The following is a 551197-nucleotide window of genomic DNA, read 5'->3' as shown; positions in this document are numbered from 1 at the left end:
CTGAAAGAAGTCATTTATACTAACAGGCAATCAATTTAAAAATACTTTCCCTGCGGAGCCCTGATGTTTTCAGAGTAAGTGGTTAAAGATTGAAATGTTACACAGTAGAAAACGGAGATCTATCAATAGACTACATTCTCCTTGGACCTTCTTACCATAGTTACTTCTCATCAATATTTGAAGATGCATTCGGAGTTGTGCATGCATTTAACTTTCGGTGTAACTGCATACAAATATTTCAAGTCCTACTTGAGAAGAATTCAGGTAACTTGCCTTCACACCATCTCCGAAATCCAGCTTTCAGAGCCATTTTAATTGTCAGATGATCTTCCCTGATCTTTCTGGGTTGGTTCCTGTCAAACACTGAGACCCCTGCATCAGATAACTAGTCATGGAAGATGGGTGGAATGTGTTTTGGTCATAGGCGTATTAAGTCAAACAGTGTCATATGACATTAGAAGTCATTGGTGGGTCAATGTATGAATGATTCTGTATATCACACCTTCATGACACCCAAATGGAGCTGCATGTTAAGTTGACAGGGTGCTGCCTATGGTCAGACTGGCACAGTTGACCACTGCTATAGTGTTTTACTGCAGCACCTCATTTGACTTTTTATAGATCAGATATGTATAATTTAATCTAACAGCTTACCATTAATGCACTGCTTGTCTCGTACTGCCTCTGCTGAAACAGCATGAGCCTATTTGCTATCAGGCACTATGCTAACACCTATGATCCGTGGTGGGCTGTAGGTGGACCCACCAATGATTATACCCATAATTCCCCCTGTCTACCCAATGTCCATGGCACAGTGCATGAACGGTCGGGTGTTTCTTACCAGTTAGTCTTATGTCACCCTTGGATATTTCAAGGTTCTCTTTGGGTTACATGCGTTGGCTGCTCCCAAACTACATTTGCATTCATCTTGGCTTCTTCATCCTTCCTAAGTATTCCCTTCCCCCCCAAGTCACGGTCTGTTCACCATCCACATTCTAACCACTTGTTAGCATCTGTTAGCGCCCTCTCTCCCGCTCCCCATTACAACAAACCATTCTCTTTGCTGGGACCTCACGCATAAGACCAAAATGGAATGATTTCCATAGAGGCAATTATCTTCGCTGCGTTCCAATATAGATGATGGTCCGTATGTTGTCATTGAGGGGGCCTCTGAGCAGGGGATTATTGGACTGGGACCGGGAGGCTGTGAGCTGGAGAGACAAGCCTTTGGGAGCTGAATGACACAGAGGAAGGTTCCCTGCCGTAGACATATGTCTTAAACAAGCGTAAAGCAAAGGGGAGCTAATAGGCAAGTCATACAGATCTGGCCTAAAAATGAACCAAGTGTCTTGACCAAATTATCCACCTTCTTCTGAGTCCCACTTCTCCCTTATACATCTCCTCCCCCCCTTCCCCCTTTCAAAGAGGAATTCTATTAATAGCTCAGAAGAGCAAAGCGCCACAGTTGTTCAAGTCAGAGCTGTCAGCATTTGACGTCGACGCGATCGGTTCACAGCCTTCTGCTCTGCCGCCCTGAAGACACATGTTCCGACCGCTTTCTGGAGGAGCTGTCGTGGCGAAGACTCAAGTTGAAAGACCTGTTTAGCTCATTCTCTGTCACAAAATATTTTTCACAGACATTATTTCATCTATAAATAATGAGAGGGGCAGTAAGACCCACAGGCCACTTTGTATATCCTGAGTTATGTTTTGCCAGGGCTGACGCACTGAGAAATAACAAACACATAAATTAAGACAATGGAGATGTAAGGAGGTACAAATTACCCCAGACAGGGTAGAAAACAGCTACTTGTTTCCCTTAGCACTGGATTAACTCAAGCGTAGCCTTGTGTTATGGACTTTGCTTCTGTACTGTTGCTTGGTTTCCTGGTTGGTTTCTGATTGGCCGCCGTGGCGATGTCATAGGCCACAGCAGTATGTCATACAGAGTGGTAGCCGTGGCAGGTGGGTCTGGAGAAGGACTCTCTTTAAGTGACAGTGCATGTCAAATTTACTGGGAGGCTGGAAAAAGGCCTCAGCTGCAGGGAGAAGAGAAGGCCAACTGGAAACCACCCATGATTCTTGGCACCCACACAAACAGAGCTATTTAACATGTGTGCCGCGTTATTGGATTAGCAAAACAATATGTAAGTAATTTCTCTCTATATATCTGCACAAAAGAACTATAAAATTAATATACTGACAATAATAAGAACCACAGTGATTTAATGGTTGGTCTGAATTTCATTCTTTCTACCTGGGTCCTGTGTGTGTACACTGCTTTGAAGCACTTGAATCGTACTGTACTGTTTCACACTGTCCATACACTGTCCATAACTATTATTATGCACTAGGTATAGTAATTCATTGAATGACAGCTCCCCTACTGGTGGGAAGTAAGTGTTGCAAGTACATAATAGAAAGCAAGGTCTGGAGTGTGTTCCTCCTCTGATGCAGCACAGCTCAGCATGCGCCCCTCTCTCCCCACTGCTGTAATCCCTCTGGTGCCAGACAGGGTGGCAGAGAGGAGCATGTTGGGGGTGGGTGAATGGGAGAGGCCAGTGGGGTGATGAGACTGGGGAGATGAATCTGACTGTGACTCCCACGACTTGAGCAGGCTCTGCTAATAAGGCAAGCCCACATGAAAGAATGCTGTCAACTCTCTGGAGGTTTTTTGAAGGCGTACATGGCTAGGGTTTGCGTGATTGTGTGCGACTGGGCGGCCACGTCACTCTTTCCCCTCTCCTCTGTGAAGCCCCAGGGGATCTGGGATGTGATGTGATCACCCCTTACCCTGTCAGTGAAAATCAGTCCCACGTTACCAAAGAAACTCCTTATACTTTGATTCCCTGTGGTCAAAAAGACACGACTCATCTGTCACGCTGAGGTATGATGGGAGTTTATTGCCAAAAAGAATCTTTAAAAAAAAATGCATGTCTCAGTGAAAATTGCTGAGTGTGTCTATGGCTAAAATAATGACATAGCACCCAATATGTTAAGTGTTATGCAAATAGTTTATCTATAAAACCACTGAAGCAAAATGAGATTTTCGTGTTGCAGTTCTGCTGTTGGTGTTGATGTACACCTGCAGTCCAAGCCATAATGAGAATCACTTACGGATTGTCTCTTCAAACCTATAATTACTGTGGCAATCCAGTGGGAGGAATTTTGTCAAAGCGCTTTTTAAATATGTGGATTTGGCGCCATCTTTCTGTGGATGTGATACTGCAAAAATAGCTGAAATACAAACACTGAACATTCAGTTTATATTTTTTCCATTTCCCAGAAAATGATTTCAGATATCCTTCCTGTTTAATTTTGCTTCTTTAAAAAAAATGCAGGTGTATATTTAGAAGTCAACGCAACTGTAAAGTATTCATTCAGTAGACGGTGCACGGAAATCTGAACTGGCATGGAATTAAAAAAACCTATTTCTTCTTCAGCATAACTTCAAATATGCCAAGCTATAGTAATTTTTAAGACACATACAGGGATGTGACTAGCAAAACAAAGTAAAATCTTATGTGTGGTTTAGTATTTTTATTGATTCATCAACATATAATGTTTTTAGACCAAGAAGAACGTGCTTTGCATTTATATACATAAAATGCATCCTTAATACATTATAGCACAGGCTGTCTGTGGGGGGGGGGGGCAATGGGAGCCAATGCCAGCCAATAGGAGCTTCAGGGGAACGCGGGGAGCAGGCTATGCCATGTTGTTCAGCTTAGTCCATTCAAAGATGTCCTGCTCGCAGACGATGTCCGAGTTGATGAGCAGGTAGCGGTCGCCCACGCAGAAGTGCTTCTGGCAGGCAGCACACTTGAAGCACTCCAGGTGGTATACCTTATCACGCACCCGCATCGTCATCTCGAAGGCCCTGATCCGCTTCTCGCAGGACGCACACAGGCCGTCCTGACCGAATAGCCTGAATGGGTGTAACGGGGGTGGGGTGGAGAGACAATTATATCTGATCTGCAGGGGAGCATTGGGGGGGGGTTCTTTGTCACAGACGGCAGTAATTATCATTCAGTTCTAAGATAACACATGCCAAGAAGTGTTTTGCCTTCCAGACAATCTGGATCAATGGTGGTTTGTGAGGTTTGTGTAAAAGATTCACAATTTGGCAATTTAGACTTTATTTTGTGCTCTGTATCGCCTGAAATAGGCTTAAAGTTCCCAATGACCCTGTACTAGGCAAGTAGCTGGAAAATGGAGGGATTCATGCAGTATGTGCACACACATGCACACACACACATGCACAGATATAAACAGATATTCATCACGTGAGGTACATTTGGCACGTTTGGTCCCCATAAGGTAAGGTGTATCCAGACCACACACACAAACACAAACCTACATCAGTTCCAACCCCATAACATTTGTGTAGCACAGTGACACCTGTGCTAGGGGTCCCACCTGAGGTAGTCCCTGCGGCACAGCTTCCTGCCAAGCTTGTAGTAGAGCCTGCGGCCCACCTCCCCCAGTCGGCAGCCACACAGGTCGCAGCTCAGGCAGTCCTCGTGCCAGTACTGCTCGATGGCCTTTAGGAAGAATCGGTCGCCAATGCTCTGCTGGCACCCACCGCACGTCAGCAAGGAGGGCGGCATCTGCAGGACCTCGTCCACAGGCTCCCTGCCAGAATAAATAATTGCATATTTTAGGGGGTAGGCCATGCATATAGCTCATTTGGCCGCTAGTTGACTTTATACTCGCTAAAGCTTATGTTTAAGGGCAACACCTCTGGTAATGACTGAACATTAACGCAGTGTATATCTCCGGCGCGCATTTACACCAAATTCACCGCAAGAGGGAGCCATTTCCTATCAAACAACTTCAACGAGAAAGCAGACCAGGTTTAGTACTGAACTGCAAAAATATTACTCTTAGCAGTGATGGATTAACTTATCTGCGTGCCCTAGGCTCACATCAGCCTGGACACTCATGTATTGCCTATTTAACTATCCGGTCTATCAGACGAGGCACTGTTTTTTGTTATGGCCCTAAGATAGTCATTAGTCCGCCCCTAACTGTTACAGAGAGAATAAATCTACTATATCCTTTAACCTCATACAGCCAACAGTCGTCTATTTTAAAGTTTCACACAAGACTTCAGCAGATGCTATTCAACATCACACTAGTTAAAACAGCCTCTCCCAAACTCGTAAACGAATCGTCTTAATGTATTAGATGAAGACACCCAATAAATGTTCGTATCTCTGAAAACATATCAGATATTAAAGTGAAACTACTGATAGTTAAGAGCGGCAGATGGGGTGTCCATTCAAGACATAATAAATTACAGTTTTATTTACGTCGCTGTTCCTACTTTTCCTGTCATACTTTCACGCCTCTCAATGATGAAGGCATTTTGAAAGTTTGTGGTGAACGGCACCATTAGCGACTTGGCCGAAACTTTCTTCAGCAGGGTCCAGTAATACATACGTGCATAATTTAATGATCTGACACATGGTTCTGAGAGCACTTAGGGTAATCAAGAACGCAAAATAAATAGTAAAATTGTATTATTATGTAATTGATTCTAATATCTACTAAGGGAAAAATATCGGTAATGCTTTTTAATGGGTATTACTTACTCAGTAGCCTCCAGGCTCTTCCTCTCAATAGCAGATGACATTTCCAGCAAGACGCTCCTCTCCAGCAGCAAGTGGGATGGCACCAAACAGAGGAACCAGCGGTGCCCCGTCTCACACTTCAACTCTCACTCTCCTCACTTTCGCTTGACATTAAACGCCGGGTTCAAATCCTGCCCGAATCGGACCCATACACGGCAGAGTCCGGTAAAACGCTCGCTGCACCTGTTTCAGCGGCTTATAATGCACATGGCCGCTGCGTGAACATTACACTCATTCGCCTACCATCAGTTGCGGAGTTCCCGAGAAATATATAGGCTGCGCGATTTAGCGCAGGTCCAGTGGAAAATGCGCTGTTCTTTCAGTGCCGGCTATTTCCTGGTGGTTTGTGGATGTCGCATTTAGTGACAGAATGATTTTTCAGAGGTCCGAAATAGAGGCGGCATTAATTATTTATAACGCGTGTCGCCCGGCAGAGTTACAAAGGATGCCGACTCCTTGCGCACTGAGTCGCTCCCTCCTTGCGCCGTTTAATTTGAGGTGTGCTGCTGCCCTTAGTGCCGTGCAGTGGGTATTTTTAAAGAGCTGCCCCCTCCCTCCCCAGCCCCGATCGACCCCCCCTACCCCCCGGGTTTCTTGTTTCGTTTCCTCTTTCCTGCTCACGACTCCCCAGCGAAGTGGCGTTTAAAGCGACAGCGACAGCTTGACTAACGGCCCCCCTGAGATACCCAAATCGTGACGGGTTATTCCGCGCCATATGTAAAGCTCCCTCATTTTGAATTTCCATGTGTGTTGTCAGTCGTTTTATGGCCTTTTTATGCGTATAGGTCAGTGCATCTAAAAGTGGTTGCATATGTAATTTTTACAGATGAATAAATGGTGTTGAGCAGATGCTTTGATACTCATTGAGTGTATCACATTCAACATAAAATATACATTGCATTTAATTTACCTCTATCGTTTAAAATTGCTATGATCTGTTATTAAAGCGCCTAAAGCAAATTAATTCTGTTGGACAAGTATATGGAAATTCACAACTAGAAGTAGTTCAATATCAGTACTCTCGTTACACTACACTACTTTTATTTATTTAACGAACATGATTACTTTATGTTTACAAGTGAGGGTCCCTCAAGAATGTAAAGTAAAGGGCCTTGCTGAAAGTCCCCACGGTGAAATAACGCAGCCAGCCATGAGATTTGAACTAATGACCTTCCAACTGCAGGGACAGACTCCTGACCCACAGAGGTTATAAAAAAGCTGATTTCAATATAATACAAAATACAATGGCCTTTTAGCTCACTGGTTCTTAACAACCTTAGCCTTCGGCTGAAGAGTTTGATCCACTGAATCAGACATTCATTTTCAATTTGAACTTTAGTGTCATTGAATGGATACGAATACAGGTCTCTCTCTCTGTATGTGCGTGTGTGTGTGTGTGTGTGTGTGTGTGTGTGTGCACTTCACTATCACTTGAATGGAATTTTATCGTACTTGTTATTATTGAAATTATGCATCAAGTGTTATCTATTTACTTACCCAACATCAAATTTAAATAATATTTTTGTCCGATTCATGTCTAAAAAAAATTACGTTAATTTTCTACTGGCGCTCGTGTATTATTGTCCTAGTGCAGTCGACAATCGTTCAAACTTGGAAAAAAATGAAAGCAAACAACAAAGACACCAATTTGTTTGCATTAAATTAGTTTCACTTAGAAACTCCTTCTGTTAGAATGGACAGCTGTGTCACAGAGGAGCCAAGGCTTGGTTTGTATTTGCATCTTATCACTAAGATGCAGTGGTTAGCATGGGTGCCTCACACCTCTGGTGCCAGGATTCTAGTCTCCACTCTGGCTCCATGTGTGCGAAATGCGCATGTTCTCCCCGTGTCGTCATGGGGTTTCCTCCAGGTACTTTGGCTCTCCCCCCCCCCCCCCCACACTCCAAAAACATGATAAGGTGAATTGGATGAGTTGGCACCCCATTCAGGGTTGTTCCTTGCCTTGCACCATTAGCTTCTGGGATAGGCTCCGGACCCCCATGACCCTGAATGAGACCCGTGGGTGCAGAAAATGGGGGGATGTCTAGACAGACATTATCACTAGAAAGTATGTATTTTCAGATAGCACTTAACCGTCTTCTGCATTGGGTAATCCTGACTTTCAAAGGCTTGTACCTACAGCCATGTACCAGATATTTATTTATTTATTTATTGGATTTATTAAACAAGGACAGCACAAAAGACAATGTTACATGTAAAAAAACAATGCAACCGTTGTTTTGTACAGAGGTTTTCTAGCCAGAGGCTAATTTGCAAACCTAGTCCTTGGTTGGACTTTTAAAAACAGACAATAATGGCAACTATTGATTCACACAGACACATACTCAAGAAATGAATATCCATCCATCCATTTTCCGGAGCCTATCCCGGAAGCAATGGGCACGAGGCAGGGAACAACCCAGGATGGGGGGGCCAGCCCATCACAGGGCACACTCACACACCATTCACTCACACATGCACACGTATGGGCAATTTAGCAACTCCAATTAGCCTCAGCATGTTTTTTGGACTGTGGGGGGAAACCGGAGTACCCGGAGGAAACCCCACAACGACATGGGGAGAACATGCAAACTCCACACACATGTGACCCAATTAATATGACTAATATAAAACATCAGTGTTCACAGGTTTGTTTTTGTTTCAGCCAATTTTTCACCTGGGAGCTAAAGATCCTGACATTTGATAACAGTTTTATTGCTGATGGTAACTTATTCCAAATCTCAGGTCCTGTAAATGACAATGAGGTTTGACCAAATGATGTTTTATATTTTGCTGCTTTACAGTCTCCATTAGCTGCTCCTCTTCTTGGGGCTCCTGTGCTGCTGCTCATTCTGCTCACCAACTCTGGGACAAGGCCACTGAGGCATTTAAATGTCAGTTTTATAAAAAGAAATTTATAAAATTGTCAAAATTTAGGAGATTGTACTTTTCCTGTATTTTACAGTGGTGCCACTTCATTGGTTTTTGGTCCAAGACTTTTAGGGCTCGTTTGTATAGACACATCGTATGTTTTAAAGCAGATTGAGATATACGGTAGCTGGTTTCAGGAAAGACCCTTTTGCTGTTCCACTTTGTACCTCCACACAGTTAAGTCAGACACTATTGCAAGCTATCTGGCCTCTTATAGTTTTGACTGATCACTGCAGCACCCGGTTAGAGGGTTGTTCTACATCTTCATCGTATTTAACAGTTCTCTCAGGTGGATCGTGAGAAATGTAAGACTAGAGAGAACTGTGAAGCAACCAGCTACATGATCTTGGTCATTTTTTGGTTGAAATTTTCCTTAAAATCTGTGAAGTTTGTTGTCGACAATTTTCTATGCGCTACACGCCTGAAATAAAAAGCCAGATGGATTGGGTGACCCATCATAGTGGTGAAGAGTTCTTTATGAGAAAGTGGATTTAGTTGTAACCTAGAAGCCAAGGGTGAGACTCTTCCTATTGCACTTGATCCCCCTCCTTGTATACCACCCGGACTGTCGTTCCCGGATAGGGAGACATTCTCTTATCACTGGCCAGAGCTGCTGTGTTCCCTGATCTACTCAGTGTCACACAGCCTGCAGTTGGACTGGGCAGCAAGATAAACCCCCCAAGGCTATGAAGGCAGGCTGTGCAGGCCCCAGGGTCTGGCTCACACCACTGGGAGTCACACGCATGGCAAACAGAGGCAAAAACCCTTTATCTGCCTTTGCTAGAAAAACGACAGCAAGTAACTGGGCTGTTCAGTGTAACCACTGCAGAAAGACGACAGGCACATCTCTTTGTTTTATTAGTCACCCCCAAATGTTTTTTGAACAATAGTGAGGTGGATATGTATGAACACAGAATAAATGTTTATGCAAAAGCAGTGTCTTTTTAAATTAACTAGAATTGTGATGCTAGCTCAGATTGAGGTTGCAGTTTAATTTTTAGTGTGAGCTTAACAACTAAAAATTTTGGGCAAATGTATTTTTAGAAGCCTAATGATTGTCTAGAAAGGCACAAGTCTAGATGGCAGAAGTGTGTTGTTTTTGCTGCATTTGACTGCCAGAAACTGCAAACATTTGAAATGTTAATATGCGGAGGAACAACTAGTTTATCAGTGTCTCATGGCATTGCCCTGAAGAGAAATGTGTCACTTTCACTGTCCACAGTTTCCTGAGGATTGGACAGGACCAGGACTACAGATGAACAGGAAATAAACTGATGAAGCTGGCAAAAGGTTCAACTGCCGCTGTGCCTTCCTGTCTTCCTGCCTGCTGAACTACGCCATCCTGCTGGGTTGCTGATTGGCTGACTGGTTCCAGATGGCTCCAGCTGATAGGAGCAGGGGAGCATGGTGAAGAGAGCTCAAGGCCTTCCATTACAGTCTGCTGGGCTCACAGAGAGGAGGCACGCCCCTCCCCCTTTCCATATCCAAAACAAGAACTGTATGATTTGAAAAGCCAATTTCGGCAAGACAAGCAGTGAATAGAAACAGATACTTAATTCTAGTGTATTAAATTGTAATTTATTGCAGTCAGATTTTATTATAGCCTATTTTACCATCCATAATGACATTGTTATTCAGAGACATGCCTATAGTCTCAATGATAGAGCAAAGTAACCATTATGCCATAGAGCTGCATATACAAGGTTAAATTATACGCTGGTGTGCCACACTTCCGCCAGTAACCTAGGAGACAAGTGATGATAAACTTATTTATTTAACAGATGCTTTCATCTAAAGAGACATACATTTGATGACATACATCACAGACCAAACAATGAAATCACTCCAACCAGAGGATTTGAAGAGGCAACTTTCCAATCGTAGGCGCAAGAATCTTGACCCACTGAACCACACACCACCTTGACGTATTTATGCCTGTGATGAATCTTATATGTTTTTCCCCACTTACCGAAGCAAATCTTTCCCGTCCTGGTTATATGGAAGGCAGAGGGTAAAAGGTCTTGTGGAAAATAGCTGAAGTTAAAAAAACACAAGGGTCAGTACTCTCCCATCTCTATTGTCAACCCAGACGGCTGTTTCCTCCTCTTCCTGTGAGTTGTGCATTTACAAATTCAAGTCAAGGTTTCTTCCCACTTCTGCTTTGCCTATAAAAGTTTAATTTCATCCATTTTACCAAGGGCAGTTTCCCACATCTTTGTTTATTAACTTTAGCCAGCTTATTGTTTGCCATGCCGCGGAATGTCCGGCCACGTGTTTCCGCAAACAAGAATGAAAGTACAGGCCCCATAGTGAGAACTACATTGCATTCACTAAGATGCACCAGATGGATATCGTTTTCTCTAATAAGAGCTGTATGGTCCCATGCCACATTAGCGCAATCATTCGTCAATGGCAGACTTTGCCCGTAGATCCATTTCCTGCTGGGAGAGGACCTGAATGCTCTTTCAGCTTACTGACAGAGGACTTTCTGGGACAGCATTAGCGAAATGGCTGCTTCCTGTATAATCAGTACTGAAATAGCAATTGGCTCTGTTTTCAAGGTAGTATGCCTGAGCATATTTGCAGCACAAAAGTAATTGATTCCCTGGAGATCCAGCATTTTTTATTATAGGCCTATTTGCAGAGACTATAGAAAAGATGCAATCTTAAGTCACAAGGACACATGAGCATGAATTCTTTCAAATTTGATTTAGCTCCAAAAGAATGATTAAAGGAAAACAGGACTCTCCAGGACTGTTTTGAGATGGAGACCAGCTCTGTTGACTAATGGAAATAAAAGGGTTGCGGAAATGAGTCACTTGTTGAAAGGGAACTTCACTCCCTTACAGGGCCTTAATCAGTATTATCCCATTAGGAAAACATATTTTCAATAGCAGAGAGCAATCAAAGATTTGGGGTGCCATGTTAAATGCTTCCTGCATTTGCCAAGTCAGGTTTTTCATAAGACAATTGTGTGAGAGTGATCTACATTCACTTGGAACATTGTTTTCTTTTTCACACCAAATGTGGCTCTGGTCTGCAACACACAACCAACTGACCTCCTTCCTTCATTTAGCCTGTATATAGTTTAGGGATTTAGGTTATTTTCATAAACATGTAATTACAATTCTCCCTGTATATCTTTACATGGGTGGATTTTACGGTGCATATAAGAAACACTTAATTCTGTTTTCTGTTTATTCCTTTTTGGATAATGTTATACAAATTAACGTGTACTCATTTTCTCCCGAAGGTAAAATGCAAATTCTAATTCCACACTCCAAATAAAAAAATTTAAAACTATTAATATCGTCTTGTTACACACGCGTGTAAATAAATTTACGATTTTACATTTGTCGGTTTTGGATTGATAAATAAGTTCGAAATTTTCCTCGTCGTATTTTATTTAACACCATTCTGGATCGTCATGGGTTTCAAAACACTTCTGCGTTCCCATTACCAGACTTAAGGCTTCGAATCAAGCCAATTAAGCAGACGCTTACTGCCACCTTCTGGGGTAAATGTTAAGCCACTCTAGTGCAGTTTATGTTTTATGTAGTGATGAAGTTTTGCATAGCCTTAAGCGATGATGTGCAGTCTCAGAAACCACCACGATAAATGCAAAAATGTTGAACCGTAAGACTAAGATGGCCTTTCAATTTTTTTTAAAAGAGCTCAGGCTAAATGCTACTTTTCCCACGACCGTAGCTACATAACTTTGTAATTATTGAACTGTTTTACAACATTGTTGCAGGTAGCGCAGAAATTAGTATTCTGTCCTTAAATGAAATATTACTAGTGTTTACTAATATTGCTTTTCAGGGTTCTCGAACGAGTTTGTCCAAACCAGAGGGTACTTTATAAAGGTAGATCGAAACGTATCATGCAGAATGCATAAGCCAATTTTTCTTCATCTACACAAATAAAGGAAATGTAATTACCATAACAAACATTTCCTTTATACACAGTCAATGGCATCGAATCCATTCATTTCTCTCCACATGTTATTCGTTGCTAGGCGTCATTAAAGCTTCATGTGCATTACGTGCAAGTAAAACGAAACGTGCGGACTTCTGCGCAACATCGTCAAATAGCACTCATGTATAATTTATCCAGCAATAACGACTGGGAACTAATTGCTCTACATTTATAACATTCGCTTCCTCTCAAGTTTGTACAGGTTTCAAATCTATTACAATGCAACATCTACCAGAAAATAACAATAAAACTCCAGCTTTGTGCCCGAGCCAGTCAGCTGGCTAAAATAGAAAATCATATCAAAGCGAATCATTGTGATGTTCACTGCATTTCCAGTTTTGTAAGTTCGTGTCCTTTGGCATGAAACCTTATTTTTAGATAGCTTATTAGTTTGCAGTCTTATCTGTTGTTTTTTTAAAGACACAAATAAATCTCAGCTCCTCTCGTGTAAGATTTGATAAGTTGCGTTTTCTCTCCTGTGCATAGGCAAATCTGAGACAGCTATGAAGAGGTCCTTCCTCCATATAAAGTGTTACTTCTGCTGTTAGTCTCTCTCAGTTGTCGGTGAGGCCGGCGGGGCGGATCCCACATAAATTTAGGAAACGAGAACATAAAGCGACACAAAAGCTTAGGCAAATTTTAATTAAATACTACCAGTCTTCTCCCCTGTGGACATACATAGTTTAAAAGGTAAGCGAATACGCTGAACTCACCACGAGTACTACACAGGTAGGCTGAGGTAACGTTAGCTAATTAGTTCGATAGCTAATTAGCTACCGAGCCACTGCAGTGAAACCAAAACCCCCATTTTGATGTCGCGACTTTTCATCTTAAACGAAAGGATATAATTAACAATTAAACTAATATTTAACTTTCAGAAGGACACACATCCGACTAATCTTCCGTTTACAGACGGTTAGCATGCTGCAAAAGTGGGTAGGTAATGCTAACAGTGAAAGTAAGCAGACGAATGAACTAGAATAAGTGGGTCTTAAGTGAACGGGGGTTGGGGAAGCTTTATTAAGTGAGTTTTCTCACAATGCCTGATACTTGGCGAGCAGGAGATGGGGGAAACGTTTAAGAAAAAATTCAGGGTTATTTCACTTGTTCTCTATGAACTTATTAGCTAAATAGCTAACTAATATTTTCGCCATCGGAGCGGCCCACTCATACTTACTGGTTACCCCTTTGATGTCATTTTATTTTATTGGTTACCATAGTTTATATTATTATCCAGAAAACATTGGCCTTTCTTTTTGAATGCAAGGATTTTACTGGGGAAACTCGAGCGGAATATTGCATCATGATGGGTTTGGTAGATCCTGGTTCACACGTTCAAGAAGAGTAATCGTGGTACAGAAAAGGAATTGATCTTTTTGCCTTGTTTCCGACCTGGTTGCGGCATTGCTGCTCAAGGGGTTCTTTGTTATGTTTCCAGTGCCTTGGTCGTCTGTGGAGCGCGGTGGTTCTGTCTGCAGCTGTCACTGTCATAGGCCCTCTTTCATTCAACTATATCAGGCTTGTAAAGAAAGCCCAACCTGAATAATCATTAATGTTCGGGATTTATGAAGAACAACATGCATAAGACGAGAACTTGTTATAGTTGTTTGGTAAGCTATACCTGGTAAGACGTTTAGCGACCTCCGTGATGTCCTGCCGGACGGGCCTCTGAGCTTTCTAGAACGTGTGCATCGGTGCCCAGTGCTGCATCTGCTTTAATGTGCATTGTCGATGCCAGAAGTTTCCGACACAATTGCTCATGATGACAATCTGTTTTCACGCTGACCTAAACCACAGATGCCCTCAGCGACTATTGGCAACCGGGCTGTACAGTCCTCCAGTCCAGAGGTGGGGTCCGCTCCTGGATCGATGGGCCAGCTCACCGTGACCGCTCAGTATTCCGAAGCCACAGAGGCTATGAAGCAAGTGCTGGGTGTCATCGACAAGAAAGTCCGCAACATGGAAAAGAAGAAGGTAACAGGCCTTTCGGGTCTTAACGTTACTACATGAATTGTCCTTTTTAGAGCTGGTAATTTGTGGAAATCTGGGGAATTAAAAACTTTGCTAGCCATCTGTGCTGTGAGGATATTAATATTAAATGTAAGGATGATCCCGGATTGCTGATCATTTTTGGGGCGTAGTTGCTTATCCTCCTCTTGGCACAATGAATTCTTCACGGTCAGTTTTAAATGCTGTAATCCTTCTGACTGTGTGGTAAGCAGAAGTCAGTCTGAAGAGAGTGTTAATTTTGGGAAGTTTGTTTCCTTTCCAAGCGACGTTGTGAAATACACAAGGCTGTCTGATATATAAGCCTTCTTATCAGGGAAATGGAGATTTCACCTCCGAGCCGGATGTCTGACAAGGAAAGTTGACTATTTAAAGTGCAAGTTGAAGGATAAATTGCCTTTATTTAGATCTTCGCTACAATTTTGTATATGCAAGAGAAATATTGTGGGTTGTGAAATAACAGATCATTGGTAATTAGATCCACAAATTGTTTAATTTGTAAATATTTGGTATTTTCTAATGGAAATAACGAGGCCTCTGAAGAGGAAGGCTAGGCTTGCAGATGAGTAATATGTTTATCGAGAGATGAAGTGGTAATGAGATATTTGTAAAATTACGGGACGTTTGGCAGGCCAGTAATGCTGTTTATTGTTATGGCTGTCAGGTTGCGCTCGTAAAAACCCACTTTAAACGAGTTGGGTCAAAGTTTTATCACTTCAGGCCACCTTTAGTATTAGGCTTCCAAGTTTATTTTTTCAAAATGACTTGAATTCATCTGCATTTGAACAAGTTTGTTTGTCGAGTTTTCGTTAGCATTGAGTCAGTTCTATCAACACGATTTGTGTATGCATTTGACGAAGTGATCTTTGCTCCGTTTCATGCGTATTGTTTAAGAAAGGCCGAATTTCCACTATTATTGCAGTATTTCTGCATCTCCCCGTGGAATATTTGGGCTAAGCATTGTCGCGACTCGTGGACGGCAGACATGGTTTGCAGCTAATATGGCGGCCATGGCGAATATCAGCTCGGGACTGAAGTCGGCCTGTCTGGTTCAGAGCACATTGCGGAACACCGACGCGTAGCTGACCGCCGTCCTCGGTCCCGTCGCTTTCTCCGGTTTTGCCGAACTTGTTGCAGAATGATTATCCGTTTTGGACAAATGTTGTCCTGTAACGAGCAATGGCAGCTTTGCGCCAGGATTTTCTTGGAAATGTGGATCACCACGCGTTTCCTTGTTACCTCAAAATAGAGCGCAAAAGTCTGCCCGCTGCTCGTATAAACTTAGGTGTATTTGGGGCATAAATTAAAGCATCGGGTGGAACTTGCTCTGGATGTCATTTTGTTGCGATTGCCTGACGCCGGATTTAAAACCATGTACAATGCGGTCTCTGAAGAGTAGACACACTTGCAAAACCGTTTTCTTGTGTCATTTCTTGTGCGGTGATCTGTTCCGGTTTTTAAGCGCAGTGTCTTACGTTTTCCTAAGTGCCGCAGTTTTTCAGGGGAGTTGTATTGCGTTAACATTGACTCTGTGGCGCGCTCCTTGCATGCTTTGCAGATGTTTTTCCTCCGAGGTGCATGAAGGCAGGCTTGCATTTGATTTCGCAGTCCTCTTACTTTTTTTATGTTAAGTAATTGTGTAGTAAACTTCATGGTCATATTGTGGTTTTGGATGAGGCTGCTTGGTCTTGAGTTTGCGAGATGTTGACAAGGATCCTTTGAAAAGTGAGTGCTGAGATACCTTCAGGGTACACAGTGAACATGGTGACTTCAACCATGTTGTCCTTGGCTACCTGTTGCTGTTTAGTCCCCGATTCTCTAATAGACTGCATACATTCAGACGTTTGAATTTTGGGGCAGTTTGGCGGTTTGATTTTGGCTAATAAGCTAAGACTTGACATTGGGGCTTCTAGAAAAAGGAAACATTTTGCAAAAGACAAGTTTTATGTAGGTTAAACTGGGCATGTTGCAGGTTTGCTAAAGAGATTTACGATTTTTACCGCAGGGCAAACTGGACGACTATCAAGCAAAGAAGAACAAGGGAGAACGTCTGAACCACGATCAGTTGGTATGTATGTGCTGTGTTATGGTTTTACGCTTTTGGGAATGCAGGTTAATTATCTAGTGTGGCCTTCACTACAGACCAGGCAGACTTGCAATAATACTGTATGTACCGCTCCATGTTCTTTTGAAGGAAGCCTTGTCAAAGTTCCAGGAAGTGGTGAATAACCTAGAGTTTGCTCGGGAATTGCAGAAGAGCTTCCTAACACTTGGTCAAGATGTAAGTAAATATGTTCTGAAGGGATTTTTTCTGCTTTTTCTCTGTGTGTAACGTTATGTTGCTGAATCAGTTTCCCCCTTAGTATACTGATGAAGTGGATCCTGATTTTTATTTTTTTTTAATTTCAGCTTCTCTAAATCTACTTCACTCTTTGGGGATGATGTGGTAGCTTAATTTCAGAGCCTTGCTTTATGGCTGGACCTTTTACTGCCTTGTAAGGATGACTCATTTGGCACAGTGGTGTGTCCTCTTGCCCCATGGCTGTAACTTGACCCACGCAGATCCAGAAAGCGGTGAAGAAGGCCGCACGCCGGGAACAGCTGCAGCGCGAGGAGGCTGAACAGAAGAGGCTCAAGACCCTTCTGGAGCTGCAGTTCATTCTGGACAAGCTGGGCGACGAAAGCGTGCGGCAGGAGCTGAAGCAGGTTTCCCTGCTCGTGGATGAGGACCTCGCCGCCATAGACGAGTTCTACAAGCTAGTGGGGCCAGAACGAAACCAAAATGTCCGGTGAGGCTCGTGTCGGCATGGAAGCAGTTGGCGAACATTACTTAGGGTCGGGTGTCCTTATATTTCCGATAAATATTTCTGCAGTCGGCTCAATCTGAAGATTAAGCTGCAGGAATTTTTCTTAAGATGTAAATCTGCTCTGCACTGATTTCTGGGTATATTCTTATGTAGTCTGTTGCGTAACTTGAACCAAGTCTGATTTAAACAGAAGTGGTGCGTTCAGTTTGCAGGAGGAGCCAGTCAGTACCAAAGGTAGCCCAGATAAAATATCAATTAGCTGGTGAACCATAGAACAGCTCTCGTAACTTGACGTGCAGATTTAGTTTGCCATTTATGTGCAAGTATTGCATGCTTGAACTCTGGCTGGCTAGTTAGCCTCTTATCTGTACTTTCTGCCAAGGAATTGTAAGTCCTTGTATAGAGGTTGAGTAATAAGGGCTAGAGGCTGGTCTGAGACTTCAAGTGATATATTGTAAGTTCTGCTCATCGATAATGATGCAACATTTAATAAAGTAATGTGGTGTCATAAAGGCCCAATAACACTCTGGTCTTGAATGTTCATGATGTGATGTTTTTGCTGACTGGTCACCCATCTCTTCCCCCCCCCCCCCACAACTGCCAGTCAGAATTCAATGTTTTTTGTTTTTTCTTTCTTTGGGAGGTTGTGACTTTGCAGGAAGGAGAGACAAACCACTCAAGCATGTCATGTCTTCTTGCAGGCTGATGGACCAGTATGAACAGGCATCTCAGCACTTCTGGGAACTGCTGGAGGGCAGAGACAAGGCAGTGGTTGGTACCACATGTAAGTCGTCATTTTGTCATTGTCTTGCATATATTGATTCTGTTTTTCCCTGGAATGTTCTGAAGTTTGAACCTTATTGCTCTGCCTGTGAAGGGTGGCCTTGTACAGTATGGTGACTTCCCGTTGTGATCGCCATACTAGGAGATTTACTGGAGGTATTTGACGCGCAGTACAGCAGACAGCTTGTGACCGAACGACCATAAAAACCTTCAGTAAAACCCCCTGCTAAGCTTGTCGAGCTATGTGGCATACAGTGGCAGGACTTCAGTCCGTCAGTTCGCCCTCGGCCCCTTCCAAAAAAGCAGGCCTGTCGGCCATCTTTGGAGGGCCTTCTCAGAGGCTGTATAGTTGAAATGGGGATTGGTGTGGTGAATCCCCGAGTTTGGGGGACAGTGTACTGCTGCGATCTGCCGCTGGGCTGAATGCTGACGGGCCTCTTCCTGACTCAGCAGCAGGGCAGTCTGCCAGTTTCCTGCCTTAGGTGGCCAGCCCAGAGAGCCTGTTCTCTGGGGACTGCCAGTCCAGCACTCTGGAATGTTGTGGGCGACAGCAGCCAGGCTGGGAGCTGCCAGCTGGGCCCCGGCTGCGTGCCCTCTTCCCAGCCCACATGGTGTATACCTATTCACATTCCAGAGGTGCCTTGGCAGGTGCTCGTGTGACAAGATGGCCCAGTCAGAATATAAATATGTACTGTCAAACTGGTTCTGGTGGCGGAGCAGTCTGACACTTGGGCAGCTCTTGTAGGTGTTGCTTGTTGGCCCACAAACGTGAATACAGAAATACTCTGGATTTGAAGCATTATACCTGTTCCTGCGTTTCACAGAACTGAGGGCCACTTGTGATTAACTGGATTCCTGTCAATTTCCGTTTTGTCATTTGCGTTGTCAGGGAATTATCGGGGAACCTATACAAACCCAGGAAAAGGGAAGGGGAGCCCACTGACATTCGTGAATAGCAGTGTCAGTGTTAAAGCTAAATACAAGTGAATTTTACAATCCATAGACCTCAATCAGATGATATCTTCTGGTGACGAAGATCTTTCCAAAAACATGCGTGGTACTTCAAGCCACCAGTCCAGAAAATGTTGAGTCTTGTTGATTGCATGTTTGGCTGTGGAGTTGCGCTTCGGGCTGTCTTTGGTAATGCCTGCGCAGACCTCATGGTTTATACCGGTCTGTTTGCAGACAAAGCACTGAAGGATACCCTTGACAAGCTTCTGCTGAGCGGCTACTTCGACAAAGCTCATGACCACCAGAATGGCCTATGCGAAGAGGGCGAGGAGCAGCTGCCTGCACCAGAGTCTTCGGAGGGGGAGGAACCGCATACAGAGCCAGGTAACGTCGCCCCTGTCCGCCTTTAATAGGAACTTGTTTACTACAGTATGTGACTGAGTCATCAATTGTGTTTATATAAACCTCTTTCCAGAAGGTGAGGTTGTGGAAGATTACGCAGAGCCAATTGAAGTGGAAGCGACAGAGGTGAGTTTCAGATTTTTCTTTTTGGCCTTTTGCTTCTTTGAAATTAATATTTTTGTACATCTTGGTGTGGGTCATGCTTACAACTTTGTTTTGTAGTTTGTAAACAGACAGTTCATTCCAGAAGCCACCTACAGCAACACTGACAAAGAGCAAGGAGAGGAGTGGAATACAGAATCAGAAGTATGTATCAATAAAATAACTGGTATGACAGCAGTTTAATGCTGTTTCCCAACCTGATCCTCGGGGACTCGCAGCCGGTCCACGTTTTTGCTCCCTCCCAGCTCCCCGCCAGACAGTCCACACTTTGCTACAGGGAGCTGGGCTGTAACAAAAACGTGGACTGTCTATAGGTTCCCGAGGCCTGGATTGGGAAACACTGGTTAATGTATCAAACTATATGATTTTGTCGTATGCGACTGCTATGTAAATGGGTCATTTTCCATAGATCAGGGGTGTCTAATCTTATCGGCAAAGGGCCGGTGTTTATGCGGGTTTTCACTGCAACTTCCTAATTAGACTACTAATTAGAGGACTGACTGGCTGAAGTGTCCTCACACTTGGGTTTGAACAGCTGACCTACAGGTTACCCCAAAAACCTGCGGACACACCGACCCTTTGTGGATAAGGTTGGACACCCCTGCCATAGATGCAAGAATTATCACACATGGTTGTGAATGCATTTTTTTTTTTTTTCTTTAAATCCTTTGTTCTGCAGGCAGTCAGTGCTCTGCAGCAGCCCCCCCCAGTGCCCACAACCCCTTCCCCTGCCATACCCGACGCACACACCCTCGCCACAGTGACTCCTGTGGCCCCCATGCCCTCAGCTGACCCTGTGGTCAGGAAGCAGGCTGTGCAAGACCTCATGGCACAGATGCAAGGGCCCTACAACTTCATGCAGGTGAGAGGTTGCTCCTGAACCTACGACCACCCGATCCCATCTGCGTCCCTTGTGAAGTCACCCTAATAGTGCTCTGTGGATTCAAATCCCTCAGGACTCAATGCTGGAGTTTGATAGTCAGACCATAGATCCTGCCATTGTGTCGGCACAGCCCTTAAAGCCCAGTATGGACCTGCCTCAGATGGTGTGTCCGCCTGGTAAGTGCCGTTTCATCTGACATCCTCGGCAGCATGTTGGAAGTGCTGTGCGTATTTAGGACTCTTGCATTGCATTGTGTTTAATGGAATGTTCATTTAATGTGAGCCACCCCCTCACCAATGTTTTACAGTACATCAAGACTCCCGACTTGCACAACCCAACACAGTTCCTGTACAGCCAGAGCCAACGCAAGTAAGTCTTCACTGTTCTTCAGTTATGAAGGATCCAGTTCTTTTCTGTATGTAGTGACATCCACTGGCATGAAAGCTTTTATCTGAGTTAGGTGTCTTGGATTTGACCCCCCCCCACCCCCACCCAGGTCCCAATGGTTTCCCCCACACCTGAAGCATTTTCCACAACACCACCCCTCTACCAATCCACACATCCAACAGATCCCAGACCACCAACAGATGCTATTGACCCCCTCCAGGTACCGTGTGTGTGTGCGCGTCCTGCTGCTCCCTCCAGATCCATGTTTCCTCTCCAACTGATCAGTTTTGTCCTCCGCATGTCCGTGTGACTCGCTTTGACTGCCTGCTGACCCTGCCCCACCTGCGCTCCCGTTCCACCAGGCCTCCATGTCTCTCTCGTCCGAGCCATCGCCCCCCTCGTCCCTTCCGGCCGCCTCGCAGCCCCAGGTGTTCCAGCCAGTCTCGAAACCCCTCCACAGCAGCGGCATCAACGTCAATGCAGCCCCATTCCAGTCTATGCAGACAGTAGGCGTCCTGACCCGACCCCAGTCATGTGATCATGATTGACTTTGCTGTCCATGCACCCCGCTTTTGATCTCAATGTGCTTTAAAGGGGAATTCCACCCAAAAATTAGTTTTTTGCTTCATTGAGCTTTATTTAAAGTATGCTGCGCATGCCTTGAGCTAGTAACTTTCATTATGACATCACCATAGATTTTGCTGTTGAAATTGTATAATGTGCATGCTTGGGCAGGTGATCCATCAAGTATCGCATTGACTTGGGCCTTTTTGTTTTCTGTCACCAAGAGAAAGTAGTGGTGCTGTGGTGTATATGGATAACTGTGTGGAATGTATGTATCTAACAAAAGGATTTGTGGGTTTGAAATCTGTGTGGAATATACCCCCTTTACAACATTTAACTAGATCTTGTATGGTGTGCGCATGGTGTACCCTTTGCAAGTTGTCTTAGTCATAAATATCTTAAACCTGCTTGGTCAGCAATATTTTTCAAAAGTTCCTTGTCCTTCCCTGAAGGTGTTCAACCTCAACGCCCCCGTGCCCCCAACCAATGAGACGGAGGCGCTGAAACAACCAAGTCAGTACCCAAGTGGCTACAGCCCCGGCTTCAGTGGGCCGGTCCAGCATGCTGTGGAGCAGTCGGAGATGCAGCCGGAGTCTTTGCAGTCCGGTAAGGAAACGGGCCGACGACTCTGAAGGTGCTGGTCGGGAGAGGCAGGGTGGCCGCCTCTGTGTGGGGCCCTATGATCGGCAGATCGCCACTTCGAGCCCCCACTTTAGCAGAATAGTCACCTGTCCACTTGGTCCATGACCAAGCTCCTTGTCCCCCAGCTCCAGGGGTGCTGTATGCTGGCTGAGCTTGTGCCTTGTCCCCTGAGCACGTTCTATCCTGTCTGTGTCTCATGGAGGCCAGGATGATGTAGGCAATGAGAATTTCCCCCCACAGGGATTAGTATGGTGAAGTATCACTATCGTATTCTATAGACTGGTTTGGGAAATGTTCCATGTGGTTTGTGATGGGTTCACATGGCTGGTGCTGGTATCAAATGGCCGGCGTTACCGGGAAGGCTGGTAAGGGTCCACTGCAGAGCTGGGAAGCCTGTTCTCTGGGGAGTGACACTGCTGCAGTGTCGGTGGAACCAGTGGCCTGTGCAGGGCTGCCTTGGGGCTGTCGCTGCGTCAGCATGGGCTTGGGGAGTCCGGATCTGTTCGGCTGCCTCTCCTTGTGCCGAGAGGCGGCTCTTCCTTGTTACTTTGTCCTAATAATGTATCATTTTGTAAAAATTGTCTTATTTGAGGATACATTTGGAAGCAAACATTTGAAATTTGTCCACCCCTGCTCTACCAGGATAATCTTATCCAGAAAGGGCTATTATGTATACTGGTTTTCACTGCAACTCCTTAGATTTCTACTTAGAGGACTGATTGGCTGAAGAGTCCTCACACATGGGTTTGAACAGCTGGCCTAAAGATTATTCTAAAAACCTGCACACCCTTTGCGGATAACATTACCCACCCCTGTAGTAAAACATTTTATACCAGGTTCATATGGCTTATCCACTGTAATGGTGATTTGCAGTTGGTATGTAGGCATGTTCTATGTAATATCCATCTGTGACAACTTATCCTAATCAGGGTCTCTGCTGCTTGGAGTCCAGCCCAGGCACAGGGCACAAGGCTGGAATGCACCCTGGATGGGATGCCAATCCAGTCTGTGCACACAGTCCTACAATATGTGCAATTTAGAGATGCCAGTTAACCTAACTGCAGGTGTCCGGACTGTGGGAGGAAACTGTAGTGTGAACACAACACATACAACCCATCTGAATTAGTTTGCTTTATGCAGATGGCTTTAATTGGCATTAAAGGATCTTGCTGGATAGATGGAACACAGGAATACAGTTACACTTTTCAGTCCAGTTTGTCGCATTACTAAGTTGGATTAATTCTAAATGCAGGCTCAGCTCGGCACTGGAGTCCTTTAATTCATGCTGAAAGCATTTTCCAGGATTTAATTGTGTAGTAACTCTGCTGAGCTTCAATGCAAATGCTGCCCACACACACACTCGTAATAAAAATCTTGTGTAATTCTTACAGTAATATTGTAGAAATGATTATGCTTACATTGTAACTTTGCTGCTGTCCCTTTGACTCTCCCAACCTACCCAGTTGTTGGTGCCTTCCACACCCAAGACCAAACCCTTTCCAGCGTGGGAGGCCACCAGCCCCCGCAGCAGGGGACAGGCTTCAGCAGGACAGGACAGTCCTTCTATAACAGCCGGGCCATACCTCGTGGTGTGCCCAGGAACTCCCGGGGGATGCTCAATGGCTACAGGGGGCCATCTAATGGCTTCAGAGGTATGGAGGCCGGACTCTCCGCTGCACCTTGTGCTGTCATTTGGATCTTTGCCATTGATGCTTGGGATTAAATTTTTTATTTTTTTTTTGCCAGGTGGATATGACGGGTACAGGCCTCCTTTCTCCAACACTCCCAGCAGCGGATACGGACAGCCGCAGTTCAGCACGCCGCGCGATTACTCCAGCAGCAGCTATCAGCGGGTAACACCTGTGCGTCGCGGCGCTAACGCTACCTAATGTCGGTCTGATTGTAGTTCATCGTCTTGAGCTGTGCAATATACACTACCAGTCAAATCTGTGCACATTTTCTACATGTGCATGTTCCTCACTTATTTACTAAAAATACTCGGTATTCTTTGCCATCAAATGAATTTACAGTACGTTAACCATTTCAGTTCCTTTATTAGCAAGAAACTGTCATCTTTGATTCATCAAAATAACCTCTAGCGATTATGACAGCAGAGTGAATTCGATGCATTCTTTCTACAAGGGACATTAAAAATTGTTCTGTTCCATGGAATGATAGTTAACAAGTGCATTTAAAGTTAAAGGACAGCGAAGAATTTGACACCATCCCCACACAAACAGTGCCAGACACGCACTGTTGCATGCTCCCATGTTATAAGGGAAACTGATTTGTATTACCAACTTTAAATAAAACCACTTTCTATATTTGGAGTTTTCAGAATTCGATTAGCATTTTGACTTGTCTGTTCTTCCTGGTTTTACCAAAAACTTGAGCACAATGTAAGCTGTGTTCAGCACAGTGCTGCTTGTTTACTGCGTGTCATTCTGCCTATGGGCTCAGTGTCAGTGAAATGGTTTCCGGTCATATCTCTTACTCTGACAGTGTTCCGCTCGCTGACTTGATGTGTCCGTTTCCTCAGGATGGATACCAGCAGAACTACAAGCGTGGTGCCGGACAGGGACCTCGAGGTTGTTCTCGAGGTAATGCCCAAGTGATGCGTTCCTAAGCGGCTTGCAGTCTGACATCTTAGGCCACCCGATTTTATATTTTCGAAATATAAAAATGCATTTGCCCCTTGCTCACATTTTGACCTTTTTGTTTTTCATCAATCCCCCTCCCCCTGGATTTTGAGAAGAGCCTAGTTTTGATGATATTAATCTTAAGTTTTAATGAGTCAAAACACATGCCAAGCTGAAATGATCAGCGTTGTGATTTTAAGCAAGCCTGTGTTTGGGAGGGGTATTCCTGTGAACTTGAAAGATTTTCATTAATTTATTTTTTTGTATAAAATGAACCAACCTGCCACTGCTGGTCCGATCCTGGGAGCACTTTTTTCCCCCCTCTTCCTCTGATCGCCCAGTTTATTTTGGTTATTCAGCGTTTAATTTTGGCTCTTAAAAGCATTTTTGTTACATTTTTAATCTCCCAGTTCAGTTTGTAAATTGATGTTGCTTCTTGAGAGAACGTTTCAATAAAGATGTGTTGCATTACCTGCTGTCTGCTGCTAGTTTCTTTTCATTGTCCTTGTTTCTCACTTTGGGGACCCCCCCCCCCCCCCCCACCATGTCTTGCTGTTTGCTGCTTTGTTTAGAGGGTGGGGGAGGCCAAGGCTTTGCTAGAGCAGGAGTCGTCTGCTTTCACGTTGCTGCTTTCTTGCCCTTTACTCCAGCAGGGTGTGAAGCTGTTACTCTTGCCCAAGGATCATGTCCCATTTTTGGGAAACCTTAGGACTTGGCATTAGCAGAGTTCTTTTAGGGGGGGCAGGATTTGAATTCCTTGGGCAACAGAACAGTACATGCCTACTCCCCAACCCGCCCCCATCTTTGTTCTGTGATGTGCACAGTTTTACGCTACTTTTCCTGCTTGAACCTAAACTTGATGCTCTAGCTGTTCAAAATGCAGACCCATACAAAAATGTTGTCTGTTTTGCTACCTGAGGTACAAATGCATCTTTAATATGAACCTCCACCCAACTCCCCAAACTCTTGACTTGGAGGTGTGTTCTTACTCACCAATACACCCTAATGCTCACGGTCAGGATTCTACCACGTTGTTGTGTTCAAAATAAGTCGATGTAATGGTATAACTAGATTCCTAAAGTTCTAATTGCACATGTGCTCAGGTTTATACTGATATTGCATGCTTGCTTTCTCGGCTTTAATGTATGGGCACAGTAGCAGTTTAATTTTTTATTTTAAGTTGACCTGTAAACTAGCTTTGCAGCAAAACCATAAAGTGCACCCCCACCCCAAGAGATATGGCTCTAGAATAGGCTGCCTAACACTGGTCCTAAGTTTCATAGGGTTAAGTAATGAAGCCCAACCATTCAACTGCAACCTACATAGATTACAGTGGTATGTATCCATGGTTCACTACAAATGAGTATGGATACTTGAACCCTTATACGAAAAAAATCAGTACAGTGGACTAAACAGCAGTCTACAACCAACCTTGCGGTTGAGTACTTTTGTGGATTTTTCACCAGTAATGCTGGGCCTGGCATTGATGTCGTGTCTGTGTTTGGGTTCCAGGTCGGGGGACACCATTCAAACCTGGCAGAGGGGTACCTCATGTGACTGCGCAACAGGCCAACTAACCCGGACTCCAGCACGAACCCCAGAGATGTCTGAATACCCCCCCCCCATCCCCAACAATATTCCCACCTCTGACACGTGTGTCTTCCTCAGCAAACCCTGCCCTTCTGGTCTTTACACATCGCTTTTGGAAGCTGAAATCGTGCTTGACTGGAGAGGAAATCGACCTACGATAGACATTTTCAAGGAAGGAGGGGCGGTTTAGTCTTTGAAGCCAAATCACCCTTAGTTTTCCTTCAATCCAAACCTTTATTGCTGTCCTGTGGTATTAGCCTTAAACACACCAATCAAGCAGGAGAATGTGCTTTTGCTGATGACTTGTAATTTCGGGGATTGCCTGGACCAGAGAATGAAGATCATCATAGGTGTGATGTAATTAGGGTTTTGAGGCCAAAGGTCACTTTAGGCCAGCATGCCACCCACTCTCTGATTTTGCTGCTTTCTCAGATGGAAGTATTTCTGTCAGGTCTCTCCGTCCCTTCTAACTCTGATGTGCTGATCCTGTGGACAAACGTTTACTGCACCCAAAAATTTGATTTGCTTGTACTAATACAGGAACTTGTACTGTGAAGAATCTCTACCAATTACAGCTCAATGAGTCACAATATGAAAGACTGTAGCGCAGTTTTGTTTTTCCCCCGGCACACTGCAGGTCGTATGCTCTATGATACAGGAAGTGAGGCACTTTAAAAGAAGATCACATCTTTCAACAAAATTCACCATTAGGCGAACTCTAGCACATAATTTTACAGACTTTTGCACTGAAGAAACCCTCTGTGTAGTAATTTGTGGTCTCCTGCTATAGAATGAAAATGGGGCCTGTAGGTTTTCTGTCCAGGAGGGACTGGTGGTTTTCTTGGTGTAACTTCATGTACGCCATCCCCATGGCTATACTCTGCTGGTTTGGAGAACTGCTACAGGTTGCATTGAGGTCCTTTCTACTTCACTGTCGACGACAAACATTTCTTTTTTGTTATACATCAAAAGAAAGGAGTAATATTTGGCATTTTATTTCTACTGAGGTGTCTACTCTGTTTTTAAAGTAGAATCAATTAACAGGGTCTGAATGATTCAACCACTATGAATATTGGCCTAGTTTATCCAAAAATAAACGAACAGTTTCCCCCTAACATGTAAAAGTCACTCTCCAATGACATGCGATTAATAAAAAATTTTAAGTAGTTGAGGGGAAAATGGAGAAATTGGAGCAGAACTGGAATTTCTTTGCTCTGTGTTTCCCCACGTGTCTCCATCACTGTGTCTTTGATGAAAAGGGAACAATGAACTGTAATTACTTCATCTGTGCCTGCTTAACTTTTTGGCTTTAATTGTGTATCAAGGTCTATCTGTGGTCCTTCAAATAACTGGGAAACATTTAAATATACGATACTGTATTTTCTTTTTATTTTGATGTAAACAACAGGTGACATTTTTTCTTTCCCATGACAGAAAGTGCCGAGCTCAAAGTAAAATTACACTGAAAACGGAAACACGGGAAGCTCTTGAATTCACAACATGATTGCTACAAGTGTCTTGACCTGGTTCTAATAGCACAAATGCCAGATAATGTATTATTATCACAGAACTGAGGAGATTGTTACCCAGTTACATATATGTGTGTGTGCTTCGGGTTGTGCGTTGTAGGGTAATCCTTAACTGGTGATTCCACCTTTGATTACCTCACAGTTTCCACTTCTGTAACTCCTGTTCGCTCTGTTTGGGGAATCCTTATGAATGCTGGTGTTTGGAGAGGACAAATAGATTTAATCTGTCTTCTGGTGTTAACAAAAATAAAAGTGTTTTGTACAATACATGCTATGTACCACAAAACATTAAATATAAAGCACCCCTTAGTGAGGAATTCTACAACATGAAATCTAGGAAGCTGAGGAGGCAGACATCACCATTTATTTTATATTTTACTATTTAAATTCATGATTTCAGGTATTTAAGTAAAGTATCAATTGGAGAGAGAAAGCTCAGGCTAGCCAAATTTATAACTACAGCCATGGCCATAAGTTTTGAGAATGACACATATTCATTTTCACGGTCTGCTGCCTCAGTTTTTATTATGGCAATTTGCAAAAACTCCAGAATGTTATGAAGAGTGATCAGATGAATTGCAATTAATTGCAAAGTCCCTCTTTGCCATGAAAATGAACTTAATCCCAAAAATCAATTTCCACTGCATTTCAGCCCTGCCACAAAAAAAACCTCATTTCAGTGATTCTCTCATTAACACAGGTGAGAATGGAGATCCCTCTGTCACGATGATTGAGTTAGAATAGCAGACTGGATGCTTTAAAAGGAAGGTGGTCCTTCAAATCATTGTTCTTCCTCTGTAACCATGGTTACCTGCAAGGAAACACTTGCAATCAACATTGCAGCGCACAAAAAGGTCTTCATGGCCAAGGATGTTGCTGCTAGTAAGATGGCATCTAAATCAACCATTTATTAGCTCATCAAGAACTTAAAGGAGAGAGGTTTACTTGTTGGAAAGAAGGCTTCAGGGTGCCTAAGGAAGTCCAGCAAGTGCCAGGACCTTCTCCTAAAGTTGATTCAGCTGTGGGATCGGGGCACCACCAGTGCAGAGCTCGCTCAGGAATGGCAGCAGGCAGGTGTGAGTGCATCTGCACGCACAGTGAGGCGAAGGCTTTTGGAGGATGGCCTAATGTCAAGAGGGGCAGCAAAGAAGCCACTTCTCTCCAGGGGAAACATCAGGGACAGACTGATATTCTGCAGATGATACTGGGATTGGACTGCTGAGGATTGGGGTAAAGTAATTTTCTCTGATAAATCTCCTTTCTGGTTGTTTGGGGCATCCAGAGAAAAAAAAATAGGCTGGCTGGAGAAGAAAAGGTAAGCACTACCATCACTCCTGTGTCATGGCAACAGTAAGGCATCCTGAGGACATTCATGTGTGGGGATGCTTCTCAGCCAAGGCAGTGGGCTCACTCAGAATTTTGCCTCCGCACACAGCCATGAAAAAAGAATGGTACCAAACCGTCCTCCAAGAGCGACTTCTCCCAACCATCCAAGAACAGTTTGTCACCAAACAATGTCTTTGCCAGCATGATGGAGCACCGTGCTACAAGGCATGAGTGATAACTAAGTGGCTCAGGGGAATAAAACATCGACATCTTAGGTCCGTGTTCAGGAAATTCCCCAGACCTTAACTTGTGGTCAATCCTCAAGAGACGGGAGGACACAAAAACTCACACATTCTGATAAACTCCAAGCATTGATTATCCAAGAATGGGCTGCCATAAGTCAGAATTTGACCCAGAAGTTGATTGACAGCATGCCAGGGTGAATTGCAGAGGTCTTGAAAAAGAAAAGCCAACACTTCAAATATTGACTGTTTGCATGAACTTAATGTAATTGTCAATAAATGCCTTTAACATTTATGAAATGCTTGTAATTATACTGCAATAAACAATAGAAACATCTTACAAAATGATCTATATACACAGAAGCAGCAGAGTTTGTGAAAATCAATATTGGCGTCATTCTCAAAACTTTTGACCACAACTGTACATTACCAGACATCGGCTCATATACATCCCAGAAAATAAGATTATAATGTTGCTCATTTTTGCTACAAATCAACCGAGCTGTTTTTTTTTTTTTTAATGTAGATGGACATGCTATCTTTCTAGTTAGCGGGCTAGTGTATTATTTTTTTTTTCCAGCCCTGTTAATTCGAAGACAAACTTTTCGGCGCACTACCTCTCTGATAATCCACGCCTATCCACAACACATAGATTAAAATTAGTGAACAGAATGAGGACGTTTGTAAAACAAACGTAAAATAGGTCCGTGTGTGATTTTTTAAAGTAGTCTAATTAGTAATTCTAAAATAAATTAGAATTTATTTCGAAGAATACGTGAAAGACATGGTCGCTTTTAGTCAGGCATTCGCTCAGGGCAGGCCGCTTGGGTCCTTTCCATTTTGGGGTCCTGTTAGTGACTTCGTTCCACGTGAATCTCAGTCCGAATGCCTTGCTATAATACAGTAAAGTAGAGTACTGTTGTGAAGTTGATCAGAACTGTTTGTAATCTGACAACCTTCAGAGTAGATTATTTAAGCATTCCTTCGTAGATGAAACTCGCATAGTAAGATTTATTCGTCTTTGCAGGGTAAGTACCATATAGTGCGTTTTCTCGTTATAGAGTATCGAGCGAAGGTGAATGTACTATAGTAATGTAAGGTAGTCCAGCTCCTCGTAACATTAACTGGTTAATTAGTTGCAAACTTTGTGTGGAGCTCCTATTATCGTTTTCTTTGGTGATGACTGCGTACCATCTATCACTGCTAAAATCTAGATCACTGTGTTGTTGGAGAATACTGCTAGTAAGTGTTCTTTGCGGCTTACCAGTTTTCCATGTGCCCCGATGTTAGGTACCATGTCAATGTTCCGGAAAAAAGTAGACAATCGGATCCGTGTTCAGATCGAGAATGGCATGTTGCAGCAGCATCGTACCTTATATGTTGTAGTGGGAGATCATGGAAGAGATCAGGTAAAGTATACATAACGAAAACACCTGCCTCATGTCATTTAATTAAAACATCTATTGGTAAAATTTCCTTGTCAAATAGAATTTAACAGTTCAGCGTTGGACAGTCATTTTGGAAAACTGGTGCCACCATGCTGAGGTTATTCTTGTGTGTTTTTTTCTGCTCAGGTGGTCATTCTTCATCACATGCTCTCCAAAGCCACAGTAAAAGCCAGACCATCCGTGCTGTGGTGCTACAAAAAAGAACTGGGATTCAGCAGGTTGGTTAACTTGGTGCTAGAACATTTAGGAATGTCATTCCATTTGCTGTGTTTTGGTTGAACGGTTTGTTTAAGATTTTAGATAAGCCTTGTTTGGCTGTGTGATGTAATTCCCCCCCCTTGATTGCTCTGAAGAGCACAACATGCACTTTTCATGATGTTTATTTGTACCAAATGTGATTCTCTGCTCATTTTAATTGAATAACATATTATTATTTGTGTAATCATTTAATGATGTATTTTCTTGCCCGTGATCAGTCATCGTAAGAAACGGATGCGTCAGCTGCAGAAGAAGATTAAGACGGGAACTCTGAACCTGAAGGAAGACGACCCCTTTGAGTTGTTCATCGCCGCCACAAATATCCGCTACTGCTACTACAATGAGACCCACAAGATCCTGGGAAACACGTATGGCATGTGTATCCTCCAGGTGACTGTATATATGGCGTATTTTTTGTAACGTCCATAGGGTCTTAGAGGTTGAGCCCCTTTTGAAATGTTCATTTTCTGTTTGTGTGGATTTCTTCATAAAGGACTTTGAAGCCCTGACTCCGAATCTCCTGGCACGTACTATTGAAACCGTTGAAGGGGGGGGACTCGTTGTCATCCTGCTCCGGACCATGAACTCCCTCAAACAGCTTTACGCTATGACAATGGTAAGCCTGCGGTCTTGTTTGGTGGTGCAGAACTCATAGGTGGAACATCTAGTCTGAAGTCCCACTTCCTCTATTGTTTCTCCTGTCTGTCAGGATGTACACTCTCGATATAGGACTGAAGCACACCAAGACGTGGTTGGAAGGTTCAACGAAAGGTGAGATGGTCTTGTATAGTGTAAGCTTATGAAATCTGCTAAATAACCTGGCATTTAAATAACTGGTATAAAAACATCCATCCATCCATTTTGCATACCTGTTTCTGCTATGCTGGATCACAGTATCAAGTGCAAATGCTTTATCCTGTTCAAGAGTGTGTACCTGAACGCATTCTTCTAGATGCTGCTCTTTAATCAGAAATGTATCTGTTTTTAGCTCCACTGAGATGTTAAGGAACTTAAGTTGTCCTTGACGTAATGGTGCATGTCAGTACAATACAGTGGAAGTTTGTGTGTCAGGTACAGTTCTCCTGTATGTTCATACGCAGGACGGTGATACACACTCAGGGTGTTTTTCTAGCACCCTTGGTACCGTACTTTTGGTACTTTGCTTTTTCCATTAGCTTCCGGTCGAGTAGCAGTACAAAACGTTCCCGTGTCAAAGGAACTGGGGTTCCTGTTTGGTATTTCAGTTCTTTGGCGACTTACAAACACTTTCTTTGTCGATTTTGATTGTGCAAGTGGCCTGCATCTAAACATAATACAAATGCCGCCTTGGAAACAAGTTGCAAAATCAGAAATCAATCTAGGAGCCCAACAACAATTCATTCAAAATCTCATTGATGAGGCAACTTAGCCATTCAAATGCTAAGTTTAAAAGTCAGTGGACTTCTTGACCTTGCCTGCATGTTGTATGCATTCAGAAGCAGTTACAGTTGGCTGTTATGATGGGTAAGGGGCCAGCAAAATTCACCCCACCCCCCCAGTTTGACAGAAATACACCAGGCAGAACCCCAAAGTCCAGGGTCAAGATACATATACTTTTTTTTTTTTTTTTTTTTTTTAAATCTCCAGCCTTAATGTACGCTGAGAGGAATCTACAATGTGGGCGTACATTGCGTTCAGAAATTTGGCGATGTGGACAGCATAGTGTCAAATATTCAGTGATTAAACCTCAAATGACATTAAGAGTTAAGTAATTGTGGATATTTAGGTGTAAACAGTGGAATAATATGTATGTGTTACAATACGTTTGCAGTATATTTGCATATATCCCATATTTACATAAATGGATGTGTGTGTATAAATATGAATGTGCATATGCATTGTGGGTAAATGGGTGAGAGGCAGTGCTGAGCAGATGCGAGTATAAATAAGTAGGTTTGCATACTGCTGAGTGCTGGAAACTGCTTTTGAAAGTCGTGAAGTGCAGTGAGGTTGTTTTGGAAAGACGGGCTTTGAGGTGCAGTGGTGCAGTGACATTTTAAAGCAGTGTTTCCTAACACTTTTCCTTTGCCCCGGGCCCACCTGCCCCCCCCCCAACTTTGCACTCTTTTCACTCTCACCAGGTTCATCTTGTCCTTGGCTTCCTGTCAAAATTGTGTCGTCATTGATGACCAACTCAACATCCTGCCCATCTCTAGCCACATGGCCAACATCAAACCCATCCCTCCAAAGACTCAGGTAGGGTGACCAAGGTCCTGCAGCTGTGGCTGTATCTGTACCATCGAACACAGGGAGTTTAGCTGGACAGTAAACTGTTCTATAGCTTTCATACCTTTTTACTTGAATCTTTTACTGTGATTTACCAGCGGTTTGTATCCAAATTCTGTTCATTTCAAAGTCACAAAGTCATTGATTGTTCCCAATCGTGACGTGATTGTTTTACATGAATGCAATCCTGTGTGTTGTCTGCCCAGGAGGAGAGTTTGTCTCCTCGGGAGCTGGAGTTAAAGGAACTTAAGGAGTCTCTACAAGACACCCAGCCTGTGGGAGTCCTAGTGGACAACTGTAAGACCCTGGACCAGGTTAGTAGGCTGTGCAACATGCAGCATTTTGGGTGTGAGTATGTGCTTCTGCCTGTTTGTGTATGGCCGGCCTCGGTATGAAACGGCGTTTCCGTGACGTGACTGTGCTTGTGGCCCAGGCCAAGGCCGTGCTGAAGTTCATAGAGGCGATTTCGGAGAAGACGCTGCGGAGCACAGTGGCCCTGACAGCTGCCAGGGGCCGGGGCAAGTCTGCCGCACTGGGGCTGGCCATTGCTGGCGCTGTGGCATTTGGGTAAAGTACCTCTGCGCTTTTTCCTGGAACATAAGATATATGTTATTGATCCCAGGGGGAAATTTTGTTTTTAAAAAAGTGGTGCCGCTGAAATTCAGACCCAGGCTGTTCTGTTTACTAGGCAGATTCTTTAACCAATTAAGCCACGACACCAACAGATGTAACCGGCAACACATTGCTGGCTCGTTTTAATGGGATTTTACATCTTCGCTCTCAACAGCTACTCCAACATCTTTGTGACTTCCCCGAGTCCGGACAACCTGAACACCCTATTCGAGTTTATCTTCAAAGGCTTCGACGCTCTTCAGTACCAGGTAGTGTTTCCACGTCTGTGTCTGTCCAGCTCTCGGCACTCTGTTCCCACAGCAAAGGAGCTCGCTAAACGTATGAGCCATTGCATTCCAGGAGCACCTAGACTATGAAATCATCCAGTCCCTGAATCCGGAGTTTAATAAAGCCGTCGTCCGAGTCAACATCTTCAAAGAGCATCGGCAGACTATTCAGGTAAGAAGTTTGAATAACGATGGACAGATGATCCATGTTTTCACTGGGGTTTCTGGCCTTTGCGTTCAGTTATTTATCGTCTAGCTTTTGATGTGTTAGATGAATAAAGGAACATTTCATTAGATGCTGAAGAGATGTTTTCACAGCCTGACTTTCTCTCTTGAAACTGACCTCTTAGTACATCCACCCTGGTGACGCTGTGAAGCTCGGCCAGGCGGAGCTGCTGGTGATTGACGAGGCTGCTGCTATTCCTCTGCCTCTGGTGAAGAAGCTGCTGGGGCCATATCTGGTGTTCATGGCTTCTACCATCAATGGGTTCGTCTCTGTTCTGTCTGCTCCGGGCTGGATGGGTTCCTCTTTGTCGCCGTTAATGGTTCCTGTCATGCCAGGGATCATGTTTATGCGAGTGCCCTGCCCATCTTTTACAGGTATGAGGGAACCGGCCGCTCCCTCTCCCTGAAGCTCATCCAGCAGCTCCGGACACAGAGTGTGGACAGCCAGCAGAGCCATTCTGCCGAGAACAAAAACACCAGCATGACCCGGCTGGCCGCCGGTACGCAGAACCGCTCTCTGAGCCCCCATGTGTGCATGAAAGTTCATGATCTTTGAGAATGAGGCAGCATGAGCTTGTCTGAAAGCCTCTCTGCACCACAGCCCGCACCCTTCACGAGGTCTCCCTCCATGAATCAATCCGCTACGCGCCAGGGGACCCGGTGGAAAAGTGGCTCAACGACCTTCTGTGCCTGGACTGCTTGAACATCCCGCGAATCATCTCTGGCTGCCCCCTGCCTCAGACCTGCGAGCTGTATCCTACCAGGATTGAGGCTGGCATCTCATGTTCCACCATGTTTATCTTACCTTCTTGACTCCTGTTACATGTACATGAATGCTGTGCTACTGGGAGTTTCACTTGCACAAACATGTTCTGAGGGCAGAAAGACAAATGATTGGTTCAGAGAGATAACCAATCAGATTGTAAAGGAGATGGGTCCAAGCAGCTACAGGAGGCGGGACCAAGATATGATTGGTTGGTCCTGCTTGCTCTGGTTGCTTGGACTCACCTTCTCTACAGTCTAATTGGTTCAGAGAGAAAACCAATCATTTTCCTTTCTTCCCCCAGGACATTTTTGTGTAAGTAAAATTCCCATGAGTGAATGCTGCCTGTTTGTGAACTGCGGTTATAAAGCTTAACCTCTCTATGTATAGCTACTATGTAAACAGGGACACGCTGTTCTGCTACCACAAGGCCTCTGAGGCCTTCCTTCAGAGGCTCATGGCTCTTTATGTGGCATCACACTACAAGGTGAGGTTTGGCTTTGGAAACGCAGGGGCGACTCGTGTAGAGGGTGGCACTGGGGCATGGAAGTGCTGAAGGTTTCCTGCTTGTTTTGATGTTTATGAAACATTCTGACTGGACAAAAAAGAAGCTAAAGTATTTTTACTTTTATCTTTGTTACTCCTAATTTTGATTAGCACAGTCCATTAAGTCCATTAAGTAGAATTTATGTTTTTCACTCTCTCTCTCTCTACTCGTTTCAGAACTCACCTAATGACCTCCAGATGCTCTCTGATGCACCTGCACACCATCTGTTTTGTCTCTTGCCTCCGGTTCCCCCTACCCAGAATTCTTTGCCAGAAGTACTGGCAGTGGTACAGGTAGGTGCACGTTAAGCTCTGTGTCATTGTGGATTTGATGCTCAGAATGCTGGGTGTTCACTATTGCCTTTTGATTTGTCTTAGGTCTGTCTTGAGGGGGAAATTTCACGCCAGTCCATCCTAAATAGCCTGTCCAGAGGGAAGAAAGCTTCAGGGGATCTCATACCCTGGACCGTCTCAGAACAGGTACAATACAGATTGTTGGGATCAGTCTGAGAATATCCAAGCCTAAATACTGGTTTAACCTAGTACTGGAGATTCAGTAGGCTTGTTTTCCCTCTGCAGTTCCAAGATCCTGAGTTTGGCAGCCTTTCTGGAGCAAGGGTGGTACGCATTGCTGTGAATCCAGATTACCAAGGGGTAAGACCTTTTAATCATTGCTTGTACAGTAGGAAGTGTCTTCAACCTCTGGTGTGCTAACAGCCTGCTGGTTTTTGCTGCAGATGGGCTATGGGTCTCGTGCCATGCAGTTACTGCAGATGTACTACGAGGGTCAGTTCCCAGTCTTGGATGACACCGTGCAACCTGTTTCCAGTGAAATCACTTTGGTTAGCAGTGAGGTAAGCTAACCCCAGTGGAATTTGATGTAGTTTTAGTACCTTATTACTTATCTTACTTCAAATGTAGGCCTTGTTTGTGTCTCTGAAATGGATCAGTGCTCTGATTTGAGTTGCAGGAAGTTCACTTTTGTTGGGTAGATCTGTTGAGAAAGTTAAAGCTTCCTATTTTTCCAATTTGTGCTGAAAATGTGCACATGTGTGGATGGGCAGGCGGTCGGCCTCCTTGAAGAAGTGGTGAAGCCGCGGAAGGATCTGCCCCCACTGCTGCTCAAACTGAGCGAGAGGCGAGCAGAGAGGCTGCACTATCTGGGAGTGTCCTATGGGCTTACAGCCCAGCTACTCAAGTGAGTCCGTTTGGGGTTCTGGTGCTGCTTCTGGGTTTATCCCCGGAATCTTCGGCACAGCTCAACGTTCTAAATAAAACCCCTTTGAATTTTGCAGGTTCTGGAAACGAGCTGGATTTGTTCCTGTTTATTTAAGACAAACCCCTGTAAGTTAGCGTTTCATGTTCATATTAATCACGGCACTTAAGAAACCAAAACAGCGAAATAGTTGTATAGTCTTTGAAGAATGAAAACTGAGGTCTATTTCTTCTCCAATAAAAAAAAGCATGAAGCTTGTATGCTGACTGTTGGATTTCCGTTTCCAGAATGACCTGACAGGAGAGCATTCATGTGTGATGCTGAAGGAGCTCAGTACAGAGGAGGGTCAGGAGCAAGGCCAGTGGCTCCATGCCTTCTGGACTGGTGAGTCTCCTCCATTACCCCATTTAATAACTTCTTATTAACCAAATTTATTTTACCTAACTTGACACCTCAATGTGGCCACCCTCCCCCCAGACTTCCGCAGACGCTTCCTGTCTCTGCTGTCCTATCAGTTCAGTAGCTTCCCCCCAAGCTCGGCTCTTAACATACTGCAGAACAAGAACCTCAAGGAGGAAGCCCTGCCAGGTCAGTATCCATGATACCCACTGACTGGTCTTGATATATTAGCTACCACTTCTCAGTTGAGTCTAACTGCTGCTCTTCAAATCTCCCATTAGGACTCAGCAGCTCAGAGTTGGCCACACAGTTCACTCCCTATGACCTGAAGAGGCTTGAGATGTATTCCAGAAACATGGTGGACTACCACCTCATCATGGACATGATCCCGGCTCTGTCCAGAATGTTCTTTCTCAAGCAACTGGGCGACGTCTCTCTCTCTGCAGCCCAGTGTGTAAGCAAACGGCTCAGCACTCCGAAATGTTTTACTTGTGCCGTGATGCTTTGAAGGGGGTCCATGGTGTGAGCTTGCCTAGGTTAACGCATCATGTTCTTTGCCACAGGCTCTGTTACTAGGTGTTGGGCTGCAACACAAAACGGTGGATCAGCTAGAACATGAGATCGGCCTTCCCAGCAGTCAGCTCATGGGCCTCTTCAACCGCCTCATCCGCAAGGTGGTGCAGGTGAGGCCTGGAACTTGAGAATGGGTCCTCTCACTCTATCCATAGTCATGCGGCTGCCAAACTGTTCCTGGACTTTGGTGGGATCTTGCAGTATTTGTGGGAAAAACATTGCAAGTCATTTTTAATGCAGTGCGCAACAGGGACAAATTGGCACTTGGCAGGAAATGTTTGCGGCATGAAACGGCCAGTATCTTTAGTCACTACTCTTTTACTATCTTAGTGGTCGGCTTCACAGATGGTCACCCTCAGTAACTGGCAGAGTAAGAAATGTCACAGGGACAACCTGTCACTAGAGCCCTGGAGGACAGGGGAAGAATCCCCAGCTACCTCGAGCCTTGGCCCTGCTTTGGTCACTGTAATCGGTCACTGTAATCGGTCACTGTAATCGGTCACTGTAATCGGTCACTGTGTCCATATGAAAAGATGCAGTTCAAGTCCTCAGATTACCATGCAGCTTTGCTGTGAGACAGATGCGGTCTCCATAGACCTTTTTGATATGCTGGGTGTTAAGTAACCAAGCACAGTTTCATTGCGAGTCAAGTTGATAGATGGTCACATGCTCATTCCATTTGTGTGTATTTACCTCCAGATATAGTATCTGCTGTGTCAGGCTTTACTTCTTAAGTCTTTCCTTGTGCAAATCACGTTGCCTTGTGGTGTCACGTCATTTCAAATCTGTCCCATTGTAGTACTTCAACAGAATCCAGGAAAAAGCAGTAGAAGCAGACATGGTCACATCAAAAGAGGTCACCATGGAACCAACTGTGCGATCGCTCAGTGAGGACCTGGTATGTATTAATTTTGGGGGGGGGGGGGGGGCAAAGATTGTAGGCCAAAGATGAGAAAAGACTCCTAAGCAGCTATCAGATTATAACCACCAACATGATAAATGGATGTAATGATCTTATCCTGATCTTTTCTTTAGGAAGAGGCAGCTAAGGAGTTCAAGGAGAAGCACAAGAAGGAGATGGAGCAGATCAAGGAGATGAATCTTACAGAGTGAGTCTGTCCACTCCAAGTGAAACTGTTCGTTCGTTTGGAACAGGAAAATAAGATGCCTGTAATTTCTGTTAATTTGTAAAATTATACGCTTTAATTAACTTGATAATCATGTGATTTATTTCATAAGATATATGGCTCTGCTGGGTGCAAATCTATCATTTGCCTGGCAGTAGATTTTTTTGCTAATTAAACCTTTAAAGCTTCTGAAAAGCAAATTCTAGTGAGTTATATTTACAGAAGTTCCTCCAACAATGAGCCATGTGACATTTGTGTATGTATCACACAGAATAGTGCCTGAGGAGACAAATCTATTTGGTCTCATATTTTAGCTATAAGTATGAATGCATGAGTTAATGTCCGTAGATTAAATTATCATTAACCTTTACATACGGAGAAAAAAAAACGGTGTCAAAATCTAGAAACCTTTCTCCTGTGGCCAACTTGCAGTCTTCATTCAGAGACAAATAAGGTGGATGGATATTGTTGTTGTTATTGTTGTTGTTGTTGTCGTCATCTACTTTAAGGTGGAAGCACTTAATGAAATGCATAATTTCTTTGTCTGAAAATTAGAATGTTACAACAATCCCGTGTTCCAGCTAACTCCGCCCTCCCCTATAATCCTCTGCTCCTTAGGGCGCAAATATGGTTTTACATGTAATACATTCTTGCTGGTTAAACTTTTACAGCTTCTGAAAAGCAAATTTTTAATGACAACTGTACTTCTAGAAGGTCCTCCTACAGCTCGGTCTGACAGTCGATCCTCTCCTCACTATTACTGCAGGTACATGATCCGAGGAGATGATGAGGAGTGGGACCAGGTGTTGAAGAAAGCAGGAGACAGTGCTATCATCAGCATAAAGAGGTATGAGGAGAAGCGGCAGTGTTTTCATGGAGTCCTGGTACAGAATGATTTGACGAGGTGTTTTTTTTTTTATTTTATTAAAATCCTCGTTATTTACTCTTTGTACAGTAACAAGAAGAGAAAACTGGATGGTGGAAACAAGCAAGAGCAGAAGCCACACAAGAAACTGAAGAAGGGCAAAGATAAAAGGGGGAAATTCTCCAAGTAACCTTCCATTGTTGCCATGATCTTCATGGTACAGACTTAACTACAGCCTGTGTGTTCACATCAGAACTGGCTTATCTTCTGCAGAGAAGCTTTTCTTTGTGATAAATGCTGAAGTTAAGCCTAAGAACACCAAGACCGTAGGAGCTAGTCATTTAAGTCCCTTGGAAGGACGGCCTAGATTTGTATCATATGAAGAAACTCTTTTTTTTAATCAGTTTTTTGTTTAAAATATCAACCAGTCTTGCATGTAGTTCTGTTTAAATGTGCCAGGCTGAATAATTGGTTTTATTTGTCACTTTCGGTCCATTTTTGTTGTGTTCCATGAGTAAGTGGGAGGGAGGTTAAGTGATTAAGTATTTTATTTATGTTCAGTAGGCTGGCCAACCAGGAGGCATGGAAATGTTTTAAGATGCTTCGGGGAATCCCTCTTTCCCGACTCAAACTGCAACTCCTGCTCGATTTTCAGCATGCATGCACACCACCTTAGCAGGCAGAGATTTCAGTATTCCTTCATGTCCGGTTCTAGTCAGCGGTAAATCAGGTCAAAAGCAGCAAAACATGTGTTTGGGTATTGCGTAAGAGGAGCAAAAGAAATAAGAACCACAGTAACCCTAGAACCAACAATTATCATGGTTTAAGAGGCCCCACAGGCAAGGTTATTGCGGGCTACATTTGCGTCAAGCTTACTGGGCCATCATCCAGTGCCTTGAAAATGGCGGAATTGATGGATCTTTTCACTACTTCAGAAAAAATAAGGATTATTATCGACACCTGATATAATTTTGGGACATATTGCCCCAAAAGTGAAGCCGCAGTGCAGTATGGCAGCATTGTTAGATTTTCACGTCTCTAGAATTAACTCGGAATGGTACAAGAAATGAAAACATCCAGGAGGTGACATTTCTGTGGACAGAGATGCCTTGTTGCTGGGAGAGGTTAGAGGAGAACGGCCAAACTGGTTCAAGTTGACAGAATGGCTACGGTAACTCAGGTAACCACTCTGTACAATTATGGTGAGTAGGGAAAGATCTCAAACACAACATGAGGAGGTGGATGGGCTACAACCACTGAAAACCATGTCAGGTTCCACTCCTGTCAAAAACAAAGCACCATGTCGCAAAGCAAAAGTAACCTCAAAATAGTTTCAGGAACATGACTGAATTTAGTGGTCTTCAACGCCCTACCCATCACCAGATCTAAACCCAATAGAACACATTTAAGATGTGGTAGAACAGGACATTCTCAGCATGGATGTACAGCTGACAAATCTGCAGAAACTGTAATGCAATAATGTCAACATGGATCAAAATCTCAAAGGAAGGCTTCCAACATTTTATGGAGTCCATTCCATTTTGTGAGACCAACGGGAGGCTTTACTAATGAAACGTTCCTAATGAACTGCTCAGTGAGTGTCTTTTGTGATGCGTCGGGGGTGGTCAGCAAAGACACTGTGGGTCCTAATGATCTATGGGTTACCGGTGTACCACACATATACGCCGTTCAATTTTTTTTAAATGTGTGCAGCCATCTATTTTACGTTGCAAATAAGTGTTGTACTCGTGTGCCATTTGATCGTAGAGTGCATGTCTTTTTCTTAGTGTCTGTTCCATCATCAAAACTTTATGCCATTTGTGCCAAAATAGCCCTTCTGTTAGTTTGTACCAGACGGGATAGCTTTCGTTAATATACCGCATCGATTTCATTATAAGCTCATTGAAGAAAAAGTGTTTTTCCTAAGACACATGAAAAGACATACTTGAATTAACTCATAGTGATTTGGGTGTAATTATGGTCTGCCATAACTACTTGTCTATCACAACTACGAAGAAAAAGATTATGAATGAAAATCTCAAAATGCTCTGGTCCACTGTTACTCGTGAAACAAATATTGAAGCGTGATATTTTTTTAAATGGACATAACCCTAGCAAAGTTACAAGATCACAAATATTAGCCAATGAAAACGAGTGCTAGATTTACGCTATCATTTCGTTACACAACTGAGATCATGGATTACTGGAACTGAGTTGGAAATTGCATACTCGCACTGTAGCACGGGCGGACACATACAGTTGTGGTCAAAAGTTTACATACACTTGTAAAGAACATAATATCATGGCTCTCTTGAGTTTCCCGTTATTTCTACAACTCTGATTTTTCTCAGATAGAGTGATTGGAACAGATACTTCTTTGTCACAAAAAACATTCATGAAGTGTGGTTCTTTCATGACTTTATTATGGGTTAACAGAAAAAAGTGATCATATCTGCTGGGTCAAAAATATACATACAACAATGCTAATATTTGGTTACATGTCCCTTAGCCATTTTCACTTCAATTAGGCGCTTTTGGTAGCCATCCACAAGCTTCTGGAAAGCTTCTGGTTGAATCTTTGACCACTCCTCTTGACAGAATTGGTGCAGTTCAGTTAAATTTGATGGCTTTCTGACATGGACTTGTTTCTTCAGCATTGTCCACATGTTTTCAATGGGGTTTAAGTCAGGACCCTAATTCTAGCCTGATTTAGCCATTCCTTTACCACTTTTGATGTGTGTTTGGGGTCATTGTCCTGTTGGAACACCCATCTGCGCCCAAGACCCAACCTTCGGGCTGATGATTTTAGGTTATGTTGAAGAATTTGAAGGTAATCCTCCTTCTTCATTATCCCATTTACTCTCTGTAAAGCACCAGTTCCATTGGCAGCAAAACAGCCCCACAGCATAATACTACCACCACCGTGCTTGATGGTAGGCATGGTGTTCTTGGGGTTAAAGGCCTCACCTTTTCTCCTCCAAACATATTGCTGGGCATTGTGGCCAAAAAGCTCGATTTTTGTTTCGTCTGACCACAGAACTTTCCTCCAGAAGGTCTCATCTTTGTCCATGTGATCAGCAGCAAACTTCAGTCGAGCCTTAAGGTGCCGCTTATGGAGCAAGGGCTTCCTTCTTGCACGGCAGCCTCTCAGTCCATGGAGATGCAAAACGCTTGACTGTGGACAATGACACCTGTGTTCCAGCAGCTTCTAATTCTTGGCAGAGATGCTTTTTGGTGGTTCTCGGTTGACTCTTTACCCTCCTGACCAATTTTCTCTCAGCAGCAGGTGATAGCTTGCGTTTTCTTCCTGAACGTGGTAGTGATGAAATAGTGCCATGCACTTTATACTTACAAACAATTGTTTGCACTGTTGCTCTTGGGACCTGCAGCTGCTTTGAAATGGCTCCAAGTGACTTTCCTGACTTGTTCAAGTCAATAATTCGCTTTTTCAGATCCATACTGAGCTCCTTTGACTTTCCCATTGTAGCGTTTGTGGACGTTTGTATCCAATGAGCCCTATTTAAATGGCCTCAGAGAAGTCACCAGCTGTAGTCACTCATAATCACTCACAAGAAGTTAAGAGGCCATGCTATGAAGCTCATTTCACTGACACAACTTTCTAAGTCACCAAAATTGCGAATTTATGTTGCTGTATGTATATTTTTGACCCAGCAGATATGATCACTTTTTTCTGTTAACCCATAATAAAGTCATGAAAGAACCAAACTTCATGAATGTTTTTTGTGACAAAGAAGTATCTGTTCCAATCACTCTATCAGAGAAAAATCAGAGTTGTGGATATAACGGGAAACTCAAGAGAGCCATGATATTATGTTCTTTACAAGTGTATGTAAACTTTTGACCATAACTGTACGTGGCTTATGACGTTTAGGAGTTGCAAATCGAAAACTGCTGTAAAATATGGCGTGTGGTTTTTTTTAAATATATTTAATAAAAAAAAAACTTTAGAGTAGAGATGCTCCTCTACTTACGAATGAGATATGTTCCGAACGGCCTTTCGTAACTTGAAATGCTTGTAAGTCATTATTCATCATCATTTTAAGGGCATACGCGAGTACAAAGAACTAGGATGCTGGGAGTACGCACGCTACCCTGCTGCGCGGCGGGAGTAGCGGCCAGGAGTCGTACTAGGCGGAACTGGTACGCAGAAAAAAAATTGATGCGGACAGGAAACGGGAGCCTGAGGAACACAATTTGAGCTTACAGTCTTCTTCCTTCGTATGTCTGAAAGTTCGTAAGTAGAGGAGTGCCTGTATATACAAACAACAAGGCAACAATATATAAGTAGCAGTATCACAAAATCCTGAGCATATAAAAGGGGAGAAGTAAGGAAAGACAAACGATGATGAATATACAAAATAGAACATGGGGAAGTTTTTTTTTTATATATAAAAAATGAATAAAAAAATACAGGAATTAGGGGTCTTCAAAATTTACATCTTATAAGACAACATCTTTTTTTGAAGCAGTTCCGAGCAGAAGAAAAAAGGGGGGTGGTAAGATGACGGCCTGAGCATGCAATCTTATTTTTTTGCACTCCTACAATTTAGTCCCAAAACTCTTATTTGGTGTTTAATCCTCCTATACAAACCTTAATAACAAATACAGGTTTGTACTTTTCCTTTCAACATTTATGGTTCCTGTAATGTGCTGTTTTGTCCTTTTCAACACAACGTAAACAATCTCACCGTGAAGGTGGATGCAGCCTATGACCCCTCCAAAGGTCTTTCTGGCCCAGCCCTGGATAAAATGAGGGAAACCAGCTCCCTCAGGAAGCTGGAGCCTCTGTCTACCTGGCAAACAGCAACCTCGCCCCCCTCAGGCAGCCAGATCCAGCTTTGCAGCACTAGCAGCTATGGCAAGAAGGAGGCAGGCCGGGGCCAGAGTCCAGCTCCGGGTGGACAGCAGGTGGCTCGACAGCCATGGAGGAAGCACTCCTTTGCAGCTGTCGCAGCAAAGAACCGTCCGCCCCACCCCGGGAAGAAGTGGGCCGCCTGATGCCTAGCCACCCCCACCCACCCCCTCCTTCAAAGAGGATGAGGTTGGGGGCAGATAACCCTTGTGTTCTGCTTTTAAAGGCTCCTCTTGTTCAGGGGGTCTGCAGTGTAAGGTCTCCTCAAGTTCAGGAGAGAGAGTTCTGTGACAGAGTCACCAAGCACTTTTCAGTTTGGGGGGAAACAAAAATAAAGTTTGCATTGTCACAGCCAGCTGAAAGCCGAGGGCGACTTGCTCCCCATTGTTATATATTTTATAAAATATAAAATAAAGGATATAAAAAATCTTTCCCGAACTCCATCTCCAGGGGGAGCTCATGCTCCTCAGTCTGGAGTTTCTGTTCCCCCCGGGGTGGAGTGACGTCATCACCAGGCGCCACAGATGCAGGACTTTTCAAGGGGCCGCTGTCTGCTCAGGTAATGAAGTGGTGCTCATGTGTGGTGCACCCATCGGTTTTGTCCACAATTTCTCGAGGTTACAGGCTACAGTTTGCTACGAGGCCACCCAGGTTCAACGGTGTGTTTCTGTAGCCCTCGGCGATTCGGCTCAGGTCCTAGATGATGAGATCGGGTCTTTGCTACCTAAGCGAGCAATGAGGGTTGTTGGCAGGGTTTTTATCCCGTTACTTTGTCATTCCAAAAAAAAGAGTGTTTTTCCCCTCGCCCTGTTGTGGATCTCCGTGTGTTGAACGCTTTCAGGATGTTGACGCACAAAACCCTCTGTCAGTCGATTCGGCCAGGCGATTGGTTCGTGACGATCGATCTGTCAGATGCCTATTTTCACATAGACATCTATCCCACACACAGGAAGTTCCTCAGGTTCGCATAGCGAGGCACAGCCTACAGTCCAAACCGGGTTGTGTGCTACGCCCCCTCATTACCTCATGTGGAATCCCCGATTGATGAGCTGTTTCGAGTTGCTGTCGTTCCCTGTGTACGACCCTGAATAAACCCCATGTTCCTTAACTTCCAGGATTCCAGCTCGTGTTTCACTGCTCCGTGCCTCATGACATGCGTATTGTTTGTTTACAGTACAAAGAAGTTCATCGCCATACAACGCGTCGCATCATGAAATGTACATAAAAATTTTAGGCATAATTTAAAAAAAAAGCACATTTTCGAAATTACAGTAGTGTTTTTGACTGTTAGTCAATTAATTGTTAATTGTTTTGTTTTTTTTTGGTGGGGGGGGGGGTTGTAGTTCTTCCGCGTTTCGGTGTCTTTCGAGCGACCAGCCCGCCAACAAGCGTATGCTCAGTTGCACTGTTTTATTTAATCAAACATTATTTGTGTATAATTAAGATTACTTTAAGTCTATATTCTTGGTCACAGAAAACATTTAAAAATGTAAAACTTCAGTGCTTCTGAATTCCATTTCTTTATGGATGTGACTGTTTGGTGTGCTGTCCTGTAGGCGATTTGCTTCCCTCCAGATCCTGTACTACTGGACCACCCTGCTCTCGTGTATTAGGTGAAGAGCAGGTCTGGGGAGTACACAGATGCACCTACCATTCCTGGTACAGTTCTGATCAGCATCCCAGACTTGATGCAGAGATGGACAAGCGACGTTTTCATATCAGCGGTGAGACTGACCCACACACACACACACTGACACCTGTCCATCCATCCATCCATTTTCCAAACCGCTTATCCTATTGGGTCGCGGGGGGTCCGGAGCCTATCCCGGTAGCAATGGGCATGAGGCAGGGAACAACCCAGGATGGGGGGCCAGCCCATCGCAGGGCACACTCACACACCATTCACTCACACATGCACACCTATGGGCAATTTAGCGACTCCAATTAGCCTCAGCATGTTTTTGGACTGTGGGGGGAAACCGGAGTACCCGGAGGAAACCCCACGACGACATGGGGAGAACATGCAAACTCCACACACATGTGACCCAGGCGGAGACTCGAACCCGGGTCCCAGAGGTGTGAGGCAACAGTGCTAACCACTGCACCACCATGCCGCCCCTCCTATGGGCAACTTAGTAACTCTATATCGTCTACATATAATCTTTAAATTGTATGTCGTAACAACGTTGTGATTTTCATTTGACAGTCATTATTAAATATAATTTCACATAATGCAAGTGTGATTTCACAGTAAGGTTCAACTTTTCACGTTGTAGGCATGCATTTTTATACCACGTCAACACGACGTGTTAAAAAGCTCTTTGAGTACTTAGTTGAATACTTTTCTATGGCAAATTGTTCATTGACTGAATTTCTGACCGGGTGTTCAAGTCCCCGCACAGCCCAATATAAAACTATATAAACATTTACACTATTATTATATGTTTCTATTAACATATCCATCATCTAAGCAATTCTAGGCAACACACATTCTAACCTACACTCTTTAATTTTGCGTTCACGTACCAGCACGTTTCACCAATATTAATAAAGCAGTTTTGATATTAATAAGGAAGCTTCATCAAAGTGTACGTTAAATATACGATCTGTGCAAATTTCAAAACATCTTTTATAATTACTTCTTACAGAGGAGGATTTAAATTGTGGAAGTGAAACATTTCGAAACAGTATGACCGATTTTCTTTTCGGAGTAGATCACATGTAGTCTAATTTTGTTAAGGACTTTAGGTTAAAGTTGAAACGCCGTTTCAAGTTTGCCATTAGGCTATTACTACGCATACGAAGACGGTGAGTTCTGTTTTTCCTAAAGAAATAATACTAATCGCTCTTTTATCATCCCCGTGGAGAAATTCTCTTTGTAGAGTAAGTTATCTGTGAAGGGCAACCACGCGTAATAGCGCCCAGGGAGTTGGCAGTTAAGGACTTTCCTCTGGTCATGCGGAGGCTGGGTTTGATCTTGTGATTATAGGCACGCAGGCTTAGCCCACTGAGCTACACGCTGTGGTCGACACTTAGATGCAAGACGGAATTCTCTCATTTCTCAACATAACAATTAATATTAATAAACCTAAAAGCATTTATCATTCTCCTTCATTGTATTAAATGTATACTTGTTTATGTGTGCGCCGTTATTCGATTTGGCTGCGTCAATCATAAAAGTGCTTTTCTCCCATGCAAGCACATTCTCCTACGGGAGCAGGGTCAAAACTGCAGTGGATGTTAGATCCGGAAGGAGTGGGGGGGGGGGGGGGGGGGGGGTCATCATTTGGGTGTCACGTGGTTAGTTCTCCCCAGAAGGTCATGCTAGTTACACAGGTATAGTGTTAGACTGAATTATTGTCTTTATACCGTTTATATGAATTCTTTGATCTGTTTGCCTTATCAGTACATCATTGGATTTACTTACACCAGGTTCCGCTTATAGGAACAAAAACAGCAGCCATAGTTAGACATAACATATATCACTTCTCTTTTTGCTGGTACGATGGTGCCCTGGTTAGCATTGTTGCCTTTGGAACCAGGCTTCAAGTCTCCGCCGTGGTGTGTGGAGTTGCATGTTCTTCCCGTGTCGTCGTGGGGTTTCCTCCGGGTACTTTTTGTTTCCCCCCACAGTCCAAAAAATGTGCTAAGATGAATTGGATTTACCAACTTCAGTATACCCTGCGATGGGTTGGTGCCCCATCCTGAGTTGTTACCTGCCTTGTGTCTGTAAGCGTATAAAACTGAATAAGCAAAAAAAGATGGTATTGATCTGAATCGAGTTGCTGTCCTTTCTGTGTATTACAGGATCCTCATGTACTGAAAGAACGATACTGTGTTTCTTTCTGAACTGTCCTAATACGGGATGCAGTTTGTCACGTATTATCCGAACGGCCGATTGATCCCCAACTTTTGTCGGCTAACCCCCCTTAAGCCCTTTCTTTAATGACAGGCTATATGAGCGCTTAAGCACCATGGGACCCTAATTACTGTATATGCTACTTCTGCGGATTTTTTGTTTCATTTCAAATAAACATCCAATACTGCCAATAAATAACTAGGACTGTAACAGATTTTTACGCATTTGTCATCCCATGAAGGTATGATTAGGGCAGCAGTGGTATAGTGCATGGTATTTGTGATTAAATACTAATGTATCAGATTAAAGGATTTCAAGCGTAAATAAAATCTAACTTTTAATTACTAGCAAGAGTGATGATAATTTAGTATAATTAGGCTAAAACCATGGCCTCGACATGATATTTTCCGCCCTCCATTACTGTTTCCTTCTGCTCGTTTGTAATGTGTACTTTTTTTTTTACACGTGAGGCCCCAAATATGATTTTGATCCTATCCTATTAATGTTTATTTTAAAGGATTCCGGCATGGAGATCCCCGTGCTTGATTTCGAAGTGTATCGTCTCGGTGAAAATGTGACGGATGAGAAGCTGACGGAGCTGAGCCGGGACCTGCGCACGGCTTTCACTGATGTTGGGTTTGTGTACCTGAAGAACACTGGCATAGCCCAAGACGAGGCACGTGATCGCTAAGCATGACGTCATTTACATTCGAATTAGTTTCCTTAGATGCCAAAGAAGGGCCCAGCGGTAAAATCACTCTCCTAACTACGGTGCTGATCACGGGCACAGTATCCTAACCCGCTGAGTCGCACCCCGCCCCAAAGAGCTAGCGAGCTGCATGCTTGAAAATGGGTCCTTCGACATCACTACTTATTACTAATTATTGACTATTCAGTTCGCTGTTTTGGCTCCTCACAGTTGTGATTTATGCTCACATGATTGATCTCCGTCCAGATCGATGATATCATGAAAATATCGAAAAATTTCTTTCTCCTCCCGGAAGACGTTAAAATCCCTCTCAGCAGAACCAGCGACACTTATAACCACGGTTGGGTCGGACTCGAGACTGAGCGGTGTGTATTCGTGTTTTTGTCTTCGGGTTGTTTAATGTTCACATCAAAATGTGTATTTTTAATTGTCCCCATTTTTTTCAATTGACAGGTTAAATCCTAGTAGACCGGGAGACTTAAAGGAGGCTTTCAACATCACCTGTCTGCACCCTGACGCTGTAAATGCACCAGTTTAGAACAAACCTTTTTTTTCTTCAATGAGTGCAAATATCTATCCAGCTGCTCGAACTTCTCATTAAGTACATGGTGACAGTGAATCTGCTAGTCTGCGTGCAAGGCGGAGGACACACACAATCAAACACTATGGGCAATTTAGAAACACCAGTTCTCCTAATTTATATTTTTTGGCTATGGGAAGAAACCCATGCCAAAGTTAGGAGAACATACAGGCCCCTTACAGACAGAGCTGGAGGCGTGTGGCCATAGAGCTGCCTGCTGTGCTCTCAGGAGCTGGTGTCTTGGAGCCATTGCTGCTTACAAGCTTGGCGCCCCCCAGCGAGTGGCAGCCTGTTACTGCAGCTCTGCTCATTTCTGAGCTTCTTTCTCATTTTCCCATTTTTATTCTCTATTTCTTAATTGTAAACTTCTGACTTGTGGGACTCATAAATCATTATTTTGTCTTATCTAAATAATTAATTTCACTGTTGGCACAGGGCAGTAAAAGGGAGAAAAAAATTAAGAGCAATTCCTGAGGGGGACACAAAAGATGCTATCAAAAGTACTGTTATATTTTTATTAAATCCTCTGTATCCTACTATTATATATTTATATACTAGAAAATTGATTGCTAAATAAGTTAAGCATGTTCAAATCTTCTAAATACATTATAAAGTCATTACATTTATTCTTTTATGCAGGTTTTATCATATTGCCTTTGATATCACTGGGGACTATTTCACTTTTGGTGCACTAAAAATGATCCTATGGCCATTTTCCCTTTTGCCATTTTACCACAGCATGCAGGTGATTTACAGTAGGAGTGTAAATCACTAGCTCATTTCCCATGGTGTGCTAAGTGCTGTCGGGGATCCTTCCTACTATGGTAGAAATTTATGACAGTCAGTGCTTCAAGGTATGACGTCGCTTTATTTCTGAATTCAGGTAGCAACCACTTTGCTGTTATTGCCGTGGTAATGCTCGAAGGACTTTAAGTTAACATACCTTTTATAGTGGTACACACATAGCACGCGCTCCCGCCTCAGAGCCGAATCAAACCGATTAGGTTTGGGCACATGCACTTTAACACATATACTTTATGCAGTCTGTATCGAGCTTGGAGCATATGTACTTTATACACCCTTTGTTTCATGGTTCTGGCCACCTGCACGCTCCCCCCGCTCATGTAGCCTCTTTGTGGTTTCCCTGCTCTGTCTGATAACTGCGCTCCAAACTTATGTTTCTGTTCTCTAGCTTGCATTTCTGCGAAATCTGAAGAGCAGAAAGCTCAAGTACATATTGCTACCCTAAGGTTAACTCTTAATTCTCTTAAGCTTATATTCTGGAGTGTTAGCTGCCTAATACATAGGTATTGTTACATTAATATAAAAATATATTCCAAAGCTGTATACAAAAATATCTCTCTAGTCAATTTTTCTCTCACACTACCTGCTGTCATCAGGTACTGCAATGCCTCCTGCCAATGTGCCGCCGCCCTCCTCGAGTCATAATGTCAGGAAAGAGTCACTTCTTTGACATAGTAACAGTCCAGTGCTGTTGGTGTTTAACTGCTCAGACACCATCTGTTACTTTGTATTTATTCCTTTGTTTTCTGATTTCACGATATTCTGTTTGTTCACGTTAGTTTGCATTATGGTTACTTGCCTGCACTGTGTGTGTCTCTGCACAGGATAAATAAACCTACAATTAACATCTTAGATATTAGACTTAACCACTGATAGTTGAATGTTGCTTTATGTTTGTGTATTAAAGTGTAATTCTGTCAATTTCCAGGCCTGGCCTGCAGAGGAGGTGGTACCAGGTTTCCGTAAGACCTTTGAGTCATTCTTCATGCGGTGTAAAGATCTGTCCCTCCACGTGCTCAGAGTCATGGCCTTGAGTCTGGACATTGACGTGGACATCTTTGTCAACTCGCACAAGAGCATAGGGAGTGAGTACAGGCTGCAGTCGCTTAGCTTACTAGAGACATACATGGGAGAACTATCTTGTGCAAAATAGGATGTTGTTTGATCCAACCACATCATTTATAAAAAATAAATGTAATTTACTGCATCAGCTCCAGTGTAATCATGTATTTTAAACATGTCCATAGACACAAGTTTGGCGTTTTGTGTGCTTATTTTGAGCAACATACTACAGTAAAATCCCATTATAGTGGACTCGCTCATAACGAAATATCGTCTATAACGGATGAGGTCCGCTGGTCCCGGCCGTGTGCCTTTAAGAACATGCAGAAAAAGCATTGGATATAGCGGACTGGCATATAACGGAATTTCACTTATAACGGACAATTTGGTCCCCAGGGCGGCATTTAGCTGTAGTTTTGTTCGACTATAACGGACATGCAGGCTCCGCCCACAAGGGGCTTGGCATGCCAGTGTAATCCAGCGCAGATACCTAGTCGGGGTTATTAATAGTCACACATCTGGTCTGGTAAAGATGAATTACTACATGTACAATATAATAATCTCTGGATATAACGGACTTTGGATATAATGGACTGTTTAGCCAGGTCCCTTGAATTCCGTTATAACTGGATCTTATTTGTGAAAAAAAATGAAGAAGGTGTAACATTTTTTTATTTATATTTATTTACATTGTGCATTGCTTTGTACAATAGAGAGAAGCAGGGTTAGACAGTGTCTAGAGCATTTGGGGTTAAGCACCGTGCTTAAGGCCTAACAGTGAAATTGCTTTGTTGGCCACAGAATTTGAACCTTCCTGTCATGCATTCAGGGTCTTAATCTGCAGTCACACGCTGCCTCCATGCTAATCTGGAATTTAACAGTAATATACAAATGTAATGTAGATGGTTATGTAATTTACTTCATGCTGCAGATGGATTATTGAACTTTATTGTCTTTATTTTGTTTTTTTAATTGCTTTTGTTTAAAATACATGCTTTTTCTGGATTTATTAGCATGAACTTCAGACAGGCATTAATTGTCAACAGTGGTGGTAATACACAGTTATATAGAAAATTATTAGCTCCCTTTCTGAAATTGAACAAAAGTTAGCTCTTCCAAGGAAATGATTAATATGAAAAGTGTTTACAAGATAATTATTTCCCATAGAATAAAGGTGGGTCCTTGTTGACATCTCTGTCCAAAATCTGTGACATATTGCACTTTCGGCCACCTCCGGGTTTGTTTTTTTACAAAATATGTCCCTTTTACTTTGTGATGATTCAACGTGTTTTGGACATGGTGAAATGCTTGAAAATGGCAGGATATGTCCATATCTTTATGGATGTGACTGGTTGATATGCTGTCCTGTAGGCAGTACGAATGGGAGTACCCTGCGGGTCCTGTACTACCCCCAGGTGAGAGGTGAGATGGTGAAAGAGAGGCAGCTGCGGTGTGGGGAGCACTCTGACTACGGCAGCATCTCCCTGGTCTTTCAGGACAGCAAAGGAGGCCTGCAGGTACAGTCCCCCCCCCCCCATAACTGCGTTTTGTTATCCCCAGTGTACCTCAGTCCAAACAAAATGTAAAATGTATGATTTCTAATTGCTCTGTCATCCCTTGATACATGAAACACATGATTCAGGGAGTCTACTGTAATGGTGCTGGACTATACAGGAGGAGCAATGGCCCAGTCCAGGTGGGGGCGCTGTTCTCTTTATGCCATGGAGCTGACATTCTCTCGTGTATTAGGTGAAGAGCAGGTCTGGGGAGTACATAGATGCACCTGCCATTCCTGGCACAGTTCTGATCAACATCGCAGACTTGATGCAGAGATGGACAAGCGACGTTTTCATATCAGCGGTGAGACTGACACACACACACACTGACACCTGTCATTTTACCACATTTGTAAATACTCCCTTTGATGAATCTCATTGTGATATTTCAGAAACATTTGAGAAATACACACATTTTCCTTTCTTCTCATATGAAAAATATTATATTTGGAACTTGAAGACTCAGGGATGCATGTTGTTTGCCTTTTTGCAGAAGCACAGGGTTATGCTGCCCCCTCCTGGTGATACAAGTACAAGACAGTCTCTGGTTTTCTTCGCCCAGCCTGGTGATGACATCATAATAACTTGCTGTGACGGATCAAAAAAATATCCTCCAGTAAAGACAGGGGACTACTTTTTGGAGCGCTTTAACGAAACGTATGGACAAAAGTAGTAGTCTTTATAATGCACTTTCATTTTTTCTATTAAAGTTTTTCTAGCAATATGTTGATTGTTTTTAAGAACGTTACCTGGAGCATTTTTGTATTGCTTTGTAAAATTAAGCTTTAGTTAACTTTGATGAATAATGATTAAATCAATCTTCTGATGACAAGCATTATTACTTTGAGTACCACATCTAAAAACTCTGAATACCACATTCTAGATCAGAGATACCAATATATTTTCTTAAAAGAATAATCCACATAGTTCACTTCGGGTGTCTTGATTAACTTCACACCTATTTTAATGGAAAGAGATGAAAAAAATGATACCTCATTTGTCAATATAGCTTTAATAGAACCAGAGATATTGAAGATTTTATATGCCTGAAATCGGCCTTTTGTTGTAATGTAATTACAATTAGAACTGTAGAAAAAACTGACTACTTAGAGCAACTTCGCTCTGCATAGGCGGAGGGCCGCCTGCGCCTCGTTCAATAAATGTAAGAAATTGTAAATAGGGTATGGTGCACTTAAACAACCATAACTTCGCCAATATCTAACCAATCTTAGTGATTTTTTGCAACATGTTGTTTAATGTTGAAATTAAAATTTACTTGAGGGTATCCACATTAGCTGGCATGATGTCCAACCAATCAGGAGCCAGATCGGTGGTCACGTGACATTGATCCATCCTCCGTACAGCACATAAAATCCCTTCAATCTTCAATCATCCTGAAGTGAGCACACGATTGTACAGTGTGGGCATGCATCAATCGTCATCATAGTTGGAATTTTCACATTTAGGGTGCAATTAAATATGCCTGTGCACAAATAATTGATGCCCTATGATTCTTTCGATTTTTATTTAGTGCGTGAAAGTTACCTTGTTTTCAAATTGTTGTTGCTCCGCGAATACTGAACCGATTTTGATCCGGTAAAAAGTAAGAAAATCAAGGATAAATTATTCAAAACGGCGGATATCTCATAAGTTGAATGCAGAGCTAGCCACGAAAACCGCATTTTCGCACCCAACCCGTAGCAGCCGCTGAAAAAATTTATGACGTCATCACACGGAATAGTAGAGTGAGCGACCATTGCAGGATTTCCAAGTACCTAGTTTAGTGCACGTTTGCGCTCGATCTTTCTTCAGCTTCTGTGGAGAGGGAAGAAGATGGCGTACAGCACTTTACGTTTGTGTGAGTTTGCCCGTGTATATATTGGTAACGCTTGGAGCTCCGGATTAGTACATGCTTCTTTTCGTATGAAATATCACGCCACCCGACTGTATGATCAGAGTAGTGCAGCCTTTAAATGGCATTCTTGTATGAGCACCGTCAAAGTGCGTATGCGCTGCTCTCTGCTGTTCCTTCCCTGATCCCGATGTGTCCTAGCCAATGTGCAATAGTAATGGGAATTCTGGCTCTTTTGGCTCGGCTCACTTAAAAGAGCGGGTTCTTTCGACGCCCAAGTGGCTCTTCAGATGTTTTTGGTGCTTAAATGAATTTATTACCAAAAACAATGTAAAATTATTAGTGACATGAATTACTATGGTTGGGAATCACGTCGGCATGGTGGTGCATTGGTTAGCACTGTCGCCTCACACCTCTGGGACCCGGTTCGAGTTTGCATGTACTTCTGTATTACTGGAGTCATAGGTTTTTGCACAAACTGTCTCATAGAGCTCTAGGTTGTAGGTCTAGCTGGTTGTGGTGCTGTGCTGGATGACGGTGTAGACTTTGACAAACTGGCACTTTCAACAGTTGCAGTAGACAAACTTTCACTTTCCTTAGTAGCAGGTTCACTTGCTTGCCTTTTTCCTTCCCACTGCACTGATAGATGTACAGTTCTCATGTACCAGTGCAGGTTATTTGTAGAGCCTGTTCGATATGAGATTTTAACCTTGCACGCTCTACACTCTGCCTTTGTGTTATCAAAGTAATTGGAATGTATCCAAATTTTACTCCGTTTCCTGCAGTCATTCATTTTGTCGCGCGCGTCTCCTTCCCTCCTGTTTCTCTGTCTGTGCCTGCGATTGCTGTATTTGTCTATGGGTGCGTTCGACTTCACGCAGCTGTTTGCAGCGCTGGCATAAAGCAATACATCATGGTTAGATTTTGCATATTGGAGTTACCAAATTGTAAGGGTGCCCTGCGGTTAGTTGTTTTTCATTTCAAGTAAATAGCAAGTATGACCAATACAAAGTAGGACTGTAATACAAAAAAAAATTCAATTTAGTTTTCCCCGACATCCACCTGCAGATTTGTTTCACGACTGAGCCTTTTCTTAACAAATGAGGCCCCAAATGTTATTTTGATCCTATCCTATTAATGTTTATTTTAAAGGATTCCGGCATGGAGATCCCCGTGATTGATTTCGAAGTGTATCGTCTTGGTGAAAACGTGACGGATGAGAAGCTGACGGAGCTGAGCCGGGACCTGCGCACAGCTTTCACTGATGTTGGGTTTGTGTACCTGAAGAACACGGGCATAGCCCAAGACGAGGCACGTGATCGCTAAGCATTACGTCACTCACTCACGCTTTTATTCATGCAACGTTTGACAGAGAAAACGTCACTATACCTACCATGGAATTTGAACCAGAAACCCCCTCAGAAAATGCTCGCGAACCCCAGACTTGAACTTGGATCCTTCAACATGATCTTTTTATGTTATTAGGCCTTAAAAATATTTTTTTTATATTAGCCTAAATTAACTTTAGGTAGTTTTAGGTGTGGTTTAGTTTTTTATTAGTTGGTATTTTAAAGATATATTTCCATTTAGTTTTCTATATATTTTTGTTTAGCTTTTAATAATTTAATATTTATGGATACGCTGAAGGTTTCATGAGTCTGATCTTTGGAGAATCCTACATAAATGCACAGCACACATTATATAGGCCTATTGATGTCCTCAGAATGGGCAAGTGAGCATCTTCCAGGTATTATTAATGCTGATTGAAGATAATCATTAATTTCAAGAATACATATGGTTTATTTTTTGGCATTTGTTTGTTTTGTTTTTTTTGCTTTTATTTGCTCTAATTATTTAGATGTATTCCATTTCTGTAGTTTCATTGACCTGTTGCTTCTCTGTTTTTATTTAATCTCGTATGTGAAGCACTTTGAGCTGCATGCCATGTATGAAAAGTACTATATAAAGATTATTATTCTTATTGTTATCGATATATAGTATTAAAAAGGTAACAGAAAATTATTTTATTTCGGTTGTGAAGCAATACACCTTTCATTTGTAGGCCTGGTTTTTGTTGTCATAGCCTTATTTCAGGTTAAGAAAACGTTTTCTTTTAGTTTTAATTAATGATAATAACCTTGTCTACAATCACGTGAGCATGCAGCTGGCGAATCAGCTCCATAAAGTTGCAGTTTATGATTGATCACTGTCCAGGTCAATGAAATCATGGAAATATCGAAAAAATTCTTTCATCTCCCGGAAGAAGTTAAAATCCCTCTCAGCAGAAAGAGCAACACTAATAACCACGGTTGGGTTGCCTCTGAGATTGAGAGGTATGTATTTGTGTTTTCGCCTCCGTTTTGTTTAATATGCACATCAAAGTATGTATTTAAAATTTTGTCCCCTTTTTTTCAATTGACAGGTTAAATCCTAGTGGACCGGGAGACTTAAAGGAGGCTTTCAACATCACCTGTCTGCACCCTGACGCTGTAAATGCACCAGTTTTGAACAAACCTTTTTTTTCTTCAATGAGTGCGAATATCTATCCAGCTGCTCGAACTTGTCATTAAGTACATGGTGACAGTGAATCTGCTAGTCTGCGTGCAAGGCGGAGGACACATACAATCAAACACTATGGGCAATTTAGAAACACCAGTTCTCCTAATTTATATTTTTTGGCTATGGGAAGAAACCCAAGCCAAAGTTAGGAGAACATACAGGCCCCTTACAGACAGATCTGGAGGCGTGTGGCCATAGAGCTGCCTGCTGTGCTCTCTGGAGCTGGTGTCTTGGAGCACCGTTAGAAAGCAGCTCATCCCACCATGGTGTGCTAAGATGTGCTGTTGGGGATCCATCCTACCTGCTGCCATCAGGCACTGCAGTGCCTCCTGCCAACGTGCCGCCGCCCATCTTGAGGCATAACATGTCAGGAAAGAGTCACATCTTTGACATAATAACAGTTAACTTACACAGGATAAGTAGACCTGTGATTATTAACATTAGACATTAGTCTTAACCACTGCTGTGCCCTGACAGTTTAACGTTGCTTTATGTTTGTGTATTATAGTGCAATTCTTTTAATTTCCAGGGCTGGCCTACAGAAGAGGTGTTGCCAGGTTTCCGCCAGACTATTGAGTCATTCTTCATGCGGTGTAAAGATCTGTCCCTCCGCGTGCTCAGAGTCATGGCCTTGAGTCTGGACATTGACGTGGACATCTTTGTCAACTCGCACAAGAGCATAGGCAGTGAGTACAGGCTACAGTCGCTTAGCTTACTAGAGACATACATGGGAGAACTGTCTTATGCACAACAGAACAGATTAGTTTATATCATCTACACACTAATCTGCATTTTAACAAATAGATCACTGAATGTTATGTAAATGTTTGTGTAATTTATTTGATACCACAAAGAAATATTGACCTCTGCTTATTTTTCTCACTGACATTCTTTTTTTCATTTCCTGTTCTCGTTTCCTGTATTTATCTGCATGAACTTTAGTCAGAGGTAAATTAACTGTCATGACCTGCTCGTCCAGTCCTCGTGTGTGCCACGCCCCCTGATTGCCCTCGTGTGTGCCACGCCCCCTGATTGCCCTCGTGTGTGCCACGCCCCCTGATTGCCCTCGTGTGTGCCACGCCCCCTGATTGCCCTCGTGTGTGCCACGCCCCCTGCTCATGCACGTGTGCTTCCCCGATCGTGCCCAGCTGTTTCCTCTTATTTCGGCTTTCTCTTGTGTATTTAGTCCACGTCTGAGTCCGTGTTCCCCAGACTCAGCACGTCTCGCCGGTTCGCCGCGACCGGGATGTGACATCGACAGTAATGCTGATTATATATTATACAGAATCTGAACTCGTGTTGCAACAAGACCGGTCTCTGGTTTATCAAGATTCAGTTTGAGGGTCTTTTTCTAATGTGTCAGAGGTTGGCCTGCTGGTTTTTATGTTAACCATGTATGAATAGTGTTTTATTACAGATGTTACTGGCATTTATATGGTCGGTGTGCTGTCCTGTAGGCGATTTGAATAAGACTTCGCTCCGCATCCTGTACTATCCCCCGGTGAGACATGAGATGGTGAAAGAGAGGCAGCTGCGGTGTGGGGAGCACTCTGACTACGGCAGCATCACCCTGCTGTTCCAGGACAGCAAAGGAGGCCTGCAGGTAACCGTGCAGGACTGTGTAGGAGGAGCAAAGACACAGTCCGTGGGGGGGGGGCGCTGTTATCTTTATTGCAATGGACTGACATGTGGAGTGACTGGCTCCCATTGCTCTCATGTATTAGGTGAAGAGCAGGTGTGGGGAGTACATAGATGCACCTGCCATTCCTGGTACAGTTCTGATCAACATCGCAGACTTGATGCAGAGATGGACAAGCGACGTTTTCATATCAGCGGTGAGACTGACACACGCACACTGTCAAACACATAGATTAGGTATCCATATATTTGTGGGCTCTCTCCAATGATTGAATTATCCAATGATTTTTATAAAATTCAGCTTTCTCTTGTGGGGATTGAAAAAAGGGCCCCCCACAAAGACCAAATACGGATTTTATCATGTATATGATCATACACACAGTATGATCATTGACAGTATTTGAATTTGCACACTCGAGAATGTATTGTTTACCTTTTTGTAGAAGCACAGGGTTTTGCTGCCCCCTCCTGGTGATATGAGTACCAGACAGTCCCTGGCTTTCTTTGGGCATCCAGATGACGACTTCACCATAACTTGTTGTGATGGATCCAACAAATATCCTCCAGTAAACTCACTGGCCTACCTTTTGAAACGCTTTAATGAATCATATGGGGAAATGGAGACAACTTCTTGAAGTGCTGAGTATGAAATTTCAAGTTATTTGATTAGTATTTTGATTATTTTTCCTGTAAGAAGCACTTCAAGGACTGTGTCATATGACCAAAATCTCATATCCCAATAATGATATATATCAAGGCTGCACCTTATATTTATACATCTTTTCTACAGATCAGCTGCAGTAGGAATTGGACAAAAATCTGCAAATAAAAAGGTGTGAGGTCACAAATGTAATGCGATCCACAAATGTGTAAATTCCATTTCAGGTGTACAAATTTCTCTATTTTTGTGGATATGATTTTACACAACAAATAAAAATCCATATTTGTGGATAATGGGGCGGCATGGTGATGTAGTAATTAGCACTGTTGCCTCACACCTCTGGGACCCGGGTTCAAGTCTCTAGCTGGTTACATTTGTGAGTTTGCATGTTCTCCCCATGTCATTGTGGGGTTTCCTTCAGGTACTCCGGTTTTCCCCCACAGTCAAAGGACATGCTTAGGCTGATTGGAGTTACTAAGTTGCCCGTAGGAGTGCATGTGTGAATGACTGGTGTGTGAGTGTGCCTTGAGATGTGCTGGCCCCCTGTCCTGGGTTGTTCCCTGCCTCGTGCCCATAGCTTCCCAGATAGGCTCCAGACCCCCCGTGACCCAGAAGGATAAGCAGTTTGGAAAATGGATGGATTTCTGGATAATGCTGTGGGCCTGTTTGTGACTTTTTTTCTAAAGATCAGATGCGGTATATGGTGTCTCTAAGAGGTCTGGGTGGAAAGATATTTTTTGAAATTGTTTTAAATTCCCTCGCAATCATTTTGCGTTCCATCTCAATATACTTTTCAATTACTAATAATAACTGTACTGTGTCCATTTAACCTCACAATACTTTTCCTTTACTAATAACTGTACTGTGTCCGTATACAAGATACAAAACATAAAATTAATGGACTAATAAGTATAAACCTAGATGATACGGACATGTCCAGTTAATTAAGTGTGCTTTAAGCATTAAACTATGGCGGACAATGCACATCACATAACTTTCAGATGTTTTTTCTTTTATACGTATTTAATAATAATTGTACTGTGTCCATTTTGAGGGGTGTCCTCCTGACTGTGGCCACAGTTCGTGATTTTAAGCAAGACAGCAGAGCTATTGACGGTGAACTGCACACACAAACACTGAAATATTAACTAAAATTCGCTAATAAAAAAAAAATCTGGAAAACCAACTGAAAGGTATTACAGCCGGAAAACTGAATATAAAACTAACTTTACAGCAGTCTCACAGTTAAGGTTTAAACCCGAAACCATTTTCAGGAATACCTCCCTGGTATTCTCGCTTAATGGGAATATGCCGATCTATGCTGAAATATTCTAGAAAGCGAGTTTAAACCTTACCTCCAATACCGCGGTAAAGTTAGCTTTATATGCAGTTTTCTGGCCGTAAAATCTTTCAGTGCTTGTGATGTGTTTCCGTGTGTTTATGTGTGCACTTCATGTTCAGTATTCCACCTGTCTTACTTAGTCACTGGCGATGAATGGACACAATGCAGTTATTAATAAATACATATAACACATAATATTAAAATTGCATGAGGTACTTTGTCCCCCATAGTTTAATGCTTAAAGCACATATTACAGGACATGTCTGTATTATTTTGGTTTATCCATGCCTTCACATTGCAGCAAATTTATAGCAGGTGGGCAATTGCAGTGGGATTACAGATTCCTCTTCTTTTAATCACTCTTGCAGAAACTTCTACATGGGTCTTTGACTAAATTCCTGTCTTTATATACCAAGCATGGAGCATGATCTGTTATTACAAGATCATCAGATGAGCATTCCTTAACTTTTGACTGTAACCCTGCAGAGAGTAAAAAATAATCAATAAGTGAAAACACTTCATGGACTCCCAACTAACTAGAAAACACTCTAGAATTTGGATTAATTTCCTTCCAGATGTCAACAAGGTTAAGTTCTTTCATAACGTTCTGAATAACTGATCTGCATATTTTGTGTGATTGATCTATGCCAGTGGATCTATCCATACTGGGGTCTAAAGTACAACTAAAATCAGCCGCTATTACGTATTCACCAGTAAGTGTTGAGAGGGTAAGGAATAATTCTGTAAAAAAATTGCGCACTTCTATATTAGGTCCATACACGTTCACTAAATTTAACTTTTCTAATAATAATGAGCCCAGTATGATCAAATACCTCCCTATTCTATCCTTAATTCCTTTTGTAAAATGAAATGGGACAGACCTATGGATAAGTGTCATCACTCCTCTAGCCTGGGATGTAAATGATGCCATATTTGCCTCCCCCTGCCTAATCGTCCTGTCTTCCCCATCTAAAAGATCATTTTCTTGCACGAAAACTGTTTTAGATCCATATCCATAATTCTGTTCCTATAATGAACTTTAAGACACCTGGCAAAACAGTCCATTATATCTAAAGTCCATTATATCCAGAGTTGCTGTATGCCCAGAACACAACTACAGGACACCACTTACTCATGCCACACCCCAGCAGACACACTTGTGGTATAGATTATTATATTGTACATGTAGTAATCCATCTTTACCAGACTAGATGTGTGACTATTAATAATCCCGACTACGTATCTGCGCTGGATTACACTGGCATGCCAAGCCCCTTGTGGGCGGAGCCTGCATGTCCGTTATAGTCGAACAAAACTACAGCTAAATGCCGCCCTGGGGACCAAATTGTTTGTCCGTTATAAGTGAAATTCCGTTATATGCCAGTCCGCTATATCCGATGCTTTTTCTGCATGTTCTTAAAGGCGCACGGCCGGGACCAATGGACCTCGTCCGTTATAGACGATATTCCGTTATAAGCAAGTCCGCTATAGTGGGATTTTACTGTATGTCATAATTCCAGATTAAACACAAGCATAATGAGAACATGGGAAAGTGAAGTACAAGAATATACTTCAAACTGGTAGAAATTGGCATGTAACTATTTAAAGAATTGTTGACATAAAAAAACATATATATACACACACACACACAGTAAGTGAGTACACCCCTCACATTTTTATAAATATTTTATTATATCTTTTCATGGGACAAAACTGAAGATATGACACTTTGATACAATGTAAAGAAGTCAGTGTACAGCTTGTATAACAGTGTAAATTTGCTGTCCCCTCAAAATAACTAAACACACAGTCATTAATGTCTAAATCTCTGGCACTGTATATATATTCATATACAGTCACCCAAGGCAAACAGGTCCTGGATGGGGAACCAGAAAAGTGCGGCTCATTAGACCCCTTATGAGGGGGTCACCGGGCGGAGCCAGGCCCCAAGGGTGGGGCTTCATGGCGAACGCCTGGTGGCCAGGCCTTCACCCATGGGGCTTAGTTGGGCCCAGCCTGAAGAAAGCATGTGGGTCCCCCCTCCAATGGGCTCACTACCTGTAGGAGGGGCCAGACGGGTCGGGTGCAATGCGAGTTGGCCATTGCTGAAAGTGGGGACCTTGGCAGTCCGATCCTCGGCAGCAGAAGCTCTAGGGACATGAAATGTCACCTCTCTGATGGGGAAGGAGCCTCAGCTGGTGCTGACCTCAGTTGGAGGTTTCGACTAGATATAGTCGGGCTCACCGCGACACACAGCTTGGGCTCTGGAACCAGTCTCCTTGAGGGAGGTTGGACCCTCCTCCACTCTGGAGTTGCTCACGGGGAGAGACGCCGAGCAGGGGTGGGAATACTTATTGCCCCCTGGCTGGGCGCCTGTACATTGGGGTTTGCTACAGTGGACGAGAGCGTGGCCTCCCTTCGCCTTCGGGTGGGGTGATGGGTCCTGACTGTTGTTTGCGCTTATGCAATACCCACCCTTTTTGGAGTCTTGGAAGGGGTGTCCTCCTGGGGACTCTCTTGTTCTGCTGGGGGACTTCAACGCTCATGTGGGCAATGACAGTGAGACCTGGGGTGGTGAGATTGGGAGGAATGCCCCCCCCCCCCCCCGATCTGAACCTGAACGGTGTTTTGTTATTGGACTTCTGTGTCCATAGTGAACACCATGTTCAAACATAAGGGTGTCCATATGTGCACTTGGCACCAGGACACCCTAGGCCGCAGTTCGATGATCGACTTTGTGGTCGTGTCATCGGACTTGCGGCCGCATGTATTGGACCCTCAGGTGAGGAGAGGGGCAGAGCTGTCAGTTGATCACTACCTGGTGGTTTGGCTCCGCTGGAGGGGGAGGAAGCCAGTCAAGCCTGGCAGGTCCAAGTGTATAGTGCGGGTGTGATGGGAACAGCTGGCGGAATCCCCTGTCAGGAGGAGCTTCAGCTCCTACCTCCAGCAAGACTTCTCCTATGTCCCAAGGGAGACGGGGGACATTGAGTCCCCATGTTCCGTGCCTCTATTGTGGAGGCGGCTGACCGGAGCTGTAAGGTAGTCAGTGCCTGTTGCGGTGGCAATACGCGAACCCACTGGTAGACACCGGTGGTGAGGGATGCCGTCAAGCTGAAGAAGGAGTCCTATCAGGCCTTTTTAGCTTCCAGAGGCAGCTGTGAGGTATCGGCAGGCCAAGCGGAATGCCTCCTCAATCCCACTGACACGCCTTCCAAAGAGGAAGCAGAGGTTGGGGACTTAGGGGTGGACTCCCCTATCTCTGGGTGGCTCCTCAGTGGCCGGGCCCTGTTGGTGGATGAAATCCGCCTGGAGTTCCTTAAGGCTCTGGATGCTGCGGGGCTGTCCTGGTTGACACTCATCTGCAGCATCGCGTGGACATCAGGGGTTCTGTACTGGCATACCAGGTTGGTGGTCCCCCTCTTTAAGAAGGGGGACCGGAGGGTGTGCTCCAACTATAGGGGGATCACACTCCGCAGCCTCCCTGGTAAGGTCTATTTGTGGGTCCTGGAGAGGAGGGTCCGTCAGATTGTCGAACCTCTGATTCAGGAGGAGCAGTGTGGTTTTTGCCCAGGCCATGGTACAGTGGACCAACTCTATACTCTCAGCATGGTGGAATGCTCTCTCTGGGTTGGGGAGGGGGTCCTCCCCCAAGTGAAGGAGTTTAAGTATCTCAGGGTCTTGTTCACAAGTGAGGGAAGGATGGAGCAGGAGATTGACAGGCAGATTGGTGCGGCGTCAGCAGTGATGCGGGCGCTGCATTGGTCTGTCATGGTGAAGAAAGAGCTGAGCCAAAAGGCAAGGCTCTCTATTTACCAGTCGATCTACATTCCTATCCTCACCTATGGTCACGAGCTATGGGTAGTGAACGAAAGAACTAGATCGTGAGTACAAGCGGCCGAAATGACTTTCCTCTGTAGGGTGGCTGGGCTCTCCCTTAGAGATAGGGTGAGGAGCTCGGTCATTCAAGAGGGACTCAGAGTAGAGCTGCTGCTCCTCTGCATCAAGAGGAGCCAGATGAAGTGGCTCGGGCATCTGGTCCCACTGGGAGGAGGCCCCAGGGAAGACCCAGGACACGCTGGAAAGACTACGTTTCTCGGCTGGCCTGGGAACACCTCGGGATTCCCCCAGAGTAGTTGGATGAAGTGGCCGGGGAGAGGGAAGTCTGGGTTTCCCTGCTTAGACTGCTGCCCCTGCGACCTGACCTCAGATAAGCGGTGGATGATGGATGGTTGGATATATATCCTTTTTCATTTCTTAAATCCAAAAAATTTCATTTTTGTTTTTTTTTATCAACTATTTTTAACTATCTAAATAATAAATAATTTTCTAAAAAACATATATATTCACTACATATACACACACATACACAGTGTACATGTGTCTGTATAGTAAATATATATATATTACATATAAAAAAACTAATAAAAAGGATGGATTTAAGAAATAAAAAAGGACGCTCAAATCAGGTCATTGAGAAAAGATAAGTAGTTTAAAAACAAATACACAGAAAGAACTTTAACTAAATAAACATAATGCATGTGTCCATATAATTTATTTTAACTGTTTAAATACAGTGATGGTACAAACATATACATATATTGCACAGACAAAATTTATTTGTATATATATGACTGCCTTTACACGCTATCAAACATTATATATATTCCGTTATAGTTTCGCTGTAAAACGTCTGTTATGTGCGGATTCGGAAACGCACTGTCTGCCGTAAAGCGTTTCTTGGGACCGATCGTGCAGCAACTTGGCGGCGCATGCGGGGAACCGATCGTGCAGCCTGCTGGCAAGGGCACTAACCGAGCCTACCAAAAATATTACTTCTGCTGCTACGCATGCGCACGCTAACTTCTGCGAGAAAGCGTGTTATTTTTACGGCATTTGACATTTCATCGTCTGTTGATTTTTGATAATGTCGACAGCGAGAGGAAAGAGAAGATTTAACCGAATAATAATGGAGACCTTCGACTTTTACTCCATTTTGAAAGATTTTATTTCGCACAGGGCATTAATACCCAATGTGCCTCAGAAAGAGCGGCGTAATATAAATCGATGAACTACAAGTAATAAGGAAGTGCCGGAATTATGGCTTCGTGGACGCATGCGTAGTAGCGGAAGTGACGTTTTCGGTACGTATAACATTTTTCTTTATTTTTGTTGCCAGCGGTATAGAAGGGAAGGTAGGTATAATTCAGTCAAAATTAAAAAATGGCAATGCAAAGGTTGTTACTATATTTCTTAATTCTGCTGAAGGATCAACTACCGAATAACACAAGTGAAATAGTGATCTAATTAATGAATCGTGACCCATGTTTCGTCTCAGGTATATTTCTTCATGATTTGTTCGTAATTTCTAGTGCCGTAGTAATTGAGTTTTTACTCATTTGTGATCTGGCAAGTAAAGTGTTACCAACATTTTTTTAATTATTGTTAGGTGGTTGAAACGCACTTGCATACCTTTCACATCTGTGACCTCAAATATTATTTTGATCCTAGCCGATTAATGTTTATTTTTAAAGGCTCCGGCATGGAGATCCCCGTGCTTGATTTCGAAGTGTATCGTCTCGGTGAAAATGTGACGGATGAGAAGCTGACGGAGCTGAGCCGAGACCTGCGCACAGCTTTCACTGATGTTGGGTTTGTGTACCTGAAGAACACTGGCATAGCCCAAGACGAGGCACGTGATCGCTAAACATTACGTCATTTACATTCGAAATTGTTTCCTTAGACGCCAAAGAAGGGCCCAGCCAGTGTTGCCAACTTACCCAGCAAACTGCATGATGTCCTTAGGACGTCCTCTTTTTGTCCCGATCTCGTCCTCAAAGGACGTCCTTAGGAAATCTTAATGGAAAGTTTTTTTTACGTCCTTAGGATGACTTTTAGGGACGTCCTAAGGACGTCTAGAGGACCAGTTATGGACCTTTTAAGGACATTTTCAGGACATTCTGTGAACATATGGGTATTAAACCCACGTAAATCCCCTTTTCTAAATTATTAATATTTGACATTTTACCAGTAATGCTAGGGACATAAACAAGGGACAGCCTGAGGATGTCCTTTGGAGGGCCAGCTCAATGTCCTTTATTGGGTACATTCTTAGGATGACCATGTTACTGACGTGCTGCTGTGGCCAATATTTTACCCCATACTGTGGTCTGTGTGGATCCCAATGTCTCAGTGCAATGATGGGGACACTGTACCGTAAAGTGTTGCCGTCCTTCACATAGACATAAAACCGAGGTCCTGACTCTCTTTCCAAAGAGTAGGGCTGACTAAAATTGCCCACTGTTGCCTTATCAAATCTGACCTAAGGTGACTTATCAAATCTGTCCTCCTAATCATCCCCAGTATCTAACTGGTAAATTCTCTCCTGCCCCTTCACCACCTTAGCTACTGTGTGGTGAGCGTAATGGGGCAGAATGGTTGATGTCGCATCATCCAGGTGCTACACAGTGGAGGTGGCTGAAGTGGCCTATAAATTGCATTTATAAAGCACTTTGTGTGTCTTAAAAAGTTCTGTATAAATGTAACTTTCATTCATTTTTTCATGAAAAATAATGAAATCCTTCAAAAACAATTCATTATGACAACTTGCTGGAATAACATTTAAATAGATATAATTTTGTCTTAAGTATTTCTTTATTTATTAATGTTCCATTAGCATACATTAGCAATTTTCTTTAAGTTTCTAATTTAACAACTGTCTTTAATAAAAATACAACATAAATATTAAGACATCACATTTTAAAGGTCTTTTTGTGAAAATTTCATTCTGAGTCATCAGTATCAATGGCCAGATAATTCTTCCTTACTTCAGAACCTGTGCCCTGTAACAAAAACATTTATGAAATGTTTGATCCCAGTCCATTGATTACTTTATTACTGCTAATTAAAACTAAATAATTATGTGGCAACTATCTTTACAAGTTTGTACAATTATACAATTTGTATGCAAACAGAAAATTCACTGAAAAAGTAATAGTAATACTGTAGGTTGACATGCAATGGTAATGGCATTGAGTATTAAATGTCAGTTAAACATTTACCTTGTGTTTATCTCCACCTTTTCTGTGTGGTGTGTGCCATAACAAGTCTAGCTGCAGACGCCTGTAGAGTGGAGCTCCACTGGAAATACGTCACCTCCACAGGAAATACATGATCTTTAAGGACATACAGTGGAGCTCCGGTTAGGGGTAGGGTTAAGATTAAGGTTAGGGTCTATTCGCTATAACACGGAGTTGAGATCACCCTTCTTGAACAAGTCAGCAATAGCATCTTCAATTACAGAGGCCGTGACCTTCGCATTGTGCCTCTGGTGGGCTCCTGAAGTAGGAAACTTCTAAATATATGAAACACTAAATTGCCTCTCATTATAATAAGGCTTTTACATGTTTAAATAAAGTATACAAGTTTTACATATTTTATTTTTAACACTCAAGGTCGCTTCACAAAGAACAAAACAAAATTAATGACAATAAAAGTACTGAAAGCAGTAAAATCAAATGACAAAACAAATTAGAATATGACAATTTATAGTAATTTACGTTTCCTTCCATTGTAAGTACCTTCATTATTGTTAACTATGAACTGGACCCACGTCATCTCGTCTCACTGTATACATGTTTATAGCTGAGATAATACCGTTTACTTTGACTTCGATGTGCCAGCAGCAAAACTTTCCGATCGAGGTGGAATATGTACCACATGGGACTGCTGTTGGTAAAATTTGCCGATCAGGGGGAGGAGGCTATTTTAAAGAACATTTTAACCAAATGTTATATAAATGGATTATGGTGGACAGCAATATACAGCAATATTTTCCTATACACATAAATAATATAAACAATTAACACATACTTTGATACTGTGTGATAAACTGACAATTTTAGTGAACATACCTGAGTGTCGGCACAGGCGATAAACTCCTCAGCTCTTCCTAGAAATTACATAGCGATACCGTTAGCTCGTTCTGACAGGAATTTAAAATGTTTATTTAATCGGTTTAATACCAATGACATAAAAAAATAATGTGGGATTACGCCTAAATGTGTTTCAACCCATCGTATTTTATCACTTTATACCCATTAATAAGATACTTAGAGGATTTTATTAATGTTTTATGCACAAAGAAAAGTGTTGCGTCTCACCCGTGACAGTGCTTTGAACTGCGCGTGAGGGTGAACGAGGGAGCGGGAGCCGCACAAAGCGTCTCCATGGCAACAAGTACAGAAACACCGCTGGCCTAAGTTTGAATCTGACGGCAAGTTTTTGTTACTCTATTTTTCATAGTAATACGGACTTCCTTGGGTCATCCTTAGGACGTCCTCAAAGGACGAGTTCTGGACATCCTGATGGACCATTAATAAAAAGAAGTACTTCAGACACAATTATTTATTTAAAATGCTATTCCTGGAAGCTGTCAGGACAACATGCTTTTGAAGGATTTCTTTATTGTTCATAGTAACACGGTCGTCTTAAGGACGTCCTTAGGACGTCCCCAAAAAAGGGACGTGTTGCGGACGACCTGAGGACGTCCTCTGGATGTCCCTTGTTTGCTGGGTAGCGACTTTGTCGCTAGATTTAGCGACTTTTCAGACCCCCTTGACGACTTTTTTTCAAAAAAGCGCCTAGCGACAAATCTAGCGACTTTTGGACAAACCTTAGCAACTTTCCAAATGTTGCCTGTACTGTCCTGTAAGCGCGAGGTCTTGCTTTCCCGGTACAGTTACTCATCTCCCAGTGTCTGCTCTGATGAGCGCTAGCTCCGGCTGAAAGGAGCAGCATATTCCCGTGACGCACGGCAGCTGACATAGATGTGAATGAGCTGCGCATGTGCAAAGGGTGTTGCCACGGACCAATCACTTACCTGCTTCTCTTTTGCTTGAGATAAAACTATTTAATTTGACCGTTTCTTCTTATTTTTTCTTATTTATTAATTTTTTCTTATTTCTTTGCAGAAGATGTAACTGCTGGTTAAAGTTGTGTTGTCTGACAGAAAATATGTAACGTAATTGATAACAGTTTTATATTGGACACGTGAGGAAGGATTAGGGAAAACACGGAGAATGCAAATACGACGTAATTACGTCATCAATATGCAAATATACGCATGACGTCATCTAGCGACATTTGGCGACTTTTCGAGCAGATTTTAGATACTTTCCATTGAAAATAGTTGGCAACACTGGGCCCTGCAGTAAAATCACTCTCCTAAGTACGGTGCTGATCACGGGCACAGTATCCTAACCCGCTGAGTCATAGCCCACCCCAAAGAGCTAGTGAGCTGCAGGTTTGAAACTGGGTCCTTCGACATCACTACTTATTACTAATTATTGACTATTCAGTTCGCTGTTTTGGCTCCTCACAGTTGTGATTTATGCTCACATGATTGATCTCTGTCCAGATCGATGATATCATGAAAATATCGAAAAAATTCTTTCTCCTCCCGGAAGAAGTTAAAATCCGTTTCAGCAGAACCAGCGACACTTATAACCATGGTTGGGTCGGACTCGAGACTGAGCGGTGTGTATTCGTGTTTTTGTCTTCGGGTTGTTTAATGTTCACATCAAAATGTGTATTTTAAATTGTCCCCATTTTTTTTCAATTGACAGGTTAAATCCTAGTAGACCGGGAGACTTAAAGGAGGCTTTCAACATCACCTGTCTGCACCCTGATGCTGTAAATGCACCAGTTTTGAACAAACCTTTTTTTCTTCAATGAGTGCAAATATCTATCCAGCTGCTCGAACTTCTCATTAAGTACATGGTGACAGTGAATCTGCTAGTCTGCGTGCAAGGCGGAGGACACACACAATCAAACACTATGGGCAATTTAGAAACACCAGTTCTCCTAATTTATATTTTTTGGCTATGGGAAGAAACCCAAGCCAAAGTTAGGAGAACATACAGGCCCCTTACAGACAGATCTGGAGGCGTGTGGCCATAGAGCTACCTGCTGTGCTCTCAGGAGCTGGTGTCTTGGAGCACCGTTAGAAAGCAGCTCATCCCACCATGGTGTGCTAAGATGTGCTGTTGGGGATCCATCCTACCTGCTGCCATCAGGCACTGCAGTGCCTCCTGCCAACGTGCCCCCGCCCACCTCGAGTCATAACATGTCAGGAAAGAGTCACATCTCTGACATAATAACAGTTAACTTGCATAGGATAAGTAGACCTGTGATTATTAACATTAGACATTAGTCTTAACCACTGCTGTGCCCTGACAGTTTAACGTTGCTTTATGTTTGTGTATTAAAGTGTAATTCTGTCAATTTCCAGGCCTGGCCTACAGAGGAGGTGGTACCAGGTTTCCGTAAGACCTTTGAGTCATTCTTCATGCGGTGTAAAGATCTGTCCCTCCACGTGCTCAGAGTCATGGCCTTGAGTCTGGACATTGACGTGGACATCTTTGTCAACTCGCACAAGAACATAGGGAGTGAGTACAGGTTGCGATTGCTTAATAAACAATCATTTACTAGAAAAAGATACGGGGATACTGTCTTGTGCACAGTAGGATGTACATTCTTGATGTACTCATTTGATCCACCCACATCATTAATATAAATAAATGTATTTTACTGTATTCCAGTATAATTATGTATTTTAAACGTGTCCATAGACACAAGCATGGCGTTTTGTCTGCTTATGTTGAGCAACATACTATTAAAACGATCGTATTTGTTCAAAAGAATGAAAAAGGTGTAACTTTTTATATTTATTTACATTGTGCATTGCTTTGTACAATAGAGAGAAGCAGGGTTAGACAGTGTCTAGAGCATTTGGGGTTAAGCACCGTGCTTAAGGCCTAACAGTGAAATTGCTTTGCTGGCCACAGGTTAATTTGAACCTTCCAGTCATGCATACAGGGTCTTAATCTGCAGTCACACGCTGCCTCCATGCTAATCTGGAATTTAACAGTAATATACAAATGTAATGTAAATGGTTATGTAATTTACTTCCTGCTGCAGATGGATTATTGAACTTTATTGTCTTTATTTTGTTTGTTTAATTGCTTTTGTTTAAAATACATACTATTTATGGATTTATTAGCATGAACTTCAGACAGGCATTAATTGTCAACAGTGGTGGTAATACACAGTTATGGAGAAAATTATTAGCTCCCTTTCTGAAATTGAACAAAAGTTAGCTCTTCCAAGGAAATGATTAATATGAAAAGTATAATAGTAATAAGATAATTATTTCCCAAAGAATAAAGACGCAATCTCCAAGAATTTTGATGTGTCATGGTGTGAGGACTGGAGTTTTCCTTGGGCAATGACAACCACTAGTACAGAAGCGGCCAGTTAAGCGGCAGTTATATTCAGGGGTCCTTTTTGACATCTCTTTGGGTTTTTCTATCCAAAATCTGTGACATATTGCACTTGCGACCACCTCCGGGTTTGTTTCTTACAGAATGTGTCCCTTATACTTTGTGATTCAACGTACAGCTGTTCCAGTGAAATGCTTGGAAATGGCAGGATAGCTGGCCCCTTAAGATGGGCATCCATTACTTTCTTTCTGAGGTCCAGACTTGTTTCCTTGGTTTTTGGCCTGATGAAATTGCTTTTTGCAAAGAATGTTCCTTTTTTTGTGGACGGCTAATAATTTTGATCTTTAACTGATCATCTGTGGCCAGTGCAGATTATGTATTGTGCAAACTTTGAACTAGTGATGGACAAAATGATGCTTTGTGAACCATTTACTGTATTATTTGACCCCACTAGATGGTGCTCTCTGTCCAAAAAAGGGACACAAAGCATCCCCCAACGCAAGCCAAGAGCACCATCTACTCGGGTAAAAAATACAGTAAATGGTTCATGAAATGTCAGTTTGTCCATCACTACTTTGAATTCATGTTGCAAATAGACCGATTTCCAATTTATCAAGATTCAGCTTGAGAATCTTTTTTAATATGTCCATATCTTTATGGATGTGACTGGTTGATATGCTGTCCTGTAGGCAGTACGAATGGGAGTACCCTGCGGGTCCTGTACTACCCCCAGGTGAGAGGTGAGATGGTGAAAGAGAGGCAGCTGCGGTGTGGGGAGCACTCTGACTACGGCAGCATCACCCTGGTCTTTCAGGACAGCAAAGGAGGCCTGCAGGTACAGTCCCCCCCCCCATAGCTGCGCTTTGTTATCCCCAGTGTACCTCAGTCCAAACAAAATGTAAAATGTATGATTTCTAATTGCTCTGTCATCCCTTGATACATGAAACACATGATTCAGGGAGTCTACTGTAATGGTGCTGGACTATACAGGAGGAGCAATGGCTCAGTCCAGGTGGGGGCGCTGTTCTCTTTATGCCATGGAGCTGACATTCTCTCGTGTATTAGGTGAAGAGCAGGTCTGGGGAGTATACAGATGCACCTGCCATTCCTGGCACAGTTCTGATCAACATCGCAGACTTGATGCAGAGATGGACAAGCGACGTTTTCATATCAGCGGTGAGACTGACACACACACCCTGACACCCAGGGCTGGACTGGTAATCTGGCATACCGGGCAAATGCCCGGTGGGCCGACGCACTTGGGGGCTGGTCGATTTAATATGAATTTTTTTTTTTTTTTTTATTGGCCAACGACCGGCCCATAAAGCAGGGACATCGGCCCATTGGTTCATTTTCTATACTGACACTGGGCTGGCCTAATCATCTCTTAACAGGCTCCACCCCTCCCCCTCTGTTTCTTGTGTCAGATGCAGTCAGTGGCTCAGAGCCAGAAATCAGTGGATTTAGGATGGAGAAGCAAAAGCGCAAGGGGGGGGGGGGGGGGGGGCAGAGAAGTTGCGGGCCAAAAAAAATAAAAAATCTAGAGGTTGATGCCTCAACATGTGCAAAAATAATTGACATGTTTAGTGCTGTAGCTTCGGTTTCCAAGCCAACAGTAACGTTACCTGACGACACTAAACAGGTGAACATAGCACATGGAGGAGAGGTGACTAGTCATGGCGGCACCCAGGCAGAGGAGCAGGTGTCTGACAGTGAAGTCAAGGAGGGACAGAGACAGAGTGAGCAGGAGGAGTGTAGTTGAAACGGTAAGCATGGTAGCTACATGATTTAACAGGGAGGGAGTCTTAAACAGGGCGGATGCAGCAGGATAGCGTGTGTGGGCCTGGCTGGGCCACGAGGAAGATGATGATTTACCTAAATTAATGAATATTATAATTAATGGTGGGCCGTTATCGGCGTTAACGTGCTGTGTTAATGCGAGACTCTTATTGCGCGATAAAAAAAATATTGCCGTTAATCTATTCACAAAGTTGGGAGCTGGGTCTTAACTATGCAAGCTATGATGAAAGAATGAAAAAGTATATCAAAGACATCGCATTCGGAAATTATCACAGAGGTTGTGAGAGAAAAACACAGACATAGCAGATTCGGAGGGGATTAAAATCACCAAGTACGTCTGTGAAATAAAACATTCTCTAACGACCCCCTGAAACACTAGTTACTTTTAATAATTATTTAGGTAGCACAGATATTCTGAATGTCTTTGGCAGAATTCAAATGATTAATTTCTAAATTAATCTAGATTAAAAAAAATCCATGCCCACCCCTAATTATAATAAAACAAACTAATCGTTGTCACTATTATAAAGTCTGTCATATTATCAGTCTGTTACTGCATTAGCGACTCAGTCAGCTAATGTCAAATTACACAGCATAAGCTATTTTGCATTGTTTTTGTAGCTAGGTTAGCAGAGTTAACTTATTCAATTGCAACTTCTGCTGACTATTCTAATGGTAACCCTTTAAAACACATAACGGCCGTCGACAGCCCTTCTCTAGAAAAACTTATATGATGCTATTTGATTATTTTAATTATTCAATCATTTTTCTCTGTCCTTATGTATAGTCAATTTTTGGGAATGGAACAGTAGATATGCATATCTACAGGGACCGCAACGATGGTGTACTTGTTGGTTGTGTCCGACCGATTGTGGTGGACCGGTCTAAGTGAAAATGCCAGGGCCCTTTTTTTGTCCCAGTCCAGCCCTGCTGACACCTGTCATTTTACCACATTTGTAAATACTCCCTTTGATGAATCCCATTGTGATATTTCAGAAACATTTGAGAAATACACACATTTTCCTTTCTTCTCATATGAAAAATATTATATTTGGAACTTGAAGACTCAGGGATGCATGTTGTTTGCTTTTTTGCAGAAGCACAGGGTTATGCTGCCCCCTCCTGGTGATACAAGTACAAGACAGTCTCTGGTTTTCTTTGCGCAGCCCAGTGATGACATCATCATAACTTGCTGTGATGGATCAAATAAATATCCTCCAATAAAGACAGGGGACTACCTTTTGGAGCGCTTTAACGAAACGTATGGATTTTATTTTTTTCCTATTAGTACTTAGATTTTTTTTGTTTTCCTGTAAGAAAAAATGCACACACATGAGAGATGTTACCTGGTACCTTGGGCAGAGCTTAATTTGGCTCCGCTTCTGATGTCATAAGCAGGGGGGGCGTATCCCTTATTCCGATTGGTCGAGGGGTTATGTGCATATATGGTATTCTACATGCTTATGCCACGTGTTGCCGATGGGAGGCCATATGGCTTAGGAGATGAGCGTTGCCGTTAAACTTTAATAGAATAAAAACACATTACATGTATTTATGTGTTACTTTTGATTACATTAAGGAATAATGAAACATATAGCGGGATGAATGCAAGCTAGCGCATAAACGTTAGGCGGGGGTCCGTCCGGCCGTAGCCACGGGTTGTTAGGAGTAGGCACAAGCGCCACGGCGCATTTTAAAAGAAGAAAGCACCAAAATGTTTTAATGAAAATCTTTAGCGTTATTTTTTTTAAAAAGAAAGAAAAGCAGGTGGAATTTAAACAACGTGACACACTGAGCGACCGTGCCTGCGGTTGAGGAGGTCCCCGGTTCAAGCCTCGGCAGAGTAGTGTCTTTTATTGCCGTCACGTCACCTGGCAGATCATTATCTAGATGCCTTAAGGATGGTCAGTCATAGGATGGAGGGTGGCGTGACACACTGAACGACTGTGCCTGCAATCGAGGAGGTCTGTGGTTTGAGCCTCGGCAGAGTAGCGTCTTTTATTGCCGTCGTGTCACCCGGCAGATCATTATCTTGAAGCCTTAAGGGTGATCAGTCAGAGGATGGAGGGTGGCACGTCTCATTGAGCGACCGTGCCTGCAATCCATGAGGTCCCTGGTTCGAGGCTCAGTAGCGTAGCGGCATTTATTGCCATCGCGTCACCCTGCAGATCATTATCTTGAAGACTTAAGGGCGGTTGGTCCGAGGATGGAGGGTGGTGTAACACACTGAACGACTGTGCCTGCGGTCGAGGAGGTCCCCGGTTCAAAGCTCGGGCAGAGTAGTATCTGTTTTTGCATCACGTCACCCGTCAGATCATCATCATGAACCCTTAAAGGTGCTGGGTTGGAGGATGGATGGTGGTGTGATGCACTGCGTGATGTGTCTGGGGTGGAGAAGGTCCCTGGTTCAAGCCTCAGCAGAGTAGCATCTGTTGTTCCGCCTTAGCAGAATAGTCACAGCGCAGACCCTAGAGCAACAGCCTTAACTCAAGCGCATAGAGATAGGTGGTACATGTGTGTGAATCTATTTGTCAAGTTAGGGGAAAAAAAAAAAACATATACGAAAAACAGCATTGAAGCAGGAGTGGTGAGTGGCGCTGCAGGCTAAGCCTCTGTATCTGTGATCAGAAGGTTGCTGGTTCGAATCCAGCCTCAGCAGAATAGCTGCAGAGACTGAGGAGGGGCCATGGAGATGGAGGATGGGAGATGGAGGAGGGGCCACAGAGAGACAAGTGGGACATGAGTGTGAATCACAAAAAAAAAAACTTTTCTTTTTTTTCAGCGGAATAGTTACAGGGCAGGCCCTTGAGCACACTGACTGATCCTGCTCTCTCTCTCTCTCCTCTCCTCTCTCTCTCACATACACTCACTCCACACTGCAGGGTCAGCCAGCGCATCCAAGGACCCATCCTGTAACCATCCTGCTGAGGGCGGGTTTGAACCACCAACCTCAACTTTCTGATCACAAGCACAGCGACTTAGCCTACTGTGCCACTCACCAGTCCCATTCAGAGCTCATCTTTTCGTAATTTTGACTCTCAAACACGTACGGGTCAGAGCAGATCCGGTTTACCTGCCTTTACACACACATGAACTTTAATGACATCCCATTCTTAATACATAGGGTTTAATATGGAGTTAGCCCACCCTTTGCAGATATAACAGCTTCAAATCTTCTGGGAAGGCTGTTCACAAGGTGTGTTTATGGGAATTTTTGACCATCCTTCCAGGAGAGCATTTGTGAGGTCAAGCACTGATGTTGGACGAGAAGGCCTGGCTCGGGGTCTCCGCACTGATTCATCCCAAAGGTGTTCTGTGCAGGCCAGTCAAGTTCCTCCACACCAGACTCGCTCATCCATGTCCTTATGGACCTTGCTTTGTGCACTGGTGCGCAGTCAATGTTGGATTAGGAAGGGGCCATCCCCAAACTGCTCTCACAATGTTGGGAGCATGAAATTGTCCAGAATGGCTTTGAATGCTGCAGCATAAAGAGTTCCTATCACTGGAACTAAGGGGCCAAGCCCAACCTCTGAGAAACAACCACGTAGCAGCGTGTTTTCCATCACTGTATCCAACGCTTTGCGTTGCACTTGGTGATGTAAGGCTTGGATGCAGCTGCTTGGCCATGGACGTCCATTCGATGAAGTTCTCTACGCACTGTTCTTGAGCTAATCTGAAGCCCACATGAAGTTTGGAGGTCTGCAGCTACTGACTCTGCAGACAGTTGACGACTTCTGCACACTGTGTGCCTCAGCATATGTTGTCCCCGCTCTGTGATTTTACATGGCCTACCACTGAGTTGCTGTCATTATTCCACTTTGTTATAATGCCACTAACAGTTCACCATGAAATACTTAGTAGCAAAATTTCACAAATGGACTTATTGCACTGGTGGTATCACGGTACCATGCTTGAATTCACTGAGCTCCTGTTTGACATTCGACCATCCGATACCATGCCCCCCCCCCCTTACTGGCTAGGCACCTCATCCTTTTAAAATGGATACACGCCAGCCGCTCCAACACATGATGGGTGTATACAAGAAGTTTTACGATCTATACTTCTATTCTTCATCTACATCTAACAACGAAATAAAACACTGGTAAATACCGCTAAAGGTTTTCTTCTTTTAACATGTTGGTTAAATATAATGAGTTTAAATGCTTTCTTTTTAAAACGACGTGCTGTATGTAAATTTGGTTTCGCTTGTGCTTGTTTAAACTCAGCATTTGCTCTTCCGACAGTGTTTCGTTCGGCATGTTTGTATTTGATTAAATTCCGCCTGCTTTTCTTTCTTTTTTAAAAAAATAACGCTAAAGTTTTTCTTTAAAACATTTTGGTGCTTTCTTCTTTTAAAATACGTCGTGGCGCTTGTGCCTACTCCTAACAACCCGTGGCTACGGCCGGAATAAATAAATAAATGTAATGTGTTTTTATTCTATTAAAGTTTAACGGCAACCCTTATTTCCCAGGCCATATGGCCCCCTATCGGCAACACTTGGCATAAGCATGTATGATACCATATATGGACATAATGCCTCGAACAATCAGAATAAGGGATACAACCCCCGCTTATGACATCAGAAGTGGAGCCAAATTAAGCTCTGCCCAAGGTACCAGGTAACATCTCTCACATGCATAGCGTATTCACATAGCAAATTCTGGAACTGTACAGCCCTAGCCTGTAATTTCTGTGTTACCTTGTAAAATGATCAAGTTAACTTAAGCTTATAGCAATCTATTTATTTCCTAATACATAAATTGTACTGCTCTATAGTGTGCAAATGTATTGTCACCTTTTATCACATAATAGATTTTTGCTAGTTAAATCTTAAAGCTTCGGAGAAGCAAGTTTTAGTAACAACTGTACTTCTAGAAGGTCCTCCAACACGATTTGACAGTTGTTGCTCTCCTCACTGTTACTGCAGGTACCGGACGCAGGGACATGATGAAGAGCATAACCAGGTGTCGGAGAAAGCAGGAACCAGGTGCGAGGGGCTGCAGCAGTGTTTTGAAGGCATTCAAATATTTAACAGAATGACTTGGAAAGCAAGTCTTTTTCATTTTGGTAAAATCGTCATTATTTATGACTCCCTTTTTTCTACAGTAAGAAGAGAAAACTGGACAGTGAAAATAAACCTAAGCAGAAGTTACACAAGAAACTGCAGAAGGGCAAATTCTCTAAGTAACCCTGTATGATGAATACAAACATAGATTCACGTTTTCCCTCGCCCGGATGCGGGTCACCGGCCCCCCCCGGAGCCAGGTCTGGGGGTGGGACCCGATGGCGAATGCCTGGTGGCCAGGCCTGCACCTATGGGGCCTGGTCAAGTACAGCCCGAAGGAAGCACATACGTCCCCCCTCCAATGAGCTCACCACCTGTAAAAGGTTCAGGTGCAGTGTGAGTTGGACAGTGGCTGAAGGTTGAGGACCTTGGCAGCCCGATCCTTGGCTGCAGAAGCTCTAGGGACATGGAATGTCACCTCTCTGATAGGGAAGGAGCCTCAGCTGGTGCGCGAGGTTGTAAGGTTCCAACTAGATATAGTCGGGCTGACCGCGACACACGGCTTGGGCTCTGGAACCAGTCTCCTTGAGGGGGGTTGGACCCTCTTTCACTCTGGAGTTGCTCATGGGGAGAGGCGCTGAACAGGGGTGGGAATACTTATTGCCCCCTGGCTGGGTGCCTGTACATTGGGATTTACCGTGGTGGACGAGAGGGTAGCCTCCCTTTGCCTTTGGGTAGGGGGACGGGTCCTGACTGTTGTTTGGCGCTTATGCGCCAAACAGCCGTTCAGAACACCCACCCTTTTTGGAGTCCTTGGAAGGGGTGCTGGGGTGCTCCTCCCAGGGACTCCCTTGTTCTACTGGGGGACTTCAATGCTCACGTGGGCAATGACAGTGAGACCTGGAGGTAGGGCTGCACGATTTGGGGAAAATATCTAATCGCGATTTTTCTGGCAGACATTGCGATTACGATTTCATTTGTGATTTAATTTTTTTATGTCAAGCTTCAGTTCAATATTCAGCGTGTAGTAATTTTAAAACATATAATGCAGTATGAGATACCATCAATATTAACTGGTCTATATTCTAATGCAAGGATGAGAATTTACAGATGTGGTGTGTCAAGTTAAATAAAGTAACAATGAAAACATGTCATGTCACAAATCACTAATTATAGACATGTTGGGAGTTGGTACTCTGAGACCTAAGTGGTGAATGAGCTGAGAAAATTCCTCGTCCTCCATGACGGAAAATGGGTTATCATCCAGTGCCCAGTCTCCATTATTTTAGTAGTTGTCTTAACTCTGGTACTGCTAACTTTCAGTATTGAAGTTCAATTCAATTCAATTCAATTTTATTTATATAGCGCTTTTAACAACAGTCATTAATGAAGTAAATTAAATTAAAGTTTAAATATTGCCCGGCAATGTCGGCCAAGACTGACACATCGGACTGGTACTGATATGTAAAGATAACAATATCTCTAAAGATAACGTAATTTTTGACTTGACTAGCTAAGTAAACTAGTGTTGCTACCTCAGAGTCTTGATTATTGGTATAGTAGCAGGTAAAAAGAATTACTTTTTTGCATAGAAGTAGAGGAGCATTTCCCAAAACCATCATAATGTAAAGATTATTGCAACCATTAAAGTGAGCATTTTGCACTACAAAATAAGAGAGTTTCCCAAAAAGAATTGTAGTGCAAAGATCATCAGGTAGCACTTCCTTTATGAATATTAATGAACCTTCCTATAATTTGGAAATTCGACTGCTGGTTCTGCTACTTCGTGCCTCTATCTGAAGTACATGAATGCAGGAGTACACAGCTGGGCATGGAAATGTTAGAGGTCCCTCTTTCCCGACCCAATCGGCAACTCCTGCTCGATTTGCAGCATGCATGCACACCACCTTAGCAGCTGTTATCAGGTAGAGATCACAGTATTGTTCAGTGTCTTAAAGTTAACAGTAAAATATCTCATGTTCAGTTCAGGTAGATAATTGTTTTATACCAGTCTAAATCAACAATTCACGCATTTTGGCATTATTGCAGAGGAAGAAAAGAGATCAGGGGGCTGTTTTACAAAGCAGGATTTCTTAGCCAGACAACAAATTTAAAATGACTATTTTCATCGACTTTTACATTTAGTCCAGACTGCTTTTAATCAGACAAGTTATCCAGATAAGCAAGAAACAATGCTTTGTGAAACAGGTCTAAGGATTAATGGAATACTTCAATAACCCAGGAACCAGCAACTATCATGGTGTAAGAGGCACCAGAACTAGAGGTAGTATTATTACACATTATGTTTGGATAGAGTTATGAAAGACTTACTTTGTAGGCACTTTTTTTACAGCATAAATTTGTTAATTTTCTTTTAATACTTTTCTGTTACTATTAATAACTGCATTGTGTCTGTTTAAAGCACAAAAGATAGATTTAATGAGAGCATAATATCAGAAAGAGTGCATGAAATTAGTAGGTATAAATTATGATACATTGATATTATGCTCTCAACATGTATTCATGTGGTTGCCATTAAGCACTTTAACAGTTATACATTTTTTAGAATTCTTCTTATGATTATGTAGTTATCAATGATCAGTAACAGCCATCAGCTGGGAAAAGGATCAAGCAAAATACCTTGCAAGTTTTGAAGACTCATGTTGAATCAACCTTTAAATACAGTGGAAGGCCAGCCAGGAATGCTGTACGATCCGCACTGATGCTCTTGTCCTGATGGAAAAACAAAAATACACATAGGGGGTGTTAGGCTTGTTCAATCATGTTCAATCATTCATGTCATGCATAAAATATTACCTGTTCCTCATAAGCCATTAAAAGTTCTTCCATCTTCTCACCAAAATTTCAAGTTCTCTTTTTTGTAAGGCTTAAGCAGCTGTGGTATATGTGGTATAAGTGCAGCAAAGAAGCAAAGAGGAAGATTCTGATTGGTGATCCTGTGGTTCTGCATGGAGAACATAAAATGCAGGTTATAAAGATGAACAAAATTATGCATGTTCACTATAAGCCAATGGAAACTGTGAAAGAGAAGACTACTGAATTATATGCTCTTTATTCAGATCAAGTAGTAATATAATGGTAACTTTGTAATGTGTATGTTTCTTGTGCACAATTTAAGATTTTACCCACCTGGGTAAGCCATCTTTGTTTTATTTTGGCAATGGACTGAATTCTCAATTTCTTCATGCCTGAGTGCAAAGGTGTGCTGCATGTGTTGTTGAATGAGAATCATGTCTCTTTCTGTCTTCTTGAACTGCTCCACCATCTCAAACCTTTGTGTCTCCTGTGTGTCCTTAGTCATTCCCAGGGGATAACTGGGAAGAAAGTTAACCTCCCCTCTTCTGGGTCTTTTGATGTTGAACCTAGATGCTGCAGCATCTGGATTGGCCCTGCTCCTCTTTCCTGAATTCACAGCAGCATCTTTTTGCCTGCCCTGCTCAGTTTTGTTCTGTAGTTGCCCATTTTGAATCGCAAGATGTTCTTCCACCCTTCATATTCTGTTTTGGAACCATTTTCTTTGAGATATGGGTATTTTTTTCCTCAAGAGTTTCTGCAGCGTTTCCAATCTCTGTGTGGCTAGAATATGCTGTAACCTTATATATTTCAGCAGCCATTGCATCCAGTTTGTTGTGTTTTTGATCCCTGGTTAACTTGACAGTTTTCCCCTCTTTGAAATATTCAGAATTGCCCACTCTTAGAGCATACTCCACCTCGTATGAGAATGTTGGAACAATGAAGACCTCTGGTGAATCAATGTTATCAGAGAGTAACACTGTTTCATCTGTAGAAGTTGAACTCAAATCTAAATCAGTTAATCTAACAAATTAAATGGTTGCCTTGGATGGTAGGTCCTCCTCAAGTCAGCAGGACAAGGACAGCTGCTTTATGAAGTATTAGTCTTTTACTCCAACACTGGGATGAAACGTTTAATTGTGAGAATTGTCCCCTTAGATGATCAAGCATGTCCTTCTCAGCAAATGGCTGCTTAAAAGTGCATACTGGGCGATTAAATAACAATAAAATTGGGACCTACAGTTCTTTTATTAGAATGTTCTCTGAACAAATGTATCTTTAGGGAATTGAAAGTGCTAAATGTACGCATGCAGTCGTTATATAAAGGCAAGGTAATGGTGAAATTGTAGAATACTGCCCATGGTGGAGCCTATAATGTCTCAGTAACCGTAATTGTGTGGCACTAGAGAAGCCACAAAGCTTACATTTCCAGAAGAGAATACCTTAGTTTCTCTTGTTAGTTAACGGTAACGTTAGTGACTAATAACGAATGCCAACTTCACCCGGCAACAAACTGGTTAACAAGTTTAACCGTCACTGTCAAAGCGCCAATATAATTTTTCTGAGGCGTAGAAAAGTCATTCGACATGTCTGCAATTAAATATTTGAGCAGCGTGTGTGGGTACTTTCCAGTGTTCTCCCAATACGATTACTTGCCGTTTCACAGCACTGCGCGCCGCCTACACCTTGAACAGCCTGGACTCAGAACCTGCACGCAGGTGGCTAATGAAAGAACGGCCACAAAACGTCACATCCGGTTTCTGGCACACAGCAACTTTGAGTGGCTGAGTGCCTTTCTGCACTCCTAATAAACTAAAAAGTAAAAATAAAAATGTTACATTTCTTATATTTACTTTTCTTTCACCGTCCAATACAGAGTAATTGCTAGATATAAGGTTGTACTAGGGCACAGCCCCCCATATGATTAAAAGAGAACTTTTAACCAGCTTCAATCGCTTTGCGCATTATTATTGCCATTGCTACTGATTAGTGGTATAAGACTCGTATAAATTTGCTCGCGTAGCGTCACTGTACCTTCCTCCTCCAGTTTCCTCTTCGGTTTGGATGAATGCGCATTGTCTACGTTAAGATTCACTGCACAGACACGCAGAACGTGCGCCATATGTTTAGAACGTGCCCCAGTAAAATAAGTCTGGCCACGCCGATGATCCAGCATGGCTTAATTCACATCAGACCGAAATACATAACTGTCTGAATTTTTGCACAATTTTTCACAACATTGCAGTTTGCTTTCCCCCATGCAGATTCTGCCCACGTTACGCAACGTGCACGTCGACTGTATGTTGATTAATTATATGTGGGTTGACTAATCAGTTAAATGATTACAGACAAGAAATTTAACTAATGTAATTTTAAAGGAACATAATTATTTGGACTGATTAATTGTTTTTGTAGTGATCATGAAGTCAACTAACAGGAAATGAATTACTGCAACAAACTGGAATTATATATCACCACAACTTAAAATGCTTCAAAAATCTAAGTACACTCAAAACAACTGAGTTACTACTCCAACAATTACTTTTTGTCAAATTAAATGTAAATTTAAAGTCAAATTTGTGGAAATGAGTGAATCCAGTTTTTAGGCAAAATTATAAGTTATATGAACTTACTTCTATTAAGAAATACTGTTAGGTTTTACAGTGCATGTATAGTCTAATCTTGATAAGGACTTATCAAGTCCAGAAGTACTGGTCAAAGTTCATTTAAACGGTATCGCAAAGGTTTTGAAACACTTTTTCGAGTTCGCCATTAGGTTATTACTACGCAGACAAAGACGGTGGATTCTGTTTTTCGTAAATGTACGGGAAAAACCATAAAGGTAAGTAATTCGGCATTGGCTTCCTGTGTTGTACTAGTCCAGGCCGGTCTTGGTTTCGAGACCAGCATTTCTATTCGGTCTTGAATCAGTCTCGAACTACAGCATCAGTGGTTCAGACGCAAGACCGAGTTTTCTCGTTTCTCCTACTGTTCGATTCACATAAATAGAATACAATTAATAAAAAAAAATTAATGCATCTGTGATTCACATTCATTGTATTAGTTGTAGGCATATACTCATTTGTTAATTTGTTTTCTAAAAATACAGTCACAGAGTGTAGAGCTACCTCGAAACCCCCTTCAGAACACACAAGATGGCGTTATTCGATTTGGTTTCATTAATCATAAAAATGCTTTTCTCTCATTAAAGCTCATTCTCCTACGGAGCAGGGTCTAAACTGCTCAGTCTAATGGATGTTAGATCCGGAATGAGTGGGGTCATCATTTGGGTGTCACATGGTTAGTTCTCCTGAGATTTAGACCCGACTGCTGTTTTTATGCCGTACGTTTGAATTCTTTGATTTGTTTGCCTTATAAGTACATATTTACCTTTACTTGTATCAGGTAGGCCTATCGCTTATAGAAATAAACAAAAACAGCAGGCATAACCAGACATATCACAAATCATTTCTCTATGTGGTGGCACGATGGTGCCCTGCTTAGCACTGTTACCTTTGGGACCAGGCTTCAAGTCTCTGCCATGGTGTGGCATGTTCTTCCCGTGTCGTCATGGGTTCCGTCCCCACACTTTAGAAATGTGCTAAAGTGAATTAGAGTTATTGGATTAGTTGTTTTTCATTTCAAATAAATAGCCAGTATAACCAATAAAACTAGTATTGTAATACAAAAAAAAACAATTTAGTTTTCTCCAGCTTCCACCTGCGGATTTGTTTCACGACTTTGCTTTTTTTTAACATTTGAGGCCCAAAATGTTATTTTGATCCTATCCTATTAATGTTTATTTTTAAAGGCTCCGACATGGAGATCCCCGTGCTTGATTTCGAAGTGTATCGTCTCGGTGAAAATGTGACGGATGAGAAGCTGACGGAGCTGAGCCGGGACCTGTGCACGGCTTTCACTGATGTTGGGTTTGTGTACCTGAAGAACACTGGCATAGCCCAAGACGAGGCACGTGATCGCTAAGCATGACGTCACTTTACTCATGCCACTTACAACATCGCCAATAATAATTGCCTACAATCACTTGACAACCCTTCATTTGGCCTTATGAAGTCACGGTTTGTGCTCAAATTATTTATCACTGTCTAGGTCGATGCAGTTATGGAAATATCAAAAAAATTCTTCGTTCTGCCGGAAGAAGTTAAAATCCCTCTCAGCAGGACAAGCAACACTTCCAACAACGGTTGGATCGCCTCCGAGACTGAGAAGTATGTATTTGTATTTTTGCTTTCAGGTTATTTAGTATTTACCTCAAAGTATGTATTTTGAATTGTGTCCCCATTTTTTTCAATTGACAGGTTAAATCCTAGTAGACCGGGAGACTTAAAGGAGGCTTTCAACATCACCTGTCTCCACCCTGACGCTGTAAATGCACCAGTTTCGAACAAACCTTTTTTTTCTTCAATGAGTGCAAATATCTATCCAGGTGCTCGAACTTCTCATTAAATACATGGTGACAGTGAATCTGCTAGTCTGCGTGCAAGGCGGAGGACACACACAATCAAACACTACGGGCAGTTTATGATTAGGAGGATTGGTGTTTCTCTGTTTTTTGACTGGGAGGAAATCCATGAAATATCTAGGAGAACATACAGGCCCCTTACAGGCAGATCTGGAGGCGTGTGGCCATAGAGCTGCCTGCTGTGCTCTCTGGAGCTGGTGTCTTGGAGCACCGTTAGAAAGCAGCTCATCCCACCATGGTGTGCTAAGATGTGCTGTTGGGGATCCATCCTACCTGCTGCCATCAGACACTGCAGTGCCTCCTGCCAATGTGCCGCCGCCCACCTTGAGGCATAACATGTCAGGAAAGAGTCACATGTTTGACATAGTAACAGTCCAGTGTTATTGGGCTTTAACTGCTCAGACGCCATCTGTTACTTTGTATTTATTCCTTTTATTTTCTGATTTCAGGATATTCTGTTTGTTCACATTAGTTTGCATTATGGTTACTGACCTGCACTGTGTGTGTGTCTCTGCACAGGATAAATAGACCTATAATTATTAACATCTTAGACATTAGTCTTAACCACTGCTGTGCCCTGATAGTTAAATAATGCTTTATGTTTGTGTATTATAGTGTAATTCTGTCAATTTCCAGGGCTGGTCTGCAGAGGAGGTGGTACCAGGTTTCCGCCAGACTATTGAGTCATTCTTCATGCGGTGTAAAGATCTGTCCCTCCGCGTGCTCAGAGTCATGGCCTTGAGTTTGGACATTGACGTGGACATCTTTGTCAACTCACACAAGAGCATAGGGAGTGAGTACAGGCTGCAGTCGCTTAGCTTACTAGAGACATACATGGGAGAACTGTCTCATGCACAACAGAACAGATTAGTTTACATCATCTACACACTAATCTGGATTTTAACAAAGAGATCTCTGAATGTTATGTAAATGTTTATGCAATTTACTTAAATTATTTACCTTTCCTTATTTTTCTCAGACATTCTTTTTTTCATTTCCTGTTCTTGTTTCCTGTATTTATCTGCATGAACTTTAGTCAGAGGTAAATTGTCAACAGTAATGCTGATTATATTTTATACAGAATCTGAACTCGTGTTGCAACAAGACGGGTCTCTGGTTTATCAAGATTCAGTTTGAGGGTCTTTTTCTAATGTGTCAGAGGTTGGCCTGCTGGTTTTTATGTTAACCTTGTATAAATAGTGTTTTATTACAGATGTTATTGGCATTTATATGGTCGGTGTGTTGTCCTGTAGGCAATTTGAATAAGAGTACCCTGCGGATCCTGTACTACCCCCCGGTGAGACATGAGATGGTGAAAGAGAGGCAGCTGCGGTGTGGGGAGCACTCTGACTACGGCAGCATCACCCTGCTGTTCCAGGACAGCAAAGGAGTCCTGCAGGTAACCGTGCAGGACTGTGTAGGAGGAGCGATGGCCCGGTCTGGGGAGGGGAGGGGGTGCTGTTCTCTTTATGGCAGGGGACTGACATGTGGAGTGACTGGACCCTCCTGCCCTCATGTATTAGGTGAAGAGCAGGTCTGAGGAGTACGTAGATGCACCTGCCATTCCTGGTACAGTTCTGATCAACATCGCAGACTTGATGCAGAGATGGACAAGCGACGTTTTCATATCAGCGGTGAGACTGACACCCGCACACTGTCAAACACATAGATTAGGTATCCATATATTTGTGGGCTCTCTCCAATGATTGAATTATCCAATGATTTTTATAAAATTCAGCTTTCCCTTGTGGGGATTGAAAAAAGGCCCCCCACAAAGCCCAAATACGGATTTTATCACGTATATGATTATACACACCTATTGACAGTATTTGAACTTGCACACTCAAGAATGTATTGTTTACCTTTTTGTAGAAGCACAGGGTTTTGCTGCCCCCTCCTGGTGATATGAGTACCAGACAGTCCCTGGCTTTCTTTGGGCATCCAGATGACGACTTCACCATAACTTGTTGTGATGGATCCAACAAATATCCTCCAGTAAACTCACTGGCCTACCTTTTGGAACGCTTTAATGAATCATTTGGGGAAATGGAGACAACTTCTTGAAGTGCTGAGCTTGAAATTTCAAGTGTTCCTATTAGTATTTGATTTTTATTCTATATGAATCATTTAAGTCTGGAACATAGTACCCAATAAAACAAAAAAGAGAGCCTTAAATAATTTTTAAATGGATAAAGTAAAGCATTTTCACTTTACCTAAGTGTAATCAAATTAGAATAGAGAGAAAAGGGAGAATTAAGCAAAAAAATCTGCCGTCTGTACAAATGGTTTGGCACACTCCACCAGATGCCTTTGGGTTGAATAATGCAAAGGGGCAAAGGGCAGTTTGCTCAGACAATGCAACTTGGTGGGAAACTTACAGAGAGAAAGAGGTAGAGGAGTTACGTCCAGCATTGTATGCACAACTGAGCTGTGGCTGGGGACCTTCTCAGAGGAAGCGAAGGAAAACCTCACAGGATGGGACTATGCAGAAAGGCGGGACACTAAGTCTCACTGCTTCATCGTGGTGGAAATGGTGTCGGACATGAGATACCATTGTGGAGATACGACTCTTAGAATTGATCACATTTATATTATGTTTACATATGGGTGGCATGGGGGCGGCATGGTGGTGCAGTGGTTAGCACTGTTGCCTCGCGCCTCTGGGACTAAGGTTCGAGTTTGCCATGGCTCTGAGTGTGGAGTTTGTATATTCTCCCCATGTCATTGCGGGGTTTCCTCTGCATATTCCAGTTTACCCCCACCGGCCAAAACCATGCTAAGGCGAATTGGTATTTCTAAATTGTGCATGTGTGACTGACTGGTGTGAGGTGTGCCCTGTGATGGGATGGGATGCACTATGCCCATGGTGTGTGGAATAGGATCTTGTCCCCCTTCAACCCTGAATAGGATGAGCTGTTATAGTATATTACTAATTCTATAAAAATAATGTTATATTCTGTTCAAGACGACAGATCAATCCATAGGAACTTGCATCAACTTTGCCTAACCGAAAGAGCACACTCCAGGTTTTGAACAAACAATTTCCAAATGCAAGAAATACTAAACGTAAAACTTAATCCTCATCTGCTCTTAATTTTGATGCCTTGGAATAAATGTTTTTACTACAGATTCATTGTGTTAATACGTTTCATTGTTCTTGCTCTCAAAGCATTTTCTTTCACCTTGTCACAAATTACATTTATTCTCAGATCTCCTGTGTAGTTTGTCTCGTGATGTAACGCAGTCCTGTCATATGTTGAAACAGCTTACGGAGAAAAAGGAAGAGCTTGGTTTGATGCAACGGATCTCCACTCTAATGCGATCACTGCAGAATCGTTAGTCATAAGAATGAGATTGCACAGGGGTATGAATCAAGGTAGCGATTAAAAACGGTTAATCGTGCATCCCTAATAGAGTGAGGTACTTCAGATAAATGATGATGCCAGCAGAAAGCTGTGGGTCAGAAGAGAAGAAAAGATACAGTCCAAATTGGTTATATTACAACTCCTGTCTCTGCAAAGTACTCGGTGTCAGGGTTGCCGACAGGCAGGTGAGCGGGCAAAGAGCAGGCAGGCGGAATTGGGGAAAATGGGGATTTATTGGAAGGACTAGGGACAAGAACCATCAGACGATAACTAACATCAATGACCCACCACCTACTGAGGCAAGACAGGGACTGAAATAGACAAGACGGAGCAAAATAACGAGACACAGCCGGGTACGATCGGGGAAGCCCACATGGATAATCAGAGGGGCGTGGCACACACGAGGATCGGACGAGCCGGGCATGACACTCGGACAGATGTGTGATAATTTAAATACAAAATAACAAAAAATTCCACCTCAGCGTAAATATGAATCTTTGAAACTATGGTTATTTTTTATGATAAAATAGGCTTTTCTGTTTCTCTGGGGACTCATTTAGTGTAGCAGGGAACTTTAAACAAGGACCTCATTTGTAAGCAATAACTACAGCTCCTGTTCAACAACATAACCATCTCCATTGGTGTCTGGAAAAGCACGCACACAAAAATCTCAGTTACAAATTAAATACAAAATGTTTCTCTCTTTAAAACGGAAAAACTCAAATTGATATTGCAACTCTGATGCCAGTGCTATCATGGAAGTTGAGGAAAGTTTTTGAAACAATGTCCTTGGTGTCCAAACCGGCACCCTCTTGCCAGACCTCCTTCAGCTGGTCCTGACTGGCCTGCAGCACCACACAATCTGAAAGAGGCACCGCATGTAGAGGCAGCATTATTGTGCATTATGTTTGGATAAAGAGTTATGAAATAGCAGGGTCCACCAGTCCCTTAAGGGTTAAGGATCTTATGTAAGGGTTCAATGGTAAAATCACTCTAACAAACACAGCATAACAAACATAGTATTTGAACCAGAAACATTCCAATCACTGCTACAGAGACCAAACCCACAAACTTAATTCTGAATAAGTTCTAAGGACGCTCTCTCTTGTAGCGTGTAATATTTGTTAATTTTGTTTCAAAATGTGGTTTTGGTTTGACTTAAAGATACCAAATAATTATCTGACAATAACGAGAATGACAGTTTCTTGCAAGTTACCATACATCTCTGTAGAGATGACATGTTTTTCATGTCCAGGCCATCATACAGATCAGTTTCTCCTTTGCATATTCATGACACAATATTCAGTCTTACATTGATGACACTTTACTTCTTTTTTTTCCATTCATTCTTTAAACATTACATTACACCTATGATCATACATGAGTTATCAAGGCTTTTCGCCATATAGCAGTATGCAATAAAAATGGTTCTGTTTCACTTATCTATTGCGTCCTGATGACACTTTATTTCGTAGTTGCCGAAGATGGCACTTATCTTATGAATGAAATGATTTATGCAATTAATGAATAGTTATTGCTGTATTTTAAGTGAGAAACTTCATATGTGGTGGTGGTTGAAGTAGCTCCTCATTGGTTCTGTAAAGTGCTTTGGGTGTCTTGAAAGGCGCCATATAAATGTAACATTCATTCATTCATTTGTGAAAAAACAGAAAGTTCTTTAGAGGGGCTGAGAAGTCGCTCTCATCAGTATTTAGGGGCTGTATTTTTTTGGTATAGAAATCATTCCTGATGAGGGCAAAGAGATCAGCAATAAGGTGCTATTAAAAGGAATCCTTTTCCTTATTTTAGATTGTCTGGATCAATCTCCACAAAAATTCCACCTCACATGAGAGATGTGATTGCATAGAAGGCAGCCAAGAAGACGCTGGTAAATTTCCCTCTAGAGGAGCACAGCAGCATTCCATAGTATGCAATTTAAATATTAGCAATGCCTAAGTTTTTTGTGTTATTACATGTTACTACATTCCAAATACAAAGTGATATAGCATAATGTAGAGGGTGGGAGTCCACACCTCACACTAGATAGATGTTTGTCTAAACTTGGGGCTCTTAGTTTCCAGTAGAGGTTCATGGCCGGTATTCCAGTGGTTCATGGAACACTGGGGGTTTAGTGATGCGGGTCAGTTAATTTCCAAAAATAATCAATATTTTCAATGTCTTACGTATCCTGAGGTTTGCGACTTCTGTTTGCGCCTGAAAAAAATGCCAACAGTTAAATTTATGAATTGATTTGCTGCTGCACCGCCCCCCCCGTTCACTTTACCGGTTCGTGAAATTTTTGTACAACGTTAACTGGTCCACAGGCATCAAAAGGTTGGGAACCCTTACTCTAAACCATCAATAAATGTGTCTGTGTGCTTGGAGTCTGACACACAATTGGACTCCATTTCTGCCACTTTGGAAGCTTCCTGGAAACTGCACTGACATCGGTATTTATCGGAGATTGAGTGGAATTCTTCTTTGATGCGTTATTTCCAAGGCAAGACAAGTGTTGTAATTTGTTGATAATTTCCACACAATCCATTTGGAACTGTTCATGCACATGGCACCGGCAGTAACAAAACCAAGCTGCAAAATGTCTGTTTCCTTAAGGTGGTTCGCTTTGTTGTTGACTATTAAACGAACCAGAGTTTAGTTAAATGCAAAATCCCTTTACTACTCTTAAAAAGTGTACAAAAAAAGTTTACATATTGCTCAAACATAACAGACATTGTGGTACAGCTTGTTGTGTGTGTGTGTGTGTGTGTGTGTGTGTGTGTGTGTGTGTGTGTGTGTGTTTGTGGTGCATTCAGACCAAGGTTCCTGAGCTTGGAGAACAGTGTAAGACACAACTATATTGTTAGTAGCACCATTCGCATCAATGAGAGCGAAAAAGTCATGGTTAAATTCGAGGTTAATTTTAGTATCCGGAGAGCAAAGTCCAAAACAAAAGCATACAATGTTAGGAAGGCTAACTTTAATGGTATGAGACTGAAACTTGAAACTGTAAACTGGATGGAGTTAAACAGCAAAACGGTTGAAGAGGCATTGGAATTTTTGAAAGCACATTGTATGCAAGTGCAAGAGGACTTCATACCTGTTTTCAGCAAAACTAAATCTAGGAAACTACAACCAAGGTGGTTTACTAAGGAAATTAAGAATAAAGTCAGGAGGAAAAGGGCTTTCTTCCACAACTAATTATTTCAAAATAAAGTCTACAGGTTGAGTTAAAAAACAACATTAGACTCTCCAAGAGGAATGTAGAAAGAAAGATTGCATTGGAGGCTAAGGATGACAATAAAAGTTTCTTCCAATATTTTAACTCCAAAAGAGCTATAAAAGCTGAAATCATTCATTTGCAGGGAGCAGAAATATAAAGTACAGATACTTTATGGGTTCCACTGAAATAAAGGTAGCTGATTATGAGAAAGACCTTGGTGTGTATGTTGATGCTTCCAAGTCCCACTCTCGCCAGTGTGGGGAAACAATAAAAAAGGCCAATAGGATGTTGGGTTACATCTCTAGGTGTGTGGAGTTTAAGTCAAGGGAGGTGATGCTACGATTATATAATTCCTTGGTAAGACCCCAGCTAGAATATCGTATGCAGGTTTGGTCACCATACCTTAAGAAGGACATTGCTGCCAAGGAAAATTTGCAACATAGGGCTACGAGAATGATTCCTGGTCTTAGAGGAATGTCTTATGAGGAGGGGTTAGCTGAGCTGAATCTGTTTAGCCTTGAGCAAAGGAGACTAAGGGGGGACATGATCCAGGTATATAAGATTCTAACAGGTCGGGATGCTGTTCAGCCAAATGGCTACTTCAATATTAATTTAAATACTAGAACTCGTGGCCATAAGTGGAAATTAGCGGTAGAACATTTTAAAAGGAATTTGAGGAAGCACTTTTTTACACAGCGTGTAGTTAAAATATGGAATAGTCTTCCTACTATAGTGTAGCGCAAACTAAAACACTGGGTTCCTGTAAATCAGAACTAGATAAGATTTTAACAACTCCGACCTATTAGTTAAGTTCTCCCCAAACGAGCTTGATGTCCCGAATGGCCTCCTCTCGTTTATAAATGTCTTATGTTCTTATGTAAGGTATTGAAATTGTCTTCTGCCATGGTACCTACTGTTCACAAAGCGGAAGTGAAACATTTCGAAACCATATTACGCAATGAATTCCAGTTCAGAATAGACCACCTGTAGTCTGATTTCGATAAGGACTTTAGGTTAAAGTTCCTTTAAACAGTAAGGTTTTTAAACGCTGTTTCGAGTTTGCCATTAGGCTATTACTACGCATACGAAGACGGTTGGTGCTGTTTTTCGTAAAAGTACGGGAAAGACCATAAAGGTAAGTAATTCTGCAGTGGCTTCCAGGGTTGTAGTATTTCAGTCCTGTCTTGGTCGAGACAACTTTTTCACTTAAACTTGTTTTTCTCATTTCTCTTATTCTTTTCGAAATAACGATTCAGATTAATAAAATAGCCTACGATGATAACATAAAAAATTAAATGCATCTATTATTCACCTTCATTGTATTAGCTGTATACTTGTTTGTTTATGTGTTAAAAATACAGTCACAGAGTGCAGGGCTACACAAAGCGTAATCAAAGGTGATCACGTCCCCATCACGATTAGCTTCTACTCGTTTGTAGACGTGATAATCAAATTGGTTCAGTTGCGAAAACTTCAACTAACTAATTTATTTAGTTTTCTCCAACTTAAAACCGGCAGATTTGTTTCACGACTTTTTTTTGTTTGTTTTACATCTGAGGCCCCAAATAGCGTATTATTTTCATCCTGTCCTATTAATGTTTATTTTAAAGGACACCGACATGGAGATCCCCGTGCTTGATTTCGAAGTGTGTCGTCTCGGTGAAAATGTGACGGATGAGAAGCTGACGGAGCTGAGCCGGGACCTGCGCACAGCTTTCACTGATGTTGGGTTTGTGTACCTGAAGAACACTGGCATAGCCCAAGACGAGGCACGTGATCGCTAAGCATAACGTCACTCGCTCACGCTTTTATTCATGCGACTTACAACGTCACTATACTCACCATACAACGTGAACCAGCTTCACGGGTACAGCGTCCTAACCCGCTAAGCCATGAACCCCTTTGAAAAATATGCTGGCTAACCCCAGACTTGAATCTGCATCCTTCAACATCATAGCGTAATCTCCAGTCAGTCTGGTTATAGTCGATTTTTAAATTTAGTTTTTAATTGACTGACTCTGCTTGGACCTAAAAACCCCATCTTTTAACTCTGCAGACCAATGTGTAATGTATCATATATTTTTAGTAATATACATCGAAGTCTTTTGACCTAACTTAGGATGTTAATGCTTGTATGCTGTCCTGCAGGATAAGGTGATAATATTTTGCAAGCAAATTCATGCAAACTGTACAGGATGAACTTGAACTTGAGCACTTATTTGTAGAGATGAAACGGTATGAAAATTTTGGTCACTATAATCGTGATATTAAATTATCATGGTTATCAGTATTATTGCAATATATTTAAAATGTGCTGCAAATGTTCAAAAACTACTGACCACCCAGTTCTATGATTCAACTCCATGAAGTCACAATTATTTACTATTTATCACTGTCCAGGTCGATGAGATTATGGAAATATCGAAAAAATTCTTTCTCCTCCCGACTGAAGCTAAAGCCCCTTTTAGCAGAACGAAGAACACCGATGTCCACGGCTGGATGGGCCCCGGGATTGAGAGGTATATATTTGCGTTTTTGCCTTCAGGTTGTTTAGTGTTCACATTGAAGTACGTATTTGTCAATTGTCTCCATTTTTTTTCAATTAACAGGTTAAATCCTAGTAGACCGGGAGGCTTAAAGGAGTCCTTCAACATCACCTTTCTGCAGCCTGATGCTGTAAATGCACCAGTTTTGAATGGACAAAATGTTTGAGGGCAAATATCTATCCATTAGCCCTATTCTGTTTGTTCACATTTGTTTGCATTATGGTTACTGACCTGCACTGTGTGTGTGTGTCTCTGCACAGGATAAATATACCTATAATTATTAACATCTTAGACATTAGTCTTAACCACTGCTGTGCCCTGATAGTTAAATAATGCTTTATGTTTGTGTATTATAGTGTAATTCTGTCAATTTCCAGGGCTGGCCTGCAGAGGAGGTGGTACCAGGTTTCCGCCAGACTATTGAGTCATTCTTCATGCGGTGTAAAGATCTGTCCCTCCGCGTGCTCAGAGTCATGGCCTTGAGTCTGGACATTGACGTGGACATCTTTGTCAACTCGCACAAGAGCATAGGGAGTGAGTACAGGCTGCAGTCGCTTAGCTTACTAGAGACATACATGGGAGAACTGTCTCATGCACAACAGAACAGATTAGTGTACATCATCTACACACTAATCTGGATCTTAAGTAGATCACTGAATGTTATGTAAATGTTTGTGTAATTTATTTGATACCACAGAAAAAATATTGAACTCTGCTTATTTTTCTCAGACATTCTTTTTTTCTGTTCTTGTTTCCTGTATTTATCTGCATGAACTTTAGTCAGAGGTAAATTGTCAAAAGTAATGCTGATTATATTTTATACAGAATCTGAACTCGTGTTGCAACAAGACCGGTCTCTGGTTTATCAAGATTCAGTTTGAGGGTCTTTTTCTAATGTGTCAGAGGTTGGCCTGCTGGTTTTTATGTTAACCTTGCATGAATAGTGTTTTATTACAGATGTTATTGGCATTTATATGGTCGGTGTGTTGTCCTGTAGGCGATTTGAATAAGAGTACCCTGCGGATCCTGTACTACCCCCCAGTGAGACATGAGATGGTGAAAGAGAGGCAGCTGCGGTGTGGGGAGCACTCTGACTACGGCAGCATCTCCATGCTGTTCCAGGACAGCAAAGGAGGCCTGCAGGTAACCGTGAAGGACTGTGTAGGAGGAGCAAAGACCCAGTCTGGGGAGGGGAGGGGGTGCTGTTCTCTTTATGGCAGGGGACTGACATGTGGAGTGACTGGATCCCATTGCTCTCATGTATTAGGTGATGAATAGGTCTGGGGAGTACGTAGATGCACCTGCCATTCCTGGCACAGTTCTGATCAACATCGCAGACTTGATGCAGAGATGGACAAGCGACGTTTTCATATCAGTGGTGAGACTGACACACGCACACAGATGAACATATAGATTAGGCATCTATATCTTTGTGGAGATTCTATATTCATTTCTTTGGACATAACTTTAATTCCAACTGAGATCCTTAACTCTTAACCAGCCCTAACCTTAACCATAAGTTTAGTTTCCCCTTGTGGGGAAAAAAAATTACCCCACAAGATCAAAATAATAGTTTTTTTGTCACATTGTGGGGACATTATACATGACCACACCTTTACACATAATTGGACCATATTTGTAAATACTGAAATTGACGAACCCCGTTATTTCTGAAATACATATTAAAATATTTGGAACTTGCGGAAATGAGAATGTTTTATTTGCCTTTTCTTGTAGAATCACAGGGTTTTGCTGCCCCCTCCTGGTGATATGAGTATCAGACAGTCTGTGGCTTTCTTTGCGCATCCAGATGATGACGTCACCATAACTTGTTGCGATGGATCAAACAAATATCCTCCAGTGAAGTCGTGGGCCTACAGTTTGGAACGCGTTAATGACTCATATGGGAAAATGGAGACAACTTCTTGAAGTGCTCTGTTTAAAAATTCAAGTGTTCCTATTAGTACTTTTTCCTTGTAAGAATCACTTTGATTTAAGAATGCGAATACATTAAACATACGCGAAGTGAATTCTGGAACACAATAAACAAATAAAAAAAAACAAGAAGAAAGCCTTAAATTACTTTATTTTCAAGTGGTAAAGTAAAGCATTTTGACTTTGTAGGTAAGGGTAATCAAAGAGGGAGAATTAAAAAAAAATGTAAAAAAAAACAACAAAATCTGCCGTCTGTACAAATGGTTTGGCACACTCCACCAGATGCCTTTGGGTTGAATAATGCAAAGGGGCAAAGGGCAGTTTGCTCAGACAATGCAACTTGGTGGGAAACTTACAGAGAGAAAGAGGTAGAGGAGTTACGTCCAGCATTGTGTGCACAACTGAGCTGTGGCTGGGGACCTTCTCAGAGGAAGCGAAGGAAAACCTCACGGGATGGGACTATGCAGAAAGGCGGGACAGTAAGTCTCACTGCTTCATCGTGGTGGAAATGGTGTCGGACATGAGATACCATTGTGGAGATACAAACAACTCTTAGAATTGATCACATTTATATTACGTTTGCTTCTGAAATAATTCCACAGTTTTAATACTCATTATATTGTTATCTTTTAGAGAAACGTTTTACCCCTCGTTTCCCATAATGGTGAAACGATGTTGCTCTATTTTTTAAGGTGTTTTACAGCGATTAGGGCTGCATGATTCAGGGTTAAACGTGCATAACAATTTTCTTCCACTCTTCAAATGCGATTTTCTTTCATGATTCTTCAGTATCAGCATCATCATCATAATGTATAGCCTTTATGAAGACAATATAATCATTACTGAAATGGGACTGCAGCATCGTCTTTGCGTAACCGAAACATCTGCAAGAAATCCTAAACAAAACTTATACCTCATCTGCTCTTAACCGCAACACATTCAAATAAATGTTTTACCAGAAATTCATTGTGTTAATAGAAAAAAAATCCACATGTGAATGTGACCTCTTTTTCGGTACGAACACAATGTTATTGCACAAAACTAGGGTTGTAAAATTTTCTTTTCTCTTCCTCACCAGAAGGGTCTTCTTGAGTTGGAAACATTTTGTTCTTGTTTTAAAACCTTTTTCTTTCACCTTGTCACAAATTAGATTTATTCTCAGATCTCCTGTATAGTTTGTCTTGTGATGTAACGCAGTCCTGTCATATGCTGAAACAGTTTACGGAGAAAAAGGGAGAGCTTGGTTTGATGCAACGGATCTCCACGCTAATGCGAACATTGCAGAATCGTTAGAATGAGATTGCACAGGGGTATGAATCAAGGTAGCGATTAAAAACGATTAATCGTGCATCCCTAATAGAGTGAGGTACTTCAGATAAATGATGATGAGGCCAGCTGAAAGCTGTTGGGCAGAACAGAAGAAAAGATACAGTCCAAATTGGGTACGTTACAACTCCTGTGTCCGCAAAGTACTCGGGCAGATGTGTGATAATTTAAATACAAAATAACTAAAAATCCCACCTCAGTGTAGATATTAATCTTTGAAACTATGGTTATTTCTTACGATAAAATTGAGTTTTCTGTTTCTCTGGGGACTCTGCAGTTTAGAGAATGCCTTGAAGTAAAGAAAAGAAGTAAAGAAAGATCATGGATTTTCAGCTAATCGAGATTAGCATCTCAGATACTAAAGTTTCAGATATATGGCATATTCAGACCTTTCACAGACGTAGACTGAAACTGAGGGTGCCTTCAAAAGCCACCATCATGCACTGGAATGATAGAGTCTGTTTTATAAATCAGCCAATACCATAGCAAACCATGAGAGCAGAGTCGCTGCAGAGAGGAGAATGGAAATTCCCGATACTGTGAAACACAAAATGATTGGAATGCCACTTTAAGGTGCCAAAATTCTAATCACATCAGCTGTAGAGGAGAATTCTGGTCCCATGTACCTGTGGCTGCTGGTGTGAGCTGGGGCAGAATTGAATGATTCGTCCGAAATGCTGGACACTTTCATGGGTGTTTCAGATCCAGCTAGGAGTGCAAGGGCGTGTCGTGCTGCTGACCTGGAGGCAGAGGCTCTCTGTTTAAACCCAGTGTTGGATTGGCATTCTCAGCTTCTGAAACAGGAGCATAAACCATCAAGCAAGGGCTCTTAAATTACATACTTTTCATTTATACACACCTGTATTCTACACCTTTATTCTTGTAGCCATAGGTGGAAATTAACAGGAGAACATTGTAAACTGGATTTGAGGAAGCACTTCTTTACAAAGCGTGCAGTCAGAGAATGGAATAGTCTTCCTGTTAGTGTAGCGCAAACTTAAAATCTTGGATTCCTTTTAATCAAAGCTAGATAACTTTACAATTTTAAGTATGTGGGCAGTGGTGGCTTAATGGTTAGAGAAGCGCACTTGTAATCAAAATATTACAGGTTCGAGTCCCCGACCAGCAAGGCACCACTGAGGTACCCTAAGCAATGTACCACTCTCTGGGTGCTGAATTAGTTGCCCCCTCCTATGTCACATTGTCACATATGGGTTAAATGTAGAGGATGCATTTCATTCTTGTGCTGCGGTGTATCAACAATGGCAATTGATCACTAAATTCTAATTCTATTAGTTGAATTCTCCCCGGATAAGCTTTATGGGCCAAATAGCTGCCTCTCATTTGTAAATGTCTTATGTTCCAATGTTCCAAAAGTCAAAAGCATACGATAAAGGGCACTTCACCATGGGACTGTATGACTGTTTAATCGTGAGCCCAGAACACTTCCTTTGGACAGTTTCTATCCTCAGCGTCTATGCTCACCTTTAACATCCACAGGAGGTTCAGCTCTCTGGCTTTTCAGTCTCTCCATGTGTTCCACTGCCTGCAGTGACAGAAGGGGGGTAAACAGAGGCGAAATTAGAGCTTATCGTCAGATGTCCAATGAGCGGTGAGTTTTGTATTACCAAGTAGACCCGACTGAAGGTCAGAGGATTATGAACTTGCTTTCTGCTGAAGTAGCCATAACAGCACACAATGGAGGAAGAGATGCTACACGAGCCCTGGCTAGATCTAGTCCAGTGAGAGGCTTGGCCCCACATGGACCACAAGCATTCCTCACTGATATCCCTCAGTTTTGCTTTTTGTAACCGAATGAAGGCTCTTGACTGCATGTCTAATGGGTGTAAAATTTCCCAACATAAAACCTTTCTGCTGAAAGTTCTATCGGCCTTACATAGTACAGTATAGTGGATGTGTAAGTGCATTGACTTTTGCATTAATCATGATATGCCTCAATTATTCATATCAATTCAGGGGGTATTTCCCTGGGTGCTAGATAATCGTGTCAGTTATATTTCAGCATTTACACACAGTTGCTTGGATGACACTTTTATCCAAAGCATCATTTATTCATTTAGACAGATGATGACATGTGACAGTGCAGTTCTCTCATCATTCTTATCAGCCTCCAAGTTTCCACTGCCCTCAAACACCACGCTACCAGCCACAAATTTCTCATATCTGGTGACTTTCATTGACTTCACCTGGACTCTGTCTAAAGGTAAAAGCCACAGTGCCACAGTCCTTCATTTCAGTGTTTTTTTAATCTTCTTGAATGCCTGTGAAATATCTGGACCTTTTGCTTTAACTTCTACATTACGTTGGTTGTTCAAATATGACACTTTCATTTGTGCAGTTGGTTTTTCATAGTTGTCTGGTTTTTCCCCCAATTTATTTACAATATTTATTTATGTTACAATCACCAGACAAAATGAAACGCTTTGCTGCAGTGGCACTGCACACGCAACAGAACGTGAAGATGCCGGTTACTAATAACAGACTTGCCACTTTAGTTATGTCTTAGTTTATGACCTACAGTGTGAATTTTGTTACCTGCTGAAGTTCCAGTTTCTGTGCATTTAGCTGCTCTTGTTGTCTCTCCAGTTCTTCTTTTTGTTTCTGAAGGTCTATCGTTTTCTGGTTCAGGTCTTTTTCCTCCCTGGTCAGATGCTCTTCAAATTCCCTCATCTCCTCATCAGTGTAGGCTTGGTTTTGTTCCAGAGTCTAACAAGACACCAGTATTAACAAAAATATAGGATGGAGGTGCAAAACGCAACTGAGCAAGCTCAGCTCAAGTAAATGAAGGGTTTCATTTATATATGCCTCAGATTAATGTTTGTTCTGGATCTCGGTAAAACCAGATTTCTTGTGACTTTAGAAATCTTGTACCTCCCAACTCTCTGGCTCCAGAAACTCCTTTTTCTTTGTGGCCACCAGGAACTCGTCTAAGGAGACCAGCCTGTCCTTGTTGGTGTCCACCTAAAAAAACAACAGGCCACTGATGATTTTTCTAGAGATGATTTTGACATGCTTATAAGAAACATCGCACTTAACAGTTCCTCTTTTTGCTAAGGTTATGCAACATAGCAATGCAACAGCAAATAACTTGCAGACAGCTCTTCAGTCAGACCTCGTTCATGACATGCTCTCTCATACGAAGCCTCTCTTCCTCCATTTCCACCATGTCATCTTCCTCATTGGCGGGATCATAGATCTTCTCAAGCTAAAGCGACAGAGTGCTGTCATTTTTCAAATTCCACAATGGCACGCCATGTATCAGGGAACTTTAAACAAGTACCTCTTTTGTAAACAATGACTCCAGCTCCTGTTCATCAAAATAACCATCTCCATTGGTGTCTGAAAAAACATACAAAAATATCTGAATGATAATTAAAATATAGAAATTACTGTCTTTAAATGGATAAACTCAATTTGACATTGCAACTAATGCCAGTCATACCATGCAAGTTGAAGAAAGTCTTTGGGTCAAAGTCCTCAGGGTCCAAACCGTCGGCCTCTTGCCAGACCTCCTTTAGCTGGTCCTGACTGCCCTGCACACCACACAATTCTGCTAGATGTTTTGACAGAGCCATCATTTTTTTATATTCTAAAAAGTGTGTTTGGGTTTCTCCAACCTTCACCAGAATTCAGCATCCCCTAAGAAGTGCCTGGTAGGTTTCTTGATGGTCTTACCGGATGGTTTATCTTTGGGTGGTCAGCATGCTTCTTCTTCATCTCCTCATAGTGTTCCTCTTCCTTTTTCCTCCCATCTTCATCCAGCGTCTTTAAGTGCTCCCGGCGTTCGTGTTCCTTCATCATCTCATACCTCTTGAACTCCTCGTGACGCTCTTTGTCATAATTCTCCAGGTCTCTTGTTGCCTTTTGCAAGTCAGAGAGAAATGCATGCTCACAGGTGCAGTCTCTCCCAATCAACAATTCTCAAAGCAGCTGTAAGAAAATGCAAAGCTAAATGGTGGATCGTTCAGTCTGTCTGAATGAATTAAACTGTCGGCTGGCTGTTGGGTGGGTGTTGCAATCTTACTTGTATCTCAAAAACTTGGCTGAAATGAATTATACAGCCATGGATATCTTATCATGCACTGTTCTTTGAAATGTGAGACCACACAATTAACTCTGTGCTTTTAGTAGTTTCCTGGATTTTCAGTTATGGCTAGCCAGTTTGTTGTGGCACTTTAAGTCCTACAGATATCTGCAGTATCTACAGATACTAGCTGCAAGTGGATGAACTGTCACGAATGACATTATTAATGGGTGTTGAAATTATACCGGGAAAGGTTTACATTTCTAACCAGATCTCAGCAGAACTTCATTAAGAAGGTAAGGTTTCAGATGTTTCAGATATGGGTGCATCATCAGGAAAACATCTCCCAGGCTTCGTTTCTGTTCAACAATCCCTAGTAACAATCCCTACCTGCTTTAGGCTAAACACTCATGAGTTTCACGTTGAAAATAATCCTCACCGCTGACAGTTAGTTTTGCGAAGCAACCCCACAAAAGTACCTACTGATGTGATGAGTCGATCTAGATCTTCCACCTCAAAGGTGTGGGGGTTCCTGTGATTTAGGTATTCAAACTGCTTGAGCAAAGCCTGATGATCCACTGATATACCTGCAGGAAACAGAAGTAAAGTAAGCTACAGATTGTGCAATAAAGTGTCAAGCAAATTGATTCAGCTGTGGTCTTAGTAGCAATAAAACAATCAAAAACCAGATACTAGATTTCTACAAACACCCCTCACGTTCTCTAAAAGCTGTGCTACAGACATGCTGTATTACGAACTATACAAGCCACTGGTACAACTGCAGACTTGGACAAAACATATTTGTTCCTTTTGCGATCTTTCTCAAAAATGGAAATACGGATTTATGCTGTTAAAGCAGATCCTGAGTTTGTGGCGGTCACCCAAACCCTTGAGTACAGGCAAGTCTGAACAGGGAGGGGTACAGAAACGCCCGGATACCTTTCCCTCCTTCGATGTCTTGTTTGGCTTTGATCAGTGTCCGTAACCTTCCCACTTCTTGCCTCTTCAACTCATCCAGTTTCGTTCTCACATGATGGCTAACAAAGTCTAGCTCTTTGGCAAGCTTCCCTTGCTGTTTGAAAACACTTTATTACAAAAAATGTAAAATACGTAAAAAAAAATAAAAAAAAAAAAACAAAATACAAAATTTGTTCTTTTGATACCTTTATATCCTCCATGTCTGTGTTATGGAGCTTTTCTCGGAAATGTTGGTCTTTCTCCAGAAAGTCAATAACTTCTCTGAGGTAACGGTCATAGTGCAGTCCAGTGTCCTGCTGCCACAATTTATATTAAATAAATGTAAACAAATTTCACTAAGAATGCAAGAGAAAAATTAGACAAGCTTCTAAGGAAGAAAAAAGGTAGTCCCCTAACATCAACACTGCAAATATAAAATATTTGTTACATGATATAAATATATCTTTTATCTTTATCAGTAATGAAACATTGGTTTCAACAGTCTACAAGTATAAATTGAGCTTTGATTCTGATGCTAGTGGATGTTTTAGTAGAAGTTCATGATTTTCCCCTAAAATTCGTAGTACTTAACTTAGGCTGAACGTGCCGTTGAAGTCTGCGGAAGTGCTTATCTTAGGCCTATGATTAAGCGTCGTTTCTCAATCGCGAGACACTTACCACACTTTGCGGCGGCTCTTGGGCTTTTTCTTCAGGGAGTCTCACCTTTGTTTTGTCCACACTAATGGGCACTGCCACTGAACAGATCATCAGGCTTATAAGAAATAAGCAACAGCGGCTGAACCTCCTACTCCACCTCATCTGTAAATACATTTAAAACACACAGGCACGAAGGATTTAACCGTGAGTCCGCTGTCCATCAGTGCCGTTCGAGCAACATCATTTACAGCAGTTATTTATCCAACGGTGAGTCACACCCAAAGAGCATGTCTCGTGTTTATTACAGGTTAGGCTGCTACTTAATCATACAGATCCCATTTCTACAAAGTAAGCATAGATGCACTAAATTTCAAACATGTTTTGCGTTAAAAAATATGAATATAATATAATAATCGCATAATACAAATTTCAATCATTATTGAAAACTACACATTTCATTCGGGAACATAGGATGATAATGTAATTTTATTTCTAATGCACTGTAGAAACTTAGTGTAATTGTATTAATGTCCAGCTAGCCCGATGTCCAGTATGAGTTTGTGCTGCTTGCGGTCTAATGCTGGTCAGCCCGACCTGCCTAACCGGTTAAGAGATGCTTTGCCAGACCACATTAGTTATATATACTATATTACATGAGCAGTGTAGTGCATCGTCAGTTAGCCATCATTTGCCTCCAGTGTAATTATAAAAAAAAGCCCATGTGAAACTAACAGGTTTTGTTTTTCTGCTTTTTTCACTTTCTCTAATTTTCTGCGAGATCCTGACATCACGTACGGTTCTGGTACAATTATTATGGAGCGGTATTCTGCCACGAATATATATTTCGAACGGACTAATGACCAGTGACTGCGATATTACAGTTCATTCAGGAAACACAAAATATGCATATATATTTTACAAAGCTAGCTAGCTGTGGTACGCTACTTTACTTACACTGTGATTCCTCCAACATCTAAGGAAGAGACCTCAGATTATTGACATTTTCCTAAGTAAATGTTGACTTACTTTGTTGGCTAGCTAGCTGTCAAGCTCCTTTTCCAGTCCCTTGTGCTGATTCTTACTCAGATGTTTCATTCACTTCTAGGAAGCCACCTCGCTGTATGTCACAGGACTGTTTTTTTGTGCATAATTTTTTAAACCCACCCCCTTTCGACAAAAATTCCTATTACGCGACCTATTGCCATAGCAACCGCCCGCCCACCGCCGCGTTCATTGGACGAAAATGGTCTCTTTTCAATATTTCGGTCTCTGTTTATGGAAAATTATTGGGTGGAGCGCCTGTCGGTTAATCCATTTGCAAATCAATTTTTCCAGCAAGTTACGTTGAGGCGAAACGTACGTGGCGCTCATATGAACCAGCTCATTTTGTGATGTCAGGGGGAACCATATGGGGTGGGGGGATTTTAAAAACGGGTTGTGTTTTTTAGGGAAATGATCAATTTAAACCGACGTCCAGTGGTGTACAGTGAGCGTTAAATTTCTTAGTTACATTTTTATTTTTTTGTGTGTTTTCAGAAAGTGTCATGCATTGTTTGCTTTATTCAATATATATCAAGTGCCTGGTTAGCTCTTGTTACAGTACCATTTGAACAACATACAAAATGCATATATACCTAGATTTCAAACACAGAGCGAAGAGATGGAGATACATGCACAAATCTTACTCTATGGTGTGTGCTATGTCTGGAATGTGAGTGATTGACAACCTCGGTAATTTACTGGTCTCCCATGAGGCTAAAACAAAGATGACATTTTGAAACCGTCATGAATGAAACGCAGAGGTGATACAGTCACTGAACAGTCAGAAAAAGGAGACCCTTCCTTTTCTAGTGAGGTTGGCTGCATGGATGTGTGACAGTATGAATATTAGGGTGAAAGTATTTAATGCCAGAGAATAAGGCCTACTTTACAGTCCATAAGCAATATATGGTGGTGATCTTCCTTGAAGTGTGTATGATTCACTGCTCAAATACATTCAGTGTGTCCTAGTAAATTTTCAAGACAACTCAATGCCTGTGAAATGGCATGGCCCGAGTGATGTTGTCTCTAGCACCAGGATGAGAAAGTCCAATTAACAAACATACTTTATTTGCCATTTGCAGGGGTACATTGGAATGCTTCTTTTGCTGACCCCATCATGATCTCCATAGCTTGTTGGGGGAGGGGGGGGGGGGGGGATCACAGCACAGAATCAGCTAGCACACAGTGCCCTTAGAGCTGGTGGTTAAGGACCCTGCTTAAGGTCCCACAGAGATAAGACTGCTCTGCTGAGGCCAGGATGTGAAGCAGCAATCTTCTGATCACAGCCAGACTTAGCCCACTGACCCACTCTCTGCCCTCCTACTTTGGGAAAGTGAAAAGATGAGCATAAAAAGCTTCATGTATGAAATATAGTCTAGATGTTAGACATGCAATATGTTAATACTAAAGGGGATTGACCTTTGCGGGTTGGACAAACATTACATCTCGCTTCTGTGCCATTTACACCACTTCCTGTCAGTTGCTATTGGCTCTGAGAGGCGCAAAACCAAGACTCCTGTTTGTAAGCATGTCAGCTTCAAGTAAATTTTAGAAACTTCAGCTAATAAAGTTATTTAACAATATATGCTGAAATGATTCCAAAGCTTTTTTTTTGTTTGTTTGGTGGGGAACTTCGATGGATAAAGGCAATCATATTTAAAACATGCAACCTGTTAACAAACTTGAAATGCAATGTTTTGAAACATTTAACTAGTAAAGAAAAACAGTCACTAGAGCACGACATCAAAATATCACTACATAAAACATGACTAGACTAAAAAGTGACAGATAGAAATAGAGGCCATTTGAAAATAAGAACGGTTTACATACATATAGTATGGTGGACTTCAAGTGGGGCGACTATAATGCTATTAGTAATTGCAGACTAGGTTGTATTTCTTGAAGAAACCAGCTATAACCACAGTATTACATGTGAGATAGTATGGATAAACTGATTTCCTTTTCAGCATAAAGCTGGTACAAATAAAGATTATGTTAAGACACATTCTTATCATTCCGAGATGCACAACTAATGAACTTACATGCTCTAATGTCTGTGATCGCCTCTTTGAATTGCAATTCAGGTTAAAGCATCTGCTAGATAAAATGCCTTATTATTGTACTTTTGCAATGCAAGGCAGTGGTACAGTTAAAACAAGATGCATGCCATTGCTAGGGATGGACATGCAAGACAAGCTGTATACAAACAGACAAACTCCATAAGCGCATAGAGAAGATGTAGGACTTGAATCCCAGTCCCTGGTGCGAGCATGGTTATATTAATCACTAGATTAAAAGAGAATTCTGGACGACAATTCTGCAACTAAATAAAAGTTTTATTGCTCAGGAGATCCAATAGGTGTCATTGTTACTCCACATAATTACTGCCACAACCGCAAGGATCGAGACAGGAACTGACGTTGTGTCTGCGATTAGATGGATACATTTCTAACTGCAGGAAAATGGCCCCAGCTATCGCCAAGTTAGAAAGGTAGGAATTTTATCATCATTCTTCAAAAACCTTGCGATGCAAAAGTTAGGACAGCGTGGCGAGCGCGTCTGCTTCGCCTCCAGAAGTTATTCGGGCTTTGTTCTGAAAATAGACGATGCCTGTTTTTGATTGAACTTCACTTTTTTGGCCGGTCACTATTGATGTTTTAAATTATTCAGTATTGTATAAAGTTGATCAGCAGGCAGAGGAACTTCAAATAGTTGAGGTTTTTCCGTCGGCAAGCTGATGACGGATAAACAGTAGGTTCTTAAAGCACTGGCTAAATATACATGTTTTTTTCTGATTGCTAAGATTACGTGTGTGGATGGCGGGTTTGAAAAGTTACTTGCGCTTTGTAATTTGTTAGCGCCTGTTGTGGCTTGTTACGCCAGGTAGGATGCGTATGTGGACTGTATGGATATACAGGTGTTTATCCGTGGATTAAATGAAAATTTTGCGTCGATTCCCCCGACGGTGAGATTGTACATGTATCACCGACGCTGCCTTTATCCTTGCAAGACTCTCGTTAAGAATTGTGGAGTTGTATCTTTAATTTGCATAACTGCGTCTACAGTTCTTAATTTGGCTATATGTAATGTATTTTCGAATGTTATGACAGTCTTGAGCATGGCCACAAATACATTTTATGTGAAGCTTTCCCGCAGTTATGCTTGCAATATCATAATTACGCAATATGTCAGATGTTAATTTTCTTACATTTTTAAATTTACGTGCTAATTTTTCATGAATATTTTTTAAAGCTACTCATTATAGAATTGTCTGACGTGACAAGACAATATATACAATATAGACAATATATTTTTATAACATTGTATAATTTATATAATACATTGCAGGTTGCATACTGTTCAGAGAGTCGAATTAGAGGTGCCTTTATTTCCTTTTAGTTTCCATTTAGATGGAAAATTAGGCAAGAAAAGGTATTTGGTGAAAGTTTGTAGTAATCGGAAACTGCTTGATGCAAATTGTCATTATTTTGCTTTTAGCAATTTCCTTTGGAGATACGTGTGTTCTTGACGAATTGAGTTTATTTTCACTGGCTTTCTTTATCGACGCATTGCAGCAGAGGTTCAGCTCCTGCTCCTCTGTTTTTCCTAATATGCCCGTCAGCCCAAATAATTGCAGCCCCGAGGAACAATTTGAATCGTTATCTTTTCATCTGGGGCTGAATCTAAGAGTCTGGTCTCCAGACAGCAGGATTGTGCATTTGTGGAATGAAGTCGCACTGTTAAATGCATTGTTTGCAAAGTTCATAGTGTGGAGGGCCCTCCCTCTCTTGGTGTCTGTCATTTTTGTGAAAGCTGAACTTTTTTTCCACCACTTGTTTGGCTTTGCCCCCCTCCAGTGAGTCTGTGTTGCTTTTTGTATCATAAAATAAAATGATTTGTCGGAGTGATGTCTTTAATTATTTCTGACACGTTTACTCCAGTCTCCCTGGTGGCATTCTGGAAAGCCAGTCCATGTTAATTATTATAGGGTAAGTGCTGAAACTAAAATAAAACTGGAATTCTCTGGTTATACCTCAAGCATACAGAAGTGATTGTTTTGTTGTTTACTGTTTTCTCCAGTGAACTTGTGAGCATTTGAGAATGTTCCCCCTTCTGCTCTGTACAAGAACCGTTGCCTCCGCGACTAAGAAAAAGAAAGATTGTCTAAGATTGTCCAATTAAACTTGCCCGTATGAAAGGCAAATGCTGTAAAAACAAATCTTTAAACCCTGAGAATATGAAGTAGTTAGTCATTTCTTGTTCAAAGATTTTGTACTTTGAGCTGTTGCTTAGCATCTTGTCACTGCCTGTGGCAGAATGGAGAATGAGCTTCTTTTTCCCTCCCCTTGGTTTTATAGAGCTGAAGGCGTGTTGTCACTGTTTTCCTAGACATTGGGCTACATTTCTTCAGCTCTGATTGAGGAGCTGGGGGGTGAGACATTTGCTGATCCAGTTTGGGATGCAGACATGGGAAAGGTTAATCTTTTGATACACAAATAATTTTGGCTTTAGATTTCTCTCAGTTCTGTCTCTTTAGTCCTAGCATCTTTAGATTTCCTTATCAGGGGTTTCGAAACACAGTAGCCATTTGTGTGAAAATGTCTTCTTTTGAGTTGGAGCCGCTGATTCCTTTTCTTTCCAGCTCCTGGCGTGATCACAGGACGATTACAGCGTTTGTTTATAACATGATCTGTGAGAGAGAATGTAAATGTTTATTGCAGCCTTATTTCCTTGTTGCTTCTGGCACATGTGAAACTTTTAGCTTTTTTTTCCTGAAGAACACTTCTGCAACTATTTGGGACTTTCTGAGAATGCATGGAGAATTACCTACGGTCGACTGAGTTGATTGTATGAGCCTATAAGGAAACTTTGCCTCATTCTCTGTGTTCATGCCCATTTTCTTTGCTCAGAGCTGCTCACGGAGCAGTTTCCTGGGGGATGACAAGTTCTTTCTTGTGTTGCCGCCTACAATGTATAGGTGTTAGTATTTCGAGAAACCATTCTCATCCGTCCATGTTCCAACCTGCACAGTTTTAAGGTTGAAATACAGCCAGCATCGCCTTTGCTAAGAACTTAGATGGCTAGCTAATCTGTTTCTGTTGCCACAGCTGGGCTCCAAAACTCTCCTTGGTTATTAGCTCAGCTGATAAGACTAGAAACTGGCATGTTCCCCAGGAGCCGACTGTGCGGCGGAGAGTCCTGTCTGGCTGCTTTGCATTCCAGATTCCTTTCAGTTTGACATAGTAGGCCAAGGCGTAGCGTACTGCTGCGCTACAAAGGAAGGAAGGGGCGCCCTTGTGGAGCTGTGTCATTTCTGGGACCTGGGCTCTGACTGTGTGAAGTTGTGGAGTTTGTGGTTCTGGGTGAAGACTAGCTGAGATGCAGCTGAACTGGTGTACAGCAGGGTGAGTACAGAGCCCCATGAAAATGTTTGCTGACGGAGCTTTGGTGGTGTCATTGCATGAGTGTCCCACCCTCAGCTCCTTTTCAGTCAGGGAAAGGCTTGGCTTGTGAGAGACCGTGTTGATGGGAGGCCTGCTCACAGGTTTGGAGGCTGTGTTGAACTTCGTCCTCGTGGCATAGGGAGGTGTGCAGGTATTGGCCGTGTTGGTGGGAGGCCTGCTCACAGGTTTGGAGGCTGTGTTGAACTTCGTCCTCGTGGCATAGGGAGGTGTGCAGGTATTGGCCGTGTTGGTGGGAGGCCTGCTCACAGGTTTGGAGGCTGTGTTGAACTTCGTCCTCGTGGCATAGGGAGGTGTGCAGGTATTGGCCGTGTTGGTGGGAGGCCTGCTCACAGGTTTGGAGGCTGTGTTGAACTTCGTCCTCGTGGCATAGGGAGGTGTGCAGGTATTGGCCGTGTTGGTGGGAGGCCTGCTCACAGGTTTGGAGGCTGTGTTGAACTTCGTCCTCGTGGCATAGGGAGGTGTGCAGGTATTTGCCGTGTTGGTGGGAGGCCTGCTTACAGGTTTGGAGGCTGTGTTCAACTTCGTCCTCGTGGCATAGGGAGGTGTGCAGGTATTGGCCGTGTTGGTGGGAGGCCTGCTCACAGGTTTGGAGGCTGTGTTCAGCTTCGTCCTTGTGGCATAGGGAGGTGTGCAGGTATTGGCCGTGTTGGTGGGAGGCCTGCTCACAGGTTTGGAGGCTGTGTTGAACTTCGTCCTCGTGGCATAGGGAGGTGTGCAGGTATTGGCCGTGTTGGCTGTCGTGATTCAGTTCCCCTTTTTAGACATTACTGTTCTTTCTATTTGAAATCTGACTTCTGCCTTCCGCTTTTTATAAGTTCTTCATAAACAGTGCTGTCACTCCTTCTCTGTGGAAGTAGTGCGACCACAATTCTGCCGAAACGATTTTGTGGCATACTTAAAAAGCACAGACTGGAGGGCAAAAAAAAATGTCTGCTTGCTGCCGAATTAAATATCAGATCGCAACAAAGATGTTAAAAGCTCAATTACTGTAATCCATAATCCTAATACCCCTGTAATTAAGACCGAGTGTCATGAAAATGTCGTTCCTGGAACAGTAAGGTTGGTCTCCCTCCGATGCTGATCTTTTTGTGCTGAAAGACATCATTTTCCGTCAGTTTATGCTTCACTGAACCCATGAAACAAAAATGTGTGCAAACTCTCTGTTCTTGTTTTTGTGGACATCCATACGAGAACACGTCGATCACGTTAATAGCTTATTTAAAAAGCTAAGAACTTGCTTTTACCTTTGCCTATTACCGGAGTCTTAAAATAGAAGATAACGTGGATCTCTGAAGACTTCCTTTAAATGTAGTTGGGTTCTGAGTTGGGCAATGGTTTATGTGTAATTAACCATTGATTTCTTAAAGAAATCTCATTAGTATGAATAGTAGAAATCTCCCATTAGTATGTACAATCAGTTATCGACTAGGGTAAAATGCTAACTGAATTTCATTCTTGCAAATGAGTAATTTGCAACCTGTTTGTGCATTTTGTGTACGATTATCTGTTTTTCTTTGTGTGTATTTCAGCACTGTGATCTGACTCCATCTTGGAATACACTGATACCAGCAGTGGACCTTTTACCATTCATACATGGAACCATCTAGTTGACACCATGGCCCAGATATCCAGTGGCAACGGATTCAAGCAGGACTTGTCCCCCTCTATGGAGGGACGACCAAAGGGGATTGTGGGTAAGGAGGAGGCCCTGCGCATGGAAGTCGAGGCATTGGCCAAGCTGCAGAAGGAGAAGAGGCAGACCCATCCCACGTCTTCCTCAGCTGCTAAACCCCTGAGCCGTGAAGCTCAGAGGGCCTCCTCCAGCAGGCCGGAGAAAGACCTCATCGTCTTCCCAGAGTCAGAGGCCAAGAAGAGGGCAGAGAAAGACAAGTTTCGGGATATTGATGTCGAGAAGCTCACCACAGAGGAGCTGGAGAAACTTCTGCTGGATGACAGCTTTGAGGCAAACAGCAAGGTCTCCAGACCCTCCTCCTTGCTGGGGTGCAACCTCAGTGCCTCCTTCCCTGGCAGTCAGCCGTATAACCGAGCTCCGTTTCACAGTGGCCCTTGGACACCTGCCGTCGGAACCCCTTCTGCCTCTGCTCTGTCTACCCCAGCCCACCAGCAGACCCCCCTCTTCCCCCCTGGCCCCTTCTCCAAGCCGCCTGGCTCCTTCCAGAATGGCCTTACTGCTGGGATGCTTTTTAGGCCTTCCGAGCCCCTCTTCTTGTCTCCCTTTGTGGCTTTCAGCCCCATGCAGCCCCCCACTCCAGTTGTCTACCAACCTCCTGCCGTCGACCCAGAGATGGCAAAGCTGTTCGACAAGATTGCCAGCACCTCCGAGTACTTGAAGAACGGGAAGTCTGCTGTCACTGACCTGGACCCTGGCAACACTAAATCCCTTGCCCCCAAGCCGTCAGCCTCAGAACCCCCCAACATCAGCCGCTTCGATTGGCTAGACCTGGACCCACTCAGCAAGTGCAAGCTCGATGGAGAAGAGGTGCCTTCTGCTGTGGGGGCTGCTGTGACTGAGCGGGTAGGTGACCCATGGGATGCAGTGCTACTGGATGATGGTGATAGCGGAGCCGCTGGCAGCCCCCCAGCTCGGGGGAAGAGCCAGCACCCTGCCCTAAGGAGCTCCGCTGAGGTGACTTTGCCCAGACGCAACTCCCTCAACATCCCTACAACGTTTTCATCAGAAACCCAGAGCAACCAGGTATGGTGGTCAGGTGATTTGCAGCAGCTGACAGTCAGCTAATACCTTTGTACGAATTTTTCTACCTGTACGCCGAATTACGTGTCAGATACCTCTGTTGTATGTAAACTTGTACTGTTGCTAATTCAGCATTAGTATTATTTTGAGTTGCTTCAAAGCAGGAGTAATGCACAGCTATCAGTGATTTCAGTTTCAGATGTAAGATCTCGTGTTGTGACCAAATCTAGCCTTGGTAACCCTCCACATTATCATTTGATTTAATTAGGGTTTTGTACAAGTCCCCCGCTGTCTGTGGGTATAACATACAGATTCATTTAAAAACTGAGACCAGTAGAAATGCCCTCTGGCCCTTTTTCTTTCTCGCCATAAGCCCCTTACTGCTTTTATATGCGTTTCATTTCCTACATCGACTTTATACGGTCAGTGTTAGTTAACTTCCAAAGAGAAAAAAGAGACATTTCCTGACTAAAAACTCAGTGGAGGTGAAGCTGTTTTCATCTCATAGGCTGCATATTTTCCCCAGAAAGCTGTTTCATGGTGCTGCCCAGTGTCGTAATGGGACATTTGGTCTGATGTTACACAATTCATCCAAAGCAGGGAATCCATATAGGGGTGTGGGGGCGGAAGGTTTGAAATACTGTAGAAGGTGATTCTTTTACCATGTTAACAGGATCAAAGACCTGTGCTTTAGTACCATTCTTGCCAATAGAAACAAGTGGTCTTTGAAGAGTTACTGGATGCTGTCTTTAAATGTAATTCTTGGTCATAATTTTGCTGCGTATTGATGTAATGGTGAGTTATATACACAATGAGGCATTTTCCCCATGTGTACTAATTGCTGGGTTAGTCAGCATGAACAGGACGACATGGCATTCCTGGGTCCAGCAGTCATTGGTCTGCTGAGCCAAAGGAGCGGAAGAAGCCTGTTCTATGGTGTCATGGAAGCATGACATGCGTGGTTTCGCTTTGGGCGGGGTGGCATAGGTGGCGAGCATCCTGAACGGTCATGGATGACTGGCCAGGACGACAGATACTGTGAAGGAAGGTGAAATGCGAGACTCACAAACCCTTATTAGGACCAAGCCGGCCTTGCTTTGCTGATCTCTGGCCAGATAAGCTCCACGAATGTCAAATTTGCTGCCACTGTGCTCCGCTTTCTGTGGTGCATGACAGCCCAGATGCACTATGATGCAAACGACTCCCCCCCCCCCCCCGGGAAATAGGGAGCAGCTCTTGAAGTCCACGTCTGCAGCCTGAATTCCATCCCCCAGCCATGTGGAAAAGACGTGTTGGCTAATGTAGCATAACTGCCAAGCGACTCAAGTCACACTGGAAGAAAACCACAGATGTCAACCAAATAGGCTGATAGTGAGGCAGGTGTGATTGTGACCCTTCTGATCTAACAGGCATGCTTTAGTATAAAAGCCCCTCCACCCAACACCTTTCCTGCAGTTATAATACAGGGTGTAGCAGGCCTGGGTTTTAAATGCCCTATTTGCAGGGTTAATGTATAACATGTATATAATGGCATAAACAGCTATCATGGATGTCATGTGACAACCTGTCAGCTGCTTAAACAGTGTTATATCAAAATCCTGTGCAAAGTAACAGCTGCTCTCTGCTATATCCGACAGAAGAAGGTTAAGTATTTAGTGCAAAGGTGCAACGACTGGGCCCCTCCTGCAAGCTACAGGTTGCACCTGTACCAACAATAGGAACATTCTTGTGCTGAATGCACCACAGTCTGTGCTGTGTTTTTGGCACTGACTGGGTTCACTTGCAGTAGGTGTCGCTAGTAGTGCATCGACACCAGTAGGGTGCTCGTGTCACGAGGATGAGTATGAGTACATTACGCAGATGCCTGTAACCCATATAGCGTGACGCCCTATTAACGATATCGTTAAAAAGCAAAATAAATGGCACCACAAAAAGTGGAAGTACTTCAAAATTAACAAAAACTACTGCACAGCAGACTGCAAACTGCCAAAATATCATCAAGTACGAAAACAAGTTGACATGAGTAATGTAATTTACCATCTAAAAGTATGATGAAATTGCCACCAGCATCATTCATTGTACAGCAAACACTAGCATGGAGAGAGGAAATGTCAAAGATCACCCTTGTGTAGAGAAAATAAGCTTTTACTACTTCTGAACGATTTATCGATTTCAAATCAAAATCGCGATTCGAAACAATGCGATTAGCAAATCGCAAATGCTGCCATTTAGGTCATACATTATACAGGAGGGTTTAAAACTGTTGTGAGAGTCGTTTTCCAAATTCATGGCGTGCTTCCTGTGTGAGTCATGCTCACCAATCAGAAGTAGGTCGAAACGACGGAGTTTACGCCCACAAACAGCAAATACGTGAAACGCGAAGAAAATGCTGCATTTTTCTTCTTGCCAAGATTGTTTCAGAAAGGTCCGATCATCAATAAAATTGGCGACCTCCTTTTAGCCACCAGCAGTGACATACTTCAGCATATCACACCTTTTGTTGTTGTTAATAGAAATCGCATTAGCATACCGCTAACCCATCAAAACAACGAGACAGTCAGTAATCCTCACAGCAGCGGAGTCTGTGACCCCGTCAAACCCATAATAGTCGTGTTTATATCATATGTTTTTGTGCTAGTTGATTAAAATATTGATTTCCATAGATTCATCTTGTGAAATTAATCTTAATCCCACAACAGTAATAAAATAAAAGCCTCGCTTTAACATAAATACTAAAAGAACAGATCGCTTTAATCGCTATTACAGTATGGGCACGTACGGTCTAATTCTTTATAAAAGACATTAAAAGGTGACGCGTATAATGTTTTCTCATTCGTTTTATATTTGTCAGAGCAACAAGGCAAAGGAATGATAAGCTGCTTCAGTCGACAACTGCATTTTACTTCTCATTTCAAATAAAATGCAGGGTTTTAGCTAATTTTGGTCAGCTGCCTGGGGATATTCCACGAAGCAGGTTTAAGGGAAAGTCTGACTTTCTTTAGTTACTTTCATGGAATACCCCCCTGGAGTGAGGCTTTCTGTTTGAGACGAGTCTGCACATACATTTACGTGTATGTAAGAGTTTTATTACCATGTAAATAGTCTGTAGGGTTTGCACACTGCCCTAACGTTTTTGATGCAGCTAATTCTAAGTACATAATGGATTCATTTAGATTTGCCATAAGATTTCTTGCGTGAGGGTCTGAAAGCGTGTTACCCAAACCCGTGGGAGTTTGCACCTCAGAACACATTTTTTAAAATTTTAAAAATTTTTAAATAGCGTTTTTTTTTTTTAGACATCGCCAAGCTCTAAGCTGTAGCATTAGTGAGTGCCAGAAAGCAAGTATTGGTACTCGGTCCGAAAGAAATGGTGTTGATTCATACCTACTTGGTTGAACCTTTTGTGGCATCAATGAATGAGTAGTTATCATGGAGGAGCCTATTATATGTAATGCATGTAAAGCACACAAGGCTCAGAATCACTTAAATTTCAATAAAAAATTTCAGGAGATGAGTGATTAATGTTTTAGGGAACCTTCCCAGAAGTAATTCTTCCGTCCGTCCGTCCATCCATCCGTCCGTCCGTCGTACTGCTCTAGGGCTGGGTGCTGGTGACCTGCAATCTGGATCACAGGGAAAAGTTAGGAGATACCCTGGACTGGATGCCAGCATGTCCCAACATTCCCAGTTATTCTCCGGTAACTGCTGCTTACGACAGGCACCCTGTCACCACTGGGCAGCCCCTGTGCTCGGTACCACCGTGCTCGGTACCACCGTGCTCGTTCACGCGCAGAAACCTTTTTCTTTCAAATTCGAATTTCAAAGTGACATGGTTAGAGTTGCTAACAGTATGATGTGGGTGTTTTCCTTTCTTAGCCCCGTGTCGGTGAATTTTTAGCGCAAGTTGGCCTAATGTGAGAAATTCCTTTAAAGGATATTCAAGGAAACTTTTACTGTTTGGCACAAAGTTCCAGGTGGATAGGGTTTTAAAACATCATGTGACTTGTTTAGCCGTGAATAGAATTCACAACCTCATCCTCATTGTTCATAGGGTGGAGGTCACTGATCTCTGAAATGCTGGTGTGCCCCCCTCCCTCAGTCGAAACACATTCACCAGTTGTAATTCGGGCCAAATATCCCAATAATCTGACTTTTGTTGGTATTGTGCATTTCCCTACCCAACGTGTCTGGACTGTATAATAGATTTTCTTTTCAAATAAAAACAGGCCGAGTCATGTCTGTCCTGATAAAAGCTAATCCTGTCAGTCTGAATCACACTTCTCCTGAAGTGCCCGTTACCTGAAATCAAATCCATATCCACTTCTGACGCTCTCGTGTCTCGGGTTTGGCGGTAGACGTTCCCGAGCGTCTGGCCGCTGCTGTACTGCGCTGTGTGCAGCAGACTAGCTCAGTGAGTAGATGCGTTGCATTGCACCTTCAGGTTGCATTGCTTGAATGAGCCGTGCCTGTAGGGCACATGGCCTGCGTGCTTTCTCGTTATTGACAATGCATTCGTTTGTGCATGCTTGTTTGTTTTTATTTGCTCTCCGCTCACCATCTGTGGATATGCAGTTCCACTGAATTCTGCCTGTCCCTCAGACTATATACTTGTGAATGAGGGAGTGTGTATGTGATGGGATGGGATGAAATCTGGTCCAGGGGTACCCTATCTTAGACCTGCTGCTATCTGGAACAGCCTGGGGTTTGTGGGACTGTCTTACACCTCCTTTGTTGTATGACAGGCTGTACCCTGTGTGTTTTGGTTTGGGGGATGCCCTTTCTTATACACGGTCTCTTTATACCATTCACTCTAACTGACCGAAGAGGATAGTTGTTTCAGACTAACATTGATGATATCATTCTACCCAGAATCCGTAATGTCTGTCTGTCTTATCACTGGTTTATTGTTCATTTCTTTAAAATGCCATGTTTTAAATAATTTTGAGTTATGTTTGTGTTTCGGTGGCTTGTGGTCAGAAGGTTGCCGGTTTGAGCCCCGGCCCTAACAGAACAGTCACTTATACATGGGCCCTTGAGCAAGGTCCTTAACCCCCCCCCCCCCCCCCCTCCAAAGCTATGGGGAGCAAGATAGGGTCAGCAAAGAGAAGCATTCTAACACACCTGTACGTGTACTAAGCCACAAAATATGAAAGTACAGATAATTCTTGCATGTGACATGCTGATATTACTCAGCATGTCGTCCTGTAGTGAACAATACAGCCCACCTCAGTGGTGCCCCAGGACTGACCACTCGGCCAACCTCAGCAGGCCCCGAAACCAAAATGATTTCTTTTATGTTTTTATTGAGTTTTCCTTTGACTTATTGAGTTTTTAAGGCAATATTTTCGTTTGAAGTTAGTTTTGGAGTTTCAAAGGAATTTCTTTTTAGCTTTTATTTTTAATGAATCTCTGCTCAGTAATTTCATATACTTATTTATTTATTTTTTGCTTAATGTTAATCTTTCTTGTGTTTTTTTTCCCCCATGCATTTCCAGAATGAAAAGGGAAGTGAGAGAGCACTTGTGAAGTACAACGCCCTTCACGACCCAGAGGCCGAGAACGACGAGGTTCTCTCCTTCTGCGAGGACATAGCAGTGTAAGCAGCCCCCGTGGGCGGTGGCCCGGATGTCCGGCCATCATGGCCCATGGTGCAAGCCGTGCTTCAGCCTTCTTACACCCTCTAGCTGAGCTGATGCAGCTATGCATTGATTTGTGCCAAGATAATGGGTTCACTGTCTCTCTCTGTCTGTCTGTCTGTCTCTGTATATCTACAGTATGTCTGTCTGCCTATATATTTATAGGTGGTCAAAGGAAATCTTTAAAGTTGTTTATCAAGGGTCTCATTGTGTATATGATCAGAAAAAAACTATTTAATATCAGATGCATATTAACAGTAACTCAATAGAAACTAACAGGAATTTCTTCTGTTTTCCAAAAAGTCACGTTGGACGGCTAAATGAACACAGCTTCAGTCCCCAAACCTCAGAGACACCTCAGCCATTCTGTGTATTCATTAGATTTATTCCGTTCATCCATCCATCCATCCATTTTCTGCCAATTATCCGCGGGGTTGGATCGTGGGGGCAGCAGTCTAAGCAGGGATGCCCCGACCTCCCTATCCCCGGCCAGCTCCGCAGGGGGAATACCGGGCCTGGCATTCCCAGGCCAGCCGAGAGAGAGAATCTCCAGCGTGTCCAAGAGGCTTCCTAGATAGATGCCCAAACAGTGACTTTGAGCCCCTCTCGAATGTCCGAGCTCCCTATTTCTAAGGCTGAGTCCATACCTGTGAAGGAAACTCATTTCTGCCACTTGTATCTGTGATCTCATGCTTTTAATTAAATCGTTTAAAAAGGTAGCGAGGTATTGATTGGCCATATGAAGTCGGGTAGTGACCTAGTCAAAAAAATACATGGATGTTTTGGCCGTTTGCTGCAAACACTGACCTGGGGCTTTAGTGGAGGTTTTTGAAATGGACACACTTTGACAGGCATGATATCATAGTTTTATACCAACATGAAGATGATTTTCTTCATTTTTCAACATAAACGTAATTTATTTTGACTGTGTAAGACTTTTGCACAGTACTGTATGCCAATCACATTAACCCAAGGGTGTCACTTTGTACTGAACATTGGGTGGGGACTTCAACTCCCCCATTCTTCATGGCAATATGATTAATTGGGGGGGGGGGGGGCTTATTGGCCGGTTCTGATTAATTAGGGGGGGGGGGGTTGCAACCCCCGATTTCTCCCCCCCCCCATAATTTGCACCCATGCATTAACCAGTAGTTGGAATCTTATAAATCGTAACCCTGTGAATCTTTCTGGAATGTTCTCATTAAGATAACCTGCCTTCGTGTGATATGTGTTTGTTGACTCCAGCCTGAGGTGCAGGTTCCAGCACGAGGACTTGGCCACCAACCCCGGGTGCGTGTTGAGCCCGGTGATCCCTCAGCGGGAGCTGAACGGGGACAGCGGCAGCAGCGTGAAGGTCTCCATCGAAATCTCCGACTCCCTGGAACCTGTCACCTTCACCTGTGATGGTGAGCGGCACCCACCACCACTTCCACATCTCACCCCAAGTCTCCCCCTCGCTCTTTCCCGGGACACTCGTGTTCCAGCGCTGAGAGCCATCAGCGTTCCACACAGGGAGGCCTTTCATGGCACGTCGATGAAAACAAAGAGATCATGTCCACCCTGGTACTCAGTTGACTTTTTATTACAGCAGTGATGTCGTTGAACATGTGACTGTTTTTAATGTATAAAATACTGCATATATAGCAAGCAGAATGCTTATGCTTTATATTTGGGCATGGCTTTGTACGTGGTATCATTTAATGACTCGAACTGCATTTGAAACCGAGATGTAGTTGTTGGTGTCAACTTTTATTTATGAATCACTTTTAAAACGACTCGTGTTGACCACAGGCAAAAAAAAGACTTATTAGTAAATTAATAAAAATGAAAGTAAATAAAGACGACCACAAAAATCAAAGAGAATTAATAGGAATAAAAATGTTTTGAGTAGTGATTTAAAAGTAGCTAAGATAGGTGCTGTCCTTATGTGAAGAGAGAAGGTATTCCACAGTTTAGATGCTGCTGAAAAGGTGCGATAACTTTAATTTCAGTCTCGATCTTCGGACATTCAATAGCGTCTGATCGGCAGTTGTGGTGTTACGATTTCTCTTGTCCTAGTTGTCAGGAGGTTAGGAGTGGGCAGGACTGTGGATTAGGAAGCAGTTCTGTTTTTTTTTTTTTTTTTAAGGAAGTACACAGTGTTCCCTTTCTCTTATGAGTAACATGTGGTAAATGTCATCCTCAGAGTTGTGCTAAACCTAGACAGGGCCTTTTGCTGTGGTCTCAGTCATGTCTATGGCATGGTCTCTTCACGGAGGTTTAAGAGCTCTTCTGGGCCAGCCAGATACTGCCTTCCTTTTGGCCAGGACCGCTGCCCACATAGTGCCAAGCAGGCCTGCCTGGGTAACACCCCCCTCCCCCCCCCCTTTAGCAATCGGTCCACCTTCTTCTCGCGTTGGCAGGAGATCAGGCTGCCCTTTGTTGCGAACAGTCTAATTGTGCAGCAATCATGGGGAGCCGGCCCCTTCCCTGTGCAGGGCCCCTGGGGACCCTAAGTAAAGCTGGCCTTTAGAGCTCCATCGTTTAACTGCTCCGTGTCCTTCCCTTAGCATGCTGTTGACATGGACCGGTCCACCGTGCACGGCTATACCTGCCCCTTCAGCTGTCAGATATGTTTTTTTTTTTCCATTTTTATTCATTATTTTCTCATCAAATTTTTTTTCTAAATGTTTGACCCATTTGTCTAGATCAGGCCTGACAGTTTGCAAGTTTGCAATTATATCTTTGTGGAGATTCTCCATTCACTTCTATGGGGAAAACTGTAACCCTAACATGACGACCCTAACCCCTACCCAGCCTTAACTTTAACCATAAGTAACCAAACAAAATATGAGACTTTTGGTATTTTTGCTTTTTTCATTGCATTCACAGATCTTTCTGGGGTCCCCGCAATGTAATATGAACATAACACACTCACAAAGACAACGGTCATACACAGATCGATTGATATATACCTTGTGCATGTGTGAGAGATAAATGTGTGTTCCTACACTTTATACACCCTAGTTGTATTTCCTACCTACTTCCGTCGTGGTTCTGCCACCTCAGGTCACGCGCGGCCTCTCCTGCCGGCCCCCGCGGCCCTGCGTGTCACGCTCCCGGGCCGCACTAGCAGGTGCCCTGCGAGGGCCTCGCCAGAAGGAAGCCGGCTGTCACTGGGCCTCCGTCTGCTGTTGGCTTCCCTTTCTCATTTCCCGAGGCTGCTTGCCACCGAGAGCTGGCCCTCTTTCTGAAACAAATCCACTCTCTGGCTGTTTAAACCTGACCAAAAGCCCGACTGGCAAGGCACTATCTCTCGGGGCGCACCCAAACATGAACACGGGCAGAGCGGAGCCCTAAACTTGCCCTGTTTGTGGTTGGTGGGTGGCATTTTAGCGGGGAAAGTCTTTATAATCCCAAGCCGGCTTGCGTGGCATCTTTGTTATTTATATTTTTCGAGACCCATTTATTGGGAAGATGAAGCAATGTGCTTGTTTAACAGGACAGCTGTCCTATCAGGGAAAAGAAACCTCATCTATTACATTAATGTATTCTTCTCCCCTCCCGCATTGCCTGACACAGAGCCCTGCCAGGACCTCCTGCCTGGCATCTATATTGCCGGGTCTTAGGCTATTGCCTCACTTAGAATGTCATACGAGTTCCCAGTCCCTGGGTGGTGGGCCGTGGGTGGTTCCCCCCCCCACCCCATCTCCTCTTTCATGTGGATTTGTGTGACTTAGATCTGTTTGGTTATGCATTCTTACTCAACATGTGATCTTTCTGTATAGAGTATTTCACCAGGAAGCCTCAAATATGTATCCCCCCCCCCCCTCCGATATTTGATGCCCCCCTGTTATTGCAAGTCTTCTGAAACATCCCAGAATGATCCTGAAATAACCGTAGCAAATGTGTTTTATTATTTTTTTGAATAATAAGGATGTAGAAGTTTTTACTAGATTGACTTGAAGTTTTAAGCCCCATTCCAGCCATAGGGGTGGTGAATATTATTACTGGTTTTCGTTTTTGTGTCAGATGCCAGCGATTTGGAAATGATGATAGTGGTGGTAGAGAAGTTCTGAGCTTTGGTGTTGGACGATCATGGTTTCAAAGAAAATTCAGATAACATCTCACATTAGGCTTTAAATACTAAGTCTATTGACTGCTCTCTAACCAGTTTTATTTTGTTCATAAGCATGAAGTTCCCCACTGGTATGTAGTTTATAGAGGTGGAATTAATAGTCCTCTCCAGCGGAGGGTGCTTGTTTCATTTTGTTTGGGTCTATTTAACCTTGTGGGCCGAGCTGCAGTGGGTGAAGGTTCACTGGCTCTCCACTCGACCTCACTTTTATACTGGTGGCACAGAAATTGATTCCGATGCGGCATATTCCAGGTTAGATTAGTCATAGCTTGAACACGTTTCTTAGGGCAGTGTTTCTCAGTCTAGTTCTCGGGGACGGTCCATGTTTTTGCTTGCTTCCAGCTCTCTGGCAGACCGTCTATATTTCTGGTAGGGAACTGGGAGGGAGCGAATAACATGGACTCTCTGGGGGTCCCCAAGGACTGGGTTGAGAAACGCTGCCTTATTGAACCATGAGGTGGACAGATAAGTCATTTGACCTGTCTCTGCTGGTGGTCTTACTTGCCTGTTTCTCCCCCCATGGAATTTCTCTTTCACGTTCCCTCTCACCCATTTTCTCATTGTCTCATTCTTTATCTCGATCCACTTCCTTCTTTCAGTGAGCTCTCCGGTGGAGCTTCTCATCATGCAGGCCCTGTGCTGGGCGCACGACGACCTGAACCAGGTGGACATTGGCAGCTACCTCCTCAAAATCTGTGGCCAAGAGGCAGTCCTGCAGAAGTAGGTCCCTCGTTTTGGAGGGGGTCCTGCCTTTGCCGGCAAGGAAGAGAGGAGGGGATGGGGTGGAGGTGGGGGGGGGGGGGTGAAAAAGTACAAAAACAAGGCGTGAGCCAACATTCCACATTCAGGGGACTGTTTTTCTTTAATTGTGTTCAGAAAATGTTTCCTTTGTGCTCTTTCACTCATTGAATATCAAAACCGATGAGAGAATGAGGTTGATGCATCAGAATGAGGACCAGACGGGTCAGTGGCTCAAGTTAAAAGGATGTTTCTTCACTACCAGCCTTGTTTGAGGCTGTATGTTTACGGGCGGACGCAGTTCTGCGAATGCTTCTGACACATTGCACATTTATTTCCCCTCTGTTACTCAGCTTTCATTTGGGTTTTTGTTTTTGTATTTAGTATTATTGTTTTGTGAGACTTTGGCGGACGAGCCAAGTATGCAGGAATTCGTGGAGTTGGATACTGTCTTTCGATACAAAAGGGGAAATGGGGCACGTAACTGCTTGTGTGTCATGGACTTGATGAAAAGGTCCATTTCACTTTGTATCTGGTGGGAAAACCTACTGAAGTTGGAATGTGAGAACTTCAGACTGCTAATCATTTCTCTCCCCTGCTGTCCTGCCCTATACCCCTTCCTTGACTTTTTGTTGGTTCAGCAAGCACAGCTTGGGCAGCCATGAGTACGTCCAGAGCTGCAGGAAGTGGGAGACCGAGATTAAGCTTCAGCTGCTCTCCAAGAGCACGATCAAGAGGGACCTGGCGCGCACGGTGAGGCTTGGGGCTTATCCTCATCACACTCGTTCTGGAGTTGAGTGCTCTTGGAGGTGTATTTGTTATGAGGCCATCGGAAGATGAGTGGATGAACATTGAACTTTACTCTTTCAGCGATGGGTAATTCAGGTCCAGAGAGTAAAAGTCCAGACCAAGATTTTAGGTGAATCACAATATGTGTATTTGACCGTAATTGTGTTCTCGTGTACTGGTTTGACATCATCTTCCATTGTCAAGGACCAGTTCCAATACTAGGAACACATGTAAAGGATGTGGTCTTGCTCTGCCCCCAGTATAAGTTACACAGATGCATTGGTTGCATCCTTGCTGAACGTGAATCATTGTGCCCCAAGTTTGTTCTTGGAAGGCAAGTTAGTTAGACTGGTGATGCCAAGACCACAAGTATAGTCTTTGTCTTCTTGGTATTGAGCTTCAAAACATTAGAGAGCACAGAGATGGGTTGTTGAGGTCCAAAGTGTAAAACTCCAGACCAAGATTTAGTTTCAACCAACCAATTGAGTATAAAGAGTCACAGTGACAGAGTACTCAACTGGTTGGTTGAAACTAAATCTTGGTCTGGAGTTTTACACTTTGGACCTCAACAACCCATCTCTGTGCTCTCTAATGTTTTGAAGCTTCTAAAGTTTCTTCTCAGTTGTGCAAGCTCTCCCTCCTTCCACGTTTGACCCCAGAGAAGCTCACAGGATATCCTGAAAGCCCCCCACTTCAGCCCTTGTTTGAGTTTGCTGCAGTCAATGTTGTGTGACATGCCTGGAGCAGCCCTGGTCCTTCTCAGTGACCCTGGCTTTGAGAAAGTAAGTAAAGGCAAGCTGTTGTCTGTGTGCACAGGTGGATGACGATACTTCCCCCATCGTATTGGAGAAATACCTGCATCTGGTGGAGAGGCCTTTCAAGGAAACAGTTACCAGGTACAGTAGGGATGTGCATCTCCATCACTGAGGCCGATGTGATACACATCTCCATCACTGAGGCCGATGTGATACACATCTCCATGCAATGCAATGCAATGCAAACAATCCAATACATTAAAGATCCATACGAATCAACTCCTAATGCGATACAATATGATTCATCCCTATTGTGATGCGATACGATTCAGCATGATTTCATTTGGCACAATGTGATTCACCGTGATACGAAGCAAAACAATGATGCTGTTCATTTAAAACAGTTTATATAGCGGGAATCAATCTAAATACTTAAATTAATGCTCAAAAATCATTGCTCACATTTCTGAATAATAAAGGCATAGAGGTTCTATTAATAATTGTATGTTGATAAACCGGTTTTTATCAATGCAAAGATACGATGCATCCCAAGTTCATTGTAATTGTATGTGGTAAACAGTCGGGGAATTTGCATCATGAACCTTCATGCTGATGCACCGATGTGAATCGATTAATTTTACCATCCACACAATGAGTCGTGGGTGTCAGAATGTCATGGTTCTACATTCTGCTTTGTGTTTATAGGCATTCTCTTGTTGACTACCTGGAGAGCTATCACAATCAAGTCAACGTCTGCCTGCAGAACGAGGTACACAGCTGTCTCTCGAGTGCTAAGATGGGGGCGTTTGGCGTTGAAGGTCAAGTGAAGTGGTTGGATGCCGTTGATTGCTTCTGTTTTGCCTAAAAAGAGACCGAATGTCCTCTCTGTTGTGATGTTGACATGGTCTATTTTTTCTGCTAGCAGATACATGATGAACAATAATCTATTAGTGAATAAACAAAACTCCGCTTTATATTACCTGCACATTGTGCTTAATCTAATTCCAGCCTTAAAATGCAGTTATGTTTGCATTCACTGATTTAGCTGATGCTTGTATCGAAAGTGGCGCATCTAGGAAAGCAGAGACATGAGTACCTGAAGCAATTGGGGGATAAAGGCTTTGATAAAGGACTCGATGGTGAAATCACTCAGCTGACGATGGGATGCGAACCAGCGACCTACTGATCTCAGCTACCGAGTCCTAACCCACTGAGCCACACATCGCCCCCCCCCTCATGTGCACATACAAACTGATCTAGTTCCAAACATTTATTTATTTTGTCTTATACTCTTCATAAAGGCAAGTAAACATCTTGCTTTCCATTTGCAGTAAGGGCGAGGGCCCATCTCCTGTGTCTGTCTCCTGCAGAACACCCAGTACAAGACCATGGAGCACGTGATCCAGACCGTGAAGAACATCTGCTGTCTGATGGACGAGGTGGAGTCCATGGCAATCACTGAAGCAGTAAAGAAGGTCAAGCGTTCTGTCAACCTCCCCAGAACCAAATCCTTCGAGGTGAGCCAGGTCTTCCGTATCACTCTTGGTTCATGGCTTGGTAGCTAATGGAAAATGTGACAACACCATAATTTATATTGTAATTTATATTGTGTGCCACAAATCACGCGGTTGGGACCAGATTTTTAAGATATGCTTGATTCATTTGTTTTTTTCAGGCTGGTATAAAATCCTCAGATAGCTCAGCAGATGGTAAGTTATGACGGGGGCTTTCAGATTTTGGGGGTGGGGTAACGTAGTGTGTTGCTATGTTTCTTGTCGTTATGAATTAAAACATGTGGTTGATGCAACACTCCTTGTTTTTTGGCTCTCAGGCCACATTCACCCAGTGGAGGAGAGCCTTGCTGTCCTCACCGCCGCTGTGTACGACCTGATCAAACTGTACCTTCGCTCCTTCTGCCCCCCATCGCCCGGCGGCTCTGAGGGCCAGCCTACCAAGGGCCAGCCTACCAAGGGCCAGCCTACCAAGGGCCAGCCTACCAAGGGCCAGCCGAACGAGGTCCGGGACAGCAAGGAAGCCTCAGACACAACGGAGCACCTGCAGTTCACCCTGGTCGCCGTGCACGGCATTACTAACGTGTGGGTCAGCAGGTACGGTACCCACACAGCCACCAGCAGGGGGCGCCGTATCAAGAATATTAAACGCTTGTTGGTTGTCAGAGAAGCTGGAGTTGGACTAGCATTTGGCTCACTTGATGAGCAAGTGTTTAGTTAAGCCCAACATTAATAGTGTTTGTTACAAAGAACGTTTTTTTTTTGTTTTATTAATTCCAGTTGAAATCAGGCCACTCAATACTGAAGACCTCAAATCATCAAATATGTAACGGCCTCTAATTAAAGGCCGGATGATTGTCTACTTTTTGGCTCCCTGAGCTCTAGGGCATATGGCGTTTCGCTGAGAGAGAGCTTCAATGTATATCTCAAAATCAAATGTCGTAAGCAGGATCCCTGGTGTCGTTCACAAGCCTCCTTGGTGGTGTACTTCATGGGTCAGTCCTCGGTTCCTGTCCTTGCAGATTAAAATCGGATCTATTTTTTTTTTTTTTTTGCACTTTGGTCTCGTTCCCCCAAACAGACTGATTCTCACATCCTGACTGGTATCTCTTCATAGCAACACCACCGCGGTACCATGATTTCTCTGCCAGATCAGCACCATGAAACTTGAACTTGATACATGGCCAGTTTCTGTCCTCTAGGGGAAGTTTCTTTACTCAGGGGGTGGGGGTGGGGTGCTGTGATTGCACACTGCAGGCGGCTTGTTTAGCTACGCGCAAATGATGAGGTCATGCTCATCGGGGAGCACATTCAACTTTTGCCCAGCAGAGAGAAGTGTTTTGAAGCCCCTTGTCCGTCCTCGGCTTGGACAAAAGTGCCCCCCTCCCCTTTTGTGGCCCATGTTCGACTCTGCCCTCTTTCCCCTCGGTGTGTTTTCCTCCCTTTCATAGTCAACAGTCGTAGGGTGCAGGAACGCGGTTTGAGTGGCCTTTACCATCGCCGTTGCAGGAAGTGAAAGGCGCGGCCCAAAGTGCTGCCACGTTTTCTGCTTTTGGGCCTCCTGGTCGCATGCCCAGCCCAGATTAAAAATGAACAAGACCCAAGCTAATAATAGGCTTTTCCCTGCAGCCATCTCCTTAGAGCTCACTTGAGCGCTATATTTAAAGAATATTCCCAGACGCATCCTGCCGGAGTTCCCAAATCAGGTCTTTCAGCCGAACTGGGTCCCCGGTGCTCTGGGCTGTTACAGGAAGGTACCTGAATGTCTTATGAAATCGGCCATGACTTGAATGTGGATTAGTAACATGGTGTCATGCTTCATTAGCGTGACAATGTTGGGAATTAAGTCATTGCAGTAGTGTGTGTGTGTGTGTGTGTGTGTGTGTATGTATGTATGTATGTATGTGTATGTGTATGTGTGTGTGTGTGTGTGTGTATGTATGTATGTATGTATGTATGTATGAAGGACACATATCTCCGATCTGTCCTTTCTCGCCTTTGACCACGTTTGCATCTCTGTCGTAGATCCGGAACAGAACTTGTATGCTGACAACTGGCTTTTCTCCTCTTGCAATCTTTCAGCTATGAAAAGTACTATCTGATGTGTGCCCTAACACACAATGGAAAGAATCTGTTCAAGCCAGTTCAGTCCAAGAAGGTTGGCACGTACAAGAATTTCTTCTACCACATTAAATGGGATGAACTGTAAGTGACTCGATACTGTTATGGGACTTCAGAAAGGCTGTTTTCATGTCCTGAAAAGCCCTCTTGTTCACAGACATTTTTCTTTACCCCCAGGATACATTTTCCCATCCCGGTTGCCCTCCTGCCTTTGGAAGCAATGCTGAGCCTTTCCTTGTTTGGAATTCTGAACCAGAATGCCAACAGTTCACCCGATTCCAACAAGCAGCGCAAGGGACCGGAACTACTGGGCAAAGTATCCATGCCCCTGTTCGACTTCCGACGGTAATTTAATGGGATTGCATTCGATAGCCCAATAATCTATTCTCATTTGTCGGTATTGCAGTGATAAAGAAGTCATTTTTTCTTTTGTGCCCTGGGATTGTCTTCAGGGTTCTGGCTCGTGGGCCCAAGCTGTTGAGCCTGTGGACCTCCCCTACAACAGCCCTGACCGGTATCACGGGCCGCAAGAGGAGCCCCGTGGAGAGGATCGTGCTGCGGGTGTGCAGGACCTCCTAAGGAATCCATTTGCTGAGCAAACAGGCTTTGATTAGGACATCTTGTGACTGTAGACGAGACATTTTCTAACTTCGATGTAAAGAGCCAACATTAATGAATACTCATTACGTCCAGTAAGGCAGGCTTGGAGCCCTGGCACAGAGCCTTGTGTTAGTGCTGTGGTTGGTGTACGTTTTGGTACCGTCAGGATCCTGATGATGATTATTATTTACTATGCTGCCCCCTCCAGGTGGACTTCCCCAGTCCAGCTGTGGATATCCTCTATGTGGGACCCCAGGCCACCAGCTGCCCCGACCCCCACTCACTGGAGGCCCTTGACCCCGACCTGACTCGCCGCATCGAGAAGCTGTGCTGCCGGGCCTCCATGTTTGGGTACGAGAGTCAGGTCAAATCTCATGTGCAATCAGCAGAGCTTCTGGGTTATAAGAAGGCCATAAGGATGTAAAATTTCACTGGCCAATTTTCTCCCTGGGGGAGTATAGTGTCCATACAGCTCAATCATAGGTGGCGTATCCAGGTCATGGCTGGCTGGCCAGTGTTCAGTTGTTGCCCCCCCCCACCCCCCCCCCCCCCCCGCTTCCTTCCCCAGTGGAAAATTTAAGCGTGCACTTAAAATAGTTATGTCTGCTTTTGAAACAAAGTTCCCTTTCAGTGCCAAGAGTAAGCAGGGCTGACAGACCCCACCCCGAGCCGTAGAAGTGGTAGGATTCTGATGACCTACAGGTTCATATGACCTGTCTTTACCCCATTAGCTGTGACTGAGTGAATTTCAAATAGAAACGACTAAGATGAATTTGAGAGAGTTTCCAAACCGGTAACGGAATGTTCCCTTATGGGTCAAAATTTGCAGGATGTGAATGTTTTCTGGGCATTGCGGCTACTTTTGGCTGTTGATGGAAGTCCTAGAAAACCTGGTACTCGGATAATTCCCCTTGACAGCGTGAAACCCAGACACCCTGTCAGACAGTGAGTGAGACACCGCAGAGCTTTCAGTTCCCCGTCCTTCGACACGGAGCTTTATTGCTTCGGGACGCCTGTAATCACGAACCTGACAGAGCCACGCTCAGCTTCACTGTGTATTTCCACTCTCGGCGGATAAATTTCAGGAGGTGGAATTTCTTTTCTCCCTTTCATATTTGTGCCACTTTTGCAGATTTTTACTCCACTTTCATTTTTATGGGTGCAAATCTGCATTTTCCATTGGCTACCAAGACCTCTACAGACCTCTAATCATCCACCTCTGATTATCCACTGTGCTTTTCACCAGCCTGACACGCGGCGACCGGCAGCTTCTGTGGGACAAGCGACACTACTGCCGCGCATATAAGCAGAGCCTGCCCAAGGTCCTGGCCAGCGCCCCCAGCTGGGACTGGGGCAGCATGGCAGAGATCCACACTCTCCTGCATCAATGGCCACCCCTGATTCCAGTCTCCGCCTTGGAGCTGTTGGACTCCAAGTAAGTTAACCCTCTGGGGTCGAGTGCATCGTCGGCGATGCAGCGTATTTTTCGGGTCCATTACAGTTTATATCTTGCTGAAATCTGCGTGTAGGATCATGAAAAAGACTAAATCCGTAATCTGTCTTCTTTTCAAAACGTCAATTGTCGGAAGTATTAAAGTTTTTAAAATTAGGTTAAATCGGCAAAAAGTTAAACCATGTCTTGTCACCTTGCTTTGTTTTACCTGCATCGGGGGTGTGTAGTGCCACCCTCACCTGAAGATCGCTATTCGCATTCAAAGTAGTCGCATTTAGCGTGTATTCAAATCGCATTCACATGGTAATTTGATGAACAACGCAACGGTGAAACGCGATCCAGATACATCCCCATCAGCGCCATAAAAGGGGGAGGGGGTGTGGCCAAGCGTGAATGACTCATGCATACACATGAAAGCTCCTACATAAGCAATGGCGGGAGACCAGAAATAGTGATTTGAGGTCGGTTTTTCTTATTTATCCAACTGAATGTTGCAACTACACCATTCAGTCATCTTCATGTAGCCCAGACTTTGGTGATCAGATCAAAACAAACTGCCACCATTGCTTACTATGTATTTCTGTAATATTTCCGCAAGTGTTCCAAACTACATTTTGCAATGTCTATACTTTGATGTCAAACTTCACATAAATCTGACATATTTACAAAGTACACTGAGGTTAAGATTAGTTTAATGCCAAAACACATATATAAGAAATAGTTTATTTGGCATAAATTAAGTTTATGATATTGAATGAAATGTGTGACCATGCCCCAGTCAGTGAAAGTGTGTTCCCTACCCCTAGACCCTAGAGGGTTAAGCACAATCAACTGGAGCTGGACACACAGTTGAAAAATACTGGTCATACTTTTACATTTCTCTGAGTGGACAGGATCCAGATTGAATGTAGATAAGAGGAAGTTGAGACAAACAGAGGAGCAGCCACTTGTTCCATTAGCACCATGCTAGACTGTAGTGCTCTGATTGATTTGGCTGATAAGCTGTTGGCTAGTTTGGGATGACCCAAGGTGTTCTTGGGCGGGGGGGGGACTGCAGGTTTGCAGACACTGAGGTGCGGAGTGTGGCCGTTGGCTGGATTGAGAGCAGCAGCGACGACGAGCTGGCTGTGTATATGCCCCAGTTGGTGCAGGTGAGCCCCTTACCTGCATTGTAGTCTGACTTATTTTAGCCATTAGCCAAATGTCATTAATTGTACTAATCAGTTGTTATTGGTTTGAGGGGGCCATTTTTGAGATTGTCCTCTCTGTCCAGGCACTGAAGTTCGAGTGCCACCTGAAGAATGCCTTAGTGATGTTCCTGCTCTCTCGAGCCCTGGGCAATGTCAACATTGCCCATTACCTTTACTGGTGAGTTTCTCTGGGCATCCTCAGTTACTCGTCAAACCTAACCTGCTGTGAGTGTGTTTCCCCATTGGGCCTGCTGATGTGACCCAGAAATGCTGAGCAGATGACTCACCTGTGCCCTGTGCTCCCCAGGCTGCTGCGGGACGCAGTGCAGGACCCTTATTTCGGCGTACGCTACGAGCGCGTGCTGGGGGCCCTGCTGTGCCTGTGCGGAGCCGGGATGCGGGCCGAGCTGGACAAGCAGGCTCAGCTGACGCAGCTCCTGGGGTCGCTGGCTGAGAAGGTGCGGCAGGCCAGCAGCTCCACTAGGCCGGTGAGGAAGTTCTTCACTAGGAAGGGTGAATAGACATAGGCGGGCGCTGTTTCTCCTTCAGGTGTAGCAAGACTAGTTTTCAACCCTCCCCCTTCAGGCTGTTCTTCAGGAGGGGCTGGGAGTTGTGCAATCCTTCTTTCAGAAGAACACCTGTCGACTGCCCCTCAGTCCGAGCTTGGTGGCCAAAGGCCTACTTGGGAAGGTGAGACACTTAGCAGACTTTGCATCACACTCTCCTGTACTTATAACAGCCCCAGAGCACTTGGCTTCTCATGAAATGCTGTATTTAAAGGCTAGCAGAGTGCTGCTTTTGCTTGATGCCAATCAGGATGTGGCGTGCCAACCCTAAAGTCCAGCCAAGCAGTTTTACTGTTGCTTCTGGAAGGACATCTAGCTTAGTAAATATTTGACTCTGATCTTTAACTGGGAGTCTCCTTTTATTAAATCCTCCTTTTTGTTGCCATGGTTATATAGTAATTATCTGTGCCACTTCTGTGAGAAGACGACATACAGATATAGGGTTTTCTTTTGTCTTCCAACAGACCTGCTCCTTCTTCAATTCCAACGCGGTGCCTCTGAAACTCGCGCTGGTCAATGCTGACCCACTTGGAGAAGAGATCAATGTTATGTTCAAGGTGGGACTTGGTGGAAGTTGGCCAGCCGTAACATGCCGGGAAAACCCAGCTATATCTTCAAGATAATGCGTAGGAGGTAGAGAATAGCTGAAGAGCAGATGAATTAAATATTTACACCGTCCTCTTAGGTTTCCAGGCAGATAAAAGATCTAAATAAAATAATCTGAAAGTAGTCTGATTCTTTAAAGTATCACTTGGTTGGTAAAGCGATACGGCTGATGGAATTGATTTATGTACTTAAGAAAATTCTTTTGGTGTGGTTTATGTTTAAAATGTGTTTTTTTGTTTACTGAAACATTTCAGCAATGAATTTTCCATGAGCCGATATAAACCTGATCCTTAATGTTCATTCCAGACCCCAGCTAGAGTACGTTTCTGTGGGATGTGTTTCATTGTCTGGGAGCAGGGGAAACTGGTGGAGTGCCATGTTGGATAGTTTAGTCCCTCTGGTGGCAGGTGTACATAATTACAAATGGATTTTTCACAGCATAATCGCACAATTTCCTGTGATTGTTCTGATGGCATTGTACAGCATACATTGTATGGTTATCTGACGAAGGTCCTAGTTTAAGAAAAAAAAAGACTTGGACAGTCTGTGAATGATTTCATATTGTGAATGATTACATTTTGACATGGACTAAATAAAACTGCCAGTTGTCAGGGGTGTTTTTGTGATCCCCTGTAGGTAATATATTTGTGTGTATGCGTGACAGGTGGGAGAAGACCTCAGGCAGGACATGCTGGCACTGCAGATGATCCGAATTATGGACCGGATCTGGCTTCAGGAGGGTCTGGACCTACGGATTGTCAACTTCAAATGCATCTCCACCGGAAAAGACAAAGGTAGATCTTACAGTCACCGACCGTCGTTTGTCTCGTTGTTTCTGTCCCTGAAATCACATCAGCTACCTGCTGAGGAGGCTGCTGCTTGCCCGGCCCACATACGCCGGAACATTCCGGAAACCAAGGGGCTTTGCTGCTATGGATCAAATTCAGTGTTTAAGCCCTGTTTGCATGCTGCTTCAGGCATGGTTGAGCTGGTACCAGCCTCTGAAACTCTGCGGAAGATCCAGGGAGAATATGGGGTGACGGGCTCCTTCAAGGACAAGCCGCTGGCGGAGTGGCTGCGCAAGTACAACCCAGCTGAGGAAGAGTATGAAAAGGTAAGAAATATCGTCATGGTATCTGGAGCCCCAGCACGACCTGCGTGAAACCAGTATGCCTGGGTCATGGGGGACTCTGCAGTGGATTGTCAGAGAGTTAGATCTGTAACGGTGCTGTTCTGTGGTGCTTCTCCTAATAGGCTTCCGAGAACTTCATCTACTCATGTGCAGGCTGCTGCGTGGCCACGTACGTGTTGGGCATCTGTGACCGACATAATGACAATATAATGCTTCGCTCTACCGGTCACATGTTCCACATCGATTTCGGCAAGTTCCTGGGGCACGCGCAGATGTTCGGAAGCTTTAAGAGGTACGTCGACAGTCAGATATGTTGAGCGACCGCAGTCTTGCAGCGTGCGTTGCATTCATTTGTTTGATTTGTTCCTTCACGAAAGCCCATGTGTTACGGTATTTTAAAGCTGCCCTGAGAAACTTCAGGTGCTGTTTTTGTCTTGCCAAGGTCCTCGATGGCTTTAGTGAACTTATTATTAGGTAGGAGCTACAGAAATGCATCTGTTGATAACACAGAAGTATCTCAAAAGCGTACAGACACCGTGCTACTCCTTGCGGAGAAAAAAATTTGTCCATGATATTTAATCAAAGGTTTGCTGAGTCACAGTCCACAGTTGTTCTATTCTGATATTCCTTGCCCTGGCATGCATTCTTGAACCTTTTGTATAACTATCACCACACAAGCCACGTACAGTACCAGTCCAAAGCTTGGATATGCCTGCTGAACATCATGTAACAACAACTGCGATTAAAAACCCTACATCTGGAAGCTGGTTGAAAGAATGACAAGAGTCTGCAACGCTGTCATTAAAACAGAAGGAATCTATTTTTAAGTATCTAAAATTTGAGGAAATTTTGAGATGTTGAACACATTTTCCTGGTCGTTGTAATATCTTTTATACTTCATTATCTTGAGGCCTTTTGCTGTAAGGTGACTAAAAAAGGGGCAAATGCATTAAATGCAGGTGTGTCCAGACTTTTGACTGGTACTGTATATCAGGATTTCATGTCGCATTGTTTTGTCTTAATTATGTTACTGTATGTAGGTCAAGCTGTCATTTAAGTACACAGGATAGACAATTGGAGTTAAATTCTTTATATGTAAGCGTACTTTTAGGGCAGTAATCCTAATTTTGATTCTCGTTTAGTCGTATCACTTCAAGATGGCATGTGGTCACATTTTCTTTGCTCCTCCCCTGTGTCAGGGACCGCGCCCCTTTTGTGCTGACCTCTGACATGGCATACGTCATCAACGGGGGGGAGAGGCCCACCAGCCGCTTTCAGCTGTTTGTGGACCTCTGCTCGCAGGCCTACAACCTGATACGCAAAAATGCCAGCCTCTTCCTCAACCTGCTGTCCCTGGTAATTTTATGACGTGTTGCTGCAGATGTTTCCTCTTTTCGGGATGTTTATGCCAGTTCATTTCAGAATGTCGCTGTCGCGTATGTCCTCCCTGTGGCGTCTGCTGACTGATCGGCTTGTGGGGTGTGTGTGTGTGTGTGTGTGTGTGTGTGTGTGTGTGTGTGTATGCATGCGTGCACACGTGTGTGTTGACAGATGACATCATCAGGTCTTCCAGAGCTGACAGGAGACCAGGACCTAAAATATGTGTATGATGCTCTGCAGCCTGAAACCACTGATGCAGAAGCCACCATTTTCTTCACCAGGTGTGGTAACAACTCAGCACATTGTTTGTTTTTTTTTGTTTTTTTTTTAAACATACAACTAATGTGTTGTAGGGGGTTGGTGGTTTCATTGCAAAGGGAATCCAGAGTAGTAAATCCTTTTCAAAGATTCTTTAAAAAATTCACACATACTAAAAAAACAGAAACATTCTGTAAAATTGTTTGCATGAACACATACAGCTTATTTGAGTTAGATACAAAATATAAAATTGCATGCTTAAAAATGTGGATAATTCTAACAGAATAACCATATATCAACATATGTCGCATACCCAGAAATTAAAAGTGTAAGAGCCGTCTAGCCCAGTGCTACTGACTGGTCGCTTCCTTCCAGGCTGATCGAGTCCAGCCTGGGCAGCATGGCCACCAAGTTCAACTTCTTCATTCACAACCTGGCCCAGCTGCGCTTCTCCGGCCTTCCCTCCAACGACGAGCCCATCCTGTCCTTCTCACCCAAGACCTACACACTTAAGCAGGACGGCCGCATCCGTGACGCTTCGATCTTCACTTTCCATAAGAGATACAACCCAGACAAACACTATGTGAGCACTGCTGCTGTTACCCCTTGACATCTGTGATCATCTACGGTACCAGGACCTTCTGTGCTGCCTTTTTGCTTTGGAAATTCGCTTAACAGCACGGTGACGGATATGGCAGCAATACGAAGCATGCTGTAGTATAACAGTAACATATGGGACAGATGTCTTCAAGGGGCAGTTCACCCCAAAATGGAGAAAGATACGTTTGAGGGGCTTTAATGATGTCTATCCATCTAGGGTGTCCGGCTGGGAGTTGCCTAGTTTTGGAGATACCGACGGCAGAGATGTTGGGCTTCTCTCGAATATAATGGGAGTGAATGGCATTCCTTCTGTGGTGATTAAAGTGCCAGAGGAATACTTTTGAAAAATTCAACAGCAATGTCTCTTACACCATGACCCAGTTACTGAAGATAACCCAGACTTTGCAGTGTGCAGTTCAACGTACTAAATATTTTCTTCTACTGAATTCCACACACCACCCATATCATTGTGCAGAAGATACAAGCATGAGTACCTCATCTTCTGCATGGATGGATAGCCTTGCAGACATATCTTCTTTTCAGTTTTGGGATGAACTGCCCCATTCAGCAACAAAAAGATTGAGGTTCTGCTTTTCATCTTTGGAGACAGACATCTGTTGATCATTAAGACATGTGTCAGGAGCCAGGGTGACAGATCACAAAATGCTAGTTGAAATTTGCCCCGTTTTATTTCATGCTGTGTATCTTGGGCTTCTGAACAAGCTACCAGTTCCAGATCTTTTGAGATTTGTTACTTCAGGGTAGGTCACAAAGTCCTTCTTTATTTGGGATGTTCATGACATGATGCATTGCGGAGTATAAAAATGCAAAATGCATTTACAGAATTCAGGAAAGTGTAATTCTGTTTGTGTAGGTCAGTGTGCCCCAATCTGGTCCTCTGGGACCCACAGCTGGTCCGCATTATTGCCGTCACCCAGCCCCTGTGCAACATGGTGAACTGTCTGCGGCTCCTGAAGGACCTGATTGGGAAGCACAGATGTAGGTCCTAAGTAATGTTGGTCTTCTTTCCATCCCGCAGACGTACGTGGTGAGAGTGTTCAGAGAGGGCCAGAGTGAGGCGCAGTTTGTGTTGCGCACCTTTGATGAGTTCCAGGAGCTGCATAATAAGCTGACCATCCTCTTCCCGCTATGGAAGCTCCCAGGGTAGAGTGCTTTGTTGTCTTAATGTGGTTGTCTGCCATGTTAACATGTTCTGATCTCTGGTATAAAACAGGCTGTTACAAGTGGGAGTCCACAGGCTCCCACATGGGTGGTGATCTGATTGAAGTTCTACCCCCTTAATGCCACAGATTCCCCAACAAGATGGTCCTGGGCCGCACGCACATCAAGGAGGTGGCAGCCAAGAGGAAGGTGGAGCTCAACAGCTACTTGCACACCTTGATGAGGAGCTCCACTGAGGTGACCCAGGTGACTGACCCCTCCTACATGATGACCTGTGTTTTTAAGGAAGCTTCCAGTCTCTGTCCTTTAAAGATTAAAGATGGTCTTTATTGTCTTCTCAGTGTGACCTAATCTACACGTTCTTCCATCCGATCGCTCGAGATGACAAGAACGAAGGGTTCGAGGGCATGACTAAACCTCAAGGTACGTTGTCCAAAGCCTCATTCTCACCTCTCAAACCCGCCTTTGCTCACCTCCACCTCCATGTAGCTGCTTGTAACAGTACAGTTACTTGCAGATATGATGCCGATGAGCCCGACCACAGGGAAGGTGGGGGGCGAAGTGAAGCTGTCCGTGTCCTACAGGAACGGCAACCTTTTCATCATGGTAATGCACATCAGAGACCTGGTGAGTGTCAGTCTGCCTCACTGTCGACCATTTGCCTCTTTCCCTGTGAGAACAGTAACTGACTCCTGACTTTATGTCCGATCATGTGACCTTATATATAATCATGTGATCTTATGTCCAATCACGACGTCCATTCGTTTCTTTGTTCATCCATAAGTTTCTTCCCTGTTCTCTCACAGGTGTCAGAGGATGGCACAGACCCCAACCCTTATGTGAAGACTTATTTGCTCCCTGATCCACACAAATCCACAAAACGCAAAACAAAGATCTCCAGGAAAACCAGGAACCCCACCTTTAATGAAATGGTGAGTTTTCCAGACTATCCTTTTTTCCCAACTTGAAAATCTATTTCTATTTTTAGCTGTGGGCACACTACAGCAAAGCAGGACAGATGAGACAGGATAAACTTACGGCTACCGTTATTTTTAGACATCCATTATAAGTGATTGCAGGCTATTCCTAATGCAGCCCTACATAGGGTTCGAGAGGGCAATCCCAGCCGAATGGCTCGGAATATCGTGGAATAGCTGTATTACAGGCTTGGCATTTAGCTGAACCAAAGGGACTGGTTTGAGCTGGCAAGGCAGACGTCTGACTGAAGGCTGACGGCCGCCGCATGCTGTCGCCCCCCCCTGCAGCTTGTGTACAGCGGCTACAGCAGAGAGAGCCTAAGCCAGCGGGAACTGCAGCTGAGCGTGCTCAGTGCCGAGCCCCTGCGGGAGAACTGTTACTTGGGAGGCCTCACCCTGAGCCTGAAAGACTTCAACCTCGGCAAAGAGACTGTCAAGTGGTACAAGCTCACGGCTGTGCCCTACTTTTAAACCCCCGGCAGAGGGGGAACTCACGACTGCTCACTACACCAGTTTGTTCCTCCTGACACTAATCACGATTCTGACCTCTTTTGTTGCTAAAATATAACAGACACGTGTCGTTTTCTTAAATTTTGACATTAAAAAGGACCAAAACTGCTCACTTTGAAAGAGTGTATATAAATATATATATATATATATATATGTGTGTGTGTGTATGTATATATATATATATATATATATATATATATATATATATATATATATATGTGTGTGTATGTATATATATGTGTATGTATATATATATATATGTGTATATACATATATATATATATATATATACATATATATATGTGTATATGTATATATATGTATATGAAGACATTTTATTTTTAAAACAACTCATTTTTACAGTTTTTCTATATAGATAAGGCAGAAACAGAGACTAGAATGTCTTGGCAGGCCGGTCGAGACCCAGGACTGAAGGAAGTGAGTCAGCATGTCCTAATTCAAGTGCCAAAAGAATGGAAAAGGATGACAGGCCACTTCCCAGGGTGGGGGGGGGAGAAGAGAAAATGGGGTACCTCTGACTTTATTAATATTGTTTTTTTTTTGGACACCCCCTCTTTAACTAAGCACATTTTAAATTGTTATGTAGGGTATTATGTGACTCTCACAATGCACGAGGACACCCGGTTGTTAGCTGATCACAATTTCAAATAGAACTTGTTTCCACATCTTTGTATTTAATAACTTTCCATTTCTGGGAAGGGCAGTAGAACATTCAAGCAACAGAGGATAATTAACGTTTAAAAAGGGGGAATTTTAACCTCACTTCTAAGGGCACGTGTCTGAGTTTTTTATAGTGAATATGGAATTATGAAGTTCATAATATCACACTTAGTAAGGTGACATGATTCATTCTTTCAATGACTGTAAAAACATGCTGAATTTTATATAAATATGGCCAGTTATTTATTTTTCAATTGGTTATCTTAACCTGAATGAATCTGTGTACTGTAAGCCTGAATTTAATATTATTGAACAAGGTTTGTATTAAAACTGAATTTATTTCCATACTGAAATTTAGTGTTTAAAAAATGGTTACTTACTAAATGTTTAGTTCTGATAAGTCTTGGGAAAGAAATATTTTAAAACAAAATAAATATTTCATATTTACTGCCAAAGCTTTACATATTGTTTTTTGTAAATGAGTGTACTGAAATCCGATAGTGGTTTTAGATAGGTTTGGTAATGTCAACAGTACCATATCAGAACAGTAAATTTTAAGCCATAATTCAAATTTTCCTTTTTCGTATTATGTGTATAACATTATTATTACTAGTTTTTAATTTCTAGTTTCATGACGTGTGCTATTACCATCACAAAATATTGTTTGTACAAGTGTGTAATCCTCTTGGAAACAGACTTTTAGTGCATATCTCAATAGTGAGGGTCGAAAACATTATGGAAGCACCCAACAGTGTATTGACAAATAACAAAGACCCAATAACGAATAGGGCCACTCACAGTTCCCCTTGAAATGGTCCATCCTATTAGTAAAGCAACATGACAGAAATTAAGAGCTGCTTATTAGCTGTTACTCAGTGAAGGAGAGTGAGCTACCGGGTGAAAAGTTCATTTTCATGTCTCTCCAAAATTTAGAAAATTTATACTGTATTATTCATTTTATAATTCTGTCGAACAGGGTGGAAGGCGGTAGAGTGAAACACGCTAAAATCATGAAACCACAAAGTTACAGCATACACATCATATCAGTATCATAAATGTCACTTCCTGTAAGAGAATTTTACATGGGACTGGCTATCATTACTTAAAGAGAATTAACAGCAGACTAAGATGTTAATATTGAGGATGTGTTTTAAAAAAAGCTACATCTATTATCTACTAAAAAAACTTAATTTTTAAATGTGGGGGTGGCACAGTGATCAGCCTGACATGGGTTGGTGCCTCATCCTGGGTTATTCCCTGTCTTGTGCCCATTGTTTGCAGAATAGGCTCCGACCCCCACAGTCATGTATAGGACTAAGTGGTAGAAAATGAATGAATTAGGGAATGGAGAAAAAAAGAAAAGTTGAACTTTATAATTGCTAATTTTCTATTGTAAAAGTTGGTGCCTGCTACTGAGTAAGATGGAAAATCTAGCTAAATTCATAAAATTAAACCAATATTTCCATCTCTAAAAAATGTAATAGTTTGCCAGCATATAAAGGCATTGTTCATGGGGACAGGAAAAGGCACTTAGCAGGAAATGCCATGTAATAAGGCTTGTTGAGCGCCACCTGGTGGATTCTATCGCACTATTCGGTAAACGGTTAGAGCGGCACTTGGGAACATACCATAGCCTGCCATATTTGCCCTTATTTTATTTCTTCTTTTACGTTTTTCTGAACTTATTCGCTGATACCGCTGCTGTTTCCAATGTGAAATTTCAGGGGAAAATTGTCGGATTTTTCTCATATTTGGATTCTGAAAAATGTATGATGCATGACGTTGCATGCATCCCCATTTTTTAGGTTTACTTTGGAGTACCTATTTTTGACTAGAAAATAACCTATCAATAGTATCACTATAAGTTGGGTAGGATATCATTTGAATGTCTCGTTAATTTGCAAATATACAATTCCACATGACATGCATTAAATTTGCATGTATTAGGAGTAAATGTGTTTTAAAAACTATATACTAGGACGCGTAAAAAGCGGTTCGGACCAGAACATCGAGGACTTTTTTTAAAGTATGGATGCTATTTAAAAACTACGTTACACCTAGTACACTTGGGTCCCACTCTAATAATAGTGTTACTAAAACAGTAAAAACTGAAGCAGAGCGAAATACTAGCGAATCCTGCGCACCACCTCTACGGGCCTTATCAATCAAGGGACTCCTCCTTCGTCAGCGACTAGGCGGCCATGCTTCGGAGGTGGAGCGAAAAGCGACGATTAGGAGACTGCGCACAAATGCGTCACTTCCGGAACAGGCCGTCATCCCTGCTTCTGCGGGACTAGCCGGTCTCTTCCGTTAAAGCGCCATCATGGGTCGCATGCACGCTCCCGGGTAAGCCGGTGTGTTTTTCCTCAATAAATGCGTCCTCCCGTGTAGTTTTACGAAACTGTCATAGAGAAATTTCCAGACGGAACGTATACTGATTGCCCTGTTCGATGGGTACTGTTTTCGCCTTTGTACCTTCACAGCTTAGTCTGTTTCTAGCTGAGCGCATCATGGCCGCATGTAACGTTGATTAATGCTATTACTCCCAGTCTCTTCTTACTTCATTGCGAAACCATTGCAAATTATGGTTTTGTGGCTTTAATTGCTTCCGAACTTAAGTTACTTGATTAAATTCATAGCTTCAGATACCTGCCCGGTCGGTCGTCTTGGGTTTTGAATGAATAGCGCACTAGTGACCTGTAATGAATTTGCTGGTTTGACAGACGGTTCGTTCAGAATGGGACACTGCCAGCCTAGCATCAGTCAAGACACCCCGTTTAGTCTGTGTTATGGTTTGCAACGTGGATCTCTGATCAGTATGATGTCATTTGTATTACAGAAAGGGCTTGTCCCAGTCGGCACTTCCATTCAGGCGAAGTGTGCCCACGGTGAGTTCTAGTATATAAACATTCTTGGTTTACTTCCTAAATAAATATCCCATTATGTTTAGGCTAAAGTGTCTTTTTTTAACCTTTTTAGTGGCTGAAACTCACATCAGATGATGTCAAGGAGCAGATCTTCAAACTGGCCAAGAAGGGTCTGACTCCCTCCCAGATCGGTATGGATCGTCATTACCTTGCGGAAAAATCCATAAAAAATGAAACGCCTTCATCTAGGACATTACTGACAGCTGCCATTTCTTTGGATAGCAAGTTGATGCTTCAGACTTGGTTTTAGTCCAAGTGTGAGTAAACATGAACTGCAGAACTTTTTGCTGTTCAGTTCCACTTAATGATTTTGTTTTCCGGTAGTTTGCACTTAATCTAGGCCCCTAATGATTTGGGTCGCAAAATTCTGGGAATTTTCAAAGTTGGACACTTACATGGGAATTAACAGGAATGTATGGGAATTAATGGGAATAAACTGGAAATTTGCAAAATTGGCGGTTAGTCTACAAGAGGGAACATAAATGTAGTTAAAAAAAAAAATCTTGACAGCAGAAATAATGATATCATTGTGTAACCAGGTGCTTATGAGTTAAGTGTGTGTAAAACACCCTAAACTAAGCATCTGCATCAAAATGCGCTGCTTATAAGTCATTCCATGTTGTATTATTCATGCGTTTTACTTTCTTTCCTGTATCTGACAGCTGGCACGGAGTTCCACGGAGTTCAGTATTTCCAGAATTCCCCAGCTTAACTTTCTTTGGAAAGTTTCCTAGAATTTTCTGTCACTTTGCAGCCCCCCCTAATGCTGTGCGGCGTTGCGTTTCTCCAGGTGTGATCCTGAGAGACTCCCATGGAGTCGCCCAGGTGCGCTTTGTTACGGGCAACAAGATCCTGAGGATCCTCAAGTCCAAGGGTCTGGCCCCTGACCTGCCGGAGGACCTCTACCACCTGATCAAGAAGGCCGTGGCTGTGAGGAAGCACCTGGAAAGGAACAGGAAGGTAAATCTTAATATTGGCCAAGTTATGCTCCCCCGCCCCAACAACGACGTGGACATCTGTCAGTAAGCACAGTTTGCTTATGCAGATTGAAGTCTGAAGTTTTTTTTTTTTTGGTAAATAGTTTTCATCTTTATTTCACATAGCAAATTATTTTTGTTGTTCATTTCCGATTTCTTTTCAGCTGTAGTTTATGATAACACTGGTCCCAACAAGCCCAACGCTCAGACACACTGGCATCATCAATCCACGTAGAATAAACCCAGATTTTAGCATAAATATTTTCTCAAACACTTATTCAGATTCTAAGTGAGCAGGCAGACAACTTTGTCTTTAACAATGAGTGAATTTAGCAGCTATAAAGATATGATTCAAAAGCTCTACACGGTAATTTAAACACGAGTAGACGACACCTACGGCAGTTTTGCCTGCTCTGGTGGTCTGTCATGCAGAATAGTAACTGTGTGTTTACTCTTCAGATGCTCGTGCACAGTGTCTCTGTGGTGTGTCACCGACTGTACAGTGTACAAAACACATTTTTGTTTTGTGATCATTTGAATTACTCTTAGAATTATAGTGATTATTGTAGGAAACCATCTGTTGTAATGAAGTGTTTCTGAAATCAAAAAAGTAATTTCATTAAAAAAAATCTGTCATTTTAAAATATTGACATCAATACTGAATTGTAGCAATACTACTTCAAGGTTCAAAATGTGTCTTGGTCTGTGTCAATTCTTTTTCCACCATTAGAGAATGTGCTGGCATTTTTGCTCCTGTTAAGGTGGATAGAAAGTTGCTTGCAGGCCGTATAGTGGACAAATTCACATAGATTTTGAGATTTTAAGTTTAGATGACTTGTCAGCTGTTGATAAAATTAATAAAAGTATTGATAGCTATTCTTTTGGCCGTTATTGATTTAGTGAACTTGCACTTTTTAGCTTATTACAGAACTTTATTTCCCAATTTTTATTTGTTTTTATAATGTTCTATCCAGGTTGGACTTTGTGCATTAAGTTAGGTTTGGGTTCTCAGAATCTAAACGCAATCTGATTGGATTGGTAAATGTTTGCATGTTGTACAGTCAAACCCTAGTGTCGACAGATGTCCTCCCTTGGTACAGAAATACTTCACTACTTAAGATATCAGCTGCTACGTTTCTGCACTTAAGATTTATATTGTGATTTCTTAGTCGAAGAGGTAGTGCCAGTTCAGTGCAGGCTCCAGAAAAGAGGCCAACAGGTGTAGGGTGTGATATTCCAGATTACCGACATTCATTGGAAGCACACAGGTTAAACTGAGTGTAAACAGTTCGTTTGTTAATGTGTCACACCACGTCAGGCCATCGAAGAACCAGTAGTTATTTCAGCATTTATTTATAGCCATTCCCCAGTTTACATATTGGTTACGTTCCAAAAAATGAATCGTAAGGCGAAAATATCGTAATGAGTAAATGCATTTTAATACAGTTCACCTAACCTATCAAACGTCATAGCCTGGCCTAGCCTACCTTAAACATGCTTAAAACACTTACATTAGCCTACATTTGGGGAAAATCCTTAACACAAAGCCTAATTTGCGAAAGAAGTGTTGAATATCTCATGTAATTTATTGGATGATGTACTGAAAGTGAAAAACATTTACTCATCAAAGTCGAAGTATAAAACGGGCCTCCGGGGAGCTTCCGTATATTATACAGTTTCTAAGCCTTTTTCTGAGAAGGCTTCCCTCACATCCTTATGCTGAAACATCTCACGCCTTTGTACCTTATTTTTTTGGAATGTAGCCCGTATAATTGTCTTCATTCTGTGGCGCTCCTGCTAATTTTAATGGTTGATTTCATCCTGCTAATGTGGTGTGAAAATGCTCTAGCTGAACGTCAGGCTGAGAACATTTTTTTTTTTTAATGGGAGGGAAGGCTGCAGTTCAGGGCATGTGTTCACACCTCTCTTGCACCAGGTAACAAACCCTGAAAGCGCACTGGAACTGTTTTGCAGGATAAGGACGCCAAATTCCGGCTGATTCTCGTCGAGAGCAGGATCCACCGGCTGGCCCGATATTACAAGACTAAGAGGGTCCTTGCGCCCAACTGGAAGTAGTATGTATTGAGTTTATGAATTGGACATTTGGTGATTTTTCACTGAGCGTCGGATGTCAAGGAACCTTGAGGTCCCACACTTTAATATCGTATGAATGAACCAAATCTTTTGGACGAGCTGACAGATGTAATTATTAGGGCTATGGCTGTGAAAAGCCGCCATTTCTCCCTGCACATTTCACTTCCTGGTTCTCTCTTCTATAAGAACTAGGGTATGTCTGATGTGCTAGAGCAAGTCTGAAGGCAAATTAGCAGAGTGGCAACACTGTGCCAACCTTGCCAGTCTCCTTCATACAAAATGGCTCTCCTGTGGGTGACCCAGGTGTCGGCAGTGTGCCAGGCAGGTTTATCTTGAAGACCGCCGTAGTTTGGCTCGCTCCACATTTCTTCGAATGTCCACCTTTAAGGATTCTCATGAAGGTCAAACTGAAGCGAGACCTGTTACAGGAACATGGGGGAGATGAATTCTTCAGCCTGTGCTGAACTATCCATCTTATAGCAACATAAGAATTTCAGGGAGGAAACTGGAAATGTGCGGGACAGGTCTTACGTTTATAAACTGGGAATGAAAAGTACTACATAAACGGACAATGCACACAAGTTAATTTGCCTTTCCTGTGCTACGAAGGTTAATCTTGGAACCTTGGAAAACAGGTGGTTTGGTTGGTTTGTAGTGCAGGTTCCAGAAAGTCATCCTTTTGAATGTAGGCAAAATGAATATTGTTACAATTTCCTGTGACAGTAATGTCTTATTTGGTTAAGAGAAGCCTGGTTGTGACTTGGGTAGTGTTTGCTAATCAGTAACGTCAAATGAACCAGTCAAAGACCCCTCAGCTACAGACTGACAGCAGGGCATGGATTTGAGATCAGTTAATACTTGAAGCAGGAATGCTATAGGAAATGTAAGATTAATTGCAAATGCTTTCCTTCTGTGTGATTAATCTCTGCAAATCGTTCCTTATTTGAATTAGACAGATATTAGCAGCAATTGCTCCTCAAATTCTATACTCCTTCCCAGGAATTGTTGCAGACCTCTTAGACCAGGCTGTGTTGATTCTCCATAGATGGGGAAACATCCCACAATAGTAACAATGTGCCTCAGCAACCCGCCGTCGTGGATATTTAAAGATCGAAATCCTAGTTATGTTCCGCTAGAGAGATTCTAGAAAGGGTAACAGGTCTGGCCCTAACTGGTCTTATGTAACTATATTTTGACTGCTCAACCAACATGCTTAATACTTTTCTCCACGTAAAGCTTGGCTAGGAGTCTGGTTGCTGGGTGCTCTAACTTTTTTTTTCTTTTTTCCCTCCCTCTCTCTGAATCACAGTGAATCCTCTACGGCTTCTGCTTTGGTGGCATAAAATTCAAGAATTTCAAGAAATAAAGTGAATTTTGGCTCAAAACTGCGTAGTGTCTTCTGTTGTGGATTACATTTTTTTTTTCATTAAATTTCCCAGTACAAAGAATCATGTTCATTACCCATAATTTCCTAAAGAATGTAAACATTATCCAGCACTCTGTTTGCTCGCTTGCTGAGTACCACTGGTGATCAGGCGTGAACCTGTTTACTGTTGGGCGGTGCAAGAGCCGTGTTTCTGTCACTGTCCTATGTGCTATATTTAAAACTGTAATTGTACTGCGATTTTTTTTTTTGTTTTGTTGCAGTGGGCAGAACAGTTCAATTTTACACTTAAATCGTTCTGTTCCTCAGGTTTTGCGAATGCCACATTTTTACGAATTGCATTTATTGCAATTTCATCACGTCTGACTGTCTTAAAGATCGGTGTTTAACATTAGGTCTGCAGTTACACTCGTCAGTCTTATCAGAAGCTCCGGACCAGATATCGCTCGGGAGTCCCGGGGCGTCGAACTTTCCTCCGACGCTTCTTGTAGTTTCCAGCGCAGTTTACGGGTAATCGGACACGACACGGATAAAGGGAAGGGGTGTTGCTTAATGGGGGAGGGAGGCGGTGGCACAAGAGTGACAGCGCGATTCTCTAACCGCGCCTGCGTTACCAGTTGAACCAAACACAGAGATAAAAGGGGTGGTACGCCCGGGTGCTCACGTTAGTCATTTCCAGGGGAGGAACGACCGCGGCTGCCTTTGTAGACGAAAAGAAAGTGAAAACCGTTACTTTGTCTCGAAATTTTTACCGGCGAACAATAACATTTATTCGACTGGATCTGAATCATGAAGGCAGTGTACGACCTCACACAAGTAATCTGGAAGAAAAACAACGCACTTTCTCAAAACGTTAATAACCAGAATTGCTGGTGAATTTATTGGTGCTCTGTGTCGCTGAAAATGGAAACTATTGTGGGTCCTGGGAAGGAGAGAGCGGACGGGGCCGCCGTGCAGCGATCGGGGGACGCGGCGATGTTGATCCTGCCCTGGACGAAGCAGATACTTTGTGTCGTTTGGGATCATTTGCGCTTTCTCGTTCATGTTATTTACTACAGCTTCCTAGCAGGTGAGGAGATACTTTCTCTTTTGCTGTGGTGCTTTAAGATTCTGATCTCTGCTGTTACTAACTGAAGAATTTCCTGGAATGGAAATGCTACGACCGAGCGGGGGGGGGGGGGTTGTCACTTTCGGATTCACTCTTAAGTTATTTTTGGCCGCTTACATACGATATGTTTGCATATTGGCGCAACAGGCAGGCTAAAATATACTCTCATTTGATAGAAAAAAAGCATAATTTAAATTATGCGTATTCCATTCAGCGAGTACCGACAGTAAAATATGTGAAACATGATGGGAAAAGTACGATTAGGCGATTAATCGTGCACTTGACAGTTTTCCAGCACCTGCTTTTGTTAATTCCAAAATGTGGATAAATTAACAATTTTGTGCTGCCAATCGTAGCCGTTTTGTTAATGTTTGAATGCTCTTTCGCAGTCTTCCAGATGTTCAGACTGGAGGTACACTTGAGGATCACGGATGAGACGGGCCGTCACGTCCAGCACATGAGCACGTCTGACGGGCCGGCTGAATCCTTCATCCTCTCTTCTTTGTTTGATGGGACAAACATGCTGTCCAAGTGTGGCGTGGACACGTATGCGGGAGGCTCACACGCCGCGCTGCTCTCTGGCCTGCGGCCAGAGGACCTGTGCTGCAGTTTGGTGGACGATTTTGTCTTGCGTGCTACTGAATGCTTCTCCGAGTCTGATGAAGATATGTGCTTGGGGCATCACCCTAGCTGGCATCCAAATAACAATGCTGACTGGGACATACATGTGGCTGAAGACTTAAATGGCACAGCTGACATGTGCTGTAACTACAACACACCTGTGGAGGTATTTGACGCAGCACCTGAGTCCGAGTGCACTAAAGACCTGGAGGAAACTTCATGGGATGACGATTATGATGATGAGGATGACGATGAGTCCAACCTTCAGCAGAACGAGGCAATGTGGGAGTCTTTTACAAAATGTAACGATCCTTACAATCCCTTAAGTTTCTCTGCTTGTATGTCTACCTTCTCCAAGAAGGAATACACACATGAGACAGCAGAACGTAGAAATGGGAAGAACCCCAATTCTACCCAAAAAGAGGAAACTCTACAAAAGACATATCAGGACACCGGCCACGTCTGTTCAGACAGCGAGAGCGGTTGGGACAGTTCCTGCGAGTCAGCAGCCGAGGAGGACGAGGACAGCCAGAAGATCTGGGATTCATTCACCCATCCTGAAGACCCTTACAACCCCCTGCACTTCACGGCCTGCACCTCCAGCTCCCAGAGAGCTTGTTCAGGCGGTGTCAGTCATGGGGAGGAGACACCCAGTGTTGCAGCTCATGATGATGATGATGATGATGATGAGTTAGATGGATTGGGACAGGATGACCACATGGGAGGTAGTGAAAGTGATGAAGCCCATTTCTCAGAAGAGGATGAGCTGTGGAACTCATTCTCCCCGGGTGACGATCCTTACCACCCTCTTCACTTCCGGGCTTGTCTCCGGAGCTCCCCGCCAGCACATGGCATGGCACGCCTTGGCCCCCAGCTCACAGACACGACCACCCAACCAGAAGGTTTACAGAAGGCCTGCATGACAAAGCCACGTTTGCCAAATAGACACTTTAAGCACTGCTGCTCCCAGAGGTCCTGGGACAGTCCAAAGACTGTCCCCTGGACGAAGAGAAGGCTGACTAGCGGGTTTTCAGCAGAGCCTCAGAAAAAGGACAAACCACAGATAAAAAAGGTTAATATGCTTGCTATATTTTATGCATATTTATACCCAAAGTAAATTTACGCAGAATTAACTACCTTCCAAATCAGTGTATCCTGTAAGTGTACTAGCAAAGACCCTGCCCTGAAAATAGTTTTAGTTTATTTCTGTCTGTGTTTCATGTTTTCCCCCAAAATAACTGCAGTGCTGTACGGCTGTGATGTGTAACAGCTAAATATTACTGGACAGTGACTTAGTGACATGTGACCTGTGATTCAGGGCGAAATCACATGCCAATGACAGTATCGTAATGTTCCCTTGTCATATAGTGGTTATCTTCGGCATTGTAGTTTCTCAATATGCCCTGGGAGATTTATCATAGTATAAGCACGTGGAACCAGAATGGTTGGCAGCTTTACAGAGAGATGAGATCAGATTTATTTTCTTGTGAGTAAGTATGTATTGACATTGGTCTGTCCACCCCCTGTTGCAGGTGAGGTTCTCACCCGTCATCCATGTCCACGTCATGCGGGCCTGGTCCTCTGCCCTCCAGGCGTCCAGGAAGGGACAGTGGGAAGAAATGGCCCGCGACCGGGATCGTTTCCAGCGGCGGATTGCGGAGGCGGAGCAGGCCATTGGTTACTGCCTGAGTGCTTCACACAGGGAAAAGATTCTGGCTCGTATACAGGACACCTGACAGCACCTACCCCGCCCCCCCATCACAAACTCTAAAGTAGAATTTTTAAATTTCTTTACAAGCATTTAGACACTGCAGATATTCACTTTCGTCTCTTTGTCTTGGTCAGCTGAATCAGCTGGGTTGAGTCTTATTTAAACGCTCAAGAGATTCTTTGTTATTTATTTACTGTTCTGTTGTTGTCAGTACGGGGCTCATGCACTGATTTTTTTAAATTTATCTGTTGATATGTAAATATGGTTGACTTTTATATGCCTTACAGATCCACCAGTGTCTATGTCAGCATATTAATATGCCTTTATTTTGCAATCTTTTAAACACAAATATTTTTGCAATTCTTTGTTTCAGTATAAAGACATGGTTTATGGATTATAGTTTGGAGAGCTTTGACACTGATTTGAGGAACAACCACTTTTCTATTGTTAATAAAAGCTGTTGCTCTTTTCATTTCTGTATTCTCAAGATAATCCATTAACTGAAGCGTATGATTTTTTTTTTGGTGCTGAAAATTATTGGTTGATTTGTACCCATAGGAAAACACAGTGCAAATACTGATGAAATATGACACCTGTTACAGCCAGTCAGTTTCCCCCAGGATTCATTTTACCTGAGGAAGCACATGTCTGGCCTTAAGTCACTGGATTGCATGGTGATGAGTCTGGGGCTGTTTATCCTCCTTGGGGTCGTGGGGAGGGAGTGATGTTTCATGGTCAAAGTACATGTCTAGCGATTGTGTTCCTTATTGAGCAGTGAGAAAGACCCAAAGTCCAGTCCTGTTCCGCTGCTTGGTTCTGAGTCATTCCTTATTATTGTCCCTACGGATCGTTGGTCAACACATGTTGGCACTTTGTCTTCTGAGATGGAATACTTCATGGAGTATGAGTGATTGAACACCTGAGGGCTTCACTTGAGATTGACTGATTTGATTTTATGTTCGGTCCAGTTTGGTGGAACTGTTTTTGATGAGGACTGTGTTAGAGGTGACTTGTTCACTGTCTGGTGCCGCAAGAAAAAAGTCCTCCTTCATGGGTGACTGGTTCACTTCAGCGGTCACTTTGTTAGCCGTCCACACCCCCCCCCCATGAAAGGTTTCCAAAGAGCATCTGCTCACGCCCGTGATGGTCCCTCCATCCGTGTGACGTCATGCATGGGCAAGGGTTAAAAAACAAGGCATGATGAAATGTTCTCTTCGGAGGAGAAATCAATTAGCATCCGACCCCCCCCCCCCGCCTCCCCTTCCCTGGAGACGCCTGATGATGTGTAAGCAGCATTGCGCAAATCCTGGCAAGCGTTGAATGGAGTTGCCATCGCATGGGTGAGGTGTTATGTCGGGGGTGGGAGATTCCACGCTGTGTCCCTGTGCACCTGCTGTTTCGAGAGCGAACTGATGATGAACTGAATGATGGATGGATGACTTGTATTGAAACACAAAAGGTTGCTATTGGTTGCCATTACCCAGGCTCACCAAAACAAGCCTTGCATTTCCTGCTTATGTGAGTATTATCAGGAAAGGAATATAGGCTTTCGGAGAAAATTGTAGATGCGACATTGTGGCGAGATAAAGATGACTTGATTTGTCATTCACGTAATCCCTCCCGCTTCCTGGAGTGCGTTGACACGGTGCGTTGAGAGTGACTATCAGGCAGAGAGGTGCTACGTTACTTTCTGTCCTAGCAGGAGGGCCCGGCCCCAGCAGCCCTGGTCTCCAGGCAACGCAGCGTGGTAGTGAAAGGATTACTGGTGATTGCATGCAGCGGGGCTAGTCAGGTGCGCCGCAGATGGGGGAGTCCGGGGCAAGTGCGCGGTCTCGCGTGGGGCAATTATCCAGGCCCCGCCGCGTGATGCAATCGGGGAGCTGGTATTGTGTCTGCGGTACGGGAGGTGCCTCTGTCTCCACCCGCGCTAGCGGCAACAGATTTGCCCCTGCAGGTCAGAGACAGCAAGCGGTCTCCTTGAAAGGCTTCAGTCCTGCTGATGCAATAAAGCCACAAAAACAGTAAACACACGACGCCTGGTACAGCTGCGGTTTCAAAATCACGAGGCCCGATCACATATCATGTCTGACCTGTAATATTACATTAGAGAATATTACAGGTCACACACCACTGGTTTGAGCCATAATGCTCTTCACCTCCCGACCACCTGCCAGGTGTTGTTATCTAAGTGAAAACAGTAGCGGAAATAATAGTAGAATGTTTCCCGTGATTGAAGTTAAAGTGGCTCGCTTTTTAAATTCAGGTACAAACCATGAGTTCACAGCGGTAAAGCAAAAAGGTAATTTACCTTAACAGGAATCTTAATGTCACTGTAACAGCTGGGTAGATATTGGAAAATGTCATCCCAGTATTTAGGCATGCTTTTTGGTGCATAAAAATAAGTTATTAAATATAATAAGTACTATAACTAATATAATGAAATTCAGTGCAAGCAACATTTTCATTTAAAGGGTTAGAAATAGTGCAGTAAGGTTTTAATATTTTATTTAAAAACATTAATTATATCACAAGTTCACAACACAGGAGAGCATGTTTGTCGCTCACAATTCACCAGGTAAGCGTCAAACTTAGAATTTGCAATTGACTATTTAAACCACAAGAGGTCAGTATTTGCCTGATATTGCAGATTGTTTGCATAACTTGTTGCTTGAATAAAGAAAACTCGTTTAACTATTTGTTTTGTAAAACTGATATTTGAAAATAATAACAAGAGTCTTATTTTTCGACTCATGAGTAATGTCACTCATCTTAAAGCTGAACAACGTCATCGTACAGCCCTCTGCTTTGTTGCCGTATGGCTGCCATGGAAACCAAGCCGATTTTATCTATTAAGCGCAGGAATCGGATCGCGCCACAAAGTCAGTCGATAGGTTTCACACAGTAAAAAATACATTGTTGCGCAGAATAATTTTTTCAAGACATATGATACTGTGAAATAGGTCTTTTATTTCCCTTCGCTTAAATTATGCAGAGCAAGTAAGAAAGGCAGCGCTAATTATGCAGAACCAGTAAGAAAGCCGGAGCTGCCAATAGGAATCTGGATCAGTCTGCAAACTGGAAGAACAGGTTTTATAAGGAGGAGTCTAGACTGTTCTGAGCCACGTGAAGGCCAGTGATTTGGATGTGTTTGTCTCGGGCTGTGCAGGGAGGCTCATTCCTGGGTAAAATAGTGATAAAAAGGGTCAGGGCAGAATTTCTTAAGGGCCACATGGCGATGTTTGACATGATGAACGGTGATTATTCAGCGCTTGTGTACATATTGGTTTTTGCGTCATTTCGTACGGGACAGATAGAGATTGTGACAATATGCGTACTGCAGATAATAAAGTAGTTTTTCCAGTCATAAATCTATATTCTCCTTTCTTAAGCTTGTTGGTAAGTTTGTAATTAAGCAAAAATAGGATTTAGTGTCACCCGTTTAGAGAGGAGAATATAGTATCTTCCAGAACCTTGTTGTCCCCATTATTTACTCCGAGTTTACACAACATGTAATACAGGTTCAATGGGAGTGAGTATGTGTGAGAAGAAGGGTATAACTTTAGGTTGAGCACTGGGGGGGTTGAGGTGGTTGTATTGACCGGCTTTCAGTATTGGGGGGGGGCTTGCTGGGGGGGGGGGGGTGCATGGGACAGTCACACACAAAAAAAAAGTTGTGACAATTACACAATTGGTGTTTTATCACTTATTTGCATGTCAGGTCAATGATACCAGGGGCAGGGGGGGGGGCATTCAAGCTGGAACCACCAACCATCACCGAGCAAAATGATAGGTAGGAATTCGGCAAGGCCCCACATGTTTATGTCATTTGGCTGCACGATCTGCAGTGCAGGTAGGTCAGTCAGCAGCACCAGATTCGGTGGACCTGCCTGTGTTACTCCTACCCTCCCGCTCCGCACTGAAGGTCATCCTGCCGGCCTGCTGTTTACTTTTGCCTGATAAGATGGTACGGGGATTACGGCTTCGATCGGTCTGATCTTTAAACGTTTTGCTCTGTGACACTCTGTGCCCATGACAGGGGAATTTGACATACCAGCAAAATAAAGTGCTTACGGTCCTACTGCTTCCAAACACAAGCTGTGATTGGCAACAAATTTATATGCATATTTATATGTAGCAGGGGATGAATTAAACTGTTGTTATGTGACTGTGAGTCACTACATTTGAGCCTGAGTGGCTCATTGGATAATCCATTGACCTCTCATCCTTAGGATTGGCTTACTCTGTGTGTGTCTATATGTGTGTCGCGTGTTCCCTGCAACGTACTGCTGTCCTGCCCAGGGCCTACCCCCCTCTTCCTGGGACAGGCTCCAGGCCATTGATTCTCATGGATGGATGGATGGATGCGTAGGTGGATGGATGGATCATCCTAAATTCATACAATATAGATTATATTTGAGAAACTGTTTTTTTTTGGAATGCTATTTAATCAATAGCATGCTCCAGTAATTTAAAGCACCCCCCCCCCCCAAAATAAGCCTACAATTCTTTTCCCTTTTTCTGTTGGATTACAGATCTCTAGCCCTTATGAATATACTGTAACACACACACATAAAGAATAATGGACCGCATGCTTCGGTTGACCTACTAAGGGCATGTGCTGTAAAAGTAAAGAAAACGATCAGGGTACGGCCACTGCAGAAAGTCCTTCGCTCACGCAAATCAGCTTCTAAGAGGGAAACGGAAAATCTGAATGGCTTGAATATTATAATGACGCTGGTCTAAGACTATGGCGTGAAAAGGTAATACACGCAGTAAATTCATTGTCCGGAAAGGCTTCGGTCTAAAGTTCAGCACATTGCAAAATGATAAATAAGGGGGTGGGTTTATGTATACAGAGACGATAAGCGTAGCAGGTCATGGGGAGCTACCATGCAGCGTGATGTCAAACGCATCCAGCGCTGTGCTATTGTAACAGCTACATTAATACCGCGGCTCCATCTGCGTAGCGTATCTGAAATTGAGCTGCATCTGGTTTATAAGTGATTCTTTGGTGCTGCGTTTCAGTGCAGAGAGCCCGCTGTCGGTTTGTCAGAGGGGGTAGTGGGGGGCAGGGGTAGGGGTGGGGTGCCCTGGGGGGTCTGCTCCATGTGTTCAGCCAAGCATCCCTTAGACCACGCATTGCTCAGATCCAGCTGTGCGTTAATTGGCATCACAATAAATAAGACATAATAAAAGGTCAGAGGAAGCCGCCTGTTTCCGCTTCTACTGAGGATGAAGTAAGAAAAAATACGATAATTGGGGTTTCGTCGTTGTCGCGAGATTTGCCGCATGGTGGTACATACTGTATGTTCACCTTGTTTCCTAGTTTTTCAATGGAAAAAACCAGGAACTGGAAGAATAGAAAAACAAATATAAATTTTCCTGTAAATGCATTATGATGTCTTAAGCTATTCATTACTCTTGAACAACCACTGTGTGCACATAAAGGAAAATGAATTACTTACCTAAAATAAATCAAGCACCTATGGGAGCCACTGGTAACCCATCAGCTTGTCCCAATATTAGCGTCACGCCAAAGACTGCAAACAATTTGCTTCCAGGTTCCTAAGAGCTGAGCTCAGGACAGCTAATGTTTGTTCCTTTTACCTACAGAAGATCGGGTTTGATGGCATACATGCACACCATATGGACAAAAGTATTGGGACACACCTCTTAATCGTTGAATTCAGGCATTACATTCAGACCCATTGTCGCAGGTGTATGAAACCAAGCATCTAGCCAGGCAGTCAGGTTTACAAACATCTGTGAAAGAATGTGTCCTTCTGAAGAGTCCACTGAATACAAGCATGATAAGATGAGTTTGGCGTAGAAGAACTTGAGTGGCCTGTGCAGAGCCCTGACCTCAAACCCATCTGATACCTTTGAGATGAACTAGAACAGAGGTTGCGAGCCAGGCCTTCACGTCCACCATCAGTGCCTGACCTCACAAATGCTCTTCTGGATGAATGGGCAAAAATTCCCACAGACACACTCCACAATCCTGTGGAAAGGCTTCCCAGAAGAGTGGCAGCAGTTATAGCTGCAAAGGGGGGGACCAACTCCATATTAATGCCAATGGATTTAGAATGGGATGTCATAAAAGTTTCTGTAGGTGTAATGGCCAGGTCTCCAAGTACGTTTGTCCATATAATGTATAGAGAGGAGAGTCCATTTGGCCTGGAAGCTACAGGACGTCCACATCAAAGCTTGGACCCCAGCAGAGCAGCTGCACAAGGCAGAACATTAAAACTGTCTCAGGCTGCACAGGGAGCTACATTCATTTATCTTTTTTCTCCAAAGGGACGAGGAAATCAAATATTAATGGGATGGTTGTGTACTTAATATTGATGTCTCTTTGAAGAGCAGCCCACTCGGAGCACGGCCCCATACCGTGAATAACAAATATACTAATAACCCTATTACAATAATGACATCGACCATCAGCCTGTCCAGATAATGAACATTGATGCAATTCGACTGTACTGAAATTATTTGGCTCACTTCACATGGCTGCTGTAAAATCGTCCCAATCCAATGCAATCGCCCTTTACTACACCGAAGTTTTTGTGGGGTCCAAAGTGCTGTCTTACAAAATCTAGAAGACAATTAAAGAAAGATACTTCCACAATGCATTAAAGCTGACATATAGTAGATGGGTAAGTATGATATTTTCTTGGCAGCCCATTATACCGGTCTTTCTTAAAGGCACTGACTTTCAGACAAAGGTCACCCCACTACCTGAACAGTTTCATGCTCTCTTTGTGTACAAATACCACACAGTTAAACAGTGGGCTGTCTGTTAACTGTGAAACCTACTTTTTGTCGTTGTTTTTTACATGTGCTTTGCATTTTTAATTCTCCTAGGCACTGTGGCCATAAGGGCCGTTATTAGTCTGGGATCTCGTTTTGTTTTATTGAAGCGTACACCATTAGAAAAGCCAGGCTGTTAATTGTGACTCATCCTCTTATTTCAGGATCATATATATCCAGCGACGACTGACCTGAGTCCTTAGGGCTCATGCCCGTCTTGGTCTCTGTTGGCTTATTCAACGAGTCCAGCCTTGCGAAATGTTCAAAAAGCACATGGAAAAAAAAACAAACAAACAAAAAAACAATTAAGGCGGTTAAGGCGGTAGAGTGAGATCACGTGACGTAGAGGGACGGGATGCGTGTAGGAACGCCACACCTCACTGTCACATGATGCCACAGATATGCTGTTTATTTTTCTCTTTGTCAGGTTTTAAGTAGGTGGTCTAGTGAGACAGAGCAGTGACATGCAGGAGAGACGTGGACACCGGTACTTGAATGGTTTGACTCACCAGGAGCAGGTTAAGAAGAAGGCATGACTGACACCATCTTCCCCATACAGATATGTCTAGTGAATTACCTCAGACTCAGCCTAAAATTTAGCAATAAGAATTCTGCATGAAATACTTGACTAACCAGTTAATTAAGAAATTAGATCCTCGAAGTAATAAACGATGTCATCGGATGACATTATAATAGCATTTTAACAGTTTCATATCTGACTGCTTCCTGCAGTCCTGATAAAGTTTAAATGTGTTTTCCAACAAATACTCAATATGAAGCACCTTGGTCATAACTTAGTTGTAGTATCTTTCAAAACGCCATTTGGTTTCTAAACGGGAAAGCATAACTTTTCGTATGGGTTTTGACATCTCAAATCAAACTGCATAATATCACTACTTTCCAAGAATTTGCCTTAAAATTGAAATACATAATCCAACCAATTGCACTATTGCTGTAAATTAATTTCTGTTGATTTTTGTTTGAAATACACCCGTATTTTATTTTAACTTTAAGCATATAAAGTGAGTCTTCATGCTGTAGTTCCGAAGGCTCTGGATGCATCCAGCTGAAGAAGGCGATCTCCCAATGCCTGACACTGGGCAAACTACCGTCCCTCCTGGTTAATGCCGATATACGATTATTTTTTATATTTCCATTCATCCACAGCTGCTTACTTTTAACGCATCGTTTCCTTTTACGAAAGCTGAGAGGTGTGTGTGTGTGTAAAGAAACTTCTCAGGAAAGGGGACATTCCAGGTGTTCAGTCACCTGCAGCAATTCTTTAATAATAAATCGGGCCACTGTGTTGCGCTTCATATGCTTTCGGTTCAGCAGAAACATTAGACAGAACCTCTTCTTGGGGCTGACAACTTTGGTCAGGTGGTTGTCATGAGATTTTCAATTCGAGACAAGTCTGCACACACATTTACATGTATGTAAGAGTTTTATTACCTCGTGATGGCTGTTGGGTTTGCAAACTACCCCAATGCTTTTGATGTAGCTAATTTCATGTTTATAATGGAATAATATATATTTGCTGTAAGATTTCTTGCGCGAGCGTGAGAGTTGGCAGCTTTGTCTTTTGCGGTATATTCTTCGTCTTTCCTGTCGGCTAACGACATGATGTCATCCCCTTTAACGCGGGATTGCCCTTGTGGTGGTGGTTGGATCTGTTGAATGCCCCCGGAGCGCAGCATGAAATAGGGCTTCAAATCAGGATCATGGCGGCTCCGCTCGGCCGGGACGCGCTGCCTGCATTTTGGTCTTACGGGGTCTGCAAAGATGGCCGGGTCTTTTTTATCAAGTGAGTATCTTGTTGATGAGTTGCTGGTGTGCCGGCCGGTCATGCTTCTTTGGGTACTTTTAGTTAAGTTTCTTGCTTCGGTAGCAGGTGTTCTGCATTGTTTTGCTTTTTCCAGTGATGAAACTCATCGCACCACTTGGCTCCATCCCCGAACTGGTGAACCTGTCAACTCCGGACACATGATGCGATCAGGTATCCCCGATTAACACACGTGCACCTGCAGCTTAATGAAATCTGCAGTTTCTTCCCTCCAGTTTTCTCCCTTTCGCTCATGATTACTTACGTACTAATACAATACACGTGGATACTTTCGCTGATTGACTTTCCCATTACAGATCTCCCGAGAGGATGGGAAGAAGGATTCACAGACCAGGGGGCCAGCTACTTCATCAAGTAATTAACTCTTTCTTTTATTAATGTTTTACATGGTGATACTATACCAGTTAAGCGGGGACGCTCACATTCCTCCAGTTGTCATTTATCTCTGGTCTAAATATGGCTCAGACTGGTTAGTCTTCGGTAAACTCTATTAACACGAAGGGCTGTAATAAATACTGGCATTAAGGTAGATCGTGATCCAGAGAAAGAGTTATTATAAACTATAGTTAATATTTTAGAGTTTAAAGATATTTTCGAGTTTTTTTCTGCCAGTTAAGTGTCACTTGCATAAAGTTTGTGGAGTTAAAGCTGGTCGTGGTTCGTCGTGTCGCACGAAAGCAGTAGGAGCCGATGCGCTGTAGTAGTTATGCTGGGTGATTCTCCCACTCGGATAACGATATGGGAACTGGGGGATTACATCTGTTTCATATGGAAAACAGAATGAATGTGTTACATTTTTTAATTATTCCCCGATTACTTAGCCTCTGTCTCTGATACGTTTATTCCTTACCGGTCTCTTGAACGGTCATTTGTACGGTTCAGGATATAGTTTCGGAGGTTTGAGGATTTTTAAATCACTAGATTAAGGTTAGTAAGTAGACATTTCTTTGCTTGCATTTTTATGGGGATGGCTAATTGACCACGGTCTGACCCCCTCTTCCTTGCACAATGCAGGAAGCTTAATCTGGATAAACCACATTCCCTCTGTTACAGACCGGAGGTTTCTTGTAGACCACCACCTGTTATAGGTCCGTGCACAGAGAAGGCAATAGCTACACTGCTGTTTTGTTGTGTATATTATTTTGTTTGGTAGTCTGACATATTTTTCCCAAGATTTATTGAATGGGTAAAAAAGGTTAATCTGTTATGCATATAGACTATTATATTTAGTAAAACAAACTGCACTTCAAGGTATACGGCTTAACACCAGTTAATAATAAGGCATTGTGTTATTTAATCATACTGACACAGTACATACATTCATTAAGACAAACTCATTTCTGTAATCGACATTCCTGAGAAATCAGTAACTAGATGGTGCCTGTAGCATATTTAAAATCATTGTAAAAACACCCCTGGCCCCAAAAAATCAAAATGTACTTTTAAGAATTCCTTGACATGTTCTGTTTTACTTCTCATTGGGGTGTGAAAACGGAGATAGAGGGAGATCACGCTGTCAAACACACCGTCTATGCTGTCGGGCGAACTGTAATGTGTGATGGTGGAGCAGAGGTCAAGAGCAGAGTGATTCCGAGTCTAAAAGTGGCTCAGGACTCTGAACCAGCAATCCTGCTGCACCATGAGTGTAGTGCTTATAACATTGTTCACAAGGTGTATTTAAGGCATGTGTCTGATGTGTTTCTCTGACTTTTACTCTGAGGAATGTACAGTTTCTTCCAGGCTCTACAAAAAACGCTGTTCAAATGCTTTATGTTATAATTTTTTTTTCTAATGTCAGGTTTAATATTCAGAATGTAGTTTGTGGCGTTTGTGTGACTTCTGTTGTTTTATTGCCGCCTTAAATCCTTTTTCTGAATAAAAATGATCTTAAAAAAAATAGTGCAGTATTTGCAGATTATACTCCAGGGCAAAAGCATATAGTCAGTGCAGTTTTTGTTGCCGAATGCTGGAATGTTTATATCATAGCCTATGAACATAGTGCGTCTCCAACACCAAATATTTAAACTGTTAGTTGATAATTGTGACATCAATGGTCCCCAAGGGGAGCCTTATGGCTTTGCTAATTTTTTGATTATGAGGGGTAGCACTGTAGTGCAGTGGTTAGCACTGTTGTCTCACACCTCTTGGACCAGGGATTGAGGCTCTGCCATGGCTTCATGTGTGTGGAGTTTGTGTGTGTGTGAGTGTGCCCTGCGATGGGTTGGTGCCCCATCTTGGGTTGTTCTGTGCCCTGCGCCTGTAGCCTGCAGGATATGCTCCAGACCCACCCGCGACCCAGAACAGGACATGTGGTAACAGAAAATCGGTGGATGATGTTACTGTAATAGTAAAAGTGCTTTCTGCTGAAGAGACCTAGTGTGACATTTTAAATCGCTTCCTTTCCTTGTAATGCTCTTTTTCATAAATAGTGGTAATGTGTGGAAGTGGGGTGTACTTATTTGACAGGAAGTAGACAGTCAGATAAGGAACAATATGGCAATTTTTCCAAAAGTTGTTGTTTTCTTCATTATTAGGTAAATTCATGTGTGCGCAGACAGTTGTTTTCTAAAGCAAAGTAGCCCTTTTGGTTTCATACATTTTGTCATATGTGTTGCAAGAGCGTGAGCAGCCATTTCCTGATGATATAATCCTGTCATATTAAAGTGTTCAGTTTGTTATAATGAGATGAATTTATAGTGTTTCTCTTTAGTTTCTACTGCCTGGTTCCCTTACTGTTCTTGGTGTATATATGTGTGTGTGTATATATATATATATATATATATATATATATATATATTATATGCGATAATGGCCACATGCTTGCTGAAGATTCTGCTAAATCCCAGTTACTGTTTCTGATTCTTCTGCCTGGAGATGAAAATTTGAAACCACTTATTTTATTAATAAAGGGAATCCAATCAACATGCCTTTGTGTAGAGTTCTATTTTTATAATCACATGAACGGTGGAACTTCAGTGAATTTTCCCATCAGTCGGTTACCTTTATGGTGGCTATATTATGTGTCAGAGATGCATGATATATCAGTTATATATACATATCGGTATTGGCGGATATTTGCTAAAAATCAAGTTATGGACATCGGTCTAACATATCCGTCTTGGCTGGTATTACCGACCGACATTTAAACTTTATCAAACAATTCACCAGAGCTAGACATAGCTACTATTACAATGGAGATGATTGCATTGGAGAAGTTGTTTTCTGGTTTCTGAGCGATTTTATCGGTTCATTCACCAAGTAGGAGAGGGTATCAACTTCCATTGTAAAATAATAAGGTATAACACTGCACCCCCTCGTCTCAGTACTGGGCCGCGAGATGGTTGTATACGGCGCACAACAAGTTTATCAGATCTGGTCCACTTATTTTATTTTTATTGATTTATTTTTTCCACTTCCCACAGAATAAAAAAATGATGAAAGTATGTAACGTCATTCCACTAACTCTGCAAAGCTGAGAAACATTCACCACCAGAGAAACACCCCCCCCCCCCCCCCCCCCCCCCCCCCCCCCCCCGTCTCGGTATTAGTAATACTGATCCAAAATTTATCAGTGAAAATTACACATCGCTGAGCTGCTAATGTCATTTCATACCTCCAGGGGGCCCCTGCTCTCAGGCTCCCAGCTCAGTGATCGTTATGCAAGTCGTTTTAGGTCGATAGCATAATTCTAGGGCTGCAGCTATCGATTATTTTATTAATCGAGTATTCTATCAATTATTCCATTGATTAAATCGAGTAATCGGATAAGAAATACCTTTGTGTTATTAAAGAGCGATCGTAACTATTCTTAAAATGAATAACTCATGTGTTTTCGTTTTAGGAACATTTTTAATGACTGAACTCCATACAACTGACAAAAGAACTAAACCCTCTTAGTGCATTTATGTACATATTTGTTTTGCCTTTTAAAAGAAAACACTTTCTTGAATGCAAAAATAAATAAAATGTCAAAATTACTGAAAAGGTATACATATATCTTAAACTAAGGCATAAATTAAAATGGCCTTTACTCTCTGTGTTCTTGTACATTTATAGGAGGCATAAAAAAGTTCTGACAGGATTGTATCTCCTGGATGAGAGAATGCTGTGTTCATGTATGTGTAAGTGAATGTGAGTGAGAGTCTGTGTTTAAGTGTGTTAGAGAATGAGTGTGTGTGTGTAAGCCTTTAAAGGAGCATATGTGGGGGTTGGAAAATTCAGTGTCTCAGAGTTTCACTGGCCCAAGGCTGTTGGGAAAGGGGGGGGGGGGGTAATTTTGATGTTATATTTCTAATATATTATTTATATTATTATAATTATGCAATATTATTCATATTAATCTGCAGAATAATATTACTAAAGCCTTGAAATAGATCTAGTTGAGTACACCCCATGCTCCCCTTTAGACTCACCCCTGCATGCTGCAGGTATCACTGTGACAAAGTGTGACGTACTGCTGCTGTCAGCCTGCTGCAAGTTGCCAAATTTAAATACTGTGTCGAACTGAGCTAACAGTTTATCTGCAGACAAACAGCTTCTATATTAGCTTGTATAGCTTTACTGTAGCTTTGCTGCTATGGAAGACAAACGGCGGTGGATGAGAGCAGCTGAAAACATCGCTTTTCTTCACCTTTCAGCTTGTAGAACAGCTGGTTTGGTTAAGGACTCTCGCCAACTCTTTACCAGTAAAGGTTTAGTAGCGATTACAAGCACTGCTGTTCTTTTCCGTCACTCCACCCGAGTTCACCATCTCTGTAACGGAACCGTCTTTTTGCTCTTTGCTGTTAGTGTATAGACAGGCTCCAGCTCCATGTTAACTACGACAGCATTATTTTCACTGCTGTTGTGTTATCAGTGTTTTTATTGAGGAAAAATAGGGGCTGCTTGGGCTGAATCTTGTTGTACTTTTTTTATTCACACATGTCCATAAATACTTTTCTTTCGCAGGTCTGTTTTAGCCGCGAATGTGAGTGAAGCCCTCGCGCTTACATTGTATACTGGTTCCGCTCTGTGGACTGGACGCATAGACTGAGTGTTTTCTGTTGAGATGTTGAATCATTGATGTGGTGCTATTGTGGTAAGCTAATTCAGTTTTATAATGGTAACACTGTACAGTACTTTCGCTTTTCTTTTGTTTGAAATGGTCCCAAACTTTACACATTTTTCGCCTTTTCTCTGACTTTCCTCGCTATTTCCCCTGTATTCCTCCATCGCGCCCTCAAATCAAACCCGCTACACGTAATGCAGCGTAAGCACACTGTGCGACAATAATAATCCACCGAGTGACACAGGGTGATCACTAAGCAGTACATAGTCGTGCGGATTACACGAAGCATCGAAGCAAAGAATTAGCATGGGGGATTTTTGTAATCGAGTTATTCGAGTTACTCGATGAATCGTTGTAGCCCTACATACATCTGTTCATATCTTTCATCTCGGAGAACACAGCTCTCGTATTCGAGTTTTTTAATTTATGTGGAGTTAGGGTCTGATCAAGCCTTTCTTGACACTTCTAGCTTGTCTTTTTCTAACAGGTGACTCATCTCATAACCCGCTACATGAGAGGACCAGGGTGAACGTGCTTCACACAGAATGTTCAGACAGTGGTTTTTTTTTATACGTACCAGTCACTTTCCCTTTATTTCATAAACTGCAGATTTTTTATTCTTGTTAAGCGTTCGAAAGTTCAGTGAACAACTATAAATGAAAATATAATTAAAACAAAACAAATTTCCTTTAAAACAGGGAAAGAGTATGTAACAGTGCATGTCTGACATCCTATTAACTGGTTGTGTGGTGATGGCAGAGTTAAATTATAGGCTGTCCTTTAACTTTAAATGCACTAATTAAGGGTTTCATCCCATGAAACAGCAGTAATGTTCCTTGTAGAATGCATGTTTTGCTTTTATAACTGCTAGAGGAGGTTACTTTGTTGAATCAAAGACATGACATTCTCTTGTTAAGAAAGGTACTCGGGGTGAACATTCTGTAAATGTATTTGTTGGCAAAGAACAATTAGTGTATTTTTAGTAAATGTCAAGTGAGTAACATGCAAATGTAGTAAATCTCAGTGTATGCAAAAAACTTTTGACTGGTAGTCTAAATGTACTTTTTTGCAGTGGAGTCGCTAGAAGCAAGGAGTTGTAACTGAATACTGAATTATCGTAGCCTTTAGTCAGGATTTATATGTGCGTGTGCAAACACGCACAAAAAAAACAACCCTGGCCAAATCTCACACTGTCTTTTCACACATAATTCAGGAAATTGATGACAATGGCTTGCAGTGCTGTGGAAACAGTCTAATTGTAATTCTGGTCATGCCTGGCCAGGGGCTGGAATGTCCCTCTGTCCGCCTGACCGCTGGTTCCTGCCGTGGGCAGTGGGAGGGGCTGCGTGCCCGCACACTCGCCTTTGAACTGAGGGGGGGGGGGGGGCACCACAGAGGGTGACCCTCAGTCCTGTCGTGATGTTCACCCTCTCCTGGAATCTTCTGAAAATTCTGGAGTGCCTTACTTGACTCGCAGCGAGGCTCATTCTACTTGCGGCTGGGGCTGCATTTTGGTCACGGGAGTGCAGTGTTTACACAGTCCCGCCAGAGCCGTTCCTTTCAGCCAGCACTGACATTTTGCCGTGGCATTTCCCCACTTGTGTTTGGGGGCGGAGGGCGCTGGTGAGGGAGCAGGGGTTGGGCTGTCAGTGCACTCAGAAAGGGGCAAACTCAGCAAGCGGATGGATTAATTGTTAGAGGTCCATTTGATAGGTTCTCCTGGGTCAGTGCTGAAGAGCCACTACCCGGTCAGTTAGGACTCACTTTTATTGCCAGAACTACTTCAGAGGTACATAAATTTAGCGTTTAGTGAAGCCTTTTTGCACACGACTGTTGTATTGAGCTGTTATTCTTGCACTTGTGCTTTTGCTTTAATGGGTCTGGGCATTGTGGTGTTTTTACCTACAGAACTACCACTGGCTGGATGCTTTTTTTTTTTTAGTAATCGCACAATTTTCTGCCAACTCTAGACACTAGTGAATGAACATGAAAGGAGGGTCGCTGTTTCTGAGATGGTGGAACTATCACATCTGGCGCCAACGCTCACTTCACCTTCAGAATCGCGTAGATCACGCGCCTTTGGCCATTCTAATGCTCAGCCAAACACCAAATGAACTTCTTGACCCTGTTTCCCTGCTGCATACATTGAGTTCAGGGAGGCATGTCAGGGAGGCATGTGGGATGAATAGATGGCCTTCACCGTGTGTAACTCAGCCCGGGTGCCTCGGAAGATGGAGCTCCGTGCCCAGGCCCCTTGAAACCCCGGCTGCCAGCTGGGAGATGATGTGCACAATTGTGAAGTCAATTGTGAAGTCCTTGTATCATGAAGCAGGATAACTCCCTGTCCTGGAGCACACGACCGGCCACATCTGGAATGCTTTTGCGTGGCAGCTCCGATAACATGTATGCAGGAAGGTTTGAACGAGACTTGGGCTCTGTTGCGGTAATATGGTTTACCATGGTATTTTTGTTTTAATTGTTGCATTTTATCATTGCAACCCTACTCCCCACCCCACCAACACCACCAAATATCGGAAAGGCATTGATTTTGAAAATGCAGTCATACCTCGGCTCACAAACTTAACTTGAAAAGTTCGTGACCTGAATCAATTTTTTCCATTTAAAATAATGTAAATGCAAATAATTAGTCCGAACCTCAGAAACACTGAATTTTATCAGTTTTTTTTTTTTAGTTTTTCTGTGACCAAGAATATAGACTTGAACCTTAAAGAGCAAAAAAGGGAAAGAGAGAACATATGTTTACGGAAGGCGGACCAATACACAACTGAGCATACGCTTCTTGGCGGGCTGGTCCTCGAAAGACACCCAAACATGGACCCACAAAAATCCCCCCAAAAAATGAAACAATTAACTTTAAAAGACTAGTCAAAAACAATACAGTAATTAGGAAAATTCGATTATTATTTTTATTTTTTTTTTATTATGTTTGTGTATTCGCAGCCTGAAATGCGGTTCGCGAACTGGTACAAAAAAGTTTAGAACATTTGGTTCATAAGCCGATTTGTTCATGAACAGGACTGCTCGTGGGTCGAGGTACCACTGTACCATTAAAATACTGTATACTGGATGGTATAAAATACCGCTTAAGCCTTTGGATTTTTTTTTTTCTCACCAGTTATCCGTGTCAGAGCAGAGCAGGCCTCTAGGAGGTGGTGATGAGGCTGGCTCATTGAAGGCATGAGTAAGCTCATGTACTGAACTGTAGTATGTGGCATTTCTTGTGGCCTGTGAAACATCACTGGTGGTGAAACGCATTTCCAGTTAATGTAGCCAGCAGAAAATGAATGCTGGCAATACTGAAAAGCCCTCACTGTACACTATCCAGCCTGAATAGCAGTGCAGTGCTGAAGATGAAAGCTAAGCACTTGTGTGTTATGTTAGCCGTTAACCTTTCTTCATAGCCGGTTAAGTTAAATGTTATTTTTTTTTGTCATTTCGTGTCCTGTCAACTCCCAGACGCTTTTAAGGACTTCTTGCAATATATTTTCAACACGTTTTTGCACTCTGCTGTAAGACTTGTGAAATTTTAATCAGTTCCATTTTATTGCATAGGAGTAAGTGTTACAGAATGAGATGGAGAGTCTTTTCTTGCGGTAGGGGGGCGTGGAACGCGGCCCGGACCGAGTCCACAGCCGAAACCTGGCCCCAGGGGCCGATTGGCTGTGCTTGTGCATCTGCGTATTCATGATACCGTCTGGTGATGTGGGCTTCACTTTCATGGTGTTTGTGCGAATTCGAAATCTCGCTGGAAAGTGAGGTGACTGAAGTGGGATCAGAGTAAAACAAACGCTCTGGTCGGCTTTGAAAAGCCACCTCCCTCCCTCTTCCAGGCTTTGAAAGCCCTCAGTGAGGAGATCCCCTGGAATGTATAGTGCTTGGAAAGCAGATGGCTGATATGGATTCAAAGCTAGCCTGCTTGCTCAAGCTTTCTCAAATTACTACACCCCACAATTTCTTTATCTTGTTTGATACCGTCTTCAGGTTTCCGTTCATCGCGAGCTTTCTGAGCTGGCGTCTTGCAGCTGCACATTTTGTGTAATTCCAGTTTTTACACTTTTAAATTCAATTTAAAAATAAAAGCATGTCAGAAACCATAATTTTGCAGAACTGACATTTGTGATGATTAGGGTGGCCTTGCTAATTGTATTACTCAAACACTTTATGATGGTATGATTTGATTTTTTGGAGTATTAGATTATAAGAATGATAAACACATTTTATTGATTTTTGTTTCCGAGTTCGAAATACTTGCCGACATTGCAATTCCATCCACTTCCAAGCAGTAAATCTTCATTATGTGTGACATCACTGCTCACTTTTAATGACAGCGTATCCCTCTGCTAGGTTACAGGAGGGGCGATGGTGCAGTGTGGTTTATGGGGGGGGGGGGGGGGGGTAGGGTATAGCATTTGTCTAACTTCTGTTTCAGTGCTTGATGTTATTCAATCTGTGTTTACCAGTAAGCCCTTCACAAAAGTCTAGGTCTGTTACTAAGTAGTAACGTCTTCAGTCATAAAGGCTTCTGATATGATGGAAACGCAGGCATGATCTGGATGGGTGTTCTGATTATTCGGTAGTTCTGGTCATTGCTTTGCTGAGTCGCATGGAGTGTCTTCTGATGGCTGCAGAGAGTGGCTCAGTGGGGAGCACTTTTGCACGACGTGCCTAAGATTTGGCGTTTGAATTCCGCTGTCTCCTGTATGTGTGGAGTTTGCATGCACTTTTTAAGCAGCTTGGGTTTCCTTCTGCATTCGAAACATATGCGTTTAGGCTAATCGGCGTCTTATTATTGTGTTTGTTTGTGACTGTGTTTGCCCTGTAATTGGCTAGCATCTTGCACTAGGTTACCTCCAGCCTTGGACCCTATGCTGCCTGGCACAGGCTCCAACCCCCCACAGGATAAATGGTAGGAAGATGGATGCGTGGATGGATACACAGGGATTGAAGAGCTGGGAGGTTCCTCCAGCCATTTTGTGTCGTATGCAGTTTTGACCTGGAGATGGTGCTGCTGCTGATTTATGTCGCTTCGCGAGAACGTCCCTGAGGCAGTCCCACGGACCGGATCGGACGTCGCTGTGAAGTGGGCGGCCGCCTAAAGGTCAGCAAAAATTATTTCGGAAATATGTCACCCCTGACACTTCTATGGTAAGCCACATGAAGGCGATCATTGTGCTGCCTTCAAGGGTCCAAGAATACAAACAGTGTGTCAGATCCGTAAAAAGAAGCCGGGTTTTGTTGGTCGACAGATCCTCTTTTGATCTTGGGCTTGAACATTGTGTCTTTGTTAGAGTGCAAAACCACAGAGGAAGCAGATTTCTGAGGGGGGCGACAGGCTGCTGTCTCTTTATTCACTGAGAAACAGATGAGGCGCCCTGTCAGTCAATCATACTGACATCCTTTAACAGTTTAAACATTAAGTAACATTAATTATTTGCTCACAGCCTCACGGATCTGGCTGAACCTCCCCACGTGTTTCAGTGCTGGAATTTCACCCATTTGTTTGCATCCCTCGTCTCTGTAGGTCGTGGAGACATTTTGTTTTTGCGTGTAGCTGTAATCTTGCCAGACTCATTTTCATATACGAGTATGCCACCTTTGTGCCCTAAATGTGTAAAAGCGGCGATATTTTGCATCCCAAATGCCATGAAGTGGTAGAGTAACATCTGAGCTGTCTTGGGCCATTTAGTTTTGCCAAAGTTACCGTTATTTTGTAGGTGATTTTAACCTTCTTTTTCATGTTGCCCGTTAGCGCGCTAACAGACAGACGGGAACAGCTGATTAGAGTCACCTTCACAGGTCCCCTCCGGTCGGCAGAAGTATGGCATGTTATGTTCATGTGATTATGCAAGGTGTCTAGGGAACCGATCCGGAAGCTTCTCTGATATTTTTATTAGGAATTTGCGTTGTGTGGAATCCGTAACTCTTCTGGATGGCAGATGACTTCCACCGGCCCCTGTTGCCGCTGTGTAGCTGCTGTGAATCTCCCGTGTGATGGGTGGATGCATCAGGACGCATGCTTGTATGTGACAAAGATGAAAGGAGGTGCCGGTTGGCTGTTAGCGTGGCTTGTTTTAGACTTTGGCTACAACAGCCCTCCCAGCACAGTTTTGATTGAATTGAACTGTGATTTGGGGAGGGGTCTGCGTTTTACTGGCCAAGGAGCTGGCCCTCTCAGTGCTGTAGTCGTTAATGGGTGAGACGCCGTCGCCTGCATGGTGTCGGTAGTGGGTCGTCTCTGCATCTCTGCGCCACTCCGGTATCTGGGCCTGCATGGACGCTACACCTGTATCGGCCGGCTGAGTGTGTGAGTCACAGGCCTAAGAGGCTGACTGCATTGTCCCGATGGTGGTGTGAAATGCTCGAAAAGGTACCGAGAGCTGTATAACCAGAGGGTGTGCGGGGAGGGGGTGGGGCTTTGGGCGAGGGCTGTGGAGGCAGGGGGTTTTCAGGCCATACACCCAGCTGCCGGTAAAACTCATGCATCCAGGTGGTTTCTCTGACAGTTTTGTACATAACTGGCCATATCTGTGCAATACCGTTATGTACTGCAGGGGTGACAAGCCTGATCTATGGAGAGCCGGTGTAGGTGCGTGTTTTTGGGATGACCTCTCAATGATGTAGGTGGTTAAGACCATGACCACACCCTGCTGGCCCTACGTCCTTCAAGCCTCTCCCCCCCAGTGCTCCTAAACCCAGCCCCGCATGCCACTGCCTTGGAAACAGCCTGCGATTCTTCTTTTCAGGTTGTTGGCACAGTGGCACAATGAGGGTGATTGTTTGGACAGCTCTGTTGTGGTAGAAGCAGATTCAGCTCCGTCACCCCCCCAGCGGACAGCAGGCCGGCTTGTGCCTGGCCGGGCCACACTCGGTGTGTCTCTGTTGGTGACGTCTCCTACAGCTCATGTGGTCCAGCCACCAAATCCCCTATGAATTATCCAGATTTTGTTACATGTTAAGCTAAGAGCAATGTTGAGGTATGAAACTCTGCGACGTCAAGGAACAGAAGGGCAGCTAGTGTGTGTTTTCTGCAATGAATGGTGCGGTGAGGAGTAAAGAGAGGTCAGCGGATGGAGAATACTCAGTGCTGGTGCAACCCTACACCCCGTTGATGGCTCAGTGAATGGTGCCTGGTTACAGTAGTGTCCTATGTGCACAAAGGCATTTTCTTTTCCCAGCCGGGGTCCCTCAGGGCCGGTGACTGGGAGTGCTGGATTTCTGACGGAACACAAAGCCCATTCCAGTATGCCCTCCACGATGGGGTCGACAGCAGCGTAGAGCTCAGTCAGACTACGGTCGGTCTCTGTCTTCTCTTCGAGAGGCCTATGTCTGGTGTTCACTCCGATCCCGCTTGTTGTCCAGGTAGAGTAAGTCGGGAGATGCTTCAGGCTCTTAGATGCTGAAAGCTTTAAAGAAGTGGCTCACGAGAGCAGTAAGAGCTACTGAAGAAACATCATTTCTGCAGGCCAGGTAGAGCCTGCAGTCCTGTATCTGTGTGAATATGCTTCTAGGCAGCAGCTAGCTGAAAATACTTTTTGAAATCACCTGCAAACCTTTTAGCGGAATTGCATTGTGATCTTACTGCCCATCCTTCAATTTAGAAGACTATCCTGTACTTGGTGGCAAACAAGGTGTGAAAATGGCTTTCTTTACCAAGAAATTCAAATTAAATAATTACCTGGCTGTGAAATTTTAACATAATTATAAGAATGCCTGAGTTATTTTTCAGATGACTCTGTGGGTGGCAGGGGGATTGACATGAACTTCACTGGCAGTGGGGGAGGGGTCAGGCTTGCTGTGAGGAACATTTGCTTGCCAGTTGAATGGGAGTTTTCCAGAGGTGTCTCTGTAGTGAGTATGCGTGGAACGTTTTTGGGTTGAGGGAGTATCTGAAGTGGAGTGTTTTTTTTTTTTTTTTTTTTTTTCTTTTCATTAAATGTCAGTGATGTTAACTAATTGCTTGCTAGGTGTGTCTTCACCGGATAAAATGAGTAATCAGTCTGTTGAATTGCCACAGCCGTTCTTGCATTGCCCAGATGATCTGGGAGCTGATGGCGTTTGGTTGGACCTGGACCGAGGTGTTAATGGAGTGGAGATGGTGATAAAGAGCAGGGCTAGGAGTGTCAGGTGCATGCGGACAGTGGGCCTTTGATCTTGTGAAGACTCCTCATGAGATATGATCGTCATGTGGCCTTATTGCGGCAGGGGAGATAATTACTTTGATTTAAAAATGAAGTTCGAGCCACGGCCCATCTTTAGATGCTGTGTCGGGGGCTAGGGAACGTCGTCACTCGGCTGGAAATCGCAATGAGTGAGACCTGCCCAGCCAGCACCGCTGATGACTGATAGAGGTTCCGAAGTATGGACAACTGAAACATTTCCCACTGTGGATAAACTGTAGCTATTTCCGAGAAGGCATTTTTACAGCTAGCCTTTACGTGGTTTCTTAAAAGTAGTTTAAAGAAACTTCCAGAATTTGCAAATGATGCTCTGGTGAGTATTTAACCTTTACAACACTGACATTATCTAAAAGGCAAAAGATGCCTTTTGAATATAATTTTTAGGGTGTGGACAAGCAAAGGATTAACAGGTCTGTCCTGCTTATTTAAGTTTCCTCCTAACTTGATTTGAATGAACTCATGTTGTGAATCAGAATTGTTTTCCTGTTGTTGTTTATTAATTCTTTTTGGCTGGTGATATGTTTTGTTGACAGTTGTTGCTTTCAGGGCACAAAACAATTATTTGTATATCTTCCTACTCTATTGTACTTTCAGACAGAGATCTTTTTGTAAATTTAAAAGCCTGTTAGCCCGTCAAAGCAAATCATCACGTTGACTTTTCAGTTCTCCATGTTAAACTCATTGTCAAGGTGCAGGTTGCTAAGTGATGGATGTTGGTAACCCCAGTTATCTCTTAAGCCTACGGTCAGAGAATGAGGGATTTGGAATCTTGGCACTCTTTCCGTGTGCCAAAGTAAATCCAGATCTTCTGGGGTCTGAGAATGGTTCCTTTAAGCTGTAGGAAGATGTCACACTGATAGCAATGAGAATGTCTGATGTTGCCTTGGATATTCTGCGCTCCGCTTGATGAAGAAGTCTAGATCTAAGGGCACAGGCACAAATTCACTTCAAGAACTCAAAGAAGGATGTTGCTGGGTGAAGAGAAGACCATCATCACTCTTTGAAGATTGTGAGGATTCCCAATAGAGACCTCCTGGTCTGTGCGTGGACTACAGTCACCGTTACTATTTGTGCTGTTGGTCTAATGTCTTGTATCCTGGAATGGAAGAAATGAAAAGCTGGTCTCCATGGATGTGTCCGAGCGGCTTCTTTGCTGCCGAGATTTGATCCAGTCGTGCAAATCATTCACAGCCACCCGGCCCACCACGTGCTCAGTTCACTGAAGAAGTCAAGCTGGACACATTTATCTTTCGGAAATTTATAAAGCAATTAAAAGAGCTTTTCCCAGCGTGGGTTTTCTCGCTGGGCAGCCCGGAAGGATCATCACATTAAAATCCCATGGATGGTGACTGATGATGAGTGTTGACATGTAATGTTCATAAAAACAACTGGGCCCTGGAGGCACTTTGAGAGGCGGTAGAGAAGGACAAAAGAGCGATTCAGATCCTGGTACAGTGGATGGTTGTGTCTTGCGGTGGGTCAGAGCATCCATTCCGTCAGTCAATTTAGGGCTCATGGTATTTAACCCCCACCTCTGGGGTGTTCTGCAGAAAACACAGACGTTAGTTCCCAAGATGATCTGCCTGTAGACTTGTACTCGGTGGTAATGGATAGTCCAGCGAGCGACTAGGATGATATTGCCTCTCCAAGAATGGGGGCTTGCTGTGAGAGCCTTCCCCGGAGGTGCTGGGGAGCCCAGGCCCCAGGGGGGGGCACAGTGCTGGCCACCCCCAAGGATGGTAGCCAGGACTTTGGCCCCTCAGGAACCAAAAGGTACTCTTTTCCATTACAGGTTTCGTGCCAAAGTGAAATATCAGAAGCTGTAACCTGAATGGATGATTCTGTGGCGTGGGCCGCTTCGTGTGATAGACCGTGTTTGGGCTGTAGGGGCTAACCGATAAACATTGCGTTGTGTTACATCATGTGTCACGGGGGGGGAGTTACTTGTCAGGATTCATAGATCATCCAGCACATAAAGCAAATGAAAAGTGCCTCCTCTATGACCTTTATGATTCTTGAGGAGATATAAAGCCTGCATATGATTCTGTGTGAGGAAACACAGGGACCACTTTACTGCCGTGTCTGTCAGTTCCACGGCCCCATTTCTCAGCTATTATTATGTATTATTGTGCTTTTTTTGTGCAAAACAGAGGGAAGCCCGGAAATCATGGTTGCACACTCAGGAAATTAACTACATCGGAAAGAAAGTGAGGCAAAGCCTTACTGAATCCCCTTAACTGATCCCAAGTACCGAAGTGCTTATAATATTGGTTTCAGAGGTCAGTATTATTTTGGCCCTGACCTCTGATTCTGGTGACATGCGAGGCTCTTTCCAAAAGGCAAGTTGAAAACTCCAGTTTCCAGTTCATTGAAAGACAGTAAGTCCTGTCTTAATATTACCCTAGATGGGCTGGTGCGACAATTCCTGCTTGATTTAGTCTGGAATCTATTTTTGTACTGCTTTTGAACTTTGGGCTGTGTGTGTGTGTGTGTGTGTGTGTGTGTGTGTGTGTGTGTGTGTGTGTGTGTGTGTGTGTGTGTGTGTGTGTGTGTGTGTGTGTGTGTGTGAAGTTTACATGTTCTACCCATGTTTGCTAAGTTGCTATAGTATATTTGCATGAGAATGCACCCTGGCATGTTGTCCAGCCTGCCCGTTCCATCTTGGGATGGGCTATGGGCTCATCGTGACCAGTTACTGGATGAACAGTCACGGAAGACCGATGCCGGTTTGCTAAGGGTGTCGGAAACAAACAGGTTAAAGTCAACAGGATCCTCATTTATTTTTCTGTAGACATTTTACGTGAGGAAATGAATAGGGTCGTAATCCTTTTAGTGTTTAACTAGAAAGAAGCGGGCAGGAAGGTCAGGTTGTGCATTTGTAATTGTTACCGTTTTAGCACGTTGTTCTGTTTGAAGAGAAGCAAGTCGAGACATTAGAAGCTTGAGAGATTACAGCGGTGACGCCACACCTGTTCTGAATCGCTGCGTAACAGCACACGCGACGAGCGCATGGAGCAGCAAATGAGTAGGACTTACTCGCGACAATGCGTGTTTTGTCTACGTAGTTTCTGGGCGAGCGCTCGGCCCAAGAGCGTTCCTCGCCGTCCGCCCCATCCTTTGGCAACAAACGCACAATGTGGAGTGGGCGTTGCATTAAAAGGCAAATCATAACCGTGTTTTGCTGCTGAAGAAGAGAATGCATTCAGTGGTGACTATAGGGCTTTGGAATTCCTCGGTACTGGAATGAGGACGGTTTTTACTTTCATTTCTTAAAGAGGCGGTATTGTGTGTAATCAGAAACAGTAGGGGAACAATAGCAGTCATTTAGTGGCGTGGAGTCACTAGCAGAGGAAGACTGGAGAGCTGAATGTTCACATCGCTGCTCTGCTCCGGAACTGTCAATCTATTTCTTTCTGTCAGTCCCATCAGATCATTAATGGTAAGATATGTTACCTCATTCTACCCCACCTTATTGTTCTTTTTCCTGACCTTAAATATTAATTAAAAGGAAGCCTGTTCTTTGTCACGGCACATCATTCTTCCGAGTGATTTAATTTTCGCGCTGTTTTTTTTTTTTTTTTCTTTTCTTGTGATTGAAGAAGGGAGTTTTTTTTAATGGGATAAGGCTAAAACGTTTCTTTAGGCAAACCAGGGCTGGTTCTGTTGCTGTTATCTGAAGCAGGTCCATGTGTTTCCTCAGTAAAAGGGCATCCCCACCTCGTAATAGGTTTCGTACTCTGACGTAAGAAGCCTGGCCAGTTTGACGCGTACCACTTTATGAATGTTATCGTCCTGGTGCCTGAAGTTGGTGTTTGTTATTCGCTGGGTGAGAGAAGTTAATTATTTTTATTTTATTATTATTTTATGTTTTTATTTAAGCTTGTGGTATTATGCTTGTGGAATCAGGAGGCTGCTCAGCAGTTTAGACTTAAGACCAAAAAATGCCAGCCTTTCAAATCTAACTGCGCTTGTGCCTGTGGGAAGTGAGCCGAATACCTACATGTGGGTGTGTGAAGTTGACGTTCAGTTTTTAAATCGTGTTGCGGGAGAGAATCTGATTAACAGGTTTATCACACAAGTAGAGCCCTTCCCCAATGTGGATGTTGCCTTTGATAACTTCACCCTGGTATACGTGGTTGGGCCGCCGCGTTGTCGATACGCGTGCCACACTCGTGCTGGTGTACCCGAAAAGGTGTCGTAGTATTGTGCCAGATCGCTTCCACGAGAGGTACCGACCCAGCTCGCACAGGGAGATATGTGTGGTGCGGCTGGCTGTGTGGGGGTGTATGGTACAACAGCTTGTGGCATGAGGAAAGGCAGAAGGGCAGGGCAAACTACAGGTTAACATGCAGAGTTTAGCTTCTTTGATTGAATTTTAATAATTCATTGATTAGATGGTTAGACCTGTTGCTTTGGTGGATTCTGTTCTGTGAGGAGTATGCTTGATGTTTTTTTCTTACCCAGGGACTGTGCTTCTACGAGGACAGTGAGCAGGGGGCTGGTCTCATGTTTGCTTCCCGCTAATTAGTCACACTCAATGTCTCGTGTTGGGATTTGTTGAGCTGCCAGGCACGGTGCACTAACATGGATCAACCACCAGGGACTGCTGTTGAGTTTCCCTGGAAATAAAAGTTTGCAGTCTCTGCTGCTGCTTGTTTTGGGTCGAAAGCAGACAGTCAGCTTTATTTTTTTTTGTTGCACAGGAGCTGAGTAGTTGGACATGTGTTTGAAGGATCACTTCCAGGGTATGAGCTGCTGTTGAACCCTAGAATCCCACATGCTGTTCCTGGAACAATTCCCAGCTGTGTCAATTAAACCCAGAGCTCTGAATTATGTGGTCTCTTCTCCAGAGAAAACTAAATAAATGAAAACATTTCTGTGAAATTTCAGTGTATTTGTGTGTGCGAAACTGTAGGATGCCTGGAAATCAGGTATGAAAAATGTTAAAGCATGATAATCAGCAGGATGTTTTATTCCACATAGTCCAAAATAGCTTAAATATAACAAAATATGGTCCTCATTAGACTCTTGGTTATTCTTTGGGCCCTTTGTGGCAGAATGTGGCATAGAATATTTAGCAGTTCAGATAAAATGCTAACGCAAGCCCTGTTGTATCGGTTCTGAACCTGAGCCATTTCTCATCACAGAGGCTCAGCATAGAGAGCAGAAGGGAATCCTGCATGACCTTAAGCCCTAATGGTAGATGTCAGGGCTGTTACCGAGGCAATGGGTGTGTAGATCTGTTAGAATGGCGGTGAGCCTTCCAGTCGTGTGAAGGTTAGGGCTGAACGTTCCACTCTGCCTTTGTCCGGCCAGACGAGGGTGGGTGGGTGTTTGCGGTCGGGGAGCTTACATTATTTAAAACGTTTCTGCTGACACACTGAAAAGGGACTTGCAGTTTCATGTATATCTGAATATTTTATCTGGGAGTTCAGTTTAAATACGTGGAGCCAGCATCTTTGTTCTGAGACTCTTGGGATGAGGGCCATGACCACCACGCTTTGGTTCCCTCAAGTCTATTGCTGTATCCTCAAGGACCCTATTTATTCCTTTTGGTTTCATCCTCTCAAAGTGTATGATGATGGTGTGGAACATCTCATTCAAAGACAGAGGGGGGTGAGGCCGAGTCAGGCGGCGGGGCTGAGTCTGGTGACAAGCGTATTCAGTCACTTCAACTGCTACTTATTCCAGATCACATTATGATCTAATGTTGTTTTGCTTTCATGTGGGTTTTTCTTGCATTGATGTTGAAGTGGCTGTCCCTCCTCCTATTTGGTCAAACCCATTTCTTTTCATCCCCCATGTCACATGGTTTAGTTCATCATCCCAGCTTGACCATGTTTTACTGTTTGGGGTTGTGAGGGACCCGTAAGTTCCTGTCTTTGGTCATGGATTCGGTGGTGTGGAGAGTTGGTCCTGGCTGTCCTGTTTTAAACCACCCCTTCAGTGGGTTGTGCTGAGGACAGTAGGGTTGGCAAAGCCATCCTTGAGTGTTGGCTCGACAGGACATGGTAAACCATGCTTATCCAGCCCTGAAACTGGAAATCTCTGGGGCTGAAAGGTCTTGCTCAGGGGCTGTCAGTGATACATTATTCTGTCAGGTTCCTCTTCTGCTAGAGCTCTGTTTTTTTTTTTTGGGGGGGGGGGGACGATTTCATCTTATCCGAGAAGCATCGGAGATGCTTGTCTTGACTTTCTCAAGGTAGATGGGACATGGGACACTGGTGGCGTCACGGGGCTATTCCAGACCTCGGGGGTATATTCAGGATGGTGGGAATGTGTCAGGAGCCGTTAGGAAGGTTCCACACGTGGCAGAAAGCGAGAGGCCCGAGAATGAAAGTGGGGCTGCTGAGGGGGACGCTCAGGCGAGACGTCTTATCGGAGGGGCACTCGCCCATTTGCTCTCTCGCTCATGGATGGTTGGGATGAGGTGGGGGCCGGGATATTTCTGGCACCTGGCTCTGGCATTTGTCTCCAGCTACATACCCCGGCAGCCTGATTTGGGTGACGGTGGTGGGGAAGTGGGGGGGGCTGCTGGGTCACAACAGCCAGTCAGGGAAGACGTGCCACGGAGTCCTGAGAACCTCGCAATGCAGAACCCAGGAAAGCAACAGCCATTTGTGTTCCCTCCTCTTCCTCCTCCTCTGACGGTAGAGAAGTGTCCTTCATGAGAACAACGGCCAATTCTTCCCCCGTTCTCTATTTAAATGTGAAGCTTTGCAGTCGACTGGGAAAGGAGGTAAGGTTCTGCTTAAAAGCCCTCAGTAGTCGGCTTCTTAAGTTCAGTAAGTGCTCTGCCTTTTGTAAAAAGTTCTAAAAGGTTTTGAGTATCAGTTTCAGCGATTCAGCCTCCCAAGACGGCAACCTTTCATTTGGAAAAGCAGACTGTTTACTTATTTATGACATATGAGGTGTTATTAAATATCAGTCCGTTACCTAGATGTCACCTAAACCGACTTGTTTCATACTTTTCGATTAGTTTTCACCTTGATGCATTAAAAGTTGATCTTGTTGTAGCAGAGACTAACCGTGTGACTGGCGGTGTCTGATTCACTGAAACACACACACATTGATATTATTTTAGGAATGCAAACTTTTCGGATTGTAATTTAGACGTTGTGCCGACAGGCAGTACTCTGGGAGGCGAAAGTGTGCGTGTATGTGTGTTTACTGTGTGACGTGTAAATGTGTGTCTGTTTTTTACAGAAACTGTTATACCATGCCTTACACCTGCCGCTTGTGTCCCCCCCCACCCCCCCCTCGACTCCCAAGGTGTCCTTTTGAGCATTTGAGAGACACCAATGTTGAGTTGGGGGTTGATTTGGGGCCTGATTTTATTTTTGCCTGGTCTGGGGGCGGGCTTTACGGTTTGAGGACAGGCAGGAATTCGCTGCTGTCTTTCACAGAAGGAACCTAAGACCAAACCCTCACTACCGTTCAACTGCTACGATTTAATGCAAACCGCCGTGTTCCTTCTTCTAACAAACAGATCATTCATGGCTTTTTTTTTTTTCCTGTCTTGCCTCACCCCCATTGAAGTATCTGGGTGGCAGATACTGAGGGATTGAGGGCCAAGGGACGTTTTCATGCTTGAAATACAATGTAGGATATGATCTGAGGTAGGAGTCTTTCTTCTCTGGGTAATAGCTTGGGATTTTGAGATTTGGCGCCTGAATTTGGCTCGCTTTCGTGCGCTGATTAGGATTAAGGATCGGTAGGAAAATGGACTTTGTTTCTAAACAAATTCTGTTTTTAACAGGTCCTTGAGTGCTTTGAGTCACTAATGCCCCTGAATATAAAAGCTGCTATGGATTCATTTATGTCTCCATTGTTGACTTAAATCCCTCATCATCCAAGTTAAACAAGAACATCTAAGTGTCTTTTAAGAGGTGCTGGAATTAACTGGGGGGTGTCCCTGTTTTCCGCAGAGGCAGGGAGGGGCAGGAACAGACATAATGTGCATTGTAGACCTCACCAAAGGCAGGCTCCTGAAATTGCATTTGTAGATTTTATTTTTTTTTGCCCTTTCATATGCTGTGACGTAAGCTTTTCAGCTTGCTTGGCTTTTCCCACACGAAATGCTTAAAAAAGCGTTTTTTAAACTTACATCCTGCATCCATGTTGGAATTTGAGAATCTAAGCATTTTGTCTTTTTTTTTGCTCTTCTGTGACTTTACTTATTTCTTGCTCCGACTAAATCCGCTTACACTGACTCGCCGAGGTCTTGCGGACGTTGGCGTCGAAGTTTATTCTCCTGACAGAAATCATTCTCCCTCTCTGTTTTGACGGCTGTCCATTCTGCTGGCCAGATGGCAGCTTTGCCCTTTGAATGCACACTGGAGGTGCCCTTTGCAGGGCAGGTCCTATTCAAAGGCAGGGTAAACGACTCAAGCAAACGAGGAGATGCCTCATTAATGAGCCTGCTACATTTTGCTCTGTCACTTTATCCACGTATCACCGTGTTTTAAGGCATTTATAACAGGCCACAGTGCCATTATGGAAAATCCTTCTAAGGTGATTAGTGTCTGGCCTTTGGCTGATAACATTCCCACCAAAGAGAAACGAGCTGTATTAGGCTTATGTGGAATTAATTATGAAAGTGCTTTTGGAGAAAAATTTGCCCACAAAACCCAACCGAACCCAAGTTTACACTGTGGTGCTATTTTTTGGCTCATCACTCAAAGATAGTGGGTCTGCATGGTACTCCTCAGTGGGCTCGGAGCGTAACGTTTAATATGTCAGGAAAACGGTACCTTGCTGAATTGCTTCTGTGCATGTCGAGCTCTGTAAACCGGTAGTGCCAGATTAAACAGATAATTAATTAATGTCTAATAAAAGCAAGAGGCAATGTAAAAGGTTTGCATAACTTACCATAAACAATAGTGATTTGAGCGCAGTTGTGAAAGTAAGTCTTTTGTATGCTGTAGTTTCGGCTTATTTGTAAATGCCTTTTAGTGGAGTAAATGTCTGTGTCGGTGGGTGGTTATGAATGCGAATAATTTATAATGCGTTTTATCCTGGCTGAAGCCTGTCACTCCGCTGAGGTCTGAGCTGGAGAGTATTTATAGTGATGGGCTATTGGTGATTCTACAGTGCCAGTCAAAAGTTTGGACACACCTGCCCATAGCAATCATCTCAATACTAACAGACACAGATTGATGAAAGACACTTGCCCGTCACCGTGGTAAGTGTTGGAGGAGATAGGTCCACAGCCTGTCGGCTGACAGTTACTTTCTCTCTGTCCTGCCTGGGTCATTGTTCCCCACTAAACAAGAGGCCAAGATTCCATGTGTTGGGTGGGTTGGGGCAGAGAACCTTGGCCTCCTGTTTAGTTGGACCCCTGTGCTGCCAGTGAAGACAGTCAAATAGCGGTGCGACACCAGGGGGGGGAAAAGGATCGATCCACTTTTTATTCTGCTTCAGTGTTTAGTCGATGAGGGGCCAGCGGTAAGCAGGGGGGTAGCATGCTAATGCCCAATCCGATTCCCCTCTGCGGTTCCATCCATAAGTCACAGCGTCAGAATCGAGGGGGTGATGAGTGGACTCATAAGATGGGGCTAATTTGACCCCCCCCCCAACAGAGCCAGCTCCCTCCATCATTGTGGGAAGCATTTACCTAGTGCCCCTCACCTGCTTTCACCATTTCTGGGAGCCTATGGGGGGGGGGGCGAGCTGTGCTCTCAGCCTTGTTGAACTGCTGGACCACTGCCAAGCCTCTGCAGCCCTTTTGGACGAGAGTCTCTCTCTCGCTCTCTCGTTCTCTCTCTCCTTCCCTCACTCGCTCGCTGGCTCTCTCTCTCCCTCGTTCTCTCACTCGGGCGGTCCATGCGGCGCAACCTGGCAGCGAGCGAGCGAGCGAGTGAGCGGCGGTACGGGCAGAGTGGCATCTCCGTCTGCACGCGCTCCAAAGGGACGCGGCGACGGCAGCGGCTCGCTGTCACAGGACCCTGGCCGGCAGGAGCGGCAGCATACGGGAGGACGCTCGTCACGCCTCGTCTGTGCCGGTTCCGTGGAACCTCAGCGTATCGACAGCATCCTGCGATGCCGGGGGGGTGCGGGTAGCCGGGGGAGTTGGGGGGGGGGGGGGGGGGGTCCAGGTGTGTGCGGCCTCTCTCTCTCCCGTCGTCGCTCCCTGTGTGTGGGAGTGGGACCCGCGCATCAGTGAAAACGGAGCGGCCGCCTCGCCTGCAGATGTAGTTCAACCCCGGCGGATTACAGGCACGCAGCGGCCATGTGGAGCCAGCCGGGCCTCTCCAGCAGCCTGGCCCGGTCTGGACACCCCTTCTACCATGTGTCCTTCAGGTGGGTATGCTGACTGGCACCTGCTCTGCTGCCAGGCGGGACGCTGTACACGCTCTCCCAAGGCTTGTAACTGCAGTAGACTTGTTTGGGGGGGGGAGGCATTGTCAGGCAGCTTCCACTACTGCTGACGCTGACACTGTGAGTGTTTACCTGCAGGGAGGCGGGGGGGGGGTGTCCAGGTGTGTGTCCAGGGGGGGTGACAGAAGTATTTGGCTGTAGTATGGCAGCAGAATGTGGTAAAACCTGCAGTACAGCTGTTTCGTCAGTCTGATTCTCTGCACAGTTTACAAGAACTGCAGGGAACTGTGCTTCCCATTTGCGAGTTCTCGTGCTCTGAGATAAAGTGCGGGCTCTCATAATCTGTATGTTTTCGCAATTCAGGATGTTCTCATGATTTGGGAGGGACTCTGGGCTCTCAAGTAGCGCAGGTTCTTGTGCTGTGCATGTTCTCGTACATTCGGAGTGATCTTTTGGATCTTACCTGCTGATTTTTGTGATCTGGGAGGAATTGTGGGCTGTCATATTATGCTGGTTCTTGTGACTATCATGTTCTCATAAGCTGGGAGGTTCTTCTGCCTGCTGCTGCTGAGTGGTCAGTGCTGCAGGGTTCTGTGACGGAGTGAAGTTCATCTCCACAGCGCATGTGTCCGTTTCTCTCGTCTCCCTGGGTTCACTGTGGCCGTCATCACCTTCCCTCGGTGTCCTGCTGTTCTGGCTTTAATGAACCATTACTGAATCATAAGCTCTCCCTGAGAGTTTTGCCTGGTTTCTTATCTCTGGCTTTCGCTGTGTCCATGTGCCCATCTGGCCACCTTGTCTGGTGGGATCCTGACTGAACCAAGACAGCCGTCTCCCTCCCAGGCCCTGAAGCTGCCGCTCAGCCCACATACTCTTAACGACACTCTCTCAGGTGAATCGGGGCTTATTTTTGAGTGCTCCTGTTACAGTGTGTACATTTACATCACACACACAACAAACACTGTGGCCCGAACATAAACAGCGATTGCCCTTGTGTGGATATTAGGCGGCATACAGGCTCCCTGTCACGATGCTATCGATTGCTGGGAGATAAGTAGTGATTTGTCTTCCGATTGTGTGTCCACATGTTTTTGTTTTGTCACTGTGCGGATCTGATATGTCCCTCTTTGCTGCTGCTGGTGCATGGTTGATCCACAGAACGTCTTTTAGCATTAACTAACGTGGTGTGGGGGGTGGAGGTAGGGGCTTGTGCGGGAGGCTGGATCGGTAAGTAAGTAAATTTGAGCTAACAATACACAACAAGTATACCGTGAGACGAAATACCGTTCTCCATATGTGCAACATAAAACACAACAGCATACAAGACAGATCACAATGAGGGTGAGAGGGGTAATCATTTACATTACACCTATATACATATATTTATCTAAATGAACATAGAACAGAGAAGACAATAGACTAGGACTGGATAGACAGTGCAGTGACATGGAGCTTGTACGTTAAGTATGAAGACAGTAATAAAGTGACCAAGTTATATTGTGCGAATTAAGGCAAGTTGTGCAAGAATGCAATACGTGTGTAAAAATCCAGGTATGCATAGATGTGAACATATTCACATAATAGCAGCAATAACAGGATCAGAATGAATAAATAAATATAATGTGTTACGTAGTGTGGCGCAGGGTGTGCAGCAAAGAGTCAAGTGGGGGGGGGGGGGGGGCAGCGTGCTGTGCTGTGCAGGAGCCGGACTGCTTGGGGGAAGAAGCTATTGCACAGTCTTGCAGACCTGCTCCTGATGCTGCAGAATCTATGTCTGAAGTGCACTCGGTCTCAGTCGTTTTCAGTGGCAGCAGTGACCCAGCTGTTTTCGGTGAGCCTGGGGCTTGTGATGGGAGGGGCTGCCCCCACGGGCAGTTGCTCTGTGTCCTTTCGCTTTATACTCCTAATGAAGGAGCAAACGTAAAGGCATCACACAGCTAAATACCAGCAAACAGCTGACCCTGAGACCGAGTGCACTTCAGGTTTTTGACGGCAGAGTTTAACATTACTTGGATAATGACCTTATTCGCGAGGAGGAAGAGCAAGCCACTTTTATCGTCACCTTCCCCAGAGAGTAAAGCTCAGCGGGGTGGATGACAACAGCCAACTTGGACTAGTAACTTCGGTAATGCCCCCGTCCCCTCGTCTCGTGCTGATGATGTCATTAGGGAGTGACATCAGGGATGCAGCAGCCGATTCCCGGTTTTCATCTAAGGGGTGGGGGGTGATTTTGTGAAAAGCAGTTTGTCATTCTGTTGTTAAAAATAAAAAAGTCACTGCAGGGAATAATGCTTCTTGGGGGGCTTCTTCCCAGAACTTAGCTCAACGGTAGATGCACCATTTTGCGTATCTGACCAAATGTTTGCCTCTGTATGCACCTCTGAACCTTAACTGGCTTTCGGATGAAGCGTTTAAACCAGCCTGGTAGCTCTGGCATGATCCTGCAACACCAACCCCTGGACCTTCCTGCTGGCCACTGGGTCAGTGAACCTGGAGATTGATCTGGCCGGCAGAGCAAACACAGGGCCCGCCCGTCGAGCAGGAAGGAGCCCTGCATGTCCCTGAGCTACTCGTTCCCCGCAAGGGGCCGTCACAAAAGGATACTGTTACACCAGTCACACCTGTGTCACACTGCCCATTATGTCAGTGAGAGGGGCTCTGGGAAAAGAGCCTGTATTGTGGATATACAACAGCTACTACTGTGAGTTTTTCTCTTCAGGAAGCAGCAGTTTATATATATGTTTAACCCAAATATTAACCCAAGGTTATTCCCTGGCAGAATTTTTGCATTTTTCTTGTTCTGTGCCCTCATGAACTTCACTTGGTTCTGTTTACTTTCCTGTTGCAAAGCATTGTGGGATATAGACTTTGAGCAGTTGTGTTGTGGATGATTCAGGGTCTGATGGTGGGGAGGGGAAGGGGGGGTGGAGCTCTGTTGCTGTGCGTTCATCCCATTGTCCTGGGAGTTGGCCGTGAGACGCCGAGCTGGTTTTATGGCACGGTGCTTAGTGGCCAGACCCAATTGCACTGTCTCTGGGATAACCGACTCCGCCACTGCAGGGGAACGGGGAGTAGGTGAGTGTGTTACATGCAGGTGCAGTGTAACAGGATGCTAACTGATTTTTTTTTTCTCAGCGTCTGGGGTAACTAATGTTATCTCGTGGTTCTGTCGACGCTTAAATGCTACCCCACTAGATCTACATAGAAGTGCAATGCCGGGATTTCAATAGAATTCTATTGAAATGGTCACTTGGTGTCAGTATATATATGCAAGAATGTCACCAGCAGAAGTTGTCTAATAAAGTCCTTGCCCCATTTTTAAGGCCTTAGTGGGGAAAATTAATTTGCGTGGCTGAGATTCCAGCCTTGTATAGTTGGCAGTGTTCGTGATAAAGTTCTGTCCTAATTGGAGCCATCGCATGCCAACACCTTCCCTCCTGCCCAGAGTCTGCCTCACCCTGTTCCCTGCCCTCTAAGCACTTATCTGTCATGCTGCTGCTGCCTCTGCTAATCCCTCAGACAGAGATCTTAACCAGCAAATGGAAAATCTGGTCATTGCCGAAAGTTGGACAAAAAAACGAACAGTTCTAGTTTTAAAAAGGAAAAAGCAAATATTGGTGCAGGTTTGGCATTTCGGGATGCCCAGAGGACAAACAGATTGAATATGCATTGTTGTTGAAAGATTCTGTGCTGAGATTGTAGCTAAATCCCATTTTTATATCCTGTTTTTTGTTCAGTGTTAGTGATGAGATCGGCGTTTGTTGGTATGACTGTCTTATCCTTTTTATGTTGGGGGTGGGGGGGGGTAGCCAAGCTCGTATCTAAGCCGCTTTTTAGTCCCGGCAAGCCCGGAAGCATCTGTACTCTGAGAAGCCTCTCGCTCTGCATTGATCACATGAGAATGACGGGAACCAAACTGCTGTTGTGACCGTGTTCGTTTACCGTCCGACATCCGGCGTTTCCCCAGTGGCTCAGTGGAACATGTTTTCCTAAACGAGGTGGGAGATGAAAGATCGCTCTGTCACAGTCTGTCCTGCTGATGGAGGAGAGGCTTGTACCCCCCCATCTGTGTCTCCCGGGGGGGGCCCCGCAGAGAAATGGTGTGGTGCCGGTAGCTTCCGTCCCGTGCCCTGTGTTCTCTCACCCTACACTGCGCAGCAAGATATTGGCCTTATCATCGCAGATATTTCAAATAATCACATGTAACTAAAATGCCATCTTTATACATATTCGGTGCGTTTATCTTGCCAGAACCTGTAAGCTAATAATTGCTTTGCTTAGGCTATACTTTTACCCACAGTGACTTGCTGGTACTAATTTTTGCCCACTAAGAACTTTTTCTTTGACATTGACTTTGACTAGTAGGAATCCTACTTTTTATAGTATTAGGCTAACTACTGCCCCCTACCTATCATAATGGTCCGGCTTTGGTCACACCCTCGTGCCTAAATTATGGGGGGGGGTCTGTAATCCCACCAATAATTGAAACTGTTTCACGGGGTAATTTATCAAGGACAAGTACCGGTGTTAGGGGCAGGATGGCTAATTTGACTTGTCGCTCGATGGGTCCCAAGATGCATTTCTTCTGTCTGTTGCAAGTCAGAGTTGAAGCATCATTAGATGTTGTTGTCGAGATGCAATCACTGCTGGGCGAGACCTGAGCATTGTGGGTTCAGCGCTGTTCCACCTCATCTGTATAACTGATGCATCATTCTTGCTTCATTAAATCCATTTCCTGTTTTGTTCCCGGTGGCAGGAAGCTTCTGTGTGACCTGTTATGCTAGAATGGCTGCCACTGGTGGAATTATTGATTTTTAGCTGACCTGCTGCCATCTCGATTGGGGCTATTTTTAGTGTCGACTCTCAAAATGGTGCTCACTTTCACGTTCAGATTATATTAAAATATGTTTATATAGGAACTTTTATTTATTAATGAATCGGTTGTTTTTCCGAAGAACAAGCTTCCGTTCGAGATCCACGTAAAGCAAGTCAATGCCAGCTTTGCCTGTAGTTTCAATGCTGATTTATTCTCTCATTTTAGGAGATTTAAAGGAGCAGTGGTCAGACTGCTGAAGCAATTGGGAGTGTGTGTGTGTGTGTGTGTGTGTGTTTTTTGTGAGAGTGACAGACAATATTCTGTTGTCTTCTGATCCATGAGCTTAAGGGTAGATTTCTTTGGTCTGGCACAGTCTTTGCATCTCATTCCATATTTGATAAGCACATTGTCAATCATAGGCTGCCGTTGTGAGACCATATGATTTGAAATGTCAAGAACAGCTTCTTATGAAATGGTGCCTATCTCTGTATAGGACTGCACAGGTTGGAAGTGGAGTCTCATATTCATGTGGCAGTCATCCTGAACTGTTATGCTTTGTTTTATTGGCTATATCATGTAGTTTATGGTGACTAAAAGGTGCAGGAAGGCTTTCGGCGACTAAGTAGAGTTTTACGGATCATACGCATTTACTCCACGTATCTGACGTGCTCCATAGTCTGAGTGAAGACCTCTGCGACCACTTGTTTTAATTTTCCCTTGTGTTGACACTGTGAAGCAAAAAATGAATATCTAACCAAACTGCTTGCTGATGACTCTGCGGAAAGCATCAGCGAAGTTAAGTGCCGGCTTGAGAGCTGACATGAGAGCAACTGATGTGCTTTTGTGGTCAGAGGAGACTTTCTGGGGTAAGTTGACCTCTCTGTGATTGGACATAACATCATGCACATAAATCTTGTACGTGGGAATTGTCCGAGGTTGATGTGGCTGCTGGTACCTCCATGAGTTTGGTTCATCAGGCCTCTTGAACAGCTACATTTTCTCATAAACATACCTACTGTGGTCTGTACCTTGACAAAACTTGTGCTTGGTGTTAATGTGGTTAATGCTTAAAAGGACAGTCAATCCTGGGATTCCAGGAAGGTCCAGCTGCTTGCAGCTAATGGCATCTCAGCGGCATTACCAAACATGCCATTGTATCAGAGGTATGTAATGAAACAGTCAGTACTTGTAGTGATTTGGGAGATGTGTGTGTGTGGTCAGACTGCGGTTAATTTATAATACGCTTATCAGTCACACATGCCTGTTGTACATTCCAGCTTTTGCTGTATGTGTCCTTGGGTGGAAATAACATATAAATTGGTATTCGAGGAATTACGCTCATATGTCATATTAAGAATTACTCCACTGTATGTTTAGTCTGTTTATAACTACTGTCTTACATATTCTGTCATATGCTGTCATAATGCTCTCATAATACTGTCATATGCTGTCAAGGATTGGTAGGTAGAAAATGGATGGATGGAAGTATGAATAGATGTTGCAAATGGCTTCAGTCTTTAATGCAGTGTAATAGACACATGAAATTAATCTCTTCTGAATCCTAAATACATCAAAGGTTTTATGATATTGCATCAGTTAACTTGCTTCTGAGATGCATTAGAAGTTGATCATGTTAACTGTACCCCAGGATACTTATTTTATTTTTTATTTAATTTTATTTAACCTTTTAATTTCCAGGAAGTGACTAGGGTAGAGAAGAATTTATGGTTAAACTAAAGTGATTCTGGACCATCGAGGCAGCATGTGACTCAGCGAGTAAAGCCTCTGTGCCTGTGATCGGAAGGGCACTGGTTTGAGCCCAGTTTCGGTTGAATAGTTACATCTGTGAGTCCTTGAGCATGGCCCTGAACTCCCAGCTCCATGGGTGCCGCTGCAGGTGGCTGCCCTTCTCTGCCAAGCTCTCTCCCACCTATATGTGAGTAGCTGTCATGGAGAGCAAGATATGGTCAGCGAAAAGAGAATTTCCCCACAGGGATCAATAAAGTGTCGTTACTGACAGTGACAAAATCTGATATTGCCTGAGGTTCTAACATTATAGTTGCAGATAAGTAAATAGGATAACAGTCCCATTTAAACACCCTTTCGGGTTGAAGAAATGACTGGATTCATGTTGGGTTATTTGTGTTTTGTCTTTGGAGTCAGTTGATTATGTTTTCTCAGGGTCTGTTCTGCTGGAGACCCTGATCTATCAGGAACCCTCTTTAGTTCCATTGTACAGCCAGTCCGGGTCCTTGATATTTACTCATGTTTGACGTAAAACCCACTGGGCCTTTCGATGGGCCTCAGGCTACCCATGGAGCATTTGCTGGATCTAGCCACCCCTTCTGGCACCCCACGAGCCTCTGACTGCAGAAGTATCTCCAAGAAAGGGGAAGCAAGGTTAATCTCCAAGCTCGGGAAGAGGTCATTGCAGAGGAGAGCATTGCGGCTTGCCAATGAGGTGCTTGAGCTGCGTGAGCAGAAGTGTGTGTGTGTGTGTGTGTGTGTGTGTGTGTGTGTGTGTGTGTGTGTGTGTGTGTGTGTGTGTGTGTGTGTGTGTGTGTGTGTGTGTGTGTGTGTGATTATAATCCCCTCAGTATTGTAAGCATGCGTGACGTTTGTCTGAGCTGACGGGATGGAGCACAGAATTTGAAAGGACTGATTGGAGTTGAGAGTCTTCTGTGGGTTGGGGTCTTGAATCCGGTTTACTCTGGTTTCCTGCCATAGTCCAAAGGCTTTGAGTTGCGCTAATTTGAATCTCTAATGTGTGTGTGCGAGGGTGTGTGAGCCTTCTGACATCCCATCTGGGTGTACTCTGCCCCCCATACAGAGAGACTGATCAGAATCAGGGATTTTTCATCTGAAATATTTGAGAAGAAAGATGCATTGTTGGTGCATTGGTGCATTTTAAGCGTTATTGTTCTGGGCAATGTTTGTTTTTTTTTTTTCGTAATGCTGAGCAGCCCCATTAAATTGTTCCCAGGGTCCCTGTAATTCCTACTGCTATTTATTCATATTAACCAAAATGATGATTTATGAGTTTGAGTGATATGTCTGCATAATTTATAGCATCTGTCTGTCTGTCTTAATATCCTTAATACAGGAATTACAGGGGAGGAGCCAATAGGCCTGCTTTGCTCGCTCGCTGCAGCTGTATCACTTTCGTAGGGTTGTAAAGTGTAATTTATCAGCCAGGAGCATTTTCCATATCACGTTGATTGATCTCTTATGTGATAGGCATGTTTTAATAAACAATTGGCATTCAGGAAAGCAATTAAGCGTTATGTTGTTTAAGCGTAAACTGGGTTATCTTGACACGTTTAACTGCAAATAGCATTTTAAGAACCGTGTGATGTGAAGTAGATGAGATGCCATTTACTCCAGGAGTGGTAGATCCAAGATGGCTTCCCTGCCCAAAGTGCCCTGCGGAAGGCGTCCTGGGCGACGAGTGGGAAGTCCGTGACCGGGGAGGAATGCCTGGCTTCCTGTGTTTTCAGCATGCCAGCCGTGGCTCCGATCCCTTTGATGCTGGGCTGGCAGGGAAATAGCAGAGTGTGGCTGAGATACTCGGCCGAAACGGCTGGATGAGACTCCTTGGTTACAGGGAGACTCAGATTTGCCGGGATACACCTTGTCTCAGAGTCGACAGTGCCTTTGTCTCTCCCACGAACCGCCCTGGCTCATGCGACGCTGCTGGTAAACTTCTGGTGGACCTTCTCCCTGCCTGACAGCATGTTTGCCTTCTTTCATGTCAGCCACGATAAGAAAGTCCTTCCATTATCATGGTGCCCAGCAGTTGTTGACAGATTTTTTTTTTTTTTTTTTACAACTGAATTACGCTGCCAGCTTGTAAATCCATTCACAGAATGGAGGAAGCTTCAGACAAGCTGCCCGGGTCTCAAGGGATGACGGTCCCAAGAAAAAACTTTTAACGGCAGTCTCTCCCCTGTACGTCCGGCAGTCTGTCAGCTCTGTAGTTTTCCTTCCCACAACTGTGAAGCGTGTACTCTGGTTCCGGTTTAATCGCCGAATGTCTCGCCCCATCTCGGTCCGATTAGGTTGACAGGCACGTTTGCAGCCCTGAGTTGGTCCAAGTCCCGGCCTGTCCCTGGGATGTGATGCTGGATGCTGCCATTTTCTAGCCCCTCCATCAGCTAACATGGACTTTCCTGCCTGGGTGCTGCGATTTCGCTTCCCATGTGTATTTCCTGTCTGTAAACTGCCTTTAAATTAAACTGCATGTGGGCGGCATTTTTAATCAGTTTCTCTCTTGTGTTTTTCTTCCCTCACCCCTTCCATCAGTAATTTGAGGAACATCAGGTATGAATTATGAATGAAAATCCATGACAGCATCATAAATTGTCTCGTTTTCTGTGGTCTCAGGTGAGTGATACAAGCCTAGTTTTTTCACAGCCTGGGAGATACTCAAACAGACCGCTGACCGAAAGGACATTTATATCATTTCTGGGCACGTTCACCTTTTCTCCTTTTCTTGGGAACGATTTTCTTCCTTCTTATGTCGTTCTGTGAAATAGCTTCACCTGAATATGTTTTTTTTTTTCTTGTTCTACCTGATCGTTCATGTGAGTACGTTTGTCATTACCGTGGAAACGTGTGGCCTGATGCCACCTTGTTCTGCTAGTGCCCCAGATGGCAACCGAGCCAGACGGCGGTCTCCTGATTGGCCGGCCTCGTGTGATTAAGCCATCTTCCGTCTGCCGGTTATATACTGCCTCGATACCACAATGGTGCTGGTGATGATGATGATGATGATGATGATGACAACGGAGCATCTCATTTGCACACAAGTGCAGAATCTGGCACATCCTCAGACTAGCGGTTAACTGCCTGCACTCCCTCACTGCGAATTCTCTGCGGCTGAGAGTGTCAGACCTTTCCGTTGCGTTCGGTGTGGTACCACCCCACCTATTTCGTTTCACTCATTCCCCCAGGGAGTCTGCTGGCTTGTAATGAAAAGCTGGGCTGTAAAACTGCTTTCTGAGTGATAGCTTTTAGTTTCAGTCAGATTGGCCCAGTTTTTTTTTTTTTTTTTTACATAGTTTGCATTACCCCCCCCCCCCCCCGAATCACATGTTACCTTGTATAGCCATTTTTACGATGTTAATCTCTCTCCCCCTTGCTGTTCGTCTCTTGATTTCACTCCCATCTGCTTTGGAAAGTCTCTGTCGTCACAACAGTCACCATGTGGACTGTCATCGTCATCGTCACGGGTGCCCATAGATCCTACGATATGTGGCTGAGCATAGTGCTAACTTTGACAGATCAGCGCCACGTGAATCCAGAAGCTTCAAGTGGTTCTTCGACCACTCACACACTGTCTCATATTCTTGTTTTATTGCTTTTCTGTCTAGGCCTACATCTCTCATCGCCTCCTCTGATGCAGAGCGTGTGTCTTATTAAGCCCAATAAGGTGCCTGTGATATACTGCATTGGGGTCTCTTGTAGCCTGTGAAAATAGCCATGTAGTTGCCCATATAGTTTCAGTGGTGCTGTATTCCAGATTCTAATGCAGTGATGCATACCCAGTCCTCAGGGACCCACATTTTTGCTCCCTTTCAGCTCCCAGCCAATTATCAACAGGTATAGTTGTATTTGGAGCTGGGAGAGAGCAAAAATGTGGACCGTCTGGACTGTGCTGGGAAACACTGTGCTAATGGATGGGAAAGTCTTTCAGAACTTTTTCTGCTCTTCAGTGCTCGCGGTTCCCTGTCTGCCTCCAGCTTAGCAGAACATTTTACTATCAACAGCTAGAGTGGTGTTCGGCTTTTTTGCATCCTCTGGACACACATACGTTTTGGCTGCAAGGTCGTCCTCGATGGAGAGTGTGTGTGAGGAGTGTATAAAATGAGATATGGAGAGTCAGAGGGTGTGTTGGGCTCATTTGTGACTTATGGACCGAAGAGAAAGACAGACACGGTGTATTATTTTTATGATCTTTTTTTTCTTTTTTCCTTTACACGCAACAAGTAGTTAAATTCATGAAGCAAATGCTAAAGTATGGGGGGTGTAGCCTTGTGGAGTAGGTTGAGGATGATTCGGTACGATGGTGTTTGCTGGAAAAAGACATTAAGGATTGCCGGTCTGTCAACCTACTGCTGCTAGCTAACGTTTTTCAATTAACGTAGATGTGTGGCGATTGAGTGAATCGAGCTGATGAGTACGTCGACTATCGCGTCCGCTGTGAGGAGATGTGATGCTCTCACTGTGACGTTCTCGTCTGCCGCAGTCCGGCTCTGCACTTCGGTTGCTCTGGATACTGCTTGACGCTGTTTAGTACGTTTCCAGCATGCTGCGGTGTGCCTGCTCTGTGGGGAGAATGAGACTCTACCATTAATCTTGTGTTCCTTTGCTGGTACAGACTTCCATTAGCTTCACAGCACAGACGTTATCAATGATGGGATCTTTAATCGACCTTCTGCGGCAAGTCTGCTTAAATCCCTCTGTATGTCACTCGTGTGTGAGATATGAACTCGTCTCTTGGTGAAAGTGTTTGTAGCTGAACTGAGGTGTCTTTGATTAGGGGCAAAAAAACCTTGCAATATTGAATACCTACTGGCCGTTATTCCCAAAATGTCAAAGTACCTCTTACTGTCAACTCTACATAGGTGATGCATGGGTTTTACACTGACGTGAAATATTCTCAGTTGTCAGAGTGCAAATGAAAAGTAACAAATAAAATATAAATATTGAGATATATATAAACGTGACATTTTAAGACAAAAGACATTGAAGCATTCTTGATTTGGTGTTATGATTAACTGCTTTGCCGTGGATCAAAAGGCCTTGGATTTGCTGTTTAGCTATCTTGCTGAATCTGCCAGTCAGTTGTTCTGGCAGGGCACTATGATACTTACCATATTTTGCCGAGATGGCAGACAGGTTTAACAGGAAATAGGTTTCGGCAATAGCGCAGGTTGAAGGAGACTTGATTGAGTGGAAGGCAAATTATGGCCAGATGATATGGGCTGAAATTGCTGAAATTTGGTTGAATGTGGAGCCCTGGCTTTTGCAGACGACTCGCTAGGGGAGAAGCCTGCAGACTGAGAGAAAAGCTTCTGTTCTTCTGATTTAATCATGTCACAAAGGCTTGTGATGCAGCTCTGCGCTAATGGGCTAAACCCCTGGTTTCCGATGTCTTAGCTTTTGCTTTAAGTGTTTGTTCAGTTTGTGGTCATCCCTGGTAGTGTAAAATAAAATAATTCTCCTGATGCCTGTCAGGCTCTGTGTAATGGTCTATATGTGTCAGTGTGCATATCTGATATCAGTTTATAGAGGAGATTCGTTGATTGTCTCATTCGCCGACTAACTCTGCACCTGGTGTGCTTGTGTCTGTTGGAATATTGAACTTTTCAACTTGTCCCCACCTCCTGAAGATTTCGCGGGTTTCAGGCTGTTTCGGGAAAGCACAGTTACACTTTTGTGGCTGCCATTATGAACAGCATTGTTGTATGGATGGATTGTATCAGGGCTGTAAGGGATGGTGGAGTTTTAAAGCAGATTCACCGTCCACCTTCCTATGGTCAGACGATGGTTTGAAGGCGTCTGTGTTCTCTGTTTGCTGGAGGAAGTGGGATGTTTACTACTCCCTTCTGTTCACCTCTGTGGCAGCATCACTGAATAAACTGGAGATCAGATCCATGTTTAAGCTGCTGGAATATTAAAACGCGTCTCTTTGAATCTACAATCCTCTGTAGCATTGGACTTGGAAATGGACGAGTTCATTAATAAATCTAATAACATTACATTTCTGTCACTTTTCAGAAATAAATGTACATAGAATCCTTTTTCTTATTACACATTAAAACTGCTACTAATGGAACAGCCGTTCTGATGTAGCGTCATTTGAGGGGCAGAATGCCTGCTTTAAAGGGTTTGGATTTGAGTAGCAGGTCACGATTACCAAGTACAAGGAGATACTTAAAATCCTTTTGTCCACATCTGTGCGGACTCCCCCGGATGGAACACCCTGGGGGGGGCTTGGATGGGTAAGGGCCAATAAGAGCCACTTTCTGTACTGTACATTTTCATAGGTCCTCCGAGAAGCTGTACCAGAAAACATGCATCGTTGGAGCCCGGTTTATATGTCGCTCCCAGAATAGTCTCGCTGTGAGAGGCCCCGTAGGTGGGATGTGAATTCCTGTCCGCATTCACCACAGTCACGCAGTGCCTCCACTGACCCCCCGCCCACCGCGCTTTCATCCCACTTGTATAAACATACCCTGGGCTCTATTCTTCCCCATTCGCCGGAGTCAAACCGCCCTCACAAAAGGTGTGTTAATTCCGTTTTGTGTGTGGCGGCGAAAACGGGCGATGCCTTAGTCATGAACGCATAGAGTGCTCCTTGAACCCGCTCCTAGGCTTGCGCCTCCACCCCCAGGCTCCTGGCGAGGGGTGTGAAAAATAAATGCTCATTTACAATATGAAGAGTGACCTGCAGTCAGACTCTGTCGATGGACATAGCACATCTTCTCCAAGCCCCTAGATGCCTTTCCAGCCCGCTACATTCACCATCCTTGCTGTCGATGCAAATACCCTGCTTATCTCCTGCGTGAAAAGCGGCCTCCTGTCTCCTGACGGGAAAGTCCCAGTGAGCTAGGCATCTTGGGAGGCCCCGAATACGCACAGTTTGCCGAGACTCTGAACGACCAGCCTGACGTTCTCACGTTCTGACACAGGTTCGTTCGCTAAATTAGCCACACCCGGGTCTCCGCTGAGTTCTCCGTTTACCCCCAAGGCACTCCTGACAGGAACAAGCCGGCCCCAGGCTCTGGTGAGCCAGATGTAGCAGACCATGATCCTGACCCATCGAACAATAGACGGCTCCAAACGTTAGCAAGATGCTAATGCTACTAGTCTTCCTGCCGAATTGATCATACGGCTGCGAAGTGTGAGCCTGCGGCTGCCTTTCACTGAGCAGATTGTGGTGTCTAATCCTAGCTGTAATGACCTCACGTTCCCCCCCACAGACGGGCAGAGGTGTGTGCTGGACAAGGCCGCCTTCCGGGTAAATTGCTCAGTGTTGTCCCATGCTAATGCTAATTATTTCTTGTTGGCCTGGGGCTGCCTGTTGCAGCATTTATATAGCTGTATATAGAAACTGGCCACTTGTTTATCCTCTGTAGTCCACCCCTCCTGCATTGTTAACAGCTTATTTGCCATTGAGTCACTCACTCTTGGGAGTATTGTTGTATTTACCAACCCCACCTTCACCACTAGCTGAAATGGGCTTCAGTGGTCAGGACCAGGGGCGAAACAGACAAGCCACCATCACTGTTAATACACAGCAGGCCAGTGTCATCCATAAACTGTCCCCACCCTGTCTGAGGAATGGCGATGATGTCACACAGCACTTAGACATTAGGAACAGCATCATCTACAAATACCACAAGCTTCCGTCGAAGGCGGCTACTCCCTGTCGGCCGCTGGTTATGCAGTCATGTAATACACACTAAAAATGTAGAGTGACATTCACAACTTGGCAAGTTTAAATGTTTAACTGAAATAAAAGCTTTAGTAATCGTTCGGAAAGGTGAGAATTGGCTTTGGCCTAGTTTCCTGCTAGTGATATACAGCGTCTGTCTGCATTCATTTCCACAGATCAGGGAAGCAGAGAGGCGCTCAATTGTAAATGCTTTGACGCATCTCTGTTCAGTACTAATGCAAAGGAGGGGCGTTTTGCATTTGCAGACGTCTCTCCATCTATTATGCCGCCCCCTGCATTCCTCTCCATAGGTACCCAGCATACAGTCACATACCTCAGCTACAGCTAATTGGGGTTTAAATAGCTTCCTGGTGGATGTAACCCACAGCCGACAGCTTTGCCCCTAACTATCAGCCCGGTAATTACATCCCGCCCCCACTTCTCATGTTTAAGATACGCATCCTGGTGCTTTACGTTTCTGGCATAATAAGATGCAGTTTCAAGTGTGTTTAATTGCCAGTTGTCGTTTATCTTAAACATGCTGTGCCTTTACATTAATCAGTTATTATATGCAGGTTGGAAAACAACAGATTAAGGTAAAGAAAGACCTATTTTTCTTCTGCAATAGCTACAGTATGTATATATGTAAGACGAAACATCGAAATATCGTTTTGTTTAAAGCTCTGAACCAACGACTGGGGTTCAATTGCTGGCATTTCCTGGATGTCGCTCTTAAGATATGTGATACTCGCTTGTGATTTTATCTCCTGTGTGGGTGAAAGCTCAGTGCTCTCAGAGCCAGTGACCTCAGTGGGCCAAGGGGTGTCGTGGGTAAGGGAGGGGCCTGGAACTCAGTAATCTCAGGACTGGATCAGGGCAGAATTGTAGTAATGCACATTGAACAAGATAATTAATTAATTAATTTGCTTCAATAAATAATCCCACTGTCATGTCAATGTAATAAAATATAATGATAATATAGCAATATTATAGCAATAATTTTTGTTAGCAGTAGGCTAATATTATTAGTAAGTTAAATGGTCTGTCGCTTGCTGTTTTCTAGTTAAAAATCTTCAGTGGAGTGCTTTCCTTCCCCTTGCCTGTGCATGCAGCGCCTATCTGCCTTCTGGCCAGACTCTGACGGCAGCGTTTGGCCTGCGCATCCTCACTCTTAGTGTGTCCAGGTGGTTATTCCTATTCCGCTCGACAATACCCTCTCTCCGTCTGAGCTATATCCCCGACTGCTAATCCCAGCACTGGCGTTACATAAGGCCTCCCGATAGCCCTGCCTGCATTTGTGCCGTTTCACAAACAGAACGTCCTCCGCTTCCGCGATGGTGCCTTTTGAACACACTTCTTCATGCCAGCTGGTCTCTCACCCGTGCTATCTTTGGGTGATTATGGACGTCTCTAAGAGGAAGCGCTTAGCGACGACACGCCACTGAGGCATAATTCAGCAAAATAATACAAGATGCTAATGAGCGAGAGACTGAATAGCAATGCATGTTGTCGATAAAGGATTGATTGGGGCTGCTCCCGGCATGCCTTGCTTCAAACAGACTATTGTGTTTTTATCTATACTTGTTCTGTTATCCACATAATAACGCGCGGTCTTAATCTCTGCGCGCCAGTAGTCCCAGGGGTCCTTTCTTTGTGTTAGATCCTCTGTGAGATCCTCCTGGAGGCGTCTCTCTCCTCCAGAGAGAGGCTGCATGGTTTTTATGGTTTCTGGAAGGCAGTTATTGTTTAGAGCATTGCTAGCAGCCGTCCAGGGGGGGTAATGAAGATGTACAAGGTGCTCCGTGAGTGGCGGACAGGGCCACCTTAGGGACCTTCAGCTGGCCTCATTCTGGATACTGGTTGGAGATGAGGAGGATGGTTCCTCGGTGATCAGCATGTTGAGCATCATGGTGTGGGGTGTGAGCTGAGGCTAGGGTGACCCCCTAATCCACTACTTCAGGTTATTACAAACTGCTTTCAAACTGAAAGGCTCCTGTACTTGCTGATTTAATTTTTTCTTGTGCTTTTGCTGGTTTCTTTCCTTGACTGAAAGACTCATCCAGCTGTTTCACATTAACATTAGTGACACACGTATGATTATATAGGAGACTGACCAATCAGCACACAGCAAGAACTCATTGCTAAAGTGAAATCCCAGTATCTTTAATTGAAATAGTAGCTTACGAACCTTGTCCTAGCTCATAGTGACCCCCCTGACATAGATTAGGTGGTCACCCTAGCTGAGCCTGGAGTGTGTGGCTAGATAAAGCAGGGCCAGGCCTGTCAGTCCCTACCCTGGAGTTCCACCTGGCCACGATGACCAAAAATGAAAGCCTTCCAACACTTTGCCAGTGCTTCCAGTTTCTGGGCCTACATGCATAAGTCACTCGTACATTTCTGACAGTGAAACATCAGTGGACATTATCAATATCTCCACACACCTGTCACTGGGGGGACTAGCATTTGAGTTGAGAACCACTTTGAATGTCCTTGGAGCCACTGTAGAGGGCATGAAAACTTGTCCTGTCCCGCTCTGAACTTTGAGTGTTTGTCCTGTGCTTGTGAAGGACAGAGAGATCTGCTAGCCAGTGTCCCTGTACAGGGCTGTGGTTTGTCAGGGGATGCAGATAAAGCTGAGAAGCTCCATGGCATGAGGTGAGAGCAAGAACCCAGGATAGCTGCTCGATACTTACCCGTGAATGAAATCTTTGTCAGCAGATGGTGTGGGAATTGAGGTGGGTGGGAAGTTGTGCCACTTCGTTTCCTTTCCAGGACCTGTCTTTGGCTTTCTTCAGGGGCATTGTGCTGGAATCCTCGGTCTACACCCAACGCCAAGAAGGTGGGACACATGCGGGAGCCTGGCAATCTACCATGGGGCTGTAGATGGGAGGGGGGGGGGCATCTGGCTTGTTCCCTCGCTGCCACAGCAGGGTGTGTTTCTGCTACTGGCACCCAAACACTTTTTGTAGGGTTATGACAGGCAAGGTAGCGTGTTCTTGGGTTTCAAAGCGATGCCGAGTTTTTGGGGTCTGGGGTCCTGCCATGGAATGTCAGGCCATCACATCGCAGCGGTAATGAAGATGCCGCACGTGGCTGCCAACGGAGCTCGGCCGCCGCAGTCAGGAAGGGATTATCGCGGCATATGGTCATTCCGTGAAATTCCGATCTCCATGGCGATGGTAGCCTCTGTTCTGGAGCCGTTCAGTAATTACTTCCCAGCAGGAGCATCGTTTTCTGTGCTTGTTTTCAATAATTACTATTTAACAAGCCCTCTGACAGGTCGGCAAAAAAGTTTACGTAATTGAATTACTTTCAGAATGCCCCCATGCCTGGCTTTGGGAGGCGGAAATTGATCATGTGTGCCAAACAAAGACTTGAATGTGTTCCATTTTCGTTCAGGTCGCATGAGGACTGAGCACTCCTTGTTAAAATTAGTAATATGCTAAATATAAGCAAATAGGCCAAGAGGTTTTAGGCTGAAATCCCTGATTACCCTTTCCTGATTCAGAAACTGTACTACGGTTGGTTCACAAATTGTCACATTGCAAATATTGTGTGTCAACTTCTGAGTCTTGAATGGAAAATGCGAGTCCCCTCTCATTGACAAGATTTCCCCCGTAGTTGGCCGTTGTGTGCACCTTGAGTTCATTTATCCTGGAAACCTTTAAATAGATATAACCTTCAGTTAAACACACCTCCTGGCTAAACGCTCGCTCATAGGTGAGGGCATTCCAATGGTCTCATATCGAAACAGATGCACCGCCCACCATGAAGGAGGTGATCGCATATTTGTATGGTGACGTGAGCCCCGAAGTGCTAAATCCATCCACGCCTTGACAGTTTTTTTCCCTTCTGCTCTATTTTAAAATGCATACGCGTTTCCCCTGGAGACAGTCAGAGTAATTGTTTCAGACCCCCTTTTTTGCGAGTGCTATCGAGGTTAATTGAGAGCTGGCTTTATCCCAGAGATGTTTCTCTTGGCTGTGCCCTCGCCTTGGCTGTCTGACACCAGCCTGGATCAGCCTGAGAAGGCCATCCCAGCCCAGCTGCACAAACTTATACAGAGAAAGGTGCGGAGTCTATGGCTCCTGGGCTTTTTAATTAATTTTTTTTTTTTAAACAACGAAAGCGGATCAGTGGAAAATGCCATGTTCGAGGGAAGCAACAGTAGTTGTCTGCGGGGATTTAAGCTCACAACCCTGAGTCTAAGTCCCGCCTTCCCGCTGCTGCTGCTGTAGGTGATGGGGCTTCCAGGAAGCCAGCAGATGGTGGCTAACAGCAGGTATATGGTGTTGGAGGTTGGGGGGGGGGTTTAGGGGGTGTGTCCATGGCACTGCACCCGGAATTGTTACGAGGATCTTGCCCTCTGTTCTCCAAGGAGAAACATCAAGGCAGAGAAGCCATAATGTATCGGTATTAATATTGATATTTGTTAAAAATCAAGAAATCGACATCGGTCCGATGCGTCAGTGTTGGCCAATATTGCTGATGTATAAACTTTATCGATATTTGAAGTTAGCAGCACCAGAGCTAAAGATTCAACTGCTAAAATGCTAGAGATGATACCATTTGATGATCCGCCCAGTGTCACTAGATCGTTAAGAGGATTTCGTGCTTTATCACAGGAGGGAAGATCCAGCTGTGGCCTTGAATGCAGTTTTCTTGGGTCCCGCGCTTTTTTCAGGACGGTCATAGGACCCGCAGTGTTGAGGCTGGCCGTGCCGGCTGTGAGAAGATCTGTGTAAACAGGTGTCCCCCGTGCGTCATTGGCCGGACTTCAACGCTCACTGTTTGAGCGTTATTTAGCAAGTCCGTGCGGTCCGGTTGGCAGCATTATAATGTTGTTCGCAGTGAGGGAGAGATGAACTGCTGTTGAACGCGTGTGGGTGTGCGTAATTTATAGATGGGTTTTTAAGATGCCGAGCTGTGCTCCAGTTTCCATGCGACATCCAGGCACAGGAGTTGCATCAACTGATCTTAAATGCTGCCAAAGCCAAACATGGACGTTTAAAACAGCTCATTGTATCTGATGATCCATTAGTCTTCTGCACCCCTCCCTCTTCTGATCATTCTCCCCGTGACACCTATGTGCCCATTAAGTGAATTCCTTGACAAGTAGTTCAGAAGTAATTTAATGCAGGCACGAGAGCCCAGGAATGCAGTCTTAATTAACACTGAGAAGCAACAGAGTGTTGTGTAACATTTGTGCAGCCCCAGTGCACTCTGGGAATGGCAGACTGTTACCGGGACAACACAGAGAGTGCAGCCGCGAGTTTGTGTAACCGTTTGATCCCAGTTTACTTTGCTTTCTTGATTGTTCACAGATGTTTTGTCATTTTGTTTAAGCGCGTTGAGATTAAGGTTGATAGGATATAAGTAATGTTTTGCTTCCTAGGTTAGGTGTTTATTTTTAGTCCCTGTCTGCTATTATGATCTTCACGCTATGTTTCACTGCTTCCTTATCTCCACCTCTTAGCAGCCCGGCCCCAGTTGTCTCTAGCTGTTATCGAGCAGAGGTATGGTAAGGCTTCCCATGTGAGGACTCCTATTGTGTTTGAGCGATTTCTATCACCCTTGGGGTCAAGTGTAGCTGTGGGCATCTGGGCCGTTCAAGGGTGACTGGATAAGGCTGAATTTTGCTCACGTGTCACGAATCTCTCACCCAGTGCTGGGTCTCGCCTTATAAATTAGAGAATCTGAAAGGCTACTTTTCCTCAGCTCACACAGGGCTAATTAATGAGTCACATGGTGTAGCATCCAGAATGCTTAGAAGCCTGTAAGCCTCGACAGCACATCCGCCCACACACCAGATGCTCAGGGTTCAGCCCCCGCACCACCATGTCTCCACCATTGCTGCTTTTCGGAGGGGGGTATAGAGGCTGGGCCCTGGTTACGTCTGTCCGTGCCTCATCTACAGTACCCCAGGTACACCCAGGGGTGAAGCGTTTTGTTTGTGGGTGAGGTAGGTGCCAAACCACACCGGGTCAGGCTACCTTCTGTACAGAATGGGTAAGATCCAGAGGGATTTTAGAACTCCCCAGGAGTGTGATGGTACGTTTTAGCCGCTCAGTCAATGTTTGTGGACGAATTAGGTTTCATCCATACAGCTACAGGTTGGTACTGACACCCTGAAGTAGCTTGGTCATTCTTCCTTGGTCTCCATTAAGGATTAAACAGCAGCTAGGTTTTCTCCTGTTGTTTTTTGCCCATGAATTATTTGCTGGTAGTCCTGGTGAAGAAAGTAAATTTGATTATTGATGATATTCCTGCAGTCATGGTTGCACAGCCACTTGTGCTTGTGGCCACTGCCCTCATACGTTCAGTGTGGTTTGTGTGGCTCCCTTCTGCATGCAGTTTTGGTCCTGCCCATTATCTGGGTACGAACATCTTCATTATGATGGTGGAAGAGAGCCGAGGAATACTTTGCTGAAGTCCCTCATCCCGGGATGCCAGGGGGGAAAGTGGCGGTCACCCATGGTGGATTCCTGTGCATTACTGTGGTCAAAATTATGGGGGGGAATGCAATATTGCTGACGTAGCTGATCGGCTCAGGTGACTTGGAAAGGGTCAATGCTATTCGCCCGACTGTAGCCAAGCAGCAATCATGAAACCGATCTTCTGTGTCAGAATTTGCTGATGATGGATATTTTCTTGTCCAGGACCGTGGTGCAGCATGTACACAAAACAGGCATTTTATTGCAGTGTGTACAGTGCAGTAAATGCATGCAGTATAAATGCAACTAAATTTGATGCATAAATAAAATCTAGAGTGGACTGTCATTGGTGATGCAATATAAAAAATAAATATCTAGCAGCATATATTTCAATGTATGTAAACGTGAGGTTCAGTAAAGTGGATTGTGCAAATGGTGGGGGAGGCGGCGAGGTGACGCCCTGGCCGGTGGGGATGCTGTAGGGTCTGGTGGAGCTGCTCTGCAGGCTGTGGTACCACTTTCCAGGTGGGAGGGGCGCTCTGTTGGCTCAGTTGATGCAACGTTTGTGGTGTGTGTCCTAAACAAAGAAGGGACAGAGGCCCTGGAGATGTTTAAAGCCATCAGCACTGTCCGCCGTTAGAGGCCAGCAGCCTGAGATGGCATGAAGCACCCCCATAGAGCATAATCAGGATTGGGGGGGGCGGCTGATTAAGATGGAGTACAGGATGGAGTGGGCTTTTTGTTACAGCTGCCATGTTCTAGGAGGGTTCGCTGTGCACTCTGCTGACGTGTAACTGAATATCCTAATATTTAACAGCATATTAACTTATTTGGTAGCCTTTGTTTTTGACCGTCAATAAAGGCCTTTTTCTGAAACACTTTCACAGGAATCCCTCTTAAATTACCCAGAGCGTCATGGACGGTTGGTAGGCCTGGAAAGTACGGCTGATAATTGCTTTAGTGTGTTGATTATTAGTAGCTAAAATAAGATACTGGGATAGAGTTTTATTGCTCTAGAGTAGCCCCGCCCCCACCCATGTGTGGTTCGGATCCTCTTGCACCCCACTACACAAGAACATAAGAAATTTACAAAGCAGAGAGCAGAGGAGGCCATTCGGCCCAATACGTTTGTTTGGGGAGAAGCCAACTAACAGCTCAGAGTTGTTAAAATCTTATCTAACTCTGATTTAAAGGAACCCAAGGTTTTAGCTTGCGCTACACTAACGGAGACTATTCCATACTACATACTACACGCTTTGTAAGGAAGTGCTTTATCAAATCCAATTTAAAATGTTCTCCTGCTAATTTCCACCTATTGCCCAAGGCAATATTGAAGTAACTATTTGGTTGAACAGCACCCAGACCTGTTAGAATCTTGTATACCTGGATCATGTCCCCCCTTAGTCTCCTTTACTCGAGGCTAAACAGATTCAGCTCAGCTAACCTCTCCTCATAAGACATTCCTCTAAGACCTGGAATCATTCTTGTAGCCCTATGCTGGACCCTTTCTTAGGCAGCAATATCCTTCTTAAGGTATGGTGACCAAACCTGCACATAATATTCTAGGTGGGATCTTACCAAGGAATTATGTAATCGTAGCATCACCTCCCTTGACTTACATCTCTAGGTGTGTGGAGTTTAACCCAACATCCTGCATAACAACTCTGCAGGAAAGGCTGTCATAGCTTTCTTCTGTAGGGCGGCGTTAACGTCTCTCCTAACAGCTTATTGACGCTGCTGACGCACCCAGTCACTCTGGGTAAGAGCTCTCTGCTGGGTGCCTTGATTGCAGTAACTCTGCCTGTATGGTGCCATTTAAGGCTTCCCCTCAGGCAGACCTGTCAGTCAGCTGACTTGAGCGAACAAAATCCAGAATTCAGTCTTTTATTTGATCTCATCTAGTTAGGTGTCTGGTGTCACGCTGACCTAGTTATGTGTTTGCGTCTGTATCAGTCAAGTTAACAGTCTGTTAATTTGGATCTTTTGTTTTTCATTATGGATTATAGCTCGGTTATTTGTTCGAGTAGGTTAAGAATTTTGGCTGGTTTGGTATGTCTGTATCTGTGGGGCATCATCATTTCTGGAATTGACTCAAGATGAACTCCTAAGTCTGGATGACACAGTGTTTGTGTTTCAGTCTCAGTGTTGCTGATTGTTGCCGTTGCATTTTTTTTTTAAATGCTAAAAACTGCAGCACGATTGCTGCATCAGCAGAATGTGATCTTGGCTGAGGAGTTGCCCCCCCACCCCCCACGTGCCTTAGTGCGGCCAAATGGGTCAGAACAGCAAGGTCGCCCTGCCGTGTCTCTGCGCAGCCTTTGCGAATGTGTCCCATCCCTTTTTTTAGAGACACCTGGACACGCCCAGACATGCCTGGTGGGACAGCGATTTGTGATGATGTCAGTCAGGGGCGGTCACTGATGATGTCATTTGGCGCCAGTACCAGTTTTTACGCCAGTGGAAAACCGACACAAAAGAAGTACCATACTTTTGGCACTTGGAATTACTGAAAGTACCAAAAGTACGGTACCTGGTGTGCTGGGCCCCCGTTAGCGCGTCAGAGCCTGTCAACATCGTGCGGAACGAGTGGCATAAATGATCGATGAATTTCTCTTTCAGCCTCGCTCGATCTTGTGTGTAAAGTGCCATTTTCTATGTTGGAAACAAATCCTGCTGTTAGACCTGAGCTGATTAAAGTGCTAAAGCCTGTCCTTTGTCATCATGCTGTGTCCCATGTTCTGACTTATTCTAGTCTGACTTTCGACATGCATGACGTCGTCGCCACAGTGGAAAACGGTTTCATGTGGGGTATAACCCATTTGCTCTGAGAGTCTGACTTTTACCACTGCATGCGATCACTGGGATGCCTGTATTAAAGGGATGAAAAATTAGGTCTCCAGTGAAGGTCACTGTCATTTTCGATGCGTGGAAGGCATCAGTGGAGATGTGCTGACATTGGCGATACCGGGCGCTATTGGCAGTTCTCTTCTCTCTGTCTGACTGGGCGATCAGCTGAACTTTAAACTGCATGTCCAAAGAAAAATACTGCCAGGGGTTCTGACCTCATTCAGCTGCAAGCAACTCCATCGTGACTGAGATAGTGTGGTATTTTCTACCCCATCTGGATTTGACTCTATCCCATCTGGCTCCCTCCTTGCCTACAGGCGCTCACCGATCTTGGCCTCCAGCCAGCGTTTAAAATAGGAAGCTGATAAGACGGGAGTCTGGTCCTTCAAGTTCTGATGACATTTATAACTCTGAAGTTTATTTTGGCCAATAAAGACTTGCTGGTGTCCTTGGTGTTCTCAGTCACCTCTTCTTTTAGATATTGGCGCCATTGAGCAGCAGGTTCAGCCTGTGTTCTAGAAGCTTCTCTCAAGAACTTGAATGGCCAGAGCTGGGGCTGACGTCAGTGTCAGGCAGCAAAAAATCCCCCTTTCTTGTCTTTAGATGGTGTCAGAACACCTTTAGAGCCGATTACTAGGTGCTAGAGTGCTTCTCCTGAAGCATGGGGGAGGGGAGGGGGGTCTAGGACAGTCTGCATTATATAGCTGGGTATTTTGACTTAATCCCTCTGCTCAAGACTGAGATGAATTTTTGTTGTTCAGAATTAACTTTCTCTAGCAGTGTTTCCCAACCCGGTCCTTGTGGTCCCGCAGACGGTCCACGTTTTTGCTCCCTCCCAGCTCCCTGGTGGACAGTCCACAGTTTTGCTAGGAGCTTGGAGGGAGCCAAAACATGGACCGTCTGCGGGACCACAAGGACCGGGTTGGGAAAAACTGCTCAGTAGGATTAAAGTCCAGCTTCCCCATCACATGTGGGTGGTCTTCTCTTTAATGGTGTTCTCGTCATTAGCTATACTTTTTTTTATTTGTTTATTTTCTCCGGGAATGGTTTGGTCTTTTTACTCCACAATGACTTTTTTGGAGGGTTATATAGAAATCATTGATCTGTGAAAAGTGCATTTTTTCATTCTTGAGAAATTCCCTAAGGAGACCAATTCCCTGTCTCTGCCCCCCCCCCCCCCCCACCAAGGACAGCACAGTGCTTTAAAATGCTAATTCAAACAAATAATGACCTACTGGAATTAGAACTGATAAACTTCTGGGTAGTGAGGGGCAGTTTCAGCTGTCTCTGTTTCTGACACTTTAACTATTTGTGTAATTACTAACATTTCAATCAGTCAGGCTTTGTGAGATACTGTTGACCACAGACAACAGAACTGATGTATTCAGTTCTAATACTGATTCTGTTTTATCTCCACCCCTCCCTTACCCATCCCCCCCCCCCTTTTTATTTCTGCCTTCAGCCATAACCAGAGGACCACAACTTTCCGGCATCCTGTGACTGGCCAGTTTTCTTCTGAGAACGGTGATTTCAGCATCAGAGAGCAGTAAGTCTCCTGCCTCCCGACTGTCTTATAAAGAGCGTCTTTCGGAGCTGACGTTGTCGGAGGAAGCTCTTAAGGGACAGATCATGATGTGAATAATGCTGGTCTGGTGTTAAGAGATGCCAAGGCAGGACATTGTGGTAATAAAAATGACCTTATTGCTTTTAAGGGATTTGATCATGATTTCCTATGATTGAATCGATTATGCGTCCAATGCCAGAGGTGCGTAATGTTTTAAAGTCCCCAGAAGGGAAAGGATATGGACAGTTATTGGTAGTGCCTATGAGAATTTTAATTTTTTGGAGTGATGGAAATGTCCCTTTCTTTAAGGTGTGGGGTATGTTTTGAGGTGAAATTTGATAGCCAGTGACAGGCATGGGGAGGGGCAGTGAAAGCTGTAAACGACACTCTGTTGCCCACATTTCTGGCCACCCAGGGTCGGGGTTTGAGTTACTGCAGGAGCCCCTGACCTCAGCCCCCTTTCTGTCGGCGAGCACCTCAGAGCGGAACAGCCTGGCCGTCTCACAAAGCTCCAGTCGTCGTTCCCTATTTTCTGCTCTGTATAACTAGGCCATCTGCCCCAGGACTGCTGTGCTGGTTTTACCTCTGTGCCTGGGTGACATTCTCTGATGGATATTGTCTGGACCATTTGGGTGCTCTAATATCTGCAGGTATTCACCCTCCAGCTTCTGCTGTCCTGGACCGAAGTCCTTTCAAGCTCAAAGCAGAGCCTGGAAGAAACTGTGGGCATCCAGCAGCCCCCCCACTGGAATTAAACTTCCACAAATCATCCTTTGACTTGTATAAGAGGCACTTATTCTGCTAGCTGGTGAATGTCAGACAAAGGATGAGCAAGCATTCAGATTAATTACAAAGGTTAATCTAGTAGATAGAAACATCAATCTGGACTGTTGGAATTTTTAATTACGTTTTTAATTTTGTGTAATATGAAAATATTATATAAATATCTTATCATAGTGGTTTTCTGGAATCTAAATATTCAATACATTACAAATATGAAGTGGCCGCTTTTAAATCCAATGTCATAATGTCCCATCAGTCCCAATGCTCACAGGCAGGCGACAGGCAGCTAAATATTTCTGCCAGGTCCTGATGGATGCTGCTCATTCACAGCTTTGACACAATCGAGGCCAATTTGGCTGCAGCTGTCCACATGGGCCTTGGCCTCCAGGGGGCAGTATCCCAGTCCTTCCTCTCTCTGCCCCAATGACCAGCATAAAAAGTGCAGAACCATCATCAGAAAGACACTTAGGCTTGCAGTTAGCTTTTTATCATAATGATAGCAGTGATTCACGGGCCACTCGAGATCCACATGGCAATTCCCCAGCCCATTGCTTTCGGGGGTGGGTGGGGGTGGCTTTCTTAAAGGGCGGACAGTTCTGCAGTTTGGGGGTCATAGCAGCTGAAGTATCTGGTCTTACCGGCCTTCTCCGCTTTCTGCTGCCTGTTTTCACATGCTATATATTGCATCTGACCTGCTACCTCCACCTCCTCTGGATCCCCCCCTGACACCTGCGTCCCCCAGACCACTTCACTATCGTATCTGATGGAATGTGATGTCTGCCTGGAGTGGATGAAGCAATGCTTCAATGCTGCTTGCTATTGCCCCCATAAAACCCCCATAAAATCCCATTTTAGAACACTCAGTTGAGATGAATCAAGTACAACATAGTTTGGGGGGGCAAACTAATGGACAAAAATTAAATTGGAATGTATTAATTTTGGGGCGGCATGGTCGTGCAGTGGTTAGCACTGTTGCCTCACACCTTTGGGACCCGGGTTCGAGTCTCTGCCTCGGTCATATGTGTGTGGAGTTTGCATGTTCTCCCCATGTCGTCGTGGGGTTTCCTCCGGGTACTCCGGTTTCCCCCCACAGTCCAAAAACATGCTGAGGCTAATTGGTGTTGCTAAATTGCCTGTAAGTGTGCATATGTGAGTGAATGGTGTGTGAGTGTGCCCTGCAATGGGCTGGCCCCCCATCCTGGGTTGTTCCCTGCCTCGTGCCCATTGCTTCCGGGATAGGCTCCAGACCCCCCTCGACCCAGTAGGATAAGCGGTTTGGAAAATGGATGGATGGATGGATGGGTGTATTAATTTTCCCTCAAAGCTATGTCTTAAATTAGATTTTTTGTTTACCTCATATTTATTCTCTGTATACCTGGAAATATAAGAGCAAAAATGGGAATTGTGATGTGTGAATATGATTTTTCCGCATCCTGTCTAGTGGTGATGATTCAGTGCTCAGAGAAAGTCATGTGACTTGCTAAATCCAGTAAAAATGTTGCAGAGTCATTGGTTTTCTCACAAGAATCATTACTTCATTCGTTTACAAATGTATACATCACATTAGAAACAACTGGAAGTTTTAAAGTAAAACATTAATTTCAAGTGCTACTAAATTTAAAGCCAAATTATAGTTCTAAAAGAGCTGTTGAGTTAAAAGGTTCGTTGACAAGCATCATTTGAGTACTTGTTAATCAGTAACACCTTAAAACCAAACATTTGTGTTTAGTATCGCTTTGGGAGCCAATGATTACAATTGCGATTAACAGCAAAATGCCAAGAAAAGGACTGAATGAGTCAGTCAAAAAATATTTGTTGACACTTAATAAAAAGAAAATGTCTACAGGGAAGATGTGTACAGATATGTCAAGCATTGCTTGTCGATGAACTTTTGTTATGAAATTAGTAAATTTGCAACATTGTTATGGACTTTAGCAAGTGTTCCAAGACTTCCTGTGATCGCTGTGTGTGGGAGTTTGTAGGTGGGTAATGCAGGAAGATGCAGGGTCCACTCCCTGAATGTCAGCTGCCTGCTGCTGCTACTTGCAGGCATTCCTGCGCATTTCAGAGCTTCTCGGAAAGCTGGGCGGTTCTGTTTTCTGCTCCCTGGCCTGGTTAGCGAAAATGAGGCAAGCGCTGAGGCTGAGCATTTCTACCCCTCGCAGGAGACAATAAGCGCCCTGACATGCCATCGGGACCGAATCCTGCGGACGATTTGGGCAGCATCCCTGAAGTGTCCGCCGAGTACAGGCACTTAGAAAGCCAACTGGAATCCTTTTGAACAGAAATCAAGGCAGTCGATGTGGATCAGAGGAAGCCTAACCATCCTGAAACACATTTATTTAATCCCCCTTTCCTGCATACAGTACCTATTAAAAGGAATCTTTTGCCCGCTAGATGAAAGGGATTATACCGCAAAAGCGCAGCATTTGCAGTCCGATGAAACCGCTTCAACACACTTCAGAAAACGCCGTCCTTTGAAGCTTCTCACTGGGTCGATGAACTGATAATCTACATTGGCAAGAATTATTGGTCGCGTTTGAGAACGGCGCGTTACATCCCTGTATCCACTGGAAACTCCTTTTTAGGATAGGTAGGCAACCTAGCGAGTGTTTTGTACACACGCAGATATTTAGCGATGTTGTTTAAATACAGGATACCTGCTGCATTTATGGGGTGGCAAAACATTCGTAATCTGAAGCCGTGTGGAATGGGGCCAGTAAACACACTGTGTCTGATCTTTAACATGTCCTTATCGGCCTCTTTTAGAGCTCTGGTTCCCAAAAGTCTGCTTGAGTAGTCAAAAGTATCCCGTATATTTCCACACCTGGTTCAGCTAGTCTTAGTTTGTAAGTTAAACCTGATTTGCAGATGTTGACATGGAATGAATGCTTGGAACAACTAGGGGTGATCAAAGATAGGTTTGGGGAAAACCGATGTAGAGCATGGGGGCGGCATGGTGGTGCAGTGGTTAGCACTGTTGCCTCACACATCTGGGACTCGGGTTCGAGTCTCTGCCTGGGTCATGTGTGTGGAGTTTGCATGTTCTCCCCATGTCGTCGTGGGGTTTCCTCCGGGTACTCCGGTTTCCCCCCCACAGTCCAAAAACATGCTGAGGCTAATTGGAGTTGCTAAATTGCCCGTAGGTGTGCATGCGTGAGTGAATGGTGTGTGAGTGTGCCCTGCGATGGGCTGGCCCCCATCCTAGGTTGTTCCCTGGGTTGATTCCGGGATAGGCTCCAGACCCCCCGTGACCCAGTAGGATAAGCAGTTTGGAAAATGGATGGATGGATGGATGTAGAGCATCATTCTCACTGTAGAAGAACAGGCTAGGAGATGGAAGGCATGTAGATGTGTCTTCAAGCTTTTGGGGAGTTCTGGAGCGGTGGTGTGGGGGCGATGCATGCTGGGAGGATGTGCTCATTTCTCTCAGGTGAGGTAATAGGCCTACTGAACTGTATCTGTCCTGCCTGACAGGTTGCTTCCCTTGCACTTGTGGGAGCATCTCCTGGGTGCTCCTCAAAGGAGCCCCATAAAAAGTAATTTATGAAAGAAGAGAAAATCCTTCACAGTGATGAGATTCACTGAAAAATGCTGGATTTGATTCCAGCTGTAAAGCTCTGCCAGATGATTGGCTTTCTTCCTCTTTCCACAGGAAACTATTTCTGATGATTGCAGCCCTATTGTTTTGGCGGCTCTTTTTACTTATGCTGCCCCAGGGCCTCTCCAAATACCTCCCAACTAAACAAATGAAACCCTGCCGGAGAAAAACAGCTATTTATAAACCAAAACCTCTGGAGTAGTACCACATTCAGAGGACAACAGTTCATGTTCTGGTCAAACTGCTTCATTACATGGTCAGCAAGTCGCACCTAAAGGGGTTGGTTTCTTCAGAGGCTGTGTCAGCTGAATATTGAAGTTTGTACCTGTGGATGCGCTTGGTTATGGGCAGGTGTGCTTGTTGAACCTGGTTTTGCTTTGAGTTGAGTAGAAGTGAAAAGCTATTTTCTGTGTCGCTAAAGTACTGAGGTCACATGACTACTGAAGCGGTCCGAAATGAGACAGCTGGTCCCCTCACTCATTGTATATGGTCCGTACTGAGAGTCACAGAAGCAGAGCGGAGCTGGAAAGCAGTGAACTTTTATACAGTAATCTGCCTTCGTTTCCACGTTGTTGTTTTTTTTTTCACAATTCCATGCTGAGGCGATGTGTGCCCCCCCCCCCCACTAGTTTCAACCTGCCCTCCATGGTGGAAGGAAATGGCGGACAGACGTCAGCAATGATCTAAGAAGATGGGCTGAATGTTCCCAGTTAGGGACGCTGATTCATCTGCCACGTCGCTGCACTGGTGTTTAGCTTAGGCGACGCCTCCGTAGAGTTATTTCGTAGAGCAGTTTCACACGCTGTTACAAAACTGTACCACAAAAACATTCCACTCATGTTTTCCTGTATTTAGGGGTCGTTGCCCTGTTGGAAAAGGTTACCCTTGTTATCCTTGTTACAGGTAATTGGTTGATCATTGCATTCAAATCAGTTTATTAAAATCATTTAACTGTCTTTTAAAAGCTTATATGTTGTAAAAAGAATACTTGATCATGTCCAATACGGTGGCTCAGCACCGTAGCTTTAAACCTCCAGGGTTGTGGGTTCGATTCTAGCCTTACTGTTGTGTGGTGCGTTTGCGGGTTCTCCTTGATGGGATTGCATATGAGAGAGTGCAGGTTAGGGTGACCTGTGGCGGGCCTGTCTGTAGTGCTGTCTGTGAGTGTGCTCTGGGATCGACAGCCATTCTCAGTGTAGCCATGTATTGGCTGCACGGTTATGAGAAATGACCTTTCTGGTCCATGCCGTAACTCAAAATGAACACCAGCAAAGAGCTAATGTCCATACACTGCTAAGTGCATGAGCAGTGAACTCCAGGTGTACTATGCAGTTTCTGTTTGTTGAATTCTAAAACACTTTGGTGCACAATGACTTCTCCATGGGAGTTAGTCTGCTGTTGGTTGCCCACACAGCATTTCTCTAGGCGTGGTTGCTGTCTTGCAGCTCCACCTGAGTTTCTCCACAGGTCTGTGTAGAAATAATTTTTCCTTTGACAACATGTAGTAAATCACACTTCCTTTTGACTGGAAGCCAAGGATGACTCTCGAATCGGATCCTTCATGGGAGCTGGTATCTGGTTAAAACATGGCAGTTGAACTCCTGAATGGCGATGAAGCAGGATTCGGTCACGGCGGCCTAGTGGATCCAGACATGCGGATGTAGCTTCGGTCGTGATGAGTGTGCTCAACGAACCTCATGAAGGGTCAACTCCCATAAGGTGCTAGCCGGTCTCACTCCTCCTTTGCCCCTGTTGCCCCAAAGCTGGAGCTGGTGGGGTAACTAGCTGGCACCATGGCTAGATGCCACCCATCGCTGACTCTGGGCTTACCGGCATTCGTTCGCGCCAACCCCTCTGGGCAGGCAGTGCCTCCCTTACACCCGGCGTAGCCCTGGCCTGGGGCTCTGGATCTGCGTCTCCCGTGTGAATAGCCTCTGTCTGTAATACTGGCTGTAAGCACACGTGCTTCCTACAGATTGTATTGTGTGTCTATGGGTGGCTCATGTCAAACCACAAAAGGCCATATGCAGATTACCAAGCCGCTATTCATATAGAGAGGTTCCAGTCTGTGAGGCGTCGATGTTAGGCAGTCAGAGAGAATTTATCATTTTATGGACTGAGTAGAGAGCAGAGCTCAAAGCCTTCTGGTAAGTGAGGAACCTCTCACTTGAAATGTGGCTGTGCTGTCCATCCCCCCCCCCCCCCATTTCAGTGACCATGACCTTTCAATGGTTAGAGATGGAGAGCACTAGCCTCGCATGACCTTCAGAAGGTTCCAGATATTCTTCTGATTCTCCGCCTACTATGTGACAGTCCAGGGCTCCACATGGATCGGGGGGCTCTTTGGCATTTAATTAACGGAAATTAACAGCCTGCCACATTTCAGGGGTGCCGCTGTAAAGCAGTGCATTTGCTGCCCTTCACAGTTCCACTGTACGACACTCAAAGGGACATGGGTGTAGAGCCCTGTGTAAATTAAGCTTTCCCTGGAGTACAATGTGCAGCAAAAACGAGGCCTACCCTCCCACTGCTGTGTCCCACCGCTGGAGATAAGAGTCAATGTCAAGTAGAAATACAGTAGTGATTCAGAGGGCAATGCTCTCTTACCACATTTCTCAGCCATCATTTAGGATCCTTCGCAGGAATAGTGGCTGTCTTTGCCTTTTGGTGGCTAAAGTGGCTCCTCCGCATGTGTGTGTGTACAGTGAGGAGCCAGTTTGAGTTTCTCCCCTGCGTTCCCCGGGGGGGCTGGAGAGTCTGTTAGCTCTTTCACCCACTGCTCTGCAGGATGCTCTGAGGTGACAGTGCCTTTGTTCAGTTGGTCTTGCAAGACCTGTTACATTGTCAGCCTCCCGCCTCCCTTTGGACAGTCCACTGACACCCACGCATGTTTTCATAGCACCTGCCAGCGTGTCACTGCTAGAGAAACGACCGCCTGTCGTGACCTGTCGCCGTTCCTGGGTAACCTTCTTTTTATAGGGGCAGTTTCAGCGATCTTACTCTCACTTGGCTGAGTGGAATGAAGATGTGGATCAATGTATTGATTGACTGGATTGATTCATTGCACTGTTTGATCTCCTGTGATTAAAATTAGGCTTAGATGGCATCTAATCTGATACTGTCATACCGACCAGGCATTAAACCGTGGTATACAGACGCTTCCCAGGTCAGATTGGCCCGTGTTACGATATTTTGACTTTATGATGGGTAAATGTTTTGCACTTTAAGTACATTATTCAAATTGAGATATTACACTGTATAGAAACACCAGTTAAATTAGGCTTTGTGTTAATGATTTTGCCCCAACTAGGTAATGTAATTATTCTTAGCATGTTTAAGGTAGGTTAGGCTGTGGTGTTTGTTAGGTTTATCGGAACGTAACACGGGCAGCATCTGTATGATGTTTCGACGATATGTTACAAAAGCAATGCTACCCAAGATACTGTGGTATACCATGTTGTATGCTTTGTCTAATTTGTTGGGTGTTATGATGGCTGGTCCACCTCCTCTCAGATGGTCTCATTGTGTAATTTGGTTTTCTTCTCATGCATTTTGGGTAACTGGTGTATTTAAATTGCCCATAGTATATGTATGAACTGGCCTCCCATTCAGGGTGTTCCCCAGCCTGGTTCCCTGTACTGTCTGGTATAAACCCCAGGGTCCCGGTGGCCTTGACCAGGATAAAAGGTTAGCAGACAGAGTGAAAGATGTTTTTTTTTTTTTTTGTCCCTGGGTTGGTTTCAGAAATCTGTCACAGAAAGTATCTTCAGCTATCAGGGCTCCTCACTGTCTCCCATAACCGCTCGCTGCCCTCTGCAGGTCAAACCCCCGCATGTCTATGCCGCATCCCAGCCAGCGGCCCTCCAGCATGGTCAGCGAGTCTTCTGCAGCTGTCACCTCTTCCGTGACGGACGCCGTCTCCGGACCTAAGGTGAGGATGCTGCTTACTGGAGACATGCCCCAAGAAGGTGCTGTTGAGATTTAATACACTGGCATCCTGCCTCTCCCCATTTAAGGTCAAATCCTTGTAAGAGGGACCTGTAAAGCATCTACTACTCAATGAAATCTGAGTTGTTTTGCCTTCCCCCCGGGTAATGGAGAGTAATTAATGTTCCCCTTGACAAAGCAGATTTTCAGGCTGATAAACACGTTTATTAATGGCAGTTGGGTTTTGCTCCCAATACTATGTACTGCCAGCCAGCTGCTATTTGCAGGCTGATTTGAAGGGCTGATCAATCACCATGGGCTTTAATGGGTGGATGGGCTCATGAATGTAGGCCGAGTCCATAGAGAGCCAATTAAAACCCCAGATCATGGTGGGGGTGGGGAATAGATTCAATTAAACTGCTCCTACAGAGGTCAAGAGTGGGGCTGTGTAGATGCAGGCGTGCACTGGGTTTAACCACAGCAAGACCTCCGGAAATCGATCAGCTGCATGGACGCAGATGAGCAGGTTTCCATTAAAGCATTGGCAGCTCTCTCAGAAGTATGCAGTGTCTCTCTCATTTTGAAAAGTGACCCTTTTCCTATGTTCTTCTGTTCCTCTGAGCAGCTGACCATGAGCTTGCAGTCTCCATTGTCTGTGTGTTACTTGACTGATCCCAGACCTTTCTGGGACAGTAGTTTAGGACTGTTAGTTAACATTAACACGCACTGCATTGTGTTTTTGGGAGTTTTGATGTTCTGAGGGCCGAAACAAAAACGATTGGTTCAGAAAGATAACCAATCAGATTGTAGAGGAAGTGGGCCCAAGTAACTGGAGGAGGCGGGACCAAGACATCTGAGTGGTTGGTCCTGCTTCGTCTAGTTGCTTGAACTCACTTCTTCTACAATCTGATTGGCTATCTGTCTGAACCAGTAAAACTCCTGCATTGCAGGGATACCTTATGTCCATCATATCAATAGATGACTCTATATAAACAAGACACATACACAAAACTCTATACGTAAGAAAATACAGGGTCAGTGATTTGTTACCATTAGGGGCTCTAATGTCACACCAGCTCCTCAGCATCCAGATGAGTAATATTCTTGTACGCATGTTATGCTGCACAGCCGCAAGGAGTCAGGGTGTTAATCATACTCTCACTTTGTGATATATATTTGAAGCTTAAGGGGCCATTTTTCAAACAGCGTCGCAAAGGAAGCATCTTTACAACCGTTTTTCGCTCTTGAATGAGAGCCTGTCCCCAGAAGGGACGTTTCACCCTGGCCCGATGGTATATAAAACCACGTGATTTCGTAAAGCCTCCTCTGTGTCCCGGCAGTCACGATGGAGCGTGGCTCTCTCATTTTCCCGTCCGATTTACAATCTGTAGCGGACCCGGTTCTTCCACACCGAGGACCTTAATTGTGGCCTGACACCACCGGCTCTGTTTCTGATGCCGCCTGGTGCCCTCGCAAAATCATGACTGACAGATGGATTCCCGAGCGAATCGACCATTTAGCAGACTGTATGGGTATGTCGCCCTCCAAGGCTCGCATTTCCTTGACATGTTTGGATGGTTCCAGTGGCTCATACTGACCCAGACTTGGAGAAATCGCAGCTGTTTCGGATGCAGTGGTTTCACCCCAAAATGGAGACCTGCGTCACAGCCTCTTTTTTGTTTCCTTTGTTTTTGTTATTATTGTCTGCTACAAAGAACCACAATGAGTGGGGTGTGTCACTGGACAAGCCTCTCGTCATTTACTAGCTCTCTGTTCTGTGTATTTAGTAATTAAATTCACTCCGGCCTGTAATTTCAGTTTCCTGTTTGCTAGCATGATTTCGTTAATTTGCTCAAGAATTAGTGCTGGGTTTCTCATGTTTAAATAAAGCCAGCGCCGTCAGGATAAACCCTGCATCAGATGGGGATTACTGCTCTCGCTGGGAAAGTGCGGGAGGCGTGGAAACGGCCCAGACGCACAGCGGCGTGCCACTCATGCCCGTTGGTGACGCTGGTGCCCATTTTGGCTACATTTGCGTGCTCGGTGCTAATGGAGGCCTGTGGAAGCTTGGCTGGCCCAAGATGTGTCCGCCTCCCGCTCACAGTTATCTGTGCTCGCACCCTGTCCAGAAAATGAGCGAGGCCGTCCGAATCATAAGCAGGCTGCATGTTTTTACATTTTTTTATTATTTTTTGCAGGGCTCCAAGTCGGGGGGAAAGGTCCACAACTTCGGAAAGAGGGACCATGCCATCAAAAGGAACCCAAACATACCAGTGGTAGTGAGAGGCTGGCTCTTCAAGCAGGTGGGACCCCCCCGCCAGTCCCAGACAGTTGGTTTGGCCCGGCGGACATTCTTAACTACATGATTCTAACAGACACTGATTGACCGTCTGCCTGACCACCCACATAGAGGAACAGCTAGACCTCCTCCTTTGCCTCACTCATTTCCTACTCCAAAGCAAATTAGCAGTTTTGTTACCTTAATGACCTGCTTGAGGCCTGGTCTTCAGCAGGGCTGCCTCTGCCTGCAAAATGGCAGAGCTAATTTCCCAGCTAATGTTTGTAACTTAAAAAGGCAAAACGAGCTAAAAATATATCCCTTTCCCTTGTTTTTTGTGCCGTTTCTGCTTTCAGGACAGCTCCGGAATGAGGCTGTGGAAGCGGAGGTGGTTTGTCCTGTCTGATTTCTGCCTGTTTTATTACAAAGGTGAGGCAGTTGGGGGTGCCGCTGGGAGCTCGGGCCGGCTGGACCCATGGAGGTCTTTAGCATCATAACTGTAGGAAAAAATAAACTGTTCCTATTGTGAGTTCAAGTATTTCTGTGTAACTGTGTCGTCTGGTCTTACCTACATTCTCTATCTGCCGGGCCTCACACACACCCTCTTCCCGGGTCCCTCCCAAAAATGGGACACAAACAGATCCTGGCTTATCCAGTCCTTTTGGCACGGGAAGCTGTTCCGTCGTCCATTGCGTGTCGCAGATGAAAGACCGGCCGTGGTCTGGGGAACGTCTCCTCTAAAGATCCTTGAATTATTTCTGACCCATTGCTGCCGTAATCCTGTCGTCCTGCTGGTATCTCTGGCACACATAGACACCGAGCAAAACACACACATGCGCGCGCACACACACACACACACACACACACACACACACACACACACAATGTAATATATATATATATATATATATATATATATATATATATATATATATATATATATATATATGACCCACATACACACACACACTCAATGACCAATTGCAGATGATGAGATAAAAAGAACAGTTTCAGGGGGACGAAGCATTTCTGCCTCTATTTATTAATGCATGACATTATGCGTGACACGAGATAGGAAGGCAGGTGTGGTGTGGGAATGAGCAGGGAATTGTGGGAACATGGCGCCATGGGTGACCACCCTGCTCGGGGTGTATCCACAGACAGCCGGGAGGAGACAGTCTTGGGCAGTATTCCTCTGCCCAGTTATGTTGTCGCTCCGGTGGACCCCGACGACCACATCAGCCGCAAGTACGCCTTCAAGGTAAGCGCTTGTCTCGTAAGGAAAGGGTTAAGCGGCACATCTGTAAACCCAGATGTTCATCATACTGTAGATGGCTTAATATTATTACATCTAAATAAGACTTAGCCCTTTCACACTTAGTTTGGTTGCATAGCATAACGTGCTAATAGTTGCGATGGGCAGGTAGAGGTGCCAGTCAAGGCATGCCTCTGAGGGGCGGAGCTGCGGGGCCTCTCCGCACGCCAGCTGGCAGTGCCGGTGTCGAAGGGAAGATGTCTAATGACATCATACCGCAGCAGGCTCGCTGGAGGCGCCGCCCACGTCTTCGATTAGCTCGTTAGGCCTGACATGCGCCGTTAAGCCATACCGGAGGCTAAGATAATCCTCACATGTGAATACTTCACTGCAGAATTAGCGGAACCTTTGGGATGTGTCTCAGTTTCGGCTAAATTAGACTCAATTAAATGACTGCTGTGATTCCTAAGAATGTTAATGCTTCGTTAATCGCTGCTGCGTGAAGTTGTTGCTGTTTGGCTTCCCTGTTCCTTCGGTTGACCTGTCATGTGACATTAATCCCTTTCCCTTCTGTTCCCGATGAAGGCCGTGGACGACGGCCCCCTATGTTAACTGACTAGCAGTTGGATAGAGAGGATGCATTTTCCAAAGTTTGCTGTGCTGTTGAGGAGCATGTTATCGCTGATGACATCAGTGGCCGTTTCCGTCCCTGTCTCTGTTGGTCCCCACGTAACTTGTCCCCTCACCTTTTTGTCAGCTGCCTGCTTGTCAAAATGCATGGTGCTCTGTGTTGTCCTGTTGTCCCTAAATGGTCTTTTGGTGGTCTCTCAGTGGCTTCTCCTGGACATTTGGTCATGTTTCGAACTTTCGTTGTGTGCCCCGAATATGACACCCAGTGTTTCTCAGGAAGCAAACCTAGACCAGGATTCACCAATATCAGTCCATACACAAGAATGAATGAATGTTTTTTTTTTATGAGGAATGGCCAAATTGCAATACATGTCGTGTTTTTATCAGTATCCTACAATGAGCAGTACCCAGAAGTGACAAAGTTCTGGTCCAGAAAGTAAGAATCCAGTCCAAGGTTTTGTTTCAACCAGCTGGTTGAGTACTCTGTCACTATGGCTCTTTACACTCATCTGGCTGGTTGAAACAAACTCTTGGTGTAGATTTTTACTTTCTGGACTTGAACTTTCCACCTCTGCCTACTACAGACCAGTTTAATGTAAGAGAGCGATCAGTAGGCCGGCTGCAGATGCTGTTACTGTAGGGCTGAGAGACAGTGAAGAGACTGAATGAAGCACCAAATCTGTAGTTTCAGGGTGAAGTTTCATTTCCTAAAAACCTTGTGAACGGTAGCTCTCCTAGAGGCCGGTGATTACGCCACCCATCCTATTACCCACTCGCTGTGCTGTGTCATCACCTTCACTATGAGGGCTGGACCGTAAACACAGAACAGCCTGTTTCCACACACCTCCAGTTTCAGCTGGAGAGAGACATCCTCCGGCTAGTCCCAACGTAGATGACTTTGAAATGGAAGAGATATAAAGGAAACAAATTGTTTTATGTGCCAGTTTCTGTAGTTTTTTTTTCTCCCCCCCAACACTTCAAGGCATCTGACACCTCCCACGTAAATTGTTTTGTAATGCGAATCTCAGTAAACCTCAGTAGATCCACCCTCTCTGTCAGACAGTCTGGCAGGCAGCACCTATCCGGCCACACCTCATCATCCGTAACGTCTCTTAATGCAAACAAAGCATCTGGAATGTGCAGAATTCTCCCAGCTGTTGGGGACGACCTTTTCGTAAGAATAGGTACCGGAATGGGAATTCCAGGGCAGTAACTCTCGGTTCTTCCCACTTGCCGTCCTGCACGGCTGAAATAGTGACGTGTGATGTCATTTTGGCATTAGCCAGCTCACTTTTCATTCCTGTGGGACAGAGGCAGTGCCGGGAGAGAAAATTTAGCCTGTTAACAATCAGCTTCTCATCTCTACGCCGACAGGGCTCCGTGACACTATCCAGGGTGTAAAGTAGTCATTATCAGGAAGATCGTGCTGGCAGAAAGGGACTCGTTCTGCTGATGCTCCGTCAGGGCTGCCTGCTTTGAGTGCACATTCTTTTCTTCTGCACGTTGGTGGGTTTTATTTTCTCACCTGTAAGTGCCTTTACAGTGTAAGCCTATTGAAAGCAAGGCCGTCTCTTTTTGCGAGTGCATATTATGTTTGCTGAAATACGTAAATTAAACGGATGAGGAGCTGAAGGCCCATGACGTGCTGGGCGTAGAATTCACTCTGCTGCAGGACTCTGAGTGTCTTGGCCAGCTGTTCTGACTCGCGGTGTCACCCTCCAGTGCCATCAGGTTGTCAGGTGTCCCCGTCTGATCCCCCCCCCCCCCCAATGTTTCTTTAATCTGATGCCTGTAGTAACGCTGCTAAGCGCTTCTCGTACCTTGCGCCCCCAGGGCTGCAGATCACTGCCCCCAACCCTGTGCCCGTGTAAGCATCTGCCCCTCTGTCTGACTAACACCCACCCCTACTATGGGCGGGGAGGCGGCGCCCCTGTCCTATTTGCTCAGGTTCTCTGTCCCTCTCTCGTCCCCATTGGCCGGTCATTGACCTCTGACCCCACGGGCGCCCTGCTCGGGTACATGGCGTGAGTGAGCCTGTTCCTCCAGAAGGGCCCCTTCAGGAATAGGTATTTTCTGTTTTTTCTTTGAAACAAACAAAAGTTATTGAGACGTGTATGTGTGTGTTTTTAAGATGCTCAGTTTTATCTTTATGTATCATGTTCAGAACATGCTCTTCGCTTAATCAGCATTCCCTGTAGCTGCGGTGCTGTGTTTTACCTTTTCAGTGTCTCATGCTTTTTTTGGACTAAAATGTCAAAGTGCCTGCCGGATGATTTCCTTTTTATGTTTGGAGATGGGAGATTGGGAAATGGGAGATTGCTGTTGCTTAGGGGTTGGAGGCTGCTTTTCGTAACAGGACGGCCAAACTGCTGACTGGGAGGGGACTGCGCAGGATGAGATTTTTTGGTGACCTTGGTTTATTGGATTCTAGTTTATTTTCTCATGTTGGATCACTGCGTCTTATCTGTTAGGGAATTGGCTGTTAACCTTTCATCCTCACAATTCCTCTTTAAGTCATAATCACTTCATTTCTGAAGGAATAAGGATGCAAGGAGTGTGCCCAACCAGTCATTCATCCACATACATGAATTTGTAACAAAAAATAAAATAGTAAATACATCTACAATAAAGTATTATTACACTTTAAAATGAGTAGTGCATTAAGTTTTTTTCAAACTTAAAATTTTATTCTATTGAACTTAATATAGCATAGATGAAATAGCATTTTTATTTAACCAGTAGAGGGTGCAATTGTACACCCAGTAAAAAGTCACCTATGATTATGGGCTTAATAAACTATAGGACTTCTTGAGAAATGTGTGTGTGTGTGTGTGTGTGTGTGTGTGTGTGTGTGTTGGGGGGGGGGGGGGCTTGCATAGATTACGTTTGGGGACCAAAATGTCCCCAAAGTGCAGTAAAACCTGAAACTTCCTTACTTTTAGGGACACTTCTTCAGGTCCACATTTGGGTAAACTCAATTTTATAAAAATCTGTGAATGCAATCAAAAAAGTAAAAATGTCTTGTATTTTGGTTGGTTGCTTTATGGTTAAGGTTAGAGCTGGGTAGAGGTTAAGGGTGTTGTGATTGGGATTAGGGGTTTTCCCATAGAAATGAATGGACCGTCCCCATTTAGATTGGAAGACCAACTTGTGTGTGTGTGTGTGTGTGTGTGTGTGTGTGTCTATGTGTGTATCCATTGCATACAGTAGGGCCCTCATTCCCCAAACCAATCGATGAAGATTGTACTGGGTTAACCAGGCAGGATGAATACAGCGTTGCACTATTAAAGCAAAAATTTAGAGCCAGAATATGGCAAAGTAATACCGCTGTTTTCCGTTCCTGCATGTCCACATTTCCACAGCGAGTGCAGAAACAACCTACAGTACTCTGGTAATCTAAACAATATCTTAAAACAATAGCTTAAAGTAATTTTTCAAATTACATATTGCATCTCCTGTATATTAAACGGGAATTTTTTTGTTTTGTGGTGGTCATGTGATGTAAACAGACCCAGTTGTACTTGGGAGAAAATAAATAAGACCTGGGTATGACGCTCCATAGTTCATAAGGGCATAGATTGGCCACCATCATTCCGTATTATAAGCCGTTTAATTTGGGAGCTTGGGCAATTGCGTGTGTGATTACTTCAATGAAAGGGTCACACATACCCATGTACAGTAAGTTGGGGTTGGGTTGGGTTTGCAGGGGAATGGTAGAGGGCAGAGGGTATAGAGAAGTGGTTAGCCAAAAAAAAAAAAAGCAACTGCAGATAGCCTTACGCTGGGACTCCAAACTGCTTAGTTTGACTGTTATTAACCAACGGGGGGGGGGGGGCTTTGCACTTGTCTGCCCCCCCACCCATGTGAGAGAGCCCCGAGGCAGCCCCCGGGTTACAGAAGGCTTCGACTATCCCAACCTTGATGGAGATGCAATGAAGCGAGGGGGCTTAGAGATGCTGAAGACACTTCAGGTTAGGTTTTCTGGCAGAATTGGGGGCTCATTGTGGGGGGGGGCATCTATGACATGTCCTTTTGCATCTATATAGACGCGTCTATAAAGAGCTTTGCTTGACAATACAGCTGATATTAGGGTAACTCAAAGAAACCAGAAGAAATTCAAGCATTAAAGCCTTAAAAAGAAACATGGATTTAATTTTGGTGGAAGCAGGCATGACTTTAGGGTTAATTTGTCAGAATCATTTGCATTCAACTCTAATGCCTTAATGGGCCTCGGAAAATCTTTCGAAAAATCTTTATTCCAGCCATAAATTTCCATTTCCAGTGTAAATGCAGCCCTGATTAGACAAAGCTGAGATAAAGGTTGTTCATTATACAGCTATTATTACTGAACGGTTTCCATCTGCACGGCCCTGCTCTGTCTGTTACATTTGGTGTGGTAGTTCTGCTGGTTTGGTGATTAGTGGCAGTGTGGTTGAAAGGATTGGTATCGGTTGGTTGTGGTTATTAGGGCTGGTTTTCATTTGTGCTGGTTTGGTTATTAATAGGACTGATGTTGATTGGCGTTGGTGTGATAACTCATTTTGGTTGGTGTGGTTGATAGGATTAGTTTTGGTTTGTACTGGTGTTGCTGATAGATCTGTACCTGCTTTGTATTAGTGTTACTGATATATCTGTACCTGCTTTGTATTAGTGTTGCTGATAGGATTGTACCTGCTTTGTATTGGTGTTGCTGATAGGTCTGTCTCTGCATTGTACCGGTGTTGCTGATAGGTCTGTACCTGCTTTGTATTGGTGTTGCTGATAGGACTGTACCTGCATTGTATCAGTGTTGCTGATAGGACTGTACCTGCATTGTATCAGTGTTGCTGATAGGGCTGTACCTGCTTTGTATTGGTGTGGCACATTTTGTACTGACGGTTCAGTCCTGGCTCACGTCTTGGCGCTCTGTTGCAGGCGGTGCACACAGGGATGCGCTCCTACATTTACAACAGGCACTCTGTGATTGGCTCTCAGGCTGAGCACAGCGGTATGCGCACGTACTACTTCAGCGCCGACACCCTGGAGGACATGAACGGTTGGGTCCGTGCCATGAACCAGGCGGCACTCATGCAGACCCATGGGCTCAGTAGGTCAGTCCAACACCAGCACCCTCCCTACCTGGCTTCCTTTTGTCTGTCTCTCTCTCCATGTATCTGTATGTGAGTCCGTCCGTCTTCCTGTTTACTGGTTTGTGTGTCTGTCTCAGTATTTTGGTGTATCTGTCCATCTGTACTTCATCCTACTTGTACTGTGTTTTTATCTGATGACGTCATTTTGTCAGTCGTTCTCATGTCTGTATACAGCATGATGCATGTTTAATGTAGCCCAGACCAGCTGCCTGTGAGCATTGCACAGCAGACCTGAAGAAATGAGAAGGGTGATATTTGGAAGACTGCAAACGGGTCCCTCTGTGAGGAAGGTAGCTGACCGTAATCCTGGAAAAAGGCATATGGTCCTCAGTGGACTTCTGGCTGCAGTGAGAGTGGAACAGAATGCCTCACACCCCTTCGCACGCGGGCAGATAGTGCTTAGTTAAGTGTCCCGGCACCTGTGCCAGTCTTCCCGCCCTGTGCCAACCTGGCACTCAGCGTGCTTCTCTGGTGCCCTGCTGGAGACCAGGTGTCACGGTAAGTTGAGGCCGCTTGTTATGCGGGATGACCTGTGGCTGCCTACCACTCTGCTCCCAGAAATCCCTGGGGAACGGCTCGTCACCTTTCTCCTCCACCATGAGCTCAGGCTCTGTGGGAAAGGCTAAATGTCACTGAATGAGGACGTGCCCACGCTGCCGCTTGTTCTGCCTCTTTTAGCCTTCTGCCTGAAGGCTGGAGCTGTTGTGGGCCGTTTCTGGGGATGACTTTAGCACAAACTGAGCTAAGGTCACCGGTCATATGTGACTGGCTCTCCCAGCATACCCAAGCTACCACATGGCCTATAGGTCAGCCACCAACTGACAGATGCACTGCGGGTTATTCAGTGTGAGCCAACTTGTTCCTTTTCTTGAGCTGGACAGGACCTGGGTGACACCACTCATAAGATCTATCCATTGTGACACGCAAGGTAGACAGTGGAACCAATCAGGGACAAGAGGCTTGGATTTAAATATCCAAATCAATTGGTTGCAATCAGTTTTCTCTCTCTTACATTTTCTAGTGGAATCCAATAATTTGGTTTTATGAATCTCCTTCCTTTATTGCTTTGCTTATACTGATTAATAGGTTAATAGAGCTGCATTAGGAAGCATGGGAGCAGAATGAATGCAGCTCGGCTGCAGAATCATAGCCTTGCCCTGTCTGCTGTACTGCATCATGAGAGGTTTGCAGTGCACACACACCATCTAGAGGCCAGTTGGATGCAGTGCAGGTGCCATCTGTCTCCACAAGGGGGCGAACGATCTCCATGCCACCATGGAGAGACCAGATAAGGACAGGATCCGCTCTCACAATTAATGATTACTCGTTATTCACATATACACGACCCAAGAAGAGTGTCACTGCAGTCCCAAATCTGAAGAGGTGATGTTCTATGAGATTGTGTTCTTCAGAGGTCTGCATCCATATGCTGTCATATATATATATATATATATATATATAATTATATACAAACACACACACACACACATCATTAATTATGCTTGAAGTCTTACTTGAGAGCAGTCTCCTGCCTGAAAATGAAGATACTCTTCAGAATACATTGAACCAATTTTATGATGAATTCTATCCTGTGAAGCTGTGATTACAGATTACAGGTGCATTAAGTCATTCCGACGCAGCGGGATGATAAATGGCTTGCAAGGAGACGATCAGTACGCAGCAAATGATCACTCCAATCACCCGAGGGTATCTCTTTGACTGTCAGGGGGTGACACGCTCCCTCATCACTTTCCGGGGTGTCATCTTCACAGGCGTCAGGCTGCCTGTTCCTCTTCCCAAGCTTTGGCTCAATCTTCCTGCCCCGCTAATAAAATTCCTCTGTATCTCCCTGCTGGGCATTTTTTTTAAAAAAAACCTTGAGTTTTCTGCAGTGACAAACGTGATAACGAGCCGCATCATCTTAACTGGCTTTCAAAAAAAATGATCTCTCCCAACGGTATTACGGATTTTTTTTTTTGCCGTCAGGAAGGAGTTGATTTCCTGGTACTCCATCTTTTCAACCATTCAGATTTATTTACATTTAATTATTATTATCTTTTTTGTTAATTTCTGCCAGGGAGACGACAAAGTCTAACAAGGATGGCAAGCTGGCCGCCCCGCAGGCGAATCACGTCAATGGAAAGCAGAAAAGCCCCGCCCAACTGGATGGCACGCGCCAGCCTGGGAGGCCGGAGAAGGTGAACAGCTTTGAGAGGTCTGACCCGGGGCGCGGGGAGCGCTATGGCTTCCGGAAAGATGAGGGTCGTGCCACTGGCAGGTCTCCGTCCGGAGGCAGGGACGTAGACGCCTTTTCCCCAAACTCATCCTTCTCACGGGCCCCGTCGGTGCCCCCCATGCACAAGATGGCCGTCCAGCCCGAGCAGAATGGAGGCGTACCGCACAGTCGGGGCGTGCCCCCCACCATGGGCATGGAGCAGCAGAGGAAGAACACGCTGGCCCAGGTGGAGCACTGGGTGAAGGTGCAGAAGGGAGACCCCATGAGGTCAGTGGCATGCAGTGCGGGTCCCTGCCAGCTGGGGGGTGTTCCACAAAGCCGGGTTTCTTAGTTAACTGGATTAACTTAAGCTGTAGGTCATGATTGTCCAATAAGAGTCTAGGTAAGCAGCATCCCTCCTAGACAATATTGCCTTCTTGGCTAACTGAGAAATCCTGCCTTGTGGAACACCAGGAGAAATGCTCCCTGGTAAAAAAAAATGCTTCCTAATAAAAAAAAATGCTCCCTAGTATTTCCCCAGTACCTACAGGCATGTCACACACTCTGAAAGGTCTTGCTGGCAATCGTGTATATGAAAGTTTAGCATTTAAAATGTAAGAATATTTGTGAATTATTAAACAGTTTATGTGCTATGTTTAAAACCCTATTCTTACTATTTGTAGCATGTATGAATTTTTGAAAGATTATTTCCATTGGAGTTTGGAGTGAATACGGTGTGGTAGCTGTGAGTGAACATCTCCCTCTACTGGTCACAAATATGTTGCATCGATGCACCAGAAACCCTTTGTACTCAAAGCAGAGAAAACAGAAGGAAATCCACCCAAAGGGTGTGTAATGCAGTATAAGTTAAGTAATGGTTGCACAGGAGTCTGTGATGTGTGTGAGTTCAGTGTAAATTTTTTGGCGCCTGTTCTGCTGTCCTGGCAGCCTGCCGCCCTCTGAGCACACGCTCCAACGGAGAAGCCTGCGGCCGCAGGCGAACGCCGCGGATCCCTACCCGTCGTTGCCGAAGGCCTCGCGCCACTCGATGGGCGCTACCCCCCCTCTGGCACCCCGTCACCTGACCGGCGACTACAAGTATGCCCACGACCGGCTGAGTCACCTGCGCATGTCCACGGACGAGCGCGTGGCCCATAAGGAGGACACCGTGTGGCAGCTGTACGAGTGGCAGCAGCGGCAGCAGTTCCGCTACGGCAGCCCGACGGTGCCCATGTACGGCATCGACCCCACCTCCTTCAGGGCGGCCCTGGAGGTTCCCCGCTCTGTCTCGGTGCCTCCGTCGCCCTCCGATGTCCCCCCACAGGGGCCCCCACCGAAGACCCTTTCACCGCGGAGGCTTCACACACCCGCCGAGCGGGTGACCGTACGACCACCGCATGAGAGGCCGTCCGTGGTAGTGCCTCCCTCAGGCTCCCCCCTGCAAATGCGCACCCAGCTGTCCAAGGTGAGAACCTGCGTGCCACGGGAGTGCTGCCGTGCTCATGGACCTGGGAGCCCTAAGATTACTCTGCATAGTGAAAGGCCTTGGGAGTGTGGGAAATCGCCCTGCTGGAGTTTTCTGGGGCCACATCTTGAGTAGGGCGGGAGAATCACACGGCCTCCGCCCCCATCGCCCGCCTGCCAGGTGTTCATGAGGTTACCCTCTTTGCCCGGCCTGTGACTCCACCACAGGTCATAGCTGCTTCTTGTTCCCACGCGTGAATCAGCCCCGTGCAGCTGTACAGTCGCAGCGCATCCGTCCGCCAGTCCTGCATCCAGCTGCTGGGCCCCTTTAATAAGCCAACGCTTCTAATTAGCAGTTTGCAATTAGACGCTGCGCGATGCGTCTGCAGCTGTATTAAAGGGTCAAGCGAGGGACGTGTTTAATTCAGCGCGCGCTGCGGAGCCGGTTACTGTCGTGGCTGCGGTAATGATTCCAGTCCAGAGAATTGCGTAAACTTTGTTTTCGTGAATCTTGCAACTTTTTTGGCGATTTTTTTTATTTTATTTATTTATTCATTTTTAATTCTTTCCCCCGCGTCAGTGTCTGTGTGTGTGTTTATTTTCTTCCCCCAGTACAAATGTATCATTAAAGCACTGAGGACCAGTGGTGTGTGCCGGGGGCCGTTTAGGATCCCAAAAGCAGCCCCCTCCCTCCCCAAAAATCAGCAGCGAAAGTCTTTCGTCTGATCTCTAATTTAAATAAAAAAACCTATTATACAGCAAAAAACGGGGCTGGGGGAATTCGTATGGCGAGCGCCTCCCGCTCTCGCACCCGCTGCTAGCGAACAAATGTTATTTTAAGGAGGCAGGTTCGGGCTAATTTATGTGTGAGTAATTAAATCTCTCGTTGTTTGTGTCCTTCCGAGGCTCCGGCGGTAATCCTGGCAGGTCTCTGCACCGTATCCACAGAAACATGTGGTGATTCGCTCCCGCGAGACGCCGCATCCAACGCTCACCCGCTCAAATAACAGGGCGGAGAGATAAAGGCGCGGATCTGTCTGATCAGCACTACACAAAGTTTGCATGAAGAGCCGAGTTCTTCTTAAAGTCCCGTTTTCGTGGGGAATTGGGCGTGGGTTAACTTTGCGAGCATATGAGGCATTCGCATGGATACCCTCCCTCACTTAAATTTTTTTACTTTCTTATTCAGGCTCTAATTATGTATATTTCTTAAATAATATAAAGGCTTGTGAATGTTCTATGTTTTTTTTTCTCATTCGTATTTCTTGCACAGATCGAAATCTGACAGATCTTCTTTTATTATTATTGTTGTTATTTCTTAACATCTAATTCCAGTAAGGTATGGGTGTGGGGTCTCTTAGTCCCCTGGGAATGGAGGATTGGGAAGGGACCCCGTGTGATTTTTCTGTCTCTCTTCTGCCCACAGACTTCTCAGATGGAGAGGCGATCGATGCCGTCCATGGGCTACATCACGCACACAGTCAGCACCCCCAGTTTACATGGTAAATCGGTAAGTAGCTGCCGCCCCCCCCCCCCCCCCGCCCACAGCTGAATCATGTGTAGCTGCTCGGTCCTGTAGGGGGTTTATGTTAGGAATGTCTTACCTGCGTGAATTATGTCTGTACAGGTGTGGGTCTTTGCGCTTATGTTATCTAGATTGAATGCGTATGTCTCACGCAGAGGACTGGTTCTGCATGTACTGGTTCCATCTGGGGCGTTCGAGCAGAAGTTGTTCGTAGGTGGTTTTTGCGAAGGAGAGGACCTCGGTCTGCTGGGCTCTCTCGCGCCTGGGTTTCCCTGTTACTGGCACCCGGAGTCTCGTCAAGGTCGCCCATTAAGACGTAAATATCAGGATCTGAACAAAGCATTCCTATTTTCGCCCCCCGCTCCGCCCCCAATCCCGCCATCCCCGGCGCTTAGCCGGAGGAGCTTACCTTGCTCCTCATTCAGCTCAGGAGACACCAGGCCAAGATGGCGGGCCTGCGCAACAATACCACACTCGCCCATCTGCAGCGGCACAGTGCCGTCTCCGGGCCCCGCCTCCAGGTCAGGCCCCGCCCCCCAAGTGCATGGCGGTCATGCCTCGTATGAATCGAGCTTTGTTGTTGTGCACTGGCTGCTTGATCATCCCTGGATCAGCTTGCACTTCAGCATAGCACTCCAGATGTTGCATTTTGTTTGTTCTGACCACTGGCTTCTTTGTGCTGCGTGTTTGCGTGTCATCAAGCCCTTCTGCCTGCCTGTCCCGAGTGGTTGGTTAGTAACCATGGCACTCATGACGTCATCCATTGCATCAGGTGCATTTTCCTCTCTGGATTGTTTGTAACCTAAAGCAGTTTCTCGGTTTCCTCCACATTCATGAACGGAACGCATCGTGAGATTCCACATTCGTGAACATCCCTGATGTTTGAACATCAGCGGATGGGTGTGGCTGGTTTCTCCTCAGAACTCACCTGACGTTTGCATTTGTTTGCCCATAGCGATTTTTTTTTTTTTTTTAGGTGAATCTGCTGTAAGGGTTTACCTTACAAACACACAGAGTGATTGGTGAAACCTGTAAAGTGATTCAGAGGGTTTTTTGAAATGGTTGTGTTTGTACAATAGTGCCATTACTTCTGCCGGGTACATTTTATACACTGCGAGGCTCCAGCAGGAAACCTCTTCTATTCTCTGGTCAGAGCTTGTAGCCAAAAAAGCCAAATTCAGTGTAGTTCTCTGCCCTGATCATCTTTCTTTTGATCCTAGCTTAATTACTGCATGAACATGACCATTTTAATGACCGTGATCCAAGGATTCGCTTTTATTTTGTATATTCCTGGTCCTTGCAGTGTGAGCCTAAGGCCTGATACCCCCGTCGCTCCAGGTGGCGCTGTGATATCTCTCTGTGACGTTTCATGCAATGTGACTTGTCTCTTCACTCCTCACTTGAAGGCTGATGATACTTACATGCAGCTGAAGAAGGACCTGGAGTATCTAGACCTGAAGGTGGGAGCTCCAAAGCCAAGACACTTCTCTCCTCTTCCTCCTGACCCTCGTCCAGGCCACTGGGCAGCAAGCTTCCCCCACTAACTCCCTTAACTGTCCACTTAGAGCTACCCCCCTTTGTCATTGTCAGTGTAGTTTAGTGTACATGGTATTTTTAGCAGGCAGTAGCGCTTTTTTCCATTTCTGTGACTAACCAGTTCTTAACCTGTGGATAAAATCTGTCTCATACAGTGTGTGAAATTGAAGACCATTCTGTATGGCGGGAATGCATTTTACTTCCAGTTGGACACACTGTTGTGTTGTGCAGCTGACTGTTTAAGGTGGAGCATTTCTTGATAGGGAGGTTCAGATGTAGTGGCAGGAGATGTGGGTCCTTTCCTGATCTGCTGATGGAATCCAGAATTGCATCCTTAACCACTGCAGAAGACCACACTCTCAAAAACAATGGTACCAGTTTGTACCTTTGCTTGTCACTGGGGCTGTACCTTACATTTCTGTACCTTTTAAGGTATGGAAATGGACTCCCCAAGATACAAGCAACATTAATGTACCCCCAGTGGTACAAAAAAAACGTTCCTCATAGTCCATCTCTGTACAGGTACAACTTCCTACAGCTAAGGGTACAGCTGGCCGACCCTTGAGGGTACAGGCCCAGTGACAAGCACAGGTACAAATTAGTGCCCTTTTTCCCGAGAGTGCATGAACTCCAGGTGATTTCATTACTGAGAGATTCCTGTATGTAGAGGATTGGCAGAAGACTTTTGAAGAAATGTTGGACTGTGCATGAAGACCCTCTCGTGGTCTTTCTGCCTGGGGCAACTCCCTGATTCGGCCATCTAACGCCAGCTTTCTCCTTAGATTCGCAAAACCTTCCATTTTCCTTTGGTTTTGTGGCAGTGAGCTTTTTTATATGCTGTGTGAAGATCTCAAAGTGTCAAAGTTGCTTGGTATTTGGAGGTGCTTAATCGGTTAAGGGGAATTCACCGAAATCCAAAATTCTTTTCATACATTGTTTCTCACATTCTCGGTAGCAGGAATCTACATAAAATAAGATTTATTCCAATTTGGTCGGTGATTTCTGTTGAGAGGTTTTTGACTATTATGTAATTTCAGCCATCTGTACCATATTAACCTCCTAATAAAGCAAAGGGTTTATGGAGAACTGGGGGCGAGAAACTAGGTGCAGGTCAAGGGATGCTTTCTACCTTTAAATGAAAGCTGTTTCCTTAAACTTTCGTTTTTCAAAGCTGAGTGCATCAACAGCCAGGAATATGAGGCGGATGCTGAGACAAATGGTCATGAAAATATGGTCAATTTATAGGACAGGTTTTGCTGTATGGAGACAAATATATGAGTGTTTTTCTATTTCCACTTGAAGCATAAGGAAAGTATTGAACCATTGATCACTATGACCAACAGTGTGTTACCAAATTCCACTCCAGGTTTCCATTCCCATTTATGCATGCAGTTTATTTTTAAACAAGTGGGTGTGTTAGTCTTTCTGCAGTCACTCAGCCTGTGCGGTGTGTCCTTACTGGAGCTTTGCATGTGTGCTGTGTGTCTGAATCACCAGTGTATTGCATAGAGCTCTGTGTCTGTGTTTCTGTCGGATGTTGTGAGATTCTATCCTTCATGACTGCAGTCATAGTGTCCGGGCTCCTCAAATACATCCCAGTGAAACATCTGGAACCATATATCACAAATTGAATGCTCTAAAATACATCTTTTAAGCCACAAAAAATGTTATTACTGGGAATATTTGAAGGCGATTCACTGTGACATATGACTCTGTGTTGTGTCCAGATGACTGGTAAGTATGAGTACAGTTGTCAACAAACCATCGCAACTGTACTGGGAGCTTTGTGATCCTGTGTCTTATTCAGTTTTGAGAAGTTTCATGCTCTAATCCACTTAATTAAAAATGCTCTTTAATTTTAAATTTAGAACTTAAATGTAATTCTCATTTTGCCAAGTTGGCCCAGTCTTAAAGAAAGTGTGCGTATGTGAAATGTATATTAAATTTGTTTATATATAAAATGCATGTACAAAATGTACGTTGAAAGGTTTAAGACGGATAGTACTGCACATATCTGTTAATATTTGATTTCACTTTCTTTAAAAAGGGACTGAAGTGTTAGTTTCACTGCCCTAACACTGCTGGCAAAGCTGCCGATTTTCGTTTGCAAGCATTTCTGTGTGATCATTTGCTTTTGTTGTTGTGTTGTCCCAGGTGCCCGGATGCGAGATGTTAAAAGACAAAACAACGAAACCTGTAAAAATAGCCGAGAGCGATGTAGACGTAAGTATGGAGGGCTACTCTCGGAGCAGGCCGTCCCGCGGTCAGAAATAAGCCGCCCATCACTCTGCATTCTCTTTTTCACTCTTTCTCTTTTCACAAATGGCCGTCACCACAATACACAGCTGAGATGTTCCACTCGGCATGTAAACAAAAGTCCCGAAACAAACAAGCAGTCAAACGGGGGCCGTGGGGAGCAGGAGACTCTGACACGCAGAGAGGGGATGCTATCGTCAAGGGCTTTTCAATCTAAAGGGAAGAATACTTGCAAGGGGTTTTCATATTTTTGCGCTATTAAATTTTTCAGTTTGATATTCGTAATCCTTTCTTTCTTTCTTTCTTTCTCGTAACGTGATCAGAGGTGTAGAAGTTGGAAGGCGACTTTTACTCAGCACCATTGTTGCAGTTTAACAATTTATAAGAATGCTCCATTTGTCAGAATGATGAATATTTGATATCATTAAAACAACAATATTACTGCAGTGAAGTAGAAAAAACAGCTTAATTATTAATTTAACAGAATGGAAAATAACTTTGGGAGTGGAAAAAAAATCACTGTTTGTGAAAGTCTGTAAATAGGCAGCCAGCGCATATGTTTGCTGTCTGCGACTTGGTTTCTAAACATCTAACCCAGTTTTTGTAGATAGACATGCTTTATGTTTCCATGGATGCACAATCCTGCCATGGGACATAGATGTAAAATCTTAAGAAAAATTGTTCCTTTATAGCGATACTTCATTTATGTAAGTGTAATGCTGAAGCATTATGGTAGAGTGAGTAAATGACGTTCAACAGGATCCTTCAGCGAACATGGAGAATCTTAGAAGGGCCACGTTTGATGAAAACGAATCTTCACCTCTGCAGGTGAAGCTGAGCAGACTGTGTGAGCAGGACAAGATCCTCCAGGACCTGGAGACACGGATCCGGACGCTAAAGGAGGATAAGGTACTGATTGGGCAGGGCTTAAAAAAATGTCGCCCTCTTTGATGATGCCTCTGAGTTTTCTCTTGGCTTAACGTGGCTTCGACGATAAGGTAGGAGGGTAATGGTGAGCCTCACACAGAGGATGAGAGTTTTTGTCCCCATGGAAGGTGCCCGCATTGACTGTCCACTGGTGGCTCACACACAACAGGACAAGCTGGAGTCGGTGCTGGACATGTCCCACCAGCAGATGGAGCAGTACCGCGACCAGCCAGCCCATACCGAGAAGATTGCTTACCAGCAGAGGCTGCTGCGAGAAGATGTGGTGCACATCAGGGCAGAGATCTCCCAGCTGTCCACGGTGATCCCAACCTAGCCAGAACCGGCCTTCAGTAGTACTCTGAGATCTTTGATATCTCATTTGTCGTTATGCTACATATCAACATCACTTTCCATTTCAATTGGACACTTCTGCCACGTGTATACCCAACAACAAATAGTGAATAAAATTTCTAAATTAAATGATAATTACTTGAACGATTCAACAGTCCAGCACATTTATTGAGCATGGTCTACAAAACCCTTGTCCAGGAGATGGAGAACGCTTGGAATCATTACAGCCGGCTGGAAACGGACCTGGAGCATTTAAGGGAGGCCTTGCAGGACCAGATGAGCCGGGACATCCTGTCACAGGTAAAGACTGAGTTAGTAGTAGAGCTGTCAGTCCCCTCTCCACACTGTCATCTTTAACCAGTAGCTGTGCATCCTTTGTTCCTTCATCAATGTAGCAAGAGAAGGGTCAAATGAGGAAGGAGTTGTGGAGGATCGAGGATGTCATGGTGGGGCTAAGTTCCAGCAAGGCCAACTACAAAGTCACCATAGAATCTATACAGAACCCAGGTGAGCAGAGCCTCCTTATCTAAAGTGTTGGTGAGAGAGCGCCTCCTTCTGAGCTGCCACAGAACTGCAAGCACGCCTTTACATTTGTGTCTGCTCCTCTGCAGAGAGAAAACTCGTGCCTTCAGTGTCGTCGTCCTTTGTGCCTTCGCTGTCCATGAGCGTCTCCACGTCAACTGTCAAGCCGCCCCAGCGAGGCCCCACCCCCAATAGCCGGGGGTCGCAGCAGCCGACGTGGAGCCCCCCAGTGTATCAACAGCCTGCGCCGACGTGGGTGAGTGAGCGACAATGAGGGCTGGGGAGCCTGGGACGCTGCATACTTACTGGGAGTAACCGTGTGCCCCTGGATCTAGGTCGATGAGGACGTCCCTCCCAGACCCCCCCTGCCCTACCTGTACAGCCCTGATGAGCAGCCCCCCGTCGTGCCCCCCCTCCCCAAGGAGGCGTCAGTCATCCGACACACGTCTGTCCGGGGCTTGAAGCGCCAATCCGATGAGAGGAGGCGAGACAGGGAGGTTGGTCCGTACATCAATGGAGACTACAAGGTGCGTATGGTTGGCCATGGTGAGTCGCGGCGCCCCCATGGCCAGCGAAGGTCCTGAACCCTTATGTCTTTGCTCTCCCAGGGGGAAATCCGGCCATACCTAAGTGAGCCGGACCTGCTTGGGTTGGGAGAACCGGACTTGAGCTACGAGATGCTGGAGCCGGATGCTGGCTACCAGACGTTACCGAGCAAAGGTAAACTGCCGACCTCCCCTGGCAAAAACACTCAGATTCAAACTCAAACTAGTGAGCACGGCACACGTCACAGAGCTACAGCTCTCCAAGGCCTAAAAGTGCCCAGTGCTCCCAGCAGATGCTACAAAGGCTGGGACAGTTCCTTCATGTTGCCTGGGCGTCCTTTTCAGGCCCAGCCAGCTCCAATTCAAGGCTGGACCCCGTCTCCTTCGTGGTGCTTAGAAGGGGATCGCCCGCATCTGGCCTGAAGGTGAGCGTCCGCTGCCTGGTCGCCTGCCCGCCTGGTCGCTCCGCCGCCTGGTCGCTCCGCCGCCTGGTCGCTCCGCCGCCTGGTCGCTCCGCCGCCTGGTCGCTCGCCCGCCTGGTGACAATGTTGTCGGCAGCATCTCCGCTTTTGCATTGGCACGAGAGTGGCTGTGATGAGGTTCCGTGTTTGGTGCTGATGGGGTAAACACTCAGATACACGCACATGGAGACAGGGCCCCGGGACGTGAGGGTGCAGGGTGGTCTGTGTGCTGTGTTTGCCCCCCCGTACATCATATTCCCATGTGAAATGGAAATTAACCTGTGGCACTTCTCTTTTTTCTTTTTCCTTTTTGCTTTCATTTTCTTTCTCTCTTTCTCTTTCTTTCTCACTCTCCAACTTTCCTTTTTCCTTTCATCCTTTCCTTTTTACACATCTCTCCTTCCCTACACATCCTCCCTCCTTTCCTTCATTCCTTCATTTTAACATTCTCTGTCTCCCTGTCTTTCTTCCTCTTCCTTCCCCTAATTCTCACACCCTTCCCCCCCCTTCTCACATCTCTCCCCCTGTTTCCTCCTCTTATCACACGCTTTCTCACCCCCACCATTCCCCTGTCATTCTCTCTCCCTCTCCCCCTGTCACACACTTCCCCCCTCTTTCTTGCCCACCTCCTCTCCCGACCCCCCAGGAGAGACCGAAGAGTGCCCTGGAGCGGCTGTACTCGGAGGAGCCTCGCCGTGGGGCCCGCATGAGTGCCGACGAGCAGGTGGAGCGCATGAAGAGGCACCAGAAAGCGCTGGTGCGAGACCGCAAGCGCACACTGAGCCAGGGGGGCGGAACCCGGGCTTCCTCCTCCTCCTCCTCTTCGTGCCCCCGGCCCCTCTCTGCCGACCTGGGCTCAGTACGTTAAGTGCTGGCGCACGATGACTAACCCCGCCCCCGACGCCTGCCTGCCCACCCCCGCACCCCCCAGAGCGGCTCTCGAGCTTCCCCGCAGAATTGTTAATTCCACACGCTAATTGCCGAAGTGTCACAGTAGCTCGGTGTCACTGGAGGGGGGTGGGGGGGGGGACGTGCCCTGTGGGGCCTTTAACCTTTGAATGTATTTCTGTGGGGGGGGCTTGGGTTTGCGTGTCTGCTGAAGGAACCTAAAGTACCTAAAGCTCATTCAGCTACTCAACAGTATTCAGACGGCATTTGTAAAGCTATATTTTATATACCTTTTTATATGTAGCACAAAGTGTTCTTTTCAGACCCTAAGTCTGTCGCATTTTCGTTTTGCTCGCGCCAAAGCGTTGTTGTCCTCCAGCCTAATGCAATAATGCGATATCAGTGGCAGCACTGGCCCAGCTTTCTCACCCATCGATCCAGTGTTAAGCCAGCTGCATCAAATCCCATTCGGGAAGCCTGGTGCTCCAACTCCATGAAATCAGTGTTCATATACGGCGCTGGAAAAAATTAAGAGAGCATTTTTAGTTTCAGTTATTTCTCAATTTATGAATATGCTTCTATGCAGTTTTTTTTTGCAAACTTCAACCTGGTTCTTCCCTGCTTCTCATTGATGAAGGGCTTCTTCCTTTCTGGGACTTCGGTCCTGTTTCCAGGAGCCTGATATGCACTGTCCTAGCAGGACACTTCACACCTGCACTTAAATGTTTCCCATTCCTTTTGAAGGTCATTTGATCTCATCCTCTAATTCACGAGGCGCTGCCAGATAAGTTTACGCTCATCTCTGGCGTTACAAAGTCGCTTCTGTGTTTTGGTCGCTCCCAGTGTCTCCTGCTTCACATTAGAAACTTTGAGCCTTGAAGCAGCCTCCCATTCAGTGTAGCCTTCTGCCAGCAGAACCACAATTAAACCAGGGTTTAACAATGCAGATTTAAAAAAAATTATGGAGTGGTCTCTTAATTTTTTTTCAGAACTGTATATATAAGCTCCATGGTGGCACCTGGATGTTCTTTGGGCTGCTGGCCCGATCGGCTTCCGGTGGGTGAAGGCGGTTGAAGCTCGAGGGGGTGCTCATCTAGGCAGACTTCCTCTGGCACCACTAACTCTGGCCAGCTTCCACCATCATCTTCTCTTATGTTCTTCCCGATCCTCTCCCACACGCCCACACAATGTAACTTTTTCTCCATCTCTGTCCAACCAATCTTGACCCCCCACCGCCCAACAAAACACCAAGGAATCGCCCAAGCTCTGTCTCCGCACGCAGTCCATCATTTTACTGGCTAATGTGGTGCTGTTCTGTTAGGATCTTCTGCAAAACTAGGCCTTGTTGTGTCAATAGCGACTTCAGAGTCAGGTGTTGAATTATAGTCCCATTGACTTTCAACCGCATGATTTACTGTCACAGATTCTAATTAAAAATGCTGCTTATATGCTTCTAGCTAGCTGAAAATAGCATCGATTATGCATAATGACTAACAAGTGTGCGCTTGATAATGCCCAAAGAGGTCATTATTCAGAAGGTTCATGTTTACAGTATTAATGCTCTGTTTGCATTTACTCCAAGTGTTTCTGCACAAGCTGTGTTTGCACCTTTTAGAGTTCTTAAGGAATGATATTCTCGTCGTGCACTGGGGAGATGTCGTTTGGTACCAGTGGGGGGCGTCAGTGAGCCTAAGCATCTCGCCCCTTTTCGTTTGCCCGTGCCGCCCGGTATCATGGGGAGGCGGGGTGGTTGATGGCTTACAGCTGTCCGAACATCTTCACGAACGTGACCTCACCTCCTGTGTGTCGTTCGGTGGACCTCTCACTAACGACTAGGACTGTCTGGCGTGACCCCCCCAGCCTGAGCACTAACCGCACGTTTAACCTGCCAGTGGAATATGGAAGGCACAAACTTGTTTTAATTTTTTTATGTAGATGTTTGCACTTAAGGAATAAATAAAGCACTGTGCTAATGAATAAACGCTGGCCGTGTTCTTTTCATTGCCGCCCTTCGTGCGAATATGTATTAGTGATTTTTCTGTAGTGTACACTTTCGTTACGTCCAGCTAGCGCTGTAGTGCCTGGAATGTTCCGTGTGTTTTTCCGGCCCTTCTGAAGCTCCCTTTGGAGTGACGCTCAAGAGCTCGAATGCCTGAGGGCCTGGTCCTCCACTCCACCAGTGTCCGTCCTGTTTAGCCATTTTTTGTTTCTATGTCTGAACATTTTGGAATGTATGTGGGTGGTACGTACGCTGAGCTGTCCGTCGGCATGTACATTTCACGGTGTAGTCTAGTGAGGCTAATTCACAGCCTGATTTGTCATTTGGATGGATTTGTGAGGTTTTCATTATACATCCCTTAATGCATCCTCTTAATTGGAAACCAGGATCTTCTTTGGGAAAACAACAAGACTAATTTTGATTCCTTAGATATTTGCAGTGTTGGGTATTTCAAGTCCAGAAGCTACAAATCCAGACCAAGATTTTGTTTCTACCAACCAGAATATAACTGGTATATTTTTGTGTCGGCTCATGCTCCCAACATGCATGATTTAATCCTGCCAGTCATACACTACTATGCATGTGCATGCAGTCTTTCTGAGGTGTGCATCTGACACACAGCTGATGTCAGGGCAGCAGCGGGGGTGTCGGAGTGGATCAGGACCCACAGACCTGGGGGGGGGGGGGGTCTGTGTAACGCTGGCCGCATCCCTGCGTCTTGCGCCTTGAGTTGGGTGGTGGGTGCTGCTTTCTCCGCCTGACCGTGGTGAGGGGTCACACAGCCACTTCTCACACTGGTTCTGCTCTGCATGTTGGGTGCTGGGACTCTTCCAGATAGATTGGGTGTGTATATGTAACGCCCATCTGTGGGTCTGCTTTGCAGCTTCTCCAGTCCAGCCACAGCCGAGTGGGATCGACCAAAGAAACTGCAACATGAATCATAGCCAGAAAAAACTTATTGTCCATTAACCGTTGAAGTCAAACATGAAGCGACTGTCAATGTAGCATTGACACTTCTTGAATTAAGATACGAATTGCTGAGCACTGTTGTGTGGGACTCGGTCTGGACACGTCTGAGGTGAGGCTGGAGAAGGTCAGGTGTTGGTGAAGTAACTGTGCTGTATCTGCCTGCCCTGCCCCAGTGGAGACGAGAGCAGGAATTCGACTTGCAGTTGCTGGACCGGGCGGTGCAAGGTGAGGAGCAGCACCCCGAGAACCAGGAGCACCAGCGCCCGCATTCGGATGAGTGGCTGGTCGTGAAGGCCAAGCCGTCACGGGAGCCAGACCAGGAGCCTCTGGACTACAGTCTTGACCTCACCCGTGAGGTATGGACCCGCCCCCCTGGTGTGAACACGGCGGGCTTCCCTGTTCAAGAGTATCTCACATGTACCATTTTAAAAACATTATCTTTTTATTTACTTGTTGACTTTATCGTGGATCAAGAACCTGCAGTGTGAATAAATAAGAAGGAATGGTTTGGAAGAAGAACTTCCAGCATGTAGCGTGTGAGGTGATAAATTTAGGGGTGAGCTGCTGACCCATAGCCCCCATCCCTGCAGCTCTCCAAGCCGCAGAAGGTGGCCATCCCAGAGCGCTACGTGGACTCAGATCCCGAGGAGCCGCTGAGCCCACAGGAGAAGGAGGCTCGTAACCGCAAAGTCGAGCGCATCAAGAGCATCCTGGCTAAATCCAGGTAGCCAGTTCCCCTGTTCCTCACACTTCAGTGTATGAGAACCTTATTGTTCAACAAGTCTACAGGATGTATCATGACACACACACACAGATATGTCTGTCAAAGCATGTTAAAAACTTAGCCATTTCCAAATTTATGGAGGTATCCCTCAATTTGCAGCAATCATCCAATATACCCATGTAGTTTCTGACTCCACCACTAGCACATCTTAACCTGTCGACTTTTTTCCACAAATTTAATTAAATTAATGAGCTAGTGGTGAAATTTAGTGAATACATGGAATGGCTGAGGTGCTCCTAAGGAGAGGTTAGTTTTTATTGTATTACTGTAAATTTGTATATGTGAAACTGTTCTTTTTTGAGCAAATATACACTTTAGTACCCAGATAAATACCTTTATTCATTTCCTTTGGCTGCCTAAGACTTTTTCACAGCATTACACATATTCCGTCATACTATCCTTGGCTTCATTCATCTGCAAATCCATCAGTGCCACTTAGGCAAAAAGACTGAGCCTGTCTGCCTGTCTCTCCCTTCGCAGTCTTCAGAACCTCCAGCCACCAACTGCGCCGCTGAGGCCGGAATTCATGGACATTGACCAAGCCTTGCAGGAACAGGAGCGCATAATCACCATCTCCTACACGCTAGCGTCCGAGGCTTCGCAGAAGAGCAAGGAGGTGGCAGGTGAGGTGCCACCATCGCTCCACCTATATTCTATATTCCTCTTACAAAAAGACTAAGAGCACGGAATAGCAGCCCCCCAGCACTCACCGAGAGGTCAGACAGGAGCGCCGGGATTTATGCAAGACTTTCCTGATTCAGAGCCAACATAAGCTTCCATTAAAAGCCAGCATTGTCACCCTTTAACTGTAGGGATTTTCTGGTGCACATGCTGATGTCTGTCTTTGTCATTGATGTTGCTGTAATAACAGGATCTTTGGTTCTTTTTTCTGTCCCCTTATGCACATACATCTAGTTGGTTCTTGGGCAAAAAGAAAATCCCTTTCATTTGGCTCAGTGTTGATGGGGCAGGACACTGGGATTCAGAGCGAAAATGTTTAAGGCTTTCATGACCTGCCTCTGTCGGCAGCATCTCTGTGTGGTTATGCTTTCTGTGGTTTTCTGTAGTTACACTGTGAAAGTTAAATGGGGATTATACAGCGCGACCTCTTAAAAGAGACTGAGAAACACTCTCAGCTGTGGACGTTATTCTGAGACGTGTCAGTTACTTGTGTTGCTGCTATGAATTTTGGACCCTCGATGCCTATGATGAGTAATTTTATTAGCATTCGCTTAAAATCTATGCTAAAATGGAATATGACTAACGGTGATTCTTTTATGATTCCACCTGTGTTTACTGTTTGTTGATTATAATTTAATAATGGTCCGAATTGAGTATTTTGGGTTTTAATTTAACAGTTCAGTTCAAAACACATGAACGTTGAGCCACATGCAGACTAGCAGTCCTGGATCATTCAATGAACTCGGTCCCAGATCAAATAGGCACCTTTATATAATTTAAAAAAGTAGAATCGCAAAGTATAAAGTTAAGTTTAAGCACCTCACTGTAATACTACGTAAATTAAATTGATTGATCAATAAAAATCATAGTCAGTCGTGAAATAACATCAAGTTATGGCCTTTGAAATTCTGATTTTCACACTGATCCTTAATGGTAGCGACTACCGGAGCTGCTGCATACTGATTCTCGATCGGTCCCAGCTTTAAATACTTTTTTGACACTTGCCTCTCTTCACGCTGACAGCTATGAACCACAGGTGTGATAAATGCAGCTTCATGTCCTTTCAAGAACGCTGGCTGGAGAACAAAGGCCCGGTGCAGAGGGAAGGCTCGTCAGGATCCGTGCCTCTTACCGGCCGCACGTCGCTCCCGATTAGCGCGGCCCTCGTGCGTAAAGACGCATCTAACCGTGCGCCGCGTCTGATCTTTCCGATGGGAGGAATCTCACGAAGAGGCCGTTTTCAGAAGCGATCGATGACCCAGTTAAATTCTGTGCGGGCCGGGCTCGCGGTCCCACGCCGGCCCTTTGAACACACTTGTGAACCGGCATGAAAGAGCTCCTCAACCTTTTTCATCTTCGCTCGTGCAAGATAGGTGGAGGCCCCTCTCTCTCTGGCCGAGAGCAGCCCAGCGAATGGCAGCGGCATTCGGTTCACCTCGTTTACTGTCCTGCAGGTGGTATTTTCAGTTCAACTTAGCCCCCTGGAGGATGTTTCCAAGCATTGCAGGTGGATGTAATGCGAGATTGCAGAGGTGTGTGTCAGGGGGGCGTCTAAGGAAGTTTGCGCTGTCGTGACCATGGCGCAGCGTTCAGTGGCTACCAGGGAAAGGCAGTAACTGATTAAATACACGGTGCCTGCTGTTAGCCTGGCATTTAGTGGCGGGGATGGCAGGGTAATGTAGGCTGGCTGTGAATGCGGGGCGGGACAGGTGCAGCCGTACCACTAACGGAGCCCTGTTTCTGTATGTGCCCCCCATCCAGTGCCGCAGCTGTGCAGTTCCACAGCCCCCCTTCCTGGTTCTGCCACGCAAACAGCTCGACCCCCCCTAAGCAATGGATTTCACTACACGTTTGTCTGATAGAGAACAAACAAAGTAAGCCGTGTTTAACACAGCAAATGTGCTTGGAGCTTCGCTAATTGTCCCAACATCATGTTGGGTGGGGGCGGGGGATGGGGGCTTTGCACCTCACCGCTGGCATGCTCATTGCACAGTCGGCATCCTTACAGGTGGGTGTAGGCGAACTTGGCACCGGCGCTCACCATCCTACCATTACCTCTCAGTTAACGAGGCAGTGTGAATTGTGTGCAAATTGATTCTGTGACTGAGCCAGCTTGGGGGGGGGGGGCAAACAAAAACAAACCGAGAGGGTGCGGAAGACAACAAACACGATAAACATGGTGCATTGTGTCTAATTAACAAAGAGCAGGTCTCCCTCGCTTCCACGCCTTTGCGGCACAGCTGTGCTCCAGAACGCCAATTAGGCTGCCATCTGTAAGTGAGAACGGCTCCTTCCATGGAGTGCTGAAGGCAGCTACGATTGGCTGAGCTGTGCCGTGCCGTCCAATTGGATAACAGAACCGCGCAGTGCTGCCTGGTTACATGTTAAACTTCACCCATGCCACCTCCAGCTGTTTGCTTCTGCTGTCCTCCCGCGAGGGGGTTCGAGGGTCCCCCATGCCAGATGATGTCATCATCTGCGCAACAACACGGTCCATGTCGTCCGAACTCATGTGGCTATATAGCGGTACGTGTGTGGGTCCCATCCCATCATGTTCTGGTATCGCTAGCCCATTGCCAGCTCCCACCACCACTCATTTCAGTGAAACCCCCCTTGTCCACCCCCCCGCGCATCTGTGTGCCGGGCTGGAATGACCGTACCGCATGTCGGTGTTGGTGTCCCATGGGTCAAAGGAAGCTATGTTTATCGCAGCTATACCAAGAGTATAGTCTACTGTCAGAATGGCAAAAAAATCATCTGATATCTGATTTTTTTTTAATCAGATGTTTTGATGAAGCTGGTCAGACCTTGTCCCAGCTTCACGTGGACTCTCTATCAGCCACGATCCCTGTTGTGACCAGAGCTGGGTACTTCAGGTCCAGAGAGTAAAAATCCACAGCCAGATTTTGTTTCACCCAACCCGTTGAATATGAAAAGCCACAGTCATACAGTACTCCACTGATTGGTTGAAACAAAATCTTGGTCTGGATTTTTAACTCTCTGGACCTGAATTACTCACCTCTGGCCGCGACCCTAAAGGGGCAGCCTACTGTTTTCCGCATTGCCCTTCCTTTGATGAATGTGGAGGGGAGAACACTGTGCTGAGTACCGGCTGTAGTGTTTAACTGGCACCTGTTTTTGCTGTGATTCGCTGTGCAGAGAGGCGGAGTGGTGGGGGCGTGTACCTGTCAGCGGTCTATTAAGGTACCCCTCCATTTTTTTCGTCGGTGTCTCTGCTCAGTGCCGTGTTTTGTTGTTGTCGTACCGATGTCTTTCTCATCTCATTTTTCCCCACCCATATCATATTTCTGTGTCTGGGGTCCTTATAAAATGAATTTCTGATTATGTCAAAATTTAAAAATGGGAAATACTTCCAAAACATATTTTGTTGCATGTGTAACCTTCGTGTATCTTTGTAGGTCCTTATTTCTTGGATGTACTCAAAAAATATATAATTCTGTAGCTTTTCCAGTTGGGAACATGCAGCGTGATGCCACAGTTACGATGAGCACAGTAATATGCATGAATGGTCAGATGGGCAATCGAGGAACAAAACACTGACATATCGTGTCCGAAACACAGCAGAACTTAATATCGGACTGCCAAGTGTCATGGTACCTCTTACATTACATACTCTTCAGGTTTCTCTAGCAACCTTTAATGGGAGAAAATTCCTTTTGCATTTTTAGACCTTGGTCATACATTTTGTTGTTCTCAGTTCACATTGTGTTTCCAATGTCGTTCATATTAGATCAGAGCGATTCTCTCCCCCCCCCCCAACAAATCCATGAGTCTTCTATGATGTCTGTGCGCTGTTGACAGGGCTCCGCTCCCTAACCTGTCTGACCTTTGACCCCCCTCTCGAACTGCTTCCCTTCCAGCCAAAGCCGTGTCAGACCACTGAGGTGCTACCACACGGGGACCAGGCGTGATGACCTGGACTCAAGAAGTCAGAACAACTGTGTTGGGCTCCAGCATGAAAACACCTGTAACATAGATCCTGTATTGCAGAGCACTGACAGATAAATAGAACACTAGTTTTTGTAACACTTTTTAAATAAAAAAAAGGGAAAAACAAGCTGAAATTAAATATTTTGTAAAGGAGATCCATGGAGTGGAGGCTGCTGCGAATGTATTAGTGTCAACATTAATCTGTTTCATACTTAATATTGCACTTCTAACATAAGCTGTATTGTAGTGAAGATTTGAAACACACCATCGCCTCTCGTTATATGGATAGAAATTTCACAGAAAAATCCAAGGGAATTCTAAGGCGGAATTATTCCGGTGAACTCGCCAGGAAATTGGAAAAAAAATACATATATTTCATCATTTCTTCATTTATATAAATGAGTATATTCATAAAGTGAAAAGAGTAAAATATTTTTGTTTGACCCAGCACTGCCAGTTAAAGCACCATCTTAGCTTGCTAAATGAATTTTATTTTTGCTAACAACACTGGGGGAAAAAAACTTAATTTTCAGGGAAAATTTCTGGAGGGAAACGCAACGCAGAATGGGTTCGCAAAATACAGCTTATTAAAAACTGTAAATTGTAAAGATATTAATGAAATATTTTTTGCCTCATTAAATATTTTGTCATACTGTTAAATCCAAACGTATTATAACAATATCTCTTTGTAGTGGAATACAGGAGTCGTCTCATGAAAAAGCTCTCTTCAGATATGGTTTCTCATCTAAGAGTCGTTTGTATACAATTTCATGTATACAGGTAACCAATAAAGATATAAACGCTCGGAAAGTGCATTTTCTGAGGAAAGAAAAGTGGTGATATACCTTGGGGCTGCTTTTTTTTAACCTTTTTTCTAAATGATTGTTTTAATCACGTGACTCCTGTGCTATCTGGCAGGAACAAGATGGTCATTTTAAAACCCAGTTCAGAATCTCTTACATCAGGGGTTCTCATTTTTTGGGGGGAGCTTTTGGCTGTCTGGTGGTGTCTATGGACCCCTTCTCAGAATGTGTTGAAATGCCCAAAATCAATGATTTTTTTGAGAAATCTGACAGCTGTGATGTGACATGACCATGCTTGTGATTGCTGTTTTTGACAACATCACAGGTACTGCTAGTATTGCTGAGGTTTATCTACATTCATTGTTGAAGAAAATGCTATTTATCAATGCGAGTTCATGGACCCCTAAGAGGAGCCCAAGTTAAGTACCCCTGTCTTAGACAAATATTTTGATCTTAAAATTGTCCATTTTGTGTTCAGCTTCAGTTTTAAATGAGATGTGTGCATATATATAACCTTTTATAAATTACAGTTACTCAGTACTATTGTGTTGAATTACTATTTATCTGAAGGAAATGAAGGATGTTGTTTTGTTACCTCCGGTTTAGGTATGAAGTTCTGCTTTGTTGTGTTAAATGTCATAAGCTCAGCAGGCATTGGTTTCACGATCAAGGACATGGGTCCTGAGGTTCAGATAAAACCTTAGTTTGAGTCCAAAAGAATCCTACTGATTACAGTTGGTGTTATGCAAACTTAATTGATTGGCTGGATGATCTTGAATTTAAAAAAAAAGATTTATCATTTAGCCTTTCCTTCTTAGTTACTAACTAGGTATAAAGGGAGTGTACAAATGTCCACATCATAGTTCCAAGGATTCCCTTTGAACATTTTATCGACTGCACTGACCTCTATACACTTCATTCTATTATTTGAAAAGGGATTCTAACTTTAGCAGACTCAGACCAACAGAGGTGAACTTTCAATACAAAAAGGTAGCAGAGAAAAACTTTGAGGCACTTCTTAAGTTCAAAGGTTTTTCATTTAAAAGAGCATTTTTAATTTCGCGTATCTATATTCTCCTCCGTGAAGGTAAGTTGTAATCTTGTGTTGGTATATTTACAGGAATTTCTAGCCATCTTGTTTTCCTGTTTCACTGATCAGATACCCGTCTCACACAGTATTGATGCCTTAACCTCATTTCCTCCAACAGCCTTTGTAGAAATACATTGTCCTATTCATCGCACAACTAAATAATTGTTAGCATTTAGAAATAAGCTGGAGCAATTTCTTTGTAATTTGTATATGTAAATGCAGGGCACATGAAATTATGTATGATTTCAAAACTCACAGCAGCGCTACCGGCATTAAAAAAAGACGAAAAAAAAATTCACTGAACCAGCTCAGCATAATTTCATTGGTTAAGGGCAAACTTTGCTCCTCCAATCAGCACTCTCCCTGACTTCTCTGGGCAATATCTTGAGTCTTTCCAGTACCACCAAGGTACATCAAAGTCAACCACGCGTGTGCTTATTGCCCATTAACCGTATTAGCAGTGGCTGAGTTAGCATAATATGACATGATGGGAACTGAATGCAGATGTGGCCCAAAGGATGTGACCACACCACCCCCAAACCCCAAGTGAAATCTTTTTACAGTAGAATATCAAGACATGAGGATCTTGCTGTTGGAAACACCTACATCACTCTACGTCTTTGACACCAGGGGGCGAAGTGCCCCATTACCCCAAGACGGGGCAACCGCATCCACTCTCCTGCTCATTTTGCAATAAATGAGGGTTGGTCCGCCCCCTGTAGAAATCCACCAAAGATTCCCACAGAGAGCTGTGGTTTTCCATTTTTATTGATATTCAGCTGGTGCTTCATACATTTGTTATTCTCCACTCTGGACTTCAAAGAGAATTTAAAAGGCATATTATGCTAATTCCACCCTGTTCCGTTAAATGCAATGGATACCAAGCACATTAATCCATTACAAAATATTCCTCACTTCTTTTCAGAGAAAGGCTTAAAAATAAGTTACAAAAAAAAAGTTTTAAAAAACTATTAAGCAGTTTTCCCCTTTTTGAGATCCAGGCCACAATAGTTTGGAAAAAGGGAAGTTGCTTTCCAAAGTACAGGCAAGCTTTACTCTTTATTGGAAGAAGAACAACCAAGCTGTGTATTTTACTTTAAATGAAAAAAAAGGGGGGAAAAAACAGCGAAGACTCGGCCAAATCATTTGGTGAAACTGTCCGGACGAAAGAAATATACAAAATGAGTGGAGTGATTAAACCCACCTCCCCACCTCTGTCCCTGAGTTAAGAGGACTTCACGAATGCCATTTTGAAAACACGCTTCTGTTCCTCTTTTCTGCCATCTGTACAGTCCTCACTCTGCTCCTGATCGCCAGCCTTTGACTCTGTCGACGGTTCCTCCTCTTTCGCTTCTTGGCTGTCCGTGGCCTCTGTGCTGTCTGTCCCCTGTTCGCCTTCTGTGATCTCTGCCGGCGAGCTGGACTGTAAGTCACAGAGTCGAAGGAGACACAGAGCTGGCGTCAGTAGCTATCGGTCGTCCTGACGGTCTACATCCTGACGGTCTACATCCTGACGGTCTACATCCATGCTTTTGGTCTCTTCCCCCCCCCCCCCCCCCCCCCCAGGACTGATCACCACATGCAAGTATCCAAACCCAAGAATTCTTATACAGAGTGCTGCTGAGGAACACAGTCATTTTGGATCTAAGCTGAGCCCTGTGGAGTAAGGAACATTGGCAAGTAACTCTGGAAAAGACAGGGGTCTACACTTAGTACAACAGCTAAGCTCATTCAGGGATAACCATAATAGCCCCCTTTTAATAGATGGATGTATATGACAACACACCTACAGGACGAACATTTGGAAAGTCTGTTCATTTCCACAAAGGAAATTAAATTTTGTTTAATGATTTTTGGCTCTCCTGAATAACTGGACTGAGCAGTTCTGGTCACCGCAAGGCGATGAAACGTCAGAATTAATTCAGTCAAAGATTTTTCTTCTACCTCCAAAAATCGCCAGAACATGACTCATAAGGACATTTGTGTTCCTCTGCTGAGACAATTCAATTCCAGGTAATTCAGTTGTGAAAAGCCGGCAGCGAGATCACAGGTGTGCGGGAACGTTAGTACAGCACAGGGTCCTGGAGCTCATATTTAAAATGAGTCTTGACAATAAACGCTCAGGAGGAGAAGGCGAGGTCTGCGGCTCGCAGAATGCTCCGAGTCGGACATGAAGCAGACGAGGAAAAAAATATTATATAAATTCACAGGGAGAAAAAAAAAAAAACAAATACTGTGAAAAGGCCCTTTGTTGTAAAATTACCCAGAAACCCCAGGTCACGGGTATTTTAGCCATCTTAAGGGAAAACGTGGGGCTGGCTAAGCACCAGGCCAGGACTGAGCCGCTCGGCTGAATGGTCCCCGAGTCCCAAGAGCACTACCCTCCCCGTACCTCGCTGAATCCCAGGCCACAGTGTCTCCTGTTTCTGCCGGACAGCTTCCCATCCAAACCCTGCTGGTACTGTTGCTCCAACTCAGAGTTCATCTTCTTGTCCTCGGCCCCTAACGGAGCAGTGTAAAGAGCACATCACTTACCCACTTCATATGAGACTACAGAGGCGAATGCATCCAGGCAATGCGATGGATAAATCGAGGCAGCCACGTCAGCTGAACTGGTCTTCATTACAGATATTATTCAGAAGTCTGGAGCTAATGTCCCCAAAATGGTAGATGTTATCAAAACATTCTAGACACCTGCTTGAAAAGCTAGATTTTAAACTGCATATCAACTCACTCGGAGCCAAAGACTTTATTGCAAATCACAGCAGACTGCCACCAAAGACGCACTGGGCCAAATTAAGCATTTATTACAACCTCTGGGTGTAGAGTTGGATAGACATCTTCAGGTGATTAAAAAATGTGTTTAATGACCAAAATAGAAATATCATTGGTTTCTGTATGCTATGAATAACTTTACTGCTGTTGGGCTTTTCAACAAGTAATATTATCAGCTCTGTCAATATATGCACAGCGAGAAAGGCTGTTCACCTGTCCTGAAGTTTGAAGTTGACTTGTGATCTCCAATGACGAGGCGCCCGGTGTGCTCTTTCTAATGGGAAAATGACATGTAATCATTCATGAGATTTGTAAATAAAGAGATGAGTGTCATTGACAAAGGTTATAGCGTATATTCGTTAGCCTGCCTGAACTTGATCAGCATGAATATAATACAGCAAGCAAGCAAATAGGTTCTTAACGGAAAACGACATTTAATGTTACAATTAAAACACCATTCTTTTTTTGCATATAATTGGAAGGAATTTACAATACACACAGCGACTTAGGCTTTTGTACACATAAGTGAAGCGGATGGCCTTGGGTTAATTATGAGATGCAATAATTAACTTTATCCTTAGCGGAACCTTTCATATAAGGGCAAATCAAAGCAGAGTCTCAAGGCTGTGAGGGTACGGTGGTAAACATGCTGCGTATGCGAATGTTACAATGAAACATTGATGAGTTCGCTTAATGAGATCTCCATCAGCCCTCAGCCGTGGCAATTTAAGATCATGCCCAGGATCGTGGCAGGTTTTGGGGGGCAAACTAATGACAGCATCACGTCAGAGGCAGCATGCACGGCGTACCTTGCCAGCGCCCATCAGCCGCAGAAACTTCTGTTTCCTCTCGTCGTTGCCCAGATCCGCCGATTCCCATGCAGAGGACGCCTGCAATACGGGACACGGGAACACGATGCATGGATCCCTTTGATTAAAGCTTTAACTTAACACAGCCAAACAGCTCCACTAGTTACCTAAGCAGCGACCTGACACAAGCTATCACTCCCCTCTGGGTAATCACACTAGTCGCATTAACGCTAGTTAGAACAGCAGTATACTAAAGTAAACCACATCAAACAATAAAATGCGGATTTAACGTTGCTGGGCCACTTCATGTTTAGTAAGTGGCCTGCTGTAAATAAATAAAAATAACCGTCTGTCTATGAAAGGAGCCGTGAGGCCTGCTAGGTGGCTAATGCCAATTACTAAGCTAGCTACAATCTGACCAGTTTATGAAAGCGGCGCGTATCGGGCGAGGCAGTACTTCGTGCGGCTCAGCCGGCCTTTTCGTCCCATGCGGATGATCCCCTGTGGAGCTCATGTCGGGTACCGAGTTTACCCTCGCTCGGACACCCTTATCAATCTTTACACTTTCTTGCTGCTTGGGCTCCGTGGTGAAATTAGCCCGCGGGCTGCATTATGGGAAATGTAGTAACGGCCAACATGGCGGCAGTGCGCGTTCTGACCGGAGAATCAAGAATGCGCTGCTTCTTGGGGAAGATGTATGTAGATATGATACCAAGTGAACGCTGATGCACATTTAACAGTGGCTTTAGCTCGATACCTGACTACTTTTTAAAAATATGTTTTTCTGCTCACGTTTGCAGCTATACCTATGTAGATAACCCTCAACTATTCCCAGTTAAGTGACACTCTCACTAGGTAAGTACGTGTTGAGGTTAAAAGGCAGAGCTATATGGATTGAACTTGAAAATAAATACCATATGTTGTTTGTATTATTATGCAATTTGGCAGTGATAGCAAATTTACTTATAAAAGATATATATATATATATATATATATATATATATATATATATATATATATATATATATACGAATGGACTAGTGCCTTAATAGTGGCTGCAGTGTGTTTATTTTAAAGACATGAATAACATAATGTCTACCAGGGTGGCGTGGTTGACTGGTATTACAGGACGGAAAAACTTCCCCCCAACATAAAATAATCACGTTTGTCATGTATTTCAAGAATATTGTTGTCTTGACTACCAATATCATAAGGTTTTATAAATACCTAGTATGTGATATAATGTGGGGAATTCCACTAGGACCATGCACACCTGTACCTAATGAGTTATTTCAGAACTGTGATAAGCTTGGGGGAATGAGCTGACGATGATGCTGCTGTGAGGTGTGAATGCCAGCAATTCTTGGGAGAAATCAATCGTGGCTATAATCTAATGAAGTATTTATCTGCAGTGACCCACACAATTGTCTATGACCGACTTATGATTGAGAATTTAATTCTTGATTCCATACCTAATCTCAGATCACGTTTTGAGTGAGGCATTAAAACGTCTCTCTGCAGTTTTATTTCCCATTTGAAAGCAGCACAGACTTCTCGAGCTGTTTTTGCAGTTAGTGCAGTGCTTGGAGGGTTCCTCCCTGTTGTACACCAGCTTTGGACTTTCTGTGACTCTGCTGGATATCTGGCTTCTGAAATGCCTCTGGTGCCCAAGCATCACTCAACACATCTCTGCGGCAGCAGGAAGGTTAGAGCGAAACGGGGCTACTGGTGAATAGCTCCGCTGTTGCCAGTTCCAGGAATGGTGGCAGTCGAGAGTGGAAAGGTTTGGAAAGCAGATGGAAGATGGACTTGTGTAGCTCGGTCTTTGTTCCATGTCTCGCTGTTGGTTACACATTTATGGGAGGCGCCTCTATGTTTCTTTACATAGAGGCACAAGCTGGAATAAAGGAATAAAGCACAAGCTGGTTCTGTGATACACTCCTTTCACATATCTGTGATGAAAGAAGCCTTACAGCCGTCACTTTTCTCCTTTCATACATAGCACTTTATTTCAAACTTATTGGCCTCTAAAATTATGTGAAATGCCGCATAGATGATAATGATTCGTTTCCTTTTTGCCGAAGGAGACGGAGGTGCTAAAATGGTGTGCTTGGCACAGAGAGTCAGGGACCGACTCCTGTCACCTGCCAGGATTAAAAGGCAGATCTGGGGCTTCCTGATTTCACTTGCAAAAACATTGGGTGTATTTAAAATTTAGTTTAGTTTAGTGTAGTGCAAGTCCCTTCGTTATTCTTTGGATCATTTAATTTTTAGGAGTGTTTTTTCAAGCAGAGTACCAATTTGTATAAGTCTTAAGAATGTCAGTCTAGTTTAATTTGTTTGACATTGCATATAATGTCTTAATGTGTTTGACTGCTCTACCCAGCCATTCATTCATCTTCAGTAACTGCTTGTCCAGTACAGGATCTTGATGTACCTGGAACTCAAACCAGAAGGCTAATGGGATAGCCTGGACGGAATACCAGTCCGTCACTGGCGACTGTTTGAATAATCCACTTTTCAAACTCTAAAAATATTAATACAAATGATCACTTTACGGCAGTTTTTTCCATAAGCATTCATTTTAGCCTTGTCTGTGATCCTTACGTAACTTATAGTAGTAACTTTGTTTTTCTGCCTGTGTGCTGACTCTGCAGTACATTGAATAGTCCTTATTGGTCTAAATTACATGGGAGTTTAAACCAGTAAACAAAACTGTTACTTTAATTCATTGATATTAATGCAAAACAGCTGAAATTAATACACTAATAGATGTTCATAAGGCTTTGATTTGTAATTAACTAAGATATTGTCAGATTCTCTAATTATGTCATTAGGAATAACATGTATTTAACTTTCCTTAAGACTTTAATTAATTAGCCTTTCCCTGTTAAGTTAAAAGGGATTATCAGATCTCCAGTAAACTTTGATGAAATTGCAAATAACAAGTGAAAAATTCAGGTCATTTATTGAGAACACTGTGTCCCACTTTACAAGTCCAAACGGGATTAGGGTAATTAGCATGTATGCAAATGGTGATTCAATTAATGACATAATATTTGCATTAAAAATTGACAACAATGGTTCCATGGGTTCAAAGCTTTACTAAAGGGATCTTGGAGATAGTCAGTATGTATTGAGGGAAACTCACTTATGTTACCCCAAATGCTATTGTTTTTGAAACTGTTATGATATTTACAAATTGAAAATGACTGATGTTGTAGAGGCTCTATGTTACTTTTTTGTGTGACTACTGTTTTGTTGCATAGATAAGATATTTACCCACTAGTACTAAACACAATTTTAAAGCTATATGTTGTATCTGATAGTTGGATCGCATTGTGTTTAAGCTTTTGCATTTTATGAACATTTCTGTGGTTTTAGATCTCTAATTCGTCCTCAAACAGTGCGCCTACAGTCTAGGAAAGTGGCTAAACTTGTTCTTGTTTTATTTGATGATACATTATTCTATTAATGGGAGAAACACTTTTCATGCAATTCAACTGTGGATTTTTGGAAGCCTTGCTATGCATGAAATCAGCATTTATCAGAAGACTGACTAAAAAAATTACTGAATGCATGATTTTATTTGTGTGCTGGGGCTATGAAATGTCAAGAATCCCTTATGAACGCTGATAAATATAGACATTTTTGTGTCATTTACATGGTTTGTCACTTGATAGTATTAGTGGGAAAGTGCATAGCAGATGTTTGTTCAGTTAAATAACAGCAGGATCTGGCAGCCCCATGACTCAGATTGTTAAAGTTATTGGCCCAGAACTCGGAAGGCGTCAGATATCTAACACAGTGTCACCATAACAAATCCATTTGCGTGTACCAGTGCAATAGCATGTTAATGCACTGACAGTTTCCTGCGGCTGCAACCCCCCGAGTGCATTTTTAACGAAAACTTCAAAAGTTTCTCAGTCTGGACACAAAGATGCAGAAGTTTGTTATACAAAAATGTGTGTGGTGTGGAATGATCTTCTGGAGGAAAGGAGATTAATGACATAGGAAGTTGTCCTGGGTGGGGGCAAGCGAGACCCCAGGTGGGAGGGGCTGCCGTTATGGAGACCCGGTTGCAGTAATTTTGTTCCAGGCCCTGGAGTTATGTGTGTCAGGCCTGAATCACTTCACAGAAAAGTCAGTTCCTGAAAACATTAAGAAGTCTGAGCAAGTCTTTTTCATTACATTATAAACAGGAAGCCTTGCTTCAAGTAGTTCAAAGTTAAAGTATTATGCCAGATTGATTAAATATTCCTATATAGTTGTAAGAGTGAAATTTTAATATAGGCAGATGGCTCATTTCTTAAATAGGAAGATAGATTAAAGTAGCGAAAGTACAACCAAGGCATAGAAGACCAGCAGAAATGACGAGAGAGTGAGAATCATTTACTGCAGAAACAAAGAATGGTCACAAAAGGATTTCGAAGATAAGTCTTTGGATTTGATGCCAATGTCAATTGTAGAAGCCGCCTATAGAGGGCAGCAGCTAGCACAGTAACCTGATGGGTAACTGTGGAAGTCTGGGGCCCCACTGATGGGTATTATCTTAAGTCACTGCTTGACTGAAGTATGGACTTAAGCTTTGAAACAGCAGTAAATTAAAACTAGTGGTTCCTGGCGGATCTGCTGAAGTCCAGGAGAAATAACTTGGAATAATGCAGGAAGTGAGTAAATGTGCGTCTTTGCCAAAGGACTCATATTGACTTAAATAATTAAAAATAACAGGTGTATGACTATATATTAATTGGCCTTGACTGAATTTTAAAACCTATGTGAATGCTTAATATTCACAAAATCAGACACTTTAAAGGACTGTATTTTAAAATACCTCTAGAATTTACTTTCAAAGTGTAACCCGGAATAACAGTCACAGGGTGGATGGATACTAACCTGCCCTTTCCTGTTAGCAGAATATGCAAAGTATATAAACTAAAAAATGTTTAATTCATCAAAGAACATATTTTTCACAGGCGCTCATAAAATAAGAAGATTGTTTTCTTTGGGAAAGTATTTGCCTCGTCTTTTATGTGGGTAACTAACATTTTGTGCCCATAAAGGTAGCAATGATACAATTTTTGAGATATTAATTTATTAGTTATCACAGTAAAAATTTCATTTTAGGCTTGCCATGTAAATGCATGCTTGTCATTTCATGTTCATTGGGTGTTTGCCGAAATTGTGTCATTTTCAGTTTTTATGATGTAAAATAAGAGAATATTGTTGTTGAACAGCAAAGTTTGGCCCCAAAAATTCATGTATAACTCCACTATTTTACTATATGTTCTGCATTTGTCAAATCCTGGGCTTAAATAGGATACAGGGTGGTGATTTCAGATCATTATGTCTGTAATCTGGTTCCATTCTTCTTTATAAATGACCTTTAACTATATACTCACATCCATCGTTGTTTCAGTCCGTTTCAACTCTTTAGGACTTACCTGTTTCGAATGTATCAGTTTTATAGAGTCATCTTTGAAATTAAATCATGTTTCCTTTATGCATTTTGAATGTGCAGAGTGCAGGATAACATGGCATATATTGTGGTTAGTTGCACTGACATATTACTTATTTAGGTTTATAAACAGATATTATAAAAACTGTGGCCGTGTCCCAGGCCAGGAAGGATTGCAGAGAAGATTGTTTTTTTCAATCATAATCCAGTTTCAAAGATAGAAAGCATGGCACACGTGTTCTCCCTTGGAGCAATTATCTATAATTAAAATATTTAAAAGTCTTGAAAGTGACACAAAATATCATAATGAATTGGTTTCCCTACCACTGACTGTTAAAACGATCGCCTCTTCTGTTTCCTGCCACATAATAACTTACAGTTTGTCATTTTCTCCCTCAAGATGGGACCTGATGTTCAGCTTGTTTTCCCCTGTCTGTCTACGCCTATGGTGTTTATTTCTTGATGAATGTGAAATATCTTTAATAGCCATGTGATTGTTTACTAACTGCTCATTATTTTCACACGGTTGTGGGTCACCATCCAATGCTCAGATTACATGTTCTGTGTTTCAATCAGAATGTGACCTTAGATATTTTTTTCTGTGGAAAACCATGGATTACTATTTTTAGTTTTGTTAGAAATATTGGAATGTCATATTATACTTATGAATGTTATCTTACCACATAAATTGGTTATTGAAAATAGTTTTATTGTAATTTGTAGGTTAATTCATTGCACTTGGAACCAGTCTTTTGAATAATCCACTTCAAGGAAAAAAAAAAAAAAAGTCGTGTGTACGTTAGTGCTTTTGATTTACCTCTTCTGAGCTGAATTTACACATTTTCATCGTTGGAGTATAGTCAACAGAAAGAAACCACGAACAGCTACAGGCGCACTGTGATTTATTGAGAAGGCGGCTTTGTAAAACGCAGTGGCGCTTACACGTTGAAATACTCCTCACAAACTAACCTTTGTGGTTTGGAACGGGACAGAATAACGCAGTGTGTTTACATATATGCATAATCTGGCGACAGGAAAATTAAAGCACCCGTGAATCAGTAATACATTTTATATTTAGGATTATTTCCAAAGTGGTGTTAATGCACGTATAATATGTCAGATAACTCAACAATGCAAATAATGCTTTGCTGCAATTGAACGTTGTGTGTAACGATTTCCTTGTAATCACAACACATCACATAGCCATCTCTCCGTAGTGCACCCTAATTAAACATGCAGAATGAAACAAGAACACATGTTAATTTAATGTAACAAAAATGTTGATTTCCATGCGCTTCCCTTTAAAATATTAATGGAGTAGACTTGCATTTTAAGATGCATCAAAGAAGCTCATGATATGTAAATGCGATGCGCGCTGCCATGCTCTTCAAGCCCGGGCTGCCGTGTTCTTTGAAACCAGGCCTGTTGGTGGTTCCGACAACGCTTTTAAAATCGTATAAAAATTGGCGCAAATAAAACTATGTTACTACAGTGATATTTAAGACACACACCCTAAAATACTTGGTGGTAGGCGGGGGTATCACGTTCAACTCCCATTATTAATGCCTTGGCAACGGAACAGACTTTTACTGTACAGAATTTTGTACTGTACTGAAAAAATGTACACCGGTTACTAGATATCTCAAGCCACAAGTTCATTAAAATTGATGGGAGTGTAAGGAGTTACTGATAAGTTACTGATACAGTAAAAAAAATACATGACTGTATTATACATTGATTACAGGGAAAACCGATATCTCAGGATTCTGAGATAATACACTTGAAACTTGAATTGGGTACTCATTAAAAGGAAACGGTTCAGCGAAAGTACCTACAATTAAGCAAAACAAAATAAAAGAGGATTCGGTGTATAACTATAGGAATATGTGTTACCTTAACATACATTTTTCTGAACTTATGATACTTGCTGTAAAATACGCCCCTCACCGCCCCCACAAACTTCTGATATGACTATTACGCCTCTATGGGGAGCAATAAGCATGAATGTCTCTTTGAACTTGTCAAAGGCTTCAATTAGAATGATCTCATGCTATCGAAAAAACATTGACGGATTAATAGTGGTGTTCTGTTGGTAATTAAATCGACACGGCCTTTGTCCATTGCTATCGTTACCAGGGTTATTGCATGGCTATAGTGTCGGTTTTGAGAAATTGTTGTTAATCTCACTTGACTCAATTTGTAGAGATTAAATGGGTGTTCCGGACGCGTGGAGGATCCCGAAACGCCGCGAGGTGACGTGTCAGTCCACGAAGCGGTTAAAACGCGAATGCGGCGTAATCAAAGGAAACGAAGACTGTGCCTGGCTGAGCATAGCGGGTGAGGCGAAGCCGCAAAGATGCTCCACAGTGTGGTTATTTCTAACGTCTCCCCTTCGCGTAAATCTGCTAAGCAGACGCTAAGCGAGAGCCTAATGATGGAGACGTCACAACGATGTCGCCTCTCCAGGGACGCTGAAAACTGAAGATGGAGATTAACTATATAAAGCTAAAATATATTTGCACCTGAGACGGCATTAGGAAATGACGGCTGCGCCACATAGTTTCTGTTATCAATACATAACCTAATGCTTAAAACGCCGACGGTGTCGCCAACGGGAGGATAACGTGGAGATCGTATACAGAAAATCCCACTTGTATTTTACGCAGCACCAAATTTATGTCCTATGATATATTCAGAAGAAACGTGTAGGTCATACCGAGTTTAACTAACAGACATTAAACACTAAACTTCACACTTCCGCTAAACGTTCAGTTGAACGCAATTATTTTACTGCATGGAGTTTATCCAATAAAAATATTATCTAGAATCTGGAATTAGTTTCCTGTAAGTTCAATTTAATGTGCACTTAAGCGAAACGTAAAATAAAATGTTACTGTTTTTAAAAAGCAGTAGTTGTCCCAAACGCGATGATTAAACGCGTGCATTACGTATCCCATTTTCGCGATGGATTTCATCCAGTTGCTTCTAATAAACAATTTTGTGACATTTAAAAATATTGATTAAATGGTGAAAAACTATGGAATGAGTATAAATGCAGTTTACTTAGAAAATCAGTCATGCAAATATTATGTTAGGTTTATTTACCCATAAAATGTAGTCTATGCTTTTCAAAGCGAAGTTTCTCGGGTGTTGCGATGAAACTAATCAATGACATTACTTTCTAAGTTTTCCTACGTAATCGATTTCTTGAAATCTATTTAAATGAGTATTTATAAAGCGTCTTTTTTGAAGTGAGAATAGGATTAATAAATTAATTCCGGCGCTACATGCAACATTCGCATATGTTATATTATTTTAAACATTTCCCATAATGAGACAAGCCAAAATAAACACTATCATTTGGTTTTGGGTCATGGCTTAATCCATTCTGTTAATTTTGAGAAGCGAATCTTCTTACGTGGAAAACATTTCAGTTCATTTAAGAAGAATCCCAAGATTTTAATCTAATAAAAGGAAAGAATCTTGAAATGTAGGTATGTTAAATCTATATGTGATTGGTGATCGCTTATATGTTTTAGTAATGGTCAGTGCCTTATTTATTTAAAACCCGTTTTAAAACAAGCAGTATAAAAAAGGGATGAAACAATATTCACTTTATAATTTTCTAATTTAAATAATGGCATGCACATGTGACACCCATTCCGTATTTTGGATACTGCATAGTTCCGCAGCCTTCAAAATCTGCGTCGACATTAGTCGTTAGCACAAAGAAAAACAAGCAGTGGCTCTGTTTTACTGAAATTAGATAAAGCCTAGGTTGACTACATGCCCTCTCGCTTTATCGATAGATCGTTTTGGGGATCCATTTAGCCTAGTAATGTTATGCAGAGCGCAAAATACATTAAGCGCCAATGGATTACATGTCGTTGTTCAGTTATTGAAATACAAATTTATCGGGAATTGTATTTTGTAACTTCTATGATTCTTTCAATCCCCATAATTCCATAGGTTAGTAGTAATTGCCTCAAATATGCGCTGCAATTATTTAGTAGTTTTCTTGAATTTCCGTACACTTAATTTCTTAAAAATATTTCAAGACTAATCTTAAATTCGAGTCATTTAAATTAGACATACTATAACTTTATTATACAAAATAAAAGGATGAGAGAGGGAAAAAGGCAGAATTACATATGAGTAGATGCAAGAATTGTAATTCTCAAGTCCATCGAAGGGTGGCATATGAGGCACGCAATGCGATGATATTCACCTTATTCACGGTATACCTGCCCATGTCTCGGAGTTTCGGCAGCGCCTTCAAAGACGTGCCATGTCTATTTGTAAAAAAAAACATCGAGCCGAGGTGATATATCAAATTCATTTTCACAGTAGATTTATTCACCATCAAACAAATGTGAATTGAGCATTGTATATTGTTTGTGTGCTCTAATTAGAGTTAAAAATGTCTGACACCAACAGTTTTAATTAAAGTTTAGACGTTATTACAGACTGCTTAAGAAAACTGATATTTGATACATCCACGTCAGTATTTTTAAATTGAAGTCACAAATTCCCAAGTAAAATGTTCTTGTTCAGGACTTACTGTATATAAGTATGTTGTTAACAAGTTATTAAAATGCGATTTCGGTGTAAATTTCTTACCTTCAAGATTTGTTCTTCACATTAGTTTATATTTTGCCTTAAATATTTTCAAAATGCATCGCATCGACTCCTTGCATTTAAGTGGATCTTTTGTTTCCTTGTACTTGGCTTTTTGGAAATCCCGTGTGGCGTCGATATTATCTAAATTACCATTGGAATAAGAAAAATATGTTTGTCAATGTTTAGATAATTCAGCTCCAAAAAGAAATTTTTATTCGTGTTGCGGAATGATGGGTCAGGCTAACTCTCCAGTTATTTCTAATGGTGCAAGCATGTTATAGCATATAAATAAATAAATATTTAGAATCTAGGAACGATTGCGGCGAATTCCGTTTCTTCACGTTGCAATTTAAGTTTGACCCCCCCTCCCCCCCTTCTCACTTCCCCCGCAAGACACAGCACACGCGCGCACACATAAACATATTTCCCGATAAATATTATGAGTTTATTATATATATATATATATATATATATATATATATATATATATATATATATATATATATATATATATATATATATATATAAAGAATTTAGAATTGTCCTTATCTATAAAATAACATTTGCATGGAAAATCTTTTGGGGGAAAAATGCTTCTAAGTGTAATAGTTTATTGCCTTAAAGGAATATTGTTCTTCTTGAATAATTAATCTTCTCTTTGGTGTAGACAGAATCTTGGGATGAAGATGTGACTCGTGGATATGATTTTCTCAGGAACAAAGGGAATGTAAAAATGAAAGACAGAAGGATATGACGAGATATAGGCTAGTAAAGGGGTATCTGTTCTGGCTACATTTCGTTCTCGCTCTCTCTCTCTCTCGCTCTCTTCGTCTCTCCCCCTCTCTGTTTCCCTGTCCTACTGTCTGCCCCTCGGTCCCTCTCCCTTTTCTAGCCCTCTCTCTCGCTAGCCCAGTGTGACTCTTCAGTTAACAAACAGCGTTTCCTACTGCTGCTTGCCCTGTCATTGTAAGTACTACGTTCTATTATCAGCTGAAGTTCAATGAATCGATTGTTTTCTTTTTTGTTTGTCAACCGTGAAACGTAAGTTGAAGGACTTAAGGTCTGCTGTGTGTATTTCTATAAATGTGATAATGCTTTTGAAACGGGTTTGCCTGTTTAATTTACATTTTTTCACTTATGATTTAAAAAAAAATAATGTCTTTGAATTCGAACCTTCCACCTTGATACCATTAAATTGAGAGGAAAGTTATACTTTAAACTAGTTTACCTCTTTAAATTACTTAAAGTATTTTCAATATGGAGAATATATTATTTCATTTAAATTGTTTAATAAGAGGTTGTTTCACACAGTGATCTGATAATCCCTGTATTACTCAAACTGTGCGCCTGTATTCGCTGAAATAAACATGACGAATATGTTGTAAAGGCTACGCGTACCTTTATAGCTCTCGGATGGGCTGATGTTTGAGTAGTGGAATGTACATGCAAATGAAAGAATACATCTAATGGAATTGTCGGTCTTCTAGGGCGCTGTCAGTATAGAGAATCAACGTCAATATATATGCCAATTAAATTATTCTCTCTTTCCAAATTTGCACATCGGGCATTGTCATTGGCAGGCTGGGAAATGGACGAGTTCTGGATATGCAAGGAATGTACCTGAACTTTTATAGGACGTACTCTTTCTGCATGCGTACTGAAAAATATGTAGCGGAAATATACAAATTGTACATGCGAACCTTGGATGATGTATTTATAATCCAGCAGGTGTTTAACGTGTAAGACAGTTTTTTCACTTTCCATATAAAAATATGGATCTCTTAATAGTGTTTTGAGAAACTTTACGAAACTTTTTATAGTTTTATTTTACATTAACCGCGATAATGAAATTGTTCTTACATCATCAAAAACAACTTGATATGGTCAAACCTAAATATTACACTGTCAAAATGGTGTTCGCGATCAAACAATAAACATCGTGGTAGTAACGTTACAATTTTGACTTGAAGCACGTACCTGAACACCTGACATCGGCCTAAACTTGACAGGTCATCTCATTCAATGAAGAGATTATTGCCTCGGGCTATTCGCCCCGAATTGTAGTTCATTATTTAATGGCATAAATGAATTAACAGTATGTCAAGGCGAACTGATTATTTCACTAATATAAGTAAACTTTCTGCATTTGGTAAAATGCCGTAAAAACATCAAATCACTGAATGCAAAACCGATTTCTTAAATCGTAGCGAGTAATGACACGTTTTATATGCTGAAAAATAGCCAGTATAATATTAAAACAGCTTTACGGTATGACATCTGTGGTGAAGTAAAGATGCAATTAAAAATTATTTTTAGTTTTAAATTAAACACAGATCTCGACAGAATCTTCCAAAGAACAAGACGGAAACACCGAATTTTCCCTCATCTGAAAAACAGATTTGTCATTGCCTATATATATACTCACAATGTCTGGTGTGTTAGCTATGTCTAACGAAGTGTGTTACATACCCGGTGCACTGAAGGTTTTTTTTTAATACGATGTTTACTTTAAGTATGTACATTTTATCACTGTATCAGCTGAACCTAACATTTAACTGATTGTATGGTGAAAATTAATACACCATTTAATATTTATTCTATATTGATTTTCCTATCCTCTTTTACATAGTAAGAACGCCTTGTACCGGGTAGCGCATGCCTCCGTTACTCCTCCATGCATTCCATCCTGCGCTTCCCTACCGTTGTCAGGACTGAGGCGAGGACTCGGATTAAACTTTACCGAAGGGGTGCAATTCATCTTTTTAAGAGCTTTTTTTCGAGCACCACACGGTCGCACGTTTCTTTAAGGATGCGCATGTATAAAATAAGACTGTGACTCCTTTCTAAATAAGTGCCCTTGTGACAGTGACACGAAAGGGCTGCCGCGTTTACACCTTGACAGAAGCATGTACAGTATGCCCTATACCGCCTATATCACACGCAACGATATGTACCTTGATTTAAATTAGTGGCATATACGTTGAGACGACGTTTCCTTTTGTTGTCATTTTTTTGCAGGTCTTCTTATCTCGGTATGAGGTGTGTGTTTGCCCGTTAAACTTCACATTCATATTCGGCAGAATCTTCTCTTTACCGTGCCTGACCGCGGGGCAGCCTGTTCTCCAAGACGCGCAAACATGGTTTATTTTCTGTTTACTCCGACTTCACTATATTGTTGCATGAAACAAAATACTCGTCACCAATAATAACCTATAAGAATACAGCTATTATAATAAGTGTTTTTAACATCACTCTTATTTTGTTCATTCGTACTCTCCCTCGATCGCTCCTTTTAATCGTCCCCTTTTCTCTCTCTCTTCTTGGCTAACACTTTCCCCCTCTCTCTCACAAGACTCTTTTTTTCTCTCTCACTCCCCCCCCCACCCCCTTTGCCTTTCTTGCCTCTCTTGTCTGGGAGGGGGAGCCCTGCCTCTTTGCCTTCCTCAGATCAATGCCCTGGCCACTCACTTTCTGATGTTGCACGACGGGAAATGCTTTGAATACTTGCGACATGGCCGCTCACATTGATTGCCAAGATTGACAGCAGTAACCATCGCCTTCACTTGTTTCCGAGAGAGGGAGAGAAATAAAATAGACAATAACAAAAGGTCCTTGCAGTTGTGACAGTTAAACTTATTTAAAACAACGGGATTCCCTCTCTATGGCCCGTGGGAACATCAGCAGACTTTAGTTTCTTTTTTGTCTACTGATATCAGTGATTATTATTTTCTAAAATATAAATACCGAAACGGGATACCGTAAGGACCGGCGTTTGTTGATCCCCGACAGGCTACGTCAAGGTAACCACGAGTGATCTGAACCCGATCAGTGTTTTTTTCGTCTTGTGTTTACTGTGATCTTCTTGATTTGCTTTTTTGTTGTTGTTGTTGCTTCGTCCTGGCGCTTCGGTTGTCAGTAATCTCATTTATCCCGTTCGCGCTTTCTCTTGCTTCAGCACCCTGTTGACATGTAGATGGCAGGGGGCGACGCGACCGAAAGGACACATATTGTTCGGCGAAGTGCAATTCAGTTTTAGGAGTCGCGTTTGTCTGTTTTATTTATTTATTTCGCGCGGGACGCGAGGATCACTAACAACAGGAGCAACTCGTCTCATTCCCAGCGCGTGTCTCGTCCTGCTTTATCCGAAATACGCGCCGCTGATATTTTATTTCATTTAGTGTGACAATGCTACTTTTATTCAGGTGGACTGAAGTTGAATCCATGTGCTCGCTGCGTGATTTTACATGCTGCTAATTGCGGGGATTCCGCTTATGTTCCCTTTAGTCGCGTGCGCAGGCTGAGCAGGCGCAGTTTCCCGCAGCGTAAAAATACTCTTGCAGCCGAAACACGCATTATTACGGGCGCACTCCGCCGGTTGCGTCCGCGGCGTACCGATCGCCATTAACAGTCTTAATGAAGTTGGCATTGCGGCTCCGCGCACTGGCGGCTCCCTTACGCTTAGCGCACAAGTGGGAAGCAGTTTCACTTTTGTCCACAAAGCGGTACTATTCGTTGACAATGACGTGCGTGCGGCTCGGTACCCCCACTCCAGCTCTGAAGGATCCGAGGATTTAAAAAAAAAAGTTTCTTTGAAGTTGAGAGTGTGTTGTGTCTTTATTTAGAATGCCTTGCTTTAACACGACCGGCAATATATAGATACTAGATCTAGCTTTGGGAGGATATATTTAATAATCACAAAAGGGGGCATCCTGTTCTCCCTGTCGTAATAGCTTGGGAATTCTCTGCGACTTAACTTTCGCTGGAGGTCACGCCAATTGACCTGAAAAGAATGCATAAGCCATAAATTAAAATAAACCCCTCATCTTGAAGTCCGATCCATTTAGAGACAATACACAACCTGGACAAACCAGGCTTCGTTTACAAGCGGACAAAACGGCGCACGGTTCTGGGACGGAGGAGCTCCACAAGTGAGTAGCCTACTCATTTCCAATAGAATTCTTTGATAGCATTTTGCTACTGCAGACGGAAACGAGTGAAATGAGTAATTTTAAAAACATCCATCCATCCAGTTTCTATCCACTTATCCTGATCAGTGTCGCGGGTAATATTTATAAAAACTGAAAAATAAAATGCTTTGAAATTCTGGCTATAAACATGCGAGATCGGTGTTATGTTCAGTATCACTATAGAGTTTGGCTGAGTTCAGTTATTACACAATTTTGAGTGAAAATGTAATGCTTTCTTCAAAAAACAACATTTTTGTTAGTCATGCATTCATGTTTTGTTTTGCATTTTGAAGTTTAGTGTTTCGCTATTTATTTAAAAATACACGCGGCGGAAATAGGCTGTATCATATTAATTACATGTTAGAGATAAGCTGAAGTAGAGAGTATATTCCGAGAAATGTCTGAGGCGCTTGAATGACGATTTGTTGTATCAAGGCTTTAATGGGAGAGAAAGGAGCTTAGCATGGGTCAACTTCGCCTGGAGACCGGCGATAACTCATCATTTCGGGGTGTTCCCCTAAATTACACCAGGCACGCACTTTAGATAAAACGTTAACTCGAGCACTGCATTAATAGCAGTAGTATTTTAATAAGAAACCATATTTATGGAGAACTTTAATTCGTGGACAAACTATTATAAAAAGCGACGGAAGATTAAAAGCAAATTACAATCATTACAAACAGTCGGGTAAATTAAAAAAATTAATCTGGCGGAAAAAAAACTGGCTATGTAAAGATATGTTCTGCTATTGTTCTGCGTTATCTAAATCTATGCTTTTCTGCAGTTATCAGTGATCTGAATCGCGTAGCTACGCTACATATATTCCACTTATCCGAAAGAGTTTTCCCCAAAGCATTAAAAAAAGAATTACGGCTTAAGTTTCTATGTATGTTTTTTCAATTGTGTCTTTGGTGTAATAATAACTAAGCGCTCTATAATACATTCTTGTCTTAAGTGACGGGGCTATTTGAAAGACAATCCCTTGGCTTGTTCCTCTGTTGGGGTGAAGTTGATCCGCCAATGGCATTTTGTTTTGAACAGTTGCTGTTTGCCGTGAGTGGAAGTTCCCTCATAAGGTAAGGTGGCTCGGGAGTCCAATGCAACCCCAAATGGCACATTTATAATTAGAATGCCAATTCAGCACATTGTCCTGATTGCTATACAGGGATCCGCACTGTCTGAATTTCAATAGAGGCGACGTTATTCACTCTCGGCCACTTTTGCACTGCCTGCACAGGCTGATTAACTGGGGTGAGCTATATTAAGCTAATGTACGATTGTTTCAACCCTTGTTTTAAAAGCAGAATAGCATCCAGTCTTTCATATTCATTCAAAAAAGCTCATTCAAAAATTATTTTGTATAAATTACAATATAAATACCCCACTGTCGTCTCAAGGAGAAAGATCCCTATTTGTTTTAAAAATATCCAGAAACGTAATTGTAGACCGGTAAAAAAAAAAAAGATTTGACGTATTTAAATAAATTAATTACCCTTTCCACTTAAGGGGCGTGCCTCGAATTTTGAAACGGAATATTAAAATTTAATATAGCACCACACTGCAAAAAAACGCGCCTGGTATTTTCCCCCCTGAACTTTAAAAGCAATTACACTCCGACTGATTATGAAACATTCCTTAGAAATACGGTGCGCTTGCTTTACATACTTCATTTCCCTTTTATGAATCTTGAATGGAGACGTTTTTTCTTTCATTCTTTTGTGGTTTGTCACTAAATCGGCTTCATGGATTAATTCGTGCGATTATATTGATACGGTTGCATTATTTTTTCTTATGTGCGTTTGTGACGTTTCAGAGCTTGAGGCTGTGTGGAAGTAAAACGTATTCCTTAACTGGATGGGGAGTATAAAATCTTAATCGGGGGTCTGTGTTTCGGAGATTTGGGAGAATCTTTTGGCATAGTAAGCTTGCCAGTTCCACTGCCTGAACTCATGCGCGATGGGTGACTAGTAGGCTACCGTTTTCAAAACTGCTTTTCCAAGTGAGGCTCGCGGTCTCTCCTTCAAATACATCAATTATTTTAGCGCTATACAAATATGATTTGATGCTTGACATGACGAAACGTTAGTTTATTTAACAGATTGCTAGGTTTAACAAATTTAATAATAATAGCAATCTTATATGGCATTATTATATGGCAGTATGCTATTAAATTACACAGGCCTATTATACCGACTTTATTAAGAGAAAATTGCCTTCGCTAACACATTTTGAATGTCAACATAGTATTTTATGCTTTTATCTTTCCATCAAAATACACTGTGTGTATTAAACTACAATGTGCTTTAACTGAAGCTAAAAGTTTAAGTTATTTCTGTTTCGGTGAAACCTTTTTTTATTCATCAAGAATACATAGGCTAAGCTCTGCCTCATTGTAACATTTTTTTTTTACCAGTGTGGTAGTATACTATGGAATAAAAGACCCTGGAGATCAATTCAGATGAATTCACCTGTTGTATTGTCGTTTGCCACATAATAAAATTTTTTTCTGCCATGTGCTCCCGTAATAATATCTAGGGCAAGTGAATTCTAAAGAATGCGAGCAGAATGTCAGTGTTGCATTTAATGTTAGCTTACTACATCGCTTTGCTGCATCGGTGCATGTGGCGGCGATTACCACGAGAAGGAGAGTGTTTCTTGACCAGCCTCTATTGACGTTTTTTCTTTCTTTAATTATGTGCTATTTTGTAAATCGGTCATGGCACTGGCATTGTCCTGTGGGACAACACAGTGGCTTATATTATTGTTTGAATTCCGATGTATTCTCTGGGGACGTCAGTGCCCGAAGTTAGTAAATTTTACTGTAAATCTAAATTGTAGGATTCAAATGGTATTTAAATAATTGTTTCTGATTAATGGGTTAATTATTCTTCAATTACATTTATTGGAAGTCATTCCAAAGACGAGTCTAGCCTGTCTTGTGAGTTCCTATTATAATTCCTAATTATTATTATTTTCCAAATACTATTTATAAAATCTGTGTTTTCATTGCTATAGTTTTGTAATTTTATATGAAAAGTGCTTAATATGCTTTCTGCACGATCTATTTGCTTGTGCTGTACCAATAATACCATTATTATTATTATTATTGTTGGTGGTGGTCTACATGTTATTCATGCTATTAGACAACAAGAATAATAAATTGTGTGGTGTCAGTAATTTAGCACTTGCATATGGTAAATTTATAAGATATAGAACAGCAGAATGCAACCGTATTTTTAACATCTATTCTATGTGTAGCCTTGCTTAAAATAACTGATGATATATTGAAAAATATGACCTCAATATATGAGTGGCGGAATGAAAGTCTTATTTGGAAACATGTCTGTTGATCTTATATCAAGTGTTAAAACATGACTGGCTCCACTGTTGGTCTTGCACTGAACATCCTTTTTTAGGTTATGCCCATAGGAACAAAACAGCTTTGGGGTAATGACTGGCAAAGGTGATGCGGCCTTGTTGTGTCTGTAGGCCTGGTGAACTCTAACCAGCGGCTGCCTTTCTGCAGAATTCGGCCGACTGGCTGCACTGTCAATGCACTTGTCCGTGCGGCGCTTTCTAGAACTTGGAGACAAATGAAGTGGAAAGCCAGGCTGGATTTTGGAAACCCACTTCTCGTCGGCTGTCTTTTTTTTTTCCTGAATAAATTCTGCCAGAATTGCATTACGTGCCATGTGATAACAGAGGGCAGGATCGTGGAAGAGGCGCGGAGTCCAAGGTCTTGCTTTGCGTTGCTTTTTGGCCCTCAGCATTTTCCTCTCGTGCTGAAAAGCACACTTATCCTGTCGTAGAACTTTCCCTCATTCCAGAATTTGATAATTGTGCCGTGAACTTACACATATGAGCAGGATCAAGATAATAAATTAGGTAAAGCCAGGGAGTGTTAATACAAAATGTACTACTGATGCAGCAACAGAAAGGTCAGAATGCAGCACGTTCAGCTTTTTGGCAGTTCGAATCCTTTGAGCTGTAGAGATACCTTGGCTAAATCTGCGGATTTGTATACAAGGGGCTTACTCATCAGCATGAGGTTCAGAGTAAAACACTCAATCCAGCATTAATATTGCCCCCACCCCCCACCCCTCCTTTTCTAGACGGAAGGTATTTCTAAATTCTTCTATAAATGTTATGTGGATCACTATGGAGAAAAAAAAATGACACTTGCTGTCATTTACTGGAGTTTGGCGGCCAGAGCTCAGCCGTCAGCGGCGCGGATGAATTAGCAAAATGGCAAGGATTCTGATCCGCAGCCGTATTTCCCCCCTCGGCGCTTTTGTGACGTGAGAGCGTCGTCTGGAAGCCACAGCCTCCCGATGGGCTGGAGAACCGCGGCCCCCCCCACTCGCCGGTTAGTGCTGCTTTGGATAGTGCATTGGGGGGGGGGGGGGGGCTTCTCTGGCACAAACAGACTCAACAGATTCCTGATGATAAAAAAAGATGAGAGGAGATAAACAACAGCAGGTCGGGTAAAGTTAAAGAGGTAGGGCAGCAGTGAGGGAGGATTGCGGAGGGAAGTAAATATGAAAGCACATGTTGTGACATCTGTCTTTATTAGTGTTAGCTAATTTGCTGCGGAATATTTCAACAATGATCAAAACCGATGGCAACATGTTTATCAGGACCCTTTCTTTTATAGTGATCTGAGCCTCCCCCCAAACCCCCCCCCCCCAAGTTTGCGTTAGGATGTATTATTTACTTGGAGAAGCATTTTTTCATTTCGAGGCCTCTCCTAGTCTCCTTATTGTGTATGTCCTGCATTTCGTCTTGGCCTGACATACTCTCTGTTCAAATTCCATTTGCCATTCTGCTAATTATCTTTGCATAATTAAGTCGATTATTGGCGTTGGATATGTCCGTTTTGTAGATTACTACTGAGATCAAGAAGGTGTGGGTGTAATTTAAAAATATGAGTATTGTTTCTTTGAATCACATATGTGTGATTTCATAGGGCCAGTAAGGGAAAATGAGACCCTCTTTTCGGCTGTTATCGGGAGATTGTGCTAAATTGGTTTTATGGCAATTATTGGGAACATTTGGCAGATGAGACAGTTTTTTTCCCTCCCGCCTGTGAGATACTGCTATCACAGCCACTTCCTGATCTCAAACCCAACAAATGTTTCAAATTTTCCTCAGCTTAACACGCCCTGCATAAAAACATGCGGTGCTCTTTTCTGAATGTGAATAAACTGTGATTAAACTGCGTTTCAGACCGGTTCTCCAAATATGCTGCCGGTATGTTGCTAGGGAAACACAGACGCCCCTGAGTCGCAGAGCCATTGTCACCCCGAAGTGTAACTTCACCCTGAAATATCGATCGGGTCGCTGGCTCTCGGCTTCTGCTGTGAGCCGTACTGGTGCTGGCGAGATCACGCCATGGCTGCGAACGGGGATAAATTCAGTGGCTCTGCTGGACAGGGACCGAAGTCATTTTTAAATTACTGTGGATAAATAAGTAAATCGACTAATGGACTTGTACAAATAGACATTTAACTTTAGTCTTAAGTATTTCTTTCCACATCGTAAGTACAAATTAGCCACCCTATACTTATATGTGGCTTAACATCACTCCCAAATTGCAGTCTTGCTGTTGAAAAAAGAGACTGAATTTACAGCACACAAGGACGTGTAACATAGCAATACAGTCTGGCATACAGTCTTTTAACCGCAGTGTAAGCTCAAATGATTTGTTTCTTTTTCAGGGCACTCATTGTTTTTTTCCTTTATAACCTTGGAACCAGATTTCTCCTCTTCTAAGAATAGATAATTGAACATACATTTTTCATTCTTCTGCTTTCACTTCATAAAGGGAGTGTGTAACCTTTTGACGGCGCTGAAAGGTCTCACCTGCGCCCCGCCGCTCGCCGGAGCGCACAGCGGACCGGTCGCAGTGAGCGCGTCCACTTGGCTCTCAGCGGAGCCGCATTAGCGGCACCTTTTAAGGGCGCCGGCGTCGTTTTATCCGGGTTTACGGACACACGGAGCGCAAATTTTCTCTTAAGTTCGTCGCGACCTGCTGATTCCAAGAACAGTTTGTGAAATCTTCTAAAGGGATATGCTTTATAACGTTATTTAAATGAAGCACAGAATTTAAATATAATACACAAAATATCATGCATTCGCTTATTAAAAATATCGTGTCGTTAATTTCTGTAAGCATCACTAACATGTGAGGATACAGGATACCGCTGAATGATTTTTTTTTTAGTCCTGCCTTGTCTAAATCTCGCACGTCGGACGTAACGGCGCTCCTCATGCATTTTCTGGCACAGGTCCGATTCAAGCGGGGGTTTCTGCATGGGCACCCCGGTCGGGAGGGAGAGTCGCGAGCCGGCCGCGAGACCTTCGCCGCGAGCGGGAGGGCGACGGGGGCTATTTCCATATCAAAGGCAGCCGGCGGCCCACCGCGCAATAATTAAGCCGCGGCGGCACAGGCGAGAGCCGTGCGCGCGCGGGCGCGGGGGTGCGGTCGGCATCCCGGGAGGCGTGCACGTGGTCGAGCCCTGCACGCTTCTCCAAATACGCTTGTAATTTTGCATAAATGTTTATGTCGGTCCACACTCTTGTGTGGAGAGTCTGTCTCCTGGCCAAAACCCTTTCAAGACCAAGTTAGTTTTCTTTAGCAAACCGTTCATTGTGGCTTTTTTTTGTTCCCTTTTTGTGATTTTTTTTAAACCATGTTACTCTGCCTCCATATAATATGCATAAAGTGTAAATAATGCCAATGAAAATAATAATAATTATTATTAACAATTGAAAAGAACTAGCTCCCCTGTCCTCGTGCCAAATTACATTAGTGGATTAATTTTATTTGACTTTGTCGTGGAAAACCACAGACGGGTTAGGAGGCTTTTGTAGAACCTACGCTGCGTCCTTTGTTAGGCCAGTCCATATGGATCTCAAGGGCGTGACCCCGGGGCTTGTCGGCCAATAGCGAACAAGGTGACCATCGTGTGGCCTCATGTTCTCATGGACGCAGCTCGTTGGGGAGCCCAGACCTACCCAGTTGTTCTCAAGTCGCTGTTCCCTCGGGCTGGGGGCTGCCAAGGAATACCGCGCGGAAAGCTGACGCGTACTTCTTAAAGCGCACTGACGTCCCGCCACCTTTGGGCCCGCGAGGCACGCTGTGACTGCTGCAGCTGCCGGCCACACTGGAGCTCTGCAGCGTGTTTCAGAGCTGTGATTAAGCCGTAGAGTGCAGGAGGGCTAGTGGCCACATGAACACCACCTCAAATCATGGCGTTTAACTTTGACTGGCCCCATAAATCACAAGAGCGTTTGTTTTTTCGCAGACATAATAAATATTGCCAGAAAGTATTTTTGAAGGAAATGACCATAGGCCTTACTGTATTGTTTATGGAGATGACCCTGTCAGGCAGTAAGTAAGATGACCCAAAGATGGTAGTGAATTGGAAGGTAGGTAGATTTCATGACCTTTTGCGTAATGTTCGACTGGCATTATTTAGTGCATAAAAATACCATCCATCCATCTTCTGTAACCACTTGTCCTATTCAGCGTCGCCCAGTGCCAGTCCTAGAGGCTTTAGGTGCAAGGCAGGGATGGGGTGCCAACTCATTAGAGGGCACACTCACACACCAGTCACTCACACATGCACACCAGTGGGCAGTTTGGCAATTTCAATGAACCTCAGCATGTTTGTGAACTGTGGGGATCAACCAGATTACCGGAAGGAAAACCCGTAATAACACGTGGAGAACATGCAAACTCCACACACATGGTCCCCAAGGTGTGAGGCAACAGTGCTAACTACTGTACCACTGTGCTGCCTTGCATAAAAATATCATTAATAATAATATTTCCTATACACCATACCAGTAAGAAGGTTGGTGGTAGTATTTTTTTGTCACAGCTGAATGTTACTCAGTATTGCTGTTCTCTCTTTGTATGGGAGGACGTCAGGTGTCCCAATAAAGTACAGAAACTGCAGGGTACTTCACTGCCTTTGGCCTTGGGGGGGGGGGGGGGGTCTTTAGTCTTGATGCTCTGTGTTCCACCACAAAGTCACCCCTTCAACCCTTTGGTCTACGTCAAGAGTCCCATAAAGTTCCAGTTTGTCCCTGATGGATGGCGAGGAAACGTCAGACTTATGATGTCTTGATAGTTGGAGTTCTGCCCCTCCCCCAGTCTGTGCCTAACGTTTCCCGACCTCTTCCACTGCAAAACTGTCACCATATGATAGATCACAAACTTTACTGCCTGTAGAAATGGCTCAGGGTCACTAATTGATATAACATGATTTGGCACTAGGATTTACAAGGCAACAGCAGCACTCAGAATCCTGTCCATCACCTGGCTGCTGGCTATTTACTGATTCCAAATGTGCTGTTTTCCAGCGCTAAATCCCCCCAATTTAACACAAACATAAATCTGCGATAAATGGATAATGCAGCACAATCGCATCACAGTGACCCAAAAATACCAGACACTGATCTCTTCATTCCTGTAGTTGGTTTCTGCTTATTATATGAGTGCATCCAAGTCTAACTTGGAAAAAAAAAGTATGCATTAAGGACCCGGCAGGGAAGCAGAGTGCCGAGACACACTGGCTCTCATGTAGCCAAGCTGCTGATGGGGGTCCCTGCCCCCCTCCCCCCCAAAGCACTCTGTCTCCTCTGAATGCCCGAGCTCAGTATAAGTTTTGCCCCTCCATCAGGTGTAGTCGTGTTGTTGTATGACAGCGCCCCCCCCCCCCCCCCGACGAGGTGGTCGGAGGTTAGCATTTGGGTCTTCTCACTGGAATTCTCAGAGATGGAACGCTGATGGTTTCTGCACGTGGGGAGGGGGGCCGCGACGGACAAGGGGGCGGAGGGTGGAAGGTGTGTGTGGGGGGGGAGGGGGGGCGTGCAGCTTACAGTAAGGAAGGAGGGAGACATAAAGACAAGCGGGGGTCAGAGTGCAAGAGCTTGTGGATCCAGTGTCTGCTGGCCGGGACAATGGGGGAAGAAAAAAGCTCGTTTTATTACGGAGTTCTGTGTGGCAGTGGACTATAAACAGGGAGAACCATGCTGTCTGTATACATAGAACTGACACCAATTATAATACAGTAAAGAAAACATAGATTGGGGGGGGAAGGGCACAAATGTGAGAGGAATTTTGAGAAACTGTTAGGACCATTGCAGAGATGGGTGTTATATTTAAATGAGTTTTTTTCTCCTGCTGGAATTTATCATGCTGAAGTTTATCAAGGAGTGCTTAGAGAAGACATTTTGCAGACGCTGTAATCCACTGTTTGTGATTCGTCTCCCCCCCCCCGCCTGATTCAGGTCATACAGGCAGACGTTTTAGCGACTGACGGAAATCGTTTAATTTGTTTTTCAGACTGGAGGCTCCTAGAGTTCAGGGCCGTCCGCAGAGTCCCATCTTCCCCTTCAGTCCTCTGACTTTTGGATCTGTGACGGTAACAGAGCGAGTTAGCGGCCTCTGCTTCCCCCTCGAACGGCTCCCCTGCTGTCCCCCAGAAGCGACGCTTCCTTGTTGTCCTCCAGCAGATGCCTTACTCGTTAGGGCCGCGTTGTGCGTTAAGGGTTTGGGCAGGGGGGAGGCGGTGGATTGGGGGTGCAGAAATAATCAGCGTGTCTGGCTTTTTTTTTGTAAGCTTTCCAATCATGCCCTCTGAGAGCATAACGGTGCCCGTCACCCATTCTCCTTGGCGCAGCCTTCATTTCACTTGGTGACAAAGGGCTAGAAACTGCCGCCCCCCCCCCCAGGAATGGTGAAGAGCCGTTGCACGCTCGCAAGGTTAAAGGCATTGGTTACCTTGACTTCCTCTGACTTCTTTGTTCTGGGGCCACTGTTGTTTTTCTTTTATTCTACCTTTGCTCCCTCGAAAAGCAGGAACGATGGCCTATCAGAGCTTGAAAATACACCCTTTGTACCCTGTCAGACACCTCCATCTGCGCCATGAGCCCCCAGGGGGAGGGGCCAGGTTCATAGCAGCTGGGGGCCGAAGGGGAGAAAAAAAAAATCCTGGGAGGTGTTAAGACAGGAAGTGGATTGCCGAACGGTTTCCTGTGTGGAAACTCGGGCCGCACAATGCCAAAAACACATTAAAGTTACAGGGGGAGCGAGAAGGAAAAAATGCTGTGGGTGACGTCATGATAGTAGCTACGTCCACATATTTCTTGTGATCCAAACCCCGGGTTTTGTTCCCCGCTTTGGCGGTTACGAGGACGGGAGCAGCTTGAGGGACACGTTGGTTGGGAAAAATAAGTACAGACTGAGGGGGATGAGTGCTGGTTTTTTACATTTGCATGATTTTTGCAACCAACTTTGGTCCAAACCGATGGGCAGGATGTTCCATTTTCGGGGAGACGGGGAGGTTTGCTTACTGTGAGGCAGGCCGCAGTCGTTAGGGGGAGGTAGGTGGGGATAAATGCTTAAACTGGTGTCGGTGTTGTTTTGTTCAGTGCCGAACACACCGGGATGTGCGCCCCCTACCAGGCGGGGGAGAGATTACCTCCATCAGCAGCAGCGAACAGTCGGGTGTCAATTGAGGTGCAGTCGCTCTAGTGCTCTTTAAGACCTCTTCATTACTTAGCTCCTGTGTCGATATATAAATAAATATACCCAAAATATATTCCACATGACAAAGCGGCACTGCCTAGCCAATACCCTGGCATCACCCAGATGGAGATATTTCTCCTTTTGGACCATGCCAGCACATATTAACCGCAGCATTGAATAAACATCACGTAGGAAGGTAGGAAAATATGAGCATGGTGCTGTGACGAAAGTGGAAAGTGGAGCGAAATGAAATTAAAACTCATCCACTCTCTCATTAGTCAGTCAGAAGAAATGTCCGTCTAAACGAAACAAAAGGTTTTGAGGTACAAATCGCCAAGCAAAAGCTTCAAGAAAGAAGTGTTTTTTTTTTCACAGTTTACTCCGAGACTGACTGACTGCAGTTGGCTGCGTTCAAAACCATATTGTATGCAGTAATTGATAAATTTACTAATTTTCTAGCATCAAACAGTAGGTGGAATTAACCTTTGCTATTCATTCTTACATGAAATTAGAAATATTCTTCACGATTGCCCTGTAACTGAGTAGTGCGTTTTACACGGTATATGCCATGTCTGCTGTTGTTATTAGATACAGCCTGTAGCCTTGTTTGCATAGAGGGGACGCTAATATTTAACTGTTATCGGGAAAGTGCATCAAGATGACCAAAGGAACTCTCCTGGGTCACTGAGTCTGCCCCATCCCTGAATGCTGCAGATGACTGAGGGACAGCCAACACTCACTGATTGTACAGCAGTCAAAAATCTGAAAGGAGTATGATATCATTTCACTCCAGGACCCTTCGTGATCTGAGGATGTTCAGAGGAAATTAGTAGAACTGATTTGTTTGAGCATTTGAATTTGAATTAGTATAACTACTGTTATAATAATTTTTGTCTGCTGACATAAGATGAACTGAAATGTGCTACTTCTGATGCGTATCACCTGATCTCTTGCAAACAGAGCACTTTTTAAAATGGATCTCATGTTTTCTTTTAGCTCGAGTCAGTCCAGTGTAGCTTGTGCACAGAAAGAACTTTATTTGCATTTTAATTTAAATTAATCCGTCTAAGTTTTGGTAAAGTTTAGTGTCCCATGCGCGTCCCCTCTGCCCCCAAGAGACGATGATGGTGTTTGATTGGGTAAGGGGTTTGCTAGTAGATGGGGGGGTCATGGGGGTGGAGGGGATGAAGGAGCAGGCAGCGTTGCTAAATTAGCCCCCATGCCAGATATAAAAGAGTCAGCTGTAATGTCGACAGGGACTTTTTGTGGCCTGTAATGTCGCTGACGTGTAAACAAGATGCCGCAGATTGTTAGAAGACTTGCTTATGCCAGTCTGGTCAGGGATTGGTTAAAGGGAGGATTGTAGTGCAGGAATGTCCCAGAGCGCACAGCAAGCTGTGTGTATGTGGGTGGGTTATCTATATATTACATTGTGGGGATCCAGTGTCCCCACAATGTGATAAAACCCTGTTATTTTGACATTGTGGGGACCACCTTTTCGGTCCCCACAAGGAGAAAGTCAATTTCATAAAAATCTGTGGCTGCAATCAAAAAAGTGGACGCCTATCACCTCTGTTGGCTCCAGCCACGTGAAATACATGCAGTTCGGTGGGAGCATGCTGTTTGGGGGGAGTCTAAGGCAGGCCTTAGGTGGGGGTGGAGGACACTCTGAAGGAGAAGGCGGGAGGCCCACTCCTCTTCCTCCGTAAGGAAGAGCTGAATTTACAAGTCGCCATCTGCAGGGCAGAGGGGGTTTGCACGGTTGCCAGGGCAAAGAGAGCCCTCTAATTAAATCGTCATCATTATCAACTTGTGGTCAGCGCTTATCCAAATGCTAAGCCTTCCAAAATGAATGTGGAGTCAGGGAAACTTTCCTTGAAGCCTGCGATGGATCAAATTAGAGAGACTCCAGAGGACAGAAAGTGCTACAAAGAACAGTGTTTTTTTTTTTTCCTCTGTCTTGCTGGCGTTCAGTGGAAACGCCACTGCCGTCTAAGCGATTACTGAGCTCTGGGCAGACGTGAAGACACCGAACCATGTCTGGAGCGGCCACTGCCTTCGCCCAGAGTAATTAAACCGCAGGAACCCAGCGAAGCGCTGAGCGCTGGTGGCCCGGCGTCGGAAAACAGCGGGGCCCCTTTCGGATTGGCTCCCAGAAACAGCAGCCGCCGTCTGTCAGACCCAGCGCTGAACACCACGTCATACGAGCAGTCTGACTCACCGAATTACAGCTTGCAGCTGAAGGTGGGAGCGAATCTGGTTGGGGTTGACAGGGAAAAGTGCATGAATATTCATAGGCTCTGTGTGCCCGAGGGGGGGAGGTAGGACTTGAAGTGAACAGAGGCGTGCCTGGGGGGGGGGGGGGCTGGTTTGGTGCGTGAGCCTGCCAGACCGCCTTGCAAGCCGCATGGCGCTGATATCATCTCTGCGAGACATTTCATCCATGTTCCTACACATGTGGCCACTGAGCACAGAGCCATCGGCCTGTCGATCGCCCATCTCCGGCGCTCTGTGGGCCGGCCAGCTGCCAAGAAGCAGAAGTTTCTAGAAAAAAGCAATATGGAGTGGGGGGAGGGGGCACGGAGTGGGCTCCTTAGTCCAGGATCACAGGGGTGACATTTGCATTTACACCGGAATGTGGGAGTAATAAGTCTGGGACTTTGGCACCAAAGTGGACTGAGACGGGCGAGGAATGCCACGGGCACGCTGGCTAGCGTTAGCGGAGCCTTGCACGTTACTGCGATCTGTGAAGAATGCACTGTATAAGCAAAGAGACAAAGAGCCTCACTATGCGGGAACTTTTCCGCGCTGACATTGCTGGTTGTTTTCCTTCCTTTTTACCTGGTCCAACATCTAAGCCACTGCCAGCAAGTGGACAAAATGTGTGTCACCTTCCTACTTTTATAGCAATATTGCAACTGAATTCCTGCAGGAAAAATATATCCATCCATCCATCCATCCATCCATCCTCTCACGGCTTATTCTAGTCACACTTCCGGGGGGCTATGAGGTTACCTGTCCAGTAAAACCTTTTAGTAAATTTTTTAAAGCATTCAGACATACTAGTAAAATTCCTGAGTTCCTCAGGCCCTGTGGTAAAAGCCTCCTTATCTTTCCGCTGTCCAGTGCAGAGCAGTGCAACTATTTAAGTGAAACAATTAGCTGGGAGGATGAGTCTGGGCCAAGGGCTCCACAGCTGGTGGAAACGGGGTGCAGTTTTTTATTTGTTACTCTGAAGAATGCTGGTGAGGTTCATGATTCACTGCCTTGCCGCAGGTATACACAGATACCGCCAGCAGAGCTTTTTCTTTCGGCAGGTGGGGAGGCTATATGTTTGTGCCCCCGGCCCATTTAAATGCCTTGGGCATTAGGCCTGAGATTCTGCGTAGGAGCTAATGGCCGGGGCTATTTTAAGAGAAGCAGGGGGTGACATGGTGAGCCCCTACAATAATCCCACTGACACAAAACACCATGCCGTGTGTGCATTCCTAAGACTGGGCCATGGGCTTGGCTGCTCTGATTACGTCCGCTGGTCGATGGGGCCCCAAACCCCGAAGAGAACCTCACTGGCCTTCCTCGGTCCTTTCAGAACGGAGGCCCGTTACATCCATTCTTATTTACGCTCTTATTCCTGTGGGATCCACACTATGAACCGCACCCCGTCAGGAAGAAACGTCTACGTGTGAAATATCTGCGTGCGTGTGTGCGTGTGAGAACACGACGCGGGGCGAACGGTAGCGGCAGCCAAGACCTTTTATTCTTTGGAAGTTTTTGTTTTATTTTTTCTTGGCTTAATAATGGGAACCATGTGTCTGGCAGCCACAGTAGAACGAGTGACCTTTCATGTGACCCACCTGTCGTGCTTTCAGCGACGATAATGCTAACCTCATGTCCTCGTCGTTGGGAGAGGGGGGGCCCCCCAGCCATCGTCACATGGTGTTTTTGGCAGGCGGCAGGCCAGGGGAGACCCCTGTCTGACTCAGGAACCCTGGGGGCCGAGGGAAAAGCTGCTTCCAATAACGTGCTGGTTGCCCCTGCAGTAACAGCCCGAAAGCGTCTGTCTCTGCGACTTGTTTTAATGCCTCGACTCTCCCCACGTGAAGGTTTTGACGACACTCCTGGCCACCCGTCAGCCTTAAGCGTGTCCATGGGCCACAGCAAGGAAGGTGACGAAACTCAGGGGCCTCCCTGAGCTTTGGTGTAGAGTCGACCGCGGGGCCCCCTTCAGGCCTCACCTGGAAATGACAGTCCTATCAGCCAACGGCCATTGTTCTCCGGCCTGCCCTCTAACATGGGGAAATATAGCTAACCATGTGATGTAAGATGTTTTTGCTGGAGGTATGGAAATGGAAAGTTATTTTCCGAAAAGCCGCAGCAGAATGGGAATACGTCGTAAAGGCTATATATACAGAGGTCAGACGCACGCCTCTCTATGTTTGGGCCATGTGCCTCCCCGATCTTAACTGATGTCCCCCCCCTCTGGCTGCATGTAAGCTGAGCCTCTCATTTGTTCTTGCTCACGTTGTGCATGTATGTTTTAATTTTTTTTTTCCGAAAATGAAATGTCAGGGAGGGGCGGCATGGTGGTGCAGTGGTTAGCACTGTTGCCTCACACCTCTGGGACCCGGGTTCGAGTCTCCGCCTGGGTCACATGTGTGGGGAGTTTGCATGTTCTCCCCATGTTGTCGTGGGGTTTCCTCCGGGTACTCCGGTTTCCCCCCACAGTTCAAAGACATGCTGAGGCTAATTGGAGTTGCTAAATTGCCCGTAGGTGTGCGTGTGAGAGTGAATGGTGCGTGAGTGTGCCCTGCGATGGGCTGGCCCCCCACCCTGGGTTGTTCCCTGCCTCGTGCCCATTGCTTCCGGGATAGGCTCCGGACCCCCCGCGACCCAGTAGGATAAGCGGTTTGGAAAATGGATGGATGGATGGAAATGTCAGGGTCGCTGACCTTTGGCAGGTCTCACCACCAAATAAGATACTGTACAGGAATGACCCTGTCTGCAGTGCTGGGCCATCAGAATTTACCCCCCCCCCCCAAGGCTCAACCAAATCAGCCTCCTTTATGACATCGGCACACATTACAGTGGTCTGCTGTGTGCTTCTCTACCGCCAGATGTGTACGTCCAGTACGGGATCTGACTGCTGGGGTACGATCAGTGGTTCGTGGGAAATGATGTGCGCATCATCACGGCTGATAAGTGACTGCTTTGCAGAACTGTTTGCTTCCTGTTTATTGCTGATCGAGTTCAGTGCTGAAATGTGCCAGAGAGAGCCCTTACCTTGTTGAACATATTTATCGCCTGACTGGAGAGGTAATTCCAACTCCTCAATTCAAAGGCCCTCATTTTTGTCCAGAAAGGAGTGTTAAACTCAATTATGTGAGCGATCGTTGACTTAAACACTATACTGGTATGCTACGGGGGGGGAGGCATTACAGAGAACGTGGCCCACTGGTCCGAATCCCCCGCCCCACTCCCCTTGCACGGTCCCGGCCATGTCACTGGAGATTTGTTCCCCCACTAAATCATTTCCCTCTCTACGAGATTAAGAGCTTGAAAATATTAGGGGACTGATCAGCGGTGACGCCTCACCCTCCTCGCCAAAAAGCCCCTCGTTTGCATTTATGCTTGTCACTAATAATTTAAGGCCTCTCAATAGGAAAAAAAAACAATTCCCCATCACTGTAAATAAAAAATGCGGGGGTTATAATGTTAACTGTTCCCATGGACGTGAATGGTTGTATATTGCTGACACAGAGCAGAAGTGCCAATCACTGCTGGCAGTCCGGGCCTGTGGCTCCTGTCCTCTTGGTCCACGTAGCTGCAGCAGGTATTTTTCTCTTTCACGTTCTCAGGGAACCGACTGAAAAGAAGTCATCAATCCCTCCACTGTCTTTCTTTCGCCTGAATAGTGCCGCTTGGTCTGTCCTCAGCCGTGTCACGATGGAGATGCGATTCTGATACAGTGCCGCCGAGTTCGTCTCTCTGTTTGGCCTCCGGGAACAAAGCCTTTCCGTTCCGACTGGGAGTGAAGAAAAGTCAGCCTTTCACTTCTCCTCGCGCGTCGGGGCGACATGGCGGAATCGGCTGTTAGGCAGAGCTGCTGAGCAGGTGCGTTGAGCAAGGAAGGTTAGGGCAAGACTTTCAGGGTGTGGCAGGTGGGGAGTTGGTTCAGTTCTTTGTGAATTGGGTCAAAACGGCCCCCTCGCTGCCCCCCTTCTCATTTGCAAGACTTCTTCAACCTGCCTGTCCATCTGAGTTTGTTTTTGTCGTGTATGTCAGCTGCTCTTGACTCCAAACCCGGGGTGACTTCCCATCATGCTCTTGGGCCGTCACTTGCGTTACTCTCCTCTGAACATTACCTTGACTTCCACTGAGAACATACAGTGTGAATAGAATCACGGTTTCAGTCTCAAATACGACTCACGGTGACTGCTGGAGCACAACACCTCCCGCTGGACGACGGGACAAGAACAGTGCAGCTTCCAGCAGCTGCCGGGGCCCGATGCCTATGGATCAGCTGATCCCGTTCGAGTTTAATTTACCATATGATTGACTCTCAGCCCAGAGGCGCTGGAAAATGTCCACACAGAATCGCGCTGGGAATGACTTTCTGATTTGAATGCGGATTAAAGCCGGGATGCACTTAGAAGCGTCCCTGAGTCGCAGATCGGAGCAGGTCGGTGGTTCAGCTGCCTAAGGGGGGGCTGGCTGCCTTGTGTACTTACACGCCTTTGCATTTAAATGTGTGTCATACACAGCCATCCTAAATAAACAGGCTGCCTTGTAATGTTAAAGGGAAACTCATTCAGAATGGTGTAATGCAGGAACTTAGAGGCTCTTGAATGTCCATATATGTTGCTGACATACTCTTGATTTCATTCTTGTTATTGTACGTGCGTGTATGTTACACATGAGGCTGTCCCTCTTTTATTGATAAGTGTCTGCTTATTTTTTTGGGGTTTCTGTATGAGCTCTATGTTTAAATTTTTGCGTGTGACATGAATGCACACGCGTGTGTGCACGTTCACATATGGTCACCAGGGTGCCAACGCGCGATACTGTATTTTTTCAGAGATGCCTGAGCACGTCTGGCGCCCCCACTGATTCCTGTGCCACGGGCTCTTTGTCCTGCTGCACTCAGCCATCCGATGCCCCCCCCCAGGGACTGACGGGCCTCCGCTAGTGTCGCACAAAGGCAAAGGTTTCTCCTAGGTGTTAAAAACCTCCATTTGTGCACTCCCTGGACAACAACCGCCAATTTGGGCACGGTGGCGACACATAGCCACATTGTGGCCACGCTCTGTGGCGGTCATTTCACAGAGCCTGAAAGCGGGGCGCGGTAAATGAGATTTAGAGAGCAGAAGCGGCCCTCCGCGATAAGGCACAGAAATGCCGCCACTTGCTAAAGTGCTAGATGGAGCCCAAAAAATAAACACATTACCTGAGAGAGGACTGAGCTTATTTTCACAGCCCCCATGTAGCATGGAAAAAGCTTCACAAAGGGGTAAAATACTGCAGGGTCCTATAGGGGAATGTATTCGAAGGGGGAAGATGGGGGAGAATTCTGTAAGCCAAAGACAACTGTGATTGTAGGGCTATAGTGGCCTAGTAAGAGGGACAACAGTATGGAATTTTTCATTGAGTAAAATGGGAGGTTCTGAAGGCTTTGCTTAGTGTTACAGTTAAGCCACGGAAATCGCTGTGTGTTTATGGCCTTCTGCTAAGCAGTGGCAGCCTGGTGGGCCTGCCACACCGGCGTCTTTTCTGTAGGAAATCAGCAGGTGTGGAAAAGTATGGGAATTAGAAGCCCTATGTTTGGGCAACTAATAAAACAGGCAAATGGGTATGATTCTGCCATAACCGAATCCCATGTGAGGCCCGATGGGCAGATGAAGGGTGGCACAGCCGTATGCAGATGGTACCATTCCAAGTACCTCAAGAAGCTGCATGATGAGTGAATAAGCATGCAAAGCCATGTCATTGTGAAGCATGAGAAATCTGTAACATACTACCCTCCCAAAGCCATGTTAGTTAACAGGACTGAATTTCAAGTCCCGTTCTCCCTTTAACTTCCCAAACCAATCTTCCCCAGCCCCAGCGAAGAAATCCAGGTGATCAAGAGAGCCGTTTATTACTTTTGTAATGCCGTAATCTAAGTGCTTAATAATTCAGCTCACCAGGCCTTTCCTCTTTGCCTCAGGCGACACATGGTGCAATTTTGTTTTGTCAAGCTAGATATTGGAGCTGACAATTGCTTGCACAGTGTTCAGCTGCACTCCAACCCCCCCCACCCTCTTCCCGCCTGCCCTCCTCCCACGGCTGCATTACATGGCCTACTTGTGGGACACAGGCCTTCCTAAACCCCCCTCCCCACCACCCCGCCCACAGACAGGCTGTAGGTCTGCTGCCTCCGCGATAAGCGGGCCTCCTTCAGGTGCGGAACAACCGGCTGCCGATGGGAGAGATTGCCTCCATTGTCAGGTTAACCAGTTCCGCAAAATCCCTCTTTTGACATGGCCTAACTGCAAAGGCCGGCGGTTTTTAAGAAAAAAAAGTAAATGGCACAGTGGGGGAAATTAATTTAGCAGATATGGAACGAAGCAAATTTGGAGCTGTTCAGTTGCTGCTTTAACACAGAAGCCCCAGGAATGGGTTCGGCTTGGCTGCTGCCTGTACTTTTCGATGAACTTCGATAAATGGAAAAGTTCTCAGTTGTATCTTGAAAATCATTGACCCATTGTTCCGCTCCCTGCCCAGAAATCTCCTTTTCCCTGTCCCACTCCCTCTCCCACCCTTTGCTCCTCTCTCCCTCTTTCATCTCCCCCTTCTCTGTCCATCTTCCTCTCTCCCTCTGTCTTCCTCTCTCTCTCCCTCTTTCACCCTCACATTCTCTCTCCCTCTCATTCCCCTTCTCTGAGTTTTTCTCTCCATCTTCCTCTCCTTGTCTATTTCCCTCTTTTTTTCTCTCCTTCTCCCAACCTGTCTCTTCCTGTTTTACCTTCCCCCTTTCTGTTCATCTTACTTTCTGTCCTACTGTCCTTTTCTGTCCCTCTCCTTCTTTTTCACTCCCTCTCTCACTCCCCTTCTCTGTCCATCTTCCTCTCTACCTCTGTCTCTCTTTCCCTTTTTCATATTCTCCCTCATCCTTCTCTCTCCTTCTACGTCTCCTTCTCTATCTTCCTTTCCCTCTCCCAATCCTCCTGTTTCCCTCTTCTTCCCACACTTACTCCCCCTTTCTGCCCATCTTTCTCTACATCTTCCTCTCCTTCACTCTCCATCTCACCTTCCTCCTTTTCTGTCCACCTTCCTCTCTGTCTCCCTGTCCTTCTCTCCCACCCCTTGTCTCATTCCCCTTGTCCTCCTTCCTCTGTATAACTTACTCTGTTTCTCTCGCTCTTTTATCCTTTTTCTCTCCTTCTCGCTCTTTCCATCTCTCCTTCTCTCTCCCTATCTTTCCGTCTCTCCCTCTCTCTCTGACTTCTTAACTGCCACCCTCCCCAGTCTGAAACAAGCCTTGCTTCCCAACGCACAGCGATTCCTGTGTTCTTCCCCTTTGTGCGTCTCCTCATCTCGGCCAGCCGCTGAATAGAGGGCTTACGTAACCAGCCCACTGCCGGGCTCCGGCAGAGAGAGCGGCACCGCGGGTTGATGGTGAAGGTTGGCTATTGATTTGAAGCTGCTGTCATATGATAGTCAAAGACACAACGTTCCATTATGCGCTGGAGTAATTAGATCAAGCTGTACCCCCTTACTGTAGATGAACACATGCCTGGAGTTTGAAGGTTCATTTGATTTCAAAGCGCTCGTCCTAGAGCGAAGGCTGCGGACCAGCATGGAAAACGGCTGGCTCTCTTCAGGAGGCTTCTGTACACAGCGCATAGGCGCACCCCGTTAGCGGGGGGTTAAGGAGACGCATTTTTGGGATAGTGGTTAATGTGTGAATTAGCATTATGTGCCTAAGTTTCTGCACAGCCCCAGTGGAAGTTGAACTGGCCCTGTTATGGGGGTCATGATGAATGGAGGAAGTCTATGAAAGTAGGCGTAGTCATAACAGATGGGTGGAGTCACTGGTGTCTGTGCTGATCTAGTCTAAGAGAAGCCTGGGGCTAATTTACTGAACACGTTTATATCTGATAATTTTGTGTTTGGGCCCATTGTAGTGTTAGAATCAGACTCATTTGTTTATGCTGATTTTTCTATTAAGCATGTCTGCTACTTGTGGCTTTCACCTGCGCATGAGTGATTTAATCAAAAAAAGAATCATTCTTAATTAGTGTGTTGCCCCCTACAGGTTTGGATCCCCAGACAGCTATTCTGAGGCAGCAGTGTGTGTGTGGGTGTGTGAATGAGTGTGTGTGTGTTCACACTCCTCATTAGCCCCAAAGGCATCCTGTGGTGGCATGCACTTCTTGTCACTGCCATCTTTTGTGTCAACCAAAAATAAATAAATAAAAATAAAAATTTCCCATCGTGAAAAAATCCACAGTGGTAATTGTGGATACAATGATTTGCCAATAAAACTGTTGGGAAACTAATAAAATGAGCTTGGAATTATTTGGAATTCTCTTTAATGAAGCTATGATTGCCTAATTAGAGGAGGGGAAGGCAGCCTCAGATAGGGCTTTGATAGTGCGGCTTTTTAGTCGGCATGCTTAATCTTTAACAGGAGCCTGGCTAGTGCTCACAAGTGCTGAAGCCTCCAGATCTTTATTTAATTCATTATCACTGCATTATTGCATTTGTTTTATTGTTGACTGAGTTAATCTCATTGCTTGCGCCAATTGTTTTTTAGGCTAATTGTCTAAATAAGAAATGAATTTAGATTTTGGACGCAGTTTTCTTTTTCTTGTTGTCAATTAGCACAAAATCAAAGGCTTGTTGTTTCAGTCCCCCCTGCAATTAAAGGAGCTTTCTTGCTTAAAACAAAAAGGCACCGAGAAAGGAATCAGATTATACATTTGTTATAAACAGAGTCGTTTTCCAATTGTCCCGTGTGTGTGTGCCTGATAAAAGTGGGTGTTCCCCCACATGCACGACTGCGCTTGTCGCCAGTCGACTTCGGTCTTAGAGTCGGGGTCCGTCTGTGCCCCCCCCAGCTCATGCTGTTAGCCTCTGCCCCCATGCTTACACGTCATTTGAACTTAGTACCGGCCCTGTATTTGTTTGATGTATTTATCAGCGGTGGCCTGCTGGCAGCCGAGCCACGGCCTGCCGGGACCAGGTAGCACACGACGACGGCGGCGGTAGAGGCAGCACACGGATCAATTAACCGTGACCTCAAAAACCTCTGTCCTTGTTTAATTGGTGGCACGGAAGCAGGCTAATGGCATAAATCAGCTCTTAATGAGATCCCGGCTTGTTGTTAAAATATATAATAAAGTAGGGAATGAACATCGGCCGTACTTTGTGCGGTCGCATCGAGTGAGTCACCTCGTTTTTACATTTTAGAATTTTATTTTTTTCGTTTTTGTTTATTTTCATGCGGATCGAGCCTTGATTAACAGTGAGGTTGCTGCTCCAAAACAACACAGAGGCGTCTGTGTGTGAGCCCGCAGGTCGGCAGACCTCTGTGGCCCTCGCCGGCGGTGCACGCTGCCAAATAAATCATTAGTGGCGAGAATCCTCAAAGGGGCTTTACATGAAACGGCCGCTTTATGCAGAAGACCTTCATCAGCGGAATCAAACAATCAAAGAACAGATTAATGAGGTTTGAGAGAAATGGATTCTAAACATTGTCTAAGATCCTGTCTCCACAAAAGTGCAGGGGGGGGGGGGGGCAGATATCTTGGTGTTGTAGTAGTCGCAACTCTGCTCTGCTCCATTCGCCCGACGTCTGCGCGGCTGCCTGCCTCCGCGAGCCTCTTCCCTTCTCTGTCTCCAGTATTTCATTCTCTCCCACTCGCCGCCGGGATTTGAAATAACGCCGCATCTTGGCGGCCGTAGATCAAACGGAAGGTTGCAATTTGACGGCCGACAGCTCGCCCACTAATTTGAGCAAATGTTTTAAAAGAAACTGATCATTAAATCCCTGGTTGCCCCTAAGCGCTGTGTTTGGCGCCGGCTGATTAAGCGGCCCCGCTGATGTCAGGGCCCCGTCGGTGCTGGTGAATGAATGAAAGCGGCTGATTTTCTTTCTCTCTTTTGTTGGCTTGCAGGTCATTTTCATGAATTCAACGTCAGCGGACCAGTGATCACTGGGTGCAGGGGCTGAAATCTTTCCGTTTCTGTAAGTACCCTCCTGCCTCGCCGCACGCACGCCGCTAACGACTGCAAAACAGAAGCGGGCTTTTCCCTCTTGCTGCGCCAAGCCCTCTGTCACATATTCCCCGTACCTGTGGACACGCTGGAGTGTGTCTTACTGCCAGCCTCCCTTTGCTCTACTGCATCTTGGACGAAATCCAACAATAATAATCTTTCTAAAAAACCGTTCACTGTAAGAACTTTGTCTCTGTTTTCCGACGCGCCAGTCGCATTCCCATGTATGCAAATGAACACTGGGATCGGCTGTAAACGGTGCCTTTTTTCCGTCTTGTACGGTACGGCGATGCTTGTTCGCAATTTGGCACTGGGCCAGTCACACATATCCATCACACGCCGCGAGTGTCCGGACGTGTGAGGTCTGTGAGCCAGTCGAGGCTTTACAGATCCTTATCCGGGTGAACACACCTACCTTTATGAGCCCCGACCCGCGTATAGAGGGTACCTTTGACTTGGCGCTTCATGCTAATGCAGATTCGTGCTATAGACTGTTTACGGCTGCCCACCAACTCAATAAGAGCATTCAGCACTGAAATGAAGAAAGAGCCCTTTTAAAGGGGCACAGACAAATGCTTCGGGGAGCCTTTGGGAGTACGGCTAACAACGTACCTTTAATACAGCCTCCCCCGCACCTAATAAAGATCACATCTGGAAAAAATGTTGCTTTTGAGCAAATAAAGCCAATAAAGTTTAGTTTATATAAATCTCGTTTTAAATGTCAGTGGGAGATGGTTTCATCAGAAATGGGACAGAGCTTTATTAATCTGACTGGAAGAGGAATGTCGGACCTGCATAATGAAAGCCAGCAGTGATAAAAGTGTATCCTATCTCAAAGTTCACGGCCATGTTCTCAAGCTAGCAGTTTATCCTCAGGATTCGACGTCAAACAGTGCCTCCAGATTGGATAAATAGACACCTGTCTGTCTCAGAGCTGCTGCCCCCCCCCCCCCCCCATTTGCGTTGATAAGTCCACCGGCCAAAGAGCTCAGAACGTGGGTAAATTGTGGAGAAAATGGTTTACACATCCGTCAGAACAGGTGTGATGGCGACACTGTCACGGAGATGACTAGCTCCTTCCCCGGCGATGCTGCTTTCAGAAGCTCTCCTGGGTTTTGTTGCCCGTAAACTAGATCTAACCTTCTTGCTCCTCAGAAGCCATGAAGTTTCTTCTGTGTATTTTATTTTGGCTTCTCGCCCTCTAATGTCTGCTGCCGTTGTGAAAGGCTCTGCTTCATGCTTTTTTGGTGATCGCTTTGCTGATACACAGGCACACAAGTGTGTGTGACTAATCGGGAGTTTCCGGTTTGCGCCGCACTTCCCAGTTGTACCTCCCAGCCAGCCTACAAATCCATTAAAATAATCGAGGTGAAAATGCTATGTTAATGTGGCCAGTTGAAATTCCTTTAGTCCTTTTCTCTGTACCAATATTTGTAGGAATGTATTTTATAGTATAACAATTTATTTTCAAGGATAAAAGATTCATACTATTAATTCCATCCCTCAAGCCTGTCGCACAAACTTTGACATTTAAATGTATTTGTATTTAACTGCAGCAAAAATTGCATCAGGTGGTTGTTGCGTTGAAATGTTGCAGGTTTGGCACAATGTAGTATTTTATAAATATGAACTTTTAAGAAAACTGACTTTTAGGTACTGCTTTTGTGATAGCTTTGCTTTGCATGTTAATTGATTTTCACAAAAAAAATAATCAATCCTAAATTGTTAATAAAATAATCTAATTTCCATATATCTATGTTCCAAATCCTTATTGTGGTGAAGGTTGTGGGTTGGTGGTGGTGGTTGAGCCTATCCCAGGGAGCACAAGGTACAAGGCTGCAATAGTCAGATTTGTTAAAGTAAATGAATTCTCTGAGTTTGTCATTTGGTGGTTCACCAGCACATTTACCTATTCTCCCCTTCATACAGTTTCCTTCTGCTTGCAGCTCTGAACAGCCTGAGTTGCATCCACATTCGCTCCCTACACCTACTGCAGATTAGCAATCAAGCTCCTGCTCATTTCAATAACAATAGGACCTCTAATTACTCACAGCAGCTGTTTTTGAGTGAGCAGTGTTTTTTTTTGTTTTTAAATTTCACAAAAGTGATTGGCATGAAGGTTAAGGCTGCCTCTGTGCCAACGTTGCCAGGTCTGGAACTGACACCGGTAAGGTCTCAGAGCCTGACGTCATATCTGACAGCTGCCTTAGCACGTTGGGGGGGGGGAAACGCACCTTGCCGGTCCCGGTTGCCAACATCCATCAGGAATCCGTGTCTTACTCGACTCGGAATTTGTTTCCGTAAAGTTCCAAGGAGCATCCGATTCCCTGTGCACTTCCATCAGTAAAGCGCAAGCCGCTCATTAATCTAAATACTTTTGCAAGTTTAATCTGCATGTTTAATTAATCATAAAACGAGGCGGTGAGTAATTTCGGCGATGTGTGTCTTGTTACTGCGCGCGCCTAATCACTCCTGCGCGGTCTCTTTCGGAGGCACCTGAGGATGCTGGGAGAGCGAGGGAGCGCGCGGCCTGAGAAGGCGCGAGGCTCCGTCTTTCCACGTGAAGCAGTCTAATAACCGTAACGTCACGGCAAGATGAGAATGGCGTAACCTTCGGCCGTGAGCTCGCGTACACCCAGCCAGCCCTCGTTCGTGATTAACAGCCTTAAGAAGGAGCACTTGACAAAGTGAGTCTTTAATTCCGTCAGCCCCTTGAAGTTCTGCCATTTTCTCAGCTGCGGAGGATCCGCACATTTCATTGTAGTGTCGTTGGAGATTCTATTCAACTTCAGTTCAAATTCATTTTCTTGGAAGGAAGGTTAAAAAAAAAATGGGAAAGCAGTACGTGCCAACAACTCAGAAGGCTGCGCCCTTGTCATTCGAATTATTAGATAAATAGTCTTTTGGATGGTTTGATGTCCTTTTATTAAATTTTCAGCAGAATGAAACGTAATATAAACTTGGCTGTCCTTTTTAGTTTTAAGGGACAAATTTTACGGGGGGGTGAACAGGACAGTTTCACCTATAAGCTGTCTTTGGCAGAGAACAAGAGTGAGCATCATTTCATTAATCTCCCAGCTGTGGACAGTAAGGCATAACTAACAGTCCTGTAAAATGAATTAATGATTTCAACCATGAACTTTTCTCCCAAAAAGCCATGAATCTTCCCCAGCTGATAATGTACCAGCCTGCAAGTGTGAAATCACAGTCATGTTAAGAGTAGCGAGTTAATTGATTCACAAATTATTTAAAGTTTGTGGTGCCCAGGGGAGTGCTTGGCTCAGACGACAGCCATTTCCAGAGTTTAAAAACTCCTTTATTTCCATGCTGCATCTGATTGGAAAAAGCTAACAAGCTTAATCAAGATGTGGAGGGGAGATGTGTAGGGTGATGTGTGGGGGTGGGGGGTTTTGCTGGTGGTAGGAGCTGGGGTGGAATGTGTTCATTGAGCAGGATTTGCAATGTGAAGCAGATAAACTATACGTAGACTGTGCTGCTATGTGATTTAGCTTCTCGCTAATGTCATATCCACAATCTACATTATAAGGGTTCTGTCCAATCTACACCTGACAGGATCTGATGGCAGTATGTCCATCCATCCATCCATCCTTCTAACCATCCATCTCCTAGCTGCTTATGATGGACGGGGAGGTGGGACTAGTAAAAATAATTATTTTTATTTTCCTGGTTCCCAGTGGTATACTGTGCCCAATTTTTGCCCTTTAGTTACCCTGTGGTTGTTGATGTAACCTTGCAAGGTGAAGATCAGGTTTGGACCTTGAAGTTCTTGTGCTGGATTAATCGTCCTGATATTTGGATGCTGTGCCTATCGGTCGGCTACCTGTCAGCTGTTTGCAGTTAAATGTTTGGAAACGAGGCCTCTTGGCTATTAAAAAAATTATTTTAATCTTAATGTTCAACTTTAAACGTTAGCCCCAAAATTCTTTTTTAAAAGCATTTGGAATTATAACACCGATGTCGCAATTAATGAGAGTAGCACTTAGTTATCTGTGAATGCTTGCATCCGTCTCCTCCAATGGACTGTTTGGCTGAGTTGGAGGTCAGCGTAGCATTTAGATGTGGTTTTCAGACTAATTTGAATTTAGATATTAATAGGAAAGTGAGACTTCTTGTTAGGCTTCAGTCGTCATTTTATTTTATATATCACATCACATCTGTTACCTGTTGTTTAGACCACAAAACCCGGAACTGTACTTGTACATGTAGTTCGCAACATTATTGATCAATTACCTGTTGTGGGCATTCATGGTGGACTTTATGCTTAGAGCCCTTTCCCCCCGCACCAGGTAACATACTCTTGGTATGGTACTTTCGGAAATTTTCCCTTTTCTATTGACTTCTGGTCGAGTACCAGTATCAAAAGTGCCAAACCAGCTGGGGTACTTCTTTGGTATGTCAGTACTTTGGGGTGGGACTTGAAATGTTTTCTTTGTCGATTGGTTATGCAAATAGCCTGCCCCTGAAACACAATGCAAAAAGTAACAAACTCAGAAAACAACAATAGATGAAGTAAAAAGAAATTAATTTCGATCTGGTCGGAAGAACAGATACAAAATCAGATCAGGACGGCATGACAGGAAATTTATTAAGTATTTTGTTTAATATACTAGGACAGCACGCATATAGCATTTATATAGTGGCATACAGTAAGCTGATGTGTGATGTGATTTTGTTGTAAAAATATTGGGCATATTTATAAAACAAAAAGTTTACGTTTCTCACAAACACGTCTAGGAGTGATTTAAACAGTAAGGGTGAAAATGATTATCTCGGAGAATGCATGCGGCGCTAATGCAAAAGCAGCAGAGGTAAACTTTAAACTGACCGTTAAACATATATTTGATAATCTATAAAACAAATAATAATTCAAAATGTAAAACTAGCGTTTTTACTAAAGCAGAGTAATAATGTTTCAGTGAAACTTAAACTCCCTGTGCTATAATGCCCAGACAGTGTGAAGCTATGAAAAAGCCTGATCTTAATCTAGCTGACTAGTGATGTAAGAATTGTGTTTACATAACAGTCAATGGTACGGTGCCAAAAGTACGGAACCTGGTGCGGTGGAAAAGCGCCCTTAGTCACCACATCCAGTTGATAATCCCAATCGGTTTGACCATGGCTGTAAAATACAGGCTGCAATCCCTAATAATTAAAACCGGCCAATGCACGCGCCTGGCCCCCTCTAAATGGGTGGAGACTTTACCCCTCCAATGTTGAGTTTGACTTGTTTTCAGAATAATCAGCAAGGTTCCCCTTGTTCAAAGCAGACTTTCTGAAGCGAGTGCTTTTCTGAGCCATTCCGGTGAGTGGCGGTATGCGTAATAACACGGGCAGCAGCTCTGGCATGTCGATAAGGACGCTACGTGTACCCCAGGCCCTAGTCTCCGCTGACCGTAATTCAGGAATCACCCCCTTTGGAAAGTCACCATGTTAAAGCTGGATGTATTTTAACTGCTTCAGATTCTAGTAGAAATTCTGTTGAGTTCAATTTAGAACAAATGCTTGAGTTGGGAGCACATTACTAGTCTCCCTGAACATGTGTTTGTACAGTCCTGAGTTAATATCTCGTAGAAAAGGAAATGTTTAACTTATGAGGCTTATGAGCTGTGTTAGACTTAACACCTTTTAAATTCACATCTATTTATTGTGTCACTTTAAGCTGTAATAGTCATATCTGTTTTTTTTTTTTTAATATGTAGTCTTTTCTATGTAATTTTTCTCCTTCACATCGGAGGGATTTAACAGTGTGTGTATCTTATTTGCAGTCCGTACCTTATTTACATAACATTTATTTTGTTAGAATTATTGGATTACTTGTATAGTTTATTTGCCAACAAAATGTTTCAGTCTTTAGGTAAACATTACATTAAATAATACACTGGCAAGGATAAGCAACTAGAAGATGAACCGATGAATAATATATGTTTGCTCTGAACTGTGCTGCACTGTGCCATTGCCATTCATTCATAAAAATACACAGTATGCATTTACAGTAGTTATAGTTTTGGGCAAGATAAGGCAATTAGATTTTCTGAGTGAACAGTTATTTCCATAGTGAGTCATCTATTCGATTGTTTTTCCATTATTTTGTAATGCAGTTTTCCAGTTTAGCAGTTTTCTTATGAAAAGGTCTTGCCAGACAGTTGTTCTGGGGAAAAAATGTGGTATTATAGGACATTACAACATTTCATTTAAATAAATTCTGTTTTCCTTGTGCATGGTTTTCGTAATAGCTGGACTTGATTTTTTTGGCTTCCTATTTGTTGGAAGAAATAACATTAAATGCTTTTTTGTAGGTGACCATTTAAATGTTTTGAACGATCTCAAACATCAAGTTGACTGTATTTAAATGTCAATATAGCAATTCCATTATATTTCGTATTCAATTACTGTATGGTGCTGCCTGACTGTCCCTAAAGATGAGAGTGTGACTCCAAATAATCTTGAAATTTAATTAAAGATATTTGCTGTAGAATCCCCCCTAAACTTGACAGCCACAGTCTGATACAGCTTAGGGGACGTAATTGCCTTCCACCAGGCTAATATGCATGTTGAGATCTTTCATTTTGAACCGTTTCTCCCAGGAGCTGTGAGGTTGTCTTGCTAAAGCCTCCACCAGAGCAAGGCCCCGAATCATCTGGCTGTCAGAGACCGAAAGCTGGAGGCTTTTGCACCTATTAAGCGGCTACTAATATCAAGGAGGCCCTAATCTCCCAGCCATTAGCGGCTGCTGTCATTCAGACACACGTTGTCGGACTGATTTAAATAAAATGAAATGAAGATAGTTGTTTCTGTTCCCCTGGCTTCTCTCGTTGCCGTAAACATATGCTCAGTGCCCTGCTTCCCTTCCATCTTATTTATGGGTTTAATTTGTTGTGTGGGCCGCGCTAGAAATTAAATTTAATACAATTCTCTCCGGGACCCTGTCATATAATAACATGGTAATTTCTGTGTATCCTTTTGAAAAATGAGGAAATTAATTCTTCCTGACATGTTCTAATTATTTCAGTGTGAACAGCAGAGCTGTTCCCTCCCCAGCCCCCAAACCCAGGGCGGGTGGGTGTGTGGGTAGGTGGGTTGGGGGGTGGGGGGGGATGCAGAGGTGCTAATGCTGACCAGCAGTGCGCTTAATTTGAAACATGAGCAGACACCTTTCAGCACACCTTGCTAATGTAGGAGCACTTTGCACAAATTAATTCACTACTGATCTGGCAGTTCCACTTGGGGGGAGTGGCATGTGTTGGGGGGGGGCTGATGGGCGGGGGTTGGAAATGTTAAGAGAAGCTGGTGATGGCACCCTGGGGCAAGGTTTAGGGCAGAGGGTGTTTGGGGTTGGAGAGAAATCCCTGTCAGTGAGCTGGGTCTATGTTACCATGTGCTGAGGCAGAGGCTGTCAGAATAGCAGAGTTGAAATAATTCAGATAGTGATGTACAGTACCCCCCCCCAGCCCCCACCTCTGCATGTTCAGGTCTGAAATGCTAATTTAATTAGAGTATCATCAGCTACCTTTAAATTCAGGCTTGGAGATGTGATGAGGATGGTCATGCCTGGCATGATGGTGTAGCAAATAATGGACTCTGGTTTTTTTATATGGTACTTGGATTGAGAGATTCTTTAGCTTCTTGGCCAAGGATGAGAAATTAATTTCCTCAGATGTTTCCACGGAATTCTATCCCGTGCCTTTGAGTGGGACAACAAAGCAATGAGCGTCTTCCGGAGCCGGCCGATGGCACGGCTACGTCCGGTCTGAGTGCCCTCGAATTCCCCTTTGCGTGGTAGTTTGAGTCAACCTCGGCCGTTCTTTCCCTCCTTTTCATTCCCTCTGCCGTCTTCCCGGGCGTCTTTGGAGCTGTTTCACACGTCCTGCCGCCTTGGCAGGCGATAACCTGAACGTTAAGAGGATGCGAAGTCAGCGAGAAGCTTCATCCTGACCTCCCGCGGTGTATGAGAAAGGCTGCTCTGGCTGACCTCACGCTAAAGGCTCCTCAGTGTGTGATTGTCACTTTCTGAGGCTCTCATGGAAATCAAATTCAATAGACTAACAGCTTCCTTATCATCACATCTTTATACGTAGTTGGCATTGTGTACCTATTTGCTGTTGCCCCTCTCACAGAAACCAGTGACCCCAGAAATGGCGTTTGTCCCCTTTTTCATACTGCTTTAAATGACAATGCTGAACAAGTTTAACGCCGGCTTGTGAAAGAACCTGGACTTTTTCCGAGACCTCTGCTTTCTGCACTCCAGAAAGTACTCCTCTGCTTGTCTGTCCTCTCTCTTAAAGAGGCAGCTGTACTTGCCAGGATCCTTCCAGAAATCTCCACCCCCTAGGCTCATTGATTAATTAATTGAGTGCAAGTAAGACACAGCAGTTGTCCCTATATGACACATTTCCTGAATGACAGGCCAATTATAACGGGGTGCAGGTATGAATGAGTAGTGATTCTGTCTCCTTGCTGACGTGGGAATTTTGCCTCAGGGTAGCGGTAAGAGGCATACATTATTGTTCAGAAGGTTTTCCGTGCAACACTAACCATGTGCACCTGTTCACGTGGTGATCCCAGTTCCTGCCAGATAAGGCCAGACTCACTGTGACGTGCTACGCTGAACCTTCTCATGGCCACTTCCTCAGCATGCACAAATGGGGAGCTCTGATAGGGTTGAAAGCTGTCATGTGACTATGCACATGGTTTGGGGGGAGGAAAATTACGGCACATCGCAGTGTGAAATGATACCACAGTGGCCGGACTTAGTCTAAAGTCTTTTAAGCTGGGTATTGTGAAATATGTGTTACTTAACATCATTTTGTGCAATCGGGAGTTACAAACAAAAGGCCATTAGAATCTGGGCAGCTGTAACATCCTAATTTTCCTCCAGGGATCAATAAAGTACCATCTCATCTCTAAAAGGCTTGTCGAAGGGTCACATCCCCATGGCAGCCGTTGACTTGTTCAGAACCCTGTCCAATGAGAGTCCAAGCCCTGCTGTGATACCTCCAGAGAAGAGTGGGCTCTGTAGTCTGTGGGCAGGGCTCCTGAGTGAGTCGTACTGAGGGGGCGTGGCCGTGTTCCTGACCCTTCAGGTTTAACAGGCTCAGGCAGGAGGGAATGGATGGCATAACGGTGACAGGGCCGAGTCTCTCAATTAGAGACCCCCTTTATCCACCTCCATGTAACATTTATTTATTTAGCAGTCACTTTTGTGCAAAACAAAATACAATTGCGAAAGCAGGGTTAACCAGTCTATAGGACAGTTGGTTAAAGGCCTTGCTCAAGGTCCCAACTGTGAAATCCCTCTGCTGACCACAGGATTTAAACATGCAATCTAATCACGGGCACAGAGTGTTAACCCACTGAGGGTCACACTGTTGTCTAGGTCTTAACTACAGGAAGAGCTGGGCAGCTTGCTGGCAGGTGTTGGATCTCTCTGGTTTTCTAGAAGCCCAAGCAGAAGAGCCATAGAACCATGCTGCTCCTGTAGCTTAACAAGCGGAGAGGTAGTTGGTGCAAATCCCTGGGTGCAAATGTAAAAATTGTGACCCTTCGCTTTTCCATAAATTGCTTTGGATAAAAGCGCTGGATAAGTTAAATGAGCCCCATCTGGCTGGGCCGTCAGGTGTATGCGTCTCCTGAACCTCACGCTGCATACGGGGCTACGTGGAAGGCGTGTCGACAGCACGCTCACTGCCCGTCTGCTTCCACTTTGCCGGAGCATGCCTGCCGCAGATGTTAGAGAGGGTGCAGCGGTGGTGGGCCGTTCTGCGGGGGAAACGCCCACCCCGCCCACCATCTTTTGTAATTCACAGTGCCGTTGCCATTGAAATGTGGCATGTGCTAAAAATACATTTTTTTTTGCTTTCTCCCTTTTTTGTAGCTCCATGGAGAAGGGAAAACACAATGTGTCCCAGTCATTTTTTCCTTAATGCACTTTCCAAGCCACTCCTGCATCCTTCTGAGTTGTCTCCATTACCACAATGGGCTTATGGGAGCTAACTGGGCTGAGGTAATGACGTGCAGAAGAGCAGGACTGCCCTGTTTAATCCCCCGCTCTTGAGCCAGTCAAAGCCTCCCCCGTCGTCGTCATCATCGTCTTGGTCGTCATCGAAGGCCGTCCGATTGCTCATCCCGGCATAGGCTCAGCGCTGCCTGGGACATGGCAGGCCTGAAGAGAAGAGCAGCACCAGCCAGATGGAGCTGTATTTTTTTTTTATCCCTTCTTCTTTTCCTCCCTTCCTCTCCTCGCCAGTCCAAAACCTGTCGAGCTGCTGCTGTGAGCTTCTCTCCAGCAGATGTCCTGTAATCGCCACATTTGTTTTCTTTCCGGCTTCTATCTCAGGTTTGAAATCGTTTGCCGTTACTTCTGTCTCGTCGGACATCTTTTCTCTTGTTTTTCTGAAGGCAGCTAGAGGCCGAGCAGTGAGGAGACACGCTCGGTTGAGTCCACGCTTTCTCGTTTTTTTTTCTTTTTCTCACGTTGTCACCCCCGTGCCATGCACCCTTAGCCCGTTCCCGGGGACAGCGGTGTGAAAAGTCTCAGCTGAGCCCTTCGGGTCCTTGTGGGCAGTGCCGCTCCGCTAAGCACCACATGTATAAAAAGTGCCTGCATCCTTAGCTCACTGCTTCTGATCCATCCTCTCACGTTTTCTGCCTTTTTCGGGAACTGGAATGGCGTACTGACGCTCTCCGCAGGTGTCATCTGCCCTCAACATGAGCCAAGAGGATGGTGCTCTTCCTCTGACCTCTAGGTGATTAATAGTTAAACGGTTTCTTCGTTGAAGGAACTGTGTTGATGACACTCGAATTAAAAGACATCTTGGTAGACGGACTGGAACGTCCCCAGGTGCTGCTGCAGTGTGTACAGTTTCTTAGTTTAGAAGTTTAGACACTTTTGAACTACTTTAGCACAAATCAGGACAGAGCCAGGCTTGGGCTGTTTCTTTGTGATCGTTTGATGGGTGCCCTACAAACCCTGACAATTCCCCATCTTGGCTTCTTAACGCGCTGGAGAGGAACAAAAAAGCAGCATGTGACCGTCAGCCAAGACAGGCCTCCAGTCAGAGTCGGAGAAGCAAGGGTTTTTTAGTTAAGTTTAACTTTTAAGTTATTTTAAAAGCCCAAGAGCAGATGACAATGGGATCGTGCCCAACACGATTCCAAGTGAACGGCATCACTGTGACCGCAAACCCCCCTCCCGGCACACCTCCCCAGCGGTGCGGTGCCAGCGCTGGGGCCCCCTGCGGTCAGGCTTCCAGAAGCCTCCGAGGTCTGGCCACACATGGGCTGCAGCTGGACCACCTTGCCACCGTGCGGCCAGCGGTGGGGGTGGGGCGGAAAAGCCATTTGGGTAACGCAAACATGTCATCAGGGCTGAGCTCAGGAAACCCTCTATGCAAATGGCTGCCCTTTTGAAGATGAGATGCAGCTAATGACAGAGGGGGTGCGGGGGGGCAGCCACTCAGCCAAAAAAGACAAGCAGCGTTTAACTAAAGGCCATATGCTCCGCTCTGCGCTTTTCCGTGTGTTGGCGTAGAGCTACAGTGATTTTTCTGTGTGTTTATCCAGCTATAGAGCTTAAATCTAGATACGGGTGGCTCCGTACATGGCAGCCCGTTAGACAGGGCAATTCTTATTGTCGCTGCCATGGTGAGGTCCTATGGTTGTAAACGGACATGGGGGTGAGGGGGCCCTTTGACTCAGCTCTGTACGCACCACTGGCTGGTTCTAGAAAGCTGGGCCATACAGTCATACTGAAAGTGACTCCGTTTCCCGGTGTGGGCCAACAGACAAAATGTGCGGCCACCCAGAACACATGTGCTCGTGTTGTACAGGTGCCATTGACCTGAGGGGGTAGAGTCACTGGAAGGAGACGGGGCATGACGCAGTGTGGGCAGGACCTGAACCCCTCACATGTGACACTCGGGTCGCTTCTGTGCGCCCGTTCTTCTGCAGCTATCCAAACTAGAAAAGACAGCACTACCCGCCCTACCCCCTCCCTTTCCCCAATTAGGTCTGATTAGCGATCCATGCTGTCATTACTCTGAGAATATAAATACCAGTAAGTAGAATTACTATTCACTGTTCTCCTTGTGAGCTACCTTCCTCGGTGCGAGTGTTGATCCCTAATTAGCAATGTCTCATTAAAAGCAGCAGCATCTGCTTTTTAATGCTGCTGTCAGGCAAAACTTCGCAGAACCTAATGGATCCTCCATGATACTGCCGTGGTTTTTTTCTCTCGCAGCGAATTGATTGCTTAAGTGTAATGGGGAGGGTGGGGGGGGGGGAGGTCATTTATTTGATTAGATTTGTGCCAGTTTCTCTTGAACCTGTCTGAACGTAATCACGTAAAGGGGAGCGTAACACAATGTATGGTGCCTGGGTGTGGGGGTCCGGAATGTTCTGCGAAGAGTCCTGACTGGCTTACTGTCCCCCTCGCTCCTCCCATGGTCCCGGCAAGCTTAGCTGAGCAGGGGGCGACTGCTCATGCCTAAATTTCACTGGCAAATAGAGAGGGGGAGTGACATGGCAGGCTAATTACATGATCGACCATCATTATCATGTTTTCTCAATTAGGCTCAAATGTAAAGATCCAGTGTGTACAGTTCTTTCCAAATTCTGGCGGATATATCCTTTTACTTTGGAAATATTTGGAAATGTGGTCTCGCAGGTAATGTGGTAGAGGGCAGGAACCAGGGACCCAGAGAAGGCGGGTCAGGTTTGCATGCCTTGTTAGCAGAAAGACTTTATTACATGAAGACAGAACAAATGGCTGTTCTTTGAGGGCCTGGAGAGCTTTGGAGAGCTGTAAATGGAGAAATCGCGTCCAGTTTACCCAAGCTCCCAAATGGGTTGTAAAATGTAGATCCGGTTCGCATGTCAGGAGTGATCTGCTGGATCTTATTGGGTGAGTGATTTTTGGGGAGGGGCCCTGGAATACAGAGGAGCTGGAGGGGGCGGGGCTCTCACATCTATTGCCATCGAACATGAAGTGAGCGACATTTGAGAGGCCATCGCTTTCAGATTAATGGGTAATCGCAAATAATTACTGTAATTCCAATACAACGCGTTCAGTAGAAGTTTATAACAAAAAAACCATTTAATCCAACTATTGGGCATTTTTGTTGATGAATCTCTCTTAAATGGACTGATACAAGTTCGTCATTGATGCCTAAATAATCAGATGGATTTAAACTGAACCAGAATTTTACAGCAAGGTGTGGCTTCTCCTGTTTCTCCTTATCTATTATCATCATCCTCCTCCTAATGCCACCAATCTGACACAAGCCACCTGCTGGGGCTCTTAAACGTTGTGCTGAAATTAAGACAAAGAGCTGGAGAGAAATGGGGGGCGTAGGGTGAGGTTTCACGAGGAACACCTCTTAAATCCGCGAGTTTAAAAGCCCCGTCTGACACAGGTAAGATGAAGAGGGCGGCATTCTGACCTATGACTGGTCTAATGGCTGTTTCATAACAATTTTCTTTTGTTCTTTATTAAAGTCGTTACTCAGCCACGGCCGTGATTAATCTAAGCGAATGCATCATTACGGCCCTAATCCACATTCTTTTGTCAACGTCTGTTTTAATTAAGTGAGAGGCGGCAGCGAAGGGTGATCAAACTGAGGCACGTGCACGCGCTCGTGCGATTGCACGGGGACGATTCCAGTGATCCAGGCAAGATTAAAGCTGAGCCGCGGTCCACTTTTACACCCTTTTACTTTGTGTTCTGGTGAGGTAGGGGCTGGGGGGGGGTAGGTGGGTGTCTGTGAGGAAAGAGAGTGCCTTCCCAGACTATCTAATCTAGCATCTGCATTGGGCCGTCAACAGCAACGCATCTCATCCACATGCTCCGTGCAAATATTATTATCCCATTCGTTTTTGTGCAGTCCTCGGAAATGACACGGGCAGCCGTCGTCACGGCAGCGCCGAAGGCTTAGCTCTGAGACAACTCGCACCGGCCGAGTCCCAGGGAGGAGCTCGTTTTCCTACGATGCTGGTTGCCGTACGGAAAAAAGACGCAAGTTTCGCCCAACAATTGTTTCCAACGGTGATGTTGTCACTGTATTGGTTGTGAGTCATGGTAGTTGTACATTTACACACCATGCGCTATTTCAGTTGTCAAAAAAGTGATGGGTATTTATGTAAACTAGCATGCAGACAAAATGCTGGATTCTTACAGGCAAAAGAGAAGTTTGCTTAAAATTTTCTATGAGCTCCTAGTTTTTAATGTTGTTGATCGGCCCATATGTTTTGAACTCAGTTTTCTTTTGAGTCCTGACACTATTATACTGGTCTCAACGAGATCTTCTTGCACACGTTTATTAGACACTTTCAAAACCAAACACAACTGTTGAAGGAACCACCATGCAGGTGTTCCAGATCTCAGGTAGGACCCGTAAATGCTGTGAGGTCACTTTATATGCTTTTGGTAGGGGTCATTTCTGACTCCAGATATGCAGCGCTCAGCTTCCAGTGGTTAAGAGATAGCAGGAAAGTGAGGTCTCTAAGGAGCCATGGCAGCTGAGAACTTCTGAAGTCACTCGAGGCTTCATTTTGCCCCCAAATGACTCATTCTGAAGCGTGCGCAATAGAAAGGCCCGATAAACAGACGGACAAAAAGGCTTTCCAGTCATTCAGTGAATGTTACGAAAAAGAAAGATAGCAGTGCCGCGTAACGGCCGGTGCGGCTCAGAGAGGGAGAGAGGCAGTCTCACCCTAATCCCACAGGAGTGGGCCTCTTGCCACACCGGCGCCATTATTTGATGTAATGAAAAGAGAAAGTGTGTAACACCGAGATTGTTAATTAATTTAGTCTAACAAGATGAAGATAAATGAAGCACATAGAAGGTTGACTAGGAAGGGGGGCTTGCTGATCCCCCCCCCCCCGGCCAAGCTGGTCTCCCCTATTCACCATGAAGTGCTTTTAAAAGGTGCAGCTCTGTGGCTAACAGACCCTGCTAAGATTTTTTTTTTCTCTAAATGCGGCCCAAAATGTGAAATGAGTCATTTAAACCCCTCCCCACACGTGCGCACGCGCACACACACACACACACACACACACACACAATATGCTGGTTAATTAGAAAATGTTGAAGGTCCTTTTTACCGCATGTTAATTTTACTGGATGAATTTTCTTTACTTCTGTTTTGGAGGAGTTTCGTAACCGTTCTTCTTTTCTGGGATCGCTGAATGTGATTCTGTGTATATGTTGAGGGGTCTTGCGATGGTATTTTTTTTTATTGTCCATGTCATTCACTACTTTCGGATTTATGAGTTGGGGTCCTTTTTTATAACTAGACCTCAATCATCCGGAGAGCCCTCGTCTGATCTTTTCCCCCAGCTCATAAATGACTAAGGAAGGGGCTGTTTTAACACTGTTCTCCCCTTTCTCAGCATTGGGGCGACACGCAACCCAAAGGGCAGTCTGGTGCGGCAGAAACCTTTCACCGTGTGAATGGCCTGGGGTGATGCGACTCTGTGCTTATTTGAGCGAGCGGGGAGGCACACAAAAAGAGAAAAAAAACCCTTTTTCATATTTTTTTAAAGAGCCAGACAGTTGTCTTCTTCCACAACCCTTTCATCAAATCAGCAGCCTATCAAGGACTTTCTTTGCAGACAATTCTATATGGAGCCATGCAGTAGCACATTCCCATCATTACGCTGGCCATTCTACTCTCCTTTATTTTTCAAGTTGGCCACAATGGGTTGTTGATTGGGTGGACAACAGCAGAACAATTACACTCTGTTTTGTGGTAGGGCAGCATTTTTAATGTCCGATCCATAATAAGAGTCTCATTATTGTTATTCTTAGACAAGGCCCCGGGAGAGAGACTTGTTACTAGCAGTACATCATTATTTAGCAAATTTCGATTAACTCATCATGTTGTCTATATGGCAAAAAATCATAGCAAATTGGCGGGGGGGGGGGCATGCATCTGGTAGTGGCTCTCTGGCTCATGAGTTAAAAGGTAGCACTTGATCGGCTAATAATACGAGGAAAGGTGGTAAAAAGAAGGATTAGAGCTGTTGCCGTAGTAACTCCAACTTCCATCTGCGAGGGAACAATGGACTTGTGTTCCTCCACCACCTTAGCTTAAAAAAATGAAAAGGGAAAGAGGCTGTTCTGAAAGGACAGGGCCTTTTTAAACAACAAAGTGGAATCCAGGCCTAATAGGCTCTGTGCTGCGCGTTGTTAGGCGAGACCGCTGGGGGACAAGGGAGATGAAAGGTCACCACGTAATTCAAGGACAGCAAAGGTCGTTGTCCCCTTTTACAATAGCAGTTTGTTTTGTGCTTCCATTTGTTCCCCATGGCCAAGCCAGACGGTGAACCGAATACCTGGGGCTTGCCCAATTGAAACGCAGAAATCAAAAAAGTGAAAGCCAAAGGGAGACTGAACCAGTTTGAGGAGCGTGTGTGTGTGTGTGTGTGTGTGTGTGGGTGTGTGGGGCGGGGGGGAATGCAAATAAATACAACACAAACTGGATTTATTGCAAAGATTTGTGTGGGGAGGGGGGAATCAGGGGCAGACTTGGCTACCTTTGGTTGAGGAAAGATGAAACAGGCCAGTTGCTTCGGACTGCGTTTATAGACATCCTGTTCTGCTCTAGTAAGGCAGCACTTGGAAGAACCGACTGCATGAAAATTCAAAAGCCCTAAAAGTTACAAGCTTAACGTTCAGTTCGCCATGTCCAGGTGAGTGTTTGTGTTTTTTTTTTTCCCAGGGTCCCATTATTTCTTCTCCCGTCATTGTTTTATTTAATTAGCTCCTCCCCTTGTCTCAGATCAGCCCGACCAGTAGGAATGGGGAAACGTGGAGGCCCCCGCAAACGCCGGGGAGAGAGCCCCATCCCGCAAAGCCGCCGTAAAGTTGTTATGATCCGTGATCTACAGCCATGCGTGCACTCCCACCCCCTCATTTTTTATGTCCCCCTTCCTTACAACTGGAATACGTCCGCTCACATGAGGCTAATTTATGGTGCGGGCCACTGTAGTGGCGGTATGGGTTAATGAATTTGGCATTGCTAATTAACTACTGCTGAAGACTGAATGTTAATCTGGTGGCTGGGAGAAAGTGCCCAGGGATCTGGTGGGCATGGGGGGGGGGGTGGAGGGAGGGTATTTCTGTATCAAGGGGAGATAAAAAGGAGAGATAAGCCTATGTGTTTCAAGATCAAGCAGACTGACACATGGTGTTTCCATGGATGCTGTCTCAGTTTGATGATGCTTAAACATACATCCATCCATTCATCTTCTAGCCACTTATCATGGTCAGGGCTGGCGCCTATCCCAGGCAGCGCAGGGCACAAGTCTGCGGTTCACCCTGGGAAGGATGCCAGTCCATCACCGGATATGTGCACGCGCTCGCATGGGCAATTTAGAGACACTACTTAGGTCTTTGGCCTGAGGGAATAAGCCCATATACACAGAGGTGGATCTTGATCTGTTATCTACTGAGCCTCCTGACAAAATGTGCCTCTTTAAGTTATTTCTACGCAGTCATGTTTGTGCTAAATGAGATCTCCAATATGATCATCTTTAACTCAGAATACTGTGGTAAACAGATCAAGGAACAATCTCCCGTCAGTTATGAAAACACAAGCGGAAGCCTACTGAGAGCGAAACCACAGGTGTTACTCATGGATAAAGGCCAGTGTTCATCGTGTCTGGAGCATTTGGAATTGTGGAATGATGTCTTCCCAGTGAGGCATGTGGTAATGCGTGATTCCTCCGGCCTTCGTGCCATGTTAAAAGGGGCCATAACTGGGTAAACTGATTAGCAGCAGCACAGGGGACCCGGAGCCATTATGTTCGACGTGACGTACAAGGCACTGGAGTCCAGGTCACACAATTGCTGCTTTATGAAAGCCGAAGAATGACCATTTGCTCTTGAACACGCTGCTCCGAAAAAACAAGGGGCCAGCCCCGCCCACGTAAGCAGCCGCAATCAGGTGGGAAGGGCAGCCATGCCCACGTATGCAGCCGCAGTGAGGTGGGGGGCCAGCCCTCACAGAGCAGAGCATTTCCCTTACGACACCAGTGTCGGCACGCAGCGTGGTGGAGGTGGGGGCATGGTGTACTCTCCTGGTTGTGCGTAGACCTCCGTATTTTGCGTGCCTCCAGGGCGGGGGGGCTTTCTAAGCCTTTCCTCAGCGACACACACAGTCGTGCTGGGAGGATACTCAGAACCTTAAGTGAATCATGGGGTGGTTTTCACAGCATCTGTCACCGATGCTTGCAGCACTGTAGGAACCCTGACCATCTCAATGTTACCCCCCCCCCCAATCTTCTCCCCCAGGCTTCCACAACCAGACCTCCGTTTCCCTTCTTCCTACAGTTCCCTATCCTCAAGCCTGCCCCTCACCCCCTCCTCGACTGACACTCTTCTTCTGAGCCAAGCCTCTCAATTTAGATTTCAATTAGTGCCAGCCATAATGTTAGTTTTCTGATTAAGACTGGTCCTCCAGGAATCAGACCTCTCTGCCCCCCCCTCCCCCTTTCTTCTTCCCTGGCAATCAGATAGAATCTGATGAATTGTGCATGTAATTACGGAAGTTATTGAGTATTCAGATCACTAGACACTCTGCGGAACCTGATGACTCTCGGTAAGATATTCATAGAGCATTAACTCCAACTGTATCAAACAAGTGGCCCGGTTAAAGCCCACTCCGGTAATGAGAGAGAGGCCGGTGTACGCCATTAGTCAGAGATAATAGCAGCCACTAAGGGGAACTTAATTAAAAATTACGCAGGCACATTATGATCTGCCTTGTTTCCGTGTGCCGGGGCTTCGTTCAGTGGAGGCCGTGTGGTCGGGTCTGATTGAGGCCCAGCTGGTGGCCTTGGAGAGATGACGGACGAGATGGGAGGAAGTGTGAGCTGCGATCATTTCCGGGATGAGCTATACTGAGCATGTTGGGATTGCTCTTCCCACAGCCCCCCCCCTGCCTGAAACACCCCCCAATGTCCATTACTGCAGTAGCTCATGGGAGTTTTACTTACACAAATATGTTCTTTGGGCAGTAAGAACAATGACTGGTTCAAAGAGATAACCAATGAGATTGTAAAAAAGGTGGATTCGAGAAGCTAGAGGAGACAGGACCATGACATCTGATTGGTTGGTCCTGCCTCCTCTAGTTGTTTTGACCCACCTCCTCTATAGTCTCATTGGTTATCTCTCTCAGTCAATCGTTTTTCATTCTGCCCTCAGAACACTTATCTCTAAGTAAAACTCCCATGTAGCTCTTGACATTCTTGTTCCAAATCAAAAGCAAAGATTTCATATTGTTCATTTTCTCAGCTGACACTTTTACTTGAATCTCTACAGGGCTACTTTTGTAACTGAAGCCCTAACGTTTCTAGTTATGAATTTAGTTTCACGCTGAAACCCTTGTAAATGGGAAACAGGAGTTCAGGTTACTGTTCTGACAATAGGTACCACATTTCAGGGCTCTTTTCTGGCCCTCGGTGGGTAACCACAGAAACAATCGAAAAAATCTCACTTACTGGACCGGCCTTCAGTCCATCCTGTTAAACTTTCCAGCTCTGATCCAGAGTGCGCTCCTCATTCTCAGTGATATCGCCTAAGAGGTGCTAAAGCAATATTCATACAGCAGGGAGGATGGGGGACTTGGTTTTTAATGTCCCATACAAGATTTTAGCCAATTTGGCCATACATGTTACCCTAAGGGAGCAAAATGTGACAGAGGGGAGACAAGGTGCTGCAAAGGGGGGCCAGTGTGGCCTCACACTCGCAGGGTCTGATGCAGAATGTATGCAGGGTCAAGCCGACACGGTGCATGCAAGCAGCCAACTTGAAAAGTACTGGACCAGGGATAGCCTGGGATTAACAATTGGCTCTGGACAGTACAGTCGTTCATGATAAGTTTTGCTGAGGGGAAAGGGTCCCTCGCAATAAATTTTGCCAGCCTGCACATCCATGCACCCTCTGGGAGAATGTCCAGAATGCCAGTCCAGGCTTGTCAGTGACATATCCACGCTCTCGACTAGAAAGGCTCCGAAAAGCTGGGAAGAAAAACCTTCCTGATATCTTCTGTCTCCCGTGACATTTTACGATATACCCTCTGTGAGGTGGGTCACAGAAGCTGCTTCCCAGGGTGTCATGCTGGCATGGAAACTGGTAGATTTCACACTAGAGGCGCACAGCTACGCAAGACGTGTATATACATAACAGGCCGATACAAATACACCAGACAACCAGCCAATCTGGTTTATTTACGACACACTCAAGCTGGTCCTGCGGCAGACGTGTCTTCTTAGCCCCTGCGTTTAGCCCTGACGCCTTTCATATTGTACCTCCCTGATGGCAGATTGTTAAATATTTACACTGAAAAGCATCTCGATTTGCTGTTGACAGTAGAATTAATGCATGAGGCCCATCTGCAGACATAATGTTTTCATGCCACTGAATAATTGAATTACAGTTGTTATTTGTCTCTGTTTAAAAGGCATTGTATTAAATAATACAGGCCTTGAAGGGGGGAATGATTTTGTCACATTCGACGGCTTGTTTACGTGGGGAGAAAAATAATAATTAGCACAGCAATGGCTGAGACGTGAATGCAAAATAATAATTTGATTTGGGCTTAAAATACGACTGTCCTCCGTCTCAAGAGTGATAATTACAAGCCACCTAGTCTTTCCCTGTCTTTTCATACCATCTTTGTGGGGGGGGGTGCAGTTTACTGGCCCAGAAATCTGTAAACGTCTTTTTATGATCCTTCCATGGCTTTCCTCTTTAATTGTTGCATATTGTCAGTTAATTTTCTACCTCCTTGTGAAAAGTTTATTTGCATATTTCTAATGCATTGTGGCTATTGTCCTCTTATGGTTTTATGACACTGCATCGGTAAATGTCTCTTTACTCAATGGTTGTATCCTCTAGAACCAGATAATATATTTTTTTCTGGGTATTCCAACTTGTTAACTTAAAAGAATTATAAGTCTGATGACTCTGACTTATGGATAATAAGCCATAATAATTTATTATGGTGTATTTTTGTCTGTATTTCATGTTAGCATTCAATCTTCCTGTGTGGGGAAAAAGACAGAGGCCACAAGGGCTGTTTATTTTCTGCCCAAACAGACATAATCCCATCTATAAGCTTTCGTCTTTTTCAGTACTGTGTAATGTGTGCTGTAGGACGGCACATATTTCAAGGGTAGCTGCTTTGCCGTTCTCCCTGAAAAATGAAAAACTCCCAGCTTGTGAATGAACTGTCCTGTCATTTTATCAAACAGCGCAGGGACCCCAGAGGAGACCTTGGCTGTGTGTATCTGTCATGGCTGAGGGTGCCGTTTAAGGCTTACATAAAGCTTTCCCACCTAGACCTGTTGATTCTGTACTGCGCTTCTCGTATGTCTTTAAGGTAACAGGATAGGCTTTGTTTACCTCTAAGCTCAGGTCGCTGGGGATGCACAAACTTGCATAAGGGGCGTGTTTTCACATTCGGGGGACCTTGTATCGGCCTGTCCCCCCGGCGCAATCCTCACCCGTTTTCCATACTGCCTTCCCCATAAACCAGCATATTGCGAAATGCGATCCCACGAGTCACCAGCTATTATTTGCAGATTGGGCGTGCTTTGCACAGGCTGTGAAAGAAGCATCTGCTCCCCGGGGCTTGGGGAAGCATGCTGGTGGGGTGGGGGGGCGGAGGGGGTCATTGCAGGTGGGCCACAGTGCCACCAAAGGGGCCGTGTATACTGTACAGGAATGGCTCCTCTCCACTTATCAAATGTTTGTCTGGCCTTCGCTAGTTATTTGCCTTTGTCTGTTTGCCTTGGTTATTTAAGTCTATTTGAGTCGGGTGGAGGGAATCGGTGGAGACGGGGACATGCTGTCTCCTCTGTGCCGTGCCTTTGCCTGTCTGCTGCTCTTTGTTCGCCTCTCCATGAGGTTACCATGCTAGGAGTCAGAACTCAGACACTTTATTGTCAGTATGTACGAACATACCAGAATTGTTAGTGGTCCGGTGCGAGACATGAAGTACAGGAGAAAAATTATGAGATGAATGGGGAAACGCTTAACAGAATATACTCTATATGTGTAAAACTAAGAATACAACAGAAGTTACAGATTAATAGAAGACAAATTTACAGCAGTGTAAGTGCAAGACATCTTAATAACATCAGAGTACGAGAAATGGCCGCAACTGCAAGGAAAACTAGTATTTGGAGAGTAGTGTGCAGGTTTCACTGCTGTAGAACAGAATGATAACTGGACTATCCATCCAGCCATTTTCAGTAACTGTTATCTTATTCTGGGTCATGGGGGGTCCGGAGTTTATTCCAGAGGCTATGGGCAGAAAGCAGGGAACAACTTAGGATGGGGCGCCAACCCACTGCAGGACACACTCACACACCTATGGACAGTTTGGTAACTTCAATTAACCCCAACATGTTATTGCGCTGTGGGGGGGGGGGACTGGAGTCCCTGGAGGAAACCCCACGATGACATGGGGAAAACATGCAAACTCCACACACATGGAGCCATGATGGAGACTCAAACTCTGGTCCCATAGGTGTGAGGCAACAGTGCTAACCAGCATGCTGCCCCATAATTGGACTAGTGGAAAAGAAAACAGTTGTTCACTTTTGTAGTGTAAATTAAACTATTAGTGCAATTTGATCATGGAGGTTAAATGTCAGATAAGGGAAGAGGGCAATTGTCCCTGGGTGCATGAATTTCACCTGAGTGACAGAACTCCTTTTTACTCATTTGCTCCTGTATTGTTGTGGTTGTGCTCGTTTTTGTGCTTTAATGCATTTTTGCACATGTGCTTCATTGCTTTTTGCGGATTGTCACATTTTCGGGGAACATTCGGCCAGCGTTATGTCCACGGACCTCGGCGGCCTTGGGGGAAACGCCGCTTCTAACCACGTAGTTCGGGGAACGGCACTGGGCTGAGATACGTCTAATTCGCATTGTTTATTGCCGGCGTTCTTCTGCGTGACAGACGGTAACCCGAGAGGGGCGACCCATTCCTGCGGGGGCCCCTTTCGAAGGAGCTGGCTGCATTGGGATATTTATTAGTTTAATATGGTTCTGATTGAGTTTATGATTGTGAGTTAAGCGTTCGGTAAGTAAGCTGACAGCAGCGCGTGCCCACAAAGGCCGGCTTTGTGGCAGCACCGCACCGGGAAGCGGGGGAGTGCTCCGGGATTACTGGATTATTTCACATTCGCCGCCAAGGATCCAAGGCGGAGCGGGCGACCGGAGATTGTGTCGCTGCCGTCGGGGAGAGCAAACAAAAAAAGCCCTGCTGCGCATTTGTGGTTTTTTAAGAAGGCAGTTCGGTTAATGATTTCATCCTGAGAGGCTCCTGTGATAAAGGTCTCTGAGCTTTTGCCAGGAACAAAACAAAAAATCCTGAGTGGGAGGTGTGACTTTCTGAGAGTATAATGAAGCATCTTACTGACAACACAGAGGCCTCGGGTTACTGACTTTGACAAGGAACAAACAAACATTAACCTATTCATTTCCTAGGGGCCTCTGTCTTGTGGGCACATTTATTTGAGATTTTTTGTATTCTAGATTTTAATTCTATAGGCCAGCGTTTCCCAATCCGGTCCTCAGGGACCCATAGTCGGTCCATGTTTTTGTTCCCTCCAAGCTCCCGGTAGGGGGTTAATGAGAGAGGTTCGACAGTCAACAACAGGTCAGTGAGTTGTGGACATTTCCTGTGTTAGGGCTCGATCCGGTGATGCCGGCCGCTCTCTGGAGCAGGAACGGCACACGCCTTGCTGTCCCATCTGGCAGCCGTCAAATTTGATTAGCGCCTGTTAGGTGTGTGGTTCTGCTGGTCCTCCGAGCAGGTCCGCGAAGGCGGGGGGGGGCTTCTTTGTAGCTTTGTAATGGTGAGATCTGAGCATAGCGCGTCCTCGGCCGACCGCATTTTCGTGGAGAATTGGGCAGCTCAGTGACAGGAAGTCAGCACGTCTTGCCCTCGGGGCCGTACCGCCCCAGCCCCCTCTCTTTAACATCAGCTGTCAGTCTCAGCGCCGCCTTTCGGCGGCCCTTGGTCGGACCGGGGTGGAGGGCGCTCTAACGACGCCCCTTTCCTGGCGATTCCACCGGAGCACTTCACATCGCCACACACCGCCGCCCACGACTCCCATTCAGCCGCCGCAATTGAGTCGGTTTCACTGGCTCAAACCAGCAATCAGTGTCAGTTTCCCGACATAATAAGGCTTAATCGTAAATCTGGGAGGCACGGCCCCTCGCATGCTCATGCCCCCCCCCCCCCCCCCCCCCCCCCGCGTTAGCGTCTGGGCGGAGCAAATGAACTATCTCTGTTTTGATTTTCCTACTGAGGTGTCATGTGAGATGTGGCTGGCTTCCTCACATCAACCCTCCCCTCCACACAGACACACACACTCTCCAAGGCATCAGACTTCCCTCAAAAAGCATAAAGGAAGACAAATTTTGCAACTTGGTGTATTTATCCAAAGTACTCTGACTGTAAGTTGGGAGGGGGGGCTGCCACAAAAAGAAAATGGAGGCCAGGGACTGGCCGTGACTAACGAGCTGTTGTCCATCGAAACCCAATAATAGAGCCGTTTAATCAAAGCTGTGCTGAAGGTAATTTCCTCCATTTTCTCCTCCACAGAAATCCGTTTGTGTGACGAAAATGAAAGGGAACAAAACTTCTTTTCTCTCATTATTTGCGGCAAATTTTCCAATTTGGGTGACCGGCGCTGGCGAGGCCTCCTATTTTTGGAAAGGGGCAGGAGCTGGGTGAGCCGGGGAGAAAGCGACCCACTGTGGCGGCCCCTCCAGATGTCCCGGTGGCAGTTGTACCAGCCCAAGCTCTCCGGGCACCGGCTGCCAATGATGACCTCATCAGGTCCGGCCCCGGAGACTGGGGCACACATTTCCCTCCCCGCCACCGTGCAGAATAGCCCCCTCCTTTCATATTCCCTTTTTCTGTCCCCGACAAACTTTCTTGTTCATAATTAACCATTGTTCCAGCTCTTTGGCCAGGCTTTTGGAGTGTTAGACCCCCTTTTCTTCATCTTTTTTTCCCTTATTCTGCTTGCCCCCCCCCCCCACTCTGCTCCTATCAACTCATTGTATCTCTTGGAAACAGAGAAACTTGTGAGATCCCCGCATCTTGCACTCTCTTCTCTCCCTCTCTCTCTCCCTCCCTCCCTCTCTCTCTCCCCCTCTCTCTCTCTTTCTGTTGGCATTCCCACCGCTCTCTGCAGTTTGCCTCAATGTGGACTGTGGGAGATTTTACACTTGATTTGTTGAATCCGAACTCTTCGCTGTAAACTCCCGACTGCACAGAAGAAACTATCTTTATAAATGGCAGAAAGGACCCTTCCTGAATGGGGCTTTGTTTACTGTTTTCCTAAAAGGGGCCCCTGCTATATTTCATCTGTCACTGTTGCTTTTCTTTCCCTCAACAATGCTTGATTGTTTCCATGAAAAATTCAGGTTCCACAGACAGGAGAATTCTGTATTATATTTTCCTGCCAAATTCCTATCTCTGTTTTCTTACCCCTTGCGCTCACGACGGACTCATAACTTACTGTCAGCCGGGAGCGAGACCACAAAGCTCTACTGTTGCTCGGCAAATAGACTCAGTCTGTCGATGACTGGAGCGGCTGCAGGGTTTGCTAAACGGCAGCGGCAGTGGTGGTGACGGTAGCCGCGCTGGGAACCGCTTCCCCCCCCGGGAAGACCCGGAACTTCGCGTGTGTGGCGTTAGAGGGAGAGAAAAAACGAGGGATAGAGAGGACGAGACAGAAAGGGAACTCAAAGCTGTCACTGCCGGCGAGACGCACTGGTTCAGGAGAGGACTGGCTATTTCCCGGTTGAGCTCATTGCCACCACAGACCGGACATGTTACGAGACTTGGCAGCGGCTGGAGACTGATTGGCTTCGACATCGTGAGCTCCCCCCCTCCCTCCCTGTTCACCTTCACCTTTCCACACCCCCCTCCCTGTTCACCTTCACCTTTTCACACCCCCCGCCCCCCCACCGCTGGCCCAAGAAGGTGTGATGCCATCCAGCGCTGAGGTCAGACCTTTGGGACCCCAGAGAGAGACCGGCGGCACGGGGGCCTGCAGACCCCGAGTGTAAGTGCCATTGGTGTACCCCACCCCCCTCCCCAGGAGTTTTTCTCGGGCTTCTAAAACAGCTTAATGGCATGTGTTCCCAAACTGGGCTGACTGTAATTAAGGAGCAATCTCCATTGCTCGGAATGGCTGCTTTCGGACCATTCCGACTAGTGCATTTGTTTTTTTAATGGAAATTCCTGTCAGGTGAGAGTTTGCACAGCAGCCGAATTGCGGTGGTAATTGAGTCTTGACTTTTTGCAAAGGTCAACATTTATGGACAAACAATTTGAAGTAATTAATTTGAGTAACCTTGTTACGATTCTAAAGGTATTTCTTGAGCTGCATGCTGGGTTTAAATATCATTATTTGTAATTGGCTTGTCCAGTTGGCTTTCTCTACTAAATCAAAGTTGGATTTTAAAATTGATAAGTGGTGGTTTATGAGTTAATTGCGTTTCATTTGATTTATAAATGTCTTCCACATAATTCAGTTGATTCTTCTTTTAAAATTAGCTGGATTTTATGGAGCTGTTTAGACTGATGTTGTAGAACCTTTTGATTGTCATTGGATAATCATAAATACAAATTTATGCATGTAAATTGGGTAATGATGATCACCATTTCACCACTTCACAGGCAAAAAATTAATTATAAACGTAATATAAACTTTCTTCCCAGATTGATGCTGGTTCAGTTCTAAAGTCTGCCTTTTATTCGGTTTCCTAGTCCTTTAGGCACTGGAAAGGTGCAGACTCTCGTTGTTTGACTGTCTGATTTGCGGGCCGCCGCAGGTTTTAAATGTCCGCCGGGCCTGTACCAGACCCAGGCTGCCGGGAATGCTTGGGTGAGCTCAAGGACCCCACCATCACGACGGGAGACGACAATACAGCTGTGCTGAAGTAAGAGGCGGGGGTATGGTAGGCACTCGTCCCACCGCAGCCTGTCGGCAAAGCACAGTCAGCGAGTTCTGTGGTTGGGGGGGTGGGAGGGGGCTAAACCCCCGTGTGCCAGACTATAACCCATTTGACGAATGCAGAGCAGGCAGCTGAGATGTGGGGTGTGCTGTTTCTAAACACTAAGAAGTGGGGATATTTACGCTGTGCGGCTATGGTGCTATAAGGCTACAATGCTAGGGGGCTATGAAGCTAGGAGGCTACAGTGTCAAAGGCCATGAGGTTACCATGCTAGGAGGCTATAGTGCTATGAGGCTATGATGCTAGGAGGCTGCAGTGCTATAAGGCCATGAGGTTACGATGCTAGGAGGCTACAGTGCCACAGGCCATGAGGTTACAGTGCTAGAAGGTTAGGAGGCTACATTGCTATGAGGCCACAATGCTAGGAGGCTGTAAATTTAATTATAAACTTTGTGCTTTCAGTTTCACTTTACCCTTTTAGTCTTTAGTATATATTCTTTAAGAGGATATTAATAAATGGTTACCACATTTAAAATGTATAATATACATTTTATGAACTATATCTGTTTTCAATAAGTAAGAGCTTTCCTATATAATATTCTCACATTCTTATGTTTTCTAATATTCGAACTTAATCAGAGCACACAGAATAAAGAATCTGATTGGTAAACAATTTGTGTGTCGTAACTGTGTATTTTAATATTGTAAGTGAAGCCTCCTATGGTGTCACTTAAGGTACTTTATTTGTGCGATGAAAGAACAGGCACTAAAAGGTGTTTAGTATGGCAGTGTTTGGTGTAAATGACCCCAGACTTCAGTGTTTCTTGCCACTGGCGGCCTCTGAAGTGTGTTCCTTCCATGCCCCCCCCCCCCCCATGGACACTCCTAGGCTTGCAACGTTTATTTTTTTCTATCTCATGCTTATGAGGCAGAATAACGCTCGCCCTGCACCGAATCGATGTCGGGGGGTAGGCGTCTGTCTTCATTTGCTTTGTTGTCTGTTTATTCATCTGTGACACGCGGCGATGGCCTGGTTTCCCGTTGCGTCCCGTCTCTCCTATCGCGGTGAGGCCGAGTGCTTCACGCTGTTTTACCGCTGTAGCGATTTTCCTTGAGGCCCCGGTGTGGGCGTGTGCATTTTTTTATTTATTTTTATTTTTTTTTACATCTGTATGTGGCTCCTCTGACTCGTGGAAACTCATGGCTCTGTTATAAACTGAGCTTAGCCAATTCATTTTCCCTGTCGTTACGTCCCGGGACAATGGCACCCTTGTCTGCGCTCTCCTGCAGTCCCTCCACCCCCCCACCCCCACCCCCCCCGCCCCAATCCCTCCTGTGGTGGCAGCAGCACCAGGAAGCTAATATTTTCCTCTGGTGGTGACCCGTGGGCCAGGGGGGCCGAGCGAGTCGCTTACCGCAATTGTCTATAAAAGGTCAACAGCATGAGAGGGCCTGGCCCACGGGCTCCGCATCGGACCTTATTGCGATAAGGCAGGAAACGGGATCTAGCTGGGACACATGGGTCGGTCACAAGACCCGATGGCGGCTCAGCACGCAGCCTTGTAATGCTAACCAATTAAACTGGGACTGTTGCGCCATGAAATACTATCAGAGGCAGGGAGTCCTGAGTCGAAGCATTCCTGGCCACACGAGCCCCCACTCAAAGCCCCATAAATATGGTGGCACCAACATTGTCAGCTAAATATAGGCCTTTTTAATTTTTTTCCCTCCCTCCATTCTGTTTTCCTCCCTGGTGGGGCACTGGCCCGCCGACCAGGGGAATGGCTTGTAATTCATGAGGCTATCGATTAGTGTGGCTTGGCAGCTGCTTGTTGTTGTTGTGTAAGCAGGTGTGGGGGGTGGGGTGGGTGGGGGGGGCATGTTCAGAATTTGTAACGCTATAGCCTGGGGGAGACATACCTGACAGGGCAGATGTACCTGACATGGCATCTTTTTCCATTTCGTAAACAAATAGTGTTGTTGGGGGGGTGTGCCGGGGGGGTGTATTTATGGTCGCAGTGTGTGAAAATCGACCTTTTCTGTCTAATCGTCCTTTTATTCATTTTTCTGAACATTATAAAAGCGGTATTGTTAAACTGATAAAACTCCCAATTTGTTGTGGTGTGAGTGCAAGCGACTAATCCACCTCTAAAATCATATTAGAGTGATATGTAATTCATAAATATTAGTCTTAATATTTATACTTGGACCGGTGACCCTGATGAGGATGAGCGATTGCCGGGTGGATGGATGGATGGATGGATGGATTGATCAATATCTTTGGTGGAAAGGTTGACAGTGTCCATATTAGTCAAGAACATTAACTTTGCGTCTTCTGTTGAATTATATGGCTGTCACAGCTTCCTGGGCTTTCTGCCCACTCCCAAAAACCATCCACCTTTGTCTTTGCACTACCTTTCAAGCATGTTTAACGGTAATACATTTAGAGGAGGAGGGGCTGATTGATAGATATTCATCCCTGACTATGATGCTCTTTCTAGCTGGCCATAGATGGCGGGGTGTCTCTTCGCTGCCCTTTCAGCTGAGCTCCGCACTTGTTTGCATGTATACATAGCCAATGTAACAGTCCCTTACCCCCCAAATCCCTGCAGATCCCAGCACCTAGTGCACTCCTGCTAAATGTTGAGGATCTGCGGTGTGGATCTGTGGTGTTAATCTCTGGTGTTAATTTTCGGTGTTAATCTCCGGTGTGGATCCGCAATGCCTCCTCACGTGCTCCGGCGGGCACACGGCCAGCACGTGTAACGGGCCCCCGACTTTGAATTTCTCAGCGGTAAAATGACACCGTTCGGTTTCGGCTCTGATACAAAAGACGTACTTTGTTTTCCCTCATGCTTCGTTGACGGCACACTTGCCGCTCTGGAAGTCAGAGCCCTCGAGAGCTATGAATAAAAATGCAGCCCCCCCCACCCCCTGAGGTCCCCACCACCCTCACAATCATGCTCAGCTTGCATTCAACTTCGGAACTTTGCGGTGAATTTTGATTTTCAATTAACCGTCTCAATTTTGAGATAATTTTCTATTTAATGTAATTACAGGAAACAATTTATTGGCTGATTAACATGGAGGGCTGAACCCCTCAGCCCTGCTTAGGAAAACAGCTCCCAAAACAGCCCCTCCCCGCACCCCCCTGTAAACCCAAGGGCTGTTTACACAGCTGCAGTGGCCGATGTGATTAACACATCCCGCTATTGTCCACCCTTTAAAAAGTGGGAAACAGCACACGTGTGTGTGTGTGTGTGTGTGTGTGACTCCACGGGTTTACCTGGCAGATCTAGTGACCCTGTTCGGCCTGTGGGGTAACTGTTGTCCATATTTATAAGCACGCACAGCTTCATTTGACTCCAGCCTGAAGTGTGACCCAGCAGGAGCTGACACAGGCAGCGGCTGACGGACCTGCCCAAATACACCCAAGGGACCAGGGACAGAGAATGGGTGGAAAGCAATCAATTTGATTAGCTTGGGTGGGTGACATTGACATTTTTGTTTCCATGGAACAGGGGACACAAGACACCTTTTGGATGGGTTGCTGGAAAGTACCTGCCCCCCCAGTGAAGATCTTTGATACACATGCCCTTGCCATAAAGACCTTTGAAATTGTAGGAAAATGTCAGAATTTACACCCCTCTGGGAGGGAGGCCACAGAGACTGGACTTACTATAAGTGTTCAGCGCAGATTAAGACCGATTACAGTGTGGGGACCCTGAGGTTTACCGTGTAGCCGCTCACACTGTATTTTTCATTGTAGAAAAGCCATATAATTCAGCTGTTAACTCCCAAGTACATAATTAGATTAGAGGATCCCACGTTGGTTTAATTCATTGTAGGGCAGAGTCTCAAAGCCTGCTCATTAATTGCGAGAAAAGCAAAATTAGCTGTTAAATCCCACGCACAGGCTGGGCCGCCTGCTAGAAGTGCTGTTTAACCTCAAATTAACTTCATTATTTTCACTCGCATGCAACACGTTATGGGAGCCGCCGTTTCTGTGGCGATGTGCGTCCTGAATCATGCCACCACCGGCCTTTGATTCCTGGGCTATTTAACCGGGATGTATTTGCACAGATAAATACCACAACACTAAAAAGTTAATGGTTTACTAATTTAAAGACGGGGAGTAAAAACCAAAAGGAGAAAAGGCGGTGTTTGTAACTTCAAGTGTCCGGTTCACCGGTTGGGGGGGTGTTCCTGCCTTGTATGAGAGAGGCAGCCATCTTCATTTTCACTGGAAGAGCAAAGTCAGGCCATCGTCATGATCTAAGGCTTCGGTGCCATGTTTTGTTCTGGGTTTCATGCGAGACCAAATGTGCACTGTACAGCTACCTCCCTCAGCAGCATGGCCATGTGATCATGGGAGATGGGGGGGGGGGGGGGCTCGGCGACGCTCCAGCCTCCACTCAGCACATCCATTTACATTAAACAGAGGATTAACTCCCAGTTTGCATGCCTTTGCCGGGGTGTCGATACCGATCTCTTGGAGTTTGAAACCACTTCAGCCAAGCGATCAGACAGGACTCAGGAACCAGGAAAATTTTTCCAGGCCGGCATGAACTTAGGCCACCCTGGACGTGTGTGTTCGGGGAGCAACGTTTGTGGAAAGGAAACAAAGTGGCTTGTCTCCTTTGGCGGGATCATCGACCCTTCAGCGATTGGCCCATCGAAGAGCTGCAGTCTCTTTCATATGCTGCCTCTGTTTGTTATGGTTTTATGTTTTTTTTCCCTTTGTTACTGGTGCGTAACCCATCTGTGCAGATGGCCATAGATATGGGGCTCTAGGAAACCAGCACAGGGTGAAGAGTTAACTCTTAGGTCATCTGTTCCTGGCAGAGTAATGTCTTCCAAGCAAGCCACCTCTCCGTTCGCCCCCGCCACTGACGGAGAGGACGCCATGAGCCAAGAGCGCCTGCCCTGGGACAAGGAGGAAAACTCGGAGCTCCACGGCATCCCACAGATGGCCCCGCACGGCCTGCTGCATGGGAAGGCTCACCCCGAGGAGCTTCCCATCATCAACAGCATCTCACCAGAGTCCGACTGGGACAACATGCTAACGGCACAGCAGCGGATGGTGAGTGACTCGCCACGCGCCCCTCGCCATCCCTCGTGCTGCCACACGTGTATGCATATCTGCTTGAATTCTGACATGCACACACGGATGCATGAGCATGGACACACGCATGATCACCACCCAACATACATGCATCTCTATTATTTATTCTATTATTCTATGTCTATTATTTATTCTAAGGCAGGGATGGCAAACGTGTTCCGTGGAGGCCTGTGCAGGTTCTTGGCATGGCCTCTCAGTCAGCCAATTATAAAGCACTGGTTCTCAACTCCAGTCCCAGGCTGATTGAGAGGTCGTGCCAAAAACCTGCACCCACACTTGCTCTCCATGGGTCAGGTTCCCCACCCCTGCTCTAAGGTATCTCTTTCGGCATTCCCACCAACCTGGTGTTTCCTGGATTAGGCTCCGGACTCACCATGGCCTGGATAAGAGGTGATGGATGGATGGATTCTCCATGAGAACATTTTAATAACACAATGTCAAACTCTTCTCAAGTACTCCCAAAGTTCCACTTTGTTAATCAATCCTGCGCTTAGCGGGAACAGCAGTACTGAATCATTGGCAGGAAATTGTAGATTTGCTATATTTCTATAATATTGCTTGTTTCTTGGTCAAATAAATTGACGGCATGTTGTGTAATGTGACTTGAATAAAACAAAATGGTGAAGAGTTTGCAGGCTGGCAAAGAGCATTTGGTTTGTGATGACTGTAAGCAGAGTGGGATACCATGCTGATCCAGGCTTTAAACTGAGTACACTGGTAGCGAATCTTAGATTTTGGATGTGGTGACTTGCCAACGGAAAAGGTACCCGATAAAAGAGACAGCGGGAGTAAATCTGGGGAGTTACGAGACGTAGAATGCGAATAGATCCCTGAAGACTTTATATATTTGATGATTTCTTTCGTTTGAATAGGAAGGATTACGAGGGTTTAGCGCGACCACAAAGTGCCAGGATTCTGTAACGACTCTGAGCCGCCAAACGAGACAGATAGGAGGAGATGGTAGAAGGTAAAGAATAGACCAGCTTGGCTGCTTATGTATCTCCTTTGGATGAGATGGCACACTCGGGCTCACACATACACGTAGGTGAACCTGCACACAGTCTGCAGAACACAAGTATCGCGCACATGTATGAGGGCTGGTCAGGTGAACCTGCAGCACCGCCACCCGCCTTCTCCTCTGGCGTGGAGCTCCTGCTGGACGCTCCTCGGCTGCCTTTGGGGAGCAGGGTCGGGTGCTGCCGGCAATGCTGCGGGCAGCGCACCATGGGTCTCCTTTGTGAAGACAATGCCTCTCCGTTTCCCTCTTCATCTTCTGAGGCTGAAGTCTGTTTCATCTCAGCCTGCCGCTCTTGTCCCTCTTGGGCTGAGCCAGCCGTTTATTTATTTATCTGTTTATTAATTGAGATTGATCAAGCACAAAGAAGGTCTGATCCAGCATCTCAGTAGGACTTTGGTGAAACCCAGGTGATTTTTTTGTTTGGGCTAGGTTGTCGTGTTGGGGGTGACACTAAATCATGTTCCCAGTCACCATCGTTTTATTTCAGCAGGAAAATTCCGGAAGTCAAGACAAACAGGTTCTGTAGCGATTATGTCACAATGGTTCTCCACAGCTGTTTTTCGGGGAAATGGAGGGGATTGCCTTACAAGTTTCCTGACAGTGATCAGCATCTGGACATGGGATTATGAGTTTATATTAGCAAAATTTTTGCTTTGTTCCTGAGCAGTGACATCTGTAAGCTATGCTTCTTTATAAAGAGCCCCAATCACGTTTGTTACAAAACCAAATTTGGGGCTTTGGAAGTAAGAGTGGACAACATACACACACACACACACACACACATACACGCTGAGCGTACGTATGCATGTTTACACCCCAGTGGCCTCAAGGCGCTGTGCCCCGCGCGACCCGCCCAAGGACGAACGCTCGGCAGAACCTCCCGAACAGCTTCAATGGAGACTTAAGACCTTCGCAGCTTGCCAAGCTGTCTGGCCTTTGAAGTCGGAGCCATCGCAAGCGGCCTGCGATCCTGAGAGAGGACCAGCATGGCGACACGCTGAACTGCGTTTCATGTCAGCCGAACTGTGTCGGTATATAAATAGCGAGACAATGAGAAAGTGGAACAGAGTCCTTGAGGCTGCCGGGACGGCCCGGTCCCCACAGCCTGCCCCCATATCCCTGTGCTAGAAATTTCCGTAGACGAAGAAGGCAGTGGGCCCAGACGTGGCCCCTGCGGAGAGTTATTGTTTGTTTCTGGTCAGGGAGCTCTCCATAAATCCCGCACCCCCCCAACCCTTTGTAGTGTTACAGGCCTTTGGGATCTTGAGCCCCTTCCCCAGCTCCCCGACAGGTCCCAGACGGGTCCGTGTCAGATAACCATGTGGGCTCTGTAATTAGGCAGGCCGAGTGTGGTGGTTCGCGAACCGCAGCAGGGAGGCCAGGAAACCCCCCGAATCAAAGCGGGGGCAGTCCGTCCAGCGGGCCTTGTACCGCGGTGGCACTACCAGTCAGCTGGATAAATGGGGTGGCGGACACCCACCCCCGTGGCCGGTGGCACCCCGTGGACAGGGAGCTTTGATGCCGGCTGTGGTGCAGATCGCTGCCCGACTGGGGCAGCATGCCGTGTGGGAAAAGGCCAGGTGGCTGTTCCTTCATGCCGACCTGCAGCGAACAGAGTCCTCCGCCGCGCAGCACAGCCTTCTGGGAAAAAGGCCACTCCTTACCCTCATCGTCCCATGACCAGCACTTAGCACAGTTTACAGAAGCATCAGAAATTAATTTGTACCAATTTGTGGTGCATATTCCTGCCCATTGTTGCTCATTGTGGTGTTTTTAGCTGTATGAAAAAAATGAACCTTTTAAAATTGAAGTTGAAATGTTTAGATTCACTCTCTTTGTTCTTTATATAATGATTGTAATTTCGACACAGCTGGAAATGCTGACGTCCTTTCGCTGGGTCCGCCGCTGCACTTTCTTTAAATATTAAACATACCATGCCTGGGTCTTTAATTCCTGTGGAAATTGTTTTCAAAAACTTTCAGCCTTCATTTCAAAATGCATTAAATGTTGACTGGCAACACATTTACAGAACATCAACAGTCTCATGCATTTTTGTAGCTCATGGTAATTTTATCAGGGACCATGTTATATATACTATGAGCAGTAATTACTTCATAATAACACAAGTGTGTAAAATATCTCAAATACTGTGCGCAAACTATACCATCTTTAAATCTCCATTATCTTTATCTTAAGGTGATAATACAAAAGGTCCTGAATTAAAAAATATGTAAATTGATGTTTACAGTTATTGCACAGTTTGTTGGCAGTGTGAATCCCCAGTGAATGTACAGAGTTACTCTGGGGGCCTATATGGGGTATCATTCGATACTCTGTGTTTTTATATACGGTGTCAATCCCCCGTGAATGTGTTAATCCCTGCAGTCAGGTCCCATAGGAGGTAAAAAGGCAGCATTAGTCCCATAGGAGGTGAAGAGACATTTTCAGTCCCATCAAATATTAAGGGTTAGTATCAGTCCCTAAGGATGGAGACAGGCGGTGTCAGTCTATGGGACTGGGGTGAGCATCAGTGTCAGTGCTGCTGTTGAGTCCCAGGAAGCCTCAGAGGTGTGGTGTGCATCTGCCAGAGGAGAATGTTTGAGGCATTAGGCCTGATTGTCTGCCTCTGCTTCTCCGCCATGCATCGGCGGAGGGCTGTGCCCTGAACTCACGCCAGCTGATTTATCCAGAGCTGCTGCGCTCGCGGCAAGCACTCTCTACCCCCTGCCGACTAATCAGTGCAGCGGCCGCGGGGCCATGGAGGGTCACAGAGGTGCTGGGCCAGGGCGGGAGGGGGGTACGGTGGAGAGGCAGCCAGATACTCATGATTCCAGCAGAAGGGCTCGCCGGGGCGATTCTCCTCATGCTTCAGCTTGCAGCTCCCACCTGGCGTGTCTGTGGGAATTACAAGCCCCCGTCCCCTTCTGTTTGACATCGTTTAAACGCGGTGGGATGTACCGCCAATCTGCGAGTCTCAGTAGTGTTATACCACAGTGACCTGTTTTGATTCCTGGTAAAATCGCGACGCTGAAAATGTGAAGAGGTGCCTATGAAAATCACGGAGGTGGGGAACAGGGACTGAGACAGGTCTGGGCCCAAGGTCTTCACATTCGGGTCAAGTATCAGCATAGGAGCTGAGCTGGTGCCTCGTCTGGGCTGTTTGTCTGGTGGTGCCGGGCCCATAATTGGCACTGCCGCGCGCCAGCCGCCAACAGGAGCTCTGGCGCGGTACATGCGTTCCCAGGGATTAACCCACCGCTTACGCGCACCAAGGTTGTCACCAGGGGCAAAAACACAGCGAAACTCGATAGTGGATTGGTGGTGGTCCACTGGTTCGATCCAAAACAGGCCCCTGTGTCCTGTGAGCAGTCGGGATGCAGGAGTAAAGGTGTCTGGCTTTAAAGGATTCGTCCAAGCCACGCGACATCCCTAAAAGGATTCTCCCAGAATTACTCAACCGAACGGCCGCCATAACTCATTAGTCAGGAGTGTTTGCTTGCATTGCCAACCCTAATGCTCTGTGACAGCCAGCGCAAAGATGTGTATTTGGATTCCTGCGTGCTGTGGTATGACTGGCCAGCTTTCTCTGGGGCTTTAAAATGGCCAGGAAACTGGGACAGGGAGATGCAGCAAGGAGGGGTGGGGGGCAGCAGTGAGAAGTTAACAAGTGAACTGACCATCGCTCCTTTTTTCTCAATCTTGTTTGCTCACAGGAATCTGACAGCAATAAAGTGTGCGCCCTCTACTCGTTCCGGAATAACTCTACCTCACCACAGAAGCCTGAGGAGGGGGCCCGGGAGCGTGGGGACCTGCTGGGGGGCTCCGCTTTCGGCACACCAGAACGCCGCAAAGGAAGCCTGGCCGACGTGGTAGACACGCTTAAGCAGAAGAAGCTGGAGGAGATGACAAAGACCGAGCAGGACGGTATGAGAACGACATCAGCCCCTTGCCCCCATCCCACCACATAACAAGCATACACCCTTGCCCTCCTTATCAGAGTGGGAACATTCTCAATTCAAAATGCAATTTTTTCAGGTTTCCGCACGTGAGCCCGCTTAAGCCAAACATCCAACATCGCAAACTTTACTTTGAATTTTTTTTTTTTTAAATAAAAAGATAATTAATGTTATGTTAAAATTAATAAAAATTATTTAAGTGAGTAATGTTATGCAAAAATACCAGACCAGGCCGGCTGGGCCTCTCCCTTTGGCCAGGCGTGGTGCAGAGCGCACTGCGCCAGGAAGGCTAACATGGCTCCCTTTCCAGTTTGTTCTGACGCCGGTCCAGTCTGACACAGGGTGGGTGGCACGACACCTCGCTTTAAGTGTGGCTGAGGCACCGGGCCGAAACGCCTGGGACCCACCGCCAGGAACATTACCCTCCACCCCGTTACCGTTGGAAACACTTCTGAGTATATTTGCCTCAGAACTGAGCTCACCGAATAAACTGCTAGTCAGTGACGTTAAACTTGCGCTTCATCATGCTCAGTTAAACTGCTTCGGATCACTGAAGACTATACCCTCATTCTTATGTCCTGTCTCTACTTGTTACTCATCCCTTCATTTTTATTAAAAATGTTGTTGGTGTATTAATTTCAGAATTTAGCGAAATGGTCGCGCTGGAAAGAACCTGCTGAATACCCTTGTTGTTAGGAGAAGGTTCACAAAATTTTCCCATTGGGGGAAAAACGGAACAATTACCAACATTAAAATCATTAATTAATAGTTAAACGACAAAAACAATATTATCTTTCACAACTTCAAGCCCCTTAAGCGATACATAAAATAAATCTAATTATCTTCTCAAATAGCTTTCCTTATAGTGTTGTATACGCATGTAACCATATAATTACAGGAGTCATTTGGTGATGATAGAATCTTCTTTTTACACCTAATAAGAGTGTAAAACAGACATAGTATTTCAGCACAAAAAAGCCTGAAATGTTTATAATTACAAAGTCAGTCACTTCAAATAGTGCTCTTTCATGTGTGTTTAATTCCATATCCCCAGAAGGAGCCTGAAATCATCTGCAGTGAGGATGCACAGATCTGCGCTGTCATATGCTTATTGTTCTCTCCGCCCCCCCCCCCCCCCCCCCCAAAGTTAATTTCAGGAGGGTTTCTCAGAGCCTCCCGTCATTTAAGTCCTGCTTGTTAGTTCATGTACACCGGTGTAGGTGTGTCAGCTCAGGGTGTGACCAGCCGCTGGCTCAGTGGGGGTCGATCAGCAGGTTGGGGCAGACGGACGCCCCCTAATTAGGGTGTTAAGTGTAAGGTGGTGGGTGGGCAGGGGGGTCTCCCCCCCCCCCCCCCCCCCCCCCCCGGGGATTCGAGCTCTGCATTGATTATCTTGGGAGCTACTAGCTTCAACCATTCATCAGCAAAAAAATAAATACTGCACTGAACTTTTCTCCACATACCATATCGCTCCTTTGCCTAAAATAATTTAATAAATTCCCCAGTATCTTTTTTAATTTCTTCAGAGAATCTCAAGAAGGAAATATTTATGTTTTGTTTCCTTATTCTTCCAAGAAAAGATTTTTCCACAAACTGGTTTTCACGTAAAATGAATTTGCACCTTGCAAAGTCAAAAAGTCAATTAGTGTTTGAAAAACATATCAGATTCCTTCGAATCGTCGCTTTCTTTCTTTGCCTCGTGGTGATGTTGGAAGCTGAGGGCTATGCTGGCTCAATTTATTTTTCATCTTTCATTCATGCGTCATTACAGAAATGTGAATGCAGGGGAATTTGAATTGCAGTGATGTTGGTGTCTAGATGCCGATTGTTGATTTTGAATTGATTTAATTGTTAACAGTATGGATGATTGTGCTGCACGACGTTACGTGAGACGTCCGTGTACCGTTCTGACATCATACCACCTCCTCGTTGATTATGTCCGACTTTTATGGCAAAAATCATGTTTTTTGGGTCCCCTTCATGGTGGCCCCGCCCCCACCTTCACCAGCTCCCACCTGTCTGCCTGCATTTGGCATCACCAACTGCTCACTAATTGGCCAGATGAAAAATATATGCGACTCTCGTTTCGTTATTTTGGTTCCCGCATCGTTTATTTATTTTTTCCTCGACATTTGCTTTGCAGAAGTTGTGGTTGATGGAGAGCCTTGTGGTGGGGATGGAGCAGGGGGTGCGTGTGTGGGGGCATGGACGGTATGGTAATAATGCCCAGATGGCATGGGTGGTTGTTGCAGTAATTTAAATGGTGTAGTGGAACTTGTAATCCAGGGTCCGTATGTTAGCGCAGAGAGGAGAGGCCCTTCTGCGGGGCAGGGCAGCTGTCTAATCTCTTTGCCTTAATAATAGAGCTTCAGCCAAGCTCATGTCTGCTTCCCCATGACGGCTCAAACCACGTCCCCCGTCAGAGGAAATCAGTCACGGAGAGGGGCTGGGGGGCATGAGGGGTGCCGAAAGTGCCAGCAGTCATATGCTTGAGAGGCGATTGCAGAGCGCTGTGATTAAGAGAAAATATGGGGATATTTTTGCCCCTACACGGTTTCCTTGTGGGGGGGGGGGTGGGGGGTTGAGGGCATTCCACTCTTCCTCCGGTCGCCTCTTTTTTTGGAGATTATGCATGCTTGTCTCCTTGAACTCATCAGACTTGTGAACAGTTGGATTAAACCATTAGGAGGAACCGTAAAGACGTTCTCTTAACAATGTGGCAGCCGCTGATGTCACCCACTTGCGACACTCCCACTACACCGCCGATCCCTAACGTGGCTGTAACCTGTTATCCTGTTGGGTGTTACCATCTACTTGCGTTACTTGTTTCGGACAGACACTTAGTGGGGGGGAACATGTAAATATTTGCTTGGCCTGTGAATATCTGTATGTCATCATGCGTGTGATGTCTGTGGCCAGTCCTCCTGCATGGGGAGTGAAACAGGTAAACACCCCCCCCCCCCCCCATATTTGCATCCTTACCTTCTCCGCTCTCTCTCCACATTTCCTATTCCCACGGCGGTGCTGATAAGGGTCGTTTCGCAGCCTGACAACATTGGTGCTTCTCACCTTGTTCCTGTAGCCAGGAATGTGCCGTCGATGTATTCCGATGTCAGAGGTTTTCTCGGGCCGATCAATGAAGTTTCGCTCGGCCTTCCAGTACCTGTGGTTGGCGTTTTCCCACTCTGTTGCTCATCGCCGGAGCCAAGAAGCTGCCGTGAAATTTATCGCAAAAACCCAGGGAGACTAAACACTTGGAAATTAATATTCTGATGAGGCTAGGAAAGATTATCTCTTTTCAGCCTGTGCTGGATATAGCTGTTAAATAAGATACGTTTTATTTTGCATTTCACGCTAATTGTTCACTGTTGCTTTCTCGCACACCTGCTTCGCCGCAGAAAGTAAAACACAAAGGAATCAGGTGCATGGAAATCATTTTATTTCACACCAGCCAGAATTGGCCTGCCCCCAAACTCTAGTGCCGTGTATACGCTCAGCATTTATTGGAGAGACGTAGCTGAGCGGGCTTTGACCCCCCCCCCCTGCTGTCGAGCTGCTTACCTTAAACACACATGTCAGACTGTCAAATCAGACAAAGTGTGTAGGCCACAAATCCCCAATCCTGATATCCGGACGTCTGCTACACCGGTGTTACGGCGGCCACATTTCCGGGGCTGCTCTCTAACAGGTCCTTCAAGTGCTCTAAGTGGGGGGGGCTGCTCTGATGAATGAAAATGGCCTCCCAGCACAGAGGGCCTGCAGCCTCTGAATGGTCACCTTCACCGTAAAAAGCGGTTGGGGGGGGGGGGGGGGCTTACGACCACGGGCGGAATTTATTTATTGCGAGGTGTAAATTTATTATTTACTGGGCACCAGCCGGGCGCAGCTTGTCAGCGTTAAAGAACGTTGCGTTAAGCAAAAATTTTATCATCTGTCGTAAAATTCCAAGGTGAGTGTTTATTTTTTATTTTTTTGGAGGGGGGGGGGCTCAATTAGGGTTGCTTTATATGTTATATATATTTCCCGTAATGTGACCGGCTGCATCGCAGGGAGAACTCTTTCCACACGGTTCTCAGCCGCGTGTGGCTCCGCCCCCATTTTCCCTCCTTATCGCATCTGGCTTGTTAAATCGTGCGATGCGACGGTGGACACTCTGCCCATCACATGAACCCGAAGGAGCGGATGGCCGCGGCCCTCTCTGCATTTCTTTCTGCGTCACGTGACGTCCTGCTGAAACGGGGGGCCGCCGGCTGGGGCTCTTGGTGCCCGGGCATCTGTGAAACTCTGCCTCTGCCAATTAGTCAGCATTCTTATACTGGCAGGAGCCTTTCTGGCCGCTGGTTAAAGCTTGTTATCTTCTAATCCATGCTTATACCCTGGCTAGTTTGAATTACAGCATTACATGTTTCAGTTAGCGATGTGGCAGGGAGTCAGAATCAGCATGGGGGTGGGGGGGATGCTGTGCTGTGCCACAGCCCTCGTTTTCCCATTGGAAGACCCCACTGTTCCCTCTCTCGTCTTCCTGGTGGGAGGTCCCTGGTGCCAATTTGTGGGATCATCCAGTTCGCTTGGTTTGAGCTGGCGGCCTGTGCTGAAATTTAACATGGCGTTCCCTCTCGTTCTGCGCAAAACTAAGCCAGTTGTTTTTTTTGACGACAGTAGACACACAATCTATGTGGTAAAGAGTGAAAAGGTGGTGGTGGGGGGGTATATAAAATTTCCCTCATTTGCTGCCCCTTTGCCTGTCCCCATGGAGGATTTATGAGGAAGCAGAAGAAGTGTGTCACTGGACAGACTCCAAGCCGTGGTGAGATAAGCTGCCCTGCATGACCCTGGGTGACACTCGCCTGGCAGGCCCTGCCTCAGTGGGGGGGGGGGCTGGCTTTGGCCATGACTGGACTTCTACCCCCTGACAGTCAGACCCGCCCCAGCTAAGGCCTGGAGATCAAATTGCAGTTGACTGTTTTTCCAGCAGGTGCATGCATGTGTGTGTGTGTGTGTGTGTGTGTGTGTGTGTGTGTGTGTATTAGATTTATATTACATTGTGAGGACCAAATGTCCCCCACAATCTAATGAAAACCGGTAATTTTAACGTTGTAGGGACGATTTTTCAGATCCCCTCAAAGATCTGTGAAAGCAATCAAAAAACAAAGAATGCCAAAGGTCTCGTATTTAGTTTGGTTACTTATGGTTGTCACTACAAAAATATAATTACAATATAATTGTGTGTGTGTGTGTCTGTGAGTTTGCACTTAAGTCCTGCTTGTTAGTTCATGTGCACCGGTGTAGGTGTGTCAGCTTAGGGTGGGACCAGCCACTGGCTCACTGGGGGTTGATCAGAAGGATGGAGCAAATGTCCCCAAATTATGTCCCAAAATTGTGGCATAACCTGAAACTTCCTTACTTTTGGGGACATAATTTTCAGGTCCTCATTTGGATAACTTCAATTTAGAAAAATCTGAGAATGCAATAAAAAAATGCCGAAACTCTTAAATCTGGCCTAATTTTCCATGTGCCTCTTTATCCCAGTTCCACTTGCTGCTTCCCTTCAGCAAACATCTCCCAAGCGGTTATGTATTACGAACCCCTAACCCACCCACTAAATCCCTGTTAACTCTTAAGACACCCTCATACACCCCGCTGTGCTGTGATGTCATTAACAGATTACATACACACGTAATCGGCCCTGTGCGGGACATCCTGGCCCGTTGCTCCTGGCAAGATGGGGTCCTGGCCGGGGTGAGAATAGGATCAGGCTTAAGCCAGCGGCCAGATTAGCCTGACAAAGCCCCTGGCTGCGGGGTCATGTAGAGCCCGGGGCGGCCGGTCTGCCCCACTTGTGAACCCCCATTTTTGTGATCAAGATTCTTATATGTGTCTGTGTAGGGCAGGGAGAGGGGGTGCCATGTGTGGGCAAATCCCCAACTGAAAGCCTTTGGTGTGAAATAAAACGCGGTGGCTGGGCTGTAATGCAGTAAGTAACACGCATTGCCCCCCTATCACTGCCCCCCCTTCAGTATCCAGGCGCTGTGTCGCCTGCCTGCTTCCTTGCCCCTGATTAACAAGGGTCTTTGCTCTAATGCAGTTTGACAGGAGCATTCCACGTCCTGCGTGTGCTAGGGGGCCATGGAGCTAGTGGCCCAGGTGAACTGGTTCCTTCTGGAGCCGTGCTTCAAACCCTCAGTTACCCCCACCTGAGCAAACAAATCTGCCTTCTCCCCCCCTCCCAACCCCACAATCCTGAATAATGCCCACCTTTGGAAAGTGGAGCGCACTTGTGCGTGTATGCCAGAGTGAGGCCGTGTGTGTCTTGTGGGATCCCATCTCCCGTCAGGGCTGTGGAGAGACTCCAGTTGGAATGTGTGATCTGATGCCCCCCCCCCCCCGCCCCCCACTCTTCTCGCACCTGGAGAAGCAGATGCCAAATAGATTTTGTTGGGGGGGGAACACGGGCCCCCTGCCCACTGTGACATGCGAACACTTACAGAAGATTCCTGGACCTTGGCTCTTGGGCCCCAGGGAACTTTAGCCCATCGCTGCTGCCCCCAGTGCAAGGCTAAAAATATAACTGGGAGAGCAGGGGGGTCTCCAAACAAGGGTGGACCAGGAACTCTGATTAGGCCGGTTCTGCCCCGCTTTGTCTTTGTGGTGCAAGATGAGCCTCCCAAACCAGTGGTTCACTGTACAGGATGGTGGCACCATAGACCCCCCCCCCACCTCCCCGGACACCCGGACAGGAGCGCCCCCCCCACCCCCGATTCTAGTGACAAAACAGGCAGCTGCCGCCGGCTCAATGCCCCATTCTTTGTCGTGTCCCCATTGCTGCTCTGCTTCTCATATTCTGACTAGTCAACAGTAGCAACTGCTGGGGAGCATTCCAGCCCGCCCCCCCCAGGTTCAGCTGTTGACTTCATCCACCAACCGACCATCAACCCCCCCACATACACAGTGCCCTGGGGAGCCACAATGCCTCCATTGTGTCACTTTCCCACACCGCAGTCCGGACGCCCCCCCCAAGTTGAGGCAAGGGGGGGGTGGGTGTCGGTATGTCTGAGACAAATCCTAACCGGGGTGGGACAGGAGCCCATTTGTATCAAAGGCCCAAACGGGGGCCTGTCCCAGCACCTCCGTGTGTTTTATTTTTGTGGCGGTGGCAAGTGGTTCCGGGGAGGGAGGGGGGATGTGAGCTCCTAATTGCCTTTCTGTGCTGTGTGACCCACACCATCCAAGCCGTGTGACGGGGGCTGGTGTGCCGACACACGAGGATGCCGGGCTGCTTAACGGCCCCCAAGGGCCACCCTGCGGTGCTGAGACATACAGCATCACTTTCTGTAAATGAGAACGGGCCTGGAGACAGGCAGATGCCGGAACGCTTTACTGCGCGGGGACAGATGGGGTGTGTGTGTGTGTGTGTGTGTGTGTTTGTGTGTGTGGGTTTGCATAGATCACACTTGTGGACCAAAATGTCCCCAAAGTGCGGTAAAACCTGAAACTTCCTTACTTTTGGAGACACTTCTTCAGGTCCCCATTTGGATAAACTCAATTTAATAAAAATCTGAATGCAATCAAAAGTGCCAAAAGTCTTGTATTTTGGTTGGTTTTTCCCGTAGAGATGAATGGACGGTCCCCTTTTAGATAGGAAGACAACTGTGTGTGTGTGTGTGTGTGTGTGTGTGTGTGTGTGTGTGTGTGTGTGTGTGTGTGGACGTCAGCAGGTGAGGTCATGGGGCCCTAGCCCTCTGTCACTGCCCTGTTCTGGGACTCCGGTTTCCTGGGCACATTCCAGACCAGACAAGGGCCCCATGTCACCTGACAGGGATGAAAATAGTGACCCGGTAACTGACACCCCTTCTGTGGCCGCCGGGGTGACTAATGATTTTACAGCCCCCATCGTGCCCCTTGAGAGAAGATGGGACCTGCTCGCACTGTCACCCACGGGAAAGCCGGCGGTATCCTGCAGGCGCGCGTGTATGTGAGGTCGCTCGCTTGCCTTCCCGGTGCCCCTCTGGGAAACATGGGTATTGTTTTTTCTCTGTGTCCTCCCACCCCCTCTCCTCAGGATTGCTGTTTTGTTGTTGTGCATCAGGTTTACTGGAGGCCCTCTGATTAGCTGAGGGTCTACTTTGGGGAATTACAGCTACCAATCACGGCCGGGTGCTTGTCTGTGGCTCCGCCCACCCGGCACGGCAGTCCACTGCAGCTGGCGATATGGGTGTCTCTGCGTCCTTCTGGCTGGCCAGATGCCTCTTCATATATTGTAGTGTTTTCTGTCCATCATGGACCTCTAGCCCTTGTACCTCTTCTCTTTCAGAGTGTAAACACAAGGTCTGAAAGTTGCAGGTGAAGCCGCTTTTCCCACCCACGCATTCTCCCCTGCACCCCACCCCCCCGACCTGTTTGGGAAGCCTCCATTATTTCTTTGGCAGGTGGGGGGTGGAGATCGGGAATAGGTTGGTTCAAAAGCAAACACAACCCACGTAGCTGCTGATAGCTGAGCGAACAATGGTCCATTGATTCCAGGGAGGGGGGTATGGAAGGGCGGGCGGCTGTCACCAGAAAAGGGTCCACTTCCTGGGTTTTAGAATGCATCTGGGGGTTCATGGCTGCTCTCTCCATCCTTTCTAAGGGCAGCTCACTGTCAGGGCTAAAAATGAAGCAAAGCAAGAAAAATGAGGTAGTCAGTGCACGGCTGGATGCTGCTGCTATGTTCCCTCTTCCGGTCCTCTAGGTGTCTCTCCATCGTGGCTCGGAAATGCAGCCAGCAGTAACGGCCCAGGAGATCGGTGCCAATGTGTTCTGCTGATCCGTCAGACCATGAGCTCTTGGTGCTGCGGCCCCAACCATGGAGCCCGGTGTGTAAAAATAGCGACCTTTGGACCGGGAGTCTGAGGCACCGGGCGTGACTCATGGACTCACGGCGTTCCTGTCAACAGAGACCATGGCAAAATCATCCTTAAGTTTAATTACCGCACTGCGGCAACTGAAAATGTCACGGAGCTTGAGCTCACATTGTTCTGCCTCCCTAATTACGCAAATTAATGGCAGATGATTTCAAAAAACATGGAAGAAAGGCCTTTTATTTTACTGACATTGAAACAGTTGCATCGTAATGCCACCATACTGAGGGGTGCTTGATAGGGATGAGAGTGTTTGACATAAGTGCTTTTTTTAACACTTGTAAGGACCAGACATTTTCAGGATGTTTCATTAACGGCGCACCCAGTCTTGTAGCCTACGCCATCTGACATCCGTCTCCCCGACGCACATCATGTGGTGAAATAAAATTTCTGATGCACATGAATGATATCGGATACTGCTTTCTCTTTAAGCTTTGCCTACAGGCCAAGATGGCTAATGGCCGTATTATACACACACTTACGTTAATTTACCATAGATGAATAAAAGTGAATGTTTTTGTGGGATTGATTAGCAAAAGAAGTTTATGTCTGACAGTTAGATTGTAGGGTGTAGAATTGGGGGGGAAAAAGAATCAGTTTTCCTGCAAGGTACCCAGTAATTAAATTCTTGTTTCAGATTATTATAATTTATTACAGTGTGTGGGCCTTAATGATTACTGATGTGAAATGAAAATTATAAATTGAAATTAGGTTCACAGACCCCCCCCTCCCCCAGGAATGCTTATCCTCACAGTGCAGGATCCCACATCGATTCCAGAGTCTCATGCCAGTGTACTTTCATTAAGTGTGCCTTGGAGGAGAAACCAGTTTGCGTGCCTGGTTGCAGCTCCCCCCCCCCCCCAAAGTTGTTGATTTGTATTAAGTACCTTTTCCTTTCCAGTGTCCCCCCACCTCCATTTAGAGGATCTGACCAAATGTCCAGATGCTGTCAGACGGGCTCTGAGGTTCTTTGAGGACCTCTCATCCTCTTAAATGGGGAGATAGGTCCCGTCCCATCACCCAGCTTTAATGGGGCCAAGTTCTGGGGGGTGTCCCAGTGTGGTTGGGCTCTCATGACACTACAAGTTCCATCACTTGTGGGCCAAGCCACATCATCTGAACACCTTCATTTCGGCCCCTGGCACTGATCCTGCTGCCAGCTGTACCTCCTGCTGCCTGCTTCAGGGCCTGCTGGGGACATTTTAATCTCATGTCCAAAGCTTTTTTTCTAGAGGGTGCTTCCGGGAATCCTTGGCTTCCTGGATCCCGGCATGTGCACTGGCCACCTCTGCCTTGCCTTTGCTTTGGATTCCTAATCCTCCACATGTGCTGCTTTTTCTTGCACAGAGGTGGGAAGGAGTTGCTATACGCTCCCATGGGCTGGGCACAGGGGGGGAGCTGACTCACCTCCACTCATCTGCGGGCCGGCCAGCTGCGGTACTCCAGCGGCTGGCCGGGGGATCAGCTGACACCAACCTGAATGGGGAGGCCAAAGCATCCTCATCAATGGAGGCCGGAGTCCCCTTACAGGAGCATGTGGAACCTGCCAGCCTCTTACATCTCCTGCCTTCCATTTCCTCCGCGAATGCTTTCGCTCAGACGTGTTCTGACGTGCTTTGTGATTAGAGTCAGCTGTAGCCCAATGCCATCGCAACATCCCAAGCCACCCCTTCTGGGCCCCGGTTCAGAGCCCCATGCTGTCTGCGAGCTGGCTGCATGATCCACTGCCTTGGGGTTAGGGTATCAGGTGACTTTGCGTGGAAATAAGGCCTGGGTACAACCTTGATGAGACCAGCATGGTCTGGATGTGTTTGGGCTCATCGTGCCGGACCTGTATCCCTCTGGAAGGGCAGTGGTTACACCCTGAGTCCAGACAATCCTGGCAGCTTCTCTTCGGGACACACAGACAGGAGCGATTTATGAAAAGGGGGGGTAATCTCTTACTAGGGATGATTTTAACGAAAGTAAACAAGATCACACTATTTCCATCCATCCATTTTCTGAAACCATTTATCCTCTTCAGGGGGGTGCAGGAGGCTACAGGCATAAGGCAGGGATCAATCCAGGATGGGGCATCAACCAATCACAGAGCACACTCACACACAAACACCATTTACTCATTTTGGTAACTTCAATCAACCTCTGTTTTTGGAAGGGGGGTGGAAATTGGAGTACCCGGAGGAAACCCCATGACAACATGGGAAGAACATGCAAACTCCACACACGGAACCCTGGTAGAGACTCGAACCCAGGTCCCAGTGGTGTGAGGCAACAGTACTAACCACTTATGCACCTCTGTGCCACCCTAACTCACTTTTTAAGCAGATTAAGCACATTTCTTTCACCTTAAAAAGCATTTTAAGGCTTAAGTCCCCTAAAACAGCCCTAATGACCCCCCCCCCCCCGAAGTGTGTGCCCTGTTCCGGGCTCTGGGTGCCGAGTCGAGTCGACTGCAGGAGATGCGGCTGGGGCAGCAGAGCCCTCGCTGGCAACGGTGCCCACAGGTGGCTAACGGGGCTGCTGCTCACTAAGTGGAATAATGAAAAGTATTAGGTGTCAATTAGCAAGGGCCGTCCCCGGAGCGCAGGTGCTGCACAATGCGGCAACGCATGCCGAGCTGCCGGCGGCGGTGCTTCTCAGCCATGCGCACCGGCATGCATATTTGCATATTAAAGAGCTGGAAATGATTTAACTGAAGCAAAAAGTCTTCTGGAAATGATGGAGGTTATTAAAACTGTTGACAAGGAGTGAAGGTAATTGCCTGAAAATGAGCAACGGCATTCTATTGGATACAGGGAATGTTTTTTTCAACCCCCCCGTTATTTACCCCCTCCATGTGCGTTTGCATTGTGCTGCTCCGCCCGGGTGTATAACCTATTACGTACAGATTGGTCCCTTGCAATTAGTGCCCTTTTTTTAAAACCCTTTCTTCAATAACGCTTTGATTATGGAGGCTTGGCGCACGCTTGGCACATCCGACGGCTGTTGTCTCTGCGACTGTCTCCGGAATGACAAAACACGTTCCCGCGCGTTATCTTCCCCTTTCAGTGAGAGCTCCCCCATAATTATTCTGTTTTGTTTGCCCGTGATGGCGTCTTGTTTTAGTGCCTCCGTGATTAGGAGTCAGGGGGATTTCGACAAAGTGCCTACTGCGTCACAGGGGGCACGGGCGGCTACGTGAGCGCTGAGTTTGTTGCCGCCCTGCTGCACCTACCCGGACTGGACAGCATGCCTCCCAACGCATTCATCTGCTTCCCATTGGCTAGAAATACACTGCCGCATTTGAGCGTGCTCCAGTTTGGGCTGCAGGGACGCGATTATTCTTTTTCTCCTCTCCTATCCCCTTCTCCTCTTCTTCTCTCCTCTATTCTTCTCTTCTTCTTCTTCTTCTTCTTCCCCTCTCCTCTCTTCTTTTCCTCTCCTATCCTCTCCTCTTTTGCTCTCCTCTCCTGTCCTCTCATCTTCTCCTCTCTTCTTCTTCTGCTTCTTCTTTTTCTGTCCTCTCTCCTCTCCTGTCCTCCTTTCCTCTCTTCTTCTTCTCTCCTCTGTCTACTCTTCTCTTCTGTCCTCTATTGTTCTCCCTTCTTCTCCTCTCCTCTCCAGGCTAAGCATAAGTTACATTATTCTCTTGACCTTGACGGCTGCCTCTGCCGTGTTGGGCTCCTGCCTTCCCCTCTTAATGTTATTAAAGATGCTGCTCTTGAAAATGCTTATAAGATAATAATTACCCTGACTGCCAGGCCTGCCCCTGACTGAACCAGCATGCCACACAGCACCAAATCAAGATATTACCACTTTTTAGAATCCAAAAAATGGTGTTTATCTCTAAAGGCTCAGTATGCATGCAGAGTTTTTGCGATTCCTGACTCTGTCTCTGTTCTCTCCTGGGCTGCAGATTTAGCCTTTTACGGCTGTTTACGATGGGGGGAATCATCCTTATGCCTTGTGTCAGCCAGTCATTGATTTGGTAATTAGACATTTTCCCCAAAGTGGATGACCAGTTGATATACAGACCTGGTGTTTCAGAGTGGGGGGCCTGTTTGTCTTCCTGGTGATGGATGATGCTCAGTGTCAGGATGATGCTCACACACACATACACATACACACAGGTTTGTAATTACGGACGCTCCTCTACTTACGAACTTTTGATTTACGGACTTTCAGACATACGAACGAAGAGGACTGTAACTCTAAATTGTGTTCATTGGGCTCCAAGTTATGACCGGCGGTTCAGAACGTATCTCATTCGTAAGTAGAGGAGCGTATATCTTTCTGGGGACTTTCCATTCATTTCTATGGGCAAAACTCTAATCCCAACATGACAACCTTAACCCCTACCCAACCCTAACCTTAACCATAAGTAACCAAACTAAATATGAGACTTTTGGCATTTTTATTTTTTTGATTGAATTCGCAGATCTTTGTGGGGACCTGAAAAATGGTCCCTACAACGTCAAAATAAAAGGTTTTTATGACAGCGTGGGGAACATTTGGTCCCCACAATGTAATATAAAAATAATCCACACACACACACACGCACGCACACATGCACTATAAATATGCCTGTAATTGCTTGTTGAATGCTGAGGTGTGTGCAGGGAGAAAGTGGTCCGCTTCCTGGCCTCATCCTGCCAGTTGGGGGGCTGCTGAGGGAGGGGTGACCCCTTCCTGTTCCAAGGGATTACAATAGCCGTGCAGGGGCTGGGGGTTGATGGCAGATGGGCTGGCGTGGGGCCATTTGGGGGGGGGGGGGACACGCTGTCAGCCACGCAGCTGAAAAGGGCTCCGGAAACAGTCCTGCCTGTGTTTTGGGACGGACTCCTGTGCCGATTCTCACGGGACACGGTGGATTCCGGTTGTCGAACCGGGGAAATCCTCTAAGCAGCCGGCTGGTGCAGCTGACTACGCATTTTCTGCATCTGAATAAGCTCTTGGCTCTGCTTGTGTAGGAGATACATTGTTTTCACGCAGCTCCTGTTTCGGGTATCTCTCTCTGTCCAAAGGGGGCTTCCACATGAAGCACGCATCAGTGGGTACACACCGTGATATTTTGGGTTCGTTTTCGTATTTTCTTCCCCTCTCAACCCCGGCTGACCCCCTACCCTCGATGTACAGGTTGCCAGAATGGATTTTAAAACACCCTCTTGAGCAGTCGTCGTGAATCCCGCGCTTAGAAGGAGATGGCGTGCATGTTTCTCATTTGCATTTGGCCACTTTCCCGATGCCAGTAGCGCCTGTCATTTGAATAGGACCAGGGAACGGCGGATGGCGGACAAATTATGTAATCGGCGTTTTCCGCTGAGTGCCTCAGCCTGCACCGTGATTTGGGCTGATCCTCAGTTCAGAGATCGACCCCCCCCCACCCCATTGAGGGATGTGATGAAGCAGCAGATTGAGACACTTTAAACAAAACCAGCTTCCTAAAGGCATCTCACGGGATGCATCCTGGTTTGTCGATTTTCACATACTAACGTCTATGTGTCGTGACATTAATGAATACTGGGAAATGTCACCTGAGTGTAGAGGCAGGAGCAGAGGCTACACTTTGAGGCCCTGAAGCAGACAGACAGGCCAGCAGAGACGGCTCAGGCTGCTGGCACTTTCCCAGCTCCTGAACTTCTAGGTTTTGCAAGAGCTGAGTTTTTTTTTTTTTTTACGTTGGATGCTGCCCGTTGAGACTTCTGACAGCAGCTGTGAGGACTCTCACTCCCACTCAGACAGGGTGTTTCGTCCCGCTGGCACGGGTTCACTATCGCGCGCCTTAGCCCCGCTCCGCCCGCACACCTGGGGCCGACGCGCTAATGTGACGTAGCAAACTGCCTGCCAGGTGGGTAGGCGGTCGCGCCACACTCCCTGCCACGGCTAACCTGACATCAGAGGATCTCCTGCCGTTACTCGAGGCTCCCTCCCTGCAATGTGGGCGCGAGTGGCCGGCGCACAGACAAGCTCTGGCCTCTTGCCGAAGGCCGCTTCTTTGCAGAGACTTGGATTGCATTAACACGAAAAATAAATCTGTGTAAACAGCCCCGACTTGCTTCCCAGGTATGCCTGGACACCCCGCCCCTAAGCCCCAGGTTTTCCTTTTCCCGCCTCCAGGTGGGGGGGCTGGTGAAGGAGGTGAACCGCGTCATTATTTTGAACATTCCAGCGCTTACTGGTGCTTTTGTGCGGCTTGGTACCGGTGTGGGGGAGAGTCACTGAGCAAAGCCAGGATCTCGGAGGGAGCAGCCGCTCCCAGGGCCGGCGTCCAGGCTGTTCTGGGCTGGAATGAGGCTGGCACCTCATTATCTCCAGCGTTGGGGCTGGGGCTGTTCCTCTAATCGCAGCATTGGTGGAGATGTGTGTCCCCATCTTTTGCCTTAGCTTCCATTCTGATGGCCCATTCTGCTCTGCGAGTGATTTCGTCTGAGGAGCCAGCACTGGCTGTCCTCTTCCGCGTCGCGTTTAAGAAGGAGGTGTAGAGAGTCAGTGATGTTTAATAAGGGGAGTCGTGAAATCTTTTGGTACTCGTCACTTCCCGTGAAAACGCCCCTAGTCAATGAATCTTGGGCTCTCCATGATCCAGCTGTCAGGCTTCTGGGAGATACAGTACATGTCAAAAGTTTAGACATGCCAAGCCCCTGATAAAGAAGAGTGATAGTGTCACATCACATGAGCTGCCCACCTGACCTAAGCATGGTAGAGATGGTTTTGGAGGAGAGTGAAGGAAAAGCAACCAATAAGTACTCAGCCTAAATGTGGAACTTCCTTCAGGACAGCTGGAAAAGCATCCCAGGAGGCCACCTCATGAAACTGTAGGGAGACAGCAGGGTCAGCAAGTCTCCTGAGCAACTGGGGTTAAGGGTCCTGCTCAAGAACCCAATGGTGGGATCACTCTGCTGACGACAGGATTTGAACTGGCAGCCTTCCGAGTCCTAACCTAGTGCTCGGTGCATATTCCCATTTATATTATTTAATAGTGTTGATGTTCATATAATTATTCTGAAACATAGAGAATAGTACAAAGCAACCGTTGTATTGGTAGGGGTGTCCAAACTTTTGACTGATGCTCTAAAGCATCTCCCAGAGTCTTAGGACCAGAGGGCCAGTGGGAATGGCACTGGGCCAGTCAGACTGGCTCACATCTCCACGGTGTTTTTCACCAGATGCGCAGACTCAGAAAGTCCCACTTTGTTCTTTTTCGAAGGATTTATTTGGGAGGGGGGGTGGCTGGGGGAGGGGGGGTGAGGCTCCTTGACCTGCTGCTCTCCCCACCCCAGCCGCATGACGCCTGTTTTGATCCACTGCAGGCTGCCTCATGAGTGGGAGGGAATGTCATTGTTCGGAAGGCTGGTTCTTAACACAATGGCTGATGAAAAAGAAGACATCTTCCTTCCACACTGCACTGGAGAGAGAGGAGAAGTGAGGAATCATGGGGAATGATGCTCCGTGTACAGTAAAGCGTGACCCACGCTACAGCCCCCCCAACTCTGCCCTGTCAGCTTTGTTTATCCTTCCAAGATAATAAATTTCCCTACTTGATTCCTGCTGGAATGAAATACTGATGTAACACGGAGTTTACAGACTGTATTTTCTTCCTAAGTGGGCAGAGTAAATCTTGTCGCTAATTTAGTTTTATGCGAGCCCTCTGCTGGGAGTGTTAAGATCTTCTTCTCAAGGAAAAGATGTTCCAGTTTAGTAAATAAAATCTGAGAAGCGATGCAGTTGCTAGGTGGGTGTCACATACCCCCTGCAGTGTGTGAATAAAATAAAAAGGCCATTATTGGCAAATTTAAAATGTATTCCCTTTTAATTTAGTAGCAACACACAGGACACCTGCAGTTCTGATAGGGAAGATTCTGCTATTTTGGGAATTACGGCCATGATTTTCAGAACTATTATTTGTCCATATACGCCATGTAATGCAAATAGTGATTTATGCAATCATTAAAATCCGAAAACAATAAGCAAATGTCATTCTTAATACCATTTTTTGGGATGATTTGTTCTGTTGCTTTCAGGTTTTCACCATGTATAAGAGAGTGTTCATCTGGGTTTTCCTACTAAGCACACGAAAAATACTATGTGTTTTCCTAGTTTCTTTTTGCTAAGAAAAGAAGCCTCATGAAACACAAGTATGACAGGTCATGAGGACTGCAGTGCGCTCTCAAATTCCTCTGCATGAGAAGCACAGGAATACGGGTATTTCGTAATTATTTGCGGGGATTTGATTTAGTGGTGAAGTATTTATTGCTGAAGACAAACGTCAGTGAGATATATTTTTGTTTTCCTTCACTGATTTATTCCTTTTGTCAGCCCGTTTGTGTTTATGAAACATGTTGTCGTTCCTGGAAGCTCCTGCCTTCCCTCCTGCCTGGCTGTTCTCATTTCATCATTTACAAACCACATCTCGGCCTTCCGGTGACTGCGCTCTCCGGGTCACATGCACGGCCGGGGCAAGGTCCCTGGCGCACATCACACCCAACCGGCGTTATCTGAAAAAACCCCAGCCTTGGGCAGACAGCGAAGGTTTTTGCGCTTGTCTATGTGACGTGCCCTTGGCTTAGGGCAGCCTCTCCATCAGCGGGGCCCGACGTTGTGGGACTGGGGGACGCATGAGTCTCTCATAGCTTCCTGCAGCCTGGCACTGACCATTTCCACGGGATGGCTGATGGTAAAGGTCACTGTCGGATCAGAGGGGTTCTTCCTCTGTGTAGTCTGTGAAACGAGGGCAGCAGCTGTGTTCGATGGGAACAAACTGCCCCTCAGCTTGAGGGGTAAAGTTGGGGTGGTCGCACTGGAGGTGGTTACTTCTGACCCCACCAAGGGATTCGGTGCAAGCCTCACGTCACCATGGCCGACTGTACCCATTCCTATGATGCACTCAGGAACTGACAAGCTGCAGCTATCCGAGCTGGTTCTTGTCCCCCTAATTCAAAACCTCCCCTTTGTACCCCCCCCCCTCCACTATGGGGCTTTCCCCCGGCACAGCTGGTCTGATTTCACCGTCACTATACCTATAAATGGGAAAATGTGGGAGCCAGACAAATGGCAGCAGCTAATCCTGTGTTTTACCATAATATATTTGGCTGCCCCTGACCCCCTCGAGGGTCACATGATACTTCATGGGCAGGAAGATAATTCAGAGCTATTTACCATCTGGGCAGGGGGGTGACAAGGGGTAAATAAACCTCTTGGAGGTTTTAGGTCTGACACGGCCCCCTCCACCAAACGCTGTGGGTTTCCTGAGAGTTTCACATTTCTTATAATTGCTATAAACGGCATCATCTTTGTTTTAATGGAAATAAACTCTGTTTATCTTTGGCATTTACAAATATTTGTAAAAAGTCACACATTAGAGGGATTTTCCTCCGTTCTGCTCGCCTCCCCGGGGTGTTGGCACCCAGTTCTGCTCCCATCGGTGTCGTTGTGACGGTAACACGCCGTAATTGTAATGGCTTTTTAAACACCCTTTGATTCCCCAGTACCTGCAGTTCACATGGAAAGAGCAGTTAACATTGCTGAGTTTTGGCAGTTTTTTCCCCTTTCTTTTTACATTTTGAAACTCTTTAATAGAAGGTGTTTTATTTTCTTTTTCTGGGAAAATTGAGTTGTTTTCTGAGGGTGAGTCATTTCAACTCATGTCGAGTCATTTTCTATTCTGTCTTTTCATTCTGTTTGGCAAATATGCTGCATGTGACCCATGCAATTCATGTCCTAGATCCTGTTGTCCTTGGTTTCGTCAGGGTAAACCATATAATTCCCACTTGACAGTTTTATATATTGAGAATTGCCCGAATGTTTTGTTACACCTTTGTGCATGCAAACCTTGGTTTTTTTTTTTTTATTTCTTTGTATCGAAAAATAGAGTTACTGTCTTCTATTGTAACATTGCGGATCCACAAAGCTTCCTGCCATAAGCTCAGAGTGTGAAGGGTTTCGCGCGGTCAAAGGATGCCAGGAAAGAAAACGTGGCGGAGCAGGGGGGGCGTTGGCATTCACGTGTAACAAAACCTACACTGGAAAAGGCCTTATTCTCTTCGCTACTTTTTGTCTTTCTTAGAATCTTCTTGCATGGAGAAGCTCCTGTCTAAGGATTGGAAGGAGAAAATGGAAAGGCTGAACACAAGTGAGCTGCTGGGGGAGATTAAAGGTAAGGGGGGGGGGGTGTGGTCAGCTTTAGCAGGTTCCACTGTTGCTGGGAGGTGGGGGCGTGCCTCCGACCGCCGCTCCCACATCTGGCTGCCAGCCTACAGCCCTTGTCAGTTTTGTGCCCTTATCTCTCCTGTTAAAATACCTCTCTCTGCATTTTCTCTCGTCCTCTGATATCTGTGTCAAACTCTAATCTTCAGCTAGGCCAGAGTCCTGTTTTTTTGTTATTGTTTTTTGGTTATTGATCCACTTGATGCTTGATGCCTATTTCTGGGCTGCCTCGTGTCATGTGACTTCCGGACGACCCAGTTTGGAGCAGTGCTTGAGGAGGTAGAGGGGCCAGAGACCCCCTCTGTGCCAACCGTAAATCTCTCTGTTTATTCATAAAAGAAGTGTGTCATTTTTGCGCGTTCAGCCCTTAGCACCGGATGTTACTGGGAAGGATTTGGTACAGGAAGGCGCTGTACTAGTTTACCTGATAACCTGGGCCCCTCTGACATCAGAGTGCTCCCTCCCATTATGCTTTCCTGTGGGGCCAAAGGGGGAGAAGGGGGCATCTGCATGCTGCATTTTTTAGGGTGGGATATCCACTAGCTACCTGACAGAGGTGGGTAGTTCAGGTCCAGAGATTAAAAGTCCAGACCAAGATTTCTTTGAACAATCCTGTTGAGTACTCTGGGACTGCAACTCTTCATACTCAACTGGTTAGCTGAAAGAAAATATTGGTTTGGATTTTTACTTCCTAGACCTGAATTACCCACCTCTGCTGCTGAAACTAGGATTCATGAGGCACGTAAGCAATGAAAAACGAACGGGTGAAGACACTGAGAAATGCAGAAGTTCGTATTTTATAATTTCCACCTGGCAGCTGGTTAAATGCACTTCCATGGAAAGGTGCTTGTGTTGTGTTCAGTTTTTTTTGTTTCTTTTCCCAGTGTACTTTTACTTTAATAACTAATCCTATACCCAACAATAAATAATCCTTTCCCTTTCGGGTTTTAATTATTTGATTAGATTTACTGTGTGTACAAAAAAGCAGTCGTACATTTTAATATGTGTATTCATTCGCAATAACCTTAATGAACCCGATTATAAATCATAGCCCATAATCTACATACCTGCCCTTCGTGCAGGCGCCGTAGATCAAAGTGCGCGTGTTTAAATGCCTTAAATGATTTAGCGCTTCAAAAGTGGGTCCCTTTTAATTACAAAGGGTTTCCGTAATTTCACACGTCAGGCCGACGGGGGCGCCGCGGCGGAATCGGGCCCAGGCCCAGGACTTCCCAAGGAGACCGCATGGATAAACACATTTCCCGTCGCACCGGCAGCCGTAGGTTTTTAATTAGTACACCGTTTCGTGTGACATTGGTGCGGACATTTCAAAGGACGTCTTTGTGCCCCCTCTCGCCTGTGGCACCCCCCCCACCCCAACCCCCGCCCTTCCCGGCATCTTTCCGCGTTTGAAGTGAGCCCCATGCAAATGCTGGCAATTAAGAAGGAGTTCAGGGTTGCCGGCTTGCAAGGTCCCTCTTAATTAAAGCACAAACAAAAGTACCAAGCAGGCAGGGCTATACCATTGGGGGGGGAGGGGGCATGATTGTCAGATGCAGAGATTGACACAATGGCGAGCCCCGCCCAGCTGGTGGAAGATTAAAAACACCCCCCCCCCCCCCCCATTTGTAGGCCGACCTTGCTCCACACACTCAGGTGTAGGCGCTATGCATTCTGGGTGAAGTGGTTTTGTTGCCACATTGTTGCAGCACTGTACAGGATTGTTATTGGTGTTTGAAATATGACATAGTTCCATACTGCTGTAGATAGGTGCCACTTTGTCGTTTTTATGTATCATTTTACGTAGGAGTGTGTGATCTGACGATATTGGATCATGAACAATTAAAATGTCCGCAAGATCTGCCTTTGCGGAGAGATCGTTAGTATTGAGCTACAGTGCACCTTCTGTCAGTTGCAGTTCTATGGCTCATGCGCGCATCTAAAGTTGTTCTGTCAGCCAAATCTGTTTTGACACACCAGTAAACCAGTAATAGCAGACATTGGGTAATGACTTGGATTTCTTCCTCTCGTTTCCTTTCCCATCTTCATCCCAACATGCAATGCGCAACGTGCAAAACGTTCCCTGTTTGGCAAGCGCAGTGGCATGGTCGACATGGTCTCTAAAAAAAACTTTTAGTATCAGTAATATGGAATTTGTTTGGATTTTCCAAAACCAACACGGTGTAATCAAAAGTCATCCGCAAAATGTGGGTGGCAGCACGACGAACCTCTGTCACCACTCAGGGGAACCTACATGAGTGCATCAGCTGCTACAACCACACAGGAAAAGAATAGTGATGAGATCGTGGATTGTGATCTGCCGGAAAAATATCGTGATATATTTGCCATATTGCCCACCCCTAAGTTTTGGGCCGCCACAATCCGAAAGGGTATCCATGCCCCTCTGTTGCCCCAGTGGGGGGGGGGGTGGGGCATATACCCCTTCCCAAGAATGGCATTAAGTAACTTTGTTTCACTTCAAGACCCCTGTCAGCCCACTGTGTTCATTTGTCCCTGGTTCATTTCGTTGCAGCGAATGGGACCGGAAATCCCTGGAAGGGAAATCACAGGAAACCCTGATGCTGGGTCTCACCCTCCCATGGAGGAATGCACCTCCCGCCCCCACCTCTCCCCACAACCCCCCCCCCCAACACGTGCCTGGACGCGCCCCAGCAATAGCAGCAGCTTCTATAGGCAGCACCGCACGCTGGAGAGAATAGCTCATTATACTAATGTAACATTGCGCTGTACGCAGTGCAGAACCTTACAAAGCCATGTACGCCGATCGGTGTGTAAACAGGAAGAAGCTGGGAAGAGGATCAGACCTGTTTGTCCTGGTTTCTTATAAAACATTGTCTGTAAAGGCAGCATGTTGCATGTGAAGACCTGATCCTGTGGGGCAGTATGAGCATTTTTTAAAAAGGGGGCGGGGAAGCGTAGGGCATTGTGAAGGATTGTTGGCGGATCACAGTGGAACGTTCCGGACCGCACTGTCCACACGCTTGAGCATGTGCCTGTCTGTCTTCAAACCCGTGTTTAGCTGTCACTCAGAAGAGACCCCCCCATGTGTAGAGCTGCACATGGAGCTCAAAAAGACAGTAGAAGATCCAGGCATCGAGGGGCTGTGAGGGGCTGGCATCCCCTGATGGCGAAGGCCAGTGGTCTCGGGAAGGGGGGCTGCGTGTGCTTAGAACCAGGGTAATCGTTGGCCCATTCATTGGGAAAAATCCAACGCGGGGGCAGGGTTTTTCAGGAATACCCCAGATAATATCCCAGCGCCTTGACCTCATTTAGTCCTCTAGTGCGAGATGTGTGCAGATCCCGATCTGCAGATGCGATGCGGCTGATCGCGGCGTTTGTGCAATGCCTCACAGCAGTGAGCACGATCCTGAAAGGCTGGCTGTCGGCGGGAGCGATCTTGACCGGGGATTCCCGGAATAATATCACGGCATCTCCGCCTGGATGCTGAAAAGGTGCGGAGGCCAGAGAATTAGTGTGTTATGCGAAGTGCAAATTCTGTCAGAAAGTAAATGCAGGCTTGCGGATGGGCGTGAGGGCTGGGGGGTGGTTTTAGAGAAAAAGCCGCGGGGTACTGTGTCATGGCCTGCACTGAACACCTTCATTCACAGTCCTTTCTGGTCTTTGGTTCTCACCCCCCCCCCAAATGAATGCCCCATGTTAATTCACGACTAACAGTCCAGTGTCCCCCCAACTTCCCAAAATAGCCAAGCGTTTCTTCAGGAAAATTAAAAAAAAACCCTCTCCTCCAGCAAATGGGAACACACACTGCATTCAGCACCTCGCATGTCTCATAAAAGCCCCCACCCACCCCCAAGCATTGTGGCCCCGCGTAGAAAATGGTCGCTCCGAGTCGCCATCGGAAGCGGTCAAGCCCCCGTGTGGTCGGTAATCAATTATGGGCTGTGGGGCAGGCGGCGGTGGCAGGTTTTGTGCTGCGAGGGCCCTGCGGTTCGCTGATAAGGCCAAGCCGCTTAGTGTGGGGCGCGGGGGGCAGTGGTGGGCCGGCGAGGGGGGGTTCCGGCCATGGGCTCTGGCCACGGCTCATTCGGGACCCAGTCATACCTGGGGACGGTCGCTGCGGAGACAGGCCACGGATGCATGTGCCTCAGACGCCCCCACTGCTGGAAAATGGGATTATTCTATTTAATTGTGTAAGAAAAGAAACCGGGGGGGGCTACAGAGTCAAACATTGCAACATGGGAGTATTTGTTCACACTGATGTGTTTTTGCCCCAAAAGCTATAATATGATAAAGTGGTGCGTATTCACCTGACATACTGCTGGCTTCCCGCTAATTCTTTAGTCCCAGGCACCTTTCAATAATTGCGACTCTTTGGGTGTTACATGCCCCCTGGTAATCTCCACAGCCGACGACGTGGTCACTGTCCTCCTCTGGGGGGGCCACCTAGAGGTAACATGCAAAGCCATTTACGTCTACTTTATTGTGAACCCCTCCCCCCCCCCCCCAAAAAAAAGGATAAAAAATAAAATCCCTCAATTTCTGATGTGTTTCTTCAGCAATGACCTGTTTACTCCAAACCGTTGGACAAAGTTCCGAGCTGCCAGTTTTTCACTCTGGAAGACATCGCTGTGATCGGCACCGCTTCCTCTCCTAATTAGAGTGTAGGAATTAGGAATTTTTGTGCCGCGGCTTGTTGCAGAGAGGGGCCTCCTTGTGTCCAGATACCTTCCCCCCCAAGTTCGCCTGCCCTGTTTGTGGAGCAGGGCTTATTCCAGCACCCAGTGTCAAGGTATGGTGCTGGCAGGGAGGTACAGGTAGTGCTATACTGGGTAATGACTGAGGTCTTACATGTCCAGCGATTTCACTGTGGGATCTATTCATAAGCTAAAAATATTTTATCTTCTGTTATATATTGTGTGTGCATCAGAACTTAGCTTAGTAATATTTTTGGAAAAGTTTTCCTTCATCACAGACCAGTCACAGACATGTACCGTCCTTTCCCCTCTGAGACTCGGTCTGTAATGAAATGCCTCCTCACAGCTGTGTACCACTGCTGAAGGTCGCAGCTAAACAGGCGGAGCTGCTCGGTACCCCCGGCACGCCGGATCTCCGAGTGCAGCCGGTCCTGGACTCCCGGGGCGGTTCCTCGCTGACCTGGTGCCGAAAGCGGCTCGCCCTCACCTTCCTTTCCCTTTCAGGACTCGTCTTGGTGATAACAAGGCCTTGAATGTGGGTGAGATACAGCCCTGGTCTTCCATCAGGGACACCGGCTGGCATTTTTCAGATGAAAACAGGAAGGGGTCAGGGGGTCAAGGCGTGAGCGCACGTGCCACGGGCAGAGAATGGAAGCTTTGCAGAGGAGCGGCTGGCCTGCCCCCCCTAAGGTTAACTCTTTGTTGCTGTCTGTATCCTTCAGGAGCTGTTTTCTGCAGCTGCCACGGAAACAAGTGATGACTTTGTTGTGCCTGCCTTTCTTCAGGGCTAATTGGATGTTAATTAAAATGTTTTATGTGGTTCTGACTTGGTGGCGACGAGCCTCAGCCTGGCTTGGGTCACGCCAACCCCCCAGAGCCCCTATTTGGGCTCAGGTACAAGTTGTACAGAACTCCACATTTTACTTGAATCACAACCCAGCCTCTGAATTGATTTATTCCTCGGGGTGAAGGACTATTAGCTTCCGCTGGTGAGAATTGGAGTTTCATAAAACTCTAAAAATGCGCTGATACCGAACTCTCAGCTGCGCCTGTCCTGACCAACATCAGCTCAGCAGTTGGGCAAAAACGTTTAAGCACACAGATGCGAAAGCGTGTGGGAGTGTGCCTGAGAAAGGTCTGCTGAGGCAAGGAGAACAGAGCCTGCATCTACTGCATGGCGTGTCAGAAATGCGGCCATGCGTCCTTATTAGCATATGCTAATTGACCTAATGGCATGTGATTGCATCCACAGGCAGCGCTGTGCTTTTTGGAGGGAGGACAGGAAATATTCAGTTCCTGCTCTGGTCATGAACGCTGTGTATTTTCCTCTCTGTTGGATGGGGGGGGGGGGGTGTTGGCAGAAAACTGTGTGTCTTCACATTCCATTCTGACGCTTAAACAATTAATGATTCGCAGCCGCCCCCCCAAGCTAACGTGCGCTAACGGAGACCTGTCCGTGCCTGTTAATGATATTCTGTCAGCGGGATCGGCGAGGGTTTACAGTGTGTCACACGCCGGAGGCAGGAACTAAGCAGAACAGCTGTTCCAGCAACCTAGGGGCCGGGAAGCGCGTTCCGGGTCGCCTAGAACAGCCATGGCATTCCGCACATTTTTTTCGAATTTGTGGAAACTCTCGTAGCCATATTCACTAAACTAAGAGCTCGGCACAAGAGAAATCCGAGGGCCTAAAAGTGACCTCACCAGGCCGATCTCACTCTTTATTTGGTGTTGCATGTCACAGAAGTTTCCGGTGGATAAATACATTTTTACCATATTTGTGGTGCTTGGAGCCCAAGAGTTTCATGACACTTTTCAGGAAAACCAAACCCGATAGTGATGCACAATAATTCCGGAATAATTCCGTCTTTCCCAAACTCCCACATTTCCATGTGAAACCAGATAACAGCAGAAACAATAAGACAGTCATCCTGAAAGCTGAGTTATCTGTGAACCGGACGCATTTTCGGGAAAACGGAGAGGGAGCCCTGCATTTCCATTGCACATGTAATCGCGCCGCACGCCGGCTGAATGCTAATCGTTTTGTCTGCGAAGGTGTCTGGGTGTCACTCTCGAAGCACCATTCCCACAGTAGCCTGCTGGCACTGATGAAACTGGCAAGGGATGGGAGGATGTCAGAGGTGTAAGTGCTCTGTGTTTGGGAGCCCTGGCTGTGTGTGTGCGTGTGGGTTTGTTTGTGTGTGTGGGTTTGCATAGATCACATTTGGGGACCAAAATGTCCCCAAAGTGCAGTAAAACCTGAAACTTCCTAACTTGTGAGGATACTTCTTCAGGTCCTCATTTGGATAAACTCAATTTTAGAAAAATCTGTGAATGCAATCAAAAAGTAAAAGTGCCAAATGTCTTGTATTTTGGTTGGTTACTTATAGTTAAGGCTGGGTAGGGGTTAAGGGTGTCGTGACTGGGATTAGGGTTTTTCCCATAGAAATGAATGGACGGCCCCCATTTAGATAGGTAGACCAGGTTGTATGTATGTGCGTGTTTGTGTGTGTGTACGTGTGTGTGTGTACGTGCGCCCACGCATGGCATGCCACGGTGCACACCTTTCCCAGGCCGAAGAGGGGCCTCTAGTCTGGACAGAGCAGCGGAGAGGTGCCCACATTCGGCACAATCGGCGCATTTACAGAAGTCTTAATTTCCTTGGGATAGACCATCAGCGTGAGGGAGCTTCCAGGACGGCCGAGCCACGCGGAAACAAAGGCATTCCAGTGTCCTCGGCGTCAAAAAAGGCATTCAGGACGTGGCAGTGATGGTTCAGCTGTCCCAGGCAAAGGCAGCGCAGAGAATCGGCTACTTTGTGACTCTTTTTTTCTTCCAACCCCCCCCTTCCTTTTCTTTCACTCAAATCTTTTATTTGCGTTATTCACTCCGAACTCTTCAAAGTAACAAGCTGCCCCCTTTTCTCCAGTCTTGGACTTGGAACTGAAATTAGAGGATGCTTGATTGGGAAAATTTGGGGCGGGAGGGGGTGGGGGGAGTGGGGGGTTCAGGGGGGAGTGGGGGGGTTGACTGAACAAATCACACCCCTACAAAGTGTCCTTTATTCGGGCGGCGACTACCCAACTGCCCCCCCACCCCTACCCCCACCCCCCTACTCCCCAGTTGTTTTCCTATTATTATTTATTTAGTTATTTACTTGGTTGATGTTTTGTTTCCCTGCCTGGTGACATTTAACAGGGGCCAGAATCAAAACAGCTAAATGCTAAGTGTGGGCCCATGGCCTCAGATGTGGGCACATCACAGGCCGGGTGCCATGACCCCGGGGTCGCCGATCGGCTAGCCTAGGTTCTGCCGCACATCAAACAGGTTCTCCTCTCGGCCCAGCAGCGGCCCGTCAATCGCCTTTTAACCTTAAACTTTAAGGGAGTTGGGGCAAAGTGACAGGCTATCCCTGCCATCGGAATGCTGTGTTCCGATGACCCGCCCCCTGAGCCGGCCGCACGGCGCTGACCACGGACGTTTCAAAGACGGTGCACGATTGAATGGCGGGGGCAGAGGTTTTTCTATGTGGTAAAGCAGGCCGGCAAGCAGTGGCAGCGAGGAATGTGCTGAACCGGCCCGAGGTGGCACACGTGGAGCGGCTAATCCGGCCCATTACGAAGTGTCAGTGCCGTGGATTATCTGTGCGCGCCAACTCCCGTGTGGAATTACTGCGATGGCGGGGGCGCTGCCTTCTTCACTGGGGAAGGTCTCGCTGGAAATTGTGCTAGAAAACCAGGATGAAATTATTTCTCTGGTTTGATGCTAAATGTACTCTCTGGTAGAAGAGCCGAGCTCAGCAGGAGAATGTGTACCAAATAGCGGGGGCAGACGAGGAAGCATAGGAGTGTCACCCTCTGGTCTCATTTAGTTGCGAGGAAAGCTTGACCACATACACATACAACGGACATCACGTAGAATATATTTAAAAATATACATCAGGAGAGCAGGTAAAGTAGCTTCAACTCTCACATTTAACTTCTGAATGGGCTCATGTATAAAATCTTTGTACTATTTAGCAAACTGCTTAGATTACTCTTTAGTGTGCTTCTGGGTGTGCTGTTTAATAAACTACTACGTAGTGTACTCTTTGATGTTCCTTTCAGTACACTCTTTGGTTTACACCGTTTTTGTTTTCTACAGATTGCTCCAAGTTCCGAGGCATTGAATGTAGGTTGTAGTTCTGAAACTTAGTGATGATAACAGGTAATAAACACAGTTAAGAGTGAGTTTCAGGCCTGACACCACATATCAGATACACTGTGCTAAATCAGAGAGACAAGCTTACTTTTGAGGTAGATGCTGGACAGCCTGTGGTCTGTAACCAACGGTTTAGACTCATCTCTACGAAGGAGCTCAGGTTAATTCCAGGTGCATTTTCACACGTGTTAAATGAAAGCTCAGCACATGCGTAGCTCACAGGAGTTTATCAAAGAAACTGAATTCAGTCCAGGCTCCAGGTGCCAGCGTGATCCTCACCCCATCGATTCCACAATGCCCCCCCCCCCCAGGTCTTGCTGACATCAAAACAATGCACAGCCTGTTAACATTCTGTCAGCGTGTGTCCTCCCAAATTCCCCCCAATCTCCCCTCCAGGCCGCCCCCCCCAGGCTAGCTCCCCCTCCCTCAGGTGAGCCCCTCCAGGTGAGCCCCACACTCTGGGGTTTCCTCTGCGGGCGCTGATCACAGCAAAACCCCTGTCTGACATGTGCAGCCAGGGTGACCCTGACTCTGGGCTGACCAGCCTCCCCATCCCCCCACCCTTTCATCTGAGCTTTTCATGGGAGCAGCGCTTGTACATCTATCTGTGTGCGTGTGCATGCACGTATGAGCTGAATTTTATTTCTACCTGTAATTCATAGGGTAAGTATACAGGGAAAAAAAAACGTTCATCAGTTTAATCTGCTCATATCCAAGTGATCATTACCTGAATTACATATGAAGTGGTCATAAATATATTCAGTGAATATAAACCATATGTATCCGCAGTTAGAGTTTGTATCTTTAATTCATATGTAGAATCATTCTCCTGTTCTGTATATATCTAGGCTCCCTTACCTGTTATGTGGCTTTATGATTGACGCAAGCTTCTGAAGTGCAGCCAACCTAGTTGGGAATAATGTGTATCGGTGACCGTGGCCCTCTGCTCCTTCCATCCTCAGCACTAAAACTGCACATTCTAATGCTGCACATCGAAGTTGGGAGTTGGTATTGGTTCCTGATGTAAGTTGGCCGCTTGCATATTGGTTGGGGGGCACAGAGGTGAGGTTTGGCTACTCCTCAGCATTCACTGTCTTGTTTGACAGAACCTCTGCCTGTTACTGTACATCCCCAATCGCAGTTAAGTTCACTGGTTCCCTACCTCCCCATGCTGGTTCTAGGGTTGGGGGAGGAGGTGGAGTGGGGCGCAGGCTACCTTGGATTCTCATAAGGGCTGCCCTTCATGGACACAGCCAGAGGTTAATAAAATCTGCCGGCGAACGTATCAATTTTACAGATAAGCCATTGAGTACGAGTGTGGCTGGGTGAATAAGGAGTCGATTCAGGCGTCGGAAAGCGGCGCGCGGGGCCCCTGTGAAAGGCCGCTTTTAGGCCTCTTTCCAGTGGGATAAATGGAGAATGGCGGCTCTCTTCCACAGTGCCCTGGACCGGCCTGCCAGTAAATTGCCCTGAATGAGGCTGGAGGTTGACAGGCCCTATTGAGACAAACGGCCATCCTCGTCAGAGAGATGAAATAAATCAGGTGTTTAGTCGAATTAAAAGACAGCGACTGCAGCACCCTGGGGAGGCCCAGGGGGACTTAGGACAGATGTGGCTGTGGGGGGGGGGGCAGGGACTCCCAGGAAGGAATTCAATACCTTCTCTGTGGCTAGCCTGGATCCAGCCAGTACCCCCCCAGCTTGTTTCTACTCAACCAGGTTTGTTTTTGGGGGAGGGGGGGTGGTCAGTCGTAGAGGTGGCAATCAGTGGGAAAGTCCTTTGCCTTACTGCCTTACTTGGTGAGATCCTAGCTGTTGGGGGCTTGGGGTGTCCATGTGTGCAATATAGTACAATGGGGTGGGGGGGGGTCACTGTGTGTGACAGCCAATGCAGGACCCACCCCCCAACCCCCACCCTGTATTGTACTGGTGTGACACCTGGCATTGCTACTGACATGGCCGGGGATGGGGACGGGTGGGCTGTGATTAGCTTTTATGGGGTGAGATAAAGGGGGGGCTGATTTAAAATTACTTCCTTGACATGTATCACTGTATACGAAGGGGGGTATGCATCCATATGTCCATCCATCTTCAAACTGCTGGGGGGGGGCTAGAGCTTATGGCAGGCAGCACACAGCACAAGGTGAGGTACCTCCTGAATGGGACACCATTGGGGCATGAGCACATTTTCTGCCTCTCTCAGCTGTGAGGGAAAAGGTGGGGGCAGGTTGCGGGGGAGGGGGGGCACACCACAGTACCTCCAGGGCCTGGAGAGGCATGTGGACCAGTAGTTATTTTCATCAAGTTTTTATGAATGTAACATTCAGAAGTGTTATCAGAGATTCGTGTTTCTTTTTGTTGATTCAATGAGATGATTGCTGGGCTGAGAAATAAAAAGGAAAACTGCTTTTAAAAAGTAAAAAAAAGACATAGCACACCTCTCCCTGCCTGTCCTGGGCAGTGGGCTGCAGTTGCCAGGCAGTGGCTGACAGGCCCCGCCCCGCTCCTTTACCCCGACAGGCACCCCTGAGAGCCTGGCGGAGAAGGAGCAGCAGCTCTCCACCATGATCACCCAGCTGATCGGCCTGCGGGAGCAGCTCCTGGCCGCCCATGATGAGCAGAAGAAGCTGGCGGCCTCACAGATGGAGAAGCAGCGGCAGCAGATGGAGCTGGCCAGGCAGCAGCAGGAGCAGGTGAGTGTGCAGCCCATGCCCAGCCCCGCCCCCCCCGGTCTGTCCACGTGTCTCTGTAAGGTCCTGTCTGTCTGTCCGTCTGTCTCTGGCCCCTCTCTCTCTGCTCACCCAGACACAAAGGTGCTCTGCTGGCAAGGGCACTGATTTTACACACACACACACACACACACACACACACACACACACACACACACACACACACACACACACGCGCACACATATATAAATATGTCACAATGTTTCCCAACCCACAGACGGTCCATATTCTTGGTCCCTCCCAGTTCCCTGATAGTCCACATTTAAGGAGCTGGGAGGAAGCAAAAATGTGGACTGTCTGCGGGTCCCTGGGGACAGGATTGGGAAACACTGCATTATATCAGTTTCGGGGAAAAAAATTGGCAAGTACTGAAAAGAATTATCAATCAAAAAGCACTTCTGCAATGTGAACTATATACATCTATTAACATAAATATGCCTTATTATGGGTAGTACAGAGTAGAGGGTAAAGAGAAATATATGTTTGTCAGGTTGTCACAAGCTGAGCAGCCTGTACTGTACCTTTCAATCCAATGAAAAAACATCACTAGTCTCTGGTAGTTTCTCTACCTCTGTCTGTTGATTGAATAAGATCTCATTGTTATAATATTTATGTTGTAAATATCTTTCCAGCCCAGACCTGTTAACTGTAAAGAAAAATATGAGTGTCCTAATTAGTGAATAAGAAGCTGTTTTGAAAAATGCAGACAGTAAGAAATACAAGGAGAAAGCATCAATGATATTTCAGCAGTAGTATTTAGTGCACAGATATTTTCACCTGCCTCCATGGTATTTCACTAACTTTTTAGTGGGCATATATTTTTACTTACCTCCATTATATTTCACTAACAGTATTTAGTGCACAGATATTTTTACCTGCCTCCATAATATTTCAGTAAATATACAGTGTACAGATATTTTCACATGCCTCCATGATATTTCACATCTATGTCACTGTATTTAGTGCACAGATATTTTTACCTGCCTCAATATTTCACTAAATATTTAGTGTGCAGATATTTTACCTGCTTCTATGATATTTCATTATCAGTATTTAGTGCACAGATATTTTTGTCTGCCTCCATAATACTACACTAACAGTATTTAGTGCACAGATATTTTTACCTGCCTCCATGATATTTCATATCCAGGCCACTGTATTTAGTGCACAGTGATTTTTACCTGCCTCCATAATATTTCCGTAAATATTTAGTATACAGATATTTTCACTTGCCTCCATGATATTTCAGTAATTGCTCAATGTATTTAGTGCACAGATATTTTTATATCAACATTTTTGTTTTACTTTGTCAGTCGGGTACTGCTTTATACTGACCTGAATTGTGACAAAGAACAAGGAATTTATGTCATTTATGTAAATTAGACATTAGTCATACATAAAACTTATCTTCAACTGCTTTTATTTTTATTGACTATTTTCTTTTCTCTTTCTCCGTGTATGAACCGATCCTTTCTTCAGAAATTAACTGAAGAAATTAAAGCATTGTGATATTTTAGACATTTATTATTGTGAAAATTTTCATTTGCTTGTTTTCAATGTGTGATTTTATTTCTCTTTCTTCAGCTGAATCCAAATGTGTTTTAGTAATAGTTTTTCTTTAAACTACATTAATTCAAAATTTAAATTGGGAAAAAAACATGTAATTTGTAAGTGTTAAAATTCTTCACATTTGAAAAGGCACAAAATTTTATGTCAAATTAAGACTGACATGGATCTGCATCTTTAATTCTTTTTTTCATCATTATGAAGACTATTTCCATTAAATGTTTCCTTCAATGCTGTTATCCAATAAATTTTGTAATTAAATGTACATTATAACGAAGCCAGCACTAAAACCAGCAGCATATTTCAAACAAATGAGGCATACTGAACAAATCTGCAAATTAACACAGTCTTTGAACTGTATTTATATCGCTGAACTGGTAAGGAAGGACGCATCCTAAAAATCACGTTTTTATTGCTAACCCACCTAATTGGAATTTAATAACTCAACGGAACAGGATCTGCCAGAGTAGTTACAGGGAAATGGAGTCTCACTTTGCATACCTCAGATTGATGTGCGCTTTCGAAGGAAGTGACATCATTATTAGGATTATCCCTTTCGGTTAAACGGTGCATTATGGGAAGCAACAAACCACACGCTCCGATGGCTTTAATGAGCACTGATTGCAGATGTTGAATGCACTTTAATATTTGCCCACATTCGCGGGGAGCGCACGCCTGCTTCTTTATGGAAAGACAGTGGCACACGGCAAAAAAGAAGAGGAAAAAGGAAAAGTAAGGATATGGCTGAAGTTTAGATGTCATTTAGCCACCCAGACACGACAAAGTAATTAACTGTTGACATTCGTGAAGAAGCCAGCACAAATTAATCCTGACACATTTGCAGACGGGCGATATCTTACAGCGAACACTTTGTAATTATATTTGAAAATGAAAATTAAATGACACTTTAAACTAGGTTGTCATGCTCAGTGAGACAGGCGTACCGTCGGAAGGACCCAGTGAGAAACGCCCCATGTGTGCGCCTGAGGCAGCGGGGGTGGGGCGGCTGGACCAGCGGGGCCCGTGCGATCGCGTTCCGCGGCCTCCGCTGTAAACACGCCGATCTCCCAAGCCTCTCTGGCGTACGAGAGCACCCCGGCTCAGGCGTTTCTGCTAGGAGCGTGACTCTCATTTTTGCAGGACTCTGGTGTCTTAGAGAGTCTGACACTGCTATTCGATATTCCCCCTCCCTCCCAGGTCCTTCTAATGTGCCTCTGTCTCCATATCGCCAGTGGAATAACCAGTGGAATAGCCGTTCTCCCCCCTCCACCCCCCCAAGTCCGGTGACTTGCTCACTGCAGTCCTGCATTTTCCCTGATTACAGCGTCGTGCCATCGCACCTCAGATGCCCAGCGGTCATCTGCAGATGGGCCGCAGTCCAGATACGCCAGTGTTAAGTGGCCCGGTTTCCTAAAGACCTTCGGGACCCCCTATATGATGATAAAGCGGATTGCGTGATGTTAAACGGTCTTGAATAAAATCCACTTAACTGTAGCTCATTTTCACAGGAAGTCACCAAAAATATGCTGTGCCATAATTTTTAAGTGGGCATTAAAAATTAGCCTAAAAACAGATTTTTTCCCCCTAACCCCTTTACTCAAGTTATATGGGAAAACAGTGCCTGTTATCTCCCAGTTCAGTCGTTGGTGAATCACGGTCGTATCCACACTCTTTATTGCTGTCTTTAATTTTGAGCCCTTATATGTGACGACCCCCCCCCCTTTTCATCTTTAGATTGCAAGACAGCAGCAGCAGCTTCTACAACAACAGCACAAAATCAACCTCCTGCAGCAGCAGATCCAGGTCAGTGAAGTGTGACACCTCCCCCTGATCATCCACCCCCACCGCGATCTTCCACGCGACCCACTTTCCATGGCCCCGTCACTACAGCAGCGTCAGGTGTGCTCGGGCCGATAGGCGTCGGCGTGGCAACACGAGGTCAACAGCAAAAAAAAAAAAGAAAAAACCGAAATGAAAAAAACACCTACAGTTCCCCTCCCCGACGCGTGATGCCTGCCGTCGTCGCTCAGGTTACGCGATAATTGGCTATTCGTAATTAGAAGGGGAATAATTATCACATCCTAATCAAAAAAAAAGACAGGAATAACACCTTGGGAGCCATGAGGCGGAGGTGCAGCAGGAGGCGCTGAACACGTCGGGAGTGACGCCATGATGCGAGGGCGCCGCGGAGTGGGACGTCACCGAGTGTCACCGTGCTTTTTGAACAAGACTCTATTTCCAGCATTAAATGGACCAAAACTATCAGATTTAAATGGCAAATGGACGAAACGTCAAAAATAAATATGACCTTGCCTATGACCATAAAAACCAGTACTAATAGCCTAATGGTTATGGAAGCTCTCTTGTATTCGAAAGATTGCTGGTCCAAATCCCTGACCAGCAAAGTACCACTGAGGTACCCTGAGCAAGATGCCGCCCCCAAGCTCTGCTCCCCAGGCGCTGAATTAGCTGCCCCCTGCTATGTCACCATGTCACATGTGGGTTAAATACCAAGGATACATTTAGTTTTTGTGCTATGGTGTGTCAACAATGGCAGCTAATCACTTTCACTTTAAAGTACTCATACTTATAACTAAGGATTACAACAGATTTGAAATTTTTCTCTGACATGGGTCATCTTTGTGGCTTTTTTTTTTAACTTCCCCTAGAAGTCTTTGTATCACTCCTCATAATTGAGATAAGTGAAAAAACACAAGCTGCTTAGGCATCGGAAGGGTAGTCGTGCGTACTCTCAGAAGCCTGGGAGAATGTCCGGAGGGAGAGAGTGTGGCCTCGGCCTATCAGCGTCTCGCTGTGGTGAAGCCTGCTTTGTGGGGTAGGGGAATATCCCGCCCGTGTACTTCGGAGGCTGTAACCGTGTGCCAGGCTGGTCAAGGCGGTCAGCACAGTCAGCGTGGTCAGGGCAGCCTGACACAGTGGCCGGTATAGACCCCTCCCGCAGGCTGCCGCCTCCAGCCCTGCCCGGCAGGTGGGCGTGCATCATTTTACCAGAAGACCTGAGGCTATGCTAGATGCCAAATGCTACTGCATGTCACTAGAGGCCTCTGGAGACCTTTTCTCACCATTTAAAAAAAGCCTCTCTCCTTCTGGCAGGTGACAAACAAGCTGAACATGAAATCACTTTGGTTCCCTTGTGTGTGCTCCCTTGGGAGTCTGAGGAACCTCTCCCCGCCATGCTTGGCCAGCTCCTCAATGCCAAGGTTTTTCTCGAAGCTCAATTTGGCCAGCAGATGGCATATTGGTTAAGGATGGGGTTGATTACGGATACAAGTAATGGAGATGTCACCAAATGTGAACATAAGCAGCCGGGCCAGTTAATAAATGCACCGGACGCTGCAGGAGCCAGGCCAAAGTGAGGTGGCCTTGGCAGGTTACTGGTTACGGGGGGTGCCGAGCCCTCCCAGTTAAACTAAAGAGCCCGCATGTTCCCCCATCTGCTCCTTCCCATTTCCAGGCCGGCCTTTTACATTCGCTTACCATACAATAATCGCGATGTTTCCATGCGAACATTAGACTTAGAATTAGAAATTTTGCTGCAGTCGTGCTCAGTTGAAAAAAGGAAAATTTCACTTTTTTGACAGATTGTCAGAAGTTAATCATAAAATCTGATCATCTTAAATATTTCTATTTAAAGTTTTTTTTTTTTAGCTCCCGGCTGTGTTTTGCAATATTACTTTTTAGTGGTGTGACCTATTTCTGTGGTTCTGTTTGTCTCGGGTAGCTGGGCCATCAGTGAGCACATAAGTGACGGGGTAGTGTTTTTTGGATGGTGCTGAGGTTTAAAGTTGCTTTCACCTAGCCTTCAAGAACTTTGAATAAGTTGGTGTTTAAGAAAATATTATCCTAAAGTATACACATAATGTCTCTTTTTCAAACAACGTTGAGTGTTCTTTAAACATCAGCCCACTGGGTGTTTTATCCTTGTGGTTATGTCTGATTTTCTTTACAGTAACAAAGCATTAAAATATTTCAGCTGTGATTAGAATGTTTTTGATTATTTTCAATGAAGTGATTTTTAAATCTGTAATTTATCTGCTCTCATTTAACCGTACAAGGTCGTAGATAATATTTCACTTCATTTTTCAGTGGTGGATACGGGAACTATAGAAGGATGCCTTCTGGGTCAGGTTAGGTCCATTTTGTTTTATGGTGGGTCCCTGTCCACCTAAAGCTCACTGCAAAACAGCCACATTACCCTTTTCCCATGTGCCACCTCCCTCGCCAAGCTTCCCCTGCATCCCTGGGGCTGGCTGTAGATGGATAACTTGATGGAAAACATGTTACCTTTGGATTTGCCTGATTCAGCATCGTCTCTGCATTTTTTACTTGACTGGCAGGGCCAAATATTTATGCGATTTTTTTTTTTCCCCTATGAAAATGTAATGTCAATTTGTGCTGAAAACCAGCTGTTGAGGACAGATCTCTCACACCTTTTCCTAAACGCTTGGCGTCGCGTTCAAAAGCAGCTCATGGAATAACGCCGCACCAGCCAGGATAAACAGATCGTTTCTATTAAAACAGTGACGTGTCCAGCTGCAAAGACGTTTGTATGCTTTTCTTTCCTTCTTTGGAAAACACTTAACCTTTTTTTTAACCTCTTAAATATAAATGTGGATTTTTTTTATTCTGAATTAGATTACATTCTTTGTGTGTAAACACTTTCTGCTGTCTGAATACCATCGATGTAAATATTTTCTGGTGGCTCTTGTCGCATCCATGACTCATTTGTGGCGTGTTTTAATGAGGTTACTCACCTGTCTTAATAGACAACATCCTCGAGTTCATTAAAACTCCAAACAAGCATTGGTCGTTTTGCTCGACCTGCCCCTGGACTCGGTTATCCTACTTTATTGTATGTTAAATATGCAGCGTCACAACCCAATAAGAAATTGCCATGCTACCATTTTGGTTGGTGAACCCGTTTCAGTTTCTTTCTTTCTTTCTTTCTTTCTTTCTTTTCTTTCTTTTCTATCTATCTAATCTAAACATCACTCGTTGTATGACATAATTTAGGAAACCTGCAGGTGCTTCTAAAGACCCTGGATGGTCCCCAAATACACACAGGTGCAGCTTGCATGCCCTTGAAGGAACATGGGAGGTATGGAGAGCAGCATAGAAGGACTGGGGTGCTACTCAGTTTAGAGGCCAGCTTTGAACGGATTTCTTTGCCGTTGCTCCCCTTTTACGCTCTTTTTTCTTTAGTCAGGGAGGGGTGCAGGGGGATTGAAGCATTGTCTGTCGGGATTACAACGTCACTTGTTTTAAAATGCCAGATGTTTTGATCGCTGTATTAGGAGCTTATCAGGAGCTTTGGCTCGAAGGGTTTTTTCCGCACCTCCCTTTCTTATCCGCTCTCCGCCTTCCCTCGCCGAATCTCGTACAGCGTGTGGCTGATTCCATCCGGTTGGGGATTACAGCCGCGCGACTGAAGCGTGAACTTAAAACACCATTAGGGAGTGAAGGAACGGCCCTCACAATTAGCCGCGAATGCCGGAGTGGTTCTGATCTGCGGCGGGATGGAAGGGCCAGCTCCTATAGGACGGGCGCAAAGCCGTCACCTTTTAATGGGCGCCGAAACAGGCGTCAAGCGGGGGCCTGGTTTTGGCCCGGTTAGTTTCCTCTCAGGCTGTCCAGAACGATGGAAGCTCAGATAAGCCCTGTCCTGAAAGGTCCCCCCCACCACCACCATTACAGCTACTCTTTAAATTTCCCTCAGTGCCAGTAAGCCTGGCTTATTGCAGCGCTGCGGTGGCCTGCAGCTCTGCCGTTACAGCTTTTCCCGGAGGGGGGGCACGTGCGAGCAACATGAGCAGCAGTCTATGAAATGAGCCGCGAGTTAATAAAACGGCCCTGCCGCCACGTCGATGCCCAAATGTTATCACACATGTGCGAAGGCCTGATTTCTCAACGCATTTCAAATTCAGTGTTTTTTTTTCAGGGAACAGGAAGCGTAGAATAAAAAATGGTGTGCTGGTATAGAGCTATATTTTTCCTCTAAGAATAACTGGGAATGAATGTTTGTTTCCTGTAGTTTACAGCAGTGCTTAAAGTGGGGAAAACCGGTGCCGGTACTGCCCTTGTTATTCAGTACCAGGAGCCGGTACTCCCCTTGTTATTCAGTACCGGGAACCGGTACTCCCCTTGTTATTCAGTACCGGGAGCTGGTACTCTCCTTGTTATTCAGTACCAGGAACCGGTACGCCCCTTGTTATTCAGTACCAGGAGCCGGTACTGCCCTTGTTATTCAGTACCTGGAGCCGGTACTCCCCTTGTTATTCAGTACCGGGAGCCGGTACTCCCCTTGTTATTCAGTACCGGGAGCCGGTACTCCCCTTGTTATTCAGTACCGGGAGCCGGTACTCTCCTTGTTATTCAGTACCAGGAGCCGGTATTCCCCTTGTCATTCAGTACCAGGTGCCAGTACTCCCCTTGTCATTCAGTGCCAGGCGCCGGTACTCCCCTTGTCATTCAGCGCCAGGCGCTGGTACTCTCCTTGTTATTCAGTGCCAGGCGCTGGTACTCTCCTTGTTATTCAGTGCCAGGCGCCGGTACTCCCTTTGGAATTTAGTATCAGGTGCCGGTACTCCCCTTGTAATTCAGCATCAGGTGCCGGTACTCCCTTTGGAATTCAGCACCAGGTGCTGGTACTCCCCTTGTTATTCAGCACCAGGTGCCGGTACTCCCCTTGGTATTCAGCATCAGCTGCCAGTACTCCCCTTGATATTAAGTACCTAGTCCCAGTACTCCCCTTGATATTCAGCACTTGGTCCCAGTACCCCCATTGCTATTCAGCCCCAGGTGCTGGTACACTCCTTGTTATTCAGTACCAGGTATGGTATTTCCCTTGTTATTGAGTACCAGCAGATATTGAGAAGTGCCAGTACTCTCACGAGAAGAACAAAGAGGTGGTGGTACTGTGTACAGGTATGTACCAACCCACTTCAAGCCCTGGTTTAGAGGAAGTGTGCTGGCAGAGTATTTTCCCCCACTTATCGTGTACTGGAAAGTTTTCCTTTTTTTGCCTCCTTCCATTGTAATGTAGAAGGTCCTTGTAGAATGAAACACTGAGCTTTGCTGGTTTGATTAAAGCTTGAGAGTTAGAGTTTGATTACTGAGCTCATCATCATGCAGCTTGGTATTTCACAGCTCCTGGCAGATCGGATAAGTGGAAGGGGTGCGTGGGTGGGGCTTAGAGTATGACCATGGAGAAGAGCAGACATGTCCATGATGGAAGCTCGGGGTCAGCGGGATTTGATGTCTGTCTTCAGAGAGATGGGACAAAAGCGTGCCCAGCTTAGTGTGACATGGTAGTACCTTCCTGGGCCGTTTGGAATGCATCCTACCCAGGATTCATCAGTCAGGAATCTGGCATGACCGCATTGGAACCCTGGCATTTTGGTGGGGTACCTGCAGAGTAAACATTTCTGGACCTAAGCCAGCCTGTACGATAGCGGTAAGATAGAAGCGGAATGGGGACACAGCTGGCCCTGGTGGAGTAAACATCGGATGCGGTTAATCAGCCGCCGTGCTCCTGCACATTACCCTCCTGCCAAAACACCCTGATTGTGCCTCCATCTTGCGACTAATGAGCTTCTCCTTTATTAGCCGTGGCATTGTGATTGCATGGTGCCCCGGTCTGATTCAGCGCCGCAATCCTGAGGAGGAGGAGGCTGTTGCGGTGTGAATCGCGAAATAACGTCCCGCTAATGCATGGCACCCTGTTTTTATTTAAATTAACACTGATAGCTTACCGACAGATGTAGAATTATTACTCTTCATTGTCCCTAAGTACCGGGGGATGGATGTGGTGATTTATTGCTCCTGGGGGTGGTGCTGGTGGTAAACTAGCTTTGGATGCTTTCCTTAAACTATAAGGCCCCAAACACACAGTACCCTCACTGGTCTGGTTCCAGTTATCAGTCCCAGATCTGCTTTCCTTCCCCCCACTATGGGGTGGGGACTCACTGCGGCCTGGCTCCTGCCCTCTCCGTACACACACACACACACACACACACCATCCCTCCTGCCATCTCGGTGGTGCTCCTGCTCACTGCTTGACTTGCTACGGCAGAACCCAAACTGTTTTACATATCTAAGACTTGTTTTAAGTGTATTAACGCAGTAATACTATTCAGGCTAAATCTCGCTACACTTTGGGACAAGCTCAGATTAACAGGAATCCCCCAGGCTGCTACTGAGGGCCTGGGTGAGGTCATGTGCTGTCGGCCATCTTGTTCAATAACAAGCCCCTCTTTCCTGCCTGAACTGCAGCGGGCAAAGGCCACATGGGCAGGGAGTAACTCAAAGGGATGAGACTCAGCTAACATGTGGTTTTAAATGGTGCGGAGTAACAGCGGGGGGGCATTGCTTGGGGGGAGTTCAAAGGGGTTAAATAATAGCTGCCGGCATATCCCAGATTAAAGATATGGTTTAATTATACAAAGGTCACCCCCCCACCACTTCCCACTGCTACTGTGCACACACTAGACGGACGGGCGACTGTAAAGGCAGCCGGCCCGCATTAGTGGCGTGGAAACACAGGAACCGCATCCATGTTTACGCACTCTCTCTCGCGTGCATGTCTGTGTGTGCACGATGGTCTGCGGATTACATGATTTATTGGGTTTTGTACGCTGCCCCCTTGAAAGGCCCCTGTCTTTAAGAGATGAGTGGGGGCCTCAGGGAGCTGGGATTCTCCCTCCCCCCCTTCAGGAATGAGCCTTTGTTCCTCCAGACCTGACAGGCATGTGTCTCTCCTAAACGAGGACTTAATTCTCCTCATATGTGCATCCTGGGGTCTGTAAAGTCAGTCAGCAGGGGCATTTCTGCACTAAAGGCCTAATTAATAGCTGCAGTGAAGTAATATCTCCCCCACACCTGAGGGGGGAGCTGCTGTGGGTTGCATGTGAGCCTGTTGAGGTCAATTATTCCACAGGCCCTATTCTCTGAACGCTGTCGGCTCAGTCTCCAATGTTCTATCATCTTCACGCTGCAGCGTCACAGCTGGTCAGCTTGGCTTATCTGTTCTCCATGGCTCGTCCCTACGTTTACTTCCTTTGATGTGAGGCCTGGTCAGGTGTTAAACCTGTGCAAAAATCCACTCTTGGCTGCAGGTCAGAGAGGGGCAAATAACCACTGGCGTCCTGAGCGCCTTGCGGCCCATGAGAGAGTGCCCCCCCCCCCCATTACAGAGCAGTGATAGAATTCACGGGAGAAGCCCAGGAGATGGGAAGGCGAGCGGATGCTGCCCCCCCCCCAGATTAAACACAGGGGCCTTTGTGACCGTGTGTTTGTTTCTCCATACAAGGTAACTGTCCCTCCCCCCACTGGGACACAGGCAAAGCTTTGGGTCCCGCTGTTCCGCTGTTAAAGTGCTATTTAAGGATTTTAGGTGAACAGCAGAGGCATTCCTGCCCCCCCCCTACGTTGTGTGTGCAAGTGTCCCCCCCACCGAAGTGCTGCCGCCCGTGCCGCCATGAAGGCGGGAAGCTCTTTGCCCCCCCCCTCCCCCAACCTTTGACCCGCACTTTGACCTCTGCAGCCTGACCTTCCATTCACGTTATGAAGAACCGATGCTGTAAACCAGCCTCGTCCCCTCATTGCCCAGTCAGGGTCATTTTCTCGTTACTTAAAAGCTATGTGGTACAGGAACAGAAAGTGAACCTCAGGTCATTCCCATCAGTCCACAGGCTTCCCACCAGGTTCTGAAATCGAAGCCCGAACTCTGCTTCGTCCTTTCTGACTGTAACCCAGGATGAAAATGATTTTTTTAAGGCTGACTACAACTAATCACATATATTGACATGTTAATCTAAGCCTTCTGTTGTTAGGCAAGATGACAAGCTTTTGAAATGCCCTCAACGTAAGATATTTTGTTAAGGATTTAGAGCGAACATCAGGGAATGTGATCAACACTGATCACACTTTAGATAAATGACAGAAGTGAAAATCTTGAAGCAGACATTTGAAAAAACAGGCACCCATAGTATAGTTGGAGCTCCCTGCTCAAGGGGGAGCCACACCAGGATGGACACTGACCCTGAGAGGACATGCAGCGGTCCGGTGTTGCCTATGCTGCTTAGGATCTGGGTAAACAGAAGCAGTGACCCCTCTCATTAGCCTTTTGATTTAATATATTGACACTCGGGTACAAATAATTCCGTTTAGTGGCTTCAGTTTGGGGTGGGGGTGGGGGGATCAATTTAATTAGTTATAAAATGTGAGTTCTTGTCAGAAGCCAAAGGAACTGCTGACGTTAAATAAAGTCGCCTGCAGCTGGAACAGTACAACTCTGGGGCTGCCCGGGTGAAACTTAACGAGGCACAAAAATGGTTTAATAGATACAACCTCAGAGACGGGTCCCAGGTCCGGGAGTGTGGCCGAGTGGGTGAACGGGAAAAGGCTAAAGCTAATGCAGAACATCCCCGGTTCCGTAGCAGCCCTGAAGGGGGGTATTCAGGATGGGTGCTGGGAGGGGCAGACCTTGCAATGAACTGTAAAGGTGAAATTAATTTATGTCCTGGGACAATTAAACCGAAGGAGTTTTGGAACCTTCGCTTCATACCCTTTGCCGCCGCTGGATAACGCATACCACCTCGCCGCCGACCAGCACTAGCGACTAGCAAACTCTTGCACTAGCAACGTTCACGTCTGTTACATCGCAGTAAGAATGTAGACAAACAGAGGTCAATTATTAATGTTAATTATAGGTGCGCTTGCTGGCATCCTTGTAATTAGCGAGAGGGCAGCCAGCTCCTGACACTTCTGTCGCTTAAGCTATATTAATTAAGAGGCCCTGTCTCGGGGACGGCCGTCACATAGCAGTCACGACACACCGGGTCGCACCTGAGTCTCTGTCATTAATTAGTTACCTGAGGGGATTCGCTGGCGAGCCCTAAGGAGGGGGGGGTGGATCTGGAGCTCACTCCTCAGCTCGCATTAGGCACAGGAGCAATTAGGCAGACGGGAAAATCAGTCCCGCTTTTCTGTACCTAATTGTGCATTCATAAAACTTGGGCTGCCCGTGTTGCGCTGCCGTTCTCGTTAATGCGTAATGCGCAGCACCTTCCTCTCCGCAGGCAGTCTGTGTGTGACGCTTTATTCTAGTGCTACAAAGTGCCCGTTTATGACCGAAGTCTGCCTGGGCTGCAGAATGGGGGCTTTGGGTTTATCCAAACAGAAGCCTGCATTTGGGCCCAGCAACCGAGAGGCTCGTCCTCAACAGGGGCCTGCACTCCCCCCCCCCCCCCCCCAATGCTGTGCTTCCCCCTCGCTAACTTTGAGCAAACTGTTTTGTCTCCAGCCTGCCGCTCTGCTGGCCTGGGTTTGCTCCACAGCGGTGAAGGGGGGCGGGGGGGGGGGGTGTTTGCAGGGTCCGCCATGCACGGTGAGCCAGCCGGGGGGGGGGGGGGGGGGGGGGGGTGGAGGGTGTTTTCTTAGGGCTCCGGTGGCAAAGCAAAGCTTTCAACCCACGGCGGGCTGAAAAAAAGAGCCCTTTTTGTCTTTATGGCGGAGGGGAGCTGAGACATTCCCCAAGGGGCAGGATGAATGGGCCGCTTTGTCCTGTACCGTTTCACCGTGGACGCAGCACTGTTTTTCCTTTGTATTCCCCTTTGTGCGTCCGTCACTGGGCGTGTACATGACATGCGAGGACATTTCAGAGCCTTGACACACTCTGCCACCCGGTAAACTTTGTCATAACAACTCTCATTCTTTTCATTTTTTATTTATTTATTTTTTATTTTTTTGGTGGACAGCTGAGCAGCTGATGCTGTACCCAGCCCAGCCACCGGGGACACTGGCTGCAGGACCCCGAGTGTCACCATGGAAAATGAGATGATTAGATTACAGCTCACCTGACTGACTCAGGGATAGGGATGTGTGGGTGGATTTTCATATGCTGTGCGGGCTTGCATGTATCTTTAGGCCCAAAATACATGACTTACCAGTATTGAAAACACAAAGGACAGTGAGATAAACCTTATTCTGATTTAACATCATATCGGAGCCGAATTGCATTGCACAGGTACATGGTTATATATACAGCTGCAAAGTACGCACTGACATGTACACATCCTGTGAACAACAGATTTTATTTGCAAGTGTGTAACAACCTACCTGCTATTTAAACTAAACAGCAGTACCACAGACTAACATAAAAACATGGCCTGTGTGAGTAGGGAACTGTAGATGTATGTCCCTGTAAGCATGCCATGGAGAACACATTCATCTGGGGGTGCAACAGGCTTGCCACACCCCCTCCTTTCAAAGTGGGTGTGACACATTAGCAGATCAGGGCTGTGATGCGCTGACAGGGAGGTGCATGGACACATACAAACAGATTCACGCACGCGCACCAGCAGCGACGGTTTCCAATCGTCTCGTACCCCTGCCCCAGCTGGCACATCCCATCCACGTAGGTTTTTTTGTACTTTCATGACGAGGCCCTGCCGAAATACGAGTCGCCCTCACTTCATGCTACGCCCCAAGCCACAGGCTTGACTCTGTGTGGTAAATCCAACATTGATCATTTTAAACGTACCGCGTAATTCAGGAGGAATATTAATAGAGCAAATAATAAAGAAAATATGAAGAAACAGATATTCCTAATCTTCATATACATTCCCTATAAGTTATGAACTCTGAGAAAGAGAACCCTAAGGCTTATCTTTGATATTTTATATTCCATATAAACCTAATTGCTTAAAATATTTACAAACTTAAATTACGTTTTAGCGCTTTCAGGCTTAAGTGCACGATTCTGTTGAATCTGTATTGATTGCGTTCCATTCCCAGTCTCGTGGGGTTTCTCTCTTTCTTTTTGTTGTTCCTCTGAGTTAGAGAGAACAAGCCACTATCACAGCGGCCCGCACTTTGCGGCCTCGTTCCCCATCAGACACTCCAGGTGCTGAACTGAACGCCCCCCACCTTCGTATAAACGCTCGTCATTTTTTCAAGAAAAGTGGAGTGTGTTTTTTTTTTCATTGCACTTTTTGTATTGATTGATTTGTACTGTTCCTGCTCACTCGGCCCACAGAAATAGACTGAGTTTTGGAAATTTACTCCTCATTTGTATTGTAGCCTTTATCGGTTGACATTTACAGCCACGTGTGCACAGTGTCTTAAAGATGAAGCCACTTTTCTGGTGAATCTCATGATATGATGTTTCCTAATCTGTTTTACACAGCATTCCTCCTAGGACCAGATCCAACAGCCCACCCCCCACCACACCAGGTCCTTAACCTCACCACAGCTGGGGCTCTATAGCGAGTGGTGAAAGCTCCCTCCATTTCATCCGCCCAGTCACATAACCCAAACTGTCCATCCTCTAGGACACCCTCTCCACTGAGTAAGGAATCAGTGGACCAAGTATGGAACAAGAAATAAGTCATCCATTGGTTATTCCTCCAGACAGCTCACCCTCACTGGCGCCCCCCCCCCCCCCCCCCAAGCCCCTCACAGCAGGAACAGTACAAATCAATCAATACCTTTGAACCAGGCCCCTTTGTCTGGGATCGCTGGCACAATGTAAACAAATGACATGTGAGCCCAAGCACAGTTATAACCAGGCGGAGATTACGTCCCGGGTGGCTGTAGATGGTAATCTCCTACCTGTCAGTTAAAAAGAGGCATTTCCTGAAGCCGATAAACCCATGAGGTATCGGGCTGTGGGGGAGCAAGCAATGACCAGACAAAGACCCTTTGTCAGTGACCTGTAAAGCCCAGGGGATTTGCTTCCTGTTCGTCTGTTCCCCATCACCATCAGGGGCTGTGGGCTGTGTGAGGTCATGTACAGACCCGGCTTTGTCCCTCAGAGAGCTGGGGTGGGGTGTCAGGGGTGTAGGGGTGCAGCTCAGGGGTATTGATCTGCGGACGCAGCCCTCAGGGCGGCCAGCTGGGCGCGATCTCCCTGTCTGCGGTCGCCTCGCTGCCTGGATTAGCGCTTAGTGGCAATCCGGGAGGACTGTTAGCTGATAAACGATGTGATGTGAGATGTACCGCAAAGCCCAGCCTTTCTGGGATCGTTTAATGTTCCTATCCCTTCACAGCGAAACAAAACCAGGCTCAAGGGGCTCCCATGTGGGGGCTGCCCCTTCAATTTTCCCAGAAGTTCACATTAATGCCAATGCTGAACTCACACTGTTAGCACTGCAGCCTTTAGCCACAGGTGCTAAAGGTGTGCTGTGTCCTAATTAATTAATACATCCCCCGTAGAGATTTTTTGGAAACGCCATTTAACTGGAGATGGTTATGTGCTCTGGAATGTAAGTGGTTAATGATCGTGGTGGGGGCTTCACCCCCCCACTCAAACTTGGCTTTCCTGGGAGGGGACAGTTAAGTTAGCGTGTATGCCATAGAAATCATCCAGTCATCACAGTGACATTGCACCACAATTGTCCACCAATGCATTCAAGAGTATAACAGAAATAAATGATTTCCTGTTTATTATAAAAATATGTCCTTGATAAAAGGTATTCTTTCCAAAATAAATACAAACGGAAAAAGCTGGATTGTCCGTAGGTGAAACACACACATCTGGGCAGTATAGTGCTTTCTTAGTGTGTGGTGATGTCATTTGATATCGTACCTGCAAGGATCAGAAGCTCTGGCTACGCTCATTCTTATCTCGTCAGCGGTGAAGATGTTCAGGCCTGTTTAAACGACCCCCACCTTGTAAAACTGAAACAGTATTGAATCCCAAGAGTGGATGTTTCGGTGAAAGATCAAACTGCTTTTTCAAGTGGAAGGGGTGTGGCCACCAGCAGATCCCCCCCCACCCTCTGGTCTTTGAGAGGGTCTTGAAAGGCAGAGAGGTGTTTTGGTGCTGACGGTCCACACCATTCTTGAAATATGCACTGAACATTCCTAGGTGCTTCTGTGGTCTGTCCTCCTGACCGGCCATTCTGTATGCTAATGGGCCCTCGGGTCAATCCAAGGAGTTTGATTTCTGCACGTGGCACTATCCCGGGATTAGCGGGTATTGTGCACTGCTGTAGCGCCTCTGTGCTGATGTCATCACTCCCTGTCCTCGTATTGATGATCCGTCACTTGCCGTGGCTGCACTCCTCGTTTTTCTGCCAAGCACCTGCTTTTCTTATGGGACGTCTATAGATCTCTATCATGTTTTTCTTCAGACAGCTCTTCCTCCAGTGTTTTCTGGTTACGGCTTTTACTGTATTTCCTTTCTGACATATTGCACAGCCTGTAGGTTTTTTAGCTGCGGCGGGGGGCCCGGCAAACTCCACACCCCTCCTCTGGCCAGCCACAGGTGCCCCACCTCCCTAGGGCAGGATCTAGGGGCTTTAGATCTTCCGGGAGCACGACAGCATCTGTTCTGCATGCGGTAGCGGGCCGGTTTAGCAGCCCCTTAATGAATCTGGGTGGGGGGGCAGATGGCACGGAACGGCAGCCCTTGCAAGACGGAGGGGGCGGTGTCGGCATGGGGAGGTGGGGGAGAACGACTCACCCTGCCGGCATCTGCTCCCGCCGCCTTCATTCCCGCACACTCCTGAAGACCCTCTCTCTAATTAGAGTGTTCTGGAAACCTTGCCGATTGGCAGATGACCCTGAGGCCCCCTCCCCCCGCAACCCCATGAGGTCTGGAAGGAGTCTTGGCATCAGCCAGGGCGTGACATTGGAGGGGGGGGGACTGAATCCTATTGCTTATTGTCCTAGAGCTTATCTATAATTCAGCAAAACTGATGAGAGATTAGCTGTACCAGCTCCAAAGCCTCATTCCAAACAGAGCTTAATACCATCCCAAGGAAAACAACAGTGATCATGTAGATGTGACCGATCTGCTTTGCGCCCTCCCACAATCCTCATGTTAACTGATGGGCTGGAGGCTATGACCAATTAGCTATACACACCCACTGCTATGGTCATCAAAGACTGACGGTCTGGTCTAAGAAACCTGGCTTCTGTGATGACTGGATGATTGCATTTTTTTGTGCAATGGTTTAAAAAAAAATCACCCTATATGGTCTGGTATCCTTCCAGTTATAATCAATATGTGACATCATTTATGAATAGTGAAAAAAATGCATTGATTACTGATATGATTAGTCTTCATGTCCATCACTAGAAAGCTGAATGAAGTTATAGGATAAAATAAATAATAAAAAAAACCCCAGATGCTAGAACAAGCTCCCAAGAAAAGCGTTTTGGATTTTTGTACCGGAAAATTTTACTGGTTTCGGAATACCGGCCTACAGACCAGAACTAATGACGTTCCCAATGACAGAACGGAGCTTTCCGACCGGGACCTCCATGCCAGTGACCATAACCCCCGCTGTGCTATTAATTATCCCGTTTTCCGTGCGCCATGCCTTTATTGTAGCTGGGTGGTCGGGTTCTCTAGAAACCCAATATCTAAGTGGGACGCTTGGAAGAAGAGCAAAGAATCTACTGTCTTCGAGCAGAGGATACACGAGATCTCCCTCTGAAACAACGGAGTGAGTTTTTGTTGTACAGCAACATGGCTGAAAAGACCCAAGGCGACCCCAACCCGTCCATGGGGACGACATAAGGGGTTATGGGATCAGAAGCCCAATTTAAACAGTTCAGGGCTGCTTGGTGAAGAAGTGGTTAGAGAAGTGGATGTAATCAGGGGGCCGGCCGGCCGGCCTTTGCCACGTGGTGGAGCACAGCAGCCGCTCCCAGCGTGTTGATTTCATGGTCCAGCGCTGTGAGGGTAATTGTGCCCAGGTCGGTTTCTCTTATTGCGAGTCGATTTTAAAGAGGAGTAAATCGAGTAACATGCTGCAGAGCGTTTATTTTCACAGGAGACCTATATTAACCCCTTTTCCGAGTGGGTTCCCCCAAGAGGGTGGCGAAACTGGGAGCGTTTAACGGCTTGGGGACCCGTGTGGGGGGGTGGGGCACACCGGTGGATGGAGGTAACACAGAGCCAGCGTGGCGGGGGAACCTCCTAATGGTGCGAGGAAGGGAACGTGTGGTGTGATGGGCATCACAGAAAGTTCTAGTGAAAGAGGGCTGTGTAGCCTGCCGGTCCAGAAAGCAGGGGCTGCTGTGAGGCAGCACGACAAAAGTCCCCCCCCTCCACACCTCTGGGACATATTAAAGCTGTTTCTCCCACCTTGCTTCATATGCCCTCCTTCCTCACTTCCGAGGACTCCAAACACACACACACACACACACACACACAGGTCTGTAATTAAATTTTTGTGGGGACTCTCCATTCATTTCTATGGGTAAAACTGTACTCCCAACATAATGACCTTAAACCTCCACCCAACCCTAACCTTAACCTTGAGCAAACTAAATAGAAGACTTTTGGCATTTCTACTTTTTTGATTGCATTCAGAGATCTTTATGGGGACTCACAATGTCAAAATAATTTTTATGACATTGTATTTGGTCCTCACAATGTAATTTAAACATTTGGTCCATCCCCCCACACACACACACACCAATGCTGCGAGCTGGTCCTCCACCTGCAGGTCCATGCTGTGCTCGAGACGGCTCCTCTCACTCCCACATTGAGGTGCCACTCAATCCTGCTACTGAAAACCTGCCTCCCAGTGATTGTCCAACACCCTGTCTCACCCCCCAGGCTGTGAGCCCCGTTCGGGGGAGCTGGGGGCTCCTTCCCTCGAGAAGATTTACTCTTGCCTCCCCAGACACTGTTTGCTGTTAGTACAGAACATGCTGTTCCTCTTCCTCCTCTTTCCCCTGCTGGGAGGTCATGCCATGCAGAGAGCTTTGTCTCCGGTGGGGATTAGGCAGGGCCTGGGCTGGGCCGGGCCAGACCGGAGCTGGGCATTATCGAGAGCATGCCTCCAGGGCCTGTCAGGCTGCGTTTGACCAGTGTCTGATCTCTTCCATCTTTCCGTTCAGCAGGTCCAGGGTCACATGCCTCCGCTCATGATCCCCATCTTCCCACATGACCAGCGCACCCTGGCAGCGGCAGCTGCAGCCCAGCAAGGGTTCCTGTTCCCGCCCGGGATCACGTACAAGCCGGGTAAGCTGGGCCTCTCTGTGCTGCGTGCGAGTGGGCGCTGCACGGGGGTGCTCCCCACGCCCACCCTGGTGTGTTTTGACAGCTCGCGGCCTCCTGGAACAATGGAGGCCAGTGGCGTGGACCCCCCCCCCCCCGCACAACGGCGTTTATTTTCTTTGTCCTCTCACTGAGCCAAGGCTCCTGGAGCAAGGAAGTCATAACACATACTTTCTCTCTTTGTCCAAACCCCCCCCCCCCCCCCCCCCCCCGTAAAAAAAAAAAGAAGTGAAACTTTCTCGATCTTGTCTTCATTCCTGCGTGGTACGGGTTGAGTTACCGTATCCGCGCACTGCTGCTTGCTTTCAGGCACTTCAAAGTAACGGACAATCCGCTTGACTTGTCGAGGCAATTAATCTCCAGCCCGTCTTTGAGTGTCACCTTGGAGACAACGGGCCCGGAGTGGGTGGCCATGGTCCTGCTCCCGTTAAACTCTGAGGCGGGAACAGTGGCCGGGGCCGCAAAGACACAGGAATGTAATCGATGCATGACTGACACAATGGCACAACTGCCGCGGTGCAGCCGCCTCGCTGCAAGCGCAGAAGGCCGCTCTCTCTGCACGGGTACCAGCTACTCCCCCATCCGTCTGCATGCCCTCTGCGCCATCCTGAAGGAAGGTTGCATCATGCATGGAATGAACCAACTTAAAAAATAATAACACTGCAATTCATTCTTAAAATATGTATTTTTTTATGCGATGTAGCAAATAAAATGCTCTCTGATAAACGGAGAGTAAGGAGGTCCAGAGTTGTGCTTCTTCAGCACAGAAAGTGTTTCACACATGGTCTAGAGTGAGTCACAGTATAGATGTAGCTACTTAGTATTTCTGCTCTTAAAGCAGGCCCTTAGTGCCTTTAGAACAAACCCTTAGTACCCTTTGAGCTGGTCCTTAGTGCCCTTAGAGCAGGCCCTTAGTGCCTTTAGAACAAACCCTTAGTGCCCTTTGAGCTGGTCCTTAGTGCCCTTAGAGCAGGCCCTTAGTGCCTTTAGAACAAACCCTTAGTGCCCTTAGAGCAGGCCCTTAGTGCCCTTAGAGCAGGCCCTTAGTGCCCTTAGAGCAGGCCCTTAGTGCCTTTAGAACAAACCCTTAGTGCCCTTTGAGCTGGTCCTTAGTGCCCTTAGAGCAGGCCCTTAGTGCCCTTAGAGCAGGCCCTTAGTGCCTTTAGAACAAGCCCTTAGTCCCCTTAGAACAGACCCTTTGTGCCCTTGCGAATGCAGGTGGTTGTCAGTGCACATGGGCCTTGTGTCACCATAGTGTTCCAGGTCCAAAGCAGAGCCGTAGCCAAGCCACTTGAGGGGAAAAGGCACAAGCCACACAGAGAGGCCGCAGAGCCCCGCTGCACGGGCGGAGTCACCGTGGGCCCCCGGGGAGGCGTCGCGGCTGCCTGCTCCAGCACGCCATTGCCTCCCTTTGTGCTCTGCACGCAAGGTTTTGAGGGCTAGAACAAACAATAACGATTAATCTCGATGGCGTGTGGATTGACTGGCATCCATGGACTGCTAATCCTTTATTGTAGAAGAGGCAGCATTGCTGACTCTTTTAATTAAAAATGATAGCAGACCCCCCCCCCCCCCGGGTGCTCATCTGTAAAGCAGAAAGCCGAACACCCCCCCACTCCCCAAAAACACAGACAAGCAAAGTTTTATTCTTCTGCTGGGCCTTGGCAAATAAGGCTGTTAGTGATATAATGATGCCTACTGGGGGCCGCCCCCTGGCTCACTGTCACATTAGTCGGCTTGTGGGCAGCCTTGGGGGGGGCGGGCAGGATGAGTGAATTGTTGAAGGCCCAAGTCGGGAGGGGAGTCCCTATTCCCACCGGTCTCCATCCAAAGCAAAGGAGACACGGCAGCGGGACAGATTTGTTTTTCGGCAGGTGAGGAGAGGGAACAGCACGGGGCCGGAGCAGCGCTGGCGATAAATTAACTATAAAGCCAAGCGATGAAGAGGAACTCGGCCATTTTGAAGATACGGAGGCACGGCAGCCGGAATAGGGCGCCCGAGGGGGAAACTCCCTGCAGTTTGGTTTTTTTAATGCATTCGACATGGAAAATGTTTTAGAACAAATAACAGGAGTTTCTAAGACGTCTCAAGCTAGCTGGGGTGGCCCCCTGGAAAAGAGATGCATTATTCATGAGTCAATAAAGGAAAAGAAACAAGATGGGGGGGAGGTCTGTAAAACAATTTATATACTTTTCAGTTTATTTTCCGGAGACCCACATCATTGCTCGTACACCCGCCAATCCCCCCCAGTTTGGTAGAACCCCTGCCTCAACTCCCACGGGAGGGGCCTGAACCAGCGTGGTGCCTCTTTGATCACGTGTGTAGATGAGTCTGACTACGCCGGTGATGTCAGCAATCCCACAATGCTTTGCTTCTTCTTTCCTTCCACCACTGGTTGTGGCGCTTCCATCATAAGGCAGCGTGCTGCTGGTTAGTAAGCTTGGAAGCCCAATGATGGCGAGCACACTCCCCTTGGGCACACCGCCCCACACACTCACCCTTGTATTAAACACGGGGGAGCTTTAAGACACAGGGCCCCACCGCCTGAGTTGACAGCTCTTACTTATTGAGCGATGTCCAGCTGATACAGAATGTGCAATGAGCTTCTCCGCCATTATTATTGTGAGCTGCGGGGATTATTTAAACAGCCCAGCTCACTCTGGAAGGTGCAGGAGGAGGCAGCATGCTCCGCTTTAACCGCTGTCTTCTCATTCTCATTCAGGACTTGCTGTAGAATGACAGAGCATAGACCTTTGCTGATAATTCTGCTACTTGTGTCAGATTACAAGACTGGGCCCCTTGAAACGAAGGAGTGGAATCCTCGGGATAGCCTTTATACACCCACACCCCCCAACTTCCTCTCTTTCTCCCAGCCAGCTTCATACAACCTCTCCAGACTGTGGGCAAAGCGCTGAGGGTGGGGGGAGGGGGTCGCTCAGGTGTGGTTGGTGGCTGCTCTGCATGTCTCAGCTGGTTGAAAGAGCATCATTTACAGCAGCAGAATGGCTCAGTGTCGGGGTCTGAGGGTCCCCACGGCAGTTTGACATGAATACCAGTGCTTTAAGCTAACCTCAGTACGCGGCACGCACGGGACCCACAGAGGACACAGGGGTGGTGGAGCGACTTGGAAACCCTGGCAGACTCGGGACCCAGCACTTTACATAAAATTGGGGGGCAAGGTGACATTTTGTCAGGAGGCCCAGAATGTCTAACCCTTGGCCAGAACACAGCACAAAAAATCGGTGTCCAGTATTGTAAAATCCAGCGGGAGCTTGCTGCCTCCCCCCCCCCATCCCACCCCAGCCAGACCTTTTGTTGGTGCAGATGTTCGGGCGGCATGCCGAGGCCGGGCCGGGCTGGGGCGGGGCAGCCCGCGGACCCTGCTGCCGCTTGCCCGGACGCCGCAGGGCCGCTCATTGTCTGAACCTGCGCGCATTGTTCTCCCGACAGGTGATAACTACCCGGTGCAGTTCATCCCATCCACAATGGCTGCTGCCGCCGCGTCGGGACTCAGCCCGCTGCAGCTGCAGGTATGTAAACGCACGGGACTCCAGCCAGGGGCTGTCAGCCAGCTGTTTGCTCAACAGCGCCCCCACACTGCTCTCCGTCCTTGCCTGAGCCTGGCGATATTCACTCCCTTTCACGGCGCATTGCCCCCCCCCCCCCCTCTTTCTGGGTCATGGGGGTCTCCTCTGACCCTGCATTCCCCCCCCCTCCACCGCCTCATCAGATCCCCGCTCTCCTGCTCATGCTTGGCACCCTTACGCCGACTGGGGCACCTAGCGCTGACCTGGCACTGAATGCTGGCGTCCCACTGCGAGGGGTGTGTGAGGCGCCCACAGGGGAGTAAGAATGAAAACTAGGCTGAACTCGAATCCTCGCTGAGAAAAGTGATTCCTGAAGCCCCCAGGGGTGAGCTGGGGGTGGGTGTTGTATCATCATCGGGCTGGATTGATGGCGCTGTGCACTTTCACTAGATATTCCTTCAAGTTGTGTTCATTTAACAGAAGAACGAAACGAAAACGAAATAAGGGAAGTCGAACGACCCGTGCGATTATGTTAATGTTATTGCTCCCGGCTGCCTGCCTTGTCCTGCGAAGTCGTTAGCTAGCTTGTAACAGTAAAATGCTTAAGGTTTCTTTACGCTGTGCCTATGGGAGGCCCCAGCTGAAGGGGCAGCCCCCAGCATCCCCGCAAAGGAAGCCCCAAAGCGGCCCGCATCTCTGCACTGAGGCTGTTTTTCTTATAAACGACGCTGATAAGTTATACGTAGCGGTTAGTCTCTAAGCTCCCCGGCAGCCAGCAGGGTGGAAAAAGTGAACAGTGTGTCCGGGACAGGAAGGAAGTCACCACCTTTATCTTCTCCTACCCCTGACCCCCGACCCATTACTGTCCCCTTCCCACCCCGCCCCACAATACAAGAGCATAATTTTTGCTTCTCTGCTTATCGCTTCTGGTGCTAATGAGCCCTGGCAAGTCCCAACAGTGCTTGCAGCTGGATGCAGAGTGGCCTCCTTTATCACACAGCCTGTGGAGAGAACAATGAGTTATGCGCAGATTGCAGGGCGAGCCCCATCTTGTTCTGAAAGGCGTGTGTGCGTGTGTGTGTGTGTGTGTGTGTGTGTGTGTGCACGAAAGGGACGGCGTCGCCCTACCCAGGCGCAGACAGAGAGCACAGTCACAGGTGAGCGGCGAAGGCCATGGTGGCCTGTATTTAGCTGGTCAGAGAGAGAAGCCGTGACAGACAACCTTTGGAAAACAGGAGCAGCCCGTTTCGTAAAGCCTGACAGGGAGCTGCCATTTTTGCCTGAGGAGACACACCCCACCCCTCACCCCCCCCTGGCTGGGATCGATAGCTCACATGACAACGTAAAGTGTTCCACCAGCGCGGTGGGAGAAGAGGATCAGCTGCTCCATCATGCATAAGTGCTTCGAGCGTCACTCCTCGATGTGTTAATATCTAGGATGCGACAGGCAGGTCAACGGACACCCGAAGTCGGCCCGGTTACCTGCTGGGTCGCCGCTTCCTGTCTCCGCCCCCTGAGTTCTGGCCGCACGCGTGTGTCTCTAATGAACATATCTCTACTTGTCAGAGACCTGACAAGATATCATTTTAACCAATTTGCAACTTTTAGCTTGGAAAACATGTGAACCTTAAAGAATCATCTTACAGGAGGGATGAATTGCAGTGGAGGTGACAGGCTCAGTCGTGCACAGGGGGGGGGAGGAGGAGGAGTGGAGGGGGCAACCGCGCTGCCAGTCTTAATGTCCTCGACACACGCTTTAACAATTTTCCATGTCATAACAGTCTGGGGGCACGGGTACTGAAGCCAACCCCCACACTGCCTCCCAGCTCCACTCCCTTTCTTTCTGCCTTGTTTAAAATAAAAGGCTGGGGGAGGCGAGGGGGACAGAGCGACAAAGGGTTTCAGCTCAATGGGGGGAGAATGAGCTGGGTCTTGGTTGCGTTTATCTGTTAGAAAGTGTAATTTGCTTGTCAGTATGGAGCAGTTGTAATGCCCTGCTGCCCCCCCACCCATCACCAGGGCGTCCCCTGACAGATCGCTCCCCCCCCCCACCCTCATCTGCAAGTTGTAGGGGAGAGCGCATTTCAGTCCTTTCCCAAGGCCTCGTGCCTCTCTTCATTAGCGTCTGTGCCGGGCCAGGAATGAGGAGGGGGGGCAGGAAACAATAGCCCCGTACTGGGCCGAGCCCCATCTTATTAGAAGTGACACCTCTCACCTGGGCCACCAAATTGGCTTCCAGATTGTGCCCGGTGCCCCGCTCTTGGCTGGCGCTTTCACGATTCAATTGTAGGGGGAAAAACAATGAGGGGATGGTCAGAGAAATTAGACTAATTCCACTGAAGGGATTGTGCTCTGTCCTACTCAGATTGCCACTTCGCTCCCAGCCGCACGCCGTCACCTCGCATCACCGTATGAGCAAACCAATTTCTCAGAGCCATACGCCACTTCATATGGTTCTTTTTGCCAATTTTTAGCGGGCAATCCGAGCAGGACTGAAATTAAGCAAACGAGAGCGAGGCCTGTTTTTATCATTAGAAGCAGACTTTGGCCTAAGGCTGCTTTTAAGCAAGCTGAACATCTGTGTTCTCACCGCAGCCGGCTCTGCGGGGGCCAGACAGCAGTCACCACATGCCTGCTACCTGCTCTATGTGAAGCACTTTCCTTCCTTATTCCTTCCTTTTTTGTGTCCCCTCTTTCTTATCTTTCACCGAGACTGCTCAGGGGTTAGGGGTCTGTGTTCACACCCAGAAGGGTGTGGGTTCACATCCCACCAGACCTTTTCACAAGGCTGTTATCTCCAATTATCTCCAATTGGATACTGGTCCCTGTGATCCTTGCTTGTACATGGCTTTGGATAAAAGCATCTTCTAAATAAATATATATAAATGAGTGAGCCCAGGGTACTGGTACCAGAGTAAACCTGGAAGAAATGTGACTTGAGTTCTGTGGTAGGTGTTAATCCTAGAGGCCTGATAAGATGGGTGTTACAGTGAAGCTGTAATGCTGTAAGGAAGCAGCAGCCTTGCTGTGCATATCACATCTATTCCGAATGTGTGCAGATGCCTACTACCACTGGTCAGTGTAATGCTGTGTTTGTGAGGTCACACAGAGTACACACTGCACGCACTAGAGGTAATGTTATCCTTTGTGTGCTAATCCTCAGGCACAGCAGGACGAAAGAATGGCCAATGGATTTCACTGCTGAATCAGAGTCATAACCAGACCAAACAGATATTTATAGATAACCAGAAGGGCAGAGGGCAAGTGGCTGGTTGTTAATAGGGCAGAGGACTGGTAGATTGGTGGCTTATAGGTAACCACAGCAGAGGACGGAGGCATGGGTGGTTTATTGATGACCAGGGCAGAGGATTGGTGGACGCATGTTTTATAGGTAACCAGGGCAGAAAATTGGCGGATAGATGGTTTATAGGTAACCAGGGCAGAGGACGGATGGGCTTACACATGTAGAGGGGCAGCCTGATGTGTGCGGAGGTACGTACTGGGGGGGGGGGGGGGGGCACTGGCAGCTGTTTGCTGTGAGCCGGCTGACTGGGACATGCCTGAAGGCTGCTCCGTGTCTGGGCTGGGGGGGGGGGCAGCGGGGCCTGGGATGCGACCGGGGGGGACGGCAGCAGACGAAACAGATGTCAGGCCACGGTGGAACACGGCAGTTGGCTGACAGCGCCGGGCCTGCCTGACATCTGGGCCGGGGTAGGGCGAGCCCTTGCGCACGTGCCTCCAGACGGGTGGGTGGGGGGCTGCTGCCGTGCACACCAACACAGCGTGGGTGCCCCCTCCTGCCCTGGCATGGGGGGTCTGCGGTACAGAGCTGGGGTGTGAGCCTTTCACTGGCTGAGAGCGTGGGTCATGCAGAAAGGGGAGGGTGATGCGTCACCGCGATGGGGAGCAGAGTGTTTGTCCGCATGCTCCACATCCCGCTGCTTTTCCCTGCGTCTGTCACACAGCCTTTCCTCAATAACAAACAAGAAGCAAGAATTAGTTTTCTTTTTTCCTGGAGGCACGATGCCCCCCCCAGCAATCTCCATCCTCAGCTTCATTTTCCTCATTTTGTGCTTCATTTGAACATGAGTGATTCTGCATCCTCTCCTAAGGGCACCCCCCACAACCCCCCCCCCCCCCCCCCCCCGCAGCCTCTGACCACACAGCGAAAATGTGCTGAGCCAATTGAAGGCCTGCGGCTGTATGCCGTCAAAATCCGCGGTATTTGTGTGGAAGTCTCCCATCTGACCTCTGCTTCCCTCAGAGGGGTTGCTTTTAATTACCAGGGGCTAATAGGCTGACCTTGGGCTACAGCCAGCCATTTGGAATCCTGCTCCTGGAGACGTTTTGGCTGAGGGGGGGGGGAGAGTTGGTGTTCAGAGAGGCTGGGGGGCCTGCCGTGGAGACTGGAGAATTGAAAAAACTCAATTTTCCATCTCTCTCCGTCTCTAACTAAGCTGTAACGGGCGAGCCATTTAATGCTCAAGTGGTCACAGGTACTGGCTTCGCCGGCAGGCAGGATGTGGCCGGTTCTCTGCTGGGGCACGGCTGCCCCCGACCTCTACCCCAGTCACAGGTGGTTGACGGTGAAATTGAGCAGGGTCTTCGTATGGGTGGGGCAGTTAGGAGCTACTGTGAAAGTGGTATGGTGTGTTGGTGCTTTGGAGAATCTGGCAGGGTCTTATGGGGGGACTGCAATCCAGGTCTGAGGCTGGCTTCTTCAGGTGTCTCTGATATGGCAGGAAGAGCAGCCTTCTGCTTGGCAGGGCAGGGGGCAGCACTACAGTGGCAAGGGCACTTGGGGGGTGGAGTTAGAGGGTGTGCATACGGGACTTCCTTTTCAAATGAAATCGCCCAAAAGAAAGACAAACTTCCCCATATGCTCATTTGACTGATTTCAGGAAAGAGTCTTAGTCAAAAAAATAACCAGACACAAAGAGACAACAGTGAAGTTTAAAGTTCTCGCAGTGGACACCCACACACAGTGCCGTCTGGAAGCTTTGTGTGCCAAAAACTCCCTGTTTCACTTTCGTTTTTTTTTTTTTTTATACAAATAAACCAATGCCGGTAAATAAAAAGTGGTTAATTAATCGGCTGAAAGCACCAAAGCTGGAATGCAGACACTAGAAAAGGGCAGATCACTCTCCGTAGAGGAGAGCAGGAGGAAGCAGGGGCGGCTGACAGCGCCGCACGCGGCCCTGGGGGCACGGAGCCAACAAACCCCCAGCTTCCTGGTCCCTGTCTGGCCATTGACTTTCAGCTTGACCCTCATTAGTGCTTCTGCCTTCTGCCGCTGTGCCCCGGCAACATGGCGGCGGGGGGGGGGGGGTGGTTTGTGTATGTGTCTGTGCGCCCACGGGGAACGGCCTCCATGGGGCAGGCAGATGCTCTTCATCATGCAGGGAGCGGAATATGTGTCCGGCCCGGGTCGCCGAGGCCACTCTCCCGATGCCCTGTTTGACTTTCCCGTCCTCCCCCTCCCCGGTGATGCTGCCTGGCACGTCTCTACACTTCCTGCCCCCTCGACGGTGTTTATTTGAGTCCCCGCACCGCCCCACCGAACTCCCGCATCGCATCCTTGACTGCGAGCCATTCATCTTGCCTTGCGAGACGCAGACCGCCGTCTATAATTTGAAGCGAAGCTCAATTATGCTCTTTTTCCGGAACAATAAAGTTCTCCCCGCACAAGGTCAGGGTCTTTGTACGTCTGCGGCGCTGTTAACAAACATCTGTCCTGCAGACTAGGCGTGTGCTGCTATCTGGAGCTCCACAGGCAGCCTTGAGCTCCAGTACATAAGGACCTTCTCCTGTTTCATCTAGCGATGGATGAAAATGGCTCAAAACCCTGTAACAAGCTCCTAAAATAAATACAGTGAAATCTCTGAAAACCAGACATTAAGATCGTTCACAGCCCTGGGATGTGTAAGGCCAGCATCACTGGCGTACAGCTAGGAAGGGACGTGCATTTTATCCGTTTTATTTCTGCATGTGCCCCCCTGTATTTGTTATTATTTTGTGTGTGTGCCGTAATGTTTTCTGTGGCATTTCTCGCAGCGAAGACGGTAAAGCGATATACTCCCCTGTTTGGCGTCTCGCTCGTCTACCTGGTTGGCAGCTGGAGTGAGACAAAGATTCACATTTATGGGGATGAAAGCAGTGGAAATGTATTGGGGGGGGGTTGGAGGGGGGGATGGGGGGAGTGGCACTCTCTCCGTGTTGCGGTGTGTGTCCCCCCACCCGACTGGGCCTGAAAGGGCCACATTGAGCCCTGCACTCGGAGGTTTTGCTCTGACAGACAGGCTATTTTGTCAGGTTCTTGCTGCACGCCGAAAGGAGACAAAAACCCATTTAACCATTTTCTTGGTCCCGGATCAATAGCTGCCCAAGGCTGAGTGAAGCCAGCCAGCCACCCAGGGCCAGCACCCCCCCACCCCCGACAGGAGACATGAAAGCTAGGCTCTATTGTGCATGACCCCTACCTGTTTACATTACCCCATGGAAATATCACACTTCATTTGGCTTGTTTTTGTTCTTTGCTATCAATACTGCCATTGAATGAGGGTGGAGCAGTGCACAAGGTGGGGGGATTAGGATGTAGTTATTTAGATGCAGTATAATGAAGTCAGAAGGCTTGTAAGAAAGCGGGGCAACTGAGGCATTTTCTCTGCGCTGATTACTCTACCAGAACCTCGCATCTTTATCCCCAACTGTAAATACTGTGGCAAACACTCGATTAAAGAATACTGAGAGGGGGCATTTATTCTCGAAAGCCCTAAATCTCGCTGGCCACACTTCACAAATTCCTTGGAGAGGAAAACTTGTAGTTGGTGGCGGCACCGGCTGAGTTAGCGCCTACGAGACGGCGGGTGTCCACGGTATCGTTACCGGGCACCGCGTCAAGGTAAAGCCCTTCTCGCTGCGCATGAATGATTGGCGTTTTGTCCCGAGCCAGAAATTCAAACCACGTTAGAACGAAAATCGCACATGGCCACAGGTTGGTTCAGTTACTGCTCCCACTCCAAGGTAAATAAGCTTTATGACATCAGGGGATCTTTGTTCTGGACTTGGTCGTCTTATTTTTGTTTAATAATATCTGTGAGGGCGGTCCAAATCGCCTCCATTTCCTGTCAGTGTGGCATTACACGGAGGGAGGGTCAGCTGGCTATGCCGTTGCTCATTATGAGAAAGCCACAGGAAGCTGAACTAGGGAGAAATGAGACCTATCAGCAGACCTGCAGTCAGCATGACAGAAGAGCCCTGATGATGGATAGAGCCTGAGTCCAAGTCTTCTGTAAGAAGGCCATAGACATGTGGCAGGAGACGTCTATTTTTTTGAAGACTTAGACTTTAACTTACACTTATGGGTTTCGATAGATGCTCCCAACCAGAATGGAAAAAACGAGCAAAGCAAAGAGGGACACGGGGAAGCCCTGAATAGCGCCAGCCGCTGGATGCTAAATCGGTGTTGCTTTTCCTTCCCTCTTGCAGCAGCTATATGCCGCCCAGCTGGCCAACATGCAGGTCTCCCCCGGAGCCAAGATGCCCTCTCTCCCACAGCCACCCAACTCGTCGGGGCCCATCTCGCCCACTGGCTTCAAGGGCGAGAAGAGGCCATCCAGTCCCGTGACTCAAGTCAAGGTATTCAGCCTTCACCCTGCCAGCCTCTCATCACCCTCCCCAACAGAGAGCGCTCCTGAAGAAATGGTTTACCCATAATGCCTCTCAGTGCTGCTCAAGCAAATGGTTCTGGTCCTGGTTTCTCTTGAACCTTCGTAAGCTATCAATCTTGAAGACTTTCACTAGGTCCCCTCTCCTCCTCCTCATAAAGCTGTTCATGTCGTAGCTATGGCTGTGCAATTTTCCAGGGAGCAACCTGTGATCACGAGGAAATGTTTGCAGCCATGAGTGTTCAGGTGACACAGGATGAAATCCATAAACTGATGCAAACAATGCAAAAGGATGAAATATTCGATGGGAATAGCTTTCCCTTGCCGATAACTGATGTGGCCAGTTCCGGGATACATGTATTAGGCCTGGGGTTCGCACTCGTCATCTTAGATCTAATCGCACCCATCTGCAAAAGTATGAATGAGCATTGGTGCAGGAGGCATCCGTAAGTCATGTCGTCAAACAGCAGGGGGCTGCGCTGTGACCCTCAGCCTGCCAGCTTCCCCTCCCACTTGGCAAGCCGCCTCAGGAGCCCCAGTCGCAGCACAGCAATGGTACCGTGTAGCTAAATTGGATCCATGTTCACTGGCGCATGCCTGCAAAGGGCACTTTTAATATCTGACATAAATTCTCCCATGGCCGTCCGAATACAACTTTCCCAATTCCCTTTTTTCCCTCCATAGTTTCTTGTTGAATTTCTGTAGGATCCCTCAACAAAGCCTGACCCGGTCATGAACTTTAGCTGGCAGATGCTTATGGTCCTGCTGGCCTCTTCAGGGATGTTTCGGTTAATGAGAAAGCTGAGTGCTCCATATATCCACGTTTAGCCTTATTGAATGATTAATGGCAATTGCAGTTGCGTTTGTAGACGTGGTAGCTGCCTGCAATGAGCCAAATGCTTTGTACAAGAGGACATTAGGCCAGAGCATCTGATTAAGTTAGCCTCGAGTTTAGAGCACTCACAGTTTTAAACCATGTATGTGAGAAGTACCTGTAGAAGCCATCTTTAGCTTGGCCATGTCATTGACAGGCACTTAATTTATGCATATCCAAACTCTGAACATGACAATATCACTGGGCCCAGGCGCAGTGCCCTGGTGCACACCACAGGTCATCTCCCATTGGTTGTTTCAAACTCTCATAAACCCCTGCAGAGCCGGCAGGACAAAAGGAAACATCTAAAATTATTCGGTTTCAGGGCCTGAGAAGCTCATAGGTAACCTGACAGGATATTCTGTCCGGAATAACTCTGTACTTTGACGCTGGCTTCAGCCGGATGGCTAAATTAATTTGCTGTAACTGCTGAAATAAGTACCCAGGTTAGCCCGGGGAATTTCTGTAGAATATCACTCACTCCTCTTTTTGAATCAATTTGATGCCAAAATACACATTTTGAATTTGAAAGCACTGAGCTCCATAGATGCAGGATAGAGGATTTATTCCCCATTAACTGCATATCTAATGGCACCACAGTGTAATTTAATGATATTCATTTATACTGCGCTCACATTTTATGATGGGACGACGTAACATTGCGACGAGCCCAGAAATAAACGAGAGAGTATATTAATTTGTAATGAATAGCAGGACCAGCATATCTCGCTATAAATAAGGAGGGGTAGTGACAGGCAAAATCCTCATGGCAGCACAGGTTCACCTGATGGAGGAATTTACGTCATACTTTCTTGTCTTTTCTAGGTAAGCAAAGTTTGGATGGGACTTTCTTGTATGATTAACAGAACTGCTGTCTATCTCTATCCTGCACCTGCTCCACCACAGGATGAAGGAACACAGCCCCTCAACCTTTCCGCCCGACCCAAGACCGCCGAGTCGGTGAAGATCCCAACCTCCCCCACACACAGCCTGTTCCCAGGCAGTAAGAGCAGCCCCAACAGCCTTCCAGCCAAGGGCATCCCCAGCCCCATCTCCAGCCTTGCCCGGGGATCCTCTCTGGGTAAGACTGAAACCTAGGGTTCTGAATTCACCCCAGGCCAGGGACACCACCCCTCCGGTCCTGTCCTGGTCTAAGCAGCTGGGCTCCCTATTGGATCGTGTTCCTCTTACCCTCTTAAGCGCCCTCTTTCTGATAGTCGGATAAATGTCTCACTATTTTCTCAGCTTCGCCCTTCATTTGACAAGCGGGATTTGTCCTCTAATCCTGACTCATGGTCAAAACCTACCTTAAATAAAGTCGAGGGTGAGCACTCAGGGTTGGATTTGTGGGGGAAAATCTGAGTGTTAATCTTTGACAGAAGCCCCGGATGTTTAGAGCGGCGAAGTGTAATGTAAACCCACAGAAGCAGAAACACATAATTTGTTTTTAAGAGCTCCTGCATATCATTGTCTCTCCATATTAAGCCTTTTTATTCTACCTCTGCTATCTGTTATTAAACGCAATCCCAAACCGCTCATTACGGTGGGAGCATTTAGCCAGCGTCCCTGCATCCCGGCGGCCTGCGCCACTCGGCCCTTTGAACGTGGCCCTTCTGTTTGTTTGTGTGCTATTTCTGTGTTTTTAACTGCCAGCCAGCCTCACCTCGCTTTCATCTGCTAATTAGACAGGCAAAGGCGACGGCGGCATCGCTGCCTTGTTTTTCCAGCATCAGCCACACGGATACACACGAGCGATACATAAACTTGGGTTGGGGAGGGCGGTCAGGGTTCCCACAGAGCACCGCAAAATGTTTCCGTGACACGGACTGGCACGTCAGCGCCTCACCACTCCCGCCAGGCGCTCTCCACGTGCGACTGAGTCTTCGCGTGTCCGTGCTTCCGTGTTTCTGGAACATTCTCTCACGCGCGGCTTTTCCACAGATATCCTGTCCAGCCTGAACTCCACAGCCCTCTTTGGGGATCAGGACACAGTGATGAAGGCCATCCAGGAGGCCCGAAAGATGCGGGAGCAGATACAGAGGGAGCAGCTACAGCACCACCCGCAGGGCATGGACAGCAAGCTCGCCAGCCTGGGCATGGGCCTCAACAACTGCAGGGGTGACAAGGTGGGTGCCCACCGCCCCCTCCCCTTCTGCCCCTCCTCACCAGCCACGTTCACGCTATAAAACCTCACACTCCGTCTCCTCTGCATGCCACACACATCCTCACACCTTAACCTGAAAAACCCACACAGAGCTATGAAACCCACCCATTCCTGACAACGTGCGATGATCCCCAGGAGCTCTTGGACGCACCCTCTCTCCTCACACTCTTTTATAGCCACCCCAGAATTATTCATTTATTTTCCGATCAACTTTGGCAGGAGAGGCGGCAGAGTTTGTGTTGGTGTGTTTTTCTGTGTGGGTGGAGGGTAGGGGGGGTGGGGGGGTCATGTGAACCCTCTGATGCCCTGTGTGGCTTCACTGTGAAGTCTCTGCCCAATTAAAGCAACCACGTACCCCTTCTGGCCCCCGGTGCGGGACAGGAGCACTTTGTACTGGGACGACTGATGCACACAGGGACTGCCTTTAAAAATATCTTCAATCGATCAGTCAATCAAGGAGCGTTAAAAAAATAAAAAATACGCCATCTTCCAAGGGATTGGTGCCATATTGCCAGTTGGCTGTGGGGAGCAGTCAGGAACTGGGAGTGAAGATTCATTAATAATTTAATGTCTAATACTTTCAACCCAGAAGCCTCAAGTAGGTCAATGTATATATGAAAAGTCCTTGAGTATCTATTTTGATTTCATTTATTTTTTTAATTTGGAGTTGGGGATAAACCCAGATTGAATGCGTGTGTCCATGAGTGGGGCGAGTGATTCGCGACCTTGTCACCAAACAGGCAGCGTTCTGGTTTCTTAGTGCCCCACACTGCAGGTCACCCCCCATCACTGGGAAAAGCGGATCCCGCTTCACCTGGCCTTTGTCTCCCCCCTGACGATTCATTTTGGAATTTCTCGTCAGGTGAGAAGCTCCCATGAATGTCAGTAACGCCGCACCTGTGGGCGTGCGTAGGTGGTTAGGTGGTGGTGGGGGGGGCAGGGGAGGAGTCTTCCCTTCCCCCGCAGGCACTCTCCCAGCCGCTCCCCCCCCACCCCATCTGCGAGAGTGATTAGCGGTTCAGGGTGTGCCTGTGGCCAACCAGGCATGAAAGACCTTGCTGGGAAACGACATGAATGTTCTGCTGCAACAATACCTGGGAAAGGAGTGTTTGGAGCTGGGGTGCCCCGCCTAGGCCAGCATTGTTATTATCCGGCTGAGCCTATCGCTCTCTCACCCTCTTTTGTGCTGCAGGTTTTTTTTTCATAATTCTATTGTGTGCTGGGAATGTTTAAACCACTCGAGTCATGTCTGTAAGAAAAGATCTCTTTTTTTCAGGATCAGTTTAAGGGAGTTCACCTGGAACACGCTGTTCTGTGCCCCGATTGCAGCCCCGCTGGCGAGTCGGGATTTAGAGAATGGAGAGGTTTCATGGGTTAGACCTCTGGCTTGGTGATGCAGGGAGTGCGGCCAGGTCGGTTTGAGCCTTGGGAACAGCCAGCGGGTGATTATTAGGGGTGCTATCTGTCATAAAGTATGGCTGGTATGTTTGGGTTGTTCTGCTGCTATAGGCTGCCAATCTGTCCTCAGAACTCCCACTTTTACGAGCTGATACCCTCTCTTCTCCCCCAACTTACCCGCCCTCCGGACTCAGTAACTGCGTTTCTAATCGGCGGTGCGGCCAGGGCAGGGAGTCAGTGGGCGGGGTCTTTTTGATGTGGGGCGGTGATTCAGAATTGTGAAGACCACCCAGCTAAGACAGGGCTCCCAAACGTAACGGAAGTCAGTCGTGGCCCTTGAGCCTTCAGACCGAGCTCCATTCGGGCACCTTGCCGGCCTCCTTGCAGGGAGCATGGATGGGAGAGGGTGTGCCTCTTGATATGCCTTGGAAAGCAGGAGCACACTTCCGTCGAGGTGACCCCGGTTATGGGAGCCACACCAGCACCCTCCTTTCATTATGGCTAATGGGTTTGCCGGCATCCCGGTCAGAATTAGGTGACATTTAAAGAGCCACCGCCGTCCTGTCCTCAGCACCCCCAGGCCGGCAGTGCTTCCCCGGGTGGCAGTGTGCTTTCAGCATAGACGGTATCAAAAGCGTCGGCCCCCAACCCTGCCAGAGCTCAGCACGAACAAGCGGCGCTCAGCCACGGGGAAAATAGCCCTTGTTTCAGCTTGGAAGCAGAAACTATTGTGCTGGACCGTCCCTCGGCACATGCTGACACTCCAAGGAGGCTTAAACGGCCGCAGATAAGAGGGTTCTGTTCAGTCTGTTTCAGAGTATTAATATTTCAGAGATACTCCTCACCTGACATAAATACAGTGCCCCCCCCACCCCTCTTTAATAGCCCCTTCCCAGTTGGCTGTTTGGAAGTTTATCAATGTGAAAGCTCGCATGAAGATTCTGGAAAGGTAACTTAAATGGGATTAAGGAGAGGTTAAAATCATCTACTGAGGCTGTTGGAGGGGATATTAAATATTGATTTATCCCAGTGTAACGACCAGGCTGCGGAGTGGGCTTAAGTGGTATCTGCAGATGGATCAATCCATCTATTAATACAAAGTGTGACCACAGAGCGTGCCGAGGAGACCTGTACCCTAACCCCCCCCTCCTGTCCTCAGCCCCCCCCCCCATCCACCCCAGGCTGTCCTCTCAGGTGGAAGAGTCTCCACTTAGAGCGTCCCAGTCCACAAAGCACACATGTGAAATATTTATACTTTACAAACGCAAGAATGTCTTTCCCCTTGTTTCTATGTGTCCTTTACATCCCCCCGGTTAAAAGAAAACCTTTTAAAATCTGCTGCGATTTTTTTTTTGTTTTGTTTTTTTTTTTTTTTACCCCCAAAACATTTAATCCCAAGGTTTTATTGTGTGCAGCAGGAAATGACATCATTACATCATTCATTCAGCCTGATGCCTTTTTCCCCGACCAGCCGGTAGCTCTTCTGTATCCCGGAGGCTGTTCGTGTCGCAGTGTCCTAAACGAAGCGGGGGCGGGACATGTTCAAAGGTCTAAGCTAAACGCAGACTCCAACGCATTACAACGTGTGGCACCATCTCTGCCTCCACAAACTCCTCACAGTGTTTAGGGGACGTTGCCTCATGGGGATCCCTGGCTAAAAGTTAGCACAGTATTTCAGAGAGAGCCCTGTAACATCAGGTTCTGACAAGGAGAGGGCCCAAGCCATGGCATAAAAAAAAATCTACCCTCCACACTTCACCATGCCTGGTTCCGTTTAACAGGGCTACTAGTTTACCGGAGGCCGGCCCATGGATCAGATGTATTCCACTGCTGACACTTCCCGAGCGGGAATCAAAAGGTGAATGTCCAGAGTATTAACCTTTTGGCCTGGTCCAGCTCCCCCTCAAGCCCCCCGGCTACATTTATTGATGAGTAGAAAATTCAACATCCTCCACACATGGGGGCTGTGTGGAGGGGGGGCTGAAAATATCTGACTGGATGTCTGGCAGCCGGAGACCCCCACCACTAAGTTAGCAGAGGGGGGCACTGTGCACGCCCCTTCCGTCCCGTGCTTGGGGGCTCCATTCAGCGCGGTCTGCACAAAGAGTCGGTGAATAATCTGCCCTGCTCTACAGCACTGGAAGCAATTTTCTGCTTCTTTTCTGCTGCCGTCTTGGAAATTGCCAGCCTAGGCTTTTTGGCCGCGGTGTAAATCCTGGCAAATGCTAGGACTGGTCGTCCAAATTTGATTATATTCTGCCGTCAGACGCTGGCTGCAGCCAGCAAGTGGCATTGTTGAGTATTGCCTTACATTAATGCCCCCTCTCTGATTGTTTGCATCTGCCAAGGATGTAAAAATAGCCTCGGTCTATCTGCACCGCTCTGCGTGTGTGTGTATGTGTGTGTGTGTGTGTGTGTGTGTGAGAGAGAGAGAGAGAGAGAGAGTGAGCGTCACGTATGGGATGGGGTCTAAACCAGCCCCAGAGCTTCTGCTCTGGCCTGACAACCTCCACAGAGAGCAGAGCCCTGTCCAGGGTCAGGGGCTGGCCCAGCCAAACCCGCTGCGTGGGAGTGTGGCGCTGCCAAAGCTGTGTGGCTGTGTTCACGTTTTTTCCAGGCATGACGCTCTGGTCGGCATGCAGTTCAAAATGCAGCATTTGGGGGCGGTAGATGCGCCACGTGTGCTGGGAACCCCGGTGAGCACGGGCTGCCATTTTCCCTGGGTGTGACCTGGGTGATTGGCTCTTAGTGAATCCTCTTAGCGAATTCCTGCAGACCCCAGTGTAGAATCCCCAAACTGTGGCTGAGGGGACCCATCGTGACCCATCTACCGTTTTCACCGGCTGTGACCCGTCCGCCGTGACCTGCCCTCCGTTTTCACCAGCTGTGACCCAACCGCACTGCTGAGTGTTTCATGGTCGCAATCATCGTCTTGGTTTCTGATGGAAACATGTGACATGGGAGAAAAGCTTGTGGGAATGAACCAGCCCCAGAATTGTCTGGCCTCCGAGTGAGTAACCTCAGCCAAGTCGCACACCGGCGCTACTTGTACAGCAGGAGCGTGGCGAGGAATCGGAGAGCGAACACACAAGGGAGGAAATGGTGCTTTCATTCAGCATCAGAATTACAAATACATGTGTAACCCAATAGAGTGAGTGTAAAAGTCAGGGCTAACATGCGATCGTCTTACATTTGATATTTTCATGAAAAGAGAGTGGCTTTTGTCTTCCCTGAGCTGCTGTGCCTCACATTTGCGGTCTGGTTACCAAACTGAAGGCAGACCCTGGTGTCGGTTTGCAGACTGGGACAATTAAGTGCCTCCCAGGTTTTTTCCAAGGCCCAAAATGGCAGAGGTTTTGGGCACGCCCCCCGCACGTGCGCCTGGGCCGTAACCCGCTTGGCTTCAAATCCCGGGCGGACGAATGGCGGGAGACCGCATGAAACGGGGCCCTGGGCTCGCCACACGGCTGGCTGCACTGGGGAATAAACATTTCATAGCTCCGGCAACCAGGCCGTATAAATAAGAACATGGCGGTGGCGGCTTTCTTTGGGGATTACAGGCAGGCGAGGGGCTACATGCATGTAACACTTGCCGTCGAGGTGCAGTCACAGTCTATATTTGTTGTGGGTCGTGGTCCCGGTGCCAGTGCGGTGACCCGTGCCATCAACGACCCTCCCATGCTGTCTAACAGCAGCCCGATCCAAGGCAGCAACCCTGTCATGAGAGATTCCCCGGTGCACCTGGTAGCATTGGCGTAAATTTTGGGGGGGGCTGGGTAATCAAAACCAGCTAATACATCCCTCCCAATAATCATGCCTCCCCAAAAATGGGTGGAGACCTCAACCCTCCTCAGTGTTCAAACCAAAGTTACGCCCGTGCCCTTGCGCTGTTGAGTGCGTCTTCTGCGTTAAGGCTAATGAAAATAGCAGCTAGAGGAACGGCTAGATTTATCTTTTTTTCAATTTTTAATGGAAAGAACTGGAACATGTAGTTCCAGCTGTGTTTCTGGTCAGTAGATAACACACCCGGCCTTTTCCATCTTGCGTAGTTTCCCCCCCCCCCCCGTTCTTAATGTGATCCGATTTTTTTCCCCAGAACTTTCTTTTATGCCACAGAGCATGTTTCTTGTAGTTTGTCCGGAGGACAGTGCAGCCATTTTCCCCTGAGATCGATGGCAGCCCAATGCTGTTGTCCTCCCCCAATCCCCCCCCCCTTCCCGTGAGCCGCACGGCCTCCACACGCAATTGTAAGGCTTATTGCTTTTGACGTGCTATTTATAAAAAAGCGGGAATGCGACAGGGGACCGCAGCCCTGTGCATAAATACAGGACAGCCGGCAGCGTGATGCCGAGGGCCTGGCCTGCCCCCGTTGCCCAAAATATGTCCTGTGGGCTGAACGGCAGTCCTCAGACACATGTTCTGTGGCTTCTGTGATTAAAGCCTTTGTTAAATCGCGGAGATTGGCCCTTTTTCTGGCCCGGGATGAAAACTCGGTAAGTTGCAGTGACGGCGCTCTTGGCTGGCGTCGCGTGACCTCACCGCGTAACCATCCTCCATTGAGCAAAATGCATTTGTAACCAAATTTGAGGTGAAAAGAGGGAGGAGCCCAGGCAGTGGATGGGATTATTGTGGGCTCCGTTTTTCCACTTGGGCTTGGAGTGTGCCCCTGTAATTTTAGACGCGGGCCGGGAGGTTGCATGCGGAACTCATTTGGGGGAACGGCGGTAGTTAGGGAGGGAGGGGTACCCCGTTTAAACTTACGTATTGTCTTTCCATTGCTTGCCACCCGCCCCCCTATCTCACCCCCCCCCAGAGGGCCACAGCAAGCCTGTCCTCCCCGCTGCCATGCATGCTGTAAATATCATTTATGACTCGCTATTTACCTAAAACTGGTGACCAGATTGTCTCCGGGGCCCTGGATGCCCACCCCCCACGCCGCCTGACTGCGCGTCTGTGGCAGAGTGATCAGTAAAAATTTAATGACACCATAAAATAATAAAAATGCCATAAATTTATCGCAGCACTTGATGCAGGGGCTGTAAAGCAGTGATAGTTGGCGGGATACTTCAAGCCTCCAGTAAAAAAAAAAAAGAGGGAGAAGAAACCTGATGTTATTGATGTAAATTAGCTTCATAATTTTAAGTGTAATTCTGCAGTTCAGATATAAATTATGCAGGTTATAACCGATAAGTACGTAAAACACAGTGTGTAAAATTTTAGTGGGGATTCATTGTGTGACGGTTGGAGGACGTGCTGAGTTGGTTTAATTGTCATTAGCACTGCATGCGCATGTGGGGAGCAAAGCTGCAGGAGATGCGCCATCAGGGCCATCCTGCATCGCATTTTCTCAGGCAGGTCGATGTAGAAAGGGTCGCGCACCTCATTTATATACAAAGACAAAATGAATGAAAGAAATGGATGAAAGGTGTGTTTTTTTCCGAGCTGGGCCTCCTCCATCGGCACAGACGCCGATGTGGGTGGGTGGGCGTTCGAAGCAGGGTTCTCTAGGTCTAGGCGACTCCGGAGATCCGGATTGTCAGATCCGGGGTGATGGCGCATGCGGCGGGTGATGGAGAAGACTGGAGGTAGCGATTAATGATGCGCGTTGATGGACGACCTCCGCTCCTCACAGCCCCTCTGCAGAAAATGATGCTTAATTATCATGAGTTTATAAAGGGATCTGATTGATAAGGGTGGGCAGGAGCATCGGGAATGGGGGGGTGCTGATTTATCACGGGGCACCGAGTCGTCCCAAGTTTTCCCGCCGGAGACTGGAGCAGCACTGGGGTGTTGATCGGGGGTGGGATCGGGCTAATCGCCTATTCGTCTGTCTGTCACCGGCCCGTGGGGCTCTTTCATTAGCCGCTCCGTTGCCGAGCGCATCGCCCCCATGCACACTCTCCATCTTACTCGCGCACTGCGCCGTCTGCCCAGAGGGGGCGCCCCGTATATCATAATCAGAAAACACTTAAATAAGCAAAGCGCATCGCGAGGGCCGGCCTTTGACGGCACGTCATAAGCAGGTACAGGCTAATTGTGCATCCCAGCCACTCACGTGGCTCTGAGTGATTATTGCCCCTTGAAGCGTGATGGTAAATTGCAAATGCTGACTTTTTTTGAGTAATTGTTATTGCGTTAATAAAATAAGTGGGAGGAAACTGAGCTTTAATATAGTAAAAATAAATGATATAACGGTGTGTGTGTGTGTGTGTGTGTGTGTGTGTGTGTATTTCCTTTTCCTTTTTATGAACTGACATAAAACAATAGCATGTTAATAGAAACAGTCCTCAGACATTTGTTGAATCATGGAAAAAAAGTATTTTTTTTTTGCAATTAAAGACATTTTTGGTATAGGGTTGTACATTATTGTCATTGTGATCGGTATCCATAAGAGAGTTACAATAGACGTGAAGACGGGTATCACAGCAAGGATGTTACAAGGGCCATGAGCACAGATGCAGGAGGTGCATCTATGTGTGTTTGCTCTCGCATATGTGTGTGTGCATGTGGCAGGGGAGTCGTTAGCGGCGGGGACGCAGCCCACCTGCGCATCTATTCAAGCTGCGTGCGGTGTGGGGGGGCGGGGGGGCAGAGAGCACCTTCGGCAGAGATTGAATTCTCACTTTGGGAGTAAAACAAATGTTCTTCCCCCTGAATCACAGCTATGTGCCTCTGCTTTTAGTGTCCTGCAGCTGAATGAGGGCAGCAGAGGTGGGGGTGCAGCGGGGAGGGATTATTTGTATCGCTGAGTCAAATTGTCCATCTCCGCTTCAGCCTTAAAAGACGGAGCCAGCTCTTTGCTAATGCCCCGGTACATTCTGAGCCGAAGTAGGTCACCTAACAATGAGGAGAGTGCCGGCTTCCCACTCCTGCATTATACATTCAGTATAACGTGGCATGGTTACTTGGGGCCCCGGAAGCTGTTGTTTCATCCTGCCAAAGCGCACGGACGTGACATTTGATATCATTTCACATCACTGAGCGCCGGGGTCTTGCTGGGTTTGTTCTGAAGACGTGGAATGGGGCAATGCAGCATCTCACTTGAGGAACGCAGCCCAAAGGGCGAACCTGAGAAGCTCTGTAGGGTCTGTGAAGACCCCGGGAATGTCCAGGATCCTTCTGATGTGCTTCGAATGGATTTTCGCTCCCATGTGTTTCAGTGGGGTTGGCCGTAGGACGGACAGAGCGGTAACCTGTAAAAGTGTGTGAGATTCATATCTGAACAAACAGCCAGATTTTAGGACGTTGGGCCCTTGATCAGCACTCCCCTGTAAAAGGCCAGGATTTGACTCATATTATATATATATTTAAAATTAGACTAATTAGTTAAACTATTGTGTCCCCCCCCCCCCCCCCAGGAGAGAGCGCATTTCGAGAGCCTTGGTCATCATCTAGGGAAGCTGGCTGAAGATGGCAAGATGGGTCACAGAGTCATCGATCTCACCAGGCCCGAAGACATCGATGGTGAGTCTCCCTCTCCCTCCCCCAGCTCCCCAGGCGTACTGGCCATTTACTTTATTATTCATTTTGGAGTATTACTACTCCTTCAACAATGCCAACATTGTGGGTTCAGATCCCTGATAGCTCACATAAATTGTAATCCTTTCCTCTACTGTATGTCACTTCAGATAAAAATGTCAGAAAAATTATGAATTATGTTGTCTGTTGACCTGGGGACTGCATCACGAAGCAGGATTTGCTGGTTAGCTAAATAACTTGTCGGATTTAGGGTACCTCAGTCTAAATGGCCTTTATGGTTTTATGTTCACATTACCAGGCTGAAGTGACTCAAATCTGATATTTTGCCTTAATGTAACAAAGATCTGATGTTTTCATGGCTGTGTGGACAGAGAAATCTAACCTTTTCAAATCAGATTTGAGTCACTTTCATGTGTGGCCCTAGATCAGATACGTATCTGACTCGTGGCCATTCGACGTTAATGTGCACGGTCAGTTCGGAATTAATGTGTTTTTTTTTTGCCTCTCCGCATGTGCTTAGCGTTTTTTGTTGATGGTGATTCAGATGACTTGTGCAAAAACGTATCAGTGTATGCATGCATGTTCAGAGGACAGATGTGTTCACATTTCAAGTACAGGTCACTTGCAATAATTAAGATGGAATTGGACAGTGGTTTTGTATGCTGATATAGCCCAGACTACCTTAAATCTGATAAATTATCTTGCTTACCCAAAAATCCACCTTTGTGATTCAGGTCCCTGTTCAGTTGCTTGCTGTTATTCTCCTCTGTTATCAGTGCTGGGGTTTGGGGTTTGGGCCTGGTCCCTGGTGGAAAAAGGGGATGTATTAGCGGTACTCAGGTGCTTGATGGTTTACTGGTTCCTTCCATTTCTGCCGTGGTGGACCCAGCTCTGGCGATGCTAGTTAGGCACTAACGAGTATTCCTCGTTAGCGAGATCTGGAGTTCCATGCCAGTTGATATTATGTTTCTATAAACCACATGTCAAGGCCTGGCTACTTACAAATGAGGAAAACGGCATTGAGAACATCCCTGGATGGGCCCCGTCGCTCGGTGACTCAGAGGAGGTGAAGCCGCGGGGGGTTTACAGGGGCCGCAGAGCGTAGCTGGGGGAGGGCACAGCCAATGGCTGTGTATGGCACCAGTTTGGAGGTTTTCACGGGTTGGCGGCGAAAGCTGTGGGCCCTGGAAGACAAAGCCGGCAGCCGTCCAGCTTCGGTGCTCATTTGAGGACGGCGGCACGGCGGTGTCAGACCTGCCTGACGAAGACTCATGCCCCTGACACGCAAACAGCGAACCGCGGGGCGGGGGCAGATCCGTGTGCCAGTGTTTGTCAGACATAAATATCGGTTTCCATGGTACCCCGGAGCCCGGTTGGAGAAATGTGGTCAGGGTCTCAATTGAAACCAGTGTGGCGGTGTTAAGACAGGGAGAGCTCAGGCCCTCAGCTGTGTCTAAGGCTTGTTAGTTAATAAAACCAGAAAAAAGGAAAAACTTAAACCAGCAGGAACACAATACTTTTTTTGGTCGTATACCCCAGAATAAAAACCCACCTGCTTCCTATAAATGCTGCTGTTTACGTGTTATCCGGATTAAAATCCATCCGTCTCGGCTTAGTTTGAAATCAAATATGTAAGCAAAGGGACGTGAGGGTGGCGACTCTCCTGGAGCAGCTGGGCCGCCCTGGATGTTTTGCTCAGCAGTTTGCCGCTGAGAAGTGAGACCCACCCTCAGAGAGGCCGGGATCCTTGGGGGTGGGGGGGGGAATGGCTCTCCGCGGAGTGTTTGGCGGACAGGGGAACCATCCCTCTCTCTTTGCTGCTGTGGGATCCCGAGCCCCGACCGATGGGCTGAAGAGGAAATGGGGAGGCATGAACTTTAGGTGGGCCCTGATTCAGTGAGGCCCGCAGAGGATCCACCCCGGGGGGGGGGGGTGGCCATACGCCAGGGTGTCGCTCATAACTCGACATATGACCCCATTTCATCTCTCCACACGTACATCTGTCTATTCGGGCAGCACCACCCACCAAAACACAAAATGAATCATATGAAGATGACTTTATGGAGATCATCCCACATCAGGAAGGTCCTTTTCATGACCAGAATGTGCTCACAGCATCTGGAAACTGGAGCATCCAGCTTTGGATTCCTGGCCCCAACGGCATCTCGGCTGTGCCGAACCGGGAGCAAAATGCACTTCACACTCGCTGAAAGAAAAGAGCACCCCCTACGTAGCTTCACAGAGACACAGAGATGCGCGAAATGCGACGGAGTGAAGCATGCCCAGCATGCTGCGTCCCTGGCTGTGTAAACGCCTTGCGGGTGGCTGCAGCAGGCCTCTGTGTGCCCCCCCCCCCCCCACTTACGAGCGTTTTATTCCCTCTTTAAATAAGCTGTAATGTAAGGGAGCTGCTTGTGATTAAAGGTCAATTAAAGCCTTTGAGCCGCAATTTCTGTCCTTTAACTATGCAGCCCACACCATGCAAACATCTCCCTGCTTCTCATTAAGGCAGAGGGGGGGGGGCGTGTGGGCAAACTGGAAGACAGAATTTCCCTAGCACCCATATTCCCATTTCGTCCAGGTCCTGGCTAGGTGGCATGAAAGGGCAGAGAGCCCCCGCCCCCCGCCCCCCGCCCCAATCATCGCTGCTCCCACCACCCAGAAAGCCTTAGGCTGCTTAAATCAATATTTGTCATGCATGTGCAGCCGAATTAACAACTGCCAGGAGCTCTAACGAGGGGCCCTGGGAAGCGGGAGCGCGGGGTTGTGGAGGCCAACGGCGCTTCCCGCGCCTGGCGAAGCCGCAGGCCACATGCGTCGCACTGCAGCCGTATGGCGGCGCCCTTTCAAGCTCACATGAGAGGCATTAGCGGGTCCCGCGTGGAGCTGACGCCCGGCTCCTTTGTTCGATCACATGGGGCCCCGCCTAAGTTGTGGGGAGGCCGAGCCGCGTGTCTGGCTGAGAGGACCGGCGTCGGGGATGACTCCAGCAGAACAAAGCAGGCGTTGGGGGACCGCGGGCCGGAAGCGGACTAATCAGAGGGCGTTTTGTGACAGTGTCGGCCCAGTGTGGAGAGGAGGGTCGGATCGGCTATTAATGGCCGATTGACTCCATATGGGCTGGCCAGGCGAACTGATTTTTTTCCCCATTGTGATTTATTCGTATAATTATATCTTAACCAGTTTTTGGCTGTGCTCCTGCTGAATTGTTGTGAGAAAATCGATGTGGAGCGAACAGCGGAAAAGTGCTGTCACTCTCTCACCCGTCCCCCACCTCGGTCGGCCCGACGGAAGCTTGGATCGCCTCGCTGATCGTCACAAAATGATAAACAGACAGCCGCAGTTTAAAAGGCGGAAAGTGGGGATGGATTTTAAAGAAATCCGGCTTGTGTTTTTTACAGTGATGTCAACCCCTTGTTTAATAGAAAGAATTATACTTAAGTATAAAATGTAATACAAGAGAAGGGGTCTGCAGCTGTGCTCATGTATCCGTGTCAGTAAAAGTACCCGTGAAATTTCCCTATGGCTGGGATTTTCCAGCACACTGTCGGCAGTAGCAGCTCGCCTTCGCTGCCACGCGGCGCTCATGCCGCCCCCGTTTTAATTGATACGCTGCTCCGCGCTGGAGGTGTAAAAAGGGATTCGAGGTGCCCGACTGCGAACCTCGTGGTGTGTGCGGTAAGGCATAGGAGGCGAGAATAAAAGGCCGTGAACGCAGGCGGCGACACGTCGCATGCTTACCCCCGTGTAAACGCGGCGGGGCCTGCTCACAGAGACACACTCACAGACAGGCTCAAGGAACAGCTACTCTGTGCAATGGCTTAATTACCCAGATATGAGCGCTGTCATGCTTCTCCTTTGTCGCTACTTAATGCGTTTTTTATGGTGTATTGATTAATATCGCTTCACCGGGGCAGGTTGGCGTAATCGCAGCCTTCATTGCCACATTTGGTTTTGATCTGATTCTCGCATGCCAGGCTATGTGCGTGTGTGTGCGTGCATCACGTGTGTGTATACATGTGTGTATATACGTGTACACCTGTTCTGGGGAGTAAAGCGGGGTGGGGGGCTGAAGCAAACCTGGTTTCTCAGCCCCGCCCTGCCTTCCACTCGCGTCCAGGTGTGATGGGCAGCGTGGCTTTCCGGAATGTTCCGGGGTCAGTAATTAAGGCAGCCTCCTGACTCCTTAGTGCACTTTCACTACGGGAGGCAGATTAGTAAGTGATTCACATATTGCTCTGTCACAGTCCACCTCAGGCCTCATAAATCACAATAAACACCATCATGATGCCCCGGGACCCAAACACGCACCGGGGAGGGCAGCGGGCCGCATCCAGACCAGGCATCCACTTTTACTTATGCAATCACACACCTAACCATAACCTTGCAGCGATACCTGCCGTATCCAGCGCATGTTAAATTACATGATTGCTGTTATTATGCTTGTTCCAAAACGCCCATTTGTTTGCTTTATTTCTTTATTATCATGTGAGAACCTGTACTAGCTGGTTAGGCTGCTGGCAATTCGGCCATTTCTGCTGGGGCGCTGGTCTCCTTGTGAGGCAAAGAGGGCAACCTGGATTGGCAGCAGCCCCCGGAGTAAGGGGCATATGTGCCCCTCTTCCCCGTGCCCGTAGCCCCCCTTCGCACCACACACACACACCCCCCCCGCCTCACTCATCGGGAGGACCAGGCCTCATTCTTGTGGTCTCCCGGGTTCAGATGATTGATCGTCTTCAGAGCCTGGAGTTGCTCTGTCCCACAACAGAAGGGATTTTGTTTTTTTGGTCGGGCTCCATGCTCGTGGTCGACGGCTGCAGACCCCACCTACCATTTACAATTATCATAAATAGATCAAAACATTATTCCACGTCTTGGGGGATCTGCCTTGCCGTGGTGTCTCCGCTCCAAAATGGCAGATGATCGCCATAGAGATGGCAGCCCCGCCCCACCCGGCCTCGCCCCCTTGTTGGCACCTTCAATCAGCTGATTGAAAAGGTGGCCCGCCCCAGCCCGCGCCGTGTCTTTGCTGTTTGCACTGGGTTTCTCAGACCCTGGGGAGGCTCACCTCTGACTACACGCTGCCCTCGGTGTATAAATTACTGAATCAGTGTCAGCGCTGAAGTTACGGTAGCAGGGCTGTCGTAAATCAGGGCAGGGGGGGTGTAAGCGGGAGCGGACAGTGTGTGTGTGTCCCCCCCCCCCCCCCCCCGCTCCGCTCGTGCTGTAATGGATGCCTTCATCTGGGCTGGCAGTCGCGGGATCAGCCCCCGCTGATGGATACTGTCAGGTCCACATTTCACTGCACAATAAACATGGCTGTCAGGCCGTACAAAGTGAAATCAATTCATCCTGTACAGTGAGTGCGTGCTAAATGAAATTAATGTACTGTGGGGACACTGGCGGCTAAGGTAGCGTTTCTTCATGCCCCCCCGTCGCCCCCCAGCCCCGCCTCACCCAACTTAAAGTGCCAACAGCACAGAGCTTGGATGGGGGGGTGGTGGTAACAAGAGTGGCTGACTGGTTCCAGCCACAGAGCAGCTGGCCAGCTGTGTGACTCTTGTCATATAAACTGGACTGTGTGTTTGTGTGCGTCTGTGCGTGTGTTTGTATATGCGTGTGTTTGTGCGTGTGTGTTTATGTATGTGTCTGTATCTCTGCATGTGCATTTTTTTTTGCATAGAATGGCATAAAGAGAGATGGCCCCCTTTGTTAAACACTGGTTTTGTTTTTATTACCTCGCCCCCCACCCCCAAAGCAAATGTTTGTGTGTCTGGAGGGGGCCTTACACCAGTGACTAAGCACTTCCTGTTCCTGGATCAGCCCCTGGTTCCCCGGGAGCCGTGAGGCAGCAGGGACGGGCAATGCCTGGGGCCTGGAAATGGCAGCCTGAGATCCAGGCGAGCCAGCCCCCCTCCCCTCACCCTGTACCCCGGACCTCTTCCGGGACCTTGCCCGATGCACCGTGACGGTGCGAATAAGCAAATTGTGCCCCCTCCCCTCAGATTAAGGGAAGCCTTTATGGATCCATAAATGTGCTACTGTGACTGTTAAACATGAACCAGTGAGAATGGATTTATGGCCCCTTGGGGTAGAGTGGTGCAGTCTTTTGGGGAGGTGGGGGTTCAGTTCTCCCTCCCAGAACCCCCCTAGCTAGCTGGACTGGAGCCCCTAGGCCTGGGTACTATGGCCGCCCACCTCAGTTCCGGCCGATGGGCTTGCGTTCCCACCTCTCCGCACTGGGGTCTCGCCCAGGGAGTCGTCGGTGTGTCAGCGAGGACGCCGGTCCGCCTGTGCCATTTCCTTTCGTTTTTAAACCGGCCTAATAATTGCGAAGGGAACAGGTGACGTGCCAGCAATGCGTGCAGAACAACCTAATGAATGCGCTTCACATGTGGACGATAAAATATTCATAAGTCCTTCCAAGCTTTCTTTTCCAGTTTTTGCATCATTAAAGATGCATCCTAGCATATGGAAAGCTTTTTTTTTTTTGTTTTATTTTTCCAGCCTTGATTATCGACATGTTTTTGTTTGTTTAAATATTCATGCGGCTTTTATTTAATTCTTTCACATCTTACATATAAAGGGAAGCAAATGTGCATGCAAACAGGAATAATCTTCACTCTGGTTTAAAGTTAAATGCAGAGATTTCCCATTCTGATAGAGAGCGGTCCGAGTGCAGCTTGCTCGTTGGCTCGGGCCGCTTCATGTCGACGGCACGTTTCAAGCACGGATGTTTTATTAAGCGCCGCTCAGATTCCCCTTTTTCTCTTCGGCCTTTTTCGAACCCTCTGGTATTAATGACTCGATGCCATATTCGGTATTTAGGTTGGCATTATCCTGTGCCTGAATCCGGCTGCCCTGGCTTGAAATACACCGAGTCAAATATAGAGGCTTGTACACAGAAAGGCTGTGAAAAAATATTTAACCATCATTTAAGTTCTAGATCCGTAATGGTCTTGATGGACTCAGATGCTTGGTCGACGACTTCCTCACAGTAATATCCTTGTTCTTACTCTTACGGTTCCCACTCACTAAGCTCCACTGCAGAGGGGGCAAGTTTAGCTTTCCTGCATTTCGTTACGCTTCTGTGGCCAGCCTTTAGTACTAGATGAGAGCTTTTGGGCGATGAGTCGTGGCCTTTGAGAAATGGGTGAGACCTCTGAAAACCCCTCTGTGTTGCATTAAACCTGCGCGGAGGCAGGGCAGAGATGTGGACGTCCAGCTGGAAACAAGTAACGGATCCTGTTGCTCTCTCTTCTTCCTTGCTGTGGTGTTTCCAGGTAAAAAGCAAGTCAACGGCTCAGCAGATAAACAACAGCAATATTATTGTTGGCCAACAGGAGGCGCCAGCACAACCGAGGCACGTGTCTACAGGGAATCCCGGGGAAGGAACAGCAACGAGCCCCACATCAAGCGACCCATGAACGCCTTCATGGTCTGGGCAAAGGACGAGAGGAGGAAGATCCTCCAGGCCTTTCCGGACATGCACAACTCCAACATCAGCAAAATCCTCGGTGAGGTGGCTTCCCCCATTTTTCTGTCTCGATGACCAAGCATTTGGGGACAGTTTTTAGCCAAAAGGGCTGTATATCTCCACTGCTCTGTGGTGCCCCTAGTGGCTAGATGTGGTGGTTCCCCCTGTATACACATAAGCAGTCTTGAAAACACCTTAGAAACTCGAAACAAGAAAACACTGAAAATTACATGTGACTTGTTTTAATTAATTTCTACCTTGTTAAATAACACTGTTAGTAAGCGAAGTCAGAAGTTTCTTCTGCACCTGAGGACTGACAGGACCCTGTTCCTGCTGTGCGAAGTCCTACAGTTAACAAGTAAATAGAAATCAATTTTTTCTCTCTGTATATACAAATGGATGACAGCAGGTTGAGTTTGGTGGTAGTTACCCTGAAATAAATAATATCTTAACACTGCTCTGTTATACCACTGTTTAGTTAAGGTTACTGCAAAATTGAAATAGCATTAATGCCAACCATAAAGCAGAAAGATTCTTTAAAGCTCATTTACAGTAATACTCTTTTTCCTTTGGCCCTGCGCTGCCAGGGATGGGATCCAGACTCATCATGCCATAGATAACAGGAGTATTTTTTACCATTTACCAAATTATGTTACGACATAATTTGCACAGTGTATTTGTTAAAAATCTAATGTTTTTTTATTCATGCTATTCGTGGCAGTGGTGCATAATATATCTGTCAGGGCTCTTTAAAAAAGAAATATACACCTGTTTATATCGCCTAATCATACAAAAAAGGAAATTGATTTAATATTCAATATTTAAAAATTCTGTTTCTATTTATTCTTTATTTTGTTAACATTTTTAATTGACTTCAAAAAGTTTTTAAAATATTTTCATACTATTCACATTTCTCCAGGTAACCCAGGTATGTCTCATTATAATAAATATGCAGTAAATAAATAAAATGTACATATTCTGACCACAAAACCCGTTCCATATATACAGAATAAATATACATATGAATGCAGAATGGTATTACGAGTCCATTAATTGCCCCTGCAGTTTGGTCTTGTGATACCTGTGTGAGAGTCTTTTTCAGCTGTGCATAAACACTTAGCTGTTTGCCTGCTGGCACGCGTGATAAATGTTTTGTGTTAAAAGGCCCTGTGTTAATAACAACAAGGAACAGTGGTGCATTCATAAAACACTGAAACGCCATGGAAGTTAATGGAAGCGGCTGGGCGGTGGAGTTAAAGTGGTGCTCTGTATGGCGACACAAGCCCAAATTGTGTGTAGGTGAAATAAAGGCACGACAGAAATGGACTTCAGTTGGGCAGCGACGCCCCTAACTGGGTCAAATAATGAGGCTCCTGTTTGGTGGTTTGTTTGTTCATCAAAACCCACAGAGCATATGGATGCGTTTTTTTTTTTTTTTTTGGTTGTCAGCTGATATTAATTGCGCTAATTGAAATGAAATACATTCAGGGTGCCTCGTGTTAATTAATTCTGCTGCTGTTTTCATTTTTTTTGTAAACTCATTTGTTTATCTGCCTATTGTTCAACGGATTCGTTTGAAGTGTCGTAGCACTAAAAGTATGCGAAGTAGGTGGCACCATGTTAAAGCTGCGGGCCTCGCTGTCCGGCCAGCCCTGAAGGATTTACTACCTGCCGACGGGGGCATTATTCGTTATGAAAAATGACACGGCTAAATGGGTCTCTTCCCCTGGTGCCGAGAGCCAATATATCACAGTACTAAAAGTCTCGTCACGTACGTTACTGTAAGATGGTCAAAATATTTACAGGCTTGTATTTTCTGGTAATGCGCCGGAAAAGCCAACCTGAGGCGAAGTGGAGCGCGGTGGGTGTGTGCGGTGTCAGTGGAATAACACAGCTGGGTTTGTGCTATGTTACAAAAATGTCGGAGTTTGGATAAACCTTCGTAAACAACAGAGGAGGCCGGGATTCCTCTGTACGTTCTGAGTGCCCTGAGCCGATTTGTAATTGGCTGGCCTGACCCACAGATGTGTGGGATTCCAGGGGCCGATTCTCGGCGAGCTCCTTTTTACGATGCTCGGTGGTCGGCAGCATCCGTTCACACAGACGGACAAGTTATGGATGTCGCCTGGGACCTCGCTGTTCAATTCCTGCCGAACAGCATGTAATGAATTGCAAATTTTCGCTGCTTATTGTAGCTTGAAATAGGTTTTGATGTTCAACAGCGGTTCACGATGTGCGATACCCACGTCGGTAGTTTAATCAAGACAGTGTTTTATTTCAGTCACGCTCTTAATTAATATCGTCAAGTTGGTGGGGAATACATGGCTTTCAGTAAAAATATTGGACACGGGTGCAAAGAAGATGAATTCCCAAAATTCTGAACGTTCCATTCGGTGGTTTGTGTGGTCATTTTTATTTCAGCTTTCCCTCTCCTGTCTGAAGAGAGACTCTGATGCTCCTCTGTGTCTCCAGGTTCCCGCTGGAAGTCCATGAGCAACCAGGAGAAGCAGCCGTACTACGAGGAGCAGGCCCGGCTCAGCAAGATCCACCTGGAGAAGTACCCCAACTACAAGTACAAACCGCGGCCCAAGCGCACCTGCATCATCGACGGCAAGAAGCTGCGCATCGGCGAGTACAAGCAGATGATGCGCTCGCGGAGGCAGGAGATGAGGCAGTTCTTCACTGTGGGGTACGTGCACAGTGAAGAACGGCAGCATGATAGCGCAGCTAGCCACCAAACCCCTCCCCCCCACACCCTCCGTCCCATGATCCCGTTCGGGGACAGTTATGCCATAACAAGGCATTTCAGGTGTGTAGCATCTCGCAGCCTGGACCGCGAACCCAAATTTGTGTCCAGCTGCTGTAAAGCTCCATATTTATGGTCCCGGACAAATTTTTGTGTTTTCATGCCGTGGTTTCACGTCAGCGGCCGCGCTGTTCAGCCTCTGGCTGCGCGCAGGACATGAGATGCGAGTGAGGTGTGGGCACAGCCTCTCGCAGCCTGTGACTCTTCGGAGGGCCTGATTGCATTAATACCGCAACTCGCTAAGTCAGATTTCACATGCGAGCTTTTCCGCGTGATTCCTACAGCGTGCCCGCTAAACAATAATAGCGTCACTTTCCTCCTTTTTGTTCCAGAAACCTCTATAGTCCCCCACCCCCCCCCCATTACACCTGAAGGAGCGGTGCTGGAAAATGACTGACTTTTAGAACTTATAAACCAGGGACAACATCACAACAGTAAATTTGCAGCTTTGAAATCAAGTGAAATTTAATAACTGTGTTGAAGTAGAAAAATAGTAGGCTGCATCCAGACATTATTACAGGATATAAACCCTAAACACTGACCTTAAGAAAGTGCCGTGGTGCCATTCTACCCCGTAATTTATGGCGCGGTCTGCAGGAAGCACTCCAGCTTTGGGTACTCGCGTCTGAGCACATTCTCCCTTTGTTTTGGTAATACAGCAGAGTGCGTAAGATCACAGACATCAAAAAGTAAAAGGATTAGACTCTCAAAATGTGCTGTCAGAAATGTTCTTGAGTCATTTGCCTTGTATAATATTTAATGGCTAATTAAATAGAGGAATGTATGTATATTTGTCTGTGTATATTTGTAAACAGAGAATTGTGTGACATTTAAATGTAAATACATGTACATTCCTTGAATTTTTGAAGAAGGTAATTATTTCACTTTAGCTAGCTCCTGACCCAGTTAAAAGGCTTTCATCAAGGCAGATGTGTTACACGAGCCAGTTTGGACTCGTCTTACCGTAAATCGGTGGCCCTGCTTACCGACTCAGCCGCCTGAAAATTAGTCCGGCTGCTACTCCCTGGCTCTGACCGTCTCTGTCTTTCTTGGTCTCCAGGCAACAGCCCCAGATCCCCATCAGCACCAGCGCCGGTGTGGTGTACCCTGGCGCCATAACCATGGCCACCACCACGCCCTCCCCGCAGATGACGTCGGACTGCTCCAGCGCCTCGGCCAGCCCCGAGCCGGCCATCCCCGTCATCCAGAGCACCTACGGCATGAAGGTAGAGCCCAGCACCATGCTGCCCGGCGAGGCGATCAATGGCGACGATGACATGGACATGTACGAGGACTTCGAGGACGAACCCAAATCGGACTACAGCAGTGACAATGAGACACAGGAGCCGGTCAGCGCTAACTGAGCCCAGCCCGGCGGGCATCTGACAGACTGGTACCGGAAAGATCCCGAGAGACGGGGGAAAAAAAATACAAAGGAGAAATAGCTAGAATGAAAGAAAAGGAACTCATTTCTTAACGTATATCTCTAGGAGCCTGCATGCAGATGTGGCTCCCATGGATTCAACAGCTATTTGTCTTCAATGTTTCAAAATGTGTGAAGTAGTTTGATTGTTTTCATTTTACTTTTGTTTCACAGTTTTTATTTTGGTCACAGACGTTTTACACAGCTAGGTCATTGCCTACGAGACTTCGGATGTCAGGACTTGAAATTTAACATTTAATACGAATGCATAGCTCTCACAGTCTTAATTTGCTCTTACAAATACATACGCGTATATATATTTTTTTCCTTTTGAATGCTTTTAATAGCTTACATTACTGTTTGTGATGGGGGGTATATATTCTCACTCAGGTATGCTGTGCCAGCCAACAGCTCGTGAATGTGTTTTTAATCTGAAAATGAGAAACGGAAATAGGTGCGATACAATTTCTAGCGGAGGCAAGACATAGAGCAGGTCCACAGGTGTGCTGAGGAGCACAGAGAGAAAGGCTCCCTGACCTTTATCATTCTTCATCGCTTGTTACTTTTAGTACAGTTTTGACTCTAGATGTGCCAAACCTCTTCGCGACCCTTCTTCACACGCGCATCTTAAATCCGCAAGTCTTAAGGGAGACCCCCGACTGAGTCACCGACAATCCTTCTGCATTGTAATCAGTTCCCCCCCACCTCCGAACCGCCATTCAGGGCTGGGCGTAGCCACGGCGGTTCCAGAGGGGTCCGGTATAGTGATCACCGACCCCCCACTGGCAGCCGTGGCTTCAGAGACCAGCTTACCCAGTCAGTCCTTAATCAGAGTGATTGTAATCAGGCCAAAATGCTGAAGGGGCCAGAGGCCTGCACTCTGTGGGATTGAAAAAGCAGTAAGATGCAGCTTTGCTCGTGTTACAGTCGCAAATTGCTCTTGTACATTATGTACAGTACATTCTGTTAAACACTTCAGCCCCTAGAGGAACATGAAGTTTAAACTCCTTGATCTTAAAGTCTTTTTCTGACACTTAAGTCTTTTTTTTCCTGCATTGTAAATCTTAATCAACACACAGAGTCTTAAGTCTGAAGCCCACAAGTGGGTCCACGCTTTCCCCATCATCACCCGAGTCTTACCCGTCTGCAGAAGGGACACGCCGATGCGGCATGCCGAGCGGACGAGCCACCCTGCAGACACGTACGAAGGGCGCTATATCCCGTTGCATTCTGAGTGCAGATCATTTCTCTCCAGACACCTGAAGAATACCTTGATCCAATTGGATCGATTGGTTGCCTAGTTACGGTAATCGATTGCACTTAATTGTTTCTAAGGATGTTAAGGACAGATTGGTAAAATCCGCACCTCTGGCTCAAAGTCTTAGAGGAGTAGGTGACCCCATGACCCACCCTGAGGTCAGGAGGATCTTCATTCGCTTGAGCAGCTCACAGGTGGTTGCCCCGAAAAAGGACAGCCGTGGGACAGCCAGCTGTCAACAGAGCCAAGTTGGCTCCCGTCCCATAAAACCCCCCTCCCCCCCATACCCTGCCCTGCCCACCCTGTATTTCAGTGAGGTCGAAACCCCACCCGGCCGGCCCATCCGCACGGCCGCTCCTGCTCCTGGTGACCCCCCCCCCCCCGCCCCCGTCCCTCATCCCGCCCCACCCCACCCCAAAGGGAGGCATTTGGCTCTGAGTGGCGTGGAGTGTCAGCGAGAGGGAGGGGTGCCATCGATTGTGCTCTTCATGCTGCCGTTGGCAAGCAGATGGAACATGTACGTCAAGCTGTGTGGGGATTATGAAAACGACTTGATGAGTCGGTATCGCCTCAAATACTGCATTATTAATGTATGAGTCCTGTTATTCTCTGTACGCCCTTGAACCCGCCTGTTTCATCGCAAATACGAGCCGTAAAGAACATTTACATTTGCAGTCATTATTATTTACTCGTCTCAGCTCATGCTGACGGTCACCAAATTCCTGCATTTACAGATACTTGTCTAGATCCTTTATTTTCCTCTTTCCTCACTGCTCCCAGAGTTTGGGATTAAACATTTTGATCAAATTTATGATGACCCTTGTTTGCAGGCAAGATATTTATTAAGCTTTTGGAAGTTTTTGTAGTAGATGCTTTTTTTGTTATAGTTATTTTTTGTCTTTTTTTTAAGATTAAGACGCTAAGTCTGGTTTTCTAAGCAGGCTGAATTCCGTATCCCCTGCAGGCCGACACATCGTGGCATGTTCAGCTTTTATCCTCAACTTCCTGATGTGTACATGATCTGTAGGGTTTGTTTTTCATGACCATGCCAAAACAATGTTATGCAGGCTGGTGGTGAACAAAGGACTGTTCTTGGGACTGAAACTTGATTGCGCTTATATTAAAAATGAAAAGGGGGAGCAGATTTAAAACTCACAAAAAACATTGTTTCTTAAGTGTTATAAGCACTGGATTTAAATGGTTTTTTTTTATCAATTCTGACTAATGTGAAGCTGTTGTACGAAAAAAAGAAACTACACAAACTAAAGGACACCAGTTTGGACTCGTGTGGGCACGTCTCACAGTTGCCAGATTTGAGTCGTATTTTTGTCTGGTTTTTTCATTTATTTATGCAAAAAAAAAAACACATGTACTGAACGGACACTTTGTTTTAGCTCCAGTTCTGCCTAAGGAAGAATGTTCGGTGGACTTGGCCTGAGGCTCCTGTACTGGCTGGTCAACTGACATATGCCAGACCCCTGAAGCTGGTACTATTGGTCACATGTTTGTGTTGTATATTGTATTTGAATCTATATAGTGCATATAGACGTTTTATTGTATTTATTAGCCAGTGTCGGCTCTAAAAGTGTCAGTACAACATAATAAAAGGACAATCAGAAAATAAACGAATAAAAGCATTGAGATTTAACTCTGGTTTTGGAGCTCAAAACAAAGTTTCTTGTATTTTTTTTCTTACATTCACCATCTCATTATAGAATTGAAATTGTAAATATAACATAGGAAAATAGAAATCTATTTTTGTTCATGAATACTTAGTGAAGTATGCATTGTGTATTTGACTGTTTAATTTTTCTTTTTGGTTTTTGTTACATCGGTGTAGGTCGGTCCATGTTATATAAAAAAAAAAAGTAAACCTGACAAGTCACTGTACCTCATGATGCTGAATTTGCAACCAAGATGAAAGAGAGCAGTATTGTACTTGCTCTTCAGATGGCCAGGCACCTTGCTTGTTTGTGTTTCAAATGTGTTTCCTAGCTGTCCAGAGAAAGCGCTGACCCCCCCCCCCCCCAATGTAAAAGCTTTGGATGCTGTTCTCAAAACACACAGACTGGTTTGATACAACACCAAGCAGGCCAATGATAACTGCCTTTTTGTTTTTAACAAAGTTAGTATTTAAAGATCTTGACATTGGCTGCTGTACCAGACACGCATTTAGCCCATTGTTGTTAATTAAAGCCTGTGTTTGCAATTAACAAAAAAAAAATCGTGGTCAGTTATGTTTCAAGTAGCAATTTTAAGGTCCTCGGCAGTCCCTCAGATATGTGCCAAATTTGGACAGGAACATGATACAGACAGATATTAATGTGTATTTCATCTGTGGCTGTTTAGCGCAAAAAAAAAAAATCAGCAGGCATTGATTCAGAACCAGGTATTTTCTCGATACACATCTGCTCAATGACAAGTGAAGTTTTTGGTGACCTTAGATTATAGGGGATGTGCAAATATTTATTAGTCTGTATACTGCGAATCGCAGAGCCACAGGTGTGCATTTTCTGCCTTTTCTTTTGTTTGTTTTATAAAAACTGACGTATTTATAATTTTGCCCATCCCGGCTTGTGGCAACCTTTGTCCACTTCGCGTTCCAGTTCATCCATTGTTGTCTTTGCCATGTAAAAACGAAATAGATGATATCACTGACGTAACTTACTGTATTTTTTTTTTTTTTTCTTACGTTGGACCTTGTGATGTATATTATGATATTGTTCTACGTGTTAATTTAATCAGCACAATTCACTGACATGCTGGACTGACATGATAGCTGCTGTTCAGAAAGTGTACAATTCTCTGTCAGGGGCAACCCAAGGTGTTGTTGATGGTACTCCGTTTTTTTTTTTTCTTTAAGTATTTTTTTTTTTATTTTATTTTATTGTCTTAAGCAACACTGTAGTTGTGGCTCTTCTGTTGCTAGGGCTGCTGTTACTCTAAAGACCCGTTAGCGAAACTCCTAAACACGACACAAGTTCTCTCAGTGGAGGATCCCTACGTCAGCAGGTACCGTGACCCACCACAGGTTTTGAGTGGGTGTTACTAGAAATGATAAAATAGTGTCTGTTGCTGCTTTGAAAAAAAACAATGTTTTAAGTCTGAAAATGTAAATACTTTATCAGAATATCTTGTACAGTCCAGTGTAAAGTTTTTAATTGAACTTAAAAAGGTTACCATCAAGCTGTGTTCGCACTCGTCTTTATACAGTACAAAAGACAGCTATTTGCTAAGGATATTGTTGTTTTAAAAAAGAGAAAAGATACTAAAAAACTATTTTTTTTGTTTTTTTTTTTTTTGTTTTTTGCTTGGCTTTAAAATATAAACCAGCGAGTCATTGGTTTCCATGTGCAGTATTGACTTTTAAGGTAAAATAACTTCGGTGGTACTTACGGAGAGCCTTCTCCATTCTTTCGTTAGTATTAACACAGAACAGGATGACGCACCAGGCCAAGTGACGCTTTCTGGTGCACGTATGGCACCCTTGTCACATGTCCTGGTCACATGACTTTTTTCCTCCCTCACAGAATGCATATCATGTCTGGCATATTGTAATGTAACACCATTATTCTATATACTTAATCAGTTGATGTAACATGTCAGGGGTTGGGAACCCCTTTTGGGTTGTGTGGGTTGGGTTGGGGGGGCAGTAGGGGTGGGAAGGGGTGTGTGACTGCCTGTTTAAGCTCATTTACCTCAAGAGTGTCCTCTTTTCCTAAAAAAATGAACCATACAACAAAAAACCCATCTCACCGTCACTCCATCTTTTGTACTGCTGTTGACACTTACAAAATTAAAGAGAAATTTTGTTTTAAGGGTCTGCCTTGTTTTCTTGTGCTGTCCTGGGTACCTTTGCATGATAATTAAATATTGGTACTGGCAATAAAATATTATTTAAGTTTCAATCTTAATCTAAAGACCATGTAAAACATTCAATGATATTAAAGAGGAGCTCAAAATGTCAGACCTGAGAGTGAATATATACAAAATATCTTCTCTGCTATACTCAAAATCCTATTTAAATACAAATTTTGAATATTAACAAAATATGCTGGTGAAACGTACTATTTTTACCACCTGATTTTTCCAAAACACATTTAAAGGCTTGAAATATCAAAAAGAATTTTTTTATCAACAAAAAAAGCTTATTGAATAATGGTAATGCTGTGTTTAGAAAAATTAAATAGTATTTTAAAATTTACACCATGAAAATGTGTTTCATTTAATAAGTTCCAATGCGGTTTCTTAACGGACCTCTTCACTTTGTAAATGAATAAATGATTTCTTGTTTCTTCAAACAATAGGCATATTAAAGCAGAAAAATTATATGTTGATTCGGGAAGAGTAGTTAATTTAGTTTTTTTTATGTTCTTTAAATGTGTGCTTTTCCTGCAAACTTGTGAATCAGACGGCCATCCGAATGTGTCAATACTTACGAAACAGCTTAACTTTCCCTAACTTCCAGATCTGTTCATTTGTGTAGTATTTGTAGTAGTGAGTTACATATCTGTAAGTTCGTAATCCACCTGAATACGTTGCATTGTGTAGAAAGGCATTTATGTAAATTAGTTAAATATAAAAAAGAAAAAAAGATAATTGTGTAAATATATACAGAACAATAAAATGCTATTGTTTTGAAAGCTATATTGTATCTATGCAGGTATGGTCTTATTTGGAAAATACCCCAGCAACAAAATCACAGTAGTAACCAGTATTAATCGTAACTATTAACCTTGGCAAAGATGAAATACTATAAGAAAGCAAATGCCACAATTACTTTAGCTTTCTGAAGACTGACCAATAGGTCAGTTTTCAGAGGAAGGGAAACCTCAAATTGGATCCAAATTAAATTCTTTTGTATCGACTGCTTTCCCGTATTTTACGAGTCATTAAACAAAGCGGACTGAGATTAGTCGAGGTAATGCGTTGCATACGGCCTGTAATTACTTCCGCCAGAAGAACGCTTTCGACCAAAGCCGCGTTTTCCCCGAAAGTAGAAACCTGGCTTCCAAAACAGAATAACACAGTATAGCGACTGTGTCAAGTGGCACATGTAACCGTGGCAGGGAGGACTTACTGTGCACTTCTATTTCACTCAGCATTGTCGGAGTGGCAGGTGAAAAAATAAAATAAAATAAGAATCTTCCAGAGCCAACGGAACTCGGCAGCTGTGCTGAAGCCCAGTGGGTGTAATTTGCTCAGTTTGAAGAGTACCGTTAAAAACGTACTTGAAAGTACTGTAAAGGATCAAGACACTATGATCTGATTTCCAGACTGCTGAGGCGTTCATTTTGGTGCATTGTTGCCCTTTTGTGAATGCGAGACATTTAATTTTCATGGGCCTTTATTGTCAGTTTTATTGATTTCTGTCTGCACACAGACCGTTCCTTTATGTTTTATGTAAGAGACAGACATTAACATGATAACAGTGTCTGTTTCCTAACAAGATCATATAATTATTCCTCTTGTGTTTGCTTCTGGTAAATTTCACAGAGGGGAATTCGCTCGCTGAACAATCCCCAGCTTAGCAGAGGGGGAATTACTTTCACGAAGTACTCGTTTGTCTGAAGGCTGTATCGGCCTAACCTTTTTTTTATGACTCTCTTTACTCCTTAAGTGTGTTTTTGTAATGTCATTAAGACCTTCAGTTTGCACATTACCTTTCATCTTTTCCCTTCGCTCCCCGCGGGTCCAGTCTGCCCAGTTTGACCCAGTGCACCGGGGGAGCTGAAATCCTCCAACTCACCCCACCCTCCTGCTTATCCTCGTTCTCCTCGTCCTTCGAACTCGTCTGGGCCGCACCATGAGGGATGTTTCGTTTGGCATTCGGGAAGAGATGGCGCTGGTTCTGTGAAGGAGGGGGGGGAGAAGAGGCTCCGTAACCTACAGCAGGTATGTACTCAGAGGCCAACGCCCAGTGCGCCCCCCCCCCCACCCCACCCCCCAAGGCCAGCGCGGCTGCCAGGGCCCACAGAAGCGCGCGGCAGAAACCAAACGCCCCAAACTGTATGCGTTTACCCATCCCTGAAGTTCCTGCCATCTGTGTGCACTGCCAGCCAGCACGTGCTGCTCGCCATCGCCCCCCCAGCGGCTTTAGCTCCCCCTGGGAGTCGCCGTTTAAACAGCGGCGCACGGGAACGAAGCAGAATTGCTTTGTTGTTTTAGTCCCGTTCTGGGTTTTGACATTTAATCGGGGTTCCAGTGCGGCTGTGTAACAGTGACTGCCAGACCTTTTGGAATCAGATAACATGTAGACACCCTGTTATGCCCCCCAACTCCACCCCATGAAAAAAAAAAACAGTTTTACACACAAAAGCGGATCTGTTTCTGTTGACAACTTGCATTGTGTCAGACACTGAATATCTGAAATAACTGGGGGGGTTAATTACCCCATGCCCCCCCCCATCAAAAAAAGTAATCACACTGATGGACAGCTTGATGCCGGGAAAATAGTTAAGTAAGGCCAGATTTTCCTTGACTTCTAACTTCTGTTTACTGCATACATTAAAAAAAACTTGCTGGAAAGCTGGAAAGGGACTCCTTAAAACATTTTGGAAAGCCCTTTAAATGTGCCTTTTGTTTTTTTCATCAATCATTTCTTCCTCTTTCCAGAATGTGTAGTAAGCTCCTGTTCCCCAGAGCATGCAGAAAAAAAGCCCACATTTTAACTGCTCTGTGCATAATAGATGCCTGTGTTACCTCCGCCCAGCCGAAGCACCCGGCGCTAGATGGAAAATTAGACATGTACTGCAGATCCATAAATCTCGTTGTAATTCACAAAGCTACCATCACAAGCAGGCTGAGGAAACCAAGCCACTCCTGCGTCCGTGGGCAGCGTGAGCATCTGCACGTGGCCGCCTGAAATCATACTTGTTTCGTTGCCATTATAATCTCATAAAAAAGTTATAATAATTTACATTTCCCTCTACAACTCTCTGCCCCCCCCATTTTTTTTTTGTGTTATACAGTAACAAATTTCCCGCAGCTTCCAGATGGAATCAGAGAAGAGTATTCAGTGAAGGGGGGGGGCATGTCGCTGTCTTTAAGTGGCCTGTTTAGATGAACTGTCGCAGTGTTAGTACAAAGATGGAGGTGTTTGGGCTGAGGATGATAATTAATTCTCTGTGGCCACGTACCGCCGGCGAGGGTTGCTGTCTCCCAGCCCTTGATGACTAAACCTTGGAGTGAGTTGTGCGGAACAATATTTTACTGTTCTGGAGCCGCGGCCGGGGCACGCCAGCTGTTGCCAGGGTTTCATGAATCAGCCTGAGAGCTACGTCGTGCCGCGCCTAGCTGCTGTTTATCTGATTTTCCCATTAGGCTCGACGCGCTGCGTTATCGTGCGGCGCTTGGCCCGGGGACCTCGGCAACATGCCTTACGTCAACGAGGACCCGCTAACGGCCCCCTGCGCATCTGTGAGCATTTATTTGCGTCCTGCTGCACTGGAGATTAAGCGTTTGCCGAAGCTCCGATGTTAAGTACGCACTCCTAGCTGCGCGGCCTTCCGGCAAAACTATACATGCGTTAAATGTCCCACTCTGAGTCTGGCACTTCCATATTCCTCTCTTTTCCCTTTCCTGGATTAGGAACTTTCAGTAGGACTCCAGTTTTAGGCTTTCATGTTCTGCCACTAGCATATAAAAATGTAGGGTTTCCTAAACCCCACATGCGTATGTGTAAATTTTAGCCATTAGCATGATCGCTAAATGGCAACAACCTTCAGCCCATGTCAATAAGAAAGATATGTCCGTATACTGAGGAAGTTTAGCTACCTAATGAACGAAGATTATGTGCCACACATCAATATTTGGCAGCGTCGAGAGGAATATGAGGTTAACGTGTCTCGAAACATTAACGTGAAGTCTTGGGTAGCTAGTGACTAGTGTTTACTGGACATACGTGTGTATATAAATCTGGCTCAGGCCCAGATCCATTTTTTAATCCGTTGAGGTGAAGGACTTAAGGAATCTTGCTACTTTCACAGATGGTTTAAAATAGATTAGTGTGGAATACTAGCTCCCAGAGATATGAGGGCCCACCAGGCTTCCTGTTCCTCTGCCAACGCTCTTCTCCGTGTTGCGGAAGTGCCTTCTAAAAGTCCTGCAAGGTTAAATTCAAACTTCATAATCCTGCAGCGGTGCCTGATTTACACGGCACTGCTTTGGCCATACATCTCCCTGTGTGTGGCAGCCACCGGCTTCCTCTGTCTGACACTCACCTCTATTATTCCACTGCTTTGAATTGGACTATCCTGTGACTGCGCTTTCAAACACTTCCCTACTTTTGTATCCGTTCGCCAGGGGCTGTTTGCTAAAATGTGGCCTTGGCATTACGCCGGGTAAAGCCAAAAAAAAACCCCCATCCAAGTGTCATCTGAAAGGTCGACCCGATCCTTTTTATTGATATTTTAGCGATTGTTCAGTATGTTTACAAACTGAAAAACCACCCTTGTGTGTTCAGAACCCCTGTTCTTAGGAAGCAAAATTCCCCCCGCTTTAGTTTTACACCAGAACAATAGCAGTGAGGACAAAGGGTCCGGCTCGGCTTTGAAATGAATGCGGTGACCATTTGGCTCACAAAGCCGTCTTTAATTGTCTGACTCTGCCCCTGCCTCCTTGATGATGATTCGGCACAGTGCATCTAGAAGCCAACTGGTTTGGAGAAAAGGCAAAGGAATAAAGGAACAATCGGATAGTCAACATGGAGCTCAGTGTAGGCCAAGGCCGCTGACAGAGCCATCCCAGACCCAGGGAACTCAGAGACAAGGTTTTGGAAAGTCTCAATGAGTCCAGCTTGGAGTTAATGTGGGAACACAATGGGGTTGAGCAAAAATGCTCACTGTGTCTTTGTTCGACTTGTCATTTGCCAGCTCGCATGCTTAGAAACCCCTCTGAATGTTATTTGTGTGGCCATATTTTTTGTCGGCCCTCACAGTCGTCCGCAAGCAGATCGTAACAATGGAGAGACGTCGCAAAGTGACACATCCTCTGGCGGGGGCCAAACCCTCCTGGATGTGTCCCTTCTGAAACTCCATCTCCAAGAAACTGGTGGGGCGCACAATGGGATGCAAGTCATCAGCTCCTCGGTCGACAGCGAGCGGCATAACCTCCAAAGGGAGGGGGAAAGAAATAAAAAAAGCCCTTGTAGATAAACATCCTTTGTCCTGCGCTTGTTTGAGGCGCGAGTTAGAGGCTAAGCATTCTGCTTTGGCTCCCACAGCACAATCGCACCAAGTCGTTACTTGGGAAAAAAATGCCTGGGCGGAAAGCAGCGGGTAGATGCACAAAGGCAGTGACGAAAATAGGGGACTAATGGTCAAGGAACCATCTGAGGAGGTTCTCGCAGCTCACCACTCGTCAGGGCCCTCTCGGCTTTCAAGGCAGCCTGTCAATAGAGGAGGGTGAGGGTCCATGGTCTTCATTAAGATCTGGAGAGGAACACTACCAGGACAATTCTTCCATTGTGGTGTAAACTGCACTGTCCTGGTATGAAGTGCTGGGATTTTATTTTTCACCGATTATCTACATTCATACAGGTCAAACAAATACCCTGATTCTCTCACAAATCCGCCTCTCCCGTTTGAATCTTTTTACAATGATCAGGACACTTCAGTGGATCTGCTTTCAAACACTTTGCTCGTTTTCTGCAGGATAGCTGGGGGCTGTTTTTGGTATTAAAAAAAATTATCAGAGGGCTGAATTAACCTACTGAATAAAAATGAGTTTTTTATGGTTATCTGCAGCACTTTGTTGAATGTATATACATTTTTAACAGGAGATTAGAAAACATGATGACATAACACATATAGCTAGAGGTAGCTGTAAGTGGTGTAGAGATATTTAACAGGGGCCAGAACAACATCTGACTTAGATCATGAAAATATCTGGTTCCTGCTTTACTTTAGCTATCTTTGCCTCTGGGAAATATTGGTTATTCAATTAACTGTTTCCCCTGCCTTGCGCCCTATGTTGTCTGGAATAGGCACCAAGCTCCCTACAATTCTATACTGGATACGCACTTGAACGTTAGATGGGTGGCTGTGAGTATGTTGATTACAGAAGTTGTAAGAATTTAGCAAGAAAGGTGCCTGTTTACCTTGGTGTCTCTGCCTCGTGTTCTGTGATTCCCAGCAGACTCCAGGATCAATGTGACCCTCTACTGGATGATAGCTGGAAGATACATGGATGGTGCCCAAATAAAACCAGGTCATTCTTCCTAAATTCTTGCTCAGTTCATCTATGCATAGGACACACACTCAGCTGCACCTTTATAAATATCTAAATGTACAAAAAAAACCTCCTTAAGTGGTGACTTATGCTTTTCACAAATCTGAACATGATTTTTGGACACTGGAGTGTCCAGAAAATAGCTGGTGGAAGGACAAACCCAAAGGATTAAGCATTATTGTTCACAAAGGGAGCCTGGAGCACATCCCAGGAAGTATAAGGCACGGCTGGAGTAGACCCTGGACAGGGTGCCAGTTATTTTACATCCCCTTTCGGATTATCAGATGATTTAAATCAAGGTCAATTGTCCTGCTATCACTTTTTCTAAGAGAACCCACATACTGTGACCATGCCTCATGGATCACACACTAAGGACATTTACAAACGAGGTGCCTACAAGGCGATTCAGTATTAACAAGAAGCTGCAGCACTGACTGCGGAGGTTCACAAGGTCAAGTTCAGATGGCACCTATCTGCTGTACGGTCCTGTGTTAAAGCTATCAAGGTATAGTTCAGGAGTACACACATGCTATGTGTCAAATAAATGCTTAATCAGATAACATTATAGGCTCTAGGCCCCATTCATAACACTGACCGGGAAATGCAATAGAAAGATGTTTCAGTGGATCAATGGATGGATGAATTGCATTGGTAAAGAATACACTGTAACATTATGTACCCCGGGAAACGCAAGGTTCGAGGCTGGGGACGTTCGCACCCGGGATGGGATGTATATTAGTCCTTTTTCACTTTTACATATGTATAGCACACTGAATTGCACTTTTCCTTGAAGTTTTTTCCCCATTAATTAGCTCTTGGTGGCCTAAAGCGTGACCCCCCTACCTTTCAAACAGCGCTCTCATTGTATCAGCTGACACGGACTCAAAGACTCAAATCTTGAGAAGTTGGTAATCAAAGCACTGTATGAACTGGAAATGTAACCCCCCTCCCCTCAAGTTCCCTGGAACCATCCTTGCCCCAGCAAGTAGAAATCTCCACGGCCACATGGTCCACGGAGCGTCCAGCCGCGTTGCTGCGACGTCTTGGCTCTGCCACATTCCAAGGCCATGAATTTAACATGAAAACGTGGCTTGAGAAAAACACAAGGGGGCTGCTGCCGTTCTGGGCGGTGGGGGGGGGGCTATCTCCTGGATGCTGCCACTTCACTGCAGCCTCCTTATTTACTTAGGAATATATTTATATAAATGCCAGTGGGATTTCTTTGCTGTAAACACAAGTGATCTCCACAGAGACACTGCCTTGGAACCTGGGGGCTGAAAATATAAAATCTGTGTGTGTATATGTGTGTGTGTGTGTGCCTTCGTGTGTGTGTGGATTATGTTTATATTATGTTGTGGGGACTAAATGTTCCCCGCAATGTAATAAAAACCTGTTATTTTGATGTTGTGGGGACCATTTTTCAGGTCCCCATAAAAATCTGTGAATGCAGTCAAAAAACTAAAAATGCCAAAAGTCGTGTATTTTGTTTGGTTTCTTGTGGTTAAGGTTTGGGTTGAGTAGGGTTAGGGTTGTCAGGTTGGGATTAGTGTAGAAATGAATGGGGAGTCCCCACAAAGATATAGTTACAAACCTGTTTGTGTGTGTATGTGTGTGTGTGTTTATGTGTATGTGTGCCTGTGTGTGTTTGTGTATGTGTGTGTTTGTGTATATGTGTGTGTGTGTTTGTGTATATGTGTGTGTGTGTGTGTGTGTGTGTGTTTGTGTGCATGTGTTGGGCCTCAAAGAAACAAATGAGTTTGCCATTATAATAATGTACAAAAAAGTGCAGCATTAAATGAATGAGTGCCGATATAAATAATAAAGTTATGTTGGTGTTGAATAATAGAGCAGCAGACTAATTAAAATACTGTTCTTAGTCCCACAGCCTTGACTAAAGGCATGCTGTTATAGTGGGGGCTGCTTTGTAGTGCCTGGAAATACAAGGCTGAGCATTTCAACATGCAAATATTCTTAGTGTGTGATATATGTATATATATATGTGTGTGTGTGTGTGTGTGTGTGTGTGTGTGTGTGGGGGGGGGGGGTGCTGTGATCCCTAATTCCCATTGTCTGTATAAAATACCTGCTTGGTTAATAATCACTTAATAATCATTAATAACCATTCAGAGTTCTCCCAGTGTGTTTTAAATGCCAAATAATTAAGTGTTTTTACATGTGATGGTAGGAAGAAATCGTGACGACATAAACATATGCTTCAGCAATGACATACGAGAACGGCACTGCAATGTATTTCGGCTGTGATTTGTTCGTGGTTTTTTGTCGATTTACCTGATTGGTAACTTTTAATGTTTGAAAGTCACCTGTATTATGTGAACACAGAATAAAAAAAAAATTCACTCAGGCGAGTAAAAAGCACTAGATTGCTATCAGTTATATGGAATGCATATCATTATGTATAGATGCTAGTATATAATTTTCATTTAATGAAAAGAAGGCTAAAACAGCAAAAGGCTTTTCATAAACACTATGAAGGCGATTAACTGAGCTGAAACTAATTTGCATTGTGCTGCAGTTACAGAGAGCAGCTGCAGGACACCAACATCAGTAACGTCCTGCACGTCTTCACCAGAAGTTCCTTCAAACCGATATCCCCGCACCAGCGTTGGACAGCCACCTCTATCTCTCAGTCGGGCTCTCCCTCGGATTCCCGTTAAGGAGATTGACACACTAATAAACCGGTGTTAATTAGACAGACTTTGATTTTTTTCCTTTCGGTTTGTTCTCTCTCTCCCAAGCATCCTAGTGGCTTATTAAATCGTTTGCTGCTCTTGGGTGATCTCGTTTTGAAACCGAGTCTGACCCTCCGGGCACAATTTATTTTTATTTTAAAAATTATTCTTACCAGAAAATTTTGCTTTGGTTCAAGAGAATTATAAATCATTATTACACAGGCAGACACTTCAAACATTTTGTAAAAAGCTTTATGCTCGATGAGGCATCAAAGGAAACGCTGAGTGTGATGACTGTAACGCTGGCACGTGTCCATTCATTAATAGCAAGCTGGGCATGCTAATTATTAGCGTGGCCTTCAGATTTCAGGGGAAAAAACTCAGCTTAAATGCGAAAAGCGCTTCTTCCAAAGCGATGCAGGCGCACTGTCGCAGGTACGAGCTTAATATGAGGTGAGACTCACGCCGGAGGCGCTGCTCGAACGGCATTGCAGCGTCGGTACGCAAGAACTTTTTACGGTTTATTGACACGTGGGTAATTGTTAAAACACCCGAAAGTTTGGATTATGAAATGTTTGCTTTTTTTTTAGGAATAAAATATTTCGCCATTAAAATGGAAAAAGAATAGCCTACTACGTTTCAAAGGCATGTAAGTTGTTGCCTTTCTTTACGTTTTAGCTCTCTGACAATATTTTCATAGGTTAGAAAATTGTAATGTGGTAACAGTATTTAAAAGTCGTGAAAAAATGAAACGACGCACTTTGATGTCCGGGTGTCTATGGCATGTAAATAAAAATAAATTCACGTAATACGACAACATCAAACAAAAGTTTATCAGTAAAAGTGATTTAATTCTTAGAAGCCTTTATGTTTCACTTGTTCGTATATCTCTCATACAGATTCCTACAGAATTCCATAGTTATATCAGTCTTTTTAATTGAATTGCTTTGAAATACAAAGAGAAGGGGTTAATGAAAAAGCACGTCTTCTCTTGGACTGCAAAGGCCTTGGGTCGCATTTTTTCTGTCTCTTTATTAAATATGTCATATTCAACAAATGATGAACTGTTTTTCATCAAAAATTGTTAGGTATTTCACTGCAAAGGCATAGTCACAGCCTTGATCTAGTTCAGAGTTGTTAAGATCTACATTGTTGAAGTCTTGTAAGAGTTCATTGTATGACCCATGGTACAAATAATGGTCCAGACATCAATTACCATTGTACAATTGCATAGCCTTGTCTCCTCAGCTCATTTTGCTTGAGGAAAAAATACACCAAGGCAGTTCAGTACTCCCAACCAAGGGTGACATTGCTTTCTATGCCTTCCTGCAAAAAACAAACAAAAAATGTAAATTAAATGTGGCTAATTAATGTGCGCTTCCTCTTCTGTATATTGTCTATATAAAAATATACAATGTTATGCTGATGGTACAAGTAATTATTGAATTGGTGGGATACCTGGGCTGTCGTATGTTTATATGTCTGAGTTATAGATGATTATTGTGTTTGTGATGCTTGAAAAAAAATCCTGTCGTAAATTAGAACTTTGGCAAAGCTGAATACAATTTTAGCTTTTCTTTCCATCAACTGGTAAACATGATTCAACTCATTAATTGGCTATACGCCATTTATAACCTTTGATGGAAACTAAAACCACCGACCCTTGATATCCCCAGGTGAAGTCAAGAACAACCAAACTGTTGTGAGAAGAGCCCAGTTTTTCACGCTGCAGATCTCAGTTAGTGACAAGGTGTCTTGAAAGACAGTTCATACATTACAATTGACAGTTTGTTAAAATGGGCCACAGCATTAGCCATAATAATCTGCTGTGTCATGTTGATGAAATGTAAAATGGTGCATTTAGTCTCCAAAGGATCGTGCCCATTTTACAGTCTGGTACATTACAGTTTGACCAGGATGCGTCTAATGAATTGTAATTGGACCAGTTACAGCAATGATGAAACAGACTGTAAAACGCACAGTTATTTGACATTAGTTCTTTGGGATGTATGTTCATTTCATTGTTCGAGCAAACCCCTAATTTTCTGGGAAAATGAAGGTTCATTGAAACTAATGAAGTCATTTCCTATTGTTAAGTAGTCCAAACAGTGTCAGAAATCTGATGAGGTTTTTAACTGGAAAATTATTATTTTTTTTCCCCTTCTGGAGTTTCATCAGCCAAAAACGGCAATGTGTTTTTTATTAAAGAAAAGCCTTAAGTAGGCTGCTTAATAGTACTGTACTTTTTTCCGAAGTCATTCTCCTCGCTAGGCATTCAGCCCTGTTTTTAAGTGGGTGTAATGCAGTGGTTTCATTTATAACAGTCTTCCACTGTAACGGTCAGGGCCTAGTGGTTCATTCTCATCTGGTTAGCCAGCCCATAAGTAGGTTTGTTATTACCATGGAACCTTCAGAATGCACGGTCTGACAGGAAGGGTGACAATGCAACATGTTTGAGTCACAGATTTCTGCCGTAATATCTTGAGTAATTGCGCATGTGATTTTCTTGTTGTCGCAGGTCTTTATGGTAACTCAGTTAGTGTTCTTAGATCCACATCCATTATCTGACCAGGAGTTCTTTTTCTTTGCTCCACCAATTTATTGCATTAGTCTTCTTCACTGAATGACCCTTCATCACCCCTTTTGTAGTCTTGCACAGTTCCTACCTAGCCCCTTGCGTACACAGTATGATGTACTTATTGGGACATCTCTCTCTCCATTTCCACCCAGCAAACAGGTGACACCTGAGTGCCACACTCGATAGTATGAAACAAGCTATTTGGGAGTTTCAGACTGCAGTTGGTAGGCGCTTTTTTTTGTGTGTGGCAAGTGAACTCTAGTCAAGTGAAGTTTCCCCAACATAAATACCAGATGGTTTTTAGTGTTGCATCATCTTTCACCAACAGATCAGACATTATGTAGTGATGTTTCTGGAATGCGGGGGGGACTAAGGTGCGATGGCATAAAGGCAGACCCCTGAACAGATAAGGGTTCATAGGTCTGTCTTTTTGGCTTAGTACAATGGCGACTGCTTGGGTGTAAGCAGATGACATGATTTTGTGAACATCCCAACCCTCCAAATGGTGTGTTACCTGCTAGCGGCTGAAAGGGGGACTGATGCGTATCTGTCAGCTCCCTGGGGTTGCAGTTCACCGCCGCACACCTGGTTTCCAAAGCATGCAAAAGGTCATTAACCAAGAGCTGGGGGCTTTAAGAAACATTTTCTTTATTTTCCCGTGGACAAAGGAACATTGTCAGTCATTCTTCAGTGGGGAACAATTGCACATAAAGCATGTTTGTAAAGTGTTTTTTTTAACTGAATTTTATATTTTGCGTTGTAATTTAATGATGGTTATACCAGAATGTGTTTCAGCCTTCAGGATGCACCCAATATAAATGAATGTTTTTCAAAAACCTTACTTTGTTTTAGCCTTTATACTCATGCAGAAGATTGTTGCCAAGCATGCCAGACAGTGTATGTTTGTTTTTATTTTGGATAAAATATTTGGATAATTTAGCCAAGACACTACACACAAACCTGTGCTAAAAAATCAATATTTAGGTTATTACGAAAGTTTTTCCATGACTATTTAGATAAGGTGTTACAAGCTATAAATCTTAGATTTCTGGCTTTTAAAAAATATTTACAAAAAAATCTCTGTAATAAAATCATTTTTATTAGCAGTATTATTTTAAGTTACTTTTATTGTTCAGTATTTTACGTAGGAGAATAAAAAATGTTTTTCTTAAAATGCTTAATAATGACAAGAAGGTTACTGCCTGTATATTTTTTGTTAATCAGGTCAGTTGAACCTTGGTGGTTGAAGAAGTGATTCAAGCAAAACCTATAAGCAAAACTTACAGAACATGAAAGTTTTGAGGTGAACAGTTGTGCTTTTTTTATTTTAATTTGATGTGACAGTAGTGTGGGTTTTTAACTATAGCGTTATATGAAAGTAGTTTTGTACAGGTAACTAGGATTTTAAATGGCAAGATATGTTTGACTCAAAGCAGAATATAAACCATACTGTAATTTGGCACAAATTCAAGTAAGTGATTCAGGTTTAACCAAGAAAACAAATATTAAATGTACAGGAAAAGTTTTACGTGTCAGGGTAAGGTTATCAAAAGGGAATCAATGCAGAAGGCATGCACTTATTCAGAGCTGATTGGGAAACGTGTGCACGCACTGTATTTCAAAATAGGTTTTCCACCCATATATTTGCATGGCGATGAATAAAGTATCGTGGCAGAATAATTTGAAATTCATCACTGCTGCCATTGATCAGCTGCGTTCTACTATCCCGTCATGTTGTGTCAAAAGGCATGAGAACTATTAGCTGTAAATTACTGGGATGAGTCTTTTAAACTCAAGCGGGGTATCTTTAAATATTTTCTATGCCTGTGAACTCGGCGTCAGACTCAGATTTAAAAAGTTATTCATTAGCACAGACGTGGCATGTAGCCATGACGCGTGCTTTCAGTGGAAAAAAAAGCCCGTATCAGTTTAATAACCATTATTAAATATCTGTTTAAATAATAACACGGTAGTGATTATAGTAACACGCGTTTAATAGGCTGATGGGTGTCCTCACTATAGTTGGCCAATATGGCTCTTTTTGGCTCTTGTGTCCTTGATTATTCGTGATTGACATCCTTAAACGATCTCTATTTGAAAATATATTAAAAGGTTTGTAAAATGCATTTTATTCAGCGCACAGTGTATAAATTTACTTCATTATAGATCTTGGTCTACATGAATAATTACTCCGTTTTCTCTGTGAAGTGTACCCTGTCCATAGGCCACTGGCTTTTGTTCACATCGTTTCGATTTAAGTCAAAAGTAAGTTTTTAACCGAGATATGCTGAACACGTCTTTCTCATCCAGCATTTCTTTAATGATAAAAAAACTCCATGAAAACAGTAACACTGCATTAAGAAGCGATGAGAATAAACGTAATGGCGACAGCACGAAACAGATTTAAACATGCGTGACTGAGGTATTTCTTGGGTCAAATAACATTTAGAACTGTTAATAAGACAGTAGAGTGAATAAAACCATTTGATGGTGTTTTGGGTTAACTCTCACCAAGGCCTACGGCACGACTGTTCAGGGGCGTCAGAAGCATTTTGAATGTAGGGGGGACACACTGGCATAAAACTAATATTTTATGTTAAATGTAGAGGGGGGGTCCAAACGAATAATTATGAAATGTGAGCGGCACACGTCCCCCTCAGATTTAATGGCGGCGACGCCCATGCTACTGTTAAGATAGATAACCTGAAAGATTCTAAAATAAAATCAGGAACAAAGCAAAATACATTCCCATTGACAATGATACATTACAATGAGAGTGTCACTTTTATTAATGTTGATGCTCAAAGGTGCATCGCATGCTTCTGCCATACGCATCTGAACAAAAACGATTTATAAAGCAACGTGAATGAATTATGCATCTGATTGAAATTATTTTTAGATGGTGCCGCTTTTCAATTCCCATTGGTATATTGGAAAAGGTTACATTCTGGGGACGAGTGTTTGGTAAAGAGCTACGTAAGTGGGAGTACGTTTCTCTTTACTATGGTTAACGATGCCTCTCCGCGTACGCATGCACGCACACACACACACGCAACGTTTCATGTTGTTTCCCTGTAGCAAAAGCCTAGCTACATGGGACACGCACATGCATCACCACGTGATCTATTCGGCGCGCGACTTGAGCCATTGCTATATATGCGGCATAGGATGCCGGGTTCTAATAAGGGGTTACGTGTTTCAGCAGTAGATGCGGTTTCGTTGTTATGTATATGCATTTTTACATATTTAAAATCCATATGCTGGTCAGCATCCAATCATCATATTTAATTTCATTGAATTGTTCCGTAATTTCCCTATTTACGGGCTCAAGTCAGTAGCGAGTGTTACTAAGTAGAAGGCACTCTAAACGATGCTCATATGAAAAGTAGCTCAAGGACAAGTTAAATAAAAACCTGACGTTCCTTCTGAAGACGGTTAAAAACCAGGCTGAAATTCAAGACAGTGTGAAGTTTAAATAATAAAATGCTTTTAAAAGTGCCCTACGAGAAATCGATCAGACAAGGATGGTGGTAGAATGGTGAAAATTGAAATAAATGAAGAATCGCTATTTATGGTAAGTGAGTATTGTACCTTAATCGTAGTCAGGGCTGCTTTAACATTGTCACGGATGAATAATAGCATTAAATGACACCTTTCCTGATAGCTTCACTGCGCTATATTGACTTCATTGGAGTTTAATGGAACTAACCGTCATTGTTGCTTTTCAGGGCGATACCACTGATTTTGTCGATCTGATACAAAGTAATACCAACTCTGGTATCCCGATACCAACATTCTTAAGTGTTTTTGAGGGAATTAAATCGGAAATCTAGATAATTTTGAAAATTGGTGCATCGGTATATTTTATATCGTAACCTGTTTTGTGTGGAGTCGGAAGTCTCCGTGTGAAGCGGGAAGAGTGGGCAGAAGGAGAATACAGCATTTCCCAAACTTACCGTAAGGCGAAAATATCTTAAGGAGAAAATGCATTTTAATACAGTTCACCTAACCTAACAAACGCCAAAGCCTGGCCTAGCCTACCTTAAACATGCTTAAAACACTTACATTAGCCTACATTTGAGCAAAATCATTAACACAAAGCCTAATTTGTGAAAGAAGTGTTGAATATCTCATGTAGTTTATTGAATGATGTACTGAAAGTGAAAAACATTTACTCATCGTAAAGTCAAAATATTGTAATACGGACCATCGTAACCCGCCGAGCGTATGTACTTCCTGTCTTAACGCTTACATTTAGGCCCTTCTTCCTATAATAATATTTTTTATTTATTATATAACATTTATTTATAAAATATCTTTTGAGGGGAATCAATACTTTAACATTAAAATCCATTCTCAAAATGAAACATTCATACTGAAAGAATCAATATTTCAGTATTGATCTGTACATCCTTAGTACCATTACTCTGTTTTTGCATGCCTCTAAGAACATCCTTAGATATATTTGTGGATATGCTTGATCGTTTGTGTCCAGGAGATGGCTTTGAATAAAGTGGAGGAGTCAGTCCCGGCTTGGTCCATTACTTTAACCTATCTATGTATGCATCTGTCTTCTCAATGAGTGGGTGTTTTCAGGTGCAACACTCACAAGGATAAAGTTCAGGCTTTAAAAAAATCACTCCAGATAAAAGAAGCCTTCAAAATGTTCAACTTTCTGCCTTTCTGGTAGAAGGTAAAATGGTATGTGTCGTCCATGTAGCTGTGCAATGAAGCTCAATAAAGCAATCCACTTGACATCAATAAGGAGAGTAAGTCAAATTTAAGACTTCTTGTAATTTTTTTTAACAGATATTATTTGACCTTGGAGCTTTTACATGGCTGCAAAACATGGAAATATTCACCTTTCTTGTAGAGAGCCATAACAAAACTACCATAATCAGAATTAGGGAATTGGAGGGCCAGGCACCTCAGCAGGACTTTTAGTTATTCGTTGAAAAGGTAAACAGACTGATATAACTGTCTTATGACGTTTGGTAATCTTGTGTGGTGCACAGAAGGCTGAAGAACGGGCTTTGTTTGATGTTATCTGTTTTATGCTCTTCTTTTATGCTCTTGTACCTTGGAAAACTTCTTTTGAAAAGAAAAAGGTTTAGCAGCTATTATGAGCTAGGCAGGTGTTGTAGCATTTTCAATAGTGTGAAGCTTTTGAATCTTCTGAGAAATATAAAATAAAACAACCCTGTTAGGTGAACTGAATAACTTGGTAGTTGTAGGGGGTAATCATCAATATATGGTGAGATGAGCTGCAGTTGAAGCTGGTGTCAAAAGGCCGAAACCTTACAGTTCCTGTATACTAAACCCTGACACTTGATTATAATCAGTGTTGTTAAAGTCCTTACGGAATGTTTTGGGTTATTTTTTGTTAGGTAGGTTTATTTCACAGGAAGCCCTTTATCCTGTGTTAGAATAAGGTGAAGGTATATGTATTTGTGTAAATATAGGTTGCTATGTCAGAACTGAGGTTTGTTTGGGTGGCACAGTGGTTAGCACAGTTGTCTCACACCTCTGGGACCAGTGTTCAAGTCTCCACCATGGTTTTGAGTGGGGTTTACATGTTCCCCCTGTGTCATTGTGGGGTTTCCTCCCCACAGTCCAAAAACATGCTGGGCTGAATTGTTTATATTGTGAATTGTTTATTATAAGAATAGCTGTAGGTGTGAATATGGTGTGTGTGTGTAAATTGCTCTGCGATGGTTGGTGCCCTATTCTGGGTTGTTCGCTGCCTTGCACCTGTAGGCTCTGGACCCCCCCAAGACCCTGAATAGGATAAGTGGTTATAGGAAATGGATGGATGTTCAAACTAAGAAGATTTTATGACATGCATGCGTTTTAAGAGTTAAATAAGTAAGCTAAGTAGTTGATCTTATTTTGGATACCCAAACCTGGAGTCGGACATGACATAAACGATTGTATTAAATAGGAATTAATATAACAAGTTATAAAATTATGTTTTAAGTAAATAGTTTTTCATCAGTTTATAAAGCAGTAGTAAAGTGCTGATGTATAATATTTGTTTTTTTACTTGACATGTCAAAATAGTAATGGCCAAAATACCACTCTTTGCTTTGGATGTGGGGAGGGGGAAGATGCCCTTGAATAAATAAATAAATTTCTCATCCTGACTGAAGCCATGTGTTAATTGTTTAAATATTTCATTTTCTGAGCTCCCCTGCTTCCCGGCACAGGCAGAATACCAAGCAACGATGCTTAGAAATGCCTTTCTATTATGTCCAAAGCTGGTGTCAGTCATTTCCTCTGATGTCCAGGTTCTTTGGGAGCTAGGCAGCACTTCCGGTGGAGGCCAGCCAGCAGGTGTCAGTCCTGCCAGAGTAGTCCTGGGAGCCCTGTGTGTGATTTCCAGATCTGTGCGGTTAGAGTTTAGAATCCTGTTTGTAAAAAGTGTGAGGCGATAAAGAGATTCTCATATCTAATTTGCTTTGCCGTTGCTGGAGGCTAAAGGGCAACTCAAACTGTTGTTAAATGCTCTAGATTTGTTTAAGCCTTTCAGATGATAAAGTGATTTGTAGTGTTTTCATGTTTGTCAAGATTTGTGATTCACAGTTTAAAGAAGTTACCTTTTTGTTCCTTATTTAACCTTCCAGAGCTTAGAAAAAAAATTTAAAATTTAAGTTTAAATAGTCCCTGAAAATCATTGGCCATTATACAATCTTTGAAAATGACAAATACTGTTATAGTAGATTCATAGATAATGTTTTTTATACTTCTCATTCTGGTAGAATTATTTTTCCATACTTTTCCACAATCTTATATTGCTTTTATATTGTACAATTGTTTTTCTGTTGATAACTGGTCGATTGTTTTTTATTTTTGTGATAAGATGTCTTTGCATGTATATTTGTCCCAGTGTGGTGTGTAGTTTATCGTTATGGTCCAAGTTTTACATTTAATAAGTGTTTCTCAGCTCCTTATACAGAGACAGGTTTTATTTTTTTGGGCCTATTATATCTGTTACTGAATCAGCATGAAACTCCCCTCTGCCAGATGCCTCCTGAGCTAAACTGGAGAAGAGACTACATAATGTTTAAAACCTTATAACGAGCCTCATGGAGCTGAGTGTCTGGTCCGGTGACTTTTATCTTCACAAACCGGGACAGGCCAGGAGGGAGTAGAGGCTGCACACAGAAGCACAGGAGAAGCACATGTTTTCCTTCGCCGAAAGCGTGCGCCCAGCCTGTTTGGCAAAGCGCTACTGTGCTTCATGCTGTTCTGGTGGAGAAGCTGCTCGGCGCCTGCTCTTGAGATTTACATGTGTTTTCTCTTATCTGTGAAGGAGAGGCACACTCCACTCGCGTTGTGCAGATTTCTGTCAGTCATGGGCCTTTCTCCCCTACTAACACGTGCACGGTTATTTGCCCGGGCTTCCCCCACTCCAAAACTGCTCAGGGGCTTGTCATTCATATGTCTCTTGTAAGCAATTGTCCTGTGAAATGGACGTGGTAATTTCTTGCAGGTGCGTGGGTTAAACATTTTTGTACTTCATCAGAAATGGATTAAAATTCTGGTAATGTCTAAACCTGATTTACAAATCAGATCAGATTCAGATTCTACAATTGTGCAGTCTGGTTTTGAGGCAAATGTAATTTAGTGTAAAGCTGACAGAATTGAGAACAAATTGTAGGAATCTGAATGTTTTTGCTTTTTTAAGAGAAAAAAATGATTTAATATCAGATAATTTATTAGTGAAATTAATTTTTAAAAATTGTCAAAAAATGGTTTAAACTGGATAAGTATTCCTGCAAAAACATTATAGATACAACAGAGCCTGAATTTTTGTTTTCCAAATTTGTGAGAATAAATGGCAGTAAATGGCTCCGGCTCATTTGAGCAAAGACTTGGACTTATTAACGGATAATAAACAACACGTCAGAGATAACAAATGTTTTTGTGCTTCCAAAGTTTTTTGAAATTTTTTTTTTGGCTTCTTGGCAATGTATTGACATTTAACTGCAGTTGCTGAATTGGACAGCAGGTGGCACATTAGTTAAAGACATGCGCTCAAAGCCTGAAGGTTACCAGTTAAAGCCGTAAGAGGTACTATGCTTTAGTACCTTTAGGTAAAGTGTCTACTCTGAATTGTTCCCATGAAATATTCAGCTGCATAAATAGATTTACAAAAAAAGAACAACCAAATATAAATGCTGAACAATAATAAACACCTGCTGTTCTAAAACAGTGACATTGAGATACGAGTCTTGTTGTGAATCACCATGCTTTACTGTGCACTCACGTCCCACACATTTCATTTATAATATTTTGAATCGGCACTTGACATCCGAGAGCCTTTTCTGCAAAACTGGGTTTAGGAGATGGGTTCATCTCACAGACTTGGCGCTGTAAAATAATCGCTGCCTTCCCAGAAGCGCAAGGCACTTAAGGATATACATAAACAACATAAAATATCTGCTGTGAGGGGGGCAGTGAGGAAAGAAGCCTTCCATTCTTGTCTACTATCCCTCTATTGTCACTTACATTTGGCTTTGATTATGCACTCGCCCCAGGCGCCTCCCGGCCTGCACAAGAGCCAGCAGTAATTTGGTTTATGGAGATCATATGGCGGGGGAAAGAGCTTGAAAGACAGGACTGCGAGAGCCGTTTTTGATTAATGCGATTTGTGGCTGGCGTTCGTTCTCTTTTCCCGCCGTGGAAGCGACACCCTGCAGTACGCGTGCCGGCCCAGGGATGAGCAGCAGCAAGGGCCAATTTTAAAGTACAATATACGCACTGTTTTTGTACATCTCAGATTCCGTTTCCTGTCGGGAGGGGTAAAGAAGGGCTTGGTAAGCGATCCATATGTGGGTGGAAAACCACACAGAGTGAAGGTTGCTTTTGTCATTAGCAATTAATGTGACTGCCGTGTGTGAGATGGACTGCCACTGCAGCAATGTCTTCTGAAGTGTTTCTTGGAAAGGGGAGAAACTGGTAGGCAGTTGGGTTTAGGGCACTTTTATGGTGTATCTTTTAAAGGCATGTTTTTCTTTTTTTTTAAAAAAAAAAATGTAGAAAATTCCACTCCTTCTAGTGGCAAGATTGCAAAAGCCTGTTTGTTTTAATTTTGAGGTTTACCATTCGCAATTGGCCAGGAAGAACCACAACAAAAGCCTGTCCACCTTCCCTGGGTGATGCCTGCTCCCCCGCACAATGCCAGTCCTCGTTAAGTGTGACCAAAAATGTCATCAAGTCGTTTAATGCCCCTTAATGTCATTGTATCGTTTACGCTCTTGAATGGAGTGGAAATGGATCCCATCTGGGGAATTTTGGAGCCCTAAAAAAGGAAAGCAGAGGAAAAGTTGACAGGCTATTTAGATGTGCTGCCTCACTTTACATTAGCGTGTACAGCACCACGAAGCGAAGGCTGATTTGGGGCCAGATTTCAGTCTGTGTTCTGTGGGCCTGGAGCGACAGATCGCTTACCTTAGAAAATCAGGAAGTCAATCGAGGAATATCTGGCCCACTGAGGGGCTCTGGAGTCCCTGGGAATAATGTGAAACTCAAAGAAAGAAAGATAGAGAGACCATTCAGTAAATCCATTACTGTTTAAGAGGCCTGAGAGCATGAAAAGAGCCGTCTTATTAAATACACCATCTGATAAAAACTCTGCTTTAGCTGGAGGGGTTACTTGGCAGTCATTGTGACAACCTAGAGAGGATAATCAATTATGAGATGTGCACTGGTTGGCACATCCCTGCTTTGAACCTCCTATCCAGACACACCCCTCTGAAGAAGGTATGGATCTCTTTGATTTGCACAGGTGTATAGTTAAGTTTGGAATGTTGTGCTTTTATCCTAGAGTGTGAACTGTTTTCTGTCATTAACAGGATGTGATTCCTATGAGTTTTAAGATGCTACAGGTGTGGGTGGCTAACCCATCCTGCTGACATGCACTGTGGTATGTATAAATACTCAGACAAGCGGTGAAGTTATCCACTGTCACCTGTGTTGTGAAAAGCGATTGTCGGACTCTGCAGGAGGTCACCCCAATGTAGACTTCTGGGGTCTCGTTTATCATCCATGTGTACAAAGAGTTTTGTGCATAAGTTATGCGTACAGACATTTTTACGCATAGAGTGATATTTTGTCGTTTCTTCCTGTGCATAGACATGTGCATATACAGTGGGAACCTTGCATCCGCGGTTTCAGTTATCCACGGTTTGCCACAGTCTGAAGAAAAAAATTGGAAAATTCTAGAAACAAACTATTCATAAGTTTCAAACGGCACACCAGCTCAGTACAAGCTGTAATATGGTGAAATCCACCAGCCCATATCTCTGTTCCCATATCCATGCTTCTCCACAGAACTCTCATCCAGTTTGCCTCTAGCGTTCTTACTGATTGCATTTGTTGCCACATTATCACAGTGTCTGTGTTATAAAAATGTATAAAAACCATGATTTTCATTGCTCTGTCATCACTTGAGAATTAGGCTAAAACATCCCTCAGTTTCATTCGAGAGAGAGAGAGAGTACAGTGAATTACATTATACCGTGCTGTATAATAAAGTAGAATGTACTATATTATCACTGTTTTTATATTAGTAATGCCTTAATGTGCAATTAAACTTTACCATTTATGTGGTCTCATATATGGGGTACTTGGATGGACCACTACTATCCTCAGTTTTAGCCATCTGCGGTAGTTCTTGGAACATATTACCTATTGATATGGGGCGATTACTTTATTTACCAATATTCCTAACCATGCATATGTGTAAACTTAGCAGTAGAGAAGGGTAACTGCAGCAAATCGATCTCACATAGGGTACGCACAGATGACCACTTGATTATGTTGATAGACAAATTGGATGATCTATTCATGTTCATACAAAATATGAGCAGGCAGGTCATGCTAATGACAAGGAATCATTCGAATGTTATATGCAGTGCATGCCCACAGAAAAATGATATCTCTGTCACTCAATATATGCATTACAAACCGACTGGCACAGTTCATTTTCAGCAACATTCACTTGCTGGTCTGCTGAGGCCTGTGACTTATTTTACTTGCTGCAGTGAGTTAAACACAACTACAGCAGTGTCTTACCTATGTCTGATAGCCTAGTGTCATCCATTGGTGATGGAGCTGCACTGTCAGTGTCACTCCCTGGAATGTTTCCTGTTAGGGATGTTTTGCCTACAATGGCAGCTACTTTATCACTCAGAGGTGGCACATAAATGGTGCTTAGGCCATCCCCTGTGGAACAGACGTGGGATCCGTGGACCGCAGTTATTTTTTTTTGGTGGTCATTTTCAGATCAAATCCTTTCTTCCTCACCTCTGCAGCCATACTTATTGCAGTTGACATGTTAACTGCATGTCACCTGTCCCCATCCAGCAAAATTTCCACCTCACTGAAGTTCCATTTTTTTCCCCCTCTTTTTATAACTTTATTTCTGAAAAACACAATACAGTTTCAACAAATTAACAATGCAGTCATATAGTGCAAAATATATTATATTATAAACAGGAGTAAGGATAAAAGGGTACATGTCTCGCCATGGTTTCCATTTCTGCAACATATTCTCCTATTGTGCAGTTTGACCTGTGTTATGTGGAAGTTAAATGCCCATATATGGTTTATTGAGGGTGTTTATTTAAATTAGTCTTAATTATTCTTAAATTAATCTTGCATTAGAGCATGTGTTTCATGCTAGGTCTGGTTCTAAGTCAAAGAACCTTCCAGACTATTTTTTTGCAGTAAAGGACGCTTGACAGCACTTAACAAATCTAGGATTCCAATTTTAAGTTATGAGGCTTTAGGTACTGCAGTAGCCTTTTTGTGTTTTAAGAATGATTAGAAGTTGGATAATGCTAAGTTGTTAGGTCAGACTGTTCCTGCCTGGAAACTTCTTCACTTTGGCTTAGACAGGCACAGCAATATATAATCTGTAAAGCAATTTTAGATTTATAAATTAGTTTGAAAAGAGTTCAGCAATGTTTAATTTCGGTGTATTTACAGCCTATTGTATGGCCTTGTACCCATGAATGCAGAGCAGCTATAAAGCCCTCGGGAAGGACCTTTCATGAAGGAACTTAGTTGTTCAAGTTTCCTTGCTACAAGTCGCTAATATTTATTTTGTTGTGATTTAAGACAACATTAACTCTAAGACCATATGGCCTTATGGTTGGTATAGTCGTTCTTTTCATCGCTACATCTTGCATTGCTTCCTTGGTGTCAATCTGTACTGGAAGATGCGTCAGGTACACGCCACCTGTTTCTAGACCGTTGACCCTTTAAGCTCCTTGAGTCTCCTAAGCTGATGGCTGCCGCAGTAGATTTGTTTTTAATGCGCTGTGATTTTCCAAAGCTTCTCTTTCCTTATCCATTTCCTGCTGTCTTCTTGGACTAGTAAAGTAGCCAAAGCAAACTTCAAATCCCTCCCATCAGGATGAATTTGGAGATAACCACCATCTGTGTTTCGAATTTCTTTGCGTTGCAGCCTTTAATTAACAGAAGAGGAACTAAAAACACCTTTAAAACAAGGACCCCTACAAATAGACACGTTAAGTGATTTGTAGAAAATATGTTGCTAAATTATTTACCAGTTAGTTCTAGAATTCAAACGGATCAGTCCTTGGTGTGTATCGAAATGCTATAAGGAAACATTATATGGGCATTGTAACGCAAATGTGGTTTTCAGTTCGTCAATGACTTGAATTAACATGAAGGCAAAAGCTTTTTTAATTCACAGCATGTTCGCAGAAGAGATTTTCATGATTTATGGTGTTATCCTTCCCCTTGCTGTATTTTACGTATTAATAAATCTGCTAATGAAATCCAGGCAGAGGTCTTTTCGATGAACGTCTAACTAGTTATAGAGTTTCCGTTTTATTTCATAATTGAATAATGGATGGAATGATATATTGCGTTTTACTCCGGCAGAGCCGTCAGCTGTAATTTTCCTTCCCACACACGAGGACCGGGCGCCGGTATAAATGACGACTCTGAATGTGCTGGCTCAGCCGAGGATGCATGATGCCCCTTTCTGCCTGCCTGCCTGTCTGTCTGCCTGCCTGTCTGTCTGTTGTTTGCGGCGAGTAGACAGGAATGACATCATAGAGCCGCACTTGGCTTACACCCCTGGCAGCCCTTTGTCCTTTGGATAACTCAGCCAAGGCTTTTGATATGGAAGCAGTTACTTCCCCCGTGACTTTGGCACTGAGATGCCACCAAGGAGCCCCTCTTTCACTGGAACCTCGTCAGCCCACATTCTTGGGAGGGGTCCTGTTTTAATCAGTGTTGCATGCTTATCTCAGAGATGCGATTTTAATGCGGGGGGGGGGGGGTGTCTTTGAGGGGAATGGTGGGTTTTTTTAACGGGATTCATCTGGTAAAATGAGAACTCGCAAGTTACTCTTTTCTTGCTTAAATGAGGGTTGGATGCGACACCGATTTTCTGAAATCTTTTTTCTAACATGCTTTAAATTAAAAACAGTTCCTCTTATATTTCACTCCTCATTGTTTGGATAAACACACAAAACCAGAATGATCTGAGCCAATGTATGATTGATAGTTGGGTGTTGGGGGTCGGGTTAGTTTGAATGCTTATTGTGGACGGGTGGTTTCATTGAAGAAATTACTTGATAACTCTTGTTCTCCTGGGGAATTAAACAGCCCCTCCCTCAAGGCTAATCACACGTAGTTGTGTGTCAATGAAGTCTGAATTACGGATTATTGCTGTCTTGGTGATTTTCTGCCTGGGTTTTTATTTTTTATTTTTTTTGGCCGTGGCTTGGCCGTTTCCGAAGAACATACTTTGTCATGATTTCTCTGTAATTTAAAGACCCTGTCACACCACTCCAAAATCTTGGACAATTCTAAGCATTGTCTACAGGGTAATGAAAGTAATAAAGGCGCCCCTGGAAGAGAGCGACACGGCTTGGCCTTCCAAAGAATGAAAATTGTCCTTAAACCCAAATGAGAACTTGGCAGGTGAACACAGCCCCTCACATTAGGTTTCCACGTCGCTTTACATCAGACCCACCAAAGTGCATGTGGAGGAGTAGCTTTGGTCCGTGGATAGCAGCTTCGGAAACATTATCCCACAGTACCAACCATGGAACTGGATAAGTTTCTTATTGTTCCTAACCCTAAATCCAGATTGCCAAGCCATAATCAGCGATTGTTATTGTACATTTCTATTCATATTGATAACAATGTATACATATATTTTTAGTGTGTGCACATACTTTCTGAGCTGCATGAGTATCTTCTGGGTGTTCTTGGCAAATTACATCTCTATCCATGGTGTGTGACACCGTAGTAATGTGTGCCCTGCAATGTAATGACATCCCATCCAGGGCTTCTCTCAGCCTTATACTGCATGCTGCCTTGAATAGACTCCAGCCTTTCCCACCTTGAGACCCTGCACTTCTGCTTTAAAATACTTTTTAAATGTTTTTATTTTAAGAATATGCAGTGTGGCAGTTCTGATAAAGCTACATTAAAACAGAGATTTAAAATGGCATGTTTTTCTATACTGCTCAGTACCACCCAGTTTAACAGGCCAGGTATTTATGCCTCTGTTTCATATAACTAGCTGCAGCTCCAGAGGGTGTAGCCAGGAGATAGACATTTGTCAACCTGTGAGCAGTACATCGTGGGAAGGTTTCACAGCTACCGTGTAGATGTGGCCCAGCAGTAGCCCCTCCACTCCCCCACGTGAATGGTGCACACCGTGGTGCGTTCACAGGCTGTGTACCTCTGACACGAAAAGACTGAGGTAAGTGAATGCCGGTCTCAGGAGCCGTCCACACTTAGGCTTTCTGAAAATTGTAACGAGTTGTCTTCGGTTTCTTCAGCACAAAGATTTCCTTTTACGTAATAATTCATAGCTTTACTCTCAGTGTGAGTCTCTCTCGTCATAAGTTCCAGAAAGATGGTTTCCAGTTGTGCCTGCATGAGGTCCCGAAGCTCAGTCCAAAGGTGCAGTGCCTTTAAGTTCCAAAAAAAAAAAATCCACATTCTTAATTTTAGTGTAAAGTTAAACCCAGACCCATCACGGTTCAAAAATATGGGTTGCCGGCTGGAGACTTGGCACACATTCGTCTGGTACGCTGGCCATTTCTGAATTATTCTGCGGGAGTGTATAATTCAAAACACCCAGAGCTGTCAGGATAACTGTGTTTACCAGCTACAACATGGTCACACAACAGGTCACTCGATATTCTCCTTAAATTCAGATCAGGAGACAGACCTGCACACAGAAGAATATTAATATTATTGCGTATTAAAACTGCACCTGACATTTCGTTTCCTGTGTCTTGTAGCGTAGCCACCAGAACCTGACATCTTTTCTTTATGGGCAGTAATTAATATACGAATAAAGCTTTACTCTCTCCATTTGCTGAAAATTTATGTAAATTGTAACTGCTAATGTTATAGGCACTATTACGAACAATCAAAATGCAATTGAACATACTTTAGGTGCAGGTCCCAAGAGAGGCTCTGGCGCTGAGTGAAGTACCTGACCTGAATTGCTTCAGTAAAAATATCCAGCTGGGTATAAATAGGAAATTGTTGTCGGCGGAGTAAAGCAAAGTATCACTACTTGTTATTTATGCCCCAGGTTTTATTTACTTTTACTTAAAAAATGCTTTTCATTGTTTGTAAGAAGGATACATTTCTAAATATGTAAAGCAAAATTTATGTTTGTCTCTGCAACAGATGGTATCCATACTGTGCATAAAGGTAAGTCCTAAGAGGCTAGAAAAGCCATGTCCATAGTTTTTAACTGCCGGAAGAGAGCAATTTCTGGATTTCTGGTACTTTCTGGATTTTCCCAGTGATGGGAGAGTGAATAAACACCTTATGCTTAAGGTGTACTTGACACTGAAACCCAAAACTTAAGAATAACTATTTGAGAGTGATTTCCAAAACATCACTTCCTTAAAATAAGAACACAGTAGAGACCTTCAGACTCATTACCTGTAAAGTGGTTTTTCTGTGAGATGTTTCCCCTGGCTAAGGATAGAAACCTTAGCACAGAGGCCGTGATGCCCGACGTAGCGGCAGTGGCTGTTTCGACGGTGAGAAATGTGTGACTATATAGCACTGCACCACCTGTATCTGAAAAGCAGACTCAAAATTTTGCGGGAAGTGAAGCGGACAAAAGGGGCATTGTTGTCAGCGGTAGGTCGGCTGTGCCAGGCTAGAGCTGTAGAACATTCCATGGTGTCACAAAATACCCTGTCAGTTTCCTATTGGAAGTACCAGCCCAGAATGAAACACAGTGCCAGTGTGGTGGGCGGGGAATCTGGAGGGGCCAGAGGTGGACATTTCAGATAAAATCCAGACCAAGATTTTGTTTCAACCAACCAGTTGTACTCTGTGATTGTGACTCTTTATGCTCAATCGGTTGGTTGAAACAAAATCCTGGTTTGGATTTTTTCTTTCTGGATCTGAAATGTTCACCTCTGGGAGGGGCTCACAATGCTCTTAAAAAATGCCACCCCCCCTTATTTTTAAAGTGTTGATTGTTCCATTGTTTTTTTTTTTATTATTTCTCAGGCTGTATATGTTATTCCTGGTTTATTTATTGTCTTTTCATATTGCCAGATGTAAACTCAGAGAAACAGGATGGCCAATGCCCCTGTTCCAGATGTTGGAGTAAGTGAGTTAGTCTCTGTAAACGGGCATTGACAAGGGGCAGATCTTTTTTCAAGCCCACTGAGAGATGACTGGATGCCTGTCAAACAGACCCAGTAGATGTGTATTGCTCTTGGGGGGAAAAAAGGAATAAAGTAGGAAAATACCTCTATGAGGTCTGTGGAATGCCTTGCAAACACAGCAACGTGCAGAGCATTGCCAGTGAAATCGCTCACCTGCCCTCGGTGTGGGACGCTAATGTGGGACGTTGTGTCTGAGAGGGCAGCATGCCAACGCAGACATAAGAAGCCTCGGTGCTTTGGACGGATGAAAAGTGGTCGTTGGCTAGGAAGGTTGTATATTACTGCTCCAGTGGGGAGGGGATGTGAGCAGGATTATCCATCCTCCAGGTAAGGAGGCGTAGGTGCTGGATGAGTACTGCAGGAGCTGAACCCGCCCGCCGTGGTGCGGTTTGGCACACCAAGTGGCACAGTCCACATAGCCATGGATTCCAATTAAGTGTGCTTTATTGCCGCTGCCCGTGTCTCAACCTACTTTATCAGCCGAGTTTGTTTTATTTTTATTTGCATGAGATTGTCGAAAATGTAAACCCCTTACATGAGAGTCTGAAAATCTTTGGACAGATCTTTTCCAAAAAAGAAACGATTCCTTTTAAGGATTTGTGCATTTGTCTTTACTGAAATAAATGAAAAGGATCTTAACTAAACTTCCTGAGGATGGCTTTGGTTTGTTTATGTACAGTTCATTCATTTTTCTGTTCCTTTTCAGGTTACCTGTGGTATAAACAGGATAATGAACCTCTTAGTAATTTCATGGAAACAAATGAAAAACATTTCTCTCTTTTCTGCTTTTTTGGTGCATGAGTTTAAGTACTTTGTGGATTTTTTTGTGATTTTTTTTTTTACTCAATTAATTACTCCATTTAAGGAAAGGTATGACATTTGTGATCAGGACAGGAAATACTCTGAGGGTGTTGCCTTAAATATAAGACATAAGACTGTAATATCTTGATTGAAATGTTATGATATTGGTCACAATATGGCATGTGCAAAAATTTATTTTTTGGCTTTAAAGAATATTGAGTCTGGATGATTTAAGAGGCTGGGTGGGTAGGTGAGAGAATTTCTGAGCCCGATTTCTCTGTCTGACCTGTACTCTACTGCTGAGTGATGAGCAAATTGAATTTACAGTTGTCAGCACGACACAGTCCATCTGCGTTTTAGGTTTTATTGGATCTATGGTCATGGTTCATTCATTTCACCACTTGCCAGACTGCTGTAATTTTAACATGGCTGCTGGTGAAAATGACAAAGTTGTAGGTGGAAAGATAGAAAAAAAATCTCATTCGGTTTGCGGTAGTTGTTTATTCTGTTATTTTTGTGCAGGGCTCGTAGACGGACTGTGTCCATGCAGACTCACCCATGGCATCCTCAAATCTCATTTTATTGACCCTAATGTTTTCTCCTGTATCATTTTACATTGCAGTTCATTTTCAGCTTTGTTTCCATGTTCTATGCACCCTGGAGGTGTAGATGAGGAAAGATTTGTTGGCCTATACTATACATTTTCTGTGACTTGGTGGGGTTCTTGCTGTTCTGTAATGTAACTGTCCGCCTGTCCTCACATACAATTCATCGTTGGTGTTTGCCTTCCACTACTTATATTAACTTATATCAGTGGTTCTCAAAGTCGGCCCCACTGCCCTGCTTGTTTTCCAGCTATCCCTGCCCCACACACAAGTCCCAGCTGTCTTTCAGCTTCTGATTACCTGGATCAGGTGTGTTCAGTCAATCAGCAGTGTGTAGGGCAGGGATAGCTGGAAAACAAGCAGGGCAGTGGGGCCTGAGGACCGAGTTTGAGAACCACTGACTTATATGAACATGATAAAGAAACGTTCCACAAAAAGTAGTACCAGTATTTGTATCAGAAAAGTAAGCAATTAGATGTATAGAATGTGTAGAATTTTGTCTTTCTCATTTTTCATTTTCTATATGTGGTGTACATATTTTTAAATTTATGTGTAGAATAGTCATTTTGTAGTGTCTATTTAAAGGACTTTAAGTTGAGGTGCTGTAAATCAAAACAAGGGTTGGGCATGTGACCTCAGGAAGAAATTGAGAATTTATTTAACGCCATGGTTCATTGTTACATTGTCAGCACTCACATCACTGCTGGAAAAGCAATAAAACATCAGAAATGTGCACCTGTTCTTTATTAGGAAAGTAAACTTTCTAGCTCCCAGTCTGGGCAGGAGCAGGGGGAGTCATCCATCTTAAGAATAGATCCCCAGACTGTGAAGAAGGGGGAAAAAACCCTCTTAGCCATGGAGAAACGCCAGGCTCTAAGTAAGTGCTACAATAACAAGTCAATTATAGATGCACGGAAGATAGGAGTTTCTATGAAATTTCGTTTACGTACTTAGACTTGAGATGGATTACAATTTACATTAGCGGATGCGGGTGCGTGCCCCTTGAACACAAATGCATTTTTTGAGGTAAACAAGCACACAATCCGATCCCCTGCTGGAATGCATTTTTAAATTTCACCTCCGAATATGTTAGTTTCCCAAGGTCCTGCACCTGACCCTTGATACAGTTGTTGGCTTTGACTGGCTTGAGCATAGATGACCTGCAGCAATGTCACATTCTGAATTCTGTTTTCAAACAGTGGCCGCGAGCACAAAAGCCTTATCATACTATCAGCAATAACTAATACCGCTCATACCGCCACTGAAAAGAAGAAATACAGCTCGTACTATAAGAATTATTAATATTTTTGTTCTGATGTTGCAGTTAATTCCGAACATTATTTATATAGTGTACTTACGCGAACAATCCTGCACATTATGAATACAAGTGGAACGAGAATTGAAATTTTCTGCAAACTAATATAGGAAAATACCAATAATTGTGAAAAAATTGCAAACATTTTAAAATGTAGGGAATGTAGTTGGAGATGTAGAACAGCATAATAAAATGGATAAGTCAAGAAAATTATTAGTAAAAAATGGTGTTTATTATATTTATATATACAATATGCATATTGTTAATAAATGACATTGTGTCCCTGAGTCCTGCTGTTTCCATTTATTTGGTCATTCTCGGTAGTGTTAAGTATGTCCAGTGTACAGGCTTTAGGAATTTTCCCAAGGACTATAATATGATTAGGGAAGAAAGGGCCCCTTAAATAATATTGCAGCTAAAATCTCAATGAAGGACTGGCATGAGATCAGCACCCTCCCGTGTATGCAAACCTACTTTACCAGAGTAAATTATTTATACCAGGAGCAGATCTGTGGCACAGATCTCCAGGCTCTAATTAAGAGGATTGTGATGCAACAATGAAGTCATAATAATGTAATTTAGCTGGAAATAACACAGCCAGCCGTTTATATTAAGAGGTGTGATCACATCCTTTCTGCCGAGTTCGGCGGGTGGGTCCTGCGACAACCCTGCTTGGTGCCAACCTGTTGTCACCTAAGTGGCGGCGAAGGCTGGCGCAGAGGAAGGACGGTGGCTCTGTGCCACCTGGGCTCACTGTGGGTGGGTGGTAGTGGGGGGGGGAGGATCTGACTGCTCACCTCAGGTGTGTTAGGCAGCCTAATAGAATCACAGGAGTGGGATAGCAGCATGTATGGGAAGCCAAACAAACACCCCTGCACAGACCCGAACTCAGCGCCCTGCCATTAAGTACACATTCATTCAGAGCCAGCTGGTCAGCTCAGTTGTTACCGGAGAGGTTGTGCTTAAAAGCCATTTTTTTAATGTTATGTGGAGTTTTTTCAGTCCTTCATGTCTTCTGTCAATATGGAAGCAGAAGTCACAACATTTCTCTAAATACCTTTGTGCTAAGAGGTGCAGTTAAGCAGTTTTCAGTAATAAATGATATATCGATGAATGCCACTGTGCAGATTTATTACTATACTATTATTGTTAAATATTGGCATTGTATTGCTATTTTGGAATGTCATTTATATTTCATTAACATTAGTCATTTAGTGTCAGAGTGCCACAGTATATGTCATGTCAAGCAGTCATCTGTTAGATGGCAAAAATGGCTAGCTAGCTTAACCACATAGTACACACTCTGCCATCAGACATGGGATGTTGCACACTAAATTACTCAAACATGCAGAGAAGAAGATGGCTGTCAGTTTAAACTCACTATAAAATGGGGTCAGGGATTCCTCATACCACATATTACACACAATACTTTTATTGCTCTGCACCCATAGCTTAACTTACGGTCCATATTTTGAACAATATGTATGCAAAATGTTTTCTTTAAAATCATCTTGTTCCGTTTTGTGGTACAAAATTTTCTGGCAAATAAAATGGTTGGCAATTTAGTAAATGGTCCTAACATTGTACAGAATATTATAAGAACACTGAAGTATCTATTTTGTATTTTGCTGCAAAGAAGTAATGAGGTGGTGCTGTACCTTCCAGTGTTGTCTTTGTGGAGGTAACACTATCAATCCGATAAAAATTCACTTTTGTTCAATTCCAAATATCTTATCACTGCTTAAATTTGTCACTTTGTCAAATTTGTTAATTTATCACTTTTGAGAATCAAGTCTTCCAAATCTTCCGTGAATGACACATTCACCAACTTCACTTTTGTTCACGAATTTCCATTACAAGTGCATGCATTGATAGTCATTGACATCAACAGACTTAGAGAGAGGCTATTGAGGTTATTTGAATTTCACGGCACTCAAAGCACCGTTGAATGCAGAAAAGTGTGAGCATTTAGGCTCAGAAAGGTGGCAGTGATAACATATTACAGCTAAAACAAAAGACACTACACAATAAAGTGATTACCCACGCTGCTTACAGGAGGAACACCTCTGCTTGCTTGGCGTGTTCTAACTTTCCACCACATTTACCTTTAAGCAGGGCTTTGGTGTCCCTCCTGTACTCTGCTGAATTCATTATGTTGTCCTCGCAACCAGATTATCACACCGCGGCCCTGAACATCTGCACCCTGTCATATATCATTCCATTCATTTCTAGTTAATTTGATCCTAATATCTGCTTACACAAGGAGCCAGATGTTGCGATAGCACTGAAAGTTTTTGTTGTAAGAGTTTGTGCGGTGCAAGGGAATTTTATCCCGGGTTGCCTTCCATGTCTGGGGCGGGACCAAGCTGTGTTTTATCTTAGTCATTGATATGTATAGTAGTTTCGTAGTTTTTAATATTGGTTTTTACTGTCAGTGCACACAGAAATCATCTACAGCCATCAAAATCTGACAGGGTCCCTCTGGGCAAGCCCCAAGATGTTTTCTTTTCCAGAGTTTCAATAGCCCTGTTTACAAGATGAACTCGTCTTGCATAAATTTCAGAGGCAAAAAAAAACAGAAGACTCAGTATGCATCTAGGGATCAATGACTTAAGCACATAAAACAAATGAAATGTGAAATGACTGTCTGTCTTCATTAGGACTCCTTTGAATTTGTGTTTGGTTTAATACCGGGGCTGTGCTATGCTTATATTTTGAAATAGAAGACAAAGGTACTTTTAAGCATTTGATTCTGAAAATAAGATCAAAGCACAACTATCTCGCATATTTGCTACGCAGTCATCAATAAGTAAACAATCCCTTGTGTAAAGTTAACTACCACGCAGTAATATTCAAGGTCGGGGACATTGATTTGTTCCATATCCTAATAATTTAATCTGTTTTCTTTTTTTTTCTTTCCTTTTTTCTTTGTCTCTCTGAGAACCAGATGGAGAAGGCCAAGAAACATGGTCTATTCTAGTATTGTGGCTACACAAATCCCACAATCTTGAGCATTATGAGCATGACGTAATATGATCCAGTGCAGTATTATCTGACTGTACAGTATGTGTTCCATGGCTATTGTTCTCTATAACTGATGTGCTCAGACCATTAGCATGCAAGTGCTTTCAAATTTATGCCTCCAGTTCTTCAGTATTGCGATTCATGAATGGCCTCATAGCTTGTGTGCTGTTTGTTGCTCTGTAGGCAGGTTGTCAGCAAGTCTTTCCATGTGTCTTGGCAGGCCTCTATGCAGTGACAATACTCAGACCTATAATTGAAGCTGGATCATACACAAAATACATTAAGCCATTTACATTCTGAACCAAATCAGCAGAGAAGGTCATGGAAGTAATATTTCATTACGATTTTTATTACAATGCCTTCTGTATTTTTCTGTAATGGCTCTAGAAATGGTTTATGTATTCCGACACCTGTTAGTTAAAGCCAAATAACGTAACAAAGTCAGTGAAGAGAACAATATTTAGCCTTTTAAATAATTCAATTTCCGAAAACACAGATGGCTTGGGGAACCAATTAGGTGTTAACAGTATATAACAGTCCACCTATGACATGGCATGTATGACCTTTAATGGTAGCTTAAGTTTCATAATCCAGTAAGATTTCTGTATCTTCATTTCATGTCGCTTATCCCTTTTGTAGCCTGCTTTTAGTGTCGTTATCTAAAACTCTACTAAAGACAATTGAGATTGTCCCAGGTGAAAACGCAGTTCCTTGGATAGAGGTGAGAAGCTGTGTGGATGCAGTGTTGGAAGATCAGTCTGTGGTTATGCTCTGGCAGGTTGTGAGGAAAAGAGACTGCAGTGCTGGGCACCAACCTCCAGTTCCAGATCTGCATGAATAATCACTACAGATGAATCTTTTTTGTGAATTAGCAGCAGGGAGAATAACTGCGTATGACTGGGTTTGCGCCACCAATGTAATTTATCGCCGGCTGTATGCCTACACAAACCTTAGAAAATGAAACCCAGGTGACCCTGATTGGACTGAGTATTCTGTTAGGGTTCACATAGAATCACCTGGGTGCATTTGTAAAAGGAGAGGTAGTTTGAGGTGTACTTCACTAGAAGAAGTTGACATGTTCAAATGCTGGGTTAAACACATTTTTTTCCCCCAACACACTTATCATATTTTACCCTTAAAGGGTCCTTGTCTTTTTCCCCCTCTATTAAAATAATACAGTTGATTCAGCCCTATTTTCCAACACTGGTGTCATTAGCAGCCCTTGCGTGTCAATTCATGGTTACAGTGCAATGGTATCATTTTGTGTTCTGTATGATTGTACTGAGGAGTAAGTAGCTTTCAATTGATTCTGTTTGTAACTCTAATATGTAGTTCATGCAATGAGTAAAAGAAATTAAATGCCATAATATGATAAAGGGTTTTTTTCTAATCATGATGTACCTGACACTATCAGCATTTGAGCTTTGAATCTCACCTCTGCTCTGTGTGCATGAAGTTTACCTGTTTGATTTAATCCTTTTTAATTTATTTGTATATCACTTTAAACATGTAAATCGATATGCATGATGAATTAATATATTGGTATCGGCTGATGTTTGTTAAAAATCTGTCAGCATGAGTCTTATGTGTCAGTCTTGGTTGATTTTGCTGGCTGATATTTAGACTTTATCACTGATGTTGCTAAATTCGAATACTGACTAAAGACTTAACTACAGGCATTTCTCAAATTTTACGTAAGTCCGATTTACCCTCCACCATCACCTTTCAAATAATAGTAATACTAGTATACAAATACTAGTAATACATACTAAATGCTAATAATACATAGAAAAGAACACGTATTAAACAAAAAAATGAAGTTTGAATTGTGTACCTTTTTGTAAATATTCCTACAGGCATATGTTGCCTTTTTCCATTATCACTTCCGTAAACACTATGCATTTCGGAAGTTTCTTTTACAAAAGTGTGGATTTAGGTACGGTGGTTTTAGGTAAGTTGAGCACTGCCTGTACCAAAGAAATGTGGATGACTAATGTGTGATCAACCAGTTTCCATAGTTAAGGACAAGGCATTTCATCAGCTCATTTGTCAATTAGAACTCTCTCCCAAGTTGGCACTGCATTGCTGATGTCCCGCTACCTGCGTTAGCTCACTGAACACATAGGATCTTAAGGAGTATTGCCACCGACATCAGGTTCACTACAGATCTGTGGAGCTCAGAGGTTAGCTGGTAATCACTGTAGGTTATCTGTAAGACAAAACTATATCAGTTATCAGTTCCAGCAAATAAATTGCACATTGGCGCACCACTACATATAACATTGGAGTACTTTGCGGTATCCTGGGCCTAAGGGGTTCAGACTGTAACTCTGAGGTGACATTTCTAAGGGAGAAACTCCCACAGATAGGTGGTGAAAACCTCGGAAGAACCAGAATCAAGGGGAAGCCCATCTTCCTCTGACCAGCACCAGGCAGTGCAAGTTCACATAAGTTAGGTATATTTAGGGATATTTCTGGGCAGCATAGGTATGCAGACATATTGTGAAGCAAGCAGGCAGATGGGCAGGTGAGGAGGCATAAGCAGATGGTGAGCAGGTCAGGTGATACATGAGGGTCGCTGGGTAGGCAGGGGGCTCCCTTAAATCAGGACCAATGAGTGGTTCACCCCAGAAGATGTGCAGGGTTAAGGAAAGTGCATCAGCACATGAGTATAAAAGCAACAGTGGAAGGCAGCAGTGTGAATGGAATAAAGAAGCCTTGATATGGGAATGGTGGCCTAGATATGGCTATATTATTATAAAGGAAAGGCAGGTGTGGACACAGCCATGAGGATTCCGACAACATAAGGTCATGAAATGTGAAACAAGAGTGGCATAACAGAGTATAATAGGCTTTCAATAATAGATAGATAGATTGATTTGGATTCAAGTATCTGCATGTATGTAAGGGGTAATATAGAAATAAAAGATTGTACAAGTACTGTGGGGAAGGCTATTCAGAGACTTTTGTCAGTACAAGTAACAGCCTAAAATCAATAGGAAATGTAACTACAAAATAACAAAGCATGACTAATATGATTAGGTTTCCTGGTATTAGGAAGAACTTAGACTGCTGCTCTCTGCACCAATTGAAATCTGTTAAGGACTGAGAGGTACACCCAAAACAGGAAACGTTACAGTAATCCAAACTGGAAGAGTTTGGCGCTAGATTCGTTTTTCCGTATTATAGGTGGACAGTATCTTCCTAAGCTTGGCTCCTCACCATGACTGTATTCCTGTGGATCTAACGTTGCATGATTCCTTGTTAACCCTTTTCACAGAAGCAAACAAGAACCAGCATTATTTTTGTTTTCCCTGTGTCACGTGAGTTTACTCTGGTGTCCCCGTGGCATGCAGTTAGGCTAACTGGCGTTTCTGATTTGCCTGTAGTGTATGATCGTCTCTGTGAGTGTATGCATGCATTATCCCTGCGATAGACTGGCATCTCATTCAGGGTTTTCTCTACCTTTCCCCTGTGTGGCACTAACCAGGATAAGTGGAAGATGGATGGATGGCTTTCTAGAAGTTGAATTGAAAATAGCTTAATAAAAATACTAAGTGGTTGGTTTTAATATCGCGTTATCTACTTTTCGTCACTACGGGTTGTGTTGGCTTGTATTTTTATGAAATGTGGAATTATTTTATCTGGAGAGAATAACTCCCACTTTCTGGGGCCAAAGATACACATCCCTATGTCTGACACGACACTGAGATATCCTCTGTGGTTCTAGCCCCTCTAGCACATATTAGCAGGATTGGATTAGACTTATTTACACTAGACAGTTATGGTAGAAACACATAGAACTGACCTCTCGGTGAACTTAATTTTGTTACTCTAACCTCTGTCATAGTACATGTTGCTGGTACCTGGCTCTCATATTTGCCATAATGTCAATGGTACCGGAGTGGGGAGATAGTCAGTCCATTTAGTAATGCTGAAAATGATTTCCTGGGAAGTTACTGGGTCCAGTCCATGGCGCATGTAGGACTGGAAAACTGTTGGCGCTAAGTGACAGAATTGAATCTGTCAGATGGGATTAGCTTGACAGAGCCAATTGTATGGGTACTGGGAGTTTGAATCAGAGATGCTGGCTGCACCAGCCTGTGGGGGGGGGGGGGGGGGGGGGTGCCGGTTTCAGTTGCTGATAATGACAGCACAGATGCTGGCTTGCAGACCAGAGTCAGGGTTGATGGCACAGGGGTTGGGTTGGCCATACAGCCACACAGTGATGCCGTTTAATTACAGAACAGGGCTCTGAGCGTTCGAGGCCATGCCCACTGATGGATAGCTGGGAGCTAAAAATGGAGACAGGCGTGCAGAACGCTGAGGATTTCATGTGGGAGGGGTGGCACAGATCTGACATATACTCTATGGATTCCATTAAGTGCCTCAGTCCCAAGTGTTAGTCCATTCATTTGCTCTGAGTTCGCCACAGCAGATACGCACACTCTCCTTGTCTCAGGACAGGCATAAGCTTGCTCACATGCATGTTGACTGCTTACGCAGTTCGATGCAAGAATACGTGGAGAAGATGTAAGCAGGAGAGAGAAATGGTGAACAAGGATAGAGTTAATGGTGAGGCGTTTCACTGCCCTGGAAGATGGTGAAATTGAACAGTAACGATTAGGAGCAGAAGCAAGCAAAATGGTCCATGTCATTTGCATATCGACAAGGCAGCAATGAGTAGTGATACAAACATTGTTGTGTGTTTTTCTTTTTTCATGCATGGCATTTGAAGTATATTACAAGCACACAGTGTGAGAGCTGTGGCCATCTTCTACAGGGACAGTCATGTCAACATGTTTCTCTTTATTGATTTGTTCAATCAGCCCCTTTATTCTCAGCAATTTCTGTAAATCAGTTTGTTCTTGGGCACCAGTTTTCTCACCAGTCATTGGACATGTAACCTCTTTGATGGCATTTCCTTCTATATTTATTGGCCCCAATTCCATGCCATTTCCTGAAAAAGTAGAGTATTGTAAATAAACTTGGTCCTTGCTTTCAAGATCCTATGTCATATGACTATGCTTGCCATCCTGAGCAGTGATATTATCAAAAGTGATGCTGAAAGGCCATAAAATAGGCCTCTGTTACGAATTTTTGCAAATTCGCAAATTCCTCATCATGGTTCTGTTTTTGGTGGCACTGGAGCAATATGCTTTCAACCTAAGTTTATGTCTGGTGCTACCAGACCCACTTTTTGGCTGTGGCTGCCTATCTGGCCCTCTGCCCTGATGTAACAAAACCCACAAAATCCAAATCGGCCATCCTCTATCCCCTCTATCACCCAAGAAGTCTCCCCATCCCCTAAGCCCCTCCACCCCACCCTACAAGTTCTCCTTTTTTCACACATTTGGAAACCCTTGCAAGGCTCTGCCTTTTCTGCCTTAACAGAAGCCTGCATAGTCCAGCCACGCACTATAAGGTGCAGAAATGCTAGATATGTGCAGCTCAGGGCCATTTCCGTAGAGAATGTCCCCAAAAGGCATAATCTTTTCTGGCAGCGAGCGTCCAGACATTTACAATGTTGTGTAATTCAGTCCATCCATTAAAGCACGAGTTAAAGGGTTTTGGTATGTTCATGGAAATATTTATATGTGTTCTGTAAAGTAGGTTACTCTAATTTACACGGGGCAAAAATATAGTGTGATTATCGTGGTTAGTTCGTACATTACTCATTGGCAACACTCTGAAATAGCTGTAGGGAAGTGTGTACGCTTATTCGGCGAGGGTTCCATTTCTGGCATTTAGAAATGAATGAACATGGCTTTCTCTTGCTAGCAACAGGGGCCGTGACCACTGCAGATGTACTGTAGGAGATAGATTGTCAGCTGGGATCTTCTCCAGAAAGCGGGAGTGGGGGACCAATCAAGGACCTCATTGAACCACTCCGTAAAAAAAAGTTTCCCTCTTCACCTGTCATGAAATTGAAAGCAATCGAGTTAAATTTGACAGTATTATATTCCTGTTATTCTGTGCTTAATAGAAATTATTATCCGAGGTGGGACGTGGCCCTGTGGTGGGTTAGTGCCTGTCCTGGGTTTTCCCATACCTTATGCTCCAGGCTCCAGACCCCAGTAACCCTGCACAGGGTATAAAAAATGGAGACAGACATGTTTACAGGTCAGTGAATTATGTAATTGCCGTACCTTCTAATCCATTTTCCAACTGTGTATTCAGTTCAGGGTCATTGGGCTGAGGATCACCCCTTCGTAGGGCACACACATGCATACACACACTCGCACAAAAAAATTATACACTCTGTGATATAGAGTCTTCCAATTGCAGTATCAGAAAAAAAGCGATGTCAGGTAACTTATCATCATCTAATGGCGGACGTTTGGAGGATGTGAAAACACTCCAGAGGTTAATGGTCCAGTTCTATTAGCTGGGCACTGGTGCAGACGTTCGTAGGTGGTACACAAGCTGCCAAGAATGCCAGACTGTTAATCCTGTGACCATACCAAAAGCACCATTAAGGCTTCTTACTTTGATGGATTCTTCTTTGAGAGGTTTGAGATGGATCTCATCTGGACATTGAACTGAAGAACACAAGGGCATTGCTTTGTATCTGTCATTATAGACTACCCTCTGCATGATCCCTCCATACATCTAGGGATACTGCTAGGGCATTGTTCCAGCCTTTATTCCATGTTAAACTCCAGACAGAGTTTGACAGATGAAAGTATCTGCTTCTAATCACATGAGCTTTTTTTCCAAGAAGCTTTGCAAGTTATTGAAAAATTTGAACTAGCACTACTTACGCATAAATAGATTGCTTACACAGGTGCTTTAGTAAAATTAGATGCTAGTAATTTGTAGATTTGTTGCCAGATATATTTTGAAATAATTAACACTTTATTGTTTACTGTTGAAGAGATTCCCAAGTCCTGGTTTATCACCAATTCAATTACTGTACAGTGAAGGCCAGGGGCATTTTGTATCTTGTTAAGGAATACTCAAAAAGGGTCCGGGCTTGAGTAACAGTGAGGGACACTACAGCCTACAACTGAGAAGAAAACTGTTCTCTAGGGATGGTTTTGAGAGAACATTTGCTTCAGGCCCAACAAGGCTTTTACAATAAAGGAGTGGAAATACATATTTTTAAAAGAGGAGAAGTGCCTCTCTTGCTTTCGACGTCTGCCTTTAAATTGCTTCCAAAGTGGCAAGAGCTCTTGAAGGTTTTATATTACGGATGGAGTCTGGTGAACCAACTGATGGAACGTCCTCCAGGTATATCAGGACAGACTCTTGAAAGACAACGGGGGAGTGTTGCTGCTGTGTTACTTTCAGCTGCTGATCCAGTTAGTAAGGAGCTGGCCTGGAATATCCTAAAACCACCAATCTTGTTCCACTCCTGTGATGCCTTGCTTACTCCAGACCAAAGAGAATAAGTGAGCATAAGTTAAATTAAACTAGTGTTTTTCCCTGTTCTCTTTACCATTAACCTCATATGATTTGAATACTACAAAGACACCTCAACGGGTTTTGGTGGGTTTGGGTCATGCTCAAACTAACTCTTATAGTTTAGATAAAGTAGGTATTCAGTGTAATGGTTCAGTTGAAGTCATTGAAAAACATACAAAGTATCGAAATTCATATCAGTCGCCCAAATCAAAAGAACTTCGACATATTCCTGGTGTCTGAGTCCAAGATAAAACTGCTTCTTTACTCTTTGTCCTCATGTTATTCTTGCAATAGCCTACTTGCATGACATCATTGTGTAATACAGTAATTGACAATGCCATTTTCCTGCATTTGATGGCAGTCCTGCCGTCGCTCTGGGTGGCAGGTCTCATCACTTGTAAAATGTGCAGTTGGACAGAGAGGGTGGTTTTTTTGGGGTTGTGGTTGGGTAGCCCATTCAACTTCAATTATGTGAAAAAGCAGTGACAGTCAATCTACAGCTTAAGTCAATTTAGCAGGAGAAGTAGTTTTGGGTTATCCAGTTGCTTCTCCCATGAAAGTCACCTGATCCATTGCAATGGATTGAAATAGACAACATTCCTGATTATTATGATTTTGCTTTATGTGGTTGTTTTAGTGTGCCTTTGCATTCCCAGCCCACCTGATCCTAACATTTGGATAATTCCACAATGTTTTTCTGAAGCTCTTTCCATTTTCTGGTTATCTAACAGCTGCATGAAGGATTCAAGGAACATTAAGGTAGGCATGGTCTGGTGATGTGATAAACCTGTTCCTCACTGCAAAGTCCCTGTGTCTCACAGTTATGCTTACTGCTCTGACCACAGATGCTCACACAGATGAGGAACTTTACAAGCTCAAAAAGAAAACATTGAAAACACAAGAGAACTTATTTTCTAACCTAATTGTAATTTGGAGATAATCATTGGGTTCATTTTAGCATGTTGTGATTGCACTATATCGGATAGTACATGACAAGCAGTATTTTTGTTTTTTAGATAACCAATTGTCTTCAACTTTCCAGAATAATGAAACTGAAATATTGTGAAATATGTGGAACGTTTGTCATTATAGTAAAATATGGTAATATAATACAGTAAATATATTATGGGTAATGGTGTCTAATATGAAAAATCTTTTTCGTTAAGGTGGTAGAGAATAGGTCTGACATACTGTTTCTTAAAATCACAGAAAATGATACATTATGCCTATCATTTTAGACAAAGTGTGGAAGTAAGGAATTGGCAAGCCATTTCTGAGCTCTGAACACGCAATCTCTTTCTTCTCATCTACACTTGTACATCTTGTCCGCTGCAGTTTGGGGGAAGTTCCACTTTTCTGTTCAACAAAATATCTTTGTAATGGATCTACTCGTGTCACAAGGCGTTGTACATTAATGATACAGTCCAACGTCTGAAATAAATAATTTAGTATAAATTCCAGGCCAGAGTTCCTTGAAAATTCACATATGTGACACCAGGGAGGTTCAGTGACGTTGGAAGTTGGGAAAGAGCCCTGTTCTCTCTGTCTGGCTGTGGATGGTGTTTTCAGGCGGGAAGTCATCATGACATGGAACCAGTGGGGGTTGGTCTGAGAGAGGCCTGTTTTTCAGTGTCTCCATTTTGGCTGCATGGACATCGGGGAAGTTGGGACCGTAGTACTGGGAATGACAAGCACAAATGGAAAAGGAGGGAGAGAGTGGACAAACGACAGCCAGTTACAGAAACATAAATGTCTAAAACAGTCATTATTATTTTATATAAATGCTTTTCTTTGCTTAAAAAATTGAAGCCGAAGTGGCAGTACCAGCACTGTGTGTGTCAGACAAAAGCCAAGGGACCGCAGACACTTCAGCCGGAGGAGGAGAGTGTTTGTTAAAACCACATGTGCAACAGCTCGCAGTAAACAGTAAATATGTGGTGGGCTTGGCAGGACCCCGCGTTTGCTGAGGAGTGTGCAGCCAATTTCTGCAGAGCAAAGTGGCGGCAGTCCGTTCTCCTCCCTGCTGGATTGGACCGTCACCATGGAAGAAGAATTCTTTATGGGGTCAATAAGTTATTATTATTATTGTCATCATTATCATCATCTCATGACCCTGTCCAGCAGTTTGTTTGTTGGTTAGATAGATAACAGGCCGGATTTAAGGTACCCCAGTTTAGACTTTTTCTTCATTCACTTACATTTAGCCCAAACCACCTTAAATCTGACAAGCTGCATTGCTAACCGAAAAATCCAGCTTTGTGAGGCCCCAGTATGAGTGACTTCAAGATATCATATAATGATATTACCTACTATTGTACTTCTTCAATGCAGGATTTTCAGTTATTATTATTATCATCAATAATAATCATAATTTAATAATAGGCAATGTTTTTTTCCCTCAGTGTTTTAATATCTGCAGTTTGGATCTGAAGTTTGTTAGGTCCTTTACTCTTGAGCCTCCATATTAAAACATCTGTAATTTTGCAAAAAACAAACAGATTTTTTTTTCTGTGCAAATTCCCTCTCTAATCAAATGTTACATGTGACCTTTTACTGCTCTGCATTTGATATTTATTTTAAACCATAATGTATGATGTGAGAAAAGGTAAACAAGACAATTTTATTTTTGTTAAAAAAAAGAAAAGAATATTTATTATGTTCCTGTCATCCTCACTGGGATAAACTGGGAAAATTCATTAGAACGATGTCCAGTTGTCTTCCACTTTCATAAATAATGAAACTGAATTATTGTGAAATACATATAACATTCGTCAGTCTAGTAGAATGCGGTACTATATTGCAGTAAATATATTATGGGTAATAGTGTATCAGTAAGCACTTAGAGGATGGATGGAAGGGTGGATGGATAATACTTACTATAATGCTTATTAATATTTTGGATGTAAAAGCAGATATCTTGACCAAAGCTGTTTATAAAGCAGATGTCATGGTCCTTGTAGCTCCACACCAAAGTAAATTGTTGCATTATGCTTTGCATTAAACTGGCCAGGCTGTCAATGCTACTCTGCGGTTCTGTGGAACAGCTGATCCCTGGGGTAAACTGAAGCAAACAATACCAGTCCACGGTCCTCTGTTCCAAATGAAGGAGCCGCACTCTTGCCAGACATAATGCCTAGTAACATATTAGTCGTGTCAGCAGGGCCACCCACTGGAGCTAAAGTGGGGCCTTGTGGTGCCATTTGGCTCCTGACCTGAGCACAGACTTTGGCCTCAGCTGTGCCAGCCAACGCTGTCCTATCCCATGTTTCCCAGCTCTTCAGTGCTGTCAGTATAGAGCAGGCAGGAAAGCTTAATGGACCCAAGAGTCATCGCTACTCCCACCTGTTCTGCCTTCCGCCCAGACTTGGAGTGAGCCAAAACATTTCCCCCTACTATTCAACGCCACAACACGGCCTGTCGTTGATCCCTTATCCCCTCACACTACGTGGTCCAACAATTGTTCCTCTTTGCAGAATGAGTGGATATTCACACTTGCCCCCCCCCCCTCCGATTTCAGATTGTGTTTGTTCTCGTTCTTATTATGTGCCTTACTATGTGTCGTGTCTTTTTTAAAATCTCACTTCCTGTCAGTAGCCTTAGTTGGTTCTGTTCCTCATCCTGCGACAAGAAATGAATGTTGTTCCAGTCTGAAAATGACCTTCAGGACATGAAAAACAAAAAAAGTGTCTAATTTCCTTTAGAGAAATCAGAGAGTGCTTGTAACTTTGATATGTATATACGCTTGATATATCTCACCCATAGTGCCACGCTCCCCTGTGATCTGTGGGATTAATTAGGTGGAATGGGCATGTACCCGTTAAAATCATAATACTAATTTACCCAAACGAACCGCGGCATCTCCGTGGGTGGCGGTAGTGGGCCCTGGTTTAGCCAAAGCCACTTCGCTAAGACGTTAGTTAATGTGGCCGAAGCAGAAATAAATTGAAAGCCTGCGAAGGCGCGCAGCGGCTTCAAACCAAACTCATTAATGATAATAAAATAAATCACCATGCATGAAACCCTTGGGCAAGGCCAGATTAGACCCTCAGTTCACTTTTTCATCAGTGCAGAAATGAGACTTGTTACATTACCAGTGTACACGTTGCCTTTTCCCCAGTGCGCTCCATACAAATAGATGCATATGCTGATTGTTTGGACGTGCGTCAAGTTGCCTTTCCCATGCAATTTATTAGAAAGTTCTGTCACCCTAATTATACATGCAAGTCTTAATTAGATGGGATTGGCTGTGTTTTACAGATGGTCCTGCAGAAATTCTAAGAGTGCCTTATTACAGTGACATTTAGCCCATCGTTAATGACAGTTGCCTACTTTGTAATTAGTTACTGGGTTTGGGCATTACAGTAAGTCACAGAGTAGCCCCTAAATAGCAGTTTGCATATTAGAGTGAAGCGTCGACACGCTTTATTTTGAAAGGGACAGGCAGGCCCTGAGGAAATGCCCCCATTCTTCATCTCGTTCTTGAAAATCTGGTAAGCTGGTAAACATGTCAGGAAGTGAGATTGCACTAGGAAAACCGATGTCTGTAAATGGTTAAACAGCTTCAATTTGTAAACTTTCCCTGAGAAGAGCTCTGTGAATTGGAGAGCAGGGTATTTCCGAGTAGGACCGACGATGCACCTGGGGATGCTGAACAAGCATTGTCCCGCGTCCGTCGCCGTGCAAATTATTTTTTATGTCTGCTTTTAAACAAAAACAAAAAGACAGGACTGTAATTTAAACATGGTTATACCTATTTATGCTTTGGAACAAACAGAAGGGGAGAGTATTATACACAGTTGTCCACATAATTTAGTGTGGCGTGTGGGGAGAAGCACAATAAAATGGAGGAGATGGGACTTCCTGTTTACAGGAGCGACAGATGCCTCCTTACTAATGCACTAACTCATTTTGATGGCATTTCAGCCCACATCACTTTGCTCTTTGTCCCACGAGTCCCACCCCCCAACAGCAGGAGATTGATTTCTTTACCCACAGTATCAGGATGCTTCTCCGCCCTCTTTCACATGTCTGTTTTTGCCTGGGAAAAAAAGTCCAAATAAGGCAGTTAACAGACCGAATTACAGACGCTGGTAAAGGTGAATAACTGCGGCTTACTGTTCAGAGGGGACCATCCCTTCCCGTGGTGACATCTGGGCTGACAACATCAGGGAGCAGCGATGCACACTGTTCCTTGCCAATGTGTTGGCTGTGAAGCCGCCACACAGAAAAAGTATGGCATCTGATTAGTAGTACAAATGTGTTTAAAAGAGCATGAACTTCCATCTAAAATAGTCTTTTGCTGCATCCACAGCAGAGAGAGGGAGAATGTGCACGTTTGGGGCTTTGCTCCTACAGATAGGCGTGTGTGTGTGTGTGTGTGTGTTTTACATTGTGGGGACTAAAGGGGAAACTCAATTTCATAAAAATCTGTGACTCTAATCTAAATACTAAAGTAGTTAACCAGTTAAGGTTTAGGTTGGGTTGGGATTAAGGTTGTCATAGTTGGGATTAGGGTTACACCCATAGAAATGAATGGACGGTCCCCACATAGACACCAATACAATGTATGTGTGTGTGTGTATTATGTTTATATTACATTGTGGGGGACCAAATATCCCCCATAATGTAATAAATATCTGTTATTTTTATGTTGTGGGGACCATTTTTCAGATTCACACAAAAATCTGTGAATGCAATAAAAAAAGTAAAAATGCCAAAAGTGTCTTATTTTGTTTGGTTACTTATAGTTAAGGTCAGGGATGGGTAGGGGTTAAGGTCGTCATGTTAGAGTTATCCCCATAGAAATGAATGGAGAGTCCTCACAAAGATATAATTATAACTTCTTTGTGTGTGTGTGTGTGTGTGTGTGTGTGTGTGTGTGTGTGTGTGTGGGTCTGTCTGTCTGTCCCCACCGGTGTGTGGAATTGCCACAGAGAAATGAAGTGTGTGTATACATGTCCCTGTGGTGGTGTCTAGAGCCGGGCAGTGGAGCACAGCCTGGTACTGGCTCCCGCAGGACAAGGGAGTGGTGATGACCTGGAGTAGAAGGAATGCCACCCCCCCCCCAACACTCTGTAAGATGCTAAGGATAACAGCCAAAACTCTGTCTATCCCAGACAGTCAAAATGGGTGCTAAATTAACTGACAAACATACCAATGCTCACAGGTAAGCTGTGACTCGATGAGAGTCAGGGTATTTGGGGGATTTATGTTAGCATATTTGTTTGGAAATGCAGACTAGCAGGAAGGGAGGAGGGTGCATGGAGAACCTGTGGTTAAATGGATATTACACAGGGAAGTAACCTGTGTAACCTGTGTTCTGGGTAAAATTACTATTACACAGAGAATGATTGAGGAGAAATTGAGGTCATATCCCTCTGTACAGACTAATAATTCAGAATAATTCAGGACATGTAAATCATAACATTTTGGGGAAAATAATTATGTGTAAAGATTTATTAAACAAGTAGGTGTGAAGGCAACTGGGCTTCTCTCTTGAAAGGTAGACAACATTTCACTGCTCATCCAATCAGTTTCTTCAGACTGAATAAGCTGCTTGGAGGAGCAGTGAAACGTTTTCTGTTTTCTGCCATGACTCATCCACCAGACAGTTTCACCTGGATGACTGAGAATCTTCACAGACATGTAGGTGTGAAGTTAGAAGCTGTTTTTGCTTTGTAACAGGGGTGTCAAACGCCAGTCCTTCACATTTTTGGGTTTCCCCTCTTTTAACACACCTGATTCCCACACAGCTCATTTGTGGTGGAATAGGGCAAAGGCCAGCCGGGACTGGAGTTTGACACCTCGATACAAATGAATAATATCCAGAATGCTGGGTTTGTCAGAAAAAAAACTAAATTGAATCAAACCTTGGCAGAAAAAGTTAAAGGCCTTTTGAAGGTCTTGAGGGAGAATGGAATAAATATAGCACTATATATATATATATATATATATATATATATATATATATATATATATATATATATATATATATATATATAAATTTATCCAGACTCGTATTGGGTTTATACTTGACAACAATTCAATTTTAAATATTATAAAAATATTTAATATCTTTTTATGTTACTGGATATTACGATTTCTAATTTGTCTATTAAATGTAATTTTGGATTGATATTAGTAAATCTTTGAAAACAACATAATTGTGGTTTTTATACAATAGAGAGGAACAAAAACCACTGTGGTGAGTCTTTGTGGATTTTCTTACAAACTTGTTTTTGAGGTCATGAATTACATATTACTGATTCTGATTCTTAGTCATTTTAGACCATAAAATAGGCCAGTATGTTAAATAAGTAATTTTATATTATTAAAACTTTTATTACAAGGGTTTTGCTTGTAATTGTGTTCCTCAGTAGTTAATAATTTCAGCATTTTCTTCTCTCAGTGGAATTACCAGATATTCATAATAGAGGGCCTGATTATAAACAAACTATATATTTTATAACGTGAACAGGGATAGTCCTTCACGGGGATAACACCCGCAACTGTGTTCTTTTCTGGGTACTGTCCCCCTGCAAGTAAGCGAGCCACATGCATTATATTTATGAAATGTCATAGTAGAATAAGCTGTAGGTGTAGTACAGCTTTCTAGAGTAGCGTCGTTTAACTGGGCATCATCACTTTTCATTGTCTGTTGTGAACCGGGGAAGAAAGTAAAACAAGGTCACTTCACAGAAATGCACACCAGCAAAGGGTCTTTGAGCAGGAAGTACTTCACCACAAAATGAATGTCGCCTTCAGAAGCTTCATCTGTACCCATTAACAACCAGGTTTAAGAGACCGTTCCAGAAGGTGTGTTGTCCCTTGAACTACATGTGCTTTTTTAATTCATTGCACCTGGACAAATCCCGCTCTCTTTTCTGTTTTTTATAGGTTGTGTAATTATTGCGTAGCTGACTTTTCCGTGCTTGACTGGCCTGTAGGAGGTTTCTCATGTTTGTCATAGATAGGCCGCGCTGGATGAGCGGTGGAGAGGGAAAGGCCCTTTGGTTTTGTGTTATCCAGTCAAGTCCTGTGTTCATTATTAGCATAGGCAGGAATCATAAGATGACACATAAGTAAGCATCTTGCATAATGCATATGCCCTCAGAAACAGCGAGGCCCACAGATGTAAACAAATAATGAGCGGTCATCTACAGCCACACAGGAAACCCAGACCAAACACCAACAATCGCCTTCAGCCACACACAGGAAATGCAGACCAAACACCAACAATCGCCTTCAGCCACACACAGGAAATGCAGACCAAACACCAACAATCGCCTTCAGCCACACACAGGAAATGCAGACCAAACACCAACAATCGCCTTCAGCCACACACAGGAAATGCAGACCAAACACCAACAATCACTCAGAGCCGCAAAGGAAACAAAGACCACACACCAGCAATCACCCAGATTTACACACAGGAAACACAGACCAAACACCAGCAATCACCCAGAGTCACACACAGGAAATGCAGAACAAACATCAGAAATTACCCATAGAGCAGACATGAACACCAGAAATCACCAACACAAACACAAACATTTACAGAACACCAGCAGTGATCCAGACATGCACATATGCACACACAAGCAGAAATCTGCAGTAGCACACACAGGAAACATACCAAAGAAACATGCACACATGTATGCACACGCAAGCAAAAATGGCCTGCTAATGTAAACATGGGAATCACACACATGCACTCAGGCTGTCTTGCCACACCCATCCTCTTATAATTTGTTTTGTCGTTGCTGCCAATATGGCGCGAATCATCCGTCGCGATGCACAATGGCCCCACAGCGAGTCTTCGGAGACGCGACTTGAATGGCAGCCGCTCCCTGGTCTGCGCTCTGAATGCTATCTTGGAGCCCCAGCGCACACACCCAGCGACGCCTCCCTGGGAACGGGAACGGCGAGCTTGATAGAAAGTGCGTTCGTTTCCCACAGGTTCCCACCAGCACGCCGCTGGCTGCTTCCGGGAGCCTTATCAAAGGCCCGGCGCCTTTCAAGTGCCCGAGACAAAAGTGCCCTGTCGCCCTGTTGCGGCACTCCGAGTGGAATAATCTGCGCTCTTCCTCTTCTCCGCGTTAGGCGGAGCCTGGCGGCCTCCCGCTGCCACCTCGCGTCGGTGGGATTCCATGCCATTTTCTGACGGATTTTGAAGAAAGCTCATGTCCCTATTCTTCGTTTTTAGGGGCGAATCCATCCCCTGAAATAAAATAGCCTTTGCAGTTTAAACTACAAATGTGGAAATATTAAAATATAATTATTTAGATGTAAAGGCCTCAAGACTAGATCCCTGTAGAAGGATAAAGGCAGAGAGTAAATGATTGTGTAGAACCGGATCAGTGTATCAAGTGTCATTTAAAAACAAAAATCAGGTTTTCAGTGGCCCTATAAAATTAAAGGTTTTTTGTTGTAATGATTTTTTTTACAGAATTATACCCATGCCAAAAAGTCATCATCAGAAAGCCAGAAGTGCTCTGTTGGGAGTCTGGGTGGTGGCTTTGTGAAGGGTGGTGTGGTACCTGTTCACCTGCATGTATTCCTCATTTGGGCTGCTTACCCCTCATACCCTCTCTTAAAATTCAGCGGTAGTCAGAGCTGTTCCGGTTCAGTTAGCGTGACTCCATGATCTTTTTCTATATGTTAAGTGCTTAAGTAATAAAATGTTGCAACAAGACCAGATCTGGCCCTAAAAATATTAAAATGGAAAACACACACACTAATTTAAATAACAGACACCATTAGCAGTGGCAGACCAGACTGCCAACTTGGAGGCTGCAGAATTTGTCGACCTCTTTTCCCAGCAGGCCCTGCTCTTCTTGGTGTATGAGGAAAGCGAGCAAATGCAGGTGCTGTCAGTGTCGTCCTTCCTACTCCGAATGGGAAAACAGGATGGTCTGCTTGTCCCACACTGCTCAGAATGCCCTAACTTCACGGCCTCTCCTGAAATCCTTGACGTCACAAAGTCTGCTTCATCCTGAAGATAGCGGATATAGATGCTATATCAGGACCAAACAGCTCTGTAACGCTAAGTAGAGTTCCAGTTGTTTGATTTCATTTAGTCAGGACTCAATATGTGCAGTTTTGCTGTGTGTTTTGACACTGGTTTAGTTGCCAGGCTGGAGTGTCTGGTAGTCAGCTCCCTCTCTCTCTCCCTCCCTCCCTCTCTCCCTCCCTCCCTCTCTGTGCCTCTTTCACCCCTTCCTGCTGGAGGCTCTCGCTCGGATGGAACGAGCTCCTGGAGCAGTTGAAACAGGGCAGCCTTTCATGCTGCACAATGAGGCCCAGGCTGCTAGACATTCATTACAGGCACTTCCTGCTTTCGCAGCGGCACTAACCGACTTGAGGAATAATCATCCACACGCTTTATTTGCATAGATTTGCAACCGTAATAAAGCAACATTGATTTGTCCAATAACCTCTACACCAAGTTCAAATGGCAAATGATTTTTTTTTCCACACAGGAGGCAGTGGTGGCACTGAGGGTGACGTCCCATTTCCGGCAACCCCCCCCATCCCCAGCAGCTGTGCACTCTCGTGCTAAAAGGCACCGCTCGCGAGCCCACTAAAGGGTTCCTCTTCCTCATGTAACACCCCCACCCCACTCCCCACTTCTCTCATGGACACAGTGCATCCTGCACAGGATCCTCCACAGTTCATACCACAGAGATTCAGCTTCGAACAGCAGTCGTGCTTTAACCACATACAGGCTTTAGTCACATGTCACCGTTTTGTCGTTGCGTTGCGTGTTTATATGTCCGACCGTGCGTTGGGCGAGCATGTTGGTGATGTTCTGGGGTCTTCAACTGAAGGTTGCATTCCGGAAATTATTCTTTGGTCAGTGAAAATATCACGGTTTCACCCTAAGTATGTGTGCACTATGCATGTATTTATGCAGAACTGGAGTCTAGCATCTTTGTGGTATATTTGTAGTGTCTGGTCTTACTGCATAATTAGATGCCGTTCTCAAATAAAACTCTTCAGAGCAGACAACAGTTTAGACCAACTTATGCTTGACCAATAAAATAGAGTTTGTAGTTTGAAAAGTCTGCTTTATAATAATGTGCATATGATGTGAATTTTGCAACTTTGTGTTTATTGGGTTTTTAATACTTAAGAATACTTTTACAGTGATTTCAGTATTATTGTTGTATGATATCAGGACAAAAAAGGAGTATAGGAGCGTTTGGTGGCTGATCCCCCTTCAGCAACTGCATTTTCCTTCCATGCAAAGTATCACAATGTAGTGCCATCTACTGGAATTCTTAATGCACTACGGGTGAAGCATCCAGCTAGCGTCCTGAAATTGTAATAGATCTTTTCAGTGTTCCCTATACAGGTATCATTAATTAGGATTCCAATAGTAAGCTTTGGGCAAACAAAATATCTAATTCACAATAATTTAGCGGACTAAATTAAATCTACGGCAATGCAGGTCTTTGCTATCAGAGCACATGGTCTTCTTGTGGACAAATATGGATGTTACTGGGCAAATGTACTGTACATATGTTGTGCATTTCTGCATTATTTTGTTGTTTTGTAATATTGACTGTTACTGGACAATTAAATTGTCTCAGACAATCACAATGAAATATTCACTTTTTTAACTTGATTATGGCAGCAACTGTGTCTAAGTGTGTTGTTTGCATGGTCTTCTCATATTCCAGCTTCCTCCCACAGTCCAAATACATGTCATATTGCATGTGACTGTGTATGTGAGAATGTGTCCTGTGATGGGCTGAAATCCTGTCCAGGATGTGTCCTGCCTTATGCCTTACGCTTTCTGAGTAAGAAGTATGGATATGTGAATGGTATGGTAATTTTGTTCAAGTAGAATATTGGATGTTCTGGAAAATTACGTTTGAAGTAAAATTTGCCCACCTGTCTTAACCGTTAATGAATTGTGTTTAAACGTGAAATTGAATTGCATTACATGCAAGCAAAGCCTGGAATTTATGGAGGGCGTCAGTGTCCCTCCATCTCATCAGAAATGCGGTCTCTCTCTTCACACGGGGCAGGCGTGTGATCCGAGGGTTTTCTTTCTGCTTAATATAGAAGCGGTATTTGTATCACTTGTGTTGTCTGCCTGTTTGAGCGAAGAGGTGAAAACCTAGTGCAAGACATCGCAAGGGAGAGCGATGTTTCCACTCCTACTGGAGACACTAGATGCCGATTTGATACGCAATGTGTTTGCACCCTGTTTCCATTCTGATGCTCAGGGCAATCACCGTAATGTACAAGTCGACAGCTCTGGGGGGTGGGGCTCTGTACAATGTACTGTGGCAAGGTGTCTGTGCAGAGGATGTCAGCATTTCACATCTGTGCCTTTTCTAATTGGATTTTTAATGGCCGAGAAAAATTTTCGTGCGTCAAACTACAGGTGAACTAGGCTCCCAAGCGTCAGCCGTTTCACGTGGCTGAGAAGTAGGGAATGTTGAACGTGAGAAACAGGTTACACTGCCTGCATGAAGATCGTAAGAGGAATCCTGACGACTATGGGGGGACATTTTGTAAAACACTGATGAAGGTTGTGAACTAACACCTTGGTTTTAAGAGGGCTCAATATTCTTCCTGTTGACTATGGTCTTTGCGAATAAAGAATGACCAAAAGTTCACATCTGTAGTATTGTGTCGTGGTGCTAGTGAACGCACTATTCAGTCTTTTTGTCTGTTGTGTTTCCCCTGGAAATATGTGCCTGTGTGCTTCAGATACATTTTCTACTCCTTTGTGCCTTCTGCCCTTTGTTTGTACAGTGTTTGCGGTCTACATCCCTTTAACCCCGCCATGCTCAGAGGACTTTAACCCAGCTCTTTGACTCATCACTGTTCCACCTGTACTAAATTATTTACTTACTATGATTCTACCTATCTTATACCCCCTGTGTTATTTTAAATTTTCTTTTTTTTTTGATGATTCTACACAAGTAGTTTATATTTTGCCTATAACTTCTCAGTTTGTTTGATCCCTCATTCAGAGGTGTTTGATGCAAAACTCACTTAGAAGTCCACTCATGAAAGAATGCATGTGTTTGGCCCTTTAATATTTGAAGAACAGTACCTTGGACATCAATACGTTTGTTCTAATTGGGTGTCGTGTTCTGTGTGGGTAAAAGGAACATGCAACTTTTCTTGTTACGTTTCATTCGTCCCACTTAGCATTATGGATTTCTCTAACCTCCAGGTCCAAACGTATGTAACGGCGGAAGGGGTCAAAACTAACCTAGGTGGCATTTTCTTGCTGAAGTCTTGATGGCTGCTCTGCATTCTCACTGCCTGAAGGCTGGTTTCATAATCATATTAATGAGATCAGAAACATGAAAACGTGCTGTAGGAATGCGGATTAGGTGTGCAAAGGCAGGTCGTACGCGCACTGCACCTATATACTAATCTCGCAGCCTTGATCAGGGTACAGTAAATATACCCCAAGGCCTCTATTGATCAGCCTTGAATCTACCCGTACGTGGTGCCTGGTTAGTTACTGTGAATGCTGGAGTTAGTTCAGTGAATTATTTTATCAAAAACACTACACATTTATTTTTTAATAAGTGCTCTCGTTGGGAGAGTTCTGTCCTCTTTGTGGCAAATGAAAAATAACCACACTGAATGCTCAATATAGACCACACGCCGATTGCTGACATACCTCTACCAGCGTCTTTCCCATGGAATCATGGGATTGTGGTGCTGGGTGACGCACTGTTAGATTTTAAAAAACACTGGCCTTCAGTTTGCATATTCTTCTCATGCTTACACAGATTTAATCTGGCCACTCTGGTTTCCTCCTTCAGTCCAAATCGCTGCATTAAAGTCAGTTGGTATCTCTCAGTTTCCCATGGTGTTTGGTCATATGTGAGTATAGACCCAGCAATGGACTGGCATCTTCATCATGGTGTCTCTTGCCCCATGCCTTGCACTTCCTGGGATAAGTTCCAGGCTCACCATGCCGCTGTACTGAATAAGAGGAATGAAAGATGGACAGTCTGTAGATTCCCCTGCAAACCTAAGTGGTTAGAAAATAGAAAATTACATGTGAAATAAATTGCTCACCTGTATTAACTATTAATGAATTAAATTTATATGCAAAAGTGAATTGCATTATATGAACGTGAAGCACTGGTGTTCCTCCATCCTATCAGAAATGATATTCTCTCATTGCACAGGGCTGGCGACTCGCCGGCGCAGAATCTGACGTGAGATCTGAAGGTTTTCAGGTGAAAATCTAGTACAAGACACAGTAAAGGAGAACGATATTCCCACTGTTGCTGGAGACATTAGATGCCAAATTGATATGTAATGTGTTTGCACTCTGTTTCCATTTTGATGCTCAGGGCAATCACCGTAATATACAACTTGACAGCTCTGGGGGGTGGGGCTCTGTACAATGTTCTGAGGCAAGGTGTTTGTGCAGAGAATGTCAGTATTTCACATCTCTGCCTTTTCTAATTGGGTTTGTTTTTGATGGCCGAGAATGGAAGTTGAAAGGAAGATCCTAAATTTTTAACCCCGGTTTTTAGCAGACTGTAAGAAAACAGCTCTTCAGATCGCTCAGGCCAAAGGCAGATCATTTCCGGGGATACTGCCCTGATTAAAATTGTTTAAAATTAGACTGAAGTGCTGACAAAAGGTCAAGGAAAAATCATGTGGATTCTTTTCTGGAACAAATGCAGTTTAATGACATAATACTTTTCCCGTGGATATTTTCTCAGCACACAAATATTCAGTCTCTTGTTTCTACCCAATTTTCTACAGCTTCTTTAAAGGGATTGTAATGGTGAAACTAACCATTGAAAAAAATGTAAACTTTGGTAAAAGCAAAAATAATTAAAAGCATGCTCATTGTCGATTGTTGCTAAAAAAAAATCAGCAGCAGGCCCCCAGTTATAGTGATTTTCTATATGTTGACTAATGTGCTCACTGCATGAAGTCTCTTAAGACATCAAAGTATTGAGCTTTTCACAAGGGGCCTATAGGCCTCTTAAGGTTTTGTGTTTTTTCACAGATGTCCCTGTGTTAGTCCTCTGTAAGCTGGTGCCTGTGTTTATTTCTTTTATTGATAGCTTGTTTGTAACGAATATGGATATCAGAACGGCTTGCGTTTCCCTTAAATCCTATTACATCGAGTGCAAGTCACAGCGTCGAGATTAACAAGCTGAAGCTGCTGCTGCTGCTCCTCCGGCTTTGGCTGCATTTCAGCGTGGCCCGCATTTGTCTTCGGCATGTCGCGCCATGCAGCGCGTACGGCCGAGGGGACATGAGGGGAAATTGGAGCTAATTGGCGAGTCAGGGAAGGAAGGCCAGCGGGTAGATGGGGTGCCGAGGCTGGATGAGGCGGAGCTGTGTGTTTGTGTTTGTGTTTGTGATCATGCGTCTTTGTACCGTCTTAGCAGTACAGTAACGGGGAACTTTATACGAATCACCCTGTAGTTTAATGAGCTCCCGCTCCCTTCCTTCTGCTGTAAGATGTGCCGGCCTTAAGCGCTCAAGCATGATTTAAGAAGCTGTTTAGTTATTTTTTTATTTCAACACCCTTTAAAGTAAATATATATACATATGTGGTGTTACGGTGAGCTTTGGAATTTATCGTTTTGAAATAGTTCAAATATACACTTTAAAAATGTTTCCACAATTGATACTTTTTCACAATGAATTCAGCATATGCCCTGCTTTGCTGTGACAAGGCTTCCAGCATGTGAGGATTCTGATGCTCTCCACCACCACCTACCCCTGTCCAATACTTTTGCAGTTGTTCTCCTTTATCTTCAAATTGCCAAACCTCCTCCGACAAGGTCCACGCATTGTGAGCGCCACCCCGAACAGACGAGCAGTACCAGTGATCTAATCTGCTTTACTTGCAGCGAGCTAAAACAGACCCGGCATTTTTCTCTGTTGTGAGCACATTCCAGTACATCTGGGAAGCTTCTACAAGTAAACAAAAGTGAAAGTTTAGCTGATAAGAAAGGCATCAGAAGAAGGCCAGTCTCTGCTCCTTTGTAGTGGCCTAAATTCCCTTTTCACCTCTGACATGGTGCCTAACGCATCCACTGTGTGTGTACGTGTACATGTGTGTGTATATATAAAATGTGTGTGTATGTATATGTATTGTATAATATTCATATAAATAATATATACATGTATTTGTCTGAGATTAATATGCATATATTAGCTATGTAAATGTGTAACAAGTGTCAGCTGCGCTGTAACTAATTTTTGTCACAAAATATTTTGCTGACTTCAGTATCATGTGATCATGACAGTCTAGGTAAAATTTAGCACTTATGCTTTGATCAAACAGAAATATGTCAACTGTCAGGGGTGGGGGAGTATGAGCTGCGAAATGTGAACCTTTAAAACAAAACGTTTGCCAGTGAGTGTAAGTAAGGATCATGCCTGTACTGAGTGTGGGTGGAACAAAAGGCCAGAATTCCACCAGGATTCAGGATCTCGCGGCACTGCCAGTTTCAGTCAGAGATCTTTTCTGCCGTCTCTGCTCCTCTGTTCATACCGTCATGTCGGTGATCAAAGACATACTAAAAGGAGGTTTGTATATATGGATTTTTTATGAGTCTTCATTTTGCATTTAGAAGGACAAAGCTATTGTTCTTCAGTATCTATTAACAATTGAACCCTTGTTCTGATCCTTAACGTATATTGACAGCATATTTAAACGAGGAGCACTGGAGCGTAGAATGTGTTTTTGTACAGATTTTTTGAGGTTTTTATTTATTTTGCTTTTAAATGCTGGATTTTCCCCTCTTGAGGCCAGTAGAGTATATCGTTTTGGTGTTCCTGTCCTAAAAATCATAGTGTCATTCTGGACAAATAGACTGGTTTCATTTCTGAGCATCGCGATGGACATACGATCATGTTTCGAGTTTCACATGATGTAACATATACACATACCCTGTTGCTGCTAATCACGCAGGGTCAAGCCACAGAGGCAGAGGTGAAAGGTTACACGCAGCTCTGACTCTCATCCTGGCGGGACAAGTGTGGAGCCAAACAATGCCGTATTGAACTTGGTTTACGCGTGTCCTAGACACCTGGGTGAGGATGCGTCACACAAGTCCTTTTGTCAGGGTTACAGAATTTCTACAACACACCTGTGTTAGATGTGACCTCATGGTAATTGTAATGCATGACGGTGAAGTAGAGAAAAGTAGTTTTGTGCATTATGTGGATATGTTCAGGCCTTTGGCATGTAACAATGCCTCATTCAGCAGATGGTTTCTCTTGAGGCTCAGACCTCGCATCAACCGGTTTGTATAACTAAGAAGCTTTGAGAGTTAATTAGCCTGAATGAGTCTCAGTGCAGCATCTTGACACACTGGCAGAAAAGGAGGTCCCAGGGCAGCAGTGTGCCTCAAGGATTCCCCGCAGCTTGGGTGGACGACTGCTCTGTAAAGGCAGAGGCAGGAGAAAAGAGGTGGTTGTCAGATGGTTGGCACAGCCGGAAGAACACAGCTCACTCATAAAGCATTTGGATTCCTGTCCAGTTTACAGTGAAATCTGGAACTATGGTGTATGTGGTATATATTAGGGTACTCTGTTGGTTGCATTGATTGTGTAAAAAATCATTTTCATTTTGCTCTGAGTTGCTGTTCAGATCTCCGGACTTAACAGTTTTAACCATAGCAAAATGTGGGGACTTCCAGGTTCAAAATGAAACATTCTGTCTACACGCATGCCAGTTTGCTGTGGGAGTAGATTTCAGCTGAAGATGATTTGGCCCAGGTGGGCTGGGAGGAGGCAAATGGATCCATCCATCCATGTTCAGAACCATTTTCAGGTAGTTCAGGGCATAGGTCCTCCAACTTAGAGGGAAATTTGGGGGTTAGCAGGATTGGCACTCCAGCCGCCGGAGAAAAACTCACTGTGTTCTATTCGAACTAGTGTGGTGCTGAGGTATCACCCACTGCATGGCTGCACTCAGGTGATTTTTTGAGGTGGTTTGTTGTGTGATGGGTGTGGCTGCGCACTGCAATCAGTGCACGCCCCTTACCTACCTCAGGGCATAGGGCATTGTAGTACCAGCATAACTCATTTTAGTGCACTCATAATGCACAGGTACACCCAGAAGGTTACTTGGTAATATACAGCAAATTTCTCTCCAGAGCAAAATGTCTGTAGACTATGGAAGGAAAACGCACTCCTAGGAAGGTACCATCATGAAAGCGCAGATACCACACATGAGGAGCCCCTAAAGATGTATATGGTATCTTTGCATGAGGGTACACACTGGTCACGGTATAAAAAAACACTGCACTATAAACCAGCACAGATACGGTGAGTCTCATGGATCCAGTATATTTCTGGACTGTGCAGATTCCTTTGAGCTTTTGCGCTGTTTAGTGATGTCTGTGTCCCAAGGCTGTTTGACTTAGGACACGGGTGACCTCTAACATAAATTACTACAGTGTTACTGGCTACACAGATCTCAGGCTATTCTCCCAGGGCAGGCCAGACAAAATATGGGGCCCCGGGTAATGGATGGAGGAGCGGCTCTGCCTTTTGGCCCCGTTTGGCCTTAACTGACTCAGCTTTTCGGCCAGAGGGAGCCTCTTGAAAAAGACAATGGCCAGACGGAGCAGACTGACCCTGTCGGAGGAGGCGTGCCCCATTCTGCCTGAGAACTTAGCCTGCCGGGGGCTTCCATGCATCTCTGTTCTCCGTCAGCCTCTGCGTTTTCTCCATTGTCTACAAATAAACAGGGGAACTATGGGAAGCCTCCATTCCCCCAGACACCAGGACCAGCTTGCGTTCCCATGCTCTCCTGTCACCGTTGGGTTCATCATGCTAAGTACCTTGGACAGATACCAACCACACTCAAAGAGCAAAATACACATTTATTACAATGAATTATCTCCCTGAAATGTAGATGTGCTCCCTAAAAAAAGCTTTGTCCTAAGGTCTGTTTTAACCTTGCTTGACCTTTGCTGGAGAATTGCAGGTTGCCCCCGATGACGCAAGCTTCCCCTAGCTGAGTTTTGCTTCTCACCACAGATTTATTTTCATTTTGATGTGGAAAGGGTGTGGGAAAGAGTACGAGGTGGAGGGGGGGGTAAAAAACTTGGAATGGATAAATACGAGGCAAGCTTCTGGCTGTCACCACGGGCCTGACAGATGATTAGCTGTGATGCTGGGGCACTTTGGACATTTCTTCCAGTCCGCAGGGCTCTGTGAAACCTGCAGTCCAAAACGGCCTTTTTGCTCCAAACCAAACAGTTCTAGGAACAGAGGGACATGCCGCTTCATTGGGTCACGACTCTTAGATGCATTGATGTGCACTAAGACCTGGAAGGCTTAAAAGCTTTGTGTGGGATCTCGGCCTGGGGGCTTTGTGTTAGTGGTTAACACTCCAAAAACCTTCTACGGCTTTGGGAAATGCATTTCAAATATCTTTGTGTGTGCGTGTGTGGGTAAATGTGAGTGCGTGACAGTAAAAGAGTGAAGCACTTTGTCTGTATTCTGTCAGTCTCACGCAACATGAGACATGCATGTAGTCCCAAGCAGCACCACCACCTTCTCCCCCCAGTGGGGGCTTCACCACCTTTACAGATCTAAAGCCCACCACTCAGACTTGTGCTGATGTAATCAGGATTGGCTTCCAGCTACCACAGCCGTGTGCAGTGATGGTGCCATTGGCGGCCCTGCTTCATACCCCCGGTCTTTCCTCCAGGGGGTGACGCCCCACCCATGTCCCTGTGGGGCCCCCTGCACTCGCATGGTTGCCGTGTCGATGGCCCTTCGCCGCCATGCATATGCATCACTGTTTTTTGTCGTGTGACAGTTCGCTTTTGTACCTTGTCTCTCCGCATGTCCCGTCTGTCTATCCGTCTCCACCGTTCCTCCCAGATAAATGTTTCATCAGCCCCCCTCTCAGACGGTGCTCCAGAATAACCTGTCCGATGGATTACAGGAGCTATCGCTCAGCCAAGTTCACCTCATGCCAGAGATCTGTGCTTCCCTGGTTTATCGCGTGTGTCTTTGGGAAAAAAAGAATAATTTAATACCCAAAAGTGACTGTCAGAGTCTCTGCATTCAAATTACGATCAAAGGGTTTTTATATATTTTTTTCAAATATGATGTGAAAGCTTAAAGTGGGTCATGGGCTCCATCCACTGTAATGTCACAGTAAAAATTCACCAACTTATCATTATTTAATCATGTTTTAATGGAAAGTATCCCCACCCCAAACAGAGGCCGGCTTCACAACTGAATTATTCTCTAATATGTTAACCGCTGTAATTGTACTGTTGTATGTGGTGTCTTTGAGAGTCCTTGGAAATAAACGATAATTTGATAAAGGCAAAAATGAAATAATTATAACATTAAATATAGTAAATACTGTAATTTATGGTGGGATTCAAGTTTTTAATTGTTTAATTTGTTGGATTGCTTCTTAAAGACAGAGGTTTAGGCACAATGTGGGGGTTGAGGTAGATTTTCTGACGACTTCCTTGTGCCTTGTCTTTGAGTGTGTGTGTGTGTGTGTGGGGGGGGGGGGGTGAGAGGCCCACACTCTGCGAGAAAAGCATAGGCAGCCCGCTTGATAAATGTACCCTTGGACCAGAGTAGGGCTGGGATGACAGGCGCTGCAGTCGGCGTGACACACACTGATTGTGCATGTTACGTATTTGACTCGCGTTTAAATGACAGTGTCTTGCCTGATGTGATCATTAATCAGGCCACAGATTGTTTTAATTATGCATCGGTTATAGGCTGCCCCGTGTGGCCGGCCTAGTCACATTTCCCTTAGCAGATGCCCATGTTTGCAGATGCCCTCCCCCCCCCCCCCCCCCCCCCCCGCCTGGCACATTTGTCCTACAACCAATCAGATCTGGGTGTCCCTTGATTCTCTCGTACACCCTGTGCAGAAGGAATGGTTGGGGGGGTGATGCTTCATTGAGTGTCACCAAAAACAAATACATTTGTCTTGACATCTGATTAACTATTCATGACACTGGACTGAAAGGGACAAGATCAAACATGGTGAGCTAATGGAACATACTGAGATCTAGTTAGACTGCCTTTTTGTCACTGTGATTGTGCAGTACTTGGGGTATAAAAGGTCACACGCGTATACCATCTGGCCGATAAAAATAACTGCAAATAAACACAGAAAATGCTGTTTGCTTGATCTCCTTTTTTAGTGACCTCGGGTAATTAACCTGGTAAATTTGGTCAGTAGTTATAAGAAATGTTTGTAATAAGTAGGCCCTACTAAATTTTATCTAAGATGACTAATTATTAAATCATACAAGCAAACTTTTATTTATTCAAATATCTCTCATGAAAATAGTGCTGGATGCTCTGAAGTCATTCCTCCTGTAGATGATGATATTTATATTCATATTCATGGTCCTCTGTTTTAGATGTTAAGATCTGTTGGCTTAAGCACGGCTCTGACCTCGGAGTTTGTTTCAAACCTTGACTGTGTGTTTTGAATCCAATTTTTTATTTTTACTTTTTGATACAACATAACATTATTGCATGCAGAGCAAGATCAAAAAAATCACAACTTTTCAAAGTCTTTTGAAGTTTCATCCAGAGATTCTGTATGTACAGTAAAACAAAGTTAATATATATTTTTTCTTGTTTCTGTTTAATGATTACATGGATCCGAGTTGACTGAGGTGTATGAAGGGTTAGGATGAGGTTCAGGGGAGGCTAGGTAGCGCCAAGACTAAAGACCAGCAACCAGCAACCCCCCACCCCCCCATTTTTTATTTTTTTTTACACTTTGGGACTTACAGATGTCTGAGCAGAATTGTAGCCCAAGCCAGTCTTGGTACAATACGTAAAGCAACAAACTAGACCATGTAAAAGAATGAAATCATATTTGAAAATTGGCTACACAGCAATCACAGCCATCCAAGGACAGGCCTATTTGGCAGCTGTCTGCATGAATCATGACATTGCATATGGAACGGGATACCAAGAGGGGGCTGGATTACCACATTCGCATAGTGTCAGTCTTTCATGCTGGCTTTTCCGAAGAAAGAAAACAATTAATGCCTGAACTAAGACAGTGTTTTCTCTAATCTACATGATGGATCCCTTTAATTCAACACTGATGTTAATTATGTGTTCATAATGTTTTTCATGGGAAGGCCTCATTTACCCAAATAGGAGGATCTCGTGTTTGTTACAGATTTGTTCCTTCGAATCAGAAAGGAACAATTTTTGAAGCCACCAAACATGGCCTTTAGTTAAAAGATAAATGACAAAGACAAGTGCCTTCCGTCTTTGAGTTTATTCCCATGGAGCCTTGTCATAAGTGAGAAGTGTCACTACAAGAATAATGTAAAATCCCAGTGGAGAAGAGCCCACTCTGCTTTATACCCGCCTTAATATTTAAATCAAACAGAGTACATTCCCACAATGTGAACTTTGTAGTGCGCTTTGTTCTGCTTCTAGTTTCCAATAATGATATTTCCTGTCAGCAGTCACTGCATGGGGGAGCCAGATGCTTTGTATGACTTCATTATGACATTATAACTATCGATTATGTTATTTGTTTTCTAAATGGAAATGATATGAATATTTCTAAAAGTATGCAAAAAGTCAGGGCAGTGTTCTCTTTGGTAAAAACACCAGCATCTCTGTGTACCACACAGAAGCACCTGTTACACGCAGAGCCCCGCATCACGGACTTAACGCGCTTATAAGCGTGTCTCGGTCGGACGCGAGGCCCTTTTTAAAGCGTTGCTCGGTGTTATTCGCCAAACTTTTTTCATAAAATTTAATCTCGAACGGCAGCAGGGGCTTTAGCGGTTCTCTGGGGGAGGTGGGGGCCCCAAAAGGTCAGATGGTAAGGCTCCACCTCCTCTCAAGCATCCTTTCTAACACACGTAGGAATTGGTGTGTGGATTTATGGAGGCCAAAAAGTCAATTTTCCCCTGGATTTACTCAGCATGTAGGTTTAAGACTCAGTTGCCTGCGGTGAAGCCAATACTTACCTCATCAAGAAGATTCTGGAATAAATGAGTATAGCTCTTTATGATGGGCTTTTCATTCTTAACAAGAGACTGTATTCAGTCACTCCCCCTGAAACAATCATTTTGGACCATCATGCTGAGAAGAGAATAGCAGCTCAAAACATCTGATTGGTTTTATGGAAGCTGTGAAATCCTGTCTTTGTGCTTGACGCTCCCTGAACCCCTGGTGTCCATTCGCTAAATTTCTGGGCTAGAAGGTGACGCGATAGAACAGCTCTCTGAGGGCCTGGCTGCCATGCTGTGCGACGTACCCATACCTCAGCCCGATGGTTCTCCCCAAGCCAAAGCCTCTCACCTTCCGTACGGCAGGATAAAGAGATTCTTGGTCAGCTAATAGACACCCCTCACCCGTCCCCCCACCCACACACAGTTTGTGTAAAACTGCTACTTGCAATACCATTCATGTCATGGTATTGATTCTCTGTGGTCGTTTTCATAAAAGCTATCACAGTAAACTATCCCGAACATGCAGCCAGGCTAACTTATTGCTATAAATTACACATTCTTTCTAGAAACATCTGAGAAAGAAATACTGCAATTTTGAATTTAAAACCACTTGGCACACTTAGTCTACAGCACCGTACATATACTGACGGGAGGGTCTGGAGAGACTCACACAAAAGAGTAAAAATAAAGAGACACCCAGACTGAAAGCTGCTGAGGAACAAGTCTCGCATCCAGCTGGACGACGCTCAATTGCTGGCCCACTTCTTGAACTGCCCAGCATTCCTGCTTTCTGCCTACAGGGGGCGCTGTGGAGGAAAGCATGGAAGGTGCCTTGGAGGGCTTGCCTCATGTTCGAGTCCTGTCCTTTACTCCGTGATGGTTTTTGTGGCCTAATTGATCTGCAGTGCCACAGGCAGGCAGCCACATGTGGACCATGGTCTGTGGATTGAGTAGGTGAACCAGACAGAGAGGGGAAAGGCCAGATGTGTTTTTCCTACTACTTTCAACGCTGAAGATTTGCAGTACTGTGCACCCTATGCATTACAAAGCACCCTTGAGTCAGAACGTGAACCCTTTTCGTGGCTAAACGCAATTCCTTTCCTGGGCCGCGTGGGTCAGCAGAAATGTAGTCTCCCTGAAAGAAGTAAGAATAATGTCTGTTTCATATGACCTATTTATATTATGTCAGCTGTTTTCAGCCACTAAATAGCTTTGCTTTAAGCAAACGCTTGGAAGGATTATATGTTCCTTGTCCTTCTGTCAACAAGTTACAAAAAAATCTTCATCTTTCTGTTAAAGCTAGTCTGACCAGAGCCAGCACATGTATGTTTGGTCATTCTTTTCTACATCACAAGCCCAGCGCTCAGGCTTTTGTCACCTTGTGGCTCAGGCAAAGAAAATAAGGTCTGATAGGGGGAGGCCCCCAGGGGCGAGCACTCTGGCCAGCCTTCTCTATCCCGGGCTGGTTTCGGTTGCTCTGCGGGGACCTTGACAACACGAAGCCTGTTTCTCTGAGATATCACACCGCTGTTCGCCCACATGAATAAAGCTGTCGGGTCCTCCTCATGGTGGGTTTGCCTGGGGGTTCGCCATCACCCAGCGAGAGTCGTCAGGGGCCATATACAGTACGTTGGAGATCACGTGTTAAAAGGTGGGGGTGAGCAGAGGTGCCACCGTGGATGTGCTCCTTCAAGCCCCCCCAGAAAGTGTTACTGTCTGCGAGAGCTTGTCAGTAGTTTCAAGCTGACCCTTCAGCGTCAAGTCTAGACACACTAAACGCAACGCGTCAGCCTCAGATGGGGCCTGGAGCAAACGTTTGAACAGATGATCGTTTGGGTGGATGTCGTTAGGGGTTCTGCTGTGGTTTAACATGAGCGTGGTATTAATATGAACCACAAGCAGTAAATGTATTACCTCATTACTGGGCAACCCACAGATACTGCAGCAGGAGCAGAGGCTTAGTGTAAACCTGGCCATGTGTACCCGCTTGCCTATGCCTGTGGTGTGAATTCAACCCAATGGTCAAGAGCTTGACCCCACTTTCGCCCTGATCTATCTAGATAGATTCTGATTGGCTGCCCTACTGCTAGGACTGATCCATTCCTACCACCATGCATCAAGGTCTTCATCTTGCTCATAGAGCATGTTAAAAAAAAAATCGGGAGTCCAATTTGTTTTTAAGTGGAGGAATAATTAAATTTGATTCGATAACACTGGTATTGGCTGTAAATTTTTCAGCAGCGATGGATGTTTACGGGGTCGTTTCAGTCTTCATTGGATTATACGAGATCAGTGCAGAATTTATTGTGCCGAACAGAGGGTCGGGAGCCTGTCTGACTTACCTCAGCTGCTGGCAATCAGCTCTGATTATCATAATTCAAAGCAGCTGAACGTAGCTGATAATTTGCCACTGATTGGTTGTCAATCATTTACCTGTTACCAGCTGCTCTCCAGCATGAGTGACGATCATTTCCCAGGCATTGGGCCTCCTGCAGCTGGTGTTTCACTGGCATGGAACAGGGTGCCCTCACTGGCTTCTGAACTTCTGTCCTGGGCAGCTCTCACTGAGCGGTCCATCACATGGGCCTGTTTGCATCTCTGCTTCATTTGCATGGTTTTGTTGCTGTTTTTGTCATCTATCTGTTCTCTGTCTGCTGGCCTGCTTGGTACTTTTTAAGTCTCGTTTTCATTTGACTTTGGGCGCTCTGATTGTTGTGCGACAGAAGGTGTGTCATTATCCATCTCCTATCCCAAATTGACATCCCCCCCCCCCCCCCCCTCTGTAAATGAACCAGCAGCAGTTTGAGGACAGTCCTGTTTTGCAGGTCAGGGAGGACAGGTCGAGTTTGCTGTCGAGGGGGAAAATGCGATGTTCGAGCTGTATGTGCAAATTAACAGCTTTAAGCTCTTGTGTTGTTCAAAAGCCTATGAATTCAGCGTGCCACAATTCTCTGAAGTTATGCAAATTCATGCATTCTGAGTGATTCATTCCTGTCCCCGCAATCTAGAGAGAAAAAAAATATGAAGCATCCGGAACAATATCTCTTCAGTAATAATGAAGCTTGATGGCCTATTATGTCGTATTGCAAATCAATAAGTGCGTTATTTCGCGGCCCTTGAAGCAGGGAGCCTTGGCAGCGGGCCAGGCCTCTTACGCTTGACGAGCAGCTGCAGGTGCGTTGTGGCGTACTGCCGTATGTCCGGGGGAGGGAAGAATGGCTGGATGACAATAGCGGGCAAACCTCTTCTGCGTAATTGTTTGCAAGTGCTCGTTTAGGGACGTTTCTCTTTGTCGGGCAGGTGCTGCTGCTTCTGGGCTTCCCCCTGGGTACGTATGGGCGGAGGGGAGAGGGGCCGGCTGGCCTGGCAGAGGAGAGAGGGGCTGGGAGGGCGGGCTCAGCGCCGTGCTGCTGCCTGGGTCTTGCTCCAGCTGCATCCTCTGAGATCGTTCTGCATAACTCCGCGTATGGTCCGTGGCAGTCCCCATGCATCTCGGTTTAAGGAGAGAAGGTCGGAGACGGGCCTGTTTATTCAGATTATTGTGTACACCTTCAGTGCTCAGGTGCCCGTGGCCCTGGGAAAACAGACTCCCGTTCATCCTTCTGATGCTTTTCTTCCCCCACTTACATAATTGCAGGGAGGGTCAGTGTTTCAGCAGTGGTGCCGTGTTCCATAGTTTGTGTAACTGGGCTGGAAGTGGATCAGCAGTATAAACCCATGTCAGTGTTGTTAAAATTCCTTTACTCAGAGTGTAATAGTGATAGTTTTCAGTGGCTCTAATTATGACATTACCTCATTCTCGTGTTAATGATACCTTCACAAGCCTGATACCCAGACACAGTCTCAGCATTTTCCAGCCCAGGCCTTTTTTTTTTTTTTTTTACTACTTTGGTAAACCGCATTTAAACACTTTTATTCTGCTGGGTCTGTGTCCTCACCAAAATAAGCAGCATTGATTTTTACAGTATTTATTCTGTGATACCCCCATTATGGTATTCACAAGTCAACCATGTTTATCCATTAATTGTTTGGTTGTCATCATTCTGTCTAATCGGCGTTAATTCAGAATCCCCCATGCTTTTAGCTTCAGATGTTGTTTAGTTGTCATCAAAAGACCCTCTATCAAAGTTGTTCTCATGTTTTGAAGGAAAGCTGAGTATCTGCATGAAAAATTTAGGGCATATTGCAAAACATCGCTTCATAGAATTGGAGCGATCTCAGGAGCAGATGTTCAGATGTTCTTCAGTGATGCGTAAATAAGTGGAGTCGTAGATAAAGACACTGAGGAGGAAATGGGAAGTTCCACTTCAGACAGGCTGTGGGAGATGGTGAGAAAACAGGAGCCACAAACAGTCATAAACTCTTAGGGTTCGCTTTTCATTTCTCCCTCCTTGTGTTTGTTTTTTTTTTGTCTTTTTGTCTTTCTCTTCCCCTTTTCCTCTTTGAGTCTGCTCCGTGCCTGGTGTAAAGTCGACCAGAGAGGGAGACTGGGGAAAAAAATTAATCATTGATTAAAAAAGAAGAAATCCAAGAGTACTTAAGATCTCATCAGGAAGAGAAGAGTAGTTAAGTTTTTTTTTTTTTTTGTGATGTTTGAGGATTATGACATTCCTGGCTGTTGTTCCCAGTACATATTTAAAGAACTGCTACAGCAATTATGCTTCAGTAAAATTAAGTGCTTCCTCTAAATGCTATTACTGTCTTTTTGGTGTCACGATCAAATTAAATAGATCAAAAAATCCCTTATGCTCCCTCCAATTACATGAACAATGACTACCCAGGCAACGTCCTGTGTGCAGATTTATTAAAATCCTTCTTCTCCGTTGAAGCAAACATTATTAATGGGGTCAGACACGTTTTCTGTGTAAGGAGCAGTTAGCTTGAGCTACATGGTACTATGACCTTTGAAGATGCCGACACGGTTGTTCATGTAATGTAGTTTTAAACGTGCAGGAATACCAGCACGGATGTGCCGTCCTCACGCTACCCGCCTAGTGTTTCTTCACGCGCAGCTTAGTTTGGTCCCTTTAGAATTGAGTTGCGAATGTCAACTTAACATTGGACTGTAAACTCAGTCAGAAAATCTATAGCTTTACCTTCATTTCTATTTTGATTGTTTGGGTGGTTATTTAGATAATTAAACCTTTTGATGAAAGTCCTGTACATTTATAAAAAAAAAAACATTTTGCACTTGACAAAAACTCACATCACGGCAGGTCAGCTCGAGTCTGTAAATTATTCTCAAAACAGTCATGTATTTATTGCATCCGGATGGGTCACGTGCCATCTTCAGTTTCACTGTGCGAAATCGCGGAGTGAACTGGTGATGTTTTACCATTGGTTGGCTTCTTACTCTTGTTTACAGGAGGAATACTGCATGCGGTTGGATATTAATTCTATTTATTGGACAGATAGCATCATTAGACAAGAGTCTCACCTCAAGGTCCCGGAATTCAGTTATAGCTTTGTTGTCCGGTGAATGAGGAGGCCATCACTGGCATGGGGTATACACCTGTCACATCTCATTCCGCGGAAGGACCGCTTTCCTGCTCAGCTCCATTTGGCCCCTTCCTCTCTGCCCCTCTGTGAATGTTTTCCTTCTCTGATTTCATGGATGACGCCTTTATTCTTATTTAACAGTATTACCATCTCCTAGAAGAACTATGAACGTGAGACTGTCAGCCACTGCTTTGCTGGAGGCGCCCAATAGCTGTGACACTGAGGTGACGAGCGGCAATTAGCCAGTGAACGCATGCTGGCCAGGCCCTGCCTACCAGAACTGAACTGCTGGGGAGATCTTTTAAACCAAAATCCACATTCCAGCACTTTTTAGACCCTCCCTTAGCTGTTAATTGAAATAGTGTGTATGGGGATATCAGTGTACCTCCTCATCCTCCTGTCAGCTGCCCTCCTTCACCCCATCTCCACCTCTTCTTTCTGTTTATGACATCCTCACGCAAGCCGAGTCTGGGCATAAAAGGATGATAATACCATACGTCGTACTTTCATCGGCCCGGCACTTTAAAGCAGTTCCACAAACTTGTAAAATGATTGGAGGGACCGTGAACAAATGCGCTTTTCAGTCTGTTCAGAATATGCTACATTTGGCCCCATTGCACGTCTGAAGTGAACTCCCCCCAACTTGGTATCTCCTTCCAGAGTTTTACTGCCCATGTCTCCTTGGCAGCCAAGTTCGCTGTCGCTTAGCTTTCGGGGGTCACCCCGTAGCCTGTGCAGTCTTCGAAGCCTGCAGGCCGCTTTTTGGCAGGAACGCGTCAGACGCAAAGACGCGACAGCCCCGCAGAGCCCAAGTCTGGTTTCCGAAGGAATTATGAGTGATTGAACGCGTCGCTGCGTTGCAGATGTTTGCCCATCAAGTAGAACGTGCTGATCCCTGCGAGGATGCATGCAGGTAATGCGTTTTAAGGAGCTTATAATTACTGCAGCAGTCAACAAGGAAAGGAGCAATTTATATACTGAGCGATCAATCATTTCAGCTTCGGTCCTAATAGTAATAGAAGTATAATTAAAACATCTTTAATGTTCTCTGAATGCCTTATTTAAAAACAGTCTGTGCGCTGTGTGCGCTCGCTGTCGCATCCAGAGTCAGGCCCAAAGTGGATTTTTTTTTACCGTATCCCCCACCCCCCCCACCACCCCGGTCTGCACATCAAAAGCAGCGTTGCGTGCCTATACATGCCTTTAATGCGAGGCACAATTTCCAGCTAATCCCGGCAGACGGGACCATCGGTGCAACATTGCCACACGGAGGAGTTGAAAATGAGGACCTGAGAACTTCTGATTGGTACGAACAAGTGCGAGGTTGGGGCTGTGGCAGCAGTGGGGCGGTGTGTGGGGGTCGGGGGGGGACGGGGGTTCTGCAGATGCAAATGAACGACACGCCGACATTCACCATGCCGGGGCTATTCTCACACCTGCGGGCCCCCAAACCTGGTATCACGCGTGTTGTAGACAGGCTGCCGACATGCCAGCCCCAACCCTGCTTACTGGCGGCCCTGCTAATCACATGCAAATGAATTCCTTGTGTCCCCCGGATCATACCCCTCGCAGTAACACATAATACAGCCCTGTCACTTCTCTCCTCTGCACCATCTCCTCTCCTCCTCTTAGAGCCGGCCCCTTCTTCGCCCTCCCCTCCCATTCGCTGGGCTCCGAAACAGCGGCACATTCTGTGAATTGTCAGCTCATAATAAACATGTGTTAATCTGTTTGGAGACGTGAAAATCTGCAAATTGTCATGCTTACAAAAAAATAAGTACTGTTTTAATGATATCTGTGCTGGTTGAACTGAAAATACGCAGTAATCATTTTAATTAAGCATGTGTGTATTTGTTTTGTACAGAATACATTCATTCTGTGAGTTACTATGAAGTTTCCCCATTTGTTCACAAAAACAAAACAAAAGTGAGAATTTCTGCGTGACTACCTTGTTTTTACACCCTTTCTTGTACCGTATCATTGACGTTGGCTCATTCAGTTCTGTCTCGTAGTTTTACTTTATCGTAGCTGGTGAGGAAGTGTCCATATCCGAGTATTTGCTTAAGCTTGACCAAGCTTGTAACGTCTCATGTGTGGAAAGTCGAACGGCCCTTTGCGTTTGCCTGGGCAGCTGCTGGATCAGCTTGTGGTCTGACGATAAAAACTTGCGTTCCATTGACTGCCGTAGGAACCACAGCAGTCTGATCACATCCTCTTTTTCCCCTTTTCCTTACATTGCTTTCACCAAAATCAGAATCTTTTTTTTTATACTTACCCCTGTACATCAGTTTCTGTGTTGGAATGAGATGGGAAGTGGGCGTATCCTGCCCTTTGTGGGTCCGCCCCATGCGGTCCCATTGTTTCTCCGCCTGTGCGTGCACAGCAGCCCTGCTCGCTCGATCCGAAGGCAGTTCTGTCCGGAGAGCCACCCCCAGTGCCTCCTGTCTTGCTGGGTCTTGACCCAGCTGACTTGAACCAGCAGATCCCACATGGTGTCTCTGCATCGGACAGGAACCCCTTCATTATGGGGGTGAATATTCGTGGTTGTCCATTATAAAGCGAATCTAAGCAAAGGGGTATATATGCATTAACCTTTTCATATAGTCTTGCAATTTTCTTCTCCCAGCCTTTCAACTCTGATATTACAGTGAGAAATCACATAGTACTGGAGTTATTTTAGTGCCATACAATGTATTCATATTCAGGCTCAAATAAAATTCAATATGTCATTCCTAAGCATTTTCCTCTGAAAATCACGCTTTTCTCTATAATTTCCATAGACATTTTGTCTGCAAATGCAGTAATCGACACATTTATAACATCAAAAGGATTCAATTTTCTTTTCAATCACACAACAGTGTGAATGGCTTTTTGCATTGAGTCTAACAATGAGAGGCCATTACCACAAAATAAAGGACTGGGTTGCCTTCAGTTCCTTTTATGAAAGTATGTCAAACAATTTGCCGTATCTCACATTTGTTCTAAGCCCGCAGGGTTGTCAAACATGTCTGTTTTTAATTTTTGTCAGATGAATGTCGTTTTTATATCAATTGGGCAGGGTAATCACTAGTGATGCTTGTATTTTTTTTTTTAATTTTAATGCTGTTAGTCTCTATAATACACTAACTCAACAGAGTTCAGAGCAGGCAGAAATGACAGCTAGGCTCTGTTAATTGTGGAGGGCTAATGATTCGAGAAGGTTGGGATGCATAAGCAGGTGGCTGCTGGAAGCCGAGTGCTTGGTTCATGCCGCCAGCAAATGAAGGGGAAAAACTTTGCGCACCTCCCCCCCCCCCCCCCCCCCTTTTTTTCCAGACTTGATTTTTGAAGAGCATCTGATTTTTCTAGGAAGCCCAAAACTGAAACTATTGCTCACAACAGCCTGTAAATTAAAAAAAAAGAGGATGAAATAAAAAGGGAAACAGCTGAATCATAGCCAAAATATTTCTTAATTGGAAGCGGGGGTTTTTGTTTTTGGCTCTCAGGTATTCATGAGGGTGCTGAAGATCTAACTTTCTTCTTTTATGGGATGTGTTTGTGAAACCACGAGGGCATTGTAGTTGGAGAGGCTGCTGACCATCTGCTGTGAGATCATACCCCAAACAGCTGCCCCGGCTCCTGGCGGTGCCCACGTGCCAGTGTCGGGCAGCAGGAGGAGATGGCGAGATGTTTATTGTTTTACGGAGAATACCATCGGGCAGCTTCTGGGTGTGGCAGGGGCATTTCCGCACACCGTGCCTGGCTATGCGCCGATCTGACAACAAGGTTCTCTGGTGGTGTGCGTCACAGAACGAGGAAAAGAAGGGAACCCTACATTTTCTTGAACGTTACTCCCCTGGCCAACGCAGAACATTTCCAGAAAAATTATGAGCGCGGAATTTCTGCACGCACCAGAAAGTGCGTGTCAGACCAGACTGGGGCCCTGCTGTAGGCCAGGTGCGCCACTGAGACTGCCCAGTACCCCAATGTTAGGAACTGATACAACCACACTTTTGACATTAATAATACCACACTGTATTAATGGGGATAAAAGACCACAGTGTCATAATCATTATCATTATCAGTTTTTTTAGCAACATGACTGAACCATAAATTCCATGGTATACCTCACAATGCAGAAGCACCCAGTGTCGCGGTACAGATCGGCATCTGTGGCTGCGGAGCAGAGGTCATGAATTATGAGCGGATGTGACCATGCAACCAGATGGCCTGGTGGGAACCCCAGGGTTAGGGGTTCGGTTCCTGTCCTTGGCTATGTGTGTCTGTTCCCATGTTCTGTGACTCACTTGGACTACAATAGGGCTCCAGTCTCAAATGGTCTGACACGCACTTTCTGGTGCGTGCAGAAAATCCACACTCATCATTTTTCTGGAAATGTTCTGCGTTGGCCAGGGGAGTAACGTTCAAGAAAATGTAGGGTCCCTTCTTTTTTCCCCTTCTTTTAAAAATGTATCAGCGTTGAGGGGATGCACACAGTCACACGCTTAGGACCCAGAGAGGTTCTGTCCTCTAGGACGGTGTTTTTTTTTTTTCAGTGGAGGGACAGCCTTGTTTTCCTTAGGATATCGTAATGTGAATGAAAAGAGAAGGGGGGGGCAGGTAAGGGGTTACAGTCTTGGAGCACTGCTGCTGTGTATCGCCTACATACTCTTAAATTTACAAAATATCCATAGCGACACAGAGTATGACACACTTTGTGGGGCTAAGTAAGTTCTTTTTGCCACACTTTGTGTGGCAAAGTAGGCCAAATGGCCTCCTCCCATTTGTAAATTTCTTGTTTGCATTCATGTGGATGTCTTTTCTGTTCAGGATTTGTCAGGCAGCGTGGGACAGAATGATTGTAGACCACAAAATGTTGTCCGAAAACCTTACCCCAACTTGCCTATGAGTTAGAACACTATACTTTTTGGTATTGTCATAATTATTGCAGAAATTCTGTTGCTGATCTGTGTTTTCGACCTTCAAAGAATAAAGAGTTTCAAGCAGCAATTTCCTTTTGCTGTAAACATTAATACCGGAGCGGCTCAAATCTGCAGGCTATATTTGCCAATGAGATTTGGGAGGTGCGCCCAAACACTTTATAGGGAGGCCAACCACGTAAAATATCAGGAGGTAATCCCCAATTAAATTTTACTGTTCGTGATTACTTAGGGTTTGGAGTTTAGCTACTGTATATAGATTTTCAAGATGTTTAATTGCATGTGTGCTTTATTTTACTCTGTAACTTTTTTTAAATTCGATACTGCAGCTACTAGGATCAGCATTTTGAAAATCAAAGAAGGTAACACTAAAGCGCGTCATTGAGCAGGCCGCCTGAGTTGTGGGTTATCACCCTGAATGTGCAGAAGAATGGTAATTAGGAGGACGAAGTGATTGGCAGCTCTCAGGGGGGTACATCGGAAATTACTGGAAAAGTACTGCCACGCGTATTTAAGTAAGCGGGTTAAACGCTTCCTGGGCCGACAGGAAAGCAGGCGCGTGTGGCTGTCGGCCGCGATTCACATTCAATGTGTGCAGGAAAGGGCGGAGCCAGTGATGGAAGCTGGACCTGGCAAGCGGCGAGGCGGCATTGTGTGGCGAGGCACTCGACGCCGGAGTTCAGCCCGTCCATTCAGCACCGCCGCCGTGCCTGCCATCTCCGTGATTACCATTGTCTGCTGTCTTTTGGAGGCGCCGCTAACGGATGCCGCGTGCGTTCTTTCCCCCGCCGTGAAAAGGCCTGTGTAATGACATGAATATTCGCCTTTCTCTGGCCCTCCCTCTTTGTTTCCCTAGAGCTTCTTCTCGCCGCGTCGTCCTGCTTTTCAGCTTCCTCGGCCCAAGCACCAGGCAGCGGGACCGTGGCAAACTCGTAGCCATTATGTGCCTCTCCACTCACCAGCTGGGGTCACGGTTCAGCTCTGTATGTCTTACTCCCCCCCCCCCCGCTTTGCTGCATGGCACGATAGAACATTAGGCATGTGTTTTGTTCAGGACAGATCTTGGACTTGTGGTTTGATGCTTTAAAAAGAAGAAAAAAGACCGGAAAGAAATTCTGATCCAGGGGTACAGGGCTCTGATGGTAATCAGGCAGGCGGGTCCCGCTTGAAGCTCCAATTCTCCGGGACCCTGCCCGCGTGAGCCGATCACCGATCACTATTCCATGGTGTTAGTTGACTCACACCGGGCTTTCACCTGCCACCGGGCAGGTCAGCTGAGTGGCCTCGTCTTCCCCTCCGCGTCTGAATCCCCACATAATGACTGTAATAATTAAGCCTCTCCGGTTGCCTGCAGCTCCGTAGCTCATCTGTACGCGTTACGCCTGTGATGTGATACAGGGGGACAGCAGAACTATTAAATATCCATCATGCCATGCCACATCAGTCTTAATGCAATCAGAAACACATGACTACATCAGCTAAGCCCCTTCCATCCAGAGTGATTAAGTAAGTCTTTAATTTCCTACACAAATAAAAAATGCAGGGTCGTTTTATCATAAATGTAAATGACCTGTCTCTTCAGATGACATTTCACGGCCGACGACACTGATGCTAATACAAGACTTTGTATACTTCAGAGAGCAGGGCCATTCCACACACTGTTTTTCTTTATTATTTTTTTTAACGAGGCAGAATGTATTTGTGAATGACGCCAATGGTGGCCGCCCTTCTCATGCTCTGAAGGCATGAAGCTGCTTTAACCTTTTGCTGTTACTATCGCAGACAACCCTTTCAGTTCAACCCTTTATTTGTTAGATATGTTGGTGGAGTTTGCATGTTCTCTCTGTGTCATTGTGGGGGTCTCTGGCATGCCCCCCCCCACAGTCCAAAAACATGCTAAGGTGAATTGGAGTAGGAATCGCCTGTAGGATTGAGTATGTGCTTGAACGTTGGTGTATGTGCCCTGCAATGGGTTGACCCCGTATACACAGAACAAGCGACTACGGACAATGGATTTTCATAGTGTAGCTGTGTCAGTGGCTGAGTGGGCCGAACTGTTGCCGCACATGGCCAGGGTGGGTTTCCTCAAACTGCCCAGAAACACCTGAGTGGGTGAATTGGTCCAAGGGCCCTTCCACAAACTGGGCGGCTCTTTCCTCGTACCATCTGTATCCATTTTGGGATTGGCTTGTATATCCAGCTAGGGAAAATGAGCAGATTTTCTTAGTGTTAAAACTTTAGTCATTTATTTTAAAATTGGAGTGTAAGCTGTTGGAGACTTAATTGAACATTTACTTCTGTCCGTTTAAGTTACAGAATGCAGCCAAGCTTTCTGGTCTGATATTCTATAACATTTACTGTGTACTTAAATATATCCATGCACTTATTTCTATTTCCATGTGTTTTATTTTATGAATCTCTTTTTTTTAGTTTGTCAGCTTAGATTATTCTTGGTTGATTCAATTAAGGCAATTTGGAGTCAGATTAGTTGTCTCCTTTTCTTTATTAAAACGTTACCTTCAATAAATCTGAAATAACAAACTCCCAGCAGTTGATAATTAAATATGTTTGTCCACTGAGACCCTAATGGGAATCTTGAAATTAAATTGCTGTCACTCCTTATTTTTTGCAAAATGCAAATAGCTCAGCCAATTTCCATGATCCGTTATGTAGAACCAGTCAAACAACAGCGAGGGCAACGCTGCCTGATTGGCACATGTGAGATTGGTAACCTTGAGAACCTCCATTCTTTCCCTTCTCGTGTCATGAAGGAGGCGACATGACAATCTATTACTGAACGGTGCGCAAGAGGCTAATAATTAATGTGCGATTTTTAAATTGGCCACATGTTTTGTCATTCAGGGGTTTATTTTTGAATGGGTGGTGCTGAGATACTTTTGCTGAATTATAGAATAATCTGTCAATTTGTAAATTAATTAGGACTATCCTGGGGGTAGTGTGAATGAACTCTGCATTAATTGTGCTGTTTTGACACCCCTTGACTGATGGTAATATTTGGGGTGTGGCAGTTTGGTTGTAGACAGGGTGTGGGGGGGGGGGGGTGGATTACTTCTGGTATATTTTGCCCAAGCAGTTGCATACCTGAGAATGTCAATGACGTGTCATACCTGAGAGCGGCTATGGCAGGAGGCAGTGTTGCCCTACGTCAACGCTATTATTTTCCTAAAGGCCACAATAGGAGGGGTCTGTCAGTCTGCCAGGCCATTGGAGTGGGGAGGGTGGTGAGGAGGCAGGTGACAGAGCTGCCCCCCCCCCCCCCGGCCCCTCCCTTCCACCTCATGTTTATGGAGAGCGCGGGTGATTCCTTTTGATTCCGTGCTGACGTTAGTGATCCGATGCCGACTTCCTGCCGGGCTGGGAGTCATCAATAACCCCAGGTAGGAGCGTGACGCTCAGCCCCGAGGGAATCCAAGCTCTGCTCCGCACTGCCCCCTTACTCTTGACCAGCTCGCAACCAGAAACCAGAAAGCAAATTATTATTCATTTTTTGTTTTTATGTAGCTCTAGCTCTAGCATTTGTGGTCTCTCAATGAAAGTGTCACACTAACTCATGTCTGAGAAGCGTCTTTGTCAGCCTCCACTTGGAGAGTCAGAGGACTCCATGTCTGCCTTCTGTAGTCAGAGTCCGGGGTCCCATACCTGTAGGAGTGTGTCTTTCATATGTATTCGCCTGACAAGCGGGCAATTTCCGCAGGGCACTCTGAGAGGCTGAAACAGATGGGTCAATTTCGGTGCTGCCGCCACCACTGGGGTGCCCCCCCCCCCTTCCACCCCCAGTGATACTTAGGGGCGTGCGTGTAGTCGGTATGAAAATGCACTTTACTTGTCAAATTTAACCTGCGCTTGGATACACGACGCGTTTCATCAGCACCGCAATCTCACACCTGTGAAATGAGGGCCGGCCCGTTTAATGCGGGGGGGGGGGGGGGAGGTGGAGGGCGGGAGTAACGATGGTCCTGGCGCCGTCTGCAGTGACAGGCATGAATGCGTCCGCGTGTACAGGCATCGGTTTTACATTCGACCCCCGCAGCAGGATCTGCGTGGGGTTTACAGCCCAGTTAACAGGACAATATCCAAATGCGGCGCCAAAAGCTAATTCTGGTGAACCATTCCGACCTGCCTGGGTGGGGCCCAGCCTGCCGGGGGCTTAGCAGTTGGCGTGACAAGCGTGGAGCCGGGAGCAGGACGAACATAAATCGGGGGGGGGGGGGGGGGGGGGGGGCGGCATTCAGTGACACGTTCACTGGCTGCTTCAACAGCTCATTTGATAATGCTCTCTCCACACCATTCATTTCACTGAGATGAAAGCCAGCTGAAGATCTCATCTGCTCACTGGGGCAGGGAGAAGAATTTAATATTAGCACAAAATAAAAAAAGGGGGGGGGAGTACTTCCTGATTAATTAGCAGCTTTCTCGGCCTGGGCTCAGTAAGGGGGGGTTTGATATCTCACCTTTTTTCCGGATGGTTTTCAATTAGACGTGACGTGCGTCATAATTAAATGCTATGTCACTGGGCTGGTGGGGCATGGCTGATCTATAGCTGGAGCATGAGCACTCACATTTATCATCCTAATGGATGGCTTGGGGAGCAGGAATATTGTTTTTGATTTGCTTTCGCTTCTCCTTTGGGTTTCCCTGAGCTTGTGGGTGCTGTAGATCTTTACAGATGTCTTATCTTCCAGGATCCACGTTCTTCGGTTTTTATCCCTAAAAAAATCTTTCCTTCGAAGGCGATGTGAGCGATAGTTCACACAGGGACCTGGTCACTATCTGTCCAGCAGACATTTGATCTCAAAATTACAAGGAGGGAAAAACATGATGACAGTGAGATGACAGTGACAGAATCTCACACCTCCAGCTCTCATTGGAAATGCCGTCTAACGCGATGGCAGGGCATCTCTGCTTATCCCAGCTAGCCTAGTGAAAAGAAGAAATTGGTACCAAATGAATTATTGCCATCGCTGGTCAAGAGGGTGTTTCAGCTTTGTAGATACAATGCCAGAAAAAACATGCTGCTGCTGGATTTTCACCAGTCCTGGCTAGTTCTAATATGGCCAGGAGCCTGAGGACATGGTCTCCAATCTTCCTGGACTTTTGTAAGGACACTACAGAGGACGCAAAAATCGTGCTACAGGGGACACTACAGAGCCTTCTACAGAGTGATGAGGGCGAAACTTGCATGGTGCCGACCTTTGCTCTAATGCCTCAGATGTAGGGGTCTTGTGGTAGCCGTAACCGTAATGTTTGGATGACTTCAGGCCCTTGTGCAGTTGGTTGAAGTCTACACTGTGTAAAAAAAATACCCCACCCCTCCTGTCCACCCCCCCCCAACTTCAAACATTCAGCTGTGTCTTCTCCAGCCCATCCGCTGCATGCGTTGATGTTGAACAGGGCTGCCCTCCTCCTTCTTCTCTGTTAGCTGCAGTTGTACAATGTCTTATATCTTAGACAAACACGTCCTTTACTGTAACTGTTAGCTGCAATTGTACAACATCTTATATCTTAGACAAACACGTCCTTTACTGATCCAGCTCCTTTATCCATTCTGTAGAGTGACACTAACACTAAGCTCCCTGAGGCTCAGATAATCTTACCTTTTGAAATGTGCAGAATGTTTTGTGTGTGCAATAATGTTTGAGATTATGTCAGTCTCATTTTTATCTCATCAACAGACCGTTCTAGAGCCTTTCGGACCATTGGAGATCATAGCGATTTGCCTTGCCAGGCATGGCAGCAATTACGCTTCCCAGCTTCCTGCTATAGTTGGGTAATTTTAGCAATAACCGATCCCCTCAAATATAGCACCAGCAAATCACTCTGGAGCGATATGTTTGTAACAGTTGATTTTGACCACATGTTGCACGTACTTTACACTATGCAAATGCAATCAAAGGGCCTTGTCTGATTTGCCTAATAGAGTCCCGAGGGGCGACGAGGTGTCACCACCCTCAACACTGCTGCCATTGGCAAGTAGCCGGGTTGGGCGGAGCCTCATACCGAGCTGGGGGGGGGGGGAGAAATCTGACAGTTTTGGCCTCCAAACACATCCGGTGCAAGGGAAGTATCATCATTTCCTCTGACAGGCATCTGATACGAAGCGGACAGAGCGGTGCTATCGAGGAGGAAACATCCCAGAAAGGGCCTGTTTTACATTCCTCTGAAATTATCAAACCACTTCGAAGGAAATGTTTCCCCCAGTTTTACTGTGTGCAGTTTTAACTAAAACTGAGTTTTTTTTCTCTTCTGAACAGCTGGTACACGTTCAGCAGTGTTATTCTTAGATATTGTTTGTGTATATAACTTCTTGCAAAAGGCACGATGTTAGCAGAGTCCAGCTGTGATGATTGCTTTTCCTTGTGTCTAATTTCAGTTGGCCTGTAGTGATCCTGGTGCCCGAAGTACCAGCAAGAACTGGAAACAGACGAGATGCAGGCCGCTCAGATTTTTTACACTGGATTTTAATTTTGTTTTAATGCGACCGCGCAAAGGACCGTGTCTCTGTTGTGGCCGCGGAGTTTGTCTTGGTGCCCCGAAGGCTGTGATATCACGTTTCTCGTAAATCACTAGTGATGTCACGCTCCACCCAGGCCGCTTCTGTGCCTGTGCCCCTTGATGCAGCCCAACTTTGCCAGGAAAGGCTGAAGGTCTCCAGAGGGCTGTCCAGACCCCCCCTCGCCCGTCCTCCGGTGCTTTATTAAAGGCGTCTCTGGGGGGCCGCCATGTGGCCCGAACGGCGTCTCAGCTCCCTGCCGCCTGCTGAAATCCTCAGTTAGAAGTAAAAAAGAAACAAAATTGTATTCACTCTACAGCAGAGGCTGCAACACTGTAATGGACCGGCGTGTAATGAATGCTGATGTAATATCCGCTGTCACAGGGCAATGAATGTTCTGTGTTTTCATTTTTATTAATTTTTTTTTTTTTGGTTGTTGCCTATGCGATGGGAGCAATTTACATGGAGACATTAATGTAACTGTCATGTTCCATCCCAGGGCAGTGAGGCGGAACCCCCGGCAGACGGGGTATTGATGTTCAGTGGCACTAGAGATTGAGCTGCAATGGTACGTTAATGGAATTAAGTAAAGTGTTCCCCAATTTACAACAGCAAAAAAAAAAAAAAAACACAAGCGTTTAAATAAGTATCCATTTGGAAATGGATGGCAAAATAAAACGTGGGGAGTTATCTGAGAACGCAATTTGTTTCTGGTGGCGGAGGCACAGTGATGCGTCCAGTGTAGGGAGACCTCTCCCCTCTCCCCTCTCCCCTCTCCCCGCTCCCCTCTCCCCGCTGTTACGGGGCCCCGGAGGTGATGCCTGAGCCGGGATGTTGTCCTGTTAATTGGGACGCCTTTGTTTCCCTCCTGATTGCGATTGCCGTGGCTGTGTTCCTCGGGGCTTAGCCCGGGGAGTGCCACAGGCTCTGAGGCATCGCCGCCTTGTTTTTCCGCTCCATGAAATGCTTTTTGTCCCCCCCCCCCCCTCAGCCTCACCCCTTTTAGCCCCTGTGCTGTAAGCCGGAGCATATCAGGTCTCCAGGAGGGAGCCCGTGGCCGCGGCGGTCATGTCTGCGCAGCGTTCCCCCGGCACACGGCGCTGCTTCCATTTAGCTGACCAGGCGCCATGTAGCATAGATATACATGAAAGGTACATGCTGCAAAATAGGCGGCGTCGTCTCCGTGCCAACCCCACCGGGGACGCCAGCTCCGCCAGACAGCCCTCTGCTCTGCATCTCTCAATGAAAAGTCACTTTACGACAGCAAACAGAGGAGCCGCCGCTATCAACGGCAGCACTTGGACAAGGCTGCCTGCCTCTGTGTAACGTCCTCGGGGACTAAGTGGTTGAAAGTGTCCTACAAATTTACTCTAATCAGCACCTCTTCCTTCTTAACTTATCTTTGTCATGTTCGGTTATTTTTTTTGTTGTCTTTTTTCTGTTTTTTTAAGCTTTTCACTGTCACTTTTCACACAATTTAATTCTTCTGTGCGGATTCGGTCTTGCCGCCTTGTGAGGTGCCGATTGTGGGTTCAGATATGCGAGTCCTTGATTGTGAGCACGTGACAGTTTAGTCACACTGCTCAGAAAATTACGAACAGTTCGGGTGTTTTAGGATTTGGCTTGGAGCATGTTAAGGACATTACTAGTAGGAACAGTCAATTATACATTTTGGAAGGTTCTGAAATATTATTAATCTGGAAGAGGTGAAATTGGCAATTAAACCATGGGTTACATTAGCTATAAAGTATCTACATTAAGTATAATTGCTACAGTCCTTGCCATAAAGTCTGTATTTTTCACACTTCCGATTATTGCATTTAGTTGTTCTTCCAGCTTGCGTATCTGGAGAATTACATAGTAACAAAACATAATAAATAAATAAATGTAAATTTCACTGGTCAAATTATAGAAATGATAGTACCTAGCTCAAAGCTGTGAACACCCAGCTTTTGGGGGGGGGGGGTGTACACTGGGAGTTCAGGGATATAGGCACAGGAATGTATTGTTGATGGGGGAACCTCAGAAACAATTTACGGGTGAATCCCCCCGGACCTGTGAGTGAGGAAGGGGCAGCTGGGCTGTGTGCCTCTACACGCGATGTTGAAAGGCTCCTTGTTTTCAGGAGGGATGGCAGTAAGCGGTGTGTGCCTGTGGTAATTGGACCACAGTTCTGTGGTGGCCTTTTAATGGTGATTAACTCTGAGGAGGGGCAGCTGGGGGGGGTTACCCCCCCCTTTCAAAGAGAGGCCTTTCCTTTACTCAGCCGCCTTTGTGCTGGCACGAGGAGTGTGGGGGCATTGATATTTCCATTGAATAATACTTAGCCCACACCTTGTTTATTTGAAATGCTGGTTTCATTCCTCAGCCTGCAAGCACATCGCCGCCGTTGGGCCGTCTGTGACCGCATACGCCGTTGGGCCGTCTGTGACCGCATACGCCGTTGGGCCGTCTGTGACCGCATACGCCGTTGTTACTGTCAGTGCTTCTCGATAACCGGACCTGTCACGAAGTGCTCGCCGCGTGAGATGTTTTGATCAAAAATTGTCAAGTTCGAAATGAAATTCTGCATGTTATCTTCATCAGCTCGTTAGTGTACTAATGAGTCTCTTTATTCAAGTTCCTGATTGTGCTTGATTCCTCTCTGGGGGCCTTATTTTCACAGCAACTCAGTTGACAGGCGTGGAAAAAAATAAGTTGGTCGTTTCTGTCTCTGTGAGGAAATATGAATGAAAACTATATAGAAAAATGCACACCAAAAAAGAAACTTCAGTCAATTAAATCAGTTTATTTAACATGTTGCTCCTAAAAGACAACTCTAAAAGGCAACAAAAATGTAATTCTGTGAAATTCGTGTATAAAAATATTAATTAAAAAATATAAAAAATTGAACCAGATGAGCAGGAGAAACAAAGGTAAACAGCAAAATTATCTGAGAAATTATAACCATTTGAAGAAAATGTAAAACAAACAATATTAGGCTGAGAGATGCAACTGCAGTTATGGAAGAAAATGACAGGATGGAGAATCATAGCAGTGAAAGCGATTAATCGCCTTTTTCCGCTTTACTGTTGAAAATTTATGGCAGCAGATGACCGAATGAGAGCATTGAATGGAAGAGGCAGATATGGATAAAAATGTCCTGTTATAAATGAATGGCGGGACACTTATGAAGTAATATTGGGAGGCTCTGGCATATACGAACATGCCCGTGCACATATACACAAATGGATTAATATGCTCTGTTTTGCTACATGTTGATAATGGGAACTGCTTGGAAAGTCAGTTGCCAGCGGGATGCATAAACAGTCCATTTCAGGCCACTTTGATTATTGAAATAAATAGGTGGGTTTGTCTTTTATTTGTCAAGAGTCCCGCATCTTCTTTTTCTATAAGATGCACAGGTCATATAGGGAATTCCTTGCACCTTCAGGAATTCTCATGCTGCCCTGTCCTTATATGACTGACAGGTTTCTCACCAGGCTGGTTGGTTGTAGAAACCCCCCAGTTCCCATCAGGAGACACAATCAGGAGGCCATGCCAGAATTTCATCATGGGAAACCCCCTCATCTCGCAGCCATTTTTTTTTATTAGTTCAACAGGCAATTTCTCTTCAATGATTCATTAATACCTTCTTTATTAATTTATAATGATTTTCAGGGCTTCGTTGTAATTGCCTGCACAGGTTTTTGATTTGGACGCCAGCCAGTCGTCCACTGATTGTGTTTTGTTTTGTTTTTTTTTTTTAAACCAGCAGTAGCCGTTGTGACGCGGCTTCCGCATATGACCATGCGCTGTGAACAGAGGCTCATAGAATGGTGTCTCTATGCCTAGAACGCTGATCTAAATGACAGCTGGTGAGTTGCCGTGACACGGACGGGGAAGGCTTTCCAGCTGTGACAAAGTGCTAATTTACATCAGGGCTGGAAATTACCTGGGCCAGAACCGAACACAAGTTTCCTTGAGTGCACTATGTGATGATGACGGACGAGCTGGCAGGTTCAGTCGTAGGCTGTTAGCCAGGAGCTAAGCTTGTGGACCCAGGGGGGGTTGGCACCTCCCTTTTGACTGTTGAAGCTCTGTCTTGATGCGGCCACCATGAGCACCTCTCCTGTGTTTCCCACCTAGAAGCACCTGTAGCACATCAGCAGATATTGTCCTGAGTACTGGGGATGTCTACATCTGTAAATGTAAGCAAAGCCTTAGGCAACATCAAAGTTACAATTTTAATCCCTCTGGAGGTTAAAGTACATTTTTAACTCTTTCTGATTATTTGGGATTAAGGGATACCACTACACGTACACTTGATCAGGGTTTAAGTTGTGCTTTAATAGTAACATAATACTGTGTCTAACTAGCTGCATGGCTGTTTTGCAGTGAACAAGAAATTATTTATTCAATTAACTGTCTGGCTGTCTTCTCCTAATATAAATTCATGGCAGAGCCCTGTTTACAATGACAGCTATGATCTATAAATATTTCTGTCATCTCTTGAGCTCTTAGCTAATCAATCAGCTGGCTTTCAGAAGGTTACAGTTATTTTCCAGGACCACAACTTATCTATGAGAAATGAAAGACACTGATTGGATAAATAGAGCCTCATTCTGTCCAAACAATCAGATGGTGGCAGATCGCTTCTCGGTTTAATTGAAAAATGTGATGGTTATGCTGTGCATAGCCCCCATCTAGGGGCAGCTGTAAATGACAAACGCTACGACAGACCAGCTGATCACGTATTACAGGTAAACCAATCAACTGCGTTGCCATAGAAACTTGCTATCTTTAGCCTGCTCCAACTACTAAAGCATACATGTCAAATAGAGCTACAACTCTTTGAGAAGTTTGTGAAGAAGCATGTGATTTGGGTTTGACTCGCATAAAGGAAAAAATGAGCAGAGTAATCCGAGAGAGTGCTGTGATCCTCAGTTGTATAACTAGAGTAGAAAATATTGCAATATTTAAACATGGTTAAGGGACTGTTGCTAATCTGTTTCTCCCTGCACAGGTATAAGATAATTTGCCCACCTTGAAATGTAACCGTCATGTGTCATTTTAAATAAATCTTAATGTCGTATTATTTTAAAATAATATACATTTTATGCATTTTAATGTGATGAATAACTGAAAAAAAATTGTAAACTACTGTATTATTTTAAAGAGCATCTGAATGATTACAGATTGGTAAATTCTTTCAAATGTCTATATGCTCGTTAATTCCTTTTAGAAATTACCAATGGTCTGACAGCAAAAACTGTGATCTGAAGGTACAAATGGTTTCTTCTCTTATTTGCCAAGGGGGTAGTAGAAAATCATAGAATGCAAAATGTTTCAGTGTGAGTGCACACCACCAGCTTGGAGGGCTGTCCTGCTTCACCTGCAGGATAATGACAGGGCCAGCTGAAGCTTCTGCTCAGCCAACGTGGCATGAGATGGGGTGATCGAGGAGACCTCACCCACAGACTGTGTGTGCCGGACCTGCAGCACACACTACTGGACCAGGCTCATCTGATAGTGAAATTGTCGCAAATGGCTCGTCCATAAAGTCAGTGCTGTCCCTGCCTTCCTGCAATGTGTCGCACCCTTGGAGGGATGAGTATTATGTCATATGTATCAGGCTGGAACAGCACTCACACTTGAGAGCCCTCCAGGGACCCCACATGTGCTTAAATGAATTCCACATAACGCTTCTAATGAGGCTGACGTTATACGTGATGAACCCACCCACAGAGGGCCCGGGTTGTCCCTCCAAGCCCCTTCACACGGGGATCTCCTCGCTGATCCGGCGCGTCGCCTCCATGGTGTGAGACCTCACCTTGCTGGGGCGCCCGCTGGGCACACGCTGAGCATGTACGAGCTGCGCTCAGGTGAGGACACGAATATTAACGCCATGAAAACAAGTCGGGCGGCGAGCTTCTCGAGCGATCCGTCACCCCAGTTCACCAGCGGGCACGTCCTGGGATGTACGAACCCCCCAATTACTGCTCAAACGCAGTAGCCTGAGGCACTCGAGCCATTCAGTGAGCTCCATCTGTACAGAGCCTGTGCTCTTTCAGTGAGACGCAAACCACACTGTCTTTTAAGGGGGAAGAAAGGAGCACACGCTCGCCTTTTCTCCCCTGAAGGCAAACACGCTCCGCCACGCTCTCGGCAGTCAACTGCGTCGCGTATGTGTGATCTAGTGTGTCATACTGAGATTTATTTCAGCATCGACTGCAGCAAACAAAGCATGGCCAGGTTAAGCTGAGTGCCTGTCGCTTCCTCGATCTGTCAGACCTGCCGGCACTCAATACATAAATAAGGGGAATGTGATCCTGACACACACTGCGGCCATGCTGCTGCCCCGGATTGGGCGTTTCTCTGCGCCCTCTCAGAGTCGCCCATTCTGCTCACCTCCAACGCCCGTGCTGAAAATCGATTTTGCAGGTGCAGAAAGCACTGCTGCTACCTTCCAGTTGCAAAGTTGCTGGATCGACACTCCTTTGATTGCAGGCATCTTTGGAGGGCAGGGATGCAACCCGCATAATGTGCATCATCGTCATATGCATGGCTCTGTGTGAACCCTGCCAAACTTGTCCTTCAACAATATTTGTACCGATCAGGTTTTTAATGCGGAAAACATTACAGTGATTTTTCTTATAATTTACTATAATTTAACCCACGACAAGGATAAGCAGTTGGAAAATGGATCAAAGGATAATTTCTGTTAGCTGCAGCTGTTAATGTAAATGTTAGTAATTCACACAATTTTATATGCAGTATTAAGTCCATGTCTGCGACAACTAATGAACTGCTGTCAGATCGAGAATTACAGTGAAACAAAAGCACACGAAGCAAGCTGAAATACTGTACAATGAAAAAGTCTATGTGTGTGTGTGTGTGCGTGCGTGAATGAAGTCATGCACTAATACTGCTGCAATGGAGTTTCTGGTCCTGTGAGACGAAGAAACCAGCTGTCCCCCTTCATGGAAACAGGACACACTGTGCCCCCTGCAGGCCACCAGCAGGAAGCTCAGCCTTGTCTTACCTGCTCTTTCCCTGACTGTGGCCCGGGACAAATTGAGTGACAGCATAAGACCAGAGGGCACGGCTCCGAATAAGAGGTGACCTGCAGGCACCGCACGGACACACTAGTGAGGGTCGTTCACTTTTGTCTTCAGACTCCCTGTCCCTTCACGATTGGGCACAGGTAAAGCTCTTTGGCAAATTATGGCCTGAGGGCGTACTTTTTTGCCTGGCGCTTGATACCGTTTGAAGCAGGTCTGGCTGGAATTTGTGAAATGCCCAGTATCACAGGGGAGGGTTTGTTTTTTCCCATTAAACTCTTTTATACAGTCTGCATGGCGAGAGCCCTTAGCATTCTCATTTTATACACTTGCACATTCCAAATATGACCTATTATTCACATTCATGCATTTATTTATGTGGCAGATGCTTTTGTGCAAACCGATGTGCGGTAAGTGAGGAAAGCTTGCGGTCACTGGGTCAGCCGGCATCCAGCGGCCCTGGAGCCAGTCGGGGTTAAGGGCCTTTGCTCAACAGCCCAGCAGTGATATGATTACTCTGCTGGCCACAGGATTCGAGCCTGAGACCCTCCATATGTGGACACTGATCCCTTACCTCCCCTAAGCGCATCAGTTCTGTCCTGTAGGGGTTTACGACTCTCCTTCTCCTTCATTCTGAATTTAGCCTGTCTGTGGCAGCGTTTGCCAAGCAGACGCCCGCCAATCACACCTCGCTTTCTCACCCCATTGCATTGCCCCCCCCCCCCCCCCCCCCCCCCCCCCCCCGGCGTGGCTTCAGGGCCTCCTGATCTTCTCTCTGTGTTCAGTCGTTATGAGACCAGTGCTGTAATGCCTCTTGACTTGCGAGATGCGCCTGCTTAAAAATGCTTCTGTTCTTTTCCTGTTAGGTTATACTGTGTGTCTGCGCTATTCCTCAGTCTTTGTATCCTTATGGTTTTCAAATTTTTATTTTATATCCATCCTGCTTTATCCTCAACATAGCTAGCTGAGATAGTTTTTCTTTTTATATAGGTATGCTAGTAATATCTTGAGCAGTAAGCACAATGATTAGGATGACTACAGACTTACTGTTAGTCTTTGGTAAATCAGTCTAAAAATTTACTTCAGTGGTAGCGATGAATTGTCTGTGTGTTTTATATTTTTTTTCTCTAACAACAAAAAATTCTTTTTTGTGTTTATACTTTTTTACACATATAACACTTGTACACTTTTTATAATTTTATATACATTTTACACATATTACACTTGTATTTTTCTCAGATGTACTTCATAGTTTGCACAGGGATGGAATACTGAAATAACAAAATAAAAAATAAAATAAAATCCGTACGCACAAGCAGTCATGACGCTGTAGGATGGCCTGGCTCTCATCTCCCGCGAGGCGAAGCTCTGGTGACGTCTTCATGAGGCTGCTGTTAGCTCCCACCCCCGAGAAAATGCGTCTTTTACGCTCAGATTGAAGCTGACGGGATTCTCAGCTCTCTTTCAGTACAGGCCCCACTGTATGCTTAATAATTAATGTAACTGGTCAAGATGGGTTTTTTTTCCACCAGCCTGAGCCGCTGAAGATTTGCAGAGAGAGCCCTGGAGGTTGAGGACAGCGGCTCGGGGGGCGCTGGGCTGCCTGCTCTTACTGGCCGTCATGAGAGAAGCACCAGGCAGTGAGTTTTTTCACCCCCAACTATTTAATCTTATTACCTTTTTGCCTATTAGCTGCTTTCCCCCATATTTTTTTGAGTTTACAATTGTCTTCTGTTTTGCACCACACTTTTGCTATTTTTGCTACTGCAGTTTGATTTGTCACATGGTGGTAACAGTTTACAGTCACACTACGATGAAACACAGTAAAGATATCAACGCATGTCCCTTTGAGATCCATAGGAGTAAGGAAGATGGATTATGTACAGTAAGTTTTGGCGGGCGGATGCCGGCTGACGCAGGTGCTGCCTGCGTGGGGTGGGCGGTAGCGGAGCGGCGATGCGGCGCTAATTTGAGCCCCTCGGTATTGCAGAGCTGCTTGACATGCTCAGTGGCGCTCCCGTGCCTGCTACAGGCCTGCTGGCTATCGCTCCTGGCGCTCCCACAGGACCGGGCTCTTTCCACTAACAAAATGCAAAATACAAAATTAATAAAAAACAACCCTTTGAAACTGACAAATACGCCACGGGCAAAATATCGGCCCGTCGGCTGCTTAAAATTTAATCACTATTTTTTAATTTATTTATTTTCCTCAGCCGCGTTCATCTTTTTAATAACACTGTATGGAGACTATCTGCGCACAAAGTTTTCTTCCAAGCAGAATTACATGTTTAATGGGTCCTGACAGTTCATGGACTCCATCTCCCCCAGGAGAGCCTAGCTAATAAAATAAACAGATTTGCTTTATCTCTTAACCTTATTCCTAGTCCTATAAAAAAAAATCTGTATATTGCAAATCTACTCCCCAGCTCAGTGAATGCTTCCTTCCTCAATGTGTTGCATTTACATACAAATATACACGCAGCACGTCGCCAATGAAATATTGCTTACGTTAATTAAAGGATTCCAGTAGTCCATCATAATTCCCTTGCATTGTGTCAGAATGTGTCCAAATGTAATGGTAACGTCTGAAACGCAGGCATTGTTGACATTCTTCATTTAGAGCCCGGGCCTTTCTGAAGGCTGCTTCCAGGGGCTGTAATTATGTACGCTATCTCATGTATAATTGAATTATGCTAACGCGGGTTAGAGAAGGAGGCAAGAACAGTCAAGAACCTGTCAACCCTACGAGGGAAAACAGGCTAATCGGGAGGCTTGGTGAACAGAGACATCACTGAATATAGCTGTATCCTTCAAAACATTTATTTCATGTGAGTTGGCAGTTTAGCCAAAATTTGTTTGCCAAATGAAATATAGCTGATACCTCATTAGATATTGTTTGATAGAATACTATACAATAAATTATAGAGCAAATAAATAAACGTCATTAAAGTCTTGTTTTGATCTGTTATCACTTAAAGCATATAATTAATAGTTTTATTATTACTCATGTCATCATTATTATTAATAATAATAATAATAATAATAATTGCTTACATTAATAATATATTTAAATTATCATAAATATTGATGACTGTTAATAATAATTGTTGTTGGGCCAAGCAATATATATTTTCTGTCATGCATTATCTATATTATGATGCATGCTCAAGTGTGTATATCTGTATATAATATACAAAGTGACTAGATGTCATGTGGTAACAATATGGGTGGGTATATATATTCTCATGTACTAGAGGCTATTCAAAGACACCAGTTAGCCGAACTGCATATATCTGGACTGCAGGAACAAACCCAGGTGACAGAGAGAACATGCAAATTCCACACACCTACACACACACAGCAGAGGTGGGCTTTGAACCCAAAACCTGGAGGTGTGCGGCAACACTGCTGTTTGTGGGGTTTTAAAAAAAATGTTGTACAATTCAACTTGATTAAAATGTTTATGGATTCTTCATAACTGGGGGGGGGTTGGGGAGTGTTGATACAGATTTGTATGGAGTCGTGTTTATCTGTGTATTTTTCGCCATAAAAAAATTTGCCCTTGAGATGAATTTTATATGTCAAAACTTTTTTTTTTCTCCCCTATGCAGAAAGCTCAGTGTCTGTTGCTACTTTCTTGTTTTCAATTTCTTAACTCTTAGCAGACATCTTTTGAGCTGAAGCTTTCAGTGGCAGTTTTCGACAAGAATTACTGGGTCATAAATATTCATTCACAATATATTATGCATATCATTCTTTAAATACCACATAAAAAGTGCTTCTTTGGGTTGATCTTAATTTTGCATATGCTTTTAAGTGATATGCATTAAATAAAGATGGACGTCGGAGCAGCTGCTCTCGTTTTGTCAATCACGCAGCTGTAGATGCTCAGAGCCATTTTGGTCTGATGTCGCGTTTCAGGCCCCCACGTTTCGCAAAAGTGTCATCGGTCACTAGTATGGTGCCCCCTTCCATTTTTCCCTGCCATTCAAACCATACTTTAGTAAATTTAGTACTTCTGTATTACACATATACATGTGTGCTGTACATTCATACTAGTCTCCTATGCTAATCTGTGTTTCTATCATATTATTATGTTGTGTCCAGTATGTAATTAACACTCCCCCAGGTCCAGGAGCTGCCTCCCTGTGGAGATTGTGGACCTGGCAGGCTTTCTTACACACAGTGCATGTACTGACCATAGTATAATCTTGGAGAACTATCCATCCATTTTCCAAACCGCTTATCCTTCTGGGTCGCCGGGGGTCCGGAGCCTATCCCAGAAGCAATGGGCACGAGGCAGGGAACAACCCGGGATGGGGGGCCAGCCATCGCAGGGCTCTCTTGGAGAACTAGGATTTTAATATTGAGAGTGTGAGTGGTGCGAATATCAGCATTTATACCTTGACAGCATGCATGCTCGTAATGAGCGATTTGCCTCACTTGTACATCACTTTGGACAAAAGCATCTGCTAAATGTAAATAGACGGTGCTGAGATATCTTGTCTGTCTTGCAATGGGTGCGACGTTCAGTATTTCCTCCTGTGTGTGTTGGCGGGGGTGATTTTCTGGTCCATTTCATAACGGTTTCCACATTTGAAAGAGAAACCTTGCCGGTGAGTAATTAGCCAACCTGAAATTCTCAGTCTCACTCACAGAGGGCTGACACGTGCCTAATCTACTAGCCCTGTGCTTTCTGGCAACGCTACCCATGACATTTAGAAGGAGAAGATGGTTATGATCTTTAGTGGGTTAATAAACAAACCATATAAAATATGCCAGATCCTAATGGGAGGAGCTGCGTAGTGAACGAGAGCTTTAAACCCAAGCGCCCTCCCTCGCTCTGCTCCCTCTGCCTGCCAAAGTTCCCCTGGTAATTGCTAAAAGCCTTCCACAGTGCCCATTCCTGAAGCCAGGAGGGAGACGGGGCCGCTGGGCCGCGCGTTCACTCAGAGGACCAGCTGCGAGGCATGCAGCATGCAGGGCCTTATTTACCGCTTTGTGTGTGGACCCCGCTTGGGCCCTCATGCTTCCCAGCTCTGTCCAGCTGAAATTCATTGTCAATTTCTAAACAGCAAGCATTTGGCCTTTTGTCCTGAAAGTGTCATTCTGTGGTTGTTTAGCAGATTGTAGTGTGGGCTATTCTCTGTTCTGTTTTAGGAGAATGGGTGTGACATTCCTAAACTAACCGTGAGCATTAAATGCGCACTCTACTGGGACCGTATACGAAAGGGAGTTTTATGATATAATTAAATATGTGTGTGCATATATAATATATATAATATATATAATGCACATACACGCACAGATGTACTTTTCAGTGTCAATTGTTGTATTGTACTTTGGGTCTGGAAAGAAATCACTTGTGTAAACTAGTTTTTCTCCCCAAGGCCATTTTTCATTTCTTGTTTCGTTAAGGCAACAAAACCACAACTTTGTTTCCAAAATTTGGAAGGACTGCTATAAATCTTTGATGTGGAAAAAAGTTTTTTTCCCTTCTGTTGCAGACAAAGGGAGAAAGGGCTGTTTTAGCGGGGATGAGGCTGAGCGGTAACGTGCCCCCCTGCATTAGTGCCTTCGCAGAGTTATGATGAACTAATGTTCACATAATGAATGCTTAATTTTTTGTTTTGCTGGCTTTGGCCCAGGGTGACCCTGAAACTGCCCTCCTCCGGAACAAAGGCCACCTAGTGGCCGCAGCAGCACAGCATGGAGAAGGCGTGGGACCCCGGCTCCGTGCTGTGGCTTGTTGAAGAGCTCGCTCTGTGAAAACCTCTTGAAAGGCCAGGCAGCCTTGCCTTTAATCATGCACTTAAGCTAAATTTATACATTAAATATGTCAAAACCAGCAGGACACACTTGATAAAATGTGATTCAGCCACCTTTTTTGATCAAACAAGATAATACTCTGTTTTACATCGGGGGACCAGTTGTCATTTATAATTTCCCAACTGAAGAGGTATAATGGACTTACAATAAAGCCCTGAAGCTTTGCTGTCAGCCCCTGCCCATCCCCTGCGCACTCTCACGTCACATTGCTGGTGTCCGTCTGTTACGTGGAGCAGGACACGAGGCTGACGTTGACAGGCTTGGCCTGCTGGGAAGCTAATGACATGATGTCAGACTGTTACCTTTAACAACTGCTTCCTGTGGCAGCCTGGCAGGCAGTGGCTGGATATTGTGAGGATTCACAAGGGATTGGTGGTCTGGAGGTTAGGTGCTGGGGTTATGGGCGGGGCTGTGTCCTGCAGTTGGATTAACCTGATTTGCCCAACTGCCTGTCACTCCCTGCCATTGTAACAGACCTTGCATGGGGGCAGTGGTGTTTGTATAGAGCAGTCCCATCGATAAAACACAGTCAGTTGTAGTGCTCCTATATGCCCTCTGCTGGTCGCACTGATGTATGGCGGGTGACCCGGGTCAGTGACCCCATAATTAAACTGACTCACTCCCTGACTGGCAGGAAGGTTCAGGGCACCCCTCTATGTGTGAAGCCCGCTGCATTATGCCCACATAAAATTGGCCTGTTTGTGTGCTTGCGTCTTAATAAACAGGCTGTCCTCCATACTGATGTGCCAGCAGGCTTTGGACAACAGAGAAATATCGTCATCCAAGGTAATGAATAATGAAATCCACCACTATTAACACAGTCTTTTTGCACAAATTGTAATGAATGGTAAATTCATTGTAAGGTCAGGTAAATGTTTATGAATGTGGTTCTGAAGCTGCCGGTTTCCCGACCTCTGGGTCAAAGATGAGCTACTGGTGAAAAAGGGGCCCTCTCTGGAACGTGCCTGGTGTGAAGCTTACAGAGCATTTTGCATAAGTGTGTCGTAGGGGGTTCATGTTATCTGACTCTCTAACCCCCCCCCCCCCCCCCCGACCCTGCATTTAGTGCTGCTTCATAGACAAAATAAGCAGACAAAGGAACTGATAAGTCATTCATATTGAAAGGAAGCTAAGTGAAAAGGCACTTGGTGGGCTGCATACCTTCACTCTGCATTAAACGGGGGCTCGTGCATCACAATGCTGGGGGTGACACAGAGCGGCAGTGTTTCTCCCATCCGCAGATAATTTGGTCCTTTCATACGCACCCTCCTTTGATAGAACAGCGGGAATCAAAGGGCGGAGGGGCTGGGTGGAGGGGGGGGAGCGTCATGCAAATGTTTTTTGTTATTGCGCTCTGATTTTTATTTAAATCGTAAGTGATCATTCTGCCTTTTAGATACAGCTGCCGCCCCTCGTTAATGTGCATCACAAATTGCATCGAAGTGCATAGACAGCCTGTGATTAATGTATACAGCACTTCATATAGGCTTGAGCTGTACAGGTGTGGCAGCCGGAACTGCGACCGTTCTTGCGAGTTTAACGACCGGAGCGCCGCAAATGCGGTTTTATCTCCGTCGTGCTCGTTATGTCTCGCCATTACTGGGAGGGAAACTTTACCTTTATTTTGCATGTTTTTTTTCATGGCATGCCATCCTGCGGTCACTCGCCGGCACACGCACATGTGCACCATAGGTGGGGTCTTTCCGTAACGCATTCATCAAGTCCAATCCAAATCAAGAAATGGAATTGGAGTTGGAATTTAAATCACCCCCGAATTCAAATTCAATTCGAATTCAGTTCCCTGTACTTTTCTGTTCTAATTCCAACTCCAGTTCCTTTCCCTGATTTGGATTGGAATTGATGAATGCATTCCGGAATGGCCCCAATCCTGGTGCACACACACACAAACGCATAAATACTACACGAGCAATTACAGCCAGCATTGCCATGGAGCCACTACTCATAGCCCCTGATCAACATCTGTGACCAGAAAATTGTTTTCATATTATTTAAGGACTTCTTTTTTGTCTGTTTGCAATTAAAAAAGGCAGGCCTTTGCCTACTTACCATGCTGTTTCAGGCTTGGTGCTAATTTGCCAATGTGGGGTTAATTCTTTAATTGGGCCGGCTGTCAAACAGGTAAAGAAAACTTAAGCAGTAATTGGTCCTGTAGACAAGGAACAGCCAAAGGCTTAATGATGTAATTATTTGGTGGCAGTAGTGTTTTTCCTAATGTGACGCCACCATGCAGGGAGATGCATGCGGTTCTCCCTGCCCATGTCAGATTTCAGTCTCTTTTAAGCACTATTTTTGGTTTCACTCTCAATATCACCTCTAAATCTTAATATTTAGAAAACTATAGATAAAGTTGATAGTAGTTTATGTAAGAATGAACACAGAATACGTGCACATGTACATAATAGTAGGACTCGAATTGTGAATGCTGTCCCTGAAACATAGAACTAGCCACATCAAGACTGACAGAGACCCTCTTGTTGTGGAGCTGGAGCACCCAGCGCTAAAGATAATATACTTTGGTAGAGGGTCCGTGCAGCGCGGATGACCGTGCAGAGATACTTCTTCAGTGTGGCTGCCTTGAGCGTACAGCAGCGGACTAGGGGCAAAACACGGAAGCAGAAAGCAGCGTCAGGAATGAATACTGTCTGTTACGGCCCCTTGTATGTATGAGTACTGAAGTATCAGTACCAAGTACAGCCAGAGTCCCGCCTCTCTCTGTCTCGAACATGGTAGGGCAGCCTACAGCAGTTCATTCATTTCTAGTTCTAGATGCATTTAATCTTTCTAAAGAATTATTCCGTTTTTATGAATAATATTTTATCACTAGTCTTATTACTAATGCTGATATATTAATACTAATACTACTAATTGCTAATTTATTATTACCAATCGAAGCAATTTTTCTGGCAAAATTTTCCCATGACCAAAAGCAAAGGGAGGTTTAATAATTTGAATAAAACTACTAATTGAATGGAATTACAATGAATTATTAATTTGGTCCCATTATATCATGGTGTCTGCAGTAACAAAGAGATTATTTCTCCAAAAGAAGTTTTACTTCAAGAGATAAAGAGAAATGTTCAATAATATTCAGTAATATGACTATGTAGCAGGCCCACCCCAAATGCCCCCCCACCCCCTTAGATAATTCTGTGGGCCCCCCAACATTTCAAAGCTGGACCCTGCCTGATGTCTACGCTAGAAAGAGTGATAACACAAAAGGAATTTCCATCCGTCTTCCACCGGAAGGTCATTGCAGGGCTATAGCCTGTGACATCCCCAACCATCTTGGACCAAAGAAGTTGCAAATGCACTCCTATTTTCCAAAAGAGACCCGGACACTTGAGAATTACAGCATAGCGTGTTGTGGGGAAGCTGCAACCTACTTCTTGGGACAATGTCCATTCGTTACATAGATCTGTGCTTCACGGTCCTCTTTCCTTCATCCTGTTCATGCTGTTTCAAGACAGAAGGTTTGCGTCTTGCCTGATGGATGACGTTCAGCCCCCATCCCCCCCAGCCCCAAAGCCCTATAGTACAGTCCATATTTGTGATGTTAAATGAGAACCTTTGAATGTGCTTTTAAGCGCTAGAGCACACCAAAGAATGAGATGTTTTCGGCTAACATCAAGCCGCTAATGATTTTAATGAGAGTGCCTTCAAGATTCATATTTTTTTCATAGAATACATCACTCTAAAACAAAATCAATGAGCTACATTAATTAGGGCCTTTTAGGCACCGCCTGGCACATTATCCCTCTGCTCTTTCAGTCCACAGCAAGCGAGTTGGCTGTGTTTTTATTTAAACAAAGTTATTTGACATTTAGCTGTTGGGGGGGTGGGGGAGGTAACAAACACGGGGACAGTTTTTGACAGCTCTTTGTCACGCGGGCAAGAAGAAAGGGGAGTCACTGTGCCGAAGCACTTTGAAGCCCTGGAAATTTGTAATAAAAAATTTAAGATACAAGGGGGGGTAGACGAGCCATTCATTTGGCTCCGCATACATTAGTGCCAGTAATTCAAAGGTTTTGCTGTGTGTTTTTGTAATTTTGACTCTAATAAATATCTTAGAGAATTGCTTTGATATCCCAAGATTGTCTCTGTAGCCTGCATCCATTAGGAGGAAAGGGTATGGGTGTGTGCTTGTGGGGGGGGTGGGGGGGGTGTGATCAACAGCCCCCTGGCTCTAATGAGAAGGTCATCGCACCGTAATTATTGCAGGCAGCGCAGCCTCAGTGCACAGCCCATGCCAAGCCACACAAGGGGGCTTCCAGGAACACCCAGGATGCAAACAATGGCCTTTGAGGCGCATCTGGATTCAGGCCTGCACTAAGACTTCTGGAGCTCTCAGTCAGGGCGTCCCTACACAGGCTGAACACCGTTACCATCAGCCATCAACCATACCACACTGTCACTTGAGAAGCACTTACTTTTCAAGTATCAGTTAACTTTACATTATAAAAAGGTTTGAATGCTTGGATTTCTAAATAGCCTGGTTCTGGACTGACCGGCTTGCTTGAGGAAAGCTTGCTTTGTGCTGTACGTGACGGTTCTTTGCTGTTCGGATTCCAGTGTCTTTGCGTATTCAGGGTATATCTCCCCCCCCTCCACGTAACATCTGGAATTTTGGAAGTCAATATCAGAGGAGTCTTCAGGTTGACGTTTTCTGCATGTGTTTTTCTGTGAAAGCACAGTAGCGAGTTTCCCTGGGTTCTGCGCAAAAATGACTAAAAGAACCGACACAATTGTTCATGCATATATAACAACACCTACCTAAATGCACATGAAATATTTAAAAGGGTCATTAACCTAAGTTTCATAACTTATAAATTATAGAGGAATTGTAGGGATCAGGGAAGGACATGTAAGAGTCGTGGGAGTGGATGACCTGTGATAGTACTTGGAGGATGTAGACATCAAACACTGATATGGTTCTCTCCTCCTGGTACAGGATGTGTGAATTATCCTTGTCCAAGATCCTGAAAAGACTCCTTGAGTCAGACCCCTCCTGCAAGGGTGATGGCCATCTCATCGCACTTGAGGGTAGGAATCAACCTGAATAGATGACTGTAGCACATACTTCTACCTGGGGATAAACCTGACTGAAATTGCCTGCGTGAATACCTCGTCCCTGCGGTCGGGGTGAGATCCAAAGTTTACTGTCATCACTAAGTGACGGAAGTGACCCCAGAGAACGTTTGTGTGCAGCCGGGGCATGTATGTAAAGGGTCTGCCCAACTAATGGGGGGAGGGGGGGGGAACGTATGAGTACTCAAGTATCATATTAGACAGTTTTATCAGCGGGGGTAGTCTTGACTGTCCACTAAGCCTTCACAGGTCATTGCATACCGCCCACCATGTTGCCCACAGCTCCCTGGAAAAGCCCGCTGTTCCACCGCACCTTGGGTCTGTAAATGGGCTAAACTGACAGGCTTCTCCCTTCATGCTGCATTTATTTTGAAATAATTAAAACGTGCAAAAAAAAAAGTGTCAAAGGCCTTTGTGGGATGCTGCAAAGAAATAAACGATCATTTATTTATAAGGAGGAAACAAGATTAAGAAAATAGCGCGCACTGCATTTCATTATTAATGACATTCTTTGGGCGGTCTTAATATATACAATGCTGTGGCTTTCAGTGGGCTGGAAGTATAAAAGAAAATGTTTGTGCAGCCAATTCATGTCGCTCGGTTTGTCAGAAAGATGGAACCGCTGGATCGCCCAACATAATGTCGTATTACTCAATGAAATAAGCAGGAAATGAGTCACAGATGGACGGGTAATGTTTTCCAGCCCCCCTAAAAGCACACTCTATAAATTATCATCCGCAGATTACGTTCAATAGAAAGACGGAGCATTGTCAGTGGCAGTGAAATGTGTTCATTCACTGCGATTGCAGTATTCCTCTGTTGTTGCAGCAGTGTCTTTTAAGCATGTGGTGTAAAATACAAGATGGAGCAAGGAGCAATGTCCAGGAGAGAATTTTTACAGAGTGCTGAGTTTAGAGTTTGGGGGCTGGGGGGGGTGGGGTTGGCTGATGTCAGCATGTTGGTTCCATTATTCCAAACTGGCGGTGGGGTGACCTTGGGTCTTTCCTTCACTGCTCTTGATGGGGGTGGGGTGGGGAGGGGGGGCGTAGAGAGTGCTGAGTGGCAGATGACAGACTTTGTGAACCACACAGCTTGAATCTCCACAAGGCCATGTCCGCCACGAGCTCTCTCCCACTGTTCCTTTCACCCCAGACCACCTGATTTATACCCTCTTCATTTCCCGCTGACTCGGTGCTCTCACCATGGGATGGCAAGTCCTGCTTATTGGCCAGGAGAAATCAGGGTGGCATTTTAGTCTAGAGGAACATAGAGGGCAGGGAAGTCCGCATGTCCTCCAGGACAGCTTGTGTTCTGCTCCTCACGTAGAGATTCCTGCTGTAGGAATATTCTGGGGTCACAAATTCTGTTGATCCAGTGGTGAGAAGTGGGGCTCAGTCCAGTATTCCTCCGTCTCCTATGGATACCTATTATTGTGAGAAATCACAATTAATAGTGGTGCTTGCCCCCCCCCCCCCCATCCACCTGCCAACCATAGGCCAGGCCGGAGCTGGGGGCCCATCACATGAAGTTTAATGCAGGTTAGAAAACAAAAACTGAAACAAGGGGTGACTCCCTCCATCTTGCTGGGAAGCCGTCACGCTTAAGCTGTGAGGTGTAGGGCTGAACGAGTGTTAAACCTGAGCAATAAGTATTTGTCAGGAATGGGAATCCCCCCCCCCCACCCCCGTCCTGTGACACCGCATCGCTGTCAGCCTCCTGCCATGCTGACCTGTTACTTAGCAGCTGCTGTGACAGGCCTCTCTCTTTGCGCTCTTCTAGTGACCCGGTTATCGCAGGGTCCCGTGAATGTCGGCCTTCCTCGCCCCAGCACGCGAAAGAATGATCGGGCACAGCTTTCAGACAGACATCGGCTGAAGGGAGCCGCTTTTTGTTAGGCAGAATGGGAGCACGGCTGTGAGGGCCACCTGTTGGACGTCTTGGCCAGCGGTGACAGCAGAGCTCCCATTGTGTTAGGTGCATTATTGGAAAAGCCTACGCTGAATGTTAGTCCCGGCCGAGCGGATCCTCTCTCACGTGTCGTGGTGAGAAGCAGCCTACAGTTCTTAAGATACTTTTCCTACCCCCTATCGAATTCATCCATTACCTAAGAAGAAAATGCCGCAGACATCTTTTACTGTGCGTCTGTTAAGATGTAGCTGTTTTCACACCTCGAGTGAAATGTGTCTGCTCTCCAGCGTGGGAGGAAGATCGGATTCGTACTGAGGGTCAAACATTCACTCACTGCACTGCATTTTTAATGTGTATTTGTATGATACACAGCATATTCCCGATGTTTATACTTGACAAAATAAGACAGTAATGAAGTATAACAGTTCAAAATTAATTAGAAAAATGTGTTTTAACTGGCATTACCTAGCAGATTTCTCTTCAATTCATATTAATTCCACGTATTGCTATATTTTGCCTTTTCCTTCGAATTGTCAGGGAAAAATGTTGCTGATATCAAACAACTGCGCCAAATCGCGCACGCACACAGACACCACCCATCTCCAGCAGAGGTGTGCCAACTGCAGCCTGAGCTCAGAAATGCTAATTAGCCCCCTCGGTGCCACACAGCCTCAGTTAGACTCGCCCCCCATAAAACATCTGCAGATGCTGCCGCTAGCCGCGCGCGGCTTACCGGCGCTAATTGACCAAACAAATAAGGAGAGCCCGCGAGCCCCTGTCCCTATCGGCGCAAGAGTCGGCCCTCGGCTACACGCGGTGCCTCGAGAGGTCAGCTCGAGCACCGAAGGGTTAATCGCGCCGTCCGTTCAGCTGGAGCGAGCGACATTCTTTATGCAAGAATGACTCTTGATTAGAGTGTGAGTTTTAATGGAAACTAATTAGCCAACCTCTTTAGCCCGGGCATAATGATCAAATGAGCTGTCACCGGGTACCTGATACAATGATCCTCTCGCACTCGATATGATATTTTATTCCTCTGCAATTACGCTTCTCCATTGCACCGCGTGAGTTTATTGCCTCGAGCACACATGTCAAATTAAAGAGCCGCTTATGCACCTGATATTTAATTATTGCCTAACTACTGTGCACAATGGGATAATGTCAAAGCGAGCAATCCACTACAACAGCAAGCAGCGTGTCGCCGTCACCCGAGCCATACGCTAATAAAATATGCATGTGTAAATGAGATTAGTCTTCCCGCCGTATTAGCACTCTCTAGCTTCAATTTATTCGTTCTTTCTCTCTGTTTTTTGCCTTATATTCCTAGTGTCTATGCTTAATGCAGAGAGGAGGGGATGTTGGAACGTGATCTGCCTATTCTCTCTCGGAAGCGTTTTTAAGCTGAATCGCATTACATTAAATTAATTAGGCTTTGTGCGTTTGAAAATCATTTAAAGATCAAATGTATTACGCTGAGAATATATTATTCATAGCGTGTCTGAAAATGAAGCGTAACTGCTGAATGAATTTTTGATTTGTTTGAAATGTGCAAAATATCACCTTTTTTCCTTCAGCCCCCTTATGCAGATACCTTTCCATCTTGTGTGTGCCTTTTTGTTTCCAACTAAATATTCGCCAATTACCGTACTATAAATTATGATTTCAGAACACTTCACATTTAAACTTGTGTGATCCTGGCCCAGCGTGTTGTTATATGTTTGTCTTCCTTGAATGCCCCGCGCGCACACACGCCCACGCACACACTCATGCAACCGCGGTGTGCCGGGTGTGAAGAGAGTCGTCTCAGTGGAAGCCGAGGAATATTTTAAGTCTGCACTGTTTAATTTGGATCGATCTCTGGAGAGGACAAACATTAAATTCATTTGGCGTAAAACCACGAGGATCCTGTGCTTTGAGTAAACCACACCAGGTCCCTTCGAAATTACTCCCGTCGCTTCACACACTTGTGGCGTTTTCGTTGAAAAATTTCTTTACCAAAGGCATCGGCGCGCCATGTGTTTTTGATGCAGATTGTGCTGACAGTGTTATGCCGTACAGAAGGGTTCATTTACTTCTTCGGACCATGAAAGTGTTCTTCTATCAGCTTTTGAGTTGTTTCCCAAGCTTTGCGGTTTTATCCATCCGAGCTTTTAGTCAAAATTTATGGCAGATCTCGATGAGATGCTGGTTATATTTATGTGTGTAATGTGACGTCTTCTTCTCTCTCATTTCAAGATAAACATAAACACTTACTTTATTAACCGAAACCTGGCAATTAAATCATTAAGCGGTGGTCATTTTTTCATTTTTAAACAATGAAACTTTTCGACTGCTGAAATGACTCGCTTGACAGTCTCCTATAATCAAACGTACACTACTTAAAGGAATCCCTGTGTTTTGTTTCCTGTCACACATCTTACGTACGGCTGCAGCTTTTTGCTATTCGTAATTTTATTTGTTTCATATTTAATTCAGTTTACTAGGCATTCTGGTTGATAGATCCACCTAATAGCATGGGATTAATAATGTACCATTATATACAATTAGTATACTAAACATATATCATACCAAAACTTTTTTTTTTTGCTGCTGGTCACATATCAGAATTAATATTATGTTCTTGATGCTATTTTCAGTGAATAATATATGACTTATTTTAACCGGTATTTGTTAAATTAGCAAACGTGGGTCAAGAGTGTAACTGCTTTAACCTCACATTTTAGTTGCTATAGTGCATATGATAAAAGCCGCGCGCCGACGGAGAGGTGCGGTTTTCATTACTGAACGCGTCGACACTTGTTTGTGCAGTGGTCGCGTGTGTGTGGGTGTGTATGGGGGGGGGGGGTCCATAAATAATGTATAACAGAAGCGATACTCTGTCCCATGGCTCGTGGTTCCTGCGCGGCCATCTCCCGGACGCTTACCGCTGTCGAGGGACATTAGGGAAGTGAAGCGCATCGGTCCCCTGACTCATACCCGCTTTGGGGACGTCACGTGGGGCCCGGAAAAAAGCGGAGCTGCTTACCCGTCCGGCTCTGCCTGTTTCTGGCTTTAGCGTCATAACAATTTAGAATTAGAAGGCAATGCTGGTATATGAACTTCAAATAATCAGGTCCAGAACTCTTATTATACAGAACGTCGCTTATTATTATTATTATTATTATTATTATTATCATTATTAGAAATATTATTATTAGTAGTAGTATTAGTAAAACAATAATACTGATACAATAGAAATGGATAAACAGGTGGAAGACAGTAGTAGTATTAGAAGTATTTAGAAGTATTCAGATTAGTGGTATATTTATTTTAACCTAATGATTTCGTGTTAATGGTCTTTATCTGTTGCTCAGTTTTATTTTAACAATGTCTTAATTCACATTGTCATTATTTATTATACTGAACATTCAGTGGTGCATTCAGAAAAAAAAACAAAATCTGAATAGTCAGTTTGTGTTTCTGGAGTTTCTGGGGTGACACACGCACACCGTCTTGGTGAAGCAGTGACCATGAGATGTGCTGTGTTCCTCAGCCAGGTCACATGCATGTAAAGGTCACCGCTGGACGCCATGTGCAACTGAGAACTGCCAGTCCCTTAGCTGGCTTTATGCATAAGCAGAGTATGACCTCGAGTATTCTTTTTAATATATATATATTCCTTGCATGTTTGCTTTAAAATGTCTTTTATAATTTCCTTAGTATTCACCTGTTTACATTGGCTATGCATAAATAAAACAGGACAATCAATATGTTGTTGCTATGCAACAGAAACTTTACTGCTTCCTTCGCTAGCCAGCAATTGATAGTTTTAAGTACGTCTATTTAGTTTGTGTTTTTCTTTAATGTCGACTTGGCTGTCCCCGTATGCTGGAGACTGTCCCATTTCACCTTGCACAGGATTCTTTCTGTACAGCGTTTCCCTTTTAAATGGAGATATGCTGCCTTTTTTATGGTTGAGCGGAATCTGAATCACTTTCCTTCGCCTGGCGATGTTTGACACCGTAAGGTAATCGGTTAAATGGATTGCAGTTGTTACTTATTCGGGGAATAAAGGCTAGCATCTAATGAGTTATGAGTGTGTCTGGTAATCCGCCCTTGCTTAATCATAATCTTATGTCTGAAATAGTAAATAACAAGCATTGGGATGTGGGGATAAGCCCATTAGAATTATTATAATTTTTTTTTTTAATTCTGGGGTTGTCTGGGGTTTGAGGCTGCCACGATATCAGAGACCAAGCCAAATACAGGCTTTATTTTCCAAAATGGGTTGTCTTCTGGTAGTGAACAGAGGGGAGCATAACATCAAGATGCTGATAGAAGCATTTAATGTACTCAAAGGCCCCTCTCTCTGTCTCTCTCTGACCCAGGGGAAGTAAAGCCAGGCGTTCCCTCAGTAGAGTCCTCATCTAAACCCTGAGAGGGAGCAGATGAATACCAGATAGCACACTAATATAAAGGTAGCTATTGACTACATAATGCACCAGCAGGTAAAACGAAGTTATGGACAAAGACATCTATCGTATAGCTTGTTGGTTCCAATCCCAATAGGGCTATTATGCTCGTAAGCAAGGCTGTTAAACTTAATCATTCCACAGAAACAGCCAGACATAAACCTGTCAGTTATTTTTCACAAAATATCCATCCCCAATTGCCAGAACATGATAATATGTCTCTCACTGTACTAATGTTACAAATGTAAGAAAACAAAATTTTGGCACCAAATATGTGAAAGTTGGTCCAATAATACACAAGCATTATTCTGTAGATACTCTTTTTATGCTTCTTTTTTGTGGAATAGTTTCATATTCAGGAAGACGGTATGTCTGGACGATGGTTTCCATCTTTGGTTCATGTAGGTCTCGCAGGAGAGGTGTTGTGTATCTGCATGCACCTGTGCAGTAAATGCGCTTATGGAACATGCGAGGTACCGAAAGCACAAATCGTTATTTTGGGGGTGCCCCAGATGCCAATATACCACAGATGCGATAGTCTGCTTCCAAAACCGCTATCACAACATATGGTAATTGCTACAGATTTATTTTCTGGACTGCTCCGAACCCGGCTGATAAGATACCAAAGTGAACTACGCTCCCTTCCAAGAACTGCTGCCTGCCAAGCCGTGCTGTACAAGATGTCAGTTACATGAATGAAACTCTAACAGGTAAAACCATTAGTGGTGGTGATAGCCATAGCAATCTCCGGGGCGGACGGTGAATTATTTCACAGCTGGTGTTTTCTGAGGTGATTCATGGAGTGGATTGTTTGCCGGTGGATCCCTGCTGTCACTGTGGTATGTGGTGGAAATTTTTAAATACATCTAGACAGTGTGATAATGGGAAAGGCACATATCTATTAAAACAGAAAAGGAGAAAAATATATGCTTTATTGTCCACTTTGTACCACCTGTCTGTGGGTAGACTTAAGCAGTCAGATTAACTGCAAAATTGTTCAACATCAATAGAAGCATTTTGTTTTGAAAAAACAATGCTGTGATTGTGAAAATAAGTGGATAATTTTTTGGATGTTTGAGTCAGTATCAATTATTCACATGTTGACACATCCTTGTAGATCGTAATGCCAAAGAAGTGCAACAGTGGATACTTAGCCTATAGGTCTGCAAGAGATAGTGTGTAGTTAATTAAAATTATAATAAAATTATATATATTTATAGTCCTGTCGAAAAAAGAAAAACAATATCTGTGATCAAACTTTCTGTATTAATTGCTGGTGATTAGAATGTTCAGGGCTGTTAATTGTATTGAAATGGGAATTAAAGGGAGCCCCCCCCCCCCCCCCCCCCGGCCTAATTCGTGCGCATTTGTGTATATGTTGAGCCAGTGGGTGACTGCAGATGGACAGGGAACCTTCAGCTGTGAGCAATCGGAGACCCTCTCCAGGAAAAGCCGACGTACGGTTTCTGGTGCGATATCTGCTTATAAAGGCCAGGAGTCATGTCGAGTTTAGCGGGCTCTGCTTTATGGCTCGTCTGCTGTCAAGCCGCGCGTAGACGCCGCAGCTGTCGCTGCGAGACGGAGATGTGTACCTGCTCCCCCCCTTCCCCCCCCCCAACACACACACACACACGTCTGTTATATTTTTGTTCCTTTTTTAATAATCAAATGACTTTGCGCAATTTTCTCTTGATTAAATCACGGTTGCAGTCAAGAGGGAGTGTTTCGGGGACTTTGTGGAGACAGCGTGCGTGAAATGACGGATAGCGGGTAATCTAGACCTTCTCCCTCTCGGTCTGTCCCTGACACTAATGCAAATCCCGGAGACTTAATCTCGTTCTCATTCTAAATTTGCAAGGTGCCTGTACATGCCGGAGATCTTGAAATGTGGAGCTGGATTGCTTGATTGTAAATGTTATGACGTGTTTTTCAACTTTCTGCAGAGTGAGCAACTTCTCCCATTTTCTGCACAGTTGAACTCAGACATTTTTCCTCATCAACCCCCAAGACCCCAGAAGTGTAGGAGCTTGAAAATTACTTCTGTTCTGCACTTCAAGTAAATGTTTCTCATTTTAGAGAAAACACACACATAGACAGATTTGTCTAACAAAGGGGCTAGGGTTTGCGATTGCGATTTTATCCTCTCCATCTTCTGTGCTGCGTCTCTGGGTGTCAGGTGAGTTTTTGGCGCCACCATCTGTTCAATTGTGAATAGGCACCAAGAGTATTCTGTAAGGTTTACAAAAATACCGCACGTGAAACTTCACAAAATTCGGTAATGTTTTTGCTGATTTAAAGCAGTGCATATAAACCATAAGGTTTGATTTTTGTAAATGCATAATTATTTTTCTTGTGTTCTTTTTTTTTTTTACTTTTATTTACTCTGACCACAAGTTAACTTACATAATTTCTTCCTGATAGTCATATTTGAGTCCAACCATACATATATAATTTAAATACCTCTTCGCTGATAAATTAATGATTAAATATTAACGTGTATATTTTACTCGCTATGTTATGTCTAATTGAGCTTTCCATTGTATAATTAAATTAGGGATTAAATCTTATTGTCTGTAGCATGTAAATATGACATACAGTGGTAAAGTGAAATTTTAGCAGTATTTACCACTGCAAACCTTGTATAACTGGCAGTGTAATCAGGGGGTAGTGCTCCCTCCCTTCTGAACCACAGAGCAGCAGAAACAGCATCAGCACAGCCCTGTTTTCATTATATAAATTTGCATGCTTTGTTTCAATATTTTATGAACCAATGTAAATTTCTTTATATATGAGAGTTTTGGAGTGCCCAGTATCTTAAAACTAGCCAACATATCCTTAATGCAAATGTGCGTATTCTCTTTCAGGTTATATTGGGGGAAATTATATTACAATCCAGAATTAATTTTCCCCAGTATCATTATCACAGGATACACATACTGATCATTCCTGAGTTGCTCTTAATAGCCCAACATGCTGCAAACTATCAGTCTAGGAAGACAAAGCCACAGATTTTACCTTATTGTCTTTAAACTTTTTGGGGGGAGCGTTGTTCCTTTCTGGTGCTGTATATAATCACGGTGCTTCTTTATCCAGTCACATTGGAGTATATTTAAACAGCAGCAGCAGATTAATGTCGACCGGCAGTAATGGCTGTTAGATGTGCATTCATTCCGCGTTTTCAGCCGTCGTCATGACTTACTGAATTCAGCCTTTCTTTCCCGGCATGGGATTTACTCCCCCTGGAAACTAAGCAAGCCAAATAGTTTATCTTTTGTGATCTGTATGTGTTATGAGAAAATGTGGTCATTACCATCTTATTACAGCTGTTTACCTAAGCGCAGCTATCAATAATGTGTGCTGAACAGCCAATGCACACGCAGCTCCGTCGCCGTTTGGCAGTGCGGCGAGACGCTGCATGGTGACAGAAAGGCCGCATTCCGGCAGAAAACAGACCTCTCGTTCCCACAGGCCAATTTTGCAATTCCACGCATTTTGTTTTTCCGGAAATGGATGGAATCCTAAGGGTCCGAAGTATGATAATGTAATGAAGAAAGGGTATGCTTTTAAATCCTACACTGGATCACTTGGACCTCAGAGACGCATATGTTACATATAAAATATCAAACAGGTTATACGTTACTCCATGCTTTTGTGATATTGATTGAACCTGCCTATATAAAAGTATATTAGAACTATTCTGCTCACATAAAGTTTGTTTTCTGTTTACAGCATGTGTTCGATTGATTTATACAGTTATTCTAGTGGTTGAAAGAGAGCAGCGTAGATCGGTTTGGAAAAGAGCTTTTTGTTGGGAATGGTTACAGTGATAAGATAATTGTTATTTGATGGGTTAAAACCAATGTTTTAAAGAAAAGGACAGTAAGTATTACTAGCTGTGCAGTCTAATATATTACAGGGTATAATGCAGTTATAATCTGTAGTATTAATGTTCTGTAAAAATAAAAGGCAGAGAGTTGAAAAAATTATAGTGGGGAACAAATATAATTGAAGATAGAGAGAAAGATGAATGTCTGCCCTATTCCAGTAAATTGCTCTTTTAATGGTGCAAGACGAAAAAAGGTATGTATAGCTATATCAAAGGAGTCTGCTCGGTGTCTGTGCAAAGGTGGTAAAAGCAGCCTTTATGAGCTGCGGCAGAATCGTCACAGTGGTGCAAATAGAGAAATGTGTCCGTCACTGGCCTTCATTGAGAGCAGGATGCACATTTATACACTGGATTCAGCACCTGGATGCTATTTGAAGCAACAGTTTTATGTTGTATTAAAAAATATCTGACCTTACTGCGCTTTAAATAATTGGCAAAGATATATCATTTTTAGTGTTAAAGGGACCATATTAAATAGTTTAGCATCTTGGGTTTTGTACTAGGTCGCTGCTCAATGAAGTGATTGGCTCTGTGGAATAATCAATTGGCAGGATTAGGAAATGCCATGGAAATGTCAATTCTCTGCCGTGTCAATTTAGCAGCGATGTCTCGGGTCCCTTGTGGGACTGTTCTTTTAGTGGAAACAGAGATGTGAGTAAGCCAGTGAATCAAACAGTACCCTGCTCTAGGAACAACAGCGTCCGACTGAAGTGTTGAAATGAAGGCCCACTGATGGGTGAAAAAGGCATCTGAAACGATTCCTACTGGCCCACTGGTGTGCTGGAAGGGGTTTTGTGTGTGGGCTTCTGCTCAGCTGATGCAGGGTTTGTGCACTGAGGTGTTACATCGCTATGCTGGTCTTGACCTTAAGTAGAGGAACTGAAGTGGGCTGAACTTTGTGGAAGCTGGACTTGACACGGATCCACACTTTTAATCTGGGGTGTAGGAGAAGCTCTGAGAGGTCCCACAGCTTCAAGCGTCAGTCTGATGGCATGAGCTCAGACGCTCAGGTGTGCCATCACAACCAGGACAGCTTTGCGAAATAATTACGTGGCTTTTTAAACAGAATGCATGCTTACTTGAGGGAAGAAGGATAATTTATGATAAGGATCCTGGCTCCGATGTGTCTGAATATTGAACATACAGAAGGCGTGCTGAATGGTGTTTGTGCATCTCCTGAAGTCGTCCTTTGATGTCTCTCCAACATATAGGTGATGATTTTAGGCGCAACGCATCTCAAAGTGCGTCGTTCCAGTGGCTCCAGGGGAATGAAAAGAGGAGGAGAGATGTCGTTCTATCTAAAAGCCCACTTGGTGATGCTCAGATTCCCTGGTTACCGTTGCCGTGCCATGACCCAGAACAAAACGACCGCACTACTTGTGAGACCTACGCAGCAGCCCCCCGCCCCCCCGCCATCAATAAACTGAGCTGGAAGATGTTGTCTCAGACGAGAGCTGGGCGTGAAGACCCTCACATTTGAAGAGCCGCCTGAGACGCTTCGTTTGGGTCTTTTCCAAATAGTGTGGGGCGGGGGTGCACAAGCATACGAATGTCACAGCACTTCCCCGTCTTCAGCACTCCCTGGCTTTTTGAAGATGAAGGGGTGTTTAATGTGGGACGTGCCGATATTGCGAGCACTACGGAGCTTTGTTTGTAAAATATAATGTGCCGGTGCTCTAACACAGCTGTGTTTCCATTCAGCCACCACTGGACAGCGCTAGCGGGCGCTGCCGCTTTCTGGATAATGATGAACGTTACAGATAGGACCAATGGGGGACGTGAGTCGTGGTGGTGGTGATGTGCCAGAGAAACAAGGGGGCAAATCTTCCGGTCACATCAGAAAATGTCCCTGTTGTCGGCCAGGTGAACACCTGTCATTACACTAAACCATGCATTAATGGAATAGGTCACAGTCTGCTGATGCCTTAGCAGAGCTCAGCACCCCGTTCCGCTGCGTCTGCAGGCCGTCAGGTGCACGCTGTGACCTCACTCCTTTATTTGTTCACATGCCTGCCAGACAGTCCACATTTTTGCTTCCTCCCATGTCCTGATAGGAGCAAAAATTTAGAGAGTCTGTGGGTCCCCGAGGACTGGACTGGGAAACATTGACCTAAAGTGATGGTACTAAGTGATTGTTTATTGTTACCATACATGTCCTACAGACGTTCGGGACACACACCTCCCCGGGTGGGGGGGGGGGGGGGGGGGGGCTATAGCAGGACTGTGCCCATGACCTGACCTGGTAACCTTTGGGTTAAAATCTTAGGCCTCTGTCACTGTGTTCCATATGGCCGTTAGAGGCAAAGGTCTTTGAGAGCACGGGGGGGGGGGGGGGGGGGCTCTGGAGTTGCCTTAATGCTAGATTTACATTTATTTATTTAACATACATTTTTGTCCAAAGTGACATACAAGTGAGGAAAATAATTCATTAGAAGCATGTGGCTGTGAAGGAGCCCGAGTAGGTATGGGTGACCAGAGACAAGCACAACATAGTTATATTAACAAAAGATATGTAAGACAGCAATATACAGCCTAATATCAGGAAAAATATAGGTATATCACCAAGAGAACTAACTTTTCTTTTGTATTCATTATGTGTTTAATCATTTCCGACACAAGAATGTTTTTTTCCTGTGCAGATAGTGATGCCTGTCAAATTTGGATTTTTTTTTAATGCCCATTAAACTTTCTGTCAGTGTTAGATCTTGACAAGGTGCTGAATGTTAATATTTCGAAAATATTTTCATTTGGAAAATCTGAGTTTGACTTCTTGGTTTCAGTTGTACAGTATACAGACACAGACAAGACCTGACAGTAAGAATTTACACCTAAGACATGGTTACATATTTGATAAAGTTCTTGTTTTATTTGTCAGATTGATTTGTCAGAATGAATGCTTTAAAACAACAAGGAGGCTGATATATATATATTTTTTATAATTTTTTTTTTTGTTACACAGCGGTTATGTGTGACTTGGTATAGACAGTATTTGTTTTGTTTTATTATTGGTGCCGGTATGTGTATTTGTACTGAGTCACTGCTAGTTCAGTGGCAGCGTGTCCTTGGAAAGCCAGTTTGCTGGGCCATACCGGCAGGATGGCATTCTCTGAAAGCCAAGGGCACCAGCTAGGCCACCAATTAAAGCAGCACCAAGGAGCTAGCCACGCGGAAAGCACAGGGCTGCAAGACAAACTTGTTTATCTTTTATAAGGAGGAGCACTGGGCGCTAACTCTCCTCAGCCTTATGAAACATTTCCCATGATGCAAATGACCAGAGACGCTCATGCAAACTGACTAGCACAGAAAATGCCTTGAAATGCTGGCCTCCCACCAAGCCGGGGAGCAACGCTCGGCAACGCTGTATAAATGCACTCCCATTTACACATTTTCACACGCAAATCCCAAAGGCCCCAGCCTCCCCCCCCCCCCAATCTAAAAATACTTCTTCTTGGAAGCGGGACTTTGATGTGCAATATTCTGTTTGATTCTCCTTTTTTTTTTAATTTAAGATTTTGACATGTAAATAATTTACGTGGAAAGGCTCTCGTGGTGTCAGGAGCAACAGGGTGTTCATTGTGCGGGGTGAGCTTCGATGGGGCGGGTGGCCTTAGAGGTGCACTAGCTCTCTCTCACACAGGGCTCCTTCTCACGGAGTCCCCCCCCCCCCCCCCCCCCCCCGAAAACCACAATCGCAAGTTGATTTTCTGAAGCTGATTTCTACAAGAAGGGCAGCTTAGTGGAAAGCACTGTATGCAGGCTTGCATTTAAAGGGTGAGGGGTTTGAATCCCATTTCCAGGGATTCTGTGGAATTTGGATGTTCTCCCCATGTCACATGTGCTCTTCATTGTATGTGTAATCAAGCAGGTTGGCAGTGTGACTCAGTACCAGGTTTGGAAGTTCAGATCCTCTGCTCTGTCACTTCTCATGTTCTCCCCTTGTTTTTATCTGGGTTTCCTGCTTTGGTTTCCTCAATTAATGTGCTTATGTGTGTGAATGTGTGATGGACTGACAGCCCATCCAGGGTGTATCCTGCCTTATACCTTGGGCTTCTAAGTTACGGTTCATGCGAGCGGACAAGCACTGACGGAGGATGGATTCTTACAGGTTGTCAAGGTCCTCGGTTTTGGGTTGTACCATTCACCAGGGATTTAACCAGCACCTGGTCTCAAGAACAAGAAGGTGGGATAAATAAATGTTGGTGGTGTTTGTTTTTCATTCCATGACAACAACTTGTTTCTGTTTGAAAAAGCAACAGACAGAAAGTGATATCTGTTTATGCTTCAGATGTGAGGTATTTTGGCAAGAAATAGCTAGCAGACACGGCCCACGGAAACTGAAACTCAAAATGTGAGTGAGAGGGGAACAAAGGCACGAGCTCAGATGAAGAGGAGCAACATGAAAGCGGCGAAGAGCCGTTGCTCCTCAAAAACGGGGCTTCACCGCGAGGAAGGCCTCCGAGACACAGGAGGATTAAATAATTACACCCAGGTGACAAGACTTTCATGGAAGGGGAGCTCAAGACGTGTCACCAGCCGCCATCTGACCTTTAATATGCAGAGCACACTGCCGAAGACGCTCTCACTTTAGGCGTAGGAAGAAAGGAGGAAAAGGGATGGGGGAGCCATCTTCCATAACGAGGTCTCATTCTCATCAGAAATAGATGGCATACATAAGTAACTGGGAGCAGGGGAGGGGGTAGCACCTCTCGGGAGGGCCGCAGAACAATTCCCGTAAAATGAGAGAATGAGCAGGGAGGTTGTAAACATATATTATAAACGAGAGGCTTTGAAATCAGAATAAATGTTTACAGTTAAGTGTTTAAAATGCCGAGCGCTGTTCCCTGTCGGGGAATTCGCTGGCCAGCATCGCAGAGTCACACAGTCTTTGTGTTGACAAAGGCACCAACAAAGGCCCTCTGAAGGAAGCGAAATGGGGACCAGTGTTTGAAGGTGGCGAGCTCAGGGAGATATTAACTGTACACTGGAATTAGGAAAGATGTGTACCACACTGCATGCATGAAAGCAAAAAATGTATATTTTACATACTTTTTACTTTTATTTCCTTTATTTGACTATGGTCTTAATGGTGTGTGAGTGTGCCCTGCGATGGGCTGGCCCCCCATCCTGGGTTGTTCCCTGCCTCGTGCCCATTGCTTCCGGGATAGGCTCCGGACCCGCCGCGACCCAGTAGGATAAGCGGTTTGGAAAATGGATGGATGGATGGACTATGATCTTTGTGCCACATAGATATTAACAAATAAAGGAGATGGTAGATTCAAAAGTGCTTTTTTAAGTACAATTGACTGTCTTCATGTGATCTGGCATTTTATAAGCTGCTTACTAGGTTCAGTCCTGTTATTACACAGTGTATCTGCATTTGTTTGTTGTACATTGAGACGTTAACATGATTATGGTAGTCTGGCTTTGTTATTTTGTGCAGGGATGTTAGTGCAGTGTCTTTAAATTTATTGAGAATATGATGGTTTCTAGCTATAATACAGCTGGGCCACCCATGATTCATTTGCGATGGTTTATCGTGATGAATAAGCTGTTTGTGCGGAGTTTACAGCCAAATATGCTAGCAGGCCTCAGTATCGACACTCTGTAGAAGTTTTCGATTTCTCCTGTATAATTCATGGCTCAGTGTCTCTCAAAGTCTGTCTCTCCTCCTCCCCCTCAACCCCAAATGAGTAAATAAATACCATTGTGATGCATGGATTTCCTGTCTAAAATCCCCATCTCACTGGCCCCTATTAAGAGCAGAATCTGTGATGCTTTGAAGATAATTAGTGAACACGCCCTGGAACGTCTGCGATGTTTCACAGGTGCTTTTGATCTGCAGTGTTTGGTAAAATCACCCTTGACTGGGGCGGCAAAGGCGGGCGGAGCCGTCTTAAACTGTTTTAATTAATGGGGAGCGAGATGTCACTTACACGCCTCTAAAACGAACACACAGGAATTGTTCAAATGTACACGTGTGGCGCTCACACGAGCTGGGTGCTCCCGATATTGCACCTGCAGTGATGCTATTTAGGTCAACCCAAAACATATCAGCCTAATGTCATAGCAAGATTCCACACTGGTGTGGGACAGTCAGCTTCTGAAGAGTGTATCCAGTAGTATGTCAGCTGAACACTGGTGAGCTAAATTGCGGGAGACTGTCGTTAAGGTTAAAAGTTGCTTCATTACGCCGTTAGAAACGACATAACGGATAAGAATGCAACATTGTACTTAAATCAGCTAAATGCCCTGTTAGCGATTTCTCACTGCTACACTTGCAGGTCACACTGGGTATTTATATGAGATTGATTGTGGCCAAGTGAAGGTAGAACCTACAGATTAACCTTTGCCTGAAATCAGCAGCGGGAGCTACGCTGGTTCTCTCCAGTGGAGGCAGACATCACTATCTCTGCATTTTCGAAGGTGACACAAAAGCACAATGGAGGCCAATTAAATTGCTTATGCGAAAGCTCATTTGCTTATGCCTGAGGCACAGTTTGTATATAAATGCTAATATTTGAAAGTCAAATGAAAGTTGAATAGGCTTGTAATAACAGCTAATTAACCATTGCTTTGTTTTTTTTTTAAAAAAAAAAAAAAAAAAAAAAACCTTTAACAAAATTGAATCAGCTGAAACATCACGAGGATCATCTTTAACATTTCGAACCACAAAGATACATTTCAAAGCTCCGAGACATGCCTTTGATGTGGTTATTCTCTGTAGATTGGATATTATTTTAAGATCCCTTTGTTTAAAAATTCATTTTTATTATCCCTGCATGAAATCCCTGGCAATTCCCCACATACGCAACCATCGCTGCAATTAACATCTTCGATCGAGACCATATTCTTGATAATTAATACAGACTTCGTACCTCCCCTGTGATCGCTCGCTGGGTTTGATTCTTTCACAGCAACTGCTCGTTTACAGGACGAGTTCCATCCTAATGAAAATGGAATGTGAAACTTTAATGAACAAGACTTGCCTGTCACAATAATAAAGACTTTGAAATAACACCGTGGCGACTTCAGCGAGCTCGCTGACTGAACTTGTGTAGCGACATCAAACCAATTAAGCGTGCCGATGAATATTAACCCTAGTGGGTATTTGGAGTGCACGGTTTCAAATTTAAGCTGTAAACAAGTGTTATCAAGCAGATCATCATTAACTGTTGTGTTGTACAGAGCTGCTAAGGACTTGAGCTGCCAGTCATTACATAAGAAATAATAAAAAGTTCTTCTTATAGATGAAAACATAGTGCCCTAAAACATTAATTGTCATTTATTGGTATGGGGAGATGGTATTATTGTTGTATTAAAGATTGAAACATAAGTCCTAATCTAAGTAGATGGTTAGCATATTGGTTTTCATGAGAAAGGTTTCGTCATGAGAGAAGAAGGACTAATGGTTTATTTTGAATGTCCTACGCTGATTATTGACTGACATGGGCCATGCTCTCAAACGACACCCTTTTAGTACTGTTTATTTTCGTGCCCCAGCAGGTAATGGTTAGGTAGCCTAGCCGTCTCCATCCAGTACATTTGAGTTGTTCTCTGCAGAGATACTATCGCTTTCGAAAAACTTCACTTCTGTAAATCTCCACCTGTCAAAGAGTATAGTCACACTTTTATTTTTTTTTCCCCCGCTTGATGTTAATAAAAGTTAGCTGTGTGCTCGAGATGCAATGGGCCTTTATACTAATGGTAGTTAAAATGCACGGGGTCACCTTGGTGCTGAGACTGTGTGATGAAATACCGTGACCTTCCTTTTAATTGCCCATGTTTGGGTAAGCGTACCAGGAAAGTAACACTTACTGAAGTGTTTCCATTAAAGTTAGAGAGCGCCTTAAGTGTATCTCCCTCCTTCTGCCCCATAACCTCTGTGCCCTCACACTGCTGCTAAATACCTTAGTATCACATCCTGCTACTTTCTGTTTCGGAGAACTATATGCATGAAGTACAATCCAAGTACAAAGTAAACCCTTTTTACTTGAAAAATTCTTTTTCATGGGCAATATTTCCCCATTTTTTGCTATGTTGAGTATATGGGTATATTTTTGTGTGCTCTCTCTTAGAAAAACAGCCGCTAGCCAATGGTACAGTCCACTACAGTGTAAGTAAGCCTAGAAACAAGGAGACCATCAGAGATTTCCGTAAGCTCTACTGTATGTATTTTTCTTCCCTAAATCTTATCCCATGGCCTCTGTCAGCTCCTGCATATCCAGCCTGTTTGTTTCCGTTACAGGAGGTCAGTCACGCTGTGCTGTACTGCAATAAATTTCACCTGGATGGCTGGCTGAATGGGCCTGTAACAGGGCATCCTTTGTCCACTGTGATGTTCCGCTACGAGTCGTAGTTAAGCTCTGCACATGGTCAACGAGATGATGAAAATCCTGCCTCAAAGCCATACACCCAACTCCACCCTTCAGATATGGTGTAGGTCAACAAGAAGGGGCATGTGTTTCTGTGTTCGAGTGCGGCTTCATCACCGGCCTTGCTCAGAATGGCCAGGTGTCTGCTCCGTGGTGTGCATTTTGTTCATTTGACCCAAATGAAGCAGTACTAAGTTTGGATTATGAATAAGAAATCACAAAATTATTTTTGTAGTTATGGCTTCGATTAAAAATGAATGGTCAGTTTGTCTTGGCGAAGTCCAGAGTGAATTTGAATGTTGTCGAGTTCCCATCTCTGGTGGGTGTTCCATGAAACAGGCTGATTTCTTGCTTAGCCAGATGACTCGCTGGATTTAAGGCAGCCTGAGCTAAAAGTAAGTGAAAAAAGGTGAAGTCCATTTAGCCCAGACTACCTTAAATCCAACAAGTTATCCAGCTAAGCAAGAAATCCTGCTTCCTGGAACACCCCGCTGTCAGACCCACAGCTGCTGGTAAACAAGAAATGACTAACGTGTGAATATCATAGCTCTGATTAGAAGGGTTTATTGAGTATTCATAGCAGCGTTATGTTCGGAGATGTCAACATTTGAATAAATGAATGGCATGAGACTATGCAGAGCTCAGTGTCAGAACCCGACTGGTTATCTTAAAATATTTCTGTTTCTCACTCATTGTGTCAGCTTTAATGCTCAGACAGTGTGATGCAGTAACATGCATTTTATTAAAGAAAAAAAAAGAAAAACAGCATTAATTAAGCTTCAGCATATTTTTATATTTAAACTGTTATGCCTTGGATCTTGCCAATTTGCCGAAGAAAAAAAAATTAGGCTCATTTCTAAGCTCAGTGCAATGCAGAGTACTTTGCAATGCTGCCCACTAGGGGGCTTTTAAATTTTATTTAAGAAGAAAAAAAGAAAGATTTTTCTTTTAAGAAAAAAAATTAATTTAGTGCAGCTGATGGGGACACCGTACAATCCTCACTATGGTTTCAATGTGTATTTCGATCATTCTATACAATTCCTGCATTGCCTGTATTTATGATCTCATTTTATCTCATCTTTACGTTGCTTTTCCTGATCAGGGTCATGGTGGCAGCATGCTGAGCAGGTTAGACCGGGTCTCTTTCTTCCAGGGCCACAGACACAGATCCATAGAGGTTCTTAAGCCAGTTGGGAGATAAAGTCCCACTAGTGTCTCCTCAGTCTGCCCCGGGTCACTGTCCCTTGGAAGCTGCCCAGATGGCATGATCACAGGCCCAGACCACCTCTGCTGACTCTCCCTGATCTGTTTCAAGGTCTGGGTGTCTGAACTCCTCACTTCTGTGTCTTGCATGTAAGGCATTTTCAGTTTCTACTTGTCATCTAATAATAACCAATATCTGAATAATTAGCCATCACTACCTCACTCTGGTTGAACACAATTTGAGAAGTTCCAGGTTTTGGATAGTGTGCGAAATCATCTTTGTTTCACCTGTTAGTCTGTGTCCAGACTCCACAAGCGTGTGCATCTGAGACGGCTTTTGGTCGCAGACTGTCTGGCCCGCTGGGACCTTTCTGCTCTCTCTGGAGACCCATGCTATCATCGCCCCAAAGGCCTCATTTACCAGCTTGACAGCTTCCCTCACCACAGGTGTCTACCAGCAGGTCTTAATGTTACTACCATGACGGGCACCAACCGCCTTCTGGCCAAGGCTCTGTGCAAATGCTGCAGCGATATTGAGGCCTTGAATGTGGTCCATTTGGACTCAATCTCCCCCCACCTCACTCAGCTCATGGAAGAGCTTTTTCCGGAGGTGTGAGTTGAATTCATCTCACAGGGAAGCTTCAGCCAGACGTTCCCAGCCTGAATGTTCATCTGGGTCATCCTGGTCCATCTGGCCTCCTCCCCATGTGTTAAATCCAACTCACCACCAAATGGTGTTTGGCTGATAGCTCTCCCCCTCTCTTTGCATGAAGGTCCAGAATCCAAGGCCACAAATCAGATGGCACAGCTGCTTTGTTCAGTAACCTTTGACCTTTGGTGCTCTGGTACAATATGTACTTCTCAGTATCCTAGTGTTCAGTATGGATTTTATTATGGACAATCCATGAAAAGACTTGCATAGAAGTCCAATAACAGTTCACCACCCTGGTTTAGATCTGGGAGGCCATTCTGCTGAACCACGCCCCTCTGTATATCTCCATTGTGCCGCCATGATTACTGAAGTCTCCCATCTGGACCATGAATGTGGAAGCGGCAGTTGTTGACTGGGATCCCCAAAGTACTGTTCGGTGCAAACACAAGAACAACATCACAGCTTCGCTCTCTGCACCTTGCAGTCACACAGAGGTGCCCCCCCCCCCCCATCCACTGGGAAAAACTCTTGCACGCTCATGGGTGACCCTCAGCCTGGCACTTGCGAGTATTCCCACAACCGCCTGTGGTCTTGGGGAACCATGGGGAACTCCATAATATAAATGTCCACTGCCAATCAAGGGTTCTGGTTCCTGAACCCACATTGTGTGTGGACTTAAGGTCAGCTATATACAGCTTGTACTTTTTATATCTCACTCGCTAGCTTAAGGCTGCTCCATGTCGTCAATGCCACAGCCCATTGCCGTGGTGTAAGACATATAGGCTCTTTCCGCTCACACCTGCTGCTCATCCACCCCCACATTTGACCTTGCATGTGGTGAACCCATAAGAATGATGGGTGGCTGCCATATCCCACCCCCCACACCTGGCTCCAGGTGACCCTGTTTTGGGGTTTTTCTGGGGGGTCTTTGGTGGGCTGTGGTTTGTCCGTTCACTAGGGGAGTCGTCCTAGGAGCTCTGATTCCAGGAACCATGGGTGGATGGGTGTGGATCAAATTATCAAATTTAAATTCATAGTATTTTAATCACTTTGTGTTGCAAACTTATGCAAGCTGGCTAATGGAAACAAACAATAGCTTAATGTATAATTTCTGAACTATATGTGGTCTTCGTACATGGTTAATCAAAAGCCTCACTACTTACTTGGTTTCCAAACTGATAGGAAAAGTGCAGACATTGTTCCTGTGAATAAAGAAAAAGAAAAGCATGGGATTGGTGGGCGGCCATGTAGAGCTTGCTGGGGAGGAGCTGCACTGCTACGGAACGCTGCCCGTGGAACCCCATCCAGAAGTGAGGCTGAGAGGAGAATCTGCACGTGCAATAGTCCGACAGTTTTGGAGCTTGCGTCTCATGTTTTAAAATCCTGACTACAAGCAGAAAATGTCCCTTTTTATATATATAAAATTGAAAATTGTGACAAAAAAAAAAAATAACCCGTTCAGGTTGAATAAGTGCAAATCCAGACCAGTTGAGTACTCTGTGACTGTCACTGTGACTGTCTGTGACTGTGACTGTCACTGTGATAGCCTGTGACTGTCACTGTGACTGTCTGTGACTGTGACTGTCACTGTGACTGTGACTGTGACTGTCACTGTGATAGCCTGTGACTGTCTCTGTAACTGTCACTCTTTATGCTCAGCTGGTTGGTTGAAACAAAATCTGGGTCTGGATTGCACTTTCTGAACCGGAACTTTCCAGATCTGAAAATAACCGAATCAAAAATAAGTGTAAAGGTTCAATTTTAAGAATTACAATTTTACATTTGACATCATAGAACGTGGTAACATTTGGTACTTATGTTAGTGACTCTGCATGTTAAGACTTCAATTATTTCAAGGGAACAAGTCAGCCTATATTAAGTGGGCTGCTGAATTTCACGAGGAGTCATTTGAAACATTAGATGGAATAATGCAAAAAGCAAAATATGAAGTAACAATTGTCTTAAGGAAGGAGGAATAATGTGTCATCGTGCTTCTTGAAAAATTGGATTTTATTGGGCACACAGAGGGGGGCATATGATTTAAGTATAATAAAGGTGACAGATGAAATACCAAGTGCAGGAGGGAATCCAAGTTTAAAGAACCCTTTGTAGGTACAGACTCAGTGATCTCACACCATTAATATGTTTTATGTCATATTAATCACTGCAAAAGTAAACCACCAGTCAGATGCGCTTCTGGTTTTGGAAACCTTGACCAGACAGCCCAGTAAATATGAACCTAATTATTAAATATAAACCAGAGGCATACATCGTGTAAGTTAAGTTAAGGGCTAATTAATAACAGTAATCAGAATCTCATTCATCGCTTGTTTTTCTTCTCATACAATTATGTATCTGAAATGTTTTTTCATGTTTCTCTTGATGAACTTTTCAGTATAGGATGTAGTGGGAATCTTTTTGCTGTATGTTTATTCTGCATGAATCTCATCCAACTCCTTGTAGCCCCACAGCAGCTGTCGCTATCATCCATTTTCTCCAGCATTGATATCAGAGAAGATAGCAGCTCTCCTCCAAGGCAAATGTCATTCTGGAACACAAACGCTCTTATCAATAATGTGCATGTAGGGGCAGCCCTGTGGAGGGTGAGGGTCTCTAAGTAGGAGCTGTTACCGAGAAACTCTCCCAGACGGCCCTTTTGTTTCTTTGCTCGCTGCATTCATGTCATCGTCGCTCTGGAACTTAGCCGCCGGAAATTACCGTAGACTTTGATTCTGAGCTTGCAGAAGACTGAACGGAGACCTTCTAACGAAGATCATCGCGTTTCAGTTGGCAGAGGTGTTCATAAACTTATGTGAAGCGCAGCAGACCCAAAAATTTTGGGAACAATTTCCTCTAAATGAGATCTCATGGGGAGATGCATCGCCATGGAAACCACAGAACACTGGCATGCCATGACCAGCCCAACCTGTTCTCTGCCTTGTCAGCAGGCTGTAGGTGCCGACACTGGCAGAATGAGGATAGCCGTAACACCATAGCAGCAGTCATGCTGAGATCGTAGCGTAACAATACCGCCATTTACCCTCATGCTCAAGTCCATTTTGATCAGCAACATGTAAACTTTTCAGATGGGGTCTAAAATTTTCTTCATAAAAATATGCCATCAACTGGAATGAGACAGCTGAGCTGAGAGTTTATCCAACTTTAAGAATTATACAAAGGCTGTGCATTGGAAAGTTTGAGCCTGGGAAATGGCACAGATAATAAATATGGAGATTTAACTCAGTCTATTAATAATACTGTCCTTTAATGAGAGCTGGTGCTGAATTATCTATTGGTCTCTGTGATTCAAAAAAGAGCACTTTCAAACCTCAGCTGGAGAGCTGTACCTTGTAATTGAATAATACATTACATGTGGCAATTATTTTTTGTTAGGGCCAGACTGAGAAATCAATAACCATGGGATTAAATCAGTGAGTCAGGCATTCTTCTCTGTTCTCCGCCTCGTCCCCCTTTCCACCTTCCACCTCGACCAACTGCAGTCTTATAGTTTTAAGGTGAAACTTTCAAATGCAATGATGATTAACCGAGGAAAATGCTACTATTATAGCAGGAGTTCTGAAATGCGGTTGTAGTTGAATCGGAGTAGAAGCACCACAGTCTCCACCTCCAAGGGTCTGGTTTTGATTCCTGCCCTTGGCTCTGAGTGCGTTATGGTGTTCTGCTCTCCCTCTGTTTTTATAGGGTCTCCTCTAGCTATGTGGTGCAAAACGTAGTTAGTTGAGTTATCTATAAATTGCCCTTAGTGTGTGAATGTGTTTGCCTTGTGATTGGCCGGCATCTCATTCTTGGTGTCTCTTGCCTCGTGCCCTTATGTTTCCCGGGAATAGGCTGCGCCGGATAAGTGGCTTGAAGATGGATGAATGGATAGAATTCCTGACGGCAGCCTTTCAATTTTTAAGAGCTAAAAAAAATGTATTGCTCATGTAATTTTTGCAGATCATAGTATTTCAGGGACTTTGTCCTTGTGGAGAAATGCCAGAATAATAATATGAGAATTATTCCGGAGCAGAAAAGAGTGTAGAAGAATGTCGCTCGGTTGATACGTCAGTCTGGGTCACAATAAAAAAAAAAAAAAGTTTGGATTGCTGGAAGGTCGTTTTGTGAGCCTGCGTGTTTCTGCACGCCCAGCAGTCTGAGGGCCATCGGGGGCTCCTGCAGGTTTCTGAGACATGGTGCGCTTCTCTCTGAAAAATTCAGCACACCTAAAAAGCTGGATATCAGGTCTTGTTAAATGTTGATGCAGTCGGTGGGTGAAGAGACCTCTGGCAACATCAAAGGCCCATGATGTCCAGCGAATGCTAATCGGCGCACATCCCGCGCGGGGCGGCATGGTCAGAGGAAAATGTACGTGCTCCAAGATTAAGGCTGCGCCATGGGGGGCCCAGGGAGTCCACCCCCCCCCCCCCCCCACACACACACCTGATGCCGATATTTTCTTCCAGTGCAACTTAGGCTTTTACTTCTTTACTTTACTGTGTGATTCAAGTTGAGAACCTTACTCGGGAGAACTGGAGCTGTGCTGTACTTCCTACCGCCTGGAAACCAGTGAAAGCGAGAGACATCGTGTTCTGCAACTTGTGTGTGATTCATGCAAAGAACATATGATTTTGTTTCCTTCAGTTAGGAGATTTGTTAAGGGGCTTGGCCATACCCTTTAAGACCTACTGCGTTATTCTCACAGCCTGTCTTCATTTCTCAAAAGGCACAATCATCTTAACAAGATTGGTAGGGCCTTCAGGGGGGAGAAGAGGTTAATATGTCATGTATGTGCAGAAAACCTAAAACACGTGAAGTTATGAATTCTTCATAAATCGTTCATTGCTCAGAAAATACACTCAAGGGGCATTTTATACTCCTGTGTAGTATCAGGTAAGATCCTCTTTTGTCTCCAGAACCACCTCAGTGGTTGACAAGTTATGTACTGAGATGCCTTTTTGCACCGAGCCCTAGTTCTCGCCTGTTAGCTTTAATCAGTTTGGCCATTCGTCTCTGATCTCTCTCATTAACAAGGTGTTTTCACCCACAGAACTGTCACTGACTGGATGCTATTTTTTGTTTGTTTATTGCAACATAAACCCTAGACACATAAGTGCATAAAAAACCCAGGATGGCTGATTCTGGGATGCTGGACTCACCATGTCTAGCATCATTTCTCACCATGTTTACAATGCCTTGAATCACACATCTTGACCAAGTAGCAGTAGTTTGCTTCAGCAAGCAGGTGTACCTAATAAAGTGCATTTTGAGGCAGCAGGACAATAAATCCTGAATTCCTAACCCGATATACCTTTACAGATGTTCTAGACGCGAACATTTATATAAACTATTGGAAATGCTGCTCATCATCATTGTCTTACATATGTATATCTGGGACTAATCAGTCTTGAACATTCAAGTGTTCTACACAAGTGCGAGAAGTTGCTCAGTTGGGAGGCCTGCACAAAGCCTGTGGTTAATCATCAGTAAGCCACGTGTGGACGTGCTCTGCTGGGGGTGGCGTTTGGTACATGACTAAACAGCCTTCTGGTGAGGTCTGCCATAGCTACCATCAATAATTACAGAAGGGCTAGGTTAATAGCAAACAGCACCTACCCCTCTCCAGTCCCTCCGCAGGAATGACTTAACAAAACAGAACCAGCAGATTAAACCCACATGGGCGCTTGAGAAAGATGAGCATTTGACATAAAGTTTGCATGGAGAAGGAGGAGCCTGGATACCTGAGCACTGTGCCCCAGGCCCATGGAGAAGAGGAAGGGAGGAACGCAAGCGCTCGTGCCGAGAATGGTGGAGGACACACCGTCCCTGCGCTGGGCCAGGGTGGCCAATCGTGGAGAGGACATACGTGGATCCCGACAAGTCAAGTGCATCGGTCGGGTGGTGGCTCTCTCTTGCGCAGAAGTGGAGCGAGAGCGCCAAGTGCTGGAGAAGGTTCTGCTCAGAATTAGAACATCCACTGGATACATGGATAAAGACATGCAGAACCAGGGGACCTAACTTCAAAAGAATCATTTTTTTATAACCGATTTACTTTGTTTTGTGTCTCCTTTGCACAGGATTAATGGAATTCTAGGTTCAGATTCCGGTTCCTTTCTTCATCTAAATGCAAAAGGAGGTTTTTGATTCTGTAATGCTAGAGGTTCAGCCGTCTTGAAGGTATCTGGAAGCTTCTCCAACTAGTTAGCTCATCTCCTCCACGAGCAGCAAGCAGACGAGAGGAACAAAATGAGCCACATACAGCGAAATCAGTCTGCTAGCTTCAGCAAGGGCACTAATGAAGTGAAGAAAAGGAGAGGATCGCTGGAATCCCACGTGAGTGTGAAACACACCAGCGCTTCTGTGATGTCTGTGACCTGCCAGTTCAAAGGCCTCAGCTGGACCCCAGAACCCCTGGTCATAGACAAAAGCTTTGTTCATGCCTACTTTGTTCATAATAAAAGTCATGGCCACAACATTGTTCTGTGTAGATACCCAGAGCTTGCAAAAGAGCACAGAAGTGATGAAAGAAACCTGGACAGAGAACAGAAATGGCTGGTTGCTTGAACAGATGCAATACGACAGCACAGATAACAGCAATAGCACGGTAACTGAAATTGCAGACTATCGGTTTGGCTAAGGTTTGCGTCTGCCTTGTCGTTCCTCTAGTTTGTCTGTTGAAGCTGTTCCCATGAACACTATAACAGAAACATTAATGTGCCAGATCATGTCACAATTGTGTTGTGAGTCCACCATGACTTATCTATATTTTCTCTGGTTTAATGCCATGTTATGGCTGTCCAGATCCAGGTTTGCCCATTTTTAAACTCTTGAAAAATATTAAGCTGACTGACCTTAAAGTGATGAGGATCTTTCTGGCAGCTGTGCATCCATCGGTAACTTGGTGCAGGCAGACGCTGGGCAGGAGGGGGCCACAGTGCCTCGGCAGAGCAGGACCTAAGCATGTGGCTAGCCTGAGGTAGTCCAGAGGCATGTCAAAGGCAGAGAACACAGGCTGTGTGTTTGCGAGGGGGGGGCTGGGTCGGGCTCGTGGTGAGTCCATCCCCCAGACACACCAGCCTATGACAGCTTTTGAAGTTGAAAGTGTAGCTGGAGAAGAAAACAGAGAGCAGGCCCACCCTGTGCTACTGGCCTTTGTGGCTGCAAGAGAAGGTAGGAATGGTTTGATGCTAACCGTGTCCATTACTACCACCGAAGTGGACCACAGCACTCCAACAGCCACTCAATCCGATTGGCCATTTAGCATGTTTGAAGTTGTGTCTCGGGTCGTTCCAGTCTACCTCTCATATTAACAGTCATACGTAATCTTTATTAGGCATTCATATCACTTTCATGCTAAATTTTAAGTCCCAAAAATGTCTCTTTCCTGGAGATGTCATCTTGTCGTGGATACCGGTGCTCATTAGAAGCAGTGTTACTGTATATTCCAAGGCTGACTTAAGGTTTTTAAGCAGTAAACTAAATGAGAAAAATCACCAAAAAGTCTGCAGCACTCATCTGATGAGTTACCTGTCAATCTCACATGCCCCATCAAAAAAAATATGGGGTGGTACATTGGGCGGAGCTTAATGCTCTCCTCTTCTATTACGTCATAAGCAGGGGGCGTATCCCTTACTCTGATTGGTATGCCCATATATGGTATCATATATCACACATATCACACAGTCAGTGTGCTCAAGGGCCTGCCCTGTACCTATTCCGCTGAGGGCAGGCTTGAGCACACTGACCTGATCACAAGCACAGAGATTAGCCACTCACCACCCTTTTTTTGAAAAAAAAAAAAAAAAAAGATTTTTTTTTTGTGATTCTCACTCATGTCCCACCTGTCTCTCTGTGAACCATCTCTCCATCTCCATTTCTCCATCTCCCCTCTTCAGTCTCTGGAGCTACTCTGCCAAGGCTGGATTCGAACCAGCAACCTTCTGATCATAGATGTAGAGGCTTAGCCTTCAGCACCACTCACCATTCATACTTGCATGCTATTTTTCGTATATATGTCTTTTTTTTCCATATCTTCCCAAATAAAGGATTCACATACATGTACCTCTTCTGCCAAGGCTGGGCTTGAACCAATAACCGTCTGATCACAGATACAGAGGCTTAGCCTGTAGTGCCACTCACCACCCCAGCTCGTACGTACTGATTTTCGTATATATGTTTTTTTTTCCCTATCTTGCCAAAAAAAGGATTCACACATACACCACCTATGTCTTTGGCCAAGGCTGGGCTTAAACCCAGCAACCTTTTGATCACAGATACAGAGGCTTAGCCTGCGGCACCACTCACCATTCCATACTTGAAGGCTATTTTTCATATATATGTCTTTTTTTCCATATCTTGCCAAATAAAGGATTCACATACATGTAGCACCTGTCCCTGTGAGGCTCGAACCAGGGATCTCCTCTACCATAGACACGGTCACTCAGCGTGATGTGCCACCCTCCATCCATGGAGTGACTACCCTTAAGGGTTGATGATGATGATCTGCCGAGTGACGTGACGCAAAAACAGATACTGCCCAACCCTGGGCTTGGCAGAGTAGTGTCTTCTATTGCCGTCATGTCACCCGGCACATCATTATCTTGAACCCTTAAGAGTCGGTCGATCGTAGGATGGAGGCGCAACGTGCTGAGTGACCGTGCCTGCAATCTGGAGGTCCCTAGTTCAAAGCTCGGCTCAGTAAGATCTGTATTTACGTCACGTCACCTGGCAGATCATCGTCATCATCATGATCCCTTAAGAGTGGTCAGTCTGTCGATGGATGGTGCCGTGATGCGCTGAGTGACTGTGCCTGTGATCGAGCAGGTCCCCAGTTCAAGCTATAGGCAAGGCAGTAACTGGTTTTGTGTCACGTCACTTGGCAGATCATCATCATGAACCCTTAACGGTGATCAATCGATGGATGGATGGTAGCGCGACGCGCTGAGTGACCGTGCCTACGATCGAGGAGGTCCCAGGTTTGAGCCTCGGCCGGGTAGTATCTTTTATTTCCGTCACGTCACCCGGCAGATCATTATCTTGAACCCTTAAGGGTTGGCCGGACGGAGGGTGGCGTAACACTAAGCGACCATGCCGGAATATCTTTTATTTCCGTTGCATCACCCGGCAGATCATTATAATGAAACTTTAAAGATTGGTCAGTCGGAGGGTGGCGCGAAACGCTGAACGACCATGCCTGCAATCGAGAAGGTCCCCAGTTCGAGCCTCTGCCGAGTAGTATATTTTATTCCCGTCACGTCACCCGGCAGATCATTATAATGAAGCCGTAAGAGCTGGCCGATCGGAGGATGGAGGGTGGCACAACACACTGAGCGACCGTGCCTGTGATCGAGGAGATCCCTGGTTTGAGCCACAGCAGAGTAGTATCCGTTATTCAGGCTTGGCAGAATAGTCACAGCACAGACCCTAAAGCAACAGCCTTAACTCTAACACACAGAGATAGATGGTATATGTGTGTGAATCCTTTATTTGGCAAGATAGGGAAAAAAAAACATATATACGAAAATCAGTACATACAAGCAGGGGTGGCGAGTGGCGCTACGGGCTAAGCCTCTGTGTCTGTGATCAGAAGGTTGCTGGTTCATCCTTGGCAGAAAAGCAACAGACATAGAGGAAGGACAACAGAGAGACAGGGGGGAGTGTGAATCGGGGAAAAAAAAAAAAAGGGTGGTGGCTAATCTCTGTGCTTATGATCAGGTCAGTGTGCTCAAGCCTGCCCTCAGCGGAATAGTTACAGGGCAGGCCCTCAAGCACACTGACTGTGTGACTGGTAGTAGTGTGGAGTGCAGCATGTCTTAGTGGACACAATCACATGGCGGCCTACGTTGGCGCGCGGCCAGTGGCTTATTTCTGCCGTCTAGTTTCTATTTTGGTCGATGGAGGCTGTGGTACGGTAGGTCTGTTCTTTCGCGGTGTTCGGCCCGTTTTGTCCATGTTTGGTGAGTAAACCCGGAGTGATGGAAGCGGGAAGTGTCCCGGAGAAAGACGGCGCAGATGCCTATCTCACTCTTTCTGCTCTTCGACTCCTGGTTCCACCCTTACGGCTGCTTTCTGCCACCATGTGGCAAGTAGCTCGGCGAAGTAACGTGATGCATTATGGGAAGCTGGAGGAGTTTGTCTCCTTGGTTACGGAGACTGTCCCAGAGCTGCTGAGCTACAGACGAAGAGCACAACTCATTCTTGGTTTGCGAGCAGAGCTGATTCTGGAGCTGTTCCGTGGCCAGCACCCGCCAGACCTCCAGACCATCCAGCCCCACCTGGACAGGATCCGGCCCCCAACCACACTTTCTATGTGTACAGATAGCGCTCATGCGGAGGTGGAGGAGTCCGGAGCTAGTTTCTGGGAGCTGGTTCAGACGCTTCTGAAAGACCCTGCAGAGAGAGAGCGTTTCTTCCAGGAGGTGTTCCCAGTGGAGTATGGACCCAAGTATGACATGGCCCTGCAAATCCTGGTGTGGGAGCTCCTCTCCAGGCTGGAGCAGCTCCTCCCAGTACCAGACCTCGAACAGACTGTTTCCTGGCTCAGCACTGCCCCCTCAGTCTTGGAGGAATGTGTGCAATCCATATCTCAGCCACAGCAACTGAAGACCATGCTCCAGCACTACAAATGTTATGGACACTTGGAGGCAAATGCGACCATCCCCACCATGGATGACTGTGTGCTCACCTTTCCGCCCTTAGTCAGAGTGATGTTCGCCGCTCTCTGGGACACCTCTGGGACCCAGGTTTGAGTCTCCGCCTGGGTCACATGTGTGCGGAGTTTGCATGTTCTCCCCATGTCGTCGTGGGGTTTCCTCCGGGTACTCCGGTTTCCCCCCACAGTCCAAGAACATGCTGAGGCTAATTGGAGTTACTAAATTGCCCATAGGTGTGCTTGTGTGAGTGACTGGTATGTGAGTGTGCCCTGCGATGGGCTGGCCCCCCATCCTGGGTTGTTCCTTGCCTCGTGCCCATTGGTTCCGGGATAGGCTCCGGACCCCCCGCGGCCCAGTTGGATAAGCGGTTTGGAAAATGGATGGATTTTGATGCTTGTCACTAAATGCTGCTTAATAGTTCCTATCCGGGGCTGCTCCCCCAGAGACAGCTACTAGTCCATATAATGCTAGACCATATAATTTCGCACCTAAAACATAATGACAGGGCTTTTGCAGTTAGAAAATAACGCATTTACTTAAAATAACACATTGACAAACACAACAAATGTTTTTTTATCCCTTACATTATTAAAATGACTAAGGTATTACTCTAACAAAGCTTTAAAAATGTTTTTGAAGTACGTAGCTAAATACCGCTCATTAAAGTTCCTATCCAGGACTACGTACGGCGCCATCACCTAATCGAACGCTCTCCTTGCGGTGTCTTGTTTTATGAAATCTGCTTGAAAACTTTGTCGGTTACCTTCCATATTGGAATGTTGAAGATGTTTTTGATGTATGTTGCTAAATACCGCTCACTAGTTCCTACAGCTATTAAATTAATAATAAACTGGAAGCATCTTATTTAAAATAAAACTAACAAAACACAGCTAAATTGTTTTATTACTTAAATTTTATTCATTTTAAATTTTATACTAATTTGTCATACGACCGTTTAAGCTATGGCACTTTATCCTGCTGATTAAACAATTGTAGTTAGATACTTCATCTGACCCTCAGGCCCCTGAGCCCCATTGCTGTGGTGTTAGAGATTACTTTTATTTAAATTAGAAATATATTGTTTTATACTATTTACAAATAAGAGAGGCAATGTGCTTTCTGCCAGGTTGGGGGTGCTGGCTGTGTGCTTCTCACACTGAGGACCAGCGGTTAAACGAGATGTTACAGTCACTCTGCAGGCACCCTGCAACAATTTGTCAACCGGCGGCCATTTTCTTTCATTGACGCTTCCTTCTCATTGGCTTATCGCTCACGACTCCAAAAGCTCTTGCGCCGACATTAGCTGACCGAACTGTGTAGACATGCAATACGCATAAATCCCCCTAAAAACAGGACGGCTGTGTTTTACCGATGTAAAATAGTGCATTTTGTTTAAAGAAAAACCCTTAAACAATACACAACTACTGTTTTTACCATTTAAAACTACCAGAACTTGATAGAGAATCTCGACGCGTCCGGTGACCCCGTTAAAATGATTGTTAAAAGTTTTATTATGCCTTAAAACATATTTTAAATATCGCATTTTATAAATTAATGTAATGTATTTTATTCCTTTAAAGACTACTGATTCCAATTTGGTGTCATACACTTTTATCTTGTAGGCCGCAGGATAGCGCTATTTCTACCAACTATAGGCCGGGGTGCGTGTGGGATATTATGCTTAAATTCTTTATTATCGTTGGCTATATGCTTTCTAACACATTTTATAATTATTTTACACACGTTTACTTATTTTATACATTCAGAAAATTATAACATCCAGAAAACTACTTGCCTCAGCTGTTTTCAATAAAAGATAGTGGTGTGGGGATCGTGGCTCTACGTACAAGCGTGACATGGAGAGAGCGAGTCATTTAACAAGGATTGCCTGCGTTATTCCTTGATTCTTGTTGCTGAAATGCTTAGGGTGTTTTATTTTAAATAACATATTGGCAGAAAAGTGCTTCATTACTTAAAAAATGTTATGGTTCAAGGGCCTTATTTGAAATAAAAGGGCAACATATGTCCCCGTTGGTGCTGCCATTTTGAATTGGGATGTCTGCGTGAGTGCGCAAGCGCAAGATCGGGGCAGTCTTGGACCACGTACCAGGGATGCGAGACTTGCTCATTTCGCCTTTTAGCTACCGACTACGGTCGGTTTTAAGGTTATTCCTCCTAAAAGCTTGCTGGTTAAATGCTTTCTTCAACCTAACAACGAAATAACATTTAGCGGTATGCACCAGTGTTTTTT

At 45.0% G+C, this 551197-nt stretch overlaps 13 protein-coding genes, 3 long non-coding RNA genes and 1 other non-coding gene across 71 annotated transcripts; 12 read left to right on the top strand and 5 right to left on the bottom strand.

The window, feature by feature from the left end:
- Window positions 1-3518: 3518 nt before the first annotated feature.
- Window positions 3519-6188, bottom strand: lmo2 (LIM domain only 2 (rhombotin-like 1)). Its single transcript, XM_048972045.1, has 3 exons — window positions 5598-6188; window positions 4420-4635; window positions 3519-3928 (listed from the first exon to the last, which is right to left on the bottom strand). The coding sequence occupies exons 1-3, from the start codon at window positions 5636-5638 to the stop codon at window positions 3709-3711; spliced, it is 477 nt and encodes a 158-aa protein (XP_048828002.1). The 5' UTR covers window positions 5639-6188; the 3' UTR covers window positions 3519-3708.
- A 6887-nt stretch (window positions 6189-13075) lies between these two features.
- On the top strand, window positions 13076-28158 carry caprin1b (cell cycle associated protein 1b). 2 transcript variants are annotated; one of them, XM_048971995.1, is made up of 19 exons: window positions 13076-13235; window positions 14343-14519; window positions 16558-16620; window positions 16747-16833; window positions 17115-17341; window positions 18061-18143; window positions 19328-19477; window positions 19569-19621; window positions 19718-19801; window positions 20337-20519; window positions 20614-20716; window positions 20848-20909; window positions 21037-21147; window positions 21290-21433; window positions 21944-22097; window positions 23597-23785; window positions 23880-23986; window positions 24673-24733; window positions 26285-28158. In XM_048971995.1, the coding sequence occupies exons 2-19, from the start codon at window positions 14343-14345 to the stop codon at window positions 26347-26349; spliced, it is 2103 nt and encodes a 700-aa protein (XP_048827952.1). In that variant the 5' UTR covers window positions 13076-13235; the 3' UTR covers window positions 26350-28158. The 2 variants fall into 2 exon arrangements, with proteins under 2 accessions (XP_048827952.1, XP_048827951.1); XM_048971994.1 differs by having other exon boundaries at window positions 23880-23995.
- A 2134-nt stretch (window positions 28159-30292) lies between these two features.
- Window positions 30293-41630, top strand: nat10 (N-acetyltransferase 10). The gene is made up of 29 exons (XM_048971978.1): window positions 30293-30487; window positions 30750-30868; window positions 31034-31125; window positions 31384-31555; window positions 31659-31781; window positions 31875-31936; window positions 33286-33400; window positions 33637-33744; window positions 33864-33997; window positions 34218-34311; window positions 34403-34501; window positions 34680-34816; window positions 34930-35054; window positions 35156-35306; window positions 35708-35804; window positions 36041-36157; window positions 36242-36343; window positions 36443-36517; window positions 36601-36717; window positions 36928-37061; window positions 37159-37207; window positions 37367-37463; window positions 37557-37667; window positions 37760-37932; window positions 38042-38161; window positions 38851-38949; window positions 39087-39160; window positions 39945-40025; window positions 40134-41630. The coding sequence occupies exons 2-29, from the start codon at window positions 30755-30757 to the stop codon at window positions 40231-40233; spliced, it is 3072 nt and encodes a 1023-aa protein (XP_048827935.1). The 5' UTR covers window positions 30293-30487; window positions 30750-30754; the 3' UTR covers window positions 40234-41630.
- A 3775-nt stretch (window positions 41631-45405) lies between these two features.
- Window positions 45406-90047, top strand: LOC125705782 (uncharacterized). 28 transcript variants are annotated; one of them, XM_048972013.1, is made up of 11 exons: window positions 45406-45475; window positions 46473-46640; window positions 56491-56649; window positions 70954-71072; window positions 71162-71228; window positions 71827-71983; window positions 73507-73652; window positions 73883-73993; window positions 75715-75878; window positions 79546-79605; window positions 79725-80770. In XM_048972013.1, the coding sequence occupies exons 2-11, from the start codon at window positions 46605-46607 to the stop codon at window positions 79804-79806; spliced, it is 1101 nt and encodes a 366-aa protein (XP_048827970.1). In that variant the 5' UTR covers window positions 45406-45475; window positions 46473-46604; the 3' UTR covers window positions 79807-80770. The 28 variants fall into 28 exon arrangements, with proteins under 28 accessions (XP_048827970.1, XP_048827969.1, XP_048827968.1 ...); XM_048972012.1 differs by lacking the exon at window positions 70954-71072 and adding an exon at window positions 57553-57671; XM_048972011.1 differs by lacking the exons at window positions 70954-71072; window positions 71162-71228 and adding exons at window positions 57553-57671; window positions 57761-57827.
- On the bottom strand, window positions 49296-56650 carry LOC125705794 (uncharacterized). Its single transcript, XR_007381690.1, has 2 exons — window positions 56584-56650; window positions 49296-49385 (listed from the first exon to the last, which is right to left on the bottom strand). It is a non-coding gene; the product is annotated as an uncharacterized LOC125705794 (long non-coding RNA).
- LOC125705792 (uncharacterized) lies at window positions 68208-86250 on the bottom strand. The gene is made up of 5 exons (XR_007381686.1): window positions 82774-86250; window positions 82441-82588; window positions 82264-82356; window positions 68597-69486; window positions 68208-68377 (listed from the first exon to the last, which is right to left on the bottom strand). It is a non-coding gene; the product is annotated as an uncharacterized LOC125705792 (long non-coding RNA).
- A 4406-nt stretch (window positions 90048-94453) lies between the features above and the next one.
- On the top strand, window positions 94454-98045 carry LOC125705784 (uncharacterized). The gene is made up of 8 exons (XM_048972035.1): window positions 94454-94640; window positions 95116-95274; window positions 95906-96024; window positions 96115-96181; window positions 96429-96585; window positions 97049-97194; window positions 97319-97429; window positions 97789-98045. Exons 2-8 carry the CDS (start codon window positions 95125-95127, stop codon window positions 97978-97980), a joined length of 942 nt encoding a protein of 313 aa, XP_048827992.1. The 5' UTR covers window positions 94454-94640; window positions 95116-95124; the 3' UTR covers window positions 97981-98045.
- Window positions 98046-98119: 74 nt separating this feature from the next.
- nucb2b (nucleobindin 2b) lies at window positions 98120-106127 on the bottom strand. 4 transcript variants are annotated; one of them, XM_048971997.1, is made up of 13 exons: window positions 105998-106127; window positions 104993-105133; window positions 104521-104631; window positions 104297-104429; window positions 103841-103944; window positions 103009-103194; window positions 102776-102866; window positions 102614-102672; window positions 102446-102538; window positions 102205-102294; window positions 101869-102039; window positions 100798-100858; window positions 98120-100106 (listed from the first exon to the last, which is right to left on the bottom strand). In XM_048971997.1, exons 2-13 carry the CDS (start codon window positions 105131-105133, stop codon window positions 100021-100023), a joined length of 1326 nt encoding a protein of 441 aa, XP_048827954.1. In that variant the 5' UTR covers window positions 105998-106127; the 3' UTR covers window positions 98120-100020. The 4 variants fall into 4 exon arrangements, with proteins under 4 accessions (XP_048827954.1, XP_048827958.1, XP_048827956.1 ...); XM_048972001.1 differs by having other exon boundaries at window positions 98120-100103; XM_048971999.1 differs by having other exon boundaries at window positions 104521-104628.
- A 2265-nt stretch (window positions 106128-108392) lies between these two features.
- pik3c2a (phosphatidylinositol-4-phosphate 3-kinase, catalytic subunit type 2 alpha) lies at window positions 108393-140462 on the top strand. 10 transcript variants are annotated; one of them, XM_048971973.1, is made up of 35 exons: window positions 111481-111943; window positions 112028-112536; window positions 113007-114193; window positions 119686-119786; window positions 121072-121232; window positions 124543-124663; window positions 125323-125434; window positions 126287-126366; window positions 126931-126994; window positions 127596-127742; window positions 127901-127934; window positions 128057-128188; window positions 128234-128333; window positions 129819-129941; window positions 130035-130202; window positions 130310-130418; window positions 130666-130808; window positions 131704-131892; window positions 132968-133061; window positions 133184-133278; window positions 133408-133588; window positions 133686-133790; window positions 134131-134223; window positions 134937-135066; window positions 135250-135386; window positions 135527-135696; window positions 136604-136760; window positions 136956-137065; window positions 137418-137625; window positions 138682-138806; window positions 138953-139070; window positions 139166-139247; window positions 139342-139451; window positions 139631-139756; window positions 140090-140462. In XM_048971973.1, exons 3-35 carry the CDS (start codon window positions 113093-113095, stop codon window positions 140270-140272), a joined length of 5109 nt encoding a protein of 1702 aa, XP_048827930.1. In that variant the 5' UTR covers window positions 111481-111943; window positions 112028-112536; window positions 113007-113092; the 3' UTR covers window positions 140273-140462. The 10 variants fall into 10 exon arrangements, with proteins under 10 accessions (XP_048827922.1, XP_048827928.1, XP_048827929.1 ...); XM_048971968.1 differs by having other exon boundaries at window positions 111481-111725; window positions 111978-112536; window positions 128057-128333; XM_048971967.1 differs by having other exon boundaries at window positions 111481-111809; window positions 111978-112536; window positions 128057-128333.
- A 2734-nt stretch (window positions 140463-143196) lies between these two features.
- LOC125705790 (40S ribosomal protein S13) lies at window positions 143197-148375 on the top strand. Its single transcript, XM_048972046.1, has 6 exons — window positions 143197-143338; window positions 143832-143880; window positions 143972-144050; window positions 144710-144879; window positions 146871-146971; window positions 148300-148375. Exons 1-6 carry the CDS (start codon window positions 143316-143318, stop codon window positions 148331-148333), a joined length of 456 nt encoding a protein of 151 aa, XP_048828003.1. The 5' UTR covers window positions 143197-143315; the 3' UTR covers window positions 148334-148375.
- On the top strand, window positions 147141-147270 carry LOC125706927 (small nucleolar RNA SNORA19). The gene has a single exon (XR_007382105.1). It is a non-coding gene; the product is annotated as a small nucleolar RNA SNORA19 (small nucleolar RNA).
- Window positions 148376-148499: 124 nt separating the features above from the next.
- On the top strand, window positions 148500-152292 carry ppp1r15b (protein phosphatase 1, regulatory subunit 15B). Its single transcript, XM_048971996.1, has 3 exons — window positions 148500-149443; window positions 149872-151175; window positions 151636-152292. Exons 1-3 carry the CDS (start codon window positions 149278-149280, stop codon window positions 151837-151839), a joined length of 1674 nt encoding a protein of 557 aa, XP_048827953.1. The 5' UTR covers window positions 148500-149277; the 3' UTR covers window positions 151840-152292.
- Window positions 152293-160172: 7880 nt separating this feature from the next.
- plekha7a (pleckstrin homology domain containing, family A member 7a) lies at window positions 160173-248333 on the top strand. Of its 4 annotated transcripts, XM_048971974.1 has the most exons (27): window positions 160173-160428; window positions 160544-160620; window positions 160764-160821; window positions 209034-209117; window positions 217339-217450; window positions 219645-219749; window positions 220081-220153; window positions 220885-220985; window positions 226524-226699; window positions 228816-229241; window positions 229902-230418; window positions 231844-231927; window positions 233349-233402; window positions 235633-235701; window positions 236563-236643; window positions 236831-236980; window positions 237211-237312; window positions 237408-237519; window positions 237624-237790; window positions 237870-238061; window positions 238143-238254; window positions 238425-238504; window positions 239187-239399; window positions 242570-242752; window positions 242987-243120; window positions 243661-243803; window positions 247743-248333. In XM_048971974.1, exons 1-27 carry the CDS (start codon window positions 160346-160348, stop codon window positions 247763-247765), a joined length of 3711 nt encoding a protein of 1236 aa, XP_048827931.1. In that variant the 5' UTR covers window positions 160173-160345; the 3' UTR covers window positions 247766-248333. The 4 variants fall into 4 exon arrangements, with proteins under 4 accessions (XP_048827931.1, XP_048827933.1, XP_048827934.1 ...); XM_048971976.1 differs by lacking the exons at window positions 160173-160428; window positions 160544-160620; window positions 160764-160821 and adding exons at window positions 176872-177151; window positions 247021-247065; XM_048971977.1 differs by lacking the exons at window positions 160173-160428; window positions 160544-160620; window positions 160764-160821 and adding exons at window positions 177168-177538; window positions 247021-247065.
- Window positions 248334-250455: 2122 nt separating this feature from the next.
- Window positions 250456-253905, bottom strand: c13h11orf58 (chromosome 13 C11orf58 homolog). The gene is made up of 5 exons (XM_048972044.1): window positions 253747-253905; window positions 253290-253370; window positions 252694-252754; window positions 252098-252207; window positions 250456-251128 (listed from the first exon to the last, which is right to left on the bottom strand). Exons 1-5 carry the CDS (start codon window positions 253801-253803, stop codon window positions 250931-250933), a joined length of 507 nt encoding a protein of 168 aa, XP_048828001.1. The 5' UTR covers window positions 253804-253905; the 3' UTR covers window positions 250456-250930.
- A 191-nt stretch (window positions 253906-254096) lies between these two features.
- Window positions 254097-414975, top strand: sox6 (SRY-box transcription factor 6). 12 transcript variants are annotated; one of them, XM_048971981.1, is made up of 17 exons: window positions 267188-268295; window positions 269377-269411; window positions 291034-291104; window positions 322990-323227; window positions 328001-328211; window positions 347183-347272; window positions 358715-358887; window positions 362225-362293; window positions 378371-378494; window positions 381982-382061; window positions 389547-389696; window positions 391506-391680; window positions 392541-392725; window positions 401520-401625; window positions 408924-409157; window positions 411590-411806; window positions 412984-414975. In XM_048971981.1, the coding sequence occupies exons 4-17, from the start codon at window positions 322994-322996 to the stop codon at window positions 413285-413287; spliced, it is 2352 nt and encodes a 783-aa protein (XP_048827938.1). In that variant the 5' UTR covers window positions 267188-268295; window positions 269377-269411; window positions 291034-291104; window positions 322990-322993; the 3' UTR covers window positions 413288-414975. The 12 variants fall into 12 exon arrangements, with proteins under 12 accessions (XP_048827942.1, XP_048827940.1, XP_048827939.1 ...); XM_048971985.1 differs by lacking the exons at window positions 267188-268295; window positions 269377-269411 and adding an exon at window positions 254097-254144; XM_048971983.1 differs by lacking the exons at window positions 267188-268295; window positions 269377-269411 and adding an exon at window positions 264257-264333.
- Window positions 414976-433415: 18440 nt separating this feature from the next.
- LOC125705795 (uncharacterized) lies at window positions 433416-471392 on the top strand. The gene is made up of 3 exons (XR_007381691.1): window positions 433416-433676; window positions 444678-444860; window positions 470442-471392. It is a non-coding gene; the product is annotated as an uncharacterized LOC125705795 (long non-coding RNA).
- Window positions 471393-548126: 76734 nt separating this feature from the next.
- On the top strand, window positions 548127-549224 carry LOC125706228 (uncharacterized). The gene has a single exon (XM_048972807.1). The coding sequence runs from the start codon at window positions 548269-548271 to the stop codon at window positions 549040-549042; it is 774 nt and encodes a 257-aa protein (XP_048828764.1). The 5' UTR covers window positions 548127-548268; the 3' UTR covers window positions 549043-549224.
- Window positions 549225-551197: the final 1973 nt, after the last annotated feature.

This window comes from Brienomyrus brachyistius, chromosome 13 (genome assembly GCF_023856365.1).
Source record: "Brienomyrus brachyistius isolate T26 chromosome 13, BBRACH_0.4, whole genome shotgun sequence".
In the NCBI taxonomy this organism is placed as follows: domain Eukaryota; kingdom Metazoa; phylum Chordata; class Actinopteri; order Osteoglossiformes; family Mormyridae; genus Brienomyrus; species Brienomyrus brachyistius.
The sequence above is the reverse complement of the archived record's forward strand: the minus strand, read 5'-3'. Positions and strand labels throughout refer to the sequence as shown.

Coding starts and splice junctions, on each gene's coding strand:
- lmo2 (XM_048972045.1), bottom strand. CDS start 5,638: ATGTCATCTGCTATTGAGAGGAAGAGCCTGGAGGCTACTGA. Junction 4,636..5,597: donor AAGAGCCTGGAGGCTACTGA/GTAAGTAATACC, acceptor TTATTCTGGCAG/GGAGCCTGTGGACGAGGTCC. Junction 3,929..4,419: donor TGCCGCAGGGACTACCTCAG/GTGGGACCCCTA, acceptor ACACCCATTCAG/GCTATTCGGTCAGGACGGCC.
- caprin1b (XM_048971994.1), top strand. CDS start 14,343: ATGCCCTCAGCGACTATTGGCAACCGGGCTGTACAGTCCTCCAGTCCA. Junction 14,520..16,557: donor GCAACATGGAAAAGAAGAAG/GTAACAGGCCTT, acceptor TTTTTACCGCAG/GGCAAACTGGACGACTATCA. Junction 20,910..21,036: donor TACAGCCAGAGCCAACGCAA/GTAAGTCTTCAC, acceptor ACCCCCACCCAG/GTCCCAATGGTTTCCCCCAC.
- nat10 (XM_048971978.1), top strand. CDS start 30,755: ATGTCAATGTTCCGGAAAAAAGTAGACAATCGGATCCGTGTTCAGATC. Junction 36,158..36,241: donor AAGTACTGGCAGTGGTACAG/GTAGGTGCACGT, acceptor GATTTGTCTTAG/GTCTGTCTTGAGGGGGAAAT. Junction 36,518..36,600: donor TGAATCCAGATTACCAAGGG/GTAAGACCTTTT, acceptor TTTTTGCTGCAG/ATGGGCTATGGGTCTCGTGC.
- LOC125705782 (XM_048972002.1), top strand. CDS start 46,605: ATGCAGAGATGGACAAGCGACGTTTTCATATCAGCG. Junction 50,005..51,796: donor CCTGTCTGCACCCTGACGCT/GTAAATGCACCA, acceptor GTCAATTTCCAG/GCCTGGCCTGCAGAGGAGGT. Junction 53,791..53,979: donor GCGACGTTTTCATATCAGCG/GTGAGACTGACA, acceptor GCCTTTTTGCAG/AAGCACAGGGTTATGCTGCC.
- LOC125705784 (XM_048972035.1), top strand. CDS start 95,125: ATGGAGATCCCCGTGCTTGATTTCGAAGTGTGTCGTCTCGGTGAAAAT. Junction 95,275..95,905: donor CTGGCATAGCCCAAGACGAG/GCACGTGATCGC, acceptor ATCACTGTCCAG/GTCGATGAGATTATGGAAAT. Junction 96,182..96,428: donor CCTTTCTGCAGCCTGATGCT/GTAAATGCACCA, acceptor GTCAATTTCCAG/GGCTGGCCTGCAGAGGAGGT.
- nucb2b (XM_048971997.1), bottom strand. CDS start 105,133: ATGAGGTGGAGTAGGAGGTTCAGCCGCTGTTGCTTATTTCTTATAAGC. Junction 103,945..104,296: donor AGACATCGAAGGAGGGAAAG/GTATCCGGGCGT, acceptor TGTTTCCTGCAG/GTATATCAGTGGATCATCAG. Junction 102,539..102,613: donor AGTCATTGTTTACAAAAGAG/GTACTTGTTTAA, acceptor CTGTCGCTTTAG/CTTGAGAAGATCTATGATCC.
- pik3c2a (XM_048971965.1), top strand. CDS start 113,093: ATGGCCCAGATATCCAGTGGCAACGGATTCAAGCAGGACTTGTCCCCC. Junction 135,387..135,526: donor CTGAGGAAGAGTATGAAAAG/GTAAGAAATATC, acceptor TTCTCCTAATAG/GCTTCCGAGAACTTCATCTA. Junction 136,761..136,955: donor TCCTCAACCTGCTGTCCCTG/GTAATTTTATGA, acceptor GTGTGTTGACAG/ATGACATCATCAGGTCTTCC.
- LOC125705790 (XM_048972046.1), top strand. CDS start 143,316: ATGGGTCGCATGCACGCTCCCGG. Junction 144,051..144,709: donor TCTGACTCCCTCCCAGATCG/GTATGGATCGTC, acceptor GCGTTTCTCCAG/GTGTGATCCTGAGAGACTCC. Junction 146,972..148,299: donor CTTGCGCCCAACTGGAAGTA/GTATGTATTGAG, acceptor TCTGAATCACAG/TGAATCCTCTACGGCTTCTG.
- ppp1r15b (XM_048971996.1), top strand. CDS start 149,278: ATGGAAACTATTGTGGGTCCTGGGAAGGAGAGAGCGGACGGGGCCGCC. Junction 149,444..149,871: donor TTACTACAGCTTCCTAGCAG/GTGAGGAGATAC, acceptor GCTCTTTCGCAG/TCTTCCAGATGTTCAGACTG. Junction 151,176..151,635: donor ACAAACCACAGATAAAAAAG/GTTAATATGCTT, acceptor CCCCTGTTGCAG/GTGAGGTTCTCACCCGTCAT.
- plekha7a (XM_048971974.1), top strand. CDS start 160,346: ATGGCGGCTCCGCTCGGCCGGGACGCGCTGCCTGCATTTTGGTCTTAC. Junction 236,644..236,830: donor GGACGCTAAAGGAGGATAAG/GTACTGATTGGG, acceptor CACACACAACAG/GACAAGCTGGAGTCGGTGCT. Junction 243,121..243,660: donor AGCATCCTGGCTAAATCCAG/GTAGCCAGTTCC, acceptor CTCCCTTCGCAG/TCTTCAGAACCTCCAGCCAC.
- c13h11orf58 (XM_048972044.1), bottom strand. CDS start 253,803: ATGAGCTCCACAGGGGATCATCCGCATGGGACGAAAAGGCCGGCTGAG. Junction 252,208..252,693: donor AACTTCAAACTTCAGGACAG/GTGAACAGCCTT, acceptor CTGCTCCGTTAG/GGGCCGAGGACAAGAAGATG. Junction 251,129..252,097: donor GTGGCCTGGGATTCAGCGAG/GTACGGGGAGGG, acceptor TGTGACTTACAG/TCCAGCTCGCCGGCAGAGAT.
- sox6 (XM_048971985.1), top strand. CDS start 322,994: ATGTCTTCCAAGCAAGCCACCTCTCCGTTCGCCCCCGCCACTGACGGA. Junction 362,294..378,370: donor TCCTGCAGCAGCAGATCCAG/GTCAGTGAAGTG, acceptor CTTTCCGTTCAG/CAGGTCCAGGGTCACATGCC. Junction 401,626..408,923: donor CAGGCCCGAAGACATCGATG/GTGAGTCTCCCT, acceptor TGGTGTTTCCAG/GTAAAAAGCAAGTCAACGGC.
- LOC125706228 (XM_048972807.1), top strand. CDS start 548,269: ATGGAAGCGGGAAGTGTCCCGGAGAAAGACGGCGCAGATGCCTATCTC.